Source organism: Ovis canadensis, chromosome 12 (assembly GCF_042477335.2).
Source record: "Ovis canadensis isolate MfBH-ARS-UI-01 breed Bighorn chromosome 12, ARS-UI_OviCan_v2, whole genome shotgun sequence".
In the NCBI taxonomy this organism is placed as follows: domain Eukaryota; kingdom Metazoa; phylum Chordata; class Mammalia; order Artiodactyla; family Bovidae; genus Ovis; species Ovis canadensis.
Window position 1 is genome coordinate 87,294,913 of NC_091256.1, and position 576,716 is coordinate 87,871,628.

General features: G+C 43.4%; 3 protein-coding genes and 1 long non-coding RNA gene across 9 annotated transcripts; 2 read left to right on the top strand and 2 right to left on the bottom strand.

The window, feature by feature from the left end:
* Positions 1 to 42,591: 42,591 nt before the first annotated feature.
* On the bottom strand, positions 42,592 to 304,448 carry DENND1B (DENN domain containing 1B). Of its 3 annotated transcripts, XM_069544322.1 has the most exons (23): positions 303,952 to 304,448; positions 301,758 to 301,822; positions 228,304 to 228,347; positions 194,036 to 194,085; positions 192,027 to 192,146; positions 181,843 to 181,912; positions 173,928 to 174,008; positions 169,268 to 169,327; positions 168,049 to 168,102; positions 164,667 to 164,777; positions 146,011 to 146,111; positions 139,627 to 139,672; positions 134,902 to 135,003; positions 123,136 to 123,261; positions 110,089 to 110,190; positions 90,498 to 90,588; positions 80,585 to 80,625; positions 79,788 to 79,856; positions 78,354 to 78,410; positions 77,394 to 77,501; positions 48,494 to 48,570; positions 47,426 to 47,642; positions 42,592 to 45,772 (listed from the first exon to the last, which is right to left on the bottom strand). In XM_069544322.1, the coding sequence occupies exons 1-23, from the start codon at positions 303,966 to 303,968 to the stop codon at positions 45,278 to 45,280; spliced, it is 2,304 nt and encodes a 767-aa protein (XP_069400423.1). In that variant the 5' UTR covers positions 303,969 to 304,448; the 3' UTR covers positions 42,592 to 45,277. The 3 variants fall into 3 exon arrangements, with proteins under 3 accessions (XP_069400423.1, XP_069400424.1, XP_069400426.1); XM_069544323.1 differs by lacking the exon at positions 169,268 to 169,327; XM_069544325.1 differs by lacking the exons at positions 42,592 to 45,772; positions 47,426 to 47,642; positions 48,494 to 48,570; ... (3 more) ...; positions 80,585 to 80,625; positions 169,268 to 169,327 and having other exon boundaries at positions 90,487 to 90,588.
* An 81,974-nt stretch (positions 304,449 to 386,422) lies between these two features.
* Positions 386,423 to 394,162, bottom strand: LOC138416187 (uncharacterized). Its single transcript, XR_011247572.1, has 3 exons — positions 393,673 to 394,162; positions 389,680 to 389,945; positions 386,423 to 387,250 (listed from the first exon to the last, which is right to left on the bottom strand). It is a non-coding gene; the product is annotated as an uncharacterized lncRNA (long non-coding RNA).
* Positions 393,547 to 400,809, top strand: C12H1orf53 (chromosome 12 C1orf53 homolog). The gene is made up of 3 exons (XM_069544986.1): positions 393,547 to 394,435; positions 399,063 to 399,164; positions 400,457 to 400,809. Exons 1-3 carry the CDS (start codon positions 394,187 to 394,189, stop codon positions 400,526 to 400,528), a joined length of 423 nt encoding a protein of 140 aa, XP_069401087.1. The 5' UTR covers positions 393,547 to 394,186; the 3' UTR covers positions 400,529 to 400,809.
* Positions 400,810 to 405,762: 4,953 nt separating this feature from the next.
* Positions 405,763 to 426,323, top strand: LHX9 (LIM homeobox 9). 4 transcript variants are annotated; one of them, XM_069544451.1, is made up of 6 exons: positions 405,763 to 405,825; positions 410,791 to 410,909; positions 412,829 to 413,031; positions 414,138 to 414,493; positions 420,560 to 420,762; positions 424,913 to 426,323. In XM_069544451.1, exons 1-6 carry the CDS (start codon positions 405,798 to 405,800, stop codon positions 424,967 to 424,969), a joined length of 966 nt encoding a protein of 321 aa, XP_069400552.1. In that variant the 5' UTR covers positions 405,763 to 405,797; the 3' UTR covers positions 424,970 to 426,323. The 4 variants fall into 4 exon arrangements, with proteins under 4 accessions (XP_069400552.1, XP_069400550.1, XP_069400551.1 ...); XM_069544449.1 differs by lacking the exon at positions 424,913 to 426,323 and adding an exon at positions 421,993 to 423,532 and having other exon boundaries at positions 405,798 to 405,825; XM_069544450.1 differs by lacking the exon at positions 405,763 to 405,825 and having other exon boundaries at positions 410,736 to 410,909.
* The last annotated feature ends 150,393 nt before the right edge of the window (positions 426,324 to 576,716 follow it).

Sequence of the window (576,716 nt, forward strand, 5' to 3'; positions counted from 1 at the left end):
ATTGAATAAGGAGTGACTAGAGTGGATAGATCAGAGGTGGGGCTTGACCACAGAGGTGGGGGCCATCTCTAAATCGCTGGGGGAGGGAGGTCCAGGTGAGTTGTTGGGAGCAGTGAGCATCAGGGTCCATCTATGGAAAAGTCAAGTGTGTCTTGGGAGTCTCATGAGAGAGGGATAGTGGAGAAAGTATCTTTTAGATCCAGAACAGTAAAGAGCTGAGTATTAGGAGGAGAGCTGAGGGTGGTATAGGGATTTGCAACTAGAAGGGGAGAGGGACCACTGCCTCGTTAACTGTGCACAGGGCCTGTACTCGACAATGGGTGCCACTTGCCTTTGTAATGGGTAGAAAGAGGTGATATGAGGGGAGTTGGTGGATCTAAGGAGCCCAGCGTTTAGACATTTTTTAGTGAGGGGTTTGTGTCTTCTGAGATCTTCCCATTTTATAGGATGTTGAGAGCGGTGGAGAAAGTCAGAGGGGTCCCTCCTAGAGATAGTGACAGGAATCAGGTGAGAGGTCCTCCAGGGATGTCAATGTCCCACGCAATTGAGAGAAACTGTGTATTTCTGGTGGGAGAGGGAGGGCCCAAGCATCAGAGGGAGAGTCTTCTCAGATTCCAGGTAAGAATTAGTGGAGAATTCTGACTGGAGAATTAGTGGAGTCCTTAGGCGGGTCATAAAGTCCCTGCCTTGGAGGTGGTGGGACAGTTGGGAAGGGTGAGCAGGAAAGTGAGAAGACTTGGTCTCCCAGTGAGCATGGTGAGTCAGAGGTTTGGAGAGCACGTTGAGGTTTGCCTTCTCCTCTGATGATGGTGAGGGAATCAAGGGACCTGAAAATTCAGGAAGAGCAGAGAGAGTAACTCCAACATCAATTAGTCTGATTTTTTAATCTGCTATGGATAGAGTTATGCGTGGCTTGGCCATGTCAGTCTTCTGTCGTAGAGCCAGGTCCAGCGTTGGGACCTGTCAATCTGAAGACTGTAGAAGCCCTTGGGGGTGGAGGAGGTCCTTGCAGGAGCATTCCCTGGTTCCAGAAGGGGGCTTTGTCCCCTTTAATCGAGGGGAGGGTGGTTCCACTTCCCGTGCCCTGCTAGTTTACCAAGTGGGCAACGTCCAGGGGGTAGCCTTTTCCTGCGGCATTCTTGACTCCAGTGCCCTCCTTGTTTGCAGCTGCAGCAGAAGCCAGTGCTGGGCCCCCATGGCTGTTTCCCTTTTTGTTGGTTGGGGGACCTTGGCTAAGTCTTTCTGCTGATTAATTCTTGGCTGTGCTGGATCTTCGCTGCTGTGAGGGCTTCCTCTGGCTGTGGGGTACACTCTCTAGTTGTGAGGTGCAGGCGTCTGATTGCAGCGGCTTCCCTGTGAGTGCGGTCTCCAGGGCCCTGGGGCTTGGTAGTTGCGGCTTTGCAGCTCTCAGGCTCTAGAGCACAAGCTCAGTGGCTGTGTTGCACGGTTACTCCAAGGCCTGCAGGATCTTCCCAGACCAGGGATCGAACCCATGTCCCCTGCATTGGTGGGCATTTTTTTTTTTTTTTTTTTTTTACCACCAGGGAAGTCCTCAGCTAAGTTTTATTCTGAAGGGTGTCTCTAATTGCAGAGTCAATCATTTGGAAAGATTGTTTCTGCTCTTTAGACTGTTGTCAGTCTCTCTCTTTTCCTGTTGTCTATTTTCATCTTATTTATTAAAGACCTTCAGGGTCAGGTTCAGTTCAGTCGCTCAGTCGTGTCTGACTCTTTGCAACCCCATGGACTGCAGTGGGGTGTCTGAGGGCCCTTCCGGAACTTTTGGAGTTTGTGATGGATTATCATGAGCTGACTGGGAAATGAAATGCATGCCACGATTGTTTTACTTTCCTCAGAGGTTGAATCTAAATTGGTGAAAAGATGTGGCGTCTTTGGAAGGTGAGACAGGAAAAGAGTGGGTTCTTCTAAGAAATTGTCTCCCTTAAGTTCAGCTTGGGAAAGATCAGACATAGAAAAAGGAACATGAACACGAATTATTCCCTTACTGTCAGCCACTTCACAGAAAGGAAATTGGGTCGCTGACTCAAGAGGAGGCCGAAGGGGACGTCCACCGGGTGTGATGCGGGAAGGAGGAGAACTAGGAGAGCTTGGTGGAAAGGAGCAATGAGAGGACCAAGAGCGGCGAGAGGACCAAGGCTCGGGGTGTTGTGTGAGTTGAAAGAAGGCCTGGGCATAAAGAATTTTAGGCGATTTACCAAGGCAGCGACAGTCAAGATTGAGTTGGAGAACAGTGTTACGGTTGAGAGAGCCAACCTGGGGCTGTGCGACCCATCTTACACTGAGGCCAAGCTGTGTGGCAGAAAAAGGCCATTTGTTTGGGTCTGAGGTTGTCTAATCTGAGATCTTTCCAGTGTTTGAGGAGACATCCCAAGGGGATGGGTAGAGAGTGGTCCATAATGAAAACTGTGTAACTCAGATTGGGACTTGAATCCCTGAGCCAGGACTCAGCCCTGGCCGAAACCCAGATTGGGACTTGGATTATGAAGAAGAGTAAAGAGCCAATTTTGAGGATGGGGCCTTTCTGGGAATCCTGGAGGTCAGAAGGAGCATGGTGGGATTTAGAAGGATTCACTCCGGAGTTAGGCATCCCCAGATCTCAGAGATGAAACAGTGACAAGAGGGAGATGGATAGGGGATGTCCCCCAAGGCCAGATTCTGACTCAGATAGTGACAGACCCCACAGCAGGGTTTGCTGCTACCTACATGCGGCCACTGTTCTCCCAAGAAAGACCCACCCTAGATAATACTTAGAGTTTGATAGATGTCCTGGTGGGCGACAACTAGGATGATTGAGCTGGAGGTTGAGGTGAAAGGAGTTAGTCAGTGAAGATTCCCCCTATAGGCCACCGAAATGTTAGGTGAGCTGGCATGGGTTGTGAAAGAATTCACAGAAATATTAGCAAGAGGAGAAAGAGAAGTTTTATTCACTTTGTAGGAGCGGACAGGGGACAGACACAAAGGGTGGCATTGGCACAGCCGGGTGAGGGTTTGAGTCTTTTATTAAGTTTCAAAGGGCAGCGTGCAGGAGATGGGGTGGGTCCACGGCAGGATCTGGGCTGGCTGTGTCTCTACAGGATGTGGCTTTTTGGAGAGTAGACTTGCTGTCTTCCCAGTTCTTGGGTGTCTGAAAGAGACTTGATAGGGGCCCTTGAGAGGTGCTCTCTGTTCTGAACAATGTTGCAGATGCGTTTATAAGTGGGATTGCAGGATCGAATGGTAGTTCTAACATTAGGTTTTAAGCAACCCCCATACTGTTCTCCATAATGGTTACAGCAATTTATACTCCCACCAACAGTGTCGGGGGGGTTTCCTTTTCCCTAAGCTCTCTCCAGAATTTATTATTTGTAGGTTCTTTTTTTTTTTTTTTTTTTTTTTGACGATGGCTGTTCTGATCAGTGTGAGGTATGCCTCAGTAGCTTTGATTTGCATTTCTCTAATAATTGGTGGTGCTAAGCATTTCCTGTGCTTCTTGGCCATCGTGTCTTCTTTGGAGAAGCGTCTATTTAGGTTTTCTGCTCACATTTCAAGCGCATTGTTTTGTGTCTTTGTTGAGTTGTATGAGCTGTTGGGATATTGTGGAGATAAATCCCTTCTCAGTGGCTTTGTTCCAAATATTTTCTCCCATTCTGTGGGTTGTCTTTTCATTTTGTTTATGGTTTCCTTTGCTGTGGAAAAGCTTTTAAGTTTAATTAGGTCCCGTTTCTTTATTTTTATTTTCTTTACTCTAGGAGGAGGATCCAAAAAGATACTGCAGCATTTATGTCCAAAAGTGTTCTGTGTTTTCCTGTAAGACTTTTATAATATCTGGCCTTATTTTTAAGAATTTGATCCATTCTGAGTTTACTTTGATGGTGTTACAGTTTCGATGACTGTGGCTTTGTAGTATAGCCTGAACTCATGGAGTCGAATTCCTCCAGCCTTGCTTTTTCTTTCTCAGAACTGCTTTGGCTATTTGGGTTCTTTTGTTTTTCCATACAAACTAAGAAATTATTTGTTCTGATTATTTGTGAAAAATGCCACTGGTAATTTGATAAGTACTGCATTGACTCTATTGGAGAAGGCATTGGCACCCCACTCTAGTACTCTTGCCTGGAAAATCCCATGGACAGAGGAACCTGGTAGGCTGCAGTCCATGAGGTTGCTAAGAGTCGGACACGACTGAGCGATTTCACTTTGGCTTTTCACTTTCCTGCATTGTAGAAGGAAATGGCAGCCCACTCCAGTGTTCTTGCCTGGAGAGTCCAGGGACGCGGGAAACTGGTGGGCTGCTATCTGTGGTGTCACACAGAATCGGATGTGACTGAAGTGATGCAGCAGCAGCAGCAGCAGCAGCAGCAGCATTGACTCTATAGATTGCCTTGATCAGTATAGTCATTTTGACACTATTGATTCTTCAGTCCAAGAAAATGGTTTATCGTCCATCTGCTGGTGTCCTATTTGATTTCTTTTATCAGCCTTTTCAGAATGAAGAACTTTCACCTCCTTGGTGTATGTTAGTTGCCCAGTTGTGTCCAACTCTGCAACCCTCTGGATGCTAGCCCGTCAGGCTCCTCTGTCCATGGGATTCTCCAGACAAGAATACGAAAGTGGGTTGCCATTTCCTTCTCCAGGGGATCTTCCCAACCCAGGGATCAAACCCACATCTCCTGCGTGGCAGGTGGATTCTTTACCATTGAGCCACCTGGGAAGGCCATAGCAGTGTTTCATTGTTATTTTAATTTGAAACTAGTAAATTCTGTCAAACATCATTTTATGCATGTTTGCCATCCATACAACTGTGTTGAAATGTCTGTTCAATTCTTTTTCCCATTTTTCAATTGGACTTTTTCGTATGTTACTATTGAATTTTAAGAATTTGTATATTTTGAATGTAAGACCTTTATTATACGGATATTTTGCAAATAGTTTCATCCATCATATGGCTTGTGTTTTTATTCTCTTAAGTGTCTTGAAGTAGAGCAAAAGTTTTAAGTTTTAACAAAGTATAAATTAATATTTTTTTAAGGAAAGTGCTTGTGATGTTGATATTATATGTAAAAACTTATGGCCAAATCCAAGGTCATAAAGATTTTCTCCTGTGTTATTTTATAGAAGTTTTATATTATTGTGCTTTACATTTAGGTCTATGATATAGTTTTCACAAAAAGTAACTAAAAATATAAGTTCTGTATCTAGATTTAATTGTTTTTTCATATATGGATGTCCAATCATTTTAACATCACTTCTTAAAAAGGTGATTCTTTATCCATTCCCTTGCTTTTCTGTGTTCAAATGTCTTCACACTTTGGATCAGCAGCCCTGTGATCTGAGTTCTCTGATGAATTTAAACAGTAATCACTGATTTTCTGTTTGTTCAGCAATTTTGTTTTTGTGTCGGAGTGATAGCTTCTAAGATCTTTCTGTGTTGGAGCTAAAATCAAGCCTTCCCTTAGTTATATTTAATTATTATTTATGTTTTTATTTTCATATCTCCTATAATATTTTAATTTCTTTTAACTGATTTTGAAATATGAGGTTACAGTTTTCACATTATTTTGTAAGCATGCCTTTCTGGCATTTTTTTCTTCTTATTAAGGGTATTATTTTATTTTTTATTATTCTCTTGAAAGTATTAATTGTTCAGTCATGTCCAACCCTTTGTGACTCCATGGGCTGTAGCCTGCCAGGCTCTTCTGTCCATGGGATTCTCCAGGCAAGAATACTGGAGTGAGTAACCATTCCTTCCCCCAGGGGGTCTTCCCAACCTGGGAATCAAGCACAGGGCCCCTGCACTGCAGGCAGATTCTTGCCCATCTGAGCCACCTATTTCTCTTTTACATTTAGTGAAACTAAAAGGATTCAGCCACGATTATTTGCTGCTGTTTGTTCTTGCTTTCTAAACTTTTAAAAAACAGAACAGGTAAGGATAGCTATTCTGACTTCATTACACTAAATTTCTATGTTCCATTGTTTTCATGAAGTGTCAAACTTCATATCATACAAATGAATGACCATCTCTGTCGTCCCCTTCTTCTCTTGCCTCAATCTTTCCCAGCATTGGGGTCTTTTCTAAGGAATACACTCTTCCCATCATGTGGCCAAAGTATTGGAGCTTCAGCATCAGTCTTTCCAGTTAATATTCAGGACTGATTTCCTTTAGGATGGACTGGTTTGATCTCCTTGAAGTCTGAGGAATTCTCAAGAGTCTTCTCCAACACCACAGTTCAAAAGTATCCATTCTTCGATGTTCAGCCTTCTTAACAGTCCAACTCTCACATCCATACATGACTACTGGAAAAACATAGCTTTGATTATATGGACCTTTGCTGGCAATGTAATGTCTCTGCTTTTTAATATGTCGTATAGGTTTGTGATAGCTTTTCTTCCAAGGACCAAGCAAGCGTCTTCTAATTTCATGGCTGCAGTCACCATCTGCAGTGGTTCTGGAGCCCAAGAAAACAAAGTTTGTCATGGTTTCCATCGTTTCCCCATGTATTTGCCATGAGGTGATGGGACCAGTTGCCATGACCTTATTTAGTTTTTTGAATGTTGAGTTTTCAGCCAACTTTCACTCTCTTCTTTCATCTTCATCAAGGTGCTCTTTAGTTCCTCTTTGCTTTCTGCCATAAGGGTGGTGTCATCTGATATCTGAGTTTATTGATTATTTTTCCTGGCAATCTTGATTCCAACTTGTGCTTCATCTAGCCCTGCATTTCGCATGATGTACTCTGTATATAAGTTAAATAATCAGGGTGACAATATACAGTCTTGACATACTCCTTTCTCAACTTGGAACCAGTCTGTTGTTCCATGTCTGGCTCTAACTGTTGCCTCTTGACCTGTATACAGATTTCTCAGGAGGCAGGTCAGATGGTCTGGTATTCCCATCTCTTGAAGGATTTTCCAGTTTGTTGTGATCCACACAGTCAAAGGCTTTAGCAGAGTCAATAAAACAGAAGTATTTGTTCTTCTGGAACTCTCTTGTTTCTTCTGTGATCCAGCGGATGTTGGAAATTTGATCTCTGGTTCCTCTACCTTTTCTAAATCCAGCTTGAACATGTGGAAGGTCTCAGTTCATGCACTATTGAAGTCTAGCTTGGAGAATTTTGGGCATTACTTTGCTAGCATGTGAAATGAGTGCAACTGTGCAGTAGTTTGAACATTCTTTGGCATTGCCCTCCTTGGGATTAGAATGAAAACTGACCTTTCCCAGTCCTGTGACCACTGCTGAATTTTCCAGATTTGCTGGCATATTGAGTGCAGCACTTCAACAGCATCAAAAAAAAAAAAAAAAAGGGCTTATGGCAGCCCGCCATGGCTCTCGGGACTGCTGAAGTCAGTGCCCCTGACCCTGCAGCAGGCCCCGGTCGACCCACCCTTCTCCAGAGACTCACAGGAAATGAGCCCACATCCTTCTACTCTGCCATCTTATACACGAGCTAGTCCCTCCCATCAGGAAGTTTCCAGAAGCCTCTTTATCCTTCTCCATCAGAGGGCAGACAGAATGAAAACCACGATCACAGGAAACTAACCAAACTGACCACATGGACCACAGCCTTGTCCAACTCAATGAAACTACAAGCCATGCTGTGTAGGGCCACCGAAGATGGACGGCTCATGGTGGAGAGTTCTGACAGAATGTGGTCCACTGGAGAAGGGAATGGCAAACCACTTCAGCATTCTTGCCTTGAGATATGAACATACTCAACTATTTATGTGTGTGTGTGTGTGTGTGAGAATACACACACACACATGCATTCTTTTAAAGATGTTCTTCCATATAGATTATACAGCATATTGAATAGAATTATCTGTGCTATACAGTAAGCCCTTGTTGACTATCATTATATGTATAGTACTGTATTTATGTTAATCCCACATTCCTGATTTATCCCTTCCCATCACTTTCCCCTTTGGGAATCATAAGTTTGTTTTCAAAGTCTGTCATTCTGTTTCTGTTTTGTAAATAAATTCATTTGTATCATCATTTTAGCTTCCACATATAAGCAATATCGTATTTGTCTTTATCTGATTTACTTCACATATATGATAATCTCTGGGCCCATCCATGTTGCTAGAAACGGCATTATTTCATTCCAGTATTCAATCGTGTGTGTATATATATATACACACACAACATCTTCTTCATTCCTCTGTCTGTGGACATTTAGGTCACTTCATGTCTTTCTGAATTTTGGTTTTCCGCAGACCGTGCCCAGGAGTGGGATTGCTGGATCATTTGTTGTTGTCGTTCTGTTGCTAAGTTGTGGCCAGCTCTTTCATGGACTGCAGCTCCCCAGGCTCTCCTGTCCTCCACTGTCTCCTGGAGTTTGCTCAAATCCATCAGTGATACTATCTAACCATCTTATCCACTGCCATCCCCTTCCCTTTTGCCTTCAATCTTTTCCAGCATTAGGGTCTTTTCCAATAAGTTGGCTCTTCACATCAGGTGGCCAAAGGATTGGAGTTTGAGCTTCAGCATCAGTCCTTCCAGTGAATATTTAGGACTGATTTCCTTTAGGATGGACTGGGTGGATCTCCTTGCTGTCCAAGGGACTCTCAAGAGTCTTCTCCAACACCACAGTTCAGAAGCATCAATTCTTCAGCGCTCAGCCTTCTTTATGAGCCAGCTCTCATATCCATACATGACTACTGGAAAAACCACAGCTTTGGCTATATGAACTTTTGTCAGCAAAGTGGTATCTCTGCTTTTTAAGACACTGTCTAGGTTTGTCATAGCTTTCCTTCCAAGGAACAAGTGTCTTTCAATTTCATGGCTGCAGTCACCATCTGCAGTGACTTTGGAGCCCAAGAAAATAAAATCTGTCACTGCTTCCACTTTTTCCCCTTCCGTTTGTCATGAAGTGATGGGACTGGACGCCATGATCTTAGGTTATTGATTGTTGAGTTTCAAGCCACCTTTTTCACTCTCCTCTTTCACCTTCACCAAGAGGCTCCTTAGTTCTTCTTTGTGCCATTAGAGTGGTATCATATGCATATTTGAGGTTGTTATTTCTCCTGGCAGTCTTGATTCCAGCTTGATCATATAATAATTGCTGGATCATATAATAATTTTTTAAAGAACCTCCACTGAAGTTTTATCAATCTACATTCCAACAGTGTAGGAGGGTTCCTTTTCCCCACATCCTCTCATGCATTTATTATTTGTAGACTTTTTGAGGTTTGTCATTTTGAGTAGTATGAGGTGATCTGGCATTTTAGTTTTGATTTGCATTTCTCTAATAATCAGCAATGTTTAGATGAGAGTGGATACCCTTATCTTGTTCCTGATTTCGAGGAAATGCTTTCAGCTTTTCACATTGAGTAGGATGTTAGCTTTGGGTTTGTCATATATGAGGTTTATTATATTGAAGCAGGTTACCACTGTGTTCACTTTATGGAGACTTGTCATAAATGGGTGTTGAATTCTGTCCAAAGCTTTTTGTGTATTGAGATGATCATGCAGTTTTTATTCTTCAGTTTGTTAATGTGATGTATCATACTGGTTTATTTGCAAATACTGAGAAATCACTATATCCCTGGAATAAATCCCAGTTGGTCATGGGGTATGGTCCTTTTAATGTGTTGTTGGATTCGGTTTGCTAATAATTTAGTTGATAATTTTTGCATCTGTGTTCATCAGTGAACTTTATTTTGTCATGGTTTCTTTATCTGGTTTTGGTATCAGGGTAATAGCCTCTTAGAACGAGTTTTTGAGAATTACTTTTTCTTCAGTTTTTTGAATAGTTTCAGAAGGCTAGGTATTTACTCCTCTCTGATTCTTGAGAGTCCCTTGGACTGCAAGGAGATCCAACCAGTTCATTCTGAAGGAGGTCAGCCCTGGGATTTCTTTGGAGGGAATGATGCTGAAGCTGAAACTCCAGTACTTTGGCCACCTCATACAAAGAGTTGACTCACTGGAAAAGACTCTGATGCTGGGAGGGATTGGAGGCAGGAGGAGAAGGGGACGACAGAGGATGAGATGGCTGGATGGCGTCACTAACTCGATGGACGTGAGTCTGAGTGAACTCCTGGAGTTGGTGATGGGCAGGGAGGCCTGGCGTGCTGCAATTCATGGGGTCGCAAAGAGTCGGACACGACTGAGTGACTGAACTGAACTGAAATGTTTGTTAGAATTCCACTGTGAAGACATCTTGTCCTGGACTTTTGTTTGTTGGGACTTTATACATCACACTTTCAATTCCAGTACTTGTGATCGGTCTGTTCATATTTTGTATTTCTTCCTGGTTGACACTTGGACGATTGCACCTTTCTAAGAATTTGTCCGTTTCTTCTAGGTTGTTCATTTTGTTGGCATATAATTGCGTGCAGTAGTCTCTTATGATCCTCTATTTCTTTATTCTCAGTTGTAACTTCTCCTTTTTCATTTATCATTTTATTGATTTGAGCCCTTTCCCTTTTTTCGGTGATGTGGCCAAAGGTTTGTCAGTTTTTGTTTTCCATTTCAAAGAGCCGGCTTTTGGTTCATGGATCTTTCCTATTGTTTTCTTCTGCAGGCAGGCCCCACTGGCCTTTAAAGCCAAATGCTCTGGGGGCTCCTTGTCCTGTTGCCAGAACCCCCAGCCGTGGAGCCTGACAGGAGACATGGAGCTCCCACTCCTGTGTGAGAGCCTCTGCAATACAGTTATTTTCCAGTTTGTGAGTCACCCTCACAGCGGTTATTGGATTTTATCAGGAAGGCGTCCATCCTACCTTGTTGTGGCGGCTTCTGTTTTTCTCTTTGGATGTCAGGTATCTCTTTTAGAGGGTTCCAGTCCTTGTTTGTCAAGGGTTGTCCAGCCGTTAGTTGTGATTCTGGCGTTTTCGTGCGGGGAGGTGTGCTCACCTCCTCCTCTGCCATCTTGCCTCCTGTCCGCTGCCTCGGCAGCGCTCAGAGTCACGAGTCACGGTTTTGAAACACAGTGCAGCAACCAGAGGGTTTCCTATGAAGCCGCCCCTGCAGACTGGCGGGTGTGATGCAGTCAGAGTGATGTTTCTCGGCCTGCCCTCTGAGTCGAATTGCAGCAGAGCGTGATTGGTCAACTCAGGTCTGTTCGCAACACAGGTGAGCCACACTGAATTTGCCAGCAGAGGTGTGCGTTTGTTTTTAACTAGGACTTCTGTCTCCTTTGACTTATATGCTAAATCATGTCTCCCGCCTGGATTCATCTTCTGAAGCCCTCATACCCAAAATGACTGCACTTAAATATAGGACCTAGAAGAAGGTAGCATCATAACAAACTGTGGAAAAGTCTGAAAGAGATGAGAATACCAATCTGACCTGCCTTTTGAAAAAGCTGTATGCAGGTCAGGAAGCAACATTTAGAACTGGAGATGGATCAACAGACTGATTCCAAATAGGGAAAGGAGTACGTTACGGCTGTATAACGTCACCTTGTTTATTTAACTTATATGCAGAGTACATCATGAGAAACGCTGGGCTGGAAGAAGCCCAAGCTGGAATCAAGATTGCCGGGAGAAATATCAATAACCTCAGATATGCAGATGACACCACCCTTATGGCAGAAAGCAAAGAAGAACTAAAGAGCCTCTTGATGAAAGCGAAAGAGGAGAGTGAAAAGTTGGCTTAAAACTCAACATTCAGAAAACAAAGATCATGGCATCTGGTCCCATCACTTCATGGGAAATAGATGGGGAAACAGTGGAAATAGTGTCAGACTTTATTTTGGGGGGCTTCAAAATCACTGCAGATGGTGATTGCAGCCATGAAATTAAAAGACGCTTACTCCTTGGAAGAAAAGTTGTGGCCAACCTAGATAGCATATTCAAAAGCAGAGACATTACTTTGCTGACTAAGGTCCGTCTAGTCAAGGCTATGGTTTTTCCAGTGGTCATGTATGGATGTGAGAGTTGGACTGTGAAGAAGGCTGAGCGCCAAAGAATTGATGTTTTTGAACTGTGGTGTTGGAGAAGACTCTTGAGAGTCCCTTGGACTGCAAGGAGATCCAACCAGTCCATTCTGAAGGAGATCAGTCCTGGGATTTCTTTGGAAGGACTGATTCTGAAGCTGAAACTCCAATACTTTGGCCACCTGATGGGAAGAACTGACTCATTGGAAAAGACCCTGATGCTGGGAAAGATTGAAGGCAGAAGGGGATGACAGCAGATGAGATGGTTGCATGGCATCACTGACTCGGTGGACAGGAGTTTGAGTAAACTCCGTGAGTTGGTGATGGACAGGGAGGCCTGACGTGCTGCAGTCCATGGGGTTGCAAAGAGTCGGACATGACTGAGCGACTGAACTGAACTGATGGTCAATTAAAAATGTGCTAATTTTAGGCATACAGCAAAGTGACTCAGTTATGTGTATACATATGTCCCTTCCTTTTCCCTTTTTTTCCCAAATAGGTTATTATAGAATATTGAGTAGAGTTTCATGTGCTATATAGTTGATCATTGTTGATTATTTTATATATAGTCATGTGTTTATTTTCATCTCAAACTACTAATTTATCCCTCCCCTGCCCATTTTTCCCCTTTGGCAAGCATAAGTTTGTTTTCTGAGTCTGTAAGTCTATTTCTGTTTTGTAAATCAGTTCATTTGTATCACTTTTTAGATTTCAATATTAACAATATATATCTGTCTTTCTCTGTCTGACTTCACTTAGTTGATAATCTCCAGGTCCATCCATGTTGTTGCAAATGGCATTATTTCATTCTTTATATGGCTGTCATATTCCATTGTGTGTGTGTTTGTGTGTTTATATGTGTATGTGTATACATATATATATATATATATCCTCTTTATTTTTTCATCTATTTGACACTTATGTTGCTTCCGTGTCTTGGCTATTGTAAACCTTGCTGCTGTGAATACTGAGGAACATGTATATTATTGAATTGTTTTTCTCTGGCTATATGCCCACGTGGTGGATTGCTGGATCATGTGGTGGCTCTCCTTGTAGTTTTTCAGTTCAGTTAGTCGCTCAGTTGTGTCCAACTCTTTGCGACCCCATGAATCGCAGCATGCCAGGCCTCCCTGTCCATCACCAACTCCAGGAGTTCACTCAGACTCACGTCCATCGAGTCAGTGATGCCATCCAGCCATCTCATCCTCTGTCGTCCCCTTCTCCTCCTGCCTCCAATCCCTCCCAGCATCAGAGTCTTTTCCAATGAGTCAACTCATTGCATGAGGTGGCCAAAGTACTGGAGTTTCAGCTTCAGCATCATTCCCTCCAAAGAAATCCCAGGGCTGTTCTCCTTCAGAATGGACTGGTTGGCTCTCCTTGCAGTCCAAGGGACTCTCAAGAGTCTTCTCCAACACCACAGTTCAAAAGCATCAATTCTTCAGTGCTCAGCCGCCTTCACAGTCCAACTCTCACATCCATACATGACCACAGGAAAAACCATAGCCTTGACAAGACGGACCTTTGTTGCTCTGTAGTATAGTCCAAAGTCAGGGAACCTGATTCTTCGAGCTGATTTTCTCTCTCAGGATTGCTTTGGCTATTCATGTGCTTTTTGTTTCCCTAAATTTAAGCAAATTTTGTTCTAGTTCTCTGAAAAATGCTGTTGGTAATTTGATAGAGATTGCATTGAATCTGTAACTTACTTTTGGAAGTTCAGTCATTTTGATGATATTGATTCTTCCACTCCAAGAATAGGTATCTTTCCATCTGTCTGTGTATCTTCAGTTTCTTTCATCAGCATCTTACAGTTTTGAGAGTACAGGTTTTTGTCTCCTTAAGTAGGTTTATTTCTAGATATCTTGTTCTTTCTGATGTGATGGTAAATGGAATTGTTTCATTAATTGCTCTTTTTGACCATTTGTTAGTGTATAAAAATGCAAGAAATTTCTGTGAACTAATTTTGCATGCTGAAACATTACCCAATTCATTGATAACATCTAGTAGTTTTCTGGTAGCATTGTTAAGATATTCTGTGTATGGTATAATGTCATCTTCAAACAGTGACAGTTTAATTCTTCTTTTCAAATTTGGATTACCTTTATTTCTTTTTCTTCTGACTTCTGTGGCTAGGATTTCCAAAACTATTTTGAATAAATGTGAGAATGGATGTTTTTGTCTTGTTGCTGATCTTAAAGGATATGTTTCCGGCTTTTCAGTGGTGAATTTAGCTGTGGGTTGTCATATAGAGCCTTTATTATGTTTAGGTAGGCTCCCTCTATACCCACTTTCTGGAGAGTTTTTATAATAAATGAATGTTGAATTTTGTCAAAAGCTTTTTCTGCTTCTATTGAGATGATCATATGTTTTAATTCTTCAATTTGTTAATGTTGTATACCACATAGATTTGTGGATAGAAGACAGATCCCACTTGATCACAGGGTATGATCATTTTGATGTGTTTTGGGGGTTAGATTTGCTAACATTTTGTTGAGGATTTCTGCATCTGTGTTTATCAGTGATGTCGGCTTGTCATTATCTTTGTGTGTGTGTGTTATCTTTGTCTGATTTTGGTATCACAGTGATGGTGGCCTTATAGAATGAGTTCAGAAGTGTTTCTTCCTCTGAAATTTTTGGAAGATTTTGAGAAATACGGTGTTAATTCTTCTCTAAATGTCTGGATTCACCTCTGAAGGCATCTACTCCTGGACTTTGGTTTGTTGGGATTTTTTAAATCACCATTTCAGTGCTTGTGATTGGTGTGTTCATATTTTCTGTTTTTTCCTGATCAGTCTTGTAAGTTGTACCTTTCTAATAATTTGTCCATTTCGTTTAGGTTGTCCATTTAATTGACATATAGTTGCTTGTAGTAGGCTCTTATGATTCTTTATATTTCTGTGATGTCAGCTTTAACTTCTTTCATTTCTAATTTTATCAATTGAGCCTTTTCCTTCTTGATGACTCTGCATTAAAGATTTATTGTCTTTCTTTTCAAAGAACCAGTTTTTAGTTTCACTGATCTTTTCTATTGTTTTCACTGTCTCTGTTTCACTTATTTCTGTTCCGATGTTTATGATTTCTTTCCTTCTACTAACTTTGGGTTTTGTTTTTCTGTCTCTTGTTGCTTTAGGTGTAAGATCAAGTTGTTTATTGTAGATTTCTCTTCTTTCCTGAGTTAAGATTATGTTGCTGCAAACTTCCCTCTTAGAACTGCTTTTGCTGTGTCCCACCCATAAGATTTGGATTGTTGCAGTTTCATTGTCATCTTTTTTTTTTTTTTTTCTCATTGACCCATTGGTACTTGGTAATATATTGTTTAGCCTCTACATCTTTGTGTGTTTTAGATTTTTTTTTTTTTGGTAATTACTTTCTAATCTCAGAGTATTGTGTTTGGGAAAGATGCTTGACATGATTTCAATTTTCTTAAATTTTACCAGGCTTCATTTATGGCCCAAGATGTCACCTATTCTGGAGAAGCTTCCATATGCACTTGAGAGGAAAGTTTATTCACCTCTTTCAAATGGAATGTTCTTTAAATATCAATTCAGTCTGCTTGGTCCACTGTGCTGTTTAAGGCTCATGTTTCCTTATTGATTTTCTGTCTGGATGATCTTTCTATTGGTACAAGTGTTGTGTTATTCAGGTCCTCCAATACTATTGTGTTACTCTTTCCCTTCTTATTGGTCTCAGCATTTGCCTTACATGTTGAGGACCTCCTGTGTGGGTGTGTATATATTTACAATGTTTATATCTTCTTCTTGGATCAATCCTGTGATCATTCTGTAGTGTTATTTTTTGTTTCTTGCAACTGGCTTTATTTTAAAATCTATTTTTCTCATATTATGTTGATACTTCAGCTTTCTTTTTGTTTCCTTTGCAAGGAATACCTTTTTCCATCCCCTCCTTCCCCCCACCATTTTCAGTTTGTATGTGTCCCTCGGCTTGAAGCTGGTCTCTTGTACACAGCATATATGGGGTTCTTGTTTTTGTATCCATCAGCCAATATATGTTTGTTTTTTTTTTTGGTTGGAGCATTTAATCCATTTACATTTAAGGTAATTATGATATGTGTGTTACTACTATTTTGTTAATTGTTTAGGATTTGTGATCATAGTTCTTTTCTCTTCCCTTCCTCTTTTGTTCTCTTTGCCTATGATTTGTGGATATCTTCACTGTTGTATTAGCATGGCTTTCTGTGACTGTATCTATTGTAGTTTTTGGTTTGTGGTTGCTGCAGATTTTTGATACAGCAAATCTATATACACGAGGTTTTTTTAAGTTGCTGGTCTCTTTCAAATGCATTTCCCATTTCCTGCATTTTACTCTTCTTTCCTCATCATTACTTATTTTGGCATCATATTTGTTTGTTGATTTCCTACTGTTACTGTGTGTCTCTCTTTACCAGCTTTACAATTTGTGATTTTCTTGTTTCTAGTTCTGACCTTTTTTTTTTTTTCTTTCCTATAGATGTTCCTTTAGCATTTGTTCTGAAGTTGGTTTGGTGGTGCTGAATTCTCTGATCTTTTGCTTCTCTGTAAAGCTTTTGATTTATCTGCCACCTCTGAATGAGAGCCTTGTGGTATAGGGTGTTCTTGTTTTTAGGTTTTTTTCCCTGTCTTCACTTTAAATGTATCCTGTGACTCCTTTCTGTTCTGCAGAGTTTCTGCTGAAAAATCAGCTGGTAGCCTGATGGGGACTTGCTCATATCTTATTTGTTGCTCTTCCTGTGTTGCCTTTACTGTTTTTTCTTTGTATTTAATATTTGTTAATTTGATTGGTGCTGGGAGCCAGCGTGAGGAACTCTGCCCATGGCAAAGGTCATGAGGAAGGAGGCTTCGGCATACGCAAAGGCAGGATCGAGCCTCAGGAAACCCCCTGTTCCTGGGCATCTACCCCCCAAACCAGAGTCTACCTACTTTACTGTTTCATGCTCTCACCTCCACCTCTGACTTTATGGGGGGCTGTTCCCCACCGGTTCTCTCGGAGAAGGAGTTAACTTACAGCTCCAAGTCAATAAAAATTTCTGGGCATGACAAGTGTTTCAACTTACGAACTCCTCTGAAGGTTACCTAGCCTGCCTGTGGTTTGTCCGGCCACATGTGATTGTTTACAGCCTCCCGACCGTGACAGGCACGAGATGTTTTAGACTTACTAAAGGCAGATTCTTTTGGGAAGTTAGAAATTATCAGTATAGTGGATTGGTTAGGAATTATATTGGTAAAGGGTTTTTCATTTGTGGTGCCAATAATTGCTGCTAAGTCTCCATATTCCCTGCCCTGGGTGTGACAAGGGTGTCTCAGGTCAAACCTCTCTGCTGGCAGACTAGTTTGTGTGACAGAATTATCCATACTCCTGATTGTTTACTACCTCTCAACCATAAACAGCACAGAGGGTTTGGAGTATTTTGAAAATCTTAATTAGCATAGGGCTTTTCTCATTGTTGAGTCAATGATTGCCACCAGGCCTCCATATCCTTAGGCACCTGGGAATATATTAATGTATTTGGAATATAGAAAAGGAAATATAGTAGTTTTTGATGTTAGCAATACTAGACCTTTTGAGTTAATGAATTTTCTCTTTTGTTATAGATCACTGTACTTTGTTATATATCACTGTGTCCTTGCTATGCAAAAATGTAACTTTATCACTATCTTAAGACTAAATAGATCTTAAGGGGAACATCGGTGAAGGGTTTTCATTTGTTGGGCTGATGTTTGCTGCGAAATCTCCATATTCCCTGCCCTTATAATGAATATAACTAGCATATAGGAGAAATAGGTATTAACCTTTAAGATTAATCACGTTAACCTTAGGTTAAATAAATTCCTTTCTTAGTTGTAACCCACTACACCCCCACCCTATAGGAACGCAACTTTATCTGCTACCTTCAGAGGTGGCGCCTGGGTTAAGAAAAATCACCCCCGGAAAATAAGTTTTTTAGTTAACTGACCATTATCAGAAAGAAAGGGTCATAAAATGTCAGCAGGCCTCATGGCCAGAAGATGATGTAAAACCCCTAAGACCTTTTTTTATACATTTATGTGAAGCACCTGATTTTGATAAAGGTCAGGACTGCTGACCCCCATGTGACTAAAATTTCCATTTGTCTCTATGTGTAACAAAAGGTATATAAGCAAACCTAAAAAATAAAGAGATCGGATCAATTTCTGGAAAGACTAATTCCCCTGTGTCGTTCTTTCTTTCCCCTTCTGGCTGAATTCCCATCTGGAGCGTGGGTACTCACCATGTCTACTTACTTGCCCTGGCTTCTAAGATCCGTGAGAGAGGGAGCCCAAGGCAGGGCACCCTCCGATATTCAAACGGGTGCCGGTGGCCCAACGTAGATGGTGCAAATTCCTTGTCTTGGAGTTTTATTCGTATCCCACGTAAACCAAGTTATTCAGCCTCTTTTTCTCCACTAATTTTCCTACTACACTATTCCTTGCTAATCTCTCTTTAGATTTATAATTAAATACGTTTTTTCCTAGGATGCCTGCTCCGTCTCCTCTTCGAATTACCCTGGACCCACCAGGGCTGGACCCTGGCAGATGGGTGTGTCGTAGCATGCCCTTCCTTGGGCTTATCCTGCTGTTGGTGCTGCTGTGGGCCCCACTTTAACCATGGAATGCTGACAGTAGGCCCTGGTGTTTCTCAGGTGTTTTTTTTTTTAAAGATTGGAATATAATTACTTTACAATATTGTGTCGCTTTCTGCTTTACCACGAAGTTCATCAGCTTTATGTATACATATATCCTCTGTCTCTTAATTCCTCCCACAGCCTCCCATCCCGCCACCCTAGGTCATCACAGAGCACTATGCTGAGCACCTGTGCTATAAGGCAGGTTCCCATGAACTGTCTGCTTTGCACATGCTAGTCTATAGAGGTCAATCGTAATTTCCCAATTTATCCTACCCTCCTCTTCCCCCAACTCCATGTCTACATGTGCATTCTCTGTATATGTCTCTATTCTTGCCCTGCAATGGTTCAGTACCGTTTTTCTGTTAATAGTGTCCATATATATGTATTCATATGCAATGTTTTTCTGACTTCACTCTCCAAGACAAAAACTGTAGGCTCATCCACATCACTAAAATGACCCCCCCTTTTTTTTTTTTTTACAATTGAGTAACATTCCATTATATCTAAGTATCTTCTTTATCCATTCATTTGCTAATGGACATCTAGACTGCTTTAATGTCGTGGCTGTTGTAAATAGAGCTGCAATTAACGTTGGAGTGCATGTGTGTTTTTGAATTATGATGTTGTCTGGGTATATGCCAGGAGTAGGATTGCTGGGTCATACTGTGGTTCTAATTTTAGTTTTTTAAGGAATATCCATACTGTTCTGCATAGTGGCTATATCAATTTACATTCCCACCAACAGTGTAAGAGGGTTCCTTTTTCTCCACACCCTTGCCAGCATTTATTATCAGTAGATTTGTTGATGATGGCCGTTCTGACTGGTGTGAGGTTATACCTCACTGTAGTTTTGATTTGCATTTCTCAAATAATTAGGGATGTTGAGCATCTTTTCATGTGCCTCTTGGCCATCTGTATGTCTTCTTTGGAGAAATGTCTATTTAGGTCTTCTGCTCACTTTTTGATTGGCTTCTTTGTTTTTTGATATTGAGTTGCATGAACTGTTTGTATATTTTGGAAATTAATCCTTTGCCACTTGCTTCATTTGCATTTACTTTCTCTCATTCTGAGTGTTGTCCTTTCATCTTGTTTATGGTTTCCTAGATGGGGAAACAGTGTCAGACTTTATGTTTTTGGGCTCCAAAATCACTGCAGATGGTGACTGCAGTGATGAAATTAAAAGACGCTTACTCCTTGGAAGGAAAGTTATGACCAACCTAGATACCATATTAAAAAGCAGAGATATTACTTTGCCAACAAAGGTCCGTCTAGTCAAGGCTATGGTTTTTCCAGTGGTCATGTATGGATGTGAGAGTTGGACTGTGAAGAAAGCTGAGTGCTGAAGAATTTATGCCTTTGAACTGTGGTGTTGGAGAAGACTCTTGAGAGTCCCTTGGACTGTAAGGAGATCCAACCAGTCCACCCTAAAGGAGATCAGTCCTGGGTGTTCATTGGAAGGACTGATGCTGAGGCTGAAACTTACCTCATGGGAAGAGTTGACTCATTGGAAAAGACCCTGATGCTGGGAGGGATTGGGGCAGGAGGAGAAGGGGACGACAGAGGATGAGATGGCTGGATGGCATCACAAACTCGATGCACATGAGTTTGGGTGAACTCCAGGAGCTGGTGATAGACAAGGAGGCCTGGCGTGCTGCGATTCTTCGGGTCACAAAGAGTCAGATATGACTGAGCGACTGAACTGAACTTGATGTGCAAAAGTTTTAAAGTTTGATTATATTTCATTTTATTTTTGTTTGCTTCCCTGGTGGCTCAGATGGTAAAGTGTCTTCCTGCAATGCAGGAGACCCAGGTTCGATCCCTGGATCGGGAAGATCCCCTGGAGAAGGAAATGGCAACCCACTCCAGTACTCTTGCCTGGAAAATTCCATGGACAGAGGAGCCTGGTAGGCTATAGTCCATGGGGTCACAAAGAGTCAGACACAACTGAGCAAATTCACTTTCTTTCTTTCTTAGTTTCATTATACTAGGAAGTGGGATAAAGAAGATCTTACTGTGATTTATGTCAAAGTGTCTTCATTATGTTTTCCTCCAAGATTTTTATAGTGTCAAGTTTTACATTTAGGTCTTTAATCCATTTAGTTTATTTTCACATATGGTGTTAGGTAGTGTTCTAATTTCATTCTTTCACATATAGATGTCCGTTTTTCCCAGCACCACTTAATGAAGAGACTGTCCTTTCTCCATTGTATATTCTTGCCTCCTTTGTCAACCACAGTTGTATGGACTTATCTTTTGGATTTGTATCCTGAACTACTTATCTATATTTCTGTTTTGGGGCCAATACCATATTGTCTTGATTACTGAGGCTTTGTGGTATAGTCTGAAGTCAGGAAGGCTGATTCCTCCAGCTGCATTTTTCTTTCTCCAGATTGCTTTGGCTATTCAGGTTCTTTTGTGTTTCTATCCAAGTGATAAACTTTTTAGTTTTTGATTCTGTGAAAAATTACATTGGTAGTTTTATTTGGATTGCATTGAATCTGTAATTGTTTTGGGTAGGATAGTCATTTTTTACAATATTCTTTCAATCCAAGAACATGGTATATTTATTCATCTATTTTTTTTCATCTTTGATTTCTTTTATCAGTGTCTGATAGTATTTTTTTTTTTATACGTAAGTTTTTATTTAGAATACTCCTCTTCTTGTTTTCGGTAAGTCTCTTTTTTTTTTTTTTAAATTTTAGTTTTTTATTTTTTAAATTTTAAAATCTTTAATTCTTACATGCATTCCCAAACATGAACCCCCCTCCCACCTCCCTCCCCATAACATCTTTCTGGGTCATCCCCATGCACCAGCCCCAAGCATGCTGCATCCTGCGTCAGACATAGACTGGCGATTCAATTCACATGATAGTATACATGTTAGAATGTCATTCTCCCAAATCATCCCACCCTCTCCCTCTCCCTCTGAGTCCAAAAGTCCGTTATACACATCTGTGTCTCTTTCCCTGTCTTGCATACAGGGTCGTCATTGCCATCTTCCTAAATTCCATATATATGTGTTAGTATACTGTATTGGTGTTTTTCTTTCTGGCTTACTTCACTCTGTATAATCGGCTCCAGTTTCATCCATCTCATCAGAACTGATTCAAATGAATTCTTTTTAACTGCTGAGTAATACTCCATTGTGTATATGTACCACAGCTTGCTTATCCATTCATCTGCTGATGGACATCTAGGTTGTTTCCATGTCCTGGCTATTATAAACAGTGCTGCGATGAACATTGGGGTACATGTGTCTCTTTCAATTCTGGTTTCCTCGGTGTGTATGCCCAGCAGTGGGATTGCTGGGTCATAAGGTAGTTCTATTTGCAATTTTTTAAGGAATCTCCACACTGTTCTCCATAGTGGCTGTACTAGTTTGCATTCCCACCAACAGTGTAGGAGGGTTCCCTTTTCTCCACACCCTCTCCAGCATTTATTGCTTGCAGATTTTTGGATCGCAGCCATTCTGACTGGTGTGAAGTGGTACCTCATTGTGGTTTTGATTTGCATTTCTCTAATAATGAGTGATGTTGAGCATCTTTTCATGTGTTTGTTAGCCATCCGTATGTCTTCTTTGGAGAAATGTCTATTTAGTTCTTTGGCCCATTTTTTGATTGGGTCGTTTATTTTTCTGGAATTGAGCTGCATAAGTTGCTTGTATATTTTTGAGATTAGTTGTTTGTCAGTTGCTTCATTTGCTATTATTTTCTCCCATTCAGAAGGCTGTCTTTTCACCTTGCTTATATTTTCCTTTGTTGTGCAGAAGCTTTTAATTTTAATTAGATCCCATTTGTTTATTTTTGCTTTTATTTCCAGAATTCTGGGAGGTGGATCATAGAGGATCCTGCTGTGATTTATGTCTGAGAGTGTTTTGCCTATGTTCTCCTCTAGGAGTTTTATAGTTTCTGATCTTACATTTAGATCTTTAATCCATTTTGAGTTTATTTTTGTGTACGGTGTTAGAAAGTGATCTAGTTTCATTCTTTTACAAGTGGTTGACCAGTTTTCCCAGCACCACTTGATAGTATTCTGAGTACAGGTTTTTGCCTCCTGGGTAGGCTTATTCCTAGCTATTTTATTATTTTTGTTGCAATGGTAAATGAGACTGTTTCCTTAAGTTCTCTTTTACTCTTTTGTTGTTAGTGTATGCAAGAGATTTCTGTGCAGTAATTTACATCTTACAACCTTACCAGATTCCTTGATTAGGTCCAGTAGATTTCTGATGGCAACTTTAGGATTTTCTATGTATAGTATCATGCCATCAGCAAATAGTGATGGTTTTATTTCTTCTTTTCCAGTTTGTATTTCTTTTTATTCTCTGATTGCCATGGCTAGAACTTCAAAATCTACGTTGGGTAAGAGTGGCAAGAGTGGGCATCCTTGTCTTGTTGCTGATCGTAAAAGAAACGCTTTGCTTTTCATCATTGAGAATGATATTTGCTGTGGGTTTGTTGTACACGGCCTTTATTATATTGTGGTATGTTCCTTCTGTGCCCACTTTCTGGAGAATTTTGGTCATAAATGGCTGTGGAATTTTGTTAAAAGCTTTTTCTGCACTTATTGAGATGATCGTATGGCTTTTGTGTTTCAGTTTCTTAATATAGTGTATCACATTGGTTGATTTGCATATATCAAAGACTCCTTGCATCCCTAGGATAAATCCCACTTAATTGTGGTATATGATCCTTTTAATGTGTTGTTGAAGTCTGTTTGCTAGTATTTTGTTGAGAACTTTTGCATCTGTATTCTTCAGTAATATTGGTCTGTAATTTTATATAATTTTCTTTTTTGTGTGATATCTTTGTCTGGTTTGGGTATTTGGGTGATGGTGGCCTTATAAATCAAGTTTGGGAGTTTCCTTCCCACTGCAATTTTTTGGAAGAGTCTGCAAAGGAGACATGTTAGGTCTTCTATAAATGTTCGATGGAACTTGCCTGTGGAGCCATCAGGTCCTTGACTTTTGTTTATTGGAAGATTTTTGATTACTCCTTCAATTTCATTACTTGTGATTGGTCTGTTTATGTTTTCTATTTCTTATTGGTCCAGTCTTGGAAGGTTGTACCTTTCAATGAATTCGTCCGTTTCTTCCAGGTCATCCATTTTATTGGCATATAGTTGCTTCTGCAGCACCATATGATCCTGTGTATGTCTTCAGTGTCAGCTGTAATTTCTCCACTTTTATTTCTAATTTTATTGATTCAGATTTCTCCGTTTTTGAGTCTGACTTAAGTTTCATCAATTTTATTTTTTCAAAGAACCAACTTTTACTTTCATTGATATTTGCTATTGTTTTGTTTATATTTTACTTCTGCTCTTTTATCATTTCTTCCCTTCCACTGTGGATTCTTTGCTCGTCTTTCTCTGGTTGCATCAGGTGGAAGAGCAGACTGTTTGAGATTTTTCTTCTCTCTTAAGGGGAGAATGAATCGCTGTAAACTTCACTCTTAGAACTGCTTCGGCTGCCTCCCATAGTTTTTGGGTTGTCGTGCTTTCATTGTCATTTGTTTCTACGTAGTTTTTAAATTTCCTGTTTGATTTCTTCAGTGATCTCTTGGTTATTTAGCAGCATATTATTTAGCCTCCATGTGTTTGTGTTTCTTTTTTATATAGTTCTTTTCCTGTAATTGATTTCTAATCTCATAGTGTTGTTGGAAAAGATGCTTGATACAATTTCAGTTTTCTTGAATTTACTGAGGCTTGAATCATGACCCAACATGTGCTCTGTCCTGAAGGATGTTCTGTGTGCACTTGAGAAGAAAGTGAATGCTGCTACTTTCAGGTTGAATGTTTTATGTAAATATCAATTAAGTCTATCTGGTCTATCGTGTCATTTAAAGCTTGTGTTTCCTTACTTATTTTCTATCTTGATGATTTGTCCATTTGTGTAAATGGAATATTAAATCCCCCACTATTTTTGCATTACTGTTGATTTCTCTGTTTTGTTTGTTAGCATTTGCCTTATATATTGAGGTGTTCCTACAGTGGTGCAAAAATACAATTATTATATCTTATTCTTGGATTGATCCCTTGATTATTATGTTGTGACCTTGTCTCTTGTAACAATCTCGATGTTAAAACTATTTCATCTGATTTAAGTGCAACTCAAGCTTTCTTTTTTCTAATTGAACATTTAAACAATTTATTTTTAATCGAAGTCTAATTGCTTTATAATGTTTTAATTTACACTGTGTAACTACATGAACAGGCTATATGTATACTGAGCAACTAAGCACATAGATATATCCTTCTGCTCTTGTGTCTTCCTCCCATGCCCCAAATCCCACCCCAGAGCTGTCCAGATTTTCCAGCACTACTTATTGAAGAGGCTTCCTTTTCTCTATTGTATCTTCTTGCCTTCTGTGTCATAGATTAGGTGACCACAGGTGTGGGGGTTTATTCCGGGGTATCTGTCCTTTACCATTGATCTACATTTCTGTTTTTGTGCCAGTACCATGATGTCTTGATTACTGTAGCTCTGTAGTCTAGTTTGAAGTCAAGGAGCCTGATTTTTCCAGATATGTTTTTCTTTCTCAAGACTGCTTTGGCTACTCTGGGTCTTTAGTGTTTCCATACGAATTGTACAATTTCTGTTCTAATTCTGTGAAGAATGACCTTGATAATCTGATAGGAATTGCATTGAATCTATAGCTTGTGTTGGGTAGTGTATTCATTTTCACAGTATTGATTCTTCCAATCCAAGAATATGGTATATTACTCCATCTGTTTGTGTCATCTTTGATTTCTTTCATCAGTGTTTATATTTTCATGAGTATAGGTCTTTTGCCTCCTTCAATTCAGTCGCTCGGTCGTGTCCAACTCTTTGTGACCCCATGGACTGCAGCACGCCAGGCTTTGCTTCGGAGTTTACTCAAACTAATGGCCATCGAGTCAGTGATGCCATCCAACCATCTCATCCTCTGTCTTCCCCTTCTCCTCCCACCTTCAATTTTTCCCAGCATCAGGGTCTTTTCCAATGAGTCAGTTCTTCGCATCAGGTGGCCAAATTATTGGAGTTTCAGCTTCAGCATCAGTCCTTCCAGTGACTATTCAGGACTGACCTCTTTTAGGATGGACTGGTTGGATCTCCTTGCAGTCCAAGGGACTCTCAAGAGTCTTCTCCAACACCTCAGTTCAAAAGCATCAATTTTTCAGTGCTCAGCTTCCTTTATAGTCTAACTCTCAGATCCATACATGACTACTGGAAAAACCATAGCTTTGACTAGACAGACCTTTGTTGGCTAAGTAATGTCTCTGCTTTTTAGTATGCTGTCTAGGTTGGTCATAGCTTTTCTTCCAAGGAGCAAGCGTCTTTTAATTTCATGGCTGCGGTCACCATCTGCAGTGATTTTGGAGCTCCCCCTCAAAAAAGTCTCTCACTGTTTCCATTGTTTCCCCCATCTGTTTGCCACGAAGTGTTGGGACTGGATGCCATGATCTTAGTTTTCTGAATGTTGAGTTTTAAACTAGCTTAAAACTTTGCCTCCTTAGGTAGGCTTATTTCTAGGTACTTTGTACTATTCCTTCCAATGGTAAATGGGATTGTTTTCCTAATTTGTTTATTTTTTTTGTTAGTATAGAAATACAAAAGACTTCCATGCATTAATTTTATATACTGAAATTTTCATTGATTAGGTCCAGTAGATTTCTGGTGGCATTTGTTTTTAAGATTATTGTTTCTTCTGTTTCTTTTTTTTTTCTTTAATAAAGGTCTCAAAAAAATAGCACTCAGGGTTTTTGGTAAAGTTTATTTTGCTTTTACATATGTATACATATTATATATGTATGTATTGGATTGTGATATAAAATGTATTTTTTAATCAAAGTTTGCAGTCCACTGTAGTTGATTATATTGGCAAATAAAAGCACAAATTAACCTCAAAAACTCGTTTTTTAAATAATTTATCTATTTTTGGCTGTGTTGGGTCTTTGTTGCTGTGCATGCTTTTCTCTAGTTGTGGCAAGTGGTGGCTACTCTTTATTGCTCTGCATGGGCTTACTGCAGTGGCATCTCTTACTGTGGAGCACAGGCTTTAGGGCACACGAGCTTTAGTAGCTGCAGCACATGGGCTAGTATTTGTAGCTCCCAGGCTCTGTTGTATTGTGGTACATATGCTTCATTGCGCCACAGCAAATGGGATCCTCCCAGACAAGGGATCAAACCTGTGTCTCCTGCATTGGCAGATGGATTCTTGACTCCTGAACCACCAGGGAAGCTCCTCTGGTGGCATCGTTAGGATTTTCTATGTATACTAACATGTCATTTGCAAACAGTGACAGTTTTGCTTCTTTTTCAGTTTATTTATTTTTCTTCCCTGATTGCTGGACTAGAACTACCAAAACTACATTGAATAAGAGTGGTCAGAATGGACAACCTTGTCTTATTCCTGATATTCAGAGAAATGCTTTCAGTTTTTCACCATTGAGAATGATGTTTGCTGTAGGTTTGCTGTATATGGCCTTATTATATTGAGATGTGTTTCCTCTATGCCCACTTTCTGGTCAGTTTTTACCATAAATGGGTGTTCGATTTTGTCAAAAGCTTCTTCTACATCTATTGAGATGATCATATGGCTTTTATTCTTTAATTTATTAACATGGTGTATTGCATTGTTTGATCTGCATATATTGGAGAATCCTTGTATCTCTGGAATAAATTCCATTTGATCATGATGTATGATCCTTTTAATATGTCTTGAATTGTTTGCTACTCTGTTATGAGGAATTTTTTTCCATCTGTGTTCATCAGTGATATTGGCCTTTACTTTGTTATGTCTTTGTGTGGTTTTGGTTTCAGGGTGATGGTGATATCATAGAGTGAATTTGGAGTGTCCCTCCCTTTACAATTCTTTGAAAGAGTTTTAAGAAGGAGAGGTGTTAGGTCTAACATAAATGTTTGCTAGAATTTGGTTGTGAAGCCATGAGGTCCTGGACTTCTGCTGGAAGATTTTTAATTACTATTTCAGTTTCATCACTTGTGATTGGTCTGTTTATACTTTCTAATACTTCCTGTTTCATTTCTTCCAGGTTGTCCATTTTATTGGCATATAAGGATCTCTTATGATCCTTAGATCTACAGCATCATTTGTGATTTCTCCTTTTTCTAATTTTATTACTTTGAGTCCTATCCAATTTTATTTCAAGTCTGGCTAAAGGTTTATCAATTTTATTTTCTCAAAGAGCCAACTTTTATTTTATTGGTATTTTTAACTTTTCTTTTTTGTTTCATTTATTTCTGCTCTGAGTTTTATGATTTCTTTCCTTTTGTCAATTAATTGAATTGAATTATAATTACGTTACAATGTTGTGCTGGTTCTGCAGGAAAACAGCATGAATCAGCTCTAAATATAGAAATATCCCCTCTCTCTTCAGCCACCCTCTCACACTCCCCACCCAATCCCATCCTTCCAGGTTGTCACAGACCACAGAGTTGAGCTCTGTTTCCCACTGGTTATCTGTTTTAAACACTGCAGTGTATATATGTCAGTGTTACTCTGCTTGCCTCACCCTCTCTTTCCCCACTGTGAGTACAAGTCCATTCTCTACGTCTGTGTCTCCATTCCTTCCCTGCAAATAGGCTCATCAGTACCATTTTTCTAGATTCCATAAATATGTGCATTAGTACATGATGTCTGATTTTCTCTTTCTGACTTCACTATGCATGACACTTTGGGTTTATTCACATCACTACAAATGACCCAATTTTGTTCCTTTTTATGGCTGAGTAATATTCCATTGTATATATGTACCACAACTTCTTTATCCATTCATTTGTCCATGGACATTGAGGTTGCTTCCATATCCTGCCAATAGAGCTGCAATGAACATTGGGGTACATGGGTCTTCTTGAATTACGGTTTCCTCAGAATATGTGTCCAGTAGTGGGACTGCTGAGTAATATTGTAGTTTTATTCCTTGTCTTTTTAAGGAATCTTCATACTGTTCTCCAGAGTGGTTGTATCAGTTTACATTCCCTACAACAGGGAATGTAGACTTTTTTCCACATCCTCTACACATTTATTGTTGGTAGATTTTTTTTCATGGTGGCTATTCTAACTAGTGTTATGTGATACCTCATTGCAGTTTTGATTTTTACTTCTCTCCATAATGAGTGATGTTGAACATATTTTCATGTGTTTGGCCATCTGTATGTCTTCTTAGGAGAAATGTTGGTTTAGGTCTTTGCCTGTTTCTTGATTGGGTTGTTTTTCTGATATTGAGCTGCACAAGCTGCTTGTATATTTTGGATATGAATCCCTTTTCAGTTGTTTTGTTTGCAATTATATTTCCCATTCTGAGGGTTGTCTTTCCACCTTGTTTATAGTTTACTTTGCTGTGCAAAAGCTTTTAAGTTTAATTAGGTCCCATTTGTTTATTTTAGGTTTTGTTTCCGTAACCCTAGGAGGTGGGTCAAAGAGGATCTTGTGGTGATTCATGTCAAAGAGTGTTCTATGTTTTCCTCTAAGAGTTTTACAGTTTCTGGACTTACATTTAGGTCTACAACCCATTTTCTTAGTTCATCTTTGTGTGTGGTGTTGAGTATGTTCTAATTTCATTTTTTTCACATGCTATCCAGTGTTCCCAGTGCTACGTATTGAAGAAGCTGTCTCTTTTCCCCATTGTATATTCCTCCTTTGTCAAAGTTAAGGGGCCCATATGTGTGTGGATTTTGAGGGGGCTTTTTACCTTGTTCCATTGAATGATATTTCTGTTTTTGTGCCAGTACCATATTATCTTGATTACTGAAGCTTTGTAGTATAGTGTGAAGTCAGAAAAGTTTATTCCTCCAGCTCCATTTTTCTTTCTCAAGATTGCTTTGGCTATTCTGATTTTTTTTTGTGATTCCATACAAGTTGTAAAAATTTTTCATTATAATTTCGTGAAAAATGTCATTAGAATTTGATAAGAGACTACACTAATCTGTAGATTGTTTGGGGTTAGTTTAGTCCTTTTCACAATATTGATTCTTCTGATCCAAGAACGTGGTATATTTTCTAATTTGTCTTTGACTTCTTTCAGCAGTGCCTTCTAGTTTTCTAAACACAGGTCTTTTGTCTCCTCAGTAGGTTTATTCCCAGGTATTTTATTATTTTTGTTGCAGTGCTGAAGGCATTTTTTTCCTTTTTTCTCTTTCTGATTTCTCGTTGTTAGTGTATAGGAAGGCAAGGGATTTCTGTGCTTTAATTTTGCATCCTGCAGCTTTGCAAAACCATTGACGAGCTCTAGTAGTTTTCTGGCAGGATCTATGTACAGTATCATGTCATCTGCACAGTGACAGTTTTGCTTCTTTTCCGGTTAGGATTCCTCTTTTTTTTCTTCTGATTGCTGTGGCTAGGACTTCCAATACTATGTTGAATAACGGTGGCAAAGAGTGGGCACCCTTGTCTTGTTCTTGATCTTAGAGGAAATGCTTTCAGTTTTTCACCATCGAGAACAATGTTTGCTATGTGCTTGTTGCATATGGCCTCTTGCATTGAGGTAGGTTCCCTCTTTGCCTACACTCTGGAGAGTTCTTTTCGTACATAGGTATTGAAATGTGTCAAGAGCTTTTTCTGTATCTATGAGATTATATGTTTTTTATTCTTCAATTTGTGAATATGGTGTATCACATTGATTGGCATTTATTGAAGAATCCCTGGGATAAATTCCACTTGATCATAGTGTCTGATTCTTTTAATGTATTAATGTTGGATTCTGTTTGTTGGTATTTTTTAAAATATAAATTTATTTTAATTGGAGGCTAATTACAATATTGTAGTGGTTTTGCCATACACTGACATGGATCTGCCACGGGTGTACATGTGTTCCTCATTGTGAACCCCCCTCCCACCTCCCTCCGCATCCCATCCCTCTGGGTCATCCCAGTGCACCAGCCCCGAGCATCCTGTCTCATGCACTGAACCTGGACTGGTGATCCGTTTCACATATGATAATATACATGTTTCATTGCTATTCTCTTAAATAATTCCACCCTTGCCCTCTCCCACAGAGTCCAAAAGACTGTTCTATACATCTGTGTCTCTTTTGCTATCTCACATGTGGAGTTATCATTACCACCTTTCTAAATTCCACATACTAATATATGTGTTAGTATACTGTATTGGTGTTTTTCTATCTGGCTTACTTCATTCTGTATAATAGGCTCCAGTTTGATCCACCTCATTAGAACTGATTCAAATGTATTCTTTTTAATGACTGAGTAATATTCTACTGTGTATATGTACCACAGCTTTCTTATCCATTCGTCTGCTGATGGACATCTAGGTTGCTTCCATGTCCTGGCTATTATAAATAGTTCTATGATGAAAATTGGGATACACATGTCTCTTTCAATTCTGGTTTCCTCAGTGTGTATGCCCATCAGTGGGATTGCTGGATCATATGGCAGTTCTATTTTCAGTTTTTTAAGGAATCTCCACACTCTTCTCCATAGTGGCTGTACTAGTTTGCCTTCCCACCAACAGTGTAAGAGGGTTGCCTTTTCTCCACACCCTCTCCAGCACTTACTGCTTGTAGACTTTTGGATAGCAGCCATTCTTACTAGTGTGAAATGGTACCTCATTGTGGTTTTGATTTGCATTTCTCTGATAATGAGTGATGTTGAGCACCTTTTCATATGTTTGTTAGCCATCGGTATGTCTTCTTTGGAGAAATGTCTGTTTAGTTCTTTGGCCCATTTTTTGATTGGGTTGTTTATTTTTCTGGATTTGAGCTGCAGGAGTTGCTTGTATTTTTTTGAGATTAATTATTTGTCAGTTGCTTTGTTTGCTATTATTTTATTCCATTTTGAAGGCTGTCTTTTCACCTTGCTTATAGTTTCCTTCATTGTGCAAAAGCTTTTAAGTTTAATTAGGTCCCATTTGTTTATTTTTGCTTTTATTTCCAATACTCTGGGAGGTGGGTCATAGAGGATCATAGATGATCCTGCTGTGAATTATGTCGGAGGGTGTTTTGCATATGTTTTCCTCTAGGAGTTTTATAGTTTCTGGTCTTACAATTAGATATTTAATCCATTTTGAGTTTATTTTTGTGTATGGTGTTAGAAAGTGTTCTAGTTTCATTCTTTTACAAGTGGTTGACCAGTTTTCCCAGCACCACTTGTTAAAGTGTTTGTCTTTTCTCCATTATATATTCTTGCCTCCTTTGTTGAAGATAAGGTGTCTGTAGGTGTGTGGATTTATCTCTGGGCTTTCTATTCTGTTCCATTAATCTATATTTCTGTCTTTGTGCCAGTACCATGCTGTCTTGATGGCTGTAGCTTTGTAGTAGAGCCTGAAGTCAGGCAGGTTGATTCCTCCAGTTCCATTCTTCTTTCTCAAGATTGCTTTGGCTATTCGAGGTTTTTTGTATTTCCATACAAACTGTGAAATTATTTATTCTAGTTCTGTGAAAATATCGTTGGTAACTTGATAGGGATTGCATTGAATCTATAGATTGCTTTGGGTAGTATACTCATTTTCACTATATTGATTCTTCCCATCCATGAACATGGCCTATTTCTCCATCTATTTGTGTCCTCTTTGATTTCTTTCATCAGTGTTTTATAGTTTTCTATATATATAGGTCTTTTGTTTCTTTAGGTAGATATATTCCTAAGTATTTTATTCTTTTCGTTGCAGTGGTGAATGGGATTGTTTGTTTCTCTGTTTTCTCATTGGTAGTTTATAGGAATGCAAGGGATTTCTGTGTATTAATTTTTTATCTGCAACTTTACTATATTCATGGATTAGCTCTAGCAATTTTCTAGTGGAGTCTTTAGGGTTTCTATGTAGAGGATCATGTCATCTGCAAACAGTGAGAGTTTTACTTCTTCTTTTCCAATCTGGATTCCATTTATTTCTTTTTCTGCTCTGATTGCTGTGGCCAAAACTTCCAAAACTATGTTGAATGGTAGTGGTGAGAGTAGGCACCCTTGTCTTGTTCCTGACTTTAGGGGAAATGCCTTCAATTTTTCACCATTGAGGATGTTTGCTGTGGGTTTGTCATATATAGCTTTTATTATGTTGAGGTATGTTCCTTTTATTCCTGCTTTCTGGAGGGTTTTTATCATAAATGGATATTGAATTTTGTGAAAGGCTTTCTCTGCATCTATTGAGATAATCATATGATTTTTATCTTTCAGTTTGTTAATGGGGTGTATTATATTGATTGATTTGCAGATATTGAAGAATCCTTGCATCCCTGGGATAAAGCCCACTTGGTCATGATGTATGATCTTTTTAATATGTTGTTGGATTCTGTTTGCTAGAATTTTGTTAAGGATTTTTGCATCTATGTTCATCAGTGATATTGGCCTGTAGTTTTCTTTTTTTGTAGCATCTTTGTCTCGTTTTGGTGTTAGGATGATGGTGGCCTCATAGAATGAGTTTGGGAGTTTATACTTTCCTCTGCAATTCTCTGGGAGAGTTTGAGTAGGATAGGTGTTAGCTCTTCTCTAAATTTTTGGTAGAATTCAGCTGTGAAGCCGTCTGGTCCTGGGTTTTTGTTGCTGGAAGATTTCTGATTACAGTTTCAATTTCTGTGCTTGTGATCAGTCTGTTAAGATTTTCTATTTCTTCCTGGTTCAGTTTTGGAAAGTTGTACTTTTCTAAGAATTTGTCCATTTCTTCAAAGTCATCCATTTTATTGGCATATAGTTGCTGATAGTAGTCTCTTATGATCCTTTGTATTTCTGTGTTATCTGTTGTTTTCTCCATTTTCATTTCTAATTTTGTTGATTTGATTCCTCTCCCTTGTTTCTTGATGAGTCTGGCTAATGGTTTGTCAATTTTATTTATCTTCTCAAAGAACCAGCTTTTAGCTTTGTTGATTTTTGTGATGGTCTCTTTTGTTTCTTTTGCATTTATTTCTGCCCAAATTTTTAAGATTTCTTTCCTTCTACTAACTCTGGGGTTCTTCATTTCTTCCTTTTCTAGTTGCTTTAGGTGTAGAATTAGGTTATTTATTTGACTTTTTTCTTGTTTCTTGAGGTAAGTCCGCACTGCTATGAACCTTCCCCTTAGCACTACTTTTACAGTGTCCCATAGGTTTTCGGTTGTTGTGTTTTCATTTTCATTCGTTTCTATGCATATTTTATTTTTTGATTTCTTCTGTGATTTGTTGGTTATTCAGCAGCGTGTTGTTCAGTCTCCATATGTTGGAATTTCTAATAGTTTTTCTCTTGTAATTGACATCTAATCTTACTGCATTGTGGTCAGAAAAGATGCTTGGAATGGTTTCAGTTTTTTTGAATTTACCAAGGCTAGATTTATGGCCCAGGATGTGATCTATCCTGGAGAAGGTTCCATGTGCACTTGAGCAAAAGGTGAAATTCATTGTTTGGGGGTGAAATGTCCTATAGATATCAATTAGGTCTAACTGGTCTATTGTATCACTTAGAGTTTGTGTTTCCTTATTAATTTTATGTTTAGGTATCTATCCAAGGTGTGAGTGGGGTATTAAAGTCTCCAACTATTATTGTGTTATTGTTAATTTCCCCTTTCATATTTGTTAGCATTTGCCTTACATATTGCAGTGCTCCTATGTTGGGTGCATATCTATTTATAATCGTTATATCTTCTTCTTGGATTGATCCTTTGATCATTATGTAGTGTCCTTCTTTGTCTCTTTTCACAGCCTTTATTTTAAAGTCTATTTTATCGGATGTGAGTTGCTACTCCTGCTTTCTTTTGGTTTCTATTTGCATGGAATATCTTTTTCCAGCCCTTCACTTTCAGTCTGTCTGTATCCCTTGTTTTGAGGTGGGTCTCTTTTAGACAACATATATAGGGGTCTTGTTTTTGTATCCATTCAGCCAGTCTTTGCCTTTTGGTTGGGGCATTCAACCTATTTACATTTAAGATAATTATTGATAAGTATGACCCCATTGCCATTTACTTTGTTGTTTTGGGTTCGAGTTTATAAACCTTTTCTGTATTTCCTGTCTAGAGAAGATCCTTTAGCATTTGTTGAAGAGCTGGTGTGGTGGTGCTGAATTCTCCCAGCTTTTGCTTGTTTGTAAAGCTTTTGATTTCTCCTTCATTTCTGAATGAGATCCTTGCTGGGTACAGTAATCTGGGTTGTAGGTTTTTCTCTTTCATCACTTTAAGTATATCTTGCCATTCCCTCCTGGCCTGAAGAGTTTCTATTGAAAGATCAGCTGTTATCCTTATGGGAATACCCTTGTGTGTTATTTGTTGTTTTTCCCTTGCTGCTTTTAATATCTCTTCTTTGTTAATTTGATTAATACGTGTTTTGGGGTGTTTCACCTTGAGTTTATCCTGTTTGGGACTCTCTGGGTTTCTTGGGCTTGGGTGATTATTTCCTTCCCCATTTTAGGGAAGTTTTCAACTATTATCTCCTCAGGTATTTTCTCATGGACTTTCTTTTTGTCATCTTCTTCTGGGACTCCTGTGATTCGAATGTTGGGGCATTTAATATTGTCCCAGAGGTCTCTGAGGTTGTCTTCATTTCTTTTAATTCTTTTTTCCTCTCTGTTTCATTTATTTCTATCATTCTATCTTCTACCTCACTTATCCTATCTTCTGCCTCCGTTATTCTACTGTTGGTTCCCTCCAGAGTGTTTTTGATCTCATTTATTGCATTATTCATTATATATTGACTCTTCTTTATTTCTTCTAGGTCCTTGTTAAACCTTTCTTGCATCTTCTCAATCCTTGTCTCAGGCTATTTATCTGTAACTCCATTTTATTTTCAAGATTTTGGATCATTTTCACTATCATTATTCTGAATTCTTTATCAGGTAGGTTTCTTATCTCCTCCTCTTTGGTTTGGTTTGGTGGGCATTTATCCTGGGTATTCCTCTGCCTCTTCATCTTGTTTATATTGCTGTGTTTGGAGTGGCTTTTCCATATTTTGGCAGTTGGTGGAGTTCTCTTTATTGTGCAGTTTCCTCACTATGTGTGGGGTTGTATCAATGGCTTGTCAAGGTTTCCTGGTTAGGGAAGCTTGTGTCGGTGTTCTGGTGGGTGGAGCTGGATTTCTTCAATCTGGAGTGCAATTAAGGGTCCAGTAGTGAGTTTTGAGATGTTAATGGGTTTGGAGTGACTTTGGGCAGCCTGTATATTGAAGCTCAGAGCTATGTTCCTGTGTTGCTGGAGAATTTGCACGGTATGTCTCGCTCTGGAACTTGTTGGCTCTTGGGTGGTGCTTGGTTTCAGTGTAGGTATGGAGGCTTTTGATGAGCTCTTATCGATTAATATTCCCTGGAGTCAGGAGTTCTCTGGTGTTCTCAGGTTTTGGACTTAAGCCTCCAGCCTCTGGTTTTCAGTCTTATTCTTACCGTAGCCTCAAAACTTCTCCATCATTTCTGAGGGAATGTTCTGGGACTCAGACACACACCTTCTTGTTCTTTCTCCTAAGTTCCTTTCATCACCTGCCCTTTTGCCACAATCTGTTTGCTGGTATTTTGTTGTCGATTTTTGCATCTATGTTCATCTGTGATATTAGTCCATAAGTTAAAAAATTTTGTGATGTCTTTGTCTGGTTTTGGTATCAGAGTGATGGTGGCCTCCTTAGAATGAATTTGGGAGTTTTCTTCCCTCTGCAAGTTTTTTAAATTGTTTGAGAAGTTTAGGTATTAGGTCTTCTGTAAATGTCTGATAGAATTTGCCTGTGAAGCCATTTGGCCCTGGACTTTTGCATGTTGGAAGATTTTTTAATCAGTTTTTATTTCAGTGCATGTGATTGGTCTGCTCATGTTTTCTATTTCTTCTTGGTTCAGTTTTGGAGGATTGTACTTTTCTAAGAAATGGCTCATTTCTTCCAGGCTGTCCATTTTATTGACATATAGATGCTCATAGTAGTCTGTTATGATCCTTTGTATGTCTGTTAAGTTCTTTTTCACTTCTAATTTATTGATTTGAGTCTTATTCCTTTTTTCTTGGCTCACTAAAGTGTTATCAATTTTATCTTCTGTAAATACCAGCTTTTACTTCTATTGATTTTTGCCAGTTTATTTTTCATTTATTTTGCTCTGATCTTTATCTGTCACTGCTTCCACTTTCCCTCATCTATTTGCCATGAAGTGATGGGACTTGATGTCATGATCTTAGTTTTTTGAATGTTGTGTGTCAAGCCAGTTGTTTCATTCTCCTCCTTCACACTCACCAAGAGGCTCTTTAGTTCCTCTTCATTGTCTGTCATTAGGGTGGTTTCATCTGCGTATCTGAGGTTGTTGATATTTTTCCTGGCAATCTTGATAGCAGTATTTTAATTTTCAACAGATTTACCTAAAGCATATATGAGTGTAAGCAAAGAAAGCATAACCTTGAAATCAAAATGCCCAGGAACCTTTCATTCACCTTACAGATGATGGTTAGAAAGTCAATATTAATCCTCCACAACAACCTCCAAGAACAGTGTTCCTTTATTTTCATACAGTATGTTCTTTTCCTATATGTGTATGGTCACCACACTGTTAAATATAATTATTATTGATGAGAAATAATTTTAATTTGCTGTAGTTTTCTTTAAAGACAAGTTTCAAGCATCAATCATCCTTTTCTTAGAAATTCAAATTGTTTTCTAACAGTTTGCCATTAAGCTTATCCCTTATGGAGGAAGCCTGTAATATAAAACAGCTTCTTCCTAACATCTGTTTCACAAATTGAGGTTTTTGCCTAATGGGTTGTATCCAATTCAGACATTTATCAAATCTCTGAAAACTCAGCTTAATTAATATTATTTAAGTTTATATTTTGGAGGAAACTGGATAAAATACCAAGTGAATACCATCAGTGTATTTGATATTCCAGTCTGAGTCCTCAAATTAGAAACTGCAATTATAAAAAGTAATTCATAAATTTGAAAAACATTGTTGCTCTGATGTTTAAATGGTGTTACTACAAACAAAACACCATGAATATGGAACAGTCATCATTTTTTCAAGTAGGTTTGATTTTAAAGTTAGAAAGCTGAAGAGTAAGAAGTTTGTCTTGAAGGCTGGTTCTTGAACATGAGCAAAAATGTTGAAGTAGCAGATAAACGTGGAGATTCCAACAAGGACATTCAGGTGTTCTAGAAACCCCTGCATATCAGTAACGGGCTCCACAACAAAAAATCCATGATGCGCCTTTCCTTACCCTCAGCATCACTCAGCCAGCAGGTGTTCCCTTAGTTACCATGCACAGACAGGCGATGCTCATCCATCGCCCACAGAGGTGTAAATAAAACCAGGAGGAAGGAAGGGGAGAAAGGGAGGGAAGGGTGCCACAGAGAGCATGTGTGGACGCAACGAAGATTTGTGGAAATTGAATTAATTGAGCTGGGGACGCAGAGGGGGCAATTAATTAATACCATCTTCCAAAAAGATATTGGGTACTCAAAGTTAAAAACTTCCCCAGTGCATTTTGTCAAGAAGCCTTGTTGTTGTTTTTTTTTAATTTATTTTATTTTTTTTTATTTTATTTTTTTAAAATTTTTTTTTGGTTTTTTATTTTTTAAATTTTAATATCTTTGAAGCCTTGTCTTAATATTCACAGGAGAGAATGTGTATCAGGCCTGCCCCGCACCATGAGGCTGGATCCCCGTCAAGCTCCCATCCCAGCCAGGCCGCCTGTTGCTATGCGACATGGAGGGTACCACTTGCCGCCTCGGTTCCTTAGTTTCTTCCTGTCTACAAAGAACTGATCACAGAATCTACTCCAGAAACCCTTGGAGCACCGTCCAGGTTTGTTTTTTCCATCCTTTTGTAAACTGCTTTGCTGGTTCTACTGAAGAGATAGGTTCAAGAGCCACGGGATTCTATAAAATGTAAGATGTTTCTAGTTCTGGTTTATGGTTTTATGTTCTGAACACCCATCCATTCAAATGAAATCAGACACTTAGGCAGCATATTTTCTCTCTCTCAAATTACAGCTGTCCTTTGGGACCACAGGGGCTGAGGGCAAGGGTTGGTCTTAGGATCACCCTGTCTCCTGCCAGATCCAAGGATTCTCAAGTCCCTCATTTAAAATGACGTGGTTAGTCCCGTATAATCTATGTACATCCCCCATGTACTTTAAATAGTCTCTAGATTTACTGTAAGACCGGATTCAGTGTAAGTGGCATGTAATTCGTTGCCAGTGAGAGAAACATTTAAGTTTTGCTTTTTGGAACTTTCTTGAATTAGTATTTTCAGTCTAGGTTGGTTGGACCTGTGGCGACGCATGGATACAGAGGGCTGACTGTATGTGGCAGCTGCAATGTACACAAAGGTTTCTTAACATTACAAATTCATTCTAAGGACAGACTTCTATTTTAAATAGACGAATATTCAGGGAAATCAGGTGACAGGACCAAACCAATGGCAGAACCTGGGGAAGGTCTTAGTTCACCTGGAAACCTTCCATAGTACACTATTTAATTTTTACCCTATTAATACTGTATTTCCCATAAATGTGTAAAGTTTTGTGTGTTCTATAATTCATTGTCACTTCTAGGCAAGGAGATTCTCACCCATGGCAAAATAATACTCCAAAAATAACACTCTCATTTTCACATAAGGAAAATCCATCTGGGTTTCTGTATCTGCATCTGTAAAATTAAAATTGCATCATTTTTCTCAAGACACTGAGAGAGGTACTGAGATCAACCTCTGTGATGGTAGCAGGCACAGTTTTAAAAATTAAAAATCCATCAAAGTTAGCTATATCTTAGGATTTCAAGGATACTCTTTTATCTAGGGCAGACCTTTGCTTATGTGCAGAGTTCAGCATATCATTCCCAGAAATTCTGCACCCAAGGGAAACTTTATGCTTAATTCAAGTTTGACTTTTGCTCTAGGTGGGCCCCTGAGAGCCCCTGGAAGTCAGTGCACCTTCCCAGGCTGGGGAGCGCTGCTGACACACTCTATCTCCTATCTGTCCATCTGCGGCTTTTCCATGAAGATCAGTACGTCCTGGTCTGGCTTGGCTGCTAGCCCTGCTCTGCTGACCTTACTGACACTGACGTACCTCTTCTGTCATTTCTGAGCCTCATGAAGTTGGCTGCCTGGACATGAGACACTGGATGCCTCCCTCCCCAGCAGGTCCGTCAGAAGGGCTTAGGCCTGGGTTTACGCCGCAGCAGTCCTAAGGCTCTGAGATGAAGGGGCAGGGGTCCTTGTGACAGTTCACCGAGAACTCTGATGGGAGAGCTGGCCAGTCGTTACAGAAGAGTCACTGCCAGGCGGGTTTGATTATGACCAACTTTATTTTCAACCTGCATTGTTGGGCACTTCATGGTAATGTGTTGTTCATCCAATATTGACTTTTGCATATATTTTTAAATCCCCCAAACAATACTTTTACACACAGTGTCCTCCCAACAGTAGTCAACATCAGAGATGATTTATCCTGTAGCCTCAAGGATGCGAGGTCTCGATAATGGGCAAGTGTGTTCAGGTACGTCATCATGTCTAGCACAAGGCTCAAGCATTTCAGTCCTTCCAGACAGTTATTCGTTTAAAGCAAGAGAAATAAGCTTTGGAAAAGTTCAGTTTTTAACCTCACATGTACCTTTTGTGTAAAAAGCTTCGTGCATTCTAAACTGTAGATGTCATGCAGTTCACATGTGTTTGCTCTAAGTACTAAATTAGAACAGATTCAAGAAATTCATTCATTCATTCATTTTTGGTATATGATTATTCAGTGGTTCTCAGAGTAACCACGTGGAAACTAGACCATCTGAAGGATGGTGGCTCGACACACATGGTGTATCCAGGATGCAGAGAGTCAGATTTTGTCCTGGAAGTTATGTAATATACCAAAGGGCAGAGGTGTCAACATACCTCAACAGGGCTCTCTTCTGAGACGTGGAGTAACACAGAGACGAAGAGGCTCAGAGGTTTATCGTATCAAAGAGGTAATCATTCTGACTTAGCAATCTTTTATGATAAAAGACTGCTATAGTTTAAATTACTTCATTTAAGTCTGGCTTGAAAAAATACAGCTTTCTGGATAGAAAGCGTCTGGTTAAGTTTGCTATTCAGTTCAGTACCTTGTTCTGTTTTTTTGGTATGTTTGCAAGTCACATCCAGAGCTACAGATTTTCCACAGTGCTTTTCTGCCTCATTCAAGTATAATAAAAAGTAGAAATCTATAGAAGCTTTAAGGTTAAACAAACTGTACATTATACAAAAATTAACTTAATTTACAGACAGTCAAAAAGTATTGGCAATGCCCTTTATAAATCTTACCAGAGATGCATCACAAAGGATATTACAGTCGACATAATGGTTCGTCATCACCATACAAATGCCATCTCAATTTACGTGGTACAGAACTGAGCATTTGTGAAATGTACAAATGAAGAATCAGCGTTTTGCACTATATACATTTCTTTCAAAGTAACAGTATTGTCAATACTAAAGTTCAGGATTCTCTTATTGCATATTCATTGTTGCTGAGGCAGTTAGTTATGGTACAATAATGCAATAGTCATAATTATTTTAAATAAACAAAAACATTTCTCCTGCTAACAGTAAAAAGTTTTTTTCCCCCCAAAATCACATGGAACATTGCTACATACAATTTTACACAAATACTGAAAAACATGACCTTAAGGCATCTGCTTGCAAAGCAGATGTGCATATTTATATGAACTAAATTATGCAAGAAAAAAATATTGCACAAAATCCTATATTATTTTCAAGATAAAATATGCTTCTTTCTAAATACACATAATTCCCTATCTTGACCAAATCAAAACATTGACTGATTTGCTCAAAAGAACTCTGCCTCTTAAACGAGATTTAAGAAACAGACACTAAAAAATTCCTGGGCTAGACAGAGGAAAGACATCAGTGCTGACAGAGTTTGTAAAAAACCATCTCCTATATGAAGAAGTGCTTTGGGGGAATTAGGTTTGGTGTTCATTTTACATCCTTTGTGTTTTGATCTACAGCTATCCACCCAGAATCAAGATCTTGTATGTGAAACAAAACGGAATTCACATTAGAAAATTTTTTCGTGAAAATAACCTTTTCCTGAAAATCCAGATATTCTAGAAAAAGAAGGAAGATCTACTAATTATGACAAGAGTCACAGTTTTTTTTTTCCTCTTCACCTTATTTCAGAAATGATGAATTCATTAGCATTCCTGGGTCTTGTTTGTTAGGATACAAGTACAGACTCCACAGCAGCACTATCGCAGATGGCTTTTGAGTGTGTGGGGTACAGGGGAAGTGTTTGCAGAGAATGCTGTTATCAGGGTAAAGGCAGCAGAAACGCCTTGCCATCAACAGGCGTCCACATGCTCAGTTCATCCTGAACAGAGTGGAGACTGGTCCCGAGGGGCCGCGTTCAGCACCGAGCCTCGCTGCCTGGGTACAAGGAAGCAGAGGGTGCTGGACAGCCAGCTGGATGAGAACACACGGCATCTCAGAGCCTCCGAATCTGTCCCTTAAGAGCAGGTCTTCTAGACAGCAGCATTCTTGCACGTCGTATAACAGTAGAGAAAGATGGTACAGTGGTTCTGTACTTAGAGCATGTTTTAGTTTAAAGCAGCTTTAAAAGGCTTTTTTTTTTTTTTTTTTTGGTGATAGACTCTTGGCTAATTCCTAAGCAAAATATATTATCATCATTGTTATTATTAACAGAGATTTGCAATTCCTTTTCCTTTTAATTAGCTCCTGCACAGCAGGGACTAGGCCAATTCTTTTATTTCCTTATGTCCACTGTTACTGTATCCTGCCTATGATCAGTACCAAGAGTTGATAAATATTTATCAAACAAATGAGTTATTAATTTTTAATCAGAGAAATAGTCATGCTATATTTTGGTGCCTTTCTAAAATATGCTAAAGTAGGTAGCCATTAAAATATACCACTTAACGACACTTAATGTACCAAGAGTTCACATGGGACTCTGCTAGCCTCCGAAATACCATGGATGCAATACCTCTAGGGTAAAAGATGGAGTGGGTTTGGGAAGCATGGTGACCGTCTAGAGGCTGTGTAAAGACAGGCCCCAGAACCAAAGGTCGGACTCGTTTATACAGTTCTGCGTAGGACAGGTGTTGCTCCTTCAGGGGAGAAAAATTCAAACAGCAGGGGAGTTTACATATAATAGAAAATATTGTCTAGTTATAATAGAAAATATGAACATAGTAAGAAAAGAGAAATATGAACACAGTAAGAAAAGAGATAATGTTTATTTCAGAACTCACCTTAATGTCCCTTCATTCTCCCTACAGCCACCGTAATACAGGGAAGTCTAGTCTAGAGCAGACTTTGAATACTCAAAATGTTAACAGTTTGAAATATGAATACTTGCTGAGTTTTTGTTTTTAATGTGGACTATCAGAGCTGATTCTGTATGTTAAAGTAAGGCACAAGTCCAGCTTAAAATACCTTAACACAAATGTGATTTGTCGGTGGGTGACTGTCCTCACCATACACCATGGTCAGACACCTGGGGAGGTGACCGAGACAGAGGAGAACTCACATTTCTGAGGCTCTGAAGCTTACTGAGCAAATGGACTAAAACCCAGATTCTATCAAGGCTACTACACTCACAGTGATCCCATTCTCCAGACGGAGAATTCTAAAGGAAAAAATGCCTCATTTCAATATTCGTAGTCAAGGGCTACTTTACATTCTTTTCAAAGTTATGAATAATATCTGCCCAGCAGACTGACAGAGTGACAGTTTTTCCTTCTCATTTAAAATAGCTCTTCTGATAAATGGACTTTTTTATATACTTAAATAAAATGGAACTTTGTAATGAGTATATAAAGGCAAAATTTAACAAGAACCTTGAATCTTACTTTTGTGTTAAAAAAAGGATTACAGACTTTTCCCCCTTAATACTTACAGAGTTCATCCTTATAAGGAAAACAAGATCTGTCTTCCTTCATATGCATGAATGAATAACTGTCCTCCCAAAATATATCCAATAAGATTTTGGAATCTACCTTAAAAAAGAAAACCTTGGCCATTGTCTTCAAATTATTTAAAGACTGATCTGAATAAGTATCTTAAGCAATGTTTTTAACAAAGCCTCTTCCAGGATCTTAACTGAAAATTAAATTCGTATTTCAGTAAATATTCTAGAGCACAGTTTTTGATGGGAATTCTTGAGTGGCTTGTGAAACCTTTCCTAAAATGATAAATTAAGAAAACCATCATGATTGGGGATGCATAGAGTACATATACTGAAAAAGCGAACAACCAAGGAACCACAATATCACTGTTATTTTTTCCTGATTGCTTCATTACTGGCTAGACTCATAGTAATAATCAATGCTCGATTCCTTCTCAGGAGAACTTCCCAGTGTGACAGTGAATTTGAGGGAGGAGGGACCATGTCCCATGCAGAAGGATTCCAAGTAATGTGTGTGGATACCATGCATCAGACCTGAAGCACAAGCCCCACCCTCAGGGAGGCCGTGCGTGCTGTCTCCTCCCCAAGACGGCAGGAGGACCGGAGGGAAGGCGCGGCTTTCCCGGGAGGAGCCCAGCCGGCTGACCCCGGCCAGCAGCAACGTTCGCAAGCCCTGGGGGCAGGCTGGGCTGATGGAGACGGCGCTTTTCTGTTGTGAGCCCCTCCCCGGGACCCACCGCCCCACCGCGACCACAGGAAAAATGCTGGACAGGTCTGGCAGCGGTGCGGCCGACAGCAGACCCGACCTGTCCTCAGAACCGCCCAGGTCGTCGAAGACCAGGAGGGTCTAGAGACGGTCACATCCAAGAGGAGCCTGAGAAGGTATGACAGCCATGCGGAAGGTGGGCCCGGGGCGGGATCCCGGGACAGAAACAGGTGTTAGGGGAGAACCAAGGCAATCTGCGTGACGGCTTATGAACTGTGAAGACGGACTGCACGGGTACAGGACCTTAAACACCGCGGACATGCTGAGCAGACAGATGCGGGGACTCTGCCCTTGTGCTGCACTGGGCCTGCAGATCTACCACTTGCCAAATATAAAGTCAGTTATTTTAGCAGTAAGTCTGAGATGTCATGAAGCATTCTGGTAGACAATTACTAGTTAGGAGGAAAACAGACAAGCACATTTTTCAACCAGGACATTTTGTTTCATCTGGCTTTCTGGGGTGACTCCTAGTTAGCGAAGGCAAAGAGAGGCTGTGAAGAAATTTAAAGTGTCGTTTGTAAACAGCAGTCATTACTTTCACATTGTAACTCAGCACTTCATGTATTTCACCGAGTGACAGGTAAATGTGTATACCTTTATACTTTTTGAAAAACATGGCTGCAGTGTCCACGAGAGAGCCTTTAAACTTTGAAAAAATGAATTCTGTCCTTGATTTGATTAATTGAAAAAGGCATTATTGCTCTGCAGAACACATAACTTATCTTTCAGAATTTACATGGAATCCCATAAATTAGGTTAAGTATGCTTAATATAGGCTTAAGATTAAGGCAATCAGTGGGTCAACAGTTTCAGGCTAGTTCTGATAGGTTTTGATATCTTGGCCAGGTCATGCTCAACCAGGTTAGTACAGTAGCTACTGGTTATGTGCAAGGGTTAGATGCATACTTAATTTAAATAAGTGGCGTTAAGCACCAAACACTGGGAAATCGGATGTTCAATATATACTTTCAGCATACATACATACAAACTCGTACCTGACTGAAGGGCACAGGAGGAGAATTAGCTTTACGTTTAAAAAATCAATGGATCATCGACCTACCAGGAGATGAAAGCGCGGACGGGTAAGTGTCCCAAATGAAAAACAACTTCAGACAGCAGGGAGAGTCGCCTTTCCGACCACTCCTTGTTTAGGACACAGGGTGGTGGGCTCCTGAACGTCCCCGTGGAAGGCTGGGTGCCAGTGACGGGCACTTCGTTTGCTGACTTAAGCTTGGTTCCCGCTTGCCCTCCCTCCTGAGATGTGCAGGTCTTGTTCGAAAGCAGATGTGATATGACACAAAGACACCACCTCCTGAAGCAGCCCAGACCCCGCTGCGGCCTCTGGAGCTTCTTCCCCTTCTTTCTCCCAGGGCACACACGTGGACAGGCGCCGCCCCAGGCCGGGCTCCGGTGGCTCGTCCACAGTCGGGCTCAGCGTTTCCTTCCTCTCCGTAGGGGGCGCTCCAGCGCCTGGAGGAGGGCCCGGCTGCCCTGGCGCCGGGGGCCGGCTCCCTGCACCGAGGGGTCGCTCGCCCGCCTCCTCCTCCAGGATGAACAGAGGGTCGGTGCCCGCGCCGGAGGACAGCCGCTTCCTGGGCGAGGGAGGCAGCTGCCGGCCGAGCAGGGCGCTGTCATCCTGGCCCCGGTGCCACCCAGCCTGGTCCCCAGAGCCGCTGCAGAGCAGGGCCAGGTTGCTCTCGCTGGGCGCGTTGGATTTGTTCTAAGAGGAGAAACGACACATTGAGAAGAAACGGAAGGCACGTTACTTCAGCAATATTCTTTCCCACTCTGAAATCTTTCTCTTGCCAGGCTGGGAACTCAAAAGTCCCGCCCTGAGGAGACGGAGCCGCGATGGCGGGTTTGGAAAACCGCCCACAGCCCAGGGCTCGTGAGACGGGCACGTGCAACTGTCGCCTGCAGAGTTCAACCCGGATGGTGAGTGTCGGCGAGGATGTGGAGAAGAGGGTGGGAGTGTACACCGATGCAGCCACTTTGGACATCGGCATGGACAGGCCTCAAGAAATTAAAAACAGACCTATGACGCACTGCAGCAAGACGCAGTACCCCTACTTCCGGGTGTGTGTCGCGTGTGCACTGCCGCGCTGCTCGCAGTATAGGGAGGCTCCCACAGCTAAATGTCACAGACAGGTGAATGGATACAGAAAATGCGCTGCGATTATCACTCACCTTTTTAAAAAGGGGGAAATCCTGCCATTTGGGATAATATGGATGCTGCTAGTGGCTCAGACAGTAAAGAATTCTTCACAACGCAGGAGACTCGGGTACGATCCCTGCGTCAGGAAGATTCCCCTGGAGAAGGGAATGGCCACCCACTCCAGTATTCCTGCCTGGAGAATCCCACTGGACAGAGGAGCCTAGTGGGCTATATAGCCCATGGGGTCACAAAGAGTTGGACATGACTGAGTGACTAACATCAGTAAAACCAAGGTTTAAAAAACACCAAGGATGGGCCTGGAGGGCACTGCACTAAACGAAGTAAGTCAGGACACAAATACTACATGATCTCACTTATCTGCGGAATCCAGTCAAGCTCCTATGTGGAGAGAGCAGAATGGGGGCGTGGTCCCGGGGTGGGGAGGGGAGGGGCAGGAAGGCCAGGGTTTAGTCCCGCGGGTGGCGAAGCTCAGGGACCTAGCGTGCAGCATGCAGACCGAACTGGGAAGAAGGCAGGTCTCAAGTACTCTGGCCTCAAAGAAGAGGAGAGAAAAGTAAACTCTGTGAGGTAAGGGATGGCTAATTAGCTTGACTGTGGCTAGCACTTTGCAGTCTATAGGCAAACATCAAATTGTGCATCTCAGATGTGTACAGCCTCTGTCATTACACTACAGAAAAGCTGAGAAATAAAAAGGATTTGCCAAAAAATCCTACCAAGTAACTCAGAACAAGCAAACTCTTATATAATCAATGCCAAGTTCTGGAATTATTACAGTCAGAACAGGGTAGAAATTACTTCTACCTCTCTGTTGTGTTTTTTAAAGAATTCAGTTCAATCTGCTCAAAGTCTTATGCATTTCTGAAGCAACACAGTGAAACGTTACTTGAATTCATACCCTTACTAAAATGTTGTGAAGAGCCAAAGAATATAGGAAAAACATGGAAACATTTCACATTTGAAAGTTCCCTGAGAAAGACAACTATAAAATTAGGTTGTAGGGAAATAATACTGCTTGACAAAATAATTTCAGTTAATGATGAGAAACACCAGCATTTGATTGGAATTTTGTTATAGAAATCATGTCTTAATGATTAACTCTCATGACATTTTTGGAGTTTTGACACTTAGCTTCACGTCAGCCAGCACAGTGAGGTGAGAAAGTGTTCATTTAATGTTACGGGCTGCAAACTGACTCACCGTGGGCTTGTAGTCTATCTCGTCCATCGATCTGAAGAAGTCCAGGCTCTTGGCCACTGCCAGCTTCCCCTGGTCCGAGCTGTGCGTGCTCAGCGTGTCCAGGATCTCACCCAGCAAGTCCATCTCACCCTGGGAAGGAGCCTTTGCTCTTGTTTCAAATGAGTCATCGCTTTCGTAGAAGTAAGCAGAAGCTTCTTCTCCATCTTCAGAGGACAACCTGGAGAAAAACAGGACACGTGCTGAAAACCAACATGATACGTTTTGTGGAGGGACAGTAAAGTGAGTAACTGGTTCATGGCCAAACTCTTTATAGTGATGTACATAACAATTCAAACACCGGAAATCTTTAGTGTGTGCACTGAGAACACACAGAGGTTTACAGCTCCTTACCTATCTGGAAGCACAAGCAGGGCTTTTCACGGTCTGATTCTGGGGGCGTGGGGGCAATAGCCTTAGAAATGTCAAACACTTGGGACTTTCTACATTCTGAGTTTACTTTCAGTACTTTTGTATGGCTTATTTATTCACTTGTTTTGGAGAATGCATATTCCTTTATGTAAATAAAGATATACTTAATGGGGTGAAAAAATGATTCTATCGTCCTCAAATAGTTTAACATTGTTTTAAAAGTTCAATACATAGTACTATTTCCCTTATTTTTTGTTAATTTTTACCACTTTCATGAAATTTTCCTCTGATGATACCTCCCATGCACTGAGGTCCTGCCGCCACTCTCCCAGATCTGATTTTCCAATTAACTCCTTCCACTGTCCTGATGTTCACCTGCTCCTCTTCAGTTGGAGGGGAGGAGTAGGCTTCTGTTTCCCCTTGAACACTATCCTGGGTATTTCTGCAGACATCATTGCTTCCCAGGAACAAGTTATTTCAGGCCTATCTTGCTTTCCCATTTCAAGATTCATCCCCTGTGAGCCTCCCACTAGCCCTGGTTCCTCCTGCTGAAGACGAGACTGCGAGGAGCAGAACCTTTTCTCCAGGCATGTGCATGGTTTGAAATATCTCTTGCAACCTAGGGCTTCGGCCGAACAGAACAAGCAACCCACGACTTACTTGCTGGCTCTCTCGGCGTCCTCCTCATCGTCAGCATCTGGGGCTCCATCCAGACTCTTCAGAGGCCTAAGGCGTGACTGCAGAGAGGGGTCGACACACTAGTGTGAGGAGTGAAGATACTTTAAATACCAACTACTCCCAGAAACTTTAAGCAGCAATTTGATACTTGATATGGTAAGGAAGGGCTTCCCTGGTGACTCAGATGGTAAAGTATCTGCCTGCAATGCGGGAGACCCGGGTTTGATCCCTGGGTCAGGAAGATCCCCTGGAGAAGGGAAAGGCTACCCAGTACTCTGGCCTGGAAAATCCCATGGATGGAGGAGCCTGGAGGGCTACAGTCCACGAGGTTGCAAAGAGTCAAAACACAACTGAGCAACTTCACTTTTCTCTTTCTCATGAGAAGGAATGCTTCTTAAAGACATATACATTCAGGGCTTTTAAATATTACCTAGTAACCTGGAGAATATCAGGCAATATTGATCTGAATGCTTTCTTGCACCTCAAACCAATTAGCAAAGTCCCTGGGCTAAGTATATCAACCACTCTGTCCAGTCTGTCAGTCCCTGGTTTAGGAACCCTTGATTTACAGTCACTCCACCAAGCACTCAGCCTCCACTTTCCGTAATAATCAATACTTGCAGCCTTGTTTCTTTCATCCCCTACCACTCTCTCCCTCACACCCAGTATTTTACAGCAATGCTTCTCAATCTCAAGTGTGTGTCTGAGTCTCTTGGAGATGGTAAAGACTTAGGTTCTCAGTTTCTGCATCTCTAACTCTTAGGTGAGGTTGGTGCTGTTGGGTCTGGCAGTCACACTCTGCAGAGCAAGGTTTTGAATCAAGTCCAGGAAAACCCATTGTTTCATCTGTAAATACTTCACTATGTATCTTAAAAAGATATTTTTTAGCATTACCAAAGTATCATGATCACACATAGTTACTAATAATTATTTAATATCTCACATTCCCTTATTACTCCAAATATATTTTAGTGAGTTTATTTGGGCCAGACTCTCAACAAGATAAGCACTATATTTGGCTGATATGTCTCTCGTCTCAGAGGACGACCCCTTCTATCTCCTCTGCCCCCATGTCTTCTGGAACCTTTACTGTGTTATTTTACCCTTATTTCCTATAAGCTGGCAATTCCATCTGGAAGCTTGACTACCTTCCACTTCTGAGTCTTCCTCTGTTTCTGGCAGGAATGCCCACAGACGTTGCTCTGGGTTTCTCAGCACATCACAGCGGGAGGCACTCAGTGGCTCGCTTCGGGTGGTACCAGGACTGATGAATGGTTTCAGGTGTAGGTGGCCTGGTGATCCACTACAAACTTGACCAGTCTTTTACTTGATGGGTTTAGCCTCCAATAATTAGACTTTTCAAAAGCAGTGCCTCTATATTTGCTTGTTGGGATTCTATAAAAAAACTTTGTTGTATTAACTATTTGTCTATTCTGAAATACAATGTGCCCTAGAAAAAACAGGGTAATTCCTTCTTTCCTTATATGTAACAATTTTTAGAGTGCTGAGCTCATGTTATAACAGTCTGTAAAGGTAAGCCATGAGGGGGGTCTTTAAAAATGATCATTTGTACATATTTGGTTTGGCTCCAACCATCAGGTATTACTCTTCTTGATGTTCAAATCTGCCCCATTTTTACACTATGCCATAACCATGTTTTTTAAAACAGTGATCTTTTACAGGTTCATCTTAAAATACATACAGGTTAAATTATGTGCTACTGGGTATTTATGTCAAATTAATCCAGAGGTGGGGAGAGTGCAAAAGGTTGGCACAGAAATAAGACTCTGTGAGCTGATCATTGTTGAAGCTGTATGAAAGGTACCTGGGCGTTCTTATAAGCTTCTCTTTACTTTTGTGTGTTTGAATCAGAGAAGGACTACAGAAGCAACCACAGTCAACAACATGAGTGCATACCTATCAACAATCAGTTTGAACATGAACAGCCTAAATGCTCCAATCAAAAGGCACTGTCATACTGAGTAAAGTCAGTCAGATAGAGAAAGACACATATCATGATGATGTCACTTGTATGTGGAATCTAAAAAAATGGTACCGACAGATTTATTTACAAAACAGAAATAGTCACACATGTAGAAAACAAACTTATGGTTATAGGGGGTGGGGAAGAGAGGGGAGGGATAAATTGGAAGACTGGGAATGAAACATACACACTACTATACATTATACTATAGGTATAATATTATACTATAGGTATAACATTATTATACTATAGGTATAATAAGGATCTACTGTATAACACAGGGAACTCTATGCAACACTCTATAATGGCCTATATGGGGAAAGAATCTAAAAAAGAGTGGATGTATGTATATGATTCACTTTGCTGTAGAGCAGAAATGATCAACATTGTAAATCAACTATATGCCAATAAAAATTTTTAAAAATAAGTAAATAGCATCTGACAATAAAAAATCTTTTTATGTACCCAACACTGGAGCACCTAAATATATAAAGCAAATATTAACAGATGTAAAGGGGGAAATTGACGGTGATACAGTAATAGTAGGGAGTTTACACCAATGGATAGATCATACAGACAGAAAATAAGGAAACACACTGGCTTCAACACATTAGACCACATGGACACACAGAGAACGTTCCACCCCAAAACAGAATACACATTCAAGTGCACATGAACATCGAACATTCTCTGGGATAGATCACATGCTAGGCCACAAAAACCCTCAAATTTAAAAGGACTGAAATACCAAACATTCTTTCTGAACACACTAGTAGAAAACTGGAAACAAATTACCACAAGAAAACTGGAAGAAGCAAAACTCACGAAGACAAAGCAACATGCTACTAAACAACCAAGGGGTCAATGAAGAAATCAGAGGAAATGTCAGTCAGGTACTCGGAAATAAATGAAAGTGAAAAAACACTGTACCCAAACTGATGGGATTCAGGAAAAGCAGTTCTAAAAGGAAAGTTTATAGCAACACAGACCTACCTTATGAAAAAAAAAAATTGATATACGCAGTCTAACTTTATATCTAAAACACCTAAAGAAAAGAAAAAGCCCTAAGTTAGCAGAAGGAAGAAACCAATATAGATCAGAGTACAAATAAAATAGAGACTATGAGAACGGAAAAGACCAATGAAACTAGGAACTAGTTCTTTGAGAAGCAAACACAATTGATAGACCTTTAGCCAAAACCATCAAGGAAAAAAGAGGGCCCAAATCAATAAGATAAGAAATGAAAGAGAAGTTACAACCAACAAGACTCACGGGACTACTCATATACCAACAAACTGGACAACCGGGAGGAAACAGATAAATTCCTAGATGCATGCCATCTTCCGAGACTAAATGGGGGAAGAGACAAAAAATCTAAACTGACTAATTACTAAGAGTGAAACTAAATCAGTAATTTAAAAAAAAAAAACAAAAACAAAAAACCAACAAACAAAAGTCCTGGGCCAGAAGTCTTCACAGGTGAATTCTACCAAACATTTAGAGAAGAGTTAATAATACCTATCCCCCTCAGAGTACTCAAAAAAACTACAGAGGGGGGAATGCTTCTAAACTTACTCTAAAGGCCAGCATTACCCTGATACCAAAACAAGACAAAGATATTACAAAGTAGAAACTGAATTCTATTTTTTCAAAATAGAAAATTACAGGCTAATATTCCCAATGAACATAGATGTAGAAATTCTCAACAAAATACTAGCAAACCAAATCCAAGAATACATTAAAAGGATCATATACCATGGTTAAGGGACTTCTTCTACAGATGCAAGAGTGGTTTAATACCAACAAATCAATCCATGGGATGATGAGTGACAGAAAGGAAAGAATGAATAGATAGAATATGTCTTACAACCCCTGCTGGTGTAGTAAGTTTCTCCAGAATTTTGGTAATTAGCGATGCTATTTGGGACTTGTAGTATCATTTGTGGCTCAGATGGTAAAGAATCTGCCTGCAGTGGGTTCGACCCCTGGGTCGGGAGGATCCCCTGGAGAAGGCAACTGCTAACCAATCAAGTATTCTTGCCTGGAAAATTTCATGACAGAGGAATGCAGTGAGCTATGCAGTCACAAAGAATCGGACATGACTGAGTGACTAACTCTTCCACTTTACAAGTTTAAGATATGTGAGTTAAAGAGAAATCTGGGAAATGGCCTAGAAACACAACTATCACAAGATTATTTCTCTGGGGAAAATATATTTTACCCACTCCCTCCAGAACTCACAATCCTCTGATTCTAAAGACAAGCTGTTATTATCACACTGACTTCTGTGTACTTTTATGTCAGCTGTGGGTGTTGCATTTAATTTTTGATTAAAAACAAAACAAAAATCAGAAACTATGAGGGAGCTGGGACTTCATGCTGCTATTTAACAAATCATCATTGACTATGCAAGAAGATATAAACATGTAACTTAGTATGTATGTTTATAGCATACTTTGCAAAGCTCTCTCTTTCACACACTGGGCTAGGTTGTAAGAATATAGAGTTGAATCAGGTTGAGTCTCTTGTCTGGCAGCTCTAACGAACCTCACAGTAAGTCTGGAGGGACACCAGGGAGGCCCCATCACTGCTCAAGGTCACATATCTTATCAAGAACAAGAACCAGAAAGAGGAACCTGGTCTGCTGCCAGCCCCCTGTTCATCTTCCACAAGTTGCTTTCACATTCTCCAGTCTGCCTGCGCATACCGCAGATTCTCAGTTACTGTTTTGCTAACTACAACTTTTTCTCTTCTAATGAAGCCCTCGCTTTCCCACACTCTAAGTCATTTAAATCATAAGCATTTCACAAGTAACTCTGAATTTAATTTTACATTTTTAGCCAGGCCAGGGTTCTATCAATTTCTACATACACAGGGGTGTTAAACAGTATAACTTATCACCATGACTTAACATAAGTTTTTTCACAACAGAATGAGAATTAGAAACAAAACTGGTTAATATAATGCTTTGCTTTCTACGAGTGTTCAGTTCTGACTAACTGAAATAAGCTTCTAATTAGCAGCTATCACATAACTATATTGAGTAATTCACTAGGAACTGCAGTCTCCATACACAGAATGAAGTTAACAGTGTCCAAACCCACAGTGAATGTGTCAACTGCTTGACTACTTCCTATCACATAACTGTTAAAGTCACACACAAAAAACCCAGAAAAATAATTACACTCTGATCAACATTAAGATAGAGGGAAATGAGAGCATATGTAACAAAAGCACCATCAGCCCCGGAGCTCACGTGAACCCAGAGTTTCTCTCCATCACTGTTTCTGGTGGCCTTGGACTTGGGTACAGCGCTTTCAGAGTTGTTTCCAGCACACCAGGGACACAGGACACAGGCAAAGAGACCTGGTCCCAGTTTTATAAACGGAAGTCTCTGATGGGTAACTGGCGGGAGGTCAGCTTAGACTGCAGACAGTGCTCTGTGTGCCCTTCAGGGTGTGAACTGCACACAGCCGACTCCAGGACACCTTCGTCTGGACTCAAAGCACAGGTGCAGCATCACTGAAAACCTGCGCACAGAACTAGACAGCAAACTACGACTAGGAAGCAAATTCAACCTCACACACAGAAAAACGAAAAATAGATACATTGTAGTACAACTGACTACAGTTTCTGAAAACCTGTGCATATTATTTTTCTAACTATAATGATTAATAGATCCCAGTGGAATGGATTTTGTATACTGTAAGTACTCAGAGAAAACTTCTCTTTCAGGTGTGGATAGGAATTTCACAGTAATGGGTGTACAGTGGGAGAGTTCCCAAGGGCCAATGAACATTTCATCATAAGTTATTACCTAGAACTCCCTAAAATATGCGCCAAGACAGTCATTAAAAAAAAAAAAAAGTTGCTCAGTCATGTCCGACTCTGACCCCACGGACTTGTAGCCCACCCAGCTCCTCTGTCTGTAGGATTTCCCAGGCAAGAACTCTGGAGTGGGTTGCCATTCTCTTCTCCAGGGGATCTCCTGACCCGGGGATTGACCCTGGGTCTCCTGCACTGGAGGGCGATTCTTTACTGCCTGAGTCACCTGAGTCAGTCGTAATAGGGCTTATAATTGGGAACTGGGAGCTTTTTTTAAAAAAAATAAAAAAAATGAAATAGATTGAGAAAAAGTGAGAAAAAGAAAAAATGGCTCTGTCTTTAAAAAACCTGCATAGATATTATTTTCAAGTGTGCGCCAAAGGACATGACAAGGTACCCACACCTGGAAAACCAGCCTGTGTGCCAGGCAGCCCTCCCCACCCCCCGCCCCGGTCACCTTGCATCTGCTCTGTGCCGTTACGGAAGCTGCTCTCCTTTCTCTTCCATAAATGTTTATGAAAAAGGGGAAAGGCTTCTTTCCTTTTCGTTTCTTTAACTTATTGACAAGTGAAAGCAGACCGTGGCCCTGTGTTCTGTCCCTCTTACCTCTGGGGAGCATCACTGGCCTGAAATGCAGCTTCTGCATGTCCATCAAGTTAGCAGTTGCCCCCGGTTCCCTCTGCTCTGACCCACAAGACATCGCCAAGGCCCCACCTTCCAGCGCCTGATACCTGCCGGTGTCACTCCACCACAGGGCCTTTGCTCAGACTGGGGGCCCTGCCTTCCAGCCCCCACTTAACGCTGGTCCCCTTCTCCCAACCCCACTATCTCTGTCACCACACATCCACTCTCGTGCATAAATCTGTAACTTACCACCCACGTGTGAACCTCTTTCCTCTTGCCTTGTAGAGCAACAGTCTCTGAACTGCTGACAGAGGCATCTTTTTAAAACTACCATATGGCAATTCCACTACTGGGCATATACCCTGAGAAAACTGTGATTCAAACAGACACACGTACCCCGATGTGCACCGCAGCACTATTTACAGTAACAAGGACACGGAAGCAACCTGGATTTCCACTGGCAGACGAGTGGATACGGAAGTTGTGGCACACAGATACAATGGAACAGTACTCGGCCATAAAAAGGGAATGAATGTGAGTCTGTCAAACTGAGGTGGATGAACCTTAGAACCTGTTGTACAGAGTGAAGGAAGTCAGAAAAACAAACATCATATATTAACACACCTTTATGGGATCTATAAACAGAAAAATGGTACAGATGAACCCATTTGCAGGGAAGAAATTCCGACGTAGATGTAGAGAACGGATTTGTGGACACAGGGGCTTAAGGAAGAGGGTGGGATGAACGGAGAAAGTAGCACCAACATACATGCACGACCGCGTGTGAAACAGGGCTGCTGGGGACCCGTGTGTGACACAGCCCAGCCCGCGCCCTGCGATGACCTAAGGGGGGCGTGCCCCGCAGGCAGGGGACGCACACACAGACACGCGCAGGGTGAGTCACGCTGCTGACGGCAGGAACCAGCAGGAGGCTGTGACGCAGCTGCCCTCCAGTGAAAAGAATGGATCCAGGCAAACACAACGACGCCCCGCTCCTCCGCAAAGGAACCCTTCGGTGGCTCCTCACTGCTTTCAGGGTAAACCTCCTCTTCCTCACACTTCCAACCATCTCCCCTCCCGGGCACGCGTGTGTCCGACAGCCTGGTCCCCGAGGGCAGGCCCCTCGCTCGTTTCTCTCTCAGCCCCTCAGGATCATGCCGCGTGGGGTCCACACTCGTGTCAGGAAATCTGCAGAAGACTGAGAAAGGAGCTAAAGATGACGGTGGGTCCTGTCAGCACTGTCTGGATGCTGCTGAGGAGACCCTGTGTGCGTGTGTTCACCTGATTCTAGCCCACAGGGCTCTGTGTCTTTCACTGTCATTAGCGACCTGCCCAGGACACAGCCGCATGCCCTGTGTAGCCAAGGCCTTATCTGAAGCCACCGCTGTGGACCACGGGCTGCAGACGCATGGAGCTGACGCCTGTGGATGCCCCTGCCTCCAGGAGACCCGCACAGTCCCCGCCTCACAGCCTCAAAGGTGCCTTGCCCACTGGACCAGAGGACCTCAAGAGGAATTCACCCCAATCTGTCACTGTTTCCGGTGAAACATCTTTTTACCGGGGAGAAAGCTTTCTTGGGCTTAGTTTCCTAACCTTCAGGTAGCAAATAAACAGAGACTTTCATCGGCCCAATCTGACACTTCTCATGAAAACTTCCAGAAATGAGTTAGATTCTGTGGTCTTAGCTGGTCTATACCGAATGATTCTAGGTTCACAAAGCTCTTACGTAAATAATCAGGTCAAATCTAATGAAACAGCCCTGTTTCTGTGATTGAGAATAATCTCTGAGGTCCTGATAATCGCACGTGGGGAGACTGCCAGGAAAGCTGTAAAAGATACTGGAGTGGCCCCAGATTGCTGGTGTGCTTTCCCGGGAACGTTAGGAGTGCTGTCAGGCGTCTCACGGCGGGCTCGCCGGACGCTCCGGAGGTCTGCAGCGTCCACAGGCTCCGTTTATAACCCCGCGGCCGCCAGAGGCACCTGGCGGAGGCTGATGGCGGCAGGAATGCCTCCATCCACAGAGACGCCCGCCTCGCGTAGCTGCAGTTACTCCGGGGCCGACAAGGGTGGTTCTGGTGTCTGTCAGCACATGTGTTTCAGGACTCCTGACTGTCTGTGTGTCTGTTCTATGGACTACCCAACCAGTTTTTTGCATCTTACTGGTTTTCTCATTAGCTAATGAACCAAATAAAACAAGAGAGTTATAATTCAACCCTTTATTTAAAAACTGTTTTTAAATCACACAGTTAGTGTCTCCTGGGTAAGTGAATACCTCCATAATAGGAAAGGAGTTTAGGCTGAATACTTCAATTAATTTAAAACTGATAAGAAAACAGTTCCATGCAGTTGCTCAGTCATGTCCGACTCTTGCTAAGTCGTGCCCAACTTCTCGTGATAAGAAAACACGTATTGCCAACAAAGGTCCATCTAGTCAAGGCTATGGTTTTTCCAGTAGTCATGTATGGATGTGAGAGTTGGACTGTGAAGAAAGCTGAGTGCCGAAGAATTGATGCTTTTGAACTGTGGTGTTGGAGAAGACTCTTGAGAGTCCCTTGGACTGCAAGGAGATCCAACCAGTCCATTCTAAAGGAGATCAGCCCTGGGATTTCTTTGGAAGGAATGATGCTAAAGCTGAAACTCCAATACTTTGGCCACCTCATGCGAAGAGTTGACTCACTGGAAAAGACTTTGATGCTGGGAGAGATTGTGGGCAGGAGGAGAAGGGGACGACAGAGGATGAGATGGCTGGATGGCATCACTGACTCGATGGACATGAATCTGAGTGAACTCTGGGAGTTGGTGATGGGCAGGGAGGCCTGGCGTGCTGCAATTCATGGGGTTGCAAACAGTTGGGACACGACTGAGCGACTGAACTGAATGTAAAAATGACGGCACTGTGCTAAGGGGCCGATATGGGCATCTTCAGCATCTACGAGTGTTACACTCATTAATTCAGCAAAGCTTAGAGAAACATTCCTTTGAAAGGACACCAGGCACTGGGCTACATGCTAGGATGAGGATGACTGAGAACAGGGCTCCTTCCCTCATGGAGACTGTGATCTAGTTAAGGAAATGTGAATTAAATTGAATAAAATGAGCCTACCAGGATGACCACAGGAGCTGGTACTAAGTTATGGCTGCAGTGAGGAATGTGACCTCATCAGGGAGACCAAGGGATGGCTTCGCATGAAAAACATCTGAGTTGAGCTCTGAAAGCTCAGTAGGAATTAAGATGATAAGAGGAAGTAAAACATGCAAAGGTTCTGTGGTGGGACGACCAGGGCCGACCCAATGGACTCAAAGATGCTTATGGCGTCCCAGGGGTCAGAGCCTGGGTGGCGCACAGGGTTACTGAAGGGCCCGCTGGCCTTGCAGTTACCCTGCTGACCACTAGATGGCAGGTGCATACTAAGAAGGTGCACAGCTGGACCAGCAAACTTTTAGACAGGTCACAGGAAGTGGGGGATCAGAGGCCCAGCAGGGAAGGGTGGGCGGGGAGAGACCCTGCCTTTCAGACCCTGATGATGGAGGGCAGCAGAAAGCCACTCCCTGTCTCCGGGACGTCCTGAAAGCCGCTCTGTGCTCTGTGGAGGGAAGCAGCTACCACACCTCACTGAAGACATTCTCAGCACCTCTTCACGCCACAAACACCCACTGCACGCATGCTACCGTCTTCTGTGCTGCAGGCACACAAGAAAAGACGATGTTCCTGCCTCTTGAGAAGTTTTTCAAAGGATGAACATGCTGAATACTGAATGTAATAAAGCACCTACAAATATCAACATACTCTTCCACAGATATAACTGCTCTCAGCGTTTTGATCACCGATGAAAACTTATTAAGTGCCATTAATACTGATCATGACTCACGTCCAACTGTAACATTCCTAATAAGTAGGTGCTGTTAACAGACGAAAAGTACTAACAACACAGGATCTTGACTACATCCTTTAAGTAATGGTGAACTCTGCGATCAACAAGGAGGTCTCAAAGTCCCTCTGAGCTGCACAGACCTGGTGCAGCTGAACCCCAGCCATGGTCACCCGCCAGTGCCCTGGAGGCTGTGCAAACAAGCAGATAACCGCTGGCATTCACAGCGGTCACGAGAGCCAGCTCTACACAAGCAAGGGTACATTTCTGGATGCAAAAAGGTGTCATAAGGGAACAAAATTAGCAGAATTTCACATCCCTCTGATGCAAAGAATTACAAATAATAAATAATTGAATGTCCCACCTCTTCAATCACACTCCTACTGGTAGGTTCTAAACACACATAATGACAAAATCAAAATTTTCTCACAAGGAAATTTAAAATATAAAGTATATATCCTGTATATGTGAAAACATATTATTTTAGAAATAATAACCACTGTATAGAAGGGATGCTTACTAAAAATGTGAAAAAATAGTAAGCTAGTGCAAAACAAACAAAAAAACTGGTTACCAGTGTGGAATGAAATTTATTAGAGAAGATATCCTATTATCTTCTCAGAATAGCTCAGCCTCTGGTGAGACATAGAGTGAGACACAGAGAATGGGCTGGGGAAGACCAGCAGGAAGAGCAGATGCAGGAGAAGGCAGAGGTAGGGGGTCAGCTTACAGCACCAGCAAACCTCACGTCTCTTGAGGCCTCGAGAAAGGCGTCTGGCTCAGCTGCAGCAAGCAAGACGATGGTTCCCCCAAAGCACATCAGAGCACACAGCGAGGATCCAACCCTATGCACAAGGAGGCTGTTGCCCTGCAGTGACCATTTCCGTCACTAGATGGCAGACAGATCTAACACTAAGGCAAAACGCTGTGTCAGCTGAAACCCGCAGGAGAGCTGGCGGGCTAGGGATGAGTAACTGATATAGGCAGATGAGTAGGAAAATACAAGTTTTCAGAGTTCACAAAATTGAGATGCTTGTAATATATGAGTTTTCTGAAAGTAGGTACTCTTTGTAGTACTGTCCCCATTTTAGAGTTGAAGTGACTGAGGTCCAGAGTGTGACTTGGCTTTCCCCAAGTCGGCAGCACCCCCTGGGCTTATGCATTCTGCAGCCTAAGACAAAAAAACACCTGCGTGAAATATGGGAATAAACTATAAAGAGAGCAACTATACAGAACTGCAGTGGTGATACCTTAAAAATACATGGCAGTCTGCAATTGGAAAAGAGGCTTAAAAACATGCATGTGGTAATTTTTACAGGTGGTGAAAACACAGAGTTAAGTGGCTTACTCATGACTTAACCGTGTTAGATGTGTTTTTGATCATGCTTTAAACACCTGCTTTATCACACACTTCGGTAAGCCTTTTCCCTACTTTGCGTATCAGGGAACCAAAACCTTAGTGACGTGATGCATCCTGAGTAAGATCAGACAATTAGTGACAGAGCTAAGACAGTGTTCTGGCCCCCTGAACGGCACTCTTCATTATAATTACGCTAGATAAGTCTGTCCTCGGAGACTCAGAAAAAATAAATGTCTGAGAATTAACCTGAGAAAGACTTTCTTAAAATGGCAAGTCTTAACCTCAATTTAAAAAACAGGTAGTAGTTACAGGAGAATCAACAATGCTACTGTCCAGGCAGGTGAAATAGCAGGGTGAAGAGATAAAGAGATTTAGCACACTTTCCCAAAGATATTTCTGTCAGGGCAAGAAAGTAAACTGGAAGGTTTTAGCAAGATACATGTTTGGTGACATCTGATGAATTCGGGTGATGAAGGGCTTTTATTATCTAGGCGGCACTCCTGCCAATGCAGGAGATGCAGGAGACACTGGCTCAGTCCCGGGGTCAGGAAGATCCCCTAGAGATAGGCATGGCAACCGACTCCAGTGGACTCGTGCCCGTAGAATCCCATGGACAGAGGAGCCTGGCGGGCTACACTCCATGGGGTTACAAAGAGTTGGACACGACTGAAGTCACTAAACACAGCATGTAAGGAGACACAGTAGAATAGAAGTACCAGAATTCTATTACTGAGCAGGTGAGTATCAATGAGGCTAGCTCAGGAGGAAAGACTTTGGGCCAGATACATCCGTGAGCCTCTCGCCAGCCTCCCAGTCCACAGCCATTCTGCCCTCTCTGCCAGCTTTATCCACTTCGTTCTCTGTCACTCAGCTGTCACCTGATACACACTCTCTCATGAAAGCAGTGTTTTGTGAGTACATTCCTGCCTTACCAAGTTCTGGAGACCAGGAATCGTATGTTACAGTTCATTTTGCTTCTAATTCCACTTCCATTTCGAATGCAAAAAGCAGTGAAAAAGAATGCCAATTCCTACCCTAACAATAAGAAAAGGCTGGGTGATATTTGAGGGAAAAAAAAATTCTTTCTTAAACCTATCAAAATGCTGAGTTGTAAGGCAACCAATAAAATGAATTCCATAAAGTTACAAGCCCCTCCAAGGAGAGATAAGAGACAGGATCTATTTCATCCTTGGCAAAGAGCACACACACACACACAGACACACACACACACACAGACACACACACAAGGGAAGCCAGCATATAAACAGGGAAGAAGAAACATGCTCCAGTGTAATAAAGACCACAAGTGGACTAACACGTCAGTCTGGAAGAGCTGGGAGTCTCAATGACAAGGGCCGTTTGTGCTCACAAGCTCTTCTCCACAGATAACACCCTGTAATTTCATCTGCCTTATCAGGGAACCCGACCGCCTGATGCTGAAGAGAATGACTGGGCAAGACCAGAGTGTGAAAGCACTCCTTTGTGGGTGTGGGCCTGCAGGAGACAAGCAGGAAGCCACGCTGAGGGTCACTGGCTTACACACAGCAGCAGCCTCAGCCCAGGGAGGAGGCACAGAAGCACAGACATGCCCGGGGAGGAGCGGGGCCCTGGGAGGAACAGGGTCTCCATGGATGCCAAGCAGAAGTCCACCCCCACGAGGGAGGGGCAGGCGGCCCACAAATTGCCCAGGACCAGTCACAGAGAAGGGGGGTGTGTCCACCATTGGGAGGAAGCGGTGCTGAGAAGGCCCCACACCTGGGCCCCAGGGGGTGCAGCCCGTGAAGACCAAAGCCGGACCAGAGCACAGAAAACCCCTGGGCTTAGGACCACGTGTCTCTGGCCAGCAACACACACTAGCTGCTAAGGGAGGTGTGCGAACGTCAGAGAGACTTCCTCTGTGGCTCGGGAGAGGGACTGCTGACGGCTGAAGGTGAAGGAGGAACACAGAAAACCCTCCATCAACTCCACAGGAAGTACTCCACAGGAAGTACTCCACAGGAAGTACTCCACAGGAAGTACTCCACAGGAAGTACTCCACAGGAAGTACTCCACAGGAAGTACTCCACAGGAAGCACCCCCGCCACAGGAAGCACCCCCGCCACAGGAAGCACCCCCGCCACAGGAAGCACCCCCGCCACAGGAAGCACCCCCGCCACAGGAAGCACCCCCGCCACAGGAAGCACCCCCGCCACAGGAAGTACTCCCGCCACAGGAAGTACTCCCGCCACAGGAAGTACTCCCGCCACAGGAAGGAAGTACCCCACCAACGGCAGCCACTTCAGGGGATGATGTCAACACAAAACCCCACCCAGCTCAACCTGTGGTGCACCCCGCCTCTGATGGATGGCATCACAGCATTTGTGGGTGTGAGTACTATTTAACTTCCTCTACTGCTTTTTCACACAGGGGGCCCATCACTCAACAACCACTACACATAAAAACTGAGAACTAAAAAGAAGGACAATGCACATAAATGGATGGGATGACAGCAGAGAGATGGAATCTATGAGAGTTAAGTTGAACGACAGAAATGTAAAAGACATATATAATACAAAAGATAAAGCATTCTTTGGGCTCCCCAGCAATCTGAAACAGGTCGATAAAAATGATCTAAACTGGCATTTCTATACACTAACAATGGTCTCTCTGAAAAAAGACAATGCCATTTGCAATAGCATCAAAAAACAATAAAATACAAAGAAATAAATTTAACCAAGGAAGTGAACGATCTATACAACAAAACCTTTAACACATCGATGAAAGAAATTGAGAAATATGCAAATAAATGGAAAGATATCCTGTGTTCATGGACATGAAGAGTTAATATTGCTAAAATATTCATATGACCCACAGCCATCTATAGGTTCAATGCAATTACTATGAAAATCCCAATGCCATTTTTCATGAAAATTGGAAAAATAATCCTAAAACGTACATGGAACCATAAAAGATGCCACATAACCAAATCAGCCTTAGAAAGAATAAAACTGAACTAACAAAGCTGGACTTCCTGGTTTCAAACTATATTACAAAGCTATAGTAATCAGAATAGTATGGTATTAGTATGAAAGATACATAAATCAATGGAACAGAATCATGAGCCTGGATATAAACTCATGCACTTACATTTAACAACGGTAACATTTAACAAAGGAGTCAAGCGTACTCAATGGTAGTCTGTATAATAAGTGGTGCTGGTAAAACTGGATATTCACATGAAAAAGAATGAAATTGCATGAATTTAACCTGGTATCACTCACAAAATGGCTTCCCAGGAGGTGCTAGTGGTAAAGAACCTCCCTGCAAATTCAGGAGACATAAGAGACATGAGTGCGATACCTGGGTCAGGAAGATCCACTGGAGGAGGCCATAGCAACCCACTCCAGCATTCTTGCCTGGAAAATCCCATGAACAGAGGAGCCTGGTGGGCTATGGTCCATAGGGTTGCACAGTGTCGGACACGACTGAAGTGACTTGGCACACAGGCACATTCACAAAAATTAACTCAAAATTGGTTAAGGACTTAAATGTAAGATGTGAAACTGTAAGTACTCGGAGAGTAGAAGAAAATATGGGGGAAAAGCCCCCTGTTACTAGTCTTGACAATGATTTTTTTGGATATGACACCAAAAGCACAAGCAAAAAAAGCAAAATCAACAAGTGGAGCTACATCGAGCTAAAACGCTTCTGCACAGCAAAATAAACCATCAACAAAATCAAAGTTTCCCCCACTCTCATGGGATGGAAGAAATTATTTGCAAATCATGTATCTGATAAGGGATTAATATATAGAATATATAAGAAACTCATACAACCCGAACAATAACAATAGCAAAAGTTGTAAATATCTGATTAGAAAATGGACAGATGACTTGAATAGACATTTTTTCCAAAGAAGACAGACAAATGGCCATGAAGTACTTTGAGGAGGTGTTGAACATCACTCGTCATCAGGAAAAGGCCGATCATGACCACAGTGAGATACCACTTCACGCCTGTTAGAAGGACCATCATCAAAGAGACAAGAGGAAACAAACGCTGAAGAACGGCATGGAGAAAAGGGAGCCCTTGTGCACTGTTGGTGGAAATGGAAGTCAGCACAGCAATAGCAGAAAACAGTAGAGAGGCTCCTCTGAAAACTGAAAGCAGTCACCATACAATCAGCAGCCCCACCCCCGGAGTATTGTCAGAAGGAAGTGAGATCGCTGTCTTGTAGAGATCCCCATCTTGTAGAGGTCCGCACTGCAGGATTATTCAACAGCTAAGATATGGAAACAACTCAAACTGTCCATCGGTGGATGAACAGATAAGAGAAAATGCCGTACTTACATATGTGGTGGGATACCATTCGGCCATAGAATGAAATCCTGCTATTTGTGACAGCCGGGATGAACCTGGAGGGCGTTATGCTAAGTCAGTCCGAGAAAGACAAACACTGCATGACCTCATTTACTTGCGGAACCTAAAACAGCTCAACTCTTAGAAAGGAGCCCGCTGGTTACCAGGGGCTGGGGACTGGGTGGAGGGGTTGCTGGGGAGCTGCGGTCAAAGCGTACAAACCTGCCCTCACCAGATGAGCAAGCCCAGGGGCTTAGAGAGCACAGGGACTCCGGTTTGCAGTGCCGTGCTGGGCGCCTGAAAGCTGCAGCAGAGGGATCCTCAGTACCCTCACCCCAGTAAGGGGACGGCAGTTACGCGAGGTGAGGGACGCGTGAACTACCCTTACTGGGGCAAACACGTCCCACCAGGCGCGTGTACGAAACTTCAAACAGAAAACACAAACTGAAACACAAAGGGAAAGGGGGCCAGGGATAAACAAAACACAAACGAAAGACGGAGCAGAAGAGCCAAGAGCCTTGGGGATCCCTCAGCGGGTCCAAGTGCTGCTCCCCACACGGGCGGCTGCACCCGGGGGAGGTGCTGCAGTCTCAGGTGGGCCAGGACAGCATCACCTCGTTCTTATCAGGTGGCCAGCGGGTGCTGTAAGAACAGGTTCCATCATGGCACTAACTGGAATTTCTGCAGGGGATCTATGTGGGTGTGAACAGAAGTAGCTTCGATGTTGTACAGACGTTAAGGCTAAGAGACTAGAAGAGGGTAGGGAAGTGGCTCAAGTTCAAGTGAGAGGCCAGGCTGGTTTCCTGGTCCAGGTCTGTAATACTCCAAAACTGGAGATCTTGGCATTCCTACATGGGGTCTTCCTGGTCAGTGAGGAGGGTGATGTTAAGGTGTGAACAGGAGGAGTAAATAGGCCAGTGAAGGAGCATCTGTCTGAGTTGGTCAATGACGGTCATTTACAGGTCGTCAACGGAGGCAAGTGACCCAGGCCGAGCAGGTGGCCATGCTCAGAAGCAGCACAGGACCTCGGAGGCTGTAAGCCAGCCACCGCAGGTACTCAGGTCGCTTTGTGTGGAACTGAATGCGATACACACTCCACGAGGGTGCTGTCCACACTTGGCCCACCCTACAGCACTAACTGCATCCATGGACGCTTATTTTAATTAACATTGTTATTAAGTTGAGGACCACTCTGGAATTAGACCAAAGAAATCGTCACATTAGATTTCAGAGACAGAATAATTTGAATTCAGAACAGACCCTGGGACAGAAGTCCTTTTACTGATGTCAGCAAGTTCCCTCAGGTGGTTCTGACTTTCTTTAGGAAGTTCAGTTTGGCAAAAGAGTGTCTCAAAATCTTTTAGAAACACAGTGCTTTAGAATTCGCCTCTCCAGGGCTGATCAGAGAGGACATGAAAACCTTTCCAATGGCCTCACCGGCTAAAGGACCCTCTCTCCCCACCATGGTTACTGGGTAGAGGGTCTTGTCCTGAGCTCACATGCAGCAGAGCTGTGAACAATTAGACCAGCTTTTCAGGACTGTTCCAATACCAAGCAACTTGTTCACTATAAGTATTTAAAAATACATTCTTTTTATCTTCTTTAATATTTGACGAGGCAAATTTTGAGAGAGTTTTTGCAACTTTTCCATTCTGAAAGATTATTGATTGGTGTAAAAACAAGAGGTTGTAGAAGACTATTAAAACATTATTCTCAAAGCTAAATAAATAAGTAAATAAATAAATAATCCTTTGATAAATGGCAAACTATTTGCAATTTCACTTTTGCTGACAGGGGTTCAATAGCTCCACATTTTAAAAGGTTTCTTGGCACACAGCGAGTCCACGCTATTTTCAATATGACCTAGCACTAGATTCCTTTCACTAGCTGAAGAGAAGATGTTTCTAGCTGGAACAAGCAGCTAAAACTGATTAGCAGAAACGTTTGATTTCCAACCACCTTAATAAACTATGTTTGTAAAAAGTACATGGTGAAGGAATAAAATATTTAATTTATGAAATAACTGTAGCTGGACTATATTTTTCAGGTCGCCATATCCACACATAATAAGTATAAATGTGTGTATATGTGTGGAGTCACCAAACGGTTTCAGTATTGAAGGCGGCAAGACTCTGAACAGAAACTGCAATTCTATCTGGGTTTCAAATGCGTTATTTTACAAATGTCAGAGCCTGATGAAGGCCAAGAGGGATGAGAGCACAGTGCAATCACCAGGGTTAGACTCGAGCGCTGGAAAGACCATGAAGAACCTTGAGATAAGGTGGTCTTGTTGTGTAACTCGTTAAGATATTTATCTACTACGCTAGTATTTTATGTTCTGCACCAGGAAATAGAACCATGTGTAACAGACATAAATCCAGCTCCAATTAAAATCAGGTCCCATAATACTCTGAGGCAGCACATCTATTGACACTCCTGACAGTTTCTCTCTCCTGGGGATGCTAAGCGGCAGCAGCAGGAACCCCTACAAAGACAAGACTGGCTTTTCTTTTCATCGGCACTAACACTGATCTCTGACCAACCTGAAAAGCAGTTCTTACACACAAAACGGGAAGACAACCACCATTTCTATATCACAGGATGCCTAGGAAAAAAGTAAGAATCTGTCTATAAAACTTGGAATAGAGAGCTGTCATCATTTTCACCAAAAGCCCTTAAAATAATTAAAGATTCCCAAGAAGAGAGTTAAACAGAACAGAGAGATCTTTGTGGTGTGATTATGGATGTGAATTCTAGAATGGTCCTGAAAGTGAGTGTTAGTGTCTCAGTGGTGTTCAGCTCTTTGTGACCCTATGGACTGCAGCCCTCCAGGATCCTCTGTCCATGGAATTCTCTAGGCAGGAATACTGGAATGGGATTTCACTTGCTTCTCCAGGGGATCTTCCTGACCCAGGGATCAAACCCACGTCTCTTGCGCTGGCAGGTGGATTGTTTACCATCCGAGCCATGAGGGAAGCTCAATTTAAATTTAAGATTTAAGCTCAAGAGAAATTTATGTATGTTTTTGTCTCAAGACTTTGTGATAAATGACACAGCCAATTTTGCCAATAAATCTGAAGAGTAAAATTATAACATTAAAAAGGTACATTTCAACCTAAAAAGATCTCATAGAATACAGGGAACATTGTCACCTAAGTCTTTATAATATACTAGGTACTGTTCATTTTAGAAATGAAGTCCTGGCCAGTTGGCGAAAGGAGTTGGTTTTGAATTATTTCTTTGAAAAGATAATATTCTTGAACAATTTTATGACAATATAAAATTTTCAAATGTGTATTCAGTTGTGTCTCCGAGAGAGAGAGGCAAATCTTATAAACTTAATGTCTGTGCAACCATCTTCTTCAAGGAAAGAAAATACTACATGAACTCACTAGAGGGCACCCTTGTCACCCATAACTGAGGTTTTGGGGGTGAGGGTGGGGGCACAGATGTTAACTGTAATCAAATTTGACATGTTCAAAATTAATATTATTTCAACAGAAAACAACAGAAAAAATAACTTTATTTAAATCAACAATAGGGTACCCAAATTTTCAAACTGAACTTAAAAGATCAATTTTATAGATTAGTGACACTACTATAAACTAGACCAAATGGATGCTATGTGAAAGAATACCTTTTGGACAAAGACTGCTAAGCCATGATTCATGCAGGCAGTACTTCCTATGGGCATCTTTTAGTAGAAACACACTTAAGCTATTTTTGAAAAATATTTTATCATTTGAAACTCTCAGACTTTAATACTTCTCTAATCCTTTCTGATCACTTTAATTCAACATTTTACCTTAATCACAGTAACACAATTCTCAGTACTGAACCAAAGTAAACAGAGTGCTAAAAACAAAAAATTAATGGTTTTTCTGGCTTAACATGATTTGGTTAAACATATTTTTATTTCTTTGTAAGATTTATATTAAGTATTTTTTCCAAATATCTGGCCCTCCTCCTTCACAACCTAGTTCCTCCCCCTTCCCCTGAGGTCACAATTATTCTTCTCATTGTGATTTACAATCTCTTTTTTCTTGCCCAGAAGAAGCAAGAGGCTACTTCCCTCTAAACCAGTGACTCTGCCATTTCTTTCTTGACTGATAAAGCAAAGCTATTCAATGGACTGTATTTTCGAAAGATCCCAACAAGTGTGTCATTTTCTGAAATCTAGTATGTCACCTAAGCAAGAGACACTGTCCTTAATTACACTGATTTTATCCCCAGGTTCTACTGAATTTCAGTGATGAAAAGTGTGTCATAAACACACTATAAGCCACACCCTACTAGGGTGGATATCCCACCATTCATTAAGCTTAGGAACTAATAAGCAAGAGAATCTAAGTTTTTATTTCTTCCTGTTAATTTCACAGAAACGATTTCATTGGCAGGATTTTAACACATTGAGATTTTACTCTGTATAAAATGTAAACCACCTGACTGCTCATATTTAAAACATGCTTACACATGGGGATTTAAATTCCCATTCAACTGAAATGTGGCTTTGAAATGCCTTACCTGCAAGTCTCCACAGGCCAGAAAGGCATATGTAACTTCTAAGCACGTTATTTAAAGATGAGTTTACATTACTCATCAATTATAAAATGGGCTCACTGCTGCTGTACTGTATTCCAAATCTACTAGGAAGATTTACAAACCAATAAAAACATAGGCTTAAAAAGACAGGAATTGCATTTGAAGTGTACGTTATCACCTTATATAATGGGCAAAAAAAAAAGGAAAATCACGTAGACGGTATATTATGGCATAAACATCTTCCTTATTTCTGCACTCAAAAGAACTTTTCCTATCTTGGACTACTAGTCTGTTTGTGAATGTATTTGAAAAACAGAGTAAGTGGCCGCTAATTTAATAGTAGCTGGTCCTATTAGGAGGAATTACGACTGTTGAGTATATTTGTAAACACTGTTTTTGGGTTTAAGTCTTGACTGCATTCCAAGTGTGGGTATTTGTCAACAGTCACACAGCTTACAGTACAAATGCAAAAAATAACCTTCCTTTCATGTTTCCTCATGCAGCTCTTACATAATTAACTAGATACGCTGAAAATAAAGCTGAGGGGATTGCCACTCGGCCCAGACATGAAATAGTTAAGAGTGATATATGTGCCAGGGTTTTAATGGGGCTGAACAACAGAAAGCCTCAACGCTCCACTTTCACTTGATTTTACTGTGCTGGTTTTGCTTGCTTAGGGCCATCCATCTGTTAAGGTTGATGCGTCATACAGCGACACTCCTGCTCACTGTTCACTAGGCTAGTGTTGTGTGTGTGTACACACCTGTGAGACACACAGACAACACACGTTACAATGATTGAAGAAGTTAAAAATGGCTAATATTATTAAATATGGAGCAGTGTCTTAGGTTCATATAAGTTTTGCATATGACTTAATTTCTCATTCTTAGAAAATTCCAATGCATTTTTACAAGCCAGCACTTTAAAATGTAATTGTAGATGAGACTTGGCCTAGACATTGTGTGGTAAGTCAGCGGTGTTTTGTTCTAAAATGAAGCGGATGAAAGGAGGTGGGGCTGCAGTCGAGAACAGCGCGGCTCCGGCCGTGACTGTGGCCGTATTCTCCCTGGACATGACTGGGCCTGTTCTCAGTAAAACCAGAGGAGGCGGCTCTCCCTGGAGCCCTGTTAGGCTGGGGCTGCTGCCCGAACTGTCATCTGCACACAAAAGGGAAGAGGGCTGGGTTTCACAAACGGGAAGCCTAATTGGGAGAGCTCCTTGGCTGTACCCTTGACATTTATTTAAGCCTCATCAACAAAACGGGAAATAACCCTACTAATTAGCAGACCAACACACAAATTACTGTTTGCTGGAAGTAGATACAGACTCACAATCCACTTCAAAATTAGGCTAAGTAACAGAAGCCTTAAACAACACACATTTTAGTTTCTGCTCTTTTCTGCAGCACATAGATTATAAATTTTGATTTTTTTAACTTTAAAATACATTCTTAGAATTTAAATGACCCAAATCTCATTTTCCTCTTCTGAAAAATGGATGAAGATAAAGTGTTGCAGTTACACAAGTCTGGCTGGAAAACTGGAAACAGGAGGTTCTTCATAGAGTCGAGACGGACTTCTCAAATGGATAGCAAACAGACGAGGAGTGGATGCGTCAAGCCCACATTCTTTGTGTTGATAATCTGACAATACAATGGCACTTAATGTCTTAGGAACTGACAAGCCAAGAGATTTCTTGGTTAAAATAAATACATAAATAAAGAGCTGTGTATTTTTTTCCACATCATGAACTGGGATCTAAGGGCATCTCTTCTTGGAATGAAGACAGGTAATCTTAGGGTCCACAGTGACTGAAGGATCGTTAGTGCCTCTGGGAGTGACCGAGAGAGAAGGGAGTCAGATGTGCCACTGCTACAGAAGACCTGAAGCTCAACACGCGTGTCCGTGTACGAATGGACAGCTGCCGACGGCTCAGTGCCTCTTGTGTGGCAGATACTCTATATACATTGTCTACCATGGCTGCAGCATCCTAGGGAGGTAGCATGTATCATTACTATCATTCCACAAATGCAGAAACTAAGGCTTGGGGCTTCCCAGGTGGCGCAGTGGTGAAAGAATCCACCTGCTAAATCAGGAGATGCAAGAGACATGGGTTGGATCCCTGGGTGAAGAAGATCCCCTGGAGGAGGAAATGGCAACCCACTCCAGTGTTCTTGCCAGGATAATCCCATGGACAGAGGAGCCTGGCGGACCACAGTCCATGGAGTTGCAGAGCTGTGTTTGGCTCCAAGCTACGTGCCAGTACCTTTCTCAAAGTCAAGTCTTCCTGGCTGTAAGGTCCATACCCCTGTCAATAACAGCTCCTCTGCGAGCACCCTCTCCATGCAAAGGCAGGAGAGTCGTGGCCAGGGACTAGGCTCCACAACCAGTCCATCTGCTTTTCCATCCAGAGGACAAGATGCTTGGATGGCGTCACCGGCTCAATGGACATGAGTCTGTGCAAACTCTGGGAGATAGCGAAGGACAGGGAAGCCTGGCGTGCTGCAGTCCATGGGGTCGCAAAGAGTCAGACACGAAAGCGACTGAACGACAACTCTTCTATCTAATACTGCAGAACTTTAGGCACATTTCTTAACCTCTCTGCTCCCAGTTTCTAAATCTGAAAAATCATGGGTAAAAAAAAAGTTCTCACTCTCGCTTGGATTGTTGGGAGTTTTAAACGAATCCTGTTGTACACACAAACAGACACATTCTGCTAACCAAGGAACCGCCCCTGCTCCTCCTGGTTGCCAAGGCTGCTCGAGCACACTTCAACATCACTTCAACTCTGTAATAACTCAGGTTTAAGAAACAGTAGTAAAAACATCAAAATTATCTGGATCACCAAATCCCGAAGGTCTCTGGAGAAGCTTGCTTTCAGGTACCTGAATTTACTACCCAGCCAGTCTTTAGAGAACCTGGTCATGTGAACACTCAAATGGAAGAGGCTGCCTGGGCATAGGCCAGGACTAACAGGAGAGAGAGGTGGCACAGGAGGGAGGAGAGAGTGAATTCTGCAACAGGGTTGTTTCTGCTTGCAGCTTTTCCGTGTCTTTAAGCAGTTCAACTCTCACGTGAAAGTGGAGGCAACAGCCAGGAAGCTGGAGGTGGGGGGAGAGAGTGTTTCCAAGGGAGGCTCTGATGTGCCTGAGCCCCGCCCATCACAAGGCTGCACAAGACCCTGTCTCTCCAAACGGGGATGCCCGTCTCCCCTGGGTGTGCCCTCTCCACTGTGAGCATCCAGTCCCAGGTCCCCAGATGGCATGAGCCTGCTCAAAGGCTTTCTAAACCTGTGTGTGCTATGAATCACAGGAGCTGTGGGGTTTTTTCTGTGTTCATGTCAGAGGCTAAGCACAGGAAGGGGGCTTAGCTCCTTACTACACTTTGTCACTGCAGTGAATCTTATCTAAGTGAATTTTATTTCTTTCTTCCACAATTCTTTGTAAGATATTAATTTACTATTGGAAATAGGTAAAATATAAATGAGATGAACGTTAGCGTCTCTCACATATTTACTTATATCTAGATTCTTTCTTTAACCACATCTAACCATTCCCAGAACTGCTTCTGTATTTAACTGAGAGTCTTAATGTGCTCAGATCCGAACGTAACAACTTGGAGGGCCGGGAGTGAGAGACGTGATGATTTTGGGAATCATCACAGAGTAATACACACACACGATTCTAGCATCAGCTTTCTGTCTCCTCCACAAGATACTGCATCATATTTTGATTACATCAATGAAGCTGGATTATCTCCAAGAAGTGAACTGAGGAAGCGTCTGCAGTATCAGACCACAAAGAGAAGGCAGCAGACGGTGCCGCTCCCTCCCTCCGGATGTCTGTGCCCAAATGCAAATACTGTACCCTAAGGTCCTTTTGTTTGTGTGCGTGGCCCATCTCCTGGGAGAATGAAGGCCACGGCAGCCCATCAGATAGGCTGACCTTGACCTTAACCAAGCTTCAGGTTTGTGGGACAAAGATCCAGCCTCTGACGACCCCAAAATATAGACGGTTCTTTTTTCTTTCTTTGCAAAGATGACTTTTTGGAAAATAGCATTATAAAGCAATTAGAAATAGCAAAAATCCCTTGAGATCCTGTCACAATCCTTAACACCGCTTCTCCGTTCACAGACACCCTCCCAGCACTGCTGGTAACATGGTCTCCCCCCATCCCATCCCTCAACGGCGAGAGCAGACGGAGCCAAAGACTAACGCCTGCTCTCTGTGCGCTTGATTATGTTCTTCAACAAGAACGTGGACTTGGGAACTGTGGTCCATTTCTAGTAGCTGTGTGAACTGAAGGCTTGCAAGCTCAGTGACGGGGCAGAGAAGCTGAGAAAGCTGATGTACAGAAGGCACGGTGATCAAATGTGCAGAGCACAGACCAGGTGAGAGGGAGACAGACACTGCTCTTCCAGGCCTCTGGCTCGAATCCTGCCCGGGGCCCACATACTCCTGCACTTGGCTGTCCTAAGGAACAGGGAGATCCTCATGATACACACCCTGCTGCTGTCTTACTCCACGTGTGGTTGTGTGTGTTTCCTAATGCTATGAAATTAGAGAGAGAATTCAGACCGGGGCTGGATGACAGTTTCAACTAGAGTGTGCCATGGTCTGCTTTTATAAATAAGCTGCTGACCACAAGTTGGCTGTCATTTCAGAGCACAGTTAACTATCAGCTCAGAGATGTGAAATTAGTACTGCAAGAAAACATGCATTCTGGCAGCTGTGGGGAAAAAATAGTAAGGGTGGAAAGTAACAAGGAAAAAACTGCCAAAGGGCTCAAAATCTGCCTCTTTTGTTAGTGTGTGAATCTAAAACTAAACAGTCAAATTTCAATTACAGAAAAATACAATCAAAAGGTAAAAATATAAGTACTGGGCTGCAAGTGGTTAGAAATATAAACTCAAAAAATTTAGCTGTGAAAATACATATACAGAGATACATGTGTCTACTTATAAAATGGGAGATACATACATATACAGTGGCTGCACACATTACCTGAAACTCATATTTATCCCCCATAAAGATAGTTATTCAAACATTATCAGTATTTGCACAATAAATCTAAATATGCTGGCTTAATAAATTCTTATATACCAAGAAGGAAAATAAAACTTTAATTCTTAAAAGAACAAGCCCCACTTCTTTTAATTCTTGTTAAAGTCATGTCATGTCATGTTTACCTGAAAACCATAAAATGCCAATTAATGAATGCAGATAACTGTACTGATGATACTATGATAAGAGCCATGACTATTCACAGTAAGTATGAGTGACTATAACCTACTGTCCTGTAAAGTTTTCTATAACTTGATATAATTTAATATAGTTTTCCCTGTCAGAAACTGTCTCTAGGAATTCAAAGAAAACAAAAACAGAAATCAGTCACGTATTTTCTGATTAAATTATCATAAAAATATGCCATGTTAAAAAAAAACAAAGATTTTTAAAATTAAATATGAGAAGCTAAAGGTAATTTTCTTAATTTAAAACTGTTATTTAAGATAGGCATCCCTCCAATTTAAGTGTTTTCTTTTTATCTTAAAGCATCCTACAGTTAACAAAGATTCCCATATTTTTTTCACAGTGAAGTCCAGTGAGCACACATAGTCCCGGGTAGGATAAATCCAACGAACACACCGAGACACACAGTAATCAAAGTTACAAAAATGAAAGACAAAAAAATATTAAAAGCAACAAGGGAAAAACAACAAATAATATACAAAGGAACTCCCATAAGGTTAACAGCTGATTTTTCAGGAGAAACTCTGCAGGCCAGAAGGGAGTGGCATGATATATTTAAACTGATGAAAGGGAAGCACCTACAACCAAGAATACTCTACCCAGCTAGGCTCTCATTCAGAGATGATGGAGAAATCAAAGCTTTACAGACAAGCAAAAGGTAAGAGAATCCAGCACCACCAAACCAACTTTGCAACAAATGCTAAAGAACTCAAGGCTGGTCAAAAACCAGCAACTTAAACCAACCTATACATATACAGACTGCTATATCAACACCTCACGGGAACAACAAACCTCAAAATTACAATAGATACACACACGAAAGAGTAAAAGCAACCCAAACACAACACTCAAGACGGTCATCAAGCCACAAGAGAAGAGAACAAAAGAGGAAGAGAAGGAAAAAGACCTACAAAAACGAACCGGAAATGCTTAATGGCAACATGGAGACACATACCAATAATTACCTTAAACGTAAATAGACCAAATGGTCCAACCAAAAGACACGGACTGGCTGAATGCATACAAACACAAGACCTATATATATGCAGTCTACAAGAGACTCACCTCAGACCTAGGGACACGTATAGACTGAAAGTAAGGGGATGGAAGAAGGTATTCCATGCAAATGGAAATCAAAAGAAAGCTGTAGTAGCCATTCTCATAGCAGACAAAACAGACTTTAAAATAAAGACTGTTGTAAGGTTAAAAAAAAAAAAAGACTCTATATAATGATCAAGGGATCAATTCAAGAAGGAGATAAAACAATTATAAATATATATGCACCCAACACAGGAGCACCTCAATATATAAGGAAAACAGTAACAGCCATAAAGGGAGAAACCGGTAGTAACACAGTAACAGCGGGGACTGTAGCACCCTACTTTCATCAATGGACAGACCATCCAGGCAGAAAATCAACCTTAAATGACCCATTAGACCAGGCGGTCCAAAGTATAAATAACAGCATTCCATCCAAAAGCACGTTCTTCTCAGGTGCAGATGCAGTGTTCTCTATGACTGGCCACGTGCTGGGCCACAAGGCGGGCCTTGGAAAAGTTAAGACGACTGAAATCATATCCAGCATGTTTTCTGATCACAACACTGTGAGATTAAAAATAAATTACAGGAAAAGGCTATGAAAAACACAAACATCTGGAGGCTAAACAATATGCTACTAAACAACCAATGGATCACTAAAGAAATCAAAGAAGAATTCAAAAATCCATTTATCGTGTTTTATACACACACACAGACACACGTATGATCTAAGTACTCCAACATTAAAGCAGTAAACATTTTAGTTAAGTTTTTAAGCTATCGACGTTTGAGAACAGACAAACGGGAAGTGAACATTCTAATGATGGGAGAAGAATTAACGGGAGAAGAATTAAGAAACTGATTGCATATCCATCATTAACTTACAAGTTTATAAATGTATTCCAGTTAACAGGGAGAGTCAGAAAAGGCTCTTACCCTTATGAGATAATTATTTCACTGAAAGGCTTGTTTCAGGTCATAGAACTAGCATTCACTACCAATACACTGCAACTGAGCCATACTAACGTATGAAAGTGTAAGCTTAACAAATAGATAAATCATAGAGAAGGCATTTTGTTATGTTATAAAAACAGCCCCTTAAAGCAGAGAACTTTTAAGTTTTTCCAAAATACCTAGAAAAGTACCTAATACATAATAGCTGTTGAAAGAACGGGTCTTCTTTACAAAGGCTGAGGTTCTAGAGCATAGCCTTGTGGTCCTGCCCCATTCCTGAAGACGCAGGAAGCACTGCACTGAGTCTGTGGAGCCAGGGAAGCCACCTGCACACGGAGGTGGACACCCATCCCGCCTGGCCACTCATTACAAGACATCGGGCAAGTGATGTGACCATTCGGCAGTCAGCTTCCTTATGTCTAAACTGGTGGCTGTGATAAATGAAGCTTTGCAGCTGCTTCAAGTTCAATGGTTTCTTAACTTTAATCCACTAGTGAACTCCTTTCAAAAGGCAGTTTTCTAAGACCACTTAAAGTATGATATGGTGTGTGCAATTTTTGCTTCTTAAAATCCTACAGAAGCACACTTATGATGCAAAATCAGAGACACACACACACACGGCTCTGATCCTGGACACACTCCTACTTTAGGACAGTACCTGAAGTAGCATTAGGTAGAAGCAGAAGCTTTAAACTACTCACAGCAAACAAAACATCTAACTTTAGAAAAAGACAGACATACATTATTCCATGTTCTAATTTCTTCAGAGTACTCTAGTGGTCAAATCCCCATGTATGAACGTCACCTCACTTTGTAGTAAAGGAAGCCATCATTAAGCTGCCCGCACGTGGCCCTGTCTCCCCGCACTCACCATGAGGCCACGACCCAGTGACGGGCAGGCAGACTGGTACCTGGACGCTCGGCTCGCAGGCCCCTTGCACCTGCCCAGACTCCGCCTACTCATACTGACCATCATCACAGAATTTCTTACCATGTGATAAAAATAAAAAATCAGTGGGTCCAAGATTGTTCCTGAAGAAATCACTGAAATTAACATAATATCAGACTGTGGGAGACAGGAGGTTAGTAAATACTCTCACCTGGGAAAGCTTACGCCTGGCTAGGTTTGCTCCGCTCTCGCTGTGTAATGTGTAAATGGGCGTGTATTGCACGGAACCGGAACAAGTCCCATAGTCGTCCTCATTTTCCTACACCCGAAGAGATAAACAAGTGGTTATTCTAAAGTACTCATTTCATTACTAAGGTTTTTCAATTAATAGACAGTATCTGATACAGATGCAAATAACAAAATTAAAACTTGGCGTGTAAGTTTTAAAAAAGCTATTTAGGAAGAAAATGCATTTTTATATATTATAAATTAAAAACCTCCAAAATAATCTCTGACTTTCTTGAACAATTTGAATAAAGTTTATATGAAGCCCATTCAGGCGCCATTACTACACTGAAAGTTTTAAATAGTTTCTTCTCTCCAGAGGTAGAAATTCAAAGCATAACAACTGATAAAATCTTCAAAAATATAATATGTAATCAACTCAAACACATATATACCTACCTATACCTATTCACATATATGCGACATTCACAGATTCAAATACACCTCCTTTGAAAATTAAGAACATGCTTCAATTTAAAGTAGCTACTATTGGAAAGATCCAGTAAAGCCCAATGATGACATTCCTGCAGAGAATTCTGCACCAGAGATCTTTTTAAAAAGAAAAAAAAAAAAGTCTCAGCTTGAAGCAAGAACTTTAATTTTGATATCAAGGCAATCAACTTTATAAAGACATACATCCAGTTAAAGCGCCTTTGAAGCTCTCCGCACCTCTGTGATAAAATATGCAAACGGTAAAGAGATTGTTCAGGGGGTGTGTATAGAATGGCAGATAGCTGCCATGGGGCTTGTTATGAAAAATGCATCCTTGAACAAAGGGCTAAGCACATTTCAAAAGTCATTAAAAACATAAACCCCATGTGATTTGTGCAAGATAAGCTTAACACTAACACAGGAATTGAGGTGGAATGAGACATGCTGGACATACCTTGTGTCTAAGCTTGCTCTTCACCTCCTTTATCCCCTGCTTAGCATGATTCTTGGCCTGGAAAACGACAATACCGGTGTCTGCTCAGCGCATTTCCATCAAGTTTAAGGGATAAGTGTGCGAGATCCCACTGAATGAAAACTACTAACTTGTCATGTTACATAGAAAAAAGAAGAACCCACCATCTAAAACTCTGTTTTCAGGGACCCATTCTACCCACTATTACACCTGAATGAGGTGGGGAAAGCATCAGTCTCTGTTTGCACAGGGATCATCCAAAGGCTAGCAGTTAGCCTACTTTGCCTCCGAGGCTATTAAAAACACCAGAGACCACCAGATGGCCATCGCCTAGCCATAACCTGGCCTGACAAATGGGGGAGGAAAAGGGAAAGCATGTCACACCAGCAGGTTATTTTGGGGCAAACATTTGGACTTGAAGAAATTCCTGCAATGATGCAGGAGACCCAGGTTTGATCCCTGGGTAGGGAAGATCCCCTGGAGAAGGAAATGGCAACCCACTCCAGCATTCTTGACTGGGAAATCCCATAGACAGAGGAGCCTGGCGGGCTTCAGTCCATGGGGTCACAAAGCAAGTTTTCCTGAATCCCAATCAGCTCCTAAGAATCTCCTACAGAGACAGAGGCACAGACACAAGGGCCGAAACAGAGGCCCACAGGCCCCGTGGAAGCTCAGAGAAGGCAGAGAAGCCTTGTGGTGGGGCTGAGGAACCTACTCTAAAACAAACCTGTAGGATGATTTAGTAGGTGGACAGAAGCCAAGGAAAGGACGTCCCGGGCAGCAGGGACGGATTGTGAAGGATGAAGACACAGCAGAGAATGAACGAGAAGGATCTCAGACCTGGAGACACCAGGGCTGGGGGCTTCAGGGAAATGAGCCAGGATGGGAGGGGCCAGGTCTGAAGGGTCTCGGCGATCAGAGCAGAGAGACTTCCATTTTGTTCATTATTTACTTGCTGTGGTAGCTCCTGGTGTTATTATTTTACTATAAGCTATGGGGTATCAACGGGGAGTTTTTAACTTTGGAAAGTCAAAGGACCTTTGAGGCAAGAGAACTTGTCATATTTTTAAAAAAAACTTTTCTAGTTAAGCCTCAAGTACACAATGAGAATTTAAAGTACGTTGTTAAATAAAAGAATCAAATCTTTTAAACTGTCACTTCATTGTGGACTGTTTCAATCTGAGGGCACAATTTTGCTGATAACTTTGAAATAAAAGAAGCATTTTTAAATTATCTGAAAAAAACGCCCTGCCTAGACAATGATACAATTTTAATAATTGAGTTTGCTTTGGTCAATATTAACTCTAAATTTATTTAAAGGAAACCAGAAAATATTCTAGATTTAAGTGTGTATCATCTAGGAAAATGTTATAAAATTTTATCAACAGAATTCTTAAACATGAAAAGAGAACTTACAAATTTGTATGCTGTTCGTACAGCAGGGCTTGCTTTGGTCATTGCTGTGTTGAACAGTGCACCTCCTTTCTGCAAAGGAAAAACAGAAACACATTCCTAAAAATTTGGAGCCCCACTGTCCTGAAAACAAAGCATTATTGATAATACAGAATTAAGAGCTTTTCTCACAGCTTAAAGAAAGACCTACATAATTATATCATGTTAAATGTTTTCAAGCTTTTATATATGCTATAGTAACTCCATACGAAATGTAAACATTCTCCTCTATTCTTTTAATTGATGGAACACAATCTTTTCATCTTTGTGGTTTAGGCAGATGTAGGCAATGTGACCAGTATATATATATATATATATAAAGCTTAATAAAAAGAAATACAATCAACTGTTTCTCAAATGTTTTAGTGTTCAGCAATAAAGTCTCAATCTGCGCAAGAGAGTTATGTTTAAAAAAAAAATCACGTTAACAAAAGCACGTTACCAGGAATGATAAAATTCCCATCAAGCCCTACCACTCCATCTAACTCCATCTTCCGGAATATATTATAAGCTGACGGCAAAATCACGATTTTCAAATCAAGCCATTCATCTTGAAAAATAGAAAGACAAAAGCTTTCCATTGAAAAATTTTTTTATCAATAGCGACAAACTATAAGCATAAAAATGTTTAAAGTGTGAGAAGATACGGAAACATTTAAAACGTTGCCCATAAACAGCATAAACAGTAGACCTGAACTGAACATTTTTCCGAATCGTTAAAGTGAAAAAAAAAAGAAAGAAACTGAAGGTTTAGTTATTACCTTGACAGTATGCACCCACTGCTGATATGACTTCGGGTTCCCTGGAACACACAGAAATAAGATGTCAGGAATATCTGATCAAAAGTAAATCCATAAACCAAAATTCACCAAGAACTAGTATTTCCAAGATTTCAGCAGGCAAATTTTATTTATCTGCAATGTTGTAAAAGAAGCAATTCATTGTAAGAACTATTAATAATAAATGCTCTAATTCTTAGGAACATAGTAACTAGCATTTTTAAGAATAGATACTTTTTCTTTACTCACATAAGAAGATACTATGTTAAAGTATTCTTTCATTGTAATACTACTTTCAGAGGGGAAAAAAATAACCTTTTGAAATGCAAAATTCCTATGTCTTTCAAACTGATTTTTCAATATTTATGTCTATGGTGTTTTGTAAATGTTTGGCTCTTTTACACAATTAGGGTTATCTTAAAACAATATTTAAAGTACATAAGGAAAGGAAAAAACCAGAAGGAAATTTAGAAATGTAAAGAATCTTGAGGACAAAAAAGATTCTTCTATGATTGTTAGACTGTATTAACTGATAGCAAATAGTATTAACTGATAAAAAATTTTACTTTATTGCAATTAACCTGCAGAACGTTCTGAAAATACTCTCGAGTTGTAAATCCAAACTGGAAAGGCACTACCGCAGGGAGATACGGCAATAGCTCCTCATGGCTATTAGAAAGTTCAAATGCAGGCATGACCAGTCCAGTAAAACCAGCAATCATATATATTTGGCTCCAAATATGCTAATTCATTTAATCAATAAGATGACATAAGAAGGCAAAAAAAGGCCACACAACTAGTCTAAAGTAATGTTTATATCAACTGACTTCAGCCAGATTTCCTCTACCTTCCTGGTTGTTTAAACCTTAAATATTCCCACAAGAAAAAACAAAGTCCCAAAGGCTACTCAGACTGACCGCCCGGTACAAAGGAGCCTGAAGCAGACTGTTCTCCTGTGTGTGGTTGTGGCTTAACAAACATGTCACCCTGCTGTTATAACACAGAGGCAGAGGGTCCTTAGGCCTAACCAGCATCAGGCCAAAAACGTCCAGCTCTGGATTCACTCTTGACCTTAACATTTCTCCCTAATTTCAAAGAAATATCAAGAAACAACTCCTAAGAAATGTCTCTCACTCTCTTCTTTCAGAAAAGGTACAGCACTGCACTGCACCTTTCCTGGGAGAATAAATATGGGGGAAAGAATACTTTCCTAACCTTGTGAAATGCTTATAGCAAAATGCATCTATCTTAAATAGACCATATAAAAACAACCTCAGTGCTTAAAGGGCATGAGTTTCAGATGGTAAACGGCCTGACCAAAAAAATTTTCAGCTTTCTCTTGTAAAATGATGAAAAAAAAAATCCCAGTTATTCTATTCATTGATATCTCAAGGAGATTCTATCAACAACATAAAATAAATATTATGTCTTTATCCAGATTATTCATACAGGTTTACCTCTCTATTCAAAGTTCTCATCAGTTCATACACTTTTTACTTCTCTACTAAAAATGGTTGTGTAGAAATCACATATTTATAATTTGGTTATTATTCACGGTATTCTGGAAAGTGTTTTATTTCATTTCCCAAAATGAATTTAAGAAAATGGAAAGAAAAACACCAACTACTCTGTGATAACTATTTAGCATCCTGGAACACGTGTCACTCCAGAAAACATATTTTTAAACCTCTGAACCACAAAGAAAATAACTATCATAAAACTTCAGAGTAGTCACAGAAAGGTCAGTGTCTAGAGCGACAATCATGAGGAATCAAAGGATCTCCTCTTCAGCTCTTCATAGGTTCTTAAATGTTTTTATCAACGTTATGCCTCTTGAAGAGTCGCATCCTTCTACTAAGAAACAGGCAAAGCAGGTGGACGAGAGGGCAGGGGGCTTGGCGGCCAGCGGGTCAGGGGTCAGGCCAGCCTGCCCTGGGGGACCCAGCACTGGGACCAGTCTGTCACCTGTGACGTGAGGCGTGACCCCAGCACGCGGCGGCACACCCCGCCGTCGGTCACGGGACACGTGACTCGCCTGACGGGGACACGGGCTCTGAGGGGATACTCTGCACACGTTCACAAAGACGGCAACTGAGGAAGGATCTTAGTATTCAACTCTCAGTTCATCAGTCCTTCAGCTTTCAGGATTGCTAAATAAAATATAAGGTGAATCATACAGAGCTTTCCTCCACGTCACTTCAGAAGAGGCTACATTAGAAAGGGCAGGGGCGGCCACCTTGAGGAGAAACGGCTGAGAGTGAGAACCACTCAGAACAATAACGTGAGATCACGGGGTTCCGGGCAAACAGGAAGTCCCTAAATACACAGCTTAAGGTAACAGAAAAACAGGTGGTACAATTTAGGTAGATTCCTGTCAAAAAATATTTTAAAAGGCTGTCTCTCTTAATTCTAGTGCTTGTAAGACTGAAGACACCTATTTCCATAAAATTTATGAGACAAGCACACTATTCTCTGATAATGTGTGTTTTAAAAGGCTAATTATCTTCTCAAAAAATATATCTGAATGCCGGGAAACACACACACACACACATACACACACACACATACACACACACACACACACACACACAAAACCTTAGTCTTTCTTTTAAAGTAACTGGATTGTGGAAATAGTAAGCATTATTGAGGAAATTCTTAACATTGTTCTTGTTAATCAAACAAGTGATTTTCTCACACTCAAGGACAAAATATCTTGGTTTCTCACTTGTGCAAAGTGTTTCTTTTCAAATATATTTGCTTAAATTCCAGTAATCTGTTGTTACTTATCAAAAAATGTTAAATTGGTCTAAATTGTTCAGTGAGGCCAGAAAAACGCCACTGAAACTAATGGTTACTACCACCCCTTCAGATTCCTTTGGTTACCAGTCAGTAAAGAAAGAAACAGGATTAAATAAACTCAAGACTGACCAGACTCTGCCGGGGCACTAATGAACAAACAAACTCTACCGATGGGGAGGGTAACCACACACTCCACAGAAAATCAACCTGAAAATGCGTCTCCTTCTCAAAGCTTAGAAAACGAGCTGTGGATTTTTAATATCTATTTAAATGAAAAAAAATAGAGGTCCAAACTATTAGGTATAAAACAAGACGCAGCATAATGTACAGCCAATATCTTATAGTAACTTTGAAAGTGTGAAAGCATTAGTTGCTAAGTCGTGTCTGACTCTTTGTCACCCCAAAGAGTCTCTGGACTGTAGCCCGCCAGGCTCCCCTGTCCATGGAATTCTCCAGGCAAGAAGAATGGAGTGGCTGCCATTCCCTTCTCCAGGGGGTCTTCCCAAACCTGGGATTGAACCTGGATTCCTTGCATTGTAGGCAGATTCTTTACCGTCTGAACCACCAGGGAAGCCCTGAAAGGGTACAGTGGTGGTTTTTTGTGGGGTTTTTTTTGGCCAAGCAGCGATGCTTGTGGGACCTTAGTTCCCAAAGTAGGAATGAAGCCCATGACCCTGGCAGTGAAAAGGCAGAGTCCTAGCTAGGCTGCCAATGAATTCGCTAACAATAACTTTAAATGGAGTATAATCTATAAAAATACAGAATTACTCCGTTATATACCTGAAATGAATACAACACTGTAAATCAATTTTTAAAAATTATGGGGGGAAAAATAAACATGTTCTTGACTCAATATTCCTTAGCTGCTTTTCACAGACTGGTATTTGTGTTTACCTAACGGCTCCTTCATCCTACTTGTGGCCTCTCTGATGACCTTTTAACCCCATGACATTCTTCTCTTTACATATTTCCGGATAGTCTCTTCCCTTTCTTCTCAGGAGAAGACTGAGTGTTCTACAAGGGGCCCACGAAAAGGGACCAGGAGTAACACAGATTTCCTAAACAGTTCTGACCGGGGGGCGTTTACTGAGACAGAGAAGTTTTGGGAAATCTCCACGCGTTCATGGCCCTTAAGCCCAGTTCTAGATTCAACGTGAATGGATGTGTTCTGTGTGGGACTGTCCTGCTCTGTGTTTTCAGCCAGAGCCGCAGTGACAACAGGGCTCCACCATACTCATATTCATGCTATCATGACGATGCAGATTAGCAACAAAAACAGTACCTAAACCGCCACACTAATGGCCTAGAGTGGGGAGAAATGAGACGCTTGTCTAAAGCTTCTCAGTTATTTTTGCTTAGAGAAACATAATGATTCCTTCAACTCCAGCGACTGTTGATTTCTCCTATAGTGATCTTCCTGAGGGTTATATATATATATATATATATATATATATATATATATATATATATATATATACATAAAATCTTCAAAGGATAATCAAAAGAGACAGGAATTTTGCTTTTATCCATCAGAGCAGAGAAGCCCTGAGTACTGCTCTTGTTTACTAAAGGCCTTCTAATTAAAACGATCTCTTATCATAAGAAGGCATATATCACAGTTATTAAAGCGAGAGCTTTGAAGCCAGGCAGTCACGTGTGACCTTGGGCAAATTACCGAGGTGGGTGCCCTCAGTAAAATAAGGATGCTCAAAGTCCCTCCTGGGGTGCTGGGAGGGTTAAGTGAGATAATATTTGGAGAGCTCTTAGAAGAGCTTCTGCTGCATACTAACTCAGGAAGCATGAACATTAATCATCATTTCCATTGTAACTAGGAGAGAAACGAGAAGGCTACAACAGTTTACTTTTTGAAAAACAGTTCAGTATCTCAGAACTATTCTTTCTCATAAAAGTAGTCCAGACAAAAAATGTTTCAGCTGACTTCTAGGAACTATTTTTTGGAATTTCATATACACATATATCTCATTAGTAAGAACACTGCTAATTTTTATTAGATTATTCATCTATTCAAATCTTAATAATTTTGCTTTATTTTCTTCTAAGATGAAAGTCTATGTCTCTCTAAGATAATAGCCTAAAATGTAACAATTAGAAAATCCACGGTCACCAGGCATAACTTTTTCAATGTACTTTCTTGCTACACCTACTGAAATGTTGCTGTTGATTTTTACTCGCTCAGTCCTGTCTGACTCTTTGTAACCCCATGGACTGTAGCCTGCCAGGCTCCTCTGTCCATGAGATTCTCCAGGCAAGAATAGGCTATTTTCTTCTCCAGCGTCATCTTCCTGACCCAAGGATCGAACCCAGGTCTCCTGCATTACAAGTAGATTCTTTATCACCAGCCACTGGGGAAGCCCCAAACTTACTGAAATGAAGGCTTTCCTTTTGGATCCGTACTGGCTCCCCAAAAGTAAAAGAAGGGTTCAAAACCTTTTTTCCTTTTAAGAAAGAACAGCAAAGTGGCTGGCATTAAGCTGTACTGCAAGTGCAGCAGTGTCAAAATCAGCTGCTAACTGGTGATAAATATTCTTCTATTCTTCTTTAAACAGTAGGACCTTTCATGAAAAACTTTGGTGACCCTCCTCCCACTATAACAGCTACCTACGCTCTCCTCTGTTAATGAGGTCTGCGGAAGGGTGAAGACTACAGATTTTCACTATGCAAAAGGACCTTAGTTCCACCCCATTACTGTCACACGGTGTCATCCCCAATTCCAAATAGGACACCAGCCCCACGGGTCATAACGATAATGAGATCACATTATGTAAACACTCAGGAGGTGTTGCAAGCAGTTTGTCCATGAGCTGACAATAATCTGCTTGTCTGAGGTGAAAAGCAAAAAAGCCTTATTTTAACACAAAAGTTCCATTGAAGCTAAATCTTCTGCCGTGAGCTGAGGAGAGCAAGGAGCTTCTGAAGGACTGCACGTTCAGCTCACTTGCTAGGTCAAGGAAACTAAGTTTTTCCCCAAGCTGAAAGCATTCATGAAACGCAACCCTACCTGCATCAGAGGGAGGTCCACAGCCACTCAGATCACCTGTACCTTTCAGTGAACAAGTGATCTCAACAGCTTTTGTATTTTTGTGGTGAAAAATGAAATTTCATTTAAGGTTAAAGTCAAATTTTGGGAGATTTGTAGATAAGTACTAATTATCCCTTGTCTTTTAACCTTTTATTTCTCAATTCTAGCAACTATTTACTTACACACAGACTAAAGATTTTGCAGATGGTAAAGCATCTGTTTACAATGTGGGAGACTCGGGTTCGATCCCTGGGTTGGGAAGATTCCTTGGAGAAGGAAATGGCAATCCACTCCAGTACTATTGCCTGGAAAATCCCATGGACAGAGGAGCCTGGTAGGCTACAGTCCATGGGGTTGCAAAGAGTTGGACATGACTGAGCGACTTCATGTTCACGTTCAAAGATTTCCTTCCTGCTGGATTAAACCTATAGATAACTAGGTGGGGGGGAAGCACCATTACCACCAGGTGAAAATGAACACACTGGGGATTATTCACTTAGTTCATCCCAAATCTAGAACAGCATCTGGTACACAGCAAACACCCAGCAAACACTGGCTGAAGGAATGAAGAGGACACTTTTAAGGTTTCAAGCGAAACTGTCTCCCAGAGTCAGGACTAAGTACTGGATCATCAAGTATAGAGTCAGGACTAGGTACCGGATCATCAAGTATAGAGTCAGGACTAGGTACTGGGTCATCAAGTACAGAGTTAGGACTAGGTACTGGATCATCAAGTACAGAGTTAGGACTAGGTACTGGATCATCAAGTACAGAGCAGCACTCGGTATGGGAAGTGTAGAGTCAGGACTAGGTGCTGGATCATCAAGTGCAGAGTCAGGACTAGGTGCTGGATCGTCAAGTATAGAGTCAGGACTAGGTGCTGGATCATCAAGTGCAGAGTTAGGACTAGGTACTGGATCATCAAGTACAGAGCAGCACTCGGTACGGGAAGTGTAGAGTCAGGACTAGGTACTGGATCATCAAGTACAGAGTCAGGACTAGGTGCCAGATCATCAAGTATAGAGTCAGGACTAGGTACGGATCATCAAGTACAGAGTTAGGACTAGGTACTGGATCATGAAGTACAGAGCAGGACTTGGTACAGAAAGTGTAGAGTCAGGACTAGGTGCTGGATCATCAAGTGCAGAGTCAGGACTAGGTGCTGGATCGTCAAGTATAGAGTCAGGACTAGGTACTGGATCATCAAGTGCAGAGTCAGGACTAGGTGCTGGATCATCAAGTGCAGAGTCAGGACTGGGTATTAGATCATCAAGTATAGAGTCAGGACTAAGTACTGTATCATCAAGTATAGAGTCAGGACTAGGTACTGGATCATCAAGTATAGAGTCAGGACTAGGTGCTGGATCATCAAGTGCAGAATCAGGACTGGGTACTGGATCATCAAGTACAGAGTCAGGACTAAGTACTGTATCATTGAGTATAGAGTCAGGACTAGGTACTGGATCGTCAAGTGCAGAGTCAGGACTAGGTACTGGATCATCAAGTGCAGAGTCAGGACTAGGTGCTGGATCGTCAAGTGCAGAGTCAGGACTAGGTACTGGCTCATCAAGTACAGAGTTAGGACTAGGTACTGGATCATCAAGTACAGAGTTAGGACTAGGTACTGGATCATCAAGTACAGAGCAGCACTCGGTACGGCAAGTGTAGAGTCAGGACTAGGTACTGGATCATCAAGTACAGAGTCAGGACTAAGTACTGTATCATCAAGTATAGAGTCAGGACTAGGTACTGGATCATCAAGTGCAGAGTCAGGACTAGGTGCTGGATCGTCAAGTATAGAGTCAGGACTAGGTACTGGATCATCAAGTGCAGAGTCAGGACTAGGTGCTGGATCGTCAAGTGCAGAGTCAGGACTAGGTACTGGATCATCAAGTGCAGAGTCAGGACTAGGTACTGGATCATCAAGTCCAGAGTCAGGACTAGGTGCTGGATCGTCAAGTATAGAGTCAGGACTAGGTACTGGATCATCAAGTGCAGAGTCAGGACTAGGTGCTGGATCGTCAAGTGCAGAGTCAGGACTAGGTGCTGGATCATCAAGTATAGAGTCAGGACTAGGTACTGGATCATCAAGTGCAGAGTCAGGACTAGGTGCTGGATCGTCAAGTGCAGAGTCAGGATAGGTGCTGGATCATCAAGTATAGAGTCAGGACTAGGTACTGGATCGTCAAGTGCAGAGTCAGGACTAGGTGCTGGATCATCAAGTACAGAGTCAGGACTAGGTACTGGATCTTCAGGTATAGAGTCAGGACTAGGTACTGGATCATCAAGTACAGAGTCAGGACTAGGTGCTGGATCATCAAGTGCAGAGTCAGGACTAGGTGCTGGATCATCAAGTATAGAGTCAGGACTAGGTACTGGATCATCAAGTGCAGAGTCAGGACTAGGTGCTGGATCATCAAGTGCACAGTCAGGATAGGTGCTGGATCGTCAAGTATAGAGTCAGGACTAGGTACTGGATCATCAAGTGCAGAGTCAGGACTAGGTGCTGGATCGTCAAGTGCAGAGTCAGGATAGGTGCTGGATCATCAAGTATAGAGTCAGGACTAGGTACTGGATCGTCAAGTGCAGAGTCAGGACTAGGTGCTGGATCATCAAGTACAGAGTCAGGACTAGGTACTGGATCTTCAGGTATAGAGTCAGGACTAGGTACTGGATCATCAAGTACAGAGTCAGGACTAGGTTTTGGATCATCAAGTGCAGAGTCAGGACTAGGTGCTGGATCATCAAGTATAGAGTCAGGACTAGGTACTGGATCATCAAGTGCAGAGTCAGGACTAGGTGCTGGATCATCAAGTGCAGAGTCAGGATAGGTGCTGGATCGTCAAGTATAGAGTCAGGACTAGGTACTGGATCATCAAGTATAGAGTCAGGACTAGGTGCTGGATCATCAAGTACAGAGTCAGGACTAGGTACTGGATCATCAAGTGCAGAGTCAGGACTAGGTGCTGGATCATCAAGTACAGAGTCAGGACTAGGTACTGGATCGTCAAGTGCAGAGTCAGGACTAGGTGCTGGATCGTCAAGTATAGAGTCAGGACTAGGTACTGGATCGTCAAGTGCAGAGTCAGGACTAGGTGCTGGATCATCAAGTGCAGAGTCAGGACTAGGTGCTGGATCATCAAGTACAGAGTCAGGACTAGGTGCTGGATCATCAAGTATAGAGTCAGGACTACGTACTGGATCGTCAAGTGCAGAGTCAGGACTAGGTGCTGGATCATCAAGTGCAGAGTCAGGACTAGGTGCTGGATCATCAAGTGCAGAGTCAGTACTAGGTACTGATCATCACAGACCAAGTAGCTGTTCCTAAGTAATTCATTTCCTTGATACTACAACACAGTGTCAATTAGTGACATTTCAAATAATGTAAGTGCTCAATTATATTACAGTTAAGTATATTAAGTAAAAGTGGGATGTCACTAATGTGTGTCACACATACGAAATGAGATGCCTTCTTCCACGTCTTTAAGTGGGCACTTATCACCCTGACAAGCATAAGAACGTGGGGCAGGAAACTGAAAGGTCTGCTCCTACTGCTGCTGGGGCCTGCAAAGCAAAAAAAAAAAAAAAAAAAGCAGACTTCTAGAAAGACACTCATACTTAAAAACGTAGCAGCAGTTGCCATGTTCAGACCTGTCTCTTTGGATTACATTAAAAGATACTACGTGGACCACAATCTCAGTTCCCTAATTCTTACTCAAGTAGTATTGATAGATAGCACTAGTATTTCTCTAGCAGAAAAAATTAGTCAGGAGGAACAAACTAACTGCATTTCTGAGACATTTTTTTTCCAGTCATATTAAGAGACTATCCAAGCAAACCACTGCCAGCTCACGAGACCATCTGCATGCCCAGCATAACGTATCAGGCAAAGTCAGTCAACACTACAGTTCTTTATAAGATGAACAGGTGTAGCGAAGGCATCAGATCTTTATGAGAAAATGGTCGTTTACAAAGTAGACATACGTGACAGGAGTGCAAAAATCACAGATGATTGTTATTCAGAAAATGGACAGCCACTCTGGAGCTAGTCTTTACCTCCACAAAAGCCACCGGAAGTGATCTCTTCTTCAAATGCATCAGAGAAACCCTTTCCTGCATTTAGTTTTGCCAGTCGACCATCGATAAACTGAAATTAAAACATGTCAAATGTTAACTGTCATTTACGTCATAAGGTTAGACTTTTACTTACACCAGACGTGCTAGAAGCAGACACTGACGTATACCTGCATGTGTATAAACACAGACACACAACAAGAAAACGCAGACCACTGGGAGGGCAGGTGGACCATAAACAGCAGCCAGTTAGACAAAGCCCATTAGTAAATAAAACAGTGTGGACACAAAGACCACAGCCCCTTGGAGGGTCTGCACAAGGCTGCTGCCAGCCGAACCTTGGCCTCGGGGAGCTGAACCCAGCCCCAGGCCTCAGTGTTCTCAGTATTTGCTTCAGGACACGGCTGCACACATTAACACAGGTTTATTAAGGTTACGTAAGCATCCGAGAAATGTTAGATGTTACTCTTTTGAGGTTGATATTAACTTTATCCAGTAAAATAAAACACTCCAGATCTGAACTACTAGTCCTAAAGGGTAAGAGCACCAGATAGGTCTAACCACTTAATAATAAAACAAATATAACTTCACAATTACCAGCAAATGTGTTGACCAAATAAGCAAAACTATGGTTACGAATATGAATAAAATTCAGGTAAATTCATGTTGAGTTACAGGAGGTTACCTTAAACAATATTTTTCTGCATTCTGAAAGGAGAGATGGGGGCGGGAACTCAAAGCTACCAAAAGTACGCAGAGATCCTCTTCAAAACACAGCCCACCATCTGCTCTGCCTCATTTCCACCCTGCTCCTACACACAGAGCAAAGCAGAATCTCGGGGTTTCTGAAAATATCCTTAAGGGATTATCTTGTTGATCAGCTCCAGGCATAAACCAGTGACATGTTTTACACACACGTATATCACTGGCACTTGGTTAGTTTTATATGGTTGGTCTGTGGCACTGGACGCGTGTGTTGCTTAGATTATGAAAAATCTTATAAATGTTTTGTGGTTTCCCCACTCATGATGATGGTGAATTGTCTTTAAGGCTCCATTGCATGAGAGCCAAAGGCTGACATAAGGAAGTCTTCAGTGATGTCTGAAGAACAGACTTGAGACTCTGAGGATTAACGTAAGAGGTTCCTCTTCATCTTAAGAGAATTAATCCTGGCCATGATTTTTCCACCCTATAAAATTTAGATAAAATAAGAGACCTTGACTTCTAAAACTTTCCCATGGTCTGCCCTGGTTTTCTGGTTAAATGGGTAAAGAACAAAACTAACCAACAGGAGGGGTGAGGTCGGTGTCATTCCCGGGCAGAAACTGGAGACCGCTAACCGCGCGTCGGCGGTTAAGATGCCGAGACAGAAATCTCTTCCAGACCCAAATTAGGAAAGAACGGCCAATGAACCAACAGGTTCCTGTGCAAAATGACGTTTAACTGCCTTATTACCGTAGGACGGTTTTGACCAAAAATGTGGTAAAATGAGTTTAAAGGGACATAATCTAAAAGGACACGGCCATAGCATTTTTGCCAAGAGTATGAGCTGCTCTCATGAAAGTGAGAACTGAGAGCAGGGCCCATAGATGACCCATTTTAACACCCGCATTATGCTTGGCGGGGAGGAGGTACTGAGACGACAAACAAACTTGAACGTGGAGCCTGGTGTTTGAGAGGCTGCCTCTCACTACCATTGTTAGCTTTATGATCTCGGGCAGCCTGCTGCATCTGAGACCGTCTCCCCTTCTGTAAAATGGGAATAACAACACAGAAACATCTGATGGGATTTTGTGAGAGTTAGTTACCACAGGGGAAAGGTGAGGGATAAATCAGGAATTTGGGATTAACAGATACACACTATTATACATAGCATAAATAAACAAGGACCTACTGTATAGCACGGGGAACTCTACTCAATATTGTGTAATAACCTATATGGAAAAAGAATCTGAAAAAGAGTAGATACATAACTGAACTGCTGTGCCGGACGCCTGAAGCTAACACAACGCTGTGTATCAACTATACTCTTAAAAATTTAAACGATCACATTTAGTGCCCACGGTGCGGGCACACAGTAAACGTTAAATACTCAAGTCCACTTTCCCCACCACCTCCACCCTTCCCGTCTCTGTCAACTCCTGCGCTTCCTGAGAAGGGATCACGGCCCCTTGGGTAGAGGCAGCTTTAACGCCCAACACGTTAACTGGAAATAGACGCTTACCGAGGGATGCAACACACAGAACTGATCCTAAAGGGCACACACTTTACGTGGTTTAAGAGTTAAATAGCTATAATGTCTGGAATTACTCATTTCATCTTGTGCTAAAAGGCAGTAACTTACAATCCTGGGTGTCTTTGCTACTACATACAATAAACAGTTAATTTGAAACTAATGTAGCTTAAAACGCCTGCAGAATTTGACTTACGCACATTTTCAACACAGTATGATAAATCAAACTAAAGTGATCCAATGTGATGGATTTTGAAAAAATAAGGTGAAGCACAATGATAAATTTAAAGTAATACATTACTGACAAGTGGAACAAACTAAGACATCCTTTTAAAGGACTTAATTTGCCTTAAAAGATTAAGACTACAAGACTTTTTAAAAGGCTTTCATTTTTATGTTTACTGGAAATAATCCATTCATTTTAGTTTGAGTGGAACACTTCAAGTCTAGAAAGAGATAAATCTCAAAACTATTTACTGATGATGCATTTTTGAGCATGACTAATTACTTTGTGTTACTAAACTAGTGATTTGAGCTAACAGAAATGCACCACTTGGTAAAATGCCCCATGTTATCACTGACTTTGCAAACAATCTTCTCAGTGACTGACACTTATCAACATACACACTTAATGAAAATGTTCTTAAAAGGTGGATTGTGTGCACACACACACACATACACATTACACACACACACACACATACACCAACGCAGACCCCCAGGAACAACTGAGAAGAGATATTAATGGAGAGGAATGCTGAACCTAACAGTTCTCTAAACTCCTTTTTCTATTTTTGATTCAATAACAGCTTTTTTTTGTTTCCCAAGTGGGGTTGGTTCACGGTCACACCACTCATAACCGGAGCGTTTCATTGTAGGTGAAAACAATAGCTGCTGCTGTACAGAGAGAATTTTCAACCAAACAGCATTACTTTCAGGAAGAGCAAAGGCTACACCACACACATCGCTTAGCAAATGCATTCAAGATGCACATTCTGGAAGAATGAGCTAAGAATGGCAAGTAATAATAGGTAAAACTGTAAATAACAATGGAGGTACTTCACATATAAGATAAAGTTAGGTTGCAAGTAGGTTTTTAAAAGAATGCATGAGTATGCTTTTTAAGATAATGCATTTTACGTAAATCTTTATATTTTGCTTTTTATTCCAAAAGGAAAAATTAAAACCTGGAGCTAAACATGCGAAACAACCACACGAAACTTAAAAATCGTAATTAGAAATCTCAAGAGAGCTCACAGGCCTAATTCCACAGTGTAGATTCCATAATTTAATTATGAAAAATAGCTGAAATTTATTTAGTAAGTATAAATATATTCCTTAAAATCAATACCATCATCCCCTCTAAGTCATCAACAATTACAAGAAGTGGATCTGGTTAATCCTTAGGATGTGATCTTAAGGTGGTGTAACAGGTTACAAGGTAAGTGTAATTAAGCAGCAAAACTGCTTCCTGCTGCCTCTTTTTGATACTGACATCACTGAGGTTTTCTGAAGTGTGTTTATCTTCACATAACTATCTGAATAGGAGACTGAGTGACTCTAAAGAAACGACGTGTTGCTGTAAACGCACTTCAGCATGCACCACTGCCTAACGGAAATGGACGTGCACCACTTCAACTTTTGAAACACAATATAAGATGAACTTATAAAAATACAATAAAACATAAAGGACACACCTGGATGGCAAGCTTCTTCACCAAAAAAAATGTAAAAAATATGTTCTGGCCAGATTCACAGCTTACACTTGAACAGTAGGCCAGTGGACCACGGGGAATGTATCTTTCCTCTGAGACAAAGTGTACGTTTCTCTTAATACTTTGATACTTCACTACTCAGCCCATTTCTGGCATTTAGTCCCCAAATCCAAAACAAGTTGCGCTACTAATCTGTGTTCTAATGACTTCAGTGGTTCAGACATGTGTCCTATAAATATTTAATTGCAATCAATCCATCAAATCTCTGAGGATGACAGCGATTACATTTCAAGATTCTTCTATCATTTTAAGAGAAATATGTGATTTTTCAGTTAAAAGCTCGTGAGAAGGTTGTCCTGAGGAGAGGGGGCCAAATGAGGAGGGGGGGGCACTGACGTCAGTGCCAAAGTGGCATTCTGGTCCCTGACGCAAAGCAGCAGGGTCACACGTGCAGCACAGCGCACAGACCTGCACCCCCACAAGAGCCTCGGGATGAGAGTGAAGAGGAGAGTGGGAAAGCTGGCCTAAAGCTCAGCGTTCAGAAAACGAAGACCGTGGCATCCAGCCCATCACTGCATGGCAAATAGATGGGGAAACAGTGGAAACAGTGGCAGACTTTATTTTGGGGGGCTCCCAAATCACTGCAGATGGTGACTGCAGCCATGAAATTAAAAGACACTTGCTCCTTGGAAGAAAAGCTATGGCCAACCTAGACAGCATATTAAAAAGCAGAGACCATTACTTTGCCAACAAAGGTCCATCTAGTCAAAGCTATGGTTTTTCCAGTAGTCATGTATGGATGTGAGAGTTGGACTGTGAAGAAAGCTGAGCGCCTAAGAATTGATGCATTTGAACTGTGGTGTTGAAGACTTTTGAGAGATCCTTAGACTGCAAGGAGATCCAACCAGTCCATCCTAAAGGAAATCAGTCCTGAATATTCATTGGAAGGACTGACGCTGAAGTTGAAGCTCAATACTTTGGCCATCTGATGCAAAGAACTGACTCATTTGAAAAGACCCTGATGCTGGGAAAGATTGAAGGGGGAGGAGAAGGGGACGACAGAGAAAGAGATGGTTGGATGGCATCACTGACTCTATGGACATGTGTTTGAGCAAGCTCCAGGAGTTGGTGATGGACAGGGAAGCCTGGCGTGCTGCAGTCCACGGGGTCGCAAAGAGTCAGACGCGACTGAACTGACTGAACTGACTGACACTCCTTTGCCTGAAGAAAAACGTTGTTTGGTTGCTCAGTCCAACTCATTATGACCCCATGGACTGCAGTGCACCAGCCTCCTCTGTGCTCCACTGGCTCCCCGAGTTTGCTCAAATTCATGTCCACTGAGTCAGTGATGCCATCTAACCGTCTCATCCTCTGCTGTCCCCTTAATGACTACATTTCAAAAATTTACTTCTTATTAGAAACCCTTTTTGAGCACAAAGATAATGAATAAAGTCTTGAGAGCTAGAGAAAAAACATTTTTAATAAATCAGAAATCTTTAGAAATGTAAGTAAAAATTTAAATATTGTAAAAAAAAATACTTTTAAAACATATTAATTTCTTATGGATCTTTAACATTTCCTTTCTATATAATACTTTGGGGTTAAAAAAAATAAGCTGTCTAATTTAAATATTTCTTCTTACACAGGCTCAGTAAACCCTGACGGGTTAGTGAGAACCACACTGAAGTAGTACAATAAATTAAATCATCAGGTGCTTACAGATCTGTGCTCAATGCCAGGCCTTCAGTTCGTAGCTATATATAAACACAGACTGTAGTAAGTGGGAATAAGGTAGGTCAGCTTAAAGCTAAACCAAGAGGATGAAGTATGTGAAGGGACAGAAATAAACTATTATTTTTATTCCATTTCAAGGACGGGGTAATCACATGACTGAAGCGTACTAAATTAGACCGCCATGGTACAAGAAAGAGAAACTCACTCTGAAGGGTATAAAATTTACCACTCTGTGCAATTTATCATTAGAACCAGTAACTCAATGGGACAATAGTCCTTCTAAGATATATCAACAGACATGAAATAATTTGCAACAGGATTAAGTCTTTTGAACTTCATGACCACCAGACAATGAACTCATTCATTCATTCAATAAACTTTTATCTGAATATTTACCATATGCCAGGTTCTCTTTTAGATGTGTGAAGACCAGAAATGAGTGAAACAGACAAAGATTCAAGCCTTCATAAGATTTAAGTATCTAGTGTTGGGGGATGGCAGGGCAGGGCGCAGAGCAGATTGCATGAAATAATAAATGCAATAAGTCATGTAACATGTCAGGAGGGGATGAGTGTGGAAAATAAAACAGAACTGCTAGGGGAGCTCGGGGGTGGGGGGCAAGGAGCTTTCAGGTGTGGACAGTGAGGTCCAGGGCAGACGTCATGATGAAGACAACGCCTGAGCCGAGGCTAGAAGGCAGGGAGGCAGCGGGCCCGGGGTCAAGCGGGAAAGCAGACCTAGGAAACGGGACTCCCAGCCATCAACACAGCACAGAGCAGGCTGGTGGGAAGTGAGCATCTGGGAGGCCTGCACAGAGGCCCAGAGATCCAGGGATGAGCTGAGCAGCCGTGAGGCCGGTTCTCTCCTGAATTCACAACCTAACATCTCAACAGCGCTCTGGGAAACCCCTTTCCTCTCCAGCCCCCTCACTCTCCATCTACTCTGCACCTCTGCTCCCTCTGAAGGTCCAACGGCCTCCCCCCTCTCTTCAGCTGATGACCCTGCTTCCAAATCCCATTGATTAAAAAAAAGAATCTAAAGCAACTGAAGGAGGCATTCTGCCAGCCCTGGGCACCAGCTTTCCTCCAGCCAAGTGCGGTGTCGGCTCCGCGGAGACCAGCTCCTCGCCCAGCCCACAGACTCGTGTGCTCCTGCTGACCCCATGTCTTCTCCCGCTCTGTCCCTGTCGATGCTCCTCCTTAGGGGACAACTCAGGCCAGCCGCCAGGACTGCTGTCCCCAAGGCCTCCTCGCCTGCCCTGCAGTCACACGGGCTCCCTCACCTCCCCAGCAGCGCTGTGCCCACTGGGGCGTCCCATCTCCACGTGACCGAGCCCAGAGGTCAGGTCCACATTCTCCCCTGATTCAGCCTGTCACCAGCATCTGACAGAGCCGGGCCCTCGTCCTCTCCTTGGCCCCAGCGGTAACTGAACCCTCTCCCGTGTCCAGGGTCGCTCACTCACCCCTCCTCCTTGGTGGCTGCCCTCTGCTACTCCCCGGCCCCTGGGCCGCCTGTCATTCCCATTTATACTCTCCCCTCACTGTCCCACTTGGTCTCCAGTCCAATGACTCTAACCATCTCTCAACACACTGATGACGCCCACATTCATATCTTAGGTCTAATTTTGGCCTCTGCCTCTTTATCCATTTGCCTAAAGTGAAAGAAAGTATTAGTCATCCAGTCATTATCTGATTCTCTGCAACCCCATGAACTATATAGCCTGCCAGGCTCCTCTGTCCACAGAATTCTCCAGGAAAGAATGCTGGAGTGGATTTCCATTCCCTTCTCGATGGGATCTTCCCGACTCAGGGATCAAACTCAGGTTTCCTGTACTGCAGAATCTTCACTGTCTGAGCCACCAAGGAAGCCCCAGATTAATGTCTTGTTTGGATGTCTAACAGACATCTCAGACTCATGTCCAAAACTGAATGCTTATTCTTCCCCCCAGATTTCTCCTCCCCACAGTCTTCCCCATTTCAGAAAAATTAACACACATCCTGCCAGTTTCTTGGTTGAGAAACCACGGATCCATGGATTCTTGACTCCTCTTTCTCTCATACTTCACATTAAATCTTTCAGCGCATCCACTGACTTTATCTTCAGAAGAGATCCACATCTGATCAGTCCTCACACCTTCCATGGACCAGATGCAAACTGCCGTCTCTGCTCACCCAAATTACAGCACAGCCTTAGATATCATTCTTCGGCTTCCACGTCTGACCACCCTACAGGACGCTGCTCAAATGCCACACTCTCCCTGAAGTCTACCCAACTAATAAGCTCCTTTAGTTGGGCTTCCCTTGTGGCTCAGCTAGTGAAGAATCCACCTGCAATGCGGGAGACCTGGGTTCGACCCCTGGGTTGGGAAGATCCCATGAAGAAGGGAAAGAATACCCAGTCCACCATTCTGGCCTGGAGAATTCCATGGATTATATAGTCCATGGGGTTACAAAGCGTCAGATACCACAGAGCAATTTTCACTTCACTTCAAGCTACTTTAAGCTGCAATCCTACCCTGACCCCTGGTGATCCTCCTTTCCTGTTTTATTTCCTTTTCCACAGTAATTATCAACATGCTACATAATTTAGTTAACTTATTTTCAGTCCCCCTCATATAGAAACACAGAATTCACAACATCAGAAATTCTTTTCTGACTTGTTCTCCAATGCAACCCAGCACCCAGAACACTTCCTAGGAGAGCAGACACTCAAATACACTGTCGAATGAGAAGAGGAATAAAGGACACTTAGGTGAGTGCTTCTATACACAGTGTGCGTGTCTTTATGGCGTGTGCACGCATGCTTAGTTGCTCAGTCTTGTCTGGCTCTTTTGCGACCCCATGGAGCGTCCCCATGCGACGCCAGGCTCCTCTGTCTATGGGCTTTCCCAGGCAAGAATACTGGAGCGGGTTGCCATTTCCTCCTCCAGGGGATCTTCCTGACCCAGGGATTGAAACCACGTCTCCTGCATCTCCTGCATTGGCAGGCAGATTCTTTCACCATTGCGCCAGTCAGTAAGCCCCATTTCTATGGTATTTCATTAATAATGTAAATCTCTGGGTTTTAGTTCAGGACCCCTAAATCACAAATTTGAAGGTGAGCGTCAAGGACATGCATCTTTAATAGACTTTCCAGCTAAATCTGCTGCAGGAGGTCTGGGACCACACTTAGATAAACAAAGTTTAGGATGCTACTCGAAACTCATCAACAAAGGGTGCCGAAAAATGTATTTCCAGTCCTAATAAGTTCTCTCCTGATATACTCCTTCTCTTTACCAACAAGTGTCTGCATTTTCTCTAGGGCAAATGTTACTTTTCCATGTTATAAAATATGTGCTTGATACAGTCACCATCTCCCATCTGCTCATATGTCAACTATTTCCTAATACTCCAGAATGGTTGACTCTTTAGCTCTAGTGATGCATGTGCTGATCTGAGCTAAAGATGACATCCCATAAATAAGAAACTATCATGCTTCTTTCAAAAAAGATTAACAGGAAAATGGAGAGATGTATAAGAATGTATTATTTATGTTAAAAGCTTTCTAAAGTCTCCAACCAACGTAAGAGTGAAATATTTGGCTTTTGACTGCTTTTGTCCAGCACCTTATTAAGTCACGGCACAAAATGCAGAGCACCGAGGGCCTCGCAGAATGCCCACTTCACGCACTGCAGCATTACGTGGCTCTAGGCTGGGAATTACAGACACCACTCAATGGAAAACACAGGAACACCTGACTCCTACAATGTAAGGATTTTTGCAAACGAGCTCCATTATATTCAATTTTTCAAGTTCTTCACCTCCCACAATCATAAAGACATTCTGCTGCCTATTCCTTACAATAGGAATAGCGGGTTTTATTTGGTTTCTTTATTTAACAATACCAAGCGTCTACACCACTAGAATGCCTGCACTGAGTAACGTGGAATGGAGAGAGACAGTGCGGGCAGAGGAGACAGGGAGGCAGCCAGCACCCGTGCCCTTATTCCTCATTTACCCCTGGGCAGACGGGGGGGTCTTAGCTGCTCTGTGTCTAAGTCCCAGGCTTCCCTGGTGGCTCAGGAGTAAAGGACCCGCCTGCCAATGCACGAGACACAGGCTCAATCCCTGGGCTGGGAGAATCCCCTGGGGAAGCAAATGGATACCCACTCCAGTATTCTTGCCTGGGAAATGCCACGGACAGAGGAGCCTGGTAGGCTAGAGTCCGCGGGGTCACAAAGAGTCAGACACGACTGAGCGCATCCAAGTCCTTACTTTACCACATGCTACTGTGGGCACTCTCAGCAAGTTATTTCGCCCCCCATAACTAAGGGTTAACAGAGTGCAAAGGGGCAGTGATAAAGTATGACATGCTGTGGCACTGCGAAGATGGACCCAGCTTAGAGCATTCAAACAGTACCCAGCATGAGTCAGTGCTCAATGCGTGTTATTTTCATTCATTCCTAATTACCTTCATTCAGTCCGTCACTATTTACCATCTACTGCAACTCAAGGGAGGAGCATAAAGACAAGGAACCATCTTCAGAGACCTGACAGCCAACGCCCAGGACGGCCGCAGTAACAGCCAAGGCCCAGGACGGCCGCAGTAAGGGTCTCTGGAGATGCAGGAGAGGGAAAATCAGAGCGGCAAAACCCAGAAGGTGAAGGCTTCTGTGTGCCAGGCTAGGGTCTGAGTGGTGTCCTAGACAAGTGAGAAAGACTTAAGATTTGCTTTTCAGAAAGAACACTCTCTGGCTTGAAAGGGGGGCTAAATGAAAGAACACAAACCACTCCCGCAGCGCAAGTCACTGACACCTGCGCTGGAGAGAGCGAAGGAGGAAAAGCCGAAGGATATTCAGAAAGAAGGGTCAACAGGACACAGTCAAACAACTATGTGGGAAGGACTGGAGATGATGGCGTGAGAAAAGATGATGCCTAATTTTCTGGTTTAGGCAACAGAGTAAAACTAATACACAAACGAAGGGGTGCATATGTGAGGATGCATCTATGTGAAAAGGCATCACCAGTGTATGTGTGGGAGTGTGTGTGTATATGCCCACACATACACAAAGATACCATACACACACACACACACACCTGCAGTCACAAAGAGTCGGACACAACTGAGCGACTTTCACCATCTGAATAAAGACGTGTTCAAGACCCCTCATCATAGGTGACTAATGCAGTTAGGGTCCCTCGTGAGGAAGCCCCAGGAGCTGGCATGAGTCAGAGACGTGGAAGTCTGAGTACAGAGACATTCGGGTAATAGACAGAGGAAAGCACAATGAGCAAGGGCCCTGGAGAAACTGCCCAGAGAGTCAGGAGGGGAAAGCGAGAATGTCGTTGTTGCTGTTGTTGAGTCGTTCAGTCATGTTCGACTCTTTGCGACCCCCTGGACTGCAGCTCTCCAGGCCTCCCTGTCCATCACCAACTCCCGGAGCTTTCTCAAACTCATGTCCATTGTGTCAGTGATGCCATCCATTCTCTGTCACCCCCTTCTCCTCCCACCTTCAATCTTTCCCAGCATCAGGGTCTTTACCAATGAATCAGCTCTTTGCATCATGTGGCCACAGTACTGGAGCTTCAGCATCAGTCCTTCCAATGAATATTCAGGACTGATCTCCTTTAGGAAGGAATGGTTGGATCTCCTTGCAGCCCAAGGCACTCTCAGGAGTCTCCTCCAGCACCACAGTTCTAAAGCACCAGTTCTTTGCACTCAGTCTTCTTTATGGTCCAACTCACATCCGCACATGGCTACTGGAATAACCATAGCTTTGACTATATGGACCTGTCAGCAAAGTAATGTCTCTGCCTTTTAATATGCTGTCGAGATTTGTCATAGCTCTTCTTCCATGGAAACTGCATAGTAAAATGAGCAGAAACTTTAGTTCCAGGGGTCTTAACAAACAATACCCAAGAAAATAATTTCCTTTACTGTGTTAAGTGTAATGGGAGATAAAAGGAAGAGACCTAAAAATACCAGCTCAAATCTCTGTAAAGCTTCGAGTTAAAGACGGTGCTGCCAGGGCTGTGGATTTAAGAAGCAGTTTCTGGGATTCCTTCCAAATCCATTATCTGAAGAGGAATTTATCCAAATGGAACCGACTCTCATCCATCTAAGCCGTGTTTATTCCCTGGTATCGTGGAATGTTAGGGCCGAAAGGTATCTCAGACCTAGTGACCCTTCAGTCTAACTCACGTTACAGACACAGAAACCAAGGCCTGCAGAGGATGAGAAGTCAGCTGTCAGTGAAAACACAGCCCATTATGGGTGGATCCATAAAGAGCATGTGTACATATATATATGTATACACACATATACATATACTATATATTTGTGTGTATGCATGTTTTGGGGGCTTCCCTGGTGGCTCAGTAAAGAATCCTGCCTGCAGTCCAGGAGATCTGGGTTCCATCCCTGGGCTCAGGAAAATGCCCTGGAGAAGGGAATGGCTACCCACCCCAGTATTCTTGCCTGGAGGATTCCATGGACAGAGGAGCCTGGTGGGATACAGCGCTTGAGGTCTCAATAAGTCAGACACAACTGAGCCACTAACACTTGCACTTTCTTTCACTTTCATATATGTTTTCATACAATACTTACATAATTTAAATTATAAATGAACAGCTTAATGCATAATGATAAAGCCAACTGCCAGAACATGCCCTCCCTTAAGGAAACGATCAGAATCCTTTCAGCTTACCCTTCCCTTGTCTTTCTTCACAGCTTTATCACAAAAATGTTTCCCTAAATCATACATCATTTCGCTCTTCTCACTACAGAACACTGTTACATAAAAGGACTCATCATATCCACTCTTCAGCGACGTGTTCCTCGCCCTCACTCAGTCACGTTCAGTTTCACTGCAGTGCGCTCATCTCTCTGCCGTGCAGCTGCTCCACTCTAGGAACATAACCACTTAGTCATCTTAATACTGATGAACGTGTGAGTTCAGCGCCAGCATTTTGCTGTTACGAGTAATTTTAGTGCATGACTTTTGCTGCTAAATTTAGAGTGAAATCACTAGGTCAAAAGAAATTTGTGTGTTTAAGTTTAGCACCAAAGTGCTTTCTCCAACAAGCTGTGCAAACTTTCACTCCTATCAACAGGTGAAACTTGGTCCCTCGCTCCACGTCTTTGCCAAATTCTGAGATTTTCAGGTTTTTAAACCTGGGCCGATCTGGTGAGTGTGAGGTGATATTCCATTATGTTTTTACCTGCTGCTCTCTGATTATAAACAAGGCTGAGCGTCTTCTCGGTCTTCATCAGCCATTCAGGGTTTTCAAGTGCATGTGCTTATCCACGTCTTGGGCACAATTACATTTTTTTTTTTTTAACTAACATGAAGGTTTGGTTTTTATATTCTGGACTTTACTCCCTTTGGTGGTTCAAAAGAATTGCAAATATGAAGTCTTTTGATGGTCAAATCTCTTAATTTCAGTGAAGTCAAATTTATTAAGTTATTTCCTTATGTCCTACATAACTGATCTTTATACTCAAGGTAATGAAAGTCAAGTGAGTTTGGTGTGTTACTTTCTAAATCTTTATATATTTTTTGGCTCAATTACATATGTGAGGAGTTCCAATGCTAAGAGATAGGACCTTCCTCAGAGAGAAATATTAATGTTTTAATATTAAGTATAATGTTTACTGAAAATGTCTTTAATCATGTATTTTTGCTTTTATCATGAATATTATGAACAGTTTTTGCACCTGTTGTGATGATCTAATGATTTTAGTCAAAGAGGATAGAGAAAAAGTTGGCTTAAAACTCAACATCCAAAAAACTAAGATCATGGCATCTGGTCTCATCACTTCATGGCAAATAGATGGGGAAATAGTAACAGACTTTATTTTTTTGAGCTCCAAAACTACTGCAGATGGTGACTGCAGCCATGAAATTAAAAGATGCTTGCTCCTTGGAAGAAAAGCTATGACCAACCTATACAGCATATTAAAAAGCAGACATTACTTTGCTGACAAAGGTCCATCAAGTCAAAGCTACAGGAGTCATGTACAGATATGAGAGTTGGATCATAAAGAAAGCTGAGTGCTGAAGAATTGATGCTTTTGAACTGTGGTGTTGAAGAACTCTTGAGAGCCCCTTGGACTGCAAGGAGATCAAAGCAGTCAATCCTAAAGGAAACCAGTCCTGAATATTCATTGGAAGGACTGATGTTGAAGCTGAAGCTGAAGCTCCAGTACTTTGGCCACCTGACTCGAAGAACTGACTCATTGGAAAAGACCCTGATGCTGGGAAAGACTGAAGGCAGGAGGAGAAGGGGACAACAGAGGATGAGGTGGTTGGATGGCATCACGGACTCAGTGGACATGAGTTTGAGCAAACTCTGGGAGTTAGTGAAGGACACGGAGGCCTGGCATGCTGCAGTCCATGGGCACAACTGAGCAACTAAACTGAATGATTTTACCCCAGAATCAGTTAATATAGTGAATTACATCCATAGATTTCCTAATGTGCAATTACCACTTAATTTCCAGAATGAAGACAATCTACTCATGAACCAGTAACCTTTTTAAACCTTGCTAGAATTGGCTAAAAATATTTTAAATTTTACATCTGTAGTCATAAGTATGCCTGGCTTATAATGTTTTCTTCTCATGTCATCTTAGATTTTAGAGTGGAAGATTATCCCAGTCTTAAAAGAGAAATTGAAGTGTCTCTCTTTTGCCATAATCAAAACAGTGATTTTTTTTGGAAACTGAATTGGAACCAATTGATTCTTGAATGTGTGGGAGAACCTGCCTGTCTGATACAGTAAATGCTGATTAAATTTAATTCCTATGTGTGGGTACTGTGTGCGTTCAGTCATGTCCGACTCTTTGTGACCCCACGGACTGCAGCCTGCCAGGCTCCTACATCCATGGGATTTTCTAGGCAAGAATATGGGAGTGGATTGCTATTTCCTTCTCCAGGGGATCTTTCTGACCCAGGGACTGAATCCAGGTCTCCCACATTGCAGGCAGACGCTTTACTATCTGAGCCACCGGGGAAGCATATTTACCATTTATTTTGGTCTTCCTTCCTTCTTGCATCTCAGACCTTCCATCTTAGAGCTAAGAAAATTTTCTCCCTGAATTACTTACTTAAAGTTCTTCCTTAAGAACGTCTTTCTCCTGTTGGTGTGGTAGTCAAGGTTCAACTAGAGAAGCAGAACCAGTAAGAGATTAGACAGACAGACAGACACACATACACATATGAGATTTATGATAAGACCTTGGTTGACATGATTATGAGGGCTGGCTAAGTAGGCTACAGAGGATAGGCAGCCAGGAAGAACAGACACGGCAGGTGGGTCTGCAGGCAGGGGCCAAGTGGCCACCCACAGACAGAGCTCCCCTCTTGCAGGCAAACCTCGGGCCTGTTTTACAAGCCTTCCACCCGGTTCTGACAGGCCTACCCAGCTTACGTAGGATAGTCTTCCTTACTTAAAGCCAAATGACTACAAGTTTAAACTACATACAAACAAGTATCTTCATAGCAACACTTAGATTTGCTGCTGCTGCTGTTCAGACGCTAAGTCTTGTCTGACTCCTTGCAACCCCATGGACTGCAGCACGCTAGGCTCCTCTGTCCAACACAATCTCCTGGACTTTGCTCGAATTCATGTCCATTGAGTTGGTGATGCCATATGATTAAGTAACAGGGGGGCCACAGCTTTGCCACGTGGACAGACCATTATAGGCAACACAGAGTGCAAACTCCACTTTTGCAGGGAAATGTAGTCACAGTTCTATTACAATTAAAAGATACTTTATTTGGCCAAGGATTCTAGGTATTCTTTCTAAAGAATTTTTTATTAATTCTTTCACACTTACTTAAAAAGTCTCTCTTTATTGAATATTTTAGAGCAGAATACACTGTGCAGGTATAGATTTCTCCTTGTATCCTCAGTCTGGGGCTGAGGGACTTCCTGACAGATGAAGCATGCGTGTCACTGGCTCCAGCCCCGTCCTTCCAATGTGGTCTCTCCTCCACGTCCTGTCTGCTGTTTATAACTGAGCCTGTGGACTGCAGGCACGTCCACTCCACCCTTCGAATTTCTTATGCTTTTTGTTTCTTCATAGGTCTGTACTAAAATCTGGATAATTTTTCAGATATATCTTCCAGTTCAGCAAATCTCTCTTCTATTAGATCTGATTGGCTATGAAACACATCAATTTCCTTTCATGTGAATTACATGCTTCCTTACCAGAAGTTTATTTGCTATATTCTTAAAACTGTCTTCACATTCTTTAAAGTTTTTCTGTCCTGAACATTTTTAAAGCCTCTACTTATTTGAACATCTTAAGCACAGCTATTTTATCTTGTACTTCTGATGATTCCAGTATTTGAAATCTTTGCAAATCCATTTCTGACTGCTGTTTCTGTTTCATCATGTTTCCCTGTAGGTGTGATGACTGTCAGCAGTGAACTCTCTCCTTAGGATTGCAGCTGGAAGAACTATCCGATGCCAGGATGAAGTGGGGTGGTTCCTCAACGAGGGTGTGCACTTGCTGCTGCTAGGGGCCTGAGGACACCTGCAGTTTAGGATCACCTTACATTTGAGTTTGGTCAGCCCAAACCAGACATTATGAATTCAGGCTTTGGACTCCTGTGCACGCTGGTGCATGGCAACTTGTCCGCAGAGCTCCTGCCTCTCCTCCCGGTTCCAGAGCTTTGGAGGCACAAGCCCCGGAAGTGGCTCGAGGGAAGGCACGCTTTTATTTCCGGTTTAGCTTTATACCAAGTCTAACCGGATTTACAAGAGCTGAATCTCCCATCACACTTCTCATCCTGGAGAACAAGGGCTAGGGCTTTGTCTCGTGTGATCCTCACCACAAGGCGTTTTGCAAATCCTGCGTTTTAAGTTGTTCCAATACATAACCCTGGTGGCTCAGATGGTAAAGCGTCTGCCTGCAATGTGGGAGACCTGGGTTCGATCCCTGGGTCAGGAAGATGCCCCTGGAGAAGGAACTGGCAACCCACTCCGGTATTCTTGCCTGGAAAATTCCATGGACAGAGGAGCCTGGAGGGTGAGAGTCCACAGGATCACAGAGAGCCGAACACAACTGAGCGACTTTACACACAGGCAGAGTGCAGATGCGAGCACTGGATCCTTCCCTGCCGTGTCATCAGGGGCGAAAGCCGACTCTAACTCTTGCGTTCACATCGTACGCTTCTCTCCTGGGCTCCTGTTCTCCCAAGTTTGTCAAACAAACAGAGGACGTGGGCGGTTCCTGACCCAGAGCGGGTCACAAACTCACAGTCAGGAACGTGGACTCATATTCGTTCAGAAACATCAGTCCTGTCTTTGAGAATTCATCTATGTTGATTATTTTCCTTTAACCAATTGGTTCCTGTTTTGGCTTTCCCTTTCCACCCCCCCCAACCTTTAGCAACCGGGAAATAGTATGCAGAAACCTGCAGACAATTCAGTGAGTTTGGGCAGATGTATATCATCCTGTTACTATGACGACAAACCAGGTATAAACATGTCCATCACGCAGAAGAGCTTTCCGCGTGTCCCTCTGTGCTCCCGGTTGCTTGCGGCAAGACCGTGAGCAGGCGCCCCACGCCCCGCGACACGCTCCGCTGGGGCCGCCCGGCCCCGTCGGCGCCGCTCAGCACTGCCGAGCCTGCCCCGGCTCACCTGTGCGGCTCCGTGGTGTTCTCAACAGAGCCGCAGGTCCCTGCAGGGGCACCTTCAAGCATCACTTTCTTACGGTGCATGAAGTAGTATCCATTTCAAGAATGTGGTCTAGTTGCATATGTAAACTATTAAACTGTTCTATGACTGGTTCCGAGTGGCCGTCTCCGTACTTTACATTCAGCCTCTTTGATAAAATTATACTTTTAAAAAATTCATTGTCTTAGTGAAGTGTAATCGCTTTACAGTGTTGTGCTGGTTTCTGCTGTACACGGAGGGAACCAGCTGTACATGTCCATATATCCGCCCTGCTCTGACCCCCTCCCCCCACCCCCGAGGTCATCGCGGGGCCTGGGAGCGGGCTCCCAGCTCGCCAGCGCCTCTCACTCGCGTGCGGCAGCGTCTGTGCGTCAACGCTGCTCTCCCTGCTCATCGCGCTCCCTCTTCATGCCCACAAGTTCATTCTCTACGTCGACATAATATAGCCCTGCACAGATGTACGTTTTGTTAACCTAGCTGCTCTCAGGATGAGGCCAACACTAACGTTCCTGAGCTTCACAGAGTTGTGTGCACTGTCCAGCCAGCAGGGCACAGGTGTTAAATCACATAAACCATGTCCCGGCCTGCCAGGGGTGGACAGTGCTGCTATTTTACAGAGAAACAGACACACACGAATAAAAAGCAAGTGAGCAGCAAAGCCAAGGTCGAGCCCAACTCCATCTGGCTCTAAATGTATATACATGTGTGTGTGCGTATATATACATATATGCTTTCTGTAGTTATGTTAAAATAAAAAAAGACCACGTATGAACTTTATCAAATGATAAGGCTAGTGACAGAATCTCATGGTCAAAGGGGAGTGATATGTTATTCCACCTATCCACTCAGTCCTCGACACCCACATAACTTGAGCTTCACAACTCAGATTCGACAATGGAAGGTGTAACTGTCTCCTTGTGACAAAACACGGGAAGGGCGTGGACACTCACCAAGCGTGCACTGGACACCAGCCTGGGGCTGCCCTGGGCAGCGAACGTCGGCACTGGCACACCATCCCTCGGCCCTGCTCTAACCTGGGGAAGGAATCTCGTCTGCACGGGGGCCCTCCACGGACACAGAGCTCCAAAGGGGACCCACTCCGTCCTTGGAAATTCACACAAGACACCTCTCATCTGGAAACCCACACAACCTGCTTCTCTTTGCTCCTTAAAGAGGTCTACTGGATAAATCTAACCTTTCTTCACATTTCGTAAGGCAGGTATATGGCCCAGAGAGCATTTTCCTAACTCAGATCATTTTTTAAAACTACTTCAGAATACAGATAAACAGTATTGGATTTTTCACCATGCTGATCTAACGCTTATTCTGTTACCTGGTCTCTTTCCTCTTAACAGCAAAAACCATTTCTCCTAGCTTGTCAGTTTCTCAAGGGCATCATTGAGTTTTTACTCATGTCTTCGTTCTGGCCCTGTGCACAGTTGATGACACACTCTAAGTATTCATTAAATGTTGAATTCATATAACTAACTTTACACTTAAAATTGCCATGTGGAATAAGAAAAGTAAGTGTTAAGAAAGTAATTCAAATATTAACAGAAACTAAGGCCAGCCTCAATTAAGAGACTTGCGTGATCACACAATAGGATGAAAGATCACACTGCATCTGAACTTTCTGAATTCTGATGTTAAGATGCTGCTTTTCGCAATGACAATTATATTTTCTGGGCCAGAAATCAAGACACACAAGCAGAACTATAACTTCTTTTGGAATTTTGAATTTGTGATTGTGGAAAGTCTTCTGTCCATGAATTCTCCAGGCAAGAATACTTAAGTGGGTAGCCACTCCCTTCTCCAGGGGATCTTCCTGACACAGAGATTGAACCCGGGGCTACTGCACTTCAGGCAGATTCTTTACCATCTGAGCCCCTTCCTGGGAAGCCCCTTACAAAGCTTAAAAACTCACATAATTAGGAATCATTTTTTATAAATCAGATTACATTGGGATGGTCCTATAAAAAACTTGGTTTGTTCACCAAGCTGTATCAATCTAACCAAACTAAGATAAGCCCATCGAAGATACCTAGTCATACTAGTCACGTACTAGTCATGCCTAGTCACCGCTCTTCCTGCTGTGCATGGGCAGTTTTCTGCAAGGAAGTTTCTAATAGCAAAGTTTAGACATAAGCTTACAGTAACAAAAAGCTGTTACAAGTTTCTGATACATTCAAGTTACAAAATAAAACATGGAGGTGCACTCTTACCTGCTTAAAAAGCTGGAGGTTGACTGCAGTTTCCAAGAACTGTTTCATGAGACTTGAACGGTGCTTTACGAAACTCTCCTCGCAGAACGTGATGGGCTCACCCTGGGTAGAAGCAAAGAATTTGGGGATGTCAGAGCAAACCAGTCTATCTGAGGAGGCCCAGTAGGTCACAAGGGAGTGTAACACACAGAGCCAACTTCTAGGAGCTCCAAGTGTTCGAGGGAGTCAGACCCTTACACACACTGGCTGGAGTTGAGGCTGGTAGAAATATTCCTCAACCAATAAGCTTCTGCTGTAGCTTCCTAATCAAGAATCCTTTAGGCTCTTAAAAATGCTGACTTTCAATCTCTCAAAGTACGAATAAATTCTCTAAAGACAAAGATTTAATATCATCAGAATGATTATGAATTAAATTAAAAATAGCACATCTATTTGCAAAAGCCATTCTGAAGGAGATCAGCCCTGGGACTTCTTTGGAAGGAATGATGCTAAAGCTGAAACTCCAGGACTTTGACCACCTCATGCGAAGAGGTGATTCACTGGAAAAGACTGATACTGGGAGGGATTGGGGGCAGGAGGAGAAGGGGATGACCGAGGATAAGATGGCTGGATGGCATCACTGACTCGATGGATGTGAGTCTGAGTGAACTCGGAGTTGGTGATGGACAGGGAGGCCTGGCATGCTGCGATTCATAGAGTTGCAAAGAGTCGGACACGACTGAGTGACTGAACTGAACAATTATATTTCATCTTGACTAGAAAACATTCTTACTATAAAAACTGCTGCATGATTTTTGCCACTTAGGTATGATCATTCATTTCTTTTTGGTGGTTTAGTTGCTAAGTCGTGCCCGACTCTTTGCGACCCCATGGACTGTAGCCTGCCAGGCTCCTCTGTCCATGGGATTCTCCACGCAAGAACACTGGAGTGGGTAGCCATTCCCTTCTCCAGGGGATCTTACCCTCCCAGGAACTGAACCTGGGTCTCCTGTAGTCCAGGCGGACTCTTTACCAACTGAGTCACCAGGGAAAACCCTGAAAAAAAATTTCCTTTTAATTGAAAGGTCTATCAATCACATTCCCTTCCTGATTACAAATGCATTTCTGACTGGATACTTTCTCAATAAAGTCCTAGGTAGTCCAGCTGCCTGAACTTACTCTATTTTGCTAAGTGTTCAGAACTCTGCAAGAGTCACAAGTCTCAGGCTCCGCTTGACACCCCTCCTCCAAATCACAAGGACTTTCATTCCAAACACAGCTTCCACGTACTCCCACACGTGAGCCCAGAAAGCACCCCTCACTGATGGACCCCTGCCACTCGCTGCTGCCCTCCACAGCCCATTCACACAGATGAGGAAAAACAACTGAACTTTATAGACAAAGTGAAAACAGACATTAGGGTCCATGATTTGGTCCTTACAGTAAGTCCTCCAGCAATCAACACACTGCAATGAAAAGGGAAAAAGTGAGCTTGTCCATCCACTTTCTTATAGAACTTCAGAAAATATTAATTATCATTTAATTTTAAGGAAGAACTAATGTCTTGATTACAGGTATCTGTAAGTAAAATTCCAAAAACCGCTTCTTGCACGAATAAAATGATGGGACTAGCCATCTGTGTAATTCAGCTGTTACCACTCTGACAGAAGTTAATGACACTATGGAAGTGCCCTGCTCCACAAGGCACCTGTTAGTCACATTCAGTGCTATTTACATTTAAGTTTATTAACATTAAAACAGGAAGTCAGTTCCTCAGTCACACCAGCTGCATCTGAAATGTTCAGCGGCCACAAGGGGCTAGTGGCTACTGTAACACAGGACACGGAACACTTCCTTTATCACAGGAAGTGGTCCTGGAAAGCACTGCTCCAGAGGCAAGAAAACAAAATTCAAGCTGAGAATCACAGAAGACAAATCAATAATCTATTAACAGGTGCCACCTACCACCAGCCATCAGCTGATGATCCAAAGTAACACTGCTGCTGCTGCTGCTGCTGCTGCTGCTAAGTCGCATCAGTCGTGCCCGACTCTGTGCGACCCATAGATGGCAGCCCACCAGGCTTCTCCGCCCCTGGGATTCTCCAGGCAAGAACACTGGAGGGGGTTGCCATTGCCTTCTCCAATGCATGAAAGTGAAAAGTGAAAGTAAGTCACTCAGTCGTGTCCGACTCTTAGCGACCGCATGGACTATAGCCTACCAGGCTCCTCTGTCCATGGGATTCTCCAGGCAAAAGTTGTGGAGTGGGTTGCCATTGCCTTCTCCAATAGTAACACTAACAATATACATTTTCATATTAATTGTTGCCATTCTTAAATACTATAGAATGACTTTTTAAATTGGATTAATTTACATAAATATATTTTGGATCATCAAAAATACACTATACTTTGCCACTATCATAGAAATTACAACCTAATGAGAAAAACAAACAAACAAGCAACTCTGTTACAGTAAAGCTCTGTGGTTTTCGAATCCCCATTATCAGGAATATACCTAGTTATCTGGGGCGCAATAAATGCTTTATAAGAAAACAAATGAAATAGCAAGTGAGATAAAGCCTGCTCTGTATGACATATTATCTTTGCAAAAGCAAATATAAATTTTAAAACTAAACAAAAACCATTGCCTCTAGCAGCAGTTCCAACTATCTCACCGCTATCACAAAGAAACCAGTACGATTCATAATCTTGGTTTTTATTTGATGGATTTTCCCTCAAACGTGTGAGGTTTTATTACCATCTATAATGTCTAAAAGTTGTAACAATGCAGCACAGTCTTCAATTCAACACAGAGCTCGACCTCCAGCTGAAGATCTCGCAGGCGGCATTTCTTCTGATTGGAGGGACTGGAGGGTAGCCCTGATGTGCTCCTTTCCCAGTCTGGAGCCAGCTGTCATTCCATGCCCAGTTCTAACTGTGGCTTCTTGACCTGCATAGTTTTCTCAGGAGCAAGGTCAGGTGGTCTGGTATTCCCATCTCTTGAAGAATTTTCCAGTTTGTTGTGATCCACACATACAGTCAAAGGCTTCACCATAGTCAATGAAGCAGACATTTTTCTGGAATTCTCTTGCTTTTTCTATGATCCAACGGATGTTGGCAATTTGATCTCTGGTTCCTCTGCCTTTTCTAAATCCAGCTTAAACATCTGGAAGTTCATGGTTCACATGTTGTTGAAGCCTAGTCATCAGCCAACATGAATTACCTGGAAGAACTCTGTCCTCACTAATCTCCTAGCAAACGCTTGCAATTTCTTGGGGAAGCAGCAGGGAGAAAGCTCTGGTTTGCTGCCCATGCATCTTTGAAGACACCAATCATGGTAAAAGCTTCCAATGAACCTTCACTTGGTCAACAGCTTGGCCACTAAGAATCTTCAGTTCAGTTCAGTGACTCAGTTGTGTCCGACTCTTTGCAACCCCATGGACTGCAGTACGCCAGGCCTCCCTGTCCATCACCAACTCCTAGAGTCCACCCAAACCCATGTCCATTGGGTCAGTGAAGCCATCCAACCATCTCATCTTAAAGAGCACCAAAAAGACAAAGTCCTGGCACATCTTAGTATTTTCTCTCAGGGGAAAGAAAAATCAGTCTTGATTAACAGTGCTCTAAAGCTGTATGTGTAAACACACGAGAGTCTCAGCTGCTGGCCCCTTCGGGGTCTACCCTGTGAAACTGACTGTAAGTGCCTCCCTGGTGGGAGTGCCTTTCCATCCACGTTGAAACTGCATGGCAAGGTAAGAAGGAACACTCCTTAGGATCTTCTGGTTTATTTACAATCTGACTAGAGATCGGGACTGGGATTGAGTGGTTTCTCAAACACTGTCTTGTTCCAAGTAAAGTGACACCATGTCCCGTGTTGGCCCCTGATCTCCCAGTTCACACCTGCAGTGGGAGATCTCATGAGGGCCCTTCTGTGACTTCACAGCAGAAGGTGAGCTGGTTTTGAACATGAACGGAAGCTTTATGAATCACAGAGGGAAAAGATAGTCCTGAGAGAGGACAGACGTGGACACAACGTGCCGGGTGTGTCTGGAGAGAAAGCGCCAAAGTGGGGTAAGAAGAGATCAGCTGAGGCCTAGAAGCCATCGGACTCAAGTAACAGAAAGAACCAGAGTGGGAGGAAGGGCAGGCGGCCAGCCTGGAGAAGGCCTGGGCCACATCCCAAGACGTCAGTTCTCTCCTTGGAGACCTCCGGTAGCTCAGAGCAGTGTGTACGTGAGGAGGTGGTGAGATTGTGCCTGTGTCTTGGAATGGAGAGTTTACGGGCAGGAGGAAACAATGGGAACAGGCAGATCAGTTAACAGTGCAACATAAATCAGGCAAGGAGCGATGGACTAGGCGGTAGAAAGAAAGAAACAGTAATGACTCCCATTACCTAACGTTTATAGGACACTAATCACGACTAACAGTAATAACAGTAGCTAATGAGTGCGTAACGCTTACTATGTACCAGGCACTGTTGTAAGACACTTAATACATATTAACTCATGCAAATCTCAAGCTCATTATCATCACACTTTATACACGATGAAACTAAAACATGGGTTTCCTGGTGGCTCAGCGGTAACGAATCCACCTGCCAATGCAGGAGGTGTGGCTCAACCCCTGGGTTGGAAAGATCCCTGGAGAAGGAAATGGATACTCACCTCAGTACTCTTGCCTGGAGAAGCCCATGGACAGAGGAGCCTGGTGGGCTACAGTCCACGGGGCTGCAAAGAGCTGGATAAGACTGAACAACAACAAAACCTAAAGCTTCAGTAACTGGTTCAAGACTGCAGAGCATTGTTAAGTGCTAGAAACAGGATTCACGCTATGCTCTCAACCTCTACATTACCCTATTTCTGGATATCCTAGTCTATATGAAATATTTGATGTAGTACAATAAGCCGTGATTGTTATTACATTTTACAGATGAGGAAGCAGAGTTTAAGCAGATTCACCCAGGTTGTGAGCATCTGAAGTTTGTGTGGTTAATGACACTGCTAAACATTTCATGGCAAAATCAGGACTTATTTGTCAACTGATACACAGCAGCGATTCTCAAAGCTGGTCCAGGGACTCTGGTCTTTCCACAGGATCTGTGACATTAAGACTGTTTTCATAACAGTACTAAGATGTTATTTGCCCTTTTCACTTTCATTTTCTTGTGAGATTCAACAGAGATTTCCAAAGGCTTCATAATTTGTGATAGTGCAACAAACTGAAGGCAGAATTAAATATAAAACTCCAGCCAATTTCCTTTAAGCCAGATAGTAAAGAGATTTGGAAAAATGGACCATTCTTCCAAGTTATTTAGAAATATAGTTATTTTTATGAAAACATGTTTTATGGTTATCTTTAGTAGGTTTGTGTTTTTTTTCGATTTTTAAATTATTTTTTCTATTTTGTCTGTATTGTTTTAAATAAATTAATAAATATTTAGAATACATTCAGTTTTCATTTCTAATATGGTAAATAGTGATAGATATACTGATATACACAGAAGTTCTTTGATGTCCTTTGACACTTTTTAAGTCCCTTGGACTACAAGGAGATCCAACCAGTCCATCCTAAAGGAAATCAGTCCTGGGTGTTCACTGGAAGGACTGATGTTGAAGCTAAAACTCCAATACTTTGGCTACCTGATGCGAAGAGCTGACTCATTTGAAAAGACCCTGAACCTGGGAAAGATTGAGGGCAGAAGGAGAAGGGGACGACAGAGGATGAGAGGACTGGATGGCATCACCAACTCAATGAACATGGGTTTGGGTGGACTCTGGGAGTTGGTGATGGACAGGGAGGCCTGGCGTGCATGGGGCTGCAAAGAGTTGGACACGACTGAGCAACTGAACTGAACTGAAGACAGTAAAGACATTTGGAGACAAAAAGTGTTAAGGACCACAGGTATACAAGGAAAAGATGAGCAATGGTGAAAGATGACTTCTGGATTTCTAGCTTGAGGCTCAGAAGATGCTATTGCTTATTAAAGAGCAGGAACAGAGAACAAAATCCAGATTTAAGAAGAATCTGATAAAATCAGTTCTGGTATATGTCTTGGCTTGGGTTCTGCGCCAAGCCTTAGATGGGGATTCTTGTTCGAGTGGCTTTTTGGAGGAGAGTTCTCAGGAAATAGGTCCCAAGGGGAACAGGAGATGACAGGGGGAAAAAACAGGCAAGAATGCGGCTTCAGCCGGAACCCATGGAAAAGCACAAGTCTTGTGGCTGAGGCCACCCTGCCTTGAGGGGAGGAGGCCAGTTTCCTGCAGCCTGTGTCAGTCAGTTGCTGATCTTTTGGGAGTACGGGTGGAGGAGAAGATGGGGTACCTGGTGAGGCACCACTCATTTAGCCAAGGGCAACTTTCCTCTGGAAAGAACACCAGCCAGTTCAGCCTGGGCTGGGCCTCTAGCACAGGGAAGGGTACAGGGTGTGAAGGTCACCTGGGGATATGTAACACAAGCTACAAGTTCTAGTTTGGAACATGTCCTTATATCCAGCAATCATCTGTGTAGATAGAGCTAAGTATTAAAGTTAGGCCGATCACCCTAGTTAGGGACAAAGATTTACGCAACTGAGAAATACTTATCTATAATACAATTCACGTTTTTTAATTACATGGTTCATTGACAGAAGAAGTAAGTAAACAAATACACAGTCCGTGGAGGTACAGAATACTCAGGCAGAAATACCGAAAGATGGGGAAGAAAAACTCTTCCTGGGAAAACTGTGATGCGATGCTAAAGGAACCGATTCTCTTGCTCATGGAACAGTGACGAGGCAATGGAAAGGAAGGAAACCCACAATCACGGCCCTGGAATGCCACACAAAGGGGCACGGAAGGAAGCAAGAAAATGGCTTGTTGTAGGACAGGACGAAGCTCTTATGACAGAGAAGAGAAGCAGGCTTTTCAGAGAGGAACCACCAGCGCTAGCCGTGGTCTCATTAGGCATGTCAGTCAACAAACACGTCAGGCAGACGCTTTAACCTCTGAGCCACCAGGGAAGCCCTCTGAAGGGTGAATGGACGACAGATGAGGTGTCACCACCAGCAGTAAAACCACCGACGTTCGTGCTCAATTTATCTTTTAAAACGTAAAAAGCAGAGTCGTGACCATCCACAGAACAGGGTCACTCTATGTCACCTGTATGATGACTAATAATAGTTAAGAAAGAGAGTGCCATGCAGCCAGGACGCCAGAAACTTAACTGCAAGTCACCCAGACCTGATGGCGCTTACATAACTCAGACTCGGCCTCAGGGGTCTCGGTCTGCTCCAGCCGGAACCCCAGATTCACCTTGAGATGTCTCAGCTTACCTTCAACAGAGAGAAGCCAATTCTGCAGCCTCTGAATATCCAGAGGTGAGTGTGTCTCTCTCTTCTAGTGCTCATCCTCTGCCTTGTGTTAAGCATTATCTTATCCGTGAATTCTCGAGGCTTGAGACCAAATCCTTACACATCTTTGCCTTCCCCACAGTACAACACAGTACCTTTATTCTGTGTGTTCAATAAATACCCATTAGCTGCTATTCGAGTTATTTTTATAGGATAATTAAGGCACAGGTAAGATATGGATGAAATGGGGCTGCTTCTCCCACCCTTCTATTATGTTCAGCTTCAGAGAAATTATCATTGTTAAATTAACGTAACATTTTTGCTTAGTTTGTTTTTAAGAAGAGATATGTTTCAAGTTCTAGACTGTCCTCCACAGTAGGAAACTTCACAAGAATAAGGAAATACTTAAGAAACAGACCTATACAGACACAGATCTTTACGCTTTTAGAATGTGCATGACTTCGTGAAAGTCATGCTGGGAAAAAAAAAACAAAGGTGTCAGGAAGAATGATACTGTACAAAAACGTGAAGCAAAATCCAAAGTGTCGACACAGTACTTATTCAGTTCCTTAACACACTTAATGTTAATGTCCCAGTTAGGTACGATTTATAAACAAACTGAGCAGAAATGTCTGCATAATGATGGTACATTAACATTTTTTAAAATCGCCGAGAGATTCTGCCACCAGCTCTCTCATGGGAATCTTAAAAATATAGTTAGATTCTCACAGAAAACAGTAATAAAAGATTTTTCAGGTTATGAGGCATTTTTAGTCCAACTGTCCCAATGTTTCTCCTATTTGTCAAACAGGGGCCCAGATTATTTTAGTTCATCTTTATTTTAAAAAGAATTTCCTTTTTGTCCATTAGCAAAGCTCATGGAAGCCCAGAAAAGCTTGGGTGTTTGAAACAAATGACATCATCCTAAATATTCAAAGCAATACATTTAAGTATTATCTCTATGTTCTTGGGGGTAATAAAGCATATGCTTTTGAATATACTGAGCCATATTTGAACTCATTAAACAATTCTTTAGCACTACCTGTTGGTCAAAAATCTGACTTATTTTTAATAGGTTGTGATGCCAATGATACGAAGAGGTACAAATGATGACCCTTTATTTAGTGCAACCATTTAAAATACTCTCATGTTTATAACAATGCTTTTCTTTCGGAGATCAGCAGAGGGTACTCTATTTTAGTTACGTTGAAGGAATACTCCTTACCAAACTTACTACGTCTACTATATCGTGTTTAATGGTCACAGCTAATAAATAGAGCATTAATTACATGCCAGGCACTGTTCCAGTAACTAACATGTATGAACTCATGTTATCCTCTAAACCACCATGAAGGATTATTGTCTTTTTTTTTTAAACACATGAGGAAATGAAAGCACTAAGAGGTTATCAGCCCAAAGTCATATAAGTGCTTAGTCACAGGGTGAGGATTCAGAATGTTCTAGAGTCTGTGCCTTCATCACTCTTTTCCCATTTACTTAGTATATTAGTTTGACCTCCCAGTTCTGAATTCTTAAAAGTAGCTACACTTGCTGTTGGCTAAAAAAATCCAAAACCAGCCGAATAGCCATTATTTTCCTGAAATCACTTTCCAAAAACTTTAAGGAGTTTTATGATTTTCTCTGCAATTAAGGACAGTGTGTGAACCGTGCCAGTGTACCTTCTAGAGAGTGTAAGTTAGGCTGGAGGAGAAAAGCGACAACATTTTAAGCGCTGTCACTCGGATGTTCCAAGGGCTTCATTCATAAAACCAGTTACTCTGGGCCGGCACTCAGCACGTGCATTTGAAAGTGAGCATTCAGGTCCTCCAGAGGGCTTTCGCTCACCCCCACAGCCAGCTGGATCCCCAGTGCCACCGCTGAGTGGAGTGGTTTGAGCAGAGGCAGTCATCCCAGGAGGACCGAGCCACGCGTGGGCTCTCAGGGCAGGAGACAAACTGGCCCCCCAACTCACACACACTCCGTAAGACGCCTACACCACCTGCACCTCTCAAGAATATTCCTGAGACTCAGTCTGCACACAGACAAATACCGAGAGCCTTCCGTGTATCTTCATTCAGAGGAAATGTTAGGTTCAGAAGATGCATCTTGAGGAGTGTACAGCAAGAGACAGGCAGCACGAGTGGAAACGCTCCACACCAGCTGGCGAGCAGGACCGTGGGAAGAACGGACACAGACACGGGCTCCTAGCCATCAGCTGGGGACCTCAGTGACAGTTCTTAACCTCCATGAGCATCATTTTTCTGATCTTCAAAATGAAAGGGGTGATAATTTAATGGCTTATAAAGATTTAAGTGAAAGAGTTAATATAAAGGGCCCGTCAATGCCTGGTATCCAGCAGGCACTAAATGGTCAGTTGTCTTAATAGCAATTAAAAAATCATTAATGTAAGTAAGAGTCAAAACCATTCATGTAAGTAAGAGTCAATTAATGTAATTGAGAGTCCCTTGGACGGCAAGGAGATCAAACCAGTCAATCCTAAAGGAAAACAGTCCTGAATATTCATTGGAAGGACTGATGCTGAAGCTGAAGCTCCATTACGTTGGCCACCTGATGTGAAGAGCTGACTCACTGGAAAAGACCCTGATGCTGGGAAAGATTGAAGGTGGGAAGAGAAGGGGCCGACAGAGGATGAGATGGTTGGATGGCATCACCAACTCAACGGACCATGAGTTTGAGCAAACTCTGGGAGATAGCAGAAGACAGCGAATCCTGGCGTGGTACAGGCCATGGGGTTGCAGAGTCGGACACTACTGAGCAACTGAACCACCACCACCAAAATATGCTTATGATGAAAGTGAAAGTGAGAGTCGCTCAGTCGTGTCCCACTCTTTGGGACCCCATAGACTATACAGTCCTTGGAATTCTCCAGGCCAGAATACTGGAGTGGGTAGCCTTTCCCTTCTCCAGGGGGATCATGACAACCCAGGGATTGAGCCCAGGTCTCCCGCACTGCAGGTGGATTCTTTACCAGCTGAGCCACAAGGGAAGCCCAAGAATACTGGAGTGGGTAGCCTATCCCTTCTCTAGCGGATGTTCCCAACCCAGGAATTGAACCAGAGTCTCCTGAATTGCAGGCAGATTCTTTAGCACCTGAGCTATCCATGATATAACTGTAACTTCTGGCTCATTTTTTTTTTTTTACATTGCTCAGAAAATATATTGAAGATACATGCCTATTACATAAATGTCAAAAAGACTGCATAAAATTTAAAAAATGTGCTTTCAAAAATTCAGAATACAGGAGGTTTTGTAAGGATAATACCTGAGACAATAACAAGTGTTTTATATACAATAAATAATTTTCCTTAAAAACTATTTATTTTGAAAATATGTAAGAAAAAAATGTCTAAGTACATTCAGTTCAGTTCAGTCGCTCAGTCATGTCCGACTCTTTGTGACTCCATGAATCGCAGCACGCCAGGCCTCCCTGTCCATCACCAACTCCCAGAGTTCACTTAGACTCACGTCCATCGAGTCAGTGATGCCATCCAGCCATCTCATCCTCTGTCGTCCCCTTCTCCTCCTGCCCACAATCCCTCCCAGCATCAGAGTCTTTTCCAATGAGTCAACTCTTCGCATGAGGTGGCCAAAGTACTGGACTTTCAGCTTTAGCATCATTCCTTCCAAAGAAATCCCAGGGCTGATCTCCTTCAGAATGGACTGGCTGGATCTCCTTGCAGTCCAAGGGACCCTCAAGAGTCTTCTCCAACACCACAGTTCAAAAGCATCAATTCTTCGGCACTCAGCCATCTTCACAGTCCAACTCTCACATCCATACATGACCATTCAGCACACTTTAAAAATTAAGTGTACATTCAGCACACTTTAAAAATTAAGTTTTCATTCGAAGACTGAGTCAAAGAAACGGGAAGTCATGCAGAATGAAAACACTATCCTCCAGCTCCCAGACAAAACCAGCAGTGAAGAGAGTAGGAGAAAACATCACACATAAAAAGGAAAAACATAGATAAATTAACAAATTCACAAAACGCAATCAATAAACAGGAAAGATACTCCCTGACAAAATTAAATATTTTCCTACAGATACTGAGAATCTGGCTTTCACCATGCTTAAAAGAAAAGTCAGAAATCCAGTACCCCTATCTGTTTATTTAAGTTCAAAGAAGGAGAAAATTAAGCTACAAAAACTGCAATAATTAATGTCAAACATGGGATTTTTTTACCATTTTAACCAGCACCTAACAACACTGATAATTGAAATCATGTAAGAAAATTTTCTCTTCAGTCTGCTGTCCTGAAATCTGAAGTCTATTACAAGTTTAAAAGGGAAAATAAAAACAAAAATGTAGTTTATAAAGATTAGTATTTAAATGTGGCAAAATCACAGCAAAGTGATACTTTTAACTTCCCCCCTGTAACTGTAAACGTGAAACCAATCTCTTTCCAAAACATGTGACATCTGAAATCAATCACCAAGTCTGTCTTTCAAACTCATTTCTATGTTTCAACTGATGTTTGATGATTTTAATGAATATGCTCCACTGTAGAATGGATGACTGGTTTCCAGTCTTTTAAAGAAAGAGACCCCGTAACTGTCAATCATCTCTGAAGACTCCCCCCACGTAAGTTATATATACTACATATGGTACTATGAGTTCTACATCATGCTTTTAAAAATGTACACAAATTTCAAAAAGATTAGCAAGCAAATTAGACCATATGCATTTTTCTAGAGACAGCAGCTCATTTGCCTATACATTTACAGACTTCTCTTCGTGACTCAGTAACTCTTCAGATGTACAAGAGCCGCTGGGTGGGAACCAGTCATGTGGAAGTCAGCTCAGAAAGCACACAACCCACTCACGTTTGTTCAGTGCTTGTTTAGTACACACAGTTTATGACACAATTTACACACTCAGCCTGAAAGATAGCCAGAGGGGGCGTAAGAATTCTCATTTCACAAATAAGATATGGAAGTTGAGAAGGAATGAAGAAATGGGTTCATGTTACACAGCCTAATAATGGTGGAATTCCTTTTAGATAACAGGTCTTATTGCTAACAATATTTTTAACCCATTTGTTCATCTGGTTACAAAAGGGCAATGTAATCATTTTAGTAAAATCAGACTAACTTAACCAGTAATTCAGAGGAAAAAAAATTTTTTTTAATTTATATCTTTTTGGGCTACTTAACAACGTGGGTCACAATTCTACATAAAATCCTTTTAGGGGTATTAAAAAGGAAATGGCAAAGTGAGCTAAGATATGTTAAGCAGAAAAGCCCACTTAGAGAAGTGTTATGATTTAGGAAAACAACAAATTTCTAAATATTGCAAAACGTCCAGGTTCTAACACATTTAAACCTTCACATTGCACTTGACATTTCTAAACTAATAAACCCAACTGTCTGGCTAATTTCTTAGTAATCTTAGCAAAACTGGGTAGTCACTCTAAAATGCACTAACACACTTCATTAGTTAAGAGGTAAGAATTCCAATTTCAGATAGTAAGCAACCAGGTGCTACCTGCAAGAGAATGTGGGAGACACTTGACTAAAGGGTTACTGACTGAAAGAGCTAAAGCCAAAAGGTCAAGAACCTGGAGAAAGGACACCATGTTTTACAGCATATTAGTTTGGATTTTTAAAAACCTTTTATGAAACATTTTAGGGTGGGGGATATTCGAGTATTTCATTCCCTGCCCCATTTCAAAGAACCACCCAAGAGCAAATTAAAACAGTGATGAAGGGAAATGCTTACAGGTTTGTATCTCAGAGCATCTCTGTAGGATCCAAACAAAGCCGCCTGCGCCCTGAGGAAGGCCCTGGCTACTCCATCCCCCGTAGCTGTGGACTGCTTCTTCAGTTTATTTTTCAGGGCCGAGACCTGCGTGACAGAGAGGAATCGTTACATTCACACCTCGGATATTGGAACGGTGAGGGACGAGCTGATCCGCAGGCAGGCCGCCGCGCCCGCGGGTCAGCCCGGGCGCCTCCTCCTCGCCTCCGCTTATCATCCTGACCGTGGGCAGCACCTGCTGGCCTGTTAATTGAAAGGGAAGCAAGGGCCCGCGGTAATGTGCTAATGCAAATTGGTCTGCACGCTCCTTTTTTATTCCCAAGGTCTCCTGACATAAATAAGCTTTAATTATTTTACAGTAAACTGCTTGTGAGCCACTTTCCTGCAGATGTTTAGCCATGACAACGAGTGTCTACTTGTTTGGAGATGGAGCCGGGTGGGGAGCGTTTTGTTTCTGCTACGGAAGCTTACTTGTTCCAGGCCCTCCAGGATCACTGGCTGTTTATTTTTGGAAGCCTCATTTGTACATATAATTTTCCAGTCACTTGTTGAGTAGTTTTCAGCATTATTAGATAGAAAGCGGGAAGGGAGTTAAGGTTACTGAGAATCTAAGCACGAGTAGGGAATTCTGTTAACGCTCGTTAGACACTGAATGTCCCATCTGATGTGAATAGTCTTCCACGCCAAGTACTCATGCTATCGTTTATGAACGAACAAACAAGGGCTCGAACGTGTGGACTGATTTGTCCTTAATATTTGGCTACCAGAAGGCGAAACTGAGATCTCAACCCAGTTCCGTCCAGTTTTTCCCACCACCATTATTAGCAGGGTTCGAGTTAAACGTTATTGCCTTATGAACCAGTTATCCCACTAATAATGTTTCTAAATCAAAGGAAGATGTATGATCTAGAAATTTGCATACTTTTAAAAGGCACCTATGTTTGCTACAATTTTCCATACACTTGCATCCTTTCATTTCAGGTCCTGTGTATTAATATTTTGGGGCTTCCCAGGTGGCTCAGTGGTCAAGAATCTGTCTGCCAATGCAGGAGACAGGGGTTCAATCCCTGGGCTGGGAAGATCCCCTGGAGGAGGATATGGCAACTTGCTCCGTATTCTAGTCAGGGAAATCCCATGGACAGAGGAGCCTGGTGGACTACAGCCTGGATCTCAAGAGTCAGACATGACTGAGTGAGTAAACCACCAGTTCCACAATCATATTCCTGATGTGTACTCTTACTTTTTTTTAAAGAGGACGTGATATGATCTGTTCCCATGCCTCAAGTTCACTTGACCCATTCCTTTCCCACATAAAAACCCCACTCTATACACTTAAAAAGTACTAGTGATGCTCATATACATTCCTCAGCAATGCTCTACCTGGGAACATGAGGTCACGTAGCAACCCTGTTTTCTTAAGAAAAACACTGATGGGACGAGTTGGCCTGCTCCCTTACCAGAGCATATTCTCATCCTTACGACAGATATCACCCGATCAACAACGCTGTTCCTCCTTTACATATATGTGCAAGGAGTGTTTACACTTCTTTATACAAGCGTCCTGACTGCCCCTGTGGATGATGACTGTAACTGAAGTGTCAACCTAATTAACAACCAAACTTTGAATAATGCTAATGAGAAATGAACACAGCATCAGAGGCAGGACCAGCTCTACAGGTGATAAACCTTCACAGGAGTGACATTTTCCAGTGTAAAGTCACAGCCACTGTGATCTGATCAAAGACACAGACCCCCACTGGGTCCAATTATAACCACAGTTTTGAAAAAATTACTGAGTTAGGATGCTCATAATCTATGCAGAAAGGCCTTTGCAGTATAGGTCTTTCCCCATAGCTGTGATCTTCTCAATTTATATCCAGGCTCCACAGATCCAGATAAAAGTTTGGAACCTAATTCACTTAGCCCACAAAGTGAATAAACCCAGATTCATTTAAGAAGTTGTTGTTATTAAAATCTAACCTCAATAAATGCACATTTTTAGGTAGCCCACATATTCAAAAATAAATACAGCTGAAGGATGCTAAAACAAACCTCTGACTTAATATCCCATATTCTGAAGATAGTAATAATGTTAAGTTCTAAATGCCTTTTTAAAAGAAAACAATGGGAATGAAATCAACACATGTATTTCATTAATGCCCCCTAGAAAGGCTTATCATGCAAAGAATAACAGTCTAGTCTTCCAAAGTACTATAAAAATAAAATAGGGTTATGTTTACTTTAGAAAATAAAAATTAAACGTCATGCCTTGTATCTTTGCAAAAGTGAATTCCTCAAGATGTATTTTTCTATAAAACCTGGAAGTGGGGCTTCCCTGGGGGTCCAGTGGTTAAGAATTCACTTGCCAATGCAGGGGACACAGGCTCAGTCCCTGATCCAGGAAGATCCCACATGCCAAAGAGCAACTGAGCCCGTGCGCCACCACCAGACAAGCCACCGCCACGAGCAGCCTACACACCGCAACAAGAGAGGAGCCCCGGCTCCCTGCAACTCGAGGAAGCCCGCACAGCACAAAGGCCTAGTGCAGACAAAAATAAACTCAAGAATCTTAAAAAAGAAAAAAGACAATCCGTAGCTGGTGGGGTGCTGTACGGATTATAACGTATATGGAGCAAACGCCTTAAAGGAAAAAAGAAGCCTGAAAGTGACAATTCAGCTCTCCAAAAATCGAGAATCCTTAGGCTGAGCGTGACATCTGTGCTGGCAGAGCCTGGAAGCACGTCAGGCCATTGTTCAGCCGTTGCCACTCCAAATCCTCAACTATTTAATGGCCAAGCAAGTCTTCTAGGGTTATTAATCACATTGCCACAAACCCTTCCTAAACAAAATTGCAACTATGTAGCCTTCACTTCGAAATTAGTCAGTGTCAGTTCCTGAATTCCATCAAGAGGTCTACAGAACATAGGAAAGAAGAAAATATTTGCTCTAGAACTTCCAAGAGGGTAGCCACTAGACACAGGAGCACCTGAAATGTGACTAGCCCAAACTGAGAGCTGCTGCTAGTTTAAAAACAACAAAAAAAAAACACTGGATTTTGAAGACTTAGTATCAGACAGAGAGTAAAATACCTCATTAATAATTTTTACTGATTACATGCTGAAACAGTATTTTGAATATACTGGGTTAAATAAAACATTAAAATTCATTTCAGCTATTTCTTTTTGCTTTTTAGCATGGTTGCTAGAAAATTTTTAATTGCAAATGTGGCCTACATTATGTTTCTACTGTGGACTGTGCTATTTTATATGAACATACTATTCATGTTGAACATACAATTTCATACATACATGTGAGACTAAAAAAACTGCCTTGCAAGAAATATGGTTAAGGTTTTCCTTTGCCTATTTCTACATTATTTCAGCCTTTACAAACTGCACATGAAGAGCTCTTCCTTGACCTACTCGAGGTGAGCCTCGACTGTCAGCAGATGGGTGGTGGTCCCAGTTTCTCAGACCAGAGGGGCAATGAGTTAAGGGTTTCTATGTACACCCATGAGAGCTCAGAAACAACCTGTAAAAATGAAATGCTTTTTAACAGTCAGCTTCAGATATGAGGATACTACTCTAATATAAAATAACTGTCAACCTTGTTATTTTTCTGTACTCTAAACCACGGGAGTAAGTTATCACCAGTTACCATTGCCCTTTGCAGTGCTAATGAGCTGTGAGCAGATTTTAATATATATATTTTAATTTTTAAAAAAAGGTGATGTATCTTCTGTACTTTTAAAATACCTGGTCTGGGAAATAGCATTTTCTGCTTAACTCCCAAACTTCAAAGTTTAGTTTTGACATCAATGTACATCTTTCCATGATATCCTAAAGCTTATACTCACATGTAACTTAATTCAGCAAAGCACCTGGAACTTTGGTAACACGGCTATTATCACAAAATCCTATCATGGCCTCCTAAAAAAGTATCCAATATTTTCTCTTTTTATTCTTAAGAAAGTAAGCTGCAATGTTTGATGGCTGATGATGACTTCAAAACTGATGTTTTACTTTGACATATTTAGTCTGTACATAAATTATTTTTTAAGTCTAATTAGGTATCATACCAGACCCTCCCCTCAAAAAATGTGAAAAAACTTCAGAATAAACATAATTTCACTGCTCTTATCAAGTGTTCAAATTCCTTTCATACAATGAGCATCCAGGCTTCCAAGCAGCCGGAATTACAGCCTGGGTCTAAGCACAGTGAGAGTTCACTGCAACGTGAATAATATTACCAATTCTCACCCTTGCCCTCTTAGCACTAAGTGTGAGTAAAAGGAGGGGATTACACGAGTAAACACAGCAAACAGGCATAAATTTTGAGAGCAAGCCACATGCACGTGGTCTGAGCAGTGAAGCAATGATGCTGACTGGGGGTGAGGAAGGGAGGTGACATAGAGGAACTGAGATTTTTCATGGAAGTGACAGGTTTTTCTCTTAACTTGACTTTCAGATGTGGCTTCTCAGGAAAAATAAATCAACCACTATAACCCACTAATTTTCATTTCATTTCTTAGGATAACAAAGAGAAACATCAGGGTAAAGAACAGAAGGTAAACATAAATGTTCAGGAATAATATTGGGATAAACTATGTGTCCTGACATGGCCCTGTGATATCTTTAAATATCCATATTCCTAATTGAACTCAACTCCAGAAACTACATACATTCAGAAGAGCTAATGCTTCAAATAATACCTTGCTTTAGAAAAAAGTTACGATGTTAAAATCTTTATTCTTCCATGAAACATCTTATGGTCATTGTATGAATCCAAAATTAAATCCCTACACTTTAATCCTTCTAATGTTCAGTTTCCTAGGCAATAAAATGAACCCTTCTGTCTCAATTTTCTAACATGTTTCTATTTAAGGATTAAAACACTAACCTTTAACATCTGTTAAATGAAAAACATATGATACACTGGCAGAGGGCATCATGACACTGTTTCTTTGAATGCTTAAATTACCTATCGGAACCTAAAATATGGTGTCATCTACAACTGTTTCCCCTTCAGAGGGATCGTAAAATGAAGACAACCAAGACCGCTCTTACTCCCTCTCAAGTCCAACGTCACGCCAGTGTCTCAACAGCAATGTCACTTCCAAGATCCAGGAGCTGAGAAAGTACCCTCGGAGGCCCTCTCGACACTGCACCCTTCGCATCTTCCATGAGCAGCACATCACGTCACGGAGCCCCAGCCGTCTGACCTCCGATATGGATCTCAAATCTGCCCACCTTGATCCAAATCCCTGCCGCTATCAAGTTCAAGCAGCGATCATCTCTCGCCTGGACCACTGCAAACGGTCTCTCAAGCCATTCATTCTGCTCTGTTCTGCTTCGCCAGACCCAGGGATCTTCAGGACCTAGAGCTGGAGATGGTGTTTTTACAAGGCTAAGTGGCCTGCGCTATTATTCCTCTGCTACGGATCTCCAGTAAAGGGCCAGTAAAGCCTGGAGTCCTGAACAAGAACCCGTGACCTCACGCTCTCCCTCCTGCTATCTCTACCACCTCATTGTGTGTAACTCTCGCTTCCGTGTGTCTCACCACAGCTACACAGGGCTTCTCTCCCTTCCTGAATTTGCCAACGGCAGAACCTCTGCATACGCTTACCCCTCCTCCTCCCACTCTGCGTGGCTTACTCACACCCACCATTCAGGCCAGTTCTGCACAGACGTTCTGATGTCTCCAGCTGAACCACAAAAGGCGTGTGTGAGTTTACAGGCAGGTAACAGTGTTGGCTTGACTACAACCATCTCACTTGGGCTCTGTTACGGCAGAGGTGCTGTCAGTCCACCAGCATCTCACTGAGCTCTCACTCTCTCTTTGGTAGCAGAAACCCTAAGCTCCAAGGGGTGCCTGGATAACCTAGCTGGGTTAGCCAGCCATCTCCCCGCACCACTGTGACCTGGTGTGGCCAGGGGCTTGTGTTCAGCTGATGGAACGTGAGCTTTAGGACTGCAGAGTGTACATGTTCTCGTCCACTCCGCTCCCAGAGCAACACAGGCATATAGTAGGTGCCTCATCAGTATTTGAAGGAGAGAATGAGCACATCAACAACCTGTCCAGGCACACTTTGTCCTACCTTCTCTAGCTGACTGAATAGAGTGTCTGTGACGGGGCCCAGGATCCAGGGACTAGAATTCACTGAGAAGTCCACCAAGTTGTCACCCCGTCAGCAGGATCTGGGAACCACCATCGGGACAGTGCTCACAACATCCTGTGCACAAAAAGCCTCTCGAATATGGAAAACTCAAGAACTTAAACACACACACAATTTTTCAACTATTTTAAAACCAAAATCAAGGTCTTTAAATACATAAACGCACACACAAACACATACAGAGGCAGCAAGAAGAAAGAGAAGTGCACTTTTAAGAGGACACAGGAAGAGAAAAGATATTAGGAAAAAGGCTAGCTAATTTAGACGGAAATGAAAAGCCATGAGAAAATCAAGGAAACTCATGAGCACTGAAAAAAATCACTAAAAGTAACAAATTATAAATCAACTTTCAAATGCTAAATGCACAGAGACGTGAAGGGAGGGACAGAGCAGGGCTGGACTGATTCTCCCGTGCAGCCAAGAGAAACCAGTGAAGATCTTTCAAACGCCCGAAGCCCAGTTAATTACGATTTTGCGTTTTAAATTTTTGTTTTATTACGCTTTGGTACTGAAAGTTTATTAAAAAATACACACTAGAAAACAGTAGGAAAACACAGCAGGATCTGTTCGTACTCACAGACAAAAAACAACCTTTGTAAACAGTCTCATCTCTGAAAATAACTATTGAGAAGAAAAGGGAGCCCCCGTGACGGCCGAAGTTGGGGCAGGAGCCGGGTGCCTGCCACCACGCTCTGCTTCTCTAGGGCCAGGAGACACACAGCGGCCCTCAAGCCACAGAGGAAGAGATTAAACCCGCTTCCAGGCTTCTCCCTGTTGTTACTGTGGGCGTCAGATGGAAACACCCTTAGAGCGCGTTCTAGGAAGCACCTCTAAACAGGGACTTGAACAGCAACCTCCACGACAAAGGGCAGAAGAAACGCAACCTCGGTCCTCTCCCAGGATCGCTGATGGGCGCCCACACTGCCCGCCGCCCGGGGCTGCGAGGAGGGCCGATGCCCCGGGGCCTGGTCCACTAGCTGGACGGGGTGTGTCTCCTGGAGTCTACCCTATTAAACAAAACAACGTCCTCGAGATCACTCTAGAACCAGAGTCAAACTGTTATCTTTCTCATCTGGACACTTGAGAGGTTTGCTGGGGCTTCGGTCACTGCGAAACGTGATAAGGATTACAGCAGAGCGCTGGCGGGCCTGGAACTAACAGAATATTCTCTGGGGCCTCTTTTTTTTCTTTATAACATATATTATGAGAATTTAACATATTAAACCTTCATGTTAGATTAGAGGAAATATCCAGTGAATTAAACATATTTACTGACCTACTTGTACAGTTGGTTAAGAGTTAAATTTATTTATATACTTGAATTTAAACTGATCTTTAAAAATTCTCCAAGAAAGCCAATTCTTTCCCAAACTTAATCCCGAATGAATTAACTCACTTGAATTTAGATGATCTAAAAATTCTAGTTAGAGTTTGGGTTTTTTTCCTTTAGTTTTTTTAGGCTTGTAATGATTTTTAGTTAATTTGAGCAATTTGCGCCTTTCCTGTTCCCATCATGGTAAAACCATTAACCTAGTCCTCAGTGTGATACTTGAAAGTCTCAGACGCACCATGCTTTAGAGGACTCTATTTTATAATAAGGCCTTTTCAATGTTTTAATAATTAAATATGCTTTACACTGAATGTCACCGTCCTGTAACATACTGTGGCCTACCATGAAGGGTACAATAACTCTTCAGTGTGCAAACTGTATTTTCTACACAACCTTGGAATAGAAAATAGAAAGCCATTTTCCAATAGCATTACACAGAACATGAAAATGAGTTTTTAAAACAGTGCTGACAATCTTAATTTAAGTGAAATAAGTCATAATGGTATTTCTTTAACAAGATTAGAATGGAGAGTGGGCTTCTGCATCAAGAGGCACTCAGTATACTGTGTGCCACGCTCATATGTGACGCACCACGCACTAGTGTTTGGGCCGTAGTCTGAGGATCAACCTGTATGAAATAAGGCTCTAGGCACACCAGGAGAGGAGGAGTTCTGCGCCTTTACCCTCTCATCTCGCGCAGAGGCAAGTATTTTGACCTGCCTCAGAGTATATTATTTTTCACAATCCAGTAAGCTGAAATTATTTAAAGACTGTTACACCACACAGGTCAAAATTTGCTTTCCTAAGTAATGAATATTCTAATACATGTGGCTTTTTCAGATGTCAGTTCTAAGCAGCTTTCATCTATAAGAGTTAGTTTATAATTGTTTTAAATGAATATTCACATAAAGACAGATATCCTATATTTCATTATAATTCGAATTAGCTTAATTTTCCCACAAGTGGGGTATCCTATTCATTTTTGAAACAGTAACAATTCTCCAAATTACTTTTCAAAAATGTTAAGGATGATAAAAATTTAAATGAGTACTAATACTCTAGAAATGCATTTTAAATTATTACATAATCAAAACTAAATTTGTATACTGTATGTATTTGCAATGGAGGAGGTCTCAATAGTGCATTTTCTTAAATTAAAATGAACACATTTGAGATTTCAAATATAATATTTAATACAAACTGGCTCTTTCTGCCCCCACTTAAAAACATACCACAATAACAGTAACTGCAATATTGTTACATAGCCCTAAAATTTATTCATTTCAAAATACTCAAACTACATATGTTTGAAGGTACCTATATCTGGCACAGCCACTAAAAAAAATAAAATGACAATGTATTTGTAGACAAAAACTACAAAAGTATATTTTAATGGGTCGACTGCTTTTAAAAGTTATTCCATGTAATTATCAATATCATTAAAATCACTCCCAATAAAATTTGTTTTTTTTCTTTTAATGATCCAAATCTATAGTGAAATGATGAAATCGAAAAACAAGTGTTCTTGTCAGAAGACAGGAAGAGGGTTTTTTTTCCTTTCCCTTAAGGAAAACAAAGGGTTCCTGAAAGCTTTGGCCTGATTTATTCTTCCAATTTTAAATACCTTAAGAGCAGCGGAACTGCTACTGGCATGGTAGTATTTCTAACAGTCAATAAATCTAAAATATTATGTGTGAATATTGGAATGAAGCCATTAAGAAGATTACAGCATGCAACACAGCAGAGGGTCCACAGGAAAAAAGAACTAGTAATTCAGGACAACTGTGACCACTGACCTTTGAACAGCCAAGACCACTGGTCAAGCTGCCACGATAATAAAGTGCTCAGGCACAGAAAGTCATCCAGCCTCTAAGTATGAATGTTTGGGTGAACGATTTTAAAAGGCCCCCGTTTGAATATCAGGTAATTTATTAAATTATCGAACAATACCAACAGTAATATTTTTCAGGCTTCAAGCATATTTTATTAAGTCACAAAAAAATTCAGGACTATCATTTGTGACTTGAACACATCTCACTCAAAACATTTACAACTAAAGGAAGTATGATGGGATACTTTATCATATTTCCCCACTAAACTGATGAAAAATCTAAATTTATTAGAGATGGATTAAACAACCACCTGAAATATTTTTAGAAAAGGATTATAACTTTAGAACATCTCACACTTTTAGTAAATAGTCCTAGCTCCATCTGAGAACTATTTCAGATTATTCATTCTTCAAATTTGTCTAAGTCTGCAGTCCTTAATTTCAAACATAAAAATACAATAGCTATATCATCTTGCAGAGTTCCTTTTTATGAATGTTCTTTACTATTTCGGTTATGTTTAATTAACTGTTGCTTATAACTAACCAGTGGGACGATGCCTTCTGTCATTGCACATATTTAGGTTTTTACATTTTGTGAATATTGTTTAACTTCACATATTTAAATAAATGTTTAAATATCAAACTCATTCTAATAGGAAAGTAGCAGTTCTCAATTTGAACAGAATTACCCATCAAAAAAATTCTATTAAAGACTGTTTTCCTCAAAGTAATGATCAGCTATCACTAGAGCTGACTATAAACATTTTAATATAACACAAGAAAGCTGATTTCTTCTCTTCCTCTTTCTTATTCTTCCTCATTTAAAGGAAAAAAAAATCCTCTCAGAGAATTAACTGTGGGGACTATATCCACTTAAGGAAAACACTCCTAAAAGCTGGGACTTTATTTTCATAATTATGTCCCTATCTAGTGAAGACTACTTTGATGGATTTCTAAATGAACAACTCTAATCCTTTCTAGCAGCTTCTGCAGAATTTTTATAATGAGGCAATCTAGTTATAATGAGCTAAAAAGATAATATAATTCTTCACTGGCCTGGGTTTGGATTTATTCATACATAGCACAAATTTTACTACAGTGAGATAAAGTAGTTCAGTTAATTTGCTTCAAGGTCAGCAAGTATTTTAGGTTATTTATGAGCATAAATAATCTGATTTTGACTTTAAAGTCACATTTTTTCCTATCAGCAGCCATAAAAGCAATCAAGGCAAGTATTATTGTATTTTTTGAGTTTGAAAAAAAGTAATTAAAAACTCAAACCTAATAATGATTTCAAAGTACCTGCAATATTACTGAAAATAATATTTTGAAGGTTATTTCCAAATTTTAATATATCTGAATAAATGGATTTTTAAAAGGGAGTTATTTTAAATTAGAATTATGTTACACAGATATTTTTAAATAGACATTAGAATATACACAGAAGCAGTACAATCTGCATTTGTACCCTGTTCTAAGTAATACAAAGGCCAAAAAAAATGCATTTCTGAAAACCACTTAACACAAAATACAGAATATATCCTATTTAAGCTGCAGACACACACACGCACACACACACACACACACAAACCTCTGCAAGATCAAAGACCGAAAGAGAGCTGGCACTTAATTTATCAGCCTTTACAGACAAAAGACAGTTTTCGTCATTTCAAAAGGATCAGATGTCTTTTATGACAAACTGGGTTTGCAGTTTAATTTACAAATAGAATCCTAAGTAAGCAGTCTGTGCTCTGCCAGAACAAATGACAAACAGTGTAGGTTTTCATTCTTGCGGCCCTCAGCAGGAGAGAAAAGATTAAAAATAAAACTGAAATAATTTAGAGAAAACAAATAAATGTTTCAGAAAGTTGAGGGAGATCAAAGCCAGAATTTTCTGACCCCAACTGTACAAGCATTTCTTATTATATTGACCAGTGCCATCAGCTCATTAATTAAAAGGAAAAGCGCTGGCAGGTGGCAGGGAAGCAAAAGCCGATAATTGGCCCCCTTCTTCTTCTTGCCTTCAAAAACTCGCTCATTCTTCTGCAAGACATGCCACTAGGCAGACAGAAATGCCTACTTTGTAATATAATGATTAAGATGAGATGAAGAGACGTGCGCTTAAAGAAACTCTGCCTAATGAATGCATCGAGCTTTTTAATTACGATCCTACTCTTATAATAAGGAATGTGATGCTCCATTCGACATCTCCTCGACTGCCAAAAGGTAAAAATATTAAATTGAGGCTCTACATTGCTTCCTCTCACACCACATGCACATAGGCAACCCTTTTATTTCAGACAGAAAAAGTGGGAAAGCAACTCCTGGTGATTCAAGGGTCCGGGAGAAAACACACACGTATGTTCACCACAAAACACCCGCCACACTTACCACATCGCTTGGAAGGCTGCTCAAGTCATTAAACGGTGATTCTAAAGTGTTTGTGTCAACATTTAACATAACCACATCCTCCAGTGATTTATTTTTCACTCTCTGTTTAAAAAACACAATTATAAACACACATCTTAGTATAGTCTCCTTCCAAAGCTATCATGAGCTTAGACATGTAGAGAAAATTAATTTTAGTGCATTAGCCTTAGAAAAAAAAGGAAAATTCTACACTATGAAAGAATACAAACAATTTTCCCTTATGAGAAAGTCTGTCTAAAACCATTCAAAAAGGTAAGAGTAAAAAGTACTTAAAACAGAATGTTTACTCACCTAAAAACATTAATTTAGTTAGGAGCAACTAAACGCAATCTAACTACCAAAGAGATATTATAACAAATACAAAATAGGGACATGGCTATAATAAACTGTAAATATTTATATTCTTTAAATTTTACCAATTGAATTTCAATCCTATGATACAGGAACTTGTAGCCAGTTCTAGAGCTATTTTTAGCATAAATCATACTTTGGGATTAACATAAAACAATAAATATGACTAAGAAATAAATCAACTTTTAAATTAGTAAATATTTCCTCTATCATCTCCATATCAATTTGGTGTAAGTTGATGATGACTTATAAGTGAAAGTTGAATAAGAAAAAATGACAGCAGTAATACAGAATTTATTTTCTTTATCCCATGAAATTAATAAAAAGGATCGAATTTAACAGCCTATCAGATCAACTATGTGACTTGTCATATTTGTTTGAAAGTCAAATGGCCAAATTATCTCCATACATGCACAAATGACAGTAAATTAGAATTTATTAAAGCTGTATCCTTAAAGAAATATTTATAATTAATTGTTCCTATCTAAACTAATATGTCTACTTAAATCATATAAATTAGTCCTATTTAAATGATAGCAAATGTTATCCCCTAGTGAAAATAAGTAATATGCACATTAATGAAATATATCCATCAACTCAGAATTCCATAATTGCATAGTTCAACTAGCAATCTACCAATTAATCTCAGTGCAATAGTTTTAAAAGTGACATTCTAGAATAACAGCCATTTTTCAATTTAAACACCCTAAATATTAAATTGGCCAGGACAATCTTTTAAGTTAGCCAAGATTGAAATTTCTGCGATCTATTCAGGATTTCAAATATCTGTGTACTGGGTAGAATGCTAAATTTGCTAGGAAAATGACAGTCTAAAGTAGGGAATTTTTATGAATTAAGAAAGCCATAATGTCTACGTGGAATACAGATTCTCAAGAGGACACATGATTCTGAAACTCTGTCTTGTAAAAGACACTATAATTATTCTAAAGTAATATTCAGAAGATAGCCATTTCTAACAAATTAACAGAGAATCACTTATAATAGTGATATCAGTGCCAAATATTTATGAACTCATTTCCCTTCCACGTGCATATGTATATGTAAAAGAGATTTACATATGTAAATATGTGGTTATCTACAAATCAACTACAGCATAACCATAAAAATAACCTATTTTATGAAGAAAAATATGTGTATATTAATGGCATTTAGGTGGGAAAAGTATACCTTAAGTTTCATTTCCATCTTCAATTCTAAATTGCCCTTTTAAAAAACAGAAATAGTAAGGATAATCCAGAAACCTGATACTTTCTTTCAGGGGATGAAGTGAGTTCATCTAAATAGCCCAGAGTAATGGTTTTGTGATCCCAAAATGTTTGTAACATCACTAACACTTAACTCTGAATAAAGGAAATTAGTCTTGGTATGAAATGTATAGTTTTTTCAAAGTTTCTCTTAGATTAAACAAGTCTGATAATAGCTGAACATTAAAATCTGTTATAGGGAACACTCGATAAGAATGGAAAATGCGTTCATCTCAATAAATCAATACAACCAAGCCTCCCTAAAGTGAGAACAATTCTACATAACCCAACAAGGGGGTGGAAATGGTATGCAATTTAAATCTGTTTTTTAAAAATTCAGATTAATGTATTTTCTTTTATTTCCCTCCAAACCTAGCTTTAGCTATTTTTTCCTAAAGTAGAATAAGAGGTCAGACGGCCTGTAAAACGGCACCTCTTCCTCTGTCCCATACTTTCCTGTCTCACAAAATTCATGAACTTATTTTGATGGGGAAAGAGTAAGAAAGTGTGGAAACAGAATATGCTTTTTATCCCTCAAAAATAAAAAGATACTATTAGGCCATGGACTGAAAGTCATCTTGAGGACAACACAAGATGCTGAGCCACCCAGTCTGCTGGCATCCCCCACCCGTCACCCTCCTCCCAGGTGAGGCCAGCACACCTGGGCACCTGGGCACCTGCACACAGATGCCAGGAAGGGACATGGTGGCAGCCACCAAGTGATGCTGTGGGACTGGGTCAGCACTGTCCAGGATCACTCAGTGATGGAAGCTCTGCACTGGGGGCCTCTGCAGACTTACTCCAGATCACACTAACAGGCCTTAGTCTGCCTGGACTATATCCCTAAAGTCTAGTTTTCAGGGGGAACAAAATGCCCTTACCCTTCATTTCAGAAGCAAACTTAAACATTTTAAAAAGATTCCTAGCCAGCTTTTACTTATAACCACACAAAAATAATTTTTAAAAGGTTTAGAAAGACATTAAGTTCATATCTTTGAACAATTAGGTTTAAAAGTCTTTGTAAAACTGATAAAAAGTGTTGAAACCTTCTTGACGGAGAGGGAAGAGGATATTTCAACACTTCCCCAACAACAACAAAAAAATCAGTCATATTTGCAGCCAAATAAAATGCGAAAAATTATCCAGTCCTGTTCCTTATGTAAAATGTGTAAATATATTTGTATTTCGATAATACCACTTAAATAAAGTTTTAAAAGCATGACTAAAGATTCGAATTTTAGCTAAAGATAAATCTGCCTAATAATGTCATGATAAGAATGGAATTCTGATACAGGATGTCTATCTCCTGGTAAAAGACTAAGAAGAAAGTTACTAAATGGTACCCAACTGGTTTAGAGACATTCCTGAAGTTCCTGTTATAGTTTCTCATTCACTATTCAGCCAAATAAACCAAATAAAGCCAAATAAAGATAGCTTAATAAGTTCAGAGTACAAAAGGAGCAGAGATTCCAGCTGATCTAACTGTGGCTTCACGCAGTCTCACTTCACGATAAGAGCCATTTGAAAGGCAGAAAGGACTGCTTGTCCAAGACAATACTCTAAGGAGTAAAAACTTCTTAAATTTGCTTCTTTAAAAAGGTAATGATTTTCTCTACAGGTGTCCAATAAACATGTGATAAATTTTATTGAATATTTAAAGTATGTCCTACCTTCTGTAGTATTCTGGAAAAGCTTTTTTAAAAGTTGATATAGAATCATTATGCAAAATAATAAAACAGGTACAGTCAACCACTTCAAATATTTTTCATCTGCATAAATAAATGTATTATAAAAACTATATGTTCTGTTAGGTATGTTAAATAAAGAGATATGTGTACTAACATCAAAATCAAATTTGATGACTTAAAAAAAAAAATCATGCCAACCAACCATGGTTAGATTTTTGCAAGAAATCAAACTACTGACGAATAAAATGCCGGTCATATATTCTACACTCTACTAGTAGATTAAATACCTACTTATTTATGTTTTATCTTATATAATTTGTTTTCACTGCAAGTACCTTGGCCTTTAAGAAGTATTCTAAAAATAAACAAAATACAGAGTTATTATGCTATGCAATCCAGGCTTCAAAATTAAAAAGAAACTAAACCCACTATAATTCATTAAGATGTATTCTTTATTAATGGTTAAAGCATACTCTCTCCACAAAAGATGCTCAGGAGTTTTAAAAATAATCCCCAGGATCTTCCTTGATCAGCAAAGTGAGGATTGATACAGCGATAATGACTAATCATTAAACCAAATCTAACTCACTAAGTTTGCTTATCAGAAACTGGGTTAAAGTACAATATGGACAACCAGCCAAAGAAGAAATTTATTTGAACAAATCAGCTGGCATAATGATGCCAGGCAACTAACCCAAGCCTTCTGTTTACTTTTTAGAAACTAATCTTATAAGATGTCCTCTCTGGAAATCTCACTGATTTCAAGTTTGAGGTGTTTAAAGTTCAAGGTTTTCCATTACAGTGATAATAAATGACAAAAGTCACTGAGATGACAGTTAAAAAAAAAACCCCTACATTTTAAGTCCCAACAGGACTGAAAATTAAAATTTTTGAAAAGCTATATTCTAATTTAAAAGTTCATGATTAGTGTATTAAAATACATTTTTAATAAAATTTTGATACAATGGATTATAGTGAAGTTCGCAAAATAAAAATTTACCCTTTATAATTCATAATTACAAAAATTTCTGCTTTTAAAATATAGAAATACATCTTCTGAAAGAGAAACAAGATATAAAATATCTCAAGCATCATCAAGAAAATGGTTCAAATACTAAGTTTTTAGTATTTAAAACTTAACACATGACCGCAACCAAACAGAACCTACTTTCGGGGGGTCTCAGGCCCCTGAAGATAGCCCTGTGCGTACTGATTAAATACAATTATTTCAATATCACCTTTTGGAAAACCATCACGTACATATACTCTAAATATGCAGCTAGTTACTTCCTTGAACTATTCAACTGATATTCTCTCAGAACACAACTGTTTTAACTATTACTTTTACGAATTAATTTATCTCATGTCTGAAAGATACTCACCTCTAGGAGGCTGGAGTGTATTCCAATCAGGTACGGCATGGGGGCACTAAATTAAAAATACACACGTATATGTTCACAGAGTTCATTAAAACTGAAACAACGATACAGTAATTCAGAATGCTTTAGAAAATACATTGATAAATGGGTGGTTCTAACATAGCACATCATAGATAGTTAAAATTACTCCATTCAGAAAACTCAAATTTAATCTGAGGCCACTGATATATTCAAATTAAGGTTGACGTATATAAAATCACAGAATTATAATTAAATCATGAGTTATAATGTTTAAAAACCTTTTTTAATATAAGGAGAATATTAGGGTTTCCCATCGTCTAAGATGAATCTTTTCCATATACTTCCTATCAAATATATCTTGAAGAATCATCGAATTTATTCACACTTATTTGTATAATTTTTTATTTAATTAGATTCTTACATGATTTTATCAATATATATTCATGGTTTCACACATAATATACCATCAAAATTTGAGTCAGTCACAATGTGTTTACTGAGAACTACTGTGTGCCAGGTACAGTATGGGAACTGAGGATGCAAAGATAAATAATCTCCTCCACCACCACTCTCACCATCCTATTTCTCTGCTATCTTTCCACTCACGTCCTGTGCCTTTTATTTAAACTCCATACATTCTTCTGTATCCCACTTTCAACTGTCATATAAAATTATATTTAGTAATAATATTAAATGAACAAAATTTAACTTATAATGACACTAAAGTTATCATTTTAATAAATTTTAAATTGTCTAATAATTTTCAGAGTGATGTTAATTACTTCAGTGCAGTATGTGCAGCAGACCCAGGTGCCACCGCCTGGCAAAGGGATGAGGGCACAATAACAGGACAGGCAGAGCACAGCCTTGTGGGGCTGACATCCCAGCAGAGGATACAGACATTAAATGAAGCTCACAACACACAAAGCCAAGCCTCACTAGTAATTTCAGAAATATTTCTCAAGAAAGACAGCGAGGAAACTATTCAACTCGACGTTTCAAAATGAAATTATTATTTAACAAGGAAACATGAAAATGAACAAGTGTCTATAAATGTGATAGAAGATATGCAAGCTAGTAGCTATTTTAAAATAAAACATTTTGGCATTTCTTTTATATATATCTCTATGTGATACTTAATGCAAACCTTTTCTGTTAATGAAAACAGATCATATTTTTTTCCCAAGGATCTGCATAATATTCCCAACATTCCTGTCATTATTAGAACTGAGCTGGCCGAAGTCTGGCATGTCCACTTTGCTACTGAGAACCAGACAAAACTGGCACCTTGGCAGACCCACAGTTTTCAGAGTAACCTCAAAGAGTTCCTAATTTGTTCATGAATAGCTTGCCACTAACATCCACACATCCAGAATTCACAAAAAGTAAGAACGGCTCCAATTCTTATTTAACTCCTCATTAGCCTGGTCATATTGTCCTAGACTTTAATCCCAGTTGTCTTTGTCTTCAGTAACTCTGTTCCTTCTTTTTTCTTTTTTTTTAACTTCTATGCAATGGGCCATCTGGAATCGATCTGATATTCTGGATATTTCATTTGACTGAAAGTCGAGAACTGTTTATAGGCCTTGATATCCTGAAGACCCAACAGATTTTCTGCCTTCAAAAGGAGAGAGAAGGAATAAATGTGGACTGTTGAACTTTTGTTTAAATAAAAGAAAGCTAGTTGGTTCCCCATCCAAGTTCTCACCCCTGGGATTCCTTCTGGGACTCCACGGAAGATAGAAAATGTGTGCCTCTAACTACTCTGGCTCCCATGACTGGGTTCAGGCAACTTTCACAAAATTGTACAAATTAAAGTTACTGCACAATTTTCCAATTCACTCCAGGTTAGGAAACCTGACCACAAGGTTCATAACACAGGAAGACCATGGAATCTCAGATCTCAAAGCACAGTTTAATATAATAAATGTTATTTCTATTTTACTTATGTTGAAGGGCAGGATACATCAGATTTTAAAAAATCAGTAACAAAAGTAATAGCTAACCAACTGAAGTCCTATCAAATACACCTTAGATAACACTTTTAAAGCCTCATGAAAGCTAGTTATCTCTTGAAGCATAAACATATTTACAGAAACTGTTAAGTCAGAATAAAAATCCAATACAAAATTCTACCCATAAAGTAACTGATACTTTTTTCTATGGGATCACTGGGTATCTCTATATAGTTTTATCTCACTAACTTCTGAAATCCAGAATACACACATGTTGGGCTGCAAACATTATTAATCTAGAGCACACCTTCCTAAAATAATTATGGTGTTTTTCAGAATACAGATTAAACTCAATAGTTATTTCATCCTCATGAAAACTGGATTGCCTACATACTAATATTAAGTCAGCCAAATCTCATGAAAGGTAATTCTGCTGCCCCAGCTGAAATCTCCTAATTAGATTAGGGCACTAATAAGTCAGGGAAAGATCCTTGGCAACACAGACGTTTTATCATCTATGTGTAAAACTATCCTAGATTTTTCTGTCAATGGAATGATTTTGCAAAGACAGGATACAGAAGGCTCTATTATGACTGCAGCCTCTTTTTGGTAGCAATTAATCTTTACTGAAAAATAAAAAATAATTACTTTGCAGTAGCTTTTTTTCCTTTTTAGGTTTTTCTTATGGAGGCCACCCATGGGTAGACTATAACAGCAGTACTCTATTAACCTAGGGTAGTCTAAACAAAATAATTTTCCATTAAAAAAAAAAAAAACAAACTATTCTCTTAGAAGCTAAATCTGCTCTTTTCAAAAAAAAAAAAAGAAGAATCAGATAGATAGAGAACATAAAAACAGTGACTCAACCATTATCACAGAAATGAACAATCATGCTGGTACTGGCCTCACAGTGCCTCGGGGGTGTTTCAGGACTCAGGTTAGGCCACGTGGCAACATGACTCTAGGCCTCCTACGTTAAAGCACTCTTTTCGTGTTCTGTTCTGTTCTGTGTATCAATACCTACCATGCAAATTCCTAGGTCTACAATAGAGTAACTGGTAAGTAAAGGCACAATGTTATGCAAATCTCTAGGATTTAATCATGCTGAATAACTGAACTGTATACCCGTTACACAGAAGCTCCCCATTTCCCCCTTACACTGGCAGAAGAAGGGGAAACACAGATGGTGTCGTTTCCCACCCTAGCAGACGGTGGGCCCTTCTCCCGGGCGCTCCGACCAGGGTTCTCCGATGAGCCTGTGCGGCATCGCGGTACTCCTCTGGGCTCTGCGTGTGCGCTGTGCACGAACATGGGAAGGCCTTCCTATCCGGGGACCCCAGGGGATGGAAACTAAGTCCTATTCGCTACGTTGCATACTCACGGCTTGGCAAACACACATTTACTAAATGTCAGGTCCACAAAGGGATGGATTAATGCAGGAATGAGCTGACCAATGAGCAAGCCTCCGTCAGTCGACCCAGATGCGCTATTCACCCACGGTCACAAGATGGCATCGCGGCCTTCCGAGTCTAGCCCACACCACAGACACCGCTTCCAGGGGCCAGGACTGCCTTGGGACTGGGCAAGTCCAACCACCTTCAAGAGTTGGCAAATACACAACTACCCCATCACATCTTCCTAGTGCCATTTTTGGAGTGGGATATAAAAATTTCTTTACTCAAAAAATATGAGACTGAAGGCACCATCTCAAATTTTTCTCCCTTTTGCACACACATCAGTGTGACGCTAGGATCAGTGGCAAAGACGCAGAAAGAAGAAAACCATTTTCTTAGTTCAGTCTGCGGGACTTTCTGACAAGGAAAGAGAGCTGGAGCCTTAGACAGCTATTCTGGAAAAAAACCCACTTCCTATGTTAGAAGTGGAGTCCATCACGGTGACCTTAAGGTTTAGGAACTCTCAGATAACTTCTTGCTTGATACCATGGCTCTGCTCTCTGGACCAGGAAAGTGCCTAGCATGCAGGCTGTTAGAACCTGTCCTAAAGGGGCTATTTCAGAGGTCAGAAATGACTAAGACTTAGATACGAAACAAGCTTCCTTCATTTCAGGGGAAGCAGCCGAAAAAGAAGGACATGTGGGCAGAGTTAGAAAGCATCAGGAAGACATCTCTGGAGAGAGTTAGTGATCATTTCTAAACACAGCATTTCAGCAGGTCTTAAACGTGTCATCATTACAGAGAACGGAACTTAAAGGGATTTTACCTCCTAAGATTTCAGAACATTTTCTACAGAAAAATTAAAATAGCACTAATATTATATATGACAAAATGTAATTTTAAACCTCACAATTAGAAGCGTTAGTTCTTGAACCACTCAGTTCACTTCAGTTGCTCAGTCGTGTCTGACTCTTTGCAACCCCATGGACTGCAGCACACCAGGCCTCCCTATCACCAACTCCCGGAGTCCACCCAAACCCATGTCCATCGAGTCAGTGAGGCCATCCAACCATCTCATCCTCTGTCGTCCCCTTTTCCTCCTGCCCTCAATCTTTCCCAGAAACACCGTCTTTTCAAATGAGTCAGCTCTTCATATCAGGTGTCCCAAATACGGGAGTTTCAGCTTCAAGATCAGTCCTTCCAATGAACACCCAGAACTGATCTCCTTTAGGATGGACTGGTTGGATCTCCTTGCAGTCCAAGGGACTCTCCCCTTAGGCACAGATTTTTTAAAATCATGTAGCAATGCATTTTCTAATACTTTTGTCAAAATTATTGAAAATAAGTAAATTTTAATTGCTGAATACTATGTGCAAAGATCTACTGCACATGTTGATGTGAAAGAATCATGGTTCCTGACTTCGAGGATGCTGGTCTATTCTAAGTACACTGGTGAGAGAAGAAGGCTCTAAAGTGAGTACCAAGACAGCTATTTCTAAAGCCAGCTATACTCTCAGATGTGTGTGTGATGCTTTTCAGTAGAATTAAACCACATACCTACAGTTTCCTTCCAAACTGTTTCTGCCTCCCAGCACCCAAAGGGCAGGATGGCAGTGGGAAGTCACTGGAAACTCACTTCACGGCATCATCAATACTAGTAACATCACCACGCTGGGGAAGCCCACAATAGGTGGGTTTAATTGACATACCATCAAATATACGTACTGTCATTAAAATCATTTGTTCGGAAGAGGCCTGGTCATAAAAACTTGACAGAAAATCTCACTGTATGAACTCAGATCACTTCAACCCTTAAACACGTCAAGTTGATGCGCTTTTCATGAAATCAGAAAATAAAATAACTACTTCATTTCTAAAAGAGCTGTTTTTTTTAAGTAACATTGGTTGTGATAAAAACAAATGTATCATGGTCAAAATCATTGCCTTTCTGTGCGTGTGTGTGTGCACATATGGGGACTCTTGTTGTTTTAGTCACTCAGTCGTGTCCGACTCTTTTGCAACCCCGTGGATTATATAGCCCAGCAGGTTCCTCTATCCTGGGATTTCCCAGGCAAGAATACTGGAGTGGGTTGCCACTTCCTTCTCCAGGGGATCTTCCCAACCCAGGGACAAACCTGTGTCTCTTGGTTGGCAGGCAGATTTTTTACCACCTGAGCCAGCAGGGAAGCCATGTGCACATGGATGGTTCAGAGTAAAAACTTTCATCTGACGTCTCATGAGCTTTGCCTGCAGAAGATGATTGCCCCAAGTCCCAAGGAAGACCACAGGGCTGCTATGTGAGGGTCTAATTCTCCATCAGCCTCCAGGGAGTAGGACAGGGGCAATTCTGGAGGCCCAGTGGAATTCAGACTGTGAGATCACCAGCGGGTGTTTCTGATGCCAACAAGTGTTTCAGAATTACTCCCACACATGTCAACACTGCTTTTCACGGTGGCCCAAGGCTGAGGCTTTGACTTCACCACCAGGAACTCAGGGAGACCCTGCATTCAAGGCAAGCCCTCCACGGGTACCTGGTACCAGGTGTGCTACTGGGGTAAGCGTGTGTGGGAAAGCATGCTTTGGGGTGGAGGGGATGAACATGTGCCCCGACAGAGACAGCCCGGATTCTCAAAGACTCTGCAGACAAATTCTGACTCCTGGGACACGGGCTCTCTGACTGATACTATAACTTCTGCAAAACGTTCCTAACCACACCTGTTAAGACTGGGTCAGCTTCTATCTGCGCATTTAATTATCTCAATGACTGTGGAACAAACTCAAGGAAATCTAAAGAACTTCATGTTTGCCAAGAATAGATTCTTGCTACCTTTGGAAAGAAGCACTCTGCCCTTCATAAAACCCCTTTTAATACTTATTGCTGATCTCCGCGTCGGGTTTGAGAGGTCTCATTCATACACATACACGAGTAAGCCCTCGAAGCTTGCTCAATCTGCAGATGAGGCAGCGTCTCGCAGTCCTCAAGTCTGGGCCCCCGGGAGCCGGCAGGGCCAACTTACCAGCAGTAGTCCAGCAGGTGTGGGGGGAGCACCGGGATGTAAATGTGCTGCCAGTACATCGGGTACAGCAGGGCCACGGAGCCGTGGAGACAGGCGGTTAACTGGAAAGTGTAAAAGGGAAACAACAGTGAGTGGCCACTGACCCTCCACACGGAGAGACACGCTCAAGTTATCAAAGACAGACCATGCTCATAAAGCCATCTATGATCTTGAATCATATTATCTTGATCAATTCTGCTTGTGGAAAAAAAAAAAAAAGAGAGTCTCATGTTTCAGAAGCCGTCCTGAAAAATGGATAAGCAGCAAAGTAGCTTCTTGGGCATCTTACACGGACGGTTATAGCTTCCTGACATAGACTGTGTGGGGTCAAAACTAAGAACCTAAGTAAACCCGAAACACCAGGCCAGCGTCTTAGGAGGAACTGTGGGAAATTACGACGTGTGCTGCCCGTGCTGGGCTCGCTCGGATGAATGCGCCGGGATGCGGTCCGGGGGGGAGGCGAGGCCGGGGGCTCCGCAGGGATATCATTAGGGCAAATTGCCAAAGAATGAAACGTGAGCCAGGCGGGGGAGCCTGGAAGCTGCGGCAGCGCCGGGGGACCCAGCGTTCGACAGTTGGAGATGCCGCGACGTGTGAACCGCGGGTGATGGTATCAGGAGACGCTGCTCGCTGACACGGAGAATGTCACCATTGACCAGCGCGCTGCCCGAGCTCGACAGCTGTACCACAGGAAGCCAAGGACATCATAATTTCATATTTAAACTGCTCCTTTCAGATTAACATCGTGCTTCCTAGCTTTATACCACAACAGCTGCAAATACACTGATGCTATTTTAAAGGTAATTGCCATTTTAATTGTTTTGTTTTGGCAAGCAGTTAATTAAATATTTTTTTAATGCTTAACAAAGGGATATTGCTTCCCCACCGCACCCTCACTGACCCTCATCAGAATTCCTTCCCTGTGACTTCGTTTACGTTTTAAATTATGTTTCTGTAAGTCTTGAGACCTATTTTTTTTTTAGCATTTAAAGAAATATTTAAATCAGCATTCTTCCTCATTTTAAAGTTTTACTATAGTCTGCATTTTCAAGACACTGAATGAATAAAAGTTTTCATTTGACTTGAAAAATGGAATTTAAAAATAAAACCATCTGAAAATGCACCACAAAATTTCTATTTTATCATACAAAGAAATTAAAGTTTATATGGTAATCAAATTGAAGGGATAAATGTAAACAAAGCAATTCAATCTTAGTAGCAGCATTTGTCTATATTTAAGTGCAAAATAGTTCCACTAAATTTTTTAAAAAGTCAGTTACAATAATCTAATCTGAACCAAAAACATAAAAATATTGATTAAAAGTACAGTCATCTTCATCATATGTATTATATTTTTTCTGGTTAAGATTTTGAATTTATTTTTATATAGCAAAAAATGTATTTGTTCCATTTGGAATGTTATCATCACAGGGTTTTAGTAGTTTGCATTTACAAGTTTTAATAATTTAAAATATTTATCTAAAATATTATTTTTAAATTTCTTAATTAGCCCACACAGTATACCACTAGGAGGCATTCAGATGCTTCTCTTTAACAATTTCAGACCACACTGACTTCTCTTATATATCTGAACCAGAGGGAAATGAAAATGGGGTTGATCTCAGTGGTGTCAATTCTTAGCTTGCTTGTGCTCCCTGGCTGTGAATGAGGCAACTTTAAAAGCTTCAGTGTCACCTGATGGGCTAAAAGCACTCACAGAGCTGTGAAAGGCACTTAATTTACTCGATTTCTACATCTGCAGAGAGATGGCTTTTTAAAACAGCTCATTGAAAACTGTTTTTAAAAGGAAAGTATTCTTTTTCATTGTTGAGAAAATAATTAACTGTGCAACAGGAGGGAAAATGCATTCTCAAAACGAGGAATTATAACAACATTAAGCTAATTTACTGGGCACACCAGAGTCCAAAGCACAGTATTAAATACTACAGACTTTCCCCCTACGCCCTTGATGGTCATCCCTAAGGGAAGTCATGAATTGCTCACTAATAAGACACAGTGTCATCTGATGAATCTGACTGGTTTCTTAGAGGACGATTTCTGCAACAAGAAGCAAAGTCAGAAACTTTCTGCGAAAGCCAACATTTGGTAAGAGGGTCACATCAGCTAATCGAGACCCTCCAGGAAAGAAGGAAGCTCTGCAATATTCGACAACCTCCCAGATGGAACGGATCGGCCACAGGGAGAGGTGAAATACTTCCCCCACCAATGCACAGGTTCTGGCCTAAGCAACCAGATGAAGCGCTTAAAGAAATGCAACAAAAGTGCCAGATTTAGGTAGAACTTCGAGGAATTTGCTCTTGCAAGTACTGATTCTGTCAACGCGGAGACATCCAAGCGGAGATTTCCAAAGAAGGCAGAAATGTATCACAAGATCATCCATGTCCACCCAGCACCGTGTAACAACTATGTGACTTAAGAAAGCAGAGAATATACAATCACAGCACATGCTTGTGGGTGAGGCAGTAAGTGGGAAAAAAAAAAAAACAAGAAAAAATAAATTTACTAGGAAATTAAGAAGTTATATGGTACAAGGCAATAACAATGTTGTGCAAGGTAGTAACAATGAACCACCTCACAGACAGGGCACTGCCGCTGAGGCTGTGTAACTGGCACACCCACAACACAAATACACACACACCCCCGCACACAGAAGCAGACCCCAGTTTCCTCAACTTTGAGAAATACATGCTATATGATCTGTGAACATGGTCTCAGAGAGAACTAACTTCTTTATTCTTAGATCAGATCAACTCTAACACTTCATATCTTTAGAAATGGTTAAGAATTGTTTTTTTCCATACAGATGATTAACAGAACACTTTACCTAGACAATAATTCAGACCCACCTTCAAAATCTATCTAAAGATAATCTCGGAAAGATTTAATGCACAGTAGGTAACTGTGAAATTGGAAATATCACAATAATTTAGTCACTTAATTCAACAAAGTTTTTGAGTACCTGCCATGTGCCATCATACATTTCTACTAAGCAACAGAAACAGACTTCATTTTCTTGGGCTCCAAAATCAGTGTGGACAGTGACTGCAGCCATGAAATTAAAAGATTCTTGCTCCTTGGAAGAAAAGCTGTGACAAACCTAGATAGCATATTAAAAAGCAGAGACATCACTTTGCCAACAAAGGTCCGTCAAATCAAAGCTATGGTTTTTCCAGTAGTCATATATGGATGTGAGAGTTGGGGCCGTAAAGAAGGCTGAGCACTGAAGAATTGATGTCTTCAAACTGTGGTGCTGGAGAAGACTCTTTGAGAGTCCCTTGGACTGCAAGGAGATCCAACCAGTCCATCCTAAAGGAAATCAACCCTGAATATTCATTGGAAGGACTGATGCTGAAGCTCCAATACTCTGGCCACCTGATACCAAGAGCCGACTCACTGGAAAAGACCCTGATGCTGGGAAAGATTGACGGTGGGAGGAGAAGCGGATGACAGAGGATGAGATGGTTGGATGGCATCACTGACTCAGTGGACTTGAGGTTGAGCAAGCTCTGGGAGTTGACGGAGGATGGGGAGCCTGAGGTGCTGCAGTCCATGGGGCCGCAAAAAGGCAGACACAACTGAATGACTCAACAGCAACAACCAAGGGACAGGGATGCAGAACAAGCCCCTGTGTCTGTGACGCTGATGCATCAGAGCAGAGAACAAACAGTAAACTAGTAAAACATACGTTTATGTCTGAGCTAGAGGAAAGTTCTGTGTAGGAACCTAAAGCAGGGTAAGGGGGGAGAGAGCGACAGAGGGGCCACCCTACACAGGAGGTGGAGAACAAACTCTGACGCGGCCACAGGGCACCAAGACCCGCGTGAACACGGGAGCCAAGGAGGGTGCACTCGGGGAGAGGGGCATCCAGGAGTCCTGGGGGGTGGGGGGCAGGCTCGGCACCTGCACCGAGTAGCGGGGCGCTCAGCTGATTGTATCAAACAGCGGAGCAGCAGGGGATAAGGTCAGAGAGGAAGCAGGTTGGAGCTGAGGAGACTCCCGGGACCTGGTAAAGACGCCAGGTTTCATTCTAGATGAGATCTGTCTGCACCTCTGAACACAGTGCTGACTGTCACAGCAAATCAATTCCCTAGAACGTTTCCAGAACTTTGCAGACGGAGGAAAGCAAATGATGTGCTGTAGAGGTTTGCTTTGGAGAGTGAAGGCCTGTAAAGAAATGCGATCCAATGGTGCAGAGTCTACAAAAACACCGAACCATACGGTCCACCTGAAACAAGCAAAATATTATAAATCAACTATAAGGCAATTTGAAAAAAAAAGAAATGAGACTGATAAATAAGCCAAGAAAGAAGGAGAATCTTCTTACTTTTTAGGTTTTACTCTAAGCTTAAAGGGAAAAGATAATCACATTACTTTGATTAGAATTACCTAAGATTCGAGGTAGCTGTAGGTTCATAATTGGGTTAGACCCCCCACAGCGCTCTTTAGACATTTGTCAGCTGTTTCTCTACCACCACAGTTCTTCATGAAACCAGGGAATGGGGAAGAAGATTCAGTGTTTGGGTCAGAAGATCCCACTGACACAACATTCTTGAGACTGAAGGAATACACTGCTGTCACTGAGCAAAAATGAAATGTACCAAATAAAGGAAAAAAGCTATCAAATAAAGGTTGAAGGAAAAAAAAATCCTTATCATCTTTGTTAAATGGCACAGGAATATATAAATCCACATATAATTTCACAATATGCCAAACTGATATAGTCCCAACAAACTAACACACACACAAAAGAAACTCACAGGGATATTTATTTCCTATAGAGTACAACTGTGAAATAAGTATGTATGGAAGCCACGTGAAAGAGACAAGACCTGGGGCCTGTGAAATCAGAGAAATCCGACAACAAAGGCTGCTAACAGTGAACCGAGTCACGGTATAAAGGAAACCGGACCTTCCCTTTGTGGCCATGAGTCTAAGGGCTAGGCCATCACTGACAACAGCGAGGAGTAAGTGTTTACATGACACAAGCTGGCTCTGGGCCGGGCATATTCTCAGCACTTCATACATTCAGGGTTAATCCTACAACAACCTTATGAAATAGGTACTATTATCATTATGCCCGCTTTACAGACCAGGACTCTGCAGCCAAGTTACACCACTGGCCTGAGGCCACACAACTAGCGCAGCTGGTAAAGGATCCGCCTGCGGTGCAGGAGGCCCTGGCTCGATTCCTGGGTCGGGAAGATCCGCTAGAGAAGGGATAGGCTACCCACTCCAGTGTTCTTGGGCTTCCGCTGTGGCTCAGCTGGTAAAGAATCTGCCTGCAATGCAGGAGACTTGGCTTCGAACCTTGGGTTGGGAAGAGATCCCCTGGAGAAGGAAACAGATACCCACTCCAGTGTCCTGGCCTGGAGAATTAGATGGACTGTGTAGTCCATGGGGTCGCAAAGAGTCAGACAGGACTGAGCAACTTTCACTTCAGAAAACTACCAAGTGGCAAAGCCAGGGTACCAGTGACGGCAGGCTCCAGAATACAATAACCATTATTTTAACCTGGCTTTTGATATACAAAGATTCAAAATCCCCATCATTATAAGGCTTTGAATAATACATACTGGCTGAAAACATTTTATACTAATTATATAGCAGAGAAGGAGTCTTTGAACAGACAAACAAGAACAGCTGACCTTTAAATGAAAAATTCAACATCTATGATAGAGGTGCAATGTAAAAAACTTTCCCCAGGCATCAGAGTCTGCAGGAAACCAACAGAGCAGTTGCTCCAAAATGTCACAGAGGGAGCTGATGAAAATTCTTCGAGTCGTCACCTCGATCTGCAAGCATACTTAGTTGGAAGCGAAACCCAAGTTCCTTCCCTGTGTGATATGAAATCTCACTTTGCTCTGAAAGTTAAACTAGATATTTATTAGAGGAAATCAGCCCCCTGATACAAATAGGCCATGTTTTAAGTGATTCGGTAAACATGCATTTTGAGGAGGGAAAAAAACACATTATCAGATTTCCAAGGAGACGACAGGAAGACGGTCCATTGAGTGTGATGACCACAACAGAAAACAGCACGATTCTAATTCACACACTTTACAAGTAGAGATCACATCCTGACCCGTCGCTGCTCCTGTTACTCGGGGCTCTGTGTCTTTTAGCCAGAGCCTTTTTTTTTCCTCCTGTAAAAGTCCCTCTGCCTGCAACTAAACTTCTATAAGAATTATTGAGGGACATGTTTATGTCCCCTGGGAATTTATTTATGCATAAAATGCAAGAAATATTGATTAGAGACTTCATTTGATTTTTAAGTGAATCAATATTTAACTCAGAAACCTAAGCGCTATAAACAGTTACGGGTGCACAGAATAAACTGCTGCAGCGATAAATTCCTCATGGAATGAAAAAAAGTTTAGTGGAAAGCATAAAGAGACCATCTGTTTAAATGCATTTAATTTACATTCACATTTAGAAGTTTAGGCCAAGAAAGGTAGCAGCTGGCGACCTGAAAACTGCAAGGTTATTCCAACTACATTCTTACTACAGCAAAACTCTAACACTCCCCTTGACAGTTGAAACAGCAATCCTGTATCATGAAAGAGGACAGCGATCGGTTGTACCCTTTGGTTTTCAATGCTTTTTTATAGTAAGACGTTATCTTACACGTCACTCTTGCCTCCTCCTTTAGGGTGGTGTGTCCTGCTGTTTCACTGCCAAACATTCATCCTGACCTCCCTGCACCCCAAGTCCCTGGGAAAGCTCTGCTTGTCTCGCGGCTGGCCAGCCGAACAGCTCTAACGTTTCTCGCTGGCTTGCTTCTTTCATGTACTCATGCTTCCATTCACTTTACAGGTGGGGGAACTGAAACAAAGTTCAGCCAACTGCCCAAGACCACACAACTAGACGTGGGGACATAACACAGGTGTCAGACGTGGCTACTGGTGCTGGGGACAGGATGATGAGCCAGAGAGACAGACCCCTGCCCTCAAGGAGCCTACACGCGAGGGAGCCTCAGCTCTGCGTCTCTGCAGCTGTCACACTGCACAGAAACACCAACGCCGGCCCACCCATTTCCTCCCCTGCGCGACTTCCCCGCACCAAGTTTACCGCTCTCTCTGCTCTCTAGTTCACACTCTTCAAGTCAACTCAGCAGCAGTTTTGCTTTTCCTAGAGGAACCCATCTACTTTTCCACAAAATTCAGAAGCCTGACACTGTAACATAACTCAAACGTACCTGCCTTCTCTCCACACAAGGTTCCAGACCCTGGACTCTACAGGACTGCAAGTGAGGATGTTCATGTGAATTATATACAAACTATACTTTAAAAATGAGGCAGTTATTTAAGAAGTAAACCGTACAATTAAAGAATCCTGCAATTAGGAAGAAACCTGGAGATCACTCTTGTTCACCCATTTCATCTGTTACGTAATAAATTTCAGGATAAAAGAAAAAATTGGCTTACATGAAATCATCTAATGTTTTCAGTTAAGTAATCATGAACTGAAACATAAATCTCTAATTTTAGAAGATAATATTGGTATAATCACACTACTACCATACTGAGGGACATGGTCCAAACAACCAAGAAATATAACTTAATTGACTGAACCTATTTTCTAAAACTATTAAGCATCTCTGAAAATCATAACCTACAAACATCTCTTAACCAGGAGCAAAACTGATGGTGAACCACTAGCAATGGAAAGACAGACAACCACAGGTGCGAGGCAGCCCCAAAGGAGTTTCTGAATCTTCACAAGTGGAGCAAAATGACTCTAACCATTCATAAATGACGTATAATTAAATGAGAATGAAACACTACATATATATATAATATGCTATATTATTTACATTGTATACAATATTCACATACACACTTAAAGTACATATATGTGTATTTGGCATACACCTCAAACACTTTTAAATGTATGAAGTGAAGTGAAGTCGCTTAGTCATGTCTGACTCTTTGCGACCCCAAGGACTGTAGCCTATCAGGCTCCTCTGTCCATGGGGTTTTCCAGGCAAGAATACTGGAGTGAGTTGCCATTTCCTTCTCCAGGGATCTTCCCCACCCAGGAATCGAACCCGGGTCTCCCACATTGCAGGCAGATGCTTTTACCATCTGAGCCAGCAGGGAAGCACCTATATATATACATGGGCTTCTCTGGCGGCTCAGACAGTAAAGAATCTGCCTGCCATGCAGGAAACCAGGGTTAAATCACTGGGAAGATCTTCAGGAAGATCCCCCGAGGAAGCAAATGGCAACCCACTCCAGTATTCTTGTCTGGAGAATTCTATGGACAGAAGAGCCTGGCGGGCTACAGTCTACGGCGATGCAAAGAGTCAGACACAACTGAGCAACTTAGCACAAATATGTAAACATGCACATAAGCATCCACGTGTGTGTGTGTGTGTGTGTGTGCACACACTCCATAGAGTTACAACCTACTCATAGCAAATGACAGCAGGCTCTGCCCCGCTGCATCAGACACTAAGGAAATACCTGGTGAGTATCTGCCTTTTATGTGTCAGTCTAAACTTGCCCCTCTTCTTTATCTGCTTTCAAGCAGGCTCCACACATGACAGACGTCCCCTTATTAGCTATGTTTCTAAACCCCAACCTCATGTGCCTTTCGTGATCACTGTTCATTCAGGACCTGGCCAACTCTGGTCGAATCACTGTGACTGCCTTTTCACTGGACGCCTGTCAGTCAGAGTTTCCCTACTTCAGTTTTCTTTTATTAATATAATGCCACCAGAGTTCCCGTCCCCAAAACAAAGCTGGTCACAGCATGTCCCCTATTTGCCTCCCCACAGTCTGCTGGATAAAATCCAAACCCCTTAATTTAGCAAACGAGATTCTTCACAATCTGGCCGCTGCCTGTCTGTCCAGCCAGATTTTGTAGCATGACCTCTCTCTCTCTCTCTCACAGACACACACACAGACACACACACGACAAGTATTTCCAAGACAAAACACGAACTTCCTTTCAAGAACCAGGCATGACACTGGGGTCAGCTTTTAACCTACTGCTCTCTCTCCTACCTTTCCCACATCAGAGTCCTAGTCACGCTGCCTAGGCCTTGATTGACATGATATAATTTATTATTTATGACTTAGAATCATAAATAACCTTGAGATTCCCAGTACCTGGCAAATAATAATATTTTATCAATACTAAATGAATAAATACCGCTACACTCTTGTTTGGAAAACTCGACCAAAGCCAAACGTCTCCTTCAAAACCAAGTTCCTGGTTTTCTTCCCAGATCGTTAACTCGCTCTCCTCTTCCAGTGACACTTTTATCACAGCAGTAAATGGCGGGGAGACAACAGGTCTGGGGAAGCTGTGCCTTCAACGCCTGCCCCTGCCCCAGGTTCCCTCTCTGCTCCCTGCCTGTGCCCTGGGCCCTTGGAGCACCTCTGCTGTCCTGGGCAGGGGCAGAGGGCGGGTCAGAGGCCCCTGAGATGCACAACAGGAGGGTGGATGGATGCTGGGCCCTGGAAGGCCGGCTCCCACAGGGTGACACCTCCAGTGGCTCCGGGCGGGCCACTGGACCTGCTTCAGGAGGTTCGGTGGCAGGAGGCTTCTAGGGAGGCATCTCCCTGGCAAGCAGCTGGACCACGCAGTGTCATCAGTTAAGGACGCTGCACCTCTTTCATTGAGGAGGAGGCCTGATCACGCTCAAGGTCACTGGACGAAGGTTTGGGTGAGGACCTGCCATCTCCGCCAGCATGGCACCGCCGGACTCAGAGAAGCACACCCTGAGGGCGTGGCACTGCGTGCAGCATGCAAATCCTCAGGGTTCTCTATCTAACTGCAAACTGGCGCGGCAGCCTCAGGGCTGCAGGCTCGACTCTTCTCACCCACACTTCGAGCCAAGAGGCCACCAGCCTAACTGGAAGGGGGGCAGCACGCCCAAGACCCAGGTATGTCCGCCGTGGGGGAATGGCACCCTTGAGGGGAGGTAGGGGGCAGCTCTGTTTTACATGATGCAGGACACACTCTGAATCAGAAAACATTTCACGGTGTTGCTTCTCCCAAAGCCAGAAGACACGGGATCACAGGCCCACCGCGGGATCTCACCGCCAGAGGCCCTCCCGGCACAGGGGCGGTCCCGCGGCACCACCCGGGACGACGGCGGACTGGCGCCCCCACCCTCGCGGGGCTCGCGCCCACCGCCACCCCCAGAGCCGCAGCCGGCCCGGGGAGAACACTCTCCCGCCGCACACCGGCGGCCCCCGCCCCCACGGCCCTCGCGCGCGCGGGGCTCCCCGCCCCGCCTCCCTCGCTCAGGGCTTCCGCCGCCACTGCGCTGCGCGCCCTCACATTACCACACCTAACACCCCACTTGGGCAAGTTCTCCTTCCTGCCCCAGCTGAGCAGAGCTCTTCTGGTTTGGAGACTGGACCTCCCGACAGGAGATGTCCACCGGAACCGGACAATGAGATGCCACCTGGCCCTCGGGCCCCTTAATGCCACTGAACCAGCAGGCTAACTGGGGCTAAGCTACTGGCTGGAGCAACTGATCTCAATGACCAAGAATAAATCAGTTTGTTTCTACACAATAAGAGGCAGGAGCCTCCCTTGGCACCATAAACGTCCAATGAGTGAAGAAAATACCACTTTCCAACAGAAGAAAGCAGTGTGTCCTACATGAGGGCCCAAAGGTACCAAACCAAGTTCCTGTAGAGACTGAACAAGACTCAATATAGCAACAGACGCTCATAAAGCTGAAAGGGAACAAGATGATGGGCAACCTTCCCACCAGAGTTACAACTTGAGAATAGGTTTAAAAAAAAAAAATTAAAATCTTCTAGCTGAAGACAGCTGAACACATGTCTTTTTCTAAAGACTGTATGGAAATTGCCCTACAACTTGTAAACTTCAGAATTTATGAAGAAACCTTCAACATCATCACTGTCATCATTACTATTTATAATTATTATTATTCAAAGAGACAAGTGTCAAAGGGGCAATAAGACACATTTCTATCCTGATAACTTCCATGTCAGGTGAACACTTCATATTACATTACATAATTAGTGCAAAGGTTATTTTATAAACTTTTCTGATAGTCACAATTAAAAGATTAACTTACTGCACACACCCCCCACCACAGTTCTGACCCTTTATGTCCTCGTTTCTGTGAACAACCGCTGTCATCACCCCAAGACTTGGAAGATGCAAACACAAGCAGTTTTCCCATCTTAGAAGTTAACTTCCCACAAAGTGTCACACAACTGCCTCACAGTCCTGCTTTGCACTCCGGCCACACCCACTTGGCAGTGCATGAGAACACAGTGCTCCAAAGAGGAGATCAAGTCAAACAACACATGAGAGGCAGAGTCACTGTCTGCAGCGTCAGCCGACGTGACTGGTTGCTGTGGGCTTCGGGAAGAAATAAAAGCCTAAAAGCTGTTTCCAGGCTACCTTTCCCTGAGAGGTCGGGGTAACACCTGTTAACTGCACCACTCTGCCGTAGCTTTAAAATCGTTAAGGGGGGAAAACACACTTCGATGGATCGTCTGGGGTGGGGAGGAGACTGGGTAATCTTTGTGCTCGCCCAACTGTTCAGTTCTTGGTCTCCAGAAAGCCCTTCTGTAGGGCGAAACGCAGATACAGGTGGTGTCACTCAGGGACAAGTGCAGACAGCGGAAAACTCAGAGGGAAGGGTTGGACCCCCTCCAGACTCCCCGTCCATCCAACCCAACCTGTGATGTCTACACTTTGCCCGCCAATTTCCTGGGGATCACAGGACATCCCACTGCAGAGGCCCTGGATGGTATTAATGGGAGTGGGGGGGAGGGGGTTGAGGGGAGCGTACCCCCCTGGGTACAAAGGAGGAGAGGACAGTGACTCAGCGCAATTGGGGCACTCAGGGCGTGCAGCGTGCTCCTGGCGACCCTGCCAGGACAGGAGCGCACGCTCAGGGCTCTGTGACTGATGCGCTCACGGGCGCCGCGAGGGTGCTACCCACTCACTAAATGCTGGTCAGAGTGGGAGCCGACATGCAGGCCACTGCTCTTGTAGCTGCTTCCGCAGGCCACGAGGACACACTCTAGTTAACACATCACTGACAGGATGACGAGAGGGCTGCTGTCAGACGCCGGGCAGCCCCGGTGCCACAGACAGCACGCACGGCCCCAGCTGACTCGTTAGGGGAAGTCTGGGGAGGCACAGTTACAGAGCACATGACAAGGCTTCATGCCTGGCTGACTTGAGAGCTGATGACACGGCTTTAAACAGCGATCTCTCCCTACCCCCAGTCACAAAACAGCAATAAGTCAGCAGATACACCCTTGTAATGTCATGATTTATTCCTTTGCTTTGAATACAGGAGACTCGGGGCCGAGGCGCTCCGCTCGTCTGCTGTTGGCTTAGGGCTTGAACCTCCAGGGTCTGCCCATGGCATGTACAAAATCAATGTTCTTGTTCAGGGTTGCCAGAAACTCTTCCGTGTGTACGGGATAACATGCAAGTCAGAAGGATGAACACACAACCAATCACGTCCCAATTCATTCAACTCAAAAACACAGAAAAATACAGCAGTGTGTCCTAACAAAATACATCTTAATATAAAGGAAGAAAGACCTGTGAAAAACTATTAAAATGTAACAATATTCTTGATACTTTTGCTAATGTATCTCAAGACTAAACTGTTTATTTAAAGTTTATCACCAAAAAGATAATTTACAAAGTATAATTTTAACTACAAACAATGCCTAAAGGAAAGGGTCCTCAAATAGCTCATTATCTGCCAGCGGATCACCAGTGAGACCCCAGCAAGCTGTAGAGCTGGCAAACACAACTCTAATGCAACTCAGTCCAGTTAGTCGCTCAGTCGTGTCCGACTCTTTGCGACCACATGAATCGCAGCACGCCAGGCCTCCCTGTCCATCACCAACTCCCAGAGTTCACTCAGACTCACATCCATTGAGTCAGTGATGCCATCCAGCCATCTCATCTTCTGTCGTCCCCTTCTCCTCCTGCCCCCAATCCCTCCCAGCATCAGAGTCTTTTCCAATGAGTCAACTCTTCGCGTGAGGTGGCCAAAGTACTGGAGTTTCAACTTTAGCATCATTCCTTCCAAAGAAATCCCAGGGCTGATCTCCTTCAGAATGGACTGGTTGGATCTCCTTGCAGTCCAAGGGACCTTCAAGAGTCTTCTCCAACACCACAGTTCAAATGCATCAATTCTTCAGCACTCAGCTTTCTTCACAGTCCAACTCTCACATCCATATATGACTGCTGGAAAAACCAGAGCCTTGACTAGATGGACCTTTGTTGGCAAAGTAATGTCCTAATACAATTAGGACCATCAAAATGTAAATCCAAAGTTCCCAAAACTATAATAAAATTATATATGTAAAGATAACTTATTTGTGTTCTTCTAGTAATTCACAATCTGGTCATCGATTTTAAAACAACTGAAAATAGGCAAAACACAATTTCTTGCAAGAAGTACACTACAGTTTTTATGGTATACACAATCCTATAAGAATGTAAAAAGCTTCATGGACAGTAGTCTTTTAACCTCAATTCACTGATACATTAAATATTCCTTCCTTGGTTGTTTCAGAGATTTCACTAAACTCTGTCTAAAAAATAGCTTATTTCTAATTTATGTTATGATACTAGTCTTTGACCTTAAACATTACTGTGTCTGGAATTTATAGCATGTGTGTGTATACGTGTGTGTGTGCATGAAATCTGTTAAGCTAGATTCAATGCAGCTTCCTCCGTGTAAGAAGGGTGAGGAGACCATGACAGCAAGCTTGAATTATGTTTACCAGTCCTCCTGCCCCAGACGGTGAACCAAAGCAAAGCTGTTAACTGAGAGCTGACACCACCACCACGTTTTCAGGAACTCTCAGAAACAACTGGTATTAAGTTTACCTCTAATATAAGAAAAAATTCCCTAATCAGTTCAGTTCAGTCACTCAGTCATGTCCGACTCTTTGCGACCCCATGAATTGCAGCACACCAGGTCTCCCGTCCATCACCAACTCCCGGAGTTCACTCAAACTCATGTCCATCGAGTCAGTGATGCCATTCAGCCATCTCATCCTCTGTCGTCCCCTTCTCCTCCTGCCCCCAATCCCTCCCAGCATCAGAGTCTTTTCCAATGAGTCAACTCTTCGCATGAGGTGGCCAAAGTACTGGAGCTTCAGCTTTAGCATCATTCCTTCCAAAGAAATCCCAGGGCTGATCTCCTTCAGAATGGACTGGTTGGATCTCCTTGCACCAGGGGACCTTCAAGAGTCTTCTCCAACACCACAGTTCAAAAGCATCAATTCTTGGCACTCAGCTTTCTTCACAGTCCAACTCTCACATCCATACATGACCACTGGAAAAACCACAGCCTTGACTAGATGGACCTTTGTTGGCCAAGTAATATCTCTGCTTTTGAATATGCTATCTAGGTTGGTTATAACTTTTCTTCCAAGGAGTAAACGTCTTTTAATTTCATGGCTGCAATCACCATCTGCAGTGATTTTGGAGCCCCCCAAAATAAAGTCTGACACTGTTTCCACTGTTTCCCCATCTATTTCCCATGAAGTGATGGGACCAGATGCCATGATCTTAGTTTTCTGAATGTTGAGCTTTAAGCCAACTTTTTCACTCTCCTCTTTCACTTTCATCAAGAGGCTTTTTAGCTCCTCTTCACTTTCTGCCATAAGGGTGGTGTCATCTGCATATCTGAGGTTATTGATATTTTTCCTGGCAATCTTGATTCCAGCTTGCGCTTCTTCCAGCCCAGTGTTTCTCATGATGTACTCTGCATAGAAGTTAAATAAGCAGGGTGACAATATACAGCCTTGACGCACTCCTTTTCCTATTTGGAACCAGTCTGTTGTTCATGTCCAGTTCTAACTGTTGCTTCCTGACCTGCATATAGGTTTCTTAAGAGGCAGGTCAGGTGGTCTGGTATTCCTATCTCTTTCAGAATTTTCCACAGTTTATTGTGATCCACACAGTCAAAGGCTTTGGCATAGTTAATAAAGCAGAAATAGATGTTTTTCTGAAACTCTCTTGCTTTTTCCATGATCCAGCGGATGTTGGCAATTTGATCTCTGGTTCCTCTGCCTTTTCTAAAACCACCTTGAACATCTGGAAGTTCACAGTTCATGTATTGCTGAAGCCTGGCTTCAAGAAGTTTGAGCATTACTTTACTAGCGTGTGAGATGAGTACAACACCACAGTTCAAAAGCATCAATTCTTGGCGCTCAGCTTTCTTCACAGTCCAACTCTCACATCCATACATGACCAGAGGAAAAACCACAGCCTTGTGTGGTACTTTGAGCATTCTTTAATACCGAGCATTTATTAAAATCATTTATTTTTTTAATTCAAACAAAGTAAAAGTGTAGGCATGTTAATTTTTGCTCTATACTTGTAGATCCAGTGTATTATAAATTTATAGCTAATGCTCATTTAATCTTATACAGACAAAACTCTAAGCACTTCATACGTACATATGTGCGTGTACATACATATGTGTATACGTGTGTGTGTGCACATGCGCATATCCATAATCTTTAAAGCAACTCTATGAGATTACAACTAGTACTACTCCCAGGTTGAAAGTCAAAAGCTGAGTGGAAGAGGAGTCACCTAGACATTAAGAGGTGTTTATAAATTATAGCAGAAAGAAACACCAGTATTACTTACCAAAAAATATCTTTTTACAGAATATTTACATGTATGCAGATTTCTTTTTTTGATTGCAGTATAACTGACTTAAAATATTATACCATATTAGTTTCAGGTGTACAGTACAGTGATTCGGGATTTTTATACATTACAAAGGGCTTCCCAGATGGCTCAGTGGTAAAGAATCCACCTGCCAATGTAGGAGACGCAAGAGATGCAGGTTTGATTCCTGGCCAGGAAGGCCTCCTGGAGGAGGAGATGGCAACCCACCCAGTAATCTTGCCTGGAGAATCCCACGGACAGAGCCGAGCAGTCTACAGTCCAGGGGGTCGTGAAGAGTCGGATATGATACTGAGCTCATATATGTTACAAAATGACCCACACTAGTAAGTCCAGCTTCCATCTGTCGCCAGAGTTGAGTATATTCCCTCCGCTCTACATCACGTTCCTGTGACTTACTCATTTCATAACTGGAAGTTGCTGCCTCAAGCCCCCCTTCACCTATTTCACCCACCCTCCTCCCACCCCCTCACCTCTGACAGCCACCTGCTTGTTCTCTGTGAGTCTGTTTCTGTTTTGTTACGTATGTTCTGTTTTCTAGATTCAACACATAAGTGACAGCATAGGGTATTTGCCTTTCTCAGTCTAACTTATTTCACTTAGCATAATACCCTCCAGGTCCACCCATATTACTAAAAATGGCACAGTTTTAGTCCTTTCTATGGCTGAGAAATATTCCATTGTCTGCGTGTGTGTGTGTGTGTGTAGACACCTCACATTCTTTATTCATTCATCCCTAACTGGCACTTAAGTTGCTTGCTTATCTTGGGTATTGTGAATAATGCCACAATGAACACAGGCGTGCAGATACCTTTCTGAGTTAGTGTTTTTGTTTTCTTCAGATAAAAGCCCAGGAGCCTCACTGCTGGACTGCACGGAGGGTCTTCTGGGTTTGGTTTTCTGAGGGATCTCCATACTCTGTCCCATCAGGTGTATGTCTAACGTGTTCCTATACAGACCGCGTTCACTCACAGAGCTTACTCCGATGCCGTCTTCGGGCCTCTCACGGGAGAGGTCTCACCTCACGGGACGGCCTCCCTGGACCGCCGGGCACGTCACTGGAACCTGCTCTCACTTTCCCGTGCCCCACACACGCGCTCTCCTCCCTTACCCCCCAGTCCTCAGCGCCACGTGACGTAACAGCTATACGTTCACTCGTGTCTGTATCTGCCACACCTGGTGGATTCACACTTCAGGAGTGCTTGGACTTCACTTTGCTTACTGTTGAAGCCTCAGTGCCTAGATTGTGCCAAATACAGAGCAGGCACATAATAAATGTGCTACATGGATTAACCTTGACAAGAATTTGGTTCCTAGGTGTTCAAGACACAATCTTCTTAATCTTCAGGACAATATCCATACATAAGTATTCTTTATAATTTTTAAAAAAACTTGACTTAAAAGAATGATGAGGACAAGTTGTGTGGTGCGGCCAAAAATAAAACTGATGAGGAGGAAGAGACAAAAAGGATAAATGAGAATTTTTTTACCTCAATGGTAACTTAGAAACAGCAGAAAAGCAAATATATTATAAAAAGCATCAAATAATTCAGACTGAATTTCTTAATATCACATTAAGTAAATGCAAATAATTATCTGCACCATGGACTGGCACTTGCTCTCAACAGAACCATAACATTTCTCCACTCTTACACCTTCAAAAGCACGTCAGGTGTTTCTCAGCATGTATTGAATGTATTTTCAACTCTTTTTGACAAGTGAGCATATCAATATTGCATTTCAAATCTCAAAACTGTTTTTTTGACTCTAGAATAAGGAAAATAACCGAAAATTAGAATCAGGAGACCCAGTTTCATATTGCCCATCTCCAGATGTCTAGGTGGCCCTGAGGTGGCCGTTTAACCCTTCTCTGAACACACCTTTGCCGTTCTGTTCAGTCTCTAAGTCATGACCGACCCTCTGAGACCCCATGGACTGCGGCACACCAGGCTTCCCTGCCCTTCACCACCTCCCAGAGTTTGCTCAGACTCACATCTATGGAGTCAGAGATGCTAACCTTTTTCATTGTTATATCCTAAATAGGTATCCTGAAGCTCCTTCTACTCTAAGACACTAAAACGTTATAAAATAAAGTTTTTATTTGTACTACCAGGGAACAAAACATAAAAATAGTATCTTATTTTTATCAGTTCGCTAAATTTGTAAGGAAGGTAATTCATGGGATAGTAAATAATGTTTTTTAATAAATATCTCTTATTACCCACAACTATAATTCCATTTATATTACATTTTTAAGTCAAAAATTTTAATTTTAATGCTTAAATAGGAAGAAAGATTAGGAAATCTAGAAAAATACTTTAGAATATTTTTCTAGGACCCAAGAAAACTCCTTCTATTCTCCCTGCCTTTTACGCAGTAATGAAGACCTTCCGAAAGAACATTTCAGTGAGTGGCATAAAACCTGTGATTTGGAAAAAAAAAAAATGCTATTTTGACTTTTAAGTTATTATCAGTCTGAAGAGCTTCTCCAAATCAGAACTATTATAGCATCCACTCCCCCACCACGACTTGGCAACAAAGATGAATCCACCTATTACCAGGTTAGGGTAGCCGCTATTATCCCTGCTCCTTGATTTCTTTCAAGTAGCTCCAATGGAAAAAGAGCCTCAAGTGAATAATAAAGATCTCATAATAGCTCTTAAGAATTCTTTATATGGTAGAAGGCACTAAAATGAACTCCAGGGAGTGAAAAAGGAAAAAAAGAAAAAAAAAAAAAAAACCTCTCATCTTCTGATAAGAAGAAATAATTAACCTAACTTAATGCACCCGCGAAGGCCTTCCATAAATCAGACCTTTGTGCTCCAGCGGCAGACTAAAGCCGTGAGCCAGGAGGGTATGCAGATGGCGCCTGCGGAGCATGCGCAGAGCATGGGGGTTGGGGGGGCGGTACTCACGGTGCTGAGTTTCCCGGATGTGACGATGATGCGCCTCTCGTGCAGCATGCTGGCGAAGAGCTGCAGCATGTTGTTCACGTCCACGGCCACGAAGTACTCCGTGAGGTTCCTCTGCACGAGCAAAGACAACCGCGTGAGGTGCGGGGACAGCGCCAACACGGCCACCGAGGGCTACCCACGTTCGGAGGATGTTAGTAAAAATTACTGATAATTAAATGCAGTTCTGGTTCCGCCGCCACGCCAAACATGGAGCCTTCGGTTCTTATTTGAAACACAGCCCTGCTCTGGGAAAGTGTCCTCCGAGGGTGATCAGGCATCACCATTCTCTCTCCCCATCCCCGGCTCCAGAAACCTATACAAGAAGCCAGTTTCCTGGGCCCCAACCAGGGCCGCTAGGAGAGGAGCCTTGGGAATTCCTTTTCTCAACAAGAACTGCAGGTGCTTCTTACAGGCACCCTGAACTCTGAGAACTGCTGCTCCAGAAAGCACATCTGAGTCTCTCCTTGTGTGCCAACCACTCAGCAAGGGATACCATGGCTTGATAGGATAGATTGGGGTCCCCAGACCCTGGTCATCGACCTGTGCCAGCCCATGGCCTGCTAGAAGCAGGGCCAGGTAGCAAGAAGTGGGCGGCAGACAGGCAAGGAGAAGCTTCATCTGTATTGACATACGCTCCCCATCGCTGGCATCACTGCCTGAGCTCTGCCTCCTGCCAGACCAGTGGTGGCATCAGATTCTCCTTGGAGCTTGAACCCCACGGTGGGAGGGGCCCAGGGTGGGTGCGCCTTATGAGAATCTAATGCCCGGTGATCTCACTCTGCATTATGGTGAGCTGTGTAAATATCTCATGCATATATTACAACAGAATAATAACAGAAATAAAGTACCCAGTAGATGTAATGCATTTGACTTATCCTGAAACCATCCTCCCCCTCACGTCATTCATGGGAAAACTGGCTTCTACAGAACTGGTCCTTTGTGCTGAAAAGGTTGGGGACTGCTGCTCTAGACCGTGCACTGATACAAGGCAACCACAGAATGGCGGTGGTGCTCAGCCGCAAAGTCGTGTCCAACTCTTTTGTGATTTCATGGACTGCTGCCCACCAGGTTCCTCTGCCCATGGGGCTTCCCGGCAATGAGACAGGCTTATAAAGCAGACCTCTGGGTCTTTATGAAGGAGGGTCTCATTTATATTCCATGTTGGGCCAGCTTTATACCACTATAACCAATAAAACTGTCAGTTTAATTCAACTCCTTGACTTGACACTTAAAATTATTTTCCCCACATTAAGAACAAAATTGGGGTAGCCTATATAAACTTTCACTTTAGATCCTCTTATTTTTAATTTTCTGTGCTCAAACAAATGCATCAGAAAGCAACATATAAGAGATGACAATAAACTAAAACTAGAGGGATTATGACCCAGAAGAACAAAACCTTTAGTTGAGCAAGAAAACACTAAATCCAATTGTTTCTTCAATTTCTGTGAGGCAGAAACTTTCTCAGGAGAAACTGGTAATCACAGCAGGGCATCTAAACAGAACCTGTGACCACCACCAAGTGATGCCAAGTTTGATGGAGACTCATTTCCTGCTTTCTCTATTTGAAGCCTACCTCACCTTCTATTTCCACTGTTCATAATGCAAAATAGTTTCATGGCATTCAACATTAACACTCTTCCTGTAATCTCAAAGATAGATAATTTCTAGATGGGGAATTATTTCCCAATGCAAAAGGCTGCCTTAGTACAGGTCCTTGCTTTTCCTATTCTCTTCCCCAAGTAGGACTTTTGAGAAATAAAACGTCTTAATGGGGGGAAGGACAGTTAGTTTGGGATGGCCATGATACACTCTGCTCTATTTTAAATGGGTAAGGAACAAGGATTTACTGTGCAGAGCATGGAACTGTGCTCAGCGCTACATGGCAGCCTGGGTGGCAGCAGGGCTTAGGAGAGATGGATGCATGGATATGCACGGGTGAGTCCCTCGCTGTTCACCTGAAACAATCATAACCTTGTTAATCGGCTATATACCAACATAAAATAAAAAGTTACGTTTTTTTCTCGGTTCCAAAAAAAAGTTTCTATTCTCAGGGGCACTTTTCCTTAGAATGGTTCTTTAAGACTTTCAAAGTCATAGCCTTTAAAAAATAAAAAAAAAAAATTAAAAGTGAAATTGCTCAATCAAGCTACTAGCTTTTTATTAGTAAATTTAAGAAAGGTACAAAGCCTCAATTCGGGGCTGTTAATGGAAGTCAGGGTCCCTCCCTTCTAGCCTCTAGGTGAGGGGCAGGCACGCAGATATCAAGTCAGTCAGCCTCCAGACACCCAAACAGAGGTCCTATCCACAGAGGACTTGAGGGCCTGGGAGGTGATCTCTGAGTCTGATGGTCTACCTCAGGCTGAATGCAGTCTTCTCACAGGAGGCAACTGAACTCATCTCTACTAAAAACCCCACTGACAGCCTTGCTTCCATATCCGAAAATCTGCAGCTGTCTTCTTGTACTTGGTTCACTCACAACCCATGTGCTTTTGGAAACCAAACACTCAGCAGGTTCATTTTCGGGAGGACAGCAGAGTATAGTACACATAAAAATAACACATATTCCTGAGTTGATGTTTCCTTCACTTCTGATAGAATTATCTATAGTGGTTCATTTTATCTTTCCAAAATGAAGCTGGAAAAAAAGAAACTTACAAAAGGAAACATCTCCTTTGCACACGGTATCTAAAAGTGTACCTGTCAATTCCATTTACCCAGGTAAACTTTTCTGCAGAATTTTAATTTGTAACAACCACTAAAACACTGAAAATATTTCTAGCAAGGATACAATCAGGACTCTAAGTAAAATGCAAAATGTGGCAATTTTATAATTTCTGGTCTATCCTTCAAGCCTTACAAAACATGTATTACTTCAATTAAAAATCAGGATACTGAGTAGAGATCATCTGAGATTGGAACAGAGCTATATACACAAGGAACCTAAACACTATGGCCATTTCACTAAGGGGACTATTTCTGTGAAAGTATTTCCCACTGCACACGCTCATTCCCGCATACACAGGAGACATCCGCTGAGACATCTTCTCGTCTGCCTGACCCAGGGAGCCCACAACCTGAGTACAGACTATCCTACTGATCTATCTCAAACAGCAGAAAGAGGTTTTCTCATATAATCTGTCTTATCTATAATCGATGTAAAGGAGGTGAAGTAGCAGATACATACAGAAAAAGAGATGACACCATTACTCTTAATTTTTTCATTTTTTTCTCATAAACACAAACAGTTACAATGTATTCTATTTCTCTACCAAGAAATACCCTAACCCTAACCCAAATAAATAAAATTCATATCAGTAGAATAGAAAACATAGAAACTTACATTCTCGGGAATGGTTGGCAGTCCAGTTACATCAGGGGCAATGAAGCAGGAATGCTGGTCAATGGAAATAAATCACATAAGAAAAGGAGAACTAAAATTTGGTAGCATTATGTATAATTTTAGGTTGAAATTTTAAAAATATATCAACTAAATTGAGAAATCAAGGACCAATGCCCAGGATTTGTTGAAATTGAGAGATTCTCATCATATAGCAGTTTTACAGGAGATTTAACAATAAGCTTCTCATATGAAAAGTGTTGATTAAAAATATTTCATTTTAAAATTGAAATAATAATCTTAGAAAAAGTGTATTAAGACCAAAAAAGCATATTACTGATAGAAAGATGGATAATTTTAACACATTTCATTTAGGGAGCCTGAGGAAAGGCTTGTTTACCCAAGAATAAATAAAAATGTATTAAGACTGAGTCATCTCAAATTTCTTCTGTACACATCAGCCACATATTATTTAGAAAGCAGCAATAAAAAATAATTTTTAATATTTAAGACTTCTTGAAAGGTAATTTCTCACCCCAAAACATGGCTTTTATATACCCACTAAACAAATGTTAATTCGCTTTTATAATACTCAAAGCAATACAGCAGTTAGTTCACAGACATATTTACACAAAAGGCAAACTGTACCTTGACGTTTCACAGAATGTTCCCAGATCTTACCACACAGAATCACAGTACAATTCAATCACCAAAATCATTTTATTTTCTGTTCATATTAATCTCCAAAATCATTTTGCTATCTCATATAAGGACCTAGTTAATATTATCCTATGATTACAGATTGAAGGGGGAAAGTCATCCTAGCAATACTGAGCACTGTCAAACTCATCAGAGCGAGGCTAGTGGGCACAGTCACAACATATGACTTACAGGGGGAAAAACAAGGTCCCGGAACCTTGTGACAAAACATGAGACCACATCCATGCAGTGAGCCCAGCTGGACACCACACCCCTCATGTGAGGGTAAGCGTGGATCTGGTCTCTATCAGTTACTTTTATTGGGACAGATATTTACTAGCACTTTATTTCAGTGCTATGCTTTAAAAGATAGTATAAACAGAAAATATAATCTGAATGATTAAGAAGGAAATTTACCACTTCTCAAAGGACTGGGGTGAATCTTAAAGACAGTGATAGAAGCAATTAATTTTGCAGTGATTTTTCCCAATGATTTTCAGAAGCCAATGTCCTTTGAACTCACCCGTGCTAAGGAGGGCTGCTCTTTCAGAACTTGCTCACTGGCAAAAAATATCTCTTGGTTCTTACAATACGCGAGAGAAAAAAAATGAATATTTTACTTTCAAGGGAGAAATTTACACAACGATTTGCTGTGTATTTGAGAAAAACCCATGTAGCCACATTATCTGCTGAAAATACCTGAAGCATTTTAAATGCTGATTTGCTAGTTTTATGCTAGAAAAATCTTGGACTTTCTTTCATTCTCAACTAAGAGTATTCTGTGGATATTTAATGACTCTGAAATATACTGTCAAAACAAGCAGTTGCATTAGATATTAACATTTCATAAAATCTCTGTGACATTCTTATGGACTATAATGTCAAGTCTTGAAAACTCGTGATGGAACATTCATGAAAATGAAATTATAAGAAAATCACAGTAGTTTCTCAAGATTTGTCATGTTTTTCTAACAGAAAATATGAAAAAAAATTTCTTTCCCATTTGTGAAGGAAGAAAAATTCCTAAGGCCATCAATTTTAACCTGACATCATAAAACTTTTTCATCCGAGTTTTGCCAGTCATTAATAGCACAGAACCAGAGATCAAATTGCCAACATCCGCTGGATCATGGAAAAAGCAAGAGAGTTCCAGAAAAACATCTACTTCTGCTTTATTGACTATGCCAAAGCCCTTGACTGTGTGGATAACAACAGACTGTGGAAAATTCTTAAAGAGATGCGAATACCAGAACACCTTACTTGCCTTCTGAGAAACCTGTGTGCAGGTCAAGAAGCAACAGTTAGAACTGGACATGGAACAACAGACTGGCTCCAAATCGGGAAGGAGTATGTCAAGGCTGTATATTGTCACCCTGCTTATTTAACTTATATGCAGAGTGCATCATGTGAAATGCTGGGCTGGATGAAACACAAGCTGGAATCAAGACTGCCAGGAAAAATATTAATAACCTCCGATGGGCACATGATACCAACCACCCTTATGGCAGAAAACGAAGAAAAACAAAAGAGCCTCTTGATAAAAGTTAAAGAGGAGAGTGAAAAAGTTGGCTTAAAGCTCAACATTCAGAAAACTAAGATCAAGCCATCCGGTCCCATCACTTCATGGTAAATAGACGAAGAAACAGTGGAAACAGTGGCAGACTTTATTTTGGGGGGCTCCCAAATCACTGCAGATGGTGACTACAGGCATGAAATTAAAAGACACTTGCTCTTTGGAAGAAAAGTTATGCAACCTAGACAGCATATTGAAAAGCAGAGACATTACTTTGCCAACATAGGTCTGCTAGTCAAAGCTATGGTTTTTCCAATAGTCATGTATGGATGTGAGAGTTGGACTATAAAGAAAGCTGAGTGCCGAAGAATTGATGCATTTGAACTGTGGTGTTGGAGAAGACTCTTAAGAGTCCCTTGGACTGCAAGGAGATCCAACCAGTCCATTCTAAAGGAGATCAGTCCTGGGATTTCTTTGGAAGGAATGATGCTAAAGCTGAAACTCCTGTACTTTGGCCACCTCATGCAAAGAATTGACTCACTGGAAAAGACTCTGATGCTGGGACGGATTGGGGTCAGGAGGAGAAGGGGACGACAGAGGATGAGATGGCTGGATGGCATCACCGACTCGATGGAAGTGAGTTTGAGTGAACTCCGGGACTTGGTGATGGGCAGGGAGGCCTGGCATGCTGTGATTCATGGGGTCGCAAAGAGTCGGACACGACAGAGCGACTGAACTGAACTAAACATTCAAATAGCTTTTCAAGGTATATCTAAATACCTCAAAAAAGTTAACTTGTTTGCCTCATATCACACGTTTAGTGGCTTTTTCTTTTAAACCAAAATCTTCTAGTCTTTAGGTATTAAGAAGCCTAGACGTCGTTGAGTTATACTTCTTATCGATAAAGGTGAAGTTCTTCAATGTCCCATATTTGTTATGTATTTTTGTAAGACATTTACTCCTGAACAAATATGATAATCAAACTTAGAGAACACACTTTTATTTCTCGACTCTCCATAACTGCCTCCGTAACTGCCTCTACGATCTTAGCACCTACAGTATATTTATTCACTATTTAACAAAGTGTTAGAAGCACATTATAAATACAACTCTGTCGAAGAAAAACACCAACTTTCAGAAAACTGAGTCTTTCTTCTTACTCTTGGGCATTTTTCGTTGTTGTTTCTACCTCCTTCCAACTCGCCCTGAACCCGCACTCTGCTGGCTTCAGTGATGACAAATCTGAGCTCTTCCCTCTACTCTCCGTCCTCCAGCCCCTCCTCCCTCTGCTCTTCATCCTCCAGCCCCTCCTCCCTCTGCTCCCAGCCCTCCCGCCCCTCTTACCTCTGCTCTCCTCTCCACAAACCCCGGGCCCTCACCGCTGCTCCATCCTCTCTGCATCTTGGCCTTTAAATCATCCCGGCCTACAACCATGTCTGCAGACAACTCCCAGATAAGGGTGGAAGATCCAGGGTATCCTCTGCTTTCCAGCCCCCCACTGCTGATCATTTCCACTAGGACACTAAGCAACACGTGAGGATGCAGAGGGGCAGAGGACACCCTGTGCTGCTGGTCAAGGAAACTGCTCACAAAGGTGCGTCCTGAGCTAGCTCCAGAGTAAAGCTGGGCGGTCCACACAGAGATCAGTAAGAGGGGAAGGTGGCTCACAAAGCTGGGTCCTGAGCTAGCTCCAGAGTGAGGCAGGTGGTCCACACAGAGGCATCAGTAGGAGAGGAAGGTGGCTCACAAAGCCGGGGCCTGAGCTAGCTCCAGAGTGAGGCAGGTGGTCCACACAGAGATCAGTAAGAGGGGAAGGTGGCTCACAAAGCCGGGGCCTGAGCTAGCTCCAGAGTGAGGCAGGTGGTCCACACAAGGCCTCAGTAGGAGAGGAAGGTGGCATAGTCTACAGAGAGGCCTCAGTAAGAGGGGAAGGTGTGCCACCAGGAAAGCACAGAATCTACTCACGAAGATGGATGAACACAACACTGTGACCAGAGTAGAGAATCAATTTAGGGGGAGAAAAGTGAGACGGCAAAGTAGAAAGCTGGATGGAAGCTAACAGGTGGGTGGTCCTGAAAGGCCAGGAGTCTGGACAAATTCTACAGAGAACAGGGGAACTATTAAAGGCTGCTGTCAGGGCGCTTTATAGCTTAATAGTTGCATGCATGCATGCTCCGTCATCAGACTCTCTTGAGACCTTAGAGACTACAGCCCGCCAGGCTGCTCCATCCATGGCATTCTCCAGGCAACAATACTGGAGTGGGTTGCCATGCCCTCCTCCAGGGGAGCTTCCCAGGTCTCTGGCATTGCAGGCAGGTTCTTTACCATCTGAGCTGCCAGGGAAGCCAAGAATACTGGAGTGGGCTGCCATTTCCTCCTCCACGGGATCTTCCCGACCTACGATCAAACCCAGGCCTCCTGGGTCTCCTGCACTGGCAGGCAGGTTCTTTACCACTGAGCTACTGGGGAAACCCTTATACAGTTGAAGGAAGTTCAATCTGACAGTCTTTTACAGAAAGGACTAGAAGTAGAAACTGTAGGCCACTGACCGCTATTAAGTGCTGAGCACCCAGACGAGGTGCTGATGCTAGAAACGGGAAGAATGAAATCACTGTTATCAAACAACGTGACAGGGAGAAATTTAAGCAAGAAGAAAGTTATTACCAAAGAAAGAATATAAAATGGCTAACAATTTCTTGATGTTGCAAAAAATCTCCAAAATACCTATTAACACTATTATAGACATTTCAGACTGCTTTTTCCTTCAATCTCTCCTGCATCATTATGTATTTTTTCCTTTTTTAATTAGGATATTTTACTATTACTTTGGAAGAAGCAAACTAAACATAGGTAAATTTTAACATTCTATTTGGTATGCCAAATTAATTAAAACATCTGTATTTCGTGGTTATTAATTCTCAGCACTCACAGAGCCTCCCAAAGTACTAGTGTGATTTTAGTTATACACAGCACAGTTTATTAAAAGTTTCAGTAGTAAATAATCTATACCAGCAATGCTTACTGCTTCGACAAACTCAATTTTATTTCCAGCATTTGGTGATTATACTAAAAGATGTATTGAAGAATGGAAAAAAGGAGATTTTTCACCCAGAATCTTTGTCTAGTTGGTTAAGTGGTGTACCCTCAATGCTTACTATGTACTGTTTTCATTTTATGAGGGGTACTGTACACATGGGGCTTCCCTGGTGGCTCAGATGGTAAAGAATTTGCCTGCAATGAAGGAGACCCAGGTTCAATCCCTGGGTCGAGAAGATCCCCCGGATAAGGGCATGGCAACCCACTCCAGTATTCTTGCCTGGAGAATCCCATAGACAGAGGAACCTGGTGGGCTACACTCATTGTTTGGGGGGTGGGAGGGGGGCATCCTTATTATGGATAGATTCTACCTGAAAACCAATGTTCCTCATAATCAAAATATTCTCACAGATTTGGTTACTTTTAGCATATATATTTTTTTTAAATCTGTGATTTAACGACTACCAAAATACACCTCTAACAAATCATGCTATGATAGTTAAAGCGTATCAGAGTGCCTCAGTATCGCCAGGCGGTAAAGTCAGCACTGGCGGTAAAGCCTCCGGGGAAGGAGGCTTGGCGGGGTTTCTACACCACTGTGGCTCAAAGCATCGAACACGGACTCAGGACTCACCACACTCAAGCTGACAGGGGTGTTTGCCTTCGGTACTGGATGGTTATAGAGAGTTCTCAGAGTTTCATTCAAATCGTCTTCCTAGAGTAAAACAAAAAAGTGCACTTTATAAATGAAACAGCAATTAAGTAAAAACAATTAAAACTGCTTGACAAAATCATTCGCTGCGCCTACGCATGTCAGACACGTTTTACATACAGGCAGACCCTGGAGAAACGGCGGGCACAGCTCTAGACCACTGCAAACAAGCAAATATAGCAATAACATGATCTCATCATATTTTTGGCATGTTAAAAAAGCAGAGACATTACTTTGCCAACAAAGGTCCATCTAGTCAAGGCTATGGTTTTTCCAGTGGTCATGTATGGATGTGAAAGTTGGACTGTGAAGAAAGCTAAGTGCCGAAAAATTGATGCATTTGAACTGTGGTATTGGGAAAGACTCTTGAGAGTCCCTTGGACTGCAAGGAGATCCAACTAGTCCATTCTGAAGGAGATCAACCCTGGGATTTCTTTGGAAGGAATAATGCTAAAGCCGAAGCTCCAGTACTTTGGCCACCTCATGCAAAGAGTTGACTCATTGGAAAAGACTCTGATGCTGGGAGGGATTGGGGGCAGGAGGAGAAGGGGACAACAGAGTATGAGATGGCTGGATGGCATCACTGACTCAATGGATATGAGTCTGAGTGAAGTCCGGGAGTTGGTGATGGACAGGGAGGCCTGGCGTGCTGCGATTCATGGGGTCACAAAGAGCTGGACACGACTGAGTGACTGAACTGAACTGAGTGCGTATAAAAGTTGTTTACACTACTCTGTAGTCTATTAAATGTACAATACCATTATGTCTTAAAAAAAAATAACAGTGTCGTACCTTAAGTTAAAATACTTTATTGCTAAAAAATGCTAACCACCATCTGAGCCTCCAGCAAGTCATAATCTTTTCCCTGGTGGAGGGTCTGGCCTCGGTGCTGACGGATCAGGGTGATGGATGCTGATGGAGGCTGAAGGCTGGGGTGACTGTGCCAATGTCTAAAATAAGACCATGTGAAGTTTGCAGCATCAACTGACTCTTCCTTTCGTGAATCATTTCTCTGCAGCCTGCAGCACTGCTGACGGCATTCACCCACAGTAGAACTTCTTTCAAAACTGGAGCCGATCCTCTCAAACCCGGCTGCTGCTCTATCAACGAAGCTCACGCAATGTTTTGAATCCTTTGTTGTCATTTCAACAGTCTTCACAGCATTCGGATTCCACCTCAAAAAGCCACTCTCTTTGCTCATCGATAGGAAGCAACTCATCTGTCCAAGTCTTATTATGAGACTGCAGCGACTCAAGACACGTCTTCAGGCTCCACTTCTGGTTCTCTTGCTATTTCTGCCACATCTGCAGTTACTTCCGCCAATGAAGTCCTGAATTCTGCCAACTTAAAGTCGTCCAACCGGGCTAGAATTAACTTACTTAAGCTTCAGTGTGCATCGATATTTTGACCTTTCCCCCTGAATCAAAAACGTTCTTGATGGTATCTAAAATGGTGAATCCTTTCCAGAGGGTTTTGGATTCACTTTGCCCAGATCCATCAATACCTATGGTAGCTGCAGTCTTACGAAATGTACTTTTTAAATGTGTGGTGTGTGTGCTCAGTCGCTAAGTTGTGCCAGACTCTGTGACTCCTTGGACAATAGCCTACCAGGCTTCTCTGTCCATGGCATTTCCCAGGGAAGAATACTGGAGTGGAAAAAGAAAAAACAAAACAAAACAAAACAAAACAGGGTACTGGAGTGGGTTGCTATTTCCTTCTCCAGGGGATGTTCCCATCCCAGGGACCAAATCGGTGTTTCCTGCATCTCCTGCTATTTTTTAAAATAATATGACAATATGACTTAATAACTAATGAATATAATAAAATAAAGTTTAAATAATGATAATAGTAAAAAGTCAAAATTACTCCTTAATCAATGGGCTGAGAAATGAATGGTGTGTTAGCAGGCATGAAAGAAAAAAAAAAAATATTGTCGTCCATGTCTATCAAAGCTCTTGGGTGAAGGTCAAGTTCGATGCATGAACCAGGGAACTCAAGGCCAGTGCACTGGGCCAACCCAGAGGGACGGGGTAGGGAGGGAGTGAGGAGCGGGGCTCGGGACCTGGGGACACATGTACACCCATGGCTGATTCATGTCAATGTATGGCAAAAATCACCACAATACTGTCAAGTAATTAGCCCCCTATTAAAGCAAAGAATTTAAAACAAAAAAGCTCTTGGGTGACTAGGGGTATCGTCAATGAACAGTAATATTTTGAAAGGAATTTTTTTTCTGAGCAGTATGTCTCAACACTGGGTTTAAAATATTCAGTAAACCATGCTGTCAACAGATGTGCTGTTAGTCTATTTGTAGAGCGCGGATTGTGCATAATTCTTAGGACATTGCAGGATTTTCAGAGGGTAAAGGAACACTGGCTGGGACTTCAAGTCACCAGCTGCATTAGCCCCTAACAAGTGAGTCGGCCTGTCCCCAGAAGCTTTGAAACCAGGCACTGACCTCTTCTCTCTGCCTGTGAAAGTCCTACGTGGCATCTTCCTATGTAAGACTGCCTCATCTTCATCTACACGGAAGCCTGTTGCTCAGGGCAGCACCTTCATGAATTATCTCAGCTAGGTCTTCTGGATAACCTGCAGCAAGTGCTGCTTTACCTTGTACTTTAGTGTTATGGAGACAGCCTCCTTCCTTAATGCTCATGAACCGACCTCTGCCAGCTTTGACCTTTCCTTCTGCAGCCTCTTCAGCTCTCTCGACCTCCAGAGAATTGAAGAGAGGTAGGGGCTTGTTCTGGATCGGGCTTTGGCTTGAAGGAATGTTGTGACATCTAGTGTGACTGCCTATTTAGACCACTAAGGCTCTCCCCATATCAGTAATATGTAAGGCTGCTTTGCTTTCTGATTTCCGTGTTCACTTATGTAGTACTTTTAATTTGCTTTAAGAGTTTTTCCTTTGCATTTACAACTTGGATAACTGGTGCAAGAGGAAAGCTTGCATTTTCCATTTTAATTTTAAAATCAAAAACTTAATTTTTAAGAAACAGGTACAACTAAAGTAAGATTGGTGTGCTAGGATGCAGCTTCGATGCAAGATGCAACATTCTAAACACTTCTCTTCTAGATGGCCCCTGGTCACTACTCAGCCCATGAAAAATGGGTTTATATAAAATATATAACACATCTACTTCATGGGATTTGCATAACAGTAAGACATGGAACAACAGACTGGTTCCAAATAGGAAAAGGAGTATGTCAAGGCTGTATATTGTCACCTTGCTTATTTAACTTATATGCAGAGTACATCATGAGAAACGCTGGGCTGGAAGAAGCCCAAGCTGGAATCAAGATTGCTGGGAGAAATATCAATCACCTCAGATACGCAGATGACACCACCCTTATGGCAGAAAGTAAAGAGGAACTAAAAAGCTTCTTGATGAAAGTGAAAGAGGAGAGTGAAAAAGTTGGCTTAAAATTCAACATTCAGAAAATGAAGATCATGGCATCCGGTCCCATCACTTCATGGGAAATAGATGGGGAAACAGTGGAAACAGTGTCAGACTTTATTTTCTGGGGGCTCCAAAATCACTGCAGATGGTGACTGCAGCCATGATATTAAAAGACAATTAGTCCTTGGAAGGAAAGTTATGACCAACCTAGACAGCACATTCAAAAGCAGAGACATTACTTGGCCAGAAAGGTCCATCTAGTCAAGGCTATGGTTTTTCCTGTGGTCATGTATGGATGTGAGAGTTGGACTGTGAAGAAGGCTGAGCGCCAAATAATTGATGCTTTTGAACTGTGGTGTTGGAGAAGACTCTTGAGAGTCCCTTGGACTGCAAGGAGATCCAACCAGTCCATCCTAAAGAAAATTAGTTAGTCCTGGGTGTTCATTGGAAGGACTGATGCTGAAGCTGAAACTCCAATACTTTGGCCACCTCATGGGAAAAGTTGAATCACTGGAAAAGACACTGATGCTGGGAGGGATTGGGGGCAGGAGGAGAAGGGGACGACAGAGGATGAGATGGCTGGGTGGCATCACCGACTCGATGGACATGAGTTTGAGTGAACTCCGGGAGTTGGTGATGGACAGGGAGGCCTGGCGTGCTGCGATTCATTGGGTCGCAAAGAGCTGGACACGACTGAGCGACTGAACTGAACTGACTGAATGTACCCTGATGTGCAAGCTTCCCTTTTCTGAACTTCACGTACAAATCCAATAATGAGCACAAGAAGGAAGCTCTGCACACACAGTACTTCCCATTCTCTCTCCATTATGTGTACTCTGTCTTTCTTTATTATGGTGGGAGAATAAAGTAAAGGCAAAAGCAGGTAATCATTTTAAGGGATATGGATATGAGACACATGATTTCTCCCCATTTCTCTTCTAACTTGACTATGAAAACTTAATTCAGATCTCTGTAAATGTTTGCAAAAGTATGTACTCAAAACTGCCTATCTGGAATTCTCTCTAGAATGACCTGAAAAGACGGACATTAAAACATTCATCACTGGACCATTCAGGCAGTGAAATATACCACAGGGTATTCTGGAAGATACTGATGTTGTCTATCCAAAATTCTTATAGTTACACACATTTTTTTTAAAGTCTAGCACTTTACACTTGTTGGCAGTTGCTTGATATTGATCAGATAAGGATAACTGATTCTGAAATCTAAATTCCAATCTATTAATAAATAACCTGTGGCACTGAATTAAAAGTGTAAAGAAAAATTATTACACTCATACATTTATTTCCAGCTACTGAACTAATACTATGAACTTAAAATATTTTTCCCCTCTAATTAGCAACACAAATATAGTCTCCCTCATTTCCTCTTCTAAGAAAACCAGAGTATTTTCTTTTCTATATACCTGTATTACATACATTCTCAGGGAGCACATGCCGTATAATAAGTCATCAATGAGTTTCTGAAACTAATCAAAACGTGGACAACTAATACGAGTGACGTTGGCTTCACATGTTTACTCAAAAACACAAAGAACCAGAAATTATCATGAAACTGAATTCTGGTTTTGAGTTTTCAATGCAATAGTTGAATATTTCCAGTTATTTCCAGTCATTTTCTTAGGCAGACGAATGACTGAATGACTGAAACATAAAATTGTTCAAGTGTAAAATTACCTTCTAATGAATATTTCACAGAATTAAGCACATCAAGGGTAGAGAAGGAAATATTTCATACATGCACACAAACTCTGGACTTTTGACAAACACTAAAACACTATTGCTATTATAATAATAAAATCTGATTGCCAAATTATGAGATTGCTCACCCTAAGAGTAAATCTATTTTCTTAATTTATTAATAATACATTGTCTTAATTTATTAATAATGCATTTTTTGGCATTCAGCAAGGGTTTTTATTAATTTATTTATTTCACTTTACAATATTGTATTGGTTTTGCCATACATTGACTTGAATCCGCCATGGGTGTACATGTGTTTCCCATCCTGAACCCCCCTCCCACCTCCCTTCCCATCCCATCCCATCCCATCCCTCTGGGTTATCCCAGTGCACCAGCCCCAAGCACACTGTATCATGCATCAAACCTGGACTGGCGATTCGTTTCACATATGATATTTTACATGTTTCAGTGATATTCTCCCAGATCATCCCGCCCTCGCCCTCTTCCACAGAGTCCAAAAGACTGTTCAATACATCTGTGTCTCTTCTGCTGCCTCGAATACAGGGTAATTCTATTTAGTGAAAAGCATCTGGAGTAGTATTTGCTCTGAATTTAGGTCTGTTTTTAAAGACATTTACGCTGAATCTTAAAAGTTGAGTGTTTTACCAGTAATCACGAGTGAGTGACCTAAAGTCCTGAAAGACAACTGTGTGGAGTTACGTCTTAGTAAATTTAAGTAGCTCCGAACAGCGGGATGGTCCATCAGTGTACAAAAGCGGAGGCGGACAAGCCAGGAAGGACTATCAGATGCCAGATCACGAAGCTTCTAACGTGCTAGTCTGCACACGTTTAAATTTCATTCTAAGAAAAGGGAAGGTACTGACAGTATTACAAGAAGGAAAAGGACACAGTCAGGTTCAGGAAGAGCATTCTCAGAGATAAGAATATGGTGGGCTACAGTCCATGGGGTTGAAGAGGCAGACACAACTGAATGACCAAACACTGTCGTTTACGTTTTAAAAATCATCCCACAGACGTTCGTTAATTCAAAGCGAACTTCAGTTTCTGGTTTGCATTTATTTTTTTAAGAAAAAAAGGATAAAGATATAAAAATAAATGTAAGAGCTAAAACTCTTGGAAGGAAAAAAGAGAGCTTCATTACACTGTATTTGAAAATCATTTCTTGACATGACACCAAAAGCACAAAACAACAAAAGAAAAAAAAAAAACAGATACATTATTCCTCTTTAAAGTTAAAAAATTTTGTACAGCAAAGGACACTATCAACAAAGTAAAAAGGCAACCCTTGGAATGGGAGAAAATATTTGCACATGACGTATCTGACAATATCTGAATATATAGAAAGCTCCCACTCCTCAACAACAATATGAAAATACAGTTTAAAAATGGCAAAGGACTGGAATAAAATATTTCAGCAAAGAAGATATTTAATAACCAATAAACACAGGAAACAACTCTATACTGCTAATCTTTAGGGAACTACACATTAAAACCACAATCATATACTACTTCACACCCATCAGAATGGCAATTATCAAAACAAAACAAAAAATAAGAAGTCTCAGGGAGGGTGTCAGAAAACTGGGAACCTGTGTGTTGCTGGTGGGGATGTAAATTCATGAAATGACTGTGGAAAACATTATGGCAGTTCTTCAAAAAATTAAGCACAGAATTACGATACTATTCAGCAATTCTGCTTCTGGGTATATACTCAAAAGATCTGAATACACAGACTCAAACAGGTTTTTGCACACCCATGTTCACAGCAGCTTTGCTCACAAGAGCCAAAGATGGAAGCAACCCAAGTGTTCATCTACATATGAATAAATGAAACGTAGTGTGTGGATAACAGAATACTACTCAACCTTAAACAGGAAGGGAACTCGGACACATGCCACAATATGGATGGAACTCGAAAACATGAAGTGAAGTAAGCCAGTCACAGGAGGATCCGTACTGTATCATTCTACTTATAGGAGGTGGCTGTTGTTCAGCCGCTCAGTCATGTCCAACTCTTTTCAAACCCACAGACTGCAACAGGCCAGGCTTCCCTGTCCTTCACTATCTCCTGGAGTTTGCTCAAACTCTTCCACTGAGTCAGTGATGCCGTCCAACCATCTCATCCTCTGTCGTCCCCTTCTCCTCCTGCCTTCAATCTTTCCCCGAATCAGGGTCTTTTCCAGTGAGTAGGCTCTTCGCACCAGGTGGCCAAAGTACTGGAGCTTCAGCTTCAGCATCAGTCCTTCCAATGAATATTCAGGGTTGATCTCCTTTAGGATGGACTGGTTTGATCTCCTTGCTGTCCAAGGGACTTTCAAGGGTTTTCTTCAACACCACAATTTGAAAGCATCAATTCTTTGGTGTTCAGCATTTTGTATGGTTCAACTCTCACATACGTAGAAGTCTAATGGAAAACCCATAGTTTTGACTAGACAGACCTTTGTTGCCAATGTGATGTCTCTGCTTTTAGTATGCTGTCTAGGTTTATCAAAGCTTTTCTTGCAAACAAGGACCAAGTGTCTTTTAATTTAATGAGTTCAGAGATTCAATTTGCGAAGTAAAAAGGTTATAAAGATGTTGGTATTGACTGCAAAACAATATGAATGCACTTAATGGTACAGAACTGTACACTTAAAGATGGTTAAAATGGTAAATTTCATATTATGTGTATTTTACCACAATTTTTAAAATAGGGAAAAACACAGAGCTTACCAGTTCCTTAGTCAAGTAATCTGCCAGAGTATTTAGAAGCTTGTAGTATACCTCAAACCATGGCAGGTAACTGTAAAATAATAATAATAACTTTAAAATGTGTCTGTGTGCATATATATATATGTATGTATCATTTAGAATTAATAAACAAGACAGCAAAATAAACATTAAATTTATATTATTTCAAACAGGTTGATCCTGGAGGGCAAAAAAGAACAATACTCACATTCTCTTTACTGTTACAGTAAAATTTTACATATAATCCATTATTAGTTTTCCTAAAATAATCAGAATCCAAAATTCCATTATAAAAGTTATTCATCAGACACTTCTATTTTATGTTACAAACACCTAACATCACTTAGCTCCATTTCACGGTAGGTATGGTCTGAGTGCACCAGAAGCTTCTCTTTGAATAAGCATTTACCACTGATATAAGATATAACATAAAATAAAAACTTATTTTAAAAAGCTTTTAAAACAAAGACACAATCATTTCTTTTCAAATATTGCTGAATTGAATATATAAAAAATAGAATTATGTGCTTATTAATTAAATCAATTCTTCAGAAATTGATGTTTACGTAAGATGATAAAATTTCAAAATAAATATTACAAGTAAGCCTATTTTAAAAACTGTTATTACAAATAGCATTTAAGTATCAAAAACACATATAAGTTAAAATTCCTTTCGATTCATTTTGCTAAACACAAATATAATTAACTTTATGAAACCATAATGCTAAATCCAAAATCAACTGTACAAAATAAAATCTGTACTCCTTTTCAAATTAAGGTACGTATATTTAAAATTTATCCAAAGGTTTTAATTGTTTATCAAAATGTAAACTTCTCATGTAGGAGTAAATCACAAAACACACCAATATAGTTAATTATCTATTAACAAATACTAATTTTTTCTTCAAAGAATGACTACAACAGAAAAATTTTTAAGAGAAAACACTTTGATACTTTTAATACACAAATATATACTGACGAGTTTCGATAAATTTTTTAAATTTAAAAATCAATGACTAGAGCTTAGGAACGCAGCTTTCCTTCTGCAGTTTTTCAGGTAATGTCTGATTGTATGATGTGACTGTCAATGATGCGTTTTAATCAGGAGTTGCCTAAAGCCATTAGAGAAGAACAGTCAGGTAAACCGTGGTAATTTTACTGAGCAGAATGCTGTATCTGTCTGCATTTGTTCAGTCATGGCCAACTGGTACAACCCCATGGTCTGTATCCTGCCAGGCTCCTCTGTCCATGGGGATTCTCCAGGCAAGAATACTGAAGTGGGTTGCCATGCCCTTTTTCAGGGCATCTTCCTAACCCAAGGATCAAACCCAGGTCTCCAAAATTGCAGGCAGATTCTTTATTGTCTGAGCCACCAGGGAAGCCCGTGTTGCAGGATGCTATAGAGTTCTTTAAAATGATCATTACAAACAGTTAAGTCAGGATTTGGAAGATGGCTGTCACTATCTACCAACTTCTTGTTAAATCTAATAGTATCCTGAATACAGCTATTATTCTCTGTGCCTTTTGTAAATGACACTATAATGACTATAAATGAATGAAAGAACATAAATTAATGAGGAAAGACAAATGCAGCAGAAAGCCACACAGGTGAACACAGGTGAGCAGCTTCATAGAGGAGATAGCAAACAAAAATAACTGATTTGGCAGGGGAGAGACAACCGAAACCTGGGTGTCAGCAGAAGGGAGAAGGGCCATGAGCCGCAGACTGGCCCCCACGGAGCCCTAAAACGCTGATCTGGGCTCTCTCAAGGGAAAACACTGCAAAGGCCCTGTATTTTCTTGCAGTTGAAACCCACCACTGCACATAAAATGGCTCTAATTCAGTTTCGTGCCTCTATCTTAAATACAAATTAACAGTCCAACCACCAGATATTTGAGGAAATATAGACGTGAATACAAACATAAAAGGAACTCCAAGTAAACAAAGACAATATAGACAGGTGGGAGTTCCAAAAATTGTCATTAATATAACAGCAGGATGCTATTAAACAAAACATAGTCTAAGAAAGGAGAAAGAAGTGAAAAAAGCAATTTATTAGACAAGAAAGAGTTCTCAGAAATTCAAAATACAAATGCTGAAAATAATTAAAATCAATAGAAAAGTTAGAAACTACATCAAGAATATCTCCTAAGGACTAGAATAAAGACACAAACTGATGGAAAATAGGAATAAATATTAGAATATCAGCGTACCAGTCTCAACTGTCATGCAGTTGACTAACAGCAGTTCTTAGAAAGGAGGGGAAGAAATAAATTTACTTTTAAAAATTACTGGAATATCCCAGAACTTTAGACATGAATCTCCACATTGAAAGTGCCCCTGGGTTAACTATAAAATAAATGAGCCCAAAGAGAATCACAGTGAAATTTCAGAACAGGGGTAGAAAGCACCTAAGACTTTCCAAAGAGAGAACACAGGTCGCACACGAAGGCGTCGAATCCCAAACGTCCTGGAATGCCTCTCTCAACAGCAGCTCTGGGAAGTCAGCAAACACGCCTCCCAAAGGCAGAGGATATACCCCTTGCAATCTAGAACTCTCTGCCCAGAGAAACTATCAGTCAAGTGTGGAGACAGGCTGAAAGCATTTTCAGTCTTTCTGGGACTCAAAAATTCACCTTCTGCATAATATTTTGGGAGAGCAACAAAATGGAGGATTGAGCAGAGATGAGGACTATGCGGATATACAGACAAGGAATCGGATCCCAGGGAAGAACAGGGAAGTCTAAGGATGGGTGTGCCAACACCTGGAGCGCAACCAGTCCAGACGGAAACGGGGGTGAGGGACCAGGGAAGGATATGGTGGGCTGGGGGTTACAACAAGCCGACAGCTTCATGCGGGAGCCTGGAAAAACCTGGGTGGAACATGTGCCAAAGCTCTGACAGCTTGGGGGAAATCTGAAAATCAGAAGTTAATCAGTTAGCACTGGTAATCCCAATTTGGTAGCTCAGTTGGTAAAGAATCCATCCACCTGCAGTGCAAGAAACCCCGGTTCGATTCCTGGGTCAGGAAGATCCCCTGGAGAAAGGACAGCCTACCCACTCCAGTACTCTGGGGCTTCCTTGGTGGCTCAGCTAGTAAAGAGTCTGCCTGCAATGTAGGAGACTTGGGTGTGATCCCCGGGTTGGGAAGATCCCCTGGAGAAGGGAAAGGCTACCCACTCTAGTATTCTGGCCTGGAGAACTCCATGGATGGTGTAGTCCATGGGGTCGCAAAGAGTCGCACACGACTGAGCAGCTTTCACTTTCACTTTTTAACTCTAATGCAGGCTTCCCTGGTGGCTCAGCTGGTAAAGAATCTGCTGCAGTGTAGGAGACTCGGGTTCAATCCCTGGTTTGGGAAGATCCCCTGGAGGAGGACATGGCCACCCACTCTAGCATTCTTGTCTGGGGAATTCCATGGACAGAGGAGCCTGGTGGGCTACAGTCCATGTGGTCGCAAAGAGTCAGACACAACTGAGAGGCTAACACTTTCAAACTCTTAACATTTCAGATGGTTAATCTATTTTCTACCATATCTTTCACTTACAAAAACAAACAAACAAACAAAAACACAACCTTAAAGATTACTGTTTTTAGATTACCAATTCAATACCCTGCGAATTACCAATCACATTCTTTATACTCACTATAATGCAAGGAAATAATGTCCATGAGGGATGGTCTGCCAAGACACATGGTAGTTCCTAGATACACTAGAATCTCTTTCATTTGTAGTCATTTCATAGTCACATTTCAACTTTCAATGGCCTGAAGAAACTGGCATTTCAAGAAATTTTCAGCGTGTTATACAGTTCAGATCTCTATGCTCAGATAAACTGAGACCTAATCTATGCAAGGAACACGCTGGTCCTGTTTTTTTTCCTGCTCTCCAGATCTTAAGATAAAGCAAGATGCACTGATTTTAGCTGGTTTGCATATCCACTTTTTAATCCTTACATTGTTATTTCACCTTACTCACATAAAGTGGAACCTTGTTTAAACCTCCTTCCTTGCCCACTATAAAAATAAGATATGTAATAAATATCTCATAATAAAAAGTTATTGCAAAGTGAGAGAATCCTTTTTTGCCCTAGACCAAATTTTCTGCTTTTTCTCATCTTTACATTATTACTTGACATCGGTTATCTTCAGCTTTCAATTTCCTTTCAAATTATGAAATTAACTGGTCCCCAATTTTTCATTAAGAAGCTTATACAAGGGTTTCCCTGGTGGCTCAGCAGTAAAGAGGCCACCTGCCAGTGCAGGAGACACAGGTTCAATCCCTGATCCGGGAAGACCCTACACGCCGCGGAACTAAACCCGTGTGCCACAGCTGCTGCACCTGTGCTCTGGAGCCTGGGAACCTTGAGGACAGAGCCCAAGCCCCAAGGCAGCTACTGAAGCCCGCGGGCCCTAGAGCCAGGCTCCAGGGCAAGGGGCGCGGCTCCAAGGAGAAGCCCCACACCACAGCTGGAGAGCAGTCCCAGCTCTCCACAGCTCAAGCAAAGCCCGCACAGCAATGCAGACCCAGCCCAGCCCAAATATAAACAAACAAATGAAACTAGTTTAAAAGAAAGAAGCTTATACAATATACATATATATATATATATATATACATATATTTGTAAGATTATGGACCTGTTTTTGAAAATGAAACAAAATGAATTAATAATTAACAGTTTACTTAAAAAAATTTAACAGTGCTAGGTATTTGGGAGTTACTATTACGCTTTATTATCTCCAAGAATATGTTCACTGAACTGCATCCTGATCCCAAACTATGCCTGATCTCTATACAGGGCACGGTGGATTTTGTTCTCGTGTTGATCCAACATTTGACTCTACCATATTCAGATCATTGCTGGACAGCAGGATGTTTTATAACCGCCTCTAACATGACTTCATCTGTAAATCAGACTGTCATAATTTAAAAAGACTAGTACAACAAGGTTTCCACCTATGGATACGTCCCCCAGTCATCCCTAAGGCTCCATCATGCTTAGTTATTTCATTCTGGACAGTAAGAGTTACAAGTCAGGTCTATGTCCATCTAGAAGTAGAGAGCAGAATCTAAATATGAGCGACTCCTCATTTATTGGAAGTACAGAAAACATCGATAAAACTTGTTAGGCACTCACTACGTGTATGAAAATACACTAGGTACTTGACATGCGTTCTCCCACGTAATTCCTATAGTAATGCTGTGATGTGTATCTGACTAAACTACGGTAAGACAACTGCATTCAGGGCCACAAAGCTACCGAACAGCAAGCCTGAGACTAGCACTCCAACTGAGCACCAGATGCTCAAGGCGCTAAAGTCAAGTCTCTCATAAAATTTATTTGTTTAACTAATGTCCAGAGCAGTATCTTTCTTTCTGCCTTTTATATTTTATGCATATGCACAAATTACCCAGCAGACATACATTGCGATTTGATTCTTTCACTTAACACATCAGTAATTCCTTCCGACTGTAGATTTTAGTACTGCTTGTTACATTCATCACTACAGATAAAAATCTCTGGAAAGAATATGGCCTGCAACATGGCACAAGATCTCTCCTCAGACAACACACATCTAGCAACATCTCAGTATATTTCCATCCATAAGACTGGCAACTCGCAGCCATCGTCTAGCCAACATTTTCCTCTCTGTGATTCGTTCCTGAGAGATAATGGGACTCTTTCTACCACAGCACTGTCTGATGCGTCAGTAAGCACCGTAAAGAACTGAGTTTAGTTACACACAGTGTGCCCTTCGTGAACACGCAATGGTTCTTAGCGTTAACCAGCCCCTTTTAAGAGTACATATCTATTTTTTTTTTCCCCATGAAAACATCACTTGTATCAAAGGGGACTACTCCGTAAGTCAGTCAGTATGCTCCTAGGATGTCAGGGAAGCAGGGATATTTTCTGTTGCAAATGAACAGTAGCATCTAGAGTGGAGGCTGCAAACTGGCTTCAAGCAGACATATCTAGCCCACGGTCATACTGTTGTTTGGGCAACGCACCGTGCCTGCTGAATTGAATAAGCTGCCAACTTCTAAAACAGGTAATTCACTGAAAAACCTACATTTCCTCTCTTAAAAATCAAAAGAACTGGCAGTGCTGGTCAAACTTTTTTTTTTTTTTCACTTTTCAGCAAAAATCTAGAGTTGAGTAACAGTTTGTCTTTGGATGTGGTATGTGCCATTTCTTTAGATCACCCCAATTTCCTACTGTCAGCCAAACCTGCTTATCTCATTTTAGTTCCCGACCTGTCTCTACAGGTAACTGAATTCGCCACCCCTGATACAGACAATTGGACAACGTGAAGTCCTGCTCACTTTATATGTGACGACAAAATGGTCCAGGGTACACCAAGGAGTCAGTGAGTCAAGTATTTTAACAAGGTTTCACTGCACACTTTAAAAACAAAAGTGTGCTCAAAAAATACACACACACATATAATAAACACTATAAATTATATAAGCTAGCCTTGCTCAGATAAGAAATGTTAGTCCCATGTTTTTATTTTTGTGGTTTCTTAATTTTCAAATATGTTCAAAGCAATTAATTTTTAACTCATGTATAAACTCCTGAACTAATTAAGTCAAAATAAGTTTTCACTAAATTTTACAGTCCCAAAGGTGTTCAAAATTTCTTACCACCAAACACAAACATCCCAGAAAGCTGTTAAAAATGCATTCAACATATAATGACTAGATAAAATGTTTTACTTGAATTTTATAAAACTGAAAATGTCATTCTTTAGCAAAAGATTCCTGTGACTCTCATAGTCTTGTAAATATACATAAATGTAAAACAGAGACATTAGGACCAAATCATTTTAAAACAGAAAACAGGAGGTTCTTCAAAGGTTAGTTATGAGATTATTTCCTTTTCATGAAGACGTAAGGCCAGGGACAGATGTCTCAGGAAAACCACAAGTCCACCAAACAGCAAGGAGACTTCCCCCACACTTGGGCTCCCACTATCCTATTGAGCTGATAAAACTTTTACATCTGAAAGTCAAAGGTTAAATAAAGGAAAGGAAATGTTTTTTGTCAAGCAGTCAGGTAACTACTAACAGTCTCGGTGATCAGCAGGAACCTAACTCAGAGTAATCAAATAAAACTAAGGAAACTGCCTTTCCGCAGAAAAACGTCTAATGTCTAGAGGCTGTTTTTCTGTCTGGAAAATTGACACAAAATGTGTAAAATTGAAACATGCTGCTTCTAAGGGACTTGCCTCAAGGAAGAGTGTGAAAGCCTCTGAGTTTGGTATGAGTCAGGGGCAGGGGACTGCAAAGGCACCAAAGGCTAGTCTGTCTTCCTTAGGAAGGTACTTACTTCATTTTGAACCCGTGGCGACAATTTTATAGTTGTAAAACTATGTTAATTAAATTAGAGAAAATATTATTTCCTGCATTTCTACTATAGTACTAAAGCAATGCTAAATACTAACAATGGCACGATTTAAATTAATACTATTTCAGGGTATCTTTGAAATTTTGTTAAAGCAGGACAAATATGCCATAGAAAAAGCTAAAGCACACAAAATTCAAAATTTTATTAAAGCATTATGTGCAAACTTTCTAGATCAGAACTCTAAGGAGTCATTTTTATTAATAATGTATATAAATCACTTAGCAAAACGTTTGATTTGTAGTAAATAAACAGTAAGTGATGCTGCTGTTAGTTTGCTATTATTAGTACTATCATGGCCATCTCTAACTTTGCTATTGAAGAAATCCAACACAGAGCTATTTTTTTGCTATCTTAAAGAAAATTTACTACCAATTTGCATTACTTTGTATTAAAAATCTTAAACAAGCTTAAGTGTATTCCATTTTCATTATGACTACTCTTGAAGGACCTAAAATATTTTAAACTATTAGACATCAACAAAAACTCAAGAGATACAAGTTTTCTTTTAACATTTAGATCATTAAAACATGAACTAAGACATTAGATGGTAAAATAAATGAATAGATTTTTATGAAGATATAGTTGATCACAAAAGTAAACAATTTAAAGTATTTAACCGGATACCATACAGAAAAACAGGAGAAACTACTAATTTCTGTTAAAGGATCTTCAATCACTGATAATGAAAATGACCTGTAAATAATCAATTCACTATTATCTCACAACAGAATACCTAAAAATATCATATGTTTCGATATAAATGCAATATTTTGCACAAAAGACAGCTGCAAGAACAAGATACTAAAATTTTTCATATCTGAAAGTCATAATATACTCCAGGTAAAGACATAAGTACCTGATTTTAAAAACTATAATCAGAAAGGATATCATCTTTGCGCTAAATCTCAACTTTTAAGAAAAGCCATATAAGTTTTTTCAGTTTATAAAGGCTTCTACATATATTCATTCCTTTCACCAGCTGTGAATAAACACCACAGTTTATCAGTTGCTAGCCAAGAGAAAGATATATAAACAACTCTGTAATTATATCAGGAATTGATTTTGGCGGCAGTGAGTTGTAAAACAGATTCAAATATTACCGAGGAATGACATCGACAACTTACTCATAAATGGGTCAGCATAACAATATAATAGAGACATGGAAAATGTGTGTGTGTGTGCACGCGCGCACGCGTGTGTGTGTGTACACACTGAAAGAGCAAGGTGGGGAGAGGCAGAAGCAGCTTAACAACTGTGAATCTTGGGCACGTGTAGATAAGAGTTCACAGGACTATTCCTGAAACTTACCTGCAAACTTAATTTTTTAATGAAAAGATTTAAAAATACATAGAGAAAAATCAGAAAGCTCGTACAGCCTCAGTCTTTGTTAGGACAAACTCGTGTGGGGCAGAGGGTGACAGACTCAAGGTGCTAGGCCCCGTCCAAGTGTGGCTCTGGAACTTTCAGTGTGAAACAAAAAGGTGAAGGAGATCTCCCCACCCACTTCCCACACTGTCACTCCCAAACCTGCTGCCCCAAAACGATGGTTTCAAATTAGAAGAATCAGCCTACAGCTGAAGCATGACACATTTCTGGATAAAACATCAACTTTTCAACACAACTGCTCCAGATTGAAGAGCTGAGCCTAAAGGCAGGAACAGGAGCATCCATGCTCCACTACTCATAAAGCAGTTAAGTATTTGCTTCTGAATACAGATCGGGAAAAACTCTCCAACTCAAACACACATTCTGAGTAAATTTATAACTTAACCCTCAAAGAATGACAGGAATGTAGCTGAACAGCAAGCGGACAGAGCAGACATCAGCATCACACCAACGTTCTTTGGTGATAATTACTCAACTGAACCTTATTTCTTTTCCTAGAAGCATTTCTAGAGTCTAGCTTGACCAACATGTGTATTATAACCACAGTATATAACACACCTACATTTTTGAGTCATCAGGGAAGCTAACCTTCAGGACCTGCCCTCCTCAGCACCAGCAGCTCAGACTCAGTCACAGAGACCTGCTCTCATCAGCCTCCTGAGCGCCAGGTGATGACGGAGGTGATGGGGGCAGGAGAGACAGGGCTAGTGAAACAGACTCAGGACGCAGGAGACACCTGCTGCTCAGAGCCAGCTCAGGCTGCTGGCTCAGCAACACCAGCGCCAGCGAGAGGAATGAGACACGTCAACTTTATGCAAAATTTCACTAAAACGTACAAGGTTAGAAACATCTTCTAAAATTTTTAAAACACCACGTGGCCAAAGAAAGCACCTCTGAACAACTTCTGCCCAGAAGCACCAGTCTGCAATCTCTGTCTTAAACCACCAATTCACCTTCGAGGAGCCAAGTCATGGGTCAATAATAGAAAAGAGCACGTGCTAATTTAACCGGACTTTCCGCATGCTATTCAATATGTGAAACATGTGACCTGCTATTTTAAAAATTAACCCATAAAAAGTATTCTTTACAAGAGCCAATGCTAACACAACATTGTAAGTCAACTATACTTCAATAAAATAATTATTTTAAAAGAAGCCAATTTTACTCTCACTGGTAAATCTTTAAGCCTAACTGATGCTGCATACAGAGAATAAACAAAATTCTTTTTCAGCTTAGCTGGATTTAGAGAAAACAAAAAATATACACAAGCACATTTTTAAGCCTCCCAAGCATACAGCAAGGTGCAATAGAGAGACACAGTTAATCTATCGTGTCCCCAAGTGCATTTTTTTTTTCACGACAAACACTCACCTCAGGATGCATAAGCAGATCTTGCCTCCTGCGGTGAGTCGGCAGAACCCAAACCTCTGTTTGCTCTCAATGTCCGTCAGCACAAAGGCAAAGTGCTGTCCAACCTGATTCCGAGACGCTCTGAAACGCAGCAACGGGACAATATTTCAAGCCTCGGGTGAGAATTGTCTTAAAGAAAAGCCAGGGTCAGGTGACATGGACGCGAGCCATTGTTTTCACATTTCCAGTCAGTCGGTTCTCAGAGCTGGAGTGATATTTTAAAACTATGTGAGTTGACCTACTCAATATATGCTAGTACATGGCTGGAGAATCATAAGGTGTCTTAACCGTAAGTTTTCAAGTGCTTCAACTGTTAAAGTGTCAGCCGTGTCTGACTCTGAGACCCCACAGACCGTAGCCCATCAGGCTCCTTTGTCCATGGGATTCTTCTGGCGAGAATACTGGAGTGGGTTGCCATCTCCTCCTCCAGGGGATCTTCCTGACCCAGGGATCGAGCCCAGCTCTCCTGCAGTGCAGGCGGACTCTTTACCAGCATTCGGTAAATCCCAGCAACACTAGTCACGGCACGCCAGGGGCGAGCAGCTCCAGCCTCTCCTCCGGAGTGCCCCAGGGCTGCCCACACAGCAGAGTGTGTCGTGCCCAGTCTGCTGGCAACCCGACCAACTCCCCTGAATGGCTTCTTTGACATTCTTACTCAATAAAGTCCCGTACAAATTAGTATTGGCATTTCTTTTTAGCATTCTCTTCTAGAGCTGTCTATATCCTGGTAATAAATTTCCAAGTACAAAATAAGAATGCAATTCCCATGAACAAAGCTTACTACAAAGAATTTTAGTTACTGTTGACCCAAGTGTCAGACAGTCAATATGTGTCACGCCGCCATGGAAGGTGAGCGAATCATGTGCAAGGAAATAAGTTACTCACTCCTACTGTACCAATACTGTAAATCATTTTCAACTGTCAGGAAATATTGCATTTCAAACGCTGAATGTCTAACAAACACACTTTTATGTGCAAGATGGGTAGTTTGTTTTTTTTTTTTTTTAAACAAGCTTCAAAAACAGCCTGTGGTGCCGAGTGTGCCCTCTCGTGCCCAGCGCTCGCAATTTACTGCCCACGCTTTGCTTCCTTTATCTCGTCTTCGCTATTAACTTGGAAACTGCAACTTTAGTGGACACGACTGATTCTCCACAAAAGAGCTATGCTTATTAGCATCAATGAGTCCATCGTTCGAAAGGCTGTATCTTTAATGCTGTACAATTTTAGATTTTTACCCATCTTGACTTTTAGCAAAATATTTTCCTAAAATAAATTTTCTTTTAAAGTTGCCTTACAGCATACTCTTTAAAAAAAAAAAAAACAACTGGCATTGGGGTGTGAAAAATCACATGAAAAACAATAAATGGTCTGTGTTATGCTCAAAGAGCTCTATATGCTGCAGCATTCCTGCCACAACCCAGGTAATACTCTATTCATTCAGCATTTGTTCAGTAAAATACAAACATAATGAGATTTTCAAAACTGCTAGGTAAGAGGGTGTCTGTGCAGCCTTCGGTAATATTGCACTATTTCTATAAAGCTATTTGTGGGAGACAACCAGCCATGAGTTTCACAATATCACACAGATGGTCTTTTCAATCAGGGTGAAGTGACACAGATACTAGGTCGTATACACCTAATTTTAAAAGACACAATTCTAAGGCTCTGATAAAGGACATACGGATGTTCTTTTTCCTCCGAGTGCTTACAATATGTACCTGAAGAACAAAAGGAAGAAATGGAACCTTGAGACTAATCCCAACTGGCCCCAGTGGAGAACAACAGAAGATATGGTGGGTGGTTTAGAAGCCTTCTCCATTTCAAATATTATTTGATTTTGAACCTCTTGTGTGTTTTGTTAGAGGCAGTGAGGAAAAGCACATTTCATTCCATAGAGAAGACACAAGTAATAACTCTACAGTGCTCGTAGGGCAGGCTCCAGTTACCTTAAGCGATGACTTATACTGTACCTTTCAACGTCAAAGGGGAAGCAGAACTTTGGCACAGTCTGTAGTACTTCCTGTGAATGTAAATTTAAAAAAAGCTTTAGAATGTTTTTAAAGATGCAGTTAAAACTTCTTTTGAGACATTTTCAGGGGAAAAAAGTTGTTGTTTTTTTTGAAGAAAAATAGCAGAGGTTCCTAGATTAAAATAATTGATTATTAAAAAGGAATTAAGTGTGTGCTTCGGCAGATTGTGCTGACAATGCCTCGGAAGCCCCGGGAGGGAGAGGCCTGGCCTGAGGGTATTAACACCCCTCACGTCCCCGCTGGGACTCCCTTCAACAAGGCCATATGGATTTTACGAGAAGCACCGCACCATATGGGTAAGCTGCGTCTGCTGCTACTGGTACCACAGGCTAGCCATGGGGACTTCTGACAGATCCTGGCTCAAAACATAAATGTTGTTTCAATTAAAATGCAGGCAGAGAAAAGGGAATGAGGTTGGCAGCAGAATGAATTACTGAGAGGTGTAACAACTCAACGTGCGCCATAGTAAAATCGTTCGGGGGAAAAAAGGATTTTCCATAGCTAGAGAAACACACTTATAGTTTGAACTCTTGGTATATTCAACAGCAGTAACACTAATCTCACACTCTTAAAGAAATGTGTATGCAAAAACAAGCCTTTAAGGGTAAAACAACAAAGCTTCTCTTCTGTGCACTTTAAGAATTTCCTAGTATGAAAAACAATGTTTTCAGCGTGTTTTGTAACCGTGGAAAATAATCTTACTGACTTTGAAATCTGAAGTGATTTTATAGTTACTGTAAAATAATTTTAAAACCTTTTAGAAATCATATACATTAACAAGTATAACAAAATGTACATAATTGTCACATATTTGGTAAAAGACAGAAAAAGATCTGTATTGTTATATAGAAAAAAACAACTTAGAGTTAACTCCTATCATAAAGTTAAACTTCAGAATTGACGGTACCATCATACAACTTTAAAGCCTAGTGATCTTACAAGACAAAGCAGAGATATATGATGATGTTTCATATTAAAAAGAAAAAAGAGCCAATATCTTAATACAGTGTCATCTCTCCAAAAAAGATTACCTTGCCTATCGCCTCTTTACCAATAAAATCTGCACTCCGAGAAATCAATATATGAATTTAAATTCTACATAGGCAAAAACACAGTATTGAGGGCTTTAAAGCAGAACTTCTCACATTCTTTTAATACGTAGACTGATATCAAGTATCAGTTCAAAATAAATCATTGTAATATTCCATTTGCTGTATGATTCAGGGAGCTCAACCCCAGCTCCGTGACAACCTAGAGGGGTGAGGGGTGGGAGGGAGGTTCAAGACGGAGGAGACATATGCATACCTAGAGCTGATTCATGCTGATGTATGGCAGAAACCAACACATACTGTAAAGCAATTATTCTTCAATTAAAAATAAGTGGAAATGTTTAAAAAAATCATTGCAATTACCCCAACGCCAAAACCTAAGAAAGATTCGAGAGCGTTACGAACGTATATATTTGAAAGTATGAACACAAATGCCATATTTAGGAAAAAACTGTTTCACTACTGACAATGTTTTATTAAATGGAATTGAAAGAGCTGCTAAACTCGAAATAATTCAAGTTACTTAAATTGCAAGCAGGTCAGTACAAAAGAGGACAGTTCATCTGAACATTGACAGACTTTATCTTGTGCTGCAAAAAGTGAAGCCTTCTCATATTTATAACGGCTGCCCCCCGGACCCAACCCGGCCACTGCCACGAAGCTGTTCATATCATTTCTGTAACAATAAAGATATATATTCAAAACCCATTGTCGCCTTCCAAATATACCCGAATCAATAATATATTGCACATTGATTTTAAGACTCCAATGAAGAAGAATGTTTCCCGGTTAGCTACTCAATAGTTCACACCCTCTCCCTGCCCCCCTCCCACAAGCAACACACACACGCTTCTGCAAAGCAGCCTCGGCTCGCTCCCCAACTGGCAGGAGCAACCCTCAGGGGACAAGTCTTTAAACCTCCGCACTCTTTAAAATTCAACCAGCCAGCAGGTCTATAGACTAGTGTATAAACAGTATAGACAAAAAAATCCCCTCTCAGCTTATGTCAGTGACAAAGCAGCTCAGCAGTTGACTGCTCCTCCCCTGACAGTATAAGCCAGGCTTACGCAGATCAATGACCGCCAGTCCCACCTAGCTCCCAGGGCTCGGCTCTCCTCCTTAATTACAGGTGCTGTTCAAACCGAGGTTGGAAGAGAAAAGAGGGCGAGAGGGAGAGCAGGAGGGGGGATGGAATACAGGCAAACAGCATTTTGATCGCTTTTAACAACGATGTTAAGTGAAAACTGTACTTTTATACTGATTCAGAAGTGCTCATGAACTCTGATATTTCCCCCACACAGTATTCTTGACATGACACATACATCCACACACACGCCCACACACACATGCACAGGCGTGCGTGCACGTGCGCGCACACACACACTGCTACATTTCTGGATTGGTATCCACAGATTACGTGAAAGGTAATACTCTTCAAAAGTTACGTTTTCTCTATCCAGACAGGCTTTGGTGTTTATGAAATACCTGATTTCCTTAAGCAAGAAAATTATCTGGGTTCTCAAAATCCTCTTAATTCTCTAAAACATTTTTCTACAAAAAGAACACATTGACTAACATGTCAAATGTTAAAAACAGAAGGAACAAAAAGAATGACACAGAATATGCAATTGTGAACAGCAAAAAAAAGGGGGCAATTATACATACATGTGTGTGCTCAGTTACATATACGTGTGTGTGCTCAGTCACATACGTGTGTGTGCTCAGTTACATACGTGTGCATGCTCAGTTACATATACACGTGTGTGCTCGGTTACATATGTGTGTGTGCTCAGTCACATATGTGTGTGTGCTCAGTTACATGTACGTGTGTGCTCAGTTACATACGTGTGTGCTCAGTTACATATACATGTGTGTGCTCGGTTACATATACGTGTGTGCTCAGTCACATATACATGTATGCGCTCAGTTACATACGTGCGTGTGCTCGTGTGCTCAGTTGTGTCCGACTCTGCGACCCCATGGACTGTAGCCCATCAGGCTTCTCCATCCGTGGAATTTTCCAGGCAAGAATTCTGGAGCAGGTTGCCATTTCCTCCTCCAGGGGATCTTCCCGACCCAGGGATCAAACCTGTGACACTTTCATCTCCTGCATTGGCAAGCAGATTCTTTACCACCACGCCACCTGGGAAGCCCTACATACATATGCAGATGCCCTAAAAACACCATGTCTACTACACAAATAAACTGACTGGAAAATAAATAACTGAAAATGTTTGCATGGTGTGTTTTGGTCTTACAATCCTGTATCTATACTCATAAGCATTATGATCAAACTGAGCCCGTTAAGACAGAAGAGGGTGAACGGCTTGTGTGAACAGCGGCATATGGACTTTTTATCCATGCGATTACTGTTGAACAATCTAATTCATCAAATAAAAAAGGAAACAAGCCTTTAAGAATCTGCTTTTAAAGAAGAGCTCAAAGATGTAAAGGGTACCTCCTGATTAGAGTTCAGTAACTACAAAGGTCTCAGAATTTCCCTGACAAAACTCTAAGAGGCGATGAGATGCGTCACCGTCAGGATCCGTAACCACTCTCCCTCCTCCTCACTGCTCCTGCCCCCGCTCTCCACTGAGAGGTGGCTTCTGAGGTGCGTGCAGCCCTCTCTTCCACACTCACGAACTACATCCGCCCGGGCACCGTCTATACCCATTTATTCAACTGCAACCCCCAAATTCCTTAGCCCCTGTAAGCTTAGATACTTCTGTGAACTCCAGCACTACACGTCTAACTACCTCCCAGTACCTATTTCTGAGTGTTCTGCCACCTCAAATTCAGAATGAATAAACTGAAGTCCTTCTAGCTGCATACCCCTTATCAGCCAGAAGGGCAGCACCATCCATCCCCGGTGCCCACACAAGCCCATGGTGGCTGTCCAGACCTCTCCCTCTCCCTAACCCCTGCCCCCACACATAATCAACCACTAACCAAGTTCTGCTTATTCAGTTTCATTAAACGACCTCGCTCCAGAGGTTCCCAATACAAAGACAGAAAGAATTAGAAGGAAGATAAGAACGCGGAAGAATCACTTGGAAGCATTTTTCAAAACACACCTGACTGCCTCCAGTAAGGGTCCTGACGCCTTAACTTAGCTTGAGTGGCACGTGTAACCCGGGGATGAGACGAACGGGACCAGACCAGGGCGCTCACTGCACCCCAGCAGTCCTCCCCCTCTCGCTGCAAGTGGCGAGGCGGACTTGTTCGGAGACTGGCTCAGCATCCTCCTCAAGGGCTCCAGAGTCTTCCGGCCTTCTGCCCTGCTGTCCTGAGTCTGTGGCCTGGTCCTTGTCACCCCTACTCGTGGCCACAAAGTGAGCTGCCAGAGTTCGGCTGACCACATGCAGACCGCAGGGTGCAGTCAAAGCTTCCTGGGAGGCGCTTTCTACCAGCGAGGAGACCCTTCCCAGAAGGCCCACCAGCTGCCTTTCCCATCCCACTCTACCACCTAGAAGAAGGCCACGGCCTCTCCTGGACTAACCTCAGGCAGGGCAACAGTCATCCAAACTCAGCCCAGCCTCAGACTGGTTACAGGAAACTCAGAGTTCAGACCCATTTATTTCCCACTAACCACTGAATGTGCAATTAATTATAAAGAAGCCTGAAGTATCATGTTTTCTTCCCTGAAACTCCTCCCCCAAATTTTAACTAGATAAGAATTAAAGTTATACCAGAGTTCTTGGGGAAAATGTAACACAATTTTATGTAAAGTCAGTTTTCAAATATGCACAGTTGTCTTCATTTGAACAACACGTTCAGAATCATTTTGTAACAAGGGGGCTCTACTTATCGATTTTAAGGTAATTTTTCACAAAGGCCATATATTTCTCAAAAGGTGCTTATATAACTTTGCATATTATCTCCCAAAATAAATGAGTGATTTAGGATATCATGTATTTGCTCAATCTATCTGTGCTTTACATGGGGGAAGAATAAACTTTATTTTCCTTAAAAGAAACGTTCACTGAGCTACTCGGTGACAGGCAGGCGGCACAGTGCAGAACTGGGATTCCCAGACCACACCTGATCTGCCCCGGGCACCACAGCACCCGCAGGGGGCTGCAAGATGCTCAGCTTTCAAGGAAACACAGGTACACTAACAGGGGGGTTAGATTAGGAGGCATTTCATTAAAAGGTAGACCTGCAATAATACAGTAACTCACATGCACAGCGTCTTTAAACATCATCTTCTCATCTTCTGAAGTTTTCAAGCTGGATACTCTACTTTAAACTTAAGAGCCAAGGAATAACTGTCAGGATTAACTGACATCACTGCGGGATTTCTCGACTTTTTTACTTTTCTGTACTATTTCTGTACAGCAAGTACACTCTGCTGTAAAAAGAACTGTACTGTCGAAATACAAATTTTGAGGATTTTGGTTCTATGTGTACCAGTCAGGTGACAAAGATCTCTGTAGTCGACATTTGTTTAATCTGATGCCAATGAAAAGGCCTAGATTCAAAGCAGGGCAGAGTGATATTACCATAAATACATATACTTAACGATTAGGCGCTTTACTTGACAAATGAAAGGAGTTATATATTTCCCTCATTAATTTAAGATAAAGAATTTAAAAGGCATGAAAGGAAAGTGTATATATATATATATATAATATATATATAAGCAGGTTTCAAAAGTTTTTTCCTCAAAAATTCTATTACCAACCTTCAGTTTCTTATCCCTAGGTTAACACTAACTTTTAATCAAAGATTTGAATAACAATTATCCACTTAGGAAAACCCTCTTTTTTCCCCTAATAACCATATACCCTCCCTACTCCTTTCAGACTAACATATTTGCCCTTTGCTTCACTCACCCTTAGTTTAACTAGTAACATTTTCTAGATCAAAGGAACTACCTATATAATACAGTAGAGTACTGCCTATAATACTTATTTGCACCACAGAAATTAAGGTACTTAAAAGTGACTATCAAACTTCCATTTAAATCAACATCAGAATTAGGTAGAAAAATGTTTCAACTTTTAGAGAGAAACAAGTTTCACGCCCGTCAACTGATCTGCTCCCGTGACCCCAGCCCACAGCTAAATGCGGAGAAGAGGAAACGAACGGGGATTACCGATTTTCAGAGCGAAGACAAGATCCTGGAAACAGCCCCACACACAGTGTGCAGGCACACGCCGGCAAGGTGGTAAAGCCCAGTGGTCAGTGCCTAGTGCCCCGGGGCAGGGGTGACGTTCAGACCTGCCTGTGCCAGCCCCTGGCCACGCGCTCCAGTCACAGCTGCTAGAAAATGGGCCAAAATTATCACCTATCTCGTAGGATTAAGTGAGAATTTTCTAGGGGATTTATATGAGGATTAACTTAGAAATCCACGTCCAATGATTAGACAATGCCAGGCACATAAACCATCCCAGCCCAACAACTGTTAACTCTTTTATTAAAGAGCTAGTTGTTTTAATAACTCAAGTGTCACATGAATTCAAATGCAGAAGATACTTACACAACAAATATTTACTGAATAAACTGCAGCATTTAAAGTCCTGTGTCCAATAACCTATGCCAAAACATTAACAAACCAAGACATGAGATGATAAAAAAATATATACCGAATAGTCTACCTACCTCCCTGGAAGATGTTTAACACATTCAGTTAACATAGGTGCCTGTGGATACAGACACAGATCTGAATATCCTCACCTACTTCCGCTGCATCGCACACAACAGAAGCAGACTTGGTCAGAGCTGCAAAGTCACACCCTGTGCGGGGGCGGGAGGGAGGCTCGGGCAGGAGGGGATGCGTGCTTGCAAACGCTGGTCCACTCTGCGGCACAGCAGAAACTCACACACGTTGGAAAGCAACTCAACTCCCATTTGGAAAAGTCACGCTTGATGAGGTCAGCGTGTACAGGAGCTGCCTTCAGGCTACCATCCTGGCTATTTCTCCGAAGTAAGAATATCTTTGAAGAGTCATGCCAACAGACGCTTTTCACTTAAGGGGGGGTTTACTTTTAAAAAAAAATCCTCTTTCAGGTATTTATTTATCAACGCACCTGATAAGGACTAACTGCCAACTATACACGTGGCACTGAGCCAGCGCGGGGAGGAACATCCAGCTTCCTGCTCCACCAGCCCTCCCAGACCCCCTCTGGCCAGGCTCCCCTCCAGCCATCCTGGCCAAGCTGCTGGCAAATGTGGCCTCAGATAAACACACCCTCTATGCACCACTGCCCTCCAGGAATGGGTTATGTTTTCCATTTTCTTTGATTTTGAGTCAGTCTTTGTACTTATCCTAACCTTTACCTGGAATTTATGTTTTCCCGTTTTGTACACAGCCAGACCCTGGATTCATAGTATTCCTCATCTTCTTCAGACCTGGACCATGTGCAATGTCTGTCGCGACATTCATGTAAATATTTTCCACTCACTGGGTAAGTCGCACACTGAAGAACGTATTTTGCTCTTACGGATGACAAATGAGACATGCTATGTCCCAGAGAAGTAAATTACAGTTATCTTTTTTTTTTTCGACCCTGCCTTGAGCCTAGTTCAGAACTATGCCTGAACTGCTTGATATTCCTTAGATAGTGAATCTTGCGATAAAACCAAATGGATAAAACCAAAGACAAATAATTTGTCTGATGCTTTAATAAACAACAGAACCTTTCGTTTTAGAGCATAAATCAGGGACCCTACACTTTAGGTAGTCACTGTATTCAACACAGTACAGTAAGTACTAATCGTTTCTCTATGCCTTGAAGGCCCCTAGAGTCTATACAGTCACCCAGCAGAAATGAGAATCACGGTGTCTTTTAAATGTCTGAAAATATCGTAACTATCTATTCGAGGGCTTTATCTGAAAGAACTAAAATATAATTACACAATTATGAAATATGGACTGTTGAATGAAGATTACTGACTTAGATATAAAGTCTAAGAAGGGAAGGGAGTAGCAGAGGATGAGATGGTTGGATGGCATCACCAACTCAGTGGACATAAGTTTGGGTAAGCTCTGGAAGATGGTGAAGGACAAGGGAGCCTGGTGCGCTGCAGTCCATGGGGTCACAGGGTCAGACATGACTCAGCAACCGAAAAACGACAGGAAGTCTAATCAGTGCTAAATCACATTTACAAACTCAGTGTGAGACACACAAATAGTAATATGGTGATGCATGTTTATATATATGTTCATTTAGTGAACACTTAATGTGTGAGGAGCGATCAAAGACAGTCACAGTGTAATGTGACAAGAGCGCTGGTGGTAACGGTGAAACACACCCAGGGAGTCTAGAAACCAGACCTGTAAAGCAAGTCGAGGACGGGGGCTTCTGGAACGGAGTGGTCGAAGTCTCGGGGGAAGAGACTGCGTCTAAACAGAGAACGAGAAGCTGACCAGAGGCCCATACGACGAGGGGGAGGTAGACAGGCGGGCAGGGTGGCTTCCCCGTCGCAGGCAAGACTATCACAGAAAGGTCCGGCAGGGTCTGGAGGCGGAAGGAACATGCACAAAGTCTGAGCGGCTGAGAAGACAATGTGGCCTGAAGAGTCGGTAGGGGACAGATGGGATCCCAAGGCCTTAGACCAACTCAGTTCTGACCTGACGCAAAGAGGAAGGGAGCCACGCTGCTGACCTGCCCAGAACACTTTACAGCCGCCTTCTCAGCACAGTTCTCAGCGGCAATCCCTTTTACTCTCAGAAGTGCCCAGGTTACGACTTCTTGTTACAGAAACCAGAACAGTGGTCTCCTGGGGCCACGGGCGTGGGTGGGCTGGCACAGAAGCACCCAGGGAAAGGCAAGAGGGAACTCCCTGCACTGACAGGAATGCATCTTTACAGGAACGAGGGCCATATGGGGTCTCACTGCACACCCAAGCGGACACACGTCTGCACCGCACCACATACAAACCATCAGTGAGAAAAGAACAAGGGAGGACCCCAGTTTGCACAACAAATCACGGCCAGCTGACCTAAGAGAAATAGGGAAGCTATGAAGCAAGGGAGGGACGTGCCTGGACCGGAATTTCAGGAAGGTCGCTCCACCATTTGCAGGATGGGTTTTAAAGGACGAGAATGAAGACTGGAAAGTCAGTGAGGAGGCCTTTGCGATCATGGCAGGGAGTGGTGGTGGCCTGCCGCGGACGGCTGCAGCAGGAAAACAGGGTACAAGGTTAAGACGAAAGCAAGAGCAGAGAGGGAAAGGTCCAGGCGGGAGCTGGGTAAACTGCCCGGTGCTCCAGAGATAGCATGTGGCCTAGAAAGAGACAAACACGGGGATGGCGCTAATTAAAAGGTACGGAAGCAAGGAGAGACGGGATGCTTTCACTGTCCGCCATTATGGACAATTAATACTACTCTTCATATTTTCACAGCCCCCTTAACAAGTGACTTTCTTATAACATTTCCAAATTATGAAGTCACTGTACTTTCTCATAATCCTGTCTTTATTTTCCTAGGGACTTGTATCAAGATATAGGTTACAGACTGTTCAACCACCTCTGGTGTTATAATCACAATACATTCTTAGTCAGGAGCCAGAAATCGATGAAGTTAGTAGTGACCCAGAAGGTCCTAGTTGCTACAATGGACATGATCAATCAGAAGAGATGAATCTCCAAAGTCTCTGACGGCTTATTTACCTTTGGAGTTCTCCTAAGGCATAACCAGTGCCTGGCCAGCACTCACTCTCTCAAACAAAACTGCTGATCACATATGAAACGATGCTTTCAGCACCATCAGAACCAATCCACCTTGGTAGATAGTTCAAGGAAAGGTGATTTAAGGGTCTGAATGCCTTTTTTTCCCCTGATTACCTACCCAAATAAAGATATGATAAAAATAATGGCTTTCTACACTAGGTTCTGACCTAAGCACTTACATGTATTATCTCACTTAAACCTAACAATAATCCATGTTTTATTCTCTTTTATACGTGTGCGTGCAGGGGGCAGAGGGGAGAGATCAAAGAGACTAAGTAACATGCACAAAGGCACAAAGCTAGCAAATGCTACTCAGGGTTTAAAATCAGAGGCTAAGCTTCTAACCATTATTCCCCACAGTATGCATTTTTTTTCACTTTGTTTTTATGTTCATCCAACATAAAATCAGCAGATGCCTGGTTCCGATGCCTGCTTGGGCTCTATATGGTGGACACTGTCCATACATAGGAAGAATTACGCTGTACAACTGTACTTCCCTGGTGGCTCACGCCGTAAAGAATCTGCTTGCAATGCAGGAGACCTGGGTTCAGTCCTGGGTTGGGAAGATCCCCTGGGGAAGGGAATGGCAACCCACTCTAGTAGTCTTCCCTGGAGAATTCCCATGGACAGAGGAGCCTGGTGGGCTATGTACATGGGCTCACAAAGAGTCAGACACGACTGAGCGCTAACACTTTCATTCATGTTTTAATTAGAACCAAAGTTCAGCTTGGCGTATGGAACAATAAAGGGGGCAGAGACAGGAGGAAACCATGGCAGGAGAGATGGGATGATGCGTCATCACAAATGCGAATCCTGCCTGCCCAAGGTTGTTCTATGCCCTCGAAATGAAGTCCTGAGGCAGAAAAGCAACGCTGCCTGTGGCTATGCCTGTTCCTTCCCACTGAAAACACTAGACTTACAGTAAAAACATACATCTGACTTCTTTCAAATAACAGACTTATAAACAAGGGCTTATGGAGATTCTTTCTCACACAGGAGCGAAATACCAAGGAATTAAATTTGAAGCATATTATTTAAATCTGAAACCACCAATCATCTGATACTTATGAGAACAAGGGGCTTCCCTGGTGGCTTAGATGGTAAAACATCTGCCTGCAACGCAGGAGACCAACATCAATCCCTGGGTTGGGAAGATCCCCGGGAGAAGAGCATGGCAACCCACTCCAGTATTCTTGCCCGGAGAATTTCATAGACAGAGGAGCCTGGTGGGCTATAGGGTTGCAAAGAGTCGGACATAACCGAGCCACTAATACTATCAGAACAAGGATCACAACAGAGCAAGTAAAGAATGCTCAAGGAACATAGACAGGATGAGGTAAGACAAAATTATTAGCAACAGAGGGGCCCAGGGTGGGGAGAGCGTGTGATTATTTCAGGATCAACAGTAGGAACCTGCAGGTTGGGCCAAAGCTGTATCTGTGGCCACAGGTGAAGACGTGGAAAACGAGGCTCAGGCAGTAAGCATATCGGGTCACTGATACCAGTAGCCATTCTGCTTGTGAAGTTTGCCAGACATTTTTATCCCCTTCAATTTAAAGCAGGGACTAAGTGCCTAGTAATTAAAATAAAGCCTTATTCAAATATAGATAGCAATCATGACTAAAAATCAAGAACCTAGAAACTGATTTTTTTTTTTAATTTTTAAGTTCAGTTCAGTCGCTCAGTCGTGTCCGACTCTTTGCGACCCCATGAATCACAGCACGCCAGGCCTCCCTGTCCATCACCAACTCCTAGAGTTCACTCAGACTCATGTCCATCGAGTCCGTGATGCCTCCAGCCATCTCATCCTCGGTCGTCCCCTTCTCCTCCTGCCCCCAATCCCTCCCAGCATCAGAGTCTTTTCTAGTGAGTCAACTCTTCGCATGAGGTGGCCAAAGTACTGGAGTTTCAGCTTTAGCATCATTCCTTCCAAAGAAGTCCCAGGGCTGATCTCCTTCAGAATGGACTGGTTGGATCTCCTTGCAGTCCAAGGGACTCAAGAGTCTTCTCCAACACCACAGTTCAAAAGCATCAATTCTTCAGCGCTCAGCCTTCTTCACAGTCCAACTCTTACATCCATACATGACTACTGGAAAAACCACAGCCTTGACTAGATGGACCTTAGTCAGCAAAGTAATGTTTCTGCTTTTGAATATGCTATCTAGGTTGGTCAGAAACTGATTTTTTTTTTTTGTATTTTTAGAGTACCTTAAGTTATACAAGATTTTTCTTTTATAAAAAATGTACATGCCCACAATTTTTAATATGTCAAACAACAATTAAATCTGAAGTCATAAATGTCTTTTTTTAATGATTTATTTCTTGAAATTCTAAATAGAAATATTGTGAGCTATTATTTTGCAAACTTATTCTGCTCCACCCATTCTAGAACATCCATCTCGTGGGATAAAAATTTAGTTCACACTCCCTGCTGACGTAATCTTTGGCCTCTTGCTGAGATTATAAGAAAAGGTGCCAATTTTGGTCTTAGTTCTTATAACGCAAAGTCTTTCTGTAAGAAATTCAACTGTGAACACTAGTTCTTTTCACACGGAGAAAGTCACCAAACAAGCCTCACCAAATAGCAATGAGTTTTGATCATTCCTAGTCTAGTCCACTTTGGCATAAATGAACTTAGAGAGAAAACACAATTTCCTGAGTCTCTTGTAAGGATATTACTCAATAAACCAGAAACCACACACACACACACACACACACACACACACACACACAGTGCGGGGTGGGGGGCATTATTTGATAAACTTTCTCAGTCAAGGATTAGTAATTCTCTTGAATAAATTATCTTATACCTTGTATTTATTCTTTACAATATATTATTGCATTGGAATGCATGGAAAAGGGGGAGTAAATATAAACAACAGGGACGGCTTATTTGTAAAATGAGACTAAGGTAAATTCTGTAAAGTAGAATTTGGCCAACTAAGAAGCAGACCTAGACTAGTTCCTTCCTCCTCTCGCTGAGAATTTTCTTGCAAGTCCAACGCACACTCAGCAAGTCTCCGTCACTGCTTTTACTATCGACTCTTCTCAGCTTAAGCCACCAGTGATTGCTAGTTTCTGCATGTAATCGCTGTTCTCCCAGTCTTCACTGTACTGGACTTCTGCAACGTGTGATGCTGCATTCATTTAACATGTGCTTATTCAGCGTCTACTAGGCATGAGGCATGTGGGACTGAGGGCTGCCAGGACCTGCCCCTTCCTTGACCAAGAAGCCGAGGTTCCTCCTCCCGTGTGTCCTCCAGATACGTCTGCGTCCACTTTACTCGGCGTGCTTCCTGTCTTTCCAGGGTGTGTCACAGTGCCTTCTCTGCTGGGGTTCCCAGGGTTCTGTCTGCCGCCCTGACCTCTCCCTGGGGAATAGAACCTCACTGTTACATGCCACAGATAAAGCCTGGATTCTCCAGGCAGAGGTGAGGACCAGGACCCAGCTGAGCCACTCAACGGCGGCACGAAGCCGATCACCATCCTCTCCCGCCCTCCAGCCGGAGGCATCCAGGCATGAGAAGGCACTCCTGCCGGTGGACCTGGCCCCTACACCAGGAACATCCTGTCCCCTGGAACCGCGCCCACACGCCCTGGCCCGATGTTTTTGAGCTCTTTCCCAGTTTAACTTTCTCCAAACTCTAGAATCAGGCAACGGCTTTTCTTTCATTGTATACAAACACATCAAAAACTAGTTAAAATCACAAGGACCCTGTGTCTGCATTCCCCAAAAATGACCACTAGACTGCATTGTTGTCCCTTCAGATCAAACAGGCTAAGGATAAAGATGAATGTTACTACCTAGTACTAGCTTATTCATCGGAAGGACTGATGCCGAAGCTCCAATACTCTGGCCACCTGATGCAAAGAGCCGACTCACTGGAAAAGACCCTGAGGCTGGGAAGGTTGAAGTCAAAAGGAGAAGAGGAAAGCAGAGGATGAGATGGTTAGGCAACAACACGGACTCCAGGAACATGACTCAGAGAGACGGTGAAGGACAGGGAAGCTCGGCGTGCTGCAGTCCACGGGGTTGCAAAGGGTTGGACCCGGCTCAGCAACTGAACAGCCACAGCAACCAAGACACGCTGCAGTGCCATCCTTTGTCCAGAAAAACACGCATGAACAAACTTCAAGTGTGCGTGTGAAGAGCTAAGCTACAAAAGTAACCAAAAGTTCACACTTTAAATGTAATATTTACCATCACATTTAGTCAAAATACTTAATATATAACAATCACTCATTTTTACAATTAGGTCTATTTAGATTAGGCCAAATGTTAGTCAAATACTTTCCTTTACTTGAAATGTTTCTATGAAGTACCACACCTAACATTGCGTCTGTAAGATTTAAGAAGTCTAACATATGTAGAGTCTATTAAAATGCACATAATTTATCTCGCTCAAAATGAAAATATATCTAATAAATAATACCATTCATCTGGCCTCTTTTAGCTCCCCCTTAACATAAAAATGCATTCCTTTTCTCCAAAACACGGCAGCTGGGAATGAAAGGAAAGATTTCAAATGATGATTTTCACATCATATCCCATCGCCTTTTCTTCCGTCTTCCCTAGCTTTCCTTTGAGCCCCGCTCTTTTACAGGGGTCTCTTTTTAGATCCATCCATATTTTCATAATCCACACTGCTGTCTCCTCCTCTTCTCCCCAGGGTGGACTGACCCCCACATCCAGAACTATGGCTTACAACTGTCATTAAGCCTTACAACAATAACAAGATAACAAAAGAACGGGTGGAGATGAGGCTAGCTGGTACCATATGTTGATCAAGTTCAATGTTTTCAGCTCATAAGAGGATATTTTTTAATCTTCAAATTTTTCATTGTGAATTGCCTTTATATCTACTTATTCTCAATTGTATTTCAGGCTTAAATTTTAAACATTAGTAAACAACCTGGCAATATTACTTTAATAGCGCTTATCTATTAATAATGTAATGAGAGGAGGAAAAAACAGAAATAACCAAACAAAAAGGGAAGGTGGCAACTTATAGTTAGTTACTGATTCTTACAAACCACAAGTTTCACTCAAGTTACACCTATTCCTAAAAAAAGAAATACCCCTGAAAGGCATTCTTATGGAGCATACAGTTATCGTGATTATTTCAAAGTAACATATTCTATGCAAATTAATATTGACTTAATGTCGATCTGAAAGATTTCAATTTCTTCAAGTAACATCTGAAAACATGCTACTCTTCTTTCCATCCTTTGTTTCACAATTGGCTAATCTTAACTTCTCTTTAAGCTAAAAGAAAAAGAAAAATGTGAAATGCAATATTCTGGACTGGTAGAGAGATTTTCGTTCCCCTATACTTAAATTTAACTTTTCCTCCTGATTTCAGAATTGCTTTGATTCATCAGCCTCTGTCACGCCACCTTGAAAAAAAAATATTTTTTACCTATTTCTCTCAAAGATTCAGAACTCTTATAAGAACTAAATTCCAAACTGACTTTTGTCAAATGTTTAAAGTTCCATAAAAAGTAGGTTCTTGTGAACTACATTTTATCTTTTTCATTCTGCATCATCTATTATTTGATTTCTACAAGGTGCAACGCCAGACCTTCCAGGATTGGTCTGAATTGTGTGCAGAGTTAGAATATAATAATTTCATGGCTACAAAATAAGGGTAAAACCCTTCACCCTCCAACAGCTCATGAAAGTAACAACATCCAGCAGAAAAATAAGGTCTTTTTTTTTTTTAGGGGCTTTCAAATTTTATTATCTAGAATGTATGCAAAAATATTCTTTTCAATAGGAGTTTGCCAGATTACATAGTTCTGTTTTCCAATAAATATCTCCGCTCTAAAGCAAAATTTCTAAAAATGTTTTTCCAAATTGGTTTCCCTGTTTGCAGTAACATTTTAAAATTTTAACAGGAGAAAAAATAAGAATGCAGGTAAAATAAAAACACGATCGCATCTGACCTTGAGCTTTCTCATTCTGCATCTACAAAAGAAACGAATCTTGCCTTTATGAAGAAAGAACGAAAGGCAAAATGATGATGATCCTGGATTTACTTTTAAGCCACCTTCCCACAAGCTTGCCACCTATGTTTCAATATGATTCTGTGTTTTTTTTGACACAAGAATGTACAAAAAATGTATACAGTGTTATCTACAAAGCAAATTATAAGAAATGATTTATATTTTAGGGTTATTGAGATATATAACTGATAAAATGGAATACGAAACAAACAATACAGTCATGAGATGATTATAACCACCATTTCCCTGTGTTTAGGATTTAATTTCATTAAAAAGTTAAAAAAATCAATCTGTCTCAGAAATATGTATCCATATACAAGGTACATATTCATGGGGTAGTGAAATAAAACTTAACTATCACACATAAAAAACTGGCTTAAAACAATTCATTTTACTTTTCCCATTTGGAAAAACAATCAGTTCAGTTCAGTCGCTCAGTCGTGTCCGACTCTTTGTGACCCCCATGAATCACAGCATGCCAGGCTTCCCTGTCCATCACCAACTCTCAGAGTTCATAGTTGGTACAAAATGCAATTAAATATTTTCCTCTGTGCCTGATATAATTGACTGGCAGTTTGAAACGACAGAATCAAATCCAAACAAGCAAAAAAAAAAGTCCAACTTTTAAAAATATCTGTAATTATTTAAATATTTATTTTGAAAGTATTTAGATTTAGTAAATTATTTCCAAATAATTTCAATTTTATGACCGATGCAAGGAGCAAAGTCATAAAACATCCAGTTATCAATTTCCCTCAATTTCAAGTCATGAAACACTTTACTTATTCTGATCAAATCCCCTTACAGTTATCAAAAGAAATACTTTTTTGAAATGACAGACATGTAAAAAATCTCTCTTAATAAAGAACAGGCACTCTTCCTAAAACACACAGACCAAGCAGTACATATTGTTGAACATGAAAAGAAAATTGTATATGGTGCTGAGTATATTTGGTTAGGAATCAGCTAACTAGCTAGTTACCTACAACTACAAGAGACTTAGGAAGATGCAGCTGCAGGGTAAGATTTAAACTGTTCTGTCATCACGGTGGAATAGTTTCCTATGACTTTTCAGTCAATTAAATTCAAAGTGTTCACTCAGAATTATAATTCAAAGTGTTTCCAGTTTGAATTCTACCAAGTTTTCTTAATTAGGCTCTCCCAAGATTTGCTTAATTAGTGGTATTTATTATCGTAATTAAAATTAATTATACAGTATGTGCACGTTTCTCGATGCATTTCCAATGCAGCTTGCTTATCACCTAGCATGGGAGCACATGTCAATATATATAGATTCTTAATTTTTTTTTAACCTTCAATAAGACAGAGAAGGAGAAGGAACACATGAGTCAGGTACTCGTCGTGAACAAACAGTGGCGGGCCTACTAAACCCTTCCTCTGGGCCACATCTTTTCCCTCGCAGCTTGATGAATCCCCATTTTATTCATCGAAAACACCAGTCTGAAATCCTTCTAAATTTAATATCCCACACCCTCGAACAGCTATTCTGCTTAATAGATGATCTTGCTCCCATCTTTCTAAGAAGGTTAAAATAATCTATAATGAGTTTATTCAACTTTCTTTGATTTATTCACCTAGTCATTCAGAATACCTTTCGCTAAGTCACTTCAGATGTGTCCGACTCTGTGTGACCCCACAGATGGCAGCCCACCAGGCTCCCCCCTCCCTGGGATTTTCCAGGCAAGAGTACTAGAGTGGGGTGCCATTGCCTTCTCCAAGAATACCTTTATTCAAACCTTATTATGTATGAGCTTGCTAGATGTAGTAATTGAAGTATAAGGAGTTTCTGCCCCTTCTTCCTTCAAGAAACACCAATTACGGAGTAGGAGAGACAGACAGACTCAAAGGAGAGAGAGGGGAAAAGAATGAATGAAAATGTAACTGTAAAATATAAACACAAGAGGCCACAGAGAAGTCCAGACAACCCACCCCTGCTATCGGCATTCCTCCTTTCTGCTCATCCTAAACAGGCGGGCACACCCCACCGCGGCCACGGCACACTTGGGGCTCTGACGCCCCCTAACAGCCCGTTCTGTACTCCAACACACGCGACACACTGTGATTAACTAACGTGTCTCCCCGACTGGACTAGGAGGTCCTTCTGAGCTGGCAACTTCTTAGACTTATCTTTATTTATCTCATACCAGGAAAAAATAAGGCACAGTGTGTGTCCAGGCAGTGTTTGCCATCTTGCCATCTCTGCTTAGTCTCGCTATAGAAATTAGTTCTAGCTGCTATCTTCGATCTCTCTTTTTCAGGTGGCTTCTGGCTATCCTATTTATAGAAACATGGTCTTCCCTCCTCAAGCCTTTTAATCCTAGAAAATAAAAGTACACTGAATCCTGCCACCAGCAGCAAAATCAGTCTAAACTCACTACACTTCTCCTTCCTCGCTAACCACTCCCCTCCTCCGCTTGTGTAAATGTGCGACGTCTTCCCTCCCAGGACTTCCACGTTTCACTGGCAGTAATTCTCATGACACGTATTACACCTGGGTTTCTGTTGCAACATGCATGCTAAGTCACTTCAGTCACGTCCGAGTCTTTGTGACTCCATGGACTGTGTGGCCCACCAGGCTCCTCTGACCATGGGATGGCAAGACTACAGGAGTGGGTTTCCATTTCCTCCTCGAAGAGATCTTCCCCACCCAGAGATCGAACCTGTGTTCCTCCATGACAGGCAGATTGTTTACCCGCAGAGCCGTCGAGGAAGCCCATGTGAATACAAGTTATGCAGGTGTGCGTGCTAAGTCTCTTCAGCCATGTCCGGCTCTTTGCGACTCCGTGAACTGTAGCTCACCAGGCTCCTCTGTCCAGGGGATTCTCTAGGCAAGAATACTGGAGTGCGTTGCCACGCCCTCCTCCAGGGGAGCTTCCTGACTCAGGGATTTTACCCTAGCCTCTTACATCTCCTGCACTGGCAGGCTGGCTCCTTACCACTAGCACCACTTGGCAAGCCCCCTGTTGCAATCGTATGTAGAAGCAAATACCGTAAAAACCAACCAGTAACCTGCATCCCCCACTTAACAGAGGAGAGAATGGCACTTCAAGGAGCAAAAGTGATTTCCTTCAAGGCATACATTCAAAGCAGAAACACAGTATTATCTCACTTTTGATTCCCAAACCCTTCTTCCTCCCCACGAATAGGACTTCTGGAAGGCAAGGACCACATGTCTTTCTGTTTACAGCCCATGTTGCCAGACCGGTGCCTTGCCAAAAAAAAAGTATCAGTAATTTTAACGCAGCTTTAAGTACATGCTAACTGCTTAGGTTAAGTAAACTTGTTCAATATTTGGCAAAATGTTCACCTCTGATATCATAAAAGTAACAACCAAAACACAACTAAAAGGCCTCGTAAAATAAAGCATCACTTTTAACAGTATGTCTTTCAGTCTCTTACACGTCTATATTATCTGTTCACTATGGAAAATATTCCTAAAATTATCACCAAAATTTCTCATGTCTATGAATCTACATGCATATAATCCAGAAAAGTCTTTTCTTTAATTGAGTTAGTATTCACCTCTGGAGAATACCTCTGGAAAGTGTCAATGAACTAGATTATAAAGTCTCATAATTTAAACTCCCAAATATGGATGTTTATAGCAGCTTTATTCACAACTGCCAAAACTGGGCAGCAATTAAAATGTCCTTCTGTGGGTAAATGGATAAACTGTGGTACTTCCAGACAATGGAATATTTTTCAGCACTAAAAAGAAAGAAGCTTCCGAGCTATTAAAAGACATGGAAAAGCCTTCAATGTGTATTACTGAGTCAAAGGGGCCAATACGAGAAGATTATATACTCTTGTGATTTCAACTATGATATTCTGGAAAAGGCAATAACTATAGAGACAATAATAAAAGCTATGATTTTTCCAGTAGGCATGTACGGATATGAGAGTTGGACCATAGGGCACACTGAGCACTAAAGAATTGATGCTTCCAAACTGTGCTGCTGAAGAAGATTCTTGAGAATCCCTTGAACAGCAAGAAGATCAAACCAGTCAATCCTAAAGGAAATCAACCCTGAATATTCATTGAAAAGACTGATGCTGAAGCTCCAATACTTTGGCCACCTGATGCAGAGTCAACTCACTGGAAAAGACCCTGGTGCTAGGAAAGACTGATAAAAGGAGAAAGGGGTAGCAGAGGATTAGATGCTTAGATAGCATCACCAACTCAATGGACACAAATCTGAGTAAACTCTGGGAGACAGAGAAGGACAGAGGAGCCTGGAGTACAGCAGTTCATGGGGTTGCAAAGGGTCAGACACGACGTAGTGACTGATGGAGATAAATGCAGACTGTAAGACGATGAGTGGCTGCCAGGGCTGGGAATGGCAGGGTGAAATAGCCAGGCAGAGCACAGAGAATTTTTAGGACACTGAAAATACCCATATGTTGTTATAATGATGGCTGTGTCATGACACATCTGTCTAAACCCGTAGATGGTACAATAGCAAGAGTGAACCTTAAGGTAAACTGTGGATTCTGGAACATTATGTGTCAGTGTGGGTTCATTCTTGGTAAATAATGCACCATCTGGTAAAGACACTGATAAAGCCAGAGGCTGTGCAAACGCGGCTGCAGGGGGTAAACGAGAAATCACTGCACCTTTCTCTCCATTTTGCTGTGAACCTTAACTGTTCTAGAAGATAGAGTCCTTTACAAAAATGTTAAATAAATTAAAGCAACTCTACTCTGACTGGCTTATAGACAGAAATGTGCATAAACTGATTATTCCTCAAAGTCCTATAAAATAAGGAAATTGAACGTCTAATACTTCAAATGTGCCAGACGTCCAGAAAATTTATAGTGAATTCAGATTCACATAATTAAGGAAAATCCTCAGCAAACATCTAGTTTCATCATTTTACTTTAGTAAATATAGCTGCGACTTCTGACTTCTGAATGTTAATTAAAACAAAAGCACACATCCATTCTATCTCAGTTTGCTTTTCCCAAATGTACACAGGCTTACTGACTACATTAGCTAACATGGCATACTGCTTAAGGTTATAAAAGATGTAAATATTCAACCAAATTGTATCATTATTCTGGCAAGCTTTATTTCAATAGTAACCACAGTTTGTAATATATATGCTGAAACAATTTCAAAACTCTTGAGGTAACCAAAACATTAAACTGATATTGAGTTAGTTAATAAATACTCATTATACTATACATTGTATTAAAGGGGCTTCCCAGGTGACTCAGTAGTAAAGAATCCACCTGTCGATACAGGAGTTGCACAAGACGAGGGCTGGATCCCTGGGTCGGGAAGACCCCCTGGATGAGGAAATGGCAACCCACTCCAGTATTCTTGCCTGGAGAATTTCATGGACAGAGGAGCCTGGGGGGCTATAGTCCATGGGGTTGCAAGGAGTCAGACACGACTGACCGTGCACAAAAATAATGTATTAAAACCCTAGATAACTTCTAAAATACCAAAAACACTGATCGCTAAGCATATTCAAGCCTATATACTTCTCATTTCTGTGTGCTGTAAAAAGGCTACCCCTTGGGTCTTGTTAATGAACATGTTCACTTTGGCCACTACACAGCGAGGTGGGAGGGAGGCGTGTGGCTACAGAAAGGGGTACCATGGGACCGAGTCTGGCGGTCCGTTAGGGTGCTGGTGCAGGACACCAGGTGCTCAGTTATCCACGCCCCCTCTGCCAAGTGCTTTCTTTCTCATTTTCTGCAAAACAGAAGTTACTTGTCCAGGTTAAAAGTTATAATCAATATGAGTGGTTAAGACTACACAATGAGCAATAGTGTCAGATAAGTACAACCGTGGATATGTTTTTGTTTTCAAATAATAGTTTTATCCTAAACAGCGACTCTTGGGCTTTTTAAATTGTTTACCTCTATATTCTTGGGACTTAATGAGGACTATGATGAGCTAGTGTTTACGTGATAACTGCTGAAATGTAATATATTAGAAATTAAAACGAGTAAATTTTTAAAAGACATGTGGATTCATTTGATGACAGCAATCATGGATCCACTGCATGTTAACACACATAACACAAATGTGATGGTTATAAAGACGATAATGAAATTAGTTTGACCTTGCAGACCTCTGAGATGTGTCTTTTACATATCAGTTTGTTCCTGAACAGGACAGAGTGCAATGAATAAACCTTAAAATGCTTGGTAATTCCTGACTCTGGAAGGAAGCTATGAAAATTGTTAAAGTTCCCTCAGTTTTGATGGGCTTGCTCCCTGGATTACTGATTCACCCCCTGCACCAGGAAAGGTTCCTCTTAGCTCCATGTGCGTCTGGGACAGTCAAAACTCTGGGTCTCTGCAGAATAATTCTCTGTGCTTGATACAGACTTTATTATGTCTTCTGTTATTCAAGAGTAGGGAGGAGGGTCACAAAAGTTCCTCACTTATGAAAGAGGAACATCCAATCCGTATTCAATACACACATTCAACATGTTACTGCCTGTATTTACTTTTAAATATTTTATCATCACTTTGATTACACAGATAATCAAATGCTTGCTTCTTAGGCACCTCTGAACCCATCATAGTCAAATATCCAAATCTTTTAACAACTTTTTAAATTTTGCCTTCCCAAACTCAGATTCTGAATACAGAAAAAAATTTAAAACCTGCAAGATCTATTCTATAACTAAAACTATCTGGAGGATTTCCTTGAAGCTCCCTGCAAATCACAAGGATGTATACTCTTATAAAATGAGATGCTAGAAGTAATTTGGCTTGTTTGATATATTATTATCATAAGGGTGGCTTAATAGAATTATTATTATACAAAAAGCTGGCCAATCAGAAGAGACCCTTAGCCTGTTCTAGGTTAAATCTGTACATGTAAATGTTATGAGTATGAAATATCTCAGAAAGCACATGCTTTATGGGAAGTTTCTAGAGACATGCCAACACACTTGCTCTCCGGAATATGTTTTACTCTCCAGGAAAACAAGGGTCAAATCTCTTATGAAATAGTTTTGCTGAGTTCTCCTACACTCACCAGACTCCCAGCAGTGCTTTGCCTGGTGATACGAGGCAACAATAACGAAATATTACGAGATCTAGTTTCAGTTGTTATTTACAATGTTCACCTGGACATAAGCTTCCTTCTCTATTTTAAATCCCTTGACTCATCTAAACCAGTGGTTCCCAGCTAGATAGGCACCTAACTTAATCTCGAAGTTGTATAAAAATGTGTTTGTCTGAGCCCTCCTCTGGATTCACTGAGTCTCTTTACTTGATACTCTGAGTATACTCTTGCTATATTATGCCTCAGGATTATTGCATGTTACATTCTCAAGATCTTTCCTCTATAAAAATTCTGTTCACCCATTTTCATAAATCAGACATAACTTGAACTGGCTTCTCAGAAAACAGGCTTACACATTGCTCTTAAACACATTGTCTAAAACTTTTTTTTTAATGGTTTTATTACCTTCATTTTCATCCAATAGAAACAAGCAAATTTCCTTTTCCATGTTTTACTTTTACGATGAACCCTCAACAGGCATTTCACACTTGAGCATAATCATTAATAAATTAACCTCAGCCCACTAAGTCTCTATCGTCCACAGATGGTTTACTCTTGTTTCTGATACCCTGAAGACTGTTAGAAGCTATAGAATTTGTCTTTAACAAAGGTCAGTCTCGGAGCTTAGTGGAAGTGGTCATCTCAGGTACCTCCAACCACTGCCACTTCAAAGAACAGATTCATGGGTGCAGGTTTTTGAACTGACAACGCTCAGGCCATTCCACTGGACTGAATCAGGATCACCAAGGCTCTTTTTAGTCAGGAAGCAGAAAGTAAAGTTTCATGAACCTGCTGTGTCAGTGTCTAGCAGAACAATAATTTACTGCACTGCACTGAATAAACTAATGCAGGAAATTTCACTGTGTGAAACATGTTTGATGCTGTTGCAAAATGTTCTATTTTCTGGACATTTATATGGAAGCCCTTGCCTCCTTCCTAAGTTGTCTGTAACCCACAACCATTCCGTAAACTCTGCTTCTGTGAACAGAAATATAATTTTTAAATTACATCTAGTTCTCATTGATTCCTTCCCTCCCTCAGAAACTCTTACCAGGCCCCTTTAATTTTCATGGCAATACTGTTATCTGCACAAGTTTAATAAAAATGTCACTCATTTCACCCAGGATACAACTGGAAACACTGACTATACAACCAAGGCCACACTTGAAGTACCTATTTGAGAAAATGACTGCTTAACCAGCCACGCCAAGGCGCTCTGAAGGAATAAAGGTTAACTATACGTATGGAGGGGCTTCCCTGGTGGCTCAGATGGTAAAGCATCCATCTACAATGTGGGAGACCCAGGTTTGATCCCTGGGTTGGGAAGATGATCTCCCTGGAGAAGGAAATGGCAATCCACTCCAGTACTATTGCCTGGAAAATCCCATGGACAGAGGAGCCTGAAAGGCTACAGTTCATGGGGTTGCAAAGAGTCAGACACGACTGAGTGACTTCACTCACTCATACGTATGGAGGGGCTTCCCTGGTGGCTCAGATGGTAAAGCGTCTGCCTGCAATGCAGGAGCATGGGTGCATCCTCAGTCGTGTCCGACTCTTGGGGACCCCATGGACTTTATAGCCCGCCAGGCACCTCTGTCCACAGAATTTTCCAGGCAAGGATATTGAAATGGGTGCCATTTCCCACTCCAGGGGGATCTTCCCAACCCAGGGATCAAGCCCACGTCTCTTGTGTCTCCTGCACTGGCAGGCAGATTCTTTACCACTGCACCCCCTGGGAAGCCCAGGGTTCAATCCCTGGGTCGGAAAGATCCCCTGGAGGAGGGCATGGCAACCCACTCCAGTATTCTTGCCTGGAGAATCCCACGAACAAAGGAATCTAGCGGGCTACAGTCTGTGGGGTCCCTAAGAGTGGGACACGACTGAGTGACTTTCACTTTCACTGTTTATGGTTATACTCTTTTAATACTAGTCTCAGAAACCTCTGGCCTAATGGAGTAAACAGAAGGTAGGGAGGTAACAGATCTGGTGAGTGTCACGGGAAACACAAAATGCTGGGGGAACTCAGAGGAGGCGCATCCAATCCAGGCCAGTGACACAGAGGGCTCCCTGGAGGATATGACTTCTGAGCCGAGGCCAGAAACACAGGCGAGGGGAGAGCCAGCAGGAGATGGGCATCTCAGGCCGAAGGACTCCCACGTTCAGGGAGAGAATGGAGGTGGATGGCTGGGGTTAATGCATAAGGGGAACGAATGTTTGCTATGAAATGCAGACCACTGCCTTATTAGGTAAAGGGGGAGGGAGACAGAGCAAGAAGAGGCTTCAGATGGAAACAGAGGCCCTGAGCAAGAGCTTGATCCTGCTAAGAGGGCTGGACTTCACCTTGAAGGTGTTAGTGGGGAGAACCAGGTTTAACCAGCCTTCAGGTCAGCAGGCTCTGCAGTCGCACGGCCTTAGGATGATGGCTCTGCTATTTCCTAGCTGTGTGACTCCTGCCATATCAGTTTTGCTTTCTCATCTGTAAAGCGGGAGTTACCATAGCCCCTCAGGCTCACAGGGTATTACGAGGACAGGTAAAGCAGTTAGAAAACTGCCCAGCACACTGTAAGGCCCAACGACAGTATACTGTCAGAGCCAGGGATAGAATAGGACAATCAAATAGTTACCTCAGAAATCCCATTAGGGGACTGCAGATAGAGAGGAACTTTAGGGGACTTTGGGGGACCCCTGAAAGTTTATGATCACTTAAGAAAGCAGGTTTGCTTAACCACAAAACCAAGCAAGCTAACTTAAAACCATGAAACAGAAGCATCAGAAAAGCTTCGAAACAATAAAACAATGGTGGCGAGAGACCCACATCCTGCCCAGTGAGTTTAGTAAGCAATGACCCCTAGGACGTGCTTTCTGCACACATAAAAAATAATTTATGGAAAGGTGACATTTCAAAGGAGAATATATTAAACAGGGACAAAAACAGAGGTGAAAAGAGTTAGGAGGATGTGAATTAAGGAAAGGAACTTAGAAGTAGTTAAGACAGATTTACAAGACATAAAAGAGGCGCAAGCAATAGGCTTTGATGACACACTGATTAGAGCAGCTGAGAGGGGGAAACATAGGTCAAAAATCAATACAGAAAGTCCTCGGCTGGGGAAAGAGGCTTCAGTGGGAGCTCCCACTGGGATGAGACACCTAAGAACAAGTCCTCCACACCAGGCAGCGTGGTAAACACACTGACGCCCAAATGACGGTGGGCGTGCTCAGTCGTGTCCCACTCTTTGTGACCCTGTGGACTGTGGCCGCCAGGCTCCTCTGTCCACAGGATTTCCCCAGGCGAGAATGCTGGGGTGGACGGCCAGTTCCTCCTCCAGGGGATCCTCTGACCCCGGGATGGAACCCACGTCTGCTGTGCCTCTCACACTGCAGGCGGATCCGTTATCACTGGGCCACGGGAAAGGCAGAGATGACTGGGACACGCCCAGGAGGAATGCGTCAGTGCCCCACAGCGGATAAGACATCCAAGCTGCATTGTAAAGGAAGCACTTAAGAGAAATGGGAAAAGGCATCTGAAACGTGAGAAACAGCCCAGAATCAAAGGCCAAACAGGGAGCCAAGTACTGCAAGAGGGAGGAGTTACAGGTGAGTCAGAAATATGGCCTGGGGCCAGCTCCTCAAAACGCTACTTTTCCTATCTAAAAATTACACAGATACACCCAGGGATGTCTATGTGTCGGCCGTCACTAAAAGATTACGGCGCCGTGGTCTTAGACCTCTGCTGGGAGCCGTCCTGAAAGCATCTCTCGTGTTACTGTCGGGACGCAATATCTGCCTCCACAAAACGTGTCTCTTTGGCAGGAGGATTTATTGGGGCTGATTATTTAAGAAACTGAGACTGAGGAAGTGGGTCTTGCTCCCTCCCCCATAACCGCCTAAAGGGATTTAGACAGAGGGCCTGTTCCCAGAATAGAACTGTCACCAGAGATCTCTCTGAACACGGGCCAGGTGCAGGGGTGCGGTGGGGGGGTGGGAACTAGCCTAGAGACCAGAGTCATGCTGTGTCCCCGGCTCTCTGGAGGCCCAGCAAACATCTGTGCACCAGACACCTGCTTTTCCATCTCCACAAGAATTGCTTTTCTCCCTCCAAGTTCACAGACCACTACCCCAAACATCCTCTCCTATCTTTAACTGAACATGGTACTTGAGGAGAAGCCTTCAGCTCTTCTGGCAAGTTCCTAGTTTCCCTGGGTCTCGCCCACATGTTGTTGTTTAGTTGCTAAGTCATGTCCCACTCTTTTGCGACCCCCTGGACTAAAGACTGCCAGGCTCCTCTGTCCATGGGATTCTCCTACTGGAGTGGGGTGCCCGTTCTCCTGCAGGGGACCTTCAGGCGGGTTCTTTACCACTGAGCCACCAGGGCAGCCCCGCTCCCAGGTGGACATGTTATTAGACTTTTGTTTGCTTGTCTCCTATTCATCTGTTTGATGTCAGTTTAATTCTAAGACCAATCGAAGAGCCTAGAAGGGCAGAGGAAAAATTTCTTCCTACTTAACACTATAAATCTTCCTGAAGGTCTATAAAGCAGCAAAATTCTCAACCTAGTTATCAAACCATAAAAACAACATTCTACATAAAGCAGTTCTATCTGGTCCTCATCATAAATCAATAAACATTCATGGCCTTCAGTTCAGTTCAGTCACTCAGTCATGTCCGACTCTTTGCAACACGATGAATTGCAGCACGCCAGGCCTCCCTGTCCATCACCATCTTCCGGAGATCACAGAGACTCACGTCCATCGAGTCCGTGATGCCATCCAGCCATCTCATCCTCTGCCGTCCCCTTCTCCTCCTGCCCCCAATCCCTCCCAGCATCAGAGTCTTTTCCAATGAGTCAACCCTTCGCATCAGGCAGCCAAAGTACTGTAGCTTCAGCTTTAGCATCATTCCTTCCAAAGAAATCCCAGGGTTGATCTCCTTCAGAATGGACTGGTTGGATCTCCTTGCAGTCCAAGGGACTCTCAAGTGTCTTCTCCAACACCACAGTTCAAAAGCATCAATTCTTCGGCGCTCAGCCTTCTTCACAGTCCAACTCTCACATCCATACATGACCACAGGAAAAATCATAGCCTTGACTAGACAGACCTTAGTCGGTAAAGTAATGTCTCTGCTTTTGAGTATACTATCTAGGTTGGTCACAACTTTTCTTCCAAGGAGTAAGCATCTTTTAATTTCATGGCTGCAGTCACCATCTGCAGTGATTCTGGAGCCCCCAAAAATAAAGTCTGACACTGTTTCTACTGTTTCCCCATCTATTTCCCATGAAGTGATGGGACCGGATGCCATGATATTCGTTTTCTGAATGTTGCTCTTTAAGTCAACTTTTTCACTCTCCTCTTTCACTTTCATCAAGAGGCTTTTTAGCTCCTCTTCACTTTCTGCCATCAGGGTGGTGTCATCTGCATACCTGAGGTTATTGATATTTCTCCCGGCAATCTTGATTCCAGCTTGTGTTTCTTCCAGCCCAGTGTTTCTTATGATGTACTCTACATATAAGTTAAATAAGCAGGGTGACAATATACAGCCTTGACGTACTCCTTTTCCTATTTGGAACCAGTCTGTTGTTCCATATCCAGTTCTAACTGTTGCTTCCTGACCTGCATACAGATTTCTCAAGAGGCAGGTCAGGTGGTCTGGTATTCCCATCTCTTTCAGAATTTTCCACAGTTTATTGTGATCCACACAGTCAAAGGCTTTGGCATAGTCAATAAAGCAGAAATAGATGTTTTTCTGGAACTATCTTGCTTTTTCCATGATCCAGCAGATGTTGGCAATTTGATCTCTGGTTCCTCTGCCTTTTCTAAAACCAGCTTGAACATCAGGGAGTTCACAGTTCACGTATTGCTGAAGCCTGGCTTGGAGAATTTTGAGCATTACTTTACTAGCATGTGAGATGAGTGCAATTGTGCGGTAGTTGGAGCATTCTTTTGCATTGCCTTTTTTTGGAATTGGAATGAAAACTGACCTTTTCCAGTCCTGTGGCCACTGCTGAGTTTTCCAAATTTGCTGGCATATTGAGTGCAGCTCTTTCACAGCATCATCTTTCAGGATTTGAAACAGCTCAACTGGAATTCCATCACCTCCACTAGCTTTGTTCGTAGTGATGCTTTCTAAGGCCCACTTGACTTCACATTCCAAGATGTCTGGCTCTAGATTAGTGATCACATCACCATGATTATCTGGGTCGTGAAGATCTTTTTTGTACAGCTCTTCCGTGTATTCTTGCCACCTCTTCTTAATATCTTCTGTTTCTGTTAGGTCCAGACCATTTCTGTCCTTTATCGAGCCCATCTTTGCATGAAATATTCCCTTGGTATCTCTAATTTTCTTGCAGAGATCTCTAGTCTTTCCCATTCTGTTGTTTTCCTCTGTTGCTTTGCATTGATTGCTAAAGAAGGCTTTCTTATCTCTTCTTGCTATTCTTTGGAACTCTGCATTCAGATGCTTATATATAAGCATATATATATATATGAATATATATATAAGTCATGGCCCTACAATATCATAATAATAAAACTGCTGGCTCCCCTTCATGGAGTGTTCCCCATGTGCCCGGCACTATGCTTCACAGACTCCACTCTTATCCTCATTTTGTCAGATTAGTAGAATCAGCCCTATTTGCAAATGAGGAATTAAGAGAGATAAAAACTCTTGCCAAAAGCAACACTTCATACAATCTGTAAGTACAAAGCCATGACTCAGACACAGACCTGAGTCCAGCATGTGTGAGATTTGATTTCTGACCATTCTCTAAAGATATATTTCGCCCACAAAGACTGAGTCCTCTTACTTAAGAAATACAGACCAACCATGGCCTTACGAGGCCAACAGAACACGAAACCAGCAGAGATATAGAAACGTGAGCCATGAAAATGTCAAGCAGAAAGTATGGGCAAAAAGTCAAGTACTGTGAATAATAGCATCAAGCTATTACGTGTAAATGTGAACAATGGGACTATAAGAGCAATGGAGAGCTCAGCTCGACAGCAGCGGAGACAAAATTACTCATTTCATCCAGAAGCGGCGAAGGTCTCCGGAATGTAACAGGAGACGCTGCTATCGCCTGTGGCAGGGAGGGCAGCATTTCCTCTGCATCCATCTTCTCAGCCACGGTCCTCGGTGCATTTGCAAGACATAAAACTAACACTGACTAAATCTGTCTGTAAATCCTCTAATTCATTCACACCTTTTCATCTCCTACAGGTGCACAACTCCATCTTCCCCAAATCCCCAGAGTCTCCTCCACTTGCATGGAAGATAATTCAACATTCCTTCAAGTGCCAAAATGCAACTCCGCCTCTCATTTCTCTTCCCTATCCCATGCAGCCCAGAACACCTCTGCGTGCAGGCTCCCCACTTCACGCCTGCAAAAACCTAATCAACAGGAGCCTGAACGAAAGAGAGTGGGGTGGCCAGAAGGGGGAGCTCTCAGGCCCTAACAGAGCCCAACAGGAAGAAGACCGGCTCGCTTCCCTCCGGCAAGGCAAGGGCTCTGTCAAGGGAAAGCCACAGACTCTTGGTCTCCTCGGCCCTTCCCACTTCCTGTCTCTCTTCTATAAAAGACTTCTTCTTTGCCTGCCCTGTGGGACTCGCACGGAGCTCAAGCTGCAGACCTCAAGATGCAACTCTCTGCGGATCCCAAAGAAGCCCACCGTTGCTGGCAGTCGATTTACTTCAGGGTCAACACGTTCTTCCTCTTTTTCATCCCTAACATAACCAACTCTTTCAGATCCTAGTTACTCCTCAGCTAGTCTCCTGCAAAATCACTTACTTCCTTGCTTCCAGTTTCTCCCTCGACCAATCCATACTGAAATCTTTTCCAAATTAATGTTCCTAACATACTTGTTTTGTTATATCACACTCTCCTTAAGTTCGTTGGAAGGACCATCTCTTTAGCAAGGCCTTTAATTGTTGCCGAGACTCAGCCCGATTTATGTTTGTAGTTTCATCTCCCACTCTCCTTACACAAAATTCTCCAATGTGGAAAAAAAAAAAAAAAAAAACCCTAAAATCAAATCAATTACAACTCCCGAAGTGTGATTTGGGTTGTCCCATTGGTTCTTCTATTGCCAAAAGAAGGAAACCAAATCAAAATTGGTTTATTTTCCATATAATAAACAAATGCCTATGATGGATCAAGAGCTCCATGAAGTGGAACCAAAGGAGTAAATGAATCGCTATTACTTCTGTGGATTAAAAAACATTGCTCTCCAATTATAAAGATACTGGGGGATAGGGGACTTTATATACTAAATTTTTTTTTAAGAGCTAAAATAAGCACGTAAGGCTTGGGTCAGCATTCCAAGCAGAAATAATAACATACGTTACACGTTCATGGCACGTGCTTCTGAGTTAGACAAGCCTGCCCTCAAGTCTTAGCTCTGCCTCTTTTCAGCAGTGTGTTATCAGGTCCGTTTCTTACTTAAGTCTCAGTTTCAGGACTGATACTATCTCCTAACAGTACTGGAAGGATGAAGACAGAATCAATTATGCATATAAGCACCCAGCACAGCGCCTAGTACACAGTAAGAGCTAAACAAAGAGCTTTTTACAAAAGAATTATCCTTACTGAAGCATCTCAGATCCACTGTAAAGGCTGTTTAGGAAGAAGCAGACAATTCATAAACGAAACCAGGAAAAGATAAAAACAACGAGAAATACAGAGTACTGCGTGCTGTGCTAAGTCGCTTCTGTCATGTCTGACTCTTTGTGACCCCCACAGACTGCAGCCACCAGGCTCCTCTGGCCATGGGATTCTCCAGGCAAGAATACTGGAGCGGGTTGCCTTGCCCTCCTCCAGGGGATCTTCCTGACTCAGGGATCAAAACCATGTCTCTTACGTCTCCCGCATTGGTGGGCAGGTTCTTTACCACTAGCACTATGGGTCATCTGTAGTATTCAGAATATTCGCCAAAAAGCATATAACAAAACCATTCTTCACAGCCTGTGGCTGGATTCCCACATGAAGTGTGGTTTCTTTAGATAGAAAGTGAAGTAGTTAAACAAAATACTACCTAAAGTTCCTTCCACAAAGTCTACAGGAATTGCTACGCCCTGAAATCCTGGGGGTTACGAATGCTCATCCACTTTACACGGTCAAATGCTTCCGTGTTTCACCAAGTATGTGAGGGCTTATTAATGTTCCCCTGACCTCACAAATGTGGGAACCAAAGCAACAGCTAAGACATTCCTATCACCAGTTTATCCGTCACAAAGAGGAACAACAACAGTCTGTCTCACTGGAAAATTCACTGCAGCTGAACTCCACAAGCACGCCATCACTTAGGCGAACCCAAAGTGAGGAGCCTCCAGACGCCCTAGGGATTCTCAGGGGCAGGTTTAAGAGTTAGAAATTACAAGGAAATAAAGAATCTGGACGGGGGGTGAGACTACAGAGAACGAGAAAGAGCAAGAGAGAGACAGAATTTTACAACAGTAAAATGAGTCAGCAAGGCTCTAACCTAACTTCCCATCGTGGTGGTTTAGTCACTGTCCTGTCTGATTCTTGCGACCCCATGGACAACAGCCCGCCAGGCTCCTCTGTCCATGGGATTCTCCAGGCAAGAACACTGGAGTGGGTTGCCATTTCCTTCTCCAGGAGATCTTCCCCACCCAGGAATCGAACCCAGGTCTCCTGCATAGCTGAGACAAACATAGACAGAAAGCAGAGACATTATTTTGCCAACAAAGGTCCATCTAGTCAAAGCTATGGTTTCTCCAGTAGTCATGTATGGATGTGAGAGTTGGACCATGAAGAAAGCTGAATGCCAAAGAATTGATGCTTTTGAACTGTGGTGTTGGAGAAGACTCTTGAGAGTCCCTTGGGCTGCAAGGAAATCAAACCAGTCAACCCTAAAGGAAATCAGTCCTGGATAGTCATTGGAAGGACTGATGCTGAAGCTGAAACTCCAATACTTTCGGCACCTGATGTGAAGAACTGACTCACTGGAAAGGACCCTGTTGCTGGGAAAGACTGAAGGCAGGAGGAGAAGGGGAAGACAGAGGATGAAATGGTTGGATGGCATCACTGACTCGATGGACATGAGTTTGAGCAAGCTCCAGGAGTTGGTGATGGACAGGGAAGCCTGGCGTGCTGCAGTCCATGGGGTCACAAAGAGTTGGACATGACTGAGCAACTGAACTGAACTCCTGCATTAAGGGCAGATCTGAGGGAAGTAACTTCCCATTACAGAGGAACAAAGCCAATGAAGCCTCATATGCAAAAATCCCATCTTCACTGTATGGACTTGCACACCTAGAATGCTCGTAAGTCTATTCTTTCTCCAAAAGGCTAAAGACAAATTAAAAGCACATACTCTCTTATTACGTGAAACAACAGTCAATCTAACTAATACTTAACATGCTCACTGAATTCACTTTTTCAGTGAAATTTCCTAATCTTAGATACTGATTTTCACATGTTATAAATTATTCTTCCACATCAAAATCACATGTCTGCAAATTTCTGAATGAACTGCTTTAAAATGAATACTTTTATCAGCTTTCATTTTTGTAAATTATATCTGTGAGCTTAACTTATGCTTAAGCTTGTAGTTTTACAATTTTCACAGTGACAAAATTGTTTCACCCCATTTCTTTGCAGACAAAAGAAAAAAAAAAAAAGGAACCTGCTCATCAGATTTCCAGAAAGAGTAGTATTTTGTGTAAAAATTTAAATGTGTATGGTTACCCATATAATTCACTTCAAAATTATAAATCCATAATATAAACTATAAGGATTTTTAAATTTACACACATCATGTCGAAATAATTCACAGTTTTGGTCACACTAAATACTTAAGGAACTAGAGAAGATTACACTTAAAATACAAATACAGTAAATTCATTTTGAAGTCTCCTGTTTTCTTTTAAGAAAATAAAGCTACAAATAAGAATTATTTTAAAATAAGGAAATAATGCCAGTTCAACTTATATATATTAATGATCCCAATATTACTGTAACAAGGAAAGAACTGCTCTCTTAGTTACAGCAGTTACTACTTCTTACTGTCTTACTTACAGAGCTAAGAAAGAGCTAAGTAGCAGCCTTCTGTTTTACTGACAGAAGGGTATTCCTCAAAGAACCGCACCATCAGGTCTTTCTGATGGGGAAATGCCTAAGTGTTTATAAATATATTTTCCACAGATACATTAAAAGAGTGTAAAAACACACGGAAACTGTGAACATTCACTTCCTATTAGCTTCAAGACGGGCCTCTTCATCACCTCGCTGGCAACTTCCAAACATTTTCCAGATACTCTCCATACCTGGCTTTTTATTCTCAGAGCCGACCAAGAGAAAATACTTATAGTGATTCACATGCAGCAATAGCTTCAGTACCAGTAGTAGCAGTAACAGCAGTAATCATCATCAATATTCAATTTTAAATGCTTTTTAAAAATGATGTGGTTCCAACCTGGTCTGCAAAGTCCTCTGGGAACTTCCACAGCACCTCCGGATCTGTAAACAATAGACAGAGGGCATTACCCGGAGAAGACAACACAGCCACGGCAACGGTCTAGTTCAGATACTCTAAAATCGTCAGAGCTGCTTTTTAAAAGTGATTAAAATGTTTTTCTTTAAATATTTACAATCAATGAGATTCAAAATTAAATAGTTTTGATAGTTTAAGGGTTTTAATGACCTTTAGAACAGGAATAATAAAATGAATAATTTGTTCAAACTGTTACAAATCAAAAGCAACTCATTTTTGATTTATACACCTTGGACATTAAGATTCTAAAATATAAATTTTCAGATTTAACTCCACTTAATATACTGGTTTTAATTTGAAAAACATATAAATGTGGTAAATATGTAATTAAATATATTACAGCCGACAGAAACTAGATCAAAATACATCACCTTAAGTTTCCACTTAAAATCCTAAATAGACATTTTCCCAAGGAGGACATGCCAACAGACAGATGAAAAGGTGCTCAACATCGTGAATCAGAGAAATGCAAACTAAAACCACAGGGAGATATCACCTCACACCTGTCAGAACAGCCATCATCAAAAAGAACAAAAAGAACAAATGCTGCCGAGGATGCGGAGAAATGGGAACTGCCCTCCACTACCGACAGGAATGTAAAGCGGCCCGGCCACTGCGGAAAGCAGAACGAAGATTCCTCAGAAAACTGAAAGCAGAGCTACCAAGGATCTCGCAATTCCACTCCTGGGTATACATCCCAAAAAAAGGCCAAAAACACCAATTTGAAAAGATACATGAACCCCAGTGTTCACAGGAGGACTATTTACAATTGCCAGGATACGGAAGCGACCTAACTGTCCATCAACAGATGAGTGGGTGAATAAGATGCGGTGTGTATGTGTACACACACACACAATGTAATACTACTCGGCCAGAAAAAAGAAGGAAATTTTGCAATCGGCAGCAACACGGGTGGCCTTGGCGGGTGTTACGCTGAGTAAAATAAGTCAGAGAAAGACAAATAGTGTATGATATCACTTACATGCGGACTCTAAGCAATGAAACTAATGAATGAAACAGAAAAGAAACAGGCTCACAGTGTACAGAACAAAGGAGCGGCTGCCGGGGGAGAGGCAAACGGGAGGGGCAAGACAGAGGTGTATGTTACGTCCAAAATAAACAAGCTGGAAGGACATACCATACAACATGGGAAATATAGCCAGCTGTTTTGCAGTAACTATAAATGGAATGCAGTAACTATTAAAAGCTGTGACTCACTATGCTGAACACCTATAACTTAAATGCACTGTATATCAACTATATATGCCTGTGTGTTAATTCTTCAGTTACGTCCAACTCTTTGCAACACCATGGACTATAGCCCTCCAGGCTCCTTCCCCAGTATATCAACTATAATTCAATTTTTTAAAAATGAAAAATAAAGAAAAATAAATAAAATAAAATCTCAATAAAAATGTATAAATAGTTTGTTTTATACCAAGTTTCACTTTTGAAAGCCCATAGAGGCAACTGTATAAGTCAGTTTTTAAAATAATGGATAAGTTGGTAGGCATACATCATCAAGCTTATTTAAAATACAATTGACATTTTGGGACATTTTAGAGATACTTTTCTATTATATCCAGTTATTCATATATAAAAATGAATGTTTTATAAATATTCCCACTGGTTTTTCATTTTCATTATTTCTTAACAATATTTCTCTTTTACTTAGCATAATAAAAAGAAGCCATTTTAATGAAGACCTGGGTTCAATCCCTGGGTTGGGAAGATCCCTTGAGGAAGGAAATGGCAATCCATTCCAGGACTATTACCTGGAAAATCTCATGGACAGAGGAGCCTGGTAGGCTACAGTCCATGGGGTCACAAAGAGTCGGACACGACTGAGCAAATAATTTCATTTTCATTTCAATAAATATTTTGGCTACATATTTTTTAATTCTGTCTAAAACATAATTCTGACTACTGCAAATGTGTTTTAAAAGGATACTGTACAATGGATAATACTACTTCTGAAAAAGCCTTTAAAAGCCCAATGTAAGTAGCAATCATCACTGATACACAGGATTGGAATTCCACTCCAGGTAAAAGGCTTGTTAGATCAAAGATATCACTTGATGTACCCAGTCAGTGAAAAGTTACTGTTCAATCCCATTATTTTCACTATTCTATATTGCTTTTTTAAAACTACAGTCCAATGATGCATAATTTTGAGTTTTTAATTCCAAAACTCGATAGATACCTGGCAACATTTTCAGCATGAACTGGCTTCTCTTGCTGTATTACTTATTAAGATCAAAAGATTTTTTGCAAATATTTGAATTTGAGAAAAGCATGCTTTCTACAATTAACCTTTTTATTTATTAAGGAATACAAAAAATTACTACATTGGTTAACATAAAAATCACTTAAAAATTATCTCACATAAGAATGATGCACTACAAATTCATGGAGCTAATATTAAATGATTGCGCCTTCATGTAAAACAAAATGTATACTTTTTAAATGATTACGATACATTAGTGTCAGTTGCTCAGTCCTGTCTGACTCTTTGCAACCCCATGGACTATAGCTTGCCAGGCTCCTCAGTCTGTGAAATTCTCCAAGCAAGAACACTGGAGTCAGTTGCCATTCCCTTCTCAGGGGATCTTGCTGACAGAGGGATCGAAGCCGCATCTCTTACATTTCCTGCTTTGGCAGGCAGGTTCTTTACCACTGGCACCACCCGGGAAGCCCATGACTTGTATAGATCACCTAAAAATACTTAGATGTTAATGTCCTGGGGAAATTATTCTGGAAAACATATGTGCAAGTGTACGTTCACGTGTGTGTGTTTATGTGGCAGTTTTATCAAAACGGTAGCTATTAGGATTTGAATCTTATAAATAAGTATATGATGGATTCTTCATGAAATATTAAACAAAATTTAATATCTTGATAAATTAACACAATATATGATGGCCCTATTAAAAAGTCATCATACAGAAATGTATAATAGCCCCTTCTTATAAATAACAGAGTTAGAGAGTTTCAATGTGAGTATTTTCAATATCCCTTCTATTTCTAGTTACCACTTGATGATGGTGAAAGAGGAGAGTGAAAAAGCTGGCTTAAAACTCAACATTCAAAAAACTAAGATCATGTCATCCAGTCCCATCATTTCATGGCAAATAAAAGGGGAAATGAACCACAAGCTGGAATCAAGATTGCTGGGAGAAATATCAATAACCTCAGATATGCAGATGACACCACCCTTATGGCAGAAAGTGAAGAAGAACCAAAGAGCCTCCTGATGAAAGTGAAAGAGGAGAGTGAAAAATTTGCCTTAAAACTCAACATTCAGAAAACTAAGATCATGGCATCTGTTCCCATAACTTCATGTTAAATAGATGGGTAAACAATGGAAACAGTGAAAGATTTTATTTTCCTGGGTTCCAAAATCACTGCAGATAGTGACTGCAACCATGAAATTAAAAGACACTTGCTTCTTGGAAGAAAAGCTATGACCAACCTAGACAGCATATTAAAAAGCAGAGACATTACCAACAAAGGTCCGTCTAGTCAAAGCTATGGTTTTTCCAATAGTCATGTATGGGTGTGAAAGTTGGACTATAAAGAAAGTTGAATGTCAAAGAATGTTGCTTTTGAACAGTGGTTTTGAAGAAGACTTTTGAGAGTCCCTTGGACTGCAAGGAGATTAAACCAGTCCATCCTAAAGGAAATCAGTTCTGAATATTCATTGGAAGTACTGATGCTGAAGCTAAAGCTCCAATACTTTAGCTTCAAAAGCTCCAAAAGCTTTAGCTTTAGATGTGAAGAACTGGCTAACTGGAAAAGACACTGATGCTGGGAAAGACTGAAGGCGGGAGGAGAAGGGGACCACAGAGGATGAGATGGTTGGATGGCATCAATGACTCAATGGACATGAGTTTGAGTAAGCTCCGGGAGTTGACGATGGACAGGGAAGCCTGGCGTGCTGCAGTCCATGGGGTTGCAAAGAATCGGACATGACTGAGCGACTAAACTGAAAAAGGGAAAATGTAAAAGAGGTGACAGACTTCATTTTCTTGGGCTCTAAAAGCACTGCAGACAGTGCAGCAGCTATGAAATTAAAAGATGTTTGCTCCTTGCAAGGAAAGCTATGGCAGATCTAGATAGCATATTAAAAACCAGATATCACTTCGCCAAAAAACAAGTCCATATAGTCAAAGCTATGGTTTTTCCAGTAGTCATTTATGGTTGTGAAAGTTGGACGATAAAGACACAGTGCCAAAGAACTGATGCTTTCAAATTGTGGTGCTGGAGAAGACTCTTGAGAGTCCCTTGGACTGCAAGGAGATCCAACCAGTCAATCCTAATGGAAATCAGTCCTGAATATTCATTGGAAGGACTGATGCTGAAGCTGAAACTCCAATGGTGGTGGTTGCTGTGTAGTTGCTAAGCAACTACACTTTGGCCACATGATACAAAGAACCAACTTAAGAGAGGCAAAAGGAGAAGAGGTGGGGCAGAGGATGAGATGGTTGGATAACATCACTGACTCAGAGGATAAGCATTTGAACTAACTCCTGGAGATAGTGGAGGACAGAGGAGCCTGGCGTGCTGCAGTCCATGGGGTCGCAAAGAGTCGGACACAACTTAGCAACTACACAGCAACCACCACCATCTGACAGATTCCTTGCACTGAAATCTTCAGACGAGGACCTTCGTCTTGCTGGTCAGCCCTGACCGTCCGCCCTGTGGCTTCTGCCTAATTACGTTTTAGTCTGCCACTTTCCTTTCCCTTACTCACTACGTGGCTTTATTCTGTCCCGTCTGTTCTTTCACAGAAGACACACAAGCAGATGCATGAGAAGAGCATCCATCGGCTCAGGCGCATCCTGGGAAACGGCCTCTCTTCCGTTCAGTCAGTGAGCATTACACTTCAGCACCCAAAGCTGTGCTCGAATCGCAAGCCTGCGTGTCTGGAGTGGGCCCCCTTAGTTCCCGCCTGTGTGGCTGTTTGCGCTGCATCTGACCCATCTCGGCAGCAACGCCTCACAAGCACTGCAGGGAGAGAAACAAAGGAGCTCTGAGAGCAGGGATAACCCAAGTTTCAGATGGGTGAGCAGAGACTGACATTTTCTGCTCCCCGAGGATTGCTTTCCAGATATGAGATCTGATCGGCAGAGTTAGGCCCCTTTTACGCTGATTTTACGGGTGAGAGGATGGGAACGGCTGCCAGGTCCAGCACTGCCCCTAACGCCTGGGACACTCTGCGCCTGTCTTCTTTCCAGGGTCCGCCCGCCACTCAGAGGAGGCTCTGCAACTTAGTTTAAAAAGAAAGTGTGCCACCAACGATCCGGAAGCCAAGTAAACAGCAAAGGAAGAACACATAATCTGGCTTTCACACAAACACAAGTCACATCTTACTTCAATAAAAGAACGTTACAGTGTAGTAAGAAAAATATGCAAATTTTTATTAAATCGGTAAATTTGGAAGAGTGTTCACTGTGTTATTCGTGCATCACACTGCAAGCATTCCAAACTCCTGCAGACCGAAGCTTTTTCTAATGCAAAGTGAGAAAAATGTAGTAGAAATTTTTCCTTTACAACCAGACCTTTCACAGTCTCTGGCCTGAAACGAAAATCCAAAATTAAAATAACTTAAAATATTGTGATTTGAATACACTATTTTTTTAATGCGGGAAGAATGTTGATTTGTACAAATGAGTAACATTCACTTAATTCTGTGGAATTCGTAGATGAATATTTTAAAACTGTGCATTTATAAACCATGGTTCAGAGACTACATACTTTTGAATAGGCAAAATATATAATATTAGTGTTTTGCTTGATTATACCTTCAGTGTTTATTCATCCACACGGTAAAGTCAGAACTTTACAAATGAGGAAACTGAAGCCAAAACAACGAGAACTGTGTCTTAATTATAAGGCTAGTTGCTGTCAGAGACCAGACTGTCCTTAGTTGAGATCTAAGGAGCTGCTACTTTAAATAATTTCCATAATCAATACATTTCTCTGTCCCATTTAACTTAAGTTTGATTTACTTTATTCAAGGTTCTAATGCTAAAGAAACAGGAGAAACCCCTGCCCTCCAAGGCCCTACAGCATACATGGAGAAGACGTCCCAGAGCTGTCTAGGTTTCTGGGCCAACAAGGTATCCTGCAGGAATGCTTGAACTTGAAAATCCACTGGCTTATCATTTCAAAAAATGTTCCTGACAGAAAAATGGTGATGTCTCTTGAGTATAAATGAGCAGGAATCATTAAAGAAAATTCTCCACCTATGGAGATATAATGGTGAGCTAAACAAAACTGGTCTCTACTGGTCTCCTTGAAAAGGAGAGCATCTGGGATTCCCTGATGGCTCACCGCGGCGAAGAATCCACCTGTAATGTATGAGATACAGGAGGCACGGGTGCAGTCCCTGGGTCGGGAAGATCCCCTGGAGGAGGAAACAGCCACCCACTCCAGGATTCCTGCCTGAAGAATTCCATGGACAGAGGAGCCTGGCGGGCTACAGCCCATCGGATCGCAAAGACTTGGACATGACTGAGCACAAGCATGGTCTTGCCTAAAGCTGTAGCACAATAATATAAACCTACAGGATACTACAGGACAGGCAGCACAAGGGAATCCATGCTAATTTAGAAAGTCACTAAACCACTCAGGAGGGAAAAGCACAGCAAACTAATACTTGAGTTAGAAAAGCAAAGGCTGACTTGGGCTATAAAGTGGGCAGAGAACATTCCAGAATGCAGACACAATATGCACTGAGTCTTCGAGGTTAAAAGAAAAAAGAAAATATTTGGAAATGAAAGAAAAAAGGAATAATCTGGAATGTAAAGTAGGAGAGAGACTGTCAAGGGATGAAGCCGGAAGGACAGTGACTAGAGCATTTAAAATGCACCCACAGTGGGCTCGGCAGTAAAGGACCCGCGTGCAATGCGGGTGAGTCAGGTTCGACTCCTGGGTCGGGAAGAGCCTCTGAAGATGGAAACGGCAACCCGCTCCAGTACTCTTGCCTGGAGAATACCACATGGGCAGACGAGCCTGGCAGGCTACAGTCCCTGGGGTCACAAGAGCAGGACATGACCAAGTGACTAAACCACTGAAGTGTGAGAGGAAGCAGCCAAACCCAGGGAGGAGGAGCAGCAGCAGTGTTTGGAAAATACTGCTAGCGTGTGCTTATGAAAGTATATCCAAAAGAATAGAGCATATCCAAAAAATGCCCAAGTAAACATGGCAGAAAACTGAGCAAGATCATGGCTAAAAAGCGGCAACCTGATGTAAAGCATAAGCCACGCAGTAGGATGAGCTCCGACGGCAGGGGAAGGAGAAGCAGACCAAGAGGAAAACGGAATACAAGAAAGGGAGGCACAGTGTCTGCAGGCAACGTAACAAACGGGCTGTATGGGGGAGAAGAAAGCGGAGACAGGAGGGCGGCGATGAAGCCAGACAGGCTGGTCCAACGCTGCTTCCTTTACACGGGCGCAGACCTGAACGTGCCTCAGTGAGCGTGGGGGTCATCGGGAAAGCAGCAGAGGCTCAGAAACGACAAAAGGTCCCTGAAGAGGCAGCAAGAGGGAGTCCTGACCAAGAAGGGCTTGGACAGAAGCTGAGAACATTTTCCACCGTGAGGGAAAGGAGAAAAGGAGGGGAGATCTGAGTCCAAGGAGACTTTAGAGTCTGGGGTACAAAGTTACAAGTTTTCGCGTAAAAAACTGTTGATTATTTTGTGTGGGTAGCAGGAACGAAGCTCTCCGCGAAGAGGGGAAGTTGTTGGAGCCTTGAGGAGGAGGTGTGAAGTTAGTGCTCCGGGCACTGCTGGGTACAGTTTGCTGGGTGTCCAGCCTAGTGTGCAAGGGCAACAACGTGGTATTTCCCCCTCACCATCCAAGGGCCAAGATGCAAGAGATACACTGGCAGGTGCACTCAAGAGCTGAGACTCCCGAGGCATGTGTGATGCAGAGAGAGCCCAAACAGAAGAGCAGTTAAGATGAGAACTGCTGATTGAAAGCTAATAAAAAAAGGGAAGTGGTTTTATCTTTCTCTGTAAAATTCATGAGCACTAAATGTCATATCGAGCCATGCTAAATGCATTTTAAAAACGCATTCGCAGTAGAAAATCTGCTGCATACACCTGAAGACTATAGGAGTGAAAAATAAAATAAATGAATGGGAACAGGAATTACGAAATTAGGCGGCTTAAGTCCTGGCCTCATACCTATATATAACAGCACTTTCTGTCTGATCAGAGGCAGGAGGGATTGAAAAATAAAAGAATCAATTCCCCTCTTCTCCTGCCTTCCACTCCTCCCCTGTCTCTCTGGGATTATCTGAAAGAACAGCCTTACCTGTTTACCCAAGTGTACCATATACTGGGTTGGCCAAAAAAGTTCCATTCAGATTTTTCCATAACATCTTATGGAAACCCCAAACGAATCTTTTGGCCAATCTAGTATCCTTTTTTCACGGATACTATTATGTGTAGGGGGAGAGGGGGTAGGGACAGAAAGGCTCGGAATTAGATAACTACGATAAAAGTTACAATTCTCCCAGCTTTGCTGAAATATAATTGACCTACAACACTCTGTCAGCTTAAGGAGTACAATGAGATGATTAGAGAAACATACATACTGTGAAATCTCTACCGCAGTCAGCGTTAATCGTTAATTAACAGATCCTTTATCTCACGCAGTTGCTCATGTGCTTTTTTTGTTGCCGTCGTCATGGCGGGAACGTAAAAGCCCTACTCTCATAGCAACTTTCAAAGACCAACATAGTGTTTGTGAGTGACTGTCACCACGCTGTTCACCAGCCCCCTGGAACTTACTCATCTCGTAACTGAGAGCTCTGCTCTTGGGCCAACATCTCCCGCCGCCGCCCAGCCCCTGGCAACCACTAGGCTCTTGCAGCAGCTTTTCTTGTTGCAGAGCTTGGGCTGCAGGCCACAAGGGCTCAGGAGCTGTGCCTCCCTCGGGCTCTTCAAGTCCAGCGATTCCAGACCCCACATACAAGTGAGCTCATAACACAACTTGTCTTTCTCACTCACCTATGCTGTTGCCAGTGGCAAGGCAGCCTTCCACCCTTCTAGGGCAGAATAACTGCTCCACTGGACACGTGTTACACCACATTCCGTTTAACCAAGGATGGACACTTAGGCTGTCTCTGTATCTTTTCTTTCTGATTTTAGTTCCTCACGTCGGGCTGCACTGGGTCCCCGCCACAGCGCTCAGGCTTTCTCCAGCTGTGGTGAGCGGAGCCTCCTCTCTGCTTGGAGGGAGCGGGATTCTCGCTGCAGTGTCCACTCTTGTTGCAGAGCTCGGGCTCGAGGGTGCGAGGGCTCAGCAGCTGTGGCACGTGGGCTGAGCAGCCCGGCCGCCTGTGGGATCCTCCAGGACCGTGTGCCCTGCGCTGGCAGGTGGGTTCTTCACCACTGGGCCACCAGGGGCGGGCCATGTTTCCATACCTTGACTGTTGAGACTGATACCACGATGAGCATGAGGGGCAGGCATCTCTGCAAGACAGTGATTTCCTCTTTGCTGGATGGACACACAGAAGTGGGACTGATGGACCACACGCCAGCTCCATTTTTAATTTCTGAGGAACCTCTGGACTGTTTTCTGCAGTGGCTACATCTACATGTTCCGACCAGCAGTGAGTCAGGGTGTCCTCTCCTCTACACCCTTGGCAGCGTTGGTCCTCTCTTGCCTTTGTAACACCAGTTTTAACAGGTCTGAGGTAATATCTCATTAAGATTTTGATTTGCATTTCCATGATAATTATGACGTTGAGAACCTTTTCATGTACTTGTTGGCTATTGTTGTCTTTTCTTTGGAAAAATGTCTGTTCAAGTCCTCTGCCCATTTAACTGATCATTTGGTTTGTTGCTATTGAATGAGTTGCTAATATTTGGGGTATTAAGTCCTTAGGTATGTGGTTTGCAAACATTTTATCCCATTCCATAGGCCACCTTTCAACTGCTTATCTGCTGTGCAGAGCCTTTCCGTTTGATATAGTCCTACTTGCTTTTCACTTTTGTTGCTGGTGCATTTGCTATCATATCCAAAAAAATTATTGCCAAGACTGATGTCAATGAACTCATCATTATGTTTTTTTCTAGGATTTTTTTTGGACAAAACTGCAAGACTTTATTGAATTTTTTGTTTCAAACTTTAAGCCAATGTTATAGTAGTATATAATTTCACATTTTCTGTTTAAGGCTTTAATCCATTTCAAGTTAACTTTTATGACTTCTAAAAGATAAAAGTCCAGTTTCATCTGCACCTACATTCATCAGCGATACTGGCTTGTAGGTTTCTTTTATTCAGTATTCTCACCTGGCTTTAGTATCAAGGTAATACTGGTCTTATAAAAATTAGTTTGGGCGTGTTCCCTGCTCTTCAGTTTTTGGGGAGAATGTAATAAAACCTGGCACTAATTTCTCCTTCAAATGTTCAGCAGAATTCACCCATTAAGTCATCTGGTGGTTTTCTCTGTTGGGAGGTTTTCGATCACTAATTCAACCTCCTTACCTATTATTGGTCTGCTTAGATTTTCTATTTCTTCATGAGTTTATCTTTCCCAAAGATGAGATTGCTATGTTTTATTATGTTTTATCTTTTCCACTGTTTTTCTATTCTCTCTTTCATATATCTCTGCTCTGATCCTTGCCATCTCCTTCTGGTAACTTTAGGTTTTTGTTGTTCAGTTGCCCCATCGCATTCGACTCTACGGCCCCATGGACTGCAGCACGCCAAGATTCCCTGTCCCTCACCATATGCCCAAGTTCATTTTCACTGGATTGGTGATGCTGTCCAGCCATCTCATCCCCTGACACCCTCTTCTCCCTCTGCCCTTAGTCCTTCCCAGAATCAGGGACTTTTTCAATGAGTCATCTGTTCGCATCCAATGACCAAAATACTGGAGCTTCAGCTTCAGCATCAGTCTTTCCAGAGAATATTCAGGGTTGATCTCCCTTAAGATCGACTGGTTTGATCTCCTTGCTGTCCAAGGGACTTTCAGGAATCGTTTCCAGCACCACAGTTCTAAGGTATCAATTCTTTGGTGTTCTGCCTTCTTTACGGTCCAGCTCTCACAACTATACCTGACCACTGGGAAGACCGTAGCCTTGATTATACGGACCTTTGTCAGCAGAGTATTGTCTCTACTTTCAACACACTGTCTAGGTTTGCCATCACTTTCCTGACAGGAAGCAATCGTCTTCCGATTTCATGGCTGCAGTCACTGTCCGTGGTGATTTTGAATCGCAAGTGATTTGGGGCTTTGTTTGTTCTTCTAGTTCCTTGAAGTGTCAAGGTCAGATTGTTCGAGATCTTTCTTTTTTCTTCAAGTAGGCATTTATTGCCATAAACTGTCCTCTTAGCATCACTTCTGCTGCATCCCGTAAGTTTTCTTATTTCCATTTTCATTTGTTTCAATATTTTTAAATTTCCCTTTTGATCTAATCTCTGGCCCAATGGTTGTTCAGGAGCGTGTTGTTTAATTTGTACATATCTGTGAATTTCCCACTTTTCCGGTTGTTACTGATTCATAGTTTCAAACCACTGTGGTTGGTAAAGGTATTTTCAATCTTTAAAATCTGCTGAGACTTATATTATGACCTAACATATGGTCTATTCTGGAGAATGTTCCAGGTATACTTGAGAAAAATGTATATTCTGCTGCTGTTAGAATGTTATATGTCTGTTAGGACCATTTGACTCAATAAAAGTATCTTGTAGGCAGCATATAGTTGGATCTTATTTTCTGATCTATTCAGTCACTGTATGCCTTCTGCTTTAAATGTAAACAGACTAAATTCACCAATAGATTAAATTATCCAATGGAAAGGCACACAGTGACTGAACAGATACGAAAACAAGACCCAACTAAATGCTGCCTACATGATACTCACTGCAACTCATAAAACATACACAGGCTCAAAATGAACCAATGGAAAAAGATATTCCATGCAAACAAACGAAAACCAGAAGGGAGCAGAGGGGTGTGTGTGTGTGTGTGTGTGTGTGTGTGTGTGTGTACATACACACATATATATTGGTCAAAACAGACCAAGTCAAAAACTGCAACAGGACAAGGTCATTATACAATAACAAGAAGGTCAATTCATCAAGAGATTATCAAAGTCCTAAGCACACTGCATCCGCCACCAGAAGACCTCAATAACCAAGCAGACACCGGCTCACGTGTCTGCTTTGTAGTCCCCTCGTGCAGTCCTCCTTTGTGAGTTCATCACTTTCCATGGTGGTATACTGTGATTCCCTTTCTTTATCTTGCATGCATCTACTACAGGCTTTTGTTCTGTGGTTACCCTGAGGTTTACTTGGAAAATCCTAGAGATACAGCAGTTATTTTGAACTCGTCGCAACTTAACTTTGATCAGATATAAAAACTCTACCGTCTATTCCTCCCACACACACTTTATGTTTTTGATGTCACACTTTACATTTTTACACTGTGTATCTGAAAATTATTGTTGCCATAGCTGTTTGTAATACGCTTGTTCTTCACTCTGTATACTAGAGTTGAGTACTTAACGAGACGCCATATTGCAGCACCGGAGCATTCTGAATCTGTGTGTTTATGTGCCTTCGTCTGTGTGCTGTTTCTCTCCATGTGTTTTCATAGTTAGCATCCTTTCATTTCAGGCTGAAGAAATCCTTTCAACATTTCTTGTAAGGCAGGCATAGCACAGATGAACCACCTCAGCTTTTATTCGCCTGGGAAAATCTTTACCTCGCTTATTTCTGAAGGACAACTTTTGTGGGTTTAGTACAGCTGACCCTTGGACACAGGTTTGCACTGTGCAGACCCACTTATACGTGGATTTTTTCAGTAAGTACATACTAGAGTAACACGATCTGTAGAACTGCAGATACGGAGCGCCAACTGCAGAGTTATATGCAAATCTGCTTCTTCGTGGTGGTGGGAGGTCAGTCCCTCTAACTTGTCCAAGGGTAGTTGTTTAAGGGTCAACCGCGTTCTTGGTTGGTGGCCTCTTTCAGCACTTTGAACATGTCATTCCACCCTCTCCTAGCCTACAAGGTCCCTGCTGAAAACTCTGATAGTACTTTCATGAGAAAAATATTCTTTTCTTGCTGTTTTTAAAACTATGTGACTTTGATTTCAGACCATTTTATTGTAACATGTCTTAGAGAAGACCACCTCAGCTTGAAATGTTTGGGTGACCTATTAACCTCACGAACGGGATGCCCAACTCTCTCCCCAGGTTAGGAAAGTTCTTAGCCATTCTCTCTCTAAACATGTTTCTTATTCCCCTCCCCTCTCTTCTCCTGCTGGGACTCCAGTGGCACAGGACAGGTTGCCTTAATGATTTCTCCTAAGACCCACAGGCTTCCATCATTCTTTTTCAATTTACTTTTCACTCCTCTAAGTGGTTAATTTCAAATGATCCGTCTTCACGCTCACAGACTGCTCTGCTTGTTCTGATCTGTCAAAGCTCTCTGTTAAACTCTTCAGTTCAGTCACTGTGTTCTTCAGCTCCACAACTTGTTTAGTGTGTCTTCTCTATAGCGATTGTACTTCATTTCGTTCTTGTGCTGTTTTCCTGATATAACTGAATTGTTTTCCTGTGTTTTCTTACAGCTTCCTAAGCGTTGTTAACACAATCATTTTGAATTCATTGTCAGGTGATTCCCTGGAACTCCATTTCTCAGCAGTCAGCTACTGAAGGCTCACTGCACTCGTCTCATGGAGTCATGCCTCCCTGATCCCTCCTGATCCCTGTAGCCTAGCCCTGGAGTCTGGACACTGAAACAGTAGCCATTACCTCCAGACATTGCAGACCGACTCGCGTAAGGGAAACTTTTCCTCGCAGGTGGAGGCGTGCTGCCGCATGCTGTGAGCCCATGCCCAGTGGTGCGGGAGATGGGGTGGCTCCTGGCTCAGGCCACTGGGGTCAACGGCACCTACGATCACGCAGTCCTTGGGAGGTACTGCAGGGGATCCACTGAGGCTGCCAAGGGCTGTGAGGGTCCTCAACCCTGCCTCCAGGTCTAGCAGCTGGAAACCAGGATGAGCAGCAGCAGTGGCTGGTGCTGTGGGATGCCCTCGGCTACTGGCCTATGTCATGAGCAGAGGGTGATGAAGGCTGGTAATAGGGTCCCATCTCCCACACAGGTGCAGGGCTGGAGGGGCCAGCTGCAGTCAGCCCAAGGGGTCAGGGGAGACCCAGGACAGGGGACCCCCGAGCCAGGCCCACAGCAACCCGAGGGGGCCCTGTCGGTGCGCCTTCTCACGACTGCTGTCTTCCCTCGGGAGCGTGCAGAGCAGTGGGGGCGGTGACAAGCATCAGATCGGGACGTGCGAATGCAGAGCCGGAGGAGCCAGCCCTGGGCGCTCACACAGCAGCGGGGGCTCAGCCATGGGGTCAGGCTGGTGTCCTGCCCTTGCATAGCTGCAGCCCTGGGCTGACTGCCCCTGCGGGTCCTAGGCTCCAGCAGGGGAGGATGGAAGGAGAGGAGTTGGCAAAACGGGAAGGACTCAGGTGGCTGGTGTCGGCAAACACAAATATCTGCGGGGTGGAAGCCAGTGAAATCTGCAGGGGTTCCGGACCAGCTGGGGTCACCTGCAGAGCAGGTCATGGGGACCTGCAGCTGCTCCTGCCACATGGCAACAACACGTGGCCAACCCTCCTTCCTCGTTCCTAGCTGTCTCTGCGAGTCAAGTCGCTCAGTCGTGTCCGACTCTTTGCAACCCGTGGACTGCAGCCCGTCAGGCTCCTCTGTCCATGGGATTTTCCAGGCAAGAATACTGGAGTGGATTGCCATTTCCTTCTCCAGGGGCTCTTCCCAATCCAGGGATCAAATCCGGGTCTCCTACACTGCAGGCAGACTCTTTACCATCTGAGCCACGAGGGAAGCCAGCTGCCTCTGTAAGTCTCGGCTTTTGCCGGTCTCTGGGGGGCTGAAATGGAAGCAGGACCTGCACGTGGTGCTCCAGAAACCTGGAGAATCTGGTCACAGTTCCACTGCTCTTTCCCTCCGAGGGGACTCCTCGCTGCAGAGTCCCTTCTGGGTACCGAGCGAGGCTGGCCTGGGAGAAGGGATGACATATGTTAAATGAAGCTGCTCTTCCTTCCCCAATGTGGTTATTCTCAATTCTGTGTCACTGTGTTGCTCAAGTTATCAAGTGGCATCCAGAGTTCTCAGAGCTGTTTGTTTGTGAAGAGCTGTCTAATTATTTATATGTTGTTGGGGGGAGGGGATGGAGGCTGAGACCTCCTGCTCCACCATCTTGCCGACGTCACACCCCTAAAATGATGGTTTTCATTACATCTGTCAAAATAGCTTGCAAAGTCATTAATTACTACAATTTAATACCCAAAAGAAAGTGTTTCAAAAGCAACTCACTCCCTCATTTAGGGCCACAGATGACCCTGGTGAAGCCAGAGGTCCAGAAAACCACTAGCCTACATCTCAGAAAAACATAGATTAACAGCACTAGTAAACATACATCACTCATGCCAACAAGGTATTCATAAAAATCTCTAACGATCCACCCAAAAAATACAGTAGCATAGACTGTAAGATTACGCACTGCAATAGGGCTACCAGCAACAGTAAAAGCTGAACCAAACTCACTGCTGAAAAAAAATGTTAACCACGCAACATCTTAAGAGAGCATACACAGTCAGGTATTTGTACAAATTAAAGTTAACATACAGATGTTCATTTAAAATTCCAGCATCTCCTTGAACGCCAGGCTAAGTAGTTCCTAAACTTCAGTGGGCAACAAAAACGCCTAGAGAGCTCGTTAAAACACAAACCCCTGGGGGCCAGTTACAGAACTTCTGAGTCTGGTGGTCGACGGCGGGTCTGAGAGCTGCGTTTCTAACAGGATCCCCAGCGATGCCGCTGCTGCTCGTCTGAGGACCACGCTTTGAGAACCAAGACCACAGACAGCGCATCCCTCGTGGAGGAGCGTGATCAACCACGTTGCAGAACTTCGTATTTGTCGGCTGAAAACGTTCTTTTAAATGAGCCAATGAATAATTCAGAATTCTCTTTATTACATACACATTTTATCTGGCAACGGGTGTATTTTCAGAGGGCTAGGAAGAAACAACCTGGACAGTGATAGATGGAAAGTAATTTAGACAAGAAAAATGTTACCAAGACGTTTTTTAAATATTTCAATGTGAATAGTTACTATCAAAATGGTAGTTCTGGTTCTATACAACGGAAATAATTTTATTCCAAAATTAAGTGTTTTATTGGGACTGTATGATTTAAAGGAACAATGGTGAGGAATTATGGCTACATAAAGATATACCGTCCTTCATTTTCTCTATCTCTGTATGCCATATACAATCGTCCATATCTAAATAAGGTATAAATCTTTTTTGAATGAAATAATACCATCTGCATCAACATGGACGGACCTAGGGTCATCCTGCAGGAAGAAATGGGAACCCACTCCAGTATTCCTGCCTGGAAAATCCCATGGGCAGAGCAGCCTGGTGGGCTACCATCCGTGGGGCTGCAGAGCCAGACACAACTTACTGACTAAACAAGAGGTTATCATACTAAGTGAAATAAGTCAAACACCATATGATATCGCTAACATGTGGAGTCTAAAATATGACACACACGAACTGACCTATGGAACAGACTCACAGACACAGAGAAGAGACTTATGGTTACCAAGAAGGAGGGGGAGTGGGGGACAGGTGGACTGGGAGTTTGGGACTGGCAGGTGTAAACTAGTATTCGTAAGGCGGATAAACAACAAGGCCCAACTGTATAGCACAGGGAACTATATCTCGTGATAAATCACAATGGAAAAGAACATATACATATATATATGTATAACTGAATCACTTGGCTGTACAGCAGACAGAAATTAACACAACACTGTAAATCAATTCTACTTCAATTAATTTTTTATTTTCAAAGATATACGTCTTGGGACTTTCCAGGTGGTCCAACAGTTAGGAATCCACCTGCCAGTGCAGGGGAAATGGGTTCAGTCCCTGGTCCGGGAAGATTCCACATGCCACGGGGCAACGAAGCCGATGTACTACAGATATGCACTGCTGAATCCCACGAGTCCCAGAACCTGTGCCTCACCACAGGAGAGGCCACCACAATGAGAAGCCTGCACATGCCACCTAAAGGGTGGACCCTGCTCGCTGCAACTAGAGAAAGCTGGCAAACAGGAATGATGGCTCAGCACAGCCAAAAGGAAACAGACAAACCCTTAAAAAAAAAAATATGTCTTTTCATATTTTACCACCTAAACAGGTCTATGAGAAATTATTTTTCTGTGTTTTCTTATAAATGCCAGTATCTGTGAAGGTAAAAAATAATTTAAGGCCTCTGTTATTTTTCCTTTGGAAATTTTCAAAAAAAATCATTATATATGGATAGAATCATAGAGTTTTCTGAATAAGACAGAACATTAAAGATTCTTTTTTACGGTGAATACTTAGGAGGTTATATTGTCTCAAGTTTGGATCTAGTACCTACTGAAGCCAAAACCAGAATCCAGATATTCTTGTTTCAAATACACGTCCTTTCTAGAACTCTCTGTTGCATATACAAGCACACTACAAAAAAGCCCAATATATTCTACTTCATTGATCTTTTACTGTTCACTAAGTGGACAGTAGTTCAAGGAATATTCACAAGTTTAGAATTTTTCCTTATTATCTACAGGAAAATAAATATTTTTAGCACACTAAATATTTAAACATTTTTGTAAAATAATGACCTAAACCCTACAGACTTTCTCTGAACAATATTTGGAAAAATGTATGTGAAGAAACCTAAAATAGACTATTAATTACCAGCAGATTCAAATCAGTGTCTTCTCATCCTAGAACTAAAATAATCCTTCACTTACACACTTTGAGTTTGACTTACATATACAAAAATGTGAAGAAAGTGAATTATTCCAAGATGCCTTATTTCACAACCAGTTATACAAACAGCAGAGACCATACTTCTACTTATTGCTGTACACAATGTCCATATTGAAAATTAAAAGCACACAATTCTGGAAATTTGTCAGTTTGCTGAACCTCTTAAAAATGTATATAAGCAATGGTGTAGAAACATCTAAATGTAATAACGATCCCATTCTGATTATCTTCACCCTGAAGAATCATCTGGATAACTAAACAGCTACTACTATGAAATGATTTTGGTGCTTCTGAAACGCAAACCATAGACGCAATTTAATGAAGAATTCAAGCCTTTATGAATGTTTCTTCCCAGAATGATCTAAAATTAGCATCACAACTCAAAGCAACAAAGCTCTTTCTGCTCATATATAAGCAAGTTCTAGCTAAAGTAATGAAAACGGAACTTCAAAGAACCTTAAGAAAATAAAATCCATAGCAGCTTACATATATCATTTTGCTACTTCTAGTCCTTTTAAACAAGACCTATTATAATAAAATGAAAACCCTCATCAATCACCTGATAAGAGTAATTCCAAACTTAACCAAACAGGGCTAATGGGTGAGAATTGAATTGAAAACACCTTGACAAAGAAAGCAATTTCTTTTCTTCGCACTCCTCTGAAGCTGTGGGTGATCATGGTAATCGAACCATCAACAGTGAGGGCCATCTGTCCTGAGGGCCCTTCAGGAGAGTTTTTAAAAATCAACAACAGAAAAAAAAGGAAAGAAATGCTGTACCACAGATGTTCAATCCTGATTAATCTATGAAAAGGAACTTACAGCTGAGAATCAATGTTTTGACGTTTTTCAGATACCAATCATTAAGAGCCAACACAAAAGTTTTTTATGAGAACGCAGGGGGAAAAAGTTAATAGATTGCTTTTAGAAGGATGATCTTTCATATGAAATCTGAAATACCTTTCAGTCAGCCAAGATGTCCGTCACGTCCTAAAGCGACAGCTTTTATTATAATCCCCTTAAAGAGCAGAGCAGACAGGAGGCCAGGCTTTAGGTTAGCCCCCAGACGAGCATCTCGAGACTGCTGCTCTTCATACACTCTTTGGATAAGTACATGATTAAGCACAAAGAAGATATATTCACGTGTTTATGTTTCAACTCTTTGAACTAAAAACATTTTTAAGAAACAGTGTTAACATGGAAACTCTGAAATGTAAAATTAATTGAGCCTCATAAAGCAGTTTTGTTTTATTTATAACATTTAAAATAATTTTCACAGTACACCAATAAATAATTTCCAGTACAAGAGCAAACTAAGCAAAAAGCTTTTCCTGTCTGAAATATAGTTTGAAATACAGTAGACTGCCAGCATTCTTGTATACAACACAGTTTGGGCCATTTGGGAATAAGCCCAAGTCAATGAATAAAACATAATAACTATTAAAATGACTCAGAGCTCACTACACTGAAAATCTGTGTGCGGTTTTATTAAGCATAACTATAAAAACATTTAAAAATTAATTTTAAAGTGAAAAATACAACTATAAAACAAGATATTAAAGAACCAAATAAAACCACGCATCTCAGGTTTTTTCCAAAACACTTTCAAGTTAAAATCAAAGTAAGTGTAAAAGAAATGTTAATTAAGGCTCAAACACATGAATTCACTAAGCCTTACTGTACATGCAATAGTAACTCCTTAACTATCGTCCTCACGCACCCCAGAAACACAGCACAGAGGCAAGAATGTCTGCACTCTAGAAGGAGAAACACTCAACCCACGTCCTGACTAAGACGGGTGTGCAATCTGAATTTACTATGTGTGTGTGCTAAGTCACTCGTGTCCGACTCTTAGCGACCACACAGACTGTAGCCCACGAGGCTCCTCTGTCCGTGAGATTCTCAAGGCAAGGATACTGGAGTGGGTTGTCGTGCCCTCCTCCAGGGGATCTTCCCAACCCAGGGATCGAACCTCCATTTCTGATGTCTCCTACACTGGCAGGCAGGTTCTTTACCACTAGCACCACCTGGGAAGAAACCCCTTGGAAACAAACAACAAAATTAGAAAACCTCCCCCTAGATGGCTTAAGATACTAAAATTATCTGAAACAACATACATAAATAAGAATATTTTTAAAACAAAGAATAAGAGAATTTAAAACATGAGCAAACTAGATTCATTCTTTCATTAAAAAAGGCAAATTTTGAGAACAATCAAACCTTGTAAGGACTGAAAAATACGTGTGTGTGTCTGTGTGTGCATGCTCAGTCGTGTCTGACTCTCTGCGACCTCCTGGACTGTAGCCAGGCTCCTGTGTCCGTGAGATTTTCTAGACAAGAATACTGGAGTGGGTTGCCATTTCCTCCTCCAGAGGGTCTTCCCTACCCAGGGAGCGGACCTGTGTCTCTTATGTCTCCCTGCACTGGCAGGCGTGTTCTTTACCACTGAGCCTCTTGGGACGCCATTAATGAAAAAGATGTAATATGAAATTATAAGTTCAATAGATGAAATAAACAGATCATATACAACTGAAGAGAAAAACAGTGAGATGAATCAGACCTAAAATGATATTAAATAAAGTGAGGTAGAGAGAAATCCCCCAAAATGAGAAATATAAAGACGGTTAAGAAAAATGGAGACTAGAATAATATTGTAAGTCTATTTCAAGTTCTAAAAGTCAGGTCTAACAGACTGGGGTGTATATAACAAGGGAAGGATGGAGATAATGTTAGAAGAAATAGTGACTGGGTTCTCCGAAAGCAGTGAGTGATGTAAATCCTCAGAACTAGAAATCACAACAAACCAAAAGAGTATCTCAAGTAAGGGGCATATTTGGGGGCACTGTAATGAAACTGCAGAGTACAAAAGGACCACCCATATTTAAAAGCACCCTAGAGGAAAACAGCTAACTAAATCTCTAAATATTTATTTTACGTGTAATAAAAGTATGCATAATATATAATAATTACACCTATGGCAGACTTTCCAAAGACAGTAATAGAATCCAGAAGACAGTAGAATGATACATTTGAAACTTTTGAAAAAGTATGTTTGTCCTTTGAGAGCTGCATAAAGAGGGATGTAAGCAAAGATAAAACGGTCTAAAGAGATATTTACCAAAAAGGGACACTTGCTAAAGAACTTAAAAAGACTGCAGCAGCATCAGGGAAAAAAAAGTTAATTCTCCAAAGGAAAAGTATGAAATGCAAGAAACAGTATATTTCTTGTACCCCAGCTATATAGACACAACTATATATATTGAATCACTGTTTGTGACTAATGAAGCCCTGGAAATTATGTATAAGCCCATTAGTGTGGAAACGGTTGTAGCATTATTATAGCGCCTTGAAAAAGACTAAAGCCTTGAGAAACACTGTATTTGTTCACATAAGGGAAACAAAAAAAATCTCTGAAACACAGTGTTAATGAAAACAAGGAGGCCAGATGAGGCTGGAAAGAGAAGGAGAAGCAAGCAGAACAGGAGTCTTAGCAGTCATCCCAAGGAGCCAGGCCTGCACTCTGGAAAAGGCGCACGCATGGGAGCTTGAGTGGAGGAGTGGCAAGTCCTGGCACGCTTAACAGAGTCCTCTGGCTGCTGCACTGAGCATAAACTGAAAGGCCACCAAATATCAAAGCCGGTTACAACAATGCTGTAACACAAAGCGAACCCCCTGGGGAAAGAACCTGGATCTTATAAATCGTCTAAGAACTCAGATCTTATGATACTACTAGTAATGGACACCTGTCATTAAACCCCTGGGACTGGGATTCAGACACATGGACGATTTGTGGCAAAATAAAGGGAAAGGGGACAGATAAGATAAAACTTACACGATGACCCACTCTCCTGAGACAGAACACAGTACAGGGCCTAAGAGTCAGAGGGAAATTCTCCCAACAGATTACAGCAGACGCCAGACACCTGTGACCTGATCGCGGGGCCGTGAGAACGCTGAGAAGCTCCAGCTCCGCAGAACTCCTTCAGCACAGGCGGTCAGGGACTACTGGGATCCTGGCGGTGAGGTGACAGGCAAGATGCCACGAGCTGTGATGGACGTCATCACGAGGGGAGGTCCTGATCAGGAGCAGCCTGGGTGAGGCCGAGGGACATCACGGCGAGCACCACCCCAGCAGGAGCACTCCCAGATCCAGTGAAAGAATGGCAGCAACGTCACAGACAGGACGCAGAGGGGCATCACGCGCACAGGCGTGTCACCGGGCAGGTGAGGGCAACCAGCACTTCACAGCCCTGTAGAGGCGGCTCCGAGGGGCCCTCAGGAGGACTGGAGGAGAAGGGCCCCTTCACAAGGGCACAGAGCCTGGACGGGACCCAGCAAGGGGCATCGAGCTGTCAATGTCTGAGTCCAAACACCAATGGGATGCCACCTATAGCCTCACGCTAGAGAGGCTAAGGACTCTGGGGGCGACACCTTCGAAATGTCCACAGGAGAAGTTAAGAAACTTGCCAAAGAAAAATGTAATGATGAGCACAGTGAGCATAACCTGGACATTACATTCAGTTCTCAGTCACAGGAGAGAAACTTTTAGGTTTTCCTCGAGATGAAAGGAGAGATCCGTGAACAGGTCATTCATCCTGTTTCTAGCTGTCTTAGTTCTGAAGTCTTCCCTGCTGGTGGCTGGGATTACCCTGAACTACTAAGGGCAAGTGACATTAAGCTCTGGGGCCCGTTTACGATGGGTAAGTACAACACTGGCACTGAGGACAGGAAGCCCTTCCTGGAAGGGGCAGGAAACGCTCAGTCCCAACTTGCTTGCAAGTGATTAAGCCCGGGAGTAACTGTCACCCATCTCCTCGGAACATACAATTACCAAGTTACTGGGGATACATTTAAAAGACTTTGCTGAGCATTTCAAGTACAGAACAGTGAGCCAGTCTGGGGACAACCAGGCTGGATTAAGCCTCTAAGAAGGCTGCAGGCGCAAACCCAAGTTTCCGAGAGTAACTTGTCAGGTGAGATCACAGATGCACGTGCGCAAAAGATGCGGTCATTATCACAGATGAAGACAATCACGCACTGCGTGAGATCACGGATGAGTGGGGCCTCAGGACACCCGTCTTCTCCCTGAGCGCCAGGCTCCTTTCTGCGCCACAGAACAGACACACCTGCTGGAGTTCTGCCCACAGGCACAGTCGGCTCCTCATCGCCCAGGCTCCCTCCTCAAGTGCCCAATAAACCTAATGGCTGGATGGAAATTCCTCCCAATACGCAACTAAATCTCTCATAAGAAAATTTACATCTTTTTTTTTCTCTTGCTGAAAAACTGGTGGCATGGAGGCAGAAACCACACATCATCCTCACATATAATCGTTATTTTAAAAAAAACAAAAACACCTCAAAATAGTCACTGAAATTCTATTTCCCATTCATCATCAAGTCATTTCCTTCACGTAAATGCAGTAGTTCTCAACCCTTTCTGCTCATTTAGAAACTGCTTAAGAAGATTCTCTTGGCCACATCCCAGACCATATGAGGTGTCTGCTCATATGGTTTCTGGAACGCCCCAAGTTATTCTCACATGCAGTTTGGGCTGCGAATCACTGCCTCTGTCTCTCTGTAGAGAAAATTTTTTATCCAACTTTTTAAAAAGTTTTTGGTCTTCAACTTTCAAAGTGTTTCAGACCTTGCACTAAAAGTAAAACATAAGTGTTGCACAGATGCTCACAAGCATCGATAAAGCAAACTTCTGTATCTCGTGCCTGATTTTCCCCAAGATTTCACTACACCAACACCTACACTCTTATCTAAAATGGAATCCTACCCCTCTTTACTAACAGAGCCCAGGCACCGAAGTGCTTTCAAAATCGGCCTCCATGTCTATATTCTGCCAATGCCTGAGCCACGTCAGCTCCTGCTTCCAGACGCAGCCCTGCCCCATCCCTCCGCTTCCACATTCACCCTGCTCTAAACCCTGCTCTAAACCCTGCTCTCCTGGCTCTTCCTGCCGCTCAGCTCTTCTCAAACTTCTGCCCCTGAACTCAGCTTCTTGCAGCTTTCTTATTATGCCTCCATTCACAGAAAGATGTTCAGTGGCTCCCCACTGCTTACACTGACAAAACCCAGCTCTTTAAACCACGTAGATACTTTGTGCTGCTCATAAAATGTTCCTTTTTAACACAAGAAGTAACTGCATGTGTTGAGACCAGTCGGTGTAGCGAAATTCTGCTCTTCCTGCCTACCCAAGTGTGTGCCCGTCAGACTCCAGTTCAAGTTCCCGGCTCATTCCAGGCCTCCCTCCTGTCCTTCCCAGAAATGAAGATATTCCCGACGCCAAGCTCTGGCTCATGCTCCAGTATATGCTCTACGCCTCCCCTTGAAACCCTGTGTTCCCTCTTCTCCGTCTTCTCATATTATTCTGGACGGAGGCTGGAGGGCCCTCCCAAAACACTGCAGCCACACAGACTGGCCCACTTCCCAGCAACTCGGACCATCTGAGCCCGTTCTTCTGAACAATACTGCTTTACACCATGACTTAACTACTTTGTGTCTCCTCACTTAAATAAGACTCCCAAAGGCAGAAATCATGTCTTATATCCTTAATTGTATACTGCATAAAGGGCTTTTTCAGCTGATTATTGAATTCCTCATTCTCTCCATTCAATGAACATATATAATGCATAGAAAATTCTTCCCTATCATAGCAATTCCTTCAGAGTAAACTTTGTGAATTTGATTATTTTGCGAAGATTCCAGCCTACTCTAACATAAGCCTGGTTAACCCTGACTGAAAAGCAATATAATGAATCAACCATCTGCACCAATGTTTAAATGTAGCATGGAACAAAAAAAAATTAAAATTTTCGTAAAATCTGAGGAAAAACTCATGGTATAAATATTTATTCATTACACAAGTATATTCCCTCTTTATAGACAGAAAAGTAACAGCGGTTTTCAAGGTCAAATGCCTCCAGGGGATACACAGGTGATGGGAGGGAACTGAGGAGGGGACAGGGAACTGGGGAGGGGGTATGTGGGGAAAGACACAGGTGGAAGGCAGGTTCCCAAGCCCCTTTTCCAGAAGGCAGTTACACCTCAGCTCCAGCCCCATGGAGTGTGGGCCCAGAGCTGACAGACACTCTTAACTGTTCAGAGACCTCCGAATTTTCAAGAAAAAGAATTATCTGATTTTTAAATTAGGTAAAATGATTGATATGCCAGCAAATCTGGAAAACTCAGCAGTAGCCACAGGACTGGAAAAGGTTAGTTTTCATTCCAGTCCCAAAGAAAGGCAATACCAAAGAATGCTCATACTACCACACAACTGCACTCATCTCACACACTAGCAAAGTGATGCTCAAAATTCTCCAAGCCAGGCTTCAACAGTACGTGAACTGAGAACTTCCAGATGTTCAAGTTGGATTTAGAAAAGGCAGAAGAACCAGAGATCAAATTGCCAACATCTGCTGGATCAAAGGAAAACCAAGAAAATTACAGAAAAACATCTATTTCTGTTTCATTGACTATGCCAAAGCCTTTGACTGTGTGGATCACAACAAACTATGGAAAATTCTTCAAGAGATGGGAATACCCGACCACCTGACCTGCCTCCTGAGAAACCTGTATGCAGGTCAAGAAGCAACAGTTAGAACTGGACATGGAACAATGGACTGGTTCCAAACTGGGGAAGGAGTACATCAAGGCTGTATATTGTCACTCTGCTTATTTCACTTATATGCAGAGTTGCTGCTGCTGCTAAGTCGCTTCAGTCATGTCCAACTCTGTGCGACCCCATAGACGGCAGCCCACCAGGCTCCTCTGTCCTCTGTCTCCAGGCAAGAATACTAGATTGGGTTGCCATTTCCTTCTCCATATATGCAGAGTACATCACGTGAAATGCTGGGATGGATGAAGCACAAGCTGGAATCAATACTACCAGGAGAAATACGAATAACCCAGATATGCAGATAATACCACCCTTATGGCAGAAAGTGAAGAAGAACTAAAGAGCCTCGTGATGAAGCTGAAAGAGAAGAGTGAAAAAGCTGGCTTAAAACTGAACATTCCAAAACCTAAGATCATAGCATCCAGTCCCATCATTTCATGGCAAATAGACGGGGAAACAATGGAAACAGTGAGAGACTTTGTTTTGGGGGGCTCCAAAATCACTGCAGATGGTGACTGCAGTCATGAAATTAAAAGAAGTTTGCTCCTTGGAAGAAAAGCTATGACCAACCTAGATAGCATATTAAAAAGCAGAGACATTACTTTGCCAACAAAATCTATATACTCAAAGCTATGGTTTTTCCTATAGTCATGTATGGATGTGAGAGGTGGACCATAAAGAAGGCTGAGTGCTAAAGAATTGATGCTTTTGAACTGTGGTGCTGGATAAGACTCTTGAGAATCCCTTGGACTGCAAGGAGATCAAACCAGTCAATCCTAAAGGAAATCAATCCTGAATATTCATTGGAAGGACTGATGCTGAAGTTCCAATAAGCTAAGTTCATTCTCAGTGCATACTTTAGCCACCTGATGCAAAGAGCTGACTCATTAGAAAAGACCCTGATGCTCGGAAAGACTGAAGGCAGGAGGAGAAGGGGACAACAGAGGATGAGAACGTTGGATGCCAACATCAGCTCAACAGACAGGAGTTTGAGCATGCTCTGGGAGTTGGTGAAGGTCACGGAAGCCCGACATGCTGCAGTCCATGGGGTGGCAGAGTCGGACACGACTGACTGAGCAACAACAACAACAAAACTGAGCATTTCATAAACACTGGGTGAACCAAATACTATGTATGTTTCAGGGATCATTATCTTCTGAACTCTTTATTCTGGTGAAAGTGAAGTCAAAGTCCTCAGTTGTCCATGGACTATAACAGTCCACTGAATTCTCTAGACCGGAATACTGGAGTGGGTAGTCTTTCCCTTCTCCAGGGATGTTCCCAACCCAGGCATCGAACCCAGGTCTCCCGCACTGCCGGCGGATTCTTTACCATCTGAGCTACAAGGGAAGCCCAAGAACACTGGGGTGAGTAGCCTATACCTTCTCCAGCAGATCTTCCCGACCCAGGAATCAAACAGGGTTTATTATGGTATGAGGATTTAAATTAGAAAAGGAAAAAGTTCTTTAAGATTGAGTGTATGTTTAAAGTAAACTCTTTGAAATCTTTGTTCTGGTGGCTTTTTAGCATCAAAATGGTTCTTGTTTAGCTAAGTTCATTCTCAATGCATAAGGATCCCTCCAGTTTGGTGATTCTAAGGTAACATTTTAAGATAAAATGAAAAGGAATAGTATTAACAAACCAGTTTCCTTGGACTTCTTTAAAAGAACTACAGTTTCAAAAAAACAAATACATGTCAGATACCAGTTATTTAATCATAATTGGTACATATACACACTACAGAAATTTAACATTTTGAAGATGTCTGAATTTTATAAGCATGCTATCCAAAGAAAACACAATCTCAAAGTAGAAGTGAGTTCATCACTCTAAAAAGCAGCTTACTAGAGCTCTTAAATGTTGATATCGTCACATCACAACCCCACAGTTCAACATGACGGACGACTAAAATCTCAAAGGACACTCACTCCCCGAGAGTATGACCAACAGTGTGTGCTCCTTCGTTCTGGTAACTGCCCAGGAGCATTCACACCACACTTGCCAGAAATAATGACAAAACCAGACTGCAAAAGAATCAAAGCAGATTAATAGAGGGAAAAGAGAACTGTGCCATTTGGAACAACGAACGGAATTACACATTTAGAAAATTAACTGAGAAACTATAAGAGGAAGAAAAGACACAATGAAAGAAAAAACTGAATCTGAAATCCACCATCAAAAATAACTTTGTGTATTTCAACACCAGGTTCTCCTCTTAAAAACTGAGCAACTGACTCCTCTTTAGGTTACTCTACAGGAAGTACTAAGAAAGCAAAACTATTTTCTTTTTAAGTTGGGGGACTGCTGTTTGAAGGTCAAGGCTTTAGGCAGCACATGATTATACCTTCCATGAAACTGTAAAGAAGCACAGCACCGCCCTAAGAGGCCAGGTGGTCGAGTTCCGAAGTCAGGCTTCACGCAGAAGTGCCAGCCATGAGTGACGTGTGATCTCAAGACACTTCAGGCTCTGGGCCTTGGTAGTGCAGTGATACCCACCACCTGGGGTGAGGGTGAGGGGGCTTCCCTTGTGGCTCAGCTGGTAAAGAATCCACCTGCAATGCAGGAGACCCAGGTTCTATCCCTGGGTGGGGAAGATCCCCTGGAGATGGGAATGGCAACCTACTCCAGTATTCTTGCCTGGAGAATCCTATGGACAGAGAGGAGCCTGGTGGGCTACAGTCCTTGGGGATGCAAAAAGTCGGATGTGACTGAGTGACTAGCACTTTCTGATTTCACTTCAGCCATTGTGGGATGCTGTCAGGATGAGTGAAGACTACATATGTACATACACGCACACACAAATGTCGCTTATAAACACAGCTAACACACAGGAAGTGCTACCGATCACCAGCAATCGCTACTGTAAGGGGAGAGACACAGACGCAGACGTGCTGAGTGAAGACCGGGCCTCAGGCTGATGAGGGGCTACCTACAGCTTCTCTTCAAATAACCTACCTCCCCTCCCCTGGGACCTTCACAACCTGGTTACTTCTTTTAAAACACCATCCATCCATACTGTTTTAAGGAATAATATTCCTGCGAAACATCTCTATGTATAGTCTCAACCACTTATTAATGGAAACAGAACACCGCATGAGCATTCACCACCCACTGCTCCCTCACTTGCGTATTTCAGGCGTTACACACACACACACACACACACACCCGCCACGCGCTCTGCACCTTCCCTTTCCAGCCCCTCCCTGCCTTCTTCACCCACCACCACTAGCCAGCCAGTGCGCTCTCTCCCCCTCTTTTTCAGAACCTCCCTCTTTCCCCGTTTTCTTCAGGGTCAAATGGGTAACTGCAGGAAGAAGCATCTATTGTTACCAATGGAAATCCGAACAACAGAAGGAATGTGAACTGGGGAAAGCAGGACCCCTGGTCAACTGGGCTTCAGAGTGTGTCCCACACAGCACAAGGCACGCAGCTTCGACCCATACTGACACCCGGCTAGTTTCAGGAAAAAGTTACCCACGTCAGTATGGCCAAGCAAGGGGCCCAGATGCACAACACCCAAATTATTATCCGGGATTTGATACCTGACAGAGAAGAGGAGGGGAAGCAAGCAGGCCGTACTGGTCCAGCCGAGAGGGCAAGTGACCCAATGGTTAGGAAACAAGCTGATTTCTATCAGTTGTAATCGGATTATAGAAAGTTCTCAGCATTGACAAGACCGGGCAACAGGACTCCAGGCAGCTCCCGCCTGTGGCTGTGTGATGCGCAGACCACCCCACCCGGTGGGCACGGAATGCCACAGGTCACATGGGAGGGAGTCAACATTACAGAGAAGTACCCAAGCCTGCTCCTTTCTGTTGCAGGGACATGTGGTCACATCAACTGAAGAAGTTGCGGGGGGAAGGCAAGGAAAAAGGATGGGCAGGCTCTCGGCCAAGGACAGCAAGAGAACATTCAGGACTGAGCAGCGGTCTGTCGTGTGTATGCAGGCACTCCAGTTGGGTCCAATTCTTTGAGACCCCGTAGACTGTAGTCCCCCAGGCTCCTCTGTCAAGGGCACTCAATTAGAGAGAAAGAAAAAAAAAAGAAAAATTACGGTTTCACTGTGCTCCTGCATTTATGTTGCTGTTTTACAGACTCGAGCTTCGAATAAGGACATTTAACACCTACGTTGAAGAATACCAAGTGGAGGGGCTTCCCTGGTGACTTAGTGGCTAAGAACCGCCTACTGATGGAGAGACACGGGTTCAATCCCTGATCCAGGAAGATCCCACAGGCAGCGGAGCAGCTAAGCCCCCGGGCCACAACCCTGGAGCCGGGAGCCGCCACCGCACCGAGGAGCCCACGCGGGGAAGAGCCCACGCGGCAAGGAGGATCCGGCACTAAGCGGAATTTGCCGGGAAGGAATGGAGACGAAGACGCGGACACCGAGGGGCGAGGAGTGGGTCGGACGAGCAGGGAGGGCAGCACAGCCACATGCACACGGGCACGTGTGGCTCGGAAGCTGGTGGGAGCCGCTGCAGACACAACGGGCGCGGCCGGAGCCCCGGGACCGCCGAGAGGGCTGCGGCGCACGGGAGGCTCCAGAGGCAGCGGGCGCACCAACAGCGGGCACCGGCCCCACTGGTCCAGCAGAAACCAGCACAGTCCTGGGGAGCAGCCATCCTTCAGTCAAAAATAAATTTAAAAAACAAACAAAAAACTTATTTTAAGTAAGAAAAGAATCCGAAACTGAAAGGCAGTGTTGGAAAACACGACTGACTTACAAGAACTCTCGTGTCCACCTCCGAGAGTGCCCTCCCGGAGCTGCCCACGGAGCTCCCCTCCTTCTCCTGCCTCACCGCTTCCCGGCTTTTTCCACTCCTCGGCAGAGGTTAAACTGCTCACCCTTCCCCTTCCAGGGGAGGCTCTTCCCCTCCCTCGCGACAGGGTCTTCGCCCTGGGCCGCAGGCGGATTAGCCCCTCTCCTGGGGAACAAAGGCCGCGGCTCGGCGCCCGAGGCCGGCGCGCAGCCCCCCACGGCCCGGCCCCACGCCCGGACGCCCGGGCCGGGGAAAATCCTTTCAGGCACTCAGCTGCAAACTCACTAAGGTCTCCCGGGGAGAACCTGATGAAGATGTTCTGTGACCATACGGCAGAACTTTCCATTGTTTAACATGAAGATGAGAGGAAAACTTTCAGAGCTCCATGCTTGAACAATCCTGGTCACCAGCTCCCACACGGGTCAGTGAACGTATTCTAGGGACGTGCCACCCCGCCTCTGTGCACGCTCTTAAAATACTACACAGGCGTATTTATGACAGCCTAATCTGCACTTCAAAATCTGCCTAACTAAAGGATACGTACGAAATTATAGTACATTATTTTTTCAATTTTTATATTAGCTATCCCTTATTAAAATTTTTACTACTGCGTTTACCACTGAAGGAACTGGTCAAAATGCAGAAGTCAAAACCAAAACACAGCTTTTTGCCTGTCACAGTATATTTATTTTACAAGTTTTCCTTTTTATGTTGAACAAAGGAGAAATAGTAAACCACACGGCATGTACTTGATTAAAATGGAGAAATAGGAAGTATAATGGAACATGAGCCAAGCCAAACATATAAAAACTATTTGTATGTTTTTAAACCTGTAAATATTAAATACCTCGGACAAATTTATACTTGGTCATATCATGGCCATAAAAGAACTCTCTCAAGCATATTAAGCTATGAGTGAGTTCATGAATACAATGGCTGCGGGTTGGACTGAAGCTTCTTAAATGTACATAATCTTGTAATCACATCCATGGTAGCAACTGATTAAACACTATTAACAAAAAAACTTTATTATATATGATTACAACCACGTTAAGTAATAAGTTCATACTGAAATCTGAAAGGCAACACGCAAAAGTGAATATTTTTATGTTGCTGGTATGAAAAAGAATAATCTTTTTTACTTGTTTCAAAATTGTCAACAGCATACTACATTAATAATTTAAAAAATGGAAGAAACTACAAAATATTCAGAATAGTTCAAAAGACTGCAAGTGGATAGCAGCTTAATGAGAGAGGCATACAACCTCTACATACAGCATTCAGAATTCAGGAACAAGTCATTTCTGCTACATACCCCATACAGCAATATAAACTGATTTCCCAAAGTTTAGAAGAAATAAAATGTGCTTTATTAAAAAACAATCTATGGTGCTGATTAGCCTGACAATTTCAAGAGGTCATGACCAACAAACTTAACAAAAGGAATACATTTATCCTGGGGGGCGGAGGGGGGTGCAGGGAATCTATGCTTATACATAACAGATGTCTGGCTTGTAGGAATATGTCCTTACACTTTTAAAAGTCACATAAAAAGCTAAGCTTGGCAAAGGAATACATTTAAACTGAACACTCTAGAGCTAAGCACATAGGCAATGACTGGCAAGAAATGTTAAGTATTTTGTTCCGAATTATGCAGAAAAAAACGCACAACAATTTAACACAACATTTGATTACACAGAAAGATATGAAATACAAAATTCAAGATGGAATGGGTCTATCATCTTGACCATTAAATCTCTTCTTCATTTATGAGTTATGCCATGGCAAAATGAAGACAAAAGACAACCAATGGACTGTGACTCTTAAAAATTAACATCATATATGTTGAAGATCAGCTTTCCGTGATGCCAGTGGTAAACGACCAGTCAGCTAACGCAACAGACATCAAAGACGTGGGAGCGATCCCTAGGTTGGGAAGATCCCCTGGAGAAGGGAATGGCAACCTACCCCAGTATTCCTGCCTGGAGAATCCCATGAACAGAAGAGCCTGGTGGGCTATATAGGGTCACAAAGAGTTGGATATGACTGAAACAACTTAGCAGACACACAAGGGCAAGGGCATATTAAGGACACAAAGAAACACCTAAAAATGTTAAGATGGAAATTTATAGAATATGGCATTATGAGTGACTTGTATTTTCTGACACATGCATTTTCATTTTTCAAATTTTCATCAATATGCATATATATACATGTAGTCAAACACATGATATATTTATTTATAAGTATTAGACTACTAGCAAAATTAATAGAAAAGTTGTTTTATATAGTAGCTTAACTTTGTCAAGAAGAATGCTTCACAAAACATTTTCCTTCAGAAGAATTTCTATATATCCTACTCAGTTCTTCCAACATAAAATCAAATTGAAAACCCTAAATTAGAATTTCATTCAAGAGTTCCTTTAAAAATTCGATTTTTTGAAGAGGTTTAGGATTAAATATATTAATACTCCAGCTTTTCAAAAGTAAAGAAAGCATAATGTTAGAAGTAAGTTCTTCTGTGAATAAATGAAGAACAGAGGGAGACAAGAAAGATGGGAAAGGAAACACCAGAGGCCACAGAAAGAGCACAGTGCTGTGGCGGTGATGAGCCAAGGTCTGTATCGTAAGAACACAGACACGCGTATTAGAGCTAGTCCGTGGCACCCCCATAAAGCCTGTTCACAGACTTCAGCACTTTCCCACTACGCTGCCCAGCTGAGCTGATATCCCCATGCGCAGGAAGAAGAGTGGAGTCATCCTCACCATTCTTTCCCGGCATTTCACTAAACCCCGACACACACGGCAGCTTACGTGGAAATCAGCTGTGTTAGTACCCGCACTGGAGGTGAAGGATGAAGGGACACAGGAAGAAGAGAAAACGGGTTTGGACCTAAATTGGGCTGTTTTATCCCTGCCAAGCTCCCTGGCCTGGGGGGAGCTCCTGAAACCACAGAAGATGCCGACTCGACTCGGGCACAAACGGCCGGCTGCTAGTGGCGCCCTCAACGCCACCCAGTGCCTGGCCATGAAGCCAGAGTCTGCACCTCCCAGCCTCCTGACAGCCAGGGGTCGCCACGTGCTTTCCTTACCCAGGAAAGGGATGTAGCAAACCTCCCCCCGCCTTGCCACGCTGGAACTGCCTGGCCTGAACACCTCCTCCTGCCCATCCTGTGGGCTTGAACCTGGACACAGAGGTGACCCAGCGTTGACTCCGCGGATGAGAACAGCAGGCTAGGAAGCAGCAGCACGCGAATCCCTGCACGAACCACAGACGGGCACCCTCCAGCCAGACCACCTGCTCCTGAACTCATTACTCATTACTTAGGCCTCTACACTTTGAGGTCTTTACTGATGTTTTTTTAAAAGTGATTTAAAAAAAAAAAAAACTGGCTTTTATTCTTTAAAACAGAGCAGTAACAAAAACTCGACATTTTTGAAAAGAGGAGTAACTGATATGGAGAACAATGTTATGATCACGTTAGAACTCACAGGAGGAAACAACGACCAGAAAAAATAACAGACAAAAAGAGTACTCTGCCATCTAGGATAACTTTGATTCAAAAATGCTTACCTCCAGTATCTGGGACTGTGTTCAGAACAAAGCAGGCATCAATTAATGTTTGCTGAATGAATGGATGAACATAGGAACTGGTCTCCACAAGAAAAGGAAAGTTCTTTAACAGGAAATAAGATGGGCAAAATCAAATAGGTACAACAGCTCTTTTTTGAACAGCATCAAAAGCCATGTTGATTCCAAACAGACAAATCTCTTCTTTATCCCAAAGCTGACAGAATAAGGAAAATTATTCTTTCTTTTCTGTACTTGCTCAGAGTTCAAAATTCAAATTAAACTGTTTCTACAGGTCTGGGTTCTGATTTTTCCCTCTTTGATGACAGTATCAAGTACGTCCATCCAAACGCCGGAGAAAGAGTGGCTCCGTGTTACTATGTCCTCTGCTTAATACAGCTCAGCAGGTGCAATGCGGTGACACGAGAGATAGGGGTTCCATCCCAGGGTCAGGAAGACCCCCCGGAGGAGGGCATGGCAACCCCCTCCAGTATTCTAGACTGGAGCATCCCATGGACAGAGGCGCCTGGTGGACTACAGTCTATGGGGTCACAAAGAATCAGCCATGACCGAGCACTATATCGCCATCTCTCTGCATAATTCACCTGCTTCAAGACTCTTTCGCTGCAGAAGGCTAGTTAGCTCCATAAGAAGTTTTACAAAGTACTCTGGATTTTGGCAGGAAGATAAAACTGAAATTTAAAAAAATCCAGGCTGAGCATTATCTCCACCCGCTCTGCAGAAAAAAAAAAAAAAACCCAACTCTGAGGCTGTTTCTCATGGGGTTCATGAACACATTTCCTTTTCTGAGAGCGTCATCTGGACTTCTGCTCACTTCTGACATTCCATTTTCAGTAGGCATCTAGACTCTGACTCATTTTAAGACATATGATTAGAAAAGACAGGTTGGAATAACTTTTAAACAACACTCTTACCAGAGCTCAGCAACAACCAATGAGAACTTCGATCCAATGTGCAGAGTAAAGACACTAAGTTACAAGGAGCCAAGTGAAAAAGTGAAAGTCGCTCAGTCATATCCGACTCTTTTCGATCCCTTGGACTATACCATCCATGGCATTCTCCAGGCCAGAATACTGGAGTGGGTAGCCTTTCCCTTCTCCAGGGGATCTTCCCAACACAGGGATCAAACCAAAGTCTCCTGCATTGCAGGTGGATTCTTTACCAGCTGAGCCAGGAGGGAAGCCCAAGAAGGCTGGAGTGGGGAGCCTATCCCTTCTCCAGAGGATCTTCCTGACCCAGGAATTGAACCGGGGTTATCAGGGAAGCCCTACAAGGAGCCAAAGATACTACCTAATAAAGAGATTAAATGGTTTGTCTTATTCTTATACGTTCAGTTGAAGGGATGAAATCTGTCTGTCATAGAGATGCCCCTGAGATGGTGAGAGATACATCGGACACATACCCCCCCCCCCACCCTTGCCCGCTTTGTGGACGGGCTCCCAACCAGCTTCAGCTCTCCTGCGCTCAGCACTTTGCTTCTTGCTGCCTTCCTTGTGTCTGCTATTATCCTCAGTCTGAAAACGGCTTCCTCTTTTTTGTTCACTGCTGGGTACACACCCAAGCCTCTATTTTTCTGAATGCCTCTTTGAGACTTATTTAACAAACAAGATTTCTCAATACCAGCATTTATGCAACACACTGAAAATCACTGCCACCCCTCTTAACGATCCCCCAACTGCCTGACTGCAGGGTCAAAGGCCTGCTATGAACCCAAACCCCGTTCCCTGTCCATGGTTCCATCGCCACTCTCAGCCCGCCCGCGCCCCGCTCCTGTGTTCCTGCTGCACACACAGGGCCCCGGGGCAGCATGCCCAGCCCCGGCAGCCAGCAGCGCACTCCTACACCCACAGCCCAGGCCGCGGGCCCGTGGGCCACCACAGCCCTCCTCCTCAAGACAGTGCCTTCAAACCTTCAGATGCACAGCAGCCACCTGGGAAACTCAAAAACGCACATCCCACTTCTGTCTCTTTTCTCCCACAAAAACGATCCAAAACGTACCCCAGGAACCCGATTTATTGATCAAGCAACCACTGGCAGCTCCAAACATACTGGCAGACGCTGTGCAGCTGTTCCTCTTAAGCAGCAGTGGACACCCACCCAGGAACACTCCACGGGGAAGCACGACAGAGCTCCGGAGGCCCTGGGAACAAGACACACACGTGTGCCTTCTCCTGTGAGACTCGTCTGTCTCTGTCCACTACCAAGGATTACGGGAAACTCCACTCAGTCATTTCAATAAGGCACAGCCCACCATCCTGATCGGTTTCCAGGCCTTTCCTTAGCTAAACAAGACAGACATTCACAAGATAACAAGAATCTAATTTATTAAAAGTCAAAAACCTCTAGATTCCAAGTATGTAAAACTTGGTAAACTTCAGAATAAGTAGTTAGTATTCAGCTTTAAAAAAAAAAAAAAAAAAGGCTTGGCTTCATTCCATCATTCACATATCTCCTTTAAGTCTAAGCAGAGCTGTGTTTACAATCATCTAGCCTTTAAGGAAATACATAAGGCATTACTTTTCTCGTGGCAAAACCCCCAGCGCAATGCTGAGCCAGTGTCAGCGGGGATGCAGTGATGCCAATCACGTGCCTGGAACACCTGACCCAGCCCACCCCTCCCCCTCCCCAGGAGGCCCTCCTGACCTCCCTGGTTCCCAGTGATGTGCGTTCTCTACGCACACTCCCCTTTAACTGCTCTTAATTCCTCTGATGCCTGTTTATTACGTTTCCTCTTTTTCTCTAACCCAGCATGGGTAAGCAAGCACGAGTACCCACTGTTGAGGACAGGAGTCCCCAGCCTCCAGGATCTGAAGCCTAATGACCTGAGGCAGGGCTTATGTAACAAAAATAAAGTGCACAGTAAATGCAACGACTTGAATCACCCTGAGACCACCACCCTGCCTTCCGGGGAATAACTGTCTTCCGCAACACCAGTTCCTGGGGCCAGAGAGGTTGAGGACTGCTGGTTTAGGACGACGAGGAGAATCTCATTATCATCACAACTGGAGAAGGAGCTTCCATGATAAAGTACTTTGAAGCCATGCTGAGTTTTGAGTTTGAGGTGCTGTTTCTCTCCTTCGGACTTATAAATCTTTCCCTTTCAAAGCCAAAAGCAGCAACATTAAACCCGCAAAGGGGGTGACCACACAACTCCCTGGTTCCTGTGCCCCAGGAAGCCGCCTCCACACCTGCCAAGTCTGACCCCAGGCCAGAGCTGAAGGAGCCAAACACAGGCCCGGCAGTGGGCCGGTCTCTCTCCCAGGAGAATTCGGACTGAGAAGTGAGAAACACAGAGTGGGAGGTGCCGAAACACACCCACTGCTTGGGCAGAAAGAGGACCAGCTCCCCAGGACCACCACAGAACCGTATGTCCGGAGACCGTTTACCCCACGGCATCTAGTTGCGTCTCTTCTCCCCTAACCAGGGGTATGGCGGCACTTCCGCAACCTGTCAACAGGACGTCTGCTTCCACCGAGAGAATGCAGTGAGGACTGGACTCAGCCCCCACCCAACAAACGTTTCAGACACGGCTCGGGACAGGACAGTGATCCCCGACGGAGGAGCAGACAAGGCAGACCCCGAGACGGCTGCCGTGCACTGTCTGCAGAGCTTCCGGCCTGGGCCACATGCAGGCAGAACCCACGGGTCTTCCTGGGACGAGGAGGTGGGCCCGGGAGGCTGGAGGCCGGGGCAGCGCGTATCCCCAGAGCAAAGCACAGGGAAGAGAAAGTGCCCGGGAATGGGCTCTGCAGACCGCAGGCGGCTCACCACCACCAGCACCCCATCGTGCCCGCCGTCCTCTAGGACTGTGGTCAGCAGGTGTGAACATGCATGCACACATACACACCCCCACGCCCGAGGGAAGGAGCAGCCACAGGCAGCAGACAGAAGACTCGCGGGGCCAGGAGTGGCTGATGTCCACACCGTCCTGAGTAGGGAAGAAACGCCTCACCATGAACAGGGTGTGAGGTCCGGTCCCCGGAGGGGAGCGCCGCTCTGAAAGCAGCACCAGTCTGAAGGCCTCCTCTGATAAAGCTTCAAAGCGAGCCTCCAACAGTCCAGCTGTTGTCGGATAATTTAACTGGGTCCTAAAACAAACACCCAAATGCATACAGGACACTTAGGAGGAAAGACCAGATGCTGGGTCATACTGCAAGTCTCAACAGCTCTAACAGGGCTCAAATCATATACAACGTGTATTCTCTGGCATTATGTTACCAAAACGGAACAGAAAGATGGTTGGAAAACCCCCAAGTAATTAGAACCGACTATTACACTTCCAAGTAACACATGAGTCAAAGGAGAAATCAAAAGGCAAACTAGATATATACTGAACTGAAAATGAAAACTGATAAACTGTGCTTATGACAACTGAGAGCTCTTTTCCGGGAGACACTGTTCAATTAAGAAAATGAAAAGACAAGACACAGACTAGGAGAAAAATCTTGCAAATTCAACAAAGAAGTCGTATCGTCTGTGTGTGTATGCACGTGTGTATTCCTTAAAAACTCAGCAATAAAAAAAAAAAACATTAAATTTTTAAAACTATAAAGAAAATATGTGAATAGACCCTTCACCCAAAAAGATAAATAGATGGAAAATAAGCATATGAATTCAGTCTAATAGAAGAAAACTGAGCCTCTAAAACACTTCCACAGATTTCTAAGAAACCAGACGTTTCCTCTGTTTTCATACCAATTTTCATTTCAGTTTTCATTCCAATCCCCAAAAAAGGAAATACCAAAGAATGTTCAAACTACTGCACAACTGCACTCATCTCACATGCTAGCAAAGTAATGCTCAAAATTCTCCAAGCCAGGCTTCAACAGTATGTGAACCATGAACTTCCAGATGTTCAAGTTGGTTTTAGAAAAGGTGGAGGAACCAGAGATCAAATTGCTGACATCCATTGGATCATAGAGAAAGCAAGATAATTCCAGAAAAACATCTACTTCTGCTTTATTGACTATGCCAAAGCCTTTGTGTGTATCACAACAAACTAGAAAACTCTTCAAGAGATGGGAATACCAGACCACCGACCTGGCTCTTGAGAAATCTGTATGTAGGTCAAGAAGCAACAGTTAGAACTGGACATGAAACAACAAATTGGTTCCAAACTGGGAAAGGAGTGTGTCAAGGCTGTATATTGCCACTCTGCTTATTTATATTATATGCAGAATACATCATGCAAAATGCTGGGCTGGATGAAGTACAAGCTGGAATCAAGACTGCTGGGAGAAATATCAATAACCTCAGATATGCAGATGACACCACCCTATGGCAGAAAGTGAAGAGGAACTAAAGAGCCTCTTGATGAAAGTGAAAGAGGACAGTGAAAACGTTGCTTTAAAACTCAGCATTCAGAAAACTAAGATCATGGCATCTGGTTCCCTCTCTTCGTGGCAAATAGATGGGGAAACAAGGGAAACAGAGACTTTATTTTCCTGGGCTCCAAAATCACTGCAGATGGTGACTGCAGCCATGAAATTAAGACGCTTGCTCCTTGGAAGAAAAGCTATGACCAACCTAGACAGCATATTTAAAAGCAGAGACATTATTTTGCCAACAAAGGTCAGTCTAGTCAAAGCTATGGTTTTTCCAGTCATATACGGATGTGAGAGTTGGACTATAAAGAAAGCTGAGTGCCAAAGAATTGATGCTTTTGAACTGTGGCATTGGAGATGACTCTTAAGAGTCCCTTGGACTGCAAGGAAAGAAGGACTGATGCTGAAGCTGAAACTCCAATACTTTGGCCACCTGATGCGAAGAACTGACTCACTGTAAAAGACCCTGATGCTGGGAAAGAGTGAAGGCAGGAGGAGAGGGGGACGACTGCAAATAAGGTTGAATGGCATCACGGACTCAATTGACAAGCTCCGAGCAAGCTCTGAGAGTCGGTGATGGACAGGGAAGCCTGGTGTGCTGCAGTCCATGGGGTCCCAAAGAATTAGACATGACTGAGCGACTAACTGAAATGAACTGAGAGTTTTGCTTGTAAGTGACAATGTATAATATGCTGTCATAGTGTTCACAGTTCAGCAACCCTGAGGAGTTCTGTGCTATCAAATCTCATTTTATATCAGATGCTCAAGGAAAAATATGCCTACATATATCTGTATGTACATATGTACACACACGCGTCCTCCAAGATGGCATTTATCAGGCAAACAGCGTGTCAAATTTAATGCCAACTTCATGACTGAAAGAGCTCCTTGTAACTGTCATGTATATGTGGAGATAACAGGACAAATGCAATATACAGAATCCATAACACCTTCTTCCAAAGGCCCCTGATTTCTATTCGGGGTTCGAAGGACGCGGACCTCACTCCCAGTTCCTGTAATGAGCTCAACCCAGGAGAAAGAACATAACTGAGTCTGCAGAGACTCCTACCAATTTCCAAGGAATCCAACCTTTGCTTCTAAACTGGAACATGTGACGTGAGCAGATACTGTTGACAGTTTCATTCCATTACTCCAGGCGAATTTTGTGCTACTGAATTTCATTTCATATCGGCAAAGGCAATCACTACAGCCTTGAACTAGTGTTTGATCTAGGGTTAGGGGCATAACTTAACCACGAATGCCAGCGAAAAGAGTGAGCAATTTTCATAAAGTTAGTTAGTCAAAGTGAGATTCACTGAGAAGGAGCAAAAAGCTGAAGGAAAAGGAACCAGCCATGCAGGTGTCCTGGAGAAGAGCGTTGCTGCTGCTGCTGCTGCTAAGTCGCATCAGTCGTGTCCAACTCTGCGACCCCATAGACAGCAGCCCAACAGGCTCCTCTGTCCCTGGGATTCTCCAGGCAAGAACACTGGAGTGGGTTGCCATTTCCTTCTCCAATGCATGAAAGTGAAAAGTGAAAGTGAAGTCGCTCAGTCGTGTCTGACTCTTCGCAACCCCATGGACTGCAGCCTACCAGGCTCCTCCATCCTTGGGATTCTCCAGGTGAGAGTACTGGAGTGGAGTGCCATTGCCTTCTCTCGGAGAAGAGCGTTAGCGGCAGTGTAAACTTAAAGGTTGCAAAGGAGCAGCTGGTACCGCAAGGAGGCCAGTGTGGCAGAGCTGAGGGAGCAAGAGGGAAGAAACAATAAGGTTAAAAATACAAAACAGGGGGGACTTCCCCAGTGGTTAGGACTTTGCTGTCCCACGCGGGGGGGTGTGTTCGACCCCTGATCGGGGCGCTAAGATCCCACATGCCTCACTGCCAGAAAAAGAAAACATAAAACAGAAGCAAGAGAAAGTGTGAGCCACTCAGTTGTGTCCCACGCTTTGTGACCCCATGGACTAGAGCCCGCCAGGCTCCTCCGTCCATAGAACTCTCTAGGCAAAAATACTGGCGTGGGTAGCTAGTCCCTTCTCCAGGGGATCTTCCCGACCCAGGGATCCAACCTGAGTCTCCTGCCTTGCAGGCAGTCTTTATCATCTGAGCCAGAAGCAATATAGTAACAATATAGTAAGACCTTAAAAACAGTCCACATCAAAAAAAAAAAAAAACTTTGAAAAATTACAAAAAGAGGGGATTCAAACCAGATTATATAAGGCCATGGAAGGTCCCTAGAAAGGTTTTTGATCTGAATGATCTGAAAAGGCAGATGGATGGGAAAAAAAGAGAACTATAAGCAGGACATCCTTTTACGGGAAAACCATTTCTTGCAAAAGCTGAGGTTTGAGAACTGAAGTTATGAACAAATTTCTATCACTATATCCAATGTACTGTACTACATGTTGTGAAAAGTACCAAAAGTAAGATAAAATCCTTGTCTTTTGTGAGCTGATAGTCTAATTGGAGAACTAGAGCACAAATACACTGAAAACAACAGAACGTTTAAACTGCAAGATGCTTTAGGATAGTCTACAGGTTCCCTTCAGTGAAAGCAATTTGAGCCAAGAAAGGGTGAGTGATTTACGCAAGGTTATGCGACTAGTTACTGGTGTGAGCAGACCTGGAAACGAGGTCTCCCCTCCAAGCCCAGCGTGACACTGGACGGAGGGCAAGCTGAAGACTGCATGTATAAACCACTTCTGCAAAGCAGGTACACACCTGCCACTTTCACTTGCTGTTACGATGCCCCCCAGACTGGGCCTGGGACTGCGAGGGAAGGAGTGGAAAGCAAAGCTGACTCCTATGCTGATAAGCAGATCCAGTGGATCCAGAGAGAGAGAAAGCCTTCTGTATTTTGATAAGAAAAGCATTCAAAGCTTTTCATATAAAGACCGTATTTTCTTCCTGACAAAGAGGCTCTGTTTCTCTGGAATTTCTAAAGGCTACAGAGAAAAAGGATAAGGCAAGTAAATCATTACCCTATGTGTTGATAGAGCCAGCCTCTCTCAAACTGAGTACAGACACCACTGGCTGGAGGAGAATTAACATCTCATGCCAAAAAATCCTCTCAGTGAAGTGGTGGTACTTCTGAAACATCCTAAGATTGAGTAACCAAGAGAATTCAAGCATGCATTCCAAATCGTCAACACACCTAAGGATATGTTATCCAAATAAGAATATACAGGGGGATTACAATGATCTCATCCTTATTTATAGATACTAATAATGGAAATAGCCATTAAATCAGCTTTAAACTACTAACATGACTTTAAGCAGACTCTTAATATTAGAATGCTGACATCTACAGTAAAATAAGCCTCCCGTGAGAATGTGTCAAAAAACAATTCTTAAGGTTTCTTTTAATTTTTTATTTATTATTTTTATTTGGCTGTGCCAGGTCTCAGAGCATGGGGGAACTAGTTCCCTGACCAGGGATCCAACCCAGGCCCCCTGTATTGGGAATGCAGAGTCTCAGCCAACAGAACAGGAAAGTCCAATTCTTAAGTTTTTATATAATAGTTTGAACCTAATGATCATACTGGAGAAGGAAATGGCAACCACTCCAGTGTTCTTGCCTGGAGAATCCCAGGGACAGGGGAGCCTGGTGGGCTGCCGTCTATGGGGTCGCACAGAGTCAGACACGACTGAAGCGACTTAGCAGCAGTAGCAATTATCGTATTGGCAAAGCAAAGTAAGTAATTAATGGATAGAAAGAACCCAAAAGCATACTTTTTGCCTTTAATAAAGTGTTTACTATTAACAAAAACCTGTAAGAGCAGTTTTAGGCATTTAGGGCCCACACAATCCCACCAGGTTGAGAATTTAAATTTTAAGTTGCATGATCCCACATAAAAATCAGAGCACATACAATGAACATAAACTGCACACACTCAGAAAATAGAGCTAACTCGGTGACCCCCACACACAGCGTGCAGCAAGACCTCTGAGCTCCACGTGGAGACCCCATGACAGCCCCACATCCGCCATGCGGTAGCTCTGGAACCTTCCGTGTGAGCACACTTCACTGAGCTTCAACTTCCTCACCCATAAAATGAGGAGAGCTGCTGGGCCACCCAACACAGGGAGCTGCTGAGAAATTCCAATGTTAAATCGAGACAGTATGTGCAAAATTCCTGTATGACCTGTAAATTATTATGCAAATTTAAACGATACAGAGAAATACCAAACATAATACAAGGGCACTATTTCAGGTCTCAGGAAAAAGAAGTCCACACACAGCACTTTGAGTTTTACTGACTTCTCTGGAGATTTCCTTTTCTAACGACTCAGCAACAGTTCATACCAAGTTTCCTGTTATGAACTTTAGGCCTCTGTTTACAGAGCGGTAAACAGATGTAAACCAACCTGTCACAGGGCACTCTCCTTCTCAACACTACCCAACAAAAACATCAGGAGAGGGCATTTCTGCCCCGCACTGCGAACTGTGCACTTCAGTCTCATCTCCCCGTGAGTTCTTCGACATGAAGAGCGTGACCCATCTATTGAGCACCTACTTCAGAGTGTGCAGAAGAAAAAGCAGAAAAGAAAAAATCTCTGAGGTTAATGGTCTCGCAGTCTGGATGGTAATGTTGATACCATAAAAGGATGAGTCCGTTAAAGGGATACAGACGTCCACTTTTGGCTGTGAGGCAGTAACAGGCAAAGACTAGCTGGCCCACCATAAACAATGCAAAATAAAACTGCGCAAGGATCTGAAACAAATGCTTTCAGATGCTGGCCAACAGACAAAGCAGGACTACATCCCCGAGAAAAAGAAAACAAATGGAATGGAACAGCACCGAAAGCTCCCTGGCTTCACACCTGGAGGCGTTTGCGAAACCACAGCATAGAGAGAAGGGCAGTCAGCTGAGCAGAGGAGGGAGGGGTGAGCCGGGACTGCAGCCTGTCGGGGAGCGGGGTACCACAGGGGGGATCTGCAGTGGGAGGCCTGCAGAGGGGGACCGGGTACCAAGTCCGGGCACTCCAAACATACGCACAAGGCTCTGCTTAAGTCTCTCGCCAAACTCCAGGATGCACATGGGCCAGGTGGCCGTGAGCGGATGAAGAGAGATTCCGGATGTCTTATAGAACCCAGATAAGGCCGCGTGGAGCGCCAGGAAAACCCCGCTGAGACTCTGGGGGCGGTGGGGGGATCACACGGGGGTTCTCATCCGTCTTCACTTCTGGAGAGCAGAGCCACTGACGAGGCTTCTGTGCCAAACCATCTTTTCCAGAATGTCTGATTACGGGGGTGGGACGGGTGGGCCCAGATGGAGGCCCTCAAGTGCTGCTAGTTTTGGTCGAGGGGAGGGTCCCTGAGCTTACGGAACCAGAGAGTGAGAGTGCGAACTGTGCAGTCAGCCTGCTTGCCCACCGCTCCTGGAGGAAGGTTCTCTGTCTTCCTTTGCTCTGGTTGGAGACAGTCTCTGTCTTCCGAGGCTGTTTGTTTGAATCCCATTAGTATCATGTTAATAGTTTTAACCTGCTTTTAATGATTACATGACTTATTAATCGGATCTGATCCCTGGGTTGGCAAGATCCCCTGGAGGAGGGATCTACCCCTAGACCACGACCAGCTGCATTTGCAGGCACCCATGTAAGCCCACCCACCCCACCCCTGTGTCAACTGAGAGGCAAGGGAAACTGATGCAGACGTGACCGCCACCTGATGTGCCAGGCGCAGCGGAGTCCTCTGTTCCTCAGCCAGGAAAGGGCTGTCATCTGACAGCATCCACAAACCGGGTAAAATCTCAAGACTTCAACAACTCTGGACATAAACCTGGAGAGCAAAATATTCAGACCCACCCAAACACAGACTTAAAAGGAATCCTGAAGAAATAAAGCTGATTCATCAAAAATCTGACTGCCCACAAAAAACAGAACTCAACATTTACTAAAGGAAGGTAATAAGCGTTAAGCTGTCAATAACAGGCCACCCACAACATTCAGTGAAAAGTAATCAGACATGCAGAGATGCCGTAACACATAAGCCTACAACCAGGTCGGGAGGGATTGTGTGTAGGAAAAAAACCCCAAGTGAACCAGACATAGAATTGGCAGAAAGGAATGTTAAGAGAGTGATACGGAAGGCAGACAACCCTGAAAGATGTCTATGCCCTAATCCCTGGAGCCTGTCAAAACATAGATTCTTCCTGTGTATTCAGTTCAGTTCAGTCACTCAGTTGTGTCTGACTCTTTGGAACCCCATGAATTGCAGCACGCCAGACCTCCCTGTCCATCACCAACTCCTGGAGTTCACCCAAACTCATGTGCATCTAGTCGGTGATGCCATCCAGCCATCCCATCCTCTGTTGTCCCCTTCTCCTCCTGCCCCCAATCCCTCCCAGCATCAGGGTCTTTTCCAATGAGTCAACTCTTCGTATGAGTTGGCCAAAGTATTGGAGTTTCAGCCTCAGCATCAGTCCTTCCAATGAACACCCAAGACTGGTCTCCTTTAGGATAGACTGATTGGATTCTCCTTGCAGTCCAAGGGACTTGCAAGAGTCCTCTCCAGCACCACAGTTCAAAAGCATCAATTCTTCTTCACTCAGCTTTCTTCACAGTCCAACTCTCACAAAGATGAGAAGCAAAAAGCAAAGGAGAAAAGGAAAGATATTCCCATTTGGATGCAGAGTTACAAAAAATAACAAGGAGAGATAAGAAAGCCTTCCTCAGTGATCAATGCAAAGAAATAGAGGAAAACAACAGAATGGGAAAGACTAGAGATCTCTGCAAGAAAATTAGAGATACCAAGGGAACATTTCATGCAAAGATGGGCTCGATAAAGGACAGAAATGGTCTGGACCTAACAGAAGCAGAAGATATCAAAAAGAAGTGGCAAGAATACACAGAAGAACTGTACAAAAAAGATCTTCACGACCCAGATAATCATGATGGTGTGATCACTGATCTAGAGCCAGACATCCTGGAATGTGAAGTCAAGTGGGCCTTAGGAAGCATCACTACGAACAAAGCTAGTGGAGGTGATGGAATTCCAGTGGAGCTATTTCAAATCCTGAAAGATGATGCTGTGAAAGAGCTGCACTCAATATGCCAGCAAATTTGGAAAACTCATCAGTGGCCACAGGACTGGAAAACGTCAGTTTTCATTCCAATCCCAAAGAAAGGCATTGCCAAAGAATGCTCAAACTACCACACAATTGCACTCATTTCACACATTAGTAAAGTGATGCTCAAAATTCTCCAAGCCAGGCTTCAGCAATACGTGAACCGTGAACTTCCTGATGTTCAAGCTGGTTTTAGAAAAGGCAGAGGAGCCAGAGATCAAATTGCCAACATCCACTGGATCATCGAAAAAGCAAGATAGTTCCAGAAAAACATCTATTTCTGCTTTATTGACTATGCCAAAGCCTTTGACTGTGTGGATCACAATAAACTGTGGAAAATTCTGAAAGATGGGAATACCAGACCACCTGACCTGCCTCTTGAGAAACCCATATGCAAGTCAGGAAGCAACAGTTAGAACTGGATATAGAACAACAGACTGGTTCCAAATAGGAAAAGGAGTAAGTTAAAGCTATATATTGTCACCCTGCTTATTTAACTTCTATGCAGAGTACATCATGAGAAACACTGGGCTGGAAGAAGCACAAGTTGGAATCAAGATTGCCAGGAGAAATATCAATAACCTCAGATATGCAGATGACACCACCCTTACGGCAGAAAGTGAAGAGGAACTAAAAAGCCTGTTGATGAAAGGGAAATAGGAAAGTGAAAAAGTCGGCTTAAAGCTCAACATTTAGAAAACTAAGATCATGGCATCTGGTCCTCTGTATTAGGTTACCACAAACACAGTGACTTGAAGCATCACAGGAAGAGCATCCGAGATGATCCAGGTGGTCCCGACATAACAACAAGAATCCTTAAATATGAAAGAGGGAAGCCCAGGTGTCTGTGTCAGAGTGATGCAAGTGTGGTGACGACTGGCCATCTTTGGCCATGGCCGGCTTTGAAGATGAAAGGGGACCGTGAACCAAGGGACACAGGCGGCCTCTAGAACTTGAAAAACGCAAGAACACAGATTATCTCCTAGAACCTCCAGAAAAAAAACACAGTCCTGCTGAGACCTTGACTTTAGCTTAGTGAGACTCATTTCAGATTTCTGACCTCCACAACTGTCAGATAATAAATCTGCACTGCTTCAAGTCACTGTGTTTGTGGTAATCTAATATAGAAGCAATGAAAAATTAATAAAAATTAGTTTTATATGTATTAATGTATTAAAAATACATCTAAAAATTTAAAGGAAAGGCTAGATTGAATGAACAGAGGAGGAATCTAAGTGGAAAAATAGATATTACGAAGAAGAACCAAATATGGAAAATCTAGAACTGAAAAGTAATATTTTTACGATTTTCTTTCTACCTTAATTGGAGGACAATTGCTTTACAATGCAAAAATATATTACTTGAAACAAAAAAATTCACTCTAAGGTTTCACAGCTACTGGATACAACAGAATAAATGCTTAGAAAAATCGAATACAGAATAGTTGAAATAATAAAAACTAAAGCACAAAGAGAAAAAATACTAAGAAATATAAAACAGCTTCTATGATTGGTGAAATATCTAACATCAGGAACTGTAGTCCCAGGGGGAAAAAACAGTGCATAAGAGGGTGAACAGAAAAACATTTGAAGAAACATAAGGGTCAACAATTTTCTGAATGTGAACACACACACACACTCTACTTGGCAAACGTGGAATACTCACCAGGACAGAACACATTATGGGCCCTAAAACAAACCCTACGTTTTCGAGTACAGGTCATATACAGAGTAGGTTCTCTGACCTCAATTAAAGCACATTAAAAGGCAACAAGGCCACTTGCAGAGGCGTGCATGGACCTAGAGACTGTCATACAGAGTGAAGTCAGTCAGGGAAAACAAACGTGTTATTCTGATGCGTACATGTGAAATCTAGAAAAACGGCACAGGTGATCTTTGCAAAGCAAAAATAGAGAACAAACACATGGATGCCAAGGGAGAACTGAGGGGTGGGAGAAGGAAGAACTAGGAGGTTGCGATTGATGTATAAATGCTACTGAGACTGTGTATCAAATAGGTAACTGAAGAGAACCTGCTGCAGGGCACGGGGAGCTCTCCTCAGTGCTCTGCGGTGACCTAAATGGGAAGGAAATCCAAAAAAAGGGGATGTGTGTCTATGTATGGCTGATTCACTTCACTGTACAGCAGAAAACTAACACAATATCGCAAAGCGACCGTTCCCCAGTAAAAATCAATTTAAAAAAACAGGCAGCAGGGTCTGCGCTGTGCAGCGGGCTGTGCACCGTGGCCACCAGCGTCTGGGCTTGGACAGGCCGCGGGGCCCCCTCGGAGCCCCTGAGTGCAGCTGTGCCCACAGGCACAGGTGCCCCCCGCCTCCACACCCAAGTGCCGCCTGCAGGCAGCACCGCAGCGGCAACTCACCAGACGCGACCGAGGGCACGAAGGCGCCAGGGACCGTGACGGGCCTCACCCGGCGTCACACCTGACCTCAGCACAGACCTGTGAGGAGGACAGGACGCTCCTCACTGCATAGAGGAGTCCAGTCTAAGTTACAGAATTCAGCCTGCAAGTCAAAGCTGACTCCCAAGTCCAAGGGTCAGGGACGACCCCAGAGTGGCCTTGAGGTGTTTAAGGCACAAAACTGAACAGAAATGAACAAGGCTGCTTCAGGGTTAGCTGAAGACGGGGCTGCAATTTCACTTTTTAACCATTCAGAAGGGATACAGAGAGCACTAACAATATGATGAAGGCTGAAGTCCATCCCGAATGAATTTACAGTGTAGCTGGGAGAAAAGTAAGGGTTATTAAATGCGCTAAGTGTTTAAAAGGCAGTAACAACGACACATCAGAAAGGCCCAAGTCTTTAGAAATTAAGCACCACATTTCTAAATAACTTGTGGACCAAGAGATGAGAAGAGAAATCAGAAAATATTTTCAACTACATAATAATGAAAACATCAAAACTTGTGAGATACAGCTGAAATAATACTTAAGGTAAATTTATACATTTATGATTATATTAGGAAAAAGGTTTTAAAAAAAAAATCAGTGCTCTGGACTTCCCTGGTGTCCAGTGGCTAAGACTTGCTCTCCCGATGGCGGGGGCCAGGGTGCGATCCCTGGTCGGGCAACTGGATCCCACATAGCACAACCAAGACCTGGTGCAACCAAATAAATAAAATTTTTTTTAAATAAAATAAATCAACGCTCTAATTTTCCACATTAAGAAGCTAGATGACACCTTTAACTTAAATAATATTGCATATCAACTAAACTTCAATTTTCATTAAAAAAAAGCAAAGAAATAAACAATAAAAAACCAAAAATAAGAAGAAATGGAAGAAGAGGAAGGAGCAGGAGGGAGGAGGTGGGAGCAGAAGGCAGGAAGCAGCAGCAGGAGGAGGAGAAGCTGGAAGAAGTGAAATCCAAAATAAGGAGGAAGGAAACAATAAAGAGCAAGAAATCAGTGAGACAGAAAATGAACAAATAGTGGAGAAATGATCAAAACTCTAACTCCTCCTCTGAAGATATCAATGAAGATGGTAAACCCCTAGAACTCGAATGACCAAGAGAAACAAGGGACAATACTCGAGTCACAAACTCTGGGTGAAAACAGGGGCTTATTGTTACAGATCTTACAGAAATTAAAAACATAATGCTAAATTTTATACACACCTTTGTACAAATGAAACAAGAAAATTCCTCCAACGATGCAATTACCAAAGCTATCACAAGAACCAAGAAATCTGAATAGCCATTTGTATGACAGAGAAACTGAAATCATAATTAAAATCTTTCCTACATAAAAAAATTCAGAACCAAGCAACATCACTGGTGAATTCTTATCAAACATTTAAGGAAATAATATCATTAATTCAGTTAACTTTATTTTCTCTGTACATTAGCAATAATACAACTGTAATGAAGCTGACCTATATCAGAAACACATGCAAAACACTGGTCCTGATTTCTTCCTTGGGTTCAGTGGCTCCTTGGCAAAAATCCAGAAACCACTAAAAAAGAAAGAGTAATTTGACTAGAAAGAAATATTTTAACTTCTGAATAAAGATCATAGACTACATTTTAAAATGTAAATGTTGAAGCGGGGCCGCTTCTGGAGCGGGTGCCAGTGCAGGCACGGGTGCGGGGCGGCGGTGGGCTGGCGCCCGGGCGGAAAAAAAATAAATAAATAAAATAAAATGTAAATGCTACACTGGAAAAACAATACTATTTGATAAATAATTAATGGATACAGATAAAACGAAAGGCTTTACATATGAAACATGCAAAAAACAAACACACAAAAAATGTATCAATGAAAAAATGCCAGCTTTTCCAATCAATCAAAAAATATATAAAGTAAGATAGATAACAATGTCTTCAAAAACTTAACTGGGAAGATATCTCTGGAAAAAGCAAAACTATCGAGACCATAAAAAGACCACTGGTTGCCAGACGTCTCGGGGAGAGAGGTGAGCAGAGTGTGATGGATTTAGGACAGTGAAGCCCTCTAGTACACTATAAAGGAGGATATGCATCATTTCCAGTCGCCCAAAACCCACACAATAGACACCACCAAGCATGACCCTTAATGAAATCTATGGACTTTGGGCGACTGATGTGTCCAAGTAAGTTCATCAGTTACAGAAAATGAGCCATTCTGCCACGGGATGTTGATAACAGAAAAGGCAGGAGGGGCCACAGCAGGGAAATGCAACTTTGTATTTTCCACTCAACCTTGCTATGAACTTGAAAGTGCTCGTAAAAGCAGTCTGTTTTTCAAAAAATATACATGTAGGTCTTCAAAGACGGAATTGGAAAAAGAAAGTGTGAATTATTTTATGAAAGTTTTAATATTGACTGCGTATTACGATAATGGTGTTTTAAATATGTTGTCATATAAAAGATATTAATATTTTAAAAAGAGGAGTAATAGGGGCTTCCCTGGTGGTCCAGTGGCTAAGATTCTGTGCTCCCGAAGCAGGGGGCCCAGGTTCGATCCCTGGTCAGGAAACTAGATCCCACATGCTACAACGAAGAGCTCGCTCGCCACAACTCAAGCTCCCGAATGCTGCAGCTGAGATCAAAGACTCCAAGAGGCACAGCTAAGACCCAGCACAGCCAAATAAACAAACATTAAAACAGAAAAAAACAAAAAAGGAGCAATACCCAGTACTATCGAGAACTGTTGTACTCAAGCTCTCTCTCGCACTGGTGATGAGAGTGTGCCATATCTTTCTGTATGACAGTCTGCCAATACATTTCAAAAGGTAAACAGTGACACTTTTAAGAATTCATTTATTCAAAGTATATAACAAAAGAAATGCAACGAGATGTATGCACAGTAGACCCATACAACGGAATTCTAGGCAGCTATTAAGTCCAATGAATTAGACTGCTATTTTCAAACACAGAAAGACATTCATGATAAACTGTCAAGTTGACAATGCAAACTGTCAGATTACAAGACGCTATAGACAGAGGAGCCAGTTTATGAAAAAGTACATAATATTAACACACACATATGCACTATATGGAGATGCACAGTAGATTATTCAACAAGATTTCAATCATGATATTCTGTGAGTAATGAGATGTAGTGATTTTTTTGTCTCATCATATCATTTTCTCCTTTCATTTGAATTTTTTTTTTTTTTTACCATAGGCCTGGATCTTTTTTCCCAAAACATAAGGGATGGCATTAATAGTCACAAACATATATGGACAACACATTGATTATCAGCAGTTGGCTACTCTAACTTCCAATATATTTTGGCAAAGTTCATTGTGTCTAAAGAAACCATTCACTGATTATGTACTTTGGGGCAAGTTCCTCAATTTACTCTATTTTTCTGATATAAGATCAAGGTGGACTGGAAAGAGTGAATTTCAGGGTTAAAGCCTGGTGACTACAGTGTGAGCCCAGCACTGCCAAACTGGGATGAGACTGACAGAAAGTTACACGAGCAGTTCCCATGGGACACACTTTCTACGATACTTCCACTAGTGAATGTCAGCAGTTGCAGCAAACTGCCAATCAGGAAACACAATGGTTCAGGACACCAACATGATGAAAAGGGAGAAAAACCAGAATTTTTTAAATAGGAAGAAAATCAGTAAGGAGAAATATGTAAATAAATAAATAAATAGAGATACTGAGAAAAGAAAATGAGCTTAAACTAACAAAAATTTCCATTAAAAAAAAAAAAAAAACTGACAGTTGACTAGACTGCCTAAAAGAGAAAATAAGTTTAAGCTATGCCTTGGCCAAACAGAATGAAAATCTGATCATTATCCACATGTTAAGATCTAAAGTACCTGAAATATGAGATCTCTATAAGTATCCTTTATACTTGTAATGAGTAAGATGAATGTGGTATCCAGCTCCTGCATTTATAAGCAAGCAGTCTCATTGCTGACCGATGTACCTTCATTGAAATCCTACTGAACACAGAGCGCCACGCCAGACATATGCAATTCAAAAGGACGTGCGACATTATTTCTCGCTTTTGAAAAGCTTACCATTTATTCAAGGAAGGAACTGGAGTACCAACACAAACTTAGATCCAATGATAAGAACTGAGACACATGGTTGAAGAACAGAGTTATGGCCCAAGAGTAAGAGTGATGCTGAGTCATCACACCTGAATCTGAGCCGTGTCAGCAGCAACTTGAGGCTACAACACAGACTGTGGGAAAGGAGCCGAATTCCCCCTGCTTCTCATGAAGACTGGGCTGGGGAGCTGGAAATTATTTAGGTACAAGATGCTACTTCACTGAAAATAAAATACCAACCATTAAATAAGCTGTTACTCCGTGCACCACCTGGTCAGTGCTGGATTCCTGCTGAAACGCTGCCAGAACTGAGAGGGAAAGGAAGTCATCAGGAAATAATAGCTGCCTCTATCTGCTTGACACGGACTTCACCAGCGCAGTAATTAAAACAAGGAGAAAAGGTCCATGCGGTAAATTTCATAAAGCCTGGCGAGCTCCCCAAAACTGAAAAACAAATAAATTTTAAAAAGAAAATGCTTAGACAAACCAAAGACCAGTGAGCCAGGACTTCTCACTGACTAATTCAGAACAACTCTTCCTTATAGCCTTATTAATGAATGAATCTTCAAATCAGAAGTGATCCCATTCAGAGAGGATAGTAACACAGGCACTTCAATAAATTAAACAATCAGAACTTCACCACACCCAGCTGTAATTACTGGTTTCTCAAGAGCTCAATCTTCTACTGTGAGTAGCAGTTACAGATGGGGCTGGAAGGCGTCCAAAAACCCAACAAATGTGATAAACCTGATGTACGTTCTCTCCCACTAGATTGTAAATTCCTTGATGCCTGGGGCCAGTATCATCTCTGCATTCCTTTTAGCATAAGGAATGACGTTTCATACGTCCAGATGGATAAATGGGTGGACAAACAAGCCGTGAACAAACAGTTGTATGTCACAGAGATTAAAAGTTTTTAACAGAATACTTGGAATGTTTGGGAAACTAACTAGCAGGTTGTTAAAGACAGGTTCTGGGAAAGGGAAATGACCGGGAGTGTGAAGGGGCTGGAATGGGGACAGACGAGGCACTCTCTACAACAAAGCCTCTGCTGCCCAATGTGGGGGGAAGCGGGCGCTGAGACGGCAGGAGGCCTGGCGGAAGGGGTGGGTCGAGGACAAGGAATTAACTAAGGAAGACAGGCAACAGGGCAAAGCAGGGAGGGACATGAAGAGCAAAGAGAACACCGAGGAATCTAAACGTAATCCGCGGAGTCCATGACTTTTCAGCACAGAAGATGTGCTTTTTCCCCTTATCCCACTTGAGGAACTTAACACTGGTTCTCTTACTAAAAATAATATGCTGTGTTCACAAAGGCAGAAGAGAACTGGCATTACTAAAAAGTTAAATGCAGTACCAACTGACTTCCCAAAACACATGGGAAAAAGACATGGAGAAACATTAAGGGCTGTATTAGCCATTACTGCATACAATGGAACAATGAAGAAAAAATATGCTGACAAATATTTGGGGCTTGTCCTAGATAGATGTTGAGAAAAATCTTATCTATTTGGTGGTAAGTTAATTTTAATTTCTTATAACATTTCTACAAAATTTTACAATTTGTAATTTTTCCACGTATATTTTCTCATGTGATAACACAAAATGGATTTATTTATTAAACCCATATTACTGATGAGGAAAGAGACATAAAAAATTGATAATCTGCCCAAAGTCACAAAGACAGCAGATGATGCAAACCGATTTTTGAGACAAGATTTTCCACAGTTTATAATAAACCAATACTATTAATGAAAGGACAATATTTTCAAAGTGTGATTTTAGGGGGAAGTTCAGTTCAGTCGCTCAGTCATGTCCGACTCTGCGACCCCATGAATCGCAACACGCCAGGCCACCCTGTCCATCACCAACTCCTGGAGTCCACCCAAACCCGTCCATCGAGTCGGTGATGCCATCCAACCATCTCATCCTCTGCCGTCCCCTTCTCTTCCTGCCTTCAATCTTTCCCAGCATCAGGGTCTTTTCAAATGAGTCAGCTCTTCGCATCAGGTGGCCAAAGTATTGGAGTTTCAGCTTCAACATCAGTCCTTCCAATGAACGTCCAGGACTGATCTCCTTTAGGATGGACTAGTTGGATCTCCTTGCAGACCAAGGGACTCTCAAGAGTCTTCTCCAGCACCACAGTTCAAAAGCATCAATTTTTCAGCGCTCAGCTTTCTTTATAGTCCAACTCTCACATCCATACATGACCACTGGAAAAGCCATAGCCTTGACTAGATGGACCTTTGTTGTTAGGGGAAAAGGCCTTTATATATATCATGGTGAAAAGAAATTACATAAAGAGGCAAGGAAAATTTTTTCATCCATTAATTGAAAGAGTTAATCAGTCAGTCATGCCGACTGTTTGTGACCCCATGTACTACAGCCCACCAGACTCCTCTGTCCATGGAATTCTCCAGGCAAGATTACTGGAGTGGGTTGCCATGCCCTTCCTCAGGGGACCTTCCTGACCCAGGGACTGAATCCAGGTCTCCTGCACTGCAGACAGACTCTTTACCATCTGAGCCACCAGGAAAGCCTTTATCCATTAAAGCAAGCTTAAATATTTCCACTTTATAGAAGTGACAGCAGTAATAACAAATGAGAGGAAAAGGGAAAATAAAAGCCTTCAATAATTTGAACGCATCACTTACAACAACATTAACTTAGAGATGGGAAAGCTATCCTCGTTAATCACAGAAAGTCTTCGGGAGAAACTGTCCTGTGGAGCCAGCTCACCATACGGTCACCGGGGGCCCGCTCTGCACGGCAGTCAGCCGGAGCCCTGTGTGCCAAAGCAGAAGACTCTGCATACTCAATAAAACAGAGAGAACAACCCGCACGGGATGCACCAGGATGTGTGCAAGGAAACACGTACATACGCTCGCTGGCAAACGCACCTAAATTCTCCGAACAGATGTAAGAGAAACGGCCACCCACTCCTTCTCTAGGAAGGGGTGCGAAGGCACTCTGGGTCTGAGGTGGGGAGAGACTTACTCTTTTCTGTATTCCCCTCTATATAATAAAAATTTTTATCATTTGTGTTTATTTTTTTCTGCTATAAAAAGACTGTTACTTAAAAACCTTTCTAAATGATTGCCATTAAAACAAAAGTGTAATTGATGACAGGTTTGATATGCTAAGGTGCATTTAGGGGTGACTGACACTATCACCACGAGCTGAGCTTTAAGGAGAGATACAAGGGGACTGCAGTGGCCCGGAACAACTCAGCTGTGAACTGCACTGGCCCACGCGTGCAGTCACGTACACCCGCATTTTTTCAAGACATGTACGGCTGGTCCTCCATATCTGCGGATGCAGAATCCAGGGATACAGAGGGTCAGCCGTGGACCTGAGCATCCCTGAATTCTGGTACCTGCCATGGGTCCTGGAAGCAGTCTCCCGAGGAGTCTGTACACAGAAGTAGAAGGAGACAGCACTCTGGGTAGACTGTATACAGACACAGAAGGGAAATGAGCTCTGCAGAGAGGAAGCGTTTCTGAGCACCACCTAAGATGTGTCTGTGTGGTGAGCCATGTGGGCTAGAAAGTCAAGCCTAAAACGGTCATCTGAGCCCAGGTCACGGAGGATCCAGAACATCAGGCTTAAGGCTGAGAGCTTATTGTGGAGATCAGGGTCTTCTAAACATGAGAACCTACAGGTCCCAGTTTGAGAAAGACTGCAGTTAACAACGGAGGCTGCCAGCTGGTTGGCTGGACAAGACGCCCCACCCACCAGCCACAGGCTCAGACGGTAGCCTGGGCCAGCAAGCAGGAGGCTCCCTCAGCTCCGGACAGCGACGGGAGACAAAAAAGAAGCCTCACTTACGCAACAGTCTCTGACTAGCTCCTCGATAGGAAGGCCAAGAGTGATCCTGAATAGAGTCCAACAAGGTGGAGGAGGATATTTGGACTCGTCAGCTGTGACAGACAGAACAACACATCCACCCACTACTTTGCGATCTTAGTCTGCAAGGCCAGAGGCTGGTTATTCCCGGGTGCTTTTCCAGCCATCAGAATAAAGCAGTTAGACATGTAGCTTAGCTTTGTTATTTAGGAGAAAAATAGTATGAATATAGACTATCAGTTGCTGTTGTTAAGTCACTAAGCCGTGTCTGACTCTTTGGGACTCCGTGGACTGCAGCATGCCAGGCTTCCCTGTCCTTCACTATATCCTGGAGTTTGTTCAAACGCATGTCCATTGAGTCAGTTATGCCATCCAACTAATTCTGAATTTTATTCATTATACCTTTTTTAAAAATTCATTAAAAAGATGAGTATGAAAGTTGTTTATGATATTTACCAAAAGTCATCATTAGAATTACTATCAGAAGTGTATTCTAGGCTGTAGCCTGAAATGCAAAGAAATACTCTCATCGCTCATTAATCCTCATATTATCACAGTCATTGTGAAATCACTCTCTTAGCTCTGGAGTCAAACGGTTTAACTGATGGACACAATGTCACTGTATATTAAATATGTAATAATACACATACTATATACATATCAAACAAAAGCATCTAATTACTATTTCTTATGAATTAAGAAAGGTATATACATTTTGCTTAAACTACAACAAAAATAACCATTGTTTAAAAACATATTGACATATTTGATTCTCTCTCGGCCATCACAGCTTTACGGTAGAAAGAGGAAGGTGGTTACTGCTGTCATTTTAAAGACAAAGAAACAGGCTCAGAGGGGTTACCAGTAATACCACAAAGCTAGAACTCCAAGTTCTTCTAAATCCACTCTAACTTCAGAGTCCTGCCATCCTAGCTAGCATAAAACAGCAGTGAATGAAAACAACGAATTAAAAGAGCAGGTTCTCTTCTCACCGAAGAAACCATAAAGAGAACACCCCTCCTCTGTGTACCTCTCATGGTTAAGAAGACTGAAGATAAAATGATCCCGCAACCCTGGGAGCCCCCGGGAGCCCCACTGACCGCTCACCAATGATACAGTCTGTTTGCCCAGACATCCATGTAAACACCATCATCTCTGTGTTATGACACGAACAAGGCTGAGAACACTGCTACTGCGAACTCAGGAGCATACAGAACGCTCCTAAATAGAATCTGCTTAGAAAATACAGACTCATAAACGTCATGAAAATACCCTTGAAAAGGGATTGATTGATTGATATCAATGATTTAACAGAATTCTGCTTCAAAGTTAACTGCAGGACTTAAACCCTGACACAACGGTTCTCAATCATCTTCACAACTCGCTCTTTTTTACTGGAGTCTGACTGCTTTACAACGCTGCGTTAGTTTCTGCCGCACAATGAAGAGAACCAGCCAGATGTGCACACATATCCCCTCCCTCCTGAGCCTCCTTCCTGCCCACTGCCCCATCCCGCCCTCTAGGCCATCACAGAGCCCTGAGCTGAGCTCCCTCTGCCGCACAGCAGCTCTCCACCAGCTGCCTGCTTTACATGTGGTCCCGTGCACATGTCAATACCAAGCGCCCAGTCCGTGCCCCACTCCCGCCCCGTGTCCACAGATCCACTCTCTGTGTCTGCATCTCTGTTCTTACCCTGCAAACAGGTTCATCTGCACCATTTTTCTAGATTCAGCATACAGGGGTTCACATGCTGTATTTTCCCTTCCTGACTTACTTCACTCTCTATGATGGACTCCGGATTTATCCGCATCTCTTCAGATGGCCCAATTTCGTTCCTTTTTAGGGGCTGAGTAATATTCTTTTGTGAGCTTCCCAGGTGGCTCAGTGGTAAAAAGACCACCTGTCAACATAGGAGACCCAGGTTCAGTCCCTGGGTGGGGAAGGTCTCCCGGAGAAGGAAATGGCAACCCACTCCAGGACTCTTGCCTGGGAAATCCCATGGACCGGGGAGCCTGGTGGGCAACAGTCTATGGGGTCGCAAAAGAGTTGGACATGACTTAGCAGCAACAACAATATTCCAACACATACATACACCACATCTTCTTTATCTAGGCACATAATCCAGATTTTGGCAGAGCATAAATAAAGTTTTCAAGTAATTAACACTGGAGTCACTTTTAATCATCAGTAATTTATCCAATCAGGGGCTTGCCTCCTCCGTTCCGAAGCAGTGATAAGGCAGCCCGTGTTTGCATACAACTTCTGCTGCTCGCCACAGCCACAGGATTCCTTCAGCACTCACCCCAGAAAGTTAAACAGGCAGGCAAATGAGTGAGAGTGAATGCATTACTGGGATGGCCTTGGATTTGTTATAAACCTCGGCCACTCGCACACTGCAGTGCTTATTATCAGTGTACTCAGAACTCAAAACCAACTGCACCATGCCCCTAGCTGATAACATGTCCACTAAGACCCCTACAGCCACATAATATTACCCTGTCAGGTATGGATGTGAGAGTTGGACTATAAAGAAAGCTGAGCGCCAAAGAATTGATGCTTTTGAACTGTGGTGTTGGAGAAGACTCTTGAGAGTGCCTTGGACTGCAAGGAGATCCAACCAGTCCATTCTGAAGGAGATCAGCCCTGGGATTTCTTTGGAGAGAATGATGCTGGAGCTGAAACTCTAGTACTTTGGCCACCTCGTGTGAAGAGTTGACTCATTGGAAAAGACTCTGATGCTGGGAGGGATTGGGGGCAGGAGGAGAAGGGGACGACAGAGGATGAGATGGCTGGATGGCATCACTGACTCGATGGATGTGAGTCTGATTGAACTCCAGGAGTTGGTGATGGACAGGGAGGCCTGGCGTGCTACGATTCATGGGGTCACAGAGTCGGACACGACTGAGCGACTGAACTGAACTGAATCTCACCTCATCATCAGAAATTCAGAGACGTGGGCCCTTAGTTTATTCCCATTCTAATCAGCTTCTAGTTTGTCAATATTAACTCTCAGAAGTTCGAAATTTTTTCCACATATATAGAATCCTTACTTTCCTGTTTAAATTAGTGAATGTTTGAAAAAAAAAGTTGGAAGAAAGTGTAAAGAACAGTCACATTGTGACTTCCAAGGCCTGCTCAGTCTTTGTGATGCCACCAAGCCTTTACAGGAGAACTGCCAGACTCATTGCTAAATCTGTATTCTCCACCAAACATCATCTTCAAAGTGAAACTAACTCGGCGGCCCAAAATAAACTAGCACCTTCCATCCTCCTTGCATCTGACCCTTGCACAGTATTAAGCGGGGGCCTGGGAGGCTTCTTTACCACCTTCCTTTCTTCCACGCTGATAACACACATCAAAATAGGAGGGAAGTTCCTCACTGACGTCTGATTTCTGCTGAAGTGATCACACCTTTTTTCAAAGACTTTATGCACACAATACAGAACCAAGAGTGACTTACAGCCATTTACAAAGCACTTTCATGCCATTTTCTATCGGACTCTCATAACAATTCTTGAGATACAAAGTGCAAATGTCTTATAACTATGAAAAGTGAAATCAACAAGACACTAAACAACTCTACCAAGTTATGAAAGTAATAAACAGCCAAGCCAGGACCAAAAGCCATGTTCCACCCTTGTCCAGTGTCTCTCCACTGCATCATGGAGTCTGTGAGGTTTCATTTTATCCATAGAAGGATTCCAGACTTTAGGTTTTTAGAAAATCATGTCATCAGACCCATTTACCCCTACTTACCTTGAGACAGAGATTTAACTGGCTATTCACATTCAATCAAAGAGTAAGCATCAGTTTTATTTAGGGTGTGTCTGCTGAGAGTTTCCGAAATTACCTTTCATAATATTCACCACCACCCCCCATGCACCATTGGTGGAAATGTAAACTAGTGCAGCCACTCTGAGAAATAGTATGGAGGTGCCTCGAAAAATTAAAGCTAGAACTACCACAGGAAGAAAGCAAAGACACTAATTAGAAAAGTTGTACGTGCCTGTGTTCATTTCAGCATTCTTTACAATAACCAAGATACAGAAGCAACCCAGGTGCCCATCAACAGATGAAAGTGTGCACACAGACAGACACACACACCCCCCCAACCTGGACCACTCAGCCACCAAGAAGAATAACACCTTATCATTCGTGACAACATGCATGGACCTAGAGAGTATTGCTGCTAAGGGAAAGCAGCCAGAGACAGACAAGCACTGTGCCATTTCACCTGTGGGTGGAATCTAAAAACAAATGCACAGACACACCAAAGAGAGCTACAGGGACACGTGCAGTTGGCGGAGGTGAGTGGAAAGACACAGGTGATTAAGGGAGGGAGATTAAGGAGGTACGAACTTCCAGTTGCAACACAAGTGTGTCATGGGTATGAAATGTACCCATGGGTACCCATAGGTATGTGGGGAACACAGTCAATAACCAGGTAATACCTTCATAGGTGACATTATAACTAGATTCATCCAGGACGATTCTGAAATGCACAGAAATAACAAATCACTACTCTGTGTAACAGAAACCAACATAGTGTTAGAGGTCAATTATACTTCAAAAATAAACAAACTCATTTTGTAAAAAAGAGAGAGAGATCAGACTGTGGTTACCAGAGGGAGTGGGGGAAGAGAGCGGAATAAAGATAGTCGAAAGGTATAAAACTCCAGTTAAAAACTAAGTGCGGGCTGAGGGTGTAATGCATGGCATGATAAAGACCACTTACACTGCTGTATGTTACACAGCTGTTGAGAGTAAATCCTAAGAGTGTTCATCACAAGGGAAAAACATTTTTTTTTCTTTCTTTAATTTGTATGTATAGGAGATGACAGATGTTCACTAAACCTGGGGTGGTCACTTCACGGCCTATGTAGTCATACCACTATGCTGCACACCTCAAACTCGTCCAGTGCTGTGTCTCCATTATATCCCAACAAAACTGGGAGGAGAAAGAAAACACCATGCTATATTCTGCTATTTTTATTTTCCAATCAAAGAAAAGAAGTAATCAGGTTACAGAAATACAATAACAATATTCACTCCTCTAGTAGCTTCCCTGCCTTTTCACTAGAAAAAGAAACAGATGCCCAAAGGGCACCCTGCGTCCGAACAACAAAGATCAAAGCTTTTTTCAAACAAAAAGTATTTCATGAAATGATTTTTTTAAACAATAAAAGAAACAAGAACTTTTAAAAAACCAAATAAATTGACACAAAATAATGAAAAAGCAAAGTACAATTAAAAGTAAAATTACAAACTGAAGAATTAACACAGTCCAAAGAATATAAAAATATTAAACGTCTCATAAATGAAAGAATAAACACCTAGTACACCAAAAAGCAAAAGTGAAAGGAGGTAAATACAAATTCCAGGATTTAACACCTCCGTGCAGATGCAGGAGGCAGTAGAGACAACCCGCAGCCTCGCTGGCCCCAGTTACTAAAGACCCAGAAGCAGAAACAGGGCCTCTGGCCCTTCCTCGGGCTGCAGAAGCTTTAGCGCCCCTGCCCTCTGGGCCATCGACATCTGTGTGGGAGGAAGACAGCTCCAAGACCACGGAGCTCCACCTTACTCATCACCTCCTCCAACGCAGAGACCGAGCAAGCATGCCCACCGCCCACTCTCCCCAGCCCCAGCGTTTAAATTAAGTGCTGCAACTCAGAATAAGAATCGCTAAGTCCCTTAACAACAATAAATGAATAATTCTTGCGTTTTGACCAAATTAAATTCAGCCATACCTTAAAAAAGGCAAATTCTAGTTGTATTTCAAATTACATTTTAAAGTAAATACAAATCATACATATTTCAGAGCTGACTCCCTGGAAAAGACCCGGATGCTGGCAAAGATTGAGGGCAGGAGGAGAAGGGGGAGACGGAGGATGAGATGGTTGGATGGCATCACTGACTCCATGGACATGAGTTTGAGCAAACGCTGGGAGATAGTTGAAGACAAGAGTCTGGTGTGCTGCAGCCCATGGGGTTGCAAAAAGTCAGACGTGAGAGTGACTGAACAACAACCAGTTGTATAGGTTAGATCTCTCAAACATATTAAGTACAATACAGATCATACATTGCAAAGAATTACACTACCATGAAGATGTAAGCTGTAAACCATGGCAAATGTAACTTGGTCTTACTGTGATGACTCAGAAGACATTTCTGGTGTTCAGTGACCTCATTGCCAACACTCTGGCCACCATTTGAAGAAACCACAAGTAAGAAAGTAGTGGTGTTATGATACAAGGTTTAAGGCAGAAAATTTAACATGAAGGGCATCTCCACTCTTCTTCCCAGGCTTATCAAACACAAAATGATCATTGTCGATTTCAATCATACCCGAGGGAAATAAATCAAAAACTTACCAAGAGATTCTATGAATCCCCAAACTGAGTAAACTCTAAGGAAATGGATTTTATAATGGCCTTATAAAGAATTCTAGAGAGCTACACCAGCCTCAATGACCAAATGCAGAACAATGCCAGGTACAAAGCATTGTACCATAGATTACTCATGTACATCTTTAACTATCAAGCTATCAAATTATCAAATGAAATAAATATTTACAAATTAAAATGCTGGCTTTCAACTCATATTCCAGTTTAATGCTTCCACCTTTTGCAGTAAACATTTTTATGAAGAAACACAACAGTAACCACTGAAAACTTGGAAACTAGTATTTTTGTATGTGGTTTTTAGCTTAAAATGTCCTCTGTGACATGTCAAAGCCTGTACACAGTAAACACAACCAACATACAACCTTGATGAAATTCTGTTGTCCCTCATATTCAACAAAATTTTCTGCAGATTCTTGTCATCAGAATCACACACTGCACAGCAAAACACCAAAACTTAGTTCTCATGTCCTCTGTAGTAATAAGAATACAATAAAAAGAGAAAAACAAATATTTTCTAAAAACAAACTCATTGTTTATAGTTATTAAATAGAAAATACCATTTTAATTTATATAAAAGACTAACAATGACCAAGACCTTGAAAAAGATTCCCCAAATATCACATGACTTCCTCTTCCAAACATCATATCCAAGACACACTGGAATCTCAAAAAAACACCCCAAACTTCATAATTCTTCCTGAACCACATCCATGTCCTTTTAATGTGCAGACCTTGAGGACATTAACATACTTCTGAACTCCCTGTGTTTCATTTTAGCCAATGTTTTCTGCACAAATTCATGCTGTTTCAAATAATTTTTAATTGAAATTAATAAAAAGTCTAAATTTTACCACTACTCAAGGGACAGCATTTTAAAGGACTGCTTAATTTTCATTAATGATCATGAACACTAAACATGTCTTTTGCTGGTGCAGCTTTGCTACCCAACCAAGACTAAATTATTTCTGAAATGACTAATTTCTGGATGCTGACATGCTTGCAGAAGACCATCAGATGTACTAAACTGATAGCTCTATGCTTTATTTTCAGATTCAAATGATAAATAAGAAGGAACTGAAAGAGGAAAAGGTTCCATCTGATCTTTACCAGTTCTGCCTACTAAGACAGAGTTTGTGGTTTATCAACAGTTCTACAAAAAAAAAAAAATTTAAATAAAGCACATATTGCTTGTGAAGGTAAAAAAAAATAGCCTTTCAAAGCTCTACACATTAAATTTTTTTAAGATTTAAGAAATATAAAATAGGTGTTGGAAATACAGCAGCACCTTTTACTAACTTCACTGTGATAATAGAGTATAACTTAACAAGTCACTATTGAGCATCATCTGTATGAGGACAACTTCCAAAAATCTGCAAGAGATCCAAAGACAGGCTTGTCCTTGAGAACTTAAAATCCAGTGTTCACAGAGAGCAAGAAAGACCACGTTCAAGGTAGACTATAACTGCCATGAGGCAAATATCAAAAGGATAATTACTCAGTGACTTCTTTTCATATCCTTGACTTCTGTAGCTTCACTTCCACAAATTTCACCTGCTTGATAAAGTTGTTACATTCTTAAAGAAGATAAGATATTGACAGTAATACATCTCAATACCTTTCATAATTTCCATTCTTTTTCTTTAAAGCCATCGTACTGCCTTAATAATAGTGCTTCAACAGCTGAACAAATACTCACTGAACAGGTATTTGGGGTCAGACACTGTTTCGGGCTCTGAGTAAACAAAACTAAGCCCCACAAGCCCCTGCCTAGGCAGTTGACACCATAGCCAAGAGGCTACTTCTTAATCAGCTTCCTTAGTCACAAGTATTTAGACCAAAAGTGATATATTCTTTACTCTTAATTAGTCACAAGATTCTGAATATGAAGTACAACTACCTTTGGAACGAGATAACTGCCTGGAACCCAACTGAGAGCTGACGAGACATGCGGCTGTCTCCCCTCCATCACCTGGGAACCCCCCAGGCCCCCCAGGCCCTCTGCACAGAGCTGAGGGACCTGCCCCCCTCAACACTGGGCGTGGCCCCTACAGAGCAGGCCGCAGCCCTGACACCACCACAGTCCCTGACTTGAAACTGACATCCTGTGAGAATGCCATCTTCTCAACTGCTCTGCGTCTGTGCTCGGCACATAACTGGCGCTCAGACACGTGCTCAGTGAATGAAAGAAGCCTGAGGATCTCCTCTGACGTTCACACTCTTCTTGCCATTTTCGTCTTTTGACTGATCCCTGTTAAAAGATGCTAATGTAGTATCACAACTCTGGTCTAGCCTTGCTTCAGGGAAGTTCTAAACGGGTGGCTTTCTCAAACTGCTGCAGAAAAAGTCAAAGCTATTAGAATATGCTGATTATTTTAGGGGCAGCACAGCCTAACGGTTGGAGAATCAGCAAAACAGATTCAAGTCGCAGCCCCACCTCTGGGAGCTGTGTGTTACTTAACCTTTCTGAGATTCCATGTCCTCATCTTTATGAAAATAACAGTCCCCACTTCATGTGGCTGCACTGAAGATAAAGAGGATATGTAGACTCTTTCCACAGCTACTGACACACTGTTAAATATTAGTTTTATTTCTATTCCTGTAATACATCTAACTGGAGGCCTGATCAGAGAAAATAAATTGGTAAATTAGGTGCTGTAACCATGCCATCACTTTATTTCATTAACTGGGAAGTTATAAACCAAACTGGGAAGTTATAAACCAAAAAAAAAAAAAAAAAGTCTTAATGAAATTCACTCTAAATATACTTACACACATATTAAAGCTGTTAACCACAAACTACAAACAGAGTATCAATACAAACCGGGAAAATGAGAAAACCCAACCGCCAGAGGTATCCTTGATCCTCAGTTCAGAGATCTTTGCACCACAGCAAGTTTGCATCATTCTAATTAATTCAGGTGTACCAGGCTTTCTTTAAAATTAAAATGCTCCCCTGAGGGCTATCTATCAGTTGTTCACACCTCACTGTGAATTACTTTCATCAGATAAATAAATTAAGTAACACCACCTACTTAAGGCAACTGTGATTTGAGGAGTGGTGAGCCAGGTCCTGCGGGGCCGGGCAGAGCTGTGCTGGGCTCGCTGGCCAGGGTCTCTGTGCACTCACAGGGCAGCATGACAATGAGGCCCTAGGGGGCTCCCAGGGGCAGAAAAGCCATCAAAGCGATACCCTTTACAAACACGTCCAGCTCCCTGATTCTACGCTCTCTGCTGAAGTGTGCCCAGAGAACCCAGAGCCCCAAACAGTGTCTGACCCCAAGTATCTGTTCAGTGAACATTCGTTCAACTGTTGAAGCACCATTATTAAGGTACTAAGATGGCTTTTAAAGAAAAAGAATGAAAATTGGGAAGGGTATTGAGAGGTATTACTATCAAAATCTTTTCTTAAGAATGTAACAACTTTTATCAAGCAGGTGAAATTTGGGGAAGTGAAGCTACAGAAGTCAAAGATATAAAAAGAAGTCGCTGAGTAATAATCTTTTTGATTAAAGCTGCAAAGTTAAACAACATGTGAATAAATAAAAGCACCTAATGTGAATAAATAAAAGCACCTATAAATGAGACAAGTTACCATCAGAAAACAAGCTCCACAGCATCCCTATCAGAGTAAGAATCGATAAACACTGAGCCCTGAAGTTGGCTCACTTCCTACCCTTCAGGCAGCTGCGGGGAGGAGGAGGTGATCTCAGAGCCAAACAGAAAAGGGCAGCTCTTCTCAACTCCATTCCAGGTAGAAGCAAAGGGTCTGTCTCAGAGGTGCGCCCCTGAAGAGCCACAGGAGACTCTGCCCCTGGTTAGCAGCTCTGAAAAAAGTGCCGCTTTCTGCTGCAACGTGGGGCACACTGTCAGAACGTTCACTGAAGACTTGCTCTAATTCCTCAGTGCATCTGGGGTGAGAGGAATTCCTTAACCAACACGAAGCTGGAGCAGAAAAGCATAGTAGCTCCATTTTACTCACATATTTTCCCCTCCCCCACTTTGGGCAACACGTAAATCTCCTAGACCATCTTATGTTATGTATGATTCACCAAAGCTCTACTCTCTGAATGCCAGGGTTTTCTGGGGTTTTCAGTGTGTGGAGGGGTATTGATGGGCTTCAAGGTGGCCTCCACACACACACATGCACGGTGTGTGTCCCAGTAAATCCTGTGATGGGAGGCAGGGGCAGAGTGGATGCGGGGCCTGAATGGGGGTGGGGGGCCCTGAGCACAGGAACCCCAAACAGCCCCGCCCCAGGCAGAGGGTGACAGGCCAGTAATGTCCCCGCAGGGCTTCCCCAGTGGCTCAGTAGTGAGGAGTCCGCCTGCCGACGCAGGAGACGGGGGGTCGATCCCTGGTCCAGGGAGACCCCACATGCTGCAGGGCAACTAAGCCTGGGCACCACAATCGCTGAGCTTGTGCTCTGGAGCCTGAGAACCACAACTACTAAAGTCCGCACACCTGAGACCTGTGCTCCACAACAAGAGAGGCCACCACAGTGAGCTGGAACCAGAGAGCGGCCCCCGCGCGTCACAACGAGAGAAAGCCCACTCGCAGCAACAAAGACCCAGCGCGGCCAAAATTAACTAAATGAATCTAAAAACTAATAACGCCCTCGTTGCAGCCCACCAGCCAGCAGACACTGAGGGCCACGTCCACAAGCGCGGCCTCTGGGAACTCACTGGACCAACATTAACCTGACCGACAGTCAGACACCACACTCAGACCACTTTCTGCCGTGCAGTTCGTAAATACTAAACATGCCAGCGGCTGCACTACACTGTTCCTTAGGAATACAGTTGCTGGGTCACGGGCTGGTCCTCGAAGAGGTCACTCAGAGCGGGGCAAGCAGACGCTAAGAAACGTCTGCATGTCTCTGCATTACTATCTTAGATGTACCTGAAGAACGGGATACAGGCAGAAGCGAAATAAATCTGTGTAAACAGGATCCCTCAAGGCGAAAACCTATCAAATGCAAAAGGGAGCTCAGGAGGACACAGTCAGGATTCTTTGGCCTAAGGTTGTGATTTAAGAAAAAGGAGACAGTTCAGACTGTTCACATGAGCTGGAGATCAAAGGACAGAGCATCTGATACTGACTGGGCTGGAGAAGCCGATAAAAGTGGAAAGTTGGTGGCAAGGTGGGATCTGCTCCTAAGAGAAGTTACTCTCTCTGGCTAAAGAGAATAAGATAAAGAAAACAAGCTCTGCTAAAAGACGCATGGAAAACCATCAATAAATGAAAATGTTAGCTCAAAGATTCACTAAATATCGACATGGAAATCCTAAAAGTGGTGCACTGCGAACACCACAAGGACAAGGCTCAGTAAGCACTGTGGAATCACACCTCATTCATTAATTTCCCGGAAGACACTCTATTCCTGCTTAAAAAAAGTACCTGTGCCACACACAGTTTATACTCCAGGACTAAAGAGCCTCTTGATGAAAGTGAAAGAGGAGTGGAAAAGTTGCTTAAAACTCAACATTCAGAAAACTAAGATCATGGCATCTGGTCCCATCACTTCACGGCAAACAGATGGGGAAACAACAGAAACAGACTTTATTTTGGGGGGCTCCAAAATCACTGCAGATAGTGACTGCAACCATGAAATTAAAAGACACTTGCTTCTTGGAAGAAAAGCTATAACCAACCTAGACAGCATATTAAAAAGCAGAGATATTACTTTGCCAACAAAGGTCCGTCCAGTCAAGGCTATGGTTTTCCTGGTAGTCATGTATGGATATAAGAGTTGGACTATAAAGAAAGCTGAGTGCCAAAGAATTGATGTTTTTGAACTATGGTGTTGGAGAAGACTCTTGAGAGTCCCTTGGACTGTAAGGAGATCCAACCAGTCCATCTTAAAGGAAATTAGTCCTGAATATTCATTGGAAGGACTGATGCTGAAGCTGGAACTCCAATACTTTGGCCACCTGATGCAAAGAACTGGCTCATTTGCAAAGACCCCTAATGCTGGGAAAGATTGAAGGCAGGAGATGAAGGGGAAAACAGGGGATGAGATGGTTGGATGGCATCACCAACTCAATGGACATGAGTTTGAGCAAGCTCCAGGAGTTGGAGATGGACAGGGAGGCCTGGCATGCTGCAGTCCATGGGGTTGCAAAGAGTCAGACACGACTGAGCGATTGAACTAAACTGATTTCCCTGTGCGAAGCTACTACACATGAGATCCAACAGAGACGCTAGATTTAAATATGCAGTGAAAAGTGAGAAAGTGTTAGTCACTCAGTTGTGTCCAACTCTTTTGTGACCCCATGCACTGCAGCCCGCCAAGCTCCTCTGTCCATGGGATTCTCCAGCAAGAATACCGGAGTGGGCTGCCATGCCCTTGTCCAAGGCATCTTCCTGACCCAGGGATCAAACCCAGGTCTCCTGCATTGCAGGTGGATTCTTAAAATATCTACATGTTATCAAATCTACTAAAAACCAACAGACTGCAGTAGAGACTCTGGAGCCAGGCTACTCTGGGCAAGTTATCTTCATTTCTGCCCTCAGGGTTTTTTGTTAAGTATGCAGGACCAACTGTCGGTGACTCAAGCCTCACACAAGTAGGGGCTATGGCTCCTGCCCCTGTGGGTGCGGGGCCAAGAGCACAGAACAGAAAGCAGGGCCGTGGGGCCGCCGCCTGAAGGGAAACCCCAGGAGGAGGTGTCTCCCACCCTCCTCCAGCAAAAGCCGCTCTTCAGTTCCCTGAAAGCAGCGGCGGCACGCCTCCAGTAAGTTCCGCAGTGCGAACTGCAGGCAGCCCGCCCTGCGGGCTGAGCCTCCCTGACGGCTGGAAGCGGGAAAAAAAGACAGTGGAACAGGCGTGATGATGGCGGCCGGCTTGGAGATCTAATGGGAAGAACACGGAGAGCTGGATGCCAGCACCTGGCTCTCCAGGAGCTGGGGCAGAAGCTACCGGAGGCACTGCCCTGCCTGGAGAGCAGCCACGTGGAGACGCCCCGGCCACTGGCTGGACACCCCCAGCACCCAGCCCTCCGACACAGGGACACACCGACCTGCTCGCAGCAGTGCTGAACACCCATCATATGTGACGGGTGCTTTCCACAAACTCCATGCAATGCCCTTGAGACAAGTCCAAACAGGTGAGAGGAAGGCTGTCCCTCACCAGGGCCAGACGTTATCAGCTACATCTCAACAATGCCATTTCTTTTTCTTTTTTTTTAAGGCTATTTATTTATTTGGGCTTCCCTGGTGGCTCAGGAGCAAAGAATCCACCTGCCAATGAGGAGACGATGGTTTGATCCCTGGGTTGGGAAGATCCCCTGGAGAAGGAAATGGCAACCCGCTCCAGTACTCTTGCCTGAGAAATCCTGTGGACAGAGGGACCTGGTGGGCTACAGTTCATAGGGTCGCAAAGAGTGGGACGTGACTTAGCAGCTAAACAACAAAAAAGTACGAATTTATTTATTTTGGTCATGCCCCAAGACATGTGGGGATCTTAGTTCCCCAACCAGGAATCAAACCCATGTCCCCTGCACTATAAGCTCAGAATCTTACCCACAGGAACTGCTAGGGAAGTCCCCTACGATGCCACTTCAAATCTCTAACTACATCCTAGTTAGTGAGGATCTGCCTCTGAAGACATTTACGATCTAAATCATTCAGGACAAATAAAGGAAGTTAAAACTTCTCTGTTAAACAGTAAAAAAGAAACATGCCAAATACCTTAATTATCAATCTTAGCATAAACCAAGTTTACCCTAACCATCGTACTTCCTACTGGATCAAACAGACAGTCATCAAAAAATACACCAATATACTGAGAAATAACAACTCATTCAAAAAATAAACCAATGTTTTAAGAAAGGCAAAGAGCACTTTAATTGATTTCCATTCTCCTCTTCCCTGCTAGCTGTTTAGTGTATCATTCATAATGATCTTCTCACTCCACCCTCCAACCCTACCCCCACCGATGGCCACTTAAGGATTGGTGAGCCCCAAGCCCACTTGGGTCACTGGGACCCAACGTTCTGGGGATTTGGGGAAACAAACTACCCCCCTTAGGACCATGACAAGCCAGTGTCTTCCATCCCCAGAGTTATACACGAGAAGCAGGGTTCCAACCCATCTGAGAGCCACGCTACCACCACAAGGAACCTAAGTCTCCCAGTGACTGCACTCCTGTGGGTGGTGAGCCCAGAGGCAGAAAGAGCCGAGGTCTCTGGTGACCTACTTCTAAACTTCCTTTTATGAAATATTAAGTTTCCTTATAATTTAAATGGGTTTCATGTTGTACCCTAAAACATCATAATTTACACACCTTGTTTTACATGTCCAGTAGAACATAAAAATGTCATCCATATTCATGTAAATGTTAGCAAAAAAGTGTTCTATTTTAAATAAACTGATGCCCATATGAGACTCATTAAATACATGGCACTCACTGACAGTTAAATAAAAATATCTGAATAACTTTCTGGAGTAATTTCTGGACATTTTGCCCTTCAATAATTATCAATAAAACAGAAAACTAGTTTAAAAACATTTAGAAGCATCAAACTCTCAATCCGACATAAAACTTTAGTTATACAGTAGTGTTACTTTTAAGAGCACAAAAAGGGTAACTCTTAGACCCTAAAATATTAGCCAAGTTCACAGTGTTTAAGTCACAATCAAAAAAGAACCGATGCTAATGCTTTTTACATAATCAAGTTTAGCTTTAAAAAAAAAAAAAACTTTAGATTTTGCTGCCAGTGAGCCATTTTAATGGAATACGTGGGTAGGACAGATTAACTGCAACCTACAGAGAAGCCAACCGTGTTTATTTTAACCACTTATAATATTTTCAACTTCATCGTGCTAGATAAACAGTTAAAATACAAAGGTGTTTCTGATGAGCAGTGATTTAAACAATGAAACCAAAAGAGCGAGAAGGTAATAAAAGAAGGGCAGAGTAGAAGGTGCTTATGAAAAGGCTAGCTCCTAAAAAATGGATAAAGGCAGAGAGAGGAGGTAAGCAGTAGGCTCGGGACCCCCTCAACACAGGCGTGGAGCTGGTGTCCCGTGAGGCAGGCCCACCCTTTCATCAGGAACCAGCATGCATTCAAAATGGCAGAGAAACCCCCACTGCCCAAAGGAATTCAGCCTGTTCTACAAACACGTCAGGTCAGCATTATTTCACACACCTTAGCTGATGTTACAGTAGATATTGTGAAGATTTATTCCTATCATAAATACACTACAGAATACATATAAATTGGAGCTGAAAAAAAAAAAAATAACGTATCCACTGGAATCTTCAAAAAGAACGTATTTGGACCTGGAAGCAACGTAAGCAGACTATACATTCAGGACAACGAAAGATAACCTCTTCAACCAGAGAAAGCTCACGTACAACCTAGGATCTCTCCTCGCCTGGGGGACAAACCTGACCACAGCTGTGGCTCAAACAGGCCTGAGTGGGGCAGGCAGGGCTGCTGGAGCCAGGAACAGGCCTGCCTTCCTACCTAAAATTAGCCCTGCCCACCTCACCGCAGCTGGATTGGGCGCCTCTATTTTAAGGTGCGCGACTCCAAATTGCTTAGGAGCATGTAATTGCCGGCCGATGTGGGGAGCTGAGAGTGTGGAGAGACTTCCCAGCCAGCCTCAAGAGTGGACAACCAGTCTGGACCAAAGTTACATGCTGAATCATCATGCTATCTGGGGTCTAAGTACACAGCTGGTGAACTCATACATGGGAGATATCCATGAAAGACACAACACGGACAGAACGCAGAGAAAACAAGCAAGAGGAGACAGCGCCTCCTCTCATCCACCAGTCCTCCCCCCACCACCCAGCACCCCCACCCCCACCCACAAAAGCAGGGGGAAAACTGACAACAGTCATGATCCTAAGGTGTCCTCATCATCTCGGGAAATTATCATGTAGCAACTGACAGCTGAAACCCCTTCCAAGCAATGCCACAGGGCTGTTTACCGCCCTCTGAAAGGCCCTGGCTCCCAGAGTAAAGCCCACAGAGAGGGCTGCCCAGTCCACATTCCACATCTGGGGAACTTGAGACGGGAACTGGTGTGGCTCCCGCTTATACCAATGAGAAAATTTTCACCAGCATTTTAAATGGGAGCTGAATTTTCAAGAAGGAATGAAAGGCTATCCCTATAACTAACAATAACGTCATCAACAAAGTTGTAAGTCACATGGCACTTACAGACTCCTGAAATTCAAGCTACACAGATAACATTCCTGATTCCCACCACCTCAGAGCTAAAACTCAGCCTCTATTTTCCGACCAGAACTTGAGACACTAGACACAGAAGGTGTATTTAATACAAGTCCTGTCCTGATAGCACCGCATTCCACCTGTCTACACCCTAAGCATTTCTTCTGAACTAGCAAAACACACGTACCTTCATTTTCAGAGGCATGACATTTCACTTTCAATACCAAGTCAAAGGTCCTTTCTGGATTTTCCCTGAAAGAAAAAGAACTTTGTTAGTATTTCTTTCCTATGACAAAGTTTATATTATCTTAACTCTAACAGTTAATCTTGTTCTTGTCTCAATAGATTCCATGTAACGATATGACCAGGCTTCCCAGGTGGCTTTGTGGTCAAGAAACCACCTGTCAATTCAGGTGAGACCCAGGTTCAATCCTTGGGTTGGGAAGATACCCCGGATAAGGCAATAGCAACCTACTCCAGTATTCCTGCCTGGGAAATCCCATGGACAAGGAGCCTGGCGGGCTACAGCCCATGGGGTCACAAATGAGTAGGATGCGACTTAGCCACTAAACAACAAAAAACTACATGATCACAAGGGAGAAGAAATAAGGTGTTTTCCTGGTTCAGCAACTTAAGCGCACTGAGGCTAACAGTTCAGAGACTTTGGAAAAACATTTAACTTCTGAGTCTCCTTCTCACCTAGAAAGTACCGTTAGGGTCACAGAACAACTGTGAGGATTACAAATCGCATACTACAGTGGAAGTGCTTTATGAAGTATTAAGTGCTTATAAATAGAAAGCATTGCCTTTATCTTATCAAATCAAAATTGAAAAGCCAGAATGTTCCTAACAGGCTCTACCTTTCCCCACCAGCAGAGCTTAACGGCAGGTTCTCTGGCTTTTATCAAAGGACTTGCAATATAGAGACAATGGAATGACTGGTTCCCCCTGCCAGGTTCTTGAGCACCATGAAACACTCATAAAGGTGCTTAAAAGTGGAACTTTGCATATATTGTCTTGAGACAGAATTACAGCAGGGAAGCACGTTTTAAGTAACAAACTATACATAGCTTCCGAGGCCAACCCAAAAAGATAATGTCAACTATCTGGGAAAATTGGACTATTTCAATATTGGAGTTGATCACTAAGAACAGTAAGGTTTTGCTTCATTCAGAAGTTACCAACATTCACTAAATGCTCACACATTCAAGGTATACTTTGTTAATTTCAAAAAGCGAATGGAAATCTATTGAGACATCTTCTTTAGAAACATTGTGTTCTTTTTAACACGGTTCTGTTTTAATCTCTTTCTGCCAGAAGATAAAAGATCAAGCAACATCTGATACCACAAAGTCCATGTGACCAAAGTGTTAATGTATTTCAGTTATTTCTGCCACTGGAGTCCTTGGTTGTCTGTGCACTAGCTGTTTTTAATAATGCATTTCCCCCAAGAAATTGGCTTCTAAGTAAGCCCTCTATTTTTTAAAATTTATTACAAGAACCTAGAAACAGAGAAATTGGCAAGCCATATAAATTACTCTGCAAATTCCTCAGCCGTCCCACTATTAAGTTGCTTCAACGAGAATAATCTGAACTCGGGTGAGCCTCCCTCCTAATCCAGTTAATGTCAAAAGATATACTTTTTAAGGTCCCATACTAGCACCCTCCCCCAACATATCAAACACTGAAGATAATTATTTTCCTATTTTCCTAAGTCTTTAGAACCTCTCTTAAGTGTAAATAAAAAATACTCTGTAACACTGGGAAATGTTGAAGGCTTTTAACGCTAAAAGAAATATATACACGATATTCATGAACTCGGGTAGGGTAGGGTGGGGAGGGGGTTGGTTTAAGAGGGTGTCAAAGGAAGAAAGAAGGAATTTTTTTGCAAAGTAAGTTTCCGGAGGAAAATATAAAACTGCCCCTAAGATAACTGAAACAAAACCACCACACTGTTCAGATGGCTTTTTGCCTGCTGAAGGTCCTGAAGAAAAGCCCAAGGGGCACCCAAGGGTGCTGCTGATCACAGGGAGAACACTCCCTCCGGAGCCCCTCCTGCCGGCGCCGGTATTCCACGCCCGGGGCACCTTTCTGCCCTGAGAAGGGGCCGCAGGAGGGAGACCCGGGGCCGCCGGTAAACACCCTGGAAGCGCGCCGGGAGGGCAGTCACGCCCGAGCCGCCGGCCAGCCCGGCGCGCGGCAGGGGGGAACCGGCCTCACGTCCGCCCGCCTCCCGGGACCCGCAGCGCCGCGCCGGCGCCCAGGCCTCCGCCCGGGCCGCGCGCCCCGCGCCGCCCGCAGGCCCGCGGCCTAGGCAGCGGGGGAGCCGGGGCTGGGGGCCGCGGTCCGCGGAGGCGCCGCCCGCCCCCGCGCGCACTCACTTGGTCCTGCAGTCCATGGCTACATGTCGCGGGGCGCGCCCGCCCGCCGGCCGCCGCGGGAACGGCTGCGCGCAGCGCGGCGGGCCCGGCCCGGCGGAGAGGCCGCGCCCCGCCCCGCGCCTCTGTGACAGCGCGGCCGCCGCCCCCGCCCCCGGCCCGGCCCGGCCGCCCCGCGCTCCCTGCGCCGCCCGCGAACCAGGAAGTGGGCGCGCGGCGCCGGCGCGGGGCCGCCTCACCTGGGCCGCGCGGGCGCGAGCGGGCCTGCCCGAGGGCCCGCGGTGCACCCGACCGCCAGCGGCTCGGGCGGCCGCGTGCGCCCCCGGAGCCGGCCTGGGCTCGGGGTGGGGGCGCTCAGCGCCGCCGACCCCCGCCCCGGAAAGCCAAGTACCCGACAGGGCACCCGGCCCCCGCGGCGCGCGCCGCGCGCGCCCCCGGAGCCGGCCCGGGCTCAGGGGGGCTGGAGGGGTTGCGGTTCAGGGCCGTGCCCCCGGCGGTGTGGGTGCTCACGGCCGCCCCGCCCCGGAAAGCCGACTACCCTGCAGGGCACCTGCACCCCGCAGTGCGCGCCGCCCTGCGTCCGAGCAACCGTTAACCCTTGGTGTGAGGGGGGCGCCGTATGGCTTTCAGGCTGCACATCCCGATCTCCAGGCGCCGCGCTCGGCCCCTGGCCTCCCTGCCACTGGGCCTGGGTGCCTCCTAGGGGATCCAGAGCCGCCCCCTCCTGAATCAGCAAGGTTCAGGGGTGCACCTGCTCAGGAGCCCAGCCCGGCAGCCAAATAGCACTGCTCCTCTGGCCTTGCACATCGTCGGGGACACAGACCTCCCCCCATCACGGCTGCCCTGTGGCCAAGGACTCACTTAGGGACCCATCCACGGAGAGGCAGGCCTTGGGTGCAGCCCGAGGGCAGAGGGGCCTGAACTAAGAGCTGCCGCGTGCAGAGCCCTGGGGAGCGCGGGAGCAGTTTGTACGTGTACACACCGTCCCAGCCCTTGTGGTCACTCTATGTGACAGGCACTTTCACCAGCATCTTATGGATGAAAAAGCGGGCCAAGCCAGCCCATGGTGATGGCCAAGACCAGGTCTACCCTGTACCGCCTCTCTCCCTCATGTGTGGCCTCCTGTGTAGGATCTACAGAGAAGAGAGGTAGAAACAGCCTTAGGATGGACGTGCGAAGGTGGTCCAGGGCTGGGCGGTTACACAGAGACCTTCCGGAGAAGGCGTCTCCCGTCCGTTACCACCCCTGACACATTGCCTCGGTGTTTTTCATCCCAATAGAGGTTGCTTCGGAGCTGCTTCATGCAAAAGGAAAGAGGATGAGAAGAAACCAGATGTGGTATGAATAGAGTGAGTCATGAGACATACAACTCAGACGAGGAGGCTGGGGAATGAAAGAATTTAGAATCAAGAACCTAAAATTAAACTCAAGTATACCAGCCCGCAAACATTCTGGCCCAAGATGACTGTTACGTGGTGAACAAAGAAAGAGTCGTGATGTGTGGCATCTAAAATCAGCACAGGACATAATGGGGAAACAGAAAGATTATATTTTGGCAAATGTGTTGTCATAGCTTGACTTGGGGTGAGACACTTCAGTTTCTCAGTTCCTACATTTGTAAAATGGGAATTATTACTTGTGTATCACATGAACAATATGTTCAAGTTTAATAAAAGTGCTACTAATTGTGTGATCTTTTGAGAAATCGTTCTGTGGATTTCAGTTTCACAATGAGGCAAAATACACCACATCATCTTTTTTTCCCAAATAAGACTCTTCTACATAAGAAGTTACTATAGTCCAAAGCCTTGAAAACACATCCATAAATTCAAAAACCACTTCTGCTCCAAGCAGACTTCTCCTTTCATTATAATTAATTCTTCTCCAAAGAAAGGAACCCTACCTGAGGTGCTTACAGGAGTTTTTAATTTGTGGTGAGGTACTACTAATACAATTGTTTTCCCCAACCATTTGTTGGGATTTAACTGACAGTCATCGCTGGGTGGGGAAGATCCCCTGGGGGAGGGCATGGCAACCCACTCCAGGATTCTTGCCTGGAGATCCCCTAGACAGAGGAGCGACTTAGCCCAAGCGCACACAAGTAACAATCATACCCCTGCATATTGTTTTAAATTTACTCTTAAGTGTACATATGTACACAGAAAACAAATCTTTTTTAAACCAGCTTTTAGGCTGACCATGATGAGGTTTATATATCCTGATACTACTGAGATAAAAGGGATAGAAACACAGATGACACAATTTGCATGTTTGTTTAAAATTACTGAAAAAATATTTTGTATACAGTTATGTTAGAGAGGTTTTATTGAAACCAGTGGTAAGATTTAGCAGTTTTAGAACTTTTGACACAACTGGTAGAGAACTCTACAAAGGACAAGCCTTCAAAGTCCTGTTAGATCTTCCTAATATCATATTTCAGCAGTATTATTTCCTACTTGACAACTAATGTGAGCATATTTCTCTCTCAGGACTACAGAGAGAAATATTTCTACTTTGGGAGAAATAACCTCAGATATGCAGATACCACTTTAATGGTAGAAAGTGAAAAGAAACTAAAAGAGCCTCTTGATGAGGTGAAAGAGAAGAGTGAAAAAGCTTGCTTAAAATTCAACATTCAAAAAACTAAGATCATGGCATCCGGTCCTATCACTTCATGGCAAATAGATGGGAAAAATGTGGAAACGGTGTCAGATTTCATTTTCTTGGGCTCCAAAATCAATGCAGATGATGACTGCAGCCACGAAATTAACACACACCTGCTCCTTGGAAGAAGAGCTTTGACAAACCTAGATCAGTGTATTAAAAAGCAGAGACATCTGCTTTACCTACAAAGGTCTGAATATTCAAAGCTATGGTTTTTACAGTAGTCATGTGTGGATGTGAGAGTTAGACCATAAAAAAAAAAAAAAAAAAAAAAGGCTGAGTGCTGAAGAACTGATGCTTTCGAACCGTGGTGCTGGAGAAGATTCTTGAGAGTCCCTAGGACAGCAAGGAGATCCAACCAGTCAATCCTAAAGGACACCAACCCTGAATATTCATTGAAAGGACTGATGCTGAAGCTGGAGCTCCAATACTTTGGCCATCTGTTGAGAAGAACTGACTCAATGGAAAAAACCCTGAGGCTGGGAAAGATTGAGGGCAGAAGAGGGCCACAGAGGATGAGATGTTTAGATAGTATCACTGACTCAATGGACATGAGTTTGAGCAAGCTCTGGGAGGTAGTGAAGGACAAGGAAGCCTGGCGTGCTGTGGTGCATGGGGTCTCAAATAGTCAGACACAACTGAGCATCTGTAACAATAGTTGTCAAAGTACATAGTCTATATGTGGTCAAAGGACTTAGTCTATAAGCTAACAATATTAAAATGTTTTCAGCTTATTTTAATAGTGTGTTTGTAAAGAATATATATTCTTCAGCTCTTGAGTAAGGTGTTCTAGAAATACATCCTTGGGAAATTCTCTCGTGGTCCACTGGTTAGGGCTCTGCACTTTCACTGCCAAGGGCGCAGGTTCATTCCCTGGTCAAGGAACTAAGATCCCACAAACCACATGGCACAACCAAAATATAAATAAATAAAAATAAAAGATATGTCCTTGATCAAATATTATGTTTGTGCTTTTGACATCTATTACTAGATTTTCATCTGCTTGATACAATTCAATTAATAAAAGAGATGACTTAAAATCTCCTAATTGATGATGGATTCGTCTATCTCAATTTAAAGTTCTTTCAGTTTTTGCTTTATATAGTTTGGGGCTGTGTTATAATACGCAAGCCACTTTATAATTGTTATTTCTGCCTAGTAAACTTACATTGTGTTGTAACTTTCTGAAACTCTAGCAATGCTTTTGCCTTAGTGTCTAAACAACTTGCTCCTGATGAGATCAGTTCAGTTCAATAGCTCAGTCGTGTCCAACTCCCTGCAACCCCATGAACCGCAGCACGCCAGGCCTCCCTGTCCATGACCAACTCCCGGAGTTTACCCAAACTCATATCCATTGAGTCGGTGATGCCATCCAACCATCTCATCCTCTGTCGCCCCCTGTCCCTCCTGCCCTCAATCTTTCCCAGCATCAGGGTCTTTTCAAATGAGTCAGCTCTTCACATCAAGTGGCCAAAGTATTGGAGTTTCAGCTTCAACATCAGTCCTTCCAATGAACACTCAGGACTGATCTCCTTCAGGATGGACTGGTTGGATCTCCTTGCAGTCCAAGGGACTCTCAAGAGTCTTCTCCAGCACCACAGTTCAAAAGCATCAACTCTTAGGCGCTCAGCTTTCTTTATAGTCCAACTCTCACATCCATACATGACCACTGGAAAAACCATAGCCTTGACTAGACGGACCTTTGTTGGCAAAGTAATGTCTCTGCTTCTTAAAATGCTGTCTAGGTTGGTCATAACTTTCCTTTGCCTACTATTAGTATCAATCTATCTCCTTCATCCTATTACATCAAAACTTTCTAAGTCATTATGTGCAGATGGATCTAACTAATGTGAATTTTGGCTTTCAATCTAGTCTGATAATCACTCTTAGATTGAGTGTTTAGGCCGCTGCATGTTTTATAACTGCTGACATATTTGAGTTCATCTCCACCATGGAGTACTTTGCATTCGTCTTCTCTGGGTCTGTTTTCTTTCTCTCATCTTTGCCTTCTTTAGAATTAATTTTTCTTTTGTGCTTTCACTTCTCCCTAGTTCTAGCTTGGAAGTTATACAGTCTGTTCCTATTCACTTAGTGACTAACCTAGAAATTTTAACAGGCAAATTTATGTGATTAAATCCAGAATTTATCAATGTATCAACCTTCTCTCAAACAACACATGGACCTTTGAAATACCCTCCAAAACTACAATACATTACTGATGTTGTTTTATATTGTCGATGTTTGTTTAAATTTACCCAGAAGTTTACCACTTATTTTGCTCCTTTTTTTTAAATTATTTTTTTAACCATGCCACATAGTATGTGGGGCTTCCCTTGTGGCTCAGCTGGTAAAGAGTCTGCCTGCAACGCAGGAGACCTGGAGATACCTGTGTTGGGAAGATCCCCTGGAGAAGGGAAAGGCTACCCACTCCAGTATTCTGGCCTGGAGAACTCCGTGGACTATAGTTGCACAAAGTTCCATGGACTATAGCTCCATGGACTATATGGGGTTGCACAAAGTCGGTCATGACTAAGCAACTTTCACTTTCACAGTATGTGATACCTGTGTTGGGAAGATCCCCTGGAGAACGGAAAAGCTACCCACTCCAGTATTCTGGAGGGTTACCACTTATTTTGCTCCTTTTTTTTATTTTTATTTTTTTTAATTTTTATTTTAGCCATGCCACATAGTATATGGCCTACCTGTCCATCACCAGCTCCTAGAGTCCACCCAAACTAATGGCCGTCAAGTTGGTGATGCCATCCAGCCATCTCATCCTCTGTCATCCCCTTACCCTCCTGCCCTCAATCTTTTCCCAGAATCAGGGTCTTTTCAAATAAATCAGCTCTTCGCATCAGGTGGTCAAAGTATTGGAGTTTCAGCTTCAACATCAGTCCTTCCAATGAACACCCAGGACTGATCTTTAGGATGGACTGGTTGGATTGCCTTGCAGTCCAAGGGACTCTCAAGAGTCTTCTCCAACACCACAGTTCAAAAGCATCAATTCTTCAGCACTTAGCTTTCTTTATAGTTCAACTCACATCCATACATGACCATAGGAGAAACCATAGCTTGACTAGACAAACCTTTGTTGACAAAGTAATGTCTCTGCTTTTTATTATATTTAACATTTTAAATTCTATTTCTGATCATTCCAATCTCTGAAGCATTTGTGGGTATGATTCTACTATCTGACTTTTTCCTTCTGCCTCTTACTTATGGTCCCTTCTTTGTTCTACATTTGGTGGCTTCCTTTTGTTCCTTGGGGCTTTAGACATGGAAATTTTGTGAAAGCTGGAAGGAAGTTGAGTTCTCTGGAGAGAGTGTTCATTTATCACTGGTAGATGTTAAAACTTTTCAGACCACCCTTGTGGGATCTGGCTTTTGGTTATGAATACTCCAGGAGGATTAACTCTGCTCCAGAGTTTGAGACACGCAGTGTTCCTTGAATCCCTTCGGAGTGCCAGGTTCTGTTCAGTTCAGTTCTTCAGTCGCTCACTCGTGTCCGACTCTGTGACCCCATGGACTGCAGCGTGGCAGGCCTTCCTGTCCATCACCAACTCCCGGAGTTTACTCAAACTCATGTCCATTGAATTGGTGATGCCATCCAACCATCTCATCCTAATATCTAGGCTTCCCAGGTATCTCAGTGGTAGAGAATCTTCCTACCAATGCAGGAGACCTGGGTTCAGTCCCTGGGATGGGAAGATCCCCTAGAGAAGGGATGGCAACCCCCCCCAGTATTCTTGCCTGGAGAATTTCATGGACAGAAGAGCCTGGGGGGCTACAGTCCATGGGGTCACAGAAGAGTCGAACACGCCTAAGTGACTGAACAAGAACAATAATGTCTACCTTCCTCAAGTCATACCCAAATAGCACCTAACTTATACACCCTTACATATTAATGTTATGGAGAAATCAAAGTTCAGGGCATTTAGCGAGACTAGTGTCCTGCTTCAAAATGTATTCAGTTCAGTTCAGTCACTCAGTAGTGTCTGACTCTTTAAGACCCCATGGAACTGCAGCACGCCAGGCCTCCCTGTCCATCTCCAACTCCTGGAGTTTCCTCAAACTCACGTCCATTTAGTCAGTGACGCCATCCGACCATCTCATCCTCTGTTGTCCCCTTCTCTTCCCGCCTTCAATCTTTCCCAGCATCAGGGTCTTTTCAAATGAGTCAGTTCTTCGCATCAGGTGGCCAAAGTATCAGAGTTTCAGCTTCAACATCAGTCCTTCTAATGAATATTCAGGACTGATTTCCTTTAGGATGGGCTGGTTGGATTTCCTTGCTATCCAAGGGACTCTCAAGAGTCTTCTCCAACACCACAGTTCAAAAGCATCGATTCTTCAGTGCTCAGCTTTCTTTATAGTCCAACTCTCACATCCATACATGACTACTGGAAAAACCATAGCTTTGACTAGATGGACCTTTGTTGGCAATGTAATGTCTCTGCTTTTTAATATGCTGTCTAGGTTGGTCATAACTTTTCTTCCAAGGAGCAAGCATCTTTTAATTTCATGGCTGCAGTCACCATCTGCAGTGACTTTGTCGCCCCGAAAAATAAAATCTGTCACTGTTTCCATTGTATTGGGTTGGCCAAAAATCTCATTTGAGTTTTTCCGTAAGATCTTATGGGAAAACCAAACAACCTTCTTGACCAACCCAATACTATGATAACCATAAAGGTAATCCCTGGCCTCCTAACCCCCATCCATTTACACAATGTATCCATGCAGAAATAGGCCTTAGACAAAAATGAAGAGACACAGATAGCAGGAGTACCTGCCCTAACCACTCTGTCCCCTGTGGAGTGTGGAAAGGGGAACAGTATTGTCAACTCTAGAACTGTGTTTCTTAAATAATACCTTAATATTACTTTGAGTTTAAAACAACTTAGCTAGACTCAAATGGGCCATGAGCTTCATTTTATTTCAAGGTTTTCAGTTCCAGACAGCTAACTTAGAAATGAACTTTTAGACACAACCCTCTCATGAGTACATGAGATCCAAGTGAGGCCTTCCCTAAGATTGCATGCTGCATTGCCTCCTAATGTTCTTCCTGGTAAAACTTTATTAATAGCACAACCACCTTCATTTATTCTGGAAGAAAAGTCCTTTATGTAAAGTATATAACAAGTCAAATTTCTTGAAGTCTTTAGAAAACTATCTTGAAAACATTTTAGTAGGACCTGCCTTTTAATACCAACTGAGATAGAATTGTTAAAAAGAATATTCTTTAAGCGTGTTATTCCTTTTATGCTTAACACCAATATCATGAATTTGAATCTAAAGGTAAAAATCTCTTTCAGAATGATACATGAACTACTTTTAAAATAGAGAGAAAGTAGAAGAGATTTGGGAGCAATATCTCTCCTGAACATATTCTTACCTTGAGTTGTTTTCACATCTCTGAGCCTATAAAGTTAGCATTCTATATTAATTTGAAAGCCAGCTTCGAAAGTTGTCTTCCAGTTTGGAGACAAAGGGATCAGATCATTCTTAACATCTTTACTACCAAATCTGAACATATCCAAATATTTATACAATTCAAATGGGAAAGGATATTTCTTTCTTCTGCTTTTAAACTTGTAGTAAAAATGACTTTTAGTGAAATTCTCAAAAGTAATACAGCAAAGAGATTCTCTTCCCCCCACCACCCCATTCCAGGTGATTTGCCCGAAATTAGAAAGTCACATTCTCTTACCTCTGACCACCTTCAGCTAGTTCACGTTTACCTTTGTTCTTCAATTCGCTAGACATTGGAAGATTTTAAACAGTCCTTGCAGTTAAGAAAAAAGAATATTCAGAGCAGAGTTATCAGCCACCAATGGGAACCAGAGAAGACAAGCTTTCCTGGTGACTCTGGCTTGCAAGAAGCAGAGCGGTGTTTGTATAACCCTGTGCAGTGCGTGGGAAAGACTGCTAACCCCGCCCACCAGACACTCCACAGAAATAGACATCTGCATTGTCGGAGGCTCTGCTCACACCCACCTGATACTCTGCAGAGGCTGAGTGATCACACCCGATGAACAATGACGGTGGAATTTACTGGAAGGAAGCAGAAGAGCAGCTAATGCGATGTTACCAGTGCAACGAGGTCAGTAATCCTTAGAAGTAGCCGTCATCCGGATGCAAACAGAGAAATGATTCCAACAGATTCCTGTATGGCAAGTTCTACTTTGCTAAAACACAGTGACGAGGCAGACATGACATGCACTCAGATCCGAGCGACTCTAGGGAGAAAAAGAATACCAGCAAACAGAACTCAGTCAAATACAGCTGAACAGGTACAGCAGAAGGTCCCTGAAGTGGTACACGGGGATTCTAAACTCCTGAATGTTTGACTATTTTCCACTTCCTTACTGGTGCAAATGAGAAGATACAAATCAACATGGACTGAGATGTCTCCTGGTCATCATCTTGTCTCTCTGCTGATTTTCCTGATGTCACAGATCTGAGACACAGGCAAGTGTCTCGGCTTGTAATCTTCCCTGGGAAGGAAGGAGCCATGGATGGAAGCTCCATGAAACTGATCAAGGTCTTCCTAGTTTGGTGGGGATTTGCGTACTTTGTAGAGAGGACTCAGTCTTGCCCGCATTTCCTCATTCACTGTGCACAATTTCATCAACCTTTTCTAGCACTCTGGAGCTTGCCAATCAGGATGGCTGAACGGGGCAGGAATCCAGGAGAGCTCAGGACCATGACTCAGCCCCACGTCTTCAGCCCCTGCACCGTGGAGGCTGACTGCTCTGTCTGTCGCTGCCCAAACGCCTCTTGGACCTCCCTTCTCTCCCTCTGTGTTGAACTGCCGACAAGGAAACTAGGGCATCAGTCTGTGCGCTGTGAAGGGTAACTATACTGTGGTTACTTAACCTCACCATGGTTACTTAAGAAAACTACCAAGGGACTTCCCTGATGGTCCAGTGGTTAAGAATCAGCCTTCCAATGCAGGGGACATGGGTTCGATCCCTGGTCAGGGAACTAAGATCCCACATGCCTCAGGACGACGAAGCCTGCAAGGCACGATGAAAGATGCCGAATGATGCGACAAAGATCCCACATGCCACAACTAAGATGCAACACAACCAAGTAAGCAAACAAGCAAGCAGTAAAAGACAGGAAAGAAAACTACCCACTGGCCACTGGTAATTCCTATTCCGCGATGTCAGAAGGCCGCTGATCCCCACGTGACCCATTTCCTTCTGTCGCTGATGCTTAACACAAGCATGTTGCTCTTCCCCTTTAAATAAGCAGGTGTGAACTCTTAAGTAGTCCCTGCATGACTTCGTGAGGAGTGGCCCGACCTCAGAATTAGAAGGAAGGCTTTGAATCCAGTGGCCTGTGATCGACTTAGAAAAAACTCACTCCAGCAAGCAGCTGGCAAGACGACTTCCAGTCTGTGAAAGCCAAAAAATAAGGAGTGTCTTAACACTCGAGTCTCTGTGTCATTGTGTGCACAAAGGCTCCATGTCCGCGGCAGAACCACGGGCCTCTCCACATTTGCATGCGTCCTTTTCAGACTTGCTGTGATTTTGCCAAGTGCTTCATGACCATGTTTTATTAGCTGGGTCTCTCGATCGTCCTGCGAGGCATAGACTAGCAGGTGAAGCAGGCACTGTCCATGATGAGCCAGGAAGCACACGCTCCGGGGACGTTTTATTCCCAGAAGCCCGTGTGGAGGAATACGCTTTTCCCCGCTTGCCGGAGGCAGCAGGAAATAGAAGCCAGCCCACAGAACACCCCTGAACCATTTTTAAAAGCCATTTTCTTTGTGAAACACATATATTACTTTTTCCCTCCATTTCTCTCTCTCACTTTCTCTCTTCCTCTCCCTTTCTCTCACTCACCAAAAGTGAGCAAGTCTTCAGCAGGTCTGTATTTCAATTCAAAATTATTATCATATGGCATCTGCCGCTTCTATTTACCTACCTAAATTACATGCATTATTTACAATTTTTGAGGACATTCATTGCTTTAAAGGTTCTCTGCACAAGCTGTAGGGTAAACAAAAGCATTTATATAACAAACTAAAAGAATTGTGCTACAAGTCTGCTATATGAAAATAAAAGATTCTAGAAGACTTTGACTCTGTGATTTTACAGACAACGAAAGCTAAGCTGAAACTTTCTTAATGTAATTAGTTCATAGACAAATCGCATCTTTAGGGACAGTCTTGGTCTAGAGAAACTGGATTTTCTGGTTCTCAAAGATGGAAAAGCAAAACTAAAGTATAAGCCTCTATGAACATCCATAAAAACACAGAATAGACTTTCTACTATGACTCCAGTTAGTTTACATTATATATTTGTTGTGTGAGTCTCCATTCAACACAAAGCTTTTAACCCATGATGTTAAAATTACATTTGGGGGGGAAATTACGTGGTAGGAATTTTTTATGTGAGAGGAGGGCTTAGACAGAAAGATAAAGTCAGGGATGACAGCCTCTGCATAGTTAAGCCATCTGCGATAAGAAAAGGATGCTCGGAAAGCTGCCTGGCTCCTCACTGACACAAAGGAGGTCCAGTTCCCTGACCAGGGCTCAGACCCAGGCCCCCTTCATGGCGAGCGCAGAGCCTTAGCCGCGGGACCACCAGGGAAATCCCTGCCTGGGTAGATCTGAACTGGCAGTTACCTCAGGTTGGGCTCAGCCACACGGCTCCTGAGCTGATGCACAAAGCTCACCTTCTATCGATTATCCACTAGGATTCCTGCTTCTCCAAGCTGCGTCCTCTGGCCCACCTGGTGTGTAGTTGCCCTGGTCCTTCCAGCTCTTGCCCTCTTCCTTTAAATGAACGAAGTCTTTAAAGATGCCACCCTTTTGTTTTAAGCTGTCTTAACTTTTCCTGAATACCATCACCTCCTCCAGACGACTCTATGTGTCCTGGCTCCCAAACTGACTTAGTTGGAGCCTGTGACCCATATTCTCCAGCTGGTTATAAAGGTTAGTCTGCTCTTTGATGATGTAGGGACCACATAGTTCCTGCTCTCATATGGTCTCCTTACTAGAGACCGACAATGGACATGGTGTTGTTCAGTCGCCTCCAACTCTTTGTGACCCCATGTGCTTCAGCCTACCAGGATCCTCTGTCCTCCACTATCTCCTGGAGTTTGCTCAAACTCATGTCAGTGATACCATCCAACCATCTCATCCTCTGTCACCCCCTTCTCCTCCTGCCTTCAATCTTTCCCAGCATCAGGGTCTTTTCCAGTGAGTCAGCTCTTCATGTCGGGTGGCCCAGGTAGTGGAGTTTCATCTTCAGGAACATTGTCAAGCATACCACGAGGAGATTCTGACTTTGAGAAATGTGTAGAGAAACCCACAGAAAAACTCTCGCGACACACGCTTTTTAGCTTGTTACTCAGCGGTTCATAGGGTTTTTAAATGTTTTCTCGTGCCTTTGTTCTCCTCTTTTCATAAAGAAATGTAGTGAGGCTCAGTCACAATCTGATACTGTGCCCAGGGTAATTTTCTGTAATGCTCCCTTTTATACAAAAAACGTCACAAGGTTTTATGATAAGTTATGTGGTCTCCTTAAGGACAGTTGCCTATTACTTGACCTGAGGAAGGAAAAGAAGGAAAATTACGTGTCATGAGATTTACTACAGATTTTTGAATGTATTTGTCATCTTCACAGTCGAGTGAGACCAAATTTTTCTCCCTCTTACAGATTGTGGATTCAGAAAGAAAACTTCCCCAAAGATACACAAATGGTCTTCAGACCCAAATCCTTCCGGATCCCAATCGACTAAAACACAGGATTTTACCAAGTAAAGTGCAGTTAGACTAAATAAGAAAGTCAGATTGTGCCAAAGTTTAAGAAATGAAGTCCCTAAATTCCTAAAACCTAATCAACACTCAATTTCCTACCAGTTTTTAAAAACGCAGCACCCAGCATCTCAGCTGCTCCCTGTGAGCTTCCTTCCTCACCAATTAAAGTATTCACAGTGCACCTGTTGCAAGCACGCATCATTAACACTCAAATCAACTCCCAAACAATAGTGCCACCTGTCACTGTCCTGAGGCACCATGCCCGTGTGCTAAGCCGCTCAGTCGTGTCCGACTGTTTGCAACCACAGTCCACCAGGCTCCTCTGGCCGGGGGATTCTCTGGGCAAGAATATACTGGAGTGGGTTGCCATGCCCTCCTCCCGGGGATCTTCCTGACCCAGGGATTGAACCAGCGTCTCTGACATCTCCTGCACTGGTGGGTGGGTTCTTCATCACCAGACCACCAGGGAAGCGAGTCCTGAGGCGGCGTTTCTCCTGAAATAACACTGGCCTGGTGCACACAGCCTGGGGCTTGCTGTGATGCTCACACCTCACTTTGGCTTCTGATGCGGAGGTAAGAGGAGGCAGCATCCTCTTGCTTCCATCTTTCTGCCTGTGCGCCTGCTCTGCCGTCGTCCACCTCACCTGGAAGACCCTCTCTCTCCCTTCTGCCCATCCTTAAACTTCCCACTAGGGCCCTTCCTCCTGCAGGGAAACTCTTTCCACTGGTTTCGGGCCACAATTAAGTTGGCTTTTGTTTCCATAGCACTTTCAGCCACTTTCCAGCTATTTAACAGCTCTTTGGTTTTTTTTAAACATATAATAATTTGAGTACGTTGTGATTTTGATTTTTTACGATTTCTGCTTTGTGTGTGTGGTGTGTGCCCTCTATAATACCCACATAATTTGGGGGCCTTTGTATTTACTATTTACTGATTGAGCAAAACAGTGATGGGATGGTCATCAGGTAAAGAATGATAGACGGCATATTATTGTTATTTCAGAAGTCTTAAAACTGTGGATTTCACTGTTTTCAAAATGGGTCCATCTGGAAAGCTTCGGGGTTTCCGTAGGGTTCTAATAGAGAAAAGACATTTGGCTAAATAGATAAAATTACGCTTGAAAGAATAAAAAAAAAGCTAAAAGAGAAAATGAAAAAATATTTAACATCAGTAGAACTGAATAAGAATTCTCCTGTGAAAAATTTCAAATGGCTAAGAATGTGAGTACTTAACCAATTATTTTATTGCTCAAGTAATTCAAGGCAGGGGAGGAGAGGAGAGACTCATCACCCAGGCATCATCTAATGTGAGGTTCTGTGCTGCCTCTCTCTTCTGCTTCTCCTGTCTCCCAAATTTACCCAACCTACGTCCTATTTCATTCATTCTCTTCAATAACAGCAAATATTTTGGAGTGCTAATTCTCCTAGCTCCTAGGTAGGAGACTGACCTGCATAGACTGGGGATTTGTTTTTAGGAAACAATTCAGTTTAGTCTGAAAACATATGTGCTTTCTTCATTTCCACCAAGTCCCACCAGCACGGTCCGGCCTCCCATCCCACCCGCAGCATCCAGCCTGCAGCAACGGGCGCAGTTGTGGCAGACGCGGAGGTGGGGCTGCAGGAGCTCTGAGTTAGAGGTGGGGCTCCCGCCTGCCGAGGCTCGCCGCTCTCTCAGGGCACTGCTGATGAAATGCGGGCTCCTGTCCCAGGGCCTCCTGAGCCTGCAGCAGCTTCTCCCTCACAGCTTCTTAGGATGAGCACAAGTTTGCGGACAGAGCAGCAGCTAAGCTCCAACTTTTAGGACCTCAGCGACCTGCATGCTCCTCAAGAGACCTTTGCCCAAGGTGACCACCAGCGGCTTTTGCCCAGAGAGACGTAGTGCTTTGTACTTTAGGCACAAAAATAAAAGCCTCTCCTTCTCTAGCTGACGAGTGTACGAAAGAGGACGACATTCCCTTCAGAGTTCATGTGCAAGCTCTTCTCTGCCCTTTCCGTGTCGCTGAAGCCTGATCCCTCCGCTGCAGGACATGAAGCGCGCGGTCATCACTGTCTCTAACCACGGGTTACCTGAGCTGGTCCATCAGCTAGGACGCTCCCAGCACACCCGCTACCTGCAGGGTGATGTATCTATGTTCAAAACCTCGTCCACTGTGCGGCTTCCAGGTAACTGCACCATCAGGCTTTACATTCACAGGTTGACAGGATGAATACAGTTTCTTGTCCCGTCTGCAGTCAAGTTACCCATTCAGAAGCTTGGGCACAGCTCTGTCCTCATTCCTTATAGGGAACAAGTCCCCCCCTTGCCCGGCCAGGGAGCAAGCAAGGGGGCCTGTTGTTTGCTTTCGCTCCCCTCTGCTGCAGCAGGGGCCCCAGTAAAGCCTTGCCTAAAAGAAAGAAAAAAAACAAAAAACAATATATCAGACATCTGGTATATTCCTGTCAGTGTTTCTTAGAAAAAACCAAAGAACTAAAAAGCAGCATTTCTATCAGTGCCTGAACTCACAATTTCCAGACTGAAAATTACCAATTGTTAAAAAACAAAATTCAGCCCAGTAAATCTGAAGATCTAATTGGCTTTACTGACGATTCATGAAACAGGAAGCCGTCCATCCGGCCACTAGAAGGGTGCTCCCGGGGTTGTGTGAATGGAAGGTCTTTATAGAAAGCAGGGTGGAGCAAAGGGATTGTCAGGAAAGAAAAAAAAAAAGATGGTTTTTAGTTCAGGACATCTTTTGAGAGAAAGAGAATGCAAGGGTTTTATCACCCAGATTGACTCTTGCTGGAGGTGGGGAGGGGGTGGTGGAGAGGGCCCAGATTACTTCATCGAGATTACATTTCTTGAGAAGATCATCAGAACCTGCAGATAAGTCCTGGCTTGCTGTCATGGGGCTGTGGAGGGGGAAGTGGCTCCATTTGGGGCCTGTCATTTCATAATTAACATAACTTCAAGGCTAACTTTTTTTTTTTTCTCCTAAATAATTTGTTCGTTGTCAGAGTTTAATAAATACCAAATATTTTTGTGCAACTTTTTTATTTTACAAATTAATTCTTAAAAAAAAACAGCTATGATGTTGAATCATATAGAAAAATAATATGAAATAATTTTTAAGGCTTTGGAAATTGATTTAAATAATTAGTGGGGCCGTAAAGATTATACCATTAATTTCATTTCAGCTGCCTTGAACCTTTCCAGGATCTTGTGTTACAGTCTCCCATTTCAACCAAGCCTTTGCCTACAGACCAGTTCACAAATATGTTTGCATCATCATCATCATGTTAAAATCCCAGGCTATACAACGTAATTTATGTGGATCCGTGTGGATTCAACCTCTCCTGCAAGAAGACAGTAAGTATAGAAATAGGTGGAAAGACTTCCTCTTTAAACTACAACACAGAGAGTAGAGACTTCTTTTTCTTCTCTTAGTCTGGCCACATCAATCCATACGGCACTCTGCAAAATAATCAGTACTCAACCAAAGAAAACCAAAGCCAGCAAACTAAAGGCATGTCCAGTGAGTTTAGTTTTTAAATATGAAGGTGTGAAGGAAGACTCAGCACTCATTCAGGGACTTCCCTGGTGATCCAGTGGTTAACACTTTTGCCTCCCAGTGCAGGGGTACAGGCTCACTCCCTGGTTGGGGAGCTAAGATGTCACATGCCTCTCAGCCAGAATGCCAAAATGTAAAACAGGAGCAATAGTGTGACAAATTCAGTGAAGACTTAAAAAAAAACCCCACACATTCACATATTGGCAACGCATCCCTTGGCCACGTACCCTGAAGCAACCAAAAACCCAAGGAAACAAAACCAAGCCCCTTACAACCTGTAGAGCTTTAGTCCCAAAGGCAAAGGGCAAATCACTCCAGTTGTTTAAAACTATTCTGATTCAGTGTCACGCATCCCATTTGGAAGTTCTGGGGTGGTCATCGCTGTGCTGCTGTCCAGAAGTACAGACCCAAGAGATGCCAGCGGCATGAGGGGGAAGGCAAGGGAGGGTGCAGTAGGCTGAGAGTCCTGCAGAATTGGAGCCTTGAGACGAGCAGTCACCTTTGGCCAAAAAGAGCTGGAGGAGACTTTGCAAGGAGGGAGGCAGGGAGAAAAACGCCCGGTGTTCATTCTCCTTTCTCCCTTGGGTCTCTCGCTGCAGGTTCCCTTACGTTGGATCCAGTGCAAAGCCAGAGCACCCATGAAGTGAGCTGATGTAACCTGTCCAAGTCCATCTCCCAGGACAAGAAATGGAGTGAAGGGTAGAGAAGTGATCTGGAGGGGCCAACAAGACGCTCAGCCTTTTTGTCCATTTTGCATTTTTACACACTCTAAACCACCTCTCATCCTTGGGAAGTAGACACACTGTCTGTCCTAAATTCTCAACTGAAGGATACTAACAGGAAGAACACACTAGCTGAACGTCGTCCTCTTTGTCACCTAGCAAAACGGCAGGCTGGAGAGAAAGACCATGGAGACTAATCTTTTTGTTGGTATGCTGGTCAACGGCTTCCCCAGTGGCCCAGGTGGTAAAGGATCTGCCTGCAATGCGTGAGACCTGGGTTCAACTCCCTGGAAAAGGCAATGGCAACCCACTCCAGTACTCTTGCCTGGCGAATCCCATGGACAGAGGAGCCTGCTGGCCTACGGTCCATGGGGCTGCAAAAGTGTCAGACACTACTGAGAACACACGCCTATCAATAGTGTTTCTTTAAGCCCTCAGACTGCTTAACCTAACAGCCCTTTCTGCTTAATCTGAATCACCCAAAGAATGTCAGACATCATGCAATTCTCTAGTCTAGCCTATATTTTTTCATCTCTGGGCCTTCTGGGATGATGATTGAAAAAAATTATTAAACAGACTTTCAACTGAACAGAGTCTGCAGACCAGAAAGGGGAGCTCTCGTGCCCTGTAATGATAACACAGCCCCAACAGGAAGAGGAAAGACCTTTCCTGGAAGGACTCAGCCAACGAAAACCCAAGAACTCTTTGTTTGCATAACCCTCCCGACTTCCTTTTCCCCTCTGTAAAAGAGTTCTCCTCTTCATTTTTGCTAGGGCCTTGCACATAGCTTGCTGCTGCTGCTGCTAAGTCACTTCAGTCGTGTCCGACTCTTAGCGACCCCGTGGACTGCAGCCTACCACGTTCCTCCATCCATGGGATTTTCCAGGCAAGAGTACTGGAGTGGGGTGCCACTGCCTTCTTCGGCACATGGCTTGCAATGGTTGCAAATTTCAATTCTCTGCTAATCCCAAATAAACCCACATTAGCTGGAGAAATAACTGGCAGTAAATTTTTTTTTCCAGTCAGTTCAGTCGCTCAGTCGTGTCTGACTTTTTGCGACACCATGGACTGCAGCACGCCAGGCTTCCCTGTCCTTCACCATCTCCCAGAGCTTGCTCAAACTCATGTCCATTGAGTCGGTAATGCCATCCAACCATCCCATCCTCTGTCACCTCCTTCTCCTCCTGCCTTCAGTCTTTCCCAGCATCAGGGTCTTTTCCAGTGAGTCAGTCCTTTGCATCAGGTGGCCAAAGTATTGGAGCTTCAGCTTCAGCATCAGTTCTTCCAGTGAATATTAGGGACTGATTTCCTTTAGGATGGACTGGTGGTTTAGGTCAACACAATTAACTGACACTGACTGTATCACCAGGCTGGTCGCTAATCTCTTTTCAATGCAAATGACACTCTCTACTATGTTCTTGTGTGTGCACTGAGACAAAAAGACTCCTCTGTGCATGCTCGCTCAGCCTGTCAGGTAAATGCCCCGTCAGAATGTAAGAGAGAATAAAGACATATCTCTCCCCCACCCCAAAAGCCCACAGCAATGATTGCAAAGAGGAAAAATGGTGCAAGCATGCACACACACACACACAGTTAGGAAAATCTGTGCCAGGATGCAAAAAAGGAAACGGTGGAATGGAAAAGGGAACAGACACAGCAGTCCAGAAAAGGCTCGAATCTAAGCATGGAAGTCCAAATGATGCAAATCAATTTCCAGGCTAGATTCGTGGAAAGACAAAGGAATTGGAGGTGATGGGTGCCTCTGAAAACAAGGTGAGGCTGGAAAGAGAAGAGATGTTTGAAAGTCTGTTTAAAATGGCATTTAACCCTGATCGCCTCCATTCCATGCAGCAAAGCAAATATACTTTCCCAAAGGGAAGACAGTATTAATAACTGGACAGCATAGGATCACCAACATTTGCAGAAAGTCTAACATAAAAGGCCCAGACAATATAAAAAAAGAAACAAACAGGAAAAATGGGGGAAAAAATTTTAGACATGTAATTATTATACTCAGACAAGTTATTGAGTCTCTGAAATAAAAACTAGGTACTTTTTTTTTTTTAATGAACATTTAGAGAATACAAAAGCTCTTGGAAGTAAACAATAGAGAAAATAAAGTGAAAAAGTAATTGGCTAATTGGCAAAGGAATTGGAGGAAAAAGTTGAGAAAATATCCCTAATTAGCATGAAAATCAGAAAGAGAAAAAGACAAGAAAACTCCACTATCAAGCCAGGAAGTTCAACAACTGAACTAAGGGACAACAAAGAAACAGAAGATGTTATCAAAGAAACAGGGAGAGAACATTTCCTAGAATAAAGGACATGAAATCTGAAACTGAAGGGGCCACGCCCAGTTCGTTGAGTAGAAGGAGACTCAGTTTACATAGTCAGGAAGATTCAGAACACCAGGGTTAATGTGAAGATTTTAAACGTGTTCAGGTCTCAAAACAAGCAGAAAACCAAATCACATAAATAGGATCCTCCCGCCCCTGAAATTGGAAAAATGCCTTCAAACCTCCATGGCGTGAAGTCCCTGGCAGTCCAGTGGTTAGGACCCTGAGCTTTCACTGCTGGGGACCCAGGTTCCACCCCTAGTCAGGGAATTAAGATCCCACAAGCTATGCTGTGTAACCAAAAAGACAGCTCCATGCAAATGATTCCTTCTCTAACATCTTAAACCCCACCAAACTGTCAGCCAAGGATAAGGAGAGAATGAAGACACTTTCAGAAATGCAAGGTGTTAGAAGTTTACCTCCCATACCTGCCGTTTCAGAAAGCTGCTAGGGAATGTGTCCACAGCAAAATGAAGGAGTAACAGAGAAAGAGGGAGATATGAAATCCAGGGGCTGAGGGACACAACACAGAGGGGGAGTACTGAGTAAAAGGAATTCCTGGAGTAACGGCGACAGAAATACCAAGATAACAGCGTCAGATGGCAGAGAGAGCAATGAGATTAGAGCAGAGATCCCCGGAGTGCTGTCTCTAAGAATAATACGACCGATTGAATAGCTAATATTTGCGATCCTGTTCAGGGGAGAATGGGCTTCCCTGGTAGCTCAGACAGTAAAGCATCTGCCTACAATGTGGGAGACCCAGGTTCAATCCCTGGGTCGGGAAGATCCCCTGGAGAAGGAAATGGCAACCCACTCCAGTATTCTTGCCTGGAAAATCCCATGGACCGAGGAGCCTGGCAGGCTACAGTCCATGGGGTCACAAAGAGTCAGACATGACTGAGCAACTTCACCTTCAGGGGAAAATTAGCTGTAAAATAACTGGTACAAAAACCAAGGGAATGAAAATAGGAGGCAACAATTTACATCAAGAGAAAGAAACAGTTCCTGAAACAAAATAGAGTCATAGAAAACGATGCGACTTCGCTGTGAATAATAGTTAAACGCTGTCTTTTTACTGCATGTTGATTCATCTGCAAATGGTAAGACAACCACTGAGGGCAGGTGGAAGGGGGGACAGAGGACAGAGAAGGTATCCGTGCAAGACGGAATAGTCCTTGCCTACTAAGTGTGCTAAGTGCAATTTTTAGAATTAGGTAAATAGACAAGATCAAAGAGCTCAAGAGAAGTGCTTAAGGTAACAGTAGTAAGGAGGTGGGGAGAATGGGGCTGGTACTGCTGTTTTGCATGAGAAAACTAGAGGTACTAGGATTTCGAAATAAAGATCTTTTCATCAAAGCTTTGCCCTGTGCGTGCACGCAGGGGTGTGTGGCTTTGCAAGTAGCCTTTAAGATGTAGCGTTGTTCAGTCACTCAGCCATGCCTGGCCAGGCCTCCCTGCCCTTCACCATCTCCAGGAGCTTGCTCAAACCCAGGTCCATTGAGTCAGGGATGCCATCCAACCATCTCATCCTCTGCCGTCCCCTTCTTCTCTATCCTCAATCTTTCCCAGCATCAGAGTCTTTTCAAATGAGTCAGTTCTTCGCATCAGGTGGCCAAAATATTAGAGTTTCAGCTTCAACATCAGTCCTTCCAATGAACACTCAGGACTGATCTCCTTTAGGGATGGACTGGTTGGATCTCCTTGCAGTCCAAGGGACTCTCAAGAGTCTTCTCCAACACCACAGTTCAAAAGCATCAATTCTTCGGTGCTCAGCTTTCTTTAGGAAAAGGCAATGGCAACCCACTCCAGTGTTCTTGCCTGGAAAATCGCGTGGACAGAGGAGCCTGGTGGGCTGCAATCTATGGGGTCACACAGAGTCGGACACGACTGAAGCAACCTAGCAGCAGCAGCAGCAACTTTCTTTATGGTCTAACTCTCACATCCATACATGATTACTGGAAAAACCATAGCTTTGACTAGATGGACTTCGTTGGCAAAGTAATGGCTCTGCTTTTTAATACACTGTCTAAGTTTGTCACAGCTTTTCTTCCAAGGAGTAAGTGTCTTTAAATTTCATAGCTGCAGTCACCATCTGCAATGATTTTAGAGCCCAAGAAAATAAAATCTGTCACTGTTTACATTTTTTCCCCATCTATTTGCCATGAAGTGATGGGACCAGATGCCATGATCTTAGTTTTCTGAATGTTGAGTTTCGAGTGAGGTTTTTCACTCTCTTCCATGCACATCAGGAGGCTCTTGCATATACAGGTATTCATACCACATCTTTTTATCAATTCATCTCTTGACAAACACATAGGTTGTCTTCCATACCTGGGATATTAATAATGCTTCAATTGTATCTTTTGCATTTTAATATAATTAACCTGGGGTGAGGACCTCTGCCAAGGCTACTGAGAGTGGAGGATTTTTTATTTAGACTTCATAGAATTGTAACATACTCGTATATCTGGTTCACCTTATCTTTGTGGTTCAAAGAACATAAATATTCTAGAGTCTCTCCTTTTGATTTTGTCTTTCTCCCCCAACTTGTGAGCTTATATATTCCTTTGAATTCACGCATTCTCTTTCTAGTCATCAACCCTCTTACACTGTCCTTCCCGTTACTTCTCTTTCTGACCCAAACTACCAGTTCAACACATGGCATCTGCAGTAGGCTGAGACCTCAGGCCGGGAACCTGGAGCTGGAGTGCAGCAGCGCAGCGCATGTTCACCCCTAACCAGCCCACAGCATAAGCCAAGGCCGTAAACCCAGGAATGGGGGAGATAGGAAAGGGGATTTTTAAATATTGCTCACCAATTAGGCAATGTCGCATTTCAAATGTATTTGTTACTTTCTATGAATCCTTCAGCAAAATAAACAAAAAATATATATGCACACGTGAAAGTGTGTGAAAGTGTTAGTCACTTTAGTTGTGTCTGACTCTTTGAGATCCCCTGGACTGTAGCCTGCCAGGCTCCTCTGTCCATGGGATTCTCCAGGCAAGAATACTGCAGTGGGTTGCCATGCCCTTCTTCAGGGGATCTTCCTGACCCAGGGATCGAACCCAGCTCTCCTGCATTACAGGCAGATTCTTTACCGTCTGAACCACCAGGGAAGCCATATACAGACATATATGCTTATATAATTACCTCCCAATGTATCTCTTTCCTAAATTTTTGTATATAATATTTTCCAATTTGATGACTCACTGTACAGCTGGTACATTCTGTCTAGAACGACAGTACTGCAGTGGCCAAAGTATTAATTAGTCCACTTTCTACTTTAAGGCAGAGTTTAAGTATTTCCTATCTCATCTGTATAAAAACAATGCAATATTTATAAGTTTTAGAATCTTGCTCTCAGGGTCTTTGCTGCATATGGCTTCAGAGTCCCTGGGGAGGATCTAATTTCCCTGAGGTGGATTTCCACATAAACCCCAGGATCAGATAATCCCCGCCCAGATGCTACCAGGCTGCTGCTCTGGGATTTGGCTTTAACCCTGGGGGCAGTGGCCAGATTCTAATTTTGGGAAATGCATATTGGCAATCAAAATTTTCCTGGACTTTCAGTTCATTCTCACGCTTTTCTTTATTTCTGGTGCTAATCCATGTGTTTAATGTTTGTTTGCTGGGTTAAAGAGGAGATATGTTCTGATGAGAATGGAATGGGATAGAACATGGATGAAAAACATTTAGGGAAATCAGGGAAGGACGGAGTCCAGAGAACATTCTTGCATCTTATATTTGTCTCTCCTTGTCCTTTCCCTCTATCTACTTTGTTGACCAAATAATTCTTGTCCAAATTTAGATCAAAAGCAAGTTTAACTAAAATAGAGATCAAGAGGAATAACGAAATGGCAATTTTTACCGTCAAAAACTCTCTACATGTTCTATGTCCATGGATTCCTTTACTTATGTATTTTATTGCATTTATTTACTTTTTGTTGAAGTATAGTTGACTTATTATATTAGTTTCAAGTGCGGAACAGAGAGACTTGATGTTCTTGTATATTACACGTCATATAAACCTATTATACATCTAGACTATATTTTCTGTGCTATACATCGCATCCCTGTGACATTTATTTCATAACCGGTAGTTGATACATCTTAATCCCCTTCTGTTCTGTCCCCCTCCCCCCACACTCCTCTGGCACCCGCTAGTCTGTTCTCTGTATATGTGAGTCTGCTTTGTGATATTTGCGAGTTTGTTTGTGTGCATTCCACATATAAATGAAAGAACACAGTATTTGCCTTTCTCTGACTTATTTCCCTTAGGATAATACCGTTCAGGCCCACCCAGGTTGTCTCAAATGGCAAGATTCCATTCTTTTTGTGGCTGAGTAATATTCCGTTGTGTGTGCGTATCCATTACCCATTCATCTTCTGGCGCGCACGAAGGTGGCGTCCATAGCTTGGCTCTTGTTACAAGACGCTATGAACACTGGAGTAAACGTATCTTTATGGATTATTCTTTACGTTTTCTTCAGATAAATATGCAGGAGCAGACCTGATGGGCTGTATAGCACTTCTGTCTTTTGAAGAACCCCCATACTGTTTTTCACCTTGGCTGTACCAATTTACAATCTTACCAACAGCAAACAAGCGTTCCCATTTCTCCACATCCTTGCCAACCCTTACTATTTCTTATCTTTTTGATGACATCCACTGTAACAGATGCACGGTGACATCTCACTGTAGTTTTGATTTGCATTTCCCTGATAATTGGTGCTATTGAGCACCTTTTCTCGTCCTTGTTGGCCATTTGCTTGACTTCTTTGTAAAAATGTCTATTCGGGTCCTCTGCCTATTTTTTAAATCAGATTTTTTTTCTATTGATTTGTATGAGTACGTTATATACTTTGGATATTAACCCTTTCAGATGTTATCTTTGACAAATATCTGCTCCCATTAAGTAGGCTGCATTTTGTTTCATTGATGATTTTCTTCACTGTGCAAACGTTTTTTAGTTTAGTGTTGCCCTAACTGTTTATTTTTGTTTTTGTTGCCCTTGCCTGAGGAAACAGATCCAAAAAATGTTGCTGAGACTGTTGTCAGAGAGTGTATTGCCTAAGCTTTCTTCTAGGAGATTTACGACTTCAGGTCTTACTTTAAGTCTTTAAACCATTTTGAATTAATTTTTGCATATCGTCTGATATTCCCTGGGTGGGGAAGATCCCCTGGAGGAGGGCATGGCAACCCACTCCAGTTTTCTTGCCTGGAGAATCCCACAGACAGAGGAGCCTGGAGGGCTACTGTCCATAGGGTCACCGAGTCGGACGTGACGGAGCAACTTAGCACAGACACGTAATGTCTCACTCTTTTTACATGTAGCTGTTCACTTTTCCCAACACAACTTATTGAAGAGACTGTATTTTTTTCCCCGTTGCATATTCTCGCCTTGCCTATTTTTTCATAGTCATTGAACGTATGTGCGTGGGTCTCCTTCCGGGCTTTCTGGCGTGTTCCATTCTTCTGTCTGTTTTGGCGCCAGGAACATGCTGCTTTGATCACTGTGCGTGTGAGCTTGGTTGTGTCCGACTCTTTGTGGCCCTGGAGACTGTGCAGGCTCCTCTGTCCATGGGATTATCCAGGCAAGAGCAGTGAAGTGGGTTGCCGTCTCCTACTCTGGGTGATCTTCCTGACGCGGGTAGAACGCACACCTTTCACACCTCCTGCATTGGCAAGCAGATTCTGTACCACTGAGTCACCTGGGAAGTCCTTGCTTCCTGTAGCTTTGTATCGTCGTCTGAAGTCAAGGAGCCTGATACCTCCAGCTTTGTACTTCTTTCTCAAGATTGCTTTGGCTCTTTGGGGTCTAATGTGGTTTCATATGGATTTTAGGATTATTTATTCTAGCTCTGTGAAAAATGCCATGGGCGTTTTGATAGGAATGGCACTGAATCTGTAGATGCCGTAGGTAATGTGTTCATTGTAACAATATTGATCCTTCTAATGCAAGAACACAGTATATCTTTCGATCTGTTTGTGTCATCTTCAGTTTTTCTCATCAAAGTCTTACAGGTTTCTGACCATGGTGTCTTTAACCTCCTTAGGTAGATCTATTTCTGGGTATTTTATTCTTTATGATGCAATGGTAAGTGGGATTGTTTCCTTAGTTGCTCTCAAAGTTGATTGTTAGTGTATAGACACGCAACAGATTTCTGTATATTAATTTTGTATTCTGCAACTTTACTGAATTTATTGGTAACCTCTAGTAGTTTTCTGATGACGTATTTCAGATTTTCTATGAGTAGTATGATGTCATCTGCTAATACTGGCACTTTTACTTCTTCCTTTCCAATTAGGATTCCTTTTATTTCTTTTTCTTCCCCTGCTATGGCGATACTATGTTGAGTAAAAGTGGGGAGAGTGGGAATCTTTGACTTGGGGGTTTGTCATATATGGCCTTTACTATGTTGAGATATGTTACTTCTTTGCCCACTTTCTGGAGAGTTTTTGCCATAATGGGTGCTGCACTTTGTTAAAAGCTTTTTCTGTGTCTATTGAGATGATTATGGGATTTTTATTCTTCAATTTGTTTATGTGATATATCATTGACTGATTTGAAAATATTGAAAACCCCTTGCATCCTTGGGATAAATCCCACTTGATCATGGTGCATGATCCTTTTAATGTATTACTGAACTCAATTTGCCAATATAATTTTGAGGATTTTTAGATCCATGCTTATCAGGTACACTGACCTATAGTTTCCTTTTTTGTTAGGGTCTTTGTCTGACTTTGGTAACAGAGTAATGCTGACTTCGTAGAGTTTGAAAGTGTTCCCTCCTCTTCAATTGTTTGAAATCGTTTGGGAAGCACAGGTATTAAATCTTCTTTAAATAGTCAGTTGAATTTCCCTTGTGATCATACTAGGCCCACCTGTATAATCCAGGATAATTTACCCATCTCAAGCACCTTTAATTTCATCACATCTGCAAAGTCCCTTTTTCTATGTTAGATAAAATATCAAACAGATTTCAGATGTTAGGATATAAAATCCTTAGGGGGAGGGTGCCTAACACAGGAATATTCATATTCTTAAATGAAATATAATAGAATATATTATTAAAAACTATGGATTTTAAAGCATTTCAACATAGCTTTCTAGGACAATCAGTAAAATTCTAACATAGCTTAAAAAATAGGTTATAACATTCAGTTCAGTTCAGTCACTCAGTCGTGTCCAACTGTTTGCAACCCCATGAATCGCAGCACGCCAGGCTTCCCTGTCCTTCACCATCTTCAGGAGCTTGCTCAAACTCATGTCCATCGAGTCAGTGATGCCATCCAACCATCTCATCCTCTGTTGTCCCCTTCATCTCCTGCCTTCAATCTTTCCCAGCATCAGGGTCTTTTCTAATGAGTTAGTTCTTCGCATCAGGTAGCCAAAGCATTGGAACTTCAGCTTCAGTATCAGTCCTTCCAATGAATATTCAGGACTGATTTCCTTTAGGATAGACTGGTTGGATCTCCTTGCAGTCCAAGGGACTCTAAAGAGTCTTCTCCAACACCACAGTTCAAAGGCATCAATTCTTCAGTGCCCAGCCTTCTTCATGGTCCAACTCTCACATCCATACATGACCACTGGAAAACATAGACAGTCCTTTGTTGGCAAAGTAGTATCTCTACTTTTTAATATGCTGTCTAGGTTTGTCATAGCTTTTCTTGCAAGGAGCAAGCATCTTTTAATTTCATGGCTGCAGTCACCATCTGCAGTGATTTTGGAGCCCAAGAAAATAAAGTCTGTCACTGTTTCCACATTTTCCCCATCTATTTGCCATAAAGTGATGGGACCAGATGTCATGATCTTAGTTTTTTGAATGTTGAGTTTTAAGCCAGCTTTTTCACTCTCCTCTTTCATTTCCATCAAGAGGCTCTTTAGTTCTTCATTTTCTGCCATAAGGGTAGTGCCGTCTGCATTTCTAAGGTTATTGATATTTCTCCTGGCAATCTTGAGTCCAGCTTGTGCTTCATCCAGCTCAGCATTTCTCGTGATGTACTCTGCATAGAAGTTAAATAAGCAAGATGACAATAAACATTGTAGCAAAATGGCAACTCTCATTCACAACCCCCTGAACGTGACTTAATGAAGCTCATTTTCCTTATGTCTTGAAGCAGAAGGAATTCAGCAAGAGGCAAAGTGATATATAAGAAGTGGATTTACTTAGAGAGCCATATATTTCACAGATGGAAGGCAGTTCATTGCAAAAGTCTCATTCAGGGATGGCGGAGGAGAAGGATGTGTGCTCATCTTCTTCAGCAAGAACATGAAAATCGCAGCTAACAACCATCAACAGGAAAATGTTGGATCCCACCCAGAAAAGATGCCCCACATCCAAGGGCAAAGGAGAACCCCCAACAAGATGGTAGGAGGGGCGCAATCACGTTTAAAATCAAATCTCAGACCTGAGATGCTTAGGGGGCGCAAACACAACCTTGTGTGCACCAGGACCAGAGGAAAGGAGCAGGGACCCCGCAAGAGACTGAGCCAGGCCTGTGTTTGAGTGTCTCCTGCAGAACTATGGTTGGCAGTGACCTGCCCAGGGGGAGGGGCTCTGGCTGCAGCAGCATAGTCCTCCTGGAGGAGGTCGCCTTTAGCGCCAGCATAGAGCTGCCGAGCAGACAACCCACAAACTGGAGAACAAATATACCAAAGAAGTTCTCACCCTGTTGTAAAAGTTCCAGGGCCCACAACACATTTCCCGACCCGGGGATCTGGGAAAAGGACTGAGAACCCCCAGGGAAATAGACTCTTGGAGGACGCAACAAAAACTTGCACCCACCAGGACCCAGGAGAGAGGAGCAGTGACCCCAAAAGAGACTGAGCTAGACTTGCCTGTGAGTGTCTGGGAGTCTCTGGCGGAGGCATGGGTCGCCAGTGGCCTGCTGAGGGGCAGGGGCACTCACTACAACAGTCCTGGGGGTGTGCTGGCGTAAGTCCTTTTGAAGGAGGTCACCATTACCACTGCTGCTGCTGCTGCTGCTAAGTCGCTTTCGTCGTGTCCGACTCTCTGCGACCCCATAGACGGTAGCCCACCAGGCTCCCCCTGTCCCTGGGATTCTCCAGGCAAGAACACTGGAGTGGGTTGCCATTTCCTTCTCCAATGCAGGAAAGTGAAAAGTGAAAGTGAAGTCGCTCAGTTGTGTCCGATTCTTAGCGACCTGGTGGACTGCAGCCTTCCAGGCTCCTCCGTCCATGGGATTTTCCAGGCAAGAGTATTGGAGTGGGTTGCCACTGCCCTCTCCTAAAACAACATGGAAGTTCTTCAAAAAGTTAAAAATAGAGCTAGTGCAGGCTCCAGCAATCCCACTCCTGGATATATATCCCAACAGAGCAAAAACACTGGTTTGAAAAGATAAATACATCCCAGTGGTCATAGCAGCATTATTTATAATAGCCAAGATATGAAAGGAACCTAAACAAGTGTCCATCAACAAGCAAGTGGATAAAGAAGACATAGTATAAACACACACACACATATTAGAATACAATTCAGCCATAAAGAATGAAATTCTGCCATTCGCAACAACATGAATGGACTTTACAAAGTCTACGCTTTGTAAAATAAGTCAGACAGAGAAAGATAAACATTGTATGTTATCACTTATATGTAGAATCTAAAAACAATCAAACAAACTAGTGAATATAACAAAAAATAAACAGACTCACATATTAGAGAACAAACTAGTGGTTACCAAAGAGAAGGGGAAGAAGATGCGTGTGGGGATTAAGAGGTGCAAACTGCTATGCATAAGATAAACTATAGGATATACTGTACAGCATGGGGAATATAGTCAATATTTTATACTTGGAGTATAAACTTTAAAAACTGAGAACCACAATGTTGTACACCTGAAATTATATAATATAAATCAACTACACCTCAATAAAAAGAATTAAATGTTGGTAATAAGCAGGATCTCATATGTTACTAGTCAACATTTACTGAGTGTTGGTATTGCTCTAAACTTGTACCAGGACAATTAAGAGAAAGCCCTTCCCTCAAATGCTATCAGGGAATGGTGAACAAACATAAAGTAATATGATCAATGAAAGAGACTGAGAATAAAAAGAAACATCTTCTCATTTATCTGACAAAATTCTACGATGACTCAAAGATTTTCTGCAAGGAGCGACTTTTCAAACACAATGTGAAGTCACATGAAACAAAAAGTTAAGACTGTGAATTAATAGAGGAAGGTTGCCCTTTTCCTTAAGTAAACCAGTCTTACTCATTTGCAGGTGACTATGTGTTTAAGAAGAAGAAAAATGGTTAATTCAAAGATGTCAGGCCACAGATGAAACCTTCAGTAATCTGTTACTATTTTTAAAAGTCACACTGAATTTTCCTCTTCAAGTAACTTATCCAAGATTTGAATTTCATACATGCAGAACTATGTTCCTTAGTATCAGAAGCTGACATCTGAATATGTCTATGTAACAACTCTATAAGTCAATAAAGAAAGGCAACTCCAATTTTCTTTACTTAAGTTGCCAAAACTGGCAAGTCATTTTCTACTTGTCTGATTAGCTCAAGTGGGTCAGAACTATTTTTACCCATAATAGCTGGTTCTCAGTATCCTCAAAAGTCCTGGGAAATACTGTATTTAAGTAGCAATACTGAAGAAAGTGAAGAGGAATTAAAAAGCCTCTTGATGAAAGTGAAAGAGGAGAGCGAAAAAGTTGGCTTAAAGCTCAACATTCAGAAGACAAAGATCATGGCATCCGGTCCCATCACTTCATGGGAAATAGATGGGGAAACAGTGTCAGACTTTATTTTTTGGGCTCCAAAATCACTGCAGATGGTGATTGCAGCCATGAAATTAAAAGACGCTTACTCCTTGGAAGAAAATTTATGATCAACCTAGATAGCATATTCAAAAGCAGAGACATTACTTTGCCAACTAAGGTCCGTCTAGTCAAGGCCATGGTTTTTCCTGTGGTCATGTATGGATGTGAGAGTTGGACTGTGAAGAAGGCTGAGCGCCGAAGAATTGATGCTTTTGAACTGTGGTGTTGGGGAAGACTCTTGAGAGTCCCTTGGACTGCAAGGAGATTCAACCAGTCCATTCTGAAGGAGATCAGCCCTGGGATTTCTTTGGAAGGAATGATGCTAACGCTGAAACTCCAGTACTTTGGCCACCTCATGCGAAGAGTTGACTCATTGGAAAAGACTCTGATGCTAGGAGGGATTGGGGGCAGGAGGAGAAGGGGACGACAGAGGATGAGATGGCTGGATGGCATCACGGACTCGATGGACGTGAGTCTGAGTGAACTCCAGGAGTGGTGATGGACAGGGAGGCCTGGCGTGCTGCGATTCATGGAGTCGCAAAGAGTCGGACACGACTGAGCGACTGAACTGAACTGAAGAGGAAAACTGCCTGAGGCCAAATTACAGGGAGGGAACACAACCCCACCCATCAGCAGAAAACTGGATTAAAGATTTACTGAAAGACAGTGAAAGTGAAAGTGAAGTCTGACTCTTTGTAACCCCATAGACTGTAGCCTACCAGGCTCCTCTGTCCATGGGATTCTCCAGGCAATAGTACTGGAGTGGATTGCCATTTCCTTCTCCAGGGACTCTTCCCAACCCAGGGCTCGAACCCAGGTCTTCTGCATTGTAGACAGATACTCTACGTCTGAGCCACCATGGAAGCATGGCTTAAAAACAACAGAATGATCTCTGTTCGTTTCCAAGGCAAACCATTCAATATCACAGTAATCCAAGTCTATGCCCCAACCAGTAACGCTGAAGAAGCTGAAGTTGAACGGTTCTATGAAGACCTACAAGACCTTTTAGAACTAACAGCCAAAAAGGATGTCCTTTTCATTATAGGGACTGGAATGCAAAAGTAGGAAGTCAAGAAATTCCTGGAGTAACAGGCAAATTTGGCCTTGGAGTACAGAATGAAGCAAGGCAAAGGCTAATAGAGTTTTGCCGAGAAAACGCACTGGTCATAGCAAACACTCTCTTCCAACAACACAAGAGAAGACTCTACACATGGACATCACTAGATGGTCAACATCAAAATCAGATTGATTATATTCTTTGCAGCCAAAGATGGAGAAGCTCTGTACAGTCAGCAAAAATAAGACTGAGAGCTGACTGTGGCTCAGATCATGAAATCCTTATTGCCAAATTCAGACTGAAATTGAAGAAAGCAGGGAAAACCATTCAGGTATGACCTAAATCAAATCCCTTATGATTATACAGTGGAAGTGAGAAACAGATTTAAGGGATTAGATCTGATAGAGTACTTGAAGAACTATGGACGGAGGTTCACGACACTGTATAGGAGACAGGGATCAAGACCATCCTCAAGAAAAAGAAATGCAAAAAGGCCAAATGGTTCTCTGAGGAGACCTTACAAATAGCTGAGAAAAGAAGAGAAGTGAAAGCCAAAGGAGAAAAGGAAAGGTATACCCATCTGAATGCAGAGTTCAAAGAAAAGGGAGGAAAGATAAGAAAGCCTTCCTCAGTGATCAATGCAAAGAATTAGAGGGAAACAATAGAATGGAGAAGACTAGGGATCTCTTCAAGAAAATTTGAGATACCAAGGGAATAATTTCACGAAAAAATGGGCTCAATAAATGACAGAAATGGTATGGACCTAATAGAAACAGAAGATGTTAAGAAGAGGTGGCAAAAACACACAGAAGAACTATACAAAAAAGATCTTCATGACTCAGATAATCAAGATGGTGTGATCACTCACCTAGAGCCAGACATCCTGGAATGCAAAGTCAAATGGACCTTAGGAAGCATCACGACAAACAAAGCTAAGCTCCAGGAGTTGGTGATGGACCTGTCCATCACAATGGAGGTGATGGAATTCCAGTTGAGCTATTTCAAATCCTATAAGATGATGCTGTGAAAATGCTGCACTTAGTATGCCAGCAAATTTGGAAAACTCAGCAGTAGCCACAGGACTGGAGAAGGTCAGTTTTCGTTCCAATCCCTAAGAAAAGCAACGCCAAAGAATGCTCAAACTACCACACAATTGCACTCATCTCACAGGCTAGCAGAGTAATGTTCAAAATTCTCCAAGCCAGGCTTCAACAGTACGTGAACTGTGAACTTCCAGATGTTTAAGCTGGTTTTAGAAAGGGCAGAGGAACCAGAGATCAAATTGCCAACATCCACTGGATCATGGAAAAAGCAAGAGAGTTCCAGAAAAACATCTATTTCTGCTTTATTGACTATGCCAAAGCCTTTGACTGGGTTGTGGATCACAATAAACTGTAGAAAATTCTGAAAAGGATGGGAATACCAGACCACCTGACCTGCCTCTTGACAAATCTGTATGCAGGTCAGGAAGCAACAGTTAGAACTGGACATGGAACAACAGACTGGTTCCAAATAGAAAAAGGAGTACATCAAGGCTGTATATTGTCACCCTGCTTATTTAACTTATATGCAGAGTACATCATGAGAAATGCTGGGATGGAAGAAGCACAAGCTGGAATCAAGATTGCTGGGAGAAATATCAATAACCTCAGATATGCAGATAACACTACCCTTATGACAGAAAGTGAAGAAGAACTAAAGAGCCTCTTGATGAAAGTGAAAGAGAAGAGTGAAAAAGTCAGCTTAAAGCTCAACATTCAGAAAACTAAGATCATGGCATCCGGTCCCATCACTTCATGGCAAATAGATGGGGAAACAATGGAAACAGAGACAGACTTTATTTTGGGGGGCTCCAAAATCACTGCAGATGGTGACTGCAGCCATGAAATTAAAAGACACTTGCTCCTTGGAAGAAAAGTTATGACCAACTGGCAACCCACTCCACTATTCCTGCCTAGATAATTTTGTGGCCAGAGGAGCCTGGTGGGCTGCTGTCCATAGGCTCGAATAGAGTCGGACACTACTGAAGCAACTTAGCATGCATGCATGCATTGGAGAAGGAAATGGCAACCCACTCCAGTATTCTTGCCTGGAGAGTCCCAGGGACAGAGAAGCCTGGTGGGCTGCCGTCTATGGGGTCGCACAGAGTTGGACACAACTGAAGCAACTCAGCAGCAGCATCAGATAGCATATTAAAAAGCAAAGATATTACTTTGCCAACAAAGGTCCATTTAGTCAAAGCTATGGTTTTTCTAGTGGTCATGTATAGATGTGAGAGTTGGACTATAAAGAAAGCTGAGTGCCAAAGAATTGATGCTTCTGAACTCTGGTGTTGGAGAAGACTCTTGAGAGTCCCTCGGACTGCAAGGAGATCCAACCAGTCAATCCTAAAGGAAATCAGTCCTGAATAGTCACTGGAAGGACTGATGCTGAAGCTGAAACTCCAATACTTTGGCCACCTGATGCGAAGAACTGACTCATTTGAAAAGACCCTGATGCTGGGAAAGATTGAAGGTGGGAGGAGAAGGGGACAACAGAGGATGAGACGGTTGGATGGCATCACTGACTCAATGGACATGAGTTTGAGGAAGCTCCAGGAGTTGGTGATGGACAGGGAGGCCTGGTATGCTGCAGTACATGGCGTTGCAAAGAGTCGGACAGGACTGAGCGACTGAACTGAGCTGAACTGAATGTTGGTTCATTACATGTGACAAATCACAATACTAATTGTTAGCCTTGGGAAAGTAAGTGTGGGTTGTACTGGGGACTCTGTATTATCTTTGTAAATTTTCTGCAAGTCCAGAGGAAACTAAGGTAAAAATTTTATTAAATAGACAAAACTGAATATGGGATGGTTGGTCACTTCACGTATGTAAGGTACATAAATGCTGAAAACATGTCTCATTCTAATTTTCCTCTTGCATCTCTTTGGGCCCATCTTTGCCAAAGATAAGAGCTAACTAAGCATGTTTTGGATTTGTAGGCTGAACAGCAGTAACCAAATAGTGAAAAAGACAATTAGAATATAGTTTAATTTTAATGAAAGAACAAAATGATAGAGGAACTTCTACATCAATCTTGAACTTTTAACTTAAGACATTGCGTGTGCTCAGTGGCTTCAGCTGTGCCCAACTCTTTGCGACCGTGTGGAGGGTGTAGCCTGCCAGGCTCCTCTGTCCATGCAGTTCTCCAGGCAAGAATACTAGAATGGCTTGCCATGCCTTCCTCCAGGGGGTTTTCCTGACCCAGGGATTGAACCGGGGTCTCCTGTGACTCCTGCATTACAAGCAGATTCTTTACCACTGAGCCACCTGGGGAAAGTTTTGCTTTAGGTTACTTGGTCACATGATCTTACCCAGTCACCTATTATCCCCAAAACCCCTCCCCCAAAGCCCAACCCCTTATAGTCCCAGATCTCATTTCCTGTTCTGTGAGTTTGGAATTTTGTTTTAGATTCCATATGTAAATGAAATCATAGACTATTTGTCTTTCTCTGTCTGACTTATTTCATTTGGCATAATGCCTTCAAGGCCCATCTATGTTGTTGTCACAAATGGTAGGATTTTCCTGGGTTTTAAGGCCAACTAATACTCCATTCATTGTATATGTTCAACATCTTTCTCTGTTCTTCCATCAGTGGACACGTGGGTGGTTTCCATGTCATGCCTAGTATAAGCTAACTGCTGTAGACATGGGGGTGCAGATATGTTTTTGAGTTAGTGTTTTCTTTACCTTTGGGTATATTCTCAGAAGCGAAATTCCTCGATCAGATGGTAGTTCTACTGTAAGTTTTCTGAGGATTCTGCAGTATGTTTTCTATAGTGACTGTACCAATTTACATTCCCACCAACAGAGTACAAGAGGTCTCTTTTCTCCACATCCAGCATTTGTTATCTCTTTATAGTCTTTATTTTCACCCAATTTCCCAACATGCAAATTTTTTTTTGAATCTTGATTGTATTTTATATCATGTTAAGTTATCCCTTCCAGGTTTTGATCTGAATCTTTGATTTCTCAGAATTTGCATTTTCATTCAAGAAAAACAGTCAAAGAAAAACCTCCCCAAAGTTTTTTTTTTCATTGAAATTTCTACAGAAGCATTATCAGCCAATCTAAAGTAACGGCAGCCTCACTCCTTTTAGAATTTCTCCCTGTCATCCTCCTCTTGCCCTCCCTTTCTGTAGGGCTTCTGCTTTCTTCCCATCCCCACTCTTTATTTCGCCAGTTCTCATCAAACCACTGACCCTTAGAGCTGAAGCCAGCCAGAGCGGGTCAGACAAAGGTATTTCTGACTTTACTTCTGACATAATGTTTCCCTGAGGAAGTAAATTCCTCTTTTATTCTGCTTTTTTTCGTGATCTTAAAGATGGCCACAATAACATATCTTCAATATCTCAAGCCAAAGAAATGCAAAACAGGGCCATTGTGTACAAAGCAGTATTTTTCCTCGTAGAGACAGCGTTCATCCTGTGAGCTATTGTGAAGCTTTCTGAGCTGCCTCTGGGGTGTATAATATTCCATTTTTAGTTAGCTGAGAGCAGCAGAGCCTTGTTTGCGATGACTGGCAGCAGAACAAGGCTCCATTCAGCTATCGGACAGATTCCTTTTATTCTTTCCCACATCAAAATGTGGTGAATTGCAAAGAATTGAATTAAGTTCACTTTGATTAAGTTCCTTACAGTGGCACTTGAATTATTGCCTCATGTTCTTTTTTTTTTAAAAAAAAAGCAATTGTCAAAGGATTTAATTTTGAGTAGGAAACTAAAGCAATGTTCAAAAAATTATATGAATTCTTTGAGGTTTATTTATACCAAGAAACATATTAAATTTGAGTCCTTTTTTCTCTCTTAAGGTAAAGTATCAGTTCAGTTCAGTTCAGTTGCTCAGTCATGTCCGACTTTTTGCGACCCCATGCCAGGCCTCCCTGTCCATCACTAACTCCCAGAGTTTACCCAAACTCATGTCCATCAAGTCGGTGATGCCATCCAGCCATCTCATCTTCTGTCGTCCCCTTCTCCCCCTGCCCGCAATCCCTCCCAGCATCAGGGTCTTTTCCAATGAGTCCACTCTTCACATGAGGTGGCCAAAGTATTGGAGTTTCAGCTTCAGCATCAATCCTTCCAATGAACACCCAGGACTGATCTCCTTTAGGGATGGACTGGTTGGATCTCCTTGCAGTCCAAGGCACTCTCAAGAGTCTTCTCCAACACCACAGTTCAAAAGCATCAATTCTTCAGCACTCAGCTTTCTTCACAGTCCAACTCTCACAACCATACATGACTACTGGAAAAACCATAGCCTTGACTAGATGGACCTTAGTTGGCAAAGTAATGTCTCTGCTTTTGAATATGCTATCTAGGTTGGTCATAACTTTCCTTCCAAGGAGTAAGCGTCTTTTAATTTCATGGCTGCAATCACCATCTGCAGTGATTTTGGAGCCCCCAAAAATAAAGTCTGACACTATTTCCACTGTTTCCCCATCTATTTCCCATAAAGTGATGGGACCAGATGCCATGATCTTTGTTTTCTGAATGTTGAGTTTTAAGCCAACTTTTTCGCTCTCCTCTTTCACTTTCATCAAGAGGCTTTTTAGTTCCTCTTCAGTTTCTGCCATAAGGGTGGTGTCATCTGCATATCTGAGGTTTTTGATATTTCTCCTGGCAATCTTGATTCCAGCTTGTGCTTCTTCCATCCCAGCATTTCTCATGATGTACTCTGCATATAAGTTAAATAAGCAGGGTGACAATGTACAGCCTTGATGAACCCCTTTTCCTATTTGGAACCAGTCTGCTGTTCCATGTCCAGTTGTAATTGTTGCTTCCTGACCTGCATTCAGGTTTCTTGTCTCTTTAGGTAAGCTTATTCCTAGATATTTAATTTTTTTTTTTTTGCAATGGTGAATAGGATTGATTCCTTAATTTCTCTCTCTCATATTTCATTTTTCATATATAGAAATGCAGGTAATTTCTGTGTATTGATTTTGCATCCTGTGACTTTCCTAAATTCACTGATTAGCTCTAGTAATTTTTTGATGGTATCTTTAAGGTTTTCTACGTTCAGTATCATGTCATCTGCAAACAGTAAGGGCTTTACTTCTTCTTTTCCGATCTAGATTCCTTTTATTTCTTTTTCTTCTCAGATTGCAGCAGCTAGGACTTCTAAAACCATGTTGAATAATAGTGGTGTTAATATTCACCACTTACTTTTTAAAGGTCAATTGAGAGAATACAAGAATACACGGAGGTGGGACTTTCCTGGGGGTCCAGCAGTTAAGAATCCACCTTTCAATGCAGGGGACATGGTTCAATCATTGGTTGAGGAACTAAGATCCCACATGTGGTGGGGCAACTAAACCCAACCAGAGAAGCCCTTTCAGAGCAACAAAGACCCAGCGTAGCCAAAAAAAAAATTTTAATTAAAAAAAAAAAATACATGGAGGCAAACAACAGAGTCCCTGCGCTGAAAAATGTGACGTTTGTCTTTCATTCTGTCCGACTGCACAAATTCCAGGTCACAATCAAATTATTTCTAGACTTTTGATGAGGAACCCGAATTTCTGCATCAGAAGACTCCTCTGACTCTTACTCTAGAATAAGCTGGAATTATTCAGGTTCTCTGTGCACCACCCCAAAGGAGGGGTCCTAATTACATGAGGTTCTAGGGGGTTCCCTGATGACTTAGCTGGTAAAGAACCTGCCTGCAATGCAGGAGAGCCAGGTTCGACCTGGCAAGATCAGTCGGGAAGATCCCTTGAAGAAGGGAATGGCAACTGGCTCCAGTATTCTTACCTGGAGAATTCCATGGACCCTGGCAGGCTACAGTCCACGGAGTCGCAAAGAGTTGGACTTGACTGAGTGACTAACACATCCTCTAGGTTAGGGTCTTTTGCCATAGGAATGCTACCCTTGAAAATCGAAATGTTTAAATGGTAAACACTGGCAGATTCTCAGTTTACTGTGTTTTTCATTTTTAAAATGTTTCATAGAAATACATTTACAATATTCTTTCTTGAAAAGAAACATCATCAGAGTAAGGAGAAAAAAGTTTAAAGTTTCAATAATAAATAGTACAAAATAAGGTCATATATTGTTTTATAGCACAGACACCTTCAAAGTTATTCAGGAGTAAGTAGGATTAAAACTTGCCTGCAATTGTGAGTCAGGGACAAACAGAATAAAACATACTATAGAGGCGTTTGGAGGGAAAAAAAAAAAAAACCTGCTAAGTCATTTTGGGTTGAGATTCTAAAGTATTCTCATTCACAGTAATAACTGCCAGAAACCAGGGTCATTTTCCAAGAAATGTATGTTTCATGGACTTTCTGCTCCAGCTGGCGTGTTGACTGCACAGTTCTCTGCTCCAAATCTCGGCTCCAGCTCATTGCCGATTCTATCGCATGGTGATTAGGAAGGAAGGCAGTGCTGCCTGGGCGGGAGGAGAAGTCCGTCAGCTCTGAAAAGTCCGGCGCTGACCTGCCCTTTTTAGGGCAATGGGGCCATTTAGACAAGCTGATGGACTGCAGAGCCGCCCGGCTTCTGTTTTTCTTTCCCCCACAGGAGACAAGACAGGCCCTTTAGCAGTAACCTTTCTCACTCTGCCCACATGAATGGCTCCTTTCCCTCCTCTAAATCATCACCTTCATGGGGTCTAAGTAAATCTCCTTCCAGTGCTCTTCAAGTTCAGCGGCGTGTTATAAATTGCATGCTGGCTTTTTGAGTTATCTCGGCATTATTTTGAAGATTTTGGCTATTTTTTGAAAGCAGCAGATTTGTGGTAAAAGCTTGGACACATTGTCAGTATCGTTTGCCAGATTTTGAAATTTAACTCTAAAATTTCCATTCTTCTTAGCGGTAGTCTAATGGATGTGCTGTCTCGAGTTCACTCATTAACCATTTTATTAATTATGACAGCAGCCTCCGGGCACTTCTTAGGTATTTGCAGGAATAGGTTCACACTGCTTCCAATCAGGTTCAGACTTCGCATATGGTCTTTTGAAGCTGAGCATTATGAGCTAAAACGTTCTCCAAGCTCACCTCCCCCTCCTGCAAAAGAGCTTCACTCCTTTGGGGGCCGCTGTCCTCCTCAACTGGCGAGTTACCCCTGCTTGCAGGTGTCTCCTCATACAATTTCCACAGCTTCTGGCAGGCTCTTTACGCCCTGGATGAAGCCGAGGGCTGCACCAGGGCCCGTGTTCTCCTCCGGCTCAGATTTCTCTCCTATCCTTCCCCTAAGTGGATCCCGCTCTGGCTGCCGACTGTGTAACGGTTGTGGACACAGACACACCTGTTCTGTCGCAACTGATGTGACTGCGTTCACACGATTTCACCTCTCACCTTTATCCAGCATCTTCGTCTGTGACGTGAGAACCAGAACAGCTTGTTAGGGGCTTCCCTGGTGCCTCGGTGGGTTAGAGCACACCTGCCAATATGAGGGACACGGGTTCAATAACTGGTCCGGGAAGATTCCACATGGCACAGAGCTGCAAAACCCGTGAGCCACAGCTACTGAAGCCTGCTGCACGATCGAGCCTGTGTTCTCCAACAAGAGGGGCCACCAACGAGAAGCCTGCACACAGCAACTGGAGAAAGCCCGTGCACAGCAATGAAGGCCCAGATAGCTGGAAAGAAATTCTAAAAAATTAATAATACTAAAATTTTTAATAATAACATATATATATTTTTTAAAAAGAACAGTTAGGAAGATGATAGCTGTAACCTAAGCAAAATAATTTTTAGCTCCTGTTAAGTACAAAATAGATTCATCCCATTCTTTGACTCTTAAATTTACATTACAGTTTGAGTATGGCTAAGCGTGGAACATTTCATGCAAGGATGGGCTCGATAAAGGACAGAAATGGTCTGGACCTAACAGAAGCAGAAGATATTAAGAAGAGGTGGCAAGAATACACGGAAGAACTGTACAAAAAAGATCTTCACGACCCAGATAATCACGATGATGTGATCGCTCATCTAGAGCCAGACATCCTGGATTGTGAAGTCAAGTGGGCCTTAGAAAGCATCACTACGAACAAAGCTAGCGGAGGTGATGGAATTCCAGTTGAGCTGTTTCAAATCCTGAAAGACGATGCTGTGAAAATGCTGCCCTCAATATGCCAGCAAATTTGGAAAACTCAGCAGTGGCCACAGGACTGGAAAAGATCAGTTTTCATTCCAATCCCAAAGAAAGGAAATGTAAAAGAATGCTCAAACTGCCACATAATTGCACTCATCTAACATGCTAGTAAAATAGTGCTCAAAATTCTCCAAGCCAGGCTTCAGCAATATGTGAACCGTGAACTCCCTGATGTTCAAGCTGGTTTTAGAAAAGGCAGAGGAACCAGAGATCAAATTGCCAACATCTGCTGGATCATGGGAAAAGCAAGAGAGTTCCAGAAGAACATCTATTTCTGCTTTATTGACTATGCCAAAGCCTTTGACTGAATCACAATAAACTGTGGAAAATTCTGAGAGAGATGGGAATACCAGACCACCTGACCTGCCTCTTGAGAAATCTGTATGCACCTCAGGAAACAACAGTTAGAATTGGACATGAACAACAGACTGGTTCCAAATAGGAAAAGGAGTACGTCAAGGCTGTATATTGTCACCCTGCTTATTTAACTTATATGCAGAGTACATCATGAGAAACACTGGGCTGGAAGAAGCGCAAGCTGGAATCAAGATTGCCAGGAAAAATATCAATAACCTCAGATATGCGGATGACACCACTCTTATGGCAGAAAGTGAAGAGGAGCTAAAAAGCCTCGTGATGAAAGTGAAAGAGGAGAGTGAAAAAGTTGGCTTAAGGCTCAACATTCAGAAAACGAAGATCATGGCATCTGGTCCCATCACTTCATGGGAAATAGATGGGGAAACAGTGGAAACAGTGTCAGACTTTAATTTTTTGGGCTCCAGAATCACTGCAGATGGTGATTGTAGCCATGAAATTAAAAGACGCTTACTCCTTGGAAGAAAAGTTATGACCAACCTAGATAGTATATTAAAAAGCAGGGACATTACTTTGCCGACTTAGGCCCGTCTAGTCAAGGCTATGGTTTTTCCTGTGGTCATGTATGGATGTGAGAGTTGGACTGTGAAGAAGGCTCAGCACCGAAGTATTGATGCTTTTGAACTGTGGTGTTGGAGAAGGCTTTTGAGAGTCCCTTGGACTGCAAGGAGATCCAACCAGTCCATTCTGAAGATCAGCTCTGGGAATTCTTTGGAAGGAATGATGCTAAAGCTAAAACTCCAGTGCTTTGGCCACCTCATGCGAAGAGTTGACTCATTGGAAAAGACTGTGATGCTGGGAGGGATTGGGGGCAGGAGGAGAAGGGGACGACAGAGGATGAGATGGCTGGATGGCATCACGGACTCGATGAACGAGAGTCTGAGTGAACTCCGGGAGATGGTGATGAACAGGGAGGCCTGGCGTGCTGCAATTCATGGGGTCGCAAAGAGTCGGACACGACTGAGTGCCTGAACGGACTGAACTGAACTGAAGCGTGGATACTTGAATAAAATCTCTTCAAGGAGTACCATTAGGTATTTATCTTTCACAACCTACAAAGAGCTGTTCTATATCGGGGCATGTGGGACACGTGGGGCGTGAGGGAAAATCATAATAAATGGAAAATGGAAACAAATATTCCAGTAAATAAATAAATGATAATAAATGGAAAATGAGTGTAAATGGACCTGCTTCCTGAAAACATTCATTCAAATCACGCTCGGAGCCTGCGGTCGCGTGGCAGTGAGCTCTTACAGAGAGGAGAGCTCCCTGGTGGCATCCTGCTGTGGCAGTGAGGTGGTCAGTCGAGGCCTTGAGCCACGCTGCCTGCCCGGGTCAGCTCCGGCTCCATCACTGCGAGCCGTGCGCCCTTGGGCAGCAGGAAGGGTCTCTGCGCTTCAGCTTTCTCTTCGGTGAGGTGAGGTCAGAAATGGCAAATGGTACTTTCCTTATGGAGGCGTGATGCATTAAAGGAGTGTGTGACTGTGCTGTGTGTGTGTATATGTGTATACATACAACACGTTCATTGCAGAAAAGCCATAGAAGGCAGTGTTTGCTGCTGTCATCCTTACACCACAGCAGAGGTGTTATCACTACTGCATTTATCAGAGCCAGATAGAACGAGCCAGCTGCTGTTATCCTCAGAGCAAATGCAATGTAGTGGGAAGAGAGTCGAGTTTGGATCCAGGTAGACCTGGATTCTGGAAGCCCTTAGCTCTTTTAAGGCAAAGTCTCCCCATCTGTTTTCAAATATGTGAGATCCGCATACATTATTGTGAGATTCTCATACATTTTTGTGAGTTACACTAGATAAGATGCCAATTTGCAAACTACAGTGACTGGTACAAAAAAGCTCCTCTAAAACGGAGCTGACGGACTTCCCTGGTGGTTGAGTGCTTAAGATTCCGTGCTCTCAATGCAGGGGTCCTGGGTTCAATCTCTGGCCCAGGAAACAGACACTGCAGGCTGCCACTAAAGACCCCATGCGCCACAACTAAGACCCAGTGCGGTCAAATAAAATAAACAATTGTTTTAAATGGAGCAGATGATATTATTTTATTATTTACTTCACGCTCATGCTCAGTGGTGACTGACTCTCTGCAACCCTATGGATGGTAACCCGCCAGGCTTTTCAGTCCATGAGATTCTTCAGGAAGAATACTGGAGTGGGTTGCTATACCCTCCTCCAGGGGACCTTCCTGACCCAGGGATTGAACCCACGTTTCTTGCGTCTCCTGCGTTGGCAGGCAGACTCTTTAACACTCAGCAACTGGGGAAATTATTTGCTTAATCTATTGTACAATGGATTTTATTTTATTTACCACCAAGAACGACAGTAAAATGTTAACTGCATAATAATGGTCTATCAAGACAAGATATATTCAGATAAGTATTCATATATATTCAGATAAAGATATTTCAGATAAATACAGATGTGGGGGGAAAATGTATGTTAAGTAGATGAAAACAATAGTTTTGCTGAGTGAGGGATCAGGAGATAGCTAATCTCCGATGGAGTCTCAGGTCTGGGAAGTGTGTGGAGGTGTGCAGAGGGCAGCCCCTTGGTTTGTCGGGGAGTTCAGGTCCTGAGTTAGCTTTCAAGCCTGGCTGTGAGGGTGGACATCATTTTAATCTCCATGGGCACTACAGAAAGCTTCTGGGAACTTGCAGCTTAGCACAGTTTCCTCCTCCCCAGGTGCCCGGTGCCAGCTCAGGAATGTCACCCAGCACCCACTGAGTCACTGGCCACCCCAGCCGCTGACCTCCAACACCTATCAGAGGGTGTTGGTCAGGAACGAGGGTGGAGGTCAGGAACGAGGCCCTCTGCGCTCTGGAAAAACTGGCAGAACAGGTCTTCCAACAGATATTTTCAGAATTTTCATTAAAAAAAAAAAGTTCTGTGAGCCTGGATTCTTGCATGTTCCCATACTTAGGAAAGCATGAAAGCCTTTAACTAAGAGGTCTGCTCCTCGTGACCAGCAGCAACCTTCTCCTGTGCTGGGTTGCATGTCTCCCTTTCTCCAAGGTCACAGCTACGCTGGCCTCAGAACAGCCTCTCTCAGCGCCGGAGAGCCCGGGTCCCACCCAGTGCCCTGAGGAAGCCGGGGCGCAACCGCAGCTCACACGCCTCCTGTCGTGTTTTTCCCGTCCATCGACACTGGCCCTAAGAGTTAACAAAATGAAACCACTGTCTATGAAATATTTTTGTGATTGCCTTTCTCAAGCCTGTCTACTTTAGAACCAGCCCAAACACAGAAATGGCACCGAGGCTTCCTTAGGTGTTTCCCTCGTAACTACAGCTGCACAAGATATTCTTTCCATGTCCTCTGAGTGACCACAACAAAAGATGCTTCTTTGTCTTTTTCTGCTTCTAAAACCCTAGAGAATAAACTGAGTTTGGGGGACGTTGCCAGCTGTGTGATAGGTCTACAAGGGAAACAATAAGCAATCTCTTCTGTTTGGAAAGATGAATTCAGAGACTACTGCCCTGAGAGGTTACACATAACACTGGTCCTCTCTCTTCTCCCCCAACCCTTCTGATTAGCGTTCCTTTGAAGGTTGGCTGAGATGAGCTGGAGTATCTCGTCTAATTTTAATGTGGGCTGTTACAACGTACACACAGAACTAACAACTCTGCAACGCTGGACTCTAAATCATCACTGTCAGAGGTTAGTCTATGCCACTACCCTCATCACACACAGACTTCTCCCTGCCATTAGGGACTTGGGGCCAGCTTATTCCAAAGTCTTAGGACACAACCATTTCCTTTTCCTTCCTCCACACTCATTCTTCACTTGGTATGAATCCAAACAGCTTTAAAAAATTGTGTCAATTTACTGCCAGGTGATGCGGGGATGCTTATCCCTACTCCCATTTCTAATTGTATGGCGCTCATCTCCCTGCCTCTCTAGAAAGGAGAGAGCTTCTCTTGTCAGATTAAGAAAGGGATCTCAGGATAGGAGCACTGCTTGTATTCCCCCCCGCCCCCCACCACGGGTATCATTGCATTTTTTCTCATACTAAACTAATGAAAGAAAGTGAAAGCGTTAGTCTCTCAGGCATGCCCGACTCTTTTTGACCCCACGGTCTGTCCATGGAATTCTCCAGGCAAGAATTCTGGAGTAGGTAGCCATTTCCTCCTACAGGGGATCTTCCTGACCCAGGGATCGAACCCGGGGCCCCTGCATTGCAGGCAGATTCTTTACCATCTGAGCCTCCAGGGAAGCCCCTAAACTAATGAGGTCACCACCAATAATATCCCTGTCCATGTGTGTGTGCTAACTCACTTCAGTCATGTCTGACTGTTTGTGACCGCATGGACTACAGCCCGCCAGGCTCCTCTGTCCACGGGATTCTCCAGGCAAGAATATTGAAGTGGGTCGCCATGCTCTCCTTCCAGGGATCTTCCCGACCCCGGGACCAAACCCAGATCTCTTACACCCCCTGCACTAGCAGGTGGGTTCTTTACCACTAGCACCACCTGGGAAGCCCAAGAAAGACCGTAAGTCAACCAAAAAAGAACGACTTCTTCCCTTAAGTCAATACAGAGGGTAAGTTTCTAGATGTACTGAAGCCACCACCCCAAACTGAAACAAGAAGTTTCTCAACAAAGCTAATTAGACCAAAACGAACTAAGATAGAACACGGTGACCTGACCTCACAGCCCCACGAAGCATCTCCTGCCTTGGCTTCATTTGCAGGATCCTTAGCAGCAAGGACAATCTTAAGTGTTCAGTGTTGCTCAATTAGTCGTGTCTCACTCTTTGCGACCCCATGGACTGTAGCTCGCCAGGCTCCTCTGTCCATGGGATTTCCCAGGCAAGAACACTGGAGTGGGTTGCCATTCCCTTCTCCAGGGGATCTTCCCGACCCAGGGGTCAAACCCAGGTCTCCTACATTGCAGGCAGATTCTTTACCACCTGAGCCACAAGGGAAGCCCAAGGACACTCTTGCTGGTATTTAAATCTCCTGCTGTTTTAGAACAAAACTTGGCAACTTGCAGTTTCTCAATGAATTATTGAGTAGAATTAGCTATCAAGCTCCCAGCCATTGCTAAAACACTCATAGAAAAGAAATATACTTTTTTACATAAGTCATATAGAAGTAAAATAAATGGGACTTTCCTGGTGGTCTAGTGGCTAAGACTCTGAGCTCCCAGTGCGGGGGGCCCAGGTTTGATCCCTGGTTGGGGAACTAGATCCCATAGGCCACAACTAAAGATCCCGCAGGCTGCAACAAAGATCAAAGATCCTACATGCTGTAACTAAGACCCGGCCCAGCCAAACGAAGACACATTGGACAACAACAGCAAAAGAAGGAGACAGGTCTGTTGGAGAGCAGAGAAAAATACGGACATGCAACTAGAACATTTTCAGCCAACTTCTCACTACTCAAAGACAAGGACTCCTAACAGTTTTTGGCAAGTCTGAATTCAGGGTCCAGAAAAAATTGTATGCAAGCCATACTGTAACACGATCCATAGTTCCAACAAAAATATGATGGATGTACATTGTAGAACTGTTTAACTCATAAAGGAACAATCCTTTCCTAAACCAAAGTCATAAAGCGGGTTGCAGGTGGGTTCCTCAAGGAGAAGCAGACCCTGAAATGAAGTCAGGTGTGCAGAAGTTTCCCTGGGGCATAACACCTAAGAAAGAAAAAGAGGGAAAGTAAGGTTGGGCAGGGGACTGTCAGAACACAATACAGATTTGACAGTCTCTGCCAGCCTGATGGGAACTCCAGGGCAAAGGCTGCCCCTCTGCGAAGTTCATCTTTGGGTGGAAATGGCTTGAATTACCACCTTGCTCAGGCATTGGCTGCTGACCTCCCCAAGAACAGTGTAAACTTGGGTCCAAAAGCTGACTGCTGAAGCCTGATAGCCATTTCAATCTGTGGTGTTGGGGGAGACTCTTGAGAATCCCCTGGACTGCAAGGAGTCCAACCAGTCAATCCTAAAGGAAATCATCCCTGAATATTCACTGGAAGGACTGATGCTGAAGCTGATACTCCAATACTTGAGCCACTTGATGCGAAGAGCTGACTCACTGGAAAAGACCCTGATGCTGGGAAAGATTAAAGGCAAGAGGAGAAGGGGACAACAGAGGATGAGATGGTTGCATGGCATCACCGACTCAGTGGACATGAGTTTGAGCAAACTCTGGGAGATGGTGAAGGATAGGGGAGCCTGGCGTGCTGCAGTTCATAGGGTCACAAAGAGTTGGACACAACTGAGCAACTGAACAACAAGAACAATAAGAACTTCCTTCAAAATGGATCTGAGAGTTGCCTCCTCTAAGGCCACAAAGATGTCCTCTAATGTTTCCTTTCAAAAGAAAAACTGCTGGTTTTTGAGATCTTTAATCCACAAACAATTTTTTTTTAGTGTGGTACAAATTAGGCCTCTAAATTGTGCCATCATTCACTGGACAGTCCATCACCTTCCAAGGAACTGTACCATGACCATCAAATGTGACTTTGGATATGTTACTGAATAATAGTGTTTGAACACTGAAAGACTGAAAGATGATTTGCTCACTTTGGGGGCTATTCACAATATAAGACAAAGAAGGCGATGGCACCCTACTCCAGTACTCTTGCCTGGAAAATCCCATGGACGGAGGAGCCAGTCCATGGGGTCGCTAGGAGTCGGACACGACTGAGAGACTTCACTTTTACTCTTCACTTTCATGCATTGGAGAAGGAAATGGCGACCCACTCCAGTGTTCTTGCCTGGAGAATCCCAGGGACGGGGGAGCCTGGTGGGCTGCCGTCTCTGGGGTCGCACAGAGTTGGACACGACTGAAGCGACTTAGCAGCAGCAGCAGCAGCAGCAGCGCAATGTAAGGATTGTAGACATAATATGTTTTTAAGATGAATCTGCATGATTAACATTTCCCCCTTACTTTCTTGAGTCCAGACCATCAACAAAACACTAAATTAAGTCCTGATTTGTAGTAGGCTCCAATTTCTGTGATGTGAACACTCCCACCATGACTGACTGCAAGCTGCCGGTGTGGTGCCACTCAGCGCAGAGCTGGGAAGAGATAAGCAGTATCACACTGTTATATAGTATTTCCTCCAAACAGATAAAGCAGATGTAAATAACCCAAGAGAAGATAGTGGTAGTATGTACATAGAGAGCATAGTAAATTACAGAAAAATAATCAGTAAGTGATGAACTTTGGGTATTTATTACCTTTGTTTTTAACATAATTTACTTGCAAGTTTATGTAACTTAATTTTTAATAATGTCTGTGTTTAAAATTAAGTTCACAAAAATTTTGAAAATGTAACAATAAGCTCTCTTAAGCCAGCCCAAGTCAGCTCCACTATAAACCAGAAATTTCCCTTTCCGGTATCAACCCCAGAGGAAGTAGAGGGCATACCCACAAGGACCCAGGTACACGAGTATCTGTTGCAGGGCTGTTCATAACAGGGGGGGCGTGAAACTGGCATATCTGTCCACAGTTAGACAAACTGATAAACAAATGAGAGTCCATTCATACAATGCAATACTGAATTGTGGTTAAAAATACATGAATTATGTCCTCATGTTTTAACACAGATACATCCCCAAAGAAGCTGCAAATACATTCATGCCGTGTGATACCAATTGTGTAAAATTTAAAACACATGTATTTACAACCCTGTTTAAAAGGATATGCTTATATAATCAAGGTATAAAAATATGTATGGAAATGAAACACAGAAAATTCAAGATAGCAGTTACCTCTGGGGATGGAATGAGAGGTAGGAAGGAACTTTGTATCTATCACATTTTATTTCTTTAAAGAGAAGATGATACTCTGAGCATTAATCATAAATGAAAGAAAAATCAACATTATGTCCCTGATAGAAGCACACAAGATACCAGTGAAATATTCTTGCTATAAAGAGAATTTCTATCTGCTTAAACCTCTAGATCCAACTCCCAATTTATGAAAAAACAAAGGAAAATAGGAAATGGAGCCACTTGGATGCAGTCATCAAAATCTGCAGTGTGGGTTTCTTCACCAAATAAAGGAAGACAACCGACACGAAAGACAACGGATGCGGGGGTGAGAAATCTACAGATTGTGAGGGACTTAGCAGATGTCAATCAATTGCATTGTATGGACATTACTTTGGTTCTGATTCAAATGAATAGAGTACTTGTATTATAGAAGAAAACAGGAAAATTTGAATACTGAATGGATATTTGAGGATTTAAGGAATTACTGTTATTTAGATGAGATGATGATACTGTGGACATATTTAAATATTCTTTATCTTTTAGGTAATAATTTTTTAAATGCATGTATAAAGTGATATGATCACTACAACTTGCTTCCAAATAATCTGGGGCAGCTGGGAGAAATGGGTAGAGGTTTAGGTGAAACCTAAATTTTTATATAAATTTTAATCTAAATTTTTGTATAAATTTTTTTAGAGGAAGAGGAGAAGGAAGAAAAAAATACGTTAAGTAGGTGGTTGACCATCTATTATATCTAACTGGGTGTCATTTTATTTTCTTTATATTTTAGTAAGTTTGAAATACAACTATCACAATAATGTAAATAAACTATACTTCAATTTAAAAAAATTAAAAATGAACACATGCTGCTAAATTCTATTTGCTAATTCCAAAGAAATATAACTTGAATTTTTAAAAGATTCAAATCTGTATAAAATAACACAAACACAAAATTTACTCTGTCTGTATTTTAAATACTACAATCCAACTTCAGTTCAAGGACAGAGATAAGTTATCAGCCCGTGAGGCTGGGGCTTCCCACAGCCCGATGCTCGGACGTGCCAGACACTCTGATTTAGCTCCTCGCAGACTCCCCGGGCCCCTCCTCAGAGAGTGGCCCCCACTGTCTGGTGCCAGGAGCCAGAGGTGAGCTCTTCTCGGCTCCTTCCCAAAGGAGCCTGAGTCCCGCCGCCGCTGCACAGTTCGAGTGCTGGGCTGTCACCCCTCGTTCAGTTTCCTTTCCAGGGGCTTACACTTTGCTCCCCGGTGAAAGCTGAAGTTACAAGATTCGCTCATCCAAGGCAGTGTGCGATCCTGAGAGCACAGCACGCCTTGTTCCTGTGGATGTGAAGAGGGTCTTTCATGTTCTAGAGCATTCCTGCTGTTATCAGGCCACTTAGGTGTTGCTGGACAGTTTCAACGTCTTGAGAGTGACTTAAACATTCCGCACGCAAAGTGTGCGCCCTCCCCAAAGCTCACATGCATGTGTACACACATGTGCTCACGCGCGCGCACACACACACACACACTCTCACACACACACACACTCATAATCATTAGTCCATATTAAAGACTAAAATACTCTACTCTCCTGGTGGCCGTTCAAAAACGGGATGGGGAAAGTTAGGCATCTTCAAAAGTAGACAAATTGAAAAGAAAACAACATTGGTCAACTCAGAGAACAGTTGCTCCATTCTTCCAAAAACATTATGCTTAATGTTTTTTAATGTACATTTTTTTCTTTCTGAATTTAGGATCTTCAGTGCGTTCTTAGCTCTAGTTTTCCAGCAAACCAGCATTACTGTTAAACTACAGATACACAGAGGTTCTAAATACATCTCCACGTAAACAGCCAAAAGGCACACATACCACGAGGTCAGGCTCTGCAATAAATGACTGGGAAAGGCAGGATGGTGTTACTGCGAGTGTGGACTTTGAAACCTGCATGCTCATATTCAAATTCCAGCCTTATCACAACTAGCTGATTAACCATAGGAAAGCTGCTAAACCTTCTTGAGTCTCAGTTTCCCTTCTTTAAAATACAGTTAATAAAAGAACTTCTTGAGTATGTTGTGTAAAAATTACTCATGGTAATATCTGTAAAGCACCTAGAACAACGCTTGGCATATAATGAGGCTACAGAAGCTATTAGCACTTAAGCTAATAAACTACATTAGCTGCTGTCACTTAATCCGCCAAACAACTAGCACCATCTTACAGATGAGGTTCAAGGTTGCAAATTTTATAGTAGCAGAACAAGGGCTTGGATCCCGTTCTGTCCAAGTCTATCTCCTTTCCACATCACAGCCTGTCTTTCCTGTGTCAATGAGATACAAGATTCTATGTCAAGAAATCCATGTTTAGAATAGGATGTGAAATTTAACCTAAAGCCTATATGACTTTAGGATATTTAAGAAAAAGGGAATTGAAAATGATGTAATTGTCCAATTCCTATTTTGAGAGATTCCAGAGATTGAGACAGATATGAAAGAGAGCCTAATTGGAGTATCAGATGATTAACATTTTTTAAAAGTGTATTTATTTTTAATTGGAGGATAATTGCTTTACAGTGTTGTGTGGGTTTCTGCCGTACATCAACATCAGTCAGCCATAGGTATGCATATGTCTCCTCCCTCTTGTATCTCACTCCCATCTCCCACCCCATCCCACCTCTCTAACTTTTCTCAGAGCACCAGATTTGAGCAAATTCCCATGGCTGTCTAGTTTACAAACGGTGATGCACGCGTTTCCATCCTAGGCCCTCAATCCATCCCACCCTCCCCTTCCCCTTCTGGGCCCCCAAGTCTGTTCGCTATATCTGTGTCTCCACTGCCACCCTGCAGAGAGGTTATCAGTGCCATCTTTCTAGATTCCATGTACTTGCATTAATATACAAAATTTGTTCTTTTTCTGACTTACCTCACTCTGTAAAATAGGCTCTAGGTTCATCCACCTCGTTAGAACGGACTCAAATGCATTGTTTTTTTATGGCTGAGTAATATACCATTGTATATATGTAACACAACTTCTTTATCCATTCTCAGTCAGTGGACATCTAGGTTACATCCACGTCCTAGCTATTTTAAATAGTGCTGTCATGAACATTGGGGTACAATGATTAACATTTTGATATAAATGTTCAGAATATTTAAACTACTTCACGTTGTATGGGTTTAATTAGTTAAGCAGTGGTATCTCAGATACTACAATAAGTATGAATGGTTCTAGGATTGAAGATGAAACACTTCTGAGTCATAATAACTTCTTTGAAATCATCAAGAAGAGAGTGATGTGAAAGAAGTAGCATCTTTGTAATCAAAAGAGAAAACATATCAAAGCCATCCGTAAACTTGAAAGTAACGACAAACACGGAGTTTTACACACTGCTATGGGTTGAATTGTGTTGTCCAGAAAGAACTGCTGAAGCGCTAGCCCTGGATTCCTAGGAATTCATCGTATTCGGAAACAGGGTCTTTGTAGATGTTATCAACGTAAGACTAACTTTCTTCTGAGACTCAGATAGACACAGAGGAAAATTCCTTGAGATCACAGAGGCAGAATTTATAGCAATACTTCTACCAGCCAAGGAACACCAAGGGCTAGGAGAGAGGCATGGGACAGACAACCCTGAAACCTGCAGAAGAAACCAAGCCTGCTGACCCCTGGATTTGGGCCGTTCTAACTCCAGAGCTGTGAGAAGACAATTTTCTGTTGCTTTAAGCCACCCAGTTCGTGCTAGTGTGTGAAGCCCCCCGGGACCCCAGTGCACATACAGAGGTTAGCTCAACAATGACGTCAACAAATGTGCAATGATTTAACAAAAACATTTTGTGCTGATGATACCCTTCTTTGACACATTATTTTCAGCTGTTCTCACTTGCAGTATGCCAAAACAGTGTCAAACACACAGATGCACACACACTCATAAAACTATACTCAAATATCCAGGAAATGACAGGAAGTATGATTTGGTATATAACATATTAAACAGATACCACTTATCAACTATGTAAAGAAGTATGTGAGAGGAGACACAGACACGATATTTAAAAAAATCTGCTAGCAAAATATACAATTACTTGAGGATGACTTCCCCCTCGAACCAGTTTTACAGATATAATTGATATGCATGGGTACATGCTAAGTCACTTCAGTTTTGTCTGACTCTGTAAGACGCTATGGACTGTAGCTGCCATGCTCCTCTGACCATGGGGTTCTCCAGGCAGGAATAGTGGAGTGGGTTTCTGTGCCCTCCTCTAGGGGATCTCTTGACCCAGGGATCAAACCTGCATATCTTATGTCTCCTGCATCGGCAGGTGGGTTCTTTACCACTAGCGCCACCTCAGAAGCCCGTATAATTGACATACATCACTGTGTAAGATAAAGGTGGCGATGGCGCCCCACTCCAGTGCTCGTACCTGGAAAATCCCAGGCGGAGGAGCCTGGTGGGCTGCCGTCCATGGGGTCTCGAAGAGTCAGACACGACTGAGCGACTTCACTTTCTCTTCTCACTTTCATGCATTGGAGAAGGCAATGGCAACCCACTCCAGTGTTCTTGCCTGGGGAATCCCAGGGACCGGGGAGCCTGGTGGGCTGCAGTCCATGGGGTCGCGAAGAGTCGGACACAACTGAAGCGACTTGGCAGCAGCAGCGTTATAGTTTGACTCACATATATTGTATGATGATCACTACTGTAAGTTTAGTTAGCACCCATAAGCTCATGTAGATACAATAAAAAGAAAACACTGAAAAAGAAAGAAAAGTTCTTTCTGGTAAGAACTCTCAGGATTTACTCTCTCAACAACTCCCCTGGGTCAGACAGCAGTGCTGGCTACAGCCACCGTGCTGTGCATCACGCCCATGGTACTCACTCACCTTGGGGCTGGAGGGTTGTCCTTTTGGCCACCTTCCTTCAGCTCCCACTCCCCCACCTCCTACCCCTAGCAACCACAAGTCTGGTCTCTTTCTACAAGTTTGGATCTATTTTTTAGATTCCAAATACAAATGAGATCATATAGTATTTTTCTTTCTCTGACTTATTTCACTTAGCCTAATGCCATCAAGGGCACCCAAATTGTCACAAACAGAAGGATTTTTTTCCATTTTCCTCCTTCTTTTTTATGGCTGACAAATATGCCATTATATATATATATATATATATTCCATTAAGATATATATAACATCTTTATTTCTTCACCTATTGACAGATATAGGTTGCATCCGTGTCTTGGTTATTGCCAATAATGCTACCCTGAACATGGTGGTACAGATATCTTTTTGAAACAGTGATTGTATTTTCTTTGGAAAAATACCCAGAAGTGGAATTGCTGGATCATACGGTAGCTCTATTTTTAATTTTTTGAGGAAGTTCCATACTATTTTCCATAGTGGCTGTACCAGTTTACAGTTCCATCAACACTGCAAAAGCTTCCTTTTTATCCACATCCTGGCCACCATTTGCTATCTTTTTGATAAAAGCTACTCTAACAGATGTGAGATGATATCTACTTTTGTTTTTTTCAGGTCAGTTCTTTAGTTGCCTATTGATGAGCCAGTGATAGAACACACCGAAGATGTTCAAAAAAGAAACAGACAATATAAAAACAAGAGGGAGAAATGTAAACAAATATCTCAGGGATTCAAATCCAATTGTAAGTTTGGAGATGCCCAATTGTAAGTTTGGGTCATGAATTCTAAAGGATAGCAGAATGGAAACCTAAAATCTCTACCACCTTTATTTCAGTATCACAATTTCATGCCAAAGCAGATGCATGTGAATCTCCTGTGCAAGTGAAGACATCATTAATGATATCAGGCATATTCTGTTAAAAAAATAATATGAAGAGAACTTTCTTGGGGGGCCAGTGGTTAAGAATCTGTCTTCCAATGCAGGGGACATGAGTTTGATCCTTGGTCCAGGAAGATCCCACATGCTGCAGGGCCACTAAGCCCAGGCGCCAGGACAGTCTGCGCTCCAGAGCCCGTGAGCTGCAAATACTGGGCACACGAGGGCCCTCAGCCTCTGCTCCACAATGAGGAGTAGACCCCGCTCACTGCAGCCAGAGAAATGCAGCAACGAGGACCCAGCACCACCCAGTAAATAAATGAAAGTAATGAAGAAGAATCACTTAAAAAAAAAATGAAGGAAACATTAGCCGATGGTCTTTGTGAAAACACAGTGAAAAGCTGACTAAGCAATGTGAAACAGATTAGAAGTATAGGATTAATTCTGAAAAAAATTTTCATTTAACATTTGCATACAATTGATTTCTTACATTTTATAGGAGTTGTATCAGATTTACTTAGTGAATGTTTAAATATACATATAAAAGGAGTACTCTTCTAAACTTCTAGGATCTTCCCTATAGCTCATATGGTAAAGAGTTTGCCTGCAATGCAGAAGACAGGGGTCGCTCCCTGGGTGGGGAAGATCCCCTGGAGGAGGGCATGACAACCCACTCTAGTATTCTTGCCTGCAGAAGCCCGAAGCCCACGGACAGAGGAGCCTGGCGGGCTGCAGTCCATGGGGTCACAGAGTCAGACACGACTGAGCGACCAACATCATACTAGCCTTCTAAACAACACTGACTTTACAGACCACTGATATTCTTGGGTCTGTTAGGTCCTCCTGGAAGCAGAGGCTGACCTGGTGTTAGGAGAGATAGCAGTCTATCTGCTCTTGATGAAAAATAAAAAGAGGAGGCTGCTGAATTGGGTAGGGAAAGCCTTCAGACCGCGATGCTGACCTGACCCTTGTGAAAGGGACGAGGGAGAGGAAAGGAAATGTGGCAAGAGAAGCTCACACCAGGACGCAGATTGGACATAACCTGGGCCAAGCCAATGGGAGCTTAGGGGCACTGCTTTGTTAGAGGAGGCCGGGGGGGGGCAGAACTGGCCTCTAACCACTCAGTGCTGAGCTACCAGCAAGAGACTCCCCAGGGAGAGCACGGTCTCAGGCCAGCGGCGGGGGTGCCTCCTGGAGGCGCTACACCTGGACGCTGACGGTTAACAGCACTGCTTTACCTGAACTGCCTTTTTCTCAAAGGCAGACTGAGCGTGGCTGCTGCACACTCAAAACGTCCAGGGCTCCTGCCCACCCTGCTGGAGTCTTGATCCCACCCCTCTCCCCTTCCTGAATCCCCTTTCCAGACTCATGCAAAGACTCCCAGTCATCATGTTCTCTCTCTCGCACCTCACGTGAACAGCATTCTAAACACCAACGTGGAGCATATTTTGCTGTTGCCGTTCTGCTGCGAAGTTGTGTCTGACTCTTCACGACCCCATAGACTGCAGTGCACCAGGCTTCCCTGTCTTCTAGTATCTCCCTGAGTTTGCTCAGATTCATGTTCATTGAGTTGGTGATGCCATCAAACCATCTCATCCTCGTCATCCCCCTCTCCTCCTGCCCTCAATCTTTCTCAGCACCAGGGTTTTATTCAATGAGCAGACTCTTCACATCAGATGGCCCAAATAGTGGAGCTTCAGTCCTTCCAATGAATATTCAGGGTTTATTTCCTTTAGAATTGACTGGTTTGATCTGCTTGCAGTCCAAGGGACTCTCAAGAGTCTTCTCCAACATCACAGTTCAAAAACATCAGCTCTTTATGATCCAGCTCTCACATCTGCATGTGACTACTGGAAAAACCATAGCTTTGGCTACATTGACATTTGTCAGCAAAGTGATGTCTTTGCTTTTTAATACACAGTCTAGGTTTGTCATAGCTTTCCTTCTGAGGGCTTTCTGGGTGGCTCAGATGGTAAAGAATCTTCCTGTAATACAGGAGACCTGGGTTTGATCCCTGGGTCAGGAAGATCCCCAGGAGAAGGAAATGGAAACCCACCTCAGTATTCTTGCCTGAAAAAGTCCATGGACAGAGGAGTCTGGCGGGCTACAGTCCATGGAGTCACAAAGAGTCAGACACAACCAAGCAACTAACACTTGTTTCTTCTTCCTTTGGACGAGCAAGCATCTTTTAATTTCATGACTGCAGTTACTGTCCACTGTGATTTTGGAACCCAAGAAAAGCAAGTCTGTCACTGCCTCTGAATTTCCCCTTGTATCTGTCATAAAGTGATGGGACTGGCTGTGGTGACCTTAGCTTTTTTTAATGTTCAGTTTTAAGCCAGCTTTTTCACTCTCCTCTTTCACCTTCATTAAGAGGCTCTTTAGCTCCTTTTCACTTTCTACCATTAGAGTGGTATCATCTCCATATCTGAGGTTACTGATATTTCTTCCAGCAATCTTGACTGCAGCTTGCTATTCATCCAGCCAAGTAGTTCGCACGATGATAAGTTAAATAAACAGGGTGACAATATATACAGCCTTGACGTACTCCTTTCCCAATTTTGAGCCAGTCAGATTTTCCATGTCTAGTTCTAGCTATTGCTTCTTGACCCCCACACAGGTTTCTCAGGAGACAGGTAAGATGGTCTGGTATTCCCACCTCTTTAAGAATTTTCCAGTTTTGTTATGATACATACGGTCAAAGGCTTCAGCATAGTCGGTGAAGCAGAAGTAGATGTTTTTCTGAAACTCCTTTGCTCAAATCCACATCCTCTATGGAGCCTTTACCAACTTCTCCTTGCAAACCTGTCAGTCTCGCCTCTAACAGCCATAAACACTGTAATATCACTATTGCTGTACATCGAAATCTGAGTATGTATTAGATGTTTCTCTCGCTAAGTAAACGAGTAAGCTGTTCAGGAACAGTTTATGACTTTCTCATCTCTGACTCCCCAGCACCACCACAGTTCAGCATGAAGTAAGTGTTCAAGAAATATTTGTTAAATTACTACAGCCATGACGGATACTGTTGACAGTGCCTTCTACTAGTGACACAGCCAAGATATTTTGCATCTTTATAAAAGCTTTGTGATCTAATGTTTGTTTAGTTTTTGCAATAACACAACACCGTGTCTGGGGCTTCCCTGGTAGCTCAGCTGGTAAAGAGTTCACCTGCAATGCAAGAGATCCCAGTTCAACTCCTGACTCGGAAAGATTCCCTGGAGAAGGAATAGGCTACCCACTCCGGTATTCTTGGGCTTCTCTGGTGGCTCAGACGCTAAAGAATCCGCCTGCAATGCGGGAGACCTGGGTTTGATCCCAGGGTTGGGAAGATTCCTTGGAGAGGGGAATGGCTACCAACTCTGGCCATGGTATTCTGGCCTGGAGAATTCCATGGGCTGTATAGTCCATGGGGTTGCAAAGAGTCAGACAGGATTAAGCGATGTTCACTTTCAATATTGTGTCTGTCTGGAGAGTCACTGAATCCATGCATTTGTACACACAGTGTTTGAATAATCCAGATTTTCAACCCATATCCTTTGTGTTCACAAATGTCACAAGTTCAAGACAGACCAGTCAGTCTCTCAGCTCATACATATTTTTTCTAAGAAAAATTATGAACACCCATTTTATAAGTGGCGTGATTTACATTTTGGCATTAGCTGAAAGGCAGTTGTGTTTTCACCTAAAGCTGCTGTGAATATATTTGTAAGTGAATATAATTTGCATATTAAATTTGCATTTTTATGACCAGGGGTTGTAATGGAAAACAAGGGAATTAGAAATGGAAAAGATGAAAGATTATTTATTATTCAATAATCCAAGTATCTAGTAAGAAGTCCTAACAAAGCACAGTAGTAACATTAGATCACAAAATATTAGCAGATTAAAGTGTATCCCCATAAAAAACAATACAGATAAATGACTATATTCATCTTTCACAGGGGGAAAACACATTTTGTTGTAAGAAATTGCTTTATGTTAAAGTTCTAGATAAATAACAACCAGATTTTTGTTATTGAACATGTAAACAACTGACCTCTGCCCTAAGACTACAGGTTTTTTTAAAACTGGTAATTAAATTTCATTATCTGTTTGACATAACTTTAATTACATGTTAAAAAATAAATCAGAAAATAAATAAAAGCGAAAAAGATAATTTACATATTATGAGAATTACATTTTTATACACAGCCATTCATACTCTTTGCAACCCCATGGACTCTACAATTCATGGAATTCTCCAAGCCTGAATACTAGAGTGGGTAGCCTTTCCCTTCTCCAGGGTGTCTTCCCATCCCAGGGATCACTCCTAGGTCTTCTGCATTGCAGGTGGATTCTTTACCAGCTGAGCCACAGGGGAAGCCCTCATACACACAGTCATTCATAACAGTCTCTCAGAGTCACACAGGAACATGAAAGTAACCTAGATCATGTTCATTTCCTACATGTTAAATTATTATTAATTTGTAGCAAATGTGATTTACTCTGAAAAGTACAAATTAATGAACACATATCAGAGGAAAACAGACAATCAAGAAATTAAAACTTTGTCCAACTGTCTAAAATTCCTATTACATTTAACTATTTTATATCATATATAAAAGTTTTCATTAATTTGTGGCTGCAATGATAGCAACTGCCGCAGATGTGCCTTTTTTCCTGGGCCCAGCTGACGCCACTGGCCCATGTATGCAGCTCCCAACGTGGGAGATGGTTTTCCTCTACTGACAACCAGGGAACGCAGAAGTAGCTTAGTTTCAGCTGGCAGCTCAGTGGGACACCTGTGCCGCTTGTCCCAGAGTGGTGACATCTGTGGGTCCCAGGCCACTGCTGAGTCCACAGAGACACCTGCTGTCTCATCAGAGGGTAGGAGTGCATGCCGGTCCGCTACACTGATGATAGTCTGCAAGTGCGGAATACCTTGTCATCCCGAAACGCAAACAGCAAAGAAACTGTCAAAAACTGAGGTCGTGTCAGTAGGACTCAGGCCATTGAGGACCCTGGCCATGGGGAGTGCCACTAAGATTAACAGCTATAATGTCTTGAAACATAGCAAATATGTTTAATCCCATGTGTTTGAAGTGACACTCAACAAACAAAACCCCTAAACCTAACTGGTTGCTCTTGGATAACATTAGGGAACAATTCATTATTGTGAAATCTTGTAAGTAAAAGGATAAACATTTTTTCTGTTTTCTCTGTATGAACTGTAACACGGTAGCTGAAACGACAGAGGAGAAGAATCTTCTATTTATAGAAACATCTCAGCAAATAAATAAAGGAATGCGTTGATCAGAATATCACTATTTTGCAGCTTCTAATAAATTAATGGGGGCTGCCGTAGAGGCTCAGTAATAAGGAATCTGCCCGCCAAGCAGCAGACATGGGGTTTGATCCGCCTGCCAAGTGGCAGACATGGCATCGGGAAGATCCCCTGGAGAAGGACATGACAACCCATTCCAATATTCTTGCCTGGGAAACCTCATGGACAGAGGAGCCTGACGGGCTACCATCCATGGGGTTGCAAAAGAGTCGTGCACGACAGCAACTAACCAACAGCAACAAGAAATTAATGAAGCTAGATATTGAGCATTAACAGCTACTAACATCACAAAAAGAGACAATCAATCATTTGTGCCCTCTAAGAGAACACAACAGTCCCTTAAGGTGCCTTGGCAAGAAAAAAAAGTCTCATCTATATCTTTAGGTCCAATTTCCAATTCATAAGGAGTACAAACAACCCTGTTTCTTCAGCAAATACATTTCAAAGAGAAAAAATAAACTGAGGAAGACCTATGGATGAAAAACCGTAAGAAAAGAAAACATACCGTCTAAGAGACAATTAGAAATTCAGTGATACCATCGTTGCTAAGAAAATGTCCCTCTTCTTTTAGACGTAAACATAGCATTGTGATTATATTTAGAGGAGTTCATATCCTTTATAGACTTGAGAGCTAAAATATTTATGGTATTTGTCATTTATTAGAAAATAGTGTGGTTGAAGGAGCAGATGTTCTCTATAAATGAAATAATGGTTGCCATGGGTACGCAAGTATGGAAGCTGGGTGATGGGTACACGGGGATTCATTACACTTTCTCCGTGCACGTTTGCATTTGTTTCAAATGTTCTGCAAGAAAAATTTTAAGGTAATAAGAAAGGACAAAAATAGAACTCTGAGAAGAAAATTACTGTAAAATGATAGCACTTCTAACAAAGAGGTCAGCCAAGGCTCAAATCCTTCAGAAATAAAGATGGAAATTTATTCAACTGCATAGTTCACACAATTCATTAAAAACTTTAAATATGTACCATTTTAGGAACAAAAATTTCAAAAGGTTTATCTGCATAAGTGTTTAATAATAGCTAATTGTCACCACATGAGAAAACATTTGTCTTGGTCCCTTTAACTAATTAATATATTTTATTCTTTTTCTTTTTTTTGCCCTTGTCCACAGAAAGTCAAGGATTTGACTTTTCTTTTAGAGCACTTGGCATTATTGCCTACCAAAAGATGACATGATGCTGGTTTTTATATATATATACATATATAGGATTTTTTTGGCATTATCTCTGAACAACATGACCTCAGGAAATTCCATTTCACTGTAGATGGCAGAACTTCTCTATCAGAGGATGGAGAGTGAGGGACTCTATTGTTCTGCTTCAGAAGAAATTTTTTAGTAAAGACAGCATTTGAAATAAGGGAAAAATAATAAGTTGCTTTTTTGTACACTTCCGGTCTGGTAAAATACTTGACTTGTAAGTATGTCCCCATTTTCACAAAATACTCTTGTTTTGTTAGAAGGAGCAGAGGATAGAAAAGGACAGGAAGAAAGTGAAGGGGAAAAGAAGAATAAAAAATTTTACAAAACAGGAGAGGAAGGCACAGTAGGAGTATTTTTCTCAAGACATTTTCATTGTGCCAAAAGTAGGTTTGTTTTTGTAACTATCAAGTTCTTCATTAACTAAACCCTTTCCTTTTAGTTTCTCTTGTCCCATAAGAAATGTGTGAAACATGCATTAACATATATAGAAAACACTGATTCCCTCTTAGCCTCAGGCCCGAGGTAGTCAATGTTTTCAGTCTGGCATATGACTATCCTCACCTCTCCTCTTATATGTAAAGACATTCAAGGGGCACTTGGAATTTTGTGTGTGTTTGCTGTTCCCAATATTAGGTAATACTGTATGCTGGAACTTGCTTTCCTCATCTAATACATCATGGACATCTCAAGTCCATAGAAATCTAAGTTATTCTTTTAAACAGTCACATAATATTCCAAGGCAAAAATGCACTCCACTGAACTATAGCCCTGTTGATAGACAAGGAGACTGGATCCATTTTTCAGCCACCATAATCAATGTCAAAGTAAAGATTCTTTAATGTGGCCTTAAAAAATGATGTGTCTATTTCTACAGAAAAGCTATAAATGGAATTCGTATGTTAAAGAGAATATGTATTTTAGAATATAACAGACATTGCTAGCTTTCTTTTGAAAAATGTTTGCAATTTATACTCCCACTAACAATATATTACAGTGTCCATTTTTTCATTTAGGTCTTTCCAACAATCAATGTCATGACCCTTTTTAATTTCTGCCATCAAATAAGAAAGATTCAAATTATCAAAAGAATTATTCCTTACTGTCTTCCCTGAATTGAATTTACAGTCTATCTGTTGAGGTCTCTGACATCTGCAGGAGGTTTGCCCCATGGGGTCAGCCTAGAGACTGGATGGAAGCAGTGATATTCTTTGCCCTACTCTGTGGCCATAGATTGGCTACAGGAGATTGTACCGTTGGAATTGTACTACTGGGAAAAAGCATGATATACAGACTAACACCGCCATTGTCAAAATGAAAGACACCTTGACATTCACTGGAAACAAAGTGGTAGAAGCAGAAAGCCTCGGGGGTTAAAGATGCTATCCAATGTTTAACTCTCATCTATAAAACTCCTGCCAATTTATTATCGTGCCTCTGCTTAATTTCCTCTAGTGATGGGGAGGCTACAAAAGCAGACAGCCATTCCTTAGTAACAAAGCTAACTTTAATGGAACATTTACTCTGTACCAGACACAATTGACAGTGCCTGGCAGGAAGCATCTCATTTAATCCCTACAAAAGCCCTCTGGGGGAGGCATTACTATTATACCTATTTCACTGGATAAACCAAGGCACACATCACAAGGATAGCAATGGCTGTCATTGATTTGAAGTCCATGGGAAGCCATCTCTTAATCTCTGCACCTTACTGCCTCCCAGAGGCAGTTTGTAAAACTCCAAATGCCAGCCCTTTTCTTTACAGACCTAAACATCTCTGCCAGTGGTTGTTTGACTGTTCTAAGCCTACTCCTCTTATTTCCACGTATTCTCCTAAAGTCTTTCACATATGAAAATACTACAATACTTGAAAGCATCTGTTAGGTTCTTCATTAGTGTTTAGCTCTAGAAACCAGAGAGTATTTAACAGAAGCTTGAGAAAGATTAGCTCACGGAACTCCCCCTACAGCAAGACTGAGAAAAGAGTAGTATACATATCTCGTACTTATTACAAACCCCAATTCCAGTCAACTATGAGTCTTTATAGGAAAGGGGGCTAAAAATTTCCAGAGGAGGGACCATGTATCCAGTATTAAAACACAAAATGGTAATGGGAAAAATTAACATAATACCACTATATTTTTGACGTCTCAGTGAAATCCATCAGTGAAACACACACGCCTAAAAAGGCTCCCATAGACTACCTCACATACCTAAGGATTAAGTCTCTTATTTTTTTCCAACCTCTTTAAATTTATTCAGACTTGCTTTGTGGCCTGGCATGTGATCCATCCTGAAGAATGTTGCGTGTGCACCTGGAACCAATGTGTATTCTGCTGCTTTGGGATGGAATGTTTTACACAGATCTAGGAGTCAATCTTCTCAGAATACAATAATTGAGAGTATGGCATAAGAGAGCAGTTTAATAATGTTTCAGTCACAGGAATTCAAAGATAATGGAAGGTATAACAATAAAATTAGCATTCATTAACAACACAAAAATTTTCACATTTATCACAAGAGAACGGATTCGGTGGAAATTTAAACAGAAAACAAATCAGATGGCACAGCAGATGTAACATACGCCTGTGATGAGTATCTAGTATGTCGATCAAAGGCTGAGGAAGATGTACTTAGTCTTTCTCTCTCTAACCACATTTTTTCCACTGATAAAACATCTAGGATTTAGGTTGTATTTTTCATTTATCTCATATGTCAGAGGATTAACTTTTCTTAAGTTTTTCTCTATTTTTTGCACTTTTAGAAAGTGGAATAGTTAATCTCTTGAAATCCAGGCCATATTAACATTACAGCTCTTATTTTTTTCTCCTAAATTATTTGCACACACGTGACGTCGAGCATTCATGGAGATTTATTCCTAACAATTCTGCTACACTTTCTCACTGCTTGTTTCTCAATGCATCTATCATCACTTCTCTAGACTCAAGAAACCAACCTATGTATTGTTGGCTTGTACTGAAGTAATTCTGAGACCAACACTAAACTCTCCACACAAACAGCGAAAATAAAAACTTCTAAGAAAAAAATGACTTCATTAGGTGATTATGAATTTTTTGTTATTCTTATTTGCAAATTATAAGTGATTTTATATAAACATTTATGTAACATTTAGATAAACACATATAAAATGTGGCTCTATATTTTTAAGTAGTTGATATTAAGACAGTTATTAAATCTAACTGAATATTCTTGTCATTGGTTTGCTTTGAACTAGACTATTAATCATTAATTGTATAAAATTGAAGATTCAGCCAGAAGATTCCTAACACTTTAGATATCTTTGAAAATTCAGTTTCCTAAATTCATATGAGGTGGATGGGCTATTTAAAAATGTGGACTTTACCTTAAAGAAATTTAGTAAACATATTTTTAACTTCTGAACTGCTGTACTACAAGTTAATATATAACACGTGTTGTTGTTTAGTCACTAAGTCATGTTCAACTCTTTGCAACCCTATGGACTATACAGCCCACCAGACTCCTCTGTCCATGGGGTTTCCCAGGCAAGAGTTCTGGAGTGGGTTGCCATTTCCTTCTCCAGGGGAATCTTCCTGACCCAGGTATCAAACCCACGTCTCCTGCATTAGCAGGCAGATTTTTTATCACTGAGACACCTGTGAATCCATATAACAATTGCTATACATATTTATTTGAATTTTCTGTTGAATTTTTCTGTATTTTCTAGAATATAGAAAGTATTAGTTAGCTTGGGATAAAAAAATTTGTTTGTTTTTGACATGCAAACACATACCTAGTTGGGGATAGAATGTAGAAATGGATTTGTTCAAGAGGTTGGAACAAAGGCCAATTTTTTAGGTTATTAAGGGAAACTAATGGGCTCAATATAAGTATTTTTTAATTAAAATGTGATGTATTAATTCCTTTTCATAAGAAGTTCCCCCACCAAAAAGGGAGGGAGAGTTTTTAAAAATTGAGATATAATTTACATGTAACACTGTATTGGTTTTAGATATAAAACAATAATTTATGTATACACTGCAACATGATTACCAAAATAAGTTTCTTTAACATCCATCACCACAAACTGTTATACATTTTTTTCTTATGAAACGAACTTTTAAGATCTACTCTCTTAACAATTTTCAAAGATACAACATAGCATTAGTAACTATAGTCACCATGCTGTACATTACATTCCCAAGACTAATTTATCTTATAAGTGAAAGTTTGTGCTTTCTGACTACTCTCATCCATTTCATCAAAATCCTAAGCCCCTTCTCTGGCAGCTACCAGAATGCTCTCTGTGTCCATCAGTAAAGATCAGCTAGCTTGTTTGCTTGCTTTCCAATCCCACACGTAAGCAAGCTCATGGTTTCCGTCTTTCTGTGACACATTTCACTCAGCACAATGCTTTCAAGGTCCACACACACTGTTGCAGATGGCGGGATTTTCTTCTCTTTTATGCCTGAATATTATTACATGGGCTTCTCTGATAGCTCAGTTGATAAAGAATCCACCTGCAGTGTAGGAGACCCTGGTTCGATTCCTGGGTTGGGTAGATTCCCTGGAGAAGGGATAGGCCACCCACTCCAGAATTACTGGGCTTCCCTTGTGGCTCAGCTGGTAAAGAATCTGCCTGCAATGTGGGAGACCTGGGTTCGAACCCTGGGTTGGGAACATCCCCTAGAGAAAGGAAAGGCTACCCACTCCAGTATTCTGGAGGATTCCATGGACTGTAGTCCATGAGGTCACAAAGAGTCAGACACGATATTATTCCATAGTATCAATATGTATGTATATACATTCGTGTGTGTGTACATATGTCCATAAAACATTTTCTTTATCCATTCATTCATCAGTGAACACAGGAATAATGATGCGATGAACACTGGGGTGCAGACACCTTTTCAAGATAGTGGTCTTTTTTTCTTTGGACAAATGCCCAGAAATGAAACAGCTGGATCATATATTTTGCCTTATGTTGTTTAGTTTCCACAACTTTGTGAATTTCCCTGCTTTCTTTCTGTTACTGATTTCTAATTTAATCACATTGTAGCAAAAAATAAAGTTACTTTGATCTTTTTGATATCTATCTTTTAAATGTCAAAAGACCTAATTTGTGATCTAACATATGGTCTATGATGGAAAATAGACCCATGTACACTCAACAAGAATGTGTATTCTGCTGTCATTGAGTACAGTATAAAGTTTGTTAGATCTTTATTGTGGGAAGTCCTTTGTTTCCTTACTATTTTCTATCTAGTTCTATTTTTTAAAAATCTAGGATGGAGTATTACGTTTCCAACTACTGCTGCTGCTGCTGCTAAGTCGCTTCAGTCATGGACGACTCTGTGCGACCCCAGAGATGGCAGCCCACCAGGCTCCCCAGTCCCTGGGATTCTCCAGGCAAGAACACTGGAGTGGGTTGCCATTTCCTTCTCCAGTGCAGGACAGTGAAAAGAAGTTCTATTTCTCCCTTCAGTTCTGTCCATTTTTGTTTTGTATACTTCGATGACATTTTATCAGGTGTATTGTTGTTTGGTCACTATGCTGTGTCTGACTCTTTTGCCACCCCATGGACTGTAGCCCATCAGGCTCCTCTGCCCATGGCATTTCCCAGGCGAGAATATTGGAGTGAGTTGCTATTTCCATCTCCAGGAGATCTTTACCCAAGGATCAAACCTGTGTCTCTTGCACTTCATGCACTGCAGGCGGATTCTTTATCAGGAGCCACCAGGGAAGCCACAGTAATGTTCGGTACTGTCTACTATAAGAACACATGGTGCTGTTTATTTATATATTAAAGGCATTTTTTAGTATTCTCTCTGAACAACATGATCTTAGCTGTATAGATGTTTACAACTGTTTATCTTGTATTGAACACTTATTAAGTTATGACCAACCTAGATAGCATATTCAAAAGCAGAGACATTACTTTGCCGACTAAGTTTCATCTAGTCAAGGCTATGGTTTTTCCAGTGGTCATGTATAGATGTGAGAGTTGGACTGTGAAGAAGGCTGAGCACCGAAGAATTGATGCTTTTGAACTGTGGTGTTGGAGAAGACTCTTGAGAGTCCCTTGGACTGCAAGGAGATCCAACCAGTCCATTCTGAAGGAGATCAACCCTGGGATTTCTTTGGAAGGAATGATGCAAAATCTGAAGCTCCAGTACTTTGGCCACCTCATGAGAAGAGTTGGCTCATTGGAAAAGACTCTGATGCTGGGAGGGATTGGGGGCAGGAGGAGAAGGGGACGACCAAGGATGAGATGGCTGGATGGCATCACGGACTCGATGGACGTGAGTCTGAGTGAACTCTGGGAGATGATGATGAAGAAAGGCCTGGCGTGCTGCGATTCATGGGGTCGCAAAGAGTCGGACACGACTGAGTGACTGAACTGAACACTTATTAATATATAATTAATGTATGATTAATTTATAATGTTCCTTATTTCTTATAAACATTTTGAATTAGAGTCTGTTTTGTCTGATATTGGTATTACATCCCTGTTCTCCTCAGGTTACTATTTGCATGGAATATCTTTTTCAGTCTTTTCACTTTCAACCTATTTGTGTCTTTGGATTTAAAGTGAATTTTCTGTGGATAATATATAGTCAGATCACTTTTTAAATCCCTTCTGCCAAGTTCTCTCTTGATTGTGGCTTAACCCATCTATATTTAAAATGATTACTGATAAAGAGAGAACTCTTGTCATTTTGCTATTTAGTTTCTCTGTGCCTTATAGGTTTCTTTTTGGTCTCTTATTTTCTGCATTACTGTCTTCTTTTGTGTTTAGTTGGTTTTTTTGCAGGGAGTTGCTTGAATTCTATTGTCGATTCCTTTCGTGCACTATGCACATTCTGAGATTTTGTTTATCTGGGGATGTTTTAACTTCTTTCTCACTTTCGGGGGGCAGTTACTTTTTTAATTAATTTATTTTAATTGGAGGTGAATTACTTTACAATGTTGTAGTGGTTTCTGCCATACACTGACATGAATCAGCCACGGGTGTACATGTGTCCCCTATTCTGAACCCCACACCCACCTCCAGCCCCATCCCATCCCTCAGGGTCATCCCAGAGCACCAGCCCTGAGCACCCTGTCTCATTCATGGAATCTGGACTGGCGGTCTATTTCACATATGATTATATTCACGTTTCAATGTTATTCTCTCAAATCATCCCACCCTTGCCTTCTCCCACAGAGACCAAAAGACTGTATTTTACATCTGTGTCTCTTTTGCTGTCTCATATATAGGGTCATCATTACCATCTTTCTAAATTCCATATATATGTGTTAATATACTGTATTCGTATTTTTCTTTCTGACTTACTTCACTCTGCATAATAGGCTCCAGTTTCACCCACCTCATTAAAACTGATTCAAATGCTTTCTTTGGGGGGCAGTTTTTACAGATATAGGACTCTTGATTGACAGTTTATTTTTTCTCTTAATAATACTTTGAATATATCAACCTACAGCTTTTTGACCTCCAAAGTCTCTGGTGAGGAATCAGTTCATGAGCACTGAGGATCCTTTATATGTGACAAATTGTTTCTCTCTCACTGCTTTCAAAATTCTTTGTCTTTCAACAGAGTTTATTTATAATTTGTCTTGGTGGTGGGTCTCTTTGAGTTCATTCCACTTAGGATTCATTAAGCTTCTTAAGTATTTATAGCCATGTATTTCACCACATTTGGGACGTTTTCTGCCCTTATTTCTTTAAACAGTCTCTCTTCTCCTTCTGGGACTCCCACGGTGCGCGTGTTGGTCTGTCTGATGGTACCACACAGGTGCCTCAGGCTCTGTTCACCAATCATTTTTCTTCCTGTTCCTCAGACTCAACAATTTCCATAGTCCTATTGTTGAGTTTGCAGAATCTTCTGCCTCTGCAAACCTGCTTTTGAATCCCTCTAGTGCATTTTTTCATTTCAGTTATATTCAGCCCCAGAATTTCTTTCAGTTTTTTAGATTTTCTACATCTTTCTTGACAAAGTGTATCTTTTCTGTATTAATAATTAATTCAACAAATATTTATTTAAAAACCTACATACACAAGTGAAGAGGAAAAACTGCCTACGTTCAAAACACGCCATTCTACAGGAGGTTTTACTTACTGACAACAATTAAACAGATACATAAGACCATTCAGGTATTAACAATTGTGATGAAGAAAACAAAACTTGTAGAATAATAGAAAATGTGATGGGGAAGTCCCTTCTAGAGAGAAGGGTTAGCAGAGACCTCGCTTGTGCGGTTGGACTTGTAAAGGTCTCGGGTAACAGCATTTCAAGCCTCGAGGACAATAAAGGCAGCTTTCTGAATCATGGCCTGTTTGAGGAAGAACCAAGGACCAGCCTGTATCGCCAGAAATAAGGGAGAGGAAGAGGGGCCAGAGAGCTTGGCTGGCTCCAGGCCGCTGGATCATGGGGATATATTGCAAATGGAGCCTTCCTTTTTCTGGGTCATTTTAGGGTTTTTTTCTTCTTTTTTAAAAATCTTTTATTGAGGTATATTTGATGTACAACACTGTTAGTTTTAATTGTACAACATGGTGATTCAAAATTTTTATCGGTTATACTCCATTTGTAGTTATTATAAAATATTGGCTATATTCCCTGTGCTGGACAATACATCCTTGTAGCTCACTTATTTTATGTATAGTAGTTTGCACCTCTTACTAACCTACTCCTATCTTGCCCTTTCACTCTGCAACCAAAAGATTTAGGGTTTTAATCTATGTAACAAAACCTTTTTCTTGGAATACCAAAAAAAAAAAAAAAAACCCAGCAAAAAACACTGCTCTATCTACAAGGATAAATCATAAGCTCTAGGGATTGAAAGACACAAAGAGGAACAATTCCAGAACTCTCGTTTGAAAAGACTCTTAGTTGCTGACATATTTGGGGTAGAAGAATCCCATTTTCCTGAAACAAACCAATTAAGCAGTGTGTCTATCTTATTACAACACAACCTCTCTTTTACTTGCCAACTAGGCATGCTGGAAAGAAGTCCAAGGTGCGTTTGGTCATGAGTGACATGGGGCAAGTCCTCTAATCTCTTTAGAGCTCAGCTCTTCATCTGCCTCTGTGCTGTAGCAAAATGACATGAACCTTAAGATATTTTGTGAGCATGTAAGTGTATTAGTTCAGGTTGCCTCTAGAAGCAGCTGCCAAGACAGGCTTAGACTTGAAGGAGATTAACTGGAGGAAGGGAAAGAGGCTGGTTTGACCCGGTGGAAGGAGAGAGAGAGAGAAGTAAGGAGGCATGGGTGGGAAGAGTGACAAATGCCAGCTCAATTCCAAGAGAAGCTCTTCCAGGAGGCCAGGCTGAGGACGGACTGTCCTGGAGCCAGTCATCTGCCGAAGGATCCCTTGCCTTGCTGGATGGACCTGCCTTCATGTCCCCTCTGTGCTCAGTCATCAGTGAGGAGACACTCGTGGGAAATGCAGTATCTGTGCAAACGCAGGCGTGCATGCAGGGAGCAGCGTTTGGGGCCGTCAGTCATGGGTGCTCTTTGCAGGAGGAGCCAAGCAGCACATTTCCGTGACTGCAACAATCCACCACCCTCTCGCCTCACAGTTTATTGCTCCCTGCAATTCAGGGAGCAGCCAGCTATCTCATGGTTCCTGGGGCCTTCTCTTCCTGAGGAGAGAGGGCAGTGGGACACCTGACAGCTCCCACTGCTGTCCCTTGTTGGCCTCTGGGCACAGCTGGTGGCTCCCAGTTCACCTTCCACTCTCCGTTCTAGTGGTCTCTGGTTAGGACGCCATTCTCACACTGAAAGGACCCCTTTCAGTGTGAAGTGGGTCCCTGGGTTGGACGTTGTTGTATAGGATTCCATGGCAACAGATCAGGCATTTCGTAGGCTCCTGGATTATGGGTGTGGCTGAAGTTTGGAGGCCCACAAGGGAAGCTCACGAATAGCATAGGCAACGATCCCTGTGAGGATAAACCCCTGACCCTTCCAACACGGAAGGAGCTGAGAGTGGTTGGCCTGCCACCAGGAGGCTGGTGGGTCTCCTTGGATAGTGCAACATCAGAAGCTCCTGTCGGTGTGTGCTGCTCACAGGCTGGACAGAGGCAGCAGTACCTAGGTCAGTCCTCTAAACGGGGTCCAACCGGTTGATACTATAGGCATGCTCTCTGTCAACATGATCGTTTCATTTATGGGCCCATCACACTGACTCCATTGCTGGAACTCCAGAATCCCAGAGGCTCTGTTGTGATTCTTGCCATTGGCACCTCATGGCATTTTTCCCACGACTGACACCCCTAACACCATACAGTTTGCTGGGCTGTATGGCCCAAGGGATTGGGCTGCTTGTGTGGCAGCGTACACCTGTTGAGGAACTCTTCCATGCTCTGTGAAACCATTAGTCCCTCAGCCGTGTCTGACTCTTGGCAATCCCATGAACAGTAGCCCACCAGACTCCTCTGTCCATGGAAATCCCCAGGCAAGCATACTGAAGTGCATTGCCATTCCCTTCTCCAGGGGATCTTCCCAACCCAGGTATCAAACCTGGGTCTCCAGCATTGCAGGCAGATTCTTTACTGTCTGAACCACCAGGGTGGCCCTTTGTGCTTTGGGCCCCATTCAAAACTACCAGACTTCCATGTTGCCTGACATATCACCTGGACAGGTGTTCTTAGATGTGATGCGTGTTGCCTCTGGAACCCAGCGACTGTGCTTTTTGTTCTGTGGTAGGAGATGCAAGATGTGCGATTTGTGTCTTATTTAGGAGTGGGTATCCCAACACCCTCCTGACTGTTGGACTCCTGAGAACATCACTGAAGAGGCAGGTTCCTGAATCAGCAGAGGATTTGAGTTTTACCTCTTGCAGAGGTTAAAGCGTCTGCCTGCAATGTGGGAGACCTGGGTTCGATCCCTGGGTCAGGAAGATCCCCTGGAGAAGGAAATGGCAACCCACTCCAGTATTCTTGCCTGGAGAATCCCATGGACGGAGGAGCTCGGTGGGCTACAGTCCACGGGTCACAAAGAGTCGGACACGACTGAGCAACTTCACTTCACTTTCACTTTCTTGGAGTGCATGTGTCTTAGCAAGGACGCCAGAGCACTGGCCATCTCTTGCTCATTCTATCCAATCAGCATAATCAACGTAATGGGTCATAATGATTTCTACGGATGTTCAGGCAGTTCATATCTCTTTGAACTATATTATGATGGAGGATGGAAGAGTTAATAGAACCTTGATGCAAAATTGCAGATGAATATCACTTGTCCATCCCATGTGAATTCAAACTGATTCTGGTCTTCTTTTCTAGATAAAAATTTTTTAAAAGAACAGGATAGTAAATATTATAGGTTTTGCAGGCCATATGGGCTCTGTTGCAACTACTCAACTCTGCTGTTGTAGGGCGAAAGCAGATAATATGTAAATGAGTAAACGTGGCTGTGTGCCAGTAAAACTTTATTTACAAAACAGACAGCTGACCAGGTTCGATCCACAGGCTGTCGTTTTTTTTCATTTCTGCTCTTTTCTATCCAGAATAAAAAGGAGTGCGCTCACCAGCTCAGTTAACACACATCATTTACCCGAGACCTGACGCTCTAGTCTTGGGGCCACACCTGGCTAGCAGCGCAGCTGAGGTTTGTCAAGTTCACAGCCGTCCACAGTCACTCTCCAGTTTCCTCAGGGGCCAGCCTGGAAATATGACATGGAAAGTCACCCCCACATCCTTTAGGCCTTTGATGGTGACACTAGCCTCTGCCGTGACCCTTGAGATGCAATAGTATTTCTGGCTCACTGTTTTGGTGGAGGGATTTGTGGCAGAGTTTCCCACTTGGCCTTCATCACTGTGACAGCTCTCTCTTACTCTACAGGCTTAGGAGCTTACGTCAGGGTTACTCCAATTGCCAAGGATATTAATACTGGTGATACGTGCAGGGTTTGGAGAAAGGACTATTGGCTGGATCTTCAGATTCTCCGTCTCCACAGTGAACCTGACCCACTGTGAGCCAGACTTTGCCAGGACTCCACCTGTCATCTAGCTCCTGCAATTCCTCACTCTCACAGAAACATGATGATTATGTTAATACAGGTCCTCCAAGAAGCAGAAACCAAGCTGGTATTAAACATGCAAGAAATTAGATGTCCAATAGACACATGAAAAAGATGCTCAACATCACTAATCACGAGAGACATGCAAATCAAAACCAAAATAAGATATCACCTCACACCTCTCAGAGTGGCTATCATCCAAAAAACAAGAAATAACGAGTGTCGATGAGGATGTGGAAAAGGGAACCCTCATGCACTATTGGTGGGAATGAAATTTGGTGCAGACACTACAGAAGTACAGGTCTCTCAAAATATTAAACATAGAATTACCTGTAATTCCACTTCTAGATATTTACCCAAAGAAAACAGAAACACGAGTGTGAAAAGATATATGCTTCCCTATATTCATCTCAGTATTAGTCACAATACGCAAGATATGGACGGGACCTGTGTCAACAGTTCAGTTCAGTCGCTCAGTCATGTCCGACTCTTTGCAACTCCATGAACCGCAGCACGCCAGGCCTCCCTGTCCATCACCAACTCCCAGAGTTTACTCAAACCCATGTCCACTGAGTCGGTGATGCCATAACAGGTGAATGGATAAAAGTTTATATACATATATACATAAAGTTTATACATATTTATACACAATGGAATATAACTCAGCCATTAAAAAATGAAATCGTGCCATTTTGACAACGTGGGTCAATCTAGAACGTACTATAGTAAGTGAAATAAGACAGAAAGAGAAAGAAAAATACTGCATGATCTCATGTATGCGTGGAAACTACAAAGAAAACAAACAAGGCACAATGCAAACAAACTCTCTCATAGAGAACAAAAGGGCAGGTGCCAGAAGGAAGGCGGTGGGGAGGTGAAAAAGGCGAAGGCGATTGAGAGGCACAAACGTCCAATTATATAATAAATAAGTCACAGGGATGTAATTAGTGTGCAGTGTAAGGAATATGCTCAAAAACACTGTAATACCTTTGCATAGGGACAGATGGTTACATGACTGATTGTGGTGACCATTTCATAATGTATGCAAACATCAAATCATGTGCTTTACCTGAAACTAACACTGTAGTGTACGTTAACTACATTTCAATTTTAAAAGTACATGAGAGAGAAATAAATTATTATTATAAGTCACTGGGGGTATGAGCGAGGACTTCTGGAAACTTAATATCCAGCATTTGAAAATTTCCCTCAATTAAATAACAAAGAACAGACTAGCCAGTTTAAAAATGGGTAGATCGAGTAGTTCAGTTCAGTCGCTCAGTTGTGTCCGACTCTTTGCGACCCCATGAATCGCAGCACGCCAGGCCTCCCTGTCCATCACCAACTCCTGGAGTTCACTCAGACTCACGTCCATCGAGTCCGTGATGCTATCCAGACATCTCTTCCTCGGTCGTCCCTTTCTCCTCCTGCCCCCAATCCCTCCCAGCATCAGAGTCTTTTCCAATGAGTCAACTCTTCACATGAGGTGGCCAAAGTACTGGAGCTTCAGCTTTAGCATCATTCCTTCCAAAGAAATCCCAGGGTTGATCTCCCTCAGAATGGACTGGTTGGGTCTCCTTGCAGTCCAAGGCACTCTCAAGAGTCTTCTCCAACACCACAGTTCAAAAGCATCAATTCTTCGGTGCTCAGCCTTCTTCACAGTCCAACTCTCACATCCATACATGACCACTGGAAAAACCATAGCCTTGACTAGACGGACCTTAGTCGGCAATGTCTCTGCTTTTGAATATGCTATCTAGGTTGGTCATAACTTTTCTTCCAAGGAGTAAGTGTCTTTTAATTTCACGGCTGCAGTCACCATCTGCAATGATTTTGGAGCCCCCCAAAATAAAGTCTGACGCTGTTTCTACTGTTTCCCCATCTATTTCCCATGAAGTGATGGGACCAGATGCCATGATCTTCATTTTCTGAATGTTGAGCTTTATGCCAACTTTCTCACTCTCCTCTTTCACTTTCATCAAGAGGCTTTTTAGCTCCTCTTCACTTTCTGCCAGAAGGGTGGTGTCATCTGCATATCTGAGGTTATTGATATTTCTTCCAGCAATCTTGATTCCAGCTTGTGTTTCTTCCAGTCCAGCGTTTCTCATGATGTACTCTGCAAATAAGTTAAATAAGCAGGGTGACATATACAGCCTTGACATACTCCTTTTCCTATTTGAAAGCAGTCTGTTGTTCCATGTCCAGTTCTAACTGTTGCTTCCTGACCTGCATACAGATTTCTCAAGAGGCAGGTTAGGTGGTCTGGTATTCCCATCTCCTTCAGAATTTTCCACAGTTTATTGTGATCCACACAGTCAAAGGCTTTGGCATAGTTAATAAAGCAGAAATAGATGTTTTTCTGGAACTCTCTTGCTTTTTCGATGATCCAGTGGATGTTGGCAATTTGATCTCTGGTTCCTCTGCCTTTTCTAAAACGAGCTTGAACATCAGGGAGTTCATGGTTCATGTATTACTGAAGTCTGGCTTGGAGAATTTTGAGCATTACTTTACTAGCATGTGAGATGAGTGCAATTGTGTGGTAGTTTGAGCATTCTTTGTACAAAAAAGATCTTCACGACCCAGATAATCTTTTTTGTACAAAAAAGATCTTCACGACCCAGATAATCATGATGGTGTGATCACTAATCTAGAGCCAGACATCCTGGAATGTGAAGTCAAGTGGGCCTTGGAAAGCATCACTACGAACAAAGCTAGTGGAGGTGATGGAATTCCAGTTGAGCTGTTTCAAATCCTGAAAGATGATGCTGTGAAAGAGCTGCACTCAATATGCCAGCACATTTGGAAAACTCAGCAGTGACCACAGGACTGGAAAAGGTCAGTTTTCATTCCAATTCCAGAGAAAGGCAAGGCCGAAGATTGAGTAGACATTTCTTCAAAGAAAGTGTGCAAGTGGCCAGTAAGGCCCTGAAAAGATGCTGAGCATCACTAATCACTATGGAAACGCAAAGCAAGACCACAACGATGTACTGTTTGACACCCACTAGCATGGAGAAGGAAATGGCAACCCACTCCAGTGTTCTTGCCTGGAGAATCCCAGGGATGGGGGAGCCTGGTGGGCTGCCATCTATGGGGTCGCACAGAGTCGGACACGACTGAAGCGACTTAGCAGCAACAGCAGGGATGATATAACAATAAATAAAAAACTACAAGCAATGATGAAGATGTGGAAAAACCAGAAAACCTGTGCACTGCTGGTGGAAATGTAAGAAAGTGCAGCCTAGAAAACACTATAGTGATTCCTTAAAAAAAACAAAATTGAATTACCACACGATCCAGCAATTTCACTTCTGGGTATAAACTCAAAAGGATCGAAAGAAAGTTATCAAAGAGATATTTGTACATCTATATTTATAGAAGTGTTATTCACAATAGCCGAAAAGCAGCCCAAATATCCATCAACAGATGAATTCAGTGAATACATACAACAGGGTATTCAGCCTTAAAGTGTTAGTTGCTCAGTCGTGTCCCACTGTTTGTGACCCCATGGACTGTAGCCCACCAGGCTTCTCTGTCCACAGAATTCTCCGGGCAAGGATACTGGAGTGGGTTACCATTCCCTTCTCCAGGGAATCTTCCTGACCGAAGGCTCAAACTCGGATCTGCTGCACTGCAGGCAGATGTTTTTATCGTCTGAGGCGCCAGCAAAGCTCCAAAAGGAGGGAAATTCTTTCAGATGCTATAACACAGGCAAATCTTAAAGACATTATTGGTTAAGTGAAACCAGACAGCCACAACAGGACAAATACTGTCTGATTCCACTCTGATGGGATCCTTGTAGTAGTCAGATTCAGAGGCACAGAAAGAATGGCAGTCCCAGGGGCCGGGAGCTGGGGCGTGGGTTTGGAGCTCGGGAAGACAGAAAATGTTCTGGAGGTAAAGGGCAGTGAGGGCTGCACAGGCGAAGGTGCTTGAGGCCGCTTTAAGATTTGTACTTGTAGTGAATTTCCTGGCAGCCCAGCGGTTAGGACTCTGCCCTGTCACCGCCAAGGTCCCTGGTGTGATCCCTGGTCAGGGAGCTAAGGTCCCACAAGCCTTGCTGCTCGGCCAAAACAGAAAAAACACTATGCCCTTTTATATAGATTAAAAAACGGTGAATTTTATGTACATGTACTTTACAACAATTTAAAAATTAGTGTTTGAAATTATACATTTTATGTTGTGCATCTTTTAAATTAAAACACACATTTTGAAAAATGCAAGCAATTTATCTTGGGAGGAAGCTTGTGAGAAGAAATGGAGAGGGAGCCAGGAGAGGCTGGGAGGACCATGAGACCACAAGGTAGCGGTGACCCTGACAAGGCAAGCGGCACCCGGCGAGGGAAGCGTCTGTCTAAGCAGAGTCGGCCAGGCTGCCTGGGGACCCTCACCCCTCAAGGGGCCTCTCAGAGGAAGCGTGCGCCCCCCAGCAGTAGGCCTGCCCTGGCTGGTTTAGTCAGGGCTGGAAGGAGTCCCGGGAAGCCCCAGGGGGAAGGCGGGGACTCGTGTGGAGTGCAGCAACGGCAGCTGCAGGCTGGTCCTCGCTCCCCCGTGACCAGTAGTGACGCTTCAGATCCAACTACGAAAGTCAGCTCAGACCCTGCATCTCACAGACCCTCACACCCCTGGGAGCTGGCCTCTGCCCAGAGCACTCTCACTGAAGGGAATGGCCCTCCGAGGGAGGGACAAGGGCGTCACCACCATACACACTTGTCACGCGGCTGCGTGGGTCCTCCAAGGACCCCGGCACCTGCTCCAGGCAATGAGTCCAGATCCCCAGACCGGCTCAGGCCCAAGAAGTGAGCAGCAGAGTGAACACGGCATGGGGTGACCCTGCTGATCCTCGTGTTCTTCCCCTCTTGTCATTTTTTTTTTTTTAAGGTTTGGACATGTTTCCAGGTGGCGCTAGTGGTAAAGAACCCACCTGCCAATGCAGGGTACATAAGAGACGTGGGTTCGATCCCTGGGTGGAGAAGATGCCCTGGAGGGGGGCATGGCAGCCCACTCCAGTATCCTTGCCTGGAGAATCCCATGGACAGAGGAGCCTGGGGGGCTACAGCCCACGGGGTCGCTGAGTCGGACAGGACTGGAGTGACTTAACACACACGCAGGGAGCGGTCTGGGGCTGCCTGGCCTCCGGGTGCTCCACCCGGTTAGAATCGTTGCAACTTCCCGCCGTCCACTGCCTCCAGGCCGCCCTCAGGCCTGGCTGACATCCCGGGCACCGTGCCCTCGCCCCCTGCCCTCGCTGCTTCCGCACCAGCACCCCCAGTGCCCTCTCGCCCGGGGATTTCAGCCGCGCGGTGTCAGGCCCGCCCACCCGTTCCCGGCCCCTCAAAGTGCTAGGGACCCTCTCCCCAAGGCGCTCCAACGACCCCCAACAAGGATGCTCTCTGCATCATCCCCCTGAAACCCTCTCTCCTCCCGGGTTTTCTGGCCTCGCAAAATATATCCATTCCAGCGCGGTCTGTCGCAAAGAAAGAAAGTGAAGTCGCTCAGCAGTGTTCAACTCTTTGTGACCCCATGGACTGTAGCCTACCAGGTTCCACCGTCCATGGGATTTTCCAGGCAGGAATACTGGAGTAGCCTGTTAACAATTCCCGGGAAATAAAAATATACTCGGAGGAATAAAATCTAACCTCTTCTATCCTCGGGGCTGTCTAGTTTCACCGGCAGTGGAATTGCAAGCTGGCCAGTCAGACCGGAGTTCCTGGTGCAAATGGGCTTCTCTCCCACCTCAGTTTAGGACCGTGGGCAGACGCATCTCAGCTTAGGGCCGCGTGCCGATGCGTCTCAGTTTAAGGCCGTGTGCAGAGACTCTGCACCCAGCACCCGGCTCTACTCTCTAGAGCCTCAGCAGCCCAGCTGCCCCGCCCAGCGAGAACCTTGCCCCCTCCCCGCCCTCCAGGAGGCCCTAAAAGCAGCCCCGCCCACCTGCCTGGGGAGAGGGTTTGCTCCAGAGCCTGAGCTTGCACCTCTCCGCTCTCCCACCCAAGAGGGAAAATTTCCTTTGCTCCTGCACCCAATTCGGTCTCATTCTATTGGTTGGAGCGACATCAGGCAGGAGAACCGTTGTTGGGGACCAGCTCAGAAGTGTTGATAACACATTCACGTCCCTTAGCATCTTTATTCCTTCTTCCAGGCCATCTTGGGCATTTATTCTGTTCTGCAAACTTTTTTTCCCCCAGGCCTTTAAAGGCAATCCTCGCTGTGAGTTTGTCTCACCCTAGGGTTCTTGAATGGTATGAAATTCCAAGAAGGGTCCTTCAAGTCACAGACTCTTATTTCTTTGGTCTTATTTCTAGCCATGAAGATATCATCCCAGGGATACTCACCTGATTCCTGCTGGTCTGTCCTGTTAAGGATTCTTGCACTTCTTGGTGGATTATTTCCTTCCTCACTTGTCAGGCTGTCCTCAGCTGGGTTATGCTGAAATTATCAACCTGGCAGCCAGGGAAGAAGGCAGGGGCAGCTCCTGGGCGGACAAGGGGACCAGGCCTCAAAAGCACCTTCCAGCACGGGGGATCTGCCAGCTCTTCCTGGAGAAGAATGGGCCACCTCTGTATGCTCCCAGAGTCCAGGCTGCTCTGCAGAACACCAGGGGCCCACGTGTAGACACCACCACTGGGTGTTTCAAGCTCCCAGCTTTCCCCAGCCAGACCTGCCTGGGAGAAGCACCCCAGGATTCCATTGGAATGGATTCCATTCGACTAGAGCTCTCCCAGTGCGGGAGATGGGGACCGCTTTGTAAGCTCCCCGCAGTCCCTCTGCGTCTCACACCCAGCCTTCAACCTGCTGTTCATGTCCCTCAGCCTCTCACTCTCCTGCGGGTCGTCGGTTCAGCTTAGCTCTACTGCCTGTGGGGGTTTCCCCCCACCTTTCAAATTCCTGGACGTGTCCACCTGCAAGGGCACCCCTCCACTGGGAGGTCCCCTAGGTCACTGCCGGTGGAGCCTGTAGCAATTAGGCCACCACCTTGCAGTAAGGACTGTTCGTACCCCACCCATCTCCCCATCTTGTGCTTCCGGGAGACTTGAGCAGCACATTTTTGTGGTCCCTGCATTAAGTAAGCAAGGCGAGTTCTTCTATACATATGTATAGAAAAAAATGGTAGCTAAAATAACTACTAACACTCTCACTTAAGTTCTCTCTAATAACTCAGTTCTCTGATCTATCTAACAGGAGTAATTTATCATCTATCATATCTAATTCATAAATATTTGGAGACTCAAATATAACACTTCATTCAAGGGTGCAATTAAACATTTTAAGGGGCTTCCCTGGGGGCTCAGTGGTCAAGAAACCACCTGCCAAGTAGAAGACACAGGTTCAATCCCTGGGTCAGGAAGATCCCCTGGAGAGGGAAATTGCGACCCACTCCATTCTCATATTCTTGCCTGGAGAATCCCATGGACAGAGGAGTTTGGTGGGCTGCAGTTCACAGAGTTGCAAAGAATGGGACACAAGTTTGTAACGGAGCCCATATGCCCGCAAACATCTGAAAGATAAAAAGCAGCAGCAGTGAAGGTCTTTATAACTAGCACAGCTCTTACTTTTTCCCTTTACCCGAGGAGAACAATGTTGATGTTGTATTGTGTTGACCAAATGGTTTATTTGTTTTTTTTCCATAGCATCTTACAAAAAAAAAACCCCGAATGAACTATTTGGCCAACTCAATATAAGGCAATACCAAGCACAGTACCTTAAGCAACTGACCCTGAAATATCAGTTTGAGTCAGGGAGCTGAGTATGTACTTACCAAATATTCTGAAGACACATTCAAAATGTATCTTATTGATGACTTCAAATTAAAAAAAAATAAAACTAATGAGAATAAAGAGTTTGCCTCTGTCATGATAAATTTAAAAGCAGTGATAATCAATGGTAAGATCCTTTACTTATACAGGTACAAGTGAATATGGCTAAAAATGATATTTAACGTGTGTATTAATGTGGCAATCTGAAGGCACATAATAAGGCAGTGCTTTTCAAATTGTTTCCCCAAAATACCCCTAACTTAAAAGGAATATAAATTCAAGTATGCAAAGAGGGATTGGCTGGGGAAAAAGTTTCATTGAATACACGTCATGGTCAAGTGCTATGAGACAGCAGGGCATACGTGTCAATAAGGTTCTCCTCTAATTTCTTTGTCTATCCTATGATCACGAAGGCAATATCAGAAGACACAGATAATCAAAAGAACAACATAGTGAATCTACACAATCTCATTCGCCTGGAAGGCTATCAGTGGATACCTTCAGGCATTTTTCTGTGCATATATGCTCATGTGTGTATGTGTCTGTGTTATTTTATTTTAAAATGGGATCAGACTGGGACTCCCCTGCCAGTCCAGTGGCTAAGACTCCATGATTCCAATGCACAGGGCATGAGTTCTATCCCTGGCCAGGGTACAAAAATCCCACATGCAGCAGGACTTGACCTAAAAGATGGGGTGAGACTATCTATGCTCTTTAAAAACCTGCCATAATTTCAGTAAGCTACTCATTATCAGACAATTGGGGTATTCCATCTGCTTCTCTGTTGTTGTATACATAGGTTCTCTAATAAAATCAGTGAGCAAGAACAACTGGTCCAAACAAACCAGAAAAAAGTTAAAGCATAAGAATCTTTTTTAAAAAAAAACAGAAAAATACCTGGCTTTAAAAATGTTTAAGAACACAGTTGTAACATCATGCATCTTGCCAGTTCTTTGAACACCAGTGATGGTGGAACACTGGTTTTCACCTAATTCAATAGCACTGGCAGTTTTGTAAGAAGAGGAGGAGACCCCAGGGTCACAGGGCTCGGAGGGAAGACCATGTGCAAATGCAGCAGGGCCAGAGTCGTCTGCAAGCCGAGTGGAGAGGTCTCAGGAGGCACCAAATCTGACAAGATCTTGATCTGGATTCCAGCCTTCAAACTGCAAGAAAGCACATTTCTGGAGCGGGGTAGTAGGAAGTAAAATTTTAACCTCCACCTCGTGTGTGCGGGGCGTCCAGTTGGAGACAGTTAGGAAGCCCGCCTTCTTTCCCTCCTAGCAGGCAGATTTGTTTTATACTCCAGCTGTCTCGGAGAAGGCAATGGCACCCCACTCCAGCACTCTTGCCTGGAAAATCCCATGAACGGAGGAGCCTGGTGGGCCACAGCCCATGGGGTTGGTCACAGTCGGATACGACTGAGCTACTTCAATTTCACTTTCATGTATTGGAGAAGGAAATGGCACCCCACTCCAGTGTTCTTGCCTCTGTATGTCAGTTTTAAGGACACTTGCTGCTTGATTCAGCACCCCCACCTTGGACAATCCAGGACGATCCTCTCTTCTCAAAATCCTTAGCTTAATTATATCTGAAAGGGCCCCTTTCCCGTCAAAGGTAACATTAACAGGTTCCCAAGATGAGAACACAGACATACATTTTAGGAGGACCACCATCACCACACCACAGGTTTAAAATGAAGAGATTGTGAAACTGGATTTTTTTAAAAAAAAAAACAACAGCTAGAGACTGCCCTGGTGGTCCAGTGGTAAAGGGTCTGCCTTCCAAGACACAGGGTGCAGGTTCAATCCCCGGTTGGGGAGTAAGATCCCACGGGCCGTGGGGCAACTGAGTCTGTGCCACAACTCGAGAGAAGCCCGAGTGTCATAACTGAGACCCAAGGAGGCATAAATAAATATTTTTAAAAATTAAAATAAAAAGACCCAATTATATGATCCTAAAAGAAATACACTTTTATTGTAAAGACAAATAAAAAGGATAGTGAAGTCACTCAGTGGTGTCTGACTCTTTGCAACCCCATGTACTGTAGCCTACCAGGTTCCTCCATCCATGGGATTTTCCAGGCAAGAATACTGGAGTGGGGTGCCGTTTCCTTCTCCAGGAGACCTTCCCAACCCAGGGATTGAACCCAGGTCTCCCGCATTGTAGGCAGACGTTTTACCATCTGAGCCATCAGGGAAGCCCCCCAAAATAAAAGGATAGGAAGAGCTTATACCATGACAACACATCCTAAGAAAGCTAGAGTGCTTATGTTAATATTAGACAAAGCAGATTTCAGAACAAAGAAAAATATCAGAAGAGGGACATTGTATAAAGGCAAGGGGTCGTACAAGGGCACATAACAATCCCGTATATTTATGCCTCTAACAACAGAACTTCAAAGTCCATGAAGGAAACCTGAAAAAGTCATAAGCATAGACACATCCAAAGCTATTTTCAACAATGCTATCGAAACGTGTCATCAAGAGACGCTGTCAGACAGAGCAGTGGGTGGTGAGGACGCCCTTACACAATGATACAGATGTGACCACTCGTAGCAAGCGTACAGTTAGTCCAGTTGCACGCAGAAGATCCGTGTTCCACAGAGTCCCACAGAGGCATCAATTTCACACTTGGAGCAAACATGAACGGCGTGTGTGCTGTGCTGATCGCTGAGGCTCATCCCTCCTGCCCACCACGGGGAGGATACTGACACGGATCGCGCTCGGCAGACGAGTCAAACACGTCAATGTCACGGGTATTTGACCTGAAACTCAGGGTGCCTTTCAGTGCAGTCATGGAACAGCAGACATGCTTTCTCCCTCAGGCAGCGGCAAGTGCAGAGAACACGGCTCTGATTTGTATGTGCTGCTGACGACCTTAACCGACATCTCTGTGCTGGTGTGTGGGAAATTCTGCAGATCAAGGGCTGGCCGTGTCATTTTAAAAGCGCAATTCTAAATCATTTATTGTAATAAGGTACAAATGGAGTCACGTTCTTGCTAGATCTTCAGCAGTGTTCTTTCTGGGAAATACACTGCTAGTACTGAATATCCTGAAGAGTAGGTTTCATTTTGAATCCCTGCATGACAAAAGGGCTAGAGGTAATTAGTCTGGATATTTTATATGACAGTGATTGTGTGCATGTAGTTTATAATTGGAATGATTGTCAGGGTTAACAAGGCTGCGCTTCACTGTCAACATACACTGACTGCATTTGAAACACAGCCCATACACTGCACCTACCATTAATTCGATGACTGCTTGGGGGGGACCTACTAACTGGACTGCCAAATAAAATCATGGTTACCTCGTTGTTATGGTAGGATAGTGTCTCTCAGAACAACAGGCTGAGATCGACGGACATGTTGATAAAACCAATGCTGATTCTTAACCATAAGATATTAGGGGAAAGTGTATTTGTATAATTTCTTTACTGTGTGGCTTACGTGTGGGATTTTGCCACTATTTGTTCATCTGTTGACTTCAACAAGCTTTTTTTTTTTTTTTTTTTAGCATTTTCTATGTAATTGTGCTGGTAGAGATAAAAAAGATGATTAAGACAATCTTTTCCCTTTGAAGACCTCATGAGTTGCCAATAAAAAAGTCCTCATAAACACAAAGCCAAAAAGTAAGAAAGTGCAAATATAGAGACACGTTTTGGATACTGTGGAGTGCTGAGGTGGTCTGCCCAGCTCAGACTGCAGAGGAGGCAATGAGCAAGGTGAGCAGTCAGAGAGGGCTTCACAGAAGAGGGGTCGTAGGGGTGGAGGCTTCAAGCACAGGTATAACATCACCACTCCCAGGAGATGAGGGGTATTTTTGTCAGAATAAATATCATGGGCAATGCATAAACAATCCATCTCCAGCCATTTAGCAGAGGGCCCTGATACAGAATAAGTCCTTGTTACTTGTTCTGTTCCAGCTGTGCCCTGGGGAAAGAAATGGTAACAAACTGAACTAGAACAAAAATAGAGGCAAAGGAAGACGACTTTGAGACCCAAAGAAGTAAAACGGTTAAGACTTGGTGATCACCTGGATGCAGGGATGTGGGAAGAAAATCTGGGGGCAAAAAAAAAAAAAAAAATCTCTGAATTAGCTGTGCCTTTAAAAGCAGCGACGGGACTTCCCTAATGGTCCAGTGGTTGAGAATCCACATTGCAATGCAAGGGACTTAAGTTCAATCCCTGATCAAGGAACTGAGATCCCACATGCCTCGGGGCAACTAAGCCTGTGGGCCACAAGGAAAGATCGCCAATGAAGCAACTAGCACTCTCTACAGTTAGATGAATAATATATACATATTTATTTTTTTAAAAAGAGGATATAAATGGTGAAGTAGTATTTGGGAGGGAATGATCACGAAGTCCACTCTGAGCTCAGGGGTATTTATATCTGTACTACAGGCGGAGAGTAGATATGTGGACTCACAAGCGTGAACCAGAGATCTGGGAGTCACGAGTGTGCAGGAAACATTAAAAACATAAACACAGATAAAATTGTGAGAGGCTGGAGTGTGCCGTGGGAGAGGGTGAGGGCTGCTGAAGAAGCAGGTGATCAGCGCTTTCAAAGCAATTAGCCAAGCACTGAACGCATGGCCCACATTTAACCCTCAGGTCGTGCCTGCTCCTCACCCTAGTGGTGGGCAAAGCTACTGGCCTACTGCTCGGTAGAGGATGATAGAGAGGGCGGAAGAGGACCCGCAAGAGCTAGATCGATTCCTGTCAGGCAGCGCATCCACAGCTCCTCCAGGAGACAGAAACGAGGGATGGAGGGGAGCCGAGGGCAGGGGCGCTCAGGGCAGGCGGCACCAGTGGGTGGGCCCTCAGGAAGACAGCCAGGGTGCGCTGGGCTCGAAAACAGAAACGGCTGTAATTCCCCCAAGAATTTTCTAGGACCAGCTCCATGAGACAAAGGGTACCGACAGATGTCCCGTGGAAGGAAACAAAGATTCCCTGTGGGCGATCTCAGGGGTGTGTAACGTTTGCTCTCAGTCATGAGGATTGAGAGTGAAACGCACTATACGCAGAGCCATGGTGTGACACGCCACAACACATCATCCGGTGATCCGAAAAGCGTCAGATACGCAAATCGCATCCAAAACAACCGTGCCATCGGGCGGTGTCTGCACAGGATGTCTGTGGGCCGCTCTCAGATCCCAGCACCCACTGGCCCACTCATAGCGCAATACATTCATAGTTACTGAAAAGGTAACACCGGCGACACTTCAAAGTCAACCCCAGGCAGCTTTTCTGGGGCTGAGTTCAGTTTGATAACGTGTGTGTCTGAGCCATCAGTAAAATGGCCCAATGTTACTCAATGAAGACAATTTAACATGACCTCAGAGTTAGCATCTTTATCATCCAGTTTTTACGGTATTTATTTGCAATCATTAATTTCTCAAATTTGCATTATTATGTAAAAATGTTAATTTTAGAATTGCATATGAAATGCCCACCTACTAGCTAAGGACTGTAGATTTCAGAAGGAAAAAACCATGGATTCATTTACCCATTGGAAGTCTTCATTCACTGAGTGTCATAGCGTGAGTGTGCTCAGTCGCGTCTGACTGTGCGACCCCAGGGACTGTAGGCTCCTCTGTCCATGGGATTTCCCAGGCAAGAACACTGGAGTCGGTGGCCTTCTCCAGGGCGCCTTCCTGACCCTGGTTCAAACCCGCGTCTCCTGGAGCTCCTGAACTGGCAGGCAGATTCTCTAGCACTGAGCCACCTGGGAAGCCCAAGCGTCATAGAACAACACACAAAGTGTGAGCTGGGCTGTGGAGACACAAGAATGAGAAGAGTGTACTCCCCACCCTCCTCCCTACTGTCCTGTTTATCATCTGTTGGGAAAACAATGCCCCCAAATTATTACATATAAAAAGCTAAAATGGAGCAGATAATTGTGGGCGATCACAGGAAAGATGTCCAGAGGGGAACCAGAGACCAGTGAGAAATGTTTTAAGTGATAAACAATTAATACTAGGGAATTCCCTGTAGACCCAGTGGTCAGGGCTCCACGAATCCACTGCGGGGGGCAGGAGTTCAATCCCTGGTCCGGGAATTAAGATCCTGCCCAGGGCAGCCAAAAGCACAACGTGCTAAATGCTAAAAGGACCGGTGAGCTGCAGGAGCTTGTTTTGCCTTTGCAAGTCACGCTGCAGTGGACGTCGGTTACCTGTATCCCCACCATCGGTACAGAACTGTTCTCAGGCAGTGCCCTGGGCAGGCCCCAGTTGTCTTCAGCACAACCCATACTCATGAAGATTGGTTCACGAACGGACACACAATAAAAAGATGGCTGTTAGGACTTCTGGGGGCAAAAAGGCTTCTTCTCCACCAGGAGCTCCATAAGACTCTCTCAGTGGGACAAGGAAGAGAAACCTAGGAGCCTTTTACCCCATCTTTCACCCACAGAAACAGCCAACAACAGTAAGGAGGAAACAGTCTGAGCCATGGTCAAGCCCTGTGCCTGGACCAAGTCCTGCCTCAGGGTGACAGGGCCTATCCCTTCTACTGTAACCAAATAAAGCCACCCGACCCACATCCTGCCACCTAGAAGCCTAATGTAGCTACTGAAAAAAACTGATACAAATGAAACAGGGAAACACCTGTCTCTGAGCCACCTTCTTCCTCCTCCTCCAAATAACAAGCATGTTCAATGTCAACCCGAACACCAAAGACGACAGGAAGGAGTACAGGATACATGCCACATTATGGAACATGCAGCGAGGTGGCACAGAACTCTCCTTAAAGCAAACTCAGGGGTAAGTGCATTCTAAATAAAGCAGGGACTAAAGGTACCATTCCAGGGTGGAATGCGGTGGCCCCCCACTTTCACACAGTTCTGTCTGCTTTAGCACAGAGCATCTAAGAGGAAATTAACACATGCTAGAATAAGGTAGGCTTTACCATCTGAGCCACCAACCCACTCCAGTACTCTTGCCTGGAAAATCCTACGGATGGAGGAGCCTGGTAGGCTACGGTCCACGGGGTCGCAAAGAGTCGGACACGACTGATCAACTTCACTTCAGAATAAGGTAGGCAACAAGATCCAAGGAGGCTCTTTCAAACAAGAGATGCAGTGAATGAATCACTGGATGTGCCTTGACACTGACTCCCAAGTGTGAAGATGAGACAAAAACTGAAGGGGGTGGATAAACGACACTCTAATGGTCAAATCTGGAAACTATTTATACTAAGATACTTCATCAAGTCTTAATTATATAGGTTTCCAGCTCTGGTAAGGTTTCAGCTCAGTTCAGTTGCTCAGTGGTGTTTGACTTTTTGCAACCCCATGGCCTGCAGTACACCAGGTTTCCCTGTCCCTCATCAACCCCCAGAGCTTGCTCAAACTCATTATCATCAAATTGATGATGCCATCCAACCATCTCATCCTCCTGCCTTCAATCTTTCCCAGCATCAGGGACTTTTCAAATGAGTCAGTTCTTCACATCAGGTGGCCAAAGCATTGGAACTTCAGCTTCAGCATCAGTCCTTCCAATGAATATTCAGGACTGATTTCCTTTAGGATGGACTGGTTGGATCTCCTTGCAGTCCAAGGGACTCTTAAGAGTCTTCTCCAACACCACAGTTCAAAAGCATAAATTCTTTTGGCACTCAGCTTTCTTTATAGTCCAACTCTCACATCCATATATGACTGGAAAAACCATAGCTTTGACTAGACTGACCTTTGTTGACAAAGTAATGTCTCTGCTTTTTAATATGCTGTCTAGGTTGGTCATAGCTTTTCTTCCAAGGAGCAAGTGTCTTTTAATTTAATGGTTGCAGTCACCATCTGCAGTGATTTTGGAGCCCCCCCAAATAAAGTCTCACTGTTTCCTTTGTTTCCCCATCTATTTGACATGAAGTGATGGGACCAGATGCCATGAGCTTAGTTTTTCTGAGATTTGAAGATACGTCTCTAAAAGAATGCACACACTGGTAACACCTGAGTACAAAAATGCCCAAAGGCTTTTAACTAACAGACGGTTTTTAAACCTGGCAATGGAGGACATAATCTAAGGTTCTGGTTAACTCAGTGATTTCCTTTACCCAGTAATGTGAACACTGTTTTTATATCCCTTTTTGCATTTATGGTTTTTTAATTGAAAGTGAAAGTGAAGTCACTCAGTCATGTCTGACTCTTTGGGACCCCATGGACTATAGGCTACCAGGCTCCTCCATCCATGGAATTTTCCAGGCAAGAGTACTGGAGTGGGTGGCCATTTCCTTCTCCAGGGGATCTTTCCAACCCAGGGATCAAACCCAGGTCTCCCACATTGCAGCCAGAAGATTTACCATCTGAGCCACCTATGGGTTCACAAGAAGTTGTAAAAATAGTACAGCAGGTTTCCTTCAGTTTCCCCAAATGGTTACATCTTCCATATTTGTAACACAGTATCAAAGCTAGGAATGGGACTTTGGAGCAAAATACTCTAGTTCTATCTCCAAGCACACCTGTAGACTTCCGACAGGATCAGAACACAGAACTGCCACTACTACTATCAAACATCTCCCTCACCACACCCCTATATTCACACCTGCCCCCTCATTCAGTAAAGTAAACGTTTCACAAAACCAGTATTCACTCTTTGTAGATGACTATCTTCTGTCATGAACATGGTCTAAAAATTTGGTCTCTATCCTTTTAATTAATGTTACAAACTATTAACTGGTCCTCATCCTAAATTTTAAAAACAATGTAATCAATCAGAACTTACAGACTCACTTCGAGAATTTGGTTTGGCAAAAAACACAAACACAGAGCTGATTCACAGTCAATTCCCTTTTATAACCACAGCTGCCCTTTCCACAGTTTACTGAGGGTCCCTCCTCAGCCTCCCAGGTTTTAAACTTTTCTCAGATCACTAAGCATTCTCCAGGGCCTGATTAACTAATTTATTATCCCAGCACAAAGGAAGCAGATTTACAAAAGAAGATCCCAATTTATTAATTACTATGAGATTTACAACGGACCAATAGGGTCATTTCAATCAGCGCCGACTAAGAATACAAATATAATGCCAGGGTTACAAGGTAAATGCAGATGTCAAAAACGGGTGGTGATGGTCTGCCCTCATCCTTCTGTACCACTCTACAACCTGCTCTTGTCTTCAGGGGTCAACTGCTGCCCTCAGTTCTCAAAAAGTCAAGAACACTTACAAAACAGCTTACTTTTCAAGCCTGAAACACAGGCTGAGGGGAGGAGGCAAGAGTACTGTTCATTCTAACGCCTGAAATTACCTCCTGGGATGTGTACTAATTTTCTCAGTCAGTTTTTTGGGGAGGAGCGGGATAACTTTCATCTTTCAGACAGGAAATATAATCTTAGTTTGGATTTTGCAAATGACTTAGCAACTTGAAACCGAGGCCTCTTCCTGCTATTGGTCCTCCGGTTAGTCTGGGTCAAAGAGCCGGGCGCTGGAGGGCTCCCCTCCCAGCACACAGCACCTGCAAATACTCAAGCCTTTCCTGGATGAGCCCAAGCTGCCTATAAACGAACCTGAGCGACTCGGATCACTTTCTGGCATTTTATCAGTTGTAGCGATTATGCTGAAAAGATCTCGAGGCTCGTTTGACAGGAGAAAAATAATGTCCACGTGTCCTGACAGAAGGCCAATGGGAAACTTGGAGCGGAGGTCCTGAGGGTGGAGAAGGCACGATCTCCGGTAACCGCGTCCTGCAGGAGTCTTCTCAGCCGCCCGAGTCCACCTCATCTCCGGGCAAGGCCGCAGGGGCGGCGGACGGCCCGGGGTCCGGTCCTCAGGGCGCGGGCTGGGACCGCAGGGGCCAAGCTCGGGGCCGGGAAGGGTGGGGAGGTCCCTCGGCCCGGGGTCAGGGGTGCGGGCCGGGGCGGGCTCCGGAGGCTCGAGGCCGGGGTGGGAAGGGGAGTCGGGGCTCGGAGGGCCGAGGTGCGGGGGTGGCGGCTAGGTCCGACATCCGGAGCTCCGCCAGGCCCCGCGCGCGCAGCCCGGCCCGCCCCGCGGCCGCGCGCCCCGCCTCCTCAGGCGGCGGCCATGGCGCCCTGGCGGGTCCGGGCTTCCGCGCTCGGGAGGCCGCGGCCCGCCGCCCCGCCGCCGCCCCGTGACGGAGCAGCGTTCCGACGGGGCCGCGGCGTCCCCCTCTGCTCCGCTGCGCGGGAAGACGGCGGTGGCCCCGGGCCCGACTCGCAGGGCGGGCAGGAGGAAGCGGCCAAGCGCCCGGCGAGCCAAGAGTTAACGGCGGCGGAGCGGAGGATCGTGGAGCTACACGCGGCCGCCTGCGCGGTGAGGCCCCGCCCCGCCGCTCCCCGTCCGCAGCCCCCGCCCGAGGGCCGTGCGCTTGCGCGGTAAGGCCCCGCCTCCCGGGACGCCTAAGCCCCGCCCCGCCCGGGCCTCCGTCCTGGGGCCTTGCGCCCGCTCCGCGAGGCCCCGCCCCTCGGGCGTCCCGTCCCGCCCCGCCCCGCCCCCTGGGGCGTCTGTGCGCCTGCTCGTCCCCGCACCTGGAGCCGGGTGGCTAGAGGCCGGCGTAGGCGTGCTCTGGACTCTGTTCGTGCGGCTGGGTCCCGTTCTGAACTTTTCTCCTGAAAACTAGCCACAGTTCCCGATTCTCAGCGAAGAATTAACATGTATCTATTTTGAGTATGAGAGCAGCTCCTTTCTAATCTGTGTCCGAATTAAACTCCGTGGGGTCTATCATCACGCTGTGTGTGCGCGCGCGCGTGTGTGTGTGTGTGTGTGTGTGTGTGTGTGTGTGTCTTGGAGGGGTGTGAAGCATTGATGTAAGAGGTAGATGAGCTGAGAAGTCACCGGAAAATGTGTGTTTTTATCCGCAGTATCAGTTTAACAACAATGATTTCAATAATGAGAACGTAAAAGATGAACTTTTTTTAAATTTAATTTTTGCTACCATCCTTTCGTCTTTTGCACCTCTCAGAGCACAGTTACAAAGGAAATTATAATCAGGAGTCTACATTCTTCGCAGACAATCTTGAGCTGTTTTCTCTGGTTCGGGGTTCCAGTTCAGTTCAGTTCAGTTCAGTAGCTCAGTCGTGTCCGACTCTTTGCGACCCCATGAATTGCCGCACTCCAGGCCTCCCTGTCCATCACCAACTCCCGGAGTTCACTCAGACTCAGGTCCATCGAGTCGGTGATGCCATCCAGCCATCTCATCCTCTGTCGTCCCCTTCTCCACCTGCCCCCAATCCCTCCCAGCATCAGAGTCTTTTCCAATGAGTCAACTCTTCACATGAGGTGGCCAAAGTATTTGAGTTTCAGCTTTAGCATCATTTCTTCCAAAGAACACCCAGGACCGATCTCCTTTAGAATGGACTGGTTGGATCTCCTTGCAGTCCAAGGGACTCTCAAGAGTCTTTAAATTAAAAGTTGTCACCTCCCATCATGCTTTCTAATATCTTAGACTACATACATTTAAAGGTAGCATATTTATATTTGCATCATCTTTAAAGAGCAAGTGAGTTCTATGATAAAGATACAAAAAGAGATATGAAAGTAGCCTGTGATACACTGCAGGTGATCAGTCCTTCACGGGACTGATGTTAACCAGGTCTGAGCTGGAACCAAGGGAGCAGAGAAGGAAAACTTGCAGGTTGCCTGAAGTTGACTTTTTTGCTGGTAGTTGGTAGGCCGTGAAATCCACTCCCTGATTCATTCCAGTGTTGAAACTTCTGCACAGAGACTCGTTAGGAAATGACTGGCAGCTTTTATTGTTCTTGTTTATACTCTTTTTAAAATAACATGTGTAATTTGTTCCCATATTTCACCCTATGGGCTTCCCTGGTGGCTCAAGATGGTAAACAATCTCCTGCCTTGTGGGAGACCTGGGTTCGATCCCTGGGTCAGGAAGAACCCCTGCAGGAGGGCATGGCAACCCACTCCAGTATTCTTGCCTGGAGAATCCCATGGACAAAGGAGCCTGGTCACTATAATCCATGGGGCCACAAAAAGTCAGACACGACTGAGCAATTAAGCACATTTCACCATATAAACGTGGTAAATAGAAGTAAAAAGTGTCATTCTCTATAGAACAAACACCAGTGGCCTGGAAAGATGGGCTCCATCAGCCTGGGAAAGAAACATTTTCTCATTCAGGAAATCCATCAGTGTCAGCATTGCAGGTTAAATGACTGTCCCAGAGCCTATAAGTAAAGGTGATAACAAATTTGTTGTTATTGTTCAAAAATCAGAGCCCTCTGCCCCTGGTCCTTCTCCCATACCTGCAGGCAAGTAGCTCTCTTACCTGTACTGATCTGCCTCCCTGGACATCTTATTCTCGGTCAGCATTCCTGCCCCACCTTTGTCTGTTGCCACCATTACCTAAGGCTCATTCACTAAGGATAAATTAAGTTTGTGCAGGCAGCCAACAAGCTCAGAGTTTCCCCATCAACAGGGAAAGCAAGAGAGCTGCCCATACCTGGGAGCAGTCTGTAAAGCTCCCAGGCTCCAGGCAATTTGCTCTCAGAAGACCCCCAGCTATGAAAAGCAGAGAGATGTCTGCAGACAGAGTTACCAGTATTCTTTCGCTTTTCTTCCAAGTCTTGCAACACAGACTTTGTATTAATAAATAAAGAAGTGAGGTCTTGACAGTCAGTCATTCTAACATAGTGTTTAGTGCCTCAGGTCTCACGTAATCTGCTTCTGTGACCCCAAAGGATTTTGGAGGCCCCTTAGACTGGCCTTGGGAGTCGATTGTGGGATTTCTGCTGCCCTTGTTGCCTTGGAGGAGGCCTAGACTTGAACTCTAATTGTCGTTTTGCTCCACACTTTACTCATGAGGTATTGTTGATTAAAAGCCGAACTAGAACAAAATATTCAGCCATTAAGGAAGACACTCCGAAGAAGCAGTTTGTGGCACACACAAAAATGTATGCCAGAAGACATTTCCGTGTCGCGTGTAATTTAATGGAAAGGCTCCATGCAAGAGTGGTGCACTTACCGCATGGTAGAAGGGTTACAGAAAAAGTCCAGGAGAAAGTTTTTTCCCTTCAAAATTTTCCCCTTCAAAGTCTCAAGGCTAGTTAAAAAGAATGAAATAGTGCCGTCTGCAGCAACGTGGATGGACCAAGAAATTGTCATACTGGCTGAAGTAAGTCAGATGGAGAAGGAGAAATATAGTATGAAAGTGAAAGTGGGGCTTCCCTGGTGGCTCCGCTGGTAAAGAATCTGCCTGCAATGTAGGAGATCTGGGTTTGATCCCTGGGTTGGGACGATCCCCTGGAGAAGGGAATGGCTACCAACTCCAGTATTCTGGCCTGGAGAATTCCATGGACTATATAGTCCATGGGGTGACAAAAAGTTGGACATGACACCCCCCTGAAATCTAAAAAGAAATGATACAAATGAACTTATTTACGAGACAGAAACAGACCCACAGACTTAGAGAATGAATCTGTGGTTGCCAAAGGGAACAGACAGTTGCAGAATTTGGGATCAACATGCCCACGCTGTGTTTAAAACAGATAACCATCCAGGACCTACTGTACAGCACAGAGAACTCTTCTCAATGTTACGTGGCAGCCTGGATGGGAGGAGAGTTTGGGGGAGAACGGATACACGTGTGGGCTTCCCAGGTGGTGGTAGTGGTAAAGGACCCACCTACCAGTGCAGGAGACATAAGAAATGTGGGTTCAGTTCCTGGGTTGGGAAGATCCCCTGGAGGAGGGCACTCCAGTATTCTTGCCTGGAGAGTCCCATGGACAGAGGATCCTACTCAGTTGCGAAGAGTAGGACATGACTGAGAATGCATGCATAGATACACGCATATGTATGGCTGAGTCCCTTTGCTGTCCACCTGAAACTATCACAACGTTGTTTTTCTGTTTTTAAGTATTTATTTATTTGGCTGTGCTGGGTCTTGCAGCAGACCGGAACTTTTGATGTAGAATTCGAATTCTTATTTGCGTTAAGTGGGATCTAGCTTCCTGACCAGGGATTGAACCCAGGCCCCCTGCAGTGGGAGCTCGGAGTCCCAGCCACTGGACCATCAGGGAAGCCCCCATCACAACGTTGTTAATCAGGTGTGAAAGTGAAAGTCGCTCAGTCGTTTCCGACTCTTTTATACTCCAATGCAAAATTAAAAGTTTTTAAAAAAAATCTCAAGGATAAATAATGTCAGCCACGTGGTCCACATCCATAGCAGAGGTTGCATCGTTTACTTTGTCTTCACACAGTGTACCTGGAACAACTTTCTAAAACCATGTTTGAATAAGTAGAGCATGCATCCTTGACATCTGAAGGGCTGTAGTAAAAGCTGCTTTTGATCAAACTCATGAAGCCGTGAGTGTTAATATGCTAAAACAATACTTTCATTTTGCTTAAAAACGGTAATAAAAACACTCCAAAAAAAGAAAGCAGTGCAAAGTGTGCAGGGGAGCGGCGCATCATGAAGGTAAGGAAAAGTGTTCAATAACAGCGAAGGCCGCACTTTTTCTAGAAGGACCGTTGGTTTTGATTAGCACCTTTTCTGTAAGTTTAAATCATTATCCGCATATTTTAAGCACTGAAATTGCAACTGCAACTTCTGAGTGAAGGTTCATTTTCAGCCTCTTAAGCTCTTAAAGTCATTAAATCACCTGTTATTAAACTTGTTACCTAGAAACTGAATGAAAAATACCTGCGCGGTGGCTGCATCGTTATTGGGTATAGAGGCGTTCTTGTTTTTCCATCAACTTCTCGTTTTTCTCAAACTATATTTTCTCCTCATGTCATATAAAGTTGGACTGTGTATAATGTCGGAATGCATGCGGGCCTTAATTGCAAGTGCCACGAAAATTGCTGGGAAGAAGTTTAATATTGTTTGAAGAAAAATGTTGCAGTATTTTATGGGTAGGAATTATGGTGAGGAGATATGATGAATTTTGAGATGAATGAATTGTTTGATTTCATTACTCTTCAGGCTGGCCAGCTAAACTACGTGGACCCAGCTACCGGCTACATGGTGTTCACCCAGCTGGCCCACTTGCAGAGAGGCCAGTGCTGCGGCTCAGCCTGTAGACACGTGAGTACCAGCTCTGCTCGCAGTACAGCAGCAGTTTTCGGTGCTTCTGTGACTTCATAAATACCTATTATTTGAAAAACAAGTCAAATAAAAATGCTAAATAGACCTGTGGTGCACTTTCACAAGCTTCCCTAGTCTAGGACAGTGAAAGTCCTAAGGATCAACAGAGGACCTTTAAAGTTAATGGAATTTTGTAACATTCCACCGTGAGCATCGGTTCCTTGAAATGCCGTGATGGGAAATTCATGGGAGCTCTTTTATTGTGAAGAAACTTTTCACGAGGTTTCAAATCAGCTGTGTTCACTAGGCGAGTTCAAAGACAGCAGGAAAAGAAATCCAGAATATTGCAGACTAGATCCCAGGAAGCATTTATTTTTCATTTTTAGCTGAATCAGTAGATACTTGCCCAACACTGGCAGGTATGTTTTTGTTGAAGGTAATGATTTTGCTTCTCCCTTGCTCCCTTTCTTTCTTCCTTCCCTCCTCCTCCTGTCTCCTCCTCCTCTTCTTCCTTCTGTATATTATTATTGCTCCCCCTCCCTTCCTCCTTCTCTCCTGCCTCCTGCTCTTTCTGTAGCTATTTTCTGCTCTGTCTTTAAAATAACCATGAGACTCGCCACCCCATACTTAGTGCTGTACATTTCCTAAAATGTATATTTCATCGACCCTAAATCCCTATGCTCGCTGATTAAGATGTGCTAAATATGTAATCCTTCCCCATTTTGAGCAAAAAATAAATAAGTGTGAATGGGTTCTTCACTGTAACCTTTTTTAGAGTAGGTCCCTTTCGCAGTAAGGAAATTATTAGGCAGTTAAGATTATAAACAGATAACCTCTGTTTATAGACCACTTTGAATGTTTGGGGGCAAGAAGTTTTTATTTGCTTCAACTGACCCACTTTATATCAAGGAACCAACACTGAAATCCTTGTATTAGCCAGTATTGATAAAGTAAGCCTTCACTTTTATGGATGTTCCTAACTGTGCCTTTAGCTGTTTCTAATCAAATGCCTAAGAGCTTTGCCTGAATTGAGGACTTGGAGGATTTTTTTTTAAGGGTGAGTTTTTGATGGTAAAATTCTTCAAGTTGGAAGGATGCATTTAGGAAGTGATTCTTGGACCCTAATTAGGACCGTTTGCCAGACTTTGCCACCATCCTCCTGAGTCTGTAGGCGGTAGATCAAATAATCTATAGAACATCATCAGCAGTCTCTCTTTTTCACCGTGAGACATGCACTTTTTCAAGATGACTGTTAAATAATTCAACAATAACTTGTTTTCTTTCTTTTGCAGTGTCCATATGGTCAAATCAATGTTAAAGATCCATCCAAAAAGAAGCAGTTCAATTCATATTTTTATGTGTGACAACAATTTTATCTCTGTTCTCCATCTAATTGAGCCTTATTAAAAATAAATAAATAAAATTTTGGTCCAGAATGGCTTTCTGGGCTGTAGTACCTAAGCACGGGGATTCATCTTAAGTACATGTGTTAAACGAACATCAACAAAATAAAAAGTTAGCAAATATTTGTGTTTTGAAGTGGCACATTGGTAATTATTTTGCTTTCTTTTTCCTTCATTATCAGACAATGTTGAAAAAAGAAAATAATGACTCTTCCATTAAATAAATACCAGCAATCAGGTCACATGAGTAGCTCTTGATTTTTTTTCTTTTTTTATAGCCCCACTTCTCCTACTGTTTTTCTCCTCAGTGCTAGCAACCCAGGGAGGCTGCTGGCAGATACAAGAGTCTGACTCCATCCTTCCTTTTACTTACATCTTGAGGGATGAGGAGGTTGGTGTAACACTGCGTTGGGCAGCATATGAGTGCCCAAGAAGTGCTATTCCGCAGCAAGAAGTGCACTCATGTTCCATCCGTTCCCCTAATAAAAACTTCAAATCATTCCGACTTGGGGGTCAGGCCACTGAAGACGCCTAACCATTCTTTTTTCCTCTCTCCCACATTTTACCCCTCTACCTCTAATGGCGCTCCTCAGGCTGATCTGTCTTAGGGTATTTATTAGCTTTATTAGCCCATTTCATTCCACTTCTATGAAGACCCTGGACTTCAACCTCCAACTCGGCTTCTAGGACCCCGGGGACCACCCTCTCCATACCTCTTTGTTTCCCTGTGACCAGGGCAGTCCCGCAGGAAGCCTTTCTCTGGCCAGGGGAGGCTGATGGGTGAGATGGCAGGCTGGCTTTACCCAGAGCTGACCCTTAGCTTTTACTCCCAGCAGAATCTGAAAGGTTCTCTAACATCTCCAAGGTCTACCTTAATCTCTGCCTGTGGCCCCAGTGAAGGTTTTTTCCCCCAAAGATTTCTACAAATCTTAAGCAACAAAAATGTCTGATGCCTTCTCCCATATTCAATTCAAAACAAAGGCCCTTCTAAACTTTAAAAGGCATGGGGTGGGGAGGGGGGGGAACACCATTAAGTCTCTAATATGCCATGACTTCCAGTATTCATTTTATGTCAAATATTAAATTGTTTCCCAAAACTTTGGCAGTTTTGGTGCCCCTGTGTTTCTGATGCTGTAACTGAGGTGCCCTGAACAACCCTGTCCCATGGGCCTAGTGGGATCTTAGCATCCTCTCTGGGTGTAAAGAGTAGTGTCTGTGGCCTGGTGTTGCCCTCTCCAGGAGCTCGTTGGAGGAGAATCAGAGAACAGATCAGCATAGTGACGGAGCAGGCAGTCTTTCCAGAAAAGTCTGTGGACTCCTGGCAGCCAATTTCTTTTCCATTCTCAGGTCAAGGAGCAGTGGCTAGCTCCAGGTTTCCAGGCAGATTTGAAGATTACCAAAGCCATCTTCTGGGTGAGGGCTGGATGGGGCTTTCTTTAGTAGTCCCAAGAGTTAAAAAGAGAAGGAAACAGAGTCTAAAAGGCCATTTTTTTTTTTTTCTGGAGAAACTAGAGGAAGAGGAAAGCAAGTTCACGTTGAGCTCTGCCCCGCCCCGCCTTGTTTAGACAGTGTTATAGAAAGCGGCTTGGAGGGTGGGAAGAAGGTTCGGATGCTGCCTCCTGGACGCGCGCCTGTCGCTCCTTCCAGCTCACCTCCTGCAGCGGGGACCTGGCCCAAAGTAGGATGTCCATCGCGGGAGGACTCTTATCGGGACTCTGTGACTCTTCCTGCCATAAATTCTAAGCGTTCCCCACAACCACAGCAGAGGAACCGCCGCTGGGGTGGAGTTGGGGTGGGCTGGGGGCGGGGAGGGGGGCGCTCTGACTCTTCCTGCCTCTAGAGCTCGCGAATCAAGGTCTGAAGTTCTCCGCCGCGGTTCTGGGGGAGATGCTGGTGAAGCCCCCAGGGAGGGCTGGCAGCGGCGGGTGCTCCCACATTAAACACAATACGGCCACATAAATGGGCCTCGCCGTGAGAGCTTCCAGCTATATTGTATTCGCACATTGTAAAGTAAAAAGTCAGGTTTCTTATTGGGTGTGTGTGTACAAACACATGTGGATGCCTGAGAAATAGACTTCCCTGTTTAAATCAACTCTGGGGCTACTTCTGGAGGCTCCTGCCGCCGCGAGGCGGGCCCCATAAATCAAGAGAGATTGATTTCTAGATGGTTTCTAATACGGAAAGACCTGGGGAGCAGAAGTTCTCGTGCGGGGTTTAGCGGGCTGGAGGCTGGGGGAAGCTTCCTGGTGGGGCGTCCGGTCCCCTCTCCCGGGAAGGCCCGGCCCTGGGCTGTTCGCCCAGCAGGTGGATTGCCAGCACACTCCCCGCTCTTCAAAAGCCACGCCGAGCCCATCGATTTTGCAGAGCCAGGAAGGGAAGGGCTTTTATTCCACCGCCCCCCGCCCGACAATCCCGTGCAACTTGGGGCTCCCACACCGGTCTTGTTGTGTTTGGACCAGAAGGGGCCCGAGAAAGGGGGGTGCTCCCCGGGCGCGGCGCGGGTCTTTGTCCCTCGCGGTGTGCGGTGTCCTAAGGCGACCTCGGGAGTGTCCGGCGCGCCGGGTTCCACCGCCGGAAGCCAGCGGGGGTCTGCGAACAAATCTGGAGAAGGGGGCCCACGACCTGGCGAACGGCCATGGGCATGTCGCCTTTCCTGAGCTCTCTGAAGCCTCGAGGCCCCCCAAAGGAACGCCCCCCGCCCCCCACGCCTCCACTGCGTGGGAACACCTGCCTTTTTATCTTCTCTACATTCGAGCAAGGGCTTGAGTTGTGGAGGGGACATCTGCCCGTGATGGAGGATTAAAACTCGCTGCTATTGGTAGTTTTCACTACCCTTCAACAATTGAAAGGTACTTCTGGATGCCAAAACTATCCCCTCCTCAGGAAAAAAAAAAAAAAAAACAGCCGGTTAAGTTTGTATTGGGGTGGGGTGGGGTGTGTGGGTGGTGCGCGCCTCTGGAAAAGCTTGATTCCCGAGAAAAGGTCGTGGGAGAACTCGCAACTGTCTCTTGCCGGAGGTGGGTGGTCACCGGGACTATACCCGCGGGGTGCATTTTGCCAAGGGAGGCGAGGGTTGGGGGGAGGCGGGGAGGCGGGCGCTGGAAGATTCCTGGCAATCACATCTTCCCATCCGAAATCTGTCTCCTGAAGCGTGAGCTTCCGTGCACGCGCGTCTCTGCCTGCCTCTGTGTGTGTGTGTGTGTGTGTGTGTGTGTAAAATGCATTTTTAAAAATCAAATAACCTAAAACAGTAATGACCTCAAAGAGGTTAAATAAAGCCCACTGCTTTGGACACCGCCGAGGACCTGAACGTTTTCGGGTCGGGGTCGCCGTCCATCCAATTCGATGGCCTCTCCAGGGAGCAGGGGAGCGGACCCCGGGAGGCTGGGGAAACTAGCGGAGATGGGGGCGTTCTCGGGGAGAAAGAGCTAAGGAAGACGGGTTGGGAAGGGGAAACGGGAGGGGGTGGCGGGGGGTGATGAGGGAAACTTAGATCAACCAGCAGAACTGGTTGGCTGGTGGAACCGTCTGGGACAGCCAAGGGTCGAGGAGAAAGAAGAACCCCACCCGGGGGCTCCAAGCTGCACTCCGGGGCTTGGAGCGGAAAGGCTAAGCCAGAGGACTTTGGTTCGCGGCTCCCGCTGGATCCCTTGCCAGCCCTGAAGTGTGTGGCGGAGCTGGCGGGGAGGGCGAGAAGAGGTGGGTGCACCCTTGTGCCCAGCACCACGTGCCCCCATCCCAGGCAGTGGTCGCCGGCGGCTCGCGGGCGCGCGGAGCCCCCAGTGCCCTGCACGCTGGACCCAAGCGCGTGGGCCAGGGAGGGAGGGAGGGCTAGGTGGGCAGGGCGGCGGCGCCGCCGGGACCGCATCCGGGGGCAGCGGACCTCGCCGCTCGCTACCCTTCCCCATCCGCGCAGCCACCTCCGGGTGATCCCCGCCCCCACCTCTGAGAGCTCTGGGAGCTCGTGTTGGGAGACTGGATAAATAATTGGCCAGAGGCCAGGCTTCCCGGTTCTTCGTCCGTTTTCTCGCGGCCTGACTGCGTCCAGGGTTGCTGGGGGCGACGCAGCCACTCGGGAAGCCGAGACCGACCAGGTACCCTGGCACCCGCCGTGTCCCGGGCATTGGAGTCTGTGCCGGAAAACGATCGTCTCCCAGCGTCGGAGTCGGTTTTCTCCGGATGGATCGCCGTCCCCGTCTCCTAGCCGGAGCCAGGCTGCAGGGATACCGGGGGCCGGCGTGCTGATCCGCCGGAGAAGGCCACCCTCGGGGGCAGAGCGCACCGCGCAGGGCTGGGTTTCGGGCGCCCGGTCCCGGAGCGCCGAGAGGAAAGGAGGGGGTGCGGCTGGGGGGCAATCCGTGGCTCAGCCCCCGGCCCCCTCCAGGCTCTCCCGCCCGCTCGCCGTCTATGTGGGCACCAGCTGTCAGCGGCAGCATCTCTGAGGTGCCAGCATCTCCGGGAAGGCCAAGGAGGGCTGGGGGCTCGGGCGGGGGGCGGGGTGCAGGGCGCGCCGCGGGACGCCAGTCCTCGAGAGGCTCCCGGCTTTATGAGGGTCCCTCCCGGCCGTCTTCTCCATTAACACCTTTCCTGATTGCTGAGAAGCTGGGAGGGCTGGACGCAGCCTCAGAGCCTGTCGCCCGGCCCTGGCCCGAGCCGGTGCCCTCTGCCCGCGGCTTCTCCTCCTCCTCCCGATTTGGAAGCATAAATAGAAATAAAAGACAGGTGGAGCGAGCTGCGGGTCAGAGGTGAGGGATTCGGGTCAATTCCGACCGAGAGGGAGAGGAGAGGAGAAGAGACACAGAGAGACCCACCCACCAACCACCTGATTATTTATTTGGATTCACAGAGGCCCCCTTGGCGACATTCTGGGGACTGGCTCGCACCTCTGGCCGGCGCCGCCCTTCTTCTTCTCCCCGGACTGGCTTCTTGGAGGGAACATCTGGACCTCAAGGTAAGATCTCGATTGGGGTTGTCTGATCCGAGCAGTTTTCCGCCTTCGGTGTGCTCCCGACCTCCGGGCGCCCAGGAGCGCCCCGGGCACCTACCGGAGGCGGCCTGGCTTCCCCGAAGGCCGCTCGGTCCCCAAGGCCGAGAGGAGCGGGAGGAGCGGTTGGGACGTGCTCCCCGGGTCGGGGGAGGCGCGCGGGGTCCCGGGCCGCACCTCGGAGCTGACGCGCCTGTTCTCTGCGGTGCAGCCACCATCGCGGCGTGAGCCACCCCAGCTCGCAGAATGCTGAACGGCACCACTCTGGAGGCAGGTGAGTTACCCGCCAGGCTCTCTCGTGCCCTGTTCCCTAGGCCGGAGCATTTATCTCGTGGGTGTGTGAGTGGGTGTGCACGCGCGTGTACCCGCCTTCATCGGGTGCGAGGAAGAGGGGTCGTGCTTGCCCTGGAGATCGTACCGCGATCAGTAGGCTCTAAAATACGCGGTCTCGTTCAGAGTCCGCTGACATTAGTCCTGAAAGGCCCCTTTCCCTCCTCCGGCCTTGCTCTCCGAGGCCTGAGATTCTCGGGGTGCAGGCGCGGGGGCCCGGAGGTCGCCGGGCCACTGCGCTGAGAGTTGTCGGGGCGCCAGGGATGCGCTCCGGTCCTCGGCATAGCTGCTGGGGGCGTCTTCTCACGGGGATGGATGGGAAGGATGAGGCGGGTGGGGACAGGGTGGGGGCGCTAGGAAGAAGCCGCGTCTTCTCCGGAAACTGCCTTCACCCCCCATTTTTGGTTCAATCTGACCCCCGCGCAGCGGTTTCTGTGGGCGATCTCCGCGGACGCGGAGTGGGGGCTGGGGGGACGGCTCCCTTTATTCCGGCGGTGGCGGCGGGCCCGCCGCGCGGCAAATCCCAGGTGAAAGGGCTTCAGATTTCAGAACCGCGGTCTTCCCCACCGGGCGGCGGGCCCTTAGAGAAGAAACCGGGGTCGGGTGGGGCGCCTTCCGGGGAGGAGGCCCGTAGGCGCAGCGCGCACCCGAGGGCAGGGCCCCGCGCGCGCCGCGGGCGCGGGGAGCGCTCCGGGCCGAGGTGCCCGGCGGTGCCTGTCGCGGGGCTCCTTCTTCGCGCGGTAGAGCTCGCGAGGCCCGGAGCCGCTCAGCCTACTCCCACCGGGGCTGGCGGCCCTCCTCGGAGGACTGATGCCGAGGTGCGCGGCGCCAGGTTTGGCCCTGCCGCCTAGGTGTACCCACAGTTGCCCTGAGCCCGAGGATGGCGACAGGATTGGCGAGCCTCGGGGCCATCCCCTCGCTACCCCGCCGGGCGGAGGCCCCGCGACGTGCAGGGCTGGGTGCTCGGGTGCCAGCCCCAGAACAGCGCTGACTCCCCCGGCCCTGGGGTGCTCAGAGCAATGCTGGAAGCCGGACGCCTCTTCGAGAGATGCACCTTTCAGACCAAGGAGGACCCTCCACCAGCTTAATAGGGTCAGGAGGAAAGGTGACCTCTGCCCTTTTAAGGGCAAACTCGGGGCAGAGCATCTTGACCTGCAAAATTCAGATCTAAAGAGACCTCGCTTGTGCTCACAATCGAGGCTTCCTCTCTCAACCCTGACGCCTCCGTCAGCCCCTGGGTGAAGCGTTCTCTTTACTTCTCTTTCTTTCTCCTGGAGAGGGACCCCGCTGCGGCCCTCGAGGAGATTCTGTGGACCCCGACCCTCGAGCCCAACTCCCGTGCCCGCAGTCGCTGCCGTCCGCTTTCCTCAAAGCCGCCACAGGGGCTGGAGGAGCAGAGAGGGCAGAGTGGGGTGAAGTGTGCTCCCTCGGGCGGAGGGCAGCCCCTGGCCAGGGTTCTGCCACCTTGCTCCAAAGAGAGCTTTGAGTTTAGACGGGAGACTGGAGGAGTCACTGTGGGCCGCGGACGGAGGCGGTCGCTGCACCTGTCCCAGCCAGAGGTGCGGGGACTCAGCCCCGGGAACTGAGCGAGCAGCACCCCAGCGTGTAGGGAGCACCCCAGGGCCGCCCCGCGCCCCAGCACCTCCTTTTGAGAGATGAAAGAAGGCAGAGCCAGCTAGACCCTCTCCTGGAAGTGCTTACTGTCCCTTGAGAGTGCGGGGGTGGGTTGGGGTGGTGTGGGGTGGGCCATCTCCTGGAGGCTGCGAGACAAAAAGGTTAGGACGTCCCAGGCCACAGCCCTTTTTCTGGAGCCGGGAGAGGAGGCAGGGCTGGACCCACCCCGAGCCATTTCTGATGGCCACACGATTAAGGAGGACCTCTCAGACTCCAGCAGCTCCCCTGCCCCACCCCGAGGTCTCAGCAAACTTCCTGCATTGGCAGAGAAGGAAAAAGGCGAGCAGTTGGCATCTTTATGGGAAGTTAGCAAATCCCACCCTGCACAGAAACTTATAACCCCAGTTTTATAAGAAAAAGCCGAGACAGCGAGCTCCAACCCGGAAGCTGATGGCAGGAGGCCCCCTGCCCTGCCTGTACCCGACAGTCAAGGAGCAAATCTGTGTATGCAGGAGAGGAATGATGGAAGCAAGGACTGGAGGGCTCACGGGCCTTCCGTGCCTGCTTCCCTGGAGACGCTTCACAAAGTTCTGGCCTCTCCTTGGAGTTGTTGGGTAAACCCTCACTTAATGAAGTCTCCAAAATTTCATCCCCAGCAAGAAGGCAGTGGTGTTCTCCGGCTCTGTTTATTTTTGTTGAGCAGGACCCAGATCCAGCAACAGCCAAACCCAACCCCAGTTCCCAACCTCCACCTGGGGGTGAAATGTGGGGGGAGTTAGCCCAGAAACTGGACAAAGCGAGTCCCTGGATTGAGGTCCCTGGTTTACTTTCCCTTGGAGCCTCCTTGGTTAAAGGATGTCCTTCTCAGAGACCCCTCCTCTTTCCTCTCCTCCCCCTTCCCCCTCCTCCCCTTTCCCTTCCCCCGTCCTCGGCCTCCCCCTCCCTGGGCCCAGTCCCCTCTTGTGGAAAGGCAGTCTGCCCCTTTGTGAGAGGACCTAACGTCTCTGAAAGAGGTGTTGCCCCCAGCCCCTGCGCTGGTGCACGTGGGTTTGAAAAGTTCATTGATTTCCATCCAAAGGGGCTAATTACATTACTTACAGTAAATAGCAGCCCTGCTGTCCAGTAGGGCTGCCAGAGTTGGGGGGTGGGGAAGGTCTCCAGTTTAGGTCACTTGACTGGCTTCATTTTGTGTGTGTGTGTGTGAAATTGTGTTTTATGAGCTGTATTCTGGCACCCGGAGGACCGTAACAGCGTCCAGTCTGCAAATAACATTTTTTTTTTTTTTGGACCCTGAGAAAAGAGCAAGGGGAAAGCAGGCGAGTCTTGGGTTTCATGGCAGAGGCGATTCCAGCAGCTTCAGAAGGCGATGCTTTGGGACAGGAAGTCGGATCGGCACCGTTCTCGTCTTCCTTCCTTTCTCCTCCCTCCCCCTTCTTCCCTCCCCCCTTCTTCCCTCCCCCTCTCCATCTTTCGAGATTTGGCCCCCGTTCCCTGTCGGGCTCCTCCGGGAGGGACGCGAGTCTGCCACCAGGGGATCCTTCGGGTGTCCCGGACCTGCCGGGAGAAGCGCGCGGTCCCCGCAAAGCCGACGGGGCGCGGTGGGGGAATGGGCAGCCTGGGGGAGGCCCGCGGAGGCCTGGGAGCTGGGAGCTGGGTCGGTTCCTGCCGCCGCTCCCCGCGTCGGGCTCCTCGGGGGCTTCTGGCGGTTTGCATGAATCGACAATATCCGAGTATTGTGGCCACTTTTTAACGGGGCCGAGGAGGGGCCGCGGCTCGCGGGAACAATCCCGCCTCTTGTGAGGCGCGGGGGCTGCCGTTCCGCCCGTCAGCTCTCACCTCGCCCTCCTCCATGCCGAGGGGCCCCTTCGCATCCTCCTCACCGCGCGGGGCGCCCACGTTTACAGGTCCCCAGTCCAGTCGGGGCAATGGGGCGCGCGCCCGGTCCCTGGATGTCGGGGGCGGCGCCAAGCTCGGGCGAGCCCCCGCTTCGCTGCCCACACGGACAGGTTTCCTACGGGACGCGAGTTCCTCCCGCAGCCTGAACCCGCATCCCCCGGTGGCCACGCTGCAGCTGCACACACATCTCCAAACCCACTCATCTCCAAGCCCTGTCCCCTACACTGATTGTTCCAAGATTTTCTTTCTTTTTTTTTTTGCCAGAAGTAGACTCTAGAAAGAGAGGCTCTCCTAGTTCCTGCTCACTTTGGGGCTTGCTTCAGCCCCAGGTGGGGTCGGGAGGCCGTGGGGAGATGAAGCAAACGTGCTTTTAAAAAGTGAGTTGAAGTCAGGGGTAGGGGAGGAGAGGAATGCCTGCCCAACATTTATTTATTTGGGGTCCCCTCGAGCTGGGGACCAGAAAGTCCACAAGGAGGAGACGTGAAGTTTGGGGCTGGGATTCTGCGTTTCTTGAGTCTGGGTCTGATCTTGAACTTGGACCAAACAGGCCGACTCTCTGCCTTCTGTGCCAGGGCGGGGACAATAAGGGTTCCTTTTTCCCTTTAAAAGGTGATTGCTGGTAACTCTTGGAAGGGCGTGTGTGTGTGTGTGTGTGTGTGTGTGTGTGTGTGTGTGTGTGTGTGTGTGTGTTGGGGGGAAGTAAATGCCCCCTCCTCCTGCCTCCCCCTTACCCCCCCCCTCAGTGTTTGTCCCCGCTTCCCCATCACCAGGGGGTTGAGAGGAGTATGACAGGTCTTTGTTGTCTGAATAAAAATCCGTGGCGGCTCCGGGAGAGAACTCCTCCTACTAAATTATCAAAAATGGGCTGGCTTTAGTCTCTTAACAAATTGGACACCGCTCCGGCGGCAGGAGCAGTCCCCAACCCAACCTACAGGCGCTGGGAACTTGCAAGCAGCCAGGGGCCGCTGAAAATACCACTTCTTTTTCTTCCTTTGTGTTCAAAATTATTTTCTTTCTCCACCAGGTTTTGCTCCCCCCTCCCCACCCCCACGCAGTTGTTCCCCGTTAGTAACTCGAGCTCTCGGAGAGGTCAGATCCGTCTGCTTCGCCTCCTCTCCCCCCTTCCCGTGTTTGTTTTCTGCGCATCTCCTTCAGGGAGTCGCCGGGGCTGGCGTCCCCCCTGCTTCTTCTTTTCCGAGCAGACCCATTTCCACCGCGGCTGCCTCTTTTCTTCTTCCCCCTCTCCCTCAGTCCCCGAGCGTCTCGGCGCTCTCCCATCGCCCCGCCTCTGCGCTCCCCGCTTCTCCTCCTCGGATGAGCTGAGAGCCCCCGGGGCGAGTGTATATGGAAATAGTGGGGTGCCGAGCAGAAGACAGCTCGTGTCCTTTCCGCCCCCCAGCCATGCTCTTCCACGGGATCTCTGGAGGCCACATCCAAGGCATCATGGAAGAGATGGAGCGCAGATCCAAGAGCGAGGCCCGCCTGGCCAAAGGCGCCCAGCTCAACGGCCGCGACGCGGTAAGGAAGGGCCGGCGGCCACGGGAGCCAGGAGCCCGCGCGCGCGCAGGGGGAGCCGAGTAGAGCCGCCAAGGCGCCCGGGCGAGGGTGGCGGTTCGTAGGCGCGTCCGCTGCGATCAGCGGTTGGGTTATCTTCGGTTCGCCTGGCTGCTGCGGGGTAAGAAAGGGCCCCTTTCTGATAGAGCTACACTCCTAAGAGCCCGAGCTCGCTCGTCTCCGCCGCAGCTGGTCCGGGCGAAGCAGGGCTAGTCGGGCACGAGAGGATGGCGACGTCCTCTCCGGCGGCGCAGACGCCGGTCTCCCGGCCCGCTGGAGTCCTGGGCGCCTCCCCGGCGAGGGTCGGCGGCTTGAGGGCGAGCGGGTGCGGGCCACGGGCTGCGGCGCGCGGTCGAACGTCCGGGCCGAGCTGAAGCTCCGGGTCTCCAGTCCCTGGGTCTGGAGACCGGCTGTTCGGGGTGGACTAGAATGCGTCCTCTGGACGCTCGGGAGGCGGAACGCGCAAAGGCCGCGATGGCCTGGGGATCTCTGGCGGCCTGGCTTGGTCAGCTCCCGGGCCTGGCGCGCGTAGCTTGCTGGGCAGTCGAATAGAAAATCCGGAGGAGCCGGGCGCCGAGCCCAGGCGCGAGAAGTTTCTAACCCTTCCACGCTGTGGTCGACCACGCTGTGTCGATTAGGCACGCAGGATAAAAGTCAGGCCCCGCTTCGTAAAGAAAACTAATGAACAATCTCTGTGCTCGCCTTTCCCATTTACAAGCCGGAGAGGTAAAGCGACAGACGTCTCCGCAGAGTTTCAGCCAAACTGAGCTGTGTAGATCCTCGGGCATCACACCGGGAATCGCAGCTGAAACTAAGCCGGTGGACAGACTGCCCGGGGCCGGTCAGCGGTGTTTGGGGTCCACCAAGTAGCCGAGATGGTGGATGTTTCTACATTTGCAAAAATGATTTCACTGCGGGGGGTGGGGGGAGCTGGTCTGAGTAAAGTGCGAAACTCTACTTTTCCAGGCCTGCCTGGGTTTCTTGGGGGAAAGTCCAACCCATTTCTGCTAGTCCTGAGGGAAATGTCCCCCAGTTAACCACCCACCTTTTGTGGCTATCCCGTTTAAAAACAAAAAGCGGTAATGCAAACCCGAATTTCACGGCGGGGTTGCACTTAAGGCGAGGGGTCCCCTTCCTCGCCGGGTCGTGGGGACACAGGCGGGAAGCTCAAGGCCGGCATTGGAAAGATTTTCAGTACAAAGATCTCCGAGGTATGTTTATGTCAGGGAATGGGGGCCTGTGTAGAGGCGATTGGATAACGGACCTTCCCAGGAACAGGTATGGTGCTCCCTTAGTAGAAGGACCGATAACCCTTGCAAGATCTGCCAAATATATCTCGATGGAAACGACGTCCACCACGTTATGAGCACGAGTATTAAACCCTCTCCCTTCTCTTTTACTTTAAATGCTGCTTATAGGGATATTGAGAAAGAGAAATGTAATAGTGTTTGCTGAAAACCAGTATGTGCTTGTTCGGATCTCCCTTTCATCCTCCAACAACAATTTCTGTTTCATTTCGGGCGAATCAAAAGCCACACTTTTAAAGTTTTAATTATTTGAGTTCGGAAACCTCCACCATTTATACAGTCCATGCCCTTCTAGCCCTTGTGGAAAAGGTTCGAGGTGACCGGCGGGTCTTTAGGTTGAGTCCAGGTTCAGACGGACGCGGCAGAAAGTGGCAAAAGGAAAAACTGCAAACATTTCCCCGATGCCTGCCTTCGCGGAGGGGCCCCTGAGCGGCGGCGCTCGCGGAAACCGCGCGCGCGCAGGGGGAGCTGAGTCCAGGGAGTCCTCGAGTCGGGGAGGCCGGGGGCTGGCTCTGCGCCGGGGACCCGCGTGGGGCGGCCCCGCGCGCTCCTTACCGCGCGCGCGCTTCCTTGCAGGGCATGCCCCCGCTGAGCCCGGAGAAGCCCGCCCTGTGCGCTGGCTGCGGGGGCAAGATCGCCGACAGGTACTACCTGCTGGCCGTGGACAAGCAGTGGCACCTGAGGTGCCTGAAGTGCTGTGAATGTAAGCTGGCGCTCGAGTCCGAGCTCACCTGCTTCGCCAAGGACGGCAGCATTTTCTGCAAGGAGGATTACTACAGGTATTCCCAGCCTGCCCCTTCCCCGCCTGGCGCGGCCGCCAGCCCGAGCCTCTAGGCCCCTCCGGCTCTCCCCCTGCCCAGGGAAGCCCCCCGCGTGCGCCTTCAAACTGCAGCGTGCCCACCCCCGCCAGACCCGCGAGGAGGACGCCCCGGGAGGAGGGCACCCCAGGTCTAGAGCGAGGTCTAGACTCTCCCGCTCAGGCGGCCCCCGGAGCACCGCTGGGCACGTCCTCGGAGGGTCAGTGAACGTGTCCGCGTGTACCGAGGCTAAAGCGGGTTGGGTTTGTGTGTTCCGTTTGCTACGTACGAACTCAGCCAGGCCGGTGCCTTGGAACTGAGCCGGCGGCCGGAGCAGCAGCAGTAGCTGCTGGCTGTCGGGTTTTCGCGAGGGTGGCGGGAAAATCACCTAAATGACCACGAAAAGGAATAAATAACTGCTGTTGCCAAAACGCAGGCCACTCAGTTCGGAGATGCCCTGACCGCGGGCTGGAACCTTCCCGCCAGCCTCCCCAGTCGCCGGAGAGTGAACTGGCCGCAGCGCGTTCACTGATTCTGCTCGCTGTTTCTTGCCTTGGGGACCGCAGCGATGGGCAGGAGACACGGTTCGCTCTCGGCCGAGGCGAGAATAGTGGTTAAAAAAGAATTAGCTCGCCTCTGCGGAACTGTCTTTTCTTTTTCTCCCCCAGGGCTGTGTCTGAATGTCTTCATGCACACTCACACTTTCATAAATAACAACACCCTTCCTGTGAATGCCTTGTAATCGAGGAGACGGTTTCACTTGGCATCGCAATTCAATATTCTTAACATACTGTTGTGAGTTAGCCAGGGCACAGTTTGTTTTGGGTTTTGATTTTTAAAATTTTTACTTTACAGGGAAGAAAACTGAGGATCAGTTCCTCGATTCTTGTTTTAATGTAAGGGTTCTTTGTCATATTCATCAGAGCAGGTCAATCAGCAGATAAAATGAATGTATACCCAAGAGGGCGTGGGTCCTCCCCTCCCGGATCTCCGTCTTGGGCTGCTGCTGACCAAGCCCCAGATGCCGCGGTGAGATGTGGCCCTGCCTTGGCCTCGGCTAGCCCTCTGACGCCGCTGTTTCCTTCCAGAAGGTTCTCTGTGCAGAGATGTGCCCGCTGCCACCTCGGCATCTCCGCCTCCGAGATGGTCATGCGTGCCCGAGACTCCGTCTACCACCTGAGCTGTTTCACCTGCTCCACGTGCAACAAGACCCTGACCACGGGCGACCACTTTGGCATGAAGGACAGCCTGGTGTACTGCCGCACCCACTTCGAGACCCTCTTGCAAGGAGAGTATCCGCCGCAGCTGAGCTACACCGAGCTGGCGGCCAAGAGCGGCGGCTTGGCCCTGCCTTACTTCAACGGCACCAGCACCGTGCAGAAGGGGCGGCCCCGGAAACGGAAGAGCCCAGCGCTAGGGGTGGACATCGTCAATTACAACTCAGGTGGGTGCCCACCCTATCCTGGCCGCCCCCGCCGCCCCAGCCCCGGGTCTGCCCGGAGAATTCCATCTGGCTTCTCCCCTACCCCACCGTGGTTGCAAGAGGGCGCTTTCCTTAGCAAGACCCTTTCCTCGCTGCAGCTCTGGGTCACTCAGAAAGAAGCTGGACGATGGAGTGAGAGAAAGAGGGAGGAGAGAGAAGGAGGATGGGGGAGGGGAGAGGGAGAAAGGGAGAGAGAGACACCTTTATTTCGTTTGTGGCCAGAAATACAATTCACAACCGTGGGGCTCCGGCGACTTCCCCCAAACAAGGCAGGGCCAAACCCTTGTTGCCCATTAGTTAATGAGCCCATTAGTTTCTGGCTCCCAGTTGGAGCGAAACAGCCCCAGGGCAATTCCTGTGTGGAGGCCAAGTTATAGATCCTGGAGGAGGTTTCCCTGAAAACTAAAAAAGAAGAAAAAAAAAAATCTTCAGAGCCCAGTCCCAGTGTGTCTAGAGGGGACAGAGGCTGTGGTCACCAGCCCAGAGTTAATCAGGGAAACAGTTGGCATGAGTGTTGAAAAACCAAATCCCTCATTTTGGTGCAGAGTGGCTGGAGGGGCGGGAGTCACTCTCCAGAGTCCATGTGAGCTGGCCTGCCCCTTCCCTGGGTCAGGGGACCATCCAGCCAGCTCACTGCCCCTGTGATAAACCCTCCAGACACCCAGACTGTCCCCCCTCCCCCCCCAGCTTTCTCTCTTAATTAAAAACAAAATGCAGGCAACAGGCCAGAAAGCGTTTTCTTCCTTGCTTGGGGGGGGGGGGCACACCTACCACTCATCAGTCTTACTCACCAGTACCCTGTTGTTGGCAGCCTGCCCCACCCCACTTGCCAGCCCCCAGGTGAGGATGGTGACAGGTCCTCAGGACCACAGTCTACCTCTAAGCAAAATGGAAGCTCTTCCTGTGAGTCCCAGCCCCCTGGAAAAGAGGTTACAGAAAACCCTGGAGCTCACTTAGTGGCATCCTCAGGACTGGTTTGTTGTTGTTCAGTTGCTAAGTCCTGTCTGACTGTTTGCAACCCCATGGACTGCAGGCCGGCAGGCTCCTCTGTCCTTCACTATCTCCCGGAGTTTGCTCAAACTTGTGCCCTTTGAGTCAGCAGTGCTATCCAACCATCCCATCCTCTGTCGCCCCGTTCAGCCTTTCTGACTTTCGGTGCCCAGCCCAACTGGACGTTTTAGGAGGAGACTCAGGCTCAGGGAGTCCTTTCTGTTGGAAAGGACCTTGGGGACCTCATGGTGGCCACCCCGCTCTGTTACCAGGCACTCCCAGATGCCAGTTGAAGGGTGGGCATCCCAGAGCGTGGATCTTGCCTGTTTTTCTCTTCCAGTCCCCACGTACCTGGTGTGGTGCATGAGCCACTGTGGCTCAGTAGTAAAGGGACGCTGTTTCCCCTCATAAGTGACTTGCCCAGGGACACTCAGCCAGTGTGAGCAAGCAGAAACGGGTCCTGCTCCGAAGGGGGAATCTGCCCAGCTCTTCCCTCAGCTCCCTCCTGGCTCTGACTTCACAGATGAGGGATAGCAGGGGTGTCCCGAGAAGGTGGGGACCTTTGTCCCAGGGGTTGAACCCTGGGTCACTGGAGGGGGAGGGCCCGCTTCTGGCAGCAGACCTGCCTAGATGGGTCAGTGTCCCGCAGCGGTGCATCCCTGGGTTTTGCCAACCCCCTACTGGGGGTCAGGGCCTCCTGCTGCCCCTCTGCGCCTCAGCCAGCAGGCTGATTCGGGGCCACGATGCCCAGCGTGGTTACTTGGGCTCCTTTGATGCATGGTCCCAGGGGCGGCCAGGCAGGGCACCGATTGTTCTTTATTAATAGAAGATGACATCGGAATCTCTAGCCACTCACCAAGGCCCTAATGCCCTAATTAGAGAGAGAGAGAAATAGAAAGAGAGGGAGAGAGACTAGTCGGGTCTGCAGAGAGCAGGAAGCCCCTGGCTCCCAGAAGGTCCAGAAGCGTGGGGAGGAGCTTTCTAGCCAAAGGCGGCAAGCCTGCTTTCTTCGATTGTTTGTTTAACCTAATTAGCTTCGTTTGATTATGCCTTGATCTTACTTTACGTTAGAAAGGTGCGGGGAGCTTTAAGGACAATAAAACTGTGTTTCTCCTGCTTCTCCGAGGAGCACCAGAGAGTACAGATTTATTTCTTAAAAAGGATGAGAATCTCTTTCCTCTCCGACCATTCCACTTCCATTTCCAATTCAGCCATTAGTTTGCAAATTAAGTCGCTGCAAGGTTCTGGAGAGAGCTGATGCTTCTGTTCATTAAGGAGAGAGAGGTTGCAGAGGCCTTCGGAACACAGCCAGTGTGCATCACAGAGCTGGTAACTCTTAATTAACGTCCACCGCATCGCCGCGGGACTTTCCCCAGAGACAAGAGCAAACAGCATACAGTTCAGATCTGGGTGAAATAATCTAGAGAAACTCTGTTAAAGATGCCTGACCAAAAATCAGCCTACCGCTAAAAAAAAGTTTATGAAGCCAGTGCCCGTTTGTTATTACAAAGAAATGCTTCAGTGAATTAAAACCACATTAAAAGTGCAGAAAATAAAATGGACCCACAGTTTTAGCTCCTTATTTTATCTTTCTTTGAAGCCATCTCTGCTTAAATGTAAACTAGTCTCAGAAAAGAGTCACGTTGCTACTAAACAGATCTGATTCACACACTGATAATATTTTCAAACACATGCACACAAAATATGTTTGTGACGCAGAATTCCACAGATGTGAAGCTAAGCAAAGATCCGTAAATGTTTGACATAAGGCAAGTGCCTTTCCTTGAGACTGTTCCTAATTTACTTTATTATCTCTTTGTGCGGATAGCAGATGGATATTTTAGAAAGAGCCACAGGAAGTCCATTTGGGATGCTGGTTTGAAATGAAGCCCTCCGGGGTGAGAAGATTTAGTCTAGGGCCGATAGCTCTGGTTTGGGTAATTTATCATTAGTCGAGAGACCTGATTTTTGCCATTTCTTGAAATCTCCCCTCCTTAGGTTCTTTCTTGGCTTCCAAACTTCCAAAGCTCCCAGACGTTGTTAAATTAGCCTGGCACTGACCCCTAGTGGTCTCTCTGGGAGCAGTTCTCAGAGGGTTTCATACCTTCAGAAAAGAAACTCTCTTCGGATAGGTGACCATTTCCTTAGTGACAAGAGAATAAAATAGTTAGATCTTCTTATGAATTTTATAGTGCCAGATGAGTGTACTCACAGGTGTATATTTAAGACAGTCTTAAGAGAGTTATCATTTCATCTCATAATTCAGTGGTGGGGGGACCCCTATAGCTTTAAAACGGGGGAAACAGGTCACCTGCAAGTTTACACAAGACATTTGTAGTTAAATTTAAGTAGTTTAGGCTAATACACCTAGTTACTCTGTAGGTGACACAGACTGCGCTATTAAGTGTCATAATATAACTGATCCCACAGTTTGTCTGTTTATATGAATACCATCTTAATCAAACACTAACTTAATCTTTTTGCACACTGAATTGTATTCTGTTTGAAAACAAGTCCCATAGTAGTGTTTAACACACTGAAATTCTCTACTGAGTTTTAAATCAGCCATAATGGATACAGAATGCATATTCAGAGAAGTAGTTTTTATCATACCTGTCTATCATTGTGTGTGTGAAAAATGTCTATAATTATTTTTCATTAATTCATTTTAGAGACTAATGAGTAATATAGTTTGTTTAGGAATCAAACTCATTTCTAAGAAATAGTAACTTGTGGGTGAGGGTTGATAGCTAAGGGCATTATTTAAGTACCAAGTTAAGTCTTCTGCCCCAGTGTAATATTCAGTTTAATAAGCTATTCAAGAAGAGTTACATATCACTCACCTAGGATAGGATTGAAATCTTATCTGAAGAAGCCTCCAGTGACTAAGGTGTGCCTCTCTGACGGTTTTGGTGTGGCTACATTTATAATCTGGTTGTGAAATATAGCTCAGTTTACTGAGATAAGTATGGTTTTATGGTAGGTCATAAGATGCTGTTTCATCCATTTGGGGATACAAAAGGGCAATTCTGTAGAATATTTGAACTTGACATCTCTCCCCAGGGGTGCAATAGGATAAAATGTAAAACATATTCTACTCTCTCTCTTATCTCTGGGTACCTGGTGCCCTTTCAGTGGGGTTTAAGGAGTCTCTGTTCAACCTTTGGCTATGTATATCTAACTTGCAGGCCATCTGAAGTTGATCTGACTTTGCATGAGTAATCATTGATGATTTTATGGATGAACAAAAATTCAAAATCTTGATATGAAGCTCGTTGAATTCCTGGCCCTGTGTTGGACATCGAGGGTCTGATGGCAAGCATGATAGTGTCTTTCTTGCCAGGAACTCGCCTGCCCTCTTCACGGGTCTCATGGAAATGTGAACAAAGGCGTCATTAGTCCATGCCTAGTCTCATGAGAGTGGGGAGAATTTAAGTGGATTTTGTGATGCAGGTGACTTGTGGTTGGGTCTCTGGATGTATACTCATTCACTGAAAGCGTTTTTTTAAAAAGTAATTCTCCCCAAAGCATTGGATAAGGGAATAGCAACCCACTCCAGTATTCTTGTCTGGAAAATCCCATGGACAGAGGAGCCTGACAGGCTACAGTCCATGGGGTCACAGAGAGTCAGACACGACTGATCACGCACGCGTGCAACCAGAGCATCGCAGGTATATATTTTATCAAGCAGAACGGAACAACTAATCGTAAGAGATGTCTCACATTCTTCAAGATTCTGGTTTCTCCCCCAGGCATGTGATCATGTTGATTTTAGATATTCTATTACAGTGAACTAAAATGCTGGATGGTCAGTCTGAATATACATCAGATAAACATCTGAAGTAAGGTGTAAAGGAAAAAAAAATTGCCATGCCCTTTAAATTGCGAAAGTTGGCTGAATCGGTAAACATTTAGCAAAGTGTTTTCCTTGTAATCATATTTCTTATGCAAAGCTAGGAGGTTATCGGAAATGACCTTTTAAATGTGCATCTTTACATCCTGGGGATGAAGACTTTCAGGCTGGTTTCAAAGGCTGGGTTGTTTTGCCCTCAGTGCGGAGGGGGCTGTGTGTGTGGGGAGTGTAAAGGTGTCACCCCTCCCCCTGGCCTGCCAGCCAGGGGCACAGCTTACACTCCAGCTCTCACAGGACCAGAGCAAAGAGGGCCACCATCCGAATGAGACATCAGCATCTCTGAGCTGGGAGTTGTGAGGAGAGATTCTGGCATGAACCAAGTGAACACACACCTGGGCTCTTTCTCTTTCAGAAATATCTATTCCAGTGACTCCAAGGGAAAACTCTCTTCATCCTGGTTAGCCCCATGTGAACCAGTTACCACTAAACAGCCTCAAAAGTAATATTCTTCTGGTTATGTAAGAATCTTGCAGGTTTTTATCTTGTAACTTCTGCCCCTCTTCTTTTTAACTTTTTCTGAAAACATTCTAGGATATGCAGAAAAGGCTAAAAATTGAAACTTAGATTCTTCCTTCTTGGGGGGTTGGGGCAGGGAGATGGCTCTGTAAAACTTTTAGACTTGAGGGAGCTGAAATTACTGGCTGGCTACACCTCGTTTCACAACTACAGACACAACGAAGAATCTCTGAAAACCGAGTGTGTGGAGGGCCAGTGCTTATACACATCACACATTAGAAGAGGGTTTGGGGTTTTTTTTTTCCCCTTTTCACTCTTGGAGAAGATTTCTCTCACTCCCACACATAGACCTTACTCATCTTCTCAAGTCTTTCTAGCAACCATTAAGCCAAAGAGATTAGATTTATCTCATAATTTATCTAAATGTGTTAGATGTATCTAATACTTTTCTACTGCACAAACTTCGAGTGGGTCCATACTTAACAGACTAGTTTGGCGACTTGGGGTGATTAACCTCCTTCCTTTGTCTGGATCCTGCTTGTAATTGGGTCGACAGCTTTCTCCACTGTTGCTGTCCTGTCACGACAGGAGCATGCCACCTGCCACCTTTTCAGCTAAAGTAGGCCCTTGCACTGAGCCCTTGTTTTCGTCCGCTGTGGCTGCCACAGGTTGTAACGAGAACGAGGCCGACCACTTGGACCGGGATCAGCAGCCTTACCCGCCCTCGCAGAAGACCAAGCGCATGCGCACCTCCTTCAAGCATCACCAGCTGCGGACCATGAAATCCTACTTCGCCATCAACCACAACCCGGACGCCAAGGACCTCAAGCAACTTGCTCAGAAAACTGGCCTGACCAAAAGAGTTTTGCAGGTAAGAAACGTCCATTGTTGGCTGTGCCTACAACTTCCCCTTGCAGTGAAAATAGTTCTCTTCCCTGTTTGATTCCTGTACTGCTTCTCATTAGTTTACCTTACTTACCTCCCTAGAGAGTGTACCAAGCTTTTGCAGGGGCTTCCCGGAGACTGCCCAGAGAGCGAGAGCGAGAGCCCCAGGGTCTCCTAAAATGCAGCCACATCCTCCCTACAGATGGGGAGAGAGGCCCACAAAGCCAGCTTGCCCCACTGCTCTGCAAACGCGGGCGGTGCTGTCTGCACAAGCTGTGGCCTTGGAGACCTCTGTCCACGTCAGGGTCAGCGCGCACACACCTGGGGAGACCTGCTGCTACCCCCTTACTTCAGCACACTCTTGGCGGCCTCACTCCCCCGTTCCAAGCTTCCAAATTCACGTGGATCCTTTTGGTCAGCTTCTGAAAAGCTACAAGCATGGTTAGCTGTCTCTGCAACCAATCAGAGCGAGTATTTTCCCATTGTAACCAACCGCATTTGACCACTGCATACTGCAGTGAGACCTGCTGGCCCAGTGCCTTGCTAGGCTCATCATGGTAAGAATGTCTAACAGAGACCTGATAGTGGGTGGCTGGGGGTCGCCTCTGATGCTCTCACCCTCAGTGACAGACAGCAGGCGTTTTAAATTCCACGCACCCGTTTCCGGTTGCTTGGAGTCTGTGGCCCTGGAGGTTTTTCCTGTGCACGAAGTACTTGGCATGTGTCAGACTCAAGAACAGCCAGAAATCTGTTTCAATGATGTTCATTTCATGCGAGTGATTCTAACTTGGTGAAACATCCGCTGACCTCGCCTGTCCTCTTTCTGGAAAGACAACCGTTGAGGGATGAGGGTGTATTTCCACCCCCCGCCTCACCCCCTTGATCGCTGTGCCTTCATTTCCCCAGGGTATCTCCACTTAACCATCTGTGCCCCCAAGCGGCACTCGTTAATGCTGGGGGTGGGGGCCCCTGTGCAGCTAAGAGGGTATCTGTAGTCTTACTGGGATTACTCTGTTGTCAAAGAAAGCAGAAAGAAAAAAAAAAAAAAAACAAAAAAACAAAGGTGGGAGGAAGGCCCTTCTCCCCCAAGGAAAATAAACATTTAAAAAGAGAAACGTATATCCAAAACAGAATTAAAAAAGAGAAAGGGAAAGGAAAAAAAAAGGAACTATAAAAATAAACATCGGTAAAGAAATCCATTGGGATTGGTTTGCAGGTTTGGTTCCAAAACGCACGAGCCAAATTCAGAAGGAACCTTTTGCGGCAGGAGAATGGGGGTGTTGATAAAGCCGATGGCACGTCGCTTCCGGCCCCGCCCTCGGCAGACAGCGGCGCGCTGAGTCCACCGGGCACTGCGACCACTTTAACAGACCTGCCCAATCCCTCTCTCACTGTAGTGACAGCCGTGACCTCTAGCATGGACAGCCACGAGTCCGCGAGCCCCTCGCAGACTACCTTAACGAACCTTTTCTAACATTGGGTTTGGGTTTTTTTTTTTTTTTTTAATTCTTACTCTTCTTTTTATTATTATTCTAATGATTATTTTATTATTTACAAAACGATATTTTTTTCCCTCACCCACAAGATACTTGGCAAGTAACAACGACAGCTTGGTGTGTAGTGTCTTGCAGCCACTTGGCAAATGAGTTTACAGTATCGTCTCCTTTACAAAGTGTATTATTATTTTTTGTCTACAAAGTGTATTTGGATTTAAAAAAGATTAATTAGATCGTTCAGTCGGTAAGGGGAATTTTGGAATCATTCTAATAAGTGCCTCTTAAAATTGTATGTTACTTATTTCCAGAATCTCAAAGGAAAAAAACAAAACAAAGAGTGGTATTGTGATGGGCAAAGAATCATATTCCCAGTTACATAATTAGGCTAATAAGGAATCAGATAATTGATTAAAATTATTTTTTAATCTTGCAACTGTACCTGTACTTATGAAAGTTTGGAAACTTCACATTGTCTTTTTAAAAAATTTTAAAATGCAAAAAATGTTTTAATCATTCCTTTTTCTTACAAATGAGGAATGTGGTTAAATAAACAATAGCTAATTTAAATATTAAAGATTAATTAGATGGGAAAATCTAACCAGGAATGTGACTTTTATTTTCTCTTAGGGGTATAGTCCCAACAAAACTTTCTTACTAGTTAGTTATTGCTTTTCAACCTTTGAAAAATACTTAAACCTCCTGTGTATCCATGAAAATTCCAAACAGAATTTGAAATTTTATACATTTAACCTTCTCAAGCTGATGATAGGTGTGAAACCATTCCTCTAAATTATTTTTCCCCAGGGAAAATGGAAATAAGCAAAATATAATTTTTTAAGAAGTTAAAAAAAATCAGTATAATTTAATCGATAGCTCGTAATTGGCTTTAGCTGTACCATGATATTGTATCTGGCATTCTATACAAATAAAGTTAAAACAAAAAACTTAGTAACTAATATTAACTGAAAATTCTTTGGATTTGTTTTGCTTCATTTTACTTCGGCACAGGTTGATGTATTTGTCAGAAAAAAAAAAACTTTTCTGACGTTAGAGATTTGAAGTTCTTAGTTTAAAGATAAACTCAGAAGCCTTGTGGATGCTAATCTGAATATATTTCCTAGTTTACAGTAGCATTTTTTTTCTTTTAATTTAAGCTAAAATCTTAATGGTCTGGGCAGTGGTGAATGTTCATCTATATGCTTCTGTTGTAGTTAAATATCAATTAGATTGTGGATTTCCTAAAAAAAATAAAATAAAAAAGAAGTCAAGATATATGTCTTGCTTTAGTGGATTGTTAAGAATAACTTTGCACATACTCTCCACTTTTCGGACCCCTTAAATCTCCTCTGGTGTTCGAAGTGGTTATTTAATAGATTTTAAAGGTGTCCTTCTGGTTGTATACATGTGTGGTTACATATTGACAGTTCACTGCCCACATTAAAGTGCATTATTGTAACTTTTGCTCAGGGTCTTTAGAAAATTAGCACAGAAAGTAGCTTATTTTTTAAAAAAAAGATGATGGAAGATAAGTTAACACTGTAACAGAAGAAGGTGTGGTTGCCATTATATATTTAGCAAGTGTGGTTATCATCTTATATGGAGCTTAAATCTTGACTTTTCATATTTCTATTACATTTTGGGCATTTACCACTAACCAGACCAAACAACCTTGGTAAGGCTGAGATCTTATGAATACACTTTTACAGGTAAAATATTGATACTTATAAATTTTGTTCTTTGACAGAACAATATATGGTACTATAGATCTACTTTATTAAGTAGACTAATTATAACTCAGTTCTCCTATGTGCCTTATGAGATAACTTGGACGTAAGTTTGTGAAAAATCAGGATATATGTGTTGTTTGTTAAATTAACTGTTTTAAGCCCTTTTGACACCTCACTAGTTTTGTACTGTTTTACCTCTTATTTCTGAAACTCTTTTTATGGTGTATCCTGTTAGAGGGGACAGACATGTCATAGAAAGCAGTTGTGCACTCTTTCCAATATAGTTGATAAATTCAATAATCTTATATATTGAGCTTCGTGTTTATAGTACAGTAAGTGGTCTAGCAAAATTGTCCATGTTTCTTTGTTTATTGAGAAATGCATTGTATAGAAACTATTTCCCTTAAATATTTATGGACCAAACAGTTGTGATATATCCTATTAAATTTGTGTGAATAAAGCATTTTGAATCTAAGGACTTTTATTTCCCATCAGTTTTATTTAAGGTTTAACTGTACTAGTGTGTTTTTGATATCTATTTGTAAAAGCTGTTAAAATGGTAATACCAAATTTTTTAATATACAGACATACAAATAGTTTTTAGTTTTCCAAACTTATGGTTCATTTTTCGTTACCATTGCATTTGCAGTGCAGTTCAGCTTAGAATTACCTTTAAATATATTTTCCTACAATAAAAGTAATGCCCCATGGATTTGACTCAGCCTGATTTTTAGAATTAAAAAAAATAATTAGCAGAAAAAGTAATTGCATGAAAAGAAACCTTAAATATGATTAAGTTTCATGTTAGGTCTATTGAGCACAAATGGATATTTGTAAATCTAAATAGAAATTGAAGACCCCTAAAAGCCAAGTTGCTCTGGAGTTAATAAATTGTCACTATGATTTTTTTCAGGGAGAACAAATCTTGGGGCATTACAGCCAAACATCCCGACGTTTGAAAATTCCCTAAAGTATTAAAAGAAGGGGAAAAGTTTGATCGGAAATCCACTGCAGTGAAGACAAAGACAATATTAGGTTATGATAATCATACATTAAAAGATCTATTGAGCCAAAAAGAGAGAGAGAGAGAGAGAGAGAGAAAGAGAGAGAGAGAGAGAGACCAAGAGACTTAAATGTCATTTACTGAATGTTAACAAAACTTCTGTTCTTTATGATGTCTAACACAAATGGAGGCTTAAAATTATATGATTTTAAACAAAGTGAGACAAACCGTGTATAAACCAGAGCAGCCAGGCAGTAATATGCCCACCCCATAGCTGAAGAAAATTATTCTTGGGGAAAAAAAAATCCCACACATTTGTCAAGCACAATACTTGTAAAATAAAGTCCAAAAGCATTCATTTCATCTGCTTGCTAATGTGTTTTAGTCCTATCTGTTAATGACATTTTCCAACTGTAAATTCAAAGAAAAGCTATCGCTCATTTAAGAGGATAGGGATCAGACCCCAGTGATTTTAGCATTATTGTTTATTACTTCCTTCTGAACCAGAAATCTCTGCATGCACGTCCACATCTGTCAATTCTAGTGTGCATCTCTGTATGATGACTTCTCTTTGCTGTTTCTTGTATGATAAATAGCTTTCATTAATAAACATCTTATTCGATGGAAACATAGTTAACTTTATGTTAAACACACACTTTTGGAATTAATTTTGAACACTGTCTTAAGAGGCAGCACAACCCATTTCCAACTTGTTATACTTAGGAAAAATTCCAAATGATATAATGAGGTTAAGTTCTGGTAATCTAGGATAAAATTATTTACTTGGTTTTGGACTTTTCATGACCTTTTATTTGTTGTATTCAATTGACACATAGACTAAAAGTTTTTTTTTTATTAAAAAAAAAACCCAAATTACAATATAAACAAACCTCAATATACTGTCATGTAAAATTCAGCAGCTTTTTTAGATGATTAGGGTAAAATTTATAGATCCTCTGTAAGTTTACATGTTTGCTATGCAATGAGCAAATTTATTGAAAGTACACAAATATATTCTGAACTGTGATGAGATCCTGTCTTTGCATGGTTCAGATTACATATGATATTACAAACAAAAGAGCAAGTGGAAAGAAAAACAAATATTTAGGAATGAGGTTTTTAATGGTTAAAGGGAATATTTGAAGATAGAATTTTTTAACACTCATATTTAGCTGTATATCCAAAGCGTATGTTAAACAAATTAACATATACCTTTCCAGAAATTTTTCCATTATGATGAAATTTTTATTATATACGAATGAACCCTATGTAAATGACGTAACTTTTATGAATGATAGACATTAAATATTTCATTTACATGTATTCTCAGAATTTCGAATGCTTTCTTAAATGCTTTCACTTCCTGAATACTAAATCAGAAAAAAGGATTTAAAAAGAGAGAGCAACTTACTTATAGTAAAAAAAAAAAAAAAGCAGTGCACCATGACAAGTAGACTGTTTTGAATGACGATGAAACCTGTTCCTTTTGTCAGTAACTTGAATGTTTATGCCTCACTGAAACCTCATCCACAGCTATAGTAACTTAAACAGCTTTTCCGATACGTTTCCAGCCAGTTTATTCCAATCCTTGTCCTCCCGCGTTCCTTCTTTCCCTGTGCTGTCACCCATGGCAGTTTCGTTTAGAAATATTTTGGAACCTCGCCTGGTTTTACAGACCTTTAAATATTTGTCTGGAATGTGAAATGCGGGAAGAGACCACAGAGGGAGAGAACAGAGCTGAAATTAGGCGTCTGAAAAAAAAATAATGCAAATTTGAAACAGGCACATTTTTAAAGAGGAAAAGAAAGGAGCGTTAATTGCGAGTGGGAAGAGAAAGAAGCACGCGAGGCCGAATCCAGAGGTCAGTGGTGCTTTCCCGTGATGGACAGCGGGCTCTGAGTCTGCAGGACTGCACCCTCACTGGTGTGGAATAGAAGGACATGGACCTCTTGGCCGGCGGCAGGGCACTACGTTTTTGTAGCTTCTGCCTCCCAGATGTCTGGGTTGGCTGAATTCTTGCAAATTGATCTTGGGCAAAAAAAAAAAAAAAAAAAAAAACCTTCGCTGAGAGTCAGCAGCTGTCGGCTTAGGTGAGTTACCACCTTCAGGCTGACTTGCAGAGTAGGTGGGTTCTTTTCTTTTTTTTTTTAATATATACCTCAAATAAGGACATGACTCCATAGTAAAACACCCAAAGCAAACACTTAAAAACCTTCGTGATGTTTCATCACCTACAAAGTAGATTTAGCTTAATTTAATAAACCTTGTGGAATCCACCGCATGCTATTTCATAACAATCTTTGGATGCACAGCATTTTAACAGCCACACAGAAATAGCACCTTGTTTTCTGTTGCAGTGTGCCTGCCAGAGCATCATGGGGAGAAGTGTTACAAGTGGGAAACTCTGATGAACAAGAATACATATAGATATCTGTGTGTGTATAACTGAATCACTTTGGTGTACAGCAGAAATTAACACTGTAAATCAACTATACTTCAATAAAAATTGTTAAAAAAAAAAAGAAGTGGGATATTCTGGAATGGAAATTTGGAGTCATGTCATCCTAGGCTCTTACGAGAATCCTAGGAATAAGATTGTTATAAAAATAAATGTAAAGAACTAATTTTGTATGCAGTTTTGCTATTTAATTTTCAACTATGTTATAAACAAAGCTAGCTTTACTTGTAGAGAGTTTGTGTACCAAGGGGATCCAAAATATTTTATGGTCTCTAGACGCCAGGGTTAAATGAGGACGCTAGGACTTAGTCCAAATTGCAGAAATGGCATTGTGTTTGCTTTGAAACCATACAGCTATATATAGCTTATAGATAAACTCTGGATTGACCTTTTGGATCTATTTTATACATTGAGTAATTGGGAACCGACTCTGAATACTCAAATAAATAACACCCTTCTGATATAAAGCCACAGTCCTTTGCTTTATAGTCAATCTCAAAATTAGGAAGTTATTTTCTTTACAGTGCAACACTGATTTAAAAATACTTTTATAACACTTATTTTGCCCATGTAATTTTTTTTCAGGATAATATTACCATCTACCGTATTCTCAAAATGCATTGTAACTCTTAACATTATTTTGAATGCCCTCTGGAAGGATTTCCATCTCACTTTATCTGTTTCTATAGCCAGAAAAGAAAAAAGTTTGGAACTGTGCATGGTACTTAAGGGAAAGCCCGTGAATAAATATGATGTAAGTAGCAATATAGTCACCACAACTAAATTTCTTTTTAACTCTGTTTCAAAATAGATATTTTTATCTAGCATCACTCTTCACTTCCAATATTCCTTCTTGAATATTAATGTAGTAAACTCTCCTGTATCATGCATCACATTAATGAGTTTTCCTTCCCCTGGGTTATTAACTTTTGCTTCTTTGCACTACTTTTATTGTGCGGAAATGATAAAAAGCAGGCGAGAATAGAGATCCAGGTATTAGCCATATGTAGAAAGTTCCTGGTGTGCATCTCTGTGAATCTTTCCTCATCCATTAGAATTTTCAGGAATGATTTTTTTTTCCTTTGGAACATCATGTTTGCATCTTGCATGATCTCATAAATTAATCTGAAGAGTTAACTGGATACCTTTTATGGTTATTTGAAAATAAAATTTGCTACAGATATGCTCCAGTCTCCATTGCCTCCTATTATGCATGAATGTATTAATTTTTTCTGTACTTACCCATTGAACCAGAAAATATTAACCTCAAAGGACATTTTAATTGTTATTTATGATAAATATACAAAGATGAAGGAATCCAAAGGTAAGGTTGCCCTTCCTTAATCATTCCCTTTCTGCTTCCTTTCTTTTTCAGAAGCAACAAAAATCATGAAGGGATATCTGCCTTAACTTTGACATTCAAGGGTTTTGACAGCTTGCATCACTTAAAGTTATATTTATTATTCAGTAAGCCTTAATTCTGTGGAATAAGTGCCCTTTATGAAATGTGATTTTTGAAAAGCACTAAGACATTTCACCATCTCAAGCAGCTGAAACTGTTTGAATTCTACAAACTGGTTTTTTTTTTTCCAGAAAAAAAGTATAGTGGAAATTATTTTAAATGTAATATTTGTAGCATTTTACCAGCTTGACCTGGATGCTCTACAGGAATTTTAAAGAGCTATAAAAAAAACCTCCAAAATGTTATGATGTAAATAATTAAGTGATGATATTTTACTGTAATATAAATCGAGAGAGTTTATTTTATAAAATACAGTTACACAGACGCTTTGTCATTTCAGTGCAGGCCTGAGTTACTCTTGGCTATTTTAATGACAAAGAGATCTATTTCCGAGGGCTCTAATAGGATTCTTGATTCAATTTTCCTCTTGAGCATCATGAGCCCGTGTATGTATGTTGTGCCTTTTCTTTCTAACATCCATGAAAAGACATATATTTTTAAGCAAAAAAGTCTATCTCTTTTAAACCAATTTTTAATTAAATGCAAAGCAAAAAGGCAAAATAACGGCAACTTTTCTTAAGTTGGAAATATTGTGAAAGGTCCATTTTTTGTTGTCCTCACATGAAGCCTCGCTCCTGACAGCCCCGTGCTGCTGCTGCTGCTCTTTCTGGATTCTCTGCAAGTTACCGTCTTCACTGAGTGTGGCCATAACTTCGCTTTTTATTGGGATTACATTGCTGGGTTGGACTTTTCTATTCAACACAGCGTGACCAAGGCTTATATTTCAAAACAAACAAAACAAAAAAAAGGCAATTTTTGTTGGAGTGTATAGTTTAACTTGCTGCTTCTATTAAAAGGGGCATGTTAGAAAGGAAAACTTCAGAGAAGATATTTTGGTCCAGGCTGAACTGTGTTCGTGTGTTAAGGTGGCTGGAGCTCAGTGCATTCGTTAGTGATTGTGAGGATCGCTAGTAGCACGTGAGCACACAGGCCGGTGAGCTAAATATGCACATGGTGTAACAAGGCAGCTGGACTCTGAGGCCTACCCAGAGGGATTTCACCATGGAGGCAACTTCCATGGCCTGAACTGATGTTGTTTAGTTGTCAAGTTGTGTCTGACTCTTTGTGATACCACGGGCTGTAGCCCACCGGGCGCCTCTGTCCATGGGATTTCCCAGGCAAGAATCCTGGAGTGGGTTGTCATTTCCTTCTCCAGGGGATCTTCCCAACTCAGAGATCGATCCTGTGTCTCCTGCATTGACAGACAGGTTCTTTACACTGAACCACCAGGGAGGCCCCATAGCCTAAACACCTAACTGTTAAGTGTTAGATTAGGAAACATTTGGTATCAACTCTGGCGTTCTGCTTTTCTAGAGTACCTTGCATTGAAACATTTCACCAATAAAAATGATCACCATGGGCTTTGCTTTGGTTTTAGTTTTGCCTTGGATCTGTGTAAACTCATGGAATCCCTGTGTAGATTGGAAAGAACCTTAGTAAATTGGCTGAAATCCTGTCTACCCCCGTCTCTTTTCCTTTTGGGGTGGAAATAGAAAGCACCAAGGCAGAACTGTTTTGTTTCTAGTTCAGAGGCTGTTGTGGGCTTCCCTCAGGAAAACACGGATAGCCAGAGTTCCAATTTAACCTCTGCATGCGAGTGTGCTCAGTTGCTAAGTCGTGTCCAAATCTTTGTGATCCCCCCTGGACTGCAGACCACCAGGCTTCTCTGTCCATGGGATTTCCCAGGCAAGAATCCTGGAGCAGGTTGCCATTTCCTTCTCCAGGGGATCCTCCCGACACAGAGATTAAACCCATGTCTCCTGCATCTCCTGTGTTAGCAGGCAGATTCTCTACCACTGAGCCACCTGGGGACCCCTTAACTTCTGCAGATTTACTGTTTGTTTTTTTTTTAAAGCAATGCCAAAACCAAGTCCGTGAAGCAGTCCAGCCACTGCTGATACAGCTTATTTAAAGCTGCCTCTTTGTGAGTTCTATGTAGACTCCATTTAGGAAGATGAGAACAGAAGAGTGGGGTTATTATTGCCGAGAATTTTCTATGACTGTCTACAGCTTCCGTTTGGCTTATCCACTGCTCACCTGTGTCCCTGTAAAATTCTCTTTCATCTCACAGCTCTTCCCATCCCAACTCTGAAAGCATTTTCCTTCAAGTTAGCAGTTCTTTTTTTTTTTTTTTTTTTTGGTATATAAAAATCCTGACATTCAAAGAAGATGCTTTGGTTTTAACTGGTTAAATTTCCCCTGCATTCACACTGGCTTTGGTGCCAGATTCTATACCCCCGAAGACTTGCTCTTCTTTAGCTTGACCACTGAGCACCAGGACCTCGCCTCAGGCAGCCCACCTGCCCTGCCGGCTCACGGCCATCCGCTCACCATCCTGCCGGGGGGCCTCTCTGGCTGCCTGTGCGTGCCGCCCCGGAAACAGCATCCTTCTTGGTGTTTCCTCTCTTCTAGTGAGGACTCCGAATATGTTTCTTGGGAATCTTCCCCCGACTGTTTTGTCAGTGGAGGTGCAGCAGGAACAAAATTGAATGTATTTTTTCCTCTGCTGCACACTTTATTTCTAGGTTTGGTTATTTCTGCTTACAATTTTACTCTTCCCTGGTTCCCCAGACTGGGAATTACCCAGTTATCAGGTTTTCTCCATTGCCTTCTCTTTTACAAAAACAGTCATTTTGTATCATTCTGTTTCCAAATCCTAGTGATGCTTTCTTTATCCTATATCTCTAATCAGCCCTCTTGATTCACCTTTTATTTATTTATTTTTTGGCCACGACTCCATCCCTGTACTCACTGGAACTTGTGGGGAACACACCAGAACTAACTTGTGGGAAGGTATTCTCCGCAGAAGCCATGAGTTGTTTCAGATGTTGTTTGCTTTTCCCATCTCTGCATTCTGACCCCCTATTCCAGTAGACCCAATGGTCAGCAATTTAAAAAAGATTTTATTTAAACTGGAAGATTTTATTTTTTATTGGGCTCCAAAATCACTGTGGACAGTGACTGCAGTCATGAAATTAAAAGACACTTGCTCTTTGGAAGAAAAGCTATGACAAACCTAGTCAGTGTATTAAAAAGTAGAGACATCCTTTTGCTGACAAAGGTCCATATAGTCAAACCTATGGTTTTCCCAGAAGTCACGTACAGATGTGAGTGTTGAACCATAAAGAAGGCAGAGTGCCCAAGAACTGATGCCTTCAAACTGTGATGCTGGAGAAGACTCTTGAGAGTCCCTCAGATGGCAAGGAGATCAATCAATCCTAAAGGAAATTAACCCTCAATATGCATTGGAAGGACTGATGCTGAAGCTCCAATACTTTGGCTACCTGAAGCAAGGAGCTGACTCATTGAAAAAGACCCTGATGATCAGAAAGATTGAGTGCAGGAGAAGGGGATGACAGAGGATGAGATGGTTGGCTGGCATCACTGACTCGATGGACATGAGTTTGAGCCAACTCTGGGAGTTGGTGATGGACAGGGAGGCCTGGTGTGCTGCAGTCCATGGAGCTGCAAAGAGTCGGACACGACTGAGTGAGAGAACGACAACAAATATGTAAACTAATTATATGACATAGGGGCCTTCCCTGGTGGCACAGACGATAAAGAATCTGCCTACAATGCAGAGAATCAGGTTGGATCCCTGGGTTGGGAAGATCCCCTGGATAAGGAAACGGCAACCCACTCCAGTGTTCTTGCCTGAAGAGTTCCATGGACAGAGGAGCCTGGCGGGCTACTGTCCATGGGGTTGCAAAGAGTCAGACACGACTGAGTGACTTTCACTCGTATGACAACTTTCTCACCAACGTAGACGCCTGTGATCTAGACAGTAGTGACTCTTCTTTGTGGGGATTTAAAAAGAGCCTGGTTGGGATTTCCCTGGTGGGACAGTGGCTAAGACTCCACACTTCCACTGCTGGAAGGCAGGGGACACGGGTTCAGTCCCTGGTCTCTGAACTATATCCTGCATGCTGTGTGGGTCAGCTGATAAATAAGTGAATAGATAATAAAAGAAGTGTGGCTGTCACTCATTTGAGCGGCTGGAGCAGGGCTTTCTCGGCCCATGGATAAATAGAAGAGAATATACCTATCATTACTCTCATGTGGCAAAGATGTTAAACGTTTACTTCATGTCAAAACAATTGGTATACACAACAGAAGAAATAAGTGCTGCTTGAAATGCAAAATCTATCTCATAAAATTTTGGCTTCTAGGCTGCTGTGCCCTCAGCCCTTAGGGACACTGGTGGGGGATTCCGAGAAGTTGTGGGCTTGATGGTCCCCAAGATTCTTTCTGGTTCCAATCGCATGCGATAGATTTGCAAAGAAGCAGCATGGTGAGTAGGCGGGCACACCCAAGGTCACATTCTGCCTCTTGCACAGGGTTCTAATCCAAGCCCTTAAGCTCATTTGCTGACTTTCCTCATCTACAATCAAAGCTCTGTGAGGTTTTTTTTTCCCCTCAGTCTCTCTCCACTCAAAGTCTTTTCTATATGTTACAAGAGCAATCTTTCCAAACATTATCTTTCAGCTGTACCTTCTTTCTAGGAAACTAATGAATTCCCAGCATAGATATGATTAAGTATAAATTCCTCTCTGAAACAGCCAAGGTTCCCCATACTAAGAATTTGTCTTACTTTTTCATTTTATTTTTCCCGCAACATGAACCCTTCACTATCTGTAGCACAGGCTCTATTCTATCATATTTTTGCCCACAGTCCCTTCTTTAATTATAAAACATTTCTCATTACTTCTTATCTGCCTACATCTTACAAATTCTTTTTTTTTTTTCCCCCTTCCTTTGGGCATATATAATACTAATCAAGAAAAAATTTCAGAAGGAAGAAAATCACCTACCAACCTCTGGTGACTCAGATGGTAAGGAATCTGCCTGCAATGCAGAAGACCTGGGTTTGATCCCCGTGCTGGGAAGATCCCCTGGAGGAGGGGATGGCAGCCCACTCGAGTGCTCTTGCCTGGGGTGCTCCATGCACAGAGGAGCCTGGTGGACTACAGTCCCTGAGGTCGCAGAGGGCTGGACACAACTGAGCGACTAATGCTGTCACCATCCTCAAACAATCATATAACATCTCTCTCTATGTTTTCCACGTTCTTTTCCAGTTTCAATGTTTTGTTAAATCTCATCACATGGTAAGCTGGGGCATGAAAAGCATTCAATAAATGGCAATTTATTTGAACCTCAGAATGATCATTGCTTTGTTATTCTAATTCTATCTCCATGAAAATTGCCTTCATTAATGCTTGTGATAAGCCAAGTCTGCCTTCCCGATCCCCCATAACTCTCACTGTATGTACAGCCCACACCCTCAACACGAGTATTTTTGTCTTAAAGCATGTGTTACTTCCTCTTTCTCAAACATTATGTTCTTCTTGAGAAGGTGGATGGTGTCTTATACGTCTATTGCCTTTGGATTCTTTTTGTGCAGTCCCTCAGCAAAGAGTCGGACACGACTGAGCGACCGAACTGAACTGAACTGAACTGAACTCAGTCGTGTCTGACTCTTTGTGACCCCATGGACTTCAGCACACCAGGCCTCCCTGTCCTTCACTGTCTCCCGGAATTTACTCAAACTCATGTCCATGGAGTCGGTGAGGCCATCCAACCATCTCATCCTCTGCCGTCCTCTTCTCCTCCTGCCTTCAATCTTTCCCAGCATCAGGGTCTTTTCAAATGAGTCAGATCTTCGCATCAGGTGGCCAAAGGATTGGAGTTTCAGCTTCAGCATCAGTCCTTCCAATGAATATTCAGGACTCATTTCCTTTAGGATGGACTAGTTGGATCTCCTGGCAGTCCAAGGGACTCTTAAGCGTCTTCTCCAACACCGCAGTTCAAAAGCATCAATTCCTTGGCCCTCTGCCTTCTTTATGGTCCAATTCTCACATCTGTGCATGACTACAGGAAAAACCATAGCTTTGACTCTACAGACCTTTGTCAACAAAGTGATGTCTCTGCTTTTTAATATGCTGTCTAGGTTTGCCATAGCTTTTCTTCCTTGGCGTAGGTGTTAGGGAAATAGTAGCTGCTCAGTAGGCATTTTAACAACTATGTTGAGAAGTGATACTTCTCTTATGGGTCAGTGGATAGAATTGGCTGAAGAAGACAGTCTGACCCAAATTCTAAGCTTTCATTCTGGAGAATTACTGCTGGCACTTAGAATTCTCCAAGATGTCAGGCAGGGGAAAGGCAACAGATACTTTTCCAGCAGGTCTTATCTGAGTCTTACTTTCCTTCTCTGAAACTAGTAAATGCTTCTTGGAGTTAACCTCTTCAGGATGGAGGGCATACAACACCCGCGGTCACTGTAGATTCAGCATAAGGAAAGAATCCCAGAGGCCAGTCTTGGCATCCTCACGGGTAACATAGGAGCTCCTGGCCTTGAATCTTTGGGCTACAATCACTTCATTAGTTCTTTCCATTTTGTAAAGCCCGCTGGGGTCCTCTGTCCATGGGATTCTCCAGGCAAGGATACTGGAGTGAGTTGCCCTTCCTTTCTCCAGGGGTCTTCCCAACCCAGGGATCGAACTCAGGTCTCCTACATTTCAGGCAGATTCTTTACCATCTGAGCCACCAGGGAAGCCCCAGTCTGAACATCAAAAGACTATTGTTAATGAAAGGAAGCCAGCTATCCCAAGTTAAGGAATTTGGCACTTTTCCATGAATGGGAAGATGCAAGAGTCTGGGCTCTTGCATCATTCCTTTCAGAAGTCCCTCAGCTCTCCTTGGCCAGCATTCTGGGTTTCTCATCCTGAGCTCCCTTGGGGCTCATGGGAGGGAGTGGCTGCAGCCTGATGGCTGGTCCTCTCGGTCCTGAGTGCCCCAGGGCTCACCAGCTCACGGTCCCTGGCAGCTGCAACTCTGTTAACCGTGACACCCTTGTTTACTGACATGGCAGGAAATACTCCATTTTTCAGTAGCAGCGAGACTTGATGACCATCCCATGAACACTGAAGTAAGAGGCTGTGGAGCATTTCTTTCTTTTCTGTTCTGAGACAGGTGAACTTTTCAAGTACGATCAGATATGCAGATGTTTCAGGTCAGCTGCTCTCAAATTCTTCTTTTCAGAGAGCCTTGCTTGGGGAACTTTTTCACAGACCTGAATACATGAAACAGATGAAAACAGACTGTGCTGGTGGAGAAAAGAAGGGGTGTGGGAGGCCTGGGGTCTTCAGGTGCCTATTCTAAAACAGCAAGATTTTGGAACCAGTCTTGTGGTCCTGCTAAAAGGTTTTGGTGAAAGCATGGGGGAGCACACAGGTGAACCTCTGGTGGCCATCGCTGGAAGGGGGAGAAGGCGAAAGTGGGGAATGAAGCTGGGACCTGGGTGAACTGCTCCAATGGTCTCGACCTCGGCTTTATCATACATGAAAAGAGAAGCTGCCCTAAACCATTGCTTCTAAAAGTCAGCTGACCCTCAACTTCACCTGGAGGGTTGGCTAGAAGGGGTTCTTGCCCTGCCCCTACTCCCTGGAGGTGTTCTAAAATCTGTTGTTTCATAATTGTGCTCCAGGTGCCCAGGTGAGTTTGGGAAAACTCTAGCTTCCATCTTTTCTGCCACAGCTTCCAGCATCAAACTTTTTCAGGGTTCCACTCGCTTCCTCTGTTTCTTCCACAGGTCACTTTGCGACAGGGATGTTTCTTACCATCCTGATTGGTAAGAGTCCAGCGACTCTGAAAAAGCAGGAATTTAAACCCAGGGGAGTAATGACGATTATATAAAAATGTTTCACCCCCAGAAAACATGCACAAACAGCAATCAGGAATCTTGAGAAAACAGCAAAGACCAGTATGTGCATTGCAAGATTGTGCTCTGAGTTCAGTAAAGTAAAGTGTTTCTCAATATCCTTTGGGGGTGAAAAGTGTACTGATTACAAAGTATGTGTTTCTGCATCACCCAAGGTTTGTCAGTCTGGGGGTGCAGAGGCCTCCCATAACTTCAGTCACCCCAGTCTCAGTGTTAGCCGCTTCGTGCTCCTCTCCACTCGTCCCTGGGGGTGTCTCAGACACACTGGTGTGCCCACCTGGCAGGTCCATGAAGGAGGCTCCCTCACGTCCCCCTCCCCAGCCCTGGTTTCCCCAGGTATCTTCTGAACAAGGGCATCCTTCTGAGAATTGGACATTTGCCCCCAAGATGCTGTTTCTCAAGACTCCTAAGGAAGGCGCATGCCTCTGCTGACCCCTAGCTGCTCTGTCTCCTGGGGTGGGAGCAGGGCTGTGGTCTGAGTCCTTCATCAACTTTTGCTTGGGGACCCTCTGCCCCCAGACCTTGCTGCCTGCCCCTGGGACTGATGAAGGGAGAGAGGTCATTTCAGCATCTTCCCCATGCCACCCTCAGACGTCCTCACCCAATCCTCTTTCCCCCTCCACCCCCAGACAGAAGTCCTCAGACAACCAACTCCTGCAGATGGACCCATCTTAGGTCTGTCCGTTTTGCCAGACCTGATTTAACATATCTGAATCACCACGCGGGCTCAGGGTTGGACGGAGCTGTGCTGATTGGGAATCCCAGAGAGCATCAGTTAATGGATTAATACCCCTGAGGGAGGTGCCTGGGGCTTGTTCATGGACTCTGTTGTCTTCAGCATTTTTATTACGGAATTAGGACAGAGCTGTCAAGCTGGCCACATCTGCAGATGGTGCGAAGCTGGGAGGGACAGGAAAATACAACGGATGGCAAAGGCAGAACGGAAAAGACGCCAAGAGGCTGGGAGGCTAGTGGGAACCTAAGAGAGAAAATTTAGGAGGAAAAACATGGAGACTCCTAACTCCACCTGCACAAATTCAAGGTGTCGTAGAGATCAGTGCATGTATTTTACCATGAAATGCTTTCAAAATATAAGATCTTACCAGAATTCTCATGTAAGAGAGTGAATCTGTTCTGGTTGAGGCTTGAGTGGAGGACCTGGGGACCCTGTACTCCTCCTCACCTCTCCCTATGGCTTCTGAAGAGGTTTTGTAAAATATGATTTGAAAGCCTCTCGGGTGGTGGAGAGAGTGAGAGGCGAGAGAGGGGAGGATGGTGCAGGGCTCTGAAAACAGCTGGATCAGTTTCAGTTCAAGGTAGACTCACTAGGAGCTCACAGTGTGATGTGGTCATTCCTGCATATACATGATTTTATCTCAGGATCCTGAGTTCCAAGATTAGGAATACATGTCTTCTGGACAAACCATACAGGGATATGATGTTTTCACACTGCTGTGATCATCTGGGAACTATAACTTAGCATCTTACTATTTTATAAACATTCTGTCTCTGTTGGAAACTTGGCCAAGGAGGTCACATATGGTTGCACAGGCTGCGCACTGAGCAAGTCCAAGGACACAATTTTCAAAGACAATATTGATTATAGAAGGTTGTTCCTCTTCATTTTTCCTCATTTTTTTCCCTTCAGTTTCCTTGTCTTTTAGAACTCCAAGCTGGCTTCTTTTAAGGTCAAACATACACCAAAGCATATAGCTAGAAAATGATATGAATTTTTTAAAAAGACATTTGTTTCTCCAGGATTTAAAGAATTATAGTAGCACCAGAGTGTGTTGTTTTCTTGTCGGGGTGTGTGACGAGAGTAACCAAGGCAATTCAAACACTCCGTACGATTAAGGTTTCCAGTGCTCTTTCCACAATCCACAGTGGATTGTGACTTTCTCAAGTTAGAGGGTGGCTTCAGGGTTATCACTGACTCAGCTCGACTTCCTTCCACAGTCAGTCTCCTCCGTCCTCTTCTTAAAAACAGTGGTCTGCACGGGGTGATCTCCGCGCCGCATTCCACTTCAGTGCGTCACAATTCTACGGTCATTCCTCATCAGTGAAAGCTCGTCATTTAGGGATGGAGCTGATGACGCCTAACATATGGGTTGCAGTTCAGTCGCCAAGTCACGTCCAACTCTGCAACAGGCTTCACTGGTCCTTCGCTAGCTCAGATTCATGTGCATTGAGTCAGGGACGCTAGCTAACTGTCTCACCCTCTGTTGCCCTCTTCTCTTGCCTTCAATCTTTTCCAGCATCCTAACACATTATGTGTGTGCTAAGTCCCTTCAGTTGTTGTCTAACGCTGTGACCCCAGCCCGCCAGGCTCCTCTGTCCATGGGATTCTCCAGGCAAGAATACTGGAGTGGGTTGCCATGCGCTCCTCCAGGGGATCTTCCTGACCCAGGGATCAAACACAGGTCTCTATGTCTCCTGGATTGGCAGGTGGGTGGGTTCTTTACTACTAGCACCCCCTGGGAAGCCCTAACACATTATATTATCATTAAATCTATCAGTTTCACTCAGAGTTAAGCAACCTCCGTGGAGGAGATTCCAAAACAATGGTTCTCAAAGTATGGTGCCGGGAACGCTGGGGAGTGGGGGGTTCCCTAGATGCTTCCAGGGTTTCTGCAAGGTCAAAACTGTTTGCATAATTATACTAAGACGTAACTTGCCGTTTTAACTCTGACTCTGTCATGAGTGTACAGAGTGTAAGAAGCCTGTGGTAATGTTTTCAGATCCCATGTTGCAACTAACCTTTAAGAAGCTACCATTGTCAATGGGGGTGGGATCAAAGGAGGCTATCTACAATGATTTGAAAGGCTATTAAAATATCCTTCTCTTTTCCAATTACATTTCCTAAGAGGATGAGATGGCTGGATGGCATCACTGACTCGATGGACGTGAATCTGAGTGAACTCCTGGAGTTGGTGATGACAGGGAGGCCTGGCGTGCTGCAAAGAGTTGGACACGACTGAGCGACTGAACTGAACTGAACTGAACCAGTTCTAATGTTCTTCACATACTACAACCAAAACAACATGTTGTAACAGATTGAAAACAGAGGCACAAGTGAGGCTCAGTTTTAATTTCTAATACTAACAGTATTTATCATCTAATAAATATTGATATAAGCCTTCAAAAAGCAAGGATCTTTGGAGTCCTTCAGCGATATTGAGTGTGACCGTGAGACCAAACAGGATCTTTTCCAATGAATGGTCTCTTCACATCAGGTGGTCAAAGTATGGGAGCCTCAGCTTCAGCATCAGTCCTGCCAAGGAATATTCAAGGTTGATTTCGTTTAGGATAGACTCATTTGCTCTCCTTGCTGTCCAAGGGACTCTCAAGAGTCTTCTCCAGCACTGCAATTCAAAAGCATCAGTTTGGTGCTCAGCCTTCTTTATGGTCCAACTCTCACATCCTTACATGATGACTGGAAAAACCATAGCTTTGACTATATGGACCTCTGTTGGCAAAGTGATGTCTCTGCTTTTTAATATGCTGTCTAGGTTTCTGATGGTTTTCCTTCTGCACTGTAATAGGTTTATAATACTTTCACACAAAAAATACATAAGAAACAAACAAGAAATAAATACTTTTAATCTTACTGTACAGTACCCTGAAAAGTACAGTATTAAGTACAGCAGCTGGCACACAGGGCCTGGCATTGAGTGAACTTGCAGGAAGAGTTTCTGACCGAGGAGGAGAGGAGGTGGGAGATGGTAGAGCTGAAGGATCATCAGTGATTGGAAATGGAGAGTGAGCTGCAATTTCTTTGAAAGCTTGCAACTAGAAGGTTTGTGTGCTGAGAACTTAGTGTACTCATAAGAACCTCATTAGTTGGACTTTTTCTCTGTCTCTCTCTCAAAAACAAGCCTTCTGCTTGGGTATTCACAGTGCAGGGATCGAAGGAAAAGGGTAGGAGAACTGTGTAGACAAGCAGCTTGTATTTCTGTACTTTTGAGTAACTTCCTAATGAATTTTCAGATGACCCCTGGCCTGTTGAGTTTCCCATCTCTCCCCCTCCCACTAAAAAGCAAACCTTTTCCAGGGCGTATTCCTGCTTTCCTCTCACTCAGTGTGAAGACACACATCAGCAAGGCGAGGCAGATCAAGCAAGGCTGGTTTCCGCCTCTGCTGGGACGCAGGCAGTGTTGGAAGGGTCACAGTGGTCCTTTCATTCCCAATCAGGTCACCAGTCGTGAGATCCTAGAACCTTCCCCAGGGTCAGCCCTGGATGCTAGAGTCAAGCTCACTGCAGTTTCGGCTCATCAGATGGAGCACAGGGAGGAGGGAGGCGACAGCGCACATGCCAATGGCTAGATGAGAGCTGCCTTCAAGCAAGCTTAGAAGACCAAGTGTGGGTTACGATGGCACGCAGTCCTGTGGAACATGGCCTGGCTGCGGTTATTTTCATATGTGAGTTTCCAAGGCACTGAGTATGAAATATTCACGAAGTAGAATTTTTCCACTATTCATTCACTAATTTACACACTTGTGCTAATAATCTAAGTTCTCTCATTCCATCTTTTCATCCCATTTGAATGACCAAAAGTCAAACTTGGATGAGCCTCTATTTTTTTTCCTCGACTGAAGTCAAACAGCTGAGCTCTCCTGGAGAGATTTGCACAATTGGTCAGATGGATGTTGTGATAAAGTCACAATATGAGCCTCAAGATATGAACCTGGCCATCCAAGAATTCCTGTGATCAATTCTTCCCCACCCTTGGCAACAACTCCTCAGATCTACTCTGTTCTTGTCAAATTGCTAACACTACCTCCTGTACGACACCTCCACCGGGCAGCCCCACTCAGTCAGCAGATGGAATCCCTTAGAATGGGGACTAAATCAACTCTTCCTGTTAATAAAAGGGAACAACCACGTCACTAGGATTCAACTGCTCTTCTTTCCTGTCCCGGTGAAGGAGGTTTCCCTTTCCCGAATGAAATCTTTCCGTGTGTGGATCTGTATTCTCTTGTGTTTCTGAAGCTGCACACAATAATTCACTCATCCCTTTATTATTTGTCCACTTATCTGTTTATTTTAGGGACTGACACCACCATTTATTATTTATTTATTTATCTGTTACGAAAGCCAGAAACCTTGGACTAATTCTTAACCCTTAGGTTTCGTTTTTTTTTTTAAATTAATTTTTAAAACAAATTTTAAAGGTTACTTTCCATTTATAATTGGTGCAAAATATTGGCTATATTCCCCGTGTTGCACATCTCGAGTGCATCTTACCCCCAGTGTTTTGTGCTTCCCACTCCTCCCACCACTATTTTGCGCCCCTGCACTGGTAACCACTAGTGTGTTCTCTGTATCTGTGAATCTACTTCTTTTTCTGTTATCTCTGCTAGTTGCTGTATTTTTTAGATTCCACCTATAAGGAATATCATACAGTATTTATCTTTCTCTGTCTGTCTTGTAAGACTCAGCATGATGCCCTCCATTAACAGTTTTTCCACGTTGCTGCAAATGTGGAAATTTTCCTCTTTGTTACGGCTGGGTCATGGTCCTGTGTGTGTGCACCACGGCTTCTTTATCGCCAGCTGATGGACACTTACTGTCTCTGTCTTGGCTTTTGTAAACAGGTCTGCTATGAACACTGAGGAACATGTATATTTTAAAATTAGTGTTTTCTTTCTTTCTTTCTTTTTTTGATAAATACCCAGGAGTGGGATCCCTGGATCATATGATGGTTCTATTTTCAGTTTTGTTTTTTTTTCTGAAGAAGCTCCATACTGTTCTCCAAGTGGCTACACCAATTTCCATTCCCACCAACAGTGCACGAGGGTTCCCTTTTCTCCACACCTTTCCCAACATTTCTTTTTAAACGCTTAGTTTTATCTTCCATAGCCAATCCCTCATCGCATTCTGTCAGCTTTTGCTCCGGGGTATTTGTCAAATCCACGCCCCGCTTCGCCAGCTCTGTGCTCGGAGCACGCCTCCCCCGGGTCTGCGGCTTCGCAGCCGGGCGGCTCTGTCTGCTCTCCTCACGCACTTTGCGAGCTGTGTGACCTACTCGACACAACCCTCCACGCCCCTGCCCCTGCTCGGAACCTTTCTTAAATCGCTCTCCATCATTTCAGGAAAAAAAGGCCCGTTTCTGGTTGAATAATTCGGGACGGAAGGCCCGCCTTCCGCTGTGCGCCTCTGACCCTGCGCTCCGCCCCGCGGGCCGCGGTCTCCTCTGAGCGGGGCCTTTGCACGTGCTGCGCCCTCCGCCCGAGTGTGCCTCGGCCTCTCCAACACACGCTCATCCTTCCTCTTGAGGCCGAGCGACACTTTCTCAGAAGCACACCTCTGACAAGATCAATTCTCCGCCACAAGGCTCCACAGCATGACCTAAACTTTCCTTTCTACAGCTGCTGACAGCTGCCGCTGTACATTTATTTGTGAGATTACTTAATTAACTCCAATCTCCCTGACTTGCCTGCACACTCAGGAGGCCGGGGACATTTCTCCTCTCATGCTGTATACCCAGCATCGCACCTGGCATGTGCTAGACACCCTATAAATATTTATGGAACGAATGTGGGTCGAATAAATAACAGGAAGTTGAGGGCACGGTATTAGACGCTCCAGGGCTCCGATTCTTCAACTTCAGCGTCAGAATAACCTGGAGGCTCGTTAAAGCCCAGCTTGCTGGGCCCCAATTCCTGAATTTCTGATTCAGGAGGTCTTGGGTGTCACAGAAGAATTTACATTTCTGACAAACTGCAAGGTGATGCTGATGTTGCTGGACCCAGGGACCACAGTTGGGGGACCATCGCTTTAGGGAATAAAATACATGATTGTGACATGGTCAACTGTCTTCCAGAAATTTATAATTTTGTTCAGGTGCATATAGCAGATAAGAGACATTTGATGTAAAAAATAGACTTTAAAAAATTGTGGATGCTAGAACTGGAAAAGACATGCCATGATCTGTTACATTTTGTCGATATCAGTAACTGGTTGCTATGCCAATTTTAGGGCCAATAATTGCTGTTGGTAATTGCTGTTGGTATCTGGCTGAGATGATCTTGGCAACAGTTCATGGGATTTAAAGTAAGCCTTAAGGGGAATTCTTAAGGCTTCCCTGGTGGCTCAGATGGTAAAGCCTCTGCCTGTAATGTGGAAGACCTGGGTTTGATCCCTGGGTCAAGAAGATCCCCTGGAGATGGAAATGGCAACCCACTCTAGTACCTTTGCCTGGAAAATCCCATGGACGGAGGAGCCTGGTAGGTTATAGTCCATGGGGTCGCAAAGAGTTGGACACGACTGAGTGACTTCATTTTCCTTTCCTTTTAAGGGAATTCAAGAAGGGTTGAGGGGTTGAATTTTCAAGATAGAGTAGGATGAAAAAATATATGAAAGAGGGACAGATAGAGCAATATGTTGAGAGATTAAGTCAATTTAACTGGAATCCAGGTTCATATAAAAGAAAAATATAAAATTAAACAGGAAATGAAGGGAGTGTACCTGAATATAAGTGAAAATTGGCTAGGAACACTTTTCTTGTGTGGGGCCATGTTATACCTATTTTGGTTTTTCATTCACTGTTTATTACCCGCCTCAATTATAAGGGGATAATGGTCCCAGGAAAAACCAATGGCGCCTCCTGTAAGGCCCCAGGTACTAGGGATTAATATCTGCTCCAATTCTGCTGCCACTGTCTCTAGTAAGAGGTTGGTAGACATGGTAGGACCACGAAGGTCAAACCTTTTTAAGGCTTGGTTTTTAGGTGATAAAAGCAGGTCTTGGTACATGTTCTCACAGCCCATTAAGACTCTACTTTTTTATTCAAGGTGCTAAAAACGTCACTATCGTCTGCATAGACTGTACAGCTGTGGTTGAATCAAGCCATTTTCAGAGATGATTTGCAAAGTGCTCAGGGCCATAGCAGACAGACAATGCCTCGCTCAGGACAGAAGGACTGAAGAAAGGAAGCGCCTTGAGAAGCGACAGGGTGCCACTGGTACTAGCGGGCGACAGTCTCAGCATCCCTGCCGGCACCAAGGGCTTTAGAAGCACAGCTACTGGGCTTGGATGCAGGGGAACTCCTGCTTTTAGAATACAGCCCTTCATAAATATGATACTTTTCAGTATCACAAAACATAAAGCTTTGCATCACTCCCTTTGCGCCATGAACACTCAACACGGAATTGAACTAAAGAAGACGCGAGTTCTTTTACGTGACTAGATAATTTTAGGCATATTTTATTTCACATGTTTATACTGTAGACATTGTGCTCTGAAATTTGTCAAAGGTTTTATATCCATTCCAGTAAGTGATGTGGGGGAAAGTTTTTTTTCTTCTTCCCCCAAAGACCTCAAAAACTCCATGGCCCATTCTCAAGGGTGAAAGCAATATTTAAGGAAGAATGCTGCTCTCCTATGCATCCATTCAACAAGACAACAGCTTGCCTGCTGTGTAAATTCCCTCTGGGGACTGATAATTTTGTCCTGATTTTGGAAGCAGTATGCCAGGAGAGGCCTTCATTCTTACCAGAACTCAGTCCTTTTCCCTTTTTTCCCCTTCAGTGAGATAGATGTCTCAGAAGTGGGGGAGGGTACCTTTTCCTCTCTGGTTAGTGAGAAGGGCTACTGTAGGATGCTCCGCTTCTCCTGGTCCGGACAGTTTTTCGTTTGTTTGTTTTTGAAATTTGCATGGTGTATTTGATCAAAATTCCCTGAGACTGAGAAAGTCTGACCCTCTTTATATACACAGAAATGCCACCAAGAGGCTTCACTGAGTCTGGGTTCCCCAGAGAACCTCTGCGTTTCCGCAGCACGTACTGTGGGTGACACCTTATTTGTTGCTTCACTCTAGCATGTCTGGCACCGGTTTTACGACTGTGTTCTGTGCAAATCTCGTCTCCTTTCGAAGATCACAAGCTTCTGGCACCTGGGGATGGTGTCACAGGCTTCTTTTGTGGTTTGCAGGTCTGCGTCGGTGCCTGAGCAAAGCAGATGCCGGCAGACGGGTTCACGGAGTCAGAAATGCCCCTTGTATGTCTTGGCCTGCTTACTTATTACCAAGGAAACAGGTCACGCATGGAGCCTCGAAACTCAATTGCCAGGCTGTGTGTTCATTTTGTTTTTGTGGATGAGGCATTGTGACAGATTGCAGCATTAAGCAGAACCACAGTAGTCATGTCAGGAAGAAAAAGCATAATTATACCCATTTGAAAGGTACTGCACGTGAGGACAAACAAAACGATATCCTAGGAAATTCAGGATTAACAGATATACCCGGCTACATATGAAACAGATAAACTACAAGGACCTACTCTATAGCGCGGGCTTCCCTGGTAGCTCAGCTGGTAAAGAATTCACCTGCAATGCAGGAATCGAACCCAGTTCAATTGGGAAGAGCCCCTGGAGGAGGGATAGGATACCCACTCTAGTGTTCTTGCCTGGAGAATCCCGTGGACAGAGGAACCTGGCCTGGTACAGTCCATGGGGTTGCAGAGAGCTGGACACTGCTGAGTGACTTAGCACAGCACTGTACAGTACTGGGAACAAAACAAAAAAAAGGGATATTTCAGGAATTGAATCCACAGATGCCCTGACGCACGAAGGAAAACGGAACTTGGCTTACTCTGTTCTAGGCTGGAAGGCAAGATAATCCAATATGGTCATGTCATAGATTGCTTATCCTTCTGAGTTCACATGTTGGAGCCCTAATCTCCGTGTACCTGTCACTGGAGATGGAGTGGCTAAGAAAGTATTGAAGGTCAAGTGAGGTCTTCAGGGTGGGCCCTGGTGTAACAGGGCTGGGTCCTCACGACAAGAGGCAGCAGTATGCTCTCTCTCTCTTCCCCACAGGCCACCCCGAGGACAGGCCTCGGGGCGCTGTGGGGGAGGAGGCGGCCGCCTGCAGGAGGAGGGGGCCCTCACCTGAATCAAGTCAGCCAGGACCTCCACCAGGAACCGAGATACGCATTTCTGTGGTTGAGGTCACCGGGTTTACGGTGCTTTGTCACGGCCGCCTGAGCAGAGAAACACAGGCCCCGTGAGATCAGCATGACGGGCCGCTCTTTGCTCCAGTTGTTGCTGTTCAGTCGCTCAATTGTGTCCGACTCTTTGTGACCCCACGGACTGCAGCACGCCAGGCCTCCCTGTCCTTCACTGTCTCCTGGAGCTTACTCAGACTCACATCCATTGAGTCGATGATGGCATCCAACCATCTCATCCTCTGTCGTCCCCTTCTCCTCCTGCCCTCAATCTTTCTCAGGATCAGGGGCTTTTCCAGTGAGTCAGGTGGCCAGAGGATTGCTTTGCTCCTCATTCCTAACAATCAGCAGTCCCACCAGCCCAGAGGTGAGCTTCTAAGACTTTTCTCTATTGTCACTTTAAAGGCAACAAAAAGGGTACCACTTAAGACCTGAGTGCTGTGCCAACCAGGGAAGAGGCCTGATGTAACTCTCCTGTGAAGGGTTAGTCTCTCAGTCGTGTCTGATTCTTTGAGATCCCACGGACTGTAGCCCATCAGGCTCCTCTGTCCATGTCAAGAATCCTGGAGTGGGTTGCCATGTCCTAATCCAGGGGGCCTTCCTGACCCAGGGGTCGAGCCCACGTCTCCTGCATAGCAGGCAGATTCTTTACCACTGAGCCACCTGGGAAGCCTGAGACGTCCTGAGTGTGACTGAGTAACGGAAAAGAGCAGACAGAAATGGAGAACCAGGCGAGGTGTAGCCCACCAGACTCCTCTGTCCTCGGGATTCCCCAGGCAAGAACCCTGGAATGGGTTGCCGTGCCCTCCCTCCTCCAGGGCACCTTCCCCACCCCAGGATCGAACCCGGCTCGGGTGTGGTGGTGGGTCCATGTCATGATCACGGCTGGTGGAGATTCTCTACTGATCGCTTCAGTTTTCTCAGCGCGAAGGAAGCGAGGGGATCAGAGGGGAGAGAAAACGAGGAAGGTGGGGGGTGGAGGTTTGATGAAGAAGGAGAGAGGAATCAGCTGGTTGGGAGAATGGAAAACCTGCAGGCTGGGGAAGGGCTGGAAGGTTGCCGACCAGCGGAAGAGCCCCCGCAGAGGGAGGTCACGGTGGTGAGTGTAAATGGAGCCCAGCCTGGCTCAGCAGGTCACAGCAGGTGCAGGCGTGGGCTCAGCGGGAGCTGGAGCTTGGCCAGGGGAGCAAGGCGGGTGCGGGGGGCTCCGGAGGGCGGGCTGGCCCGGGGAGCGGTGGCCACAGTGCACGTGGGAAGCTGAGCCCTTTTGGTGGAAGAGTGACGACAGGGGGTGCCCAGGGCCCTTAAAAAGACTCCGTGGATTGAGGTTCTCTCCGCCGGCGAGTCCTGGTAGCAGAGGAAGTGAGCTGGTGAGGGGGGAAGAGGAGGCCAGAGAGAAGGGTTCTGAAAACGGAGACTGTGTCCATCCTGTCCAGGATCCTCCCAGCCTCATTTACAGGGAGGCCTCTGACCGACAGGGAGAATTCGTTAATTAATAGGAGCTGAAATAACATCTAGAAGTGCCCTGTGGCTGTGATTCTCTTTGGGATTATTTCCACAGAGGGCAGGCAAAAAAAAAAAAAAAAAAAAAAAAAGTGTGAATGTCTTCTTGGAAGTTATAATAGTAAAACCAGGTGCCTGGAGGCCACTCCCACAGCTCCTAGTCTGGATTAACCCAGCCTCTCCCACCTACTCTGACTACTTTAGCGGAGAAAGGCCACCACGGAGCCCTGCCCATCGTTTGCTCTAGAGCTCTCTCTGGTTGTAGCTTTTGTAAAACACTTCCCGGAGGCTCAGACAGTAAGGACTCCGCCTGCAACGCAGGAGACCTGGGTTCAGTCCCTGAGTCGGGAAGATCCCGTGGAGAAGGGAATGGCTACCCACTCCAGGATTCCTGCCTGCAAAATCCCATAGACAGAGGAGCCTGGTGGGCTGTATAGTCCATGGGGTCACAAAGAGTCGGACACAACTGAGCGATTAATACTTTTGCTTTTATCGAATATCAAGCCGATGTCCTTTTTTGTTTTTTAGGAGAGTAAAAGGTCAGTGTCATCTGCCTAATAACCCTTAAACACCGGATGGCAATTAGGGTTTGGTACATACAGAGCATGGCCTGGCAGATGGTTTTCACCTGGCAGAGAGGTAGAGCGAATTCTCCTGGCCAAAGGCCCACAAGAAAATTTCATCACAGCGCAATGACCTGGGGATACCGCACTCCTTCTTATATCTATACATATATAAACTTTCATGACCTTCACGTGCAGCAATAGCATGAAATCTCATTCTGAAGACTCATGAGCTCCCGGTCTAAAGAAAAGGTAAGATTCAAAAATTTAAAGCACTGGTGTTCATGTATTTAAAAAACTAATCCATGGTGTGTCAAAGGTTGGCGCTTTTTTGCTAGTTCTTTGCATCGGCTTGACTTGTCCTTGGAATTCTCTGGTTGTGGGCTTGAGAACGCAGGCCTCCCTTCTGCGTTGGAGGGTTTGGAAGCAGCGCAGCTTGTTAGGGGAGGTGAGACTGAGGGGGCCGGCTGACTCAGTTGCTCTGGGGGCGAAGTTTGTTGTGGGCAGAGACTATTGTTCTAAGGCCTTATTAGGGTTTTGGAGCTTTGGGCTTTCTGGCAGGTCAGCGTGTTAAATCATTAAAAAATATGGAAAGTCAGATCGAAAGCCTTTTCTTTTTCGTTTTTAACGGTTGGAAACAAGCACAGCAGCCATAGACGAACCAGGAATCAAAGTGCTGCTGGCATGGTGGTTGTCTCTCTTGGTCGTAAGTTTCTGGTTCTGATTAAACTTCAAGTCGATTTTAAAAGGAAACACTTTTAAGCCGAGGGGGCCTCAAAGCCCCCAAATGCAGGAGAGAAGTGAAAACCAAGGATTATTTCACAGTTGCCTCATTTACTGCTTCGATAGACACCCGTGGAAACATTTTCAAAGGCTGCTAAAGGTAAACGAAGAGAAGGAGGCGGTTGGAAAGCGATGGGTTATTTCAGGGTGGCGTGTGCGTCACCGGCGTGGGGAGAGTGAGAAAGGATTTGGTGCAGTGTCTCAAAGAGGAGGGCTTCCCAGGTGGCAGTAGTGGTAAAGAACCCGCCTGCAGTGCAGGAGACCCAGGAGACAAGGGCTCGATCCCTGGGTCAGAAAGAGTCCCTGGAGGAGGGCGTGGCAACCTACTCCCGGATTCTTGCCTGGAGAATCCCGTGGACAGAGGAGCCTGGCAGGCTGCAGTCCTTGGGGTTGCAGAGTCGGACATGACTCATACACATACGCTTAAAGAGGAAGAGGAAGGAAAGAAAAAGCTGAGACAAGGCTGAGTTACAGAATTTCCTACAACTAGCCTAAGGGAAAATGGAACAAGAAGAAGGAAATTCAGTGGAGTCAGAGGGGCGGGAAGTGAGATGATGTTGGGTCCTTAGGTCTCTTTTCCTCCCCTGCCCCCAACCCTTGGCAGCATGTGACAGACAAACATGGTTCCACATGGTGCATGGGACATACATGGGACATACATGGCCCCAGCATGCCAGAAGGGGTGTATTTCTGGGGGGTGCATGTTATGTGCTGGGACCCAGGATGAGGGTCCCCAACTGACAGCCTCTCTCCTAATTCCAAACTCCTGGAGAGGTGTTCTGATGGGACCCACTGTGCTCAGGGCTGCGCCAGCAAGGCAAGGGCATAGGGTGCAAACCAGCAGGCCAACTGCTCCCTGCGGGCAGGTGGGCACCAGAAGGTGTCTGAGAAGGCTTCGGGCTGGGTGACACCCCAGGAGGGACGGCTAGAGGAGCCTGTGTGTCACGAGCTTGATTTGAGTGGGACCTGAGCAGATGTAGGGTTTGCATAGCAGTTCAATTTCTGCACGACCCTGTTCCTGTTGACACGTTGAGTAATCTATCTCCTGAGACTCGAGAGGATGGGGGGAGGATCGTATATCATAGTTAATTGCTAGTTCAGTCTGGCTCATCTCACCAGAGTGTCACTGTTCATTCATGTTCAAAAGCCTTTTGAGGGGGCACAGAGTGAAAATGCCTAGAGCTCCCTGCTGGTAAACAGAGGTCTAGTTGCCTTCTGAACCCCTATCTCTCTTTAGTGCAATGACCTGAAATCCTGCACGGTGCTAAAGGGAAGTTCATCTTTATCTCTGAACACATTAACACTAGTTTAGTAGATGTGTACTTAAATATGTCAATTTCATTACAAAAGATTGCCAATAAATTTGACCATTCAGTTCAGTTCAGTCACTCAGTTGTGTCCAACTCTCTGATACCCCATGGACCGCAGCACGCCAGGCTTCCCTGTCCATCACCAACTCCCGGAGTTTACTCAAACTCATGTCCATCGAGTCGGTGATGCCATCCAACCATCTCATCCTCTGTCATCCCCTTCTCCTCCCACCTTCAATTTTTCCCAACATCAGGGTCTTTTCAAATGAGTCAGTTCCTCACATCAGGCGGCCAAAGGATTGGAGTTTCAGCTTCAGCATCAGTCCTTCCAATGAATATTCAGGACTTATTTTCTTTAGGATAGACCTGTTGGATCTCCTTGCTGTCCATCTCCTTGCTGTCCACAGGACTCTCAAGAGTCTTCTCCAACACCACAGTTCAAAAGCATCAGTGGTTCAGAGCTCAGCTTTCTTTATAGTCCAACTCTCACACCCATACGTGACTACTGGAAAAACCATAGCTTTGACTAGACGGACCTTTGTTGACAAAGTAATGTCTCTGCTTTTTAATAAGCTGTCTAGGTTGGTCATAACTTTTCTTCCAAGGAGCCAGCACCTTTTAATTTCATGCAGTCACCATCTGCAGTGATTTTGGAGCCCCCCAAAATAAAGTCTGCCCTGTTTCCACTGTTTCTCCATCTATTTACCATGAAGTGATGGGGCCAGATGCCATGATCTTAGTTTTCTGAATGTTGAGCTTTCAGGCAACTTTTACATTCTCCTCTTTCACTTTCATCAGCAGGCTCTTTAGTTCTTCTTTATTTTCTGTCATAAGGGTGGTGTCATCTGCATATCTGAGGTTATTGATATTTCTCCTGGCAGTCTTGATTCCAGCTTGTGCTTTATCCAGTCCAGCATTTCTCATGATGTACTCTGCATGTAAGTTAAATAAGCAGAGTGATAATATACAGCCTTGACATACTCTTTTTCTGATTTGGAATCAGTTTGTTGTTCCATGTCCAGTTCTAACTGTTGCTTCTTGACCTGAATACAAATTTCTCAAGAGGCAGGTCAGGTGGTCTGGTATTCCCATCTCTTTCAGAATTTTCCAGTTTGTTGTGATCCACACATTCAAAGGCTTTGGCATAGTCAATAAAGCAGAAATAGATGTTTTTCTATAACTGTCTTGCTTTTTTGATGATCCAGCGGATGTTGGCAATTTGATCTCTGGTTCCTCTGCCCTTTCTAAATCCACCTTGAACATCTGGAAGTTCATGGTTCACGTATTGCTGAAGCCTGGCTTGCAGAATTTTAACCATTATTTTCCTAGCGTATGAGATGAATGCAACTGTGCGGTAGTCTGAGCATTCTTTGGCAATGCCTTTCTTTGGGATTGGAATGAAAACTGACCTTTTCCAGTCCTGTGGCCACTGCTGAGTTTTCCAAATTTGCTGGCATATTGAGTGCAGTGCTTTCACAGCGTCATCTTTCAGGATTTGAAATAGCTCAACTGGAATTCCATCACCTCCACTAGCTTTGTTCATAGTGATGCTTTCTAAGGCCCACTTGACTGTACTCCAGGATGTCTGGCTCTAGGTGGATAATCACACCATAGTGATTATCTGGGTCATGAAGCTCTTTTTTGTACAGTTCTGTGTATTCTTGCCACTCTTCTGAATATCTTCTGCTTCTGTTAGGTCCAGACCATTTCTGTCCTTTATTGTGCCCGTCTTTGCATGGAATGTTTCCTTGGTATCTCTAATTTTCTTGAAGAGATCTCTAGTCTTTCCTATTCTTTTGTTTTCCTCTATTTCTTTGCACTGATCACTGAGGAAGGCTTTCTTATCTCTTCTTGCTATTCTTTGGAACTCTGCATTCAAATGGGTATATCTGTCCTTTTCTCCTTTGCCTTATGCCTCTCTTCTTTGCCTTTTGCTTCTCTTCTTTTCATAGCTATTTGTAAGGCCTCCTCAGACAACCATTTTGCCTTTTTGCATTTCTTTTTCTTGAGGATGGTTTGATCACTGCCTCCTGTACAATGTCACAACCTCTGTCTATAGTTCTTCAGGCACTCTGTCTATCAGATCCAATCCCTTAAATCTATTTCTCACTTCCACTGTATAGTCATAAGGGATTTGATTTAGATCATACCTGAATGGTCTAGTGGTTTTCTCTACTTTCTTCAATTTAAGTCTGAATTTGGAAATAAGGTCATGATCTGAGCCACAGTCAGCTCCCAGTCTTGTTTTTACTGACTGTATAGAGCTTCTCCATCTTTGGCTGCAAAGAATATAATCAGTCTGATTTCAGTGTTGACCATCTGGTGATGTCCATTTATAGTCTTCTCTTGTGTTGTTGGAAGAGGGTGTTTGCTATGACCAGTGTGTTCTCTTGGCAAAACCCTATTAGCCTTAGCCCTGCTTCATTCTGTACTCCAAAGCCAAATTTGCCCATTACTCCAGGTATTTCTTGACTTTCTAGTTTTGTATTCCAGTCTCCTATAATGAAAAGGACATCTTTTTTGGGTGTTAGTTCTAGAAGGTCTTGTAGGTCTTCATAGAACTGTTCAACTTCAGCTTCTTCAGCATTTTTGGTTGGGGCATAAATTTGGATTACTGTGATATTGAATGGTTTGCCTTGGAAACGAATAGAGATCATTCTGTCATTTTTGAGATTGCATCCAAGTACTGCATTTCAGACTCTTGTTGACCAAGATGGCTACTCTATTTCTTCTAAGGGATTCTTGCCCACAGCAATAGATACAATGGTCATCTGAGTTAAATTCACCCATTCCAGTCCATTTTAGTTTGCTGATTCCTAAAGTGTTGATGTTCAGTCTTGCCATCTCCTGTTTGACCATTTTCAATTTGCCTTGATTCATGCATTTAACATTCCAGGTTCCTATGCAATACTGCTCTTTACAACATCGGACTTTACTTCCATCACCAGTCACATCCATAACTGGGTATTGTTTTTGCTTTGGCTCCATCTCTTCATTCTTTCTGGAGTTATTTCCTTACTGATCTCCAGTAGCATATTGGGCGCCTACCGATCTGGGGAGTTCATCTTTCAGTGTCCTATCTTTTTGCCTTTTCATACTATTCATGGGGTTCTCAAGGCAGGAATGCTGAAGTGGTTTGCCATTCCCTTCTCCAGTGGACCACATTTTGTCAGACCTCTTCACCATGCCCCGTTTGTCTTGGGTGGCCCTACACGGCATGGCTCATAGTTTGATTGAATTAGACAAAGCTGTGGTCCATGTGATCAGATAGGTTAGTTTTCTGTGATTGTGGTTTTCAGTCTGTCTGCCCTCTGATAGAGAAGGAGGATAAGCGGCTTATGGAAGCTTCCTGATGGGAGAGACTGACTGAGGGGGAAAGTGGGTCTTGTTCTGATGGGCGGGACCACGCTCAGTAAATCTTTCATCCAATTTTCTATTGAAGGGTGGGGCTGTGTTATTTACCTGATGACAAACTGTGGTGGAGGTAATGAGGATAATGGAGACCTCCTGCAGAAGGTCCCATGATGCACTGCTGCACTCGCTGCCCCAGCCCTGCAGCAGGCCACCGCCGACCCACGCCTCCCCCAGAGACTCCTGGACGCCCACGGGCAAATCTGGTCAGCCTCTTGTGGGCTCACTGCTCCTTTCTCCTGGGTCTCAGTGCCCACAAGCTATGTTTGAGCCCTCTGAGCATCTCTGGTGGGTGTGGGGTTTGACTCTAAATGTGATTTCTCTCCTCCTACCATCGTTCTGGGGCTTCTCTGCCCTTGGACGTGGGGTATCTCCTCACGGCCGCTCCAAATTTGACCATACAAGGGGCATATTGCCAGGCTATGAACGTGATAAACAATGAAAATTTGTGTTTGTAGGGAAGAGTTCTTGATTTCGTGACTAGTCTAAAAGCTCTTAACTGAGAGCGGCTGTGTTTCGCTGCATCTCTCTGGGCTCGTCTAGTGACAAACGCGTGACCCTGTCGTCTCTGCAGTGTGCGCAGTCGCTGCCCCTCAGTAGTGTCCAAAGTCTCCTCTGTCCGTGGGATTCTCCAGGCCAGGATACCAGAGTGAGTTGCCAGGCCCTCCTCCAGGTGTGGCATGGCCTTCCCGACCCGGGGGGTGGGGGGCGGTCTTCCCGACCCAGGGAGTCTTCCTGACCCAGGGACTGAACCTGCATCTCCTGTACTGGCAGATTGGTTCTTTACCACTGAGTCACCTGGGGAGTCCTTCAGTAAGATGTCTCACGTTATCTTGAGATTCTTCTCATTTTAGGTGTGAGACAGATGGCTTCTCATGACTGATCTTTCCAAAGATGGGACTCATTAAGCCGGGTCATTCAGATTGTGCTCTACTGGCTGGTGTTGAGGACATATCGTCAGAGTTGAGATGTCCTAGGGGCAGGTGGGCTGGCCAGCTGCACAGGTTTTCACAGCAAAACAGTCAGTTCCTTGCGCTGGAACGTTTCCCCCTTGTTTGAAAGCAAAGTATCCCAATTTTTTGGCCAATTTTTGCTTAACTCGATCAGGCACTTCAAGTCTGGTTCATGTGAATTAAATTAACAGTAATAACACTGCACATCTGATTTTACTAAAAGTAACAATTTATTGATCTCCAGAGAATAATTCCCTTCTTCTATCCTGATATTTCTTTCTTCCATTTAGGGATCCCAGTTTTGGGGGTTAAGTTACTAGGAAGGACACAGTAATAGATGGAATAGTGCTTGGTGATAGTGGAATCAACAAGGGAGTGGATTGTGGGGATGATGTTTTAAGGATGCTGGTGGTAAATCCTGGAGGATTTTCTCTACTCCTCGACTGAGTGTCCTTCTGTTGTGACTCATCTAGGCTCAGCGTCTCTTTTCCTCTTTGTCTGACAGAGCTGGGTAACTCCTGTTAAAATCTCGACCGTGTGTTTCCAGGTATCCTCCATTCCACCCAGACTGCAGCCTTCTGTGAACACCTTTTCCATGGAGCCACCGCTCTTGTTTCCAGCAGGCCTATTTTCCTGCAGCTAAGCGCTCAGAAGAGTGATGGGATGCCTCTCAGTCACCCATTTTTAGACCGTATTTGGATGTGGGCTTCTTTCACAGATAGCTTGATCTCATGGTAGTAATCACTGCTATTTTTTGAGCCTATGGTGTGCCCCCAGGCTCGTTAACTCTTTCTGTTTGCAGACTCTGTACTTGATACTCATTTTAGAGGTAAGGAAACTGAAGCTCAAAGAGGTTCAAGAACTTCCCTGGCGGTCACACAGCTTGATTCTGAATGAGTTGAGATTCAAAACCAGTTGTCTCTGATCAAAGTTGTTAGTTCTAACACTGAATCTTCTTACTTTTACCATCAGGGGTAACTAATGCCTCAGTTTTGTAAGCACCCTGCTTTGCCTTTAAATGCTGATTAGACTGGAATACTCTATTGTATCACTATATTACTAGTACACTATGTTATAGTAGAATACTTATATTTTAGAACAAAAATATGTAAATCTAGAACAAAGATAAATATAGTAGATTCAGCTCAGTTCAGTTGTTCAGTCGTGTCCGACTCTTTACAACCCCGTGAATCGCGGCACCCCAGGCCTCCGTGTCCATCACCAACTCCTGGAGTTCACTCAGACTTGTGTCCATTGAGTCCGTGATGCCATCCAGCCATCTCATCCTCTTGTCTCATCTCATCTCATTATCCCCTTCTCCTCCTGGCCCTAATCCCTCCCAGCATCAGAGTCTTTTCCAATGAGTCAACTCTTCACATGAGGTGGCCAAAGTACTGGAGTTTCAGCTTTAGCATCATTCCTTCCAAAGAACACCCAGGACTGATCTCCTTTAGAATGGACTGGTTGGATCTCCTTGCAGTCCATGGGACTCTCAAGAATCTTCTCCAACACCACAGTTCAAAAGCATCAATTCGTCGGCACTCACCTTTCTTCACAGTCCAACTCTCACATCCATACATGACCACTGGAAAAACCATAGCCTTGACTAGACGGACCTTTATTGGCAAAGTAATGTCTCTGCTTTTTAATATGCTATCTAGGCTGGTGATAACTTTCCTTCCAAGGAGTAAGCGTCTTTTAATTTCATGGCTGCAATTACCATCTGCAGTGATTTTGGAGCCCCCAAAAGTAGATTACTTATGTTTTATTTTTTAATTTTAATTTTTAATTAATTTGGCTCTGCTGTGTCTTATCTGTGGCACGTGGGATCTCTGGTCTTCATTGCCACATGTGGTCCTTTAAGTGGGGCTACAAAGTCTTTGTTGTGGCATGTGGGATCTAGTTCCTCGACCATAGAGGGATCCTAGGCTCCCTGAATTGGGAGTGTGGAGTCTTAGCCTCTGGACCACCAGGGAAGTCCCCAATACTTATATATTAGAGCAAGAATATGTAATAGAGTGGAATACTCTAATATATTACTATAATACTCTATTATGTTATCAATAGAACCTTCTTTCAGAACAAAAATATACAATGCAGTCTTCATGTAACAGGAGGGAAAGGGGCAGGGCACAAATTTTAAAAGAATAACATAGCCCAGGGACACAATATAAACTTATTAGAATCAAATGGGTCCAAGTTGGCAGGCAAGTGACTTCAAGTAGACCTTGATCCTCAATCAGTAAGCTAAATGACGTACCCAGAGGTGCCATGATAGTTCCTAGGCACTATTAAAAGACCAAGGGGTGTGTGGTAGCCCAATTTCTGGAAATCACCACCCCCCAAATAGTTGGAATACTTCTCCCACTCATTAGCATATGAAATTACCCAGCCCATAAAAACTAAAAACCATTCAAACTCTCAAGACTCTTGAGAGTCCCTTGGACAGCAAGGAGATCAAACCAGTCCATCCTAGAGGCAATCAACCCTGAATATTCATTGGAAGGACTGACGCTGAAGCTGAAGCTCCAATACTTTGGCCATGTGATGTGAAGGACTGAGTCATTGGAAAAGGCCCTGATGCTGGGAAAGATTGAGGGCAGGTGGATGCTGGGAAAGATTGAGGGCAGGAGGATGCTGGGAAAGATTGAGGGCAGGTGGATGCTGGGAAAGATTGAGGGCAGGAGGATGCTGGGGAAGACTGAGGGCAGGAGGAGAAGGGGACGACAGAGGGTGAGATGGTTGGATGGCATCACCGACTCCATGGACATGAGTTTGAGCAAACCCCAGCAGATTGTGAGGGACAGGGAGGCCTGGCCTGCTGCAGTTCATGGGGTTGCAAAGAGTCAGACACAACTGAGCGACTGAAGAGCAACATAAAAACTAAACCGTCCATGTTTAGCAGCTGCCCTTGTCCTCAGGGACGGCCCACACTCTGTCTGTGGAGGGCGTTTCCCTCTGGATCTGAATAAGCCCACTTTTTATCTATCGCATTGTCTCTCACTGAATTCTTTCTGCAATGAGACGTCAAGAACCTGAGCTTCATTAGGTCCTGAAACCAGGTACCATGGGTTTTGGCTAGGTTCAAGTCCTGGTCACATGGGTTCAAGTTCCAGTCTGAGGTAAACAGTTTCATTCACATCACATCAATATGACAGAAATATTACATAGCTTGCATTTATCTAGCATTTAATATGTGCTCATATTACTGAACATGGTTGACATGCATAAATTGGTTTATTTTTAGGGATAGTTCTTTGAGGTTAGTGCAACTATCATCAACATTGTGTAGTTGGGGGAGATTGAGTCAAGAAGTTAAAAACCCCACAGAATGACACAGGCCCTGATTTGAATTGACGCTGTCTGACCAGATGTGACCTCTTACCCATTGTAATACACTGCCTCTTTGGTTAATAGAAACTATACAGGTTTAGAACTTTAGTAGAACTTTAGAGGTCTGCAGATCATATTGCCTGAACTACTTTTCTATATCAGCTGCACTCAACAAAATCTGCATCTCAGCTATGCCAGGTGTATTGTCAGGATATGATAAATAAGTCCTTTCTTTTAAAAATTTTGTTGACATGTGACACAGCTGTGCATGCATGGTCAGTTGCTACAGTTGTGTCTGACTCTTTGTGACCCAATGGACCATACTCCTCCAGGCTCCTCTGTGCATGGGATTCTCCAGGCAAGAATACTGGAGAGGGTTGCCATGCCCTCCTCCAGGGGATTGAACCCGCGTCCCTCGCATTGCAGGCAGAATCTTTACCACTGAGCCACTGAGGAAGCCCAACACAGCTATAATCCAAAGTGATATGTAAGGGAGTAGATGGGGCTGTGAGAACCAGATGAGGAGGAAATTCATTCTGTCTGAGGGAGTGGGGTGGGAGGTCACTCCAGGCAGGCACTGAGAGGCAGTGAGCAAGGAGCCTTGGAGGCAGGCAGGGCAGAGGGATGGGGAAGGAGAAATACCGCATTAGGTGGTGGCAAGAGGCCTGGGGGCAAGAAAACTCAGACTTGCTCCTAAAGAGTGAAGGCTGGAGCAAGCCAGGAGAGAGTGCTGGTGCGTGGCTGGAGAAGTAAGACAAGAAATCAGATGGGGACCGGATTTTGAAGAGCCTTTTATGTATGGAATTTAAAGAACCTGTCTGCCAACGCAGGGGCTGCAGGAGACCCAGGCTTGATCCCTGGGTCTGGAAGACCCTCTGGAGGAGGGCATGGCAATCCACTCCAGTATCCTTGCCTGGAGAATCCCATGGACAGAGAAGCCTGGGGGGCTACAGTCCATGGGGTCGCAAAGAGTTGGACACCAGTGAAGTGACTTAGCATGGATCCATGCAGGCAGTGGAGAGCCACAGGGATTTTTAAGTGTTGAGTTACGTGATTTGCAAAGATTCGTGTGGAGAGTTGGAGATAGAGTGAAGGAAATACGGAGGCTTAGAAGAGAGAATATAGGATGAGTCCCGTGTAGGGAAGCCTCTTTGGGCACGTGTGCGCTTGGTTGCGTCTGACTCTGTGATCCCATCGACTGTAGCCTGCCAGATTTTCCAGGGAAGAGTACTGGAGTGGGTTGCTATCCCCTTCTCCAGGGGATCTTCCTGATCCAGGGGATCGAACCCAGGTCTCCTGCATTGCAGGCAGATTCTTTACTGTCTGAGCCACCAGGGAATGAGTTGGCTAATACAGAATCTGCAGGAACTGGAGGCTGACTAGATGGAGCCAGGGAGTCAAGGACAACTTTGGCATTTCCAACTTGGGCAAAGGAAGAAATGTTGATTTTTATTTTTTAATGTAAAGTTACCTTAATGAAAATGACACATAGACATACAAAGATATTTACATGAAGAAGGAGATAACACTGTATATCCTAGAGTAGGGAATAACTTCCCAGTCCCCAGACTTCCTGGAAGGACATATTTCTGTGAATGATGTCACTGCTTAGAATGAGGATTACCTGGTTTTTAACTTTATGGGGTTTTATGCTCTCCAAATGCCTCCCACCTTGGGGGCTTGGCTAAGCAGCAGGCTTCCAACTAGGTACAAAAACTGGAATTGGTAACAACCCAGACTGTATAACTAGGGACCTGACCTTTATGTGGACTTGAGGATTTAATTTATCCAACTAGCACCATCCATTAATCTTCATGCTGAGAAAAGTAATATTAAAATACTTTTGCTAAGTGAACAAATAGAGTTGAATGGCAGTTTTCCTAACCCATGTTAACAGTTTAATAATGAGGAGCATTTTGGTAAATGCATTTTTATTGTCACTTGGTATCCGACACAACTTTCATTTTCAAGTGTCTTGAAAATTGCCAAGTTGTGAATATAGGTTTTAGTTTTTTATGGTCTTAGTTATTTTCTATGACATAATGTTTTTAATCAAAATACTTCTAGAAGCTAATAATTCAATTAATGGGACTTTTATTGAGCATCTATTGTGTGCCAAGCACGTGTGGATATTTGTACAACAACCATTAAATCTCAAGGCGGCTGTCACTGTTGAGGCGCTTGGTGGCTCTCTGCTCAGCTTGTGATGGTGAAGGAATCACCTCCCTCCTCCAGGTCTCCCAGGTACGTGGTGCCCACCTCCCCGCCCCGGCTTCTTGGACTGCACAACTAACATCCCTGGTCCCACTGGCCTACTGTTGGAAGATGACTCAATATTCCTTTTTTAGCCTTATGGTTTTCATACCTGGAATGTTTTCTTTTCAATTTTGCATAAAAATTTGCCTCCAGAAATTCATTTTTCACTTAGTTGTTAAGCCTGGTTCTTCAGATCAGGATCAACATATAACAAAAACTGGGAAACCCAAAGTGAAAACCTTTAGCAATGATAGAAAGCCATTTCCTTTAGCCCTCTGCTTCCTAATTTTTGAATTGTTTCTAGATACACTTGGCTCAGATGGTAAAGTGTTTGCCTACAATGTGGGAGACCTGGGTTCAATCCCTGGGTTTCCTTCTTCCTCCTGGAGAAGGAAATGGCAACCCACTCCATTACTCTTGCCTGGAGAATCCCATGGACAGAGGAGCCTGGTGGGCTACAGTCCATGGAGTCTCAAAGATTCGGACACAACTGAGTGACTTCACTTTTACTTTTTCACTTTCTAGATACACTGACCTAGTGTCAGACTTTATTTTTTTGGCTCCAAAATCACTGCAGTCATGAAATTAAAGACGCTTGCTCCTTGGAAGAAAAGTTGTGATCAACCTGGACAGCATATTAAAAAGCAGAGACACTACTTTGCAACAGAGGTCTTCTAGTCAAAGCTATGGTTTTTCCAGTGGTCATGTATGGATGTGAGAGTTGGACTATAAAGAAAGCTGAGTGCCGAAGAACTGACAGTTTTGAACTGTGGTGTTGGAGAAGGCTCTTGAGAGTCCCTTGGACTGCAAGGAGATCCAACCAGTCCACCCTAAAGGAAATCAGTCCTGAATATTCATTGGAAGGACTGATGCTGAAGCTGAAATTCCAATCCTTTGGCCACCTGATGTGAAGAACTGACTCACTTGAAAAGACCCTGATGCCGGGAAAGACTAAAGGCAGGAGGAGAAGGGGACAACAGAGGATGAGATGGTTGGATGGCATCACTGACTCGATGGACATGAGTTTGAGCAAACTCTGGGAGTTGGTGATGGACAGGAATACCTGGCATGCTGCAGTCCATGGGGTTGCAAAGAGTCGGACACGACTGAGCGACTGAACTGAACTGACACTGATCTAATGCTTAAAAACATTTTTTTTTTCCAAACTTGTAACAAACAGACTGTATTAATTCAGAAGCCAAAGAAGGCAGCCTTTAGTGAGTAAGGCATGCTGTTGAAAACATAATGTAACACTATTGAAAAGTGCTTTTAAGCAATCCCGGGCATGTGATTTGAAGCTGGAAAAAACTAGGTCTGGATGATACAGTTTAGATCACTGCTCATTTACTGAAAAGAGCCCTTTCTTATCCCACAAATGGAAGAAAACTAGAGCATAGGAAACAGAGAAGGTGGCTCTCAGACCAGGGAATGAGGAAGGGGGAGTTCCCTGTGCTTGGCTGCTCAGGGTTGATGTGGAGTCTCCATCACTGAGCTGGGGGCAGGGAGGGAGGGGGTCCTGGCCAAACACCCCTGACTCTCATTGTTCTTGAGGAGTTTTTATATTTTCTTGAATAAATGTTTCTTCATTTGCTGTATATGCCCTTAGGATTAATTCCTAAGTAACCTAAAGGAACTGAGCTATCGTTTATTCTAGAATAATGACAATATTTTTAAAAAGTAGTCAAGAAGGGAGTTCCATGTCCAGCGTGACAGTGTGAGGACTTCTGAGGACCCAGTCCTCAGGGAAACTGGTAAAAGTTACTATTATTTTTTTAAAACAAACAAACAGCTGTTAAAGACTCTGGAATTTGTCCTAAGGGCATGCTTAATTTTCTTCATGTGCATGTTTATAAGCTGTTGTCTCTATGAAAAGAAATGGCCTGGTTGCAATAGTATTGCTACTTCTCCAAAGATTCCTCTTGAATCCCAAACCACCTCCTTGAATCTGTACCCTGATTCCCCACCTCTTGGTAGGAGGGTCACCCATGGGATCAGTCAGACTTCTTTTGCCACCATGGATAAGCAGAGCCTGGGAAGCTGAATTCAATCATTGAATCAGGCATCTCTTTTCTCTTTCCCACAAGATTACTAGGTATTTCTACATGCCTTAGTTCGAGGACAGGATTCCCCAGCAGCTCAGCTGGTAAAGAATCTGCCTTAAATGCAGGAGACCCTGGCTCGATCCCTGGGTCAGGAAGATCCCCTGGAGAAGGGTAACTCCACTCCAGTATTCTTAGACTTCTCAGATGGTAAAGAATCTGCCTGCAATTTGGGAGACTTGGGTTCCATCGCTGAGTTGGAAGGCCCCCTAGAGAAGGGAATAGCTACCCAATCCATTATTCTTGCCTGGAGAACCCCATGGACAGAGGCGCCTGGCAGGCTATGGTCCCTAGGGTTGCAAAGAGTCAGACATGACTGAGCAACTAACACTTTGACTTTTCATGCTTCTCAATAGAACACGGTTTGGGAAATGATGAATTGGAGACTCGTGTGAGCCCTCACTTGTTTAAAGTCCAAAATAAGTGAAACGAGTAACACATGGTGATTTATAAGAGGGCAGAGTTCGCATGGCATGAAATGGCCAAGGAACGTGTCACCTAGTAAGCATCTTGTAATTGGAAGGAGCCTCGGCGCCAAAGCTTGGGCTGTTGAGGCCTCAGGGAAAGTCAGGAGAGAAGGGGAAGGAAGCCAAAACCGGGAGGAGTCCAGGCCAAGGGGAAAAGGCAGGCCGGATAACTGGGGTAGTAACTTAGCAATCGGGCACCAGCGGAGCCTTGGTCCGAAAGAGCATGTCTGTCCCTCCCCGCCCACTCTGGGGGCGATGCTCAGAGTCACCGTTTCCCAGCAGAGTTGGTGCTTGAAGTCAAGAGCGCAGCCACAAGGTGCCTAATTTTGTATTTTGGAACATGACCCGAGGGGATGCCTGGGGCTGGCCTCAGGACCTCCCTGTCTCCTGTGAATTTCCTCAGCTAGCAGAGCTCTCGTTGGACTGTCTGCTCAGCCCGCGGCTTGTTCCTGTCTCAGGCACTGGCCCCAGTGTCCTGTTCCTCCCTCCGCGTGGTGGTGCCTCCTGCCTCTTCCTGCGTCTTCATCGCTGCGGTGGGTGTGACAAGGAGGTTAGCGAGAAGGGCAGGCGTATCTTACAGAAGCAGCCCTATGCCTGGGCTGCCGCGCACTTCTTTGGGTGAAGGTGAGCTACTTGGGAGTGCATCAGCGAGGCAGTTCACCTTTGCTCTCTTACCGAGGGGCGTCATTTTTGGTCAGCATTCCGGCAAAGCGCAGTTAATTTTAGATCAGTGATTCTTATGAGACTCTAACTAAATTAATGAGCTGTTGTTGTTCAGTTGCTCGGTTGTGTCTGACTCTCTGCGACCCCATGGACTGCAGCACGCCAGGCTTCCCTGTCCTTCACTAACTCCCGGAATTTGCTCAAATTCATGTCCATCGAGTCAGTGATGCTCTCTAACCATGCCATCATCCTTGGCTGCCCCCTTCTCCTCCTGCTCTCAATTAATCAATCAATTAATTAAATCAATCAGTCAGTAAGTTAAACAATAAAATTAATCAATTAATGTTACTTAAAATTAGTTTAAGCATAAATTGATTTAGTTTATCCCTATGGAGAGGAATTAAATTCTATGGAAGAAGATTTTGTCCAGTGGAATTAAGCTTTAGAAGACTGAAAACCATTTTAATATCTTGATGTTTTTCTCACAGCCACCCTGGAACAGATTTTTGTTCTTGGGATGTTATTTCCCGAGATGGGCTCACATACTTTAGAGCAGTTCAGGCCTTGACATGTAACATCTGAATTGGTGTCTGACTTGTCATGGAATGATCCGGTCATGGAATGATCTTAGGGATTGACATTGGCGTTTGAGTTTGCACGGACCAGCCTCCTGAGTGACTGGCACTTTCCCTTCTTCTGGCAGGCGTCTCTGTGAATGGATCTGGTTATCTGTTCATTCACTCGGTCAGTACCCACCTGTCTTAACAAGCGTCTGTGTGTGCTGCCCTATCCAGGCGGTGGGGGTACAGAGAAGATGAGGTATGCCGTCTGCTGGGAAAGACCTGCCTACATGGAACAGCAAGTTCCCAGTGCAGGGCAGAAGCCATTATGGGAGCACTGAAGAGAGGATGGGATGGAGAGAGGTGTTCATGAAGGCTTCCTGGAGAGGCTGGCACCTTGAACAACTCTGTAGAGACTCTTATGGACTAATGGTCCAGGGTCAGACTGAGCCAGCTCCCCTCGTCTGGTCTCACCCCTGGGATTAGGAAGGGGAAAACTCAGGTGTGCAGGGCAAAGAGAACAAAGCACATGTGTCCTGGCATGTTGACTGCAGGCTGAAGCAGGCACTGCATGTGTGTATATGAATATGTAGAGTGGACACAGTGTAGATACACAACCACACACCCACTCCAGTCATTGCGTCGTCTCCCTACGCTCTCCTTTCCTGGCCTCTGTGCAGTCCCCACCCCCACCAAAGGTGAGCACCGTTCCCCATCTAAGGCGTGTCTTGTGGAGTCTTGGCTGTTAGAAACAAGGCTGTGATAAACTCCCTTGCACCCTGTCTTTTTCCTTTGAGAAGTGTTACTTTAGTTGCAAAATAATTGATGTTTACTTTAGAAGCTTTGGAAAATAAAAGGACAATAAACAAAAAATCAAAGAAAGGGAAAATAATCTAACCATACTCTGCCTTCCAGAAATAGACACTTTCCACGTTGGTGATTTCAATTTTTTATGTTTGCAGCTACATATGCTTACTCACACACATGTACGCACACTCTTCTTTACGAAATCAAGATCACACCAAGTGTGCCAGTTTGCAATTTTTTCCTCTAGGTTGATGTGTTGTCGGTATTTTACCATATCACTAAAGAATCCCCTTTCTTCATAAAGTCTTAATAGATTTCTTCCTCTGATTATGAAAATAATACATACTTATTATGTGTATGTGTGTGCATGTGTGGAGATTTTGTATTATCTCTTTATATGTATATGTCCCAATCATACATTAGATTTCAGATTTTAAATATGTGTTATAATTATATATGCATATACATAATAACAGAAATGAGATTACATGATACCTGCTTTTCAGTAAATTGCATTTTTCACTAGAGACTATGTCTCTAAACAGTCAATTTAGGTTGAGCTATTTTTATATGGCTGTGTGGTAGTCCTTTATTTTTTAATCTCTTATCAGCAAATTATTAATTAACAACCATTAATGGATGGACGTTTTAATTAGCAATTCTTTTCTCTTGCAAAGTTTGCCATTGAATAATGGATCAAACATCTTTGCCCATGAATAACAGCATTTCAGTTGGAGAAATCCCTAGATATTTCTTGGGTAATTTCTAGAACATTTGTTTCTTATAATTTCTGTATCTCATAAGAAATAAACCAGTCCCAATGTTTATTAAATAATTTTCTTTAAATCATCTCTAATGCCACCTGTTGGATTGATTTTGGAATGGACTGACGGTGATTAACAAACATTATCTCCTCCTTGACTAATTGTGGAAGGCAGCTTTAACCCTCAGTCCCAGGATGCTGTGGTTTATAGCAAAGGCTCTAACTGGGCTGTCCTTGCACGAGAGGCGTTTCATGACAAGCAGCTGCAAAGTGCTTCCGGCTAAAGCAGAGACAGGCCAGCCTCACTGTTCACAGTTTAAGAAAAAGGAGCATAGTCTAGGGACCAGAGGCACCCTGCTGCAGGTGGAGGCACCCTGCTGGCAATATTTGAGATGCTTGCTGACGATGGTCCATTAGAGCTTTTTTCCACATGTATGGAGAGAGAGGGACTAAGAAAGGGCAGTCCCAGGATAGCTGCTGCTAGAAGGGGCCATTTCTGATAAGACACACTTGAGCCCAAGAGAAGGCCCTGAAGGTTGAATGAGGGCTTTTTCGCTGTGAACTGTCTCTGCTCAGGTAATACCTGGGCTCCTGCACCAGGGATTGTCAAGGAAGACTTCCCGAACTTTGTTACTTATAAATCATACATTTCTTCAATGAGTTCTTCAAATCATTCAGCCAGTACAGCTTGGCATCAAGGCATTTGACCACTTCTTTAGGAAAACGTGAGACTTTAAAAAAATCTTTTCACGATGTTGAAGTCCTAGGATGTCACTTTCAGGGTTACAGGTGATAATTTATAGCAAAAAACATAATTTAAATTATGTAGTTTTACTTACTTAATTTACTTAATTTTGCTGTACTTTTATGGAAACAAAAAAACACTTGTTATAATATTAATAATGTATATTTTGTTGGCTTAACATTGGAGGCCTTTACAAGCATTTAACTAAAAATGTATTACACTATTTTTTGAAGATTTATGTAAAATGTTATTGACAAAATCAAAATCATGAAAGCTGCCTCTCTGAAGCAACCCTACACAGATTTAAGATAGAAATAATGAAAGGTGGCTTACAAACTGATGACATTTTCAGAAAAATATATTGATATGTAAATATATTCTAGCCAGAGTTCCTTGACATAGTTTTCTTAATAATGATCACTGTGAAATTGAAATACTAGTGAAAAAATCTACTCTCTCCTGGTTCCAAAAATTAACTTTCTTTCCCCCAGTAAAAGTAGAGACACTTTAGATTTTAGGACCCTCTTGGCTCCTAAAACCTAAGGGCTGTTTGAAAAATGGCCCTTTCAGCTTTTAGCAGCAGCCAGTTTAAATCCACAAGAGAGACGCCTAATGACTCTGCTTGAAATGGCAGTCTGCCATTTCGGAAAATTGTAGCTTTTTGTAAGAAGAAAAAAGCTAGTAAGCCATTTAATTCACCCCCTTGGAGCTAGATGTAAGTTAAGGACAAAATAAGTAGGTTGAGCAGAAAAGATGCCGAATTCCTGTTTTAAAACTCTTGCAACCTGTGGTTGAAGTGGAGTCTGTCTTCATAACTTCCAGACTAGCTATTCAAATAAAATCATTTAAAAGATGAAATATGGACACCATTCTGCCACTTATACATGGACAAAGGATTCAGTTCAGTTCAGTTGCTCAGTCACGTCCGACTCTTTGCAACCACATGGACTGCAGCACGCCAGGCTTCCCTGTCCGTCATCAACTCCTAGAGCTTGCTCAAACTTAAGTCCATCAAGTCAGTGATGCCATCCAACCATCTCATCCTCTGTCCTCCCCTTCTCTTCTTGCCTTCAATCTTTCCCAACATCAGGGTCTTTTCCCATGAGTCAGTTCTTTGTATCAGGTGGCCAAAGGATTGGAGCTTCAGCATTAGTTCCTTCCAATGAATATTCAGGACTGATTTCCTTTAGGATTGACAAGTTGAATCTCCTTGCAGCCCAAGGGTTTCTCAAGAGTCTTCTCCAACACCACAGTTCAAAAGCATCAGTTCTTCGGTGTTCATCTATTTTTATGGTCCAACTCTCACATCCATACATGACTACTGGAAAAACCATAGCTTTGACTATTTGGACTTTTGTCGGTAATCTCTCTGCTTTTGAATATGCTGTCTCGGTTTGTCACAGCTTTTCTTCCAAGGAGCAAGCATCTTTTAATTTCATGGCTACAGTCACCATTTGCAGTGATTTTGGAGCCCAAGGAAATAAAGTCTCTCACTGTTTCCACTGTTTCCCCCTCTATTTGCCATGAAGTGATGGGACCGGATGCCATGATCTTAGTTTTCTGAATGTTGAGTTTTAGGCCAGCATTTTCACTCTCCTCTTTCATTTTCATCAAGAGTCTCTTTAGTTCCTCTTCGCTTTCTGCAATAAGGGTGGTGTCATCTGCATATCTGAGGCTTTTGATATTTCTCCTGGCAATCTGGATTCCAGTTTGTGCTTCTGCATATAAGTTAAATAAGTAAGATGACAATATACAGCCTTAACATGCTCTTTTCCCAATTTGGAATCAGTCTGTTGTTCCATGTCCGGTTTTAACTGTTGCTTCTGGATCTGCATACAGATTTCTCAGGAGGCAGGTTAGGTGGTCTGGTATTCCATCTCTTTCAGAATTTTCCACAGTTTGTTGTGATCCACACAGTCAAAGGCTTTGGCATAGTCAATAAAGCAGAAGCAGATGTTTTTCTGGAACTGTCTTGCTTTTTCAACGATCCAATGGATGTTGGCGATTTGATCTCCAGTTCCTCTGCTTTTTCTAAATCCTGCTTGAAGATCTGAAAATTCTTGGTTTCTGAACTGTTGAAGCCTAGCTTGGAGAATTTTGAGCCTTACTTTGCTAGCATGTGAGATGAGTGCAATTGTGCGGTAGTTTGAACATTCTTTGGTATTGCCTGTCTTTGGGGTTGGAATGAAAACTGACCATTTCCAGTCCTGTGGCCACTGCTGACTTTTCCAAATTTGCTGGCATATTGAGTGCAGCACTTTTACCACATCATATTTTAGGATTTGAAATAGCTCAACTGGAATTCCATCACCTCCACTAGCTTTGTTGGTAGTGAGGCTTCCTAAGGCCCACTTGACTTTGCACTCCAGGATGTCTGGCTCTAGGTGAATGATCACGCCATCATGGTTATCTGGGTCATTAAGATCTTTCTTTTACAGTTCTTCTGTGTATTCTTGTCATCTCTTATTATCTTCTGCTTCTTTTAAGTCTGTACCATTTCTGTCCTTTATTGAGCCCATCTTTGCATGAAATGTTCCCTTGGTATCTCTAGTTTTCTTGAAGAGATCTCTAGTCTTTCCCACTCTATTGTTTTCCTCTATTTCTTTGCATTGATCACTGAGGAAGGCTTTATCTCTCCTTGTTATTCTTTGGATCTCTGCATTCGGATGGATGAATCATTCTTTTTCTCTTTTGCCTTTCACTTCTCTTCTTTTCTCAGCTATTTGTAAGGATAAAGGGTTAGTGGACAGCTAAATGAATGGTCTACCTCAAATGGTTGAATTTGTGAATTGAGGGGAAAAATATTCAACACTGAATCCCACATTTCTTTTATCTGGATTTTGCTGCATATACATACATAGATAGATATATGTATGCATGTATGTATCTGATCATCTGGGGCTTCCCAGATAGTGCTAGTGGTTAAGAACCCACCTGCCATTGCAGATAGATGTAAGAGACACAAGTTCAATCCCTGGGTCAGGAAGATCCCCTGGAGGAGGGCATGGCAACCCATTCCTGTATTCTTGCCTGGAGAATCCCCATGGACAGAGAAGCCTGGTGGGCTATGGTCCATGGGGTCATGAAGAGTTGGGCACGACTGAAGCGACTTAGTGTGCATGCACACATCTGGTCCTCTGTATAGATAGGTCCATGTTTTTATTTAGTTAGCCACCAAAAATGGCCCCTTAAAGTGAAAGCATACGTATGACCCCGTCAGTATTCGTAAAGGAAAAGAATAAGGTCACTGAAGGGTCTAACTCTGGTTGCCAGAGTCACAGGGTAAAACTTGATCAGAGACCTTGTGGACAACAGCTATTCCAAACTCTCCTGCCCTCGGACAACATGTGATGATCTTTGCAATTGTATCCATTTCATTAGCGTGCTAACATCCAACTCGAGTTTGTTGAGTACCTATGCTGTACGAGATCCTGTGCTTAACTCTAGGGATATAAGACAAGCCAGACACCATTACTTTGCTGACTAAGGTCCGTCTAGTCAAGGCTATGGTTTTTCCTGTGGTCATGTATGGATGTGAGAGTTGGACTGTGAAGAAGGCTGAGCGCCGAAGAATTGATGCTTTTGAACTGTGGTGTTGGAGAAGACTCTTGAGAGTCCCTTGGACTGCAAGGAGATCCAACCAGTCCATTCTGAAGGAGATCAGCCCTGGGATTTCTTTGGAAGGAATGATGCTAAAGCTGAAACTCCAGTACTTTGGCCACCTCATGCGAAGAGTTGACTCATTGGAAAAGACTCTGATGCTGGGAGGGATTGGGGGCAGGAAGAGAAAGGGAGGACAGAGGATGAGATGGCTGGATGGCATCACTGACTCGATGGACGTGAGTCTGAGTGAACTCTGGGAGTTGGTGATGGACAGGGAGGCCTGGCGTGCTGCAATTCATGGGGTCGCAAAGAGTTGGACACGACTGAGCGACTGAACTGAACTGACACCATCTCTGTTTTTAGGAAATATAACTTGCAGCAGTAAGCACATTGACAAATCTTGATTTCCAAATTCCGTTGTTCTCTTCCAGGAGTCAGGACTCCACTGAGACAAGGCTGAGTCCATGTCTGGGCAGAGGAAAGTACAAGGTAAGTCTGAAACATTTCATTGTTTCTGAAAGCCAGAGAGAACACAGAGAAGGAGGGGTGGACGGGAGGCAAGAGCTGGCCTGAAGAGGGTCCAGAAAGTCAAACAGGACAATTTGAGCGTCCAAAACAAGAACATGCAACGTGTCCTCACTGTGCCTAGGAAGAACGAGTGAGTGCATGGGGGTCAAAGAGGGGGGATGGGAGGGACTCTGCGGCACAGAATGCCAGCTGAAGTGTAAAACAAGTAATAGAATTTAAAAATCACTGCTCTGCAACCACGTCTCTAAGCAATTCAGGCAAGGATTATCAGCGCATATGAAGCCCATTATGTAAATATTTCTGGTGGAACAAGATAGTCACACAGTCTTAGCACATTACCCACAGAAGATGCATTAAATACAAACAGGAAAAAGGTACTTTTACAAAGGATAATCCTGGCATATATCATGTTAAAGAAGAGAGCAACGTTGTGCTCAGCAGCAGTGGGATAAACTCTCACGGCGTGTCTCCCGATGTGATGCAAGGAAAGGATAAAGCATCGTACATGCCACACTCACTCTCCCAACGAATGTTCAGCCTGATGCGGCCATGAGGCGGGAATCAGAACCATCCGGATCAGGAGACACTCTCCATCTGCAAGACAATGAATGTTCAGCCTGATGCGGCCATGAGGCGTGAATCAGAACCATCCGGATCAGGAGACACTCTCCATCTGCAAGACAATTAGCTGGATTACTCAAAATACCAAGGTCATGAGGTTCAACAATAGACAGGGGACCAGCCCTCGGGTAAAGGAGACAGAGCGAGCTGGCAGCCAGAAGCAAGGTGGACCCCTGGACTGGACTCTCGATATCGTGCACACACGCGGAACAGCTCTGAAGAGCATTCTGATGACAATAGGGAAATTTGAACAAGGATTTATATTTGGAAGTATTCTTGTGTAATATTACATTAATTTCCTGAGATAATCAAGTTGTAGTCTTGAAGGAGAATGTGTTTGCTCTTAGGAGACACATAGTAGGCAGTTTAAGGTAAATTATCATGTTTGCAACCAATTTTCAAATGGCTGAGAAAAATTGAAGTATGAAGTGGTTGGATGGCATCACCGACTCGATGCACACTGTTATGCCCAAGGTCCAAATCTCCAGAACTGAGAGAACAAGACATCCACGGCAATGCAAACGCAAAAAGGGAATTTATTGCTAGCTCGAGCCAGGGCCCCAGCCACATCCAACACAGTGGAATAAAGCCAGAGCCCCAAGCCCTGTATTACAGTAGTATTTATAGGTTTAGGACAAAGACAGGGAATTGGCAAGGTTGGATTGGTTACAAGGGTTTCTTTGCATCTACTAATTGGCTAGATTTTCGCATGCACGGGCTTTCTTAGGAGATTTCTACCCTCGTCCCAATTGGCACAGACTAGGCTATGGGGAGCATGCTGACAGGCTGAGTCCTCCCGTCGGGGGTAATTAATTTTGATCCCGTCTGGTCAGTGTCTCAGCTGTTTCCGGGATGCTTGCTCCAGCCTATTTTAGTCATGGCCTCTATCAGGCCTCCACACACGTGAGTTTGAGTAAGCTCTGGGAGTTGGTGATGGACAGGGAGGTCTGGTGTGCTGCAGTCCATGGGGCTGCAGAGTTGGACTCGAGTGAGCGACTGAGCTGATAGGCATATAGATCTATATGGATACACGTCTATATCCAGCAATGTAGACAGGTGTGCTCGGTTGCTAAGTCATATCTGACTCTTTGAGACCCCATAGACTATAGCCCACCAGGCTCAGACTTTGTCCATGGGATTTCCTAGGCAAGAATACTGGAGTGGGTTGTCATTTCCTTCTCCAATATATATACACATATAGATGTGTATATACACATATGAAATGCAAATATTTGAGAGAGAAATAAAATACTAATATGTGAAGAACTGGTAAATCCAGGTGAATGATATATGAATGTTTGTTATATTACTGCAACAATTTGGTAGGTTTGAGAAATTTCAAAATAAAACATTGGGGAGATTTTAAAAAAAAGAGTTTAAGTCTAATGAGCACTTAATTAAAACAAAGACATTACTTTCCTTGTAAAGGGACCTATAAACCTACTGGGATCACAGTGTGAGTAAGATTGACTCTTCTTTCCTTCCACACCTCAGCCTCGCTAGAGATCTGACTTGTGTTCAGTTCAGTCGCTCAGTCATGTCCGACTCTTTGTGACCCCATGAATCGCAGCACGCCAGGCCTCCCTGCCATCACCAGCTCCTGGAGTTTACCCAAACTCATGTCCATTGAGTCTGTGATGCCATCCAGCCATCTCATCTTCTGTCTTCCCCTTTCCCTCCTGCCCCCAATCCCTCCCAGCATCAGTCTTTTCCAATGAGTCAACTCTTCACATGAGATGGCCAAAGTATTGGAGTTTCAGCTTTAGCATCAGTCCTTCCAATGAACATCCAGGACTGATATCCTTTAGGATGGACTGGTTGGATCTCCTTGCAGTCCAAGGGACTCTCAAGAGTCTTCTCCAACACCACAATTCAAAAGCATCAATTCTTCGGTGTTCTGCTTTCTTCACAGTCCAACTCTCACATCCATACATGACCACTGGAAAAAAAAATAGCCTTGACTAGACGGACCTTTATTGGCAAAGTAATGTCTTTGGTTTTTATCTAGGTTGGTCATAAGTTTCCTTCCAAGGAAGTAAGCGTCTTTTAATTTCATGGCTACAGTCACCATCTGCAGTGATTTTGAAGCCCCCCAAGATAAAGTCTGACACTGTTTCCACTGTTTCCACATCTATTCCCATGAAGTGATGGGACCAGATGCCGTGATCGTAGTTTTCTGAATGTTGAGCTTTAGGCCAACTTTTTCACTCTCCTCTTTCACTTTCATTAAGAGGCTCTTTAGTTCTTCTTCACTTTCTGCCATAAGGGTGGTGTCATCTGCATATCTGAGGTTTTTGATATTTCTCCCGGCAATCTTAATTCCAGCTTGTGCTCCTTCCAGCCCAGCGTTTCTCATGATGTACTCTGTATAGAAGTTAAATAAGCAGGGTGACAATATACAGCCTTGATGTACTCCTTTTTTTATTTGGAACCAGTCTGTTGTTCCATGTCCAGTTCTAACTGTTGCTTCCTGTCCTGCATATAGGTTTCTCAAGAGGCAGGTCAGGTGGTCTGGTATTCCCATCTCTTTCAGAATTGTCCACAGTTTATTGTGATCCACATAGTCAAAGGCTTTGGCATAGTCAATAAAGCAGAAATAGATGTTTTTCTGGAACTCTCTTGCTTTTTCGATGACCTAGCAGATGTTGGCAATTTGATCTCTGGTTCCTCCACCTTTTCTAAAACCAGCTTGAACATCTGGAAGTTCACTGTTCAAATATTGCTGAAGCCTGGCTTGGAGAATTTTGAGCATTACTTTCCTAGCGTGTGAGTTGAGTGCAACTGTGTGGTAGTTTGAACATTCTTTAGTATTGCATTGCCTTTCTTTGGGATTGGAGTGAAAACGGACCTTTTCCAGTCCTGTGGCCACTGCTGAGTTTTCCAAATGTGCTGGCATATTGAGTGCAGCACTTTCACAGCATCATCTTTCAGGATCTGAAATAGCTCAACTGGAATTTCATCACCTACACTAGCTTTGTTCGTAGTGATGCTTTCTAAAGCCCACTTGACTTCACATTTTTTTTCCTTTCTTTTCCTTGGGGATCGTCTTGCTCCGTGTCTCCTATACAATGTCACGAACCTCTGTCCATAGTTCATCAGGCACTCTGTCTATCAAATCTAGTCCCTTACATCTATTTCTCACTTCCACTGTATAATCATAAGGGATTTGATTTAGGTCATACCTGAATGGTTTAGTGGTTTTCCCTACTTTCTTCAATTTAAGTCTGAATTTGGCAATAAGGAGTTCACGATCTGAGCCACAGTCAGCTCCCGGTCTTGTTTTTGCTGACTATATAGAGCTTCTCCATCTTTGGCTGCAAAGAATATAATCAGTCTGATTTTGATGTTGACCATCTGGTGATGTCCATGTGTATAGTCTTCTCTTGTGTTGTTGGAAGAGGGTGTTTGCTATGACCTGTGCGTTTTCTTGGCAAAACTCTATTAGCTTTTGCCCTGCTTCATTCCATATTCCAAGGCCAAATTTGCCTGTTAGTCCATGTGTCTTGACTTCCTACTTTTGCATTCCAGTCCCCTATAATGAAAAGGACATCTTTTTGGGATGTTAGTTCTAAAAGGTCTTGTAGGTCTTCATAGAACCGTTCAACTTTAGCTTCTTCAGCGTTACTGGTTGGGGCATAGACTTGGATAACTGTGAGATTGAATGGTTTGCCTTGGAAACGAACAGAGATCCTTCTGTCGTTTTTGAGATTGCATCCAAGTACTGCATTTCAGACTCTTTTGTTGGCCGTGATGGCTACTCCATTTCTGCTAAGGGATTCCTGCCTACAGTAGTAGGTATAATGGTCATCTGAGTTAAATTCACCCATCCAGTCCATTTTAGTTCGCTGATTCCTAGAATGTCAACAGGTAGAGAGTAAGAAAGTCCAGTGTTCAGGGACATCCTGGGTGGTCCAGTGGTTCAGACTCTGCAGTCTCACAGCAGGGGGAGTGGGTTCAGTCCTTGGTGGGGATCTGAGATCATGTAGGCTGGAAGGTGCCACCAAAATCAAACAAAAAAGGAAAAGATGAAGGACAGGGAAGCCTGGTGTGCTGCAGTCCATGGGGTCGCAGAGTCAGGCAGGACTGAGGGACTGAACTGACTGAAAAAAAAAAAAAAAGCCTGCCAGTTATTTTTCCAGCAAATGTGGGTTTATTTGGGATTAGCAGAGAATTGAAATTCGCAACCCTTGCAAGCCATGGTCCGCAAAATTAGGATCACTTGTGGCCATGAAATTAAAAGACGCTTACTCCTTGGAAGGAAAGTTGTGACCAACCTAGATAGAATATTCAAAAGCAGAGACATTACTTTGCCAACAAAGGTCCGTCTAGTCAAGGCTATGGTTTTTCCTGTAGTCATGTATGGATGTGAGAGTGGGACTGTGAAGAAGGCTGAGTGCCGAAGAATTGATGCTTTTGAACTGTGGTGTTGGAGAAGACTCTTGAGAGTCCCTTGGACTGCAAGGAGATCCAACCAGTCCATTCTGAATGAGATCAGTCCTGGGTGTTCTTTGGAAGGAATGATGCTAAAGTTGAAACTCCAGTACTTTGGCCACCTCATGCGAAGAGTTGACTCATTGGAAAAGACTCTGATGCTGGGAGGGATTGGGGGCAGGAGGAGAAGGGGACGACAGAAGATGAGATGGCTGGATGGCATCACTGACTCGATGGACGTGAGTCTGAGTGAACTCTGGGAGTTGGTGATGGACAGGGAAGCTTGGCGTGCTGCGATTCATGGGGTCGCAAAGAGTCGGACACGACTGAGCGACTGAACTGAACTGAACTGAGCTAAAAGGATCTAAAGTTAACTAAAGAATTAAATAAGGATCTAAAATTAACTAAAGGGAACTAAATTAGGATCAGTTAACCTGCAGGATTAACCTGCTGTGGATTCGATCCCTGGGTCAGGAAGATCCCCTGGAGAAGGAAATGGCAACCCACTCCAGAATTCTTGCCTGGAGAATCCCAGGGACAGAGGAGCCTGGAGGGCTACAGTCCACGGGGTCACTAGGAGACAAGACTCAGCAACTAAACAACAACAGCAACAAACTAAGAGGAAGTGCAGAGTCACTGTCTGTTCTAGTTTCTCAACTAAAGGCAAATAACAGAGAAACACGTCGTGATTAGTAATATTCTGCTTTCCCCTTAAGTGTGCTTAGTCATTCAGTTGTGTCTGACTCTTTGCGACCCTGTGGGCTGCAGTCCACCAGACCCCCCACCCATGAAATTTTCCAGGCAAGAATATTGGGTTGCCGTTTCCTTCCCCAGGGCATCTTCCCAAGCCAGGGATCAAACACACATCTCTTTCGTCTGTTGCATTGTCAGACGGGTTCTGTACCACGGTGCCACCTGGAAAGGCCTCGTTACTTTTTCTTCCGTCCTGCCAGTGAGCACTCCGGGCCAGAGCCCCGTGCTGGACCACCAGGGCCACAGAGAAGACCAAGACAGGGACTGCCTTCCCGGAAGCCCGTCTCTCCAGTGAGAGCCACTATATCACATTGAGAAATAAGGAAACACACTTTACTGCTTAACTAGTTGTCTTGTATGATTTTTTAAAAAAGAAATCATACTTTAGTAAATTTTATACTGTGAAGTATTCCGTGCCTGGAGCAATGCCTACCAACAGAAGGATGTGGAAAGCTGTCATTCTTGTGAAACTGGCAGGGTCTAGGCTTTCTTGCCCACTGTGATGAGCCTGTGGCTTGGAGTGGACTATGTGGAGGTGTCTCACTCTGTAGAAATGTTATTAAAAATCTCTTAGCTCTCTCATCAGGAACTGTCGTCTGAAAAATCAAGAGTAACTTCTTAGAGAAAGAGTCTGCTGACTGGGAGACTGAAGTCAAGAGTGTCTCAGGTTTGTGGCACGGGATCCTGCATGGACACAGCCCCTTAAGAGGACAGGGCTTGATTTAACTTTAAATATTAAAGTTAACTATTTCACTTCAAAGTTAAATAGTTACTTAATTTAACTAAAAACTTATGCCCTGGATCTTTTTAATCACACGAGATCCTCTAGTTGTGGTGCATGGGCTCAGTAAATGTGGCCCCGGGGCTTAGTTGCCCTCGACACCTCAGTTTCCTGACCGAGCTAAGGCTGAACCCAGGTCCCCCGTGTTGGAAGGCAGGTCCCTAACCCCTGGACAGCCAGGGAAGTCCCCAGACAGGGATATGTCTAAGCTGAGTGGGTGGGATGCAGGGACCAAGGCAAAGACTGCAGCATCGCCGCTTGTTCTTCTGATGCTTTATGTAACTGATCCAGCTTCCTAAGTCGACATCTAATTCTTTTCTAAAAAAAGAACACTTTTAAAATTCTCATTTATTTTGACAATGGGTAAAATTAACATTGAAATTATGATGAGGAAACATATACACAGTTAGCGTAGATGCGATTCTAGTTTTCAGTGTGTTTATCTCGACAAACCAGTGTAGATCATCTTTTACGTAATTTTTAAAATTTTATCTGAAATTTTTATTTTATGTTGGAGTATAGCTGTGTGACAATGTTGTGTTGGTTTTAGGTGTGTGTACAGCAAAGTGATTCAGTTATACCTATCAGTTATACATCTATTTGTTATCTATTGTTTTTCAAATTCCTTTCCCATTTAGGTTATTCCTGAGTATTGAGCAGAGTTCCCTGCGCTGCACAGGAGGTCCTTGTCGGTTATCTATTTTAAATACAGCAGTGTGTCCAGGTCCATCCCAAATTCCCAATCTGTCCCCCTGCCCTTCCCCTCTGGTAACCAGAAGCTCATCCTTTAAGTCTGTGAGTCTGTTTCCTGTTTTGTAAATATAAATACTGTATTTATTAAATATCTTTACAGTTTATGTAAATGTAGTTACAGAACTATTCCCGCATAAATTATACTTCATACATCCAATTCAGGTCCTCGCCTCTTGGGTAAGACAAATAATAATCATCTGAGCAGAGAAGGGCAGCTCATTTGTCTACGCAAATTCGGTCTTGCTTCATTGTTCAGCTATCTTTGCCATAAACATCCTGTGTACAGTTAAAATTTTGACATGGACACTGTCAGTTTTTAGTTGAGAAATTCAATTTTGCAAAAAATTTAACATTTTTAAACAAATAGAATCCAAATGCTTTCCATTCTACATTTTGTTTTATAGGCAGATTCTGGGTTTTTGATATTGCAAAATTTGTGAAATGCAGACATGTGATACTTTCCAGGGAAACTGAATGCTGTGGCTTCTACCAAAGATAGCCGATGTAAGGTGATAAGGGGATTTGGGAGGAAAACAGTCTTAAGGCAAGTTACTAGTTTGGCTTGTTAAATTGGAGGCACAGTTGGTTAGCCGGTAGAGTTTTGGCTACAGACATCTTAAGGACCAGAGAATAATTTCTTCTAAAGAGGAATGGATTCACAGGTCATCAAAATATGACAGTTTAGATTTGAAAGGATAAGGGTAGTGATAAGATGAGCTAAGGAGTGTCCATGGAGCCGGAGATGAAAAGACAGAGAGCTTGCATTTACAGAATGGGTGAAAGACCGAGAGCCGTCGCAGGGGACCAGGAACCCAAGGGGCCCAATCACCCCTCACGTCGAAATGAGCTCAGCTGAGAGTCCTCACTGGTGGACTGTTCAGGGTCCACAGCGTATCTGCGTCAGATGGACGGCAGAGGGTCCCTACCGTGGGGCCATCCCACGGCCGCTCGGTATGCCTCCATTGAGACACTTAGAGAAAGCACTGGAATTAGCAAGCCTGGGACTGAATTCCAGTTCTTCCACGGGCATGTTTAACTTCCAAGCCTTGGTTTTCATCTGTAAGATGGGGAATGGGGTACCATATGATTCTCATTATATGTATTTCAAGGGGTTGTGGGCAAAAAACACATTTGGCAATGATTTGTGAACTGCAGAGTGCATTCGAATTGAAGGACTCTGTTATCACTGTTGGAGCTCGGAGTGTACCTGGGCTGATATTCTCAGACTGGGATGGAAATGGGTTAAATTTGGACAATTTGGGGTCAGAATGGGTGCAAAGACTTCATTTTCAGTCTTTTCTTAAAGTGAGGGCATTTTTCTTCTTCTTCTTTTTTTTTTTAAATTTATTTATTGTGCTGAGCTGGGTCTTAGCTGCGGCCGGCAGGATCTTTGGTCCTCACTCAGTATGTGGGGTCTAGTTCCCTGACCAGGGATTGAACGCAGGCCCCCTGCACTGGGCGTCTTAGCCACTGGACCACCAGGGAAGTCCCAAGTGAGGACATTCTTAAAAAAACAGGTAGGCAGGAAAAAGATGCTATTTTATTTCCTTTCTGACTTTTAAACAGTCTCTTATGTTTGCAAATCTGCTCCCTTGTGAAGTTGGGCTCACTGGTGGCGGGTTAGCCGTGTGATGAGGAGTGGGTGCTGTCAGGGCTCAGATCCCCTTAGATCCCTGTATCCTTGGACCTCTGATGCTGGGCAAGATTGAGGGCAGGAGGAGGAGGAGACGACAGAGGATGAGATGGTTGGATGGCATCACCGACTCAATGGATGTGAGTCTGACCAAGCTCCAGGAGATACTGAGGGACAGGGAAGCATGATGTGCTGCAGTCCATGGGGTCACAAAGCGTCGGGCACGACTGAGCGACTGGACAACAACAAGAAACACCAAATCCTTGGACCTCTGCTGAGGGCTGGTCACCCCTACCTGCCCTCCTCCCCTTCCCCTCCCCTGCAATGCCCCTCTGTTTTGCCTGGGGATTTTACGGCCCACCTGCCATGTTTGCCACAGAGATGGAGGCCCCTGGAGTTTGCAGTCCCCTCCAGACCATCAGTCCACAACCTGTAGCCAAGCCCCGCTTGGTGAGAGGCGCTGAGCCCAGCTTCCTTGCCCTGAGCAAGGACGAACCCCACCTTGCACACAATTTGCACTTCAGAGCCCCCCTGTGGGATCTGGAAGGGTGGCGTTTGACCTGAAGCGACCCCTTCTTCACTCAGTCCCCTCTCCTATCCTGCTTCGCCTCCCCTTTCTTGGTTTCTCCTGGGAGCGAGTCCCTAACCAACCCCCCAGGGCCTGAACTTCCTCCTCTCAGGCTGGGGTCTGCCTTGGGGACACCCGAGACAGTGACTCCACCGAGAACACCTGAAGCTGTTTCCACCGGATCCCTCCTCACACCAAACCATCTGGAATTAAGTTTCAGTGTACAGAAAGAGTTTTGTTTCTATCTTATATAATTCTTATATCAAAGCTATAATGGCAATATAAAGAAGTGGATGAATAAGTTGATAGACACAACCAAGAGCCCTATAAAATATCCCTCACAATTTTGAAAGACTAAGCCAAGCCATGATAATTACAAAATTTTTGGTTTAAATCTATACTCTGAGCCCCATACATTAACGCGTGCTGTGTGCCTGACCCAACCATCACTGCTTTGCGTGCATCATCAAATTTCTTTCAAGGCTTCCCCAGCGCTGAGCATGTAAAGAATCTACCTGCAGGGCAGGAGACACAGGGGTTAGAGGTTGGATCCCTGGATCGGGAAGATCCCCTGGAGAAGGAAATGGCAATCCGCTTCAGTATTCTTGCCTGAAAAATCCCATGGACAGAGGAGCCTGGCGGGCTGCAGTCCATGAGGCAAGACATGACTAAGCAACTGTGCTCTCACGGATGTCTAATTTCTTTAGCAAATCTGCAAGGCTGGGCTTATCACCCCCAACTTACAGATGAGGAAACTGAGGCTTTGGAGGTGAGGTAACTAGTTTCGGGTGGTACAGTAGATGGCTGAATACTCAATTTGGACTCCTGAGCCTATGTACTTGCCAGCAAATTATACTCGAAATGGGTAAAATAACAAAAAAATCTTTCAATCTGGTTTCTTCCTTGTTAATTAGATTAAATAAGAATATGTTCTTTTATAGAATTCTTGATTTAAAATTATTCTAAATCCCATGAAAACTCTTATACAGTATAAAGTATTAGAAGTTGCTCATGAAAAATCTTTTTCCCTCTGGGCGGCTTGGAAAGGACCCTCGCGTAGTAATGAGAGGTCCTGTCATGAAAGACTCCTGGACAGCGTGTTTAAGCGAAGAAGCACTTCTTTGAAAAATGGCCATTTTGGTATTTTAGGCCACTTAAGAATATGACATTAGCTCCCTTTGGACATTTGATTGATGGTAGAAAAGCTGAGAAAGACAGAGCTTTGAGCCACTAGACTCCGTGTGTTTCTAGCTATCTGTACAATGGATTAAATGGTACTTTCCTTTTGAGGATGTTTTAGGAACGATTAAACACCCTGTTTCATAATTTCTAATCAGTTTTCCTATCCCCTTGGCCCCAGGAAAGGCTATGGATGAAATTCGGTCAGGCAGAGAAAGGGTCATCATCCTTGCTCTGGGAATTGTTTGAAAATTCTCCAAGGATATGTGGTCAAGTCCACTTTCGTGTGATGACAGATGGGCCATATATTTCTCTACAAAGTGAGCCATTTCTCTGAAAAGGCTGGAGTTGTTAAGCTGTGGCAGAGAAACGTGCAGAAGTGTATCAAGAGGAATGGTCTGTAGCCTTACAGACTACCCCGCAACTAAATAAAAACAGTTCTGCCGGAAATACTGGAAAAATAACCGTGTGCCGATGGAGGAGAAGACCAAAGGAAAGGGAAGTTCAGAGACAGCCTGGCCCTGCACGTCTGGCTTAGCCCCTCGCCTGCGAGTGGAGCTCGGAGAAGCAAGGGGCTTGCGCTCCAGCGTGCTGAGAGGCAAAGAATTAAGACCAGCTGAGTTTCTGTGCGAGACGAAATGGCCTTCCAAACCCCACTCCTGTCTGTGGGAAGTAGCTGCACAAATGTTTTACCATTCCATAAAATTCCCAAGTATGTGCTTGCTTCGGTTGTTTTTAATGTGCTGCTTGAATACTGTACCTGAAATAGCTTTTGTAGACTGAGATGCACGCATTTTAAATGGAAGCTGTCCAGGGAGCTGGGTGGCAGGGTAGGCGGGCCGTGAGAACAGAGGCAGGAACGGGAACTCATTTAGAAAAACAAGGCAAGGAGGCAGGGAGACAGTAGGATGGTGGGGAGGAGACGGAGGAACAGAGAGAAAAGAAATGGGGAGCAGAAAGCTGAGGATGAGGTTGAAAGGCATCAGAGGGTTGTGCCAAAAATATGTCATCAATCAGACTTCTGAAGAAAACAAACTCCAGCTTCAAGTGGTATCTCTTTAAAAATTTGAAATCCATCCTCAAGGACTCAGCAGACCTCTCTGTGTTTATAATGAAAGTGAAAGTGTTAGTCACTCGGTTGTATCCGACATGCTGTGAACCCCAGGGCTGCAGCCCGCTAGGCTCCTGTGTCCATGGGCCTCTCCAGGCAGGCATACTGGAGTGGGTGGCCATGCCCTTCTCCAGGGGGTCTTCCCGACCCAGGGATGGAACCTGGATCTCCTGCATTGCAGGAGATTCTTTACCATCTGAGTCACCAGGAAGCCATGGATTGTCCCTATTTTGGAATTTTTCAGTCCGTTCTATTTTTTTTTTAAGTCTTTATTGAATTTGTTGCAGTTTGCTTCTGTTTTATGTTTTGTTATTTTCGACGGTGAGGCATGTGGGATCTAAGCTCCCAGACCAGGGATCGAACCCACACCCCCTACATTGGAGGACGCAGTCTCAACCACTGGCCCACAGGGAAGTCTGCTTTGGTGCATTCTAAATCTTTAGCGTTCCATTCTCAGCATTTTCCTTTAAGAGGCTTCAAAGCCAGGTAGATCTTGCCCAGGGAGAAGCATATCCAAATTCATACGACAGATTTGAAATCATATTTATTTAATTAGACACTATTTCTATGAGACATCTCTCGACACACACATGAACACACAAAGGAAAAAAAAAAAAGAAGAAAAGAGCCCAACAGGTCTGTTCATTAAAACATCTCTTCCTGTGTGTGCTGAGAATGTCAAGTGACCACTGCATTCTCCTCCAGGGAACTTATAATCAAGCCCAGGACCCAGTTAGATGAGAAAAAAAAGGGGGGCCTTTTTTTTTCTAGTCTTAACAAAGTCATATTCTTCCTTGCACCAATCCTTGCCCTCTGTAAAAAATAAAATAAAAATTTTAAACCTGTTTATAAAAAAAAATGTTTCCACCTATTAGGCCATAATAAGGAACAGGAGTTTTATTTAGTATGGAGGCAGGATCAGTCCTATTCTCACTCTGTCCTGCACTCATGCCCAAGGAACTCTTAAGAAGCAGACTTTCCTGATAGTCTTTTTTTTTTTTCTTCCCTCGAGGATTATGTGTTCGCCAAATCTATAGAAAGCTAAATGCCCGGCACTGTTTTAGATATTAGAAAACGTGGTAGATACAGACACACCCTGCCTTCAGCTTGAAATACTGTAGGGGACACACGGACCTGAGGGTTGTCGTGGAAGTGATTTTGCATAAAGTTCAGGGATGGAGATCTCAAATGCCTACAAGCCCAGACAGGCAGTATAAAGGTGTGAAGGTTACCCTACGCAAGGCATCTGGTTTTGGTGGGACCTATGGTGAAACCGAAGACTTTGAAATTAAAAAAAAAAAAAAAAGCCTTAAAGTACTGACTGCAAAATGGCACCAGATTTGGCAGATATGGCTGGAGACTGTAAGTAGGCCAGGTCTGGCCCAGAGACATGGAGTCCTTAGGAAATTTTATGAAGGCACGGAGGGGAAAATAAGGGAAAGCATCAAACATCTTGCCAGAAGCTTGGCGATTAAATAGCCTTTGTCAGGGAAGGTTTTCTAGGAAAAAAAAATCATTAGCTGTCATCTAAAATAAGCATGGGCTTCCCCGGTGGCTCATTGGTAAAGAACCCGCCTACCAACACAGGAGATGCAAGAGACGTGGGTTCGATCCCTGGTTCGGGAAGATCCCCTGAAGGAGGAAATGGCAACCCACTCCAGGATTCTTGCTTGGGAAATGCCAGGGGAGGAGGAGCCTGGAAGGCTGCAGTCCATAGGGGTCACAAAAGAGTCAGACACGACTTCGAGACTAAACAACGAAATAGAGGTGCACTTTACTGCATTGAAGACCCTGAAGGTGTGGGCGAGACCAGGAGGCTGAATGGCTCATTCCAACCAGTGTTTCTCTTCTCAGCGTCCCTCTCAGCCCATCATGCGCTCTGAGCTGACTCGAACACATTCATTTTGAGCCTGGGAAGGCCAGAGAAGAGAGATGGGGAGAAGGGATGGTGGAACCGAGGGCAAAGAGGAAGGCCTTTTCCTCCTCTTCCAACCAGGGGCATAGAAAGGCTGGTTCTGGAGAAGAGCTTCCATTCTTAGGATCCTGCCCAGCTCGGGTACCAAAATCCTCACGCACCACAGCAGAAGTACAGCAAGGAGCGGGTGCTTGCTCCTGAATCTCTGGTGATGAATCACGTGTATTTATTTCAGTGTCAGAGAAAAATTTCTTGAGAACCTTCTGTGAGCATTAAGATGTCATCCATTTCAAAGGGAAGAAGTCTCCAGTCTTTCTCTCTCTGAAGGCACATTATTCTCCAGCACATTAATTGGTCCTGTTAGATTGCGTTTTGAAAGGTGGTACCTGGCTGAGGGAAAATTCTGGTTTCCTAGTGCAATTATCTGCTGAGTACTTATCTTTCCAGGAAAAGCTCTTCACCAAAAGCTCTTTAGTGGTGAGTTTCAAGGAAGGTTTTGAAATGACATTTTAAAGAAGAGATAAGAATGGTTCTGTTGAGGATTTAAACTTTTCTTTAAAAGAATTTTAGGTGTTGGCAATTTCCTGAATAGCGGAGTCCTGAAAAAATGAGCAGAGACGGCTCAAACCTGAGAGTGTGAGTTTGCCAACTGAGAACGGCAGTGTCCAAGGCCCGCAGGGATGATACACGTGGTCTCATCCTCCAGCCAAGTCTTGAGTCTCTTCTGCGATACTTGTTGGGAATCTAGCCTCTGTTTGAAGTCTTCTAGATTTGACGAAATTTATGGTCTCTTAATGAAACTCATTCTATTTTTCTTGACTTCCCAGGTCATTCAGAAATTCTTCCTTAAAGTAAAAAATGCATATGTGTGTGTGTCTCTGTGTGTGTGTATCTTTTTATTAATTCCAGTTACTATTTGTTTTTGTTATTTAGTCACTAAGTCATATCTGATTCTTTGTGACCCTATGTACTGTAGCCTGCCAGGCTCCTCTGTCCATGGGATTCTCCAGATGAGAATACTGGAGTGGGTTGCTATTTCCTCCTCCAGGGGATCTTCCCGACCCAGGGATTCGAATCCGAGTCTCCTGCTCTGGCAGGCAGATTCTTTACCATTGAGCCAGCAGGGAAGCCCTACGGGAAGCCGCACCAGCTACTATGGAATACACTAAATAAAATGGAATCTTCTTGTAAATAGACTGGAGTTATTGGAAAGTAGCTATTCTCACTTTCTAGATAGAATCATTAAACCTTGTTTTCCTTTCTGTTTCATTTTTCTAGTTCAGTTAGAACATCGCTAGTACAAAGGATGTGAGAATGTTTTCCGTGGTCAGAGAGCTGTTTTTTCTAAACTCAGGGAGGGGCAGGATGAAGTGGATGTACATTTCTGTATCTACCAAGAAAACGAAGATCATGGCATCTGGTCCCATCACTTCATGGGAAATAGATGGGGAAACAGTGGAAACAGTGTCAGACTTTCTTTTTGGGGGCTTCAAAATCACTGCAGATGGTGACTGCAGCCATGAAATTAAAAGACATTTACTCTTTGGAGGAAAAGTTATGACCAACCTAGATAGCATATTGAAAAGCAGAGACATTACTTTGCCAACAAAGGTCCGTCTAGTCAAGGCTATCAGAGAAGGCAATGGCACCCACTCCAGTGTTCTTGCTTAGAGAATCCCAGGGATGGGGGAGCCTCATGGGCTGCCGTCTATGGGGTCGCACAGAGTCAGACACGACTGAAGCAGCTTAGCAGCAGCAGCAGCAGTCAAGGCTATGGTTTTTCCTGTGATCATGTATGGATGTGAGAGTTGGACTGTGAAGAAAGCTGAGCGCCGAAGAATTGATGCTTTTGAACTGTGGTGTTGGAGAGTCCCTTGGACTGCAAGGAGATACAACCAGTCCATTCTGAAGGAGATCAGCCCTGGGTGTTCTTTGGAAGGAATGATGCTGAAGCTGAAACTCCAGTACTTTGGCCACCTCATGCGAAGAGTTGACTCATTGGAAAAGACTCTGATGCTGGGAGGGATTGGGGGCAGGAGGAGAAGGGGACAACCGAGGATGAGATGGCTGGGTGGCATCACTGACTCGATGGATGTGAGTCTGAGTGAACTCTGGGAGTTGGTGATGGACAGGGAGGCCTGGTGTGCTGCGATTCATGGGGTTGCAGAGTCAGACATGACTGAGCTACTGAACTGAACTGAAGATCTCTCCTGGATCAGGAGTCTGAGGGAGAAGTCAAATTCATAATAGGTTTGACTCCTGGGCTTGGGAGCTCTACCACCTAATGGAGGGCTTTGCACTGCTAAGGGCTACTTTGTGAAAGAGCACTTGAGGATGGATGGCAGGTCAGCTCTCAGATGGGGTTAATCTGGGAAGGCTTCATGGAGGAAGTGAGCTACTCAGGAGTTGGAAGACCCAAAGATACACTGTTATAACAAACTCTGGGTTAGGATTCAGATGTCTCAGTTCAGTTCAGTTCAGTTCAGTTCAGTGGCTCAGTCGTGTCCAGCTCTTTGTGACCCCATGTATCACAGCACGCCAGGCCTCCCTGTCCATCACCAACTCCCGGAGTTCACTCAGACTCACGTCCATCGAGTCACTGATGCCATCCAGCCATCTCATCCTCGGTCGTCCCCTTCTCTTCCTGCCCCCAATCCCTCCGAGCATCAGAGTCTTTTCCAATGAGTCAACTCTTCGCATGAGGTGGCCAAAGTACTGGAGTTTCAGCTTTAGCATCATTCCTTCCAAAGATGTCTAGATTTACTCTAAAGAAGCTGGCTTTCTTACTACCAATTTAAAGCAGAGACTGATAAATAAAACCAAAGCAAATTTAGGCCAAAATCCTTTTTACGCTTTGATAGCAAACTTTTCTGTGTCTGCAAGCTTTTGAGGATTTGTCAGGTGGTTCTAAATGTAGTTGGTATTCTTTATTTTTCTTTTAAAAGTAATGTAATTTATCTGAAGGGCTTCCCAGGTGCAGCAGAAACTAACAGGACATTGTAAAGCAACCATACTCCAATAAAAATTAATTTAAAAGATGTAATTTATTAAAATAATAAAGGAAGTATAACTGTAACCCTAAGTTTCAGCTATAACATTAACAAATAGGAAATGGAAGAGTAACGTTAACAGAAAAACAATAGTCAGGAAACAGTGCCATTAAGAAAATATACATATCAACCAAGGGTGCCTGCGTGCTTAGTCATGTCCGACTCTTGTGACACTTTGGACTGTAGCCTGCCAGGCTCCTCTGCCCATGGGGTTTTCCAGGTAAGAATACTGGAGTGGATTGCTGTTTCCTTCTCCAGGGGATTGTCCCGACCCAGGGATCAAACCCACATCTCCTGTGTCTCCTGCAATGCAGGCAGATTCTTTACCTACTGAGCCCTTGGGGAAGCTGATACATATCCTCTACCCACATTTAATCATCTCATGAGCCAACTTCTTAGATGCAGTCTGCACTGCCCACTCAGAGTATAAGAACAGCAGGGAACTCCCCTGGTGATGCAGTGGTTAAGAATCTGCCTTGCAATTCGAGGGACGTGGGTTGGATCCCGGGTCTGGGAACTAAGACCTCACATGCCACATGCCACAGCTACTGAGCTCGCATGCTCTGGAGCCCTAGCTCTGCAACCAGAGAGTCTGTGCGCCTCAACAGAAGAGCCCTTCTGCTCAGCCGAGACCCGAGGCAGCCAAAATAGCTAATTAATAATTTTAAGAAGTTTCAAATGATGAGAACAACAGAATTTTAGAACTGAAAAAGGACTTACAGTTTTACCAAAAAACCAAACAAAACAAAAGACTTTCGCCCAAAATAAAAGTCCCTAATGTGGAAATAAACTCAATAATATACTTAAGTGATGTCACTGAAAATTTGCTGGGTGCATCCCCACCCATTGATCATAGCTTAGTTCCTACTTATCTTATTCAAGAACACTGGATGTCATTGGTGTTCTTATTCTGAAAATATAGCAACATGGATTTTTATCTAAGAAGGAAATAAATTTCCTCAAACTGTTCAACAACTTTTCTTACTATGTAACACATTCATATCGGGATTTTAATATAGATTGTGCATTCTCAAAATAACGTCTTCATGATAAAATTAAGGCCATTTTTCTCCCTTCGTAAATCATTAGACTTTGTTGAGCATTTTCTTCAGCTCTCCATCAATGTTTCCCCTTTGGGCTGAAACCAAGCATGGAAAATTTCACCTTACCAGACAGGCCTTTTTGGAACCCATAAGCAGTGGTCAGGGAGTTAAATTTATATTTAACTTCACATGCTTTTTTACCACAAATGATATAATATGGGGTACTGAACGGTCTTTTTAATTTTTTTTTTCTGGTATAATTGAGTTAGCTTGCCGGTTTGTTCAATTTTTTTTATGAGCCACTTATAGATTTATTTAGGTATTTCAGTATACTCGGACCTCTGTCTCTCAGAATTAAATGTCTGAAGCTTTTTTTTTTTTTTCTCCTTTTTGGGTACATAAATAAGAGGATTTCAGACTGGCAAAATATTTCCATGCTGCAAAACAATAAGGTGATTATGTATCATCTGAGGTTATTTGGAATCCGCAAATATAAAGAACGTGGACATAAGCTAACAGATCTCGAATGTTCTCTACATTGATATGATTTGAGACTGAATTTTATAAAGAGAGAGGGAACTATGTTGGGAGAGTAAGATGCTTGATTCCTTTTTATTTCCTCATTTAAGCTTTTATGAGTTTAAAAAATGAACAAAAATAGGTATTTGAGAAGTTGGAAACATTTAATCAAAAGTGACAAACTTAAAACTCGATAGGTGTGCCAGAAATTAACACGGAGTCTGGAATCTTGGTCATTTATTTATTCATTTATTTGTATGCATATATTTATTTCTTCATCACTTTGAATCATATGGATAAAAACTAGTATCACATGGGAATTAAATCTTTTGGGAGAGAAGGAGAGAAAAAAGTGGCTAGAAGTACAAAAATTAAGAAGTAGTAGAGGAAGCCTGGTGAAAGTCTGGAGGACTTATGAGTAGATACAGGAGGCCGAGGGAAGTAATAACTTTGACGGGGCTTGCCTTTTTGCTCTAGGTGTCCTGGAATTCTTTGGGAAGGTGTAGACAGAGTGAGGTCACGGAAGTCATAAGTATTTGGAATGAGATGGGGAACAATGCTAGTGCGGCCACTTCTAACTGCTGGAAGGTGTGCCCTAAATCTGTCAGCAAGATTTCTGTCTGGGTTCAGTTGGATAAACAGTACGGCAAGGAGATCAAACCTCACTTATTTTTATTCTGGGTCTTCATCGGCCCCTGGAGAAAGTGACTGTCTCAGTTACCTTTTTTTTTTAAAATTATGACTTTTGGCTTTCATTCTGCTTAAGTTGTTTGATTTCGAGTCTTCATATCGGGGTTTTTAGCCCTTACATGGGATTAGCACCTTCTTAGGCCGGTAGTTCTCCCGAGCTGCCTACAGTGATCACTGGCATCAGTGATAATTTGTTAATTTCAGAATGTTTGATCACATCTCTTACGGCTTTCACTTGTTGGTCTCTAGCTCAGCTCCGATTAATTTGTGCTTAGTTGTTCAGTCATGTCTGACTCTGCGACCTCATGGATTGCAGCCTGCCAGGCTCCTCTCTGCATGGAATTTTCCAGGCAGGAATATTGGGTTGGGTTGCCATGCCCTTCTCCAGGGAATCTTCCCGACCCAGGAATCGAATCCAAGTCTCCCGCATTGAAGGTGGATTCTTTACCAGCTGAGCCACCAGGGAAGCCCGAGAACACTGGAGTGGGCAGTCGGTCCCTTCTCCAGGGGATCTTCCCAACCCGGGATCTGAGCTGGGTCACCTGCATTGCAGGCAGACTCTTTACCAGCTGAGCTACCAGGGAAGCCCCACGATTAATTTAGAGAGGTGCTTACTCACCACAGCTCTGTGTGGCTGATTTCAGCCACGTCCTCTTCCCCAGTGTCCACTATGGGAAGCCCCTCCTTGAAGAAACTTTAGAATAAAAAAACAGCATAAAACTCACCCCCCAAAGTGTCAAAAAATATGAGAGCATATCCTGAATGACCTCTAAACAGTGCAAGTTATTTAAATACATCAAAGAGAGCAGAATAAAATAACAAGTATAACAACAAAAACATCAAAAGATAGACTTTAGAAACCTTTTTTTATCCTTTAGTGCAGGGACCTAATATACTAACGTGCCTTATGAGTCATCATAATGCTTTCCCCAACGTTATGTAAGAAAAAGCGCACGCAGCAACAAAGTATCTCTTAAGATAGTAATGCTACTTTCCCCAACGTTATGTAAGATTCAAATAATATTTCACAGAGCATCTAATAGAGACAACATTTAGCATCACATGCTTTGAGAAGTGTTGTCCTATATTAGTTGATGAAAGCTTTTCCCTTCCTTGATTTTAATAGAAGAAAATAATATAAGAAAATTCAGTACAAACTGCTAAGTATAAAATAAGTCCTGGGGATGGAACACTCAGCATGGTGACTATAGTAATAAGGCTCTGTCCCCCGTTTGAAAGTTATTGACAGTGGGCATTAATAGTTCTCATCACAAGAAAAAAAATATTGTAACTCTGTCTGGCGATGAATGTTAATTACACTTGTTCCACTGATCATTTTGCAGTTTATACAAACATCAAACCATGATGTCATACACCTGAAACTAAAATAATGTGTGTCAGTCATACCTCAGTAAGGGAAAAGAAAGACAGCTTAATGCAGGAGCCTGGCTATCATATCTATGCAGAGTTCCCCAGGTCTGCTTAGCTGCTGCCACTTTTCAGTCATAAGTCCTATCTGAGTCTTTTGCGACCTTATGGACTGTAGCCTGCCAGGCTCCTCTGTCCATGGAATCTCCCAAGCAAGAATACTGGAGCGGGTTGCCATTTCCCTCTGCAGGGTATCTTCCTGACTGGAGGATCGAACCCACGTCTCTTGAGTCGTCTGCATTAGGTGAATTCTTTCCCACCGTACCACCAGGGAAGCACTTAGCTGTGACATAGGGCAGGTCTTAATTTCCCCTCATCTTTCGGCCTGAGATGAACTCAGAGTTCTTGGGGAAAGTTGACGGACCCCAGCCCTGGAGGTGTGTATTATGTTACTTGCATCACTCTCCTACCGGGGGTGAGGGGGGTGGGGGGTCTCCCTCCAAGGTGGAGGCAACGTAATTAGCTGATAATGTTTCAGCCAAAGCTGAATTTGCAAAAGCCAATTCATCCAAGAATCAATTCACCCAAGGGCCAGTTTTCCAAATGCACTCATTCCTCAACACCTATAGGAACTGGATTCGTAAACTTTAGAGATATTCATGCAGAATGAAAGGCTTTAATGGATTTCACGTTATTCTGGACTGTGTTGGGTGTTCGTTGCTGTGGGCTTTTTTTCTAGTGGGGTGAGCTGGAGCTACCCACTAGTTGGGGTGAGCAGGCTTCTCGCTGCAGGCTCAGTAGCTATAGCGCATGGGCGCTTTAACGTGTTCTTGAGAGTTTTTAAAGGTTCTAGCTGGTAGATTTCTCTGGCAGCGGCGTCTGGACATTTACTCTCTGGCTCAGCCTCCTGCCAATCGGTGTGCAGGTCACAGGCACAGCGGGGTCTCCATGCGAGGGACACCAGGGCACTGAAAACCAGAAAGCGTCTGCGAGAGGAGGAGACCCAGGGACAGAGAGACCAGGAGGTGAAGGTCGGAGGAGCGGGGAGAAGGTCAGAAAGAGAAGGCGGGGAGCAGGGTTTTCCACACAATTCATAGCCTCTGCCATCTGTCCAATGTGAGTTTCTGTGCAGCTGAGAAGTATTTTATTTAAAGCATGCAGTAATCTAGCGAGTTGGTAGATTTGAGGAATAAGGTCATGCACGACTACTTTAGTTAGCTGGTATTGGGTGACTTTACCTGGATCCTGAGGACCTCGACCTGCAATGCTGTTGCCAAAGGTCAGTGTTTTGTTTATGACTGTATTCCTGGTGTCTCCAACCGGGCCCTCCTCTCCCGCCCCAAGGAAAAGCAGTAATTATTTGAGAGAAAAAAGGCAAGAATATTTACATGAAGGCATGAAGTATTTAGAGCTGAACTGCCTCCAGTTGACACCCCCTTATTTTGCCAACAAAGATCTGTCTGGTCAAAGCTATGGTTTTCCCAGTAGTCATGTATGGATGTGAGACTTGGACTACAAAGAAAGCTGAGCACCAAAGAATTGATGCTTTTGAACTGTGGTGTTGGAGAAGACTCTTGAGAGTCCCATGGACTGCAAAGAGATCAAACTGGTCAATCCTAAAGGGAATCAGTCCTGAATATTCATTGGAAAGACTGATGTTGAAGCTGAAACTCCAATACTTTGGCCACCTGATGCGAAGAACTGACTCATTAAAAAGATCCCGATACTGGGAAAGATTGAAGGTAGGAGGAAAAGGGGATGACAGAGGATGAGGTGGTTGGATGGCATCACCGACTCGATGCACATGAGTTTGAGCAAGCTCTAGGAGTTGGTGATGGACAGGGAAGCCTGGCGTGCTGCAGTCCATGGGGTCACAAAGAGTCGAACATGGCTGAGTGACTGACCACCACCAACAAAAATAGACCTACTGTGAGAGGCTGAACACGCCGACTTTGTTTGGACTTGTTTAGTGGTCTTAAGAAGGCACCTGAAATGCAAACAGGAGCCACATTGTGGACATAACGTAATTGCTATTGAAGGAGAGAGTGCAGTGCAGGAATCCCAGTTATCTCTGACACCAAACGGATTTGCTCATTTCTCCACCTTGTCCTTTTATTCATTCTACATTGTTAATAGAATCGCCTCTACTTTGTTGATAAACAATTGCTATGGTTTGTTGACTATGACTCCTTTAACAGAATTTGTCTTTCCAAAGGAATTTGATTTTTTTTTTTACCTGCACCTCGAAGCATGTGGGATCTTACTTCCCTCACTAGGGATCGAACCTGTGCCTCTTGCAGTGGAAGTGTGGAATCTTAACCACCAGACTGCCAGGGAAGTCCCTGGAATTTGATTTTTGTAAATATCACTTCTTTCAGCAAGCATCTGAGTCAGTCAATCAGTTCAGTCACTCAGTTGTGTCCGACTCTTCGTGATTCTGTGGACTGTAGCACACCCGGCTTCCCTGTCTGTCAAAAACTCCTGGAGCTTGCAAGTATCTCAATACAGTTTAAATAGGACACGCCGCTTCCCCCATCCCTCCTCGCCATCTTGGTGACATTTTCAATTTTGAATATTTAAATCCAGACTCATTCAAAGTTTTATAATTTGTTTTCATCTCAGTGGTTTATACCCATTTAACTTTATATTTTTGATGATTGTTGTTGGTTCCTTTTCAATAATGTAAAACTTTTTTATGAATCAAATGAGATTTTATGTATTACCAGATAAGTTTTTAAAAATAACTTAATTTTATAATGATGACTTCTTTCACCAAACTGTGTTTAATATACAGTGATGACTAATGATTGCACATGTGTGCTAAGTCGCTTCAGTCGTGTGCAACTCTTTTCGACCCTTTAGATTGTAGCCCACCAAGCTCCTCTGTCCATGGGATTCTCCAGGCAGGAATACTGGAGTGGGTTGCCGTGCCCTCCTCCAGGGAATCTTCCCGACCCAGGGACGGAACCTGTGTCTCCTGTGGCTCCTGCATTGCAGGCTCATTCTTTTACCACGGAGTCATCACTACATAGGTGATAGCAGATAGCTTTAAAAAGCACTCCCCATGGGAAGTCTCAGACATTCACAATATCGAAGAGAATACTATTATAATGAACCCAGGGGTGGTGATCCCTCCATTTCAACAGTTAACAACTCAAACCCTGCCTTGATTCATCGGTAGCCACCCACCCACATTGGGTAATTTTGATGCCAACTTCAGGCGTCATTTTATCCTTGACTGTTTCTGAGTGTATCTCTTAAGGGTAAGAATTCTTTTACAAAGTATAACCATAATACCAGCTGTAAACGTTTAACATTGTGTTGCCATCAAATATCCACTTATCCCTGATTGTTAAGTTTTTAACCGTGTGTTCTAATTAGGATCCATGGAAGATCAAATAGGCTTGAAATTCCACATTTAATTTCTGCTTGTCGTCTAGTCAAGGCTATGGTTTTTCCTGTGGTCATGTATGGATGTGAGAGTTGGACTGTGAAGAAGGCTGAGCGCCGAAGAATTGATGCTTTTGAACTGTGGTGTTGGAGAAGACTCTTGAGAGTCCCTTGGACTGCAAGAAGATCCAACCAGTCCATTCTGAAGGAGACCAACCCTGGGATTTCTTTGGAAGGAATGATGCTAAAGCTGAAGCTCCAGTACTTTGGCCACCTCATGTGAAGAGTTGACTCATTGGAAAAGACTCTGATGGTGGGAGGGATTGAGGGCAGGAGGGGAAGGGGACGCCCAAGGATGAGATGGCTGGATGGCATCACGGACTCGATGGACCTGAGTCTGAGTGAACTCCGGGAGTGGGTGATGGACAGGGAGGCCTGGCATGCTGTGATTCATGGGGCCGCAAAGAGTCAGACATGACTGAGTGACTGAACTGAACTGAATCCATTTCTATTGAAATATTACATGTTAACTATTCAATGGGCTTATTTTCTAGGTGTTTAAGGACAGAGAAGATTATCTGCACGGACGAGGTCTTTCATTGCTAGTGTTATTGTGGTACTCGTATTAGCACTTACTGTCAGAGTGTCTTTTACTAACTCGGTGTGGTTTCGCTGTTAGATTTAGAATTAGTCTTTGGGGCTGTTCTGATAGTTCCTAAACCTTAATCTAGAATCAGTTTTAGTTATGTTTGTATTGTGCTGCATAATTGAACACAATTAAGGCATCCATACAACAGTTGCAAACATGTTTATCTACAGGGAGGACTATTTATATCAGTGATTCTGGGGCAAGCTTCTCAGGTTAAATTACACCCAGGGGAAATAGTTGTACTCAGCAATATATCAAACTTCTGATGCCTCTGGAGTTCATTACCACACAATAACCACATTATCTGTCACGCCTTATTGCTTCATTTTCGCTTTTTGAAGGTTCTTTATTGGCTGCATTACTTGGTAGTAACGAAAACACAAGGGTGCCACTGTAGCTGTGAGTCTGGTCCTTTATGTGGGTGGCGCTGAGACAAAGTGTTGGGAACGGTTTGCAGTTTTTTTTTCAACTCAAAAGATGCTTGTATTTTTAATGGAGATTTTGCTCCTGAAAAATAGGCTTGAAAACACTGCAACCAACTAGACATCAGTAATTAACTCTTCTCCACAGAACCCCCCAAACTATCTCTTCTACGCAAGCAATAAAAATTCATTATAGAAAAATTAGAAAATGCAACTAAGCACAAAGGAAAAATCATCAGAGATAACAACTGTTAGCCTTCTGCTAAGTGGTTAGCATTTCTAACATAATGTAATATAAAAAGATGATAGTAAAAATCATGTATATCTCTATAATCATATTACAACAATTTAAGCTCTACTGGGCTTCCCTGGTGGTTCAACTGGTAAAGAATCCACCTGCAATGCGGGAGACCTGGGCTCGATCCCTGGGTTGGGAAGATCCCCTGGAGAAGGGAAAGGCCACTCAATCTAGTATTCTGGCCTGGAGAACTCCATGGACTATATAGCTCCTGGGGTTGCAAAGAATCGGATACCAATGAACAACTTTCACTTTCAAGCTGTACAGACTGTTCTTAACATGCTTTTTTCCACTCAACAACATTTTATGAACATCTGTTCATGTTAACACTCTGGTACCCAATGATTCTTTATTGGTGCATAATATTCCAGAGTTAGACTGACATGATAAACACATTTATACTGATTCTAATTTTTTGATCTTATAAACAATTGTACAATAAACATTCTGGTACATATGAAATACATTCCTGTATATCCTCGTCCAGTCAAATTTTTATGATAAAGCACTAAATGGAGAATTGGATAAAGTTAGGAGAAGGCAACGGCACCCCACTCCAGGACTCTTGTCTGGAAAATCCCGTGGACGAAGGAGCCTGGTAGGCTGCAGTCCATGGGGTTGCTAAGAGTCGGACACCACCGAGCGACTTCACTTTCACTTTTCACTTTCATGCATTGGAGAAGGAAATGGCAACCCACTCCAGTGTTCTTGTCTGGAGAATCCCAGGGACGGGAGGGCCTGGTGGGCTGCCGTCTATGGGGCTGCACAGAGTCGGATATGACTGAAGCGACTTAGCAGCAGCCGCAGTTTTAAAGGCTTTAGAATCACAACAGGAAATTGACTTCCATGGAGTTATTCCTCAGTATTCCTCTAGACTTCCTTATGGATACAGGGATTCTATTTCCCCTCATGGTCACCAACACTGAGTAGCAGTATTTTTAATCTTTGTCAACCTGATAATGAAAATCTCTTCTCATTGTTTTAATGTGCATTTGTTATACCAATAGAAGGAATTTTTTTTGTACAGTTCTCAGACATTTGTGTTTTTTCTACAGTGCAGTGTTGCTTTGTATATTTTGAGTTGCTAGAGCATTTATCACTTTTTCTGATTAATTTGAAAAGCTTTGACATATGAAGCAGTCATCTTTTAAATATAATGTATCCTGTAAATGTTATCCTACTTCGTATTTTAACTTTTGTGGGTTTTGTAGCTCTAAGAGGGAAATTTTACTGATTTTTTCCAGTATGATAGAGATAGTGGTTACACAGGCTTCCCTGGTGGCTCAGATGGTAAAGAATCCTCCAGCAACGTGGGAGACCTGGGTTCGATCCCTGGGTTGGGAAGATTCCTTGGAGAAGGAAATGGCAACCCACTCCAGCATTCTTGCCTGGAGAATCCCCAGGGATGAGGAGCCTGGCGGCTATAGTCCATGGGGTCACACAGAGTTGGACACAATTGAGTGACTAAGCACAGCACCGCAGTTACATATATATATATATGTACGTATGTATTAACATATATGCACACATACACACACACACACATATATGAAAATGAAAGTGTTAGTGGTTCAGTCGTGTCTGACTCTGTGACCCTATGGACTGCAGCCCACCAGGCCCTCCCGTCCCTGGGATTCTCCAGGCAAGAACACTGGAGTGGGTTGCCATTTCCTTCTCCAATGCATGAAAGTGAAAAGTGAAAGTGAAGTTACTCAGTCATGTCCAACACTTAGTGACCCCATGGACTGCAGCCTACCAGGCTCCCCTGTCCATGGGATTTTCCAGGCAAGAGTACTGGAGTGGATTGCCATTTCCTTATCCAGGGAATCTTCCTGACGCAGGGATCAAACCCAGGTTTCCTGCATTGTGGGCAGATTCTTTACTGTCTGAACCACCAGGGAAGCCCTGGATATACATATATATGCATGCCTGTTTCTGGAGTTTCTCTTTTTTTCCAACACTAGCCCTTTAAACATATGTCTTATTGTCTGATAGGTAAGGTCCCCTCTGCCTATTGTTGCTTCAAAGTTTTTGTTTTGCTTTGTTTTAAGAAAGTATTTTGATTACTTGACAAATTTATTTTTCCCAATTTTTTTTTCAGATGAACTTTAGAATCTTTGCATTGATTGGAACTGAAATTACCACTGAGTTAATTTAATATTATAGTTAAGTTTGGAGAGAATCAGGAGCTTTATCACATTAAGCCCTCTAGTGAGGAAACATGGGTTATATCTCCAGATATTCGAGTTTGCATTTTTGAGTCCCAGGAGAATCTGAGAATTTTATCTTCGTGGGTTGTCTTTATTCCCATAATAAATATTTATCTGGAACTTAGTCTGTGCCAGGCGCTGTCCTAGGTGCTGAGGATCCAGTGGTGACCCAGATAGGTAGGCTCACATTCGAGCATGAGAAGATGGAAAAAAACATATGAGCAAATTAATAAATTAAAAAAACCCTCAGAATGGGAACAAGACCACAAAAGAGGTTAGTGTGACAGAGGGCAGTTGGGAGAGGGGCCGCTTTAGCAAGAGGTCAGGGAACCCCTTCTGAAGAGGGGATGCTTGAGCAGAGATCTGATTTTTTGTGATGAAGACCCAGTTACCCGGGAGGACAATTCTGGGTGTGGGGTAGAATGGTGAGCAAATGTGAAACATGGGTTCGATTGCGCTTGTTACATTTGGGTCTGCGAGATGGGGTGATGGAGTTGTGAGTGAGGGCACAGTTTGCACGGAGTTGAGGGGTCGGGGTGGACAGGATCAGATCAGACCTGGGAAAAGGAGTTGGGCTTTCTGCATCAAGGAGTCTCTGAAGAGCTTTCAGCGAGGATGGAGTGCTGTGGTCAGACACATGATTTTGAGTGATTGTGCTGGCTGTGCTGTGGGAAAGGGGCGGTCGAGTGGCAGAGGAGGATGCATAGATGCTTGTCAGAAGGCTGTTGCAGAGCGGAAGGAACAGCCAGCAGCTACAGTGAGCCAGAACAGGGCAGGTAGGTAAGCTGAGCCCGCTGGCCTCACGGAGGACACTCAGGATCCTGCCTTCCTGGAAGGTTCCCCCCACAGCCGCCTCTGCTGCCTTACAGAGCGAGGGACTGGAGGAAAGGACCCCGAGGCAGGAACAAAGAGCTTCCAGTAACATAACTGCAGACTCACTCAGGGATACCAGGTAGGTATTTCAAGAGTATTTATTCTGTTTTCAGGTGAGATACCTATTTTTCTAAATCTTGCTCTGAATTTTTCAAACTCTCATATCTATTAATGACTGGTAATGTAATCTATGGGCTTCCCTGATAGCTCAGTTGGTAAAGAATCTGCCTGCAGTGCAGGAGACCCTGCATTTATTTGTTAGATCCCTGGGTCGGGAAGGTCCGCTGGAGAAGGGATAGGCTACCCACTCCAGTCTTCTTGGGCTTCCCTTGTGGCTCAGCTGGTAAAGAATCCACCTGTAATATGGGAGACCTGCATTCAGTCCCTGGGTTGGGAAGATCCCCTGGAGAAGGGAAAGGCTACCCACTCCAGTATTCTGGCCTGGAGAATTCCAAGGACGTTCAGTCCATGGGGTTGCAAAGAGTCTGACACGACTGAGTGGCTTGCACTTTCACCTTCAATGCAATCTGTGGGCTTCCCTGGTAGCCAAGATGGTTGAGTCCACCTGTGATGGAGTAGATCTGGGTTTGATCGCTGGGTTGGGAAGATCCCCTGAAGAAGGGAATGGCTACCTTTCCAGTATTCTTGTCTAGAGAATTCCGTGGACAGAGGAGCTTTGTGGGCTATAGTCCATGGGGTCACAGAGAGTCAGACACTACTGAGCGACTAACACACACACACACAATGTAATCGATAAAGGTTCAGTGGAAGGTTCATCTTCACCTTCAGATGAAGATGATGGATAATAGAACTAAATTCCCCAGACCACACACATCAGAGGAGAAAACAGTAACAACCCTGGAAAGCAGTGCTACAAAGAATGCAAGCATACCAGCCAAAGACAACTTCAGAGGCTGCAGGCACTGTGACTTCACCGGGGCTTTAAAAAAATCTGGGGCTTCCCAGGTGGTACTAGTGGTAAAGAATCTGCCTGCAGATGCAGGAGACACAGGAGACGCAGGTTTGATCCCTGGGTCAGAAAGATCCCCTGGAGCAGGAAATGACTACCTGCTCAAGTATTCTTGCCTGGAGAAACCCATGGACAGAAGAACCTCGTGGGCTACAGTCCGTGGCGCCACAGAGAGGCAGACACGGCCGAGTGGCTAAGCAGCAGTAGCAGCATAATAGACAGTGGCACAGCTTGCCTTTCTACAAAACTGCCTGTCCTCTTACAGTTTAGAGAGCCTAACATTTCTATCATTTCATTTTTTAATTAGCCATCATTTTTAATAATTCTGTATTGCTTAGTACTTTATAGTTACCACATTTATTTAATCTTCTCTCTTGTGATGTCAGATTTAAACAATACTTTACCCCACTCCAGGACTCTTGCCTGGAAACTCCCATGGATGGAGGATCCTGGTGGGCTGCAGTCCATGGGGTCCCTAAGAGTCAGACACGACTGAGTGACTTCACTTTCACTTTTCACTTTCATGCATTGGAGAAGGAAATGGCAACCCACTCCAGCGTCCTTGCCTGGAGAATCCCAGGGATGAGGGAGCCTGGTGGGCTGCTGTCTACGGGGTCACACAGAGTCGGACACGACTGAAGTGACTTAGCAGTAGCAGCAGCAGCAGCAGCAGCAGCAGTTATTATTTTTATTTCATGGAGAAGAGGAAATTCAGAGACATGAAATTATGTGTCCATTAAAGGTCACTTGGTTAGAACGTGGCTGACAGGTATTGAAATCCTGTCTTCTCTTTCAGCAACCAAATTGTGTGTTCACCAGTCTGCTGGCTAAATGTGTTGGTATAGTTTTATTTTCTATGAGAACACAGCTCCATATTTATGGTTATTTGTTTGAAATTATCTCTCCTAACCTAGTAAGCAAAATCCTAAAGGACCAGGGCAGGGATAACGGGATTCTATTGTTGGAAATTCTTATCCCCATGCAATTTTTGAAAAATAGACTTGTGGTTATTTTTTGGTTTTAAAATGTATCTTTTTATTTATTGAACTTGGTTGGGCCGGGTCTCTGTGGCTGCATGCGGGCTTTCTCTAGTTGTGGGAAGTGGAGGGAGTTGCTCTCCAGTCTCAGTGTGGGGGCTTCTCAAAGCAATGGCTTCTGTTGCAGACCGTGGGCTCTAGGCTTTAGTAGTTGCTGCTCGAGCACGGGCTAGGTTGCCCCTCGGTGTGTGGGATCTTCCCGGACCAGGGATTGAACCTGTGTCTCCAGCATTGGCTGGCGGAGTCTTATCCACAGCACCACCAGGGAAGTCCTGTGGTCTCTTTCTTAAGGGCACTAATCCCATTCATGGGGGGGTCCATCCTGATGACTCAGTTAACCTCCCAAAGTCCCGCACCCCCTGTCTCCAGCTATCATCACACTGAGGATTCTGTTTCAAGCTATGCATTTTGGAGGGACCTGGACATCCAGTCCATAAACCCTTGCAGTTTAAAAGCCTGTGTAGGTATGTCCTAGACTCGCTGTTCAAAGTGTGGATGTTTGTGGATGAGCAGCACCAGGATCAGCTGGCAGCCTGGTAGAAATTCAGCAGCTCAGTCCACACTCGAGAAGTCTTGTGTCAGAGTCCGCATTTTGACAAGACTCCCAGGGTGACTCAGATGTGTGTTAAAGTTTGAGAAGCCCAAGAATCCAGCGGATCTCAGACAGAGCTGAGGAACGTACAAATACTCAGGCCCTCCTGCAGCAGGTGGTACGAAAATTTCTATGTGGAAAGTCCCAGAAAACTGCGACAAGTTTAGGTCACCTTTGGAAGCTGAAGCAAGTGAATCACCACTTGCTTTGGTGGGATTTGCCATTGCTGGAAGGAGGCAGCGCTGTATTAGAATCAAGCAACATCGGGGGACTCAGATGTCAAGTTGGGCCTTTGCTCCTCCTCGTCTATAACCCTGAGCTATTCCTTACTTGGATTTTGGGCTTCAGTCTTTAGACAAGAGAAATAACAGCATCTCCTCAAGGGAAGTCTTAAAAGAGTTAAATGCAAATCTAGGTGAAAAGTGCTCCACAAGCTATAAATTCTTATGCACACGTAAATCTGTTAAAATCACTTTATTTGGCAAGTAATTTTCTGTAGAAATGGTTTACAGTTATGTTCATGATAATGGTTTGTTTTAAATTATCCACCTTTGGTCTTAAGGTGAGAAAATTATAGTAGCAATTTGACATATTTTCCAGGTATTTTCTAAGAACTAGTGGCTTCGTCTGTAGATTCTCTTACAGAAATGAGATCACATGGACGGACTGCTTCCTTTCCTGCCTATCCCTCTTCCTCCCTTTTTCCTTCCTTCCTTCCTCTTTCTCTTTCTTTCTTCCTCTCTCTCTGCCCCTCCCTCCCTCCCTTTGCTCATTTCACCTCACTCCATTCATTCAGCAACTCCTTATTGCCGGACACCACCCTGGGCACCTCGCTGGGAATACAATGGTGAACAGAGTTCTGAACGTTCCTGTCCTCATGGAACACGTATCCTAGTTTGGGAAACATGATTAAAGACAACAAGAATGTGTTTTCAGCTGGATGGAATTTCTGTGGCTAAACTGAAACAGAGGCATGGCAGAGCGTGATGGGGGTGTGTGGGGGAGGAAGGGCTGTTTCAGACAAGGCGGCCAGGGCGGGCCTCTCTGGGAGTGATTTCCCACCAGAGACCTGGATAGAAAGAGAGAGCCAGGGTCAGCTCTGAGCGGAGAGGACTTTAGATGGGGATGAAAGCGTTTATAATGTGCTTCTCACTCAGGATATTTGAGGACATGCGGGGAAGAGATTCCGGCGGGAGTGGAGGGGACAGCGGGGCAGAGGGGGTGAGGGCCGTGAGGCGGGCAGAGGGCCCCGCTGCAGGTGGCCTTGGGGCAGCAGTCAGGAGTTTGGAGTTTTTAGTGTGTCGTTGGGGAAGCGGTTTCTATTTATAAATAACATGCTTCCTTTTGTGCATTTGTCTGAAGTGAATTATTTCCTGAAGAGTCTGGGCAGCTTTTGATTTAAAAAAACAGAAAGCAACAGTCCTTGAATCTGAAAAGCTGAAGAAAACTGAATCGTTGACCTCAGACTTGATCAGACTGGCGCCAATGCCACTGGGTCATGTGACCCTTCCTGAGTCAGCCACGTCGTTGCCCTCTTAGGTTTTTTAACGTATTCTTCAGGATTCCTTTCATTTTAAGATGTATGAGTCTATCAGAAAGTTTGTCCTAAAGAAGCTAAGCAAAGAAAGGGATTTATCAGCTTTTAACTGAAGAGGCCATAGGCAGCTGGGCTTCAGGTGAGGCTCCATCCAGCTCAGCGGCCTCATCATGTGACCCCAGCTCTGCTTCGGCTCCATTCCTGATCCTCATAACCTTTCTTCCTGGGAGAGTTTCACGGCTGCAGCGATTCTGAGTCTCAAATCCCCATCCCTTGCATTACCAGCTGTAGTAAGACAGCATCTCCTCTGACAGGTGGCCAGGATGCAGAGCAGGCAGCAGGAGACAGGAAATGCCTTTCTCAGAAGCCCTAGTCGGTGGCCCTTCAAGTCTCAGTGGACTGAACTCCATCACAGGTCCGTCTACTGCTGAGTCAGCTCTGTGGCCAAGGAGGTGGAGTCTTCTTGCTGGCTTAAGCCTGTCACGCCTGTTCCTAGCGCTAAGGATAGTGTCCACTCACCCAAACAGAACGGCGTAGGATGCAGAAAGCGGTGAATCTCTAAAAACAAGTCTGAGATTGTTGGCAGAAAGGAAGGAGGGAACTTTAGATAAGCTCGAGTCTGTTGAGCATAGCCCTTGAGCTACAATGGTTTTATGTTTTTAAATGGTTGAAAAATAAGAAAAATAGTATTTTGTGATGCATGGAAATTATATAAAATTCACATTTTGGTGTCCCCAGGAAGCGTCTCTTTGGAGCACAGTTATGCTTGCTTATGTGTTGCCTGTGTCTGCTTTCATGTAACAGAGAGCATGTGGCATGCAAAGCTTCAGTTTGGTTCAGTTCAGTCGCTCAATCGTGTCCGACTCTTTGCGACCCCATGAATCATAGCATGCCAGGCCTCCCTGTCCATCACCAACTCCCAGAGTTTACCCAAACTCATGTCCATCGAGTCGGTGATGCCATTCACTATCTGGCTATTTTAGAGAAAAAGTTGGCAGCCCACAGCATAAAAATTGAGTAACCAATAAGAAAAAGGAGTTGATGGCTAATATAACTGAAAATGTCCGGAGTGGGTGTTTTCATGTCTGGCTCGAACTAGGAGCCTCAAACACGGTCACCAAGACTTTTCTCTCTGTCTCATTGTTATCCACAATCTTCCTCCTGTAATCTCTCTCTCTTTTTCTTTTCAGTCTCAGCTCTGCTTTTTTTTTTTTTTCTTTGTTAGATTTGTTATCAGGAACGCTCTTCTGGAGTGGTAGCAAATATACCAGTTGACTTACATCTTTGTCACAGCTCATGAACCCAGACGCATGTATTTCCCAAGAGCTCTTCCAAAAGCCCAGAGGGAAATTCTGCTTGCTCTGCCGTGGAACCCCGGCTCATTGCTGGCATGAGTCAGTGCGTCTGGAGATGGAAGGGTTCTGACTCACCAGCCTGGGTGGTGTGCTCACCGTTTTACCTGCGCTCCCAAGGAAAAGGATGCATATGATGGTGCAAAGGACGATGGGAAATTCCTCAAAGGGGAAGAGGCTGGAAGACAAAAAGCATGAGATGTTTACTAGCCTCCCCTTTAAATTATTTAAAAGACATTTTATTTTGTTTCGTGCTTAGTCGCCCAGTTGTGTCCTACTCTTTGCGACCCCATGGACTGTACCCTGCCAGGTTCCTCTGTCCATGGGGATTCTCCAGGTAAGAATACTAGAGTGGGTTGCCATGCCCTCTTCCAGGGGATCTTCCCAACCCAGGGGTTGAACCCAGGTCTTCCGCATTGCAGGTGGATTCTTTACCGCCTGAGCCAGCAGGGAAGCCCATTTTGTTTTAGTCGTTATTAATCAAATCACTGATTTTATTTCAGTAATTTTGTCTTTTTTTAGTTTAACACCAGTTTTATTTGTGTTTGTTGTTGAACATAACTTCACATTGACCTTAGATCATGTAGAAATGTTTATATAGAGGTTTTGAAGAATTATATGCAAAAGATTTATGTTCAGATTTTTGGCAAAGTTTTTTTGAATTTATTTTTAATCGAAGGATAATTGCTTTACAATACTGTGTTGGTTTCTTCCACACATCAACATGAATTAGCCATGGGTATATATCTATGTCCCCTCCCTTTTGAACCTCCTCCTACCTCCCACCCCTTCCCACCCCTCTAGGGTGCTGGTTTGAGTTCCCTGAGTCAAATAGCAAATTCTCACCAGCTATCTATTTTTCATATGGCAGTTGAAAAATAAAATGTTTCCGTTTCATTGTAATAGTTATTAATCAAATCACTGACTTTATTTCAGTAACTTTTTAAAGAGTATCTCTTTCAGTAGGTGCATATGGTGAAAAGATTCCCATTTCAAAATTAGGAGCTATTCTGTGACAAGTAGTTGGCATTGTAGATTTTCTTCCCCCAAAGCTGCTTCAAGGGAATCTGTGTCTATTTCTCCAGTCAAAGCATGAAACGAAAAGGGGTGTTTTCCCAGCGAACAGCTTTTCAGAGAGAACAGTTGGTTGGGCAGTTTTCTGGAGCAGTGGGATTTAGATGTGGTGGAAAAGGCATAAAGCCCAGATACCTGATGCAACTTGTCAACACTTTTAATTCTACATCTGTTGTTGATCGCACTGTAGGGCTTGTTAATATGTTTATGATCATGTCACCACGGTGGAAAACACCGAGGTAGAAATGGTCGCGTCTAGTCAGGTGGGGCCGCGGGTCCTTCGTGTGTATTTGATGGCAAACAATCGCACTAGAGCACGGCTGGGTTGTTTCATTCATGCAACTCCTAGGAAGCCCTGTCTTTGGGTGTGCTGTTCTTCCTGCCCCAGGCATAAGCAAGCGGAAGAATTCAAGACACTGAAGCCAAGGAAGTGGCATGGTAATTAGCTCCCGCATTAACAGAGCATCGGTTTTATGAGAAATGCGAGTTAGGCGCTCAGGGTTGTCATCCCTCATCTGGTTAGTGAATGAGCAGAAAGCTGGCATTTGACAGGGCATGTGCCAGAGTTCGGGTACTTGCTGAGCCCCTCTAGTTGTGAAAATTGAGAAAATACTGGGGGTTTGTACTATCCTATCACTGTTAACGTTTCTTATCAACACTAAAGTCAACATTTTGTAACAAGAAATCAGAATTTTTTCCTAGTCTATGATAAGACTTCCTTCCCATGCCCTGGTGGTCCCCTTTGAATGGGTTATAAGCGAGATGTAGACTTACCGTGCCGGGAAGCCCACAGGTTGACACACCGCATAGGAAGGCTGATAAGATGCCTCACCGAAAATGCTCCATGCTTTAATAAAATAACCAAACAAGATCCATTCAGAGCAATCAAAGAAAATGAAATTCAGAGTTGTGCAGCCAGACACACGTAAGCTTTGTGTAATGGGATTCCCATAAACTTCAGCGAGACAGGTCCTCCGAGGGTCCGTGTCTGACCCACCTTTGCATGCCTGGTGTCTCGCGGAGTGCCTGGCACACAGCAAGCAGCCCGTGGATGAATATGTGTGCTCTGTGTCTGTGCAGAAGATCGTTTTGGTTACCACAAGGGAAAGGGGAGGAATAAATTAGGAGTTTGGATTAACAGATGCATACTACTATATACAAAATGGAAATCCACCAGGACCTACTGTATACCACAGGAAACTATACTCATTATCTTGTAATAGCCTATAAGGGAAAAGAATCTGAAAAGGAATGGGCCTTCCAGGTGTCACTAGCAGTGAAGAACCTGGCTGCCAAGGCAGGGGACACAAGAGACGTGGGTTCAGTCCCTGGCCGGGGAAGATCCCCTGGAGGAGGGTGTGGCAACCCCCTCCAGTAGTCTTGCCTGGAGAATCTGATGGATAGAGGAGCCTGGCAGGCTACAGTCCATGGGGTCATAGAGTGAGACACGACTGAAACAGCTTAGCAAGCATGCATACGCGCGCACACACACACACACACACACACACACACACACATATGAAACTGAGTCACTGGGCTGTACACCTGAAACTAACACAGGATTGTAAATCAACTACACTTCAGTTTAAAAAATTAAAAAACACGAATATGTGTAACTGTATCTCTCCATGCACACACCAACTCACATCTTACTGTTACAGCTTTACTCAAACTTCAGCTTTCACATGAAAAGCCGTGGTCCTTGAACTCAGCATCTGTTGGGGACCATAGTCCAGTGCCTTTCATGTCTCGTCTGCATGAAATGTCCATCTTGAGGTGAAAACACAACATTTATTACATCTAAAGTGCTTTACCCACAGGAGGTGTGTCTGTATAGTGATTTCTGTATACTCTGATTTCCTTTTAATAATGGCTTATGTTCTCGTGAGAATAGTTTTTTATTGTCTTCATTAATGCTCTGGACAGGGTAGAGGGATTTAAGCAGATGGTACCCCAGGCTGGTCTTCTCACCATTAAAGATGGAATGAAGGACAGGATAAAGTTGTAACTAGGGAGGCAGGGAGTCCCAAGTTGAAATACTCCTTTGTGTTTTTCGGTGGCTTTATTGGGGCATGATCTTTACCCTAATGTTTACTGACTGGAAGATCAAGTAGTGAGTAACTTTCTCAGAACAATATCTAGGTAGAAAACTAATATCTCAAAGAGGAAAAATAGCAAGGATGTATGTAGAATTCTTGAGGAGGGTAGAAAATGGAATTAAAAGACACTTACTGCTTGGAAGGAAATCTATGACAAATCAAGACAGTATATTAAAAAGCAGAGATGTCACTTTATTGACAAAACCCATATAGTCAAAGTTAACGGTTTTTCCAGTAGTCATGTACAGATGTGAGAGTTGGACCATAAAGAAGGTTGAGCACTGGAGAACTGATGCTTTTGAATTGTGGTGCTGAAGAAGAATCTTGTGAGTCCCTTGGACTGCAAGGAGATAAAACAAGTCCATCGTAAAGGAAATCAGTCCTGAATGTTCACTGGAAGAACTGTTGCTGAAGCTGAAGCTCCAATACTTTGGCCACCTGATGGGAAGAGCTGGCTCATCAGAAAAGACCCTGATGCTGGGAAAGATTGAAGGCAAAAGGGGAAAGGAGTGGCAGAGGATGAGATGCTTAGATAGCATGGCTGACCCAACGAACATGAATTCCAGCCAACTCTGGGAGATAGTGGAGGACAGAGGAGCCTGGTGTGCTGCACTCCATGCGGTTGCAAAGAGTAGGACATGACTTAGCGATTGAACAACAACAACAAAGAAAATAGGTAATGAAGGGAAACAGGGAAAATGAAATGGATGGACATCCATCAAAACCATATGGATGGAAGTTATTATGGCCTAGTGAGGAAAACCAGAACCAAAACCAACAGAAAAGCCTCATAGAATTTATGGCAAAATGTGACTCAGTAGGATCATGCCATTTACGGTTGTATGATAGAGAGGTTTTGCTTTCTCAATTGTAAGCTTGATGAGGTTGGGGCAGTGCCCATACTGGCTCACGGTATTACATCTAGGACCTAGTGCAAATTAATAACTATTTGATGGATGAATAAGTGGCCTGTAGAGTCAAAAGCTGTAGTCTCAGCTCTGCTTAGCCTTGATCATGAGTTATGAAGAGCATGGAGACAGGGAAGCTTCCAGAGTAGCTCAGTGTTGGGAGGAAACTTGTTACTGTTCGTATTCCTGTCCTTTGCAGGAATCCTTCAATTTGTCTATCACTTCATGGCAAATAGATGGGAAAACAATGGAAACAGTGACAGACTTTATTTTCTTGGGCTCCAAAATCACTGCAGATGGTGACTGCAGCCATGAAATTAAAAGACGCTTGCTTCTTGGAAGAAGAGCTATGGCAAACCTAGATAGTGCATTAAAAAGCAGAGACATTACTTTGCCAACAAAGATCCATCTAGTCAAAACTATGGTTTTTCCAATAGTCATGTATGGATGTGAGAGTTGGATCATAAAGAAATCTGAGTGCCAAAGAATTGATGCTTTTGAACTGCGGTGTTGGAGAAGACTCTTGAGAGTCCCTTGGACTACAAGGAGATAAAACCAGTCAACCCTAAAGGAAATGAGTCCTGAATATTCATTGGAAGGACTGATGCTGAAGCTGAAACTCCACTACTTTGGCCACCTGATGCGAAGAACTGACTCATTTGAAAAGACCCTGATGCTGGGAAAGATTGAAGGTGGGAGGAGAAGGGGATGACAGAGGATGAGATGGTTGGATGACATCACTGACTCAGTGGGCATGAATTTGAGTGAACTCTGGGAGATAGTGAAGGACAGGGAGGCCTGGCGTGCTGCAGTCCACGGGGTTGCAAAGAGTTGGACATGACTGAGCGACTGAGGTGTCCTTTGCAGTGCTTTTCTCATTTGCATTCTTTTTTCCATGTTTTCAACCCTTTTGCTCCTTTTTTTACATTAAAGTTATTTGCAAATGCTCGCAAAAGTATTGGTCTAAGAAAAACAACTTTCAAGATCCATGCATTGAGTAGATTTCTGATAGTATGAACATGCACTTGGAATAATTAATTTTTTTAGATGCTTATAACACTTTTCCACTAGAGAATATTGCTTTGGTTTGAGAATTTTCACATTTTATGTAAATAGAAAAAAAAATAATGATTCTCCTTTGTGGCAAGGACTTGAAAACAAAATTATTCCCAAATAGGTCTCATTAAGACAACAAAATCAGCATATGTCCCAAGAGCTTCTCTGCACCATCTTGCAGGAATTCCATCTGTTTTTGACTTGGTGTAACAGTGAAAGCAATCTTTTAAGTTAATGCCTAGCAACAAGGTGATTTAGCAGACATGTTAAAACAATATGTTTTTATAAAACTTCACTTGTCAGATTGGAGTTTGACTAAGAAAAATGGTCAAGGAAGATCTGGCCATTAAAACTAATGTTTACCTTTACAATGACTCTCTGTAACAGGAAAGGAAAGAGCCATCATAAACAGATGATTTAAAATTGAGAACACGTTCCTAAATGCTCATTTCATGTGAAATGGCCCCACACTTAAATTTATTGTCAGTGAAATCATGAGATGGGGCTCACTTGTGCTCCTGGTACTGTGCTCGATTCAAAGAATAATGTCTTGAACTTCCTCTTCTTTTTTGACCTCTTTCCATAAAGCATAATGGTGACTAAGCACCCACAAAGTCTATCACCATTTTTCAAGCCGACGGAGCATTTAATATAAACAAACCTTGCAATTCTCTGCCGGTCTATGGGTGAAACCTTGCCAGAGTGTTTTATATTGGCTCATGCTTGAAGGTAATCATTATTTTCTGCCTTCAAAATTATCTTAGTGAGTGCTATAAATTTAAGATATGCAAATATAGAGCAAACAGGTACTTATCTGCAAAGCGAAGTGGAGCCTGACAAGTGGAATAAGATTTATTACATAAATCATTTCTCAATTCACAAAAGGATTTAAGGCAGAGTGTTCATATATCTGGCTTAAAAATGAAAGAAAAATGCCCATACTGGCCTTTTTTTCCAAAAGATGTAAGGATCAAATGACCTATATCAAGTACTATACAAATGCCAGATATTGTTATAATATCTGTAACTAAATAATACTAAATAAATAAAGTTAAATGTCTTAATATGGACATTTAAAATGTCTTTTTTAATATGGACCATTTTTAGGTCTTTATTGAATTTATTACAATGTTGCTTCTGTCTTATGTTTTGGTTTTTTGGCTGCAAACTATGTGGGATCTTAGTTTCCCAGCCAGGGATTGAACCCATACTCCCTGCATTGGAAGGCAAAGTCTTAACCACCAGAGCACCAGAGAAGTCCCCAAAAGTCTTTTAACTGGGTTAGTTTACCTTGTCAAGCCCAGAACCAAGTCCAGCTGGTTTAGGTGTATCGAGGGAATTTTGGAGTGTTGGGGTATCAGCATTTAGTTGAGGAATTAGATGAGGACTTCATTTAGTTGGATGAGCTTAGCTCAAAGTATCAGAAATCGTCAGCTCAGACTGACTAAAAACAGCAGGCTACTTGTTATTTTGCAAAACAAATGGTCCAGAGTCACTGCATGAATGTCCAGGGTCTTCCTCGCCATTCATTTTCCTGCCCACCCCCAGACCCTCACATGCATCGCATGCAATGGAAAAAGGGGGAGGATCTCTTGCTGTCTGTTTATAAGGAGCAAGGACTCTTTCTGCAAAGCCCCAGCCAACTTTCCGGCCTGTCTCCTGACAAGAAGAAAGATGCTGTCACACACCCACTCAGGGTCAACGAAGAGAGGGCTCCGTGACTGGCTCGACAAGCCTGGCTCCACCCTGGATGTGGGTCAGGGCCCGTGAATACCATGGGGAGCCTGTTGGAAAGGAAGGGGTGGGAACGAACACCGCTGACTAACCAACTGTGGTGTTGGAGAGTCAGAGTCCCTTCTGCAAGGAGATCCCACCAGTCTATCCTAAAGGAAATGAGTCCTGAATATTCATTGGAAGGACTGATGCTGAAGCTGAAACTCCAATAATACTTTGGCCACCTGATTCGAAGGGCTGACTCATTGGAAAAGACCCTGATGCTGGGAAAGATTGAAGATGGGAGGAGAAGGGGACGACGGAGAATGAGATGGTTGGATGGCATCATGGACTCAATGGATGTGAGCTTGAGCAAGCTCTGGGAGTTGGTGATGGACCAGGAAGCCTTGTGTGCTGCACTGAACTGAACATCTGAGCAACTGATCTGAACATCTGCAAGAGACAAGTAACATAAAACCAACTTACAGTGGCCCAAATTAATGGGAGTTTCTTGTTTTTATTAACACAAACAGTGTTGCTGGTGGCCAATTGCTGAGATATGAGTTAAGGATTTCTCAGGGTCTCTTGAATTTCCTTAGAGTCAAGTGACGATTTCTCCAACTGTTCCCAGCATCCGTGCTATGTTCAAGGCAGGAAAGGAGCGGGCGCTGGCCAGGTTTGCTTCTGTTTATAAGGATAAAGAACAAATGCTTTTCAAAACTCCCCAGCAGATGAGCCATTACATCTTATTGGCCAGAATGTCTCCTAGTTTTAAGGAAAGTGGGGAAATTGGTATTTATCCTGTAATAGTGAAGGTGTAAGGAGAAACAGCAGCTGCCATCCCAAATCTGCCTCTTTGGTGTAAGGATGATCATGAGCTGGTTGTTTTTGAGAAATGGCAGACACAGAAGAAGCTCTGAAAACTGAACAGAAGGTAGCCTTTTTTCTCTTTATGAGGGAAGCTCCCATTGTCAGTGTGCTTTTCTCTATCAGGAACTGGAGGGTGACTAGGACTCTAGAACTCTTACCCTTGGAGAAGGCACTGACTTAAATTTGCATAATGACCACATTCTTCCTTACTATTCTCTTCTGGGTCACACCTCCCCTAACAGGACATCCTCTCAAACAGCATCCTTCTTTTATCCTTAGCTGGAGATGGTATGTAAGGGGAAGACTCGGGCCATTTGGGAGAGCTACTCATCTTTCCTGGGTCTCTCCCACATGTATAAGAGGTATACAATGCCATGTACACCTATATATATATTGGAAAAGACCCTGATGCTGGAGAAGATTGAAGGCAGAAAGAGAATAGGGTGGCAGAGGATGAGATGGTTGGATGGCATCACTGATTCAACGGACATGAGTTTGAGCAAACTCCGGGAGATAGTGAAGGACAGGGAAGTCTGGTGTGCTGCAGTTCATGGGGTCACAGAGTCAGACATGACTTAGCCACTGAACAACAACAACAATACGTGTTACTAAGCTTCTGTTTATCTCCTATTAATCTGTTTTCTATTGGGGGGGTGGTCTCAGTCAAGAACATAGAAGGGTACAGAGGAAATTATTTTTCCTCCCCTGCAGTGGCAAAGTAGGAGGGGTTTGAAATGTCTTGCTAGAAGAGGCTGAGGCTAGATTTTGCCTTACAGTTAAAACTGAGGTTCTTGGGACCTCCCTGGCAGTCCAGTGCTTAAGACTTTGCCTTCCAATGCAAGGGGTGTAGGTTTGATCCCTGGTCAGGAAGCTAAGATCCCACATACCTCAGGGCCAAAAACCCCAAACAGAAAACAGATGCAATATTATTGACATTCAATACAAGACTTTAAAAATGACCCACATCAAAAAATCTTAAAAAAAAAAAAAATCCTGAGATTCTTGTTATGGAATTAGTATCCCGAGTCCTATATATCAAGGCTAGAACCAGTCCCAAATTTTCAGTTTCATGTAAGTATTGACCACAGAAATCCTTTGTAAATGTTAGAGTTTTGTCTTCATAACTTGAGATGCCCACCAGAAGCCCATCTCTCGGGTGGCAAATAACAAAATAATCACATCAAAGGGCTTCTCCTTGTCAGGAGAGTTCTTCAATGTGAAGAACTAGTAATGAGCTGGAATTTTACCCTACTTGCAGGGAATCAATTAGCCTGCCATTCACATGAGAATTCTGGGTCAGAGACCAAGGAATTTCTTACAGCAGCAACCACATTCCTGCTCCAGTGCCCACTGAGTGAAGAAAGTCAGATGATACCTGCACACTCCGTGGTTTGGAATAGGACTTTATGGAACCAGAATCTTCTACACTGCAGAATGAATCTGCCTGCCCTTTGCCCCGGTGGGAAGCATTATCTCTGCTTTCCAAAGAGGCTGGCTAGAAAGCATCCTTGAAATGTCAGTCTGAGACAAAAGCTCACAAGACATGTGGAAATATAAGAAACTCAAGGGAAATCGTCACCAGACTTGAGTCCATCATATATACCCCTGTCTGTTCACTCCACTCTAATTGGCCTGTACCACTGCTCTTATAAGAATCAGCAGAATTGGTGTGCAAAAGGCATATCAGTTTTGGAAGCTCACTAACTCTTTTTAAAAAATCTTTATTTTATATTGGAGTATAGTTGGTTTTCCAATATAAAATGAAGATTTAAAAAACCCCAAACTATAGTTGATTTGGGCTTCCCAGGTGGCGCTAGCGGTAAAGAACCCATCTGCCAGTGCAGGAGACCTGAGAGATGCGGGTTTGATTCCTGGGTGAAGATCCCCTGGAGGAGGGTGAGGCAACCCGCTCCAGTATTCTTGTCTGGAGAATCCCATGGACAGAGGAGCCTGGCAGGCTGTGCTCCATAGGGTCGCACAGAGTGGGACACGACTGAAGTGACTTGGCACGCATAGTGGGTTTACAATGTTCTGTTAGTTTCAAGTATACAGAAGGTGATTCAGTTCTGTGTGTGTGTGTGTGTGTGTGTGTGTGTGTGTGTGTGAGTCGCTCAGTCATGTCTGGTTTCTCTGCCCATGGATTCTCCAGGCAAGAAAAGTGGGTAGCCATTCCCTTCTTCAGGGGACCTTCCCGACCCAGGGATCAAACCCAGGTCTCCTGCATTGCAGGTGGATTCTTCAGCCTCTGAGCCACCAGGGAAGCCCCAATTCAATTCCACGTATACATAGGTCTATTCTTTTACAGATTCTTTTCCCATTTAGGTGGAGTATTAAGCAAGATCCTTCTGCTATACAGTAGGTCCTTGTTGGTTATCCATTTTAAATATAAAGGTGTGTCTATATCAATCCCAAACTCCTGAGTTATCCCTGTCCCCCACCTTTCCCTTTTGGTAACCATAAGTTTGTTTTCTAACTCAGTGGGAAGCTTGCTAACTCTTGTTTTAATGCATCCCAGGATGTCCACGTGCTTCCGTGCCCATCACCTTCTTACCTCCTCGTCCTTCCAAGCACCCTGCTCCACGGCTCTCATCACGTCCACAGGCACTTTCACGAGCACTGGGGAAAGCTTTCCTTTCAAGCTTGTATTAGTCAGTCAGTCATTTCAGTTGCTCAGTCGTGTCTGACTCTTTGTGACCCCATGAATTGCAGCACACCAGGCCTCCCTGTCCATCACCAACTCCCGGAGTTCACTCAGATTTTGAATAGGTTATTTGACCGAAAGACAAAAAGTTCTCACCTGGGTGAAGAGCATACGGTGAAACTATAGGTGGGGAGTAAGATGCAGAGGAAATCTCCTGGTCACCGAGCAGTGAGAAACCACCAATTCTGTAAAAAGACAGTGAATGGTTTGGGGTAGGTGATGTAGGCTTGACTCAGATGGGTTTTGGATGAACCTGATTATAAAAGCTTTCCAGCTGGTTGCCTTCAGTTGAAAAGTATGGCTGCCCACCGACTAATAATGATACTGGGGGCCTTCACTGGTGGCCTGGTGGTTAAGAATCCACCTTGCAATGCAGGGGACATGGTGCGATCCCTAGTCAGGGAACTGAGATTCCACACACCACGAAACAACGGGCCCGCCTGCCACGACTAAAGAGTCCGTGGACTGCAAGGGAAAATCCTGCATGTTGCAAATAAGACTTGATGCAGCTAAATAAATAAATAGGAAAAAAAAAAAAAAACCTTCCAAAAATAATGATATTGGATTTCTGTTGAAAGCATCATATGTTACCAGCTGGATAGGATTTTTTTTTTTCCCTAAAGGCTGGAAATAAGTTTTAAAAAGTTAAATGGACTTCGTTTCATTACAGGTACAGGCCAAATTCTTTGTTAGTGATAACACCTGTGGGGAAAGGAAGCAATCCATTTATCCTTAAGATATTAATATAAGGAAGATCCTACGGGTTATACTGTAGAGAAGACCTTTGAAGATTTTTTTGAAGCATGTACGAAAAGCTGGCTAAAGGGCTTCATCTAGAAATTTCAACGGTGCCAGAAGTTTAGGGTACTAGGGGAGCCAGGTGAACTGAGCTGAGGGTGGGCTCTGTGACATTGTTCAGGGCTGGGGATTTAGTGGGAGCTCACCAACCAGGCTATCACGGTTCACAGTCAACTGCAAGGCCTTAACCAAAAACTGGATCTGAATCCTGGTGTCCAAGCCCCTGGGATTTATCAGGAATCACGCAGGGGAGAAGAGAGGTGCTTCTTCCAGGATTTTATGGGTGGTTTCCCGCTGTGACCCCGGATGTCTGGGGCTTCACACAAAGTGAGCTTTTCCACACAAAGCGGTCCAGGGTCTTGCTCTGAACGGCCATCTAGGAGCGGGCTTCCCTAAGCCTGACTGATCTGACTGACCTCGGGTATTGCTCTTTACCGCCGAGTCTCTTTCCCTCCTGCCCTCTCTGCCCTGCACACCTCTCTTTCCACCCCACGCCTCTGCCTCTGCCGGCTTTCCCCTGCTTGGACGGCCCAGCAGTCTTCTTTCCATCAGCAGAAGCCTACTTTTATTTTTTTCTAACCAACCTCAGACTCCCCTTCCTGCCTCCAGGACGTTGCTTACTGTGTCTTCCTCAGCATCATGGTTACAGTTTACTGCGTTATCAGCTCACATTTTCCTGTTGCTGCCGTTGGCACCGCTATCTGTTCTCTCTCTCCCCTACGACAAAGCATCCGTGTCTATTATCATGCTATGCACTTAGCATTTAAAAATCTTTTCCTTGCAAAGTGGATGCCTTTTAAGTCCACCAAGAGCCAGGAGGTGAGCCCCACGCAAAAAAAAAAAAAAAAAAAAAAAAAGCCAGTCACCCCTCTGAGATCAAGAGAGCACCACCTTTGTGTGAGTCCTGCGCCCTGCAGTCTGCCAACAGCAGGGAGGTTGGGTGCAGATTGGAGAAGAAAGGAAACTTAAAAGGCAGTTTCTTTGAAATATTCTCAGGGAGCATTCCATTTTTTTCCTGTCTTTTTTTTTTTTTATCACTGAGCTTTCGGTGCTGGGTCAATGCCACCTATTTCAGGGTGGTGCTGTCCAAGGGCAATGGACTGCCGTGGCTTTTTTTTCTAGAACAATGTTCATATCTGCTCAGAAATGGAACTCTCTCACCTGCACGGCCTAGAAGGCAAGGGGAGAGAGAGACGTCTGTGAGCCGCCCTGGGTGTAAAGAGAGGAGGAGAGAGCAAAATGTATTTGTTCCTCAGAGCAAGAGACTGAGGGAGAAGGTGTGTGTCAAGGTGTCATTCTCCAACTTGAGGTACAGAAGAATCATCTATGGAGCATCAGTGCAAAAGCACATTGCCTGCCTTGTGTGTGTGCTGAAACACTGGTCATGTCCGACTCTTTGCGACCCTAAGAACCATAGCCCGCCAGGCCCCTCCGTCTGTGGGATTCTCTAGGCAAGAACACCGGAGTGGGTGGCCATGCCCTCCTCCAGGGGATCCTCCCGACCCAGGGGTCGAACCAGGGTCTCTTACATCTCCTGCACTGGCAGGCGGGCTCTTTATCTCTAGTGTCACCTGGGCAGCCCCTTTGCCTGCCATACTGGTCAACAAAAGCCATAGCAGCCATCAAGCCATCATATTACGGTTGCCCTAGGGTGAGCCCTGAGGGGCCCAGAATGGGACCGGATGTCAGTCGTCAAGGCAGCAGCCGCAGCAGCCACACCCCCAGTCCTCCAGGGCTCCCTCGGAAGACTCGGGGTGAGGAAGCACGTGGCGCTGGCCCCGGAGGGCTGGGGCGCCCATCAAAGGCATGGCTTCACCGAGCCCAGACTTCCGCATCTTCCCGTTTATAGAAGAGTGCTAAATTCTTTAATTTGAGATGTGTGGCTTTCCTTAATTAACAGCAGTACTTTGCAGTTCCAACCACCTGGTGGTCGTCGCAAACACTCCTGTGTACACTGGCTCCCGTCTCTGCCTTGCTGCAGCATCCTTGCAGAGCTAGCTGAGATGCTACGTCTCGGGCTTAAGTCCTCAGTTTTGTCTGCCAGATAAAACATAATCCTCAACTTTTAGGTTGTGCATTTCCTTTCAGTTGACAGGAGCTTACGAAAAAAAAAAAATTCCAGAGCCTCAACCAAGACCTGTCATATAAGAGTATGTCGGGAGGGGTCAAGGTCAGGGTTGGGGGAGGGGGTGAGAGGGAGAGCAGAAGTGCACACTTTTAAGAATTTGGAGCTTTCTGGTGCTCTGTGATGACCTGGAGGGCTGGGATGGGGAAGGAGGTGGGAGGCAGGGGATTTATCTTTACATACGGCTGACTCACTTTGTTGTACAGCAGAAACTAATGCAACATGGTAAAGCAACTAGATTCCAGTAAAAAAAAAAGTAACCAAATGCCAACTCTGCGTACTTAGTAGAAAAAAAAAGAAAGAAAATCAGGAGATTTTTATCCAGAGGGTCTGAAGACCACATTTTAAGCAGCAGCATAACTTTTGGAGGCAGGTAAAGCTAGTTTAGTCACCTTCTAGGAGCACAGACATCACACCGAGCCTCAGTTTTCTGTCAAAGGGAAATAATATCAGCTCAGCTCACGCAGATGTTAGGAAGTTTAAAGCATACCTCCTGCATGGTCGGGGTGCCTTTGGAAATATTTACGGTTGTGACATTTTAGAAAAGGTAACACATGGACCTATCTGAAATAATCCTCCGTTTGAAGTGAGGAGACTTGGAAGAATCTGTTTCACATGGACGTGTGTACAGAAAACTTCCAAACGTCTGGTCTTTCCTTTTTGTGTTTGTAGGGAGGCGAAAGGATTCCGCATTACAAATCCAACCGGGGGTCGGGGCGGTAGGGGGAGATAATCTGCTTATTGTAAGCATCTCCGTCCGCTGTTTTTTCTTCTTCTTCTTACTTTTCATGGAAATAATAGAGCTGAGAATTAGTTTCAAACTCAAACAGTAAAAGTGCCCAACGTCACACTGGTTCTGAACAGGGGTTGCTTTAATAATGTAGAATTAAGGGGCTATTCTGGAAGACCATAGAAGTCCTCTAAGAAAGCTAAATCCCAAAAGTGAAAAAAGCCATCACAAACCATCCTGCTTCTTTAGGAGCCAATTGTTACCTGACTTTATATGAGCTTTCAGATCTACAATAATGCCGCGTGATGGGACGCTCCTGTGTGAAACCTAGCACTTGGAAAAATGGTCATTCGAAAAAGACTGAGATTCTTTAGAAAAATAAGACAAGTTTAACATCAAATTGTCAGTTGTCCTAGTACATTTAATATGACAATTTCCCGAAATTCAGTTTGTAACATATTCCCATGGACATTGTTTTATAAAACAGCATCACTGATTTAGTTTTACAGTTTAGACAGTCCCTTGAATAACAAAAGTGTTAGTTGCTCAGTTGTGTCTGAATCTTTGCAACCACAGGGACTGTAGCCCATCAGTCTCCTTTGTCCATGGAATTCTCCAGACAAGAATACTGGAGTGGGTGGCCATCCCCTTCTCCAGGGGAACTTCCTGACCCAGGGGTCAAACCTAGGTCTTCTGCATTGCATGCAGATTCTTTACCATCTGAGCCACTGAATGATAAAACTCATTTTAATTCCATGTCAGATAAAGTGACATTTTCTTTTATTTTCTATCTCTTGCTATATCCTTGCAGTTTCAAACACTTCATTTTTCTTTATTTTGTCTTGAGCTTCAGTATTGGTTGTCTTAGGCTGAGGGACAATAATCTTCATAGGAAGCCACTGAATTCCTTGGGTCATTTTGTTTAACTTCCTGGACTTTTTAAAAACAAAGTGATGGAATGTCATACCTCCATTTTGTTTCCTAGTGCATTTTGACAAAATCTTTTCCTGACAGATTATTTCTTAAATGCTAAAAAGCACCAATTACATTTATTTCAGAAGTTAGAATATAAATAGCAAAGATGAATTAATGGCATTCGATTTTATATTCTCAGCTTTCTTAGAAAAACATTCAGCCTGCAAAACTGAATTTGAATGTAAATGCATACACTCAGAATATTCGCATTGAAAAAGATCCTCAAAGGTCATCTGAGCCCTATTTTTATAGGAAAAATAGTTTTTAAATGCCAGTGTATCATTTTGGCCATTATTTATTTTTTTAAGCCTCACTGTTTGTAGAGATCTTAGTCAGCCTCACTATTAACAGTAATTCCCTACCAAGAGAGTTAAACAGTTTTTGGATATCCCCAAACTGTCACTTCCTTTGCATTTTTTCATGTTATGAATTGTCAGAGATACATTTTCTCTGTTTACTAACTGTATCTGATATTTAGATATTTTGACAGCAGATGTCATTTACCTTCACCAGTGTTTACATAGCTATTTAAGTAAGTAAAATATAATTTAAGTAACAAATATCAAGATAGCTTAGTGATGAGAGATAAAATATTATTTAAAATGTTTTAAAAATAGCCATTTTCTTATTTTAAAAGTAATATGTGTTCATTTTAGGAAGTTAGCATAAGGCACAGAGAAGAAAATAAATTTACAAGAATAATTCCACTATCTTAAAACCACTCATACTTTATTAGCTTGATGTATATATATATATACACACACACACACACACGTACAAGTACATACAAGTATATATAATTTATCTACACATATATATGAACATATAGAAATATATCCAATATTTTTGTATATTTGTGCATGCGCTAAAAATACTTTTGACTTTAAAAGGTTGATACATGTGCATCTTGAATTATTGATAAACACTTTTAAAAAAAATTTACAGTGGAATATGGTTTCAGATACTAGTACCTAAATTTAAATAATGAAGGTCAGTCCTGAATTTTCCCCATTATACTATGGAATTAAATTCTTGACTAAGGGTCAGATGTCTATTTTATTGTATAAATAATTGCAAGTATTGCGTTAAAACCAACTAGGAAAAAGACTGCATCCATGCACTGGTTATCATAAAATTTTCTGGTGCATCTCTGTTTAATGTAAGAAGAGATATTGTAGGTTGATTTTGCTTAATAAAGCATTATTATCACTAGATAAAGTTCTTATTTATGTAATTTATTAATAGCCACAAATGGGCAGGTAAAATGAACACTGAACACCTACATTAGAACTGTAACATTCAAGAAAGATCCTTTAGATTTCAGAAAGATTTCAGAAAGATTTCAGAAAGATTTCATGGGTATTAGAGATTTAGGGTCATTTGTTCTTTTTAATAAAAATCATTAAGTTGATTTTACTCATTTTTTTCTCATTACCATTTTTTAAAATTAAAAGTAAAGTCTCTTGGAACATTTGATACTGGATTTTCCCCTCCACATTACCTGGGCAATCACATTCTTTTTCTTCGCTAAGATATTAGAATAACATTTGAGAGTGAAAACTGCCTATAAATTCTTTGCTCCACTACTTAGGTCTTCACTTTACTGAAAATTTCTGTCCTCTTTAGGGAAGGATCTCATTGCTTCTATAAACCTGTGTCTCAACAGTCAGACACCCCTACAGTTTATGTTTAGTCTTCTCAGCCTGAGGAAACCATGATGTTTCCTGATGGATTCCCAGGTCAGATTCCAGCTGGCTTTTTCATCCCCTCCCTTTGTTTCCCCCACTCTCTTCTATACTTCTTTGCTGAAAAATAATTCAGGAATAGGCTGATTGTGGAGGTACCTGAAGAGGCCTCTAGAGCTCCAGGGCAAGGTTGGACTGAGAACAGCTGTATCACGCCCTCATCTCTCCACCTTTCCAGCCCACTCCCGTCGTTAAATGCCCAGATGCTGGGCTATGGTGGAGGCTGGTGCTTGGTGAATAATGATGCTCAAATGCAGAGGAGGAGGGGCTTAGATACTGAGGGATGACAAAACCATATATTCCATTTCCTTTTGCTCCAGAGTTTCTTTTCTTGAGAGAAAATACAGGATCCTTTTGACAAGGAAGCTGTGAACTATCTCTGAAAGCAAAGTGCATATAAGACAAAATTTACAGCCTGAGCTTGAGCTGCTATGGTGGCTCAGAGTGAGCCGTTCAGAAGAGAGTCTTAAGGACGAACACTGAAATAATGTTATAAATGCATTTAGGAAGTGTGCGTATGGTGACTGTGGGCATGAAATTAAAAGACGGTTTCTCCTTGGAAGAAAAGCTATGACAAACCTAGACAGCATATTAAAAAGCAGAGACATCACTTTGCCAACAAAGGTCTCTATAGTTCAAGCTATGATTTTTCCAGTAGTCATGTATGGACGTGAGAGTTGGACCATAAAGAAGTCTGAGTGCCCAAGTTGATGCTTTTGAACTGTGGTGTTGGAGAAGACTCTTGCAAGTTCCTTGGACTGCAAGGAGATCAAACCAGTCCATCCTAAAGGAGATCAGTCCTGAATATTTACTGAAAGGACTGATGCTGAAGCAGAAGCTCCAATACTTTGACCACCCAATGTGAAGAGCTGACTTATTGGAAAAGACCCTGATGCTGGGAAAGATTGAAGGCAGGAGGAGAAGGGGACCACAGAGGATGAGGTGGTTGGATGGCATCACCCGCTCCATGTACATGAGTTTGAGCAAGCTCCGGGAATTGGTGACGGACAGAGAAGCCTAGCGTGCTGCAGTCCATGGCGTCACAGAGTCGGACATGACTGAGCGACTGAACTGAACTGACTGAGCAACAACAGGAAGTGGGGGATCTGGAGGACATCTGAGGAGAGTCTAGCTGACTGTTCACATAGAACGGATTTGGGGGTCTCCTCTTTGTAAACGGAACACTGTCTCCGTAGCTGCAAGCTGAATCATCGTCCTAAGTGTGGAGGAGAATTGAACTCATTTAATCACCTAGGTCTGCCAGAACTGAACCAGTTTTCCCAGTTCACGTCAGTAGAAGCTTTGTTTGGTGGTGTCGGGATTAGAGCTGTATCTCCTGTTTCTTTGTGAGTTGCGTTCTTCAACGTTATTTTTTATTCATCTAGGAAGGAATGTACTGCTTATAACTTTTCTCCCTGTTCTCCCTTATTGCATTTGTCCAGATTCTCAAAGAATTAACCCGCTGCTGATCCACTGTAGTCCAAAGTGATCTCTTTCGTTATCTACATAACACAGTGGTTAAACTTGGTGATTTTCATGTAAGACAGACTCAGACCATCAAGCTGTCTGCCCCTCTTCATAGTTGTGTGGCCCTAAGGAAGTTAGCTTCCCTCTCTGTGCTCACTTCTCACATCTGTAACATGTGGGAAGCAAGACCCCCTCACTTACAGGGTTGCCTCACATGTGTTACACGTGATAACACGCGCTCGGTACATTGTGTGGCCTTACCATGTGACTCAGTGTTAGTGTCTCTGCAGTTTTGTTCCATGCCACATGACCACGTGAATTATTTCTTAAGTAGAAATTGAAAACAAGAGTAATAATTTTAAAAAAAACCACGCTTCACCTTTTATCCTGCTTCTGCTCAGTCACCTAGTTGGGTCTGACTCTTTGTGATCCCATGGACTGTAGCCCTCGAGGCTCCTCTCTGTCCCCAGGATTTCCCAGGTGAGAATACTGGAGGGGGTTGCCATTTCCTCTTCCAGGGGATCTTCCTGATCCGGGGATTGAATCTGAGTCCCCTTCACTGGCAGGCAGATTCTTTACCACTGCGTCACCTGGTGAAAAACCCAAATGAACTTTCTGGCCAGCCCTTTAAAACCTGCTGTGACATCTTAAATTGCTAGTGGGAGTCTATCCCGCTTGTGAGTTGAAGGGTGTCAGTGCAGAGCAGGCAACCTGGATCCACAACCTCATGGAAGGACTTCCCTGGTGGTCCAGTGGTCAAGACTTTGCCTTCCGATGCAGCGGGTGTGGGTTCCGTCCCTGGGTGGGGTGCTGAGATCCCACATACCTTAGGGCCAAAAAACCGAAACAGGAGACAGAAGCAATAGTATAACAAATTCCATAAAGACTTTAAAAGTGCTCCACCTGAAAAAAATCTGAAAACCAAACAAACGAAAGCCTCATGAAGAGTCTGTAAGCCTTCAGCGGATCCCAGACAGGCAGGCTAGGTGAGGCGTAGGTATCTCACAGAACCAGACTCAAACCATAAATCCCCGCATAGCTGCAGAGGTTTCCACAAAGTGGCATTCCATGCAGCCGGCAGCGGATATGATGTAAAGAGCCATCAGACATTAGGAGGCCCCTCCCCTGCAGGACATAAACAAAGTGAGGTGGGAAAGAAAACAGAAAGCCTGCTCGATAATCCTGAGCCACACACTGCGTCATGAAGGGCATCTTAGCTCAAGTGCGGGAAGGGTTGCCAAAAACGCTGAAGGCAGGCTGGCTGAGCCAAATTAGAGCAGAGCACAAAATTTGTCAGACCTTTGTAATTCACACAGCAGCCCACGCAGCCCGACCACAGGCCGGCCAGATGTTGGCCATCTGACTCTTTATGGCTGTGGTCTGTTTTCCCTTTAAAGCCCCCTTTCCTCTCTGTGTTCCCAGACCCTTGGCATTTCTCTTGAAGTACAACCCAAGTTGAATAAAGAAGAATTAGCCCTCTTCTCCATCTTCAGGACAACATCTCTTTAAGAGAAATGGTTTGAAAGCTATGACATCCTTGATTGTACATCACAGCAAGGAAATTCAGTCAAGTGATTGATAGTCTTGGAGTCAAACAGGCCTGGAGCAGAACCTTGGATCTGTCACTTCCGGGCAGTGTGAGCTCAGGCTCGAGATTTAATCTGTCTATGCCATAGTTTCTTCCACAGTAAAATGGAGAGAATACTAGCAATAATAGCAATGCCTATCACATGGGATTAAATTACATATTGCAAACATTAGCCATTATGCTTGGTGCACTGTAAGCCCTCAGTAAATATTAGTTGTTGTTGTTCAGTTGCTAAGTCATGACTGACTCTTTGCCACCCCGTGGACGGAAGCACACATGCCAGGCTACCCTGTCCTCACCACCTCCTGGAGTTTGTTTAAATTCACGTCCATCGAGTCAGTGATGCCATCCAACCACCTCATCCTCTGTCATCCCCTTTCCCTCCTGCCCTCAATCTTTCCCAGCATCAGGGTTTTTCCCAATGAGTCAGCTCTTTGTCTCAGGTGGCCAAAGTATTGAAGCTTCATCTTCAGCATCAGTCCTTCCAATGAATATTCAAGGTTGATTTCCCTCAGGATTGACTGGTTTGATCTCCTTGCTGCCCAAGGGACTCCCAGGAGTCTTCTCCAACACCACAATTCAAAAGCATCAATTCTTTGGCCCTCAGTCTTCTTTATGGTCCAACTTTCACATCTGTACATGACTGCTGGAAAAACCATAGCTTTGACTACGTGGACCTTTGTCAGAAAAGTGATCTCTGTCTTTTAATATGCTGTCTAGCTTTGTCACAGTGTTCCCTCCAAGGAGCAAATGTCTTTTAATTTCATGTCTGCAATCACTGTCCACAGTGATTTTGGAGCCCAAGAAAAGAAAAGCTGTCACTGTTTCCATTTTCCCTCTTCTGTTTGCCATGAAGGGACTGGATGCCATGAACCTAAGACCCAGGAATAATCTCTTCCATTCTCCATGAAGACAATGATGACTTAGAAAATAGAAGGAAGACCCCACACTCTTCCTGTTGGTGAGAGAGCTGAAGTGAAGGCCAAAAGCTGGGCTGACAGAGTCATGGGTCAGAGTGAGTTTATGCGGAATGTGTCATTTTATAATTTTGAATTTATTCTCGTGTGTTAAGTGATAAATGTAAATTGGAAAACTCAGCTGCTGTTTAGAGCAAGCTTTCCCCTCACCACAGAAAGTGGAGTTCCCCTGAAGTGTGATGCACCAGTGTAATCAGTTTCAAGAGAGCTTAGGAGCAAGCTGGAGATGTTTTCAGGGCAGGAAGGGGGTCTCCCACTTTGGTGATGTTGAATGTTGACACGTCTCCATGGTAGCCTAAGGTCTGATGATGCAGAGAATGATCCTACCTAGGGACACACGCGGCAAGCAGCAGCTGTGATTGTTTCAGGGAACAGAAAACCAGTGCATGTATAATGTGCTGAGAAACATTTGCAGCTAATCACAAAAAACATAACATTCTTCCATACATTTCAAAATCTGTGGGCAGGGAAAAACCAAGTGGTTCCCAAATCTCACTAATCATCAGCATTATGTAAGGGCTTTTCTAGAAAATTCTGACTTCTTGATGCTGTCCCTGAAGGTTGGGCTCGAGAGAAGCCCAGCACGACCTAGTTAGGGAGCACCCCAGGCTGCCTCCTGCTGCCTGCTGCAGAGGCTCTCTGTCTTTATCTGAACTTCCTCAGGGCGTCTTCTAAAAATCTATTCACATTTATTTATTTAGCTGAGCCGAGTCTTAGCTGTGCACATGGGATCGTCAATCTTTTTGCAGCAGGTGGGATCTGTAGTTGCAGCGTGCAAACTCAGTTGTTGCATGTGGGATCTAGTTCCCTGATCAGGGATTGAACCCAAACCCCCTGCACAGGGAGCATGGAGTCTGAGCCACTGGACCACCAGGAAGATCTCTTTCATGGTCTTAAACCAAGCTTAGCTCAGTTGGTAAAGAATCTGCCTGCAATGCAGGAGACCCCAGTTCGATTCCTGGGTCGGGAAGATCTGCTGGAGAAGGGACAGGCTACCTGCTCTAGTCTTCTTGGGCTTCCGTTGTGGCTCAACTGGTAAAGAATCTGCCTGCAATGAGGGAGACCTGAGTTTGACCCCTAGGTTGGGAAGATCCCCTGGAGAAGGGAAAGGCTGTCCACCCCAGAATTCTGGCCTGGAGAACTCCGTGGGCTGTGCAGTCCATGGGGTCACAAAGAGTCAGATATGACTGAGTGACTTTCACTTTTAAACCAAGCTCTCTGTGAGTCCAGATTGGCACGTGTCATCAGAACAAGTGATGGCTGAGGTCTCGGAGTCGGAACATGATTTTGAGGGCCGTGGGAGACCTGTTTTTCTCCTCAGTCGGTGTGAAATAAAGTTCCTCAGGTTCACTCCGTAAGCATTTGTCAAGCATTCCCTCTGTGTCACGCACTGTTCTATGTGCTCATGATACGCAGAGAATACAACAGAAAAACATCCTTGTTCTCCCAGTGCTGACGTTTTGGGGACAGGAAGATGTGATAAAAATAAATACACAGAATGTATGAAAATTTGTTGTTTAGCCACTTAGTTGTGCTCTTTTTGACCCATGGACTGCAGCACACCAGGCTTCCTTGTCCTTCACTATGTACCAGAGTTCACTCAAACTCATGTCCATCGAGGCAGTGATGCCATCCAGCCATCTCATCCTCTGTTGTCCCCTTCTCCTGCCCTCAATCTTTCCCAGCATCAGGGTCTTTTCCAATGAAATAAGGAAATGAAAAAAGTTCAGGGAGATGGTGAGTCCAGAGTGTGTGTGTATGTGTGTGACTGTGCAATATGGATTTTGAATAGGGTGGAGATTATAAGTATTTGAGTGAAGACAGAGGAGGTGGGGAGCTAGCCAAGCCGATGCTTAGTGGAAGGCCATCCTAGGCAGAAGACGCATCCAGTGGGAAGGTCCAAAGATCAGCCTACTGGTTGCCATGGCTGTGATAACAAAGGACCACAGACTTGTTGGTTGAAGACAACAGATATGTATTCTAATTATTCTGGAGGCCTGGCATCCAACATCGGTATCGATGGGCTGAAATCCAAGAGTGGGCAGGGCCATGCTTCCTCCAGAGGCTGCAGGGGAGACCTTCTTGCTTTTCCAGCTTCGGGGTGGAGGGGAGGTGTTTGGCCTTCTCTGCTTCAGCTACGCCACTCTCATCCTAAGTCCAGCATCTTCAAATCTCCCCCTACTCCTTCTTCAATTGCCTTCTCTTTGTCTGTGTGTCAGCCCAACCTCCCTCTTAAAAGACTCCATGTGATGGCACATGATTGCCTTTGAGGCTCACCTGGCTTTCCCAGGGTCATCTTCTCATCTCCAAATCCTTAATCACACAGGTCATGACTTTGCCATATAAGATCACATCCATAGGTTCCAAAGACCCAAATATCTCTGAGGCTATTTTTCACCCTGTCACAACGTGGATGTGCTTGTTGTCTTTGAGTAACAATAAGACGGTCGGTGTAGATGGTGCAGAATAAGAAAAAGGAGAGGATTAAGGATTAAGGATGGGACCCAAGAGGCAGCAGGTCTTATGAGGGCTGTAGGCCATTGTAAGGACCTGTCCTTTCGTTTCAAGTGAGGCAGAGAGAATTAGACATTTTGAGCCGAGGGTGACGTGAAATGACTTCTGTTACAGGGCGATCGTTTTGGCTGCTGGGTTGAGAGCGGTCTGTAGCGGGGGCAAAGACAGAAGCAGGAAGGTCAGCTGGGAGTTTTTAAAGAAATAATCCAGGCAGAAGATGATGGTGGCTGGGATCAAGCTGATGAGAAAAATTGGAATTGGAGTATATTTTGAAGGTAGACCCTGGAGGACTTGCTGATGGATCACATGTGGGTGTGAGTGAAAGAGGGGAGTCTAGGACGATTTCCAGATTTTTGGCTGGAGAAACTTCAAGGACGGAATTGCCATTAACTGAGGTGGGAAGTGCTGTGGGAGGGCTGGTTTGGAGGATACCAGGAGCTGGTTCCAGATGTGTTAAATTTGAAAGGCCTCTTATAGTTCTAAGAGGAAGTCTAAGGGATAAATGCAGGCTAAAGATATCAGTTTGGGGTCATAGTTATTCCCTTTGTTTGGACATCCTAGTTACCAAGTCCACAGAATTTTCATCAAGTGCACAGTAGCAGAGACGGTCTTTGTGACCTCACTGGACAGGAATATTATTAACACCAGGAAATATGCTCGTGTAGCCATCAGGATGATTCATGATCAGGTGTTTTCTCCAAATTTGAATAAAGGTGTTTGTCATCATGCAAAGAAAAATCAAGCACTCTAGACAGTGCATCCGATAAATACAGTTAAAATACTGATAAAATACATTTCTGGCCAAGCCAAAAAAAGATGAATTTGGTGCTCATAAGCATGTATATGGTGCTGACAAGTAGGAGACCAGTGAGTTTCCCAAGCTAGTGAGTGAAAAACTGTGATGCAAAAACTGAGCCCTGGGGCATCCTGTGAGGTTGAAAGGTTGCAGAGGAACCAGCAAGTAAGACTGAGAAGGTGCCCTGGATGTGATGGGAAGGAGTGGTGTTCAGACAGACAAGCAAACAGAAGCTTTCAAGGAGGACGTGTTGACTGCGCCCAAAGATTCTTAGACATGAAGTAAGATGGAGTGATGAGAAGAGAAGAGGAGGACGGCCTGCAGAGATGGGGACACCCAATCAACCTTTGAGACTTTGCTACAAACAGGAGAGGAGACACAGTGGGGTCACTGGGGGGAAAAGTGGGATGCTTTGAAGTTTTTCTTTTCCAAAGATCTTTACTGATGATGCGAATGACCTAATATAGAAGGATACATGTGTGACCTAGGAGAGGAGAGAGAAGGGATGGAGTCCAGGGTCGAAGCAGACGGCGTGGTTCCCAGGCAAGTGGTAATACACGGAAACAAAGATGCTGGGAGGCGGCAGGTGGCGTAAGGAAATTCTCACTGCTTTCGCTGGCACTTCTCTGAAACAGCAAGTCACCAGCTGAGAGTGAGCATAAGAGAGCCGGGGCTGGAGGTTTGAGGAGAGAGAAGGGATGAGATAGTTATCTGGGAGATCACAGTGGATGCACGAGGGATGTATGAGTGATGCCAGCCGCATATGGTCCTTCATGAGCTTCATGGGCTTCGAAGGCATAAACTTCAGAGTCCTTGTGTGGTTGGTCTCCCGTCACTTCATCAACAGAGCCATGGGTGTGGGGTTCACAGGGAGGTGGATAGACCCTCCCATCACTAGCGCTGTGATTTGGACAAGCCCTCACCTAACTGAAGACACCAGCATGGAGTTGAGGGTGAATGCAAAGCAAATGTTGATTGGCCACTGGGTGAAGGCTAGACGGGAGGGGAGCGAGGACACGAGAAGGTGAAGTTACCCTGGAAACGTGGGCTCCATGGCGTGTAGGTGGTGCTGTGGAAGGCTGTAAAATCGGAGCTGTAGAGGGAGCCAGTGGGCTGATGGCCAACAGTGGCCCCGATCTTCTCTTCCTCCTTAGATCCAGGCTTCCCCTCCCACCAAGAGGAGTATTCCAGCCTCTTCTCTTTTTTTTGTCCGGGCGGGGGGTGGGGTGGTCAGCTTTATTGTACAATAACTGACCAATACAATTGTAAGATATTTAAAGTCTACTTTTAGGAAGATGGCAATGACGACCCTGTATGCAAGACAGGAAAAAAGACACAGATGTATATAACGGACTTTTGGACTCAGAGGGAGAGAGAGAGGGTGGGATGATTTGGGAGAATGGCATTCTAACATGTATGCTGTCATGTAAGAATTGAATCGCCAGTCTATGTCTGATGCAGGATGCAGCATGCTTGGGGCTGGTGCATGGGGATGACCCAGAGAGATGTTATGGGGAGGGAGGTGGGAGGGGGGTTCATGTTTGGGAACACATGTAAGAATTAAAGATTTTAAAATTTAAAAAATAAAAAACTAAAAAAAATTAAAAAATTAAAAAAAAATAAAGTCTACTTGTGGGGATTCGATATACACTGTAAAAGATTTCTATCAGCTAGTTAATGAACACACCCATCACCTCACATGTTTATCTTTTGGGGTGTGTGATATTTAAATTCTCAGCAAATTTCAATTATGTAATATCATGTTATTAGATACAGTTACTATGTTTTCCATCAGGTCTTCATTTCTGGAGGCTCAGCTGGTAAAGAATCCCAGCTGCAGTGCACGAGACCCTGGTTCAATTCCTGGGTGGGGAAGATCCGCTGGAGAGGAATAGGCTACCCACTCCAGTATTCTTGGGCTTCCCTAGTGGCCCAGCTGGTAAAGAATCCACCTGCAGTGCAGGAGACTTGGGTTCGATCCCCAAGAATTTTCCCCTGGAGAATTCCTTGTATAGTCTATGGGGTCACAAAGAGTAGGACGTAACTTTCACTTTCACTCAGACCTTACTCACTTACAGTGGAAAGTTTATGCCCTTTAAGCAACCTCTCCCTATTGTCCCCCACCCCCACCCCAAGCCCCTGGAAGCCACTTTCCTACTCTCTGTTTCTATGAGTTTGACTCTCAGATTTTACATATGAGTGGTGCTTTGCAGTCCTTGCCCTTCCCTGACTTATTTCACTCAGCATCGTATTCAAGGTCCCTCCATGTTGTTGCAAAGGACAGGATTTCCTTCTTTCTCATGGCTGAGCAATATTCCATTGTATACACACTCCACATCTTTATCTGTTCCCCTGCTGATGGATGTTAGCTGGTTTCCACATCGAGACTATGGTGAACAGTGCTTCAGTGAGCATAGGAGTGCGGGTATCTTGTTTACATCCGGATTCATCCCTTCGGATATAAGCCCAGAACTGGGATTGTTGGATCATATGACACTTCAGCATTGCATCATGACGGAGGTGGCGTGGAGCATGACGTGGTGGAAGGAGAAAAGTTCAAGAAGCTGATCTTCTGTGTGGATTTAAGTCTCCACCAATGAAGGCATGAGTTGTGTGAGAATGTAGCAATGAGCCAGGAGCTAAAATCAACAAGAAATGAGAGGGATTACATAGAGTCAGGGAGCCTGACACAAGGAAGGAAGTGGATGGGGGAGTCTGGTGATGTGAGATTCGAAGCTGGGAAGTTCTTTATGGGAGAAAAGGAGAAAGTTCTGGGAGGACTCATGAGAAACAGTTAGGAAACCAACTCTTGGCCCAGTGGTGGAAGGACCGTGGGAGAAAACCCAGCACCACTCGAGAAGGCTGCAGGGCAAGCTGTGTCCTCAGGAAGAAACAAGGAAATGAAGGAAACACTGGGAGAAGAGGGGACCACACCAGGGATTTTCCCTGTGGCGGGCTGGTAAAGCCCGAGGCACCGTGAGAGAGTTTTCGGAACTGGAAGTGGGTGGGAGGCCTTTGCACATCACACCAAGGGTCCATAGATCCGAGGACTGTGGCTCAGGAGATGAGAGGTGGCCTGAAACTTTGGTGACAACTGAGCTCAACCGGGCTAACGAGGGAGACCATACATCCCCACGTTCCTCAGGTGGTCTTGGTTTGTGCCTATTGTCCCAAAGTCCTTTCCAATTTAGATCTGACTTGGAGAAGTTCTCTGATTAGGATAATTCATGTGGGTCTTTTAATAGATTAAGGGCATTATAACATCAGCCCCCATGAGGCAGATGATGATGGTGGAGCCATGAGTGCTGGTTTGAAAAAAAAGTGAATTCCCAGATCCTTTAGATGGAGCTGAGGAGTACTGGGGTGGTCTCACGCCAAGTAGGAGGGAGTTCCCTCTTAATCCAAACTAGGGGAGGAGTCAAGGGTTAAAAGTGAAGTCGAGTGTGACTATATATATGAGTATTTATGTTTGTATATGGAGAAGGAAATGGCAATCCACTCCAGCATTCTTGCCTAGAGAATCCTGTGGACAGAGGAGCCTTGTGGGCTGCCGTCTATGGGATTGCACAGAGTCGGACACGACTGAAGCAACTTGGCAGCAGCAGCAGCGGTTGACGTGCAGTAAGCTGGGCGTAGTTAACACCTACAGTTTGACACACCTCGTCACAGTGCTGTGGACTGAGTTGTGTCCCTTTCTAATCCGTATATTGACATCTTTTTTTTTTTCTTTTCCATTATGGTTTATCACAGGATATTGAATATAGTTCCCTGTACTTGTACAGTAGGACCTTGTTTATCCGTCCTAAATAGTTTACATCTGCTGATCCCAAACTCTCACTCTCTCCTTCCCCAAACCCCCCTCTCCCTTGGCAACCACAAATCTGATCTCTAGGTCTGTGAGTCTGTGTTTTGTTTTGTGAAAAGTGAAAGTAACCCTGAAAGTCGTTCCGTTGTGTCTGACTCTTTGCGACTCTCTAAGAGAATGCAGAAGCAAGGCATACGCCATGATGAAGTCCGCAGTATTAGACTCTATTTGCGCAGACAGGGTGTACGGCTCTAGGGCTTGCCCGTGTCTCAGTGGGACCCATAAATGCATCAGGCATTATCTACCTATTAGAGGTTCTGTGTTTCTAACTGAAAGTGTGCACTGAATGTCAGGATGAGCGGAGGTAATTAAAACAGTATTTCTGAAGGGCCAAAACATTAGCAAAACTCAATGGATATTTTAAAAGCCTGCATTTTTCTCTCCTGAGATCAAAAAGTATAGGGTGCAAATAGATACATGTAAATATTTTAAATAAAATAATAATTACTATGGTGATAGAGTTCCATTAAAACATAAGCGGGTTCTATACAACAGAATATTACAAGTTATTTAGGAAAAGGTAGCAATTACTGTAAATTAGTGGCTGTTCTTTCTAATGTATCAGTGATACAAACTCACAGTCAGCAGTACTGGGAGTCCACGTTCCTTTTCTGATCATGAGGATGGTTTCTCCTTAGCCATCTGTGTCCTCCTTCCTGATTCTTTTATAATCAGCAGTGTTTGTTTACAGACAGCTGAGTGGGATTTGGGTGGAATTTTGGTCACACGAGAAATCTCTTTATGCCTCTGTCTTGTTTAATAAGTCTCATATGACGACTCTGTTGTCCCTAATAAGGGGCTCTGAGCAGATAATTACAAAGCTCACAGACATGCTATTGGAATACCAATGGCGTTTTTCACAGAACTAGAAGCGATAATCCTAAGATTGTATGGAATCACAATCTCGAAAAGCGAAAGGAATATTAATAAAGTACAAGCTGGAGGGTTCATGCTCTCTATTTTCAAGCTATACTACAAAGCTACAGTAATCTAAGTAGTGTGGTACATGCACATAGATAGATCTTAGATCAGCGGATCAGAATAGAGTCCAAAAATGAATCCATATTTATACAATCAATTAATCTATAACAGAAGAGCCAAGAATATACAGTAGGGGAAAAGATAGTCTCTTTGATAAGTGGTGCTGGGAAAACTGGATAGCTTACATGGCAAACAGCAAAAAGAAACTGAACTTCTTTCTCATACCATATACAAAAATGAATTCAAAATGGATTAAAGACTTGACTGTAAAACCTATAACCATAAAACATCTGTAAGAAAACATAGGCAGTGCTTTCCTTGACATTGATCTTAGCAATAGTTTTTTATCTGTTCCTCAGACAAGGACAACAGAAGGAAAATTAAACAGATGTACCTAACCAAATTAAAAAAAACTTTTGTACAGTGAACAAAACTGTCAACAAAGTGAAAAGGCAACCTGTTGAAGGGGAGAAGATATTTGCGAATGATATAGCTAACAAGTTAATATCCAAAATACATAAAGAAGTCAATATTTTTAAAAGGCAAAGAATCTGAAGAGACATTTTCCCGAAGAAGACATACAGATGGCCAACAGGCATACGAAAAGATGCTCAACATCACTAATCATCAGGAAAATGCAAATCAAAACCACAATGAGATATCACCTTACACCTGTCAGGATGGCTATTATCAGAGAGGCAAGAAAAAACAAGCCTTGGTGAGAATGTAGAGAAAAGGGAATCCTCATGCTCTGTTGGTGGGATTGTAAGATGGAACAACCCCTATGGAAAAAAGGATTGAGATTTCCTCAAAAAAAATTAAAGATAGAATGATCATACAATCCAGCAATTCCAATTATGGATAGTTCCCAAAGAAAATGAAAACATGAATTCAAAAAGATACTGTCCTCACTGTGTTCATAGCAGCATTATTTACAATAGCCGAGACATGGAAGCAAACTAAGGGTCCATCAACAGATGAATAGATAAATAAAGAAGATATATATATGTATATAAAACCTAATCTCTGACTGCATTGAATTCACATGTCTCTTATCAGCCTTTTAAAATGGACATAATTCACGTATGTGCTTATGTGATGTTCAGTCGGTTAACTCTGTGGCACGGTGCGTGCATGCTCAGTCATATCCGACTCTGAGACCCCATGGACTCTAGCCCGCCAGGCTCCTCTGCCCATGGAATTTTCCAGGCAAGAAATGCTCGAGTGGGTTGCCATTTCTTCCTCCAGGGGATCTTCTTGACCCAGGGATCTAACCTGCATCCCCTGCGTTGCAGGCAGATTCTTTACTGCTGAGCCACCAGGGAAGGCCGTAAAGAAAACAATGTATAGTAAACACATTGGTATTTAGGGATATAAATGACTGGGTACACGTGCGCTGCAGTGGTGTAACTCCCCAGGAAGACAGAAGGAAGAAGCCGGTCCCGGCGCCCGCGGGCAGCATCACCACACGTGGTGGGGATGTGTGCCGATGAGCTGGGTGTCCTGTTCACATTTGTCTGCTATAAACAGCAGGGGCACCCACGGATGGTGCATGATGTACCAAAGCGGAAATCACATCTTTATAAAGTTGGAAATAAGACTGTAATATATTTTTTCTTCAGTATATATTACGATAATAACATATCTGGAAAATTCAGTTTATATGAAAAGCTCTGAAAAGAAAAAAAAAAGCTTACACAAAAGATATACGATATCAAGACCAGCAACATTTGACTGGAAAGTGGGGTGTTTTCTGGATCCACCCTTTCTTTGGAAGGAAAAAGTCCTCCCACCCATCCATCAGAATTTTTTTTGCATTTGCCTGTGGGCTATGCAAGACCTTGAAGAAGGAGTTAAGTTCAAGGTGATTATAAAATCAAAAGGTTAAAGATTTTTTATTTTAACAAACACGGGGTGATTTTTGTGTATGTGGATCATTTAAATGTTGTTTGTTTCTTTGAAATGGATTGTACTCTGTGGTTCCACTGAAAGGCATAATACAGTTTTGTGTTTTTTTGGAAATAAGCTTTAATGGCAATATATGCTTTTCCTTCGAAAACCAACTTCCTATTTATGGTTTTGTATTTTAATTACTATAGGTTAACGTCTGACATTTTTCTTAACATAAAATAGAGGGAAAAAGGTAACATTAACCCCAGAGCATGGCTAAGATACGGTTTTCTTTTTTCAATCTTTTGTGCCACAAATAAAGGAGAATGATTTACTACCCTAGGGGGGGTAATCTGAGAATAAAAGTAAACGAAGCCCTAAAAGCATCACCTTTTAGCACTTCCGTGGAAGCGGCTCTTGCTTTCCCAGTTAGAATGGCCGCCTCTTCGTCCCCCTGGGCATCACGTAGCTTCCTCTGGCCGAGAGCGGTGGGACGTGTCTCCCAGGGCAGCTTGTGGGCAGCCCCGGCCCTCAGTCCCTGCTCTGTAGGTGCTTAATTGGCTCAGCGAGAATAACTCAAGGTGAGCTCTCCCAGAGCTCAGACTCCTGTTACAGTAGCCTCAGTGACACCTTTTAACGCTTATGGTATATTTCTCCTCCTATTTCAAAAGTGTTCAGGGATTTGCAGGATTGTGCATGGAACTCACCTCCGACTATGCTCATAAACTTTTTTATAGGACAGTATAAACCATGTAGGGCTTCTCAGGTAACACTAGTGGTAAAGACCCCACTTGTCACCACAGGAGATGTAAGAGAGAGACCCGGCTTCCATCCCCGGGTGGGGCAGATCTCCTGGAGGAGGGCATGGCAACCCACTCCAGCATTCTTGCCTGGAAAATTCCATGGACAGAGGAGCCTGGCGGGCTACAGTCCATGGGGTCGCAAAGAGTCAGACACGACTGAAGTGACTTAGCATGCAGGCAGGCACAAGACATTTGAAAGCTCTGCTCTTCTTCTTAGGTAATTTATTTTCAAGCTTATTTCCTTTCCTGCAATATAGCCATCTAAAATATATGTTTTCTTCTGAAATATATCCATCTAATATATATAAACTATGTATATAGATTTGTGTGTCCATCAGTTCAGTTCAGTTGCTCAGTCGTGTCCGACTCTTTGCGACCCCATGAACTGCAGCACGCCAGGCCTCCCTGACCATCACCGACTCTGGAGTTCACTCAAACTCATGTCCATCGAGTCGGTGATACCATCCAACCATCTCATTCTCTGTCGTCCCCTTCTACTGCCTCCAATCCCTCCCAGCATCAGGGTCTTTTCCAATGAGTCAACTCTCCACATGAGATGACCAAAGTATTGGAGTTTCAGCTTCAGCATCAGTCCTTCTAAAGAACACCCAAGACTGACCTCCTTTAGGATGGACTGGTTGGATCTCCTTGCAGTCCAAGGGACTCTCGAGAGTCTTCTCCTACACCACAGTTCCAAAGCATCTATTCTTCGGCGTGTATCCATCCCTAATTATGCAAATTCTGTTATTATTTAGAATGAGATATTTTTTGAGTATTTCAAGGTGCTTAAAACATTTGACCTACAATTAAACAAGTGTTCCTGGAAAAGGAAATGGCAACCCACTCCAGTACTCTTGCCTGGAAAATCCCATAGACAGAGGAGCCTGGTAGGCTACAGTCCATGGGGTTGCAAAGAGTCGGACACGACTGAGCGACTTTACTTACTTAAGCAAGTGTTAAAAGAAACACAAAAGATCTTTCCCCCAGAAGCGGCACCTGCTGCCTTTTGGAATGAGGAGTATCCAAGTGTGGCAACTGACAAGAGTTTATCACTTTCCAGCTCCACATTATTTATTACTGACTCATTCAGCGTCAGTTTCCCCAACATGCACGTGGGCTCCAAAAATGAGACTGCATCTTTCTTTCTTTTCTGTCTGCACCAGGCGGCATGTGGGACCTCAGTTCCCCAGCCAGGGCTGAACGTGCGCCCCTCACAGTGAAAGCACAGTCTTCACCGCTGGACCACCAGGGAAATCCCCATCTCTCTTTTTATTACTGTATCTGGGGAACCTAGAATGATTCCTGGCCCATTTGTTGAATGACTAAATAGAAGAGTAAATTTTTTTAGATGTCCATTATGTAGTACCTTACTTTTTCTGATGTTATAAATAAGTAAAATAATATTTTCCTCACAAGATATTATACAGATAAGGTGATGAAAGACAGGCATACTCTTAATCTTATTCTTGGAAAAATATTGGTTCCCTTTATTCTCCTCTAAGGAGTGGTTCTCCAAGTTGATAATATCAACCCTGTGGAAGACATTTTGGAAATTTGGGGGCGGGGGAAGTTTTGGGTTATCACAGGGAGATACCAGCAGCATCTGTTGGGCATTTCCAGGGAAGCCAGGTGTCCCGCCTGGGAGAACCTCTCACCCTAAAAATGACCCCACATCATGTGTGACTTTTAATAGTCCTACTGGACATACAGATAGGTCACAGTTCTGTGTATAGTTACCAGAGCTAGAATCCAATCCTATTTTACAAATAAAAACAAAGTTTTTATACCTAATACAGTATTGTTACAAGTGCAACAATTAATGAAAGTCAAGGGAAGACTGAACTTTAAAAAAAAAACGATTTTCAACAGAGAGCTCAGGAGTTACCATTGTGGTATTTTTGCTGGCAAATGGCTAAAAGCAGTAAGATCGCTAAACAATAAGATCTAAAATGAAAATCTAAAATCTCCCTTCTCCTATACCTACCGTTAGCCCCCACACCTAAAGGAACTCCTTTTGAACAATTTCTGCTCTTTAGGTCTTTTATAATTATAATTGCCACTTAACACAAAGTAAATTTTACTAAACTGAAATCTGATTTTTCTTGGTACATCAACTTTCAAGCAATGTTTATTATTTAATACTACAGTGTTTTCCTCTTCCCCATCTTCTATTTTGCTCTCAATAGCCATTAATTTTACACTGACCAAGTTTGTAATAGGTATTCTGTATTGTACCTCTTCCGCATTTGTTTGCTTGTTTTTCTGTGGGCTTCTTCTTAATATCATTTGAAGTATATTTACATTGCAACCTAAATATTATACCCTGGAGAAATAACTGATGTGAGTGGACCGGTAAAGAAAAAGAATACAATTTTGTATTATCTGTCCTCTGCTATTTCAGGCGGATATAAATATTATTTTATCAGCTTCTCTTGCTGCTCTCTTTCCTGTGTCTCGCTCACTCAGGCTTAGCGGGTGCTCTCTTATGTTTTCCTAGAGTATCTACGTGCACTTTTTCATATGGGTGCATGGAAAATGGTTTTCTTTTAGTCTGCTTTACAAATCGCCAAATATCTTTATATCTTTTTCTACTTCTCTTAGAGTTGATAGTTTCTAATAATATCATCTCAAAATGGGGAGAGGAAATTATTTCATAGTGTTCTACCACTCACAGCTGCTGATACCACAGTCTGGTATCCATTTCTTTGTAAGATACCAGATCTTCCACTCTGGAAGCTTCCTTGATTGATATCTCTTTTATTAGAGATTTTCTTCATTCACCAAGATTATATGTGACTGTTGTTGGTATTGTTCAGTCGCTCAGTCGTGTCCAGCTCTTTGTGACTCTATGGACTGTAGCCCACCAGGCTCCTCTGTCCATGGAATTCTCCAGGCAAGAATACTGGAGAGGGTTGTCATTTCCTCCTCCAGTTGATCTTTCTGACTTAGGGATCGAGCCCACGTCTCTCACATCTCCTGCATTGCTAGTCAGGTTCTTTACCACTAGAGTCACCGGGACAGGCCATAAGGCTTCATTCAGTTCAGTCACTCAGTCGTGTCTAACTCTTTGCGACTCCATGGACTGCAGCGCGCCAGGCTTCCCTGTCCATCACCAACTCCCAGAGTTTACTCAAACTTATGTCCATTGAGTCGGTGATGCCATCCAACCATCTCATCCTCTGGCATCCCCTTCTCCTCCCACCTTCAATATTTCCCAGCATCAGGGTCTTTTCAAATCAGTTCTTTGCATCAGGTGCCAAAGTATTGGAGCTTCAGCTTCAGTATCAGTCCTTCCAATGAATATTTAGAACTGATTTCCTTTAGGATGGACTGGTTGGATCTCTTTGCAGTCCAAGGGACTCTCAAGAGTTTTCTCCAACACCACAGTTCAAAAGCATCAATTTTTCAGTGCTCAGCTTTCTTTGTAGTCCAGTTCTCACATCCATACGTGACTACTGGAAAAACCATAGCTTTGACTAAATGGATCTTTGTTGGTAAAGTAATGTCTCTACTCTTTACTATGCTGTCTAGGTTGGTCATAGCTTTTCTTCCAAGGAGCAACTGCCTTTTAATTTCATGGCTACAGTCACCATCTGCAGTGATTTTGGAGCCCCCCAAAATAAAGTCTGTCTCTGTTTCCACTGTTTCCCCATCTATTTGTCATGAAGCAATGGGACCGGATGCCATGATCTTCGTTTTCTGAATGTTGAGTTTTAAGCCAACTTTTTCGCTCTTCTCTTTCACTTTCATCAAGAGGCTCTTTATTTCTTCTTTGCTTTCTCCTATAAGGGTGGTGTTATCTGCATATCTGAGGTTATTGATATTTCTCCTGGCGGTCTTGATTCCAGATTGTGTTTCATCCAGCCCAGCATTTCTCATGATGTACTCTGCATATGAGAGTACGCCTTGACGTACTCCTTTTCCTATTTGGAACCAGTCTGTTGTTCCATGTCCAGTTCTAACTGTTGATTCCTGACCTGCATACAGATTTGTCAAGAGGCAGGTCAGGTGGTCTGGTATTCCTATCTCTTTAAGAATTTTCCAGAGTTTGTTGTGGTCCACATAGTCAAAAGATTTGGCATAGTCAATAAAGCAGAAGGAGATATTTTTCTGGAACTCTCTTGCTTTTTCTATTATCCAGTGGATGTTGGCAATTTGATCTCTGGTTCCTCGCCTTTTCTAAATCCAGCTTGAATATCTGGAAGTTCATGGTTCATGTACTGTTGAAGTGAACTCCCCAGGTCAGTAGGTGCCCAGTACACTACTGGAGATCAGTGGAGAAATAATTCCAGAAAGAGTGAAGAGATGGAGCCAAAGCAAAAACAATACCCAGTTGCGGATATGACTGGTGATAGAAGTAAAGTCCGATGGATGCAAAGAGCAATACTGCATAGGAACGTGGAATGTTGGGTCCATGAATCAAGGCAAATTGGAGGTGGTCAAACAGGAGATGGTAAGAGTGAACACTGACATTTTGGGAATCAGCTAACTGAAATGGACTGGAATGGGTGAATTTAACTCAGATGATCATTATATCTCCTATTGTGGGCAGGAATCCCTTAGAAGAAATGGAGCAGCCATCATAAGAAGAGTCTGAAATGCAGTTGTTGGGTACAATCTCAAAAACAACTGAATGATCTCTGTTTGTTTCCAAGGCAAACCATTCAATATCACAGTAATCCCAGTCTATGCCCTGACCAGTAACGCTGAAGAAGCTGAAGTTGAACGGTGCTATGAAGACCTACAAGACCTTCTAGAACTAACACCCAAAAGACGTTCTTTTCATCATAGGGGACTGAAATCCAAAAGTAGGAAGTCAAGAAACACCTGGAGTAACAGGCAAATTTGGCCTTTGAGTACAGAATGAAGCAGGAGAAAGGCTAATAGAGTTTTGCCAAGAGAACGCACTGGTCACAGCAAACACCCTCTTCCAACAACACAAGAGAAGACTCTGCACATGGACATAACCAGAGGGTCAACACCAAAATCAGATTGATTATATTCTATGCAGCCAAAGATGGAGAGGCTCCATTAAGGAGATGTAAATTGACAGCTACACTTCAGCATTGCATGTGAACATGTTTATAGGTATACGTTTGGCCAATTATGTATTGAGCAAAGATTGATGTGACTGGGCAAGAGAATGATACAGACACAAGCGTGAGCGTCTCAGGTGTGAGGAGTGATGCCCAAACCTGACCTGACTCATTGGACTTGGCCTCATCAACATCCAGAGGTAGATGGATCAGCGGATGGAGCCCTCGATCTGAGTCCTGGTTCTTGAACACAGATGGCACTACAGGGACGTTTTCAGGATATAATTTTATTTTGAAATCAGACTTAAAGGAAAAAGGAAAAAATGTTGGGGAAAGAGAAACAGGCCCTCTTTGCCTGCTCTGTTCTAACAAACATACATTAACTTGAAATGTGGGCTATGCTGATCCAAATGTTCTGAGAACATGAGAGGCGGGAAGGAGAATTGTGATGGGTTTGGGGTTGGTAATCTGCAGGAAAGGCTGTGCTGAAGGCAAAGGCGACCCTTGATAGGAGGAGCCTGGGAGCTCAGTGAGGCGGGAAGGAAAAAGTATACAGAACCTATCCCCAAACACAGTTTTGACTAGAACCTTCCCTGACGTGTTCAACAAAGTAAATCGTGGTTCCTTTTTACTTTCTCAGCATGTTATTATTCCCCTGCATCAGTGCCTGTTTTAAAGTCTTTGCTAAAAACTCCGCTAAAGTTATAAAATAATAAAGTTCAAAGCAAAACAAAGAATGAACCGTTTTACTGTATTTACGTGTACAGCCACACTTGGTGTTTATAATTCCACATGGACTTGTGAGAGGCTTAACCTTCGCTGTGTATAGAAGTCCATGATTACGCTAGTGTTACTTCTCTCTGCTGCTAACATAAAAAGGATCCAACCATATTTGTAAAACGAACAAATAAATGTTACTCTTGTAGAAGTAAAGGGAATACCATGTAATGACAAAAAATATAACTTCTACAAAGAAAACCAAAAAGGACCCAAACATACACGAGGTGTTATTTATACTCTACAAGAATGTAGCGTACATTTCTTAATGGCTTTTATTCAAAATCTCATGAGACCCTTTATTTTATCCACATGCCTTCTTCCTGCCTTCTTTTTCTTCCTTCCTTCCTTCCAAGATGAAAGACCTGATAATTTTCATCAATGTGATCTGATTTATCTTTTCTTAGAAGACTAAAGAAGAAACCTTAAAACAGCCTTAAGATTACTCACAGGACTTAAGGCGCATTGAACAGAATCATTTAGAGACATTATTCATCCCTAAGTCTTGATAATGTGATGCTTTGTGTGTGTGTGATTTGTGTGTGAGTTGTGTTAATTATACATCATATTTAGAAAAAGACTCTTTTTGTTGAACAGTGTAAATGTCAGTCTCATTAGCTATCATTATAACCTGTCAGAAAGAAGATGCTTTCCATGAATGATAATTTCCCTCTAGAGTTCTGAGGATATGTGCAAGTGTAAAAATTGTTTTTTATGTTTTATTTTCAGTGTCAGTAACCTTGCCTCATTCTTTCAAAGTGTTTTCCAACCAAACTCTGAATTTGAGAAAGAACTAAATTGGCCTGATTATAAGCTATGTGGAGAAGGAAATGGCAACCCACTCCAGTATTCTTGGCTGGAGAATCCCATGGACAGAGGAACCTGATGGGCTACAGTCCCTGGGGTCGCAAAGAGTTGGATACGACTGAGCAACTAACACTAAGCTACCAGCTTGAACTAGTTCAGATTGATTCACGGCCTTATAAGGGAGCAGTCTTATTATGGTAGGTCCTCCTCTCTTGGGCAACTTCTTACTAATAATGGTAACAAAATAGAGTCAGCTACCACATCCTCAGCTTTCACATCTGAAGATTCAACCAATGGAAATTTTGAAATTTCAACCCGTATTCAGTTGAATCCATGGATGTGAAACTTGTGGATAATGAAAGCCAAGTGTATTCATTGTTCTCAGCCACTTAAGAAAGTAACTAATTAATCAATTTCATTAATGTTTATTGGCGTACAGTTGCTTTACAATCTTGTATTAGTTTCTGCTGTACAGCAGATGAATCAGCTATATGCATCCACATATCCCCTCTTTTGTGGATTTCCTTCCCATTTAGGCCACCCCAGAGCACTGAGGGGAGCTCCCTTCTGCGCTGTGCTGTAGCGCAGGTTCTCATTAGTCACCTACTTTACACGTAGGGGGAATCTCCCAGTCCATCCCAGCGCCCCAGACCTCTTGGTAACTTTAACTTTGTTCTCTACGTCTGTGACTCTTTCTGCTTTGCAAATAAGGGACTTCCGTGTCCGTAAACTATGGAGTCTGTTTGAGCTCCTAGAACCAACACCCTGCAGATGTCAAGGGGGGCGTGTAGTCTGAAAGGTGAATGTGGAAGGGCTACAATCTCCAGCTTAATCCTGATTATCTTGAAGCGCCAGTTTTAGCTTGACTGATCTTTCCTTGGACCACTTCCGACTGGGCAGTCCCTATTCGGTCTAAATGTCAATGGGCTCTTGATAAGATATGCTTATTGAAAGGGCTTCCCTAGTGGATCAGACGGCAAAGAATCTGCCTGCAATACAAGAGACCGGGGTGTGATCCCTGGGTTGGGAAGAAACGGACAGCCCAAAATGACGGTATATAAGCTCCTCCAGTGTTCCGGTATCACCCCTGAAGCAGAGTTCCGAAGGATTTTCTGCTTTTCAAATAATTTATACAACTATTGTCTGTTTCTTTTGACCCCTAAAATACTATGCTTTGTAAGGATCAATGAGTCCTACAGATTATCTACTTAAAGGCCACATTTTATGGTTCCACTGAGACCCAAGGAAGAAATTTGCCCAAGCTTATTATTCCAGTTATTACCAGAGAAATTGCATTTTGAATGTTACATATTTGATACAGGGCAGTTTAGAAACATTTGCTGAATCATACTACTAGTCTTTTTGAAAACTTGGATAAACCCCAAAGGCACAGAAAAGGTGGTGTCATCAATGAGATTTCTTAAGTTCATGGTAAAACCAGGACTGACAGCTTCGTCATAGTTCATTTTCTTTTCTTCCTCTATCTCTGAACCTACTATATAATTGAAAATCTAGATTCAAAAGAATATTTTCAAGGATAGAACTTCTATCAGCTGTTGAATGGGAGCTGGGGACAGAACAGCCACAGAACGTGGAACGCTAGTGCTCCCTGAGGAGCACGGAGCACCCAGGAAAGAAGGGACACTGTTTAGGAGCTGTTCCGTAAGAGCTCTGACTACCTTGTTCAGTTCAGTTCAGTTCAGTTCAGTTCAGTCGCTCAGTCGTGTCTGACTCTTTGCAACCCCATGAATCGCAGCACGCCAGGCCTCCCTGTCCATCACCATCTCCCGGAGTTCACTCACACTCACGTCCATCGAGTCCATGATGCCATCCAGCCATCTCATCCTCTGTCATCCCTTTCTCCTCCTGCCCTCAATCCCTCCCAGCATCAAAGTCTTTTCCAATAAGTCAACTCTTCGCATGAGGTGGCCAAAGTACTGGAGTTTCAGCTTTAGCATCATTTCTTCCAAAGAAATCCCAGGGCTGATCTCCTTCAGAACGGACTGGTTGGATCTCCTTGCAGTCCAAGGGACTCTCAAGAGTCTTCTCCAACACCAAAGTTCAAAAGCATCAATTCTTCGGTGCTCAGCCTTCTTCACAGTCCAACTCTCACATCCATACATGACCATAGGAAAAACCATAGCCTTGACTAGACGGACCTTAGTTGGCAAAGTAATGTCTCTGCTTTTGAATATACTATCTAGGTTGGTCATAACTTTTCTTCCAAAGAGTAAGCGTCTTTTAATTTCATGGCTGCAGTCACCATCTGCAGTGATTTTGGAGCCCCCAAAAATAAAGTCTGACACTGTTTCCACTGTTTCCCCATCTATTTCCCATGAAGTGATGGGACCAGATGCCATGATCTTCGTTTTCTGAATGTTGAGCTTTAAGCCAACTTTTCCACTCTCCTCTTTCACTTTCATCAAGAGGCTTTTTAGTTCCTCTTCACTTTCTGCCATAAGGGTGGTGTCATCTGCATATCTGAGGTTATTGATATTTCTCCCAGGAATCTTGATTCCAGCTTGTGTTTCTTCCAGTCCAGAGTTTCTCATGATGTACTCTGCATAGAAGTTAAATAAGCAGGGTGACAATATACAGCCTTGACATACTCCTTTTCCTATTTGGAACCAGTCTGTTGTTCCATGTCCAGTTTTAACTGTTGCTTCCTGACCTGCATACAGATTTCTCAAGAGGCAGGTCAGGTGGTCTGGTATTCCCATCTCTCTCAGAATTTTCCACAGTTTATTGTGATCCACACAGTCAAAAGCTTTGGCATAGTCAATAAAGCAGAAATAAATGTTTTTCTGGAACTCTCTTGCTTTTTCAATGATCCAGCAGATGTTGGCAATTTGATCGCTGGTTCCTCTGCCTTTTCTAAAACCAGCTTGAACATCAGGAAGTTCATGGTTCACATATTGTTGAAGCCTGGCTTGGAGAATTTTGAGCATTATTTTGCTAGCGTGTGAGATGAGTGCAACTGTGCGGTAGTTTGAGCATTCTTTGGCATTGCCTTTCTTAGGGATTGGAATGAAAACTGACCTTTTCCAGTCCTGTGGCCACTGCTGAGTTTTCCAAATTTGCTGGCATATTGAGTGCAGCACTTTCACAGCATCATCTTTTAGGATTTGAAATAGCTCTACTGGAATTCCATCACCTCCACTGGCTTTGTTCGTAGTGATGCTTTCTAAGGCCCACTTGACTTCACATTCCAGGATGTCTGGCTCTAGGTGAGTGATCACACCATCATGATTATCCAAGTCATGAAGATCTTTTTCATACAGTTCTTCTGTGTATTCTTGCCACCTCTTCTTAATATCTTCTGCTTCTGTTAGGTCCATACTAGACACCATAATCTGATTGTAATGCCTGGTGGAATCTGCCAAGTTCAGGTGTATCTACTCAAAAAGTGAAACAGTTTCTAGGACTTGATCAATATGACAAAGAGTTTTCATTAAAAATGACTGAAACCACGTATAAGATGGGTGATAAAATGTTCACTAATTAAGTGGTCTGCTCCAAATTTTAAACAACATGCAGGCAAAAGACAATGGGACTCTAGGGTAAATTTTCAGTCTTTTTAAGTGAATCAGGCAAAGCAATTAGCCTGATACACTAAATTGGCCAAAAAGTTTATTTGGGTTTTCCATTAACATCTTATGGAAAAACCTGAATGAACTTGTTGGCCAACCAACAGTTGTGAGACTCGCCCCTCTCCCTGGTTGACTGGAGACTTTCTGCATTCATGATTTCATTCTGCGTTCTTCCCTGCCCCCAGTCTCATGCTGATCTGTACCGCGCTGGCCATTTCTCCGGAGGAGGGCTGACAAAGTGTTTATTGCTGGCTGTTCTCAGCCTGTGTTCGTGATATTTCAGGCCAGACTTCAATCAGAAAATGGTAAGCAGTGGTGGCGGATGGGGGTGGTTGAGATTTCGCTGGCTGAGTGGTTTTCCTTCTCCCTCTCGGGGTCAGCACCTCCAGCTCCCGCTGCCCCAGCACTATAGCTCGACTAGAACTGTCCCTGTTTCACCTGGACCCCCGCGCCCCAATCCTGCCCTGAGACTGGACTTGTGGGTTGGATCTGGGAAAGCAAATATCTCGTCCCACTGGCCAGTGGTTCAGAGAGGAGCATGTGAGCCGGGTTGGAAGAAGGAGAGCTCTTCTGGGTCTTTCGCTAAAATAGAGAGGACTGTCCTGCTTGCCGTTGGGGAGCATGTAACGAGAAGATGTGATCTTGAACCTGCATGCACCCATCTTCCCAACTCCAGGGCGGCCACTGGCCACTGAGTCTTAAGGCGATTTTGTATAAATCTGAATGAAGTACCCTTTCTCTTGGGCTTCCCTGGTGTCTCAGCAGTAAAAGGATCAGCCTGCAATGCAGGAGTCGCAGGAGACACAGTTTCGATCTCTGGGTCGGGAAGACCTCCTGGAGGAGGGCATGGCAACCCACTCCAGTACTGTTGCCTGGAGAATCCCATGGACAGAGGAGCCTGGTGGGCTACATCCAAGGGGTCCCAAAGACCCCTTCAGTCCTTCAGACAGGACTGAAGCGACTTAGCACATACACACACTTTCTCTTAGAAAAGCTTTTTATGGTGGGTACATTATTTCTCTATAATAGGAACTAGAACAGATGTACTGTTCTGTTCAAGTAAATGAAATGAAATTATTGAACATAAAATAAGAAAAATTTAGAATATTTAATCACAACAAATAGGAACCCAAAGTTACTATAATATGAAAATTTTAAAACCTTTATACATTTTGCTCTTTTGGAAATCAAATTCTTATACTGTTTGCTCCAATATCTGTTTTTTCTTAAGATGTTGTAGGCATTGAGATAGTTTTTAGTATTTCTTAACCTTAAAAAGCAGTGTTCTCCAGTAGCATCTGAAGTTAGTAAACAATTTAAGGTCCTTTTTTCAATGCCAAGTCTGTACTGAGCCACTAATTGATTTTAAGGGAAAATGTTTATGTAGTTACAATGGTTCAAGCCATGATTTTTTTCAGTATGACATATCTTTCTTATGACGGTGATATTTGTATATCCAACATAGAAAAAAACTGATTTTGAGACTTAATTATGAAATATAGACCCAGTTGATCAAGGAGTTCACAGTCAAAAATGGTCTTTTTACTCTCTTCCTCTCATATTCAGATTGGATAAGTTGGTATCAGTGTCAAGAGGCTAAAATTTGTTTATCATCAATTTTTTTATAAGCATCATTGTTTGACTTTTGTTCACAAATGTATTAATACCTTGATGACGTCAAGAAAATCAGATGCATTGAATTTGATGCTTGCATGATGCCTGGTTAATTCTGAGCAATAAACTTAGAGAGGAAATACTTGAAAGTGCAACTTTGACTTTTTTTCTAGAACAGACACCTTCACTGATAACATCATAGTTTCTAAAAGTAGAGGGTCTCACCTCCAGCTGTGTCTTTGGTGTCACGGTAGTGTCAGCTTGATCATCTCGTAGCATTGTCAATAAACATTTCAAGTTGTGTTTACCCCTTAGTGTTTCACTGAAGCTGAAACATAGTTGGATAGCTCTTGGATAATATAAAATGTGGTGGTATCAACAAAGAAGTTACCTGAGGTCTTCATTATCAGACTTACATAATGTACACTCACAAGTAACAAAGAATGCCTAAATATTCTTTTCTGAGGACTTGCTTTTACACTCCATTGTATTATCTGTGCACAGTTGGGACACACTAGTGTCTCAACACACTAGTGTCTCAAAATAATTTTATCTAGATGAAATTTTCAAAAGTATTCTTCTGAAAATGTATATAATTCTTTTGGATCCATATGTATATGGGACTAAATATTTGTATTTTAAACATCTGCAAAAATCTAGCAATGATTTTTTTTAAAGTCTACATGCTTTCCATGAACATTGGAGCTGTAAGAATTGAGAAATAATTCAAATTACTTTGTGTCACACAAAATAATTGTGATCATTGCACCTACTATGGGGGCTTCCCTGGTGGCTCAGAGGTTACAGCATCTGCCTGGAATGCTGGAGACCCGGGGGTTCGATCCCTGGGTCGGGAAGATCCCCTGGAGAAGGAAATGGCAAGCCACTCCAGTACTCTTGCCTGGAGAATCCCATGGAGGGAGGAGCCTGGTAGGCTACAGTCCAATTTTAATAATTTGGTTTTATATTTTACTTCCCAGGAGGTATATTACTCAGTGTTGATATTTGTATTCTATGTAAATATTCTACTATATTATTATCAGTCATTGCTATTGTTGTTATTGTTTAGTCGCTAAGTCATGTCTGACTCTTCGCAACCCCATACACTGTAGCACACCAGGCTCCTTTGTCCATGGGATTTCCCAGGGAAGAATGTTGGAGTGGGTTGCCATTTCCTTTTCCAGGGGATCTTCCTGACCCAGGGGTTGAACCCAGGTCTCTTGTATTGGCAGGAGGATTTTTTTTTTTTAACCACTGAGCCACCTGGGAAGCCCTCAGTCATTGCTTTGGTTTCTGCCAGATACAGACCATTCCCATTATTAGCCTTATGTAGTCTCCTGCGTGGTTCTCTGAACACCATGATTGTCTTCCCCAAAATGGAATCGTGTGTATTATGAGTTGGACAGTGTGAAGTTCCCCTCATTAACCGCACGCAGCACAAATAATCAGCTATTGTTTAGATCATACACCACTTCAGAATCCTCCACCACCGCACCCATTCTTGTTCTTCAAATTATTTTTTTGTAGTCCCAAAGAATTTTTTTAAGCATAAATGGAATACAGAATCTTTTGAGATAAACTAAAGTAATTAGGTGCAGATGGTGACTGCAGCCATGAAATTAAAAGACGCTTATTCCTTGGAAGGAAAGTTATGACCAACCTAGACAGCATATTCAAAAGCAGAGACATTACTTTGCCAACAAAGGTTCGTTTAGTCAAGGCTATGGTTTTTCCAGGAGTCATCATGTATGGATGTGAGAGTTGGGCTATAAAGAAAGCTGAGCACTGAAGAATTGATGCTTTGAACTTTGGTGTTGGAGAAGATTCTTGAGAGTCCCTTGGACTGCAAGGAGATCCAACCAGCCCATCCTAAAGGAGATCAGTCCTGAATATTCATTGGAAGCACTGATGTTGAAGCTGAAACTCTAATACTTTGGCCACCTGTTGCAAAGAACTGACTCATTTGAAAAGACCCTGTTGCTGGGAAAGATTGAAGGTGGGAGGAGAAGGGGACAACAGAGGATGAGATGGTTGGATGGCATCACCGACTCAGTGGATATGAGTTTGAGTAAACACTGGGAGTTGGTGATGGACAGGGAAGCCTGGCGTGCTGCAGTCCATGGGGACGCAAAGAGCTGGACATGATTAAGTGACTGAACTGAACTGAGAGTAATTAGAAGATAGGGTTATTTATAATCACTTTGATATTTTTTGTGTGTAGTTCTCCCAAATATTCTACTTGTAGCATCATTTTATAAAAGTTTAATTTTTTATTTGAAGTTGATAATTTTAGTTTTATATAATAGCCAAATTGTATGGCCTGTACCTAGTTAGCAGAAAATACATTTTGTTGAATAAATTTTTTGCTTTAAAAATTTGTTTTGCTTTAAATCATAGGTTTTGGTTGACATGGATGCAGAAGTGAAATTCCTATCTTCTTTCTGTAGACAGCATGTGTCTATGCTACATTTTGTTCAAAGCAGTAATTACAGACTTTTTCTTTTATTGTAGACTTGCATCTAATATTTTTGCCATAAGTATTCAATATTCCAAATATTTCAAAATTTTACTTCTCTGATGGCTTTTTGTTTTCTGTTTTCTGATCTTAAATTCAAAAAACAGTTTTTCTGGTATCTGGAGAAAAATAATGTAATGGTCATTATTTTATTTAAAAATTTGTAATATTTTAAGATAATTACATATAAGCAGTTACATTTTGTATGAGTGGCTTTTCTGTAATAACAAATAGCAACTTCTGTAATTATTAGATTATTATGTAATATGATCGATTTCTATCCAAATAATACTTTGTGAGTTATTGGTGGCTATTATTATTATATGGTTTGAAGTATAATGACAGATTTAAGTGGATATGTAAATTGAGAACTCATAAATACTATTCTAACATTGTAAACAACAGACGGATGATATAAACTGCAATTTGAAAAATTCAATTCACCCACTGTACTCATACTTCAACAAGAGATTTTTTTTTTAATTGAGATGTTTGCCAACCAATAGATCAACCTAAAAATCAAACAGGTACACTTTGTTTAGAAGCATAGGGAATTTTAGATGTTGTTAGATCAACTAGTTTTTTGATTATTAATTCCCATTTTATAAGTCAAAGTAAAATGGCATGCATTTACCCATATTGGAACAAGGTACTTCACTGCCATCTGCCAAAGAATTGTCATCATAAATACAGAAATTGTCCACTGTCCACCTTAGAGTCAACAAAACTGTCATCATAGAAATAAGGAGTCTATGATGTAACTAGTTCACATTAGATAAGTGCCCTTGTGCAGTGTGAAACTTGAACAACCATACATGACAGCCTTGTCCCAACCCCTTGGAGAAAATAAGTCTGTTAGCACCTGAGCTTTTCCAGCATTCATGACAGGTGAGCTACATTTGACATCTTTTTTGTGGCATGATTTTGCAGGACTAAAAAAAAGAATTCTTGGCAGTGTTCAGCTCTGGAAGTTGTGGCTATGCTATTCTGCCTTGGAAACACAAAGTCCGTAAGCTGGCAAGCTTTTCTGTAATCGTTGTAACCTGAAAAAATTTGAATTTTCAAACTTTGTTTTGAAGGGAACTCTTTTCCTTCCCTGTTTCTATTTGTGAACAAATTAGAGGAAGTTTGGAGTAGAGGAAAATTCTGCTCTTCGCTTGGGTGTGTCCTAGAGTCCAAGGTTCAGGCACTGGCTCTTCTGCATAAACTCCGCCATTCATCTGGCATTCCCTTCATTTCAGGTCTGGGTGTGAGCGGGCAGAACCTTCAAGAGGACCCCTCCTGGCGAGGGTTCTGCTTCGGAGAAAGCAAATCTGATCTGAGGAGAGCTGCCAGCTCAGTTTCCTATGAATGGAACAATTTGTTGAAATCACATTTGCTGAATAAAATCTGTTCATATATTTGGCTCAGATGAGATATTAATGTAAAAAATACATATGTATATAGAATGAGATGGTTGGATGGCACCTCCGAGTCAATGGACATGAGTTTGAACAAACTCTGGGAGATAGTGAAGGACAGGGGAGCCTGCTGTCCACAGTCCATGGGATTGCAAACAGTCAGACATGACTGAGTGACTGAACAACAGTGTATGTTAACATACATGTAACATACATATGAATGATAGGTGTACACTTTAAGCAATGAGGTGTTATTTATTGCACAAACATACGGCACACCAGGCTAGGTACCCAACCGATGGTTCTCATTCTCTTCTCAGTCGAAACGTTCTGGGATCCACATTAAAGGCAGGGAGCCTTTCTCCAGAGAGGTGTGGTCAGTAGGCCTGCTCTTGTGCTCAGGAAGCTGTATGTTTTTAGAACTACAGAGAGGGCACTGATATTCATCCTGGAGACAGCATTTGCTTTTTTCTAAGATTCTTCCAACTCCTTTTTTGTTCTGTATCACAGACCAGTCTGCCTCTAAAAACAATCATTCAATTCCCAAATGTTTACCATGTACATATTGTCAGCAGAATTATAGGAAATACAAATACAGATAAGATCCAGCTTTGAAGGAGGTTAGCCTGCAATGCGGGAGACCTGGATTCGATCCCTGGGTTGGGAAGATGCTCTGGAGGAGGGCATGACAACACACTCCAGTATTCTTGCCTGGAGAATCTCCATGGACAGAGGAGCCTGGTGGGCTACAGTCCATAGGGTTGCAAAGAGTCGGACACAACTGAGCGACTAAGCACCCAGAATCTAGGAGGAGAGATAAAAACCTGAAAACAGCAAGACTACAGGCAGAAGCATCACCCAGCCTGTCCAGTTCCCTCCCAATAAATCGGAGGCGCTTCTCCAAGTCCTGGATGTTTTATCCTCCATATAGCGTCATTGGCAGTGCTCCCGAGCTGACATTCAGAGATGAAGGAGCAAGTGAGTTACCGTGTGCAGGGAAAGGAAATTGAACACAAGGATTCTTTGTCGTTAGGAACAGGTAGGAATAATTTCTACCTTGAATTAATGTAAATAGGGCTCTGTTTTAGGATTTAAGATTTCATTGACGCTTACTATGGACCCTTTCCATTATTCTTGTAATCTGAAAAAAACCCGTGGGTCTACCGTCCACATTTATTTTAAAATATAAAAGTGCTGTTTTTCTGAATTGATCTATAATTTATAAGGAACATCATTATAATTACAAAGACGGTATTGTGATTCTGCATTCATCGTGTGAGAATGGTCGCTTAATGCTTATGGTAATGCCTTCCCTGTTTCTCCACAACTGATTTATCACTTGTCTGACCCAACTTCCCCACACACCATTGTTCTGCATTCTCCACACCCCTCACTTCACAGAGGAATGTTAATAATAGGATATGTTATTCAGCTTTTCATTTACATGCTCTGCGATGCCACGCTGTATAATTAATCACCATCACAAATGTTCTCTTGTCTATGCTTTATCCATATATACTCTTTCTGGGTCACTGAACTAATAGAGCCACGTATTCTAAGCATCTTTGCAAATCGCAGCCTATGGCTATGAGGTAGTTAGTAAAATGCATAAGGTAAGCTTTGATTTGCAAGGTATTTTCCATCAGTTAAATACAGGGTATCTTTTCCAGTGATGCATGTGCTAATATTAATAGAATCCACAGTAACCACCTGTGTTATGTTTAATAAATACTAATGTTTTCATGGCTTTTAAATATTTATAAAATTGTTTTAAAATAAAGTTGGAGGGAAGATGAGACTCACCTTGTGCTCTTTTCCTCCAAATAAGGAAACAAGTTGAATATTACTTCTTAGTAGAAAATTTTATCTGGCTGAAGGTGGAGTAACTCACCTGGTGTTAAGAAAGCCACACTTGAAAGGATTTCTCTGTTGGTCCAGTGGTTAAGACTCTGCACTCCCAATGCAGGAGATACAGGTTTGATCCCTGGTTGGGAAACTAAGATCCTACATATTGCAAGGGTGGGCAAAAATTTAAAAAAAAAAAAAGAGAGAGAGCGCCACACTTGAAAGATTTCAAGTGAGCTCTCTTCCCTCCAGTTGCATTTCTCTGGGTCTGTAGAACAGATGGATTTCTCAGGAGGTGGGTTACAAAGTAAATGCGTTTTCTTACATTTCTTTGGGAGAGTTGAATCTAGGGAGCACCCCCAGAGACTTGGGCCCCTCTAATCCTTTTTCTGCCATTAATGGCACTGACTATAATCTGGGCAAGAGTTTGTTATCTTCCAGCTAAGAGGGAAGAGCTACAGGTATGATACCCAGGATACAACCCAGGTCCAAAAATTTAAATGCTCGAGCAAGGCTGTCGTCAGAAATCAGTGTCAGAGGCATCAGATCAGAGTCAGCAACAAGGGTCAGAGTTTCAGGCTAGACAGAGGCAACAGAAAAACTGACGTTAGAAACATAGCTTGTCTGAGTGAGGTTTTCTGATTCACTCACTCGCTCGTTCTTTCATTCAGCCAACATCTACGACCACCTGTTCTGGGCACGGTCCTTCTCTGTGCGGAACTTAGGGGGTGTGGGGCAGGGTGGAGGCAGGCGACATCCCGCAAGGTGCCACTTGACTTGATTAGAAGCGTGACGGGAGCACTGTGGTAATCTGGCGCTCTAGAGAAGGAGAGCCTAAGGGCTGAGGGAACATGGGCTCCAAGAAGCAGAGATGGAGATGAGCCTAAAGGATGAACAGGAATTATTAGAATAGAAAAATGCACAGAAGCATGAAAGCTGGGTCCAGCTTCCGAGCTGGAGCCAGGCCGGTGACGGCAGGAGGCCAGGGAGCAGGGAGGGGAGTGTCAGGTTAGCACATTGCAGTGTGGGGCCCAGAGACTGGGAAATGAGGCGGAATCCAAACCCCAGACTTGCCTTTTCCTGGGGCTGCCCCCCGCCCCGGGCTAGGTGGTAAAGAATCCACCTGCAGTGCAGGAGACCTGGGTTCAATCCCTGGGTCAGGGAGATCCCCTGGAAAAGGGAATGGCAACCCACTCCAGTACTCTTGCCTGGGGATTCCATGGACAGAGGAGCCTGGCGGGCCACAGCCCATGGGGTCACAAAGAGTCAGACATGCAAAGAGTCGGACCCTAAGCACGCACGCAGCTACGTTGTCTCGAACACATCAACTGTTTTGAGCCTCAGTTTCTTTACCTGTCACAGGTAAATGATGCAAAGAAAAAATAGGATAGGAGTAACAGTACTGCAGTGGATTGGGAGAACTAACTTTAGAGTTTTGCTATCATGGAATTTATGACTTCATCCACATAACTGCCTGCCAGTAATTCAGAGATCCTTTCAGTTATGTTTTTGATTTGTTATGACTTATGCCCCAAAGTTAAAATTGTGATATCCATTTTCTGTGTAATCAGGATTCCCATTAATGCTGTCCATATGCATTCCATAGCCCTTTTGTAATGAATTTGGGTTTCCCATTCCAGAAGATATTTTCCTCTGGCAATTTATGGAGTAACTAAATTTGAAAGCAAAAAGAATGTATCTCGGAAGAAATGGATTGACTTTGTCACTAGGGGGAGACCTAGCCAGGTTTTGAAACTTGCCCCAACTTTCACAAGAATTCTTTTCTTTCCTTGGTGATCTTGAGGAGAAGCGATGAGGTGGGAAAAGGCTTTGACAAAACTTGACCGTCCCTACAGGAGGATCGGGGGTTTTCTTTCTCTCTTTCCTTTTCTTCTTTTCCCCCCTGTAATGTCCCTTAACTGTTATGGCAATCCACTCCAGTATTCTTGCCTGAAAAAAAATCCCATGGACAGAGGAGCCTGGTGGGCTACAGTCCATGGGGTCGCAAAGAGTCAGACACGACTGGGCACACACAAGCCCACGGCAGCTGTTTTCTACGTGGTGGAGAATAAACCTGAGGGGATACAGATGCTCAGACAGCCTAGAAACAGCAGGTTAAGCCAAGACTTGTGGTGGGGGGAGGGTGGGGCAAAGGGAAATTGCGTCCTTTCACAGGAGCCCCTGGGAGGGAGGGACGCTTAGTAAACACCAAGATTTCTCGCTGGTATTTTCAGTGACACAGACAGTCTGTGTTTATGCGTCCTTGCACACTCTTTTCTGTTATATATATTTTCTGTTCACCACATTTCCCGCTTCATCTTGAGCCATAAGCACTTCTGAAGGAGCGGGGTGGGGAGATCTGGGCCCTTTTGCAGAAGGAAAAAGCCAAGGAGAGCTGGGAGGAGAAGGGCGTCTCACAGGTAACCTCCACGGACTGATTATCTGAGGAGCCAGCTCATGAGAGGGTGATATCTCTTTAAAGAGGAGAGAGCAGCCTTAGAACTGAGCGGCACGCCTGTTTACCTTAGTAGTTCTCTTCCATCTATCATGGTGTCTAAGTTATAGAGGCTACTTGGAATAAAGCAGCAGACTTCTATTTAAGAAAACTCAGAGTATAAACATGGAATATAGTTAGTTATGAGGCTGGTTTAAGAAGTAATTTTGGATACATAGTCACTATTAAATGCTTCTAATTGTACCGTGTATAAATATCAAATTCTAGACCTCTTACCCAAGTGATCATTTATAGTCAGCCACTTGCCATTTGCCTTACCGAGTACCTTTTCTGAAATCCACGAGTCCCACTAGCATAAAGTTCAGGAGATTCAAATTATATTATGTGCGGTTGAATTAGGGGTCACTAGGAAACCAATGAAAATATTTTAAGAGAGTATTTTTTCTGATGGTAAAGAAATTTAAAATCATCTGTCGTTTTTTTTCAGGAAGTGATCACCACTGCTGCATGTGGGGTCATTTCTTTTTCTCTCTTAGTCCGTAACGTTTTTTGTACAAAGTTGAATCTTGCTGTATGTACACCTTTGTATTCTGATCATTTCTTTTCCCCAGAGAACAAGTTTTGTGGCTTCTACACTCATCACTGTCTACAAATGGAGCACGTTTCTTGTTCTTCTTTTAAATACAAAATCATTACAGATTGTTTTTTAAACTACATGCTAGTTCAGCCTTTTCCCTTATCATTAAAAATGATTGCAACTATCCCTGGAATAGTGACAGGATATTTCATGACATGGGTACATCACAATTTATTTACCAGTTTCCTTATTGTTAGATATTTAGTTATTTCCAATAAATAATCCTGTAATAAAGGTTCATGAAATATTAGCAACATTTTACTGTATTTACTAAGGATGATTTGCATTGAAACCACAAAGCTATTTCTAACTATAGTGAGATTAAATGGTTATATTTGAAAATAAAAACTATAAGCCACTAACAGTAGAGCTGCTAGAAGCTGAAGAGTTTCTGTGGCGTATGACAATCCCTTAGGGTATCTTAAAACCCTTTTCATCTCAAGAATTGAATATGGGTAGGAGAGTGAAAAAGTTGGCTTAAAGCTCAACATTCAGAAAACCAAGATCATGGCATTCAGTCCCATCACTTCATGGGAAATAGACGGGGAAACAGTGGAAACAGTGTCAGACTTTATTTTTGGGGGCTCCAAAATCACTGCAGATGGTGACTGCAGCCATGAAATTAAGAGACGCTTACTCCTTGGAAGAAAAGTGATGACCAACCTAGATAACATATTCAAAAGCAGAGACATTACTTTGCCGACTAAGGTCCATCTAGTTAAGGCTATGGTTTTTCCAGTGGTCATGTATGGATGTGAGAGTTGGACTGTGAAGAAGGCTGAGTGCCAAAGAATTCATGCTTTTGAACTGTGGTGCTGGAGAAGACTCTTGAGAGTCCCTTGGACTGCAAGGAGATCCAACCAGTCCATTCTGAAGGAGATCAACCCTGGGATTTCTTTGGAAGGAATGATGCTAAAGCTGAAACTCCAGTACTTTGGCCACCTCATGTGAAGAGTTGACTCATTGGAAAAGACTCTGATGCTGGGAGGGATTAGGGCCAGGAGGAGAAGGGGACGACAGAGGATGAGATAGCTGGATGGCATCACGGACTCGATGGACGTGAGTCTGAGTGAACTCCAGGAGTGGTGATGGACAGGGAGGCCTGGCGTGCTGTGATTCATGGGGTTGCAAAGAGTCGGACACGACTGAGCGACTGAACTGAACTGAACCACATCAGTGATGATGAGTGCCTTCATATTAAAAATATGTAATGTAGAATAGGGGCTTCTCTGGTGGCTAATCACCCCTCACACTTAAGAAGTGTTTACACTGTATCAAGCACACTGCTAAGTGTTCTCACTCACATGAATTCCTAATCATTAAAACAACCCCGTGACCATCCGCATCCCTTCAAATGACGCCGCTCTGTTCCTTCTAACGGCCGAGCAATAGCCCGTTGTGTGTGCACTGCATCTTCTCTGTCTGGTCGTCTGACGATGATGTGTCGGTGCCTCCATGTCCTGGCTATTGGAAATAGTGCTGCAGTGAATGTTGGGGTGCCTGTATCTTTTTGAATTATGATTTTCTCAGGGTATATGTTCAGCAGTGGAATTCCTGCATCAAATGTTATAATCTGGGAAAACGTTGCCGATGAACCTATTTTCAGGGCAGGAATAGAGGGGAGACGTGGAGAAGGGACCTGTGAGCATGAGGTGGGGGCTTTGGGAGTGAACTGGGAGATTGGGATTGCCACGTGTGTCTACCATGTCTAGAACAGCCAGTGGCAAGCTGCTGCAGGGCACAAGGAGCTCAGCCCGGTGCTCTGTGACAACCTCGAGGCGGGAGGCTTGAGAGGGAGGGGGTTATATATATTTATAGCTGATTCACTTTGTCGTATAACAGAAACTAACACAACATTGCAAAGCAACTATACTCCAATAAAAATATGTTAATTAATTTAAAAAACACTCCTATAGGATATAGAATATTGTATTATTATTTAATAAATAATGCCTCCTGGGTATGGCTTCTGTAAGGATTAAATGAGTTAATACACTTATGAAATGAGCCAGTACACATAAATAAATATCATTCAACTATATATGCAAGCAGTGAACAGGACGAGGTCTAGATGAATCTATGCTAAACTATGATGCTTATTGCCTGGGTGAGAGAAGGGGACTGATCCTGGCGGTAAAAGTCAGAGCACACTTTCTTATCATTAATCTTTAGTTTTTTCCAGAAAGAATGTAATCATATTCTATTGATTTAATTGAAATTAATTTTAAAATATAACTCTTTATATGACAAGGGAATTATTTCTATTCTTGAGCTTTACAATCATATTTGAAGGCTTTGGAGTTTACTAGCTCCTCAGGAAAAGGATAATTGTGGAAAAATTTAAACCCCAAACTTTAGGCCTCTGAAAATTAAAGTCAGTAAAATAAATGAAGAAAATACCTCCAAATGAGTACGCTATTCTATATCAAGAGCAAAAAAGGATTGTTTGCAATATTCTTTTATATTCAGTTTTCATAGCAATCTGTCTGTGTCAGATGTCATCAACCCAGTAGTATAAGAGAATTTTATTTTTAGGGAATTGCTTATGCCTTTCACAGCTACTATATATTGAGCACTTACTCTGTCTCAGGGACTGTTTCAGTGAATCAAAGAGCAAAGTCCTGCTTTCATAAAAGCTGGGGAAAGGAGTAATCAGTCAGTCAGAGTACTCATGTCAGCTTGCGATCCGCTCTGAAGAAAGAAACAGGGTGAAGAGATGATGCTGAAGCTGAAACTCTAATACTTGGGCCACCTGATGCGAAGAGCTGACTCACTGGAAAAGACCCCGATGCTGGGAAAGACTGAGGGCAGGAGGAGAAGGGGACGACAGAGAATGAGATGGTTGGATGGCATCACCGACTCAATCGACATGAGTTTGGGTGGACTCCAGGAGTTGGTGATGGACAGGGAGGCCTGGCGTGCTGTGGTCCATGGGGTCGCAAAGAGTCGGACCCGACTGAGCGACTGAACTGAACTGAAAGAGAATGAATGATGAGCCGGGTTGAAGAGGGAGGGGCAGGCGTGAACCACCTGACATCCAGCGGTCAGAAGATGGGGAGGCAGCTGAGCCACGGCCTGAATGAGCTGAGGGCTGGAGTCCAGGAAGGGCTGGGTGAGGAGCGGTACAGACAGAGGGGGGCCATGAATGCAAGATCTTGAGGGGGGGGAGCCTGCAGGACACGACGCGGTGTAGCAGAGCAGGAAGCGGTGTGTGGGGCTGAGCACAGTGTGCAGGAGAGCAGAGAAGAATCCAGAGACACCATGATGTGGACTGCAGGTGAGGGGACAACGACTTCAGAGGCAGCCCTTCAGTAACTCCCTGCAATGAGCAGCTTGGGGTCTCTGGCTGCCTGTGCAGAGAGGGGGCTTTGTGATGTAAAATAGTTATTAGAGATCAACATCCCTAATAAATACAGGAAGGAGAAGGCTGGGGGTGGGGCTTATAAATCTCAAGGAGCCGATGCCTTGCCCTGTTCAGTCACCAGATCTGTGTATGACTGGGCAGAGGTGGCCATGGAGAGGCTGCTGCCTACAGCCGGACCGGAGGATATGGATGGGTGGTCTCCAGGGCGACCATATGAGGGCATTTATTAACGTGTTCTGCATACGTGCGTGCGTGATGCTCAGTCGCTTCAGTCATGTGTGACTCTTTGCAGCCCCATGAACTGCAGCCCACAAGGCTCCTTTCTCCATGGGATTTCCCAAGCAAGGATACTGGAGTGGGTTGCCATGCCCTTCTCCAGGGGATCTTCCCAACCCAGGAATGGAACCCAGGTCTCTGGTATTGCAAGCAGATTCTTTACTGTCTGAACCACCAGGGAAGCCCCAGTGTGCTATAGGAATAGGTTAAGATTTTTAAGATCATAAGTATTGAAAGTTTCCTTGATAAAGGTGAGTGGCCAAGCCCGACTGGTATAAAAACTTCTTAAAATAAGAATGGACTGATATTTCCTTGCCATGGTAAAAATATTACCTATCTCAAGCTAAAATCCAAAGTAACAATTTTTGATGAAGTATTAGAAAAAATCTCTATTAAAGCCAGGATGCCTGCTACCACCAGAATTATTTAGCAGTTCTCTGGAAATTCAATGCAGTTAGAACAGAGAAAGAATAGAAACGTTAAATAAAGGAAAGAAGAGGCAATAGTATCATTGCTTGCACGTGATGTGATTTTTTAACCTAGAAAACCCAAGGAAAGGGAAAAATCATTTTTAAAAATTGAGAAAATTCATTAAGGAAGTTGTTTATCTATTAATAATATAAAATTGAGTAACTTTCCTGTATGTGAGAAGTTAGCAATTTTTGTTCTGTAGAGAGCCAAGCTAGTGAGTATTTTAAGTTTGTGGTCATACAGTTTGTATTGCGACCTCTGCATTCACAGTGCAGAAACAGCCACGCGTGTGTGCATGCTAGGTCGCTTCAGTGTGTCCAGCTTTTTGTGACCCTCATGGACTGTGGCCTGCCATGCTCCTCTGTCCGTGGGATTCTCTAGGCAAGAATACCGGAGTGGGTAACCATGCCCTTCTCCAGGGGATCTTCCTGACCCAGTGACTGAGCCCGGGTCTCCTGTATTGCAGGAGGATTCTTTAGTGTCTAAGCCACCAGGGAAGACTGCATTCCAGTGAAACTTAATTTTTAAAATAGGCAGAAGTCCAGACTTACACCGGGCTGGTCATGGGGGCTTCCCAGGTGGCTCGGGGATAAAGAATCCTCCTGCAATGCAGGAGATGCAGGAGACGCGAGTTCCAGCCCTGGGTTGGGGCGAGCCTCTAGAGGAGGAAATGACAACCCACTCCAGGATTCTTGCCTGAAAAACCTCATGGGCAGAGGAGCCTGGCGGTCTACAGTCCAGGGGGTTGCAGAGTTGGGTACAACTGAGCAACTGAGCACACACCTCTAGACCTGGACAGCACTTGTTTGTTATGTTTTTAAATTTCTGAAAAGTAAAAAATCATATCTCCTAGATTTTTCATTGCTAATATTTGATATTAAGAGAGAAGTTGGACATTTTTTTATTCTGCTCACTGACCATAGTTATTTTCTCCTAAATGGTTTTTTAATACCCCATTTAAAATTCATTTGATTGCTCTCTTTCTTACTGGTTTATGTGAGCTCTGAATTAAAGAATCTATCTCTGCATCTGTTATTTTCCTTGCAAAACAGGTTATGATTTCCCAGCGTGTATAAAGAAATTATTTATTTTTCCTTTATGAGCTTGAGATTTTGTGTGCCTCTTAGAAATGCCAACCCTTTATATCATGCAGGTCTTGGCAAAAAATATCACCTCCTATGAGGCTTTTCCTAGTTGTCAACCTAAAATAGAGAGTATTTCCCTCATCATGTCAATAAGGAGACTAAGAGAAAGTAACTGGCCCAAGGTCACAAAGCTCATAGGTAGTGTACTTTGAGCCAGAATTTAAGCTCAACATCGTCTAATCCCCAAGTCTGTATTACCGTATTATCTCATCCCATCTCTCCATACCCACCTACAAAGGGGTAGGAATCCATTTTCGGGTTGGAAGAGCCATCTAACTCTTCTGACTCTCTGTGCAGAGTCATAAAAAGATCATGAGGGATACACAGATTCTCTAGCTGTAAACGTTTCATGCTTATGTAATGCTCACCGACCAGCAGTTACTTCTCTTGGAGAAATTCTCAGAATTATTTTCTTATGATGTATAGAATCTCCTTTACAGTTCTGACAGGCATTAACACACTGCCAACTTTGGTACCCATCATAGATGTTACACAGTGTTATATGTAATGATTATTATTATTTGCCTTAGAAAGGCTATGATTCCTAGCTGGATTTAATAATTAATCACCCTAAGTATAGTATTTATTATTCTGAAGCTTATGTAGCAGCAGAACCGTGATTTTCAGTCATTAAGAGTTTCTATGAAACTCTTTTGGAATTAATTTTCAGATTTGGGGAAAACAAAAGGCTGATTAATGGCATGTGCTGCTAAATGTCACGAAAACAAAACATATGCTCCCTGCCAGTAAATCAAAATTACTGGTAGTCCTAGAAGAATGCATAATCAGAAGAGCAGGTGATATGTTAACTAATTTTTTATATTTGAGGCATATAAGATGAATTATTCATCTTTACTGACCACAGAAATCAGATTATGTGAGTTTAAATGTTGAGGCTTAAGCAGGTCTAATTTGTAACTTAACAGTTCACTGTTGATATGGACCAGCAGCTAATAATACTCTCTTAGCTCTTATTTCAAATAAAATGATAGGAGAATGAGGATTTGATAAGTTAGGATAAGGCCAAGTATATTTATTGCTATTAGTCATCACATGGCATTGCTAAATGATTTCCCTTCAGATTATTGTGTGTATGTGTGTTATTTGCTCAGTCATGTCTGACTCTTTGTGACCCCATGGACTGTAGCCCACCAGGCTCCTCTGTCCGTGGAATTTTCCAGGACAGAATACTGGAGTAGGTTGCCATGCCCTTCTCCAGGGGATCTTCCCAACCCAGGGATCTACCCAGGTCTCTCATGTCTCCTGTGTTGGCAGACGGGTTCTTTACTACTAGTGGAGAAGGCAACGGCACCCCACTCCAGTGCTCTTGCCTGGAAAATCCCATGGACAGAGGAGCCTGGTAGGCTGCAGTCCATGGGGTCGCTAAGAGTCGGGCATGACTGAGCGACTTCACTTTCACTTTTCACTTTCATGCATTGGAGAAGGATATGGCAACCCACTCCAGTGTTCTTGCCTGGAGAATCCCAGGAACAGAGGAGCCTGGTGGGCTGCCCTCTGTGGGGTCACACAGTCGAACACAACTGAAGCGACTTAGCAGCAGCAGCAGCAGTGCCACCTGGGAGGCTTCCCTGGTGGCTCAGTTGGTAAAGAATCTGCCTGCAATGCAGGAGACCCTGGTTCAACTCCTGGGTTGGGAAGATCCTCTGGAGAAGGCATAGGCTACCCACTCTAGTATTCTTGGGCTTCCTTGGTGGCTCAGCTGGTAAAGAATCCACCTGCAATGTGGGAGAAATGGGTTTGATCCCTGGGTTGGGAAGATCCCCTGGAGACGGGAAAGGCTGCCCACTCCAGTATTTTGACCTGGAGAATTCACAAAGAGTCAGACATGATTGAGTGACTTTCAGTTCACTTCACTTCCACCTGGGAAGCCCCCACCTGTGCTCTGATTTTACCTAAATTGACCTATATCCTGCCTTCAGAAAAAAATTGTTTGGTCACAAAGTTGTGTCCAACTCTTTGCAGCTCCATGAACTGCAGCACTCCAGGCCTCCCCGTAACAACAGAAAAAAACTACTCAAGAATTTTCTTCCACTGATTTATTTAAAAAATTAATAAAACAAAGAAAGTAAAATGGAGACACATGTAGAATATATTTTAATTGTGTGTTAAATCTGCTGAGCAACTCTAATTGGACTCAGACTATTTCTGTCCTGATTATTTTGGACAAAAGCTATCGGGGCCCGTATTTAGATCACAAGCTATGCAAGGAAGGAATGGATTGTGGTGTTTTTGTATTTTCTTCTGTTTTCTGACTGCAAAATTGACAGTGACCCTTCATGGCATGAAATGTTTAACTATAACCCATGGCAACTTGATAGGGAACAATGGAGGCTGCAGATTTGGTTGTAATTATATGAGAAAATTCTGGCACGTTTTCTCTTTGTAGCATGGAAATGTAACCTTAGAGATTGACCCAGGGCTGCTGAAATGAGTTCAGGATCTGATAAAAAAAATTTCAGTTCTCCCCCAATATTTGGTTGAGATTCAGATCCTCTTCCAGCCCAAGTTATTTGTACTGAATTCTCTCAACCTGCTCAGCCCTAAATATGCCAGGAAAGCTAAGCATAGTTGAAATAAAGATTTGATTTCATGATTTCAAGACCACTCACCAGCTTTTTGTTGTATTGTCCTTTTTTTAAAAAAAATTTATTTATCTTTTTATTTGGCAGTGCTGTGTCTCTGCTGTGATTTGGGGTACTCTCTATTGCGGTGCATGGGTTTCTCGTTGCAGGGGCTTCTCTTATGGCAGAACATGGCTTCAGTAGGTGAGGCACATGGGCCTGGTAGTTGCTGTTCCCAGACTCTAAAGCACAGGCTCAGTAGTTGTGGCTCACGAGCTTAGTTCTCCTTCGGCATGGGGGATCTTCCCGGATCAGGGATCGAACCCCTGTCTCTGCACTGGCAGGCTGATTCTCTACCGCTGAGCCACCAGGGAAGTGCTTTGTTGTATTCTTTCCTTTTTTTAAGTTCTGTAAAGGGCTTTAAAAGATGGAGTTTTTTAAAAAAATAGTCAGACGGGTACTAGGTATAAATTCTGTTCCAATCAGTTCGGTTGTCGCTCAGTCATGTCGCTCAGACTCTGTGCAACCCCATGGACCGCAGCACGCCAGGCTTCCCTGTCCATCACCAGCTCCCAGAGTTTATCCAGACTCATGTCCATTGAGTTGGTGATGCCATCCAACTATCTCATCCTTTGTCATCCCCTTCTTTTCCTGCCTTCCATCGTTCCCAGCATCAGGGTATTTTCCAATGAATCAGTTCTTCGCATCAGGTGGCCCAAGTATTGGAGCTTCAGCTTCAGCATCAGTCCTTCCAATGAATATTCAGGACCAATTTCCTTTAGGATGGACTGGTTGGATCTCCTTGCTGTCCAAAGGGCCCTTAAGAGTCTTTTCCAGCACCACAGTTCAAAAGCATCAATTCTTCAGCGCTCAGCTTTCTTTATGGTCAAACTCTCACACCCATACATGACTACTGGAAAAACCACAGCTTTGACTAGACGACCTTTGTCGGCAAAGTAATGTCTCTGCCTTTTAATATGCTGTCTAGTTTGGTCATAGCTTTTCTTCCAAAGAGCAAGTGTCTTTTAATTTCATGGCTGCAGTCACCATCTGCAATGGTTTTGGAGCCCAAGAAAATAGTCTTTCACTGTTTCCATTGTTTCCCCACCTGTTTGCCATGAAGTGATAGACAAAGTGATGGATTCATTTTTTAAATGTTGAATTTTGAGCCAGATTTTTCACTTTCCTCTTTCGCGTTCATCAAGAGGCTCTTTAATCCCTATTCACTTTCTGTCATTAGGGTGGTATCAACTGCATATCTGAGGTCATTAGTATTTCTCCAGTCTTGATTCCAACTTGTGCTTCATCCAGCCCAGCATTTCGCATGATGTACTCTGCATATAAGTTTTATAAGTAAGATGTTCCAATGGTCCCCACAAAGCTTCAAGAAGCAAAAGGATTCTGAAAATACCCATTTGAAAATCACATTAACTACTAATCGCAGCTCTTGTCATTGCAAGCAAGGATATGGTGTCACTGTACAATGTCTGTTTTCTAGCCTCTGTCCTTTCTGGTTGAAGACACTCTCTGGCATCGTTTCCAGGGTAACCACCTGAATGTCTCAGGATGGCACAGGCAAAAGACCATCTCTCTCTTTTCTCTTTGAGATGTGGGGGACCATCCAAAGAGCGGTCCCCCAAATTACAAAGGGAGCTGGGGTCTCTTTGTATCCTCGGGTGGGGAAGGGGAAGGCTTGATCCTGATTCTTCATCTTCAAAGGAGGTACTGAGACTCAGAACTGCAGAAAAGCCTTGAGTTTCCTGACCACATTGAAGTAATCCTGAATGCTTTATCTGCTGGTTGTCCCTAGGATTTTAGAGTCTAAGAACAGTGGCACTAGTCCATGAAAGATGAAATAAGAAATTTTACAGTATAAAAACTATAAAATAAACTAGCAGCACAAACGTGGAGCCTGTTTAAGACTTTTCCACTTGAGTCCAGGGATCCACATTGGCAGGCACGGGTGGAGACCGGTGACTCAGTCACTGTTTGTTTAAATAAAAACTTAAATAAAAAATTGTGAATATATTCTTTGGGTAATTATATTCAGCACATGCCTAAATCTTGAGACTTAGGTCATAAGCCACTAGTTCAACCATCTGTCTGACCCTGTTCCACATTATGGTCTTAAAGCTGCCTGCCAGACCTGTTAGTAAAGATAATAAAATTTTAAAAAAATCTGAGCTGAAGGGGCCTTCCAGTTTGATGCTAAAACTGAACATTGCTTGACTCATCAAGATATATAAACATCTGTGAATTCAGTGCAAGATCTCAGTGGAGCTTAGAAATACGTACAAAGAAAAGGTTTAACAGCCTTCTAAGCTCCGAAAAGTTATTCATGTTGGTGAAATTATGCTTTGGGCAAATGCTCTGTCTTCTCCTTTCTGATTCACTGACAATTTTAGCACTTTGGCTCAAAGAAGTCACACAGTACCGCTTAACCACATTTCCAAACTGTTTTAATTTTTGCTATAACTTTCAATCTAGCTTTAAGCTCAGTGATGCCAGGAAGTAGGAGGCAGTCCAAAGCACTGAAAATGGCAGGGAAATAGATACTAAACGAAAGCTGATAAAGAAAACACCCGTGATGCATTTAAGCTAAGTCAAGCATACAAACAACACCTCTGGAGAGATCAGAAAAAAATACGTTCAGTGCTTCACAACCTTGAACTCTGCTCATCAGCAATCAAATCTGTAAAACCGTCTGAAGTCCCAGATGCTGCTGTTGTGGGCATGGTGTTGTCTAAGAGGAGTGATAAATCAAGCTGAGTCTGGGAGCTCCAGCTTGCACTTTCCGTGGCACTGGACACACCGAGGTGGATGGGCTTGTTACGTGCAGTGAGAGCAACACTGACCTCGTCATCAGAGAGACGACTCCCCTGATGGCAAGAATCCTGGAGAAGATCTGAAATCAACCCCGTCCCCATTGCAGTTAGCCCGCTCCCACTCCATGAGGGGTAGCTTTTCTATTAAAATTACACTTTTGTCCATTTTTCTCATAGTTGAAGAGTTTTTGCTTGAGGCATTTTGGTGCAATCCCATTTGTCAGCCAGAAGTCTATGGCGTTGATATGTGAGCAGAAAATCATATCTTTTTTATGATAACCACCTCCACAGTGTAAAGAGTACAAAAAGGGATGGAGAGAAGTTAAATAGCCCAGCATCAGAGAGAGATGGAGAAACAGATGCAAAATTAGATACAACCTTGCTTTCCTCGCTGTGGCCTGGAGCTTTTCGCTTCTTGCACCAGGTGACTTTGGGTCTTATATGGTCGCCACATGGAAGCGTCCGCTCTGGACGTCTCTTATCGCACTCTGTAAATAATGGGAACTGAAAAGGGAGAATTTTTAAGTGGTCTTGGGTTCTGGCACATACACACAAAAATGGAATTATGTTTTTTTTCCAGAAGAGAGAAGGCAAGCCTAACTTTGGTTTCCAAAAAATGGCATAAATGCTGGGTGAATGGAAAAACAAAACGCAGTTGAGGAAGAGGCAACGCAGAGTGTAGAGGTCGAGGAGCTGAGTTCCCGTCTGGCTCTGTTATTTCTCACGCGGCCAGCCGGTGTGGCCTGGGGGGGCTGAGTCCAGTCAGTGACCCTGGAGAACCTGTCAGCGGGCAGCCCCTGACCAGTGATGATGTTTCTCATTGTCAACCAGAGTCCGTGCTGGTGCTAAGGTGTAGAGGGCCAAATAAAACATGTCCTGGCTAAACTACCTTAGAAAACCAGGCTCTTGGGCAGTCTGAGTGGGTCTCAAACAGGAATAGGAAGAGTTCTTTGTTTCCCTTTTCATTTTAAGAATTCATATGAAGTGAAATGAACACACATCACATACCCTTTACGGCCTCAGATATATTCACCACCTTGCGGAGCCATCACCACCATCCCCAGAAATTTTCATCTTGTGAAACCAAAATGCCACAACCGTGAGCGTCTCACTCCCCACCCCTGCCCACTGCCCCGGGCACTGACGCCCGCTTTGGTCTGTGAGTTGTCGCCTCCAGGGCCCCCACTGGAGTGGAATCCTGCAGTGTTCGCCAGTGTGCCAACGGGCCATTTGGAAGAGCTGGCTTTCAGTCTGAAGCTCTAGACAGGGTTCTTTGAAACAATATGGTCCTTGTTTCTGACCATGAGGTTCCAGGATACTCTTTTTAAAAAATATTTTTATTGAGATATGGCTGATTTACAATTTTGCAGTGTTGTGTTAGTTCCAGGTATATAGCAAAGATTTTCAGATTTTTAGATTCTTTTCCATCATAGGTCACTACAAGTTTCTGAGCCTACTTCCTGAACAGCTAGTCTTTCTTGACCGCTGTTCTAACGCCAACTGATGAGCATTCTCCAGACATTTTGCTGCGTGTTTACACATATACATACAATGTACACATATATGTAGAAAGATGTGTGTAAGAAATAGCCAAGAGAGTTTGGTATCAGCACTCTGATAAAAGAATAGGGTTAATTACAAATGAAATGTAAAATTCTTACCTGAGGGTCAGTTTTAAGTTCACCTTGCCCCTCCCCACCAGCTCCAAATAACTTGAGAGCCACTGCAAACCTAAGTGCAAAAAGCCTGCTATTGCTCTCTGCAGCAGATGATGAGACGTGATCTTATTTGGAGCACATACACGAGTTAGCTCTTAGTGTGATCCTAGACTCGGGAAGGCAGCTGGGGTAAAGTCCTGGGCAGGATCTGGTCTGGACTGATTAGGCCTCCTGATGGCAGGGCCTGAGAGATGTAGCAACTGATTAAAGAGGCTCATTCTATGGAGGGCTGCCCCTGGGGGCTCAGACAGTAAAGAATCTACCTGCAAGGCACAAGACCCAGGTTCGATCTCTGGTTCAGGAAGATCTCCTAGAAGAGGAAATGGCAACCCACTCCAGTCTTCTTGCCTGGGAAACCCCTTGGACAGAGGAGCCTGGTGGGCTACAGTCCATGGGGTTGCAAGGGGTCAGACACAACTTAGCAGTGGAGCCCACCCACATTCCATTGATCCAGCCCTTATCCAGGAACCCTGTATTCACACCAAGCCACTTAGATGTTCTGTCTCCTCAATAAATGTCTTTAAGGGGGAAAAAATGTACTCAACACCTATTGGCAGCCCAATCAAGATTTACTGTTTTAAAATATGAAATACATTTTCCAGTTCATATCCTTCCCACTTGAGTTCTGCTGGCATCAGCCAGTCCTCCCAGAAGATGATTGATCCTGAAGAAATCATCGCTGAGATCTAAGATGGAGTAGAGGGTCCCGCCTGGACCAGCAGACACGTGTCAAGCAGCCCTTGTTCTCACCCAAATGTCGTTTCTTCGGGATTATACAGTCTGCTCCATTTTCCAGCGCAATACAGCACAGTTCAGGGAAGCTACTGTGGTAGGGGCCAGAGATTCCAGGTGACCCCAGGAGCAGGTGCAAGAGAGCCTACCTGTGTGTCGTGAGAGAAAGGTTTGGAGGGAGTTCGAGAAGGGCCTTGCCTGGCTGGGCAGCTGTGTAGTTCCTCCAGCATCAGGGATTAATCATCAAGAACCCCTCTCCAGGGACTCAGATCCAGTGACGTTGTAAGAAAGGGAACTGCGATTTCCTGGCTCAGGCGTGAGCTGCGTGAACCTTTCATTCATGGGAAGAGAAAGTGGACAACGAAAGCGTAAGGTGTAGCTTCCCCTGGGACCTCAATATTGGCGTCCCAGACCAGTCTGCTGAGCTGCTGTCATCAGAGCCAGCCCACGGGTGGCTAGGAAAAATTTAATCTCTTTTGATTCATTCCAAGATGGAAATCTTATGTATATACTTTAAAAGCGCCTATAAAATGGTGTCCTTATTTTGGCCTCATAATTAAGTCATAATAGAAGGCTGCACTGCTTTACAAGGCAATATTCTAGTTCCTAAGTGGGTAAGAGACACAGATGCTTGCCAAAAATTGTAATTTATTCTGACAAGGACCCGCCACCCCTGCTCCCACCCTGTTCTTGATGAGAGAAACAGGTCTGGGCTTGCTCAGAAAGAGTTAAAATGAAACCCACGTGGGATTAAAGAAAAAAAAAAGTGCAGCAGAGGCTGTTGAGAGCAGGGTTAAACTGGAGCTGCTGTTGGAGCAGGCGTTTGGATCATTTTGAAGAGGAATTCTGGGTTAGAAAACAAAGGTTGTCTGACTGTTGGCACTTGGTGTGTGACCAGTCCATTCCTGGCCTCTGGCTAACCACAGGAGCCACGTGAAGGCACCTCATCTCACAGAAAGAAAAGTGAAATGTGTTTTCATTTTTCCTCCATAAAAATAATTTTTAAAGTACAGTTTGGTTTCCAGACAGTTTTAAGAGCTAAAAGGCTCATGAGGTGGGGGCTGGGGGAAGTTAGGAATGGTCGTAACATTTAAATGTGCAAAAAATTACCTTAATTTGGGGGACTTGCAGGAATTGTATATTTGATATCAGTTTATTTTCAGATCAATGGCTTAATTCTTAAAATATTCACATTCTGCAGAGCCCGGATACAACTAAATTATAAAATGAGATGTTTGAAAAGCATTTGTTTCCAGAAAATATGGTCCCAAAGGCCCATATTTCAGTAAACTTAACTTTAGAAGACCTGCTCCAGGCAATTAAACCTATGAAACTTAACAAAACCCAGGAATAAGGCTGCCTTCAGCTATACACTTAGAAATAAAAGATTTCCCTAAAAACTTGCTTTATTTTATTCTGTTCTTGGAAATTATTCTTTAAATATTCTTCTGCATTAAAGACATGCAAAATAAAATGATTCTAAAATGAGCTCAAATGTATCTAAAGGAAAGTGAATCCATCATTATTTGCACCCTTTCTCCTGGAAGAAGAGACGAGGCAACATGAAAACAGAAAAAACAGCGGGATGAATTCATTCCATGGCCTTCAGAAACTGTGTGCATTTTCCCGATAGCTTTTCGTTACCAACAAGCACAATTCTAAATCATCTATATTTTTTTCTCATTTGGACAAAGAATGCATAAGTGAACTGTTGCCAAAATTAAAATATTTGCATCTCTGAAAATGGCTCTCAGAAAAGGTTAGTAAATCTAAGAACCCAAGGAGAAGTAGAAAGAATCTCAAAATGTCATTGACTTATTTATGTCTTCCAAGGGCATGACTGAGAAAATAACTGGCCGCTCTGCACATACCCGGGCATCTCCCTAGAGTTCTCGGTTATCTACTGCTGTGTAACAAACACCCCTCCCCACCCCCCACCCCCCCAGCAAACATAGTGACTTAGAGCAGTGACAATGCTTTCTCACAGTTCTGAGGGTTAGCTGGTCTCACCTGGGCTCCTTCGCTTGGTTCCATCTGTTTTCTGTTCTCAGCTGGCACAGTTGGGACCCTTCTTGCAAGTCATTCCCTGTCCTGGAATTCTACATGCCGTGGTGGCCTAGGGGAGCAGTCCAAGAGACTCAGGATGGACATGATGAGGCCTTTGAAGACCTGGGCTCTGGAATTTGGCAGCACCACATGGGTCACATTCTGTAGGTCTTAGCAAGTCACATATAGAGCCCAGATTCAAGAGTGTAGGGAAATAGACTCGCCTCTGGGTAAGAGAGGCACTCCCCAGGTGGCACTTCTGGTAAAGAATCCACCTGCCAACGTAGGAGGTTTGATCCCTGGGTCAGGAAGATCCCCTGAAGGAGGAAATAGCAACCCCCTCCAGTATTCTTGCCTGGAAAATTCCATGGACAGAGGATCCTGGAGGGCTACAGTCCATAGGGTGGCAGAGAGTCGCACATGACTGAGCTAAGCACACTGGAGAAGAGAAGTGGCAAACACAATGGCGAGGGCCTGATGCGCTGGCATGGAGGAATTTGTGTGCACTAATTTCAGGCTGCTAACAAGCACCGCAGCCTGGGGAGCTTATGGTCAACAGAAGCGTATTTCTCATAGTTGTGGAGTCTGAGAAGTCCGAAATCAAGATGCTGGCAGATTCAGTGTCTGGTGAGGGCCCGTTTCCTGGCTGTTCATATTTTGTCTGTAGCCTCACGTGGAGAAAGAGACAGAGGACCTTCCTTAGACTTCTTTGAAAAGGGCTCTGCCCTCGTGACCTAATCATTGTCCAAAGACTCCATCCCCTACCACTCTCTCCCAAAGGTCCTATTCCTACCATCTCACTGGACATCAGGTTTCCAACATGTGGATTTTGGAAGGACATGGGCGTGCATTCTGTAGGCACCATCTGCCGTGCGTGACTTGTAAGGGTTACAGCCAGGTCAGGTATTATAAGTGAGCCTCTTTTTTGACTAAATAGATGCTAATGGACTTGGAAACAAATTCATTGGTATTTTCCCCACCAGTGCCCACTGATTCTTTGTCACCACTGAGATCTGAAGTATCTTGGCCCAGAAAGTTACTGGGACACTGTTCAGCTAAGTAGCCAAATCAATAGGAAAGGCATTCAATGAAGAAAAGACATATGGGTAAAGTTCAAGTCCTTTCCTGATAAATGCATTTATCAGAAAAAAGCCCATGGTTTTCTTGAAGAGGCAGTGCAGTTGACTGGACACTTCTATGCTCAGAGTCAGACTCTAATCCCCTTTCACATTTTCCTGTCAAAGCACAGCGTGTGTGCATGCATGCTCAGTTACTCAGCTGTGTCCGGCTCTGCAGCCCACCAGGCTCCTCTGTCCATGGGATTCTCCAGGCAAGAATACTGAAGTGGGTTGCCATTTCTTCCTCCGGGGGATCTTCCTGACTTAGGGGTTGAACTTGCGCCTCCTTTGACTCCTGCATTGGCAGGTGGATTAAAAAAAAATTTTTTTTTTTTACCACTTAGCCACCTGGGAAGCCTGTCGAAGCACAGTAACAAATGGTAATTTTCGGTACCTACATAGTAGCAGCTATTCTCTGCTTGTGTGTGTGTGTGTTTGTGTAAAGTGAAGAGCTGAGTTGTAGTATTTCCTGATGCCTGAAGGCTGCAGGAATCCAGATTTCTCAGCACACTCCTATTTGCAGAATACCTGGGTTGAGAAATTCTGAATGACTGAATGTGGCCCTGGTCATGTCACCTGCCCTGGCTCTGAAACAATAAAGCCAACACCCTTCCCTGCTTCCTCACAGGTTGTTCAGTTCAGTTCAGTCACTCAGTCGTGTCCGACTCTTTGCAACCCCATGAATCGCAGCACACCAGGCCTCCTTGTCTATTACCAACTCCCGGAGTTCACTCAGACTCATGTCCATCAAGTCCGTGATGCCATCCAGCCATCTCATCCTCTGTCGTCCCCTTCTCCTCCTGCCCCCAATCCCTCCGAGCATCAGAGTCTTTTCCAATGAGTCAACTCTTCGCATGAGGTGGCCAAAGTACTGGAGTTTCAGCTTTAGCATCATTCCTTCTAAAGAATACTCAGGGCTTATCTCCTTCAGAATGGACTGGTGGGATCTCCTTGCAGTCCAAGGGACTCTCAAGAGTCTTCTCCAACACCACAGTTCAAAAGCATCAATTCTTCTGTGCTCAGCTTTCTTCACATCCATACTCCAACTCTCACATCCATACATGACCACTGGTGAGGAGGATGAAATTACACTACAGCACATTTGCATAATAATATCCTAGACCTCCCGGAGTCTAAAGGTGGAAATGGCACCAGTGGGACAGCGTTATTTTTTCTCAAATGAATGAAATTGTTCATGGAACGATGATTGTAGCTCCCCCATTCTTACCAATATATTTACTGTTTTGTCATATGTAGCCTCAAAGCGACACACATCTGAAAGGAAAGCCTGGTACAGTAGATGAATGTTCAACGATTACAACCAATATTCTCTTGTTGGGGAGCATACAGCCAGTCCCTGAAAAAAAGAGCCACATAGGTTTGAATGAGAAACACAGAGCTGAACGTTACAGAGACATCGTGCCAATAGAGTCGAGCCCCAATAATAATTTCTATGAGCGAAATGGTCATGTGCCACAGTAAATGAAACCTGGTTTACATTTTATTTTACCCGTATGACTTCTCTTTTCTGCTATTACTTTAATAAATGTAAGAGGATGACCAGAAAATTACATGTGTTTGCCGGCGAATGTGCCCTCGGAGAGAAGTTCACGCAAGCCCGCAGAGCAGTCCCAGAACCTTCCAGCCCCGGGCGGCTCTGGGATCCTTGGTTCACAGCCCGGCTCGATTCAGCGTGCATCAACCCAGCCTGGAAACACAGCCCTTCATGAGCATACCTGAACAAAACCAAACCTGCTTGAACCAACCATTTAAAAAGTTTAGACATTTCACAGAAAAAAGAATGCAGTCTTTCCTTAGCTTGCTGTCTTCTTTGCACTTTTTGTCCCCTCATTTTCTTCCTCCCTTTACAAGAAACAAAGGAATGCTCCTGTCCTTGTACGCAGTAGATCAGTTCCACTCACGTGGAGGACACGCCAGGTCTCCAAATCCCAGGGGAATTTTAAAAATCAATTTTCCCAACAAAGATTTCTCCCTAAAATAACCCCTGTGCTAGTTGATAAGTGAATAAAAATATCTCCACGCTTTAGCATAATTTTATCCCAAGTTTCCACTGCCTGAGCTGCTGTCTATGTTCTGTTTTTTTCGCTGACAGCCCTAATGACATTAATAGTAGAGAAAATTAAATTGGGGATGATGCTCTTTGAAAATGTAAGATTGTCATCCAGCAGCTTGTCTGCATGTCCAAACTCTCCAGTTGTCCTGCAGAAACGGTCCCATTCCTCCCCCACAGCTCTTCTTTCTCAATCCCTGAATGCGGGCATCCTTCCTGAATCACAGACAAGACAGAGGTCAGGGTGCATCAACGCCTGAACTTGATGCTCCTCCATTGAAGAACTTCTGAGCATTGAGCCCCACCCACCCACTGGTCTTAGAAGAAGAGGCTTCCCTCCTCCAAATCACAGCTGATACCTCCAGCTGCTCTCTTAATTCCACCAGGTCCTTTGTTCATCTGGATTACTGCATCCATTTCCCTTTCTGACATAGTCAGCCTCTCTGTTTCAACTGTTTCTTTCTCCTAAAACTCTCATTCAACTCCGTGCACTGTGGTTCTCTTTCTCTTTTAGACTAATATTTTTTTTTTTTACTGAAGTATAGTTGATGTACAATGTTGTGTTAATTTCTTCTATACAGCAAAATGATTGAGATATGTTTATGTGCCTGCGTACTAAGTCGCTTCAGTCGTGTCCGACTCTTTGCAGCCCTATGGACTGTAGCCCACTCAGCTCCTCTGTCTGTGGGATTCTCTAGGCAAGAATACTGGAGTGGGTTGCCATTCCCTTCTCCGAGGGATCTTCCCCACCCAGGGATCAACCCTGGGCTTCCTGCATTGCAGTCAGATTCTTTACCATCTAAGCCTTCAGGGAAGCCCATATCCTACTCTTCAAGCAAAACCAGTTTCTTCCCGGTAGATGGCTTTCCCAGCAGCCTTCTTCAATGGCAGCCTTTGATTCTGTTATGTTAGGAATATTCCCTTATGAGCTCCCTTAGTGACTAACTTGCTTTTGAAGGCCGACATCAGACCCTGGCTTGCTCACCTTCTTGAAACTTTCCTGGTTCTGTAAGACTTGGCCCATCAGGTGAGCCCCTGCCCTCACCCCAGCTCCTCTCAGGCCCCAAGAACCCTTTGCTCCCCACCCCTCACTGCACCCCCCATCCAGAGATGACTCTGCCCTCGGGCTCACCGGCCTTGCTCCACCCTGTCTGGTCTCTATCCTGAGTGAGGTCAGCACCCGTCCGAATGGGTCAGCTCACATCCTTGTTCTTCTCATCTCCAATCACCTGCTCTTCTGCCCCAGGTCAACTGGCCAGAGGCGTGGTCTAGCCCAGACTT

What these genes read in the sequence shown, in the direction of transcription:
- C12H1orf53 (XM_069544986.1), top strand. Translation starts at nt 394,187, where the DNA reads ATGGCGCCCTGGCGGGTCCGGGCTTCCGCGCTCGGGAGGCCGCGGCCC. An exon ending in TACACGCGGCCGCCTGCGCG is followed by an intron (nt 394,436 to 399,062) that starts GTGAGGCCCCGC and finishes ATTACTCTTCAG; the next exon opens with GCTGGCCAGCTAAACTACGT. An exon ending in GCGGCTCAGCCTGTAGACAC is followed by an intron (nt 399,165 to 400,456) that starts GTGAGTACCAGC and finishes TTTCTTTTGCAG; the next exon opens with TGTCCATATGGTCAAATCAA.
- LHX9 (XM_069544448.1), top strand. Translation starts at nt 410,736, where the DNA reads ATGGAAATAGTGGGGTGCCGAGCAGAAGACAGCTCGTGTCCTTTCCGC. An exon ending in TGCAAGGAGGATTACTACAG is followed by an intron (nt 413,032 to 414,137) that starts GTATTCCCAGCC and finishes GTTTCCTTCCAG; the next exon opens with AAGGTTCTCTGTGCAGAGAT. An exon ending in TGACCAAAAGAGTTTTGCAG is followed by an intron (nt 420,763 to 421,992) that starts GTAAGAAACGTC and finishes ATTGGTTTGCAG; the next exon opens with GTTTGGTTCCAAAACGCACG.
- DENND1B (XM_069544322.1), bottom strand. An exon ending in TCATGCCTCTGAAAATGAAG is followed by an intron (nt 228,348 to 301,757) that starts GTACGTGTGTTT and finishes TATTGTTTACAG; the next exon opens with ATCCGGAGGTGCTGTGGAAG. An exon ending in CAGAGGACTTTGCAGACCAG is followed by an intron (nt 194,086 to 228,303) that starts GTTGGAACCACA and finishes TTACATTCACAG; the next exon opens with GAAGTACTACAGACTGTGCC.